The sequence below is a fragment of the Bemisia tabaci genome, chromosome 10, assembly GCF_918797505.1.
Source record: "Bemisia tabaci chromosome 10, PGI_BMITA_v3".
Classification (NCBI taxonomy): Eukaryota; Metazoa; Arthropoda; class Insecta; order Hemiptera; family Aleyrodidae; genus Bemisia; species Bemisia tabaci.
Window position 1 is genome coordinate 20,155,852 of NC_092802.1, and position 562,851 is coordinate 20,718,702.

A 562,851-nucleotide genomic window follows, 5' to 3' on the forward strand; every position below is an offset into this window, starting at 1 on the left:
GGCAGCACTGGGTTTCCTCCATTTAAGCTTGTGTTAAATGATCGATTCTTATCGGAGCACCTGGCCACTCCGATAATAGATACATTTCTATAGGTTTAAATATTGTGACCAATTTTCTGGATCCGCCAATGCCTGAAATTCAAATCTGTTGGGCGAAGGACCTGATATCATAGATGAATGTCGACTAAAACTGGGTAAAAATATATATAGTGATATCAGCAGGATCTCTCTACACTGCGGATTCCCGATAATCCGAATTAGTTAGAACCAGGCCGCTTCAGATAATCGATACAACACCAACCCCCTATACTGAGTAATGAATTGGATTAGATTTTGCGAGGAAGAACTATATTTTCTGACTCAGTTTAGGAACAACGTATGTTTCATTAGTTTCTCTCTGTACCAGGGCCGGATTAAGGGGGAGGCCACATGGGCCGCGGCCCATGGCGGCAAATCGAGGGAGCAACAAATTTTGCAATTTTTTTAACTGTAGGTTTTTTAAAAAAAAAATCGGACTTAGAAAAAAAAATTACAAACGAGAAAAGGCTACAAAATCTCTCATTTCCTAAGAGTATAGTAATTTCTAATTTTGTCGTCTCTCAGTGATACAAGAGACAGCACCTTTAATTAGTCGAGTTAAGAGAGAAACCAAATACATAATTTGGCCTGGAACGGCGCAACTTAGGGAGAAATGATGACAAGGACTTGAGATGAAAAGAAGAAGCCCTCGGCGCGGCAATTGGCATGTAACACATATTAACGCCTACAAGACTGCACGAATACTTCACGCATTTCATCTAACACAGTGCGGTTATTGTGGTCAGGCTGAAACGGATAGCGCCTACAAGAATGCATGAATACTTCACGCATTGCGCCGAACACAGTGCGGTCAGCGTGAAACGCATAGCGCCTACAAGACTGCGTGAATACGTCAGGCATTGCGCCAATCACAGCGCGGTTGGCGTGGCGCGGCGGCGGAAGGTACAATCATTAAACCAAATTTTGTGTTTGTTCTTTCATAATTGTTTCGTTCATTTCTTATGAATGGAAAGCCTTGTCCATTAGAGATAGGTTTACGAAACTTGAATTTCGCGTAAAGTTCCGTGAACTTTTGCTAGTAGTGTTGCCTTGGCTTTCCCAAAAAATGTGTTCAACACGAGTAAACGCGTCTTATGCACCCCACCCCCGCTGACACGTTCATGTGATGGTTTCTATTGATGTTTCAAAACGAATGAAAAGGGGGCGGCAAGGAGGAAAATCCGGCCCTGCTGTGTACCTACATACGTACTTTTACGGATGTGTCAGAAATTGTTGTTCCTAAATGCAAAATGACGTCCGATTGCAGTTTATACGATTGAAAGTAGACAGTAATTTACTTCCATACAGGAATTCTTTCAATATTAAGATGAGGCTTAGGTAAGTGAGCCTCGTATACTTGGCCTTTGGCTCTCAGACTATCAAATGCGATCCACTCAAAGTGGTCCGTCGGTCAATTTTTCCTATACGACCTACGACTAGAAAATTGAATCTATCTATATCCATCCTCTAAATATTGTATGGTTCCTGCAAAATTTTGTCCCGTTTTCACTTACCTTTGAGGAGGAGGAAACGTCGCAAAAGAAGCTATCACTCACGGCCAAAAAGCTCGGTGCAGCCATCATCGGGGAGCATGTCTGCCCTGCTGAGGAAGAACGCCGTATGAACATTCGAAAGTTGCCAAATTTCCGCGAATAAAACATGTAGGTATTTTTGAAAAATGTTATGCATATTTCTCCTTGAAATTTTCGGATTTTTTAGATAAAATTACGAACAAAATCCTCGTAAAAAATGCTCACAAATTTTCCTGAAGACTCGTATTTGTCGAAGGAAATTTGGCAACGCCTGAAGGTTCATACGGCGTTCTTCCTAAGCACGGCAGTTATGTCGTGCCGACGGTTGTCGTGCAGCTGTCCGGTAGTCAATCCACGAACGATGCCGTTTCATGGGCCTTTAAATTAGCGAAAACGCTCGCCGTCGAACGATAAAATCACCAATAAAGATGAACCCTCGCTCACGACCCTTGGCTTCGCTCCCTGACGAGCGAAAAACCCCCAATTCCGAGGGAAATGCTACGAAGATAATTGGTTTTTCCTCGTCAATGGGGGCTCTTAGATGGATGGGGATACTGCCGTGCTAAGGAAGAACGCCGCATGAACCATCAAGCGTTGCCAGGGGGCATGAAACGTAAGAGGGAAATGAACGATTGGAAATTCCAGTGAAATATTTCATGGAACTTCACGAGGCTGTGAAATATTTCATATTTTTCAGGGGCTAGAGTATGCGACCCGCACTCAAACGCACGAAAATAGAAGAAATTCACTTTTTTTTACATTTCGCGAAACATGAAAAGCAACCGGTATTTTTCGATACCTTTCATAAATTTCTGAAATTTCATGGAATATTTCACGTGAAATTTCAAGATTTTATTTTTCATGAAATTTTGCCACCCTGAGCCAAATTTCCTTTTTCGGCCGTGCTAAGGAAAAACGTCATGTGAGCCTTTAGGCGTTGCCAAATTTCCCCTGGCAAATCACTAATTTTCAGGATAATTTGTAAATATTTCTCTTCCGATTTCCGGCGGATTTTCTTCAAAATTTGATCTAAAAATTCTGAAAATTTCAAGGAAATATATTCATAACTTTCTTCAAAAATTGATTTCTTCAATTTTGACACTTACGCAATTTGGAAAATATTCGACTCAATTCAGGGTGGGCCTAATGCCGGTCATTGCAGGTACTCCCCCCCCCCTACCTCCACGCTTCCTGACGGGTAATTGCATTGACTTTTCTTCAAACCACTCACGAAAATAAGAAAAAAGAAGGAAAAATGGATTTAAATGAAGCTGGAAGCTGGAAATGGAGTTTAGGAGTTGGTTTCAGTAATTTTCGTTGCGCAAATCGTGTTCTACGTGAAATTCTGGTTGAGAAGCATGTATCAGAATGCTGAAATTCGTACCTTGTCTAGGGGCCCATTGCGTCTAAACAACTTACACGTTGTTTTAGCAACAATTGCTATTAGAATCCCTCTATACTACGTGCTTACATTTTTACCCGAAAAAAGTTCCAGATTTTTCAGTAACCAGTTCCGTCGTAATGACGAAGATAGCCGTAACTGTCGACTTTTCGAAATCGATTTTCCTTCAAAATTCGTGGAATCTCTTTTAGATGAAATCGTTAAAACAGCGAAATTCGTCTCTTGTTTAGGAAGACGAAACATAAGAGAAAGCCGTAAGCGCACAAAACATGACGTGGTTTTAGGCAAGGCAGCAATAACCGACATTCTTCCTCCGGAAAGACAATGGAAACAGTGATTTTGAGTAAAATGCCACCTTTTTCTGCCAATTTCTGACCCACAAATGGGTTCGTTGTGCGTCCAAAACGCAACCACGATTACATGCAGAACATAGCACTTTACGGCTGTCTTGCCTAACACTAGCCTTACATGAAAATTAATAATATTACTTTATTTAATTGAAATAAAACTTGTCAAGGGACCAGTAGACAAGACACGAATTATAGCATTCTGATACACGTTTCATAGTCAAAATTTCACGTAAAACACGATGCGCACAACAAAAATTACCGATATCAACTCTTTACGAAGATATTTAATGATTCTTGATGCGTGAATTCAAACCACCCGCTCATGAAAACTCAATGCTCTACGTGACTCACATCGCGCGCTAAACGTTATCATGACAGTCTCTGCGATATAAAAATCTGGCAACCTCAATCTTGACGCTTCGGCTCAGCTATAGCAAATTGTTTATAGTTTGAACAACACATGGTGGGAAATGAACATTGCCTGAGTGAGAAGCTTGCTGAAACCGTTGTAGTGCACGATTTGACTCATGTAGAGCTTTGAGTTTCTTATGAGCGGGCAGTTTAAATTCCTCGTAACCAATGTGAAATAAAAACGTTAATATCTTTGTTAAGGGTTGATTTCGGTAATTTTCGTTGCGCGAATCGTGTTTTACGTGAAATTCTGGTCAAAAAACAAGTATCAGAATGCTTAAACTCGTACCTTGTCAAGTGGTCCATTATGATCATCTAAACGATTTCTAAGAGTCGTTCGGATGATTAATGGGTATTTAACAAAGAACAGAGGCTACTTTCATTACAATTTTCCGCTCCGAAGCTATCAAGCCTTTTTTCTTAAAAATTCAGTTCTGCACTTACGGTTCTCTTCACTATCAGGGCAGAGTTTGACCTCGAAACATCGTAGTCACTTTTTCTTTAATTCTGCAAAAGCCACATCGCACCTGCCAATAAGGGTGATCAGGGGTGAGCCAAAGGCGGTTGAGGGACGGTGGGTTGACGGTTGGCATGCGTCGAGACGCCCCAGCCGCCAACCACGGCGCCGCGACGCCCCTAAAGCTTCAGTGTCGACGCGACTTCGCGCAAAGCTTAGCGTGGGATCTCTGTCTCTCGTTCCTTTCTCGCGACGCGTGAATTCTCTCGTGGCTCTCGAAATTCCCTCGAAAATTAGAGTGAATTCGCACAAATTTCAAGTAAATTTGGAAATTATTAACGGTGTGAGGTTCAAAAAATTGGCCGCTGTTTTAGTGGAAGGAAGAAAAAGTAACTTGATTATTGCTTCGCTCGAAGATTTCGAGTAAATTTGGACTATTTTCACGCGGATTTGGAAAATTACCGACGGTGTGGATTTCAAAGCAATATTTTCGTTGTGTTAAAAAAGACCTTCAGTGCTGCTGACCAATTCCTAAATTTCATTTCGAAGATTCTTCGCTGCGGATTTTAAGAAACACGCATTTTCGAATTTTTTCGATTTTTTGGTGAGGAAAATACTGACAATATAATTTTTCAAGAGAATTCTCGGAAAATTGTTACTTGATAGGTGGATTTAAAGTTCTCGCAACTCATTCTTGAAGTTTCTTCAAATCGTTCAAAACATCGTCCTGTTGGCAATTTTTCAAATTTTTTACACCAATCACTGAAAGCTGAAGAAAAAAATTTTGGCCACGATTAATTTTAACGCAAACTGAGACTTACATGTGAATAGACGTGACAGTTTAAGTATAAAGTCATTTCAGCCGTGGGCTATTTTTCATTGGTGAGTTGCTTCGGGTTCCCTCGGGTATTTTGGATCAGGTAATACCGTGGCTTTTGAAAATTGCATCTCAGTTAAAAAGATTTGACATTCATTTTTTTCGTGGAAATGCCGGCAAGAATTTTTGACTTTTGAATTATTTTGGTGCGAAATAGACTATTTGTGAATTTTTCGTCAAGAAATTTCTGACAACAACAAATAGCCGATTTAACTTCTTGGTAAATAATTTAAATCTCAAAACGTTTTCAACTTTACTGCGCTCTACTCGAAGAAAGCTGTTTTGTTCGTGAAAATTCTGTACGCCCGAAAAATTTCTCTCCGGCTGCGGCAATTGTGACTTTGTGAATTTGTTTTTACTGTTATTGTAGCTGCCCAGAGTTTTCTAACTACACGTGGTTTGGTTGTCTAATTTGTGATTTTACAATTTCATTTACGACATAAAATTGCCTAGAGGCTGCCAAAATTGCCAAAAAAAAGTTTATGAACCCTTTGTAGGTGCATACGTCCGTTTTCTATTTGGAAATCATTATTGAAGTGAATTTTTTAAAATATTAATTAAACGTGACCTAGAGTGCAATAATCGGTTGGGAGTTGAATCATTAAAGCGTGATCCGAGGAGCCCATACTCGTGAAAGGTAAGATTTCAACCACTATTTCATTGAGATTTTTACTTGGAATTTGTCTGCAAGGGGTGCAAAATTAAAAGTTCTGTGTTAATTTTTCAGCAAGTTTCAAATTACATCATGATTCAGAATTGACAGCAATGGGAGAATACATACCTATTTTTCCATTATTTTTTTTTCTTTCTTTCATTTTTCATCTTTGAGAAAATAATTATCTATACACTACAAAAACTTACCGTACAACTGACAATTTACTTACGTATAGATTCATGTATGATGATCAGACTTCCTATTCTACAACATGTAAGTGCATAAATACACAACGTTGGAGAAAAAGAAAAAATAGGAAAAAACAGTTTGTACTTAAGGAGCAAAGTCCATACGAGGTAATATTAAATTACGGCCTTTAAGTTCACGTTAACATACAAATGACGACAAATCTTGGAGATTCTCACGTACACTAAACATTTTTGGATAGAACAATTCCTTCCTTGCAGTCGTAGCAAGTTAGAGAAGATTCACCACTTAAATCGAGCAGATAAAAGGCCGACGATCGAATAGGTAGCTATTTTAACGCTTAAGTGTATAAATAAGTATCAAACGATTTTGAAGGCACATCATATGCAACGTTTCAATATTTCATTCTTCGTAAGTGATACATTTGATTTGAATTAAATCATCAATCCGAAATGGTAATTTTGCTCGGTTACGAGCTGAATGTCTTTCAGCAATAAATCTACAAACCTTAGTACGGAATCTACAATATCGCCATGAAATCGTAACAGTAGGATAATTATTTAGACGGGTTAAACTACAGGACAGCCTTACCTCATAATTTCCTTATTTACTCGCAGCTTTTTAAATTTAAAACAAAAAACAGAACTAAATGAAAATCTTCTTTCAAAAAATTTCTGCAAATTTTGAAAAAAAAAACACTCACAAATTTCTCCGAAAATTCGTGATACGTCGAAGAAAGTTTGAGAGCTTCTGAAAGCTTATCCGCTTCTTATACGGTGCTGTTTTTCCTCAGCACAGCAGTGGGGTTTGTAGGTAAGAATTGGACTACATTCCGCAACTAGGAACTACAATTTCTCGCCGTGAAAACACTCATATGCATAGGGAAACTGATGGTACATACTTCGTTTATAAACTGAGCTTGATATTGTAAAAAAACGATTTAAAAACACTCTCAAAACACGCATGTGCATAGGAAAAATGATGGTACTTACGTCTTTTTTAAAGTGAGCTTGATATTGTAGTTCCAAATCGTAAAATGCAGTCCAACTTATTCTATGAGTAAGGTTCTATAATGCTCCAGGTGTCACGTTGTAAACGAGCTCTAGCGAGTAAAATTCTGGATAATATTCTTCTCCGGTTTTCTCCGGATCCGATTAACCGTCCTGTTAATTGAAACCGTATGACCATACTGCCGTGCTAAGGAAAAACGCCGTATGAACATTCGAGAGTTGCCAAATTCCTCTCGATAAAATGTTTACTTGTGAGAAAAATTATGAATATTTTTTCCTTGAAATTTTCAAACACCTTAGATCAAATTACAAACACAATTATCTGAGAAATCGGCCACAAAATATTCAAAAATTTTCCTGAAAATCAGTGATTTGCCAGAGGAAATTTGGCAACGCCTGAAGGTTCATACGGCGTTTATCCTTAGCACGGCGGCATACGCCTCGGGGTAATTTGTACAATTTTCGAGCGGCCACTTTAACACGGACAGAAACGAACTAATTATTCTTCTCGTGACGAGGAGCATATGGTTTCTGGGCTTCATGAAAAGTGCTATATTTTAAACGAAGCATCTGTTAAATATCTAAATACCGAGTTTTGGCTCGAACACAAACGCGATGCGCGTAATTATTCAACGGGCAATTAAAGAGTCATCTGCTTCGCCAGTGACAGATGATATCGGAGCGGAACGTTTACGAGAGATTGTGCAAGTTCATTTTCTTTCATATATTCTTCGCCGAAGTGGGAAAAAATCAGTTGATGGAATGACTTTATTAAAACGCGCCTGCAGTTACCTTCTTGATTAGGGTGGTGGTAAAATTTCATGAAAAATTAAATCTTGAAATTTCACCTATTTCATGAAATTTCCGAAATTTATGAAAGATCTTGTAAAAATACGGGTGCCTTTCCATGCTTCGCAAAATGTAAAAATTGTGATTTTCTTCTATTTTTCGGTGTTTGAGTGCGGGTTGCATAATCTAGCCCCTGTAAAATATGAAATATTTCACAGCCTCGTGAAAGAGCGACGCCAAAAACGACCGTTTTTTGGCACAATTTGGGCCAGCGGGGATTTTTCTGAAACCGGGCCCAAACGATACCTTATGATACCCTAAAACTCTGGTAAAAATTTTAGCTTGAGTATACGCCCGGTTTTTGAGAAATGAGGGGGCAAAGTTGCCAAATCGCCATCATTCTGGACAGCATTTCTACAGCAAAAAGACGGAGAAAATGGACGAAAAAGTCAAATCTTTGATGGGTTTCGGCTTTAAATGTTCTCATTGGGCCTCCAAGCGTTTAACTGTGTTCAGTTTCTAAAATTTTGGTCGCAGAGTGGTCCAAAATGGGGAGAAATCGTCGACAAATCAGGATTCTTTGTCAAATTTTTAGAAATGGAAGTAAAATTGTCGGTCTCCTGCAGAGATCATGGGGAACAATGTTCTTATCGGTCTTCAATGCATTCAATTGGCTTCAGCTTCACAAATGTACATCGCACAGTGGTCAAAAATGGGGGAATTAGTGGACAAATTAAGATCCTCTGTCAAACTGTTGGTCCCCAGTAGAGTTTAAATCCCGGAAAAATTCATGTTTTTATTTTTTTTAATTATTTATATATGTCAGACCGTATTGTTTATGGAACGTTGTTATAAAATAGACTTAGTAGCATTATTTCAATAAAATATGCAAACTTTCAGAAATTTAAAAAGAAGAAAGAAAAATGGAGAGAAAAAAAATTTAAAAAAGATTTAAATAGTCAAAAAAGAATTTAAAGAATTTTTCTGGGATCTAAAGTCTACTGGGAACCAATAGTCGTACATCATTTTTAAAAAGTTAGACAGAAGATCTTAATTTGTCCACTAATTTCCCATTTTGGACCATTGTGCGATGAAAATTTGATAAACTGAACCCAATTGAATGCATTGAAGACCGATAAGAACATTGTTCCCCATGATCTCTGCAGGAGACCAATAATTTTACTTCCATTTCTAAAAATTTGACAAAGAATCCTGATTTGTCGACGAATTCTCCCCATTTTGGACCACTCTGCGACCAAAATTTTTGAAACTGAACACAGTTAAATGCTTGGGGGCCCAATGAGAACATTTAAAGCCGAAACCCATCAAAGATTTGACTTTTTCGTCCATTTTCCCCGTCTTTTTGCTGTAGAAATGCTGTCCAGAATGATGGCGATTTGGCAACTTTGCCCCCTCATTTCTCAAAAACCGGGCGTATACTCAAGCTAAAATTTTTACCAGAGTTTTAGGGTATCATAAGGTATCGTTTGGGCCCGGTTTCAGAAAAATTCCTTCTGGCCCAAATTGTGTCATTCTTGGCGTCGCTCTTTCATGAAATATTTAACTGAAATTTCCAATCTTTCATTTATTTCTTACGTTTCATGCCACCCTGTTCCTGATTGGTTGTAATAGGCGTTTTGCACCAACTACATAGAGTAGTTGTAACTGGTGTTGCACCAACAACACAGAGAGAAATTTCAACACAAAAATTTGGTTGATACAGGAAGTAAAACAGAAAATAATTCTATCCCTTGGTTGGGGATTTCAAGAGAAAATGTCGGCTAGTTTTTCGGAGAACTTTGATAAAAAACGAGTGACAAATAGCAACGGCATAATCGGAAGAATGCATTTGCCCATTCTCTCCATTGTTTTCTGCGCTAAATTCACACTGAAAAAAAAGATTGGTAGAAATTATCATTCCTTCACGCTGTATTTCACACAGCGTTAATTTAGAGTCAATTCTGCCAGAAGAAAGGTAAACTTTACTATATACTACCAATTTTTTTTTTCAGTACACCGGAAACTGTACCAAAATCAACACAAAATGTGTATGCAATTAAAACGCGTGTATGCATAATCTCCACTGTTAAAAACATGCAAAGTTATAGAAATTATGCCCCCTCCCCTTCAAATATTCCACGAGGGATAATCTTGCGCTCTACCGTCCATGAAGTCCTATCCCCCTCAGTCCCTACTTAAGCCAGCCCCAGATAACTGATGTTTGAGACCATCAAGCTCGGGTCACCTGGCCGGGAGTCGAACCCGGGACCTCCTGATCACATGGCAAGCGCTGCAACCACTACACCACAGGAAGCCGACTGTGAAGATCGGACGAGACATTAATTTGACAAAATGACTCATTTCACTATTGACCTTCGACAAAAGCATTGGTTTGCATTTTGTTGAAGCTATACTGCCGCGCTAAGAAAAAACTCCGTATGGACATTCGAGAGTTGCCAAATTTCTGTAGATAAAACATGTATTTTTGCGGAAAGTTATAAATATTCCTCCCTGAAATTTTCAGATACTTTAGATAAAATTGCGAGCAAAATGATCTAAAAAAGTTGAGGGTAAATGTTCGCAATTTTCCAAGAAAACTCGGTTTTTATTGAAGTAAATTTCGCAACGTCTAAAGGCTCATACGGCGTTTTTCCTCAGCACGGCAGTATAACGAACACCCGCCCGAACTCAGCGACGAGGATGCCACCTTAGCGACCCATTCTCTCGCCGAACTAAATGTGTATGCGAGCGTGCGCGGGAATTCCGGCCGCGGGATGGATGGCCATATTTTCAATCGCAACTGCAACAATTAACGATAATTAATTCCTGTGCCGAGTGGTGCAATGCTCTCGAATTTTTCACCGCTCGCTTCACGGTCCATCGGGCCATTCGTCACGGCAATGGCCGTGATCATGATAATGATAATGCTTGGGCGTAGTCAGTTTCGGGTGGAGGCTCCGTTGCCACGTCGCATCGTTCGTAAAACGCCCCGTATTCAGGATTCGAAGGGTGGAAATTCGAATCTGGTAGGCCCCATCACGGCTGTTGAGATTGGGCATGCCGTGTTTCTTGCTATGAAAAAACCTAAATGATTCAATTTGAACGATTTTTTACTCAGACTAGGGGGTTGCGCCCCTGGCCGTGATCGTAATAGCTCTATTTTGGGTTTCGGCGAACCGTGGTCCCTTCCCCCGGAGACGGATCAGGGTTGTCTAGTTTTTCTTTTCCTTTTGGGAAATCCTGATGAAATCCTGATTTTTCCTGAATTTTCACTGGTAAATCCTGATTTTATAAGTTTTCCAAATCCCGGTTTTTTGTGGAGGAAAATTAGGCAAACGTAACTTCACAAAAATAGCTCTATTAAAAAAATCCGATCGGACGGCCGACTTTACTCAAATCCTGATTTTACGACCGACTTTTCCTCAAATTCTGATAAAATCCTGAATCAGGGTGGCAAAATTTCATGAAAAATAAAATCTTGAAATTTCACGTGAAATATTTCATAAAATTTCAGAAATCTATGAAAGATATTGAAAAATACCGGTTCCTCTTCATGTTTCGCATAATGTAGAAGTTGTGACTTTCCTTTATTTTTATGTGTTTGCGTGCGGGTTGTATACTCTAGCCCCTGTAAAATATGAAATATTTCACAGCCTCGTGTAATTTTAGGAAATATTTCACAGCCTCGTGAAATTTCATGAAATATTTCACTGAGATTTCCAATCTTTCATTTCTTTCTTACGTTTAATGCCACTCTAATCCTGATTAACCTCAAATCCTGATGTTAGACACCCTGCGGTCACATTCATCGGCAACGCGGTGTTTCGTGACCACGGGTAATCGCCACCGCGGGCTATTTGTTTACTGTCATTGCGAGTTTGCCGACACGGGAACGCACCCACACGACGGCACGGAGGGGCGCCCACAGACGCGGTGCACACTGACACACTGACAGAGTGACGGACAGTCGCCGGCGTACATCCCCGGCTAACGTATGCACGGAACCCGGGAGCCATCGCACGCACCTCTCAGAGGAACCGCGCGCGGCCACCCTCGAATTCTTCAAAGGGTCTTCTAGCCTTTTAGCCGGGTTCAGTGTCTCGGTTTTTGTGGAGAGGATCCGAGGGTTGCTTCTTATCCCGGGATTAGTAAGAAAGCCGCATTTTGAAACTCAAACGTGGATACCGATAAGAATAATTAAAATTGTTCATCACGATTTGACTTGTGGCGCCCCCCCCCCCCCCCCAAATTTCTAATTGAGATGGATGGCTAAGGAGCCGTCCATAAATTGCGTAATACTTTGGGAGGGGGGGGGGGGGGGTTTAGAAGTGCCGAAGAGTGCGTTATGTAATTTAAGGACGGCATTTAAGGAACAATACCGCCAATCTCCAAACTGACAATTTTGCAGGACAAAGAAGAAACTTTGCCATTTTTTAAATTTTGTCAGATTTGCAAATTTTTGTATGCTTTACAGTATATTTACAGCGCTATATTACATGCGGAATTGGAAAAAAACTAAAAACATCAGATATTTTGTCAATGTCTAGGCAAATAGTTGATTATTCTTACTTAGATAAAAATTTTGTCTCTTTTGCTAATTTTAGACAAAAAATTCTATTGCTTATGCAAAAGAGAGATCTCCAAAAGAATTAGCATTAGAGAATAGTGTTTTAAACGCCTTTCAGCTGCCCGAATATTAACCTTAAAAATTGCAGCAGCACAATGCGCGCATCTTGGCGGAACATTGCTGTTGCGCTTTCATGCCTCGCGCCATCGCGCCTTCAATTTTGCAGACGCAACACAGACATCCATCGAGTACGAATAGTTGTATCTCTGCGCCGTCATCAAGAAGAGACTCATCATGGGAAACCAAGGAGACTCGCGTTAACGCTGTGTGTTGTAGAAGCGACGCGAGGCCCCAGCAAAATACTAGAAAATAAAACTGCGTGCGACCTACGCTTAAATTTGTAATTTAAATTATTAAATAATAAAACAATATTTAATTAAATTATTTTATTTAAGAACTAGATATTTAAAACATGATTTTATTTGAAATAAAAAAAAACATATCATCTTTTTACAAACTTTCGTGATAACGACTGACACAACCGAATGTTTGGGAGCCAATTCCTGGGTGACGTACTAACAAGCACTTTTTAATGCAGGTTGTAGTACTGCCAATGTGATATAATCGATACCAATATCAGGTTAGATCAAAGTCAAGCATCATTTTCTTTCCGTTTAATGGATCAGTTGCGCCGATCACAGAATGGTGTTTCGATGATTGGTTCTTAAAACTTAAGATGATCTGTACAAACGGCAACTTTTTACGTTCCATATATCAACCGAGGTATCACGCTTTGAAAAATCCGGTTAATGACGGCATCCACCAAGAAAGCGACACCCTTGGGTTCTCCCACCTTACCTTCTTCCGAGTTCACGTTGAGTAAACCAGCAGTGCAAATGTGTGTCTCAGTGACTGGTGAAAGCAAGGCGAAGGAACCAAGGGTCTCATAATCGCGGTCGATGACGTCGTAAACGAAATTTTTCAGAGCGCAATTATTGGTGTCTTGAGTAATAGTGAACGTAGAAAGTGTCCGTTCAGACTGATCTTATTATTTTTAGCCACACAACAAGCAAAAGGCCAACACACGATTCTGAGACTAGCGCAATTGACCTATTATCTTACACTGAAAAAAAAACACATTGGATCTAGAGTCCAGACTCTTAAAAACATCGACAAGAAAAAGTACTCTTAATTCAATCACAATCTAGCTTAAATCAAGAACCAAGCCGCTCAATTTAAGCGGATTTCAATTTCATTCAAACAAAAATCCGATTGAATCAATAGTATTTTTTCTTGTCAATGTTTTCAAGAATCTGGACTCTAGAGCCAATGTGTTTTTTTTTCCAGTGCAACACACGATTCTGAGACCAGCGCAACTGACCTATTATCTTACGGTACCGCTGACCAAAATATCATGCTAGGGCAGAATTTTCTCTCCGCTTAGTGAATATTTATGAGGTCAAAAGGTAGGCAAATGCGACACCCCGGGATCCGTGTACACAACTAAAAACTCCGAGGGGGGGGGGGGGGTGCAATTAATGCCGCAGAGGGGCGGGAAAGCTGTGAAATCGAGAATTAACGGTTATTAGCTCGTCTGCCGTGTACGATGCCGTGCTGAGGAAGAACAGCATAACCCCCGAGTAAATACTGCGGGTATATAAGCGGTTTTGGCCTACGGCGCACGTGCGGCACCCCAACCTCCGGGTTAAAGAGGAAGCAGAATTAAAGACGGAAGGTGGGAGTCATGCAAAGGTGGGAAGTTGGTGATTCAGCCCTCGCGCAGCGATGCCGAGCTTTGGTATCTGTTCGTTTAGTCGCGGACAAAGAAACAATTTCTACTGCAAAACAGTCAATAAAAGAAGTTAATAATTCTGTTATAATATCTCTAAAAAAAGAAGGCAGAGAACACTGGAAAAAAAGCACATTGGATCTAGAGTCCAGACTCTTGAAAACATTGACAAGAAAAAGGACTCTTGATTCAATCAGATTTCAGCTTAAATCAAGAGGAAATCCGCTCAAATTAAGAGGCTTGGTTCTTGATTTAAGCTTAAATCTGATTGAATCAAGAGTGTTTTTTCTTGTCGATGTTTTTAAGAGTCTGGACTCTAGATCCAATGTGTTTTTTTTTCCAGTGTGTTATAATATCTCTAAAAAAGAAGGCAGAGAATTTTAAAATCCCTGTTCTTTTAGATAATCATCGTATTATCTAACTTTACCATGTAAAGTTAATGCAATTTGTTTAGTTTTAGTTTTAAACCACGTAGAAAGATGCAAGGAAATACTTGTAGTAGTTACGTTATATTCAAATAGAATTCCTTCAAAAAAAAATAAATAAATAAATAAATAAATAAATAAAAAAAAAACTGTTCCTTTAGTCACGGACAGAGAAACAATGTCTATTGCAAAACAGTCATTAAAAGAAGTTAATAATAGATAATTATAATTTTGCATAATTAAGAAAGGATAATCTTAAACCGGAGAAAAAATCTCTTGGATACAGAGTCCAGCACGCTGATTGGTGAAATTGATAGACAAAGCGATGGATAAAGAAGACATGAGGAGTGTAGATAGCGATCTTATTGGTTGAAATGAGTGGTTCTTATAGACTAATGGAGAAAATGATGGACTAGCTTTTGGGTGTCAACGCAACACCACAGCAGGGACCGCAGTGGCTAGGCGTGTATGTTCGATTTTCGATATTTCCCCATTTGAAGCTATGGTAAAGGATCGATCATTAAGGTGTTCGTTGTGAAAACCCTGTACATCGATCCTTTATCGTATATTTAAATGTCAGATCGAGCAATATGCCGCAAAGCACGCCAGGCCACTGGTTCCATCGCTTCCAATGGAACACCGAAAATTTGTGCCTTCGAAATTCGTATCTTCTTAAATGCAGGTCCATTCACTCTAAATGAGCGAACATGGATAACTTTCCTTGATTTTCTATGAAAAAATATTTTATCTGGAGAAACGAGGCAACGTTAGAATGCTCATGCGGTTTCGAAACACAATATGGGCTTTTAAAGCTCCATTATTCGATGCAAACACAGTGCGGCCAGCGTTACACGCATAGTAGCGCCTGCAAGACTGGGAGAATACTTCTCGCATTGCGCCAAACGCGGTGCAGTCGATCACAAGAATACTTCACGCATTGCACGCACAGCACGGTGCGCGGTTTAATCGTTGAACTTGAAACGCTTTGTGCAGAAAGGACGTTTCTTGATAGCAGTGTCTCGGGATCTTTGCTAACGTTTCATACATTAAATTTTAAACAAATACATGGAATTTTTTGAAACTCGTACTGGATTTTCTTTATGATTTTACGACGCTGAAAACTAAAAATTTCAGAAACTTTCGCCGAATACACTCGAAAAAAAAAACACATTGGATCTAGAGTCCAGTCTCTTAACAACATCGACATGAAAACATACTCTTGATTCAATCGGATTTTTGCTTAAATCAAGAACCAAGCATCTTAATTTGAGCGGATTTCCTTTTGATTTAAGCAAAAATCTGATTGAATCAAGAGTATTTTTTCTTGTCAATGTTTTCAAGAGTCTGGACTCTAGATCCAATGTGTTTTTTTTCCAGTGTAGCACGAAAACGTTCGATTTCCATCACCGGAACGTTTGGTTCACTAGATTCAAAAATTGCCATTTCTTAACGTCTCTTGAAGAAAACTTATTCTTTCGGGATGATTTGGCTGCGGTGGGCGCAGAGGGTAACTTGGAATGATTTATGCCGGAACTGTCAGTTCCTCTTCGCCTTACGCCCTTAGTTATTGACTCCGAGCGTTTTTATCTGCACGCAGCCTTAAGTGAGCCGCCGGATTTAAGGGATTTTCTCGTGGGTTGCTTCTTCTGCAATATTTTAGCCGCGCTCGCCACCGCACCGCACCGCTGCCGGTAAATTTTCAGCCCTCCTGTCCGAGCCGATCTTTCATTTTTGCTTAAGCTGCTTAACGTTGACTTAAAGTTGCCGCGGCTGCGGCTGAACAGATCCTCTCGTGTAAGCAACGGAATGAGCTTGTACTTACTTTAAAAGCCTGCTTGTTTATTTGTAAGGATTTGTTAGGAAGAAATTTGTCTGGTAAACGTTCACTGTGGTATTGGTTGTTAAATATAAACTTTGAAAGGTTGAAAAAATGGTGTGAATGTAAGGGTTAAGACCTTTTTTGTGTTCTTTTTTTAAGTTATGTCTGTGAGAATTTCAGGTTGAAAATAAGTTACGAAGGGAGAGTGGTATCAAAATTTTGTCTTAATCAACGCTCAAAAGGCACAAAATAACGCAGGACGTTTCGGTATCTCACGACATCTCGCTGGCGCTGGTAAAAAAAACACATTGGATCTAGAGTCCAGACTCTTAAAAACATCGACAAGAAAAAATACTCTTGAATCAATCATATTTAAGCTTAAATCAAGAACCAAGCCTCTTAATTTGAGCGGATTTCTTTTTGATTTAAGCTTAAATCTGATTGAATCAAGAGTCCTTTTTCTTGTCAATATTTTCAAGAGTCTGGAATCTAGATCCAATGTGTTTTTTTTTCCAGTGCATTATCAACTGCTAAAAAGTAAAATAAAATAAGTAAAACAAACGATTTTTTTAATTTTTGTGTTACTTTTTAGCGGTTGATAACGGTGTCGTGGGATACCGAAACGTGAAACGTCCTGCGAAATTTTGTTTGTATTAAGTCTTGTTTCCACCGTTTTTCGTTTTCATCCTACGATTTCTGTTTTGGGCTGAATTTGTGGGTCTTTGTTTCTCTGAACGGCCAGCTCCCAAATAACGTAGATCAAGTGACACTGCCGACGCAATCCAGACGCGGCCGAGGGAGCGGTTCGCGAGAGGGGGAGGGGGTGTCAAAACCGCGAAACGCTCAAGTCCCGCGGCCCAAGACGAAATCCGCACCGCGTCGGCGGAGAGAATAAAACTTCGTCGCGCCCGGCCGTCGAGAAGTGCAAGTGCACTTAGTCGTGACAACAAATGTCACTTAGAGCCTGCCCGGGTTCACAGTTCGATTCTGTTTTGATTCGACCCCCGATCCTACCCCCTCCCCCCTTTTGGTGTATTTTCCTTCGCCCGGACTCCCCCTACGCGAGCGTCGATCTTGAAGAACTAGCGTTCTGCATATCGGGAGATGAATGATTTAAGGCATCGGATTTTTTGTTCCGTTGAGATTGGGGAGAGCGAAAAAATTGAACGGATTTTCCAGAATCAGCCTAGAGTCCCTATTCCTAAGAGGAAAGCTATTACGAATCAATTTCTGGTTAGTGCCCGTATTCTAGGCCTTCATAGTGTCACAAGCGGGAGTAAGGATTACATTGTCACCGATTGCAAAGATTATAAACTGGAATGGACCGGGGAATGGGGGGCACGGCAAGGAACTAATAAAAAAGAGGTAACGGAGACAGGGATTCGAAAATGGGTTGATCAACAATTACGAAAAACGTCCAATTTGTGTAATTTTTATTCCCATTTGTGACATCCATGAGCCGCGTTGTCTTAATGGACCACTAGACAAGGTAAACATTTCAGCATTCTGATACATATTTATTCACCAAAATTCCACGTAAAACACGATACGCACAACGAAAATTATCGAAATCAACTCCTTTCAAAGATATTTAACGATTCTTGATGCGTAAATTCAAACCACCCGCTCATGAAAACTCAATGCTCTGCGTGATTCACATCGTGCGCTAAACGTTATCATGACAGTTTCTGCGATATAAAAATCTGGCAACCTCAATCTTGACGCCATAGCTCAGCTGTAGCAAATTGCTAATAGTTTGAACAACACATGGTTGGAAACGAAGATTACTCGACTGAGAAGCTTGTTGAAACCGTTGTAGTGCGCGATTTGACTCACGTAGAGCTTTGAGTTTCTTGTGAGCGGGCAGTTCAAATTCTTCGTAACCAATGTGAAATAAAAATATTAATATCTCCGTTTGGAGTTTGTTTCATTAGTTTTCGTTGCGTGAATCGTGCTCTACGTGAAATTCTAGTTAAGGAACATGTATCAGGATGCTTAAATTCGTATCTTATCTAGTGGTCCATTCTCACTATAAAGGGGCTCTAAATCAGCCTCGCTACATTACTGCCGTGTTAGATGAGTATTCGAATGTTGCGGAGTCTTTCCCGATTAATTGTGTATTTTTTAGGATATTTATGAATATTACGAGATAAAATTACGACTAAAATTCTCTGAAAAATCGTAAGAAAAACATTCAAAAATGATCTGTGATTTGTCAAGGAAAAGGCAGAGTCTGTAGACTCATACGGCGTTTTTCCTTAGGGCGGCAACTAAACGTTGGCTGATTTTCTTTGATGTTTTACTCTGAAAAAAGAAGACTATGCTGAACTCAGACTTGAAATATGAGTATGTTCCTTATATGGAGAAAAATCATAGAAATGTTAAACGCATTATTTAGTTACGTTTTGCAATAGAGGAAAATATGAAAGAAAATCAGACAACGAGAAATGCAGTCAGGCTGATTTTAGTCAAGGCCGCTTCATCGATCCTTCGGATTTAATTAAGGCAGATTAAAAGACGAGTGATACATTTTACTCCTCCAGCGTTAAAAAAACACGAAAGCATATTTACATAAAAAAAATGAAAAATGATAAAATTGGTCTGATGGCGTTTTTTAAAATGTACATTTTTCCTCAAATCACCAGAACATCGATTTTAAAAAAAATATTACAGGAGATGTATGAAACGCAACCCAACCAATTTTATCTTCCAGCTAATCTCAGCTGGGCGTATATTGTGTGCTGGCGTATAATCCAGATGAAAAGGGCTTCACTTCCCTGTATTGACTGTACTGCCTTTCATGGTGCTGCGAGCAGGCTAGCTTTCAGATGAACTGGTTTCACCAAGTGGAAAACTATCCTCCTTAGAGGTGAAGGTTCCGTATTGCCGTTCGAAAGTTACTTGATTCGGCGGTAAGCACGTCCTCTGACCCGGCGGAGGATGACACGGTGGGAGTTGACACGGCAGGAGTTGACACGGCGGGAGTTGACGCGGAGGGAGTTGACACGGAGGAAGTTGACACGGAGGAAGTTGATACTCTGATATGGGAATGCATTCCTGCGGAGCACATGCAGGGTCCCGCATGAACAGACTTGTTGTTCTACGTGGTCCTACATTCACGGGACATGTCATTGGTGCTTTTGCAGTCCCACAGTCCGCTTCATCCATCATACTAAACGCTGATTGGTGATTTGGTTCATACCTCAAGGCGCCCGCCTTTCTGCATTGCGCTTGCAATTTCGATTCTCTGACCGGCGCAATCGCACATTTCTTCGGTTTTGCGCACTTAGACAAACCCGTAGGTGGGCATTTTGACGAACTCTCGCGAGAACACTTGGACGAATACTTAGACGGACACTTACGCGGACACCTGGCCTTGCATCTAGACGAACTTGAACGTTTACACTTGGACGGCATACAACAAGCTTTTTCACACCTATTCATTCGCTTCATCTGCGATGTAAGTGTTGCTAAGCATATAGCTGAGTCCAGCAACTTATTGGAGGTCTCTGAAACAACGTTATCTACCGCCAAACATGATGATCTGCTTGGCGTGAGCTTTCTAGCCGTCAAGGCCATCAGAGCATCCCTTGATCTGCAAGTCGAGAATGGCTTTTTAACTTCGATTTGCGAACCCGTCAACTCCGTCTGCGAACACTTTTCTACAGTGCAACGTTTTGAGCACACGCATGTTTGAGAGTCGATCATTTGATCATCCGAGAAAAACTTTCCTCCTTTTATCGACGAATCTTCTGATAAAGCTGAGGTTGAATCCGCCCTCCTTTCGTATGAAGAGTCTGAGGTCTCACTTTTAGTTTCTCTTGTTGACGTTGAGCGTTGTCTGACTGGAGACTTGGAATTAGTTCTACGGGTACTATCGTCCGATGGTGTGGATTTGAATGAATCTCCTGACCTCACTGAAGTTGACCTTAAACTTCCTGATGTCCCCGAATCACTCTTCGATGATACCGTTGATATTGAGGCTCTGCTTTTAGATCTCCCTGCCGCTACTCTATCCTTTTCATCACTTGATTTCGATGATACCGTTGATATTGTGGATCTGCTTTTAGATCTCCCTGCCGCTACTCTATCCTTTTCATCACTTGATTTCGATGATACCGTTGATATTGTGGCTCTGCTTTTAGATCTCCCTGCCGCTGCTCTATCCTTTCCATCACTTATATCGCTGTCCGAAGTATGAGCCGCTGTTTTAGCCTCTCTACGCATCGATGCTCTGGACGAATCAAGCTTTAATTGGGCATTTGATCTTCTCCCACCAAACATGTTGGCCACGCTCCTTTTGGGTGTGAAATCCCATATGCTATCAACCGATGAAGCTGAAGATGCATCCTTTGTTTTTTTCGATTTAATCCCTAGAAAATTTCTGCCCGATAGCAGTTTCTTGGTCCTTACTGTGGTTGGCACGGCTTTGGTGCGCGGAGCTGACTTGTTCCTCTTCACCGCTGAACTAAAGACTCTACCTTTTGGTTTGTCCCGGCGAATCTTCCTTTCTTCATCAGAAGATGATTTCCTCGGAGACGAATTCTTTCTTGTCTTTAATCGAGGTTTGCGTGATGCAGAATTGGAAGAAGTTCTTTTCCTCTTGGGCGAAGAGGCACCTCCTTTTTCTCGTGCGACGGAGGCACAACGCTTAGCTTTGTTCATCCTCCGTCTCTCCCTATCCTCGTCTGTATCAGTATCTTTAATAGCTGGACCCCCCGAAGGATTGGATGAGGCAGACCGACATGGATCTAATTTATCAACAAATCGACTTCGACGAGGCATAGCATGCGGTCGACTTGCACTTGGCTCAGCGTCAGGTAGATTTTGATACGGCTCAGTATCCAATGACGATGGTTTCGTTGCATTTATTCTGGTCATAGTTTTCTCTTCCTTATCGTTCGCAATTTCTTCCGCTGCCCTTGGTGCTCCCTTTGGTTTGCTGTCATATCCTCGGCTATTGTTTCGACTGCAGTCGAATAAGCAATCTAATTCCGGCTTCGGTTTACTTAGGACTGCATCTACTGACGAGTATATTCTAAAAATTGATGGATCTGGATTCATTGATTTGCTCCTGGATCTACCTGCGGCGGTTCTACTCTTTAACGGATCCAAATCAGAATCTGATGTTTGTCCATTCGATAAAGCGTCGGCAGATGGTGTAGCGTAGGACATTTGTGTTAAGATTTGACTCAATTTAGCGTTATTTAGCGGTGTATCCGGCACCGTATCCAACATTTGATTGTCATGGGTTGATATTCGCGTAGCATTATTGGTTTCATTGCTTTTGGAATCGCTCTTAAACAAAGAGGGATCCGATGAAGAACGTGTTGTGCTCAAAAGCGATGGTTGTTCTGTTGATTTTGCTGGTTGCGCAGTTCTACATCGCGATCTGTTCTTAGCTGTCAGCATTGCAGCCCTATCGATTACTAATCGGGTGATGGCATCCTCAGAGCTCTGGATTGTCAATTTCAGTTGTGACTTAAGGGCTTCGATCTCTGATGTGATTGCATTCATATCTTCTATGTCAGGCATGATTGGGAAATGACTGGGATCCATCGTCGATCTTCTTGATTTGCCGGCCGCAACCCGGTTCTGCATCGATGTTACGAAACTCTTCAGAGCTTCGCGATTCTGTCTCTCTGAAGCTTCCTGGTTCCTTGCAGGCATTCCTCCATCGTGTACAGCTTCACGATCCTGTGCACAAGCTCCTGCACTTTCTAAAATCCCCAGATCCTGCATGGATGATCCTCCACCCTCTGGAGCCTTCTGATTCTGCATACATGTTCCTCTGTTCTTCGGTGCCTCTCGACATTGCTTGGACATGTCTCTATTTCCTAATCGCTGTATACTATCAACCGAGTCTCTTAACGCTGCCTGCAGCTTCATTTTAAAGGACTCCAAAGCTGGTGACTTATTCGCGCCTCCTACATCCATTCTGCTTGACACGTCAGGCTGCCAAGGTTTCCGAAGAGCTGCCCTCTTCGCTTTGAGCAACGCACCGGCAATCGTTCTCTCGCTGGTTTTATTCTGCAATTTGATGGGCACGAGGTTCAAATGCCGGTCCATATCTTTGAGTCTCCGTTTCAGCATTTCCGTCGAGCCACTCTTTCCTTTAGACGCGGTGGCGTCCAAACGCCCCACCGAGCCTTGAGAACAAGTCCTGATTATCTCCGAGGCTAGAGTTGATTTCCCAAGCTCTCGCCCCGGAACAAACTTTCCTATTCCTTCCTCCTTACCTCCTCCGATCGTCTCTTTCTTACCAACTCGACTCCTTGACCTGCTTCTTTGACTGGACGTGACTCCTTCATTACATACTATTACCTCCTTCTCTTCATTATTGACTTGGTTTCGTGTCTTGCCTCTTTGACTGGATTTCCTTTCTTCCTCGTTCGCTGACTGCCTGGCTGACCTACCTCCTTTCTTTCTCGAATCCCTACCTTGGCTGACGGACTTACACGTTGCTTCATTGACCAGTGCGACTGTGACGCTTCTCCTGGATCGCCCTTCCTCCCTGTCAGGTGACCTTATCCTAGGCGTGTTTTCGAACGAAACCGAGGCCCCGTGTGTTTTACTCTCCGCCTTGCGACCTCTGTTACGATCCCGGGAAATGCCCCGCTTCTCTTTTTCCCGCATCTCACCAGGCGCCAGAGACCCGGCTGTCGTTGACCTTGACCTCTTCTGCGCTTCTTCCTCCAACTCCTTCGACACTTCAACCATCCTTCGTTCCGTTGGAGATTCCTCCCTTCTAGTTTTCGACTTGCTCCCTCGCGACTTTCCGTGAACCGGTTCGACGGTGACCTCGCTGAGCGATCGTGACCTTCTCTTCCTCGACTCGCCGATCGTCGAAGCTTCCGATGAGTCGCGGAATCCGTGTTCGCTCTTATACCTCGTCGTGCAACTCGATTTACGACCTGACTTTCTTTCCTCGGACTCGCTTCGCATCATGAGCTTGTCGATGATGCTGTTGGCTCTGTTCTGTTCGTTTATTGCTTCATCCGAAGAAATATCCGAACAAACTGGTAAGTCGGCGGGTCCGGCCATGAGGGCGTAGAAAGTGTTGATTATCGTGAAGAAGATAGCGTGGAGCACTGGAAACATTGGAGGAGTTTTGTTACTTGCAATGGAAAAGTAAAGTTGAAAGGACGCTTTGAGGACTTATATGTAACAATGGCGGATGTGAAAAATTACCTTTTCGAAACACATTCAAAAAACTGTTTCGGCATCGATAAAATTTTGAGAAAATACTTGAGATGAGATCTTCGAGATCTGTACTAGAGCCAAACATATTACATTTTTGTGTGAACAAAACAGTTTTTAAAGCGAGTTTCGAAAAGGTAATTTTTCACATCCGCCATTGTTACATATGAGGCCTCATTTGTTAAAATATGAATTTACCCCCCTCATTTACAATAAACACTTCTAAACACATCACGGAAACAAATGGATTGCTGATTTAACAATTAAATTGTAAAAAAAAATACGTCGAACATGTTTCAAATGAGCATTTTACAATAGTGAAAAGCTAATTTAACTACCCCTGTGATTAAATTTGCATTTTTTTTTTTTGTAACATCTACATAGGAACGTGTCGGATACTTTTTTTAACTACAAAATTGTTAAAGCAGCAATTTCATATTTTTCCGTAATTGATCAGCTATAAGCATTAGTGGCTATCTTCGGAAGAAGGATATCGATGGCTGAAGTACAAAGCCACCTATCTTTATTGTGATGTTCCAAAATTTCCGCCTTATTTCACTTTTTGGAAGAGAAACACGTCAATTTTATAGCTTGAAATGCATAACGCATGCCAGGAAGTCTGGGATGTCGCGAACGGAGATTTTGACTCTAATTTTAATTTTTGGAACTCCTTGGCTTTGATTTCCCCGCGAAATGGTGTGGACCCAGCACCATTTCTCCACTCTTGAAAACATTTACAAGAAAAAGGACTCTTTATTCAATCATATTTAAGCTTAAATCAAAAGAAAATTCGCTCAAATTAAGAGGCTTGGTTCTTGATTTAAGCTTAAATCTGATTGAATCAAGAGTATTTTTTCTTGTCGATGTTTTGAAGAGTCTGGACTCTAGATCCAATGTGTTTTTCTTTTCCAGTGCTATTATTCTAAAACTTAATGGAGCTTTAAATCTAACGTACACAGGTTTCGCAAATAGCCCGCAAAACTTTTCTTTCATTTTTAATTATCCATGGATACATTACCTAACCATACCAGGAGCATGATGTTAACGCGATCGAGCGACGGTCTTCCGAACTTGCTTTGGTTCCATCGAGACTTTTGTTTTTCTTTCGTGGCCCATCCGATGACAAACGAGACCCAGTGGATGAGGTGGTACAAGTAGACACTTAGATAAACGAGAACGAAGTTCCGTACCCCTTTCTCCGAACACTGAAATCAACCGCGAAAAATAAAAATACACGCAGAATGAGCATATCGCCGCTCTCGTGGCGCAAGGGCGTAACTCGATTTCCCCATGAGCCCCAGAAAGCATGGATATATATGTAAGACAGGGCTCACGTGCAAATTGAGATACGCCCGTACGTCTAAGAGGCTACAATGTGTTTTCCTGCGTGTTGCGGTTTTAAGAATTGAGAGTCTTAAAGATCTAAGCCTCAAATTGTCGGATTTATATCAGTTTCAGAGAAACAGTTTTAAAAAAATAAAGAAAAAGGGAAAAAACATTTTGATTACATCAGAAAGCTAACAACTATACTATTCAGTCCCTTCCATAAAAATTGAGGGGTTCAGAGCATGTGGACACATTCAGATTGAATGACTCTTTTTCGAGTGGAAGTAGTCACAATATGATATCAAAAAGGTATTGTGTAACGTAAATGGGGACAGAATTTCAGTATCATAACATTAAATCTGACTTATATGCCACTTTCAGCATTGTATCAAGTTCAAACCAGGTTTATTTTGGAAATCACAAATCAATATTTCACACAACGACAGCTTCGAGACCGGGTGGTCGGAATTCGCTTAAAACTTTGCTAAGTAACTGTAAGTTGAACTAAAGTACATCGAGAAAAAAATGAAGTTGATTTGATATTCTGGAAGTAAAAAAAGTGTGCAATAACTTATAAAATGCTAAACTACCCACCACAGCGGTTAGTTTGACATCTCGGCATTGCTGCGGTAACTGCTGTAGCGAGTAATTCAGTATTTTGTAAGTTCTTGCACACTTTTTTACCTCCAGAATGTTAACTCAACTGAAGTTCTTTTTGGGTGTAATCATCAATAATTGTTTTAAGAGTGGTCGGCAATTTTTTTCCTTCGATCCAACCAATCTAAAAGATTTTGCCGGTCATAATTGCCTCTGATTAAGGATTTTAAAATTTATAATAAAATCAAATGGTGAATTAGTGATTGAATTATTTACCCTCCACATAGATATGATGAGCCATATTGCCTTAACACAGAGTACAGTGTCCAGAGCTAGAGAGACAAGCCACACCCAGGACGGGACTGGAAAATAAAGAAACAATTTTGAGAAAATAAAAAGAAGACTTCTCTTAGCCGAATGCAATTCACCTGATCTTGTAATAGCATTTCATTCAAACGAACGATTTTGAATACGGCCCCAAGTTTATCATTCCGGCTATCAGCAAAACTTGACACTTTGTAATCTTTTTGACATTTGTTCATGTCAGAAACTGTAAAGACCTTCGTAAATTACTATTTTGGATTTTAAAACGATGAAGATTCTCAAAGGAGAAAACGAAAGATGGAATAAGTAGCTTAAAAAATTCACATTTCAGCCCGAGGATTAATTTCTAAAATCTATTCACGTCCTACTAGATAGAAAGCTCATGAATCAACGAAAACCGCATCTCCATTAGAGAAATTTAGTACTCACAGATGTATCTTCCGTAAAGCAATTCGAAATCGGCAAAATCTTCATACAATGGTCTGTCTATCCAAAACATGTAGTAGAATTGGACTAGCTGCAACAATCACGTTAAATTAAGTGGTAACCAAATGAAACAGGTTATAATTTTCATAACTGACTGCTGATTAATTTCGTCTCGCGATGTAAAACGATCATACTGCCCGCACATATTCTCTGTCTCTTAAGCAAAATGTGTTCAAAAGGCGCTTGAGAAGTTTGTTTAGCTTCGCAGAGAATTTCTAGCCCCCCTCCCCACAACCTCTTAAATAATCAGTCTGATTATAATTAGTCTGTTCCTTGTCAGTCTTGGGGCTGAATCTCCAGATTGAACGCATCAGCCCCACGACTAACAAGGAATAGACTGGTTGGGTGGATACATCATTCCCTGTACATCGCGGTTTGATGAATTCATTGTACACATGACCGCAACGTATTCATATGAGGGTGGTAGAGTGCTCCCAATTGTTTCTTGCGATGAACGTGTGAGTGAGAGATATTTCTGAATTTATTTTTACGAAGTCATTTAATGAGTTATGCTTTGGCATAACGCAATCGTGATGAAGTGAACTTTTAATAACATTTAAATTTGACAATAGACTCAATTAGTTCGTTTGGAATCAGTGAAAATGGACAATAGAACATCGCGTAACTGACGTTGCCTGTTACATCAATCTGTAACAGATATCATTTTGCATTCGGTCGCTGCAACGAGGATTCCGATCGCTCGCCGTCGAGTGATCAAAGTCATAACCCTAAATTATCTCCTGACCGTAGTAATAACGTTACTTATGAGTAGGTAAATTCAAACTTTCCTCTCATGGAAGAAAGAATAATTTACTTTGGGTTAAATCGCACGATAAACGTCACTATGACAGTCTCAGCAATTAGAAAATATGGCGACCTAAATATTAACGCTTTGGCTCATATATGGCGAGCTGTACACACTTAAAACAACGCATGGTGGGAATAAGAAACAATACTCGATTAAATAGCCTGTCAAAGCCATTGTAGTGCACGATTTGACTGGCGTAGGGAAGGTATTGTTTTTCTTGTGACCGGGAAATTCAAATTTCCCATAGCCAATGTACAATAAAAACGTTATATTCTTGGTTATATGAGTTGATTTCGGTGAGTTTCGTTGCGTGATTCGTATTCTACGTGAAATTCTGGTTAAGAATCATGTATCAGAGTGCTTGAGTTCGTGCCGTCTTAAATGCAGGCCCATTCAATCAAAAATGCGAACATTGAGAACTTTCCTAAATTTTCTCGGATAAAATATTTAATTAGGAGAAACGAGGCAACGTTGGAATGCTCATACGGCGTCGAAAAACAACATGGGCTAAAGGCCCATCATTCGATGCCGCAATTATATTAAGGCAAGTTCGAATAATGCGGCAAACACAGTGCGGCCAGCGTCACACGCATAGTAGCGCCTGCAAGTCTGGAGAATACTTCTCGCATTGCGCCAAACGCAGCAGTCAGTCACAAGAATACTTCCCGCATTGCACGCACAGCACGGTGCGCGGTTTAATCGTTCAACTTGAAACGCTTTGTGCAGAGAGGACGTTTCTTGATTGCGGTGTCTCGGGATCTTTGCTAACGTTTCATACATTGAATTTTAAACAAATTAATGGAATTTCTTGAAACTCGTACTGGATTTTCTTTATAATTTTACAACGCTAAAAACTAAAAACAGAAATTTCACCGAAAAGTTCTCTCAAGTACGTAGAAAAGAAGAAGATTCTTTAATTCTTTAAAAAAAAAGTCTCTAAAGCTCATCGAGAGGCAAACAGGCAGGGCTTTTTTGGTTTCTCGGCCAACAATGAGGGATATTTGTGGTAACGCAACCGAGTGGACTAATTGTCAGCTAGCCAAGTCCACTCCGAAATGGAACGGATTATAGTGGTCCATTCATTAAAGTCACAGGCAATCCGATTGGCAATCGAGACTGAACTTCGATGATTGAAGAGGTGGATTCACTTACGCAAACTATTCCACCGCATACCAAGGCGGCCGTCGGCACCCAATCGCCGAAGACCCCGTACCAGCCGGGTATCTTGAACATGAGATTTCGGAACCAACCCATTTTGAAGCTGATGATAGTGCTTCGGGAACAACTTCAGGACGATTTTTTCAGTTTGGTGGTGAGATACGACAACCATATTCGCTGGTCATGCTGAGTCAGTTCCTGTGACATTATGAATTATTAATGATTCGAATAATTTTGTTAATAATGGAGATTTTGCATGTGTGAGGAATTTGCGATTTGACTGGTGGTTTTAATGTAAAAGTTCGCGAAAAACACGATCATGCCACTGGTTTTTTTCTGTAATCAACTCCCAAGCTCAAAAAAAGCTCTCAATTTGAGGCCAAAATGGAGGGGATATCCCACGCCATCCTGAGAGCCCACCTCTACATCAAGACGAACTCTTCATGCAAAGATATGAGCAAATACAGTAGCAAGGTTGCCGTGTTTTCAGTTGTGGAGTCCCCAAATAAAGTGACAGCCCAGTCAATGTATTTGCTCCCTATCTTTGCATGGAGAGTTCGTCTTGATGTAGAGGTGAACTCTCAGGATAGCATGAGATATCACCTCCATTTTGGCCTCAACTTAAGAGCTTTTTTTGAGCTTGGGAGTTGATTTCAGAGAAAACCAGTGGTACCATCGTGTTTTTCGCAAACTTTGACATAAGACTCAATAGTCAAATCGCAAATTCCTTACATATGCAACATCTCCATTGCATATATTTTTTTTTTATTTTTATTTTTTTAATTAATTACTTGTGTGTAAAAGTTGCCTTTTAAACGGACAGATTTAACCAGAATAAGCCCGAATGCATTTCCTGTTGCCTATACCTTTCTGTCCTCTCGCTCTATCAGATTTTACGTAGGGAATGGTTTGTTGTGCTTTGCGAAGTGTGCTGTGTAGTTGTTCAAAAAATTCCCGAACACTCGATTTTCTCTTTAATGTACGATTCTTTATTTACGATGTATTTTTAGACTTAATCGAAAGCTCATGTGTATCGGCCCCATAAAACCCGCGGGGCATGTGTGTTTAGATCAGATCAATATCGATCAAATCGACCCGGGCTGGACATGTGAGAATAAATTTGGAAAGTAAAAGCTGATTAAAATGATAATGAAGAGTTCTTGTTCCTTTAAAAACCAAAATGATTGGTTCATACGTTTATAAAGGCCAATCTTTACAACGCTGTAATGTTTTGGCAGCTCTGTGATTCAGGTAACGTAATAACGCATAAAATATTTGCACATGTTGTGGGTCAAATATCTGCACATACTGCTGATAAAGTACTTATATTTTACTTACGTTTCACGAACGTAGAATTTCTTTTTATTCTCTTGAAATGGGTAAACATTACAGATTTGAAAAACTAACAAATGGAGCTCAAAAAATTTTGTCGAAAATGTAACGTCAAAAACTGATAGGATGAATTTAAATGCCAAGCAGAGCATTGTTTACTTTCTCCTTCACTGCACAAATATACTTTGTATAATCTTTATGAATAAAACTTTCACTCTTCATGGTAAAAACGGATTATCGCTGCAAAAAAAGGATGGCCTGGAAATCAATTTATCAAACAAAAGAAGGAAGGATAATTAAAATCACTTATTTTAGAATTTATTGGGCTCCTAATGGTAATTTTGGAAGTTAAACTGACCCCTAACCAAAAAAGCTCCAATTTACAACAGTCAACTATTTCAAGATGCGCCAACGATGTTTGTTGATATGAGTTTTCTTTTTGAAAGGAGCGGGCGTTACATCTGCGGAGGTTCCTATGGTTACGAGATTTTAAATTTCCTGAAAATTTCATTAAAGTCACCAACATTCTCACAAAATGCGGTGCACATAATTCCGATCTCACTTTTTCTTACTTCAAATTTGAAAAAATTTCTTCTATATAATCTCTGGTGCATCGATGCCGAATCGTTTGTACGCTATATTTTTTGAAATAAGGCTCTCTCATACGCCAGACGTCATATTGTTAACCCCTAGTTTTAAATTACCAATTTTAAACCATACATGGCAGTCATGCATTCTTTGCAGTTATCACATTTACTCAACAAAAAACTGAGAAAAGAACCATCGATATGGATGACTGTGACAAATGAGAAGTAATTTTTGTTTTTCAAATTTGTTTTCTTCCTTGAAAAGATGGACTAACTAATTATAATGGATTTCTCTTCGGTTCAAACAAAAAACTTGATTGCAATAAGGTGCATGATATTGTCCATTTGTGACAAAATTTACTACAGGGAACCTTTTTTTCTTTTTTTTTCTTTTTTTTTTATGACTTGGTTTCTTTCTTCTGAATGCTAGAGCAGCGAAACCAATTTGAATAAAGGGACAAAATGCACAGTTGGACTACATTTAGCAATAAATTAGAAGCTACAATTTTAGGCTCATCCGTTAAAAACACTTTGTGCATGGGGAAACTAATGGTGCATTTATTGTTCCTAAACTGAGTCAAAAATTATAGTTCCAGTTGGTTTCCTTTCGGTATAAAATATAAAGGCACCAACTAGATAGTGCGGCTTATGGAGTTCTTCTAGGCAAAAAACGCTCTTACCCTTCTTTGCAAAAAGTAATTTATTCCTCTCCTCTCCGTTGAACTTGATCCATGTGGTCAAAAACTTTGTAATATGCAAGGATAGATTATGTTTTGCGATTTAGAGCCACTATTTCCGGCTCATTTTTTACACTACACGTGTGCTGGAAGTTCCCCCACAAAGATACATTTTTCCATGAATAAGTCAGAAATAGTGGCTCCTCATTGCAAAATGCAGTCCAAGGAACCATCGCGGTAACATTTGAATACAGCATTTTCTCCCTTCGAAAGCACGAAAATACGAGAACCATACACTCCGCTGAGTTCGCACTTAATGACCATCGCACTTTTTGATTGGAAGTGCGGAGCCATTGTTCGAGAGGGATGCCGGCCGAAAAATGAGAGGAACAACCCCTTGGTGGATTTTCCGGAACGGTGTGCAGTCATTTTCCGCATCCCGGCTTCCTTGTTGGTTGTTTACTCTTCGGCCCCGACTAAGCAACAGTAATCGGCCACTCATCGATGAGCCCGAGTGCGGTATTGTTTGCTCATCCGGGTGCGGTCAAGCGTTGAGCTCACCCGATGCTGTTGCCGATTTGGAGCGGAAATATTCAGCTTCGTGAATGAAGGTAGCTTTCCGCGATCGAATACTGTGCACTTATTTTTCATGATATTCAACTATCACGGGGCACCGATCTCCCTTGCCAACTCCTGATCAAAGTTCATTCTAAATTAGAGCCTAAACCAACATATGATAGTTTGACCGTCTAGATTTACCATCTGGCCGAAACCCTCCCCATGTTGGGGTGGTAGTGCGAAACGGATGTAAATCAAAATCCCCGACTTTGGTTTACCATAGCCGGAGGAATAGGGCGCTTAAACTTTTATATCTTCGATAAAATTCGCCAATTTTTCTCCCGGAAGAACTACAAAAAAAAAAAAAAACTCACGGAGAAATTTTTCCGATCTGCTGTCTTCAATCCTCTGAAATTGCTGATATCGGTGCCATTAGGAGAAGGATATGGAGGTGTGCAAAAAGGAAATAATTCGTGGCGTAGTATGTTAACGTCCCGTGTACCTTGTGAAGGAGACATAGAAGCTTAAGCGCTCGCTAAAATGATAATGATTGATCACCGGTAGGCGAAGATTCTCCTTCAATTGATTAAATAGGCAAAATGGGTTCTTATAAGTTCGAAAAGTGGTATCAAAAAAGACCGTCTCCGAACAATCTAAATACATGCCAATTGATCCACGGCAACAATGGGGCAGAGTATGTCAACTGGTAATGTTAAACATGTTTTCAGCGTTGAATCCAAAAACGATATAATTTTTCTCCAACACGCAAGAAATTCCCAAAAAGAAAAATTTGACGCCAGCTGAAATCCATGGTTCCGTTTTTTCTATGGATCTAGGTGTCAAATATTGTACTTGCTCGTGATGGTCGTTTATGATACCACTATTTGAACTCCTGGGAGCCCATTTTGCCTACTCAATCAACTGAAGGAGAATCTTCGATCGCTGATGTGTTACGAGATTCTCCTATTTTTGCACTCTACTAAGTGGTTACCCTCTTCCCTTTAATAACTGATATTATTGACGATATTTGCCCCCATATATTCATACGAAAATCACTGAAACTTTCAGTTAGAAATGCCAAACAGTATTCTGATAGAAATACAGATTGAGAAAGATAATTTCGCTACATCGAAACATAGTTATGTTCATTTGTCTAGGAAACGCCGATTTTTAAGGAAATAGCAGCTTTTTTATGACTCTAGGATTGATCTTTAGGTAATACACACATAAAAATTGTTTTACCTTAAATATAAAAAGATTATTTTTAGGTTTAAAGAAACAATTTAGCAACACCGTAAGCGGCTATTGCAGCAAATCTTAGCATGTAATCCGCCCGGTGGCAATGCCAGTCTTATTTTGAGGTAAATATTGAGACAGGCATTCAACCTGTTTGATTAGAGGGTTGTCAAATTTATGCTTAAATTAAAGAAATTCCATTGAGAAGTTATTAGATAGATACTAAAGATTTTAGAGTAAGCAGAAAACAGCCCTTGCCAAAAACGTTGATTTGCAAATTTCACAAGAACTGTTTTCCAAATGTATTGATAGTCAATGATTGGGAGGGATGAGGCATGAAAGGTAGGATATCTATCAGGTGTAAATTTTCCGATGAGATGGTTGAGAGCTCGGCAGCATGGCCGACATTGATGGGTGAGAACAGCCTAATTCCTCATCAACAACGTATCAAACAGGGATCGTGGATGACGCTTCGGTGAGCTCTAATCAACGGCTCAATCGACATCGATGTTGCCGAAATTCAGCAGAATTTGTCAATTTTTCCCAGGGAATATTAGATATGGACGTATTTATATCAAACGGAACTATGTGCATTAAGACATGAGCCCTGGGACCCATAATAATGTGTGCATAGCAGGGCTCACGTCATAATGCACGTAGTTCTGTTTGATAGAAATTCGTCCATATGATCATGTCAATCAAACTTTTTTCATGATTAGCGGCACTAACCAGAAATGCATTAAACATTGCCACATTGCTCTAGTGTTTTGAATTTTTACGTGCGAACACTGAGAATAAAATTATTGTTATAATTACCATATTAGTGTTGTTCAATATGAACTCTTAATTAGTAGTTGCCATAACCAATAATAGAGATTTTTTTTAACATTAAATGGTAATTTTACTACCGCACACTTGTAAAATTACGATTGCCCCATTAAAAATATCACTATTATTGGTTACCTATGTCCACTACTAATTAAGAGTGCATATTGAACACCACTACTATGGTCATTATAACCATAGTTTTTTCTCAATGAACGCAATTCATTGTTTATTTTTGAATGTTTAAGAGCTTAGCAATCGGAGGGATGTTCGCGAACATTTTTAAAGTGGTGCATGAATAAGTAATGGGGATTTCAAAACCTGTTCAGCGCCAACAGATATTTCTAGGGTTGTGCGACTGTTTCTGCATATATCATGTAACGAGAGGTCATAGACCTGAGCACAACATTGCCATGAAAATAAGACGAAAATTTAGAGAAATGTTTCTTCAAAAAATCCATCCGAATTTTACAATGAGGAATACCATGCGCGATTTTAGCAGCACCTGATGGCTTTCACGAGATTTTGGATTTCCACCCTACACTTGTTAAAGATTGGTGTTCATTTGGGAAAACATGAGAAATTGGGTGACTTGAAATGTTTTAGGCTGATTGTATAGCTAACTTTATCTGATTAAGCACGTTCGAACAATTTAGATGCTTCTCTTTCAAAATTAAGAAAAAAAATTTCAGTAGCTTTGGACTATATTTAGCAAAGATTAACCAACTGTAATTCTCCTGACTACAAAACTGTTTATCTGAACAAGGGACTAGACACGAATTTGTTGTTTCTGAATTGATCCAAAGATAGCGGTTCTATACTGCAAAATGGACGTATTTATGCGAAAAGGCGCTAAACGCCATTTCCAAACTTCTCAGTAAAGCAAGTTTGACTAAAACAATTGGCGTTTCCGTACTAATGGACCGATTTTGGTTTACTTTAGCTTGTTTGAAAGCTGAAGAGTTCCTCTAATTACGTACGTTGCCAAAATTAGGAAAAAATGCATATTAAGCGAGATATAGGGGATTTTTGCACGTAGGTCCATTTGATTTAATGCGCTAACCCGGATTCCGAATTAAATCAAAAGGCGCTATCTCCACTTGAATCACTTGATTGACGCGCGCGCGGCGAAGCTTGGTGGAAACTTGGTGAAATTTGGTACCGGGGGTATTTTTGGACGGGAAACTCGAATTTCGGGTCAAATTTTGAAAATTCAGAAATCCAAGATGGCGGACATGGCCTAAAATGCTATCTCGGCCCCTATCCAGCCGATCTTGGTGAAACTTGGTATCAGGGGGTATTTTCGGACGGGAAACTCGAATTTCGGGTCAAATTTTGAAAATTCAGAAATCCAAGATGGCGGACATGGCCTAAAATGCTATCTCGGCCCCTGTCCAGCCGATCTTGGTGAAACTTGGTATCAGGGGGTATTTTCGGACGGGAAACTCGAATTTCGGGTCAAATTTTGAAAATTCAGAAATCCAAGATGGCGGACATGGCCTAAAATGCTATCTCGGCCCCTATCCAGCCGATCTTGGTGAAACTTGGTATCAGGGGGTATTTTCGGACGGGAAACTCGAATTTCGGGTCAAATTTTGAAAATTCAGAAATCCAAGATGGCGGACATGGCCTAAAATGCTATCTCGGCTCCTGTCCAGCCGATCTTGGTGAAACTTGGCATCGGGGAGTATTTTCGGACGGGAAACTCGAATTTCGGGTCAAATTTTGAAAATTCAGAAATCCAAGATGGCGGATGTGGCTTAAAATGATATCTATTTCTTAAACAAACGCACTACACGTCTAGAATGGCCGCCAATGAACCTGCGTAAAGCGCACGGGCCGGGTTGTGAAGGCCGGAGGTGGTGGGAGCCCAAATATACCTACCTAACCTCAATCTGCTTTCCCGCTGCATCTTGCCAATGTGGATGAGATGTGGAAATTTCCACGTTTGTAAACTTTAAATATATGGCACTCTACACGGAGAAAAAAACTCGTGCGTGGGACCCGAAGTTTGGGTCATATGGATCTCTGAAGTTTTCGGATTGAGCATCTGAACACTTTAGGTCTAGCTGTCGAGGTTCGGATCACACATCTGAAACTTCAGTTCTTACGTCTGAAGTCTTCAGGTGTGAGAACCGAAGTTTTTCGGATGTGAGAACCGAAATTTTCGGATGTGAAAACCGAAGTACTTTAGATGTAAGAACTGAAGTTTCAGATGTGTGATCAAAACCTCAGCAGCTGGACCGAAAGTGTTCAGATGCTCAATCCGAAAACTTCATAGATCCATATGACCTAAACTTCGGGTCCCACGCACGAAGTTTTTTTCTCCGTGTACGTTCACAATACACCGCCTCGTCGAGGTGCGTGGTTTACCTAGCAGCGTCGGATCGTGAATTCCCTTCATGTGCTGATTACCTATGTTAAAATTTTCGTATCTAAATAAAACAGTTTCTGTTGTCATTTTGAGCCCCTAATACCGAACTTCACACAAACGATTCAGGCATTGAGCTATTGTTGAAGGCCACATCCGCCATATCGGAGTTTAAAATTTTAACAATGAGGTTATTCAGTAATTTTTAATTTTTGCATTTTTTTGGAGGATTGAGTACGCACAGTTCGCTGGAATTTTCTCCGATTTTTTGAAACATTATTAACCCACGGAAAACAAGTTCGAAGTTGCGTATTCTGAGCTCCCATTTAAACTCGCGTCTCCGAGGAAGTCAAGATGGGGCCTGACGAACCCCTAGGTGACGGTCACGCTTTTGACCACGTAATCCTTCCAGCGCGCTCTTAATACTCATGAATTTCTAAATACTGTTCCGATTCCAATAAAGTACCTAACAGTGATTTTAATGAAAATTAAGTGATTCCGATGGGTTCGTTAATTTGTTCGCTCGTTAAAAGCCCCTTGTCCATGTCAGTGCACACTGACATCGATCGAGCCAGAGGGAACGCACGGTCGATATGTGACCGTCACTCAGGGGACGACATCTGGGATTTTTTGGCGATGCGCGTTTAAATAGGAGATAACATTTTAGGCCACATCCGCCATCTTGAATTTATGAAATTTTAAAATTTGACCCGAAATTCAAGTTTCCCGTCCGAAAATACCCCCTGATACCAAGTTTCACCAAGATCAGCTGGACAGGGGCCGAGATAGCATTTTAGGCCATGTCCGCCATCTTGGATTTCTGAATTTTCAAAATTTGACCCGAAATTCGAGTTTCCCGTCCGAAAATACCCCCTGATACCAAGTTTCACCAAGATCGGCTGGACAGGGGCCGAGATAGCATTTTAGGCCATGTCCGCCATCTTGGATTTCTGAATTTTCAAAATTTGACCCGAAATTCGAGTTTCCCGTCCAAAAATACCCCCCGGTACCAAATTTCACCAAGTTTCCACCAAGCTTCGCCGCGCGCGCGTCAATCAAGTGGAGATAGCGCCTTTTGATTTAATTCGGAATCCGGGTTAGCGCATTAAATCAAAGGGAATTACATATAGTTCCTTTTGATTTTATTCGTAATCGCTGATTCCCTGTTTTGCGATTTTTCAGGGGCTGATTCCAGGGGATGAAATTAGTATTTTGGGGGCATATTTACGTGTGAGAGCAGCCTATTACATGGAGAATCCAGATCCGTTAAAAACTGAAATTTGGAAATTTGGCGCTTAGTTCCCTTTCGTATAAATACGTCCAAATATGGTCCATTTGGTAAGCTTGGCTGGAAAGTCATTGTGATTTCTAAGCCATTTCCACGGAAAATAACTGACGTTGTGCTGTAGCACAACAATACTTTTTAGCCTTACATTGTTTTGGAGTTTAAATAAAAAATTCTTGTTTCCGTTACATGATATCTTGTAATGGTAAGAAATGACTCTTTAAAGCACAGTCTAGCGTGCGAATACATAAAAATTGGACCACATATTGCAACAAGGAGCAACAACTTCTGGCTCATACATCAAAACACTTATCTATATAGGGAAACAAATAGCAAATACATTGTTTCTTCAATGAACCTGGAATATTAGTTCCCTATTTCAAAATCCTTGTGGATCAAATATGACAAGGATCCATGTAATGGCAACAATATATTTCTTTCAGTGTTCGATAAGCAACGAATTGCTGAAAGGAGGGCTTTTGCAACAGTCCCAATAAAATTCTTTGAGAGCGGATCCGTGTATCCAGGAAAGAGAAAACTAGATAGAGTTTACCATGATATCGGCAGCAGTGTTTCATTCACCTGTTTGCTGGGGTAATTCGAGCGGCACAGCTCGTTCCCCCAACTGCAACGCTAGCCAAATTACCCCAGAACTCGCCAAACCTTCTCTCTTAGCTCTAAGGATCCTCTCGTACAGCCAAGGGAGTAACTGTGACCATCTCTACGACTATCTATGATTAAGTGGGAGACTACGGTCGCAACATTCGTTTCAACGTAAGTATTTAATCAAAAAGATAAAATATGAAAGTGCAGCCAATCTGACACATGCAAGCTGACTTTTTTGAAATAGTAGCAACATCACATTGAGTTCATTCTTTCAGTTTCTATGTTGCAAATGAATTAAACTAATTACGGGATTTTTGTGGAATCTAACCCTGCGAAAATAACGTGGCGTTCACTTAAGGTGACATCACTCTTTTTTATAAAAGCACGTCAGAACGGAAAATTTTCAAAATCCCGCACACTTTAACACTGAATGTTTTCGATCGGATGTTTTTGGGTTTTATTTCTCCTTATTGAACATCGAGATAGTCTACAGAATATAAATAATCATCGACGTTTTAAGTCCGCAACCACGTATCTTGGTTGCGGTGTTTCGAAATCTCCGCTTCTATTTTATTTTTTAAAAAGAGAACGAACGAACATCATGGCTTGAAGTTTTTATAGGATATATATTTTCTAAAGAGACGAAGAATCACTATTTTCAAAAAATAAGTGTGTAGAAAATAATGTAGAAAATATTGTGGCAGAAAGTCTGCGACGCAGGAGACCGAGATACGCATTTCTGCAGTTTCACCGTCTACCGTCGATATACTACTTTTCAAAGGTATTTCGTCACCTTTTGGCCAAAGTATCATAAACGTCATACAACATTTCAAAATTTCCGTCGCCATTTTTGTTTTTTACAAAGAAAGTAATGGTTGAATTTGTTTGAAACTTTTACTGAATTTCATCGGCAGCGCAAAGAAAATTCTGTGAAATTTTCGGACGGATTCAACCAACGATTTCTCTGTAAGAAAATAAAAATACGGCGGAAATTCTTAAACTCCGCATAACACCTGTGATACTTTAGACGGAAGGTGACATTTTATGAAAACTGAGTTGAGGTACATTTTCAATTCGCTCAGCTATCCTCCCTTTAAATTTCGGGAAAATTCATTTGACTGTCTAGAGCATAGCGTTACACATAATGGACCACTAAACAAGGTACGAATTTAAGCATTCTGATACATGTTTCTTAACCACAATTTCACGCAAAACACGATTCGCGCTACGAAAATTATTGAAACCAACTCCTAACCAAGATATTAACGTTTTTATTTCACATTGGTTACGAGAAATTTGAACTGCCCGCTCACAAGAAACTCAAAGCTCTACGTAAGTCAAATCGCGCACTACAACGGTCTCGGCAATCTTCTCTATCGAGCAATGTTCATTTCCCACCATGCGTTGTTCAAACGATTAGCAATTTGCTATAGCTGAGCCAAAGCGTCAAAAGATTGAGGTCGCCAGATTTTTATATAGCAGAGACTGTCATGATAACGTTTAGCGCGCGATGTGAATCACATAGAGTATTGAGTTTTCATGAGCGGGTGGTTTGAATTCACGCATCAAGAATCATTAAATATCTCTGGAAGGAGTTGATTTCGGTAATTTTCGTTGTGCGCGTCGTATTTTACGTGAAATTTTAGTTAAGAAACATGTATCAGAATGCTGGAATTCGTAACTTGTCTAATTTTAAACATTTTTCAAGAGTTTTTGAAAGAAGCTTTTTAAATGTCGTTTTTACCAGGGTCGTTTTCTGTGGATTCCGTGGTATGATTAAAAGGGCAGAATAATCATTTAGAAGCTCATTACAAGCAGGGACCAATGAAGCCAGGCGCGTCATCTCAGGGTCGGGACCTTCTTAATTGCCTTATAATTACGCCAGATAAGACCCCTTTTCGGCGGTCAGATAAAACAGAATAAATTATCTCGCTCGGTCGAAAACTGAGGCCCAGTGTTTGCAGCACGTGCATGGATAAGTTGCGGTTTCTGTGTAACGCGAGGAAAAACTTTCAGCAAAAACTAGCAAAATATCACGGGAAAAAATATTTAAGGTGATTCGATGGACGCCATATTTTGTGTCAGAACAGCATGCGATATATCGCATCAATTGGTTCCATTTTTTCAGCTACTCGTCATTTTTCTCCAATTTTGAGATCGCAATTCTGTTGTCAGGCAGTTAAAGCACTCACTTACCAATTTGAACAAAGAAATTCAACGTAATAAAGGCGTGGTTTTTTCAGAGAGAAAATATCGCATTCGAGTGCAGTTTCGACATCAGTATCGAACGCGATGTTTTCTCTCTGAAAAAACCACGCCTTTATTACGTTGAATTTCTTTGTTCAAATTGGTAAGTGAGTGCTTTAACTGCCTGACAACAGAATTGCGATCTCAAAATTGGAGAAAAATGACGAGTAGCTGAAAAAATGGAACCAATTGATGCGATATATCGCATGCCGTTCTGACACAAAATATGGCGTCCATCGAATCACCTTAAGGTGTGAAGAAAGGGTGCGAGAACTTTGCGATATATCGATTGATCTGTCATTCCAACCTACGGGAAAGGGTCGATAGACAGGGTGGTCACAGCGGACATCTTAAAAATCGATTCTTTACCATAGCTTCAAATAGGTAACTGTCAATAATCGATCATTCACGCCTTGCCACTGGTTTGCGGCTCTCCGAATGTTGGGAAAATAGACTTTCTGTCCTTTCAACCCCTCTTGCCATACCTATTTACTCTTGGGTAGGTACATTGTACATGGGGAAAGAGCGGACATGTCAAAATGAAGAGCTCTTAGAGCCCATAGGGCAGCCAACCTTCTAAAACAAAAAAATGTCACTGCCAATCTTCGGATTTCAATATCGAACCAGGATGACCAAAAATATTCACAAATGAGCTTTCATCCGCAAAAATGAATGAATTTATGCACAAACTGTTTGTGAGTCAAATACGTGCTTTACAAACGACGTACCGTAACAATTGTAATGATATGTAACTCTGGCTCATTTGAATTCATAGGTTGGCTACCCTTTTGGGCCCTTAAAGCTCCATGACCTAACCTCGAAATTACCGACATGCGCACTGTCTCTATACATGGTATCCCTGGGCTGACGTGCCAGACTTCAGGGATTGATTTCTCGGGTCAAAATAAGACTTTTGTGTTTTATAAAATTTTTCCAAAAAATGCATTATTTCGAAATTCCGAATTTTAAAGAAAGGTAAGCAGTGTGTTTCACCAAACACTGTTGGAAAAGCTCTTAATGGAGATGTTGCATGTGTGAGGAATTTGTAATTTGACTACTGATTCTTTTGTAAAAGTTCGCGAGAAATACGACGGTGCCACTGGTTTTCTCTGAGATTAACTCCCAAGCTCAAAAAAAGCTCTCATGTTGAGGCCGAAATGGAGGGGATATCCCACGCTATCCTGAGAGTCCACCTCTACATCAAGAAAAACTCTCCATGCTAAGATAGGGAGCAAATACATTGACAGGGCTGCCATAATGTTTGGGGACTCCAAAACTGAAAACACGGCAACCCTGCTATGTATTTTCTCCCTATCTTTGCATGGAAAGTTTGTCTTGATGTAGAGGTGGACTCTCAGGATAGCGTGGGATATCCCCTCCATTTTGGCTTAAATTTGAGAGCTTTTTTTGAGCTTGGGAGTTGATTTCAGAGAAAACCAGTTGCACCATCGTGTTTCTCGCGAACTTTTGCATATGCATCATCAGTCAAATCGCAAATTCCTCACACATGCAACATCTCCATTATGCTAAGGCGAGATCGAATAAATGCGGCAAACACAGTGCGGCTAGCGTCACACGCATAGTAGCGCCTGCAAGACTGGAAGAATACTTCTCGCATTGCGCCAAACGCAGTGCAGTCAGTCAAAGGAATACTTTACGCATTGCACGTAAGTACAGCGAGGTGCGCGCTTTAATCGTTGGACTTGAAAAGCTTTGTGCAGAAAGGACGTTTCTTGGTTGCGGTGTCTCAGAATCTTTGCTAACGTTTCATACATTGAATTTTAAACAAATGCATGGAATTTCTTGAAACCCGTACTGGATTTTCTTTATGATTTTAAAACGCTAAAAACTAAAAATTTCAGAAACTTCGCCGAATAGTTCTCTCAAGAATAAATCAGCAGAGGAGCTTCTAGAACGCCGCAACCAAGAAATGCCCTTTTTGCATCCAACGCCTTAATTTCTAGATGTCAGACGCACCGTGCACTCTGCAATTTCGCTTTTTAGACATTTTGCTGAACAAATCCTATCTGAATCTCATTCCGAGGTGAAATTATAACAACATTATGAGTATTTAAGGTGATTCGATGGACGCCATATTTTGTGTCAGAACGGCATGCGATACATCGCATCAATTGATTCCATTTTTTTAGCTACTCGTCATTTTTCTCCAATTTTGAGATCGCAATTCTGTTGTCAGGAGACTAAAGCACTCACTCACCAATTTTAACTAAGAAATTCAACGTAATAAAGGCGTGTTTTTTTTTAGAGAGAAAATATCGCATTCGAGTGGAGTTTCGATATCAATATGAAATGCGATGTTTTCTCTCTAAAAAAACCTCTAAAAGAAGCTTTTTTGAGCTTGGGAGTTGATTTCAGAGAAAATCAGTGGCACCATCTTGTTTCTCGCGAACTTTTACATAAGAATCAGCAGTCAAATCGCAAACTCCTCACACGTGCAACATATCCATTCCAGGATGATCTTTGGTGTAGGGTAGAAAAGTTCCTGGATGGTAGGCAACTAATCAGCCATACACACGCACGGGCCATGTCCCTGCTCTCCCTGTATAGGTACTCTAATTCAGTCGAGGAACGTGGCAACGGGCAGATTGGGGTGGAGGTCGAAAGAACCACGGGCCGTTATCAAAAATATTTCGGGTTCCGCGGTTGAGTTGATCGCCTGAATGCGGAAGATGATTAATATCTGATGCGACGGCGCCGAGGAGGGAGGCTCCGTAGTGCGGGGGGTGGGTGCCCGATGGGAGAGGGGGGCTGCGCATCCCTTTCCCGCCCGCAACAAGTTTGCGGTCGGGACGCGGGATCAGAGCCCTCGCGCCCGCACCCGCGGAAGACGTCTTTCGTTGCGGGTCCTCTGTTCAACTTCCACGAAACCGCGGGATTAAAAATGGTACGACGGGGAGAGGGATGCTGTTTTGCATGCGAAAAAACCAAGTTTCCAAAATCACGATCTCTCCGAAATATTCAATTCATCAATGGCAAATTTAGAGTACTACTTTTATAGGTTTTATATTTATTTTCATGCAAAGCTAATTTTGCGCTATTGATGGCACGAAGAGGAGGCGGATGCTACTTGCATGCGAAAAGAGTATTATAGGCCAAGTTTTCAAGATCATGTTTTCTCCGAAATTCAATTCATCAATGGCAATTTTCGAGTGCTATTTTTACAGGTATAACAATTATCTTGACACAAAGCTAATTGTGCGCTAATGGTACGACGAGACGGAACGAATGATGCTTTTTGCATGCGAAAAGAGCAGAATGGACCTAATTTTCAAGATCATGTATTCTCCGATATTCAATTCATCAATGAAAAATTTCCTTTTGTTTTAAATACGCCCGAACAGACAGACAAAACTCTTGAAGATTATTAACATTATTTTGAACGTAACGTTTTCTCACGAGGCATAACTGAGAAGCTCTAAAACAAGCAAACTCCAAACTGCTGAACACAAACCATTTTCCTCCTCCTCCCTGTCCCAATGCTGAACGGAGTCAAAATATATCAGTGCTGAAATCTAAGTGCCACACTGACTGGAAACGGCGGTATCGGGCGCGAAAACTGAAAAATTCAATATGGAATCACGGCTACACGAGAATATGCTCGATCACACGCGTGCCGAGGGGAGATACCCGATTGGGAATTAATACGAGTTATCGCTGGAAGCAGCAAAATAAACAGCCGGCGCACAGTGTGACGGAGTCGTTGGAAAAAGTCGGACATGAAATTTTCCACGAAAATGGTAAAATTTTACATTTATCTCGTCACGTTTTTAATTTTCAGGGTGCTTCCTACAGAAAATTTGACGAGAAAACCAATAAGACTACTTTAAAAACATCAAGATCTCATATTAGTGAAGATATACGTTTTTAAAGTTTTTAAATCTTGTCCGGTATCTCCCGTTGACTCGACCCATTGTGCGGCACAAAAAAAAATACGTGTCGGTTTTTAATAATTCACCGAAAAATCCCTGGAGGGGGCCCTCTCTCGTCTGGCACGATTGCACAGGGAGGAGGCTAGTGGGAGGGGGGGTTGTGGGTGGTGGGCGGGGGGTCTATTGTCAGCGAACGAAACAAATCTTGGTCGGGCAGTAATCCAATTTGCTGATCGGGTTTGTTTATCGCGTATCGGTGTCCCGCCCGCCACACGTTCCCTTCGAATATAGTTTTCACCGTTGGCGCGTGTACAGGGTGGTTTCCAGGGAACTGCCCCTCATGAAGGGGTTGCGGTTGGAGTTCCTTAGCTTCAACTTGCGATTGGATAAAATGCGATATGAAGGAACTAACAGTGAACCGTTGGAGTGGGTGAGATATAATTACTGTCTCTCATGGATGAACGTAGCAATATTGAAATGTTACCAGATTTTCCCGCGCAAATTGCGCAAATTTTTACAGGGAGAATTTTGAGTATTACTGACTGAAAAATTTCACATGGTCTTCTTCTGATCTCGTGCAAAAATCAGACACATCATGCAGGTTTAATCTCGCCAAAAGTTGAATTGCTTGAGTCCATTTCGCGACCTTGAATTGAAGTTACGTTGCTTCGTGCACTGATAAAAATATTGGCGTTCTTGTGTTACCTCTATTCAATACAGGAAGTGAAATACAAACCAACACAAATTTTGTATTGATTTGGGTACTGTTTTCGTAGAATTTAGCGCAAAAAAACAATGGAGAGAGTAGAAAAATGCATTCCTCCGATTGCGACGTTGGTATTCACCACTCGGTTTTTAATACATTTCTTCAAGAACATTAGCTGGCATTTTCTCTTAAAATTTTCTACCAAAGGCTCAGGGTATTTTGTGTATTACTTTTTGCATTAACCAAACTTTTGTGTTGAATTTTTTCTTAGTGTTTTGGCAATGACGCGTTGAGACGTTGGGTGCCAAAAGGAACCTCTCGGCTATGCACCGTGTTTTTTAATCTCTAAAGCTAATTTGTGATTTAGAGAGGAAGCTACTAGGTGGGCTTCTGGAGATTTTCGGTTGATAGAATTTTTAGTGATTCAATGGATTACGTGCATTGGTTCAATCATATAATGGATGTCACGTTAACAAAGATTCGGAGACATCGAAACCAAAGATTTAGCATAGTTTATTCAATAAATCGATGTTCCTTTATTCCTGGAGTAAATGTATTTAACTGGTCTGAACAAATGCATGACAGGAGAGTTACGAAGTTGTTCAATGGAGAGAAAGTGTTCAACAATCTTAGGAACATCTGATAGCAGTGAGCTTTTATCCACTTTTTGTATATTTATTAATTGCCTGAGGCATATTGGGAAGGGACAGGAGGGGAGAGGGGGGATTCGGGTGCCAAGGAGGTCTGAAATATTGGACAGCTACTTTCCGGGTTCGACATTTCCTTATTGGCTAGCTGTAACACATTTGTTCTCACCTAATATTAATCCATTCATGTCGTGTCGAGCAATTTTGCGAGGAAATTTGTCAAACCGGATCTTGTTGCCCAAGTATTTGCTTCCCACAACTCATCACCAAGAATTTGGCGATTATAAAGACAATCGCCAAAAAGGACTAATTGGAGCAAAAACATAATCTCCTATAATTCACGCCAGCTTAGCGGAATAATGCGTATAAGTGTCTCTTATAAACAAGATGTCTCGTGGTTTTTTTTTTTTTTTTTTTTTATTTTTTTTTTTTTTATTTTTTTGGAGGGACGATAAATTTTTTTTGAATTATTTAAGAATTATAAATTCGCATAAAACTAACCCAAAACACAGAAGACAGAATGTGAACTTGAGGTTATTATTTTATTGTTCACATTGAAACCACCGGTACCGATAAGAATAACGATCCGCGAAAACACACTCCTCGGTATGCGTGTTTCATTTCATAAAATAATATTACCTACCTTTGAAATTTCAAAGAGAAATCAGAGCAGTGGGTCAAACTATGGGACCGCTATAAAATTATAATTAAAGGTGGGGAGGGGGTGTCAGAACCTCCGTTACGAGAGAAGGGGACTATCCAGCGCTACGTTACGTAACGCTGGGTTCATAACTTTTCAAACATTTAGGGTGAAAAGTAGACGAGAGGAGGCAATTGATTCCTCCCAAATTAATCACAAATCGCCAGTCCAATGAGGAAGAGGCCTAACAGCGTCACGTATGTTTTCATCAGGGTGTGCTGTTTAACGGGTACGTTACCAGGAGAGGGAATAAAAAATCCGATTTTCAGCGTTACGTACTTTAAGAATTTTACGTATTTTAAGAGGAATGGGTTGTAAGAGCGTCACGGATCCTTTCGTTAGGATGTGCTGTTTAACAGGTGCGTTACGAGGAGGGGGAATAAAAAATCCTATTTTCAGCGTTACGTATTTTAAGAATTTTACGTATTTTAACAGGAATGGGTTGTAAGAGCGTCACGTATCCTTTCGTTAGGATTTGCTGTTTAACAAGTGCGTTACGAGGGGTTGGGGGGGGGGGGGGTAAAAATTCCGATTATCAGCGTTACATATTTTGTGAATGACCTCTTTCTTGAGTCGTAGCACCAGACTTTGGAAACATCCTGTTCAACATTCTCCATCTAGACATCTCTCCTCCCCCGCCAAAGTGCCTAAGCTGGAGGCTCATCTACAGGCAGAACTCGATAAACTTGCATATTCCGGATTCGGATCACGTCGTGAGCCCCTCCCCCTCACACATACGCGCAACGCCTGCTCCCTCTCGCAAAATTCACATTAAATCTGTTTAATATCGAATAATAGGCATAAACGGGTCCCCGCCCGATTGGCAAACAACAGCTCGGTTTAGGATATTTAGGGATATCCTACAAGGTGGTAAGATATCTTTCGAGGGGAAAACAAGGCCAAAACGTTCAAAAATTTCAGCTCTAATGAGTGTTGGTACACTGAAAAAACATTCTCGTTGTTTATACGAAGGTCCGTTGGTACCTTTACCATCTCACTTTTTTAACCAATTATTGGTAATTTTACCAGGACAGACTGGTAAGCTTACCTAAAAACCGGTATTTTTACTGTTTTTTCAGGTAAGAATACCACTTTTATTGGTAATCAATTCCCGGTAACATTACCATTTTATCCCGGTAATTCTACCACAGTCGATAAAAAATATTGGCGTTTTTACCGGGGTCCAGTAAAATTACCGAGAAAGTTCAATAATTTTACTGAGATTTCTCGGTAAAATTACCAATTCCATAAATGGTAATTTTACCAAGAAAAAACTGGGATCAAAGAGCCCTGAATTCTTTGTAATTTTACCCTTTTCTTCGTAAATACACCGAGATTTTTTTTTCAGTGAAGGATATTTAGGGATATCCTACAAGGTGGTAAAGTATCTTTGAGGGGAAAACAAGGCCAAAACGTTCAAAAATTTCAGCTCTAATGAGTATTGGTACAGTACAAAACTGGAGCGAAAGGTGTTCAGGTCAGGGGGACGCATTGGGATATTAAGCTGGGGTCGCCAAGAGATCTATGACGTTTTGGGTCTCACTGCTGCCACGCTAAGGACTGAGATGCTAAGGAATGCCATGCTACTAAAGAAAAACGCCGTAAAGCCTTCAGGCGTTGCCAAATTTGCTTTGATAAAACACGAATTCCCTGGTAAACTCGTGAATATTTTTTTCCAGTTTTTCGGAGAATTTTGTGAGTATTTTGATCTAAAGTTCCTGAAAATTTTAAGAAAAAATATTCATAGTTTTCCTCAAAAATAAACATTTCATCCAAGGAAATTTGGCAACTCTCGAACGCTCATACGGCGTTTTTCCTTAGCACGGCAGACTAGACCTCATCAGTAGATCACACTCGTCGATATCCCAATGCATCTGCCTACTCTGAACACTCCACCCCTCCCCCTCTCAATAATGTGCTGAAACTTATTAGAACTAACATTTTTGAACTTGCTTTCCGTGGGTGCGTTCCCTTGCAAAAGACGGAGTCAAAAAATCATGACTCAGCTTGGAGCAGATAAAATATCTATTTTGCAAATTCTCATTTCGATAAACTTAGTTGCCCGTTATGTAATTCAAAATGCAGATTACATTACGCTAAGGGTCTATCTGCAACAATCTTGCCAATCAGATTCGTATTCTCTCTCAAACAACTGCATTTTGCACGTCTGTAACTTGGCAGAACATTACGAATATGGTGAAGAGTCGGATGAAATTTCTTATCATACGAGCTAAATTTTTCTCAAAAAGGATATCACCATTTCACTCACCCGAGAGACAAAGAAAGAAATGATATTCCTAGTTGGATTCTCTACAAAAGAAAGGGGCTGGGCGAGTCCGGAAAAAGATACTGCGGAAATTTCGGGGAACCATTTTTCACAACATTATACACTCCTCCTTTGTGGAACGTAGCCCTATCTACTTATGATGATCATTAAAATTTAAAAAGAATGGAAAAATTAAGATAAAAACCGCGGGCTCACCCTCGGAGAGGAAAGTTGAATTGAGAGGCTCAGCGCACACTAACGTACTCGGCAAAAAAGAAACAGTTACATAAGGTTTTCACTTAAGTTACGTTTTTTCTTTCCAACCAGAGCCGAGTAGGTAAGTTATGATAATTATTACATCTTTCTTCTGCTACCCCTCACCGTCTGTTTCGGTGCCTTCATCTCCTCAATCCCACGTTTCTACATTGAGAGGGAAATAGGTTTATTTCGTAAGAAAGCATGGGGATGCTTGGTATTTCCTTAGGATATTTTGAAGCGCTGTTCTGAAATCTTGCTCAGACCATTCAAAGATAATGTAAGGAACAGAGAGTAGTCTAATTCATTAAGTTCTTTTGCGTCGTTCTTTGCCTTTTGTGTGCTCGCCCAAATCCGAAGATTCGCTCCGTCTAAACTCTGAATTATCGGACTACAGGGTGTCTGAAATAAAATGAGGGGTTTTAAGGTTGGATTTGCGGTTTGCAAATTTCGTAGGAAGTTTTTCTCGAGACGATTCCTTACAGCCTTAATCAACCTGATGATGCTGTTTGTTTTCGACGGGTTTCATGTCTGAAAAAAACTGTATATGAATAAGTTTATCGCATCCGTAGAATATAATTGGATACATGTTTGATTCTATCTTCTGGAGATCGGTACTATCTTCACCCCTATGATTTTCTTCTGATTGGCTTAGCCATTGTAAAAATTTTAATGGAAAGCTCAAGATAAAAACGAAGGTGGAAGTTGCATGCAGATGATTCAAAAATGGAGATCAAAGGGTTCAATTCGCTTGTGTCACCGTGAACTCTACTCAATTCACACGATGGACCACTAGACAAGATCTGAAGTAGAAGGAAATGTCACATGATTTTCCTTCAAAATCTAAGATCAAAAAAACGATTCAAACAACGAGAAGTTCCGAAATCAGCCCCTACGAGCTGAAAGTTGAAATTGATAGACAAAGAAAACATAAGGGATATGGAGGAATCCTATTGGCGGAAGCGGGTGGTTGCAATGGACAAAGAGGGTGAGACAAAACTACGGCAACCCACGAGAGAGCCTATAGTTTGTCAGTCCGTCAGTTTCTCCTTTGGTCGATAGGAACCAATCATTTCAACCAATAGGATCGTTCCAAACTCCATAGGTATGTCTTTCTTATCTATAGTTTTGTCTATCAGTTTCAACAATCAACCCGCTGGTATACTCTCCCTAAAACCGACGAACCAGGGGCCGAATTTTGTCGGCCCTTTCGCACGGAGAGCAACATCCATCGATGAATTCAAACCGCACCACCTGCCAATCAGAAGCGCTAAGCCGGACTTAAGTGCAGTCGAAATCCGTCCTGAGTATTTTTAAGTACGGTGGAAGAACCGGAAAAATTCGGCCCCAGAGACAGGGACGGCTAAGACACAGCAATGTTCATTTAAATGTACACTCCGTGTTTATTTAAATCATGTAAATAGATAAAAGACATATACTTGTAATAGTTACAATATGATCAAATAAACTTTGAAAACAAATGGCAACGGAAAAAATCCGCCCACACAAGTCAAGACCACGCCACATCTGGTTGAATAGAAAACATGGAATTAATAATTATTACATCACACAATTTCTAACAAGTCATGGCGCTTTTGCTCAGTATTTATTCAGATTTAAGAAGAGAAACTCCCCACATTGTCCAATGTGCAACACCTTAGCAATCGATACAGCGGAACATATACTTTCTTCCATTGCGAATCTTTCAAATCTCCAAGAATACACCTTCAGAATCTTCTAGAAGTTTCATTAACACCTGAAAACATCATTGAACAGATAACTAGCTTAAACAAGGAATGGCACCTTATTCAAGAATTAATAACAGACATTCTCAAACAAAAACACAGAGCTTTAAATGAAGAAGAAGATAATACGAAGTTGAAGAAAAAGCCAACCCACCCTTCTCCCTCGACGACATGTCAACCGACGATTCCGAGGCAAACGATGATAAATGAATCTATAGAAGTCTGAGGAGCTTCACTGTACTTTTGTAATTTATATTTAAGGCGCTATAAGGGAACTCTAAAGGGAGAACTTTCATGTAAATATTCTTAGGACTTCTTATATCTTAACATGTATTCTTAGGCCTTCGGTCATTATCTGTCCAATAATGGTTCCACCTTTGTAACAAAATTAATAAATATTTCGTTACATAAAAAAAAAAAAAAAAAAAAAAAAAAAAAAAATCAAGACCACGAGTTGTTGAAGACGCGTCTGAATGAGCGTCAGCAACAAGTTTCTGGAGAAGGACGGTCGTCGCGTTGTGGCGCCTAATCAAAATTCGTTCCGCGTCTCATCACGAAGGAAGGACTCATATTTCCTTTTCAGGAACCGGCACCGCAAATTAAATGATATGCCCCGGGAGTTCTTGAAAAAGCCACTCCGCGCGCGCTCTAGCGGGCTAATTTATTAATTTTGGGAATAGCGCGCTCCCCCGCGACGCTCATGCGTGAATGAGCCATAAAGCACGTTTAACTTTTAATATTTCCGTGATTTAGCGCTCACTTTTCAAGTCTTTAAACGGTGTTGTCGGATTTCCAGTGAAAAATGAAACTGATGCAGAGTTCAAAATTAAGCACCACTTCACCACTATACATATCGACGGCGTAAGTCCACAATCACATATCTTGTTTGCGATGCATGAAAAACTCCGCCTCTATGTTATTTTTGGAACTTATTCTATTATTTATGTAAAGTAGAACATATTGACATAATTCCTTGAAGTTATTGCAGAATTTTCTTCGTACAGATAAGAAGAATCACATCAGTGTTAAAGAGTTGCCGTTGAGTTGTTTTCCGTTTAAAAAATAGAGTATGACAGGAGATCTGCGACGTCGCAAACCGAGTTATATGATTGCCGACTTACACCGTCGGTAATAGTCTGCTGGCCGACATAAAAAACAAAAAAAAACCCAAAGTCTAATCGAGTCATATCGAGCAGAATGATTTTGGTACACTTTTCGGTAAGAGGCTCTTACTAAATTTTTTTAATCTTTACATAAACACTCTTTCGGCCTCATAGTAAGGTCCCAACTCTTAAAAAAAAAAAAAAAAAAAAAAAAAAAAAAAAAAAAAACAACAAATCTCCGTTTATACACTGAAAAAAAAAGATTGGTAGAATTTACCATTCCTTCACGCTGTATTTCACACAACGTTAATTCAGAGTCAATTCTACCAGAAGAAAGGTAAATGTTACTACTGGTACAGGTAACGATTCTCGATTCCTCAGGCAGAATCGACCTGAAGATTGGTAGAATTTACCATTCCGTTAAGCTGTGTGAAATACAGCGTGAAGAAATGGCAAATTCTACCCATCTTTTATTTCAGTGTAGGTATTCTAACTTGGTGCAACTCTATCAAACTCGATCCAAATGAATTTATTTCCGTCAAATAAGGAGCTTCCTCCGCGATTCGGCAAACTCGCGACGGGATAAGGAACGGGCCACGCCGGGCTGGATACTCGCAATCCGGGCGCGAGGAGGGTGGGGTGGGGACTGCGGTTTTATTTACACGACGACGGGAGGGACTCGTGAGTGCCCCAGAGTTTGCCACAAGTGACCGCGGCGGGGAGCGGGTTGCCTACAGGGCTCTTAGCGGGCGCCCCGCCGAGCGACAAAGCTCCTAAAAGTCCCTAATTATCCCCTGTCCGCCCCCACCCCCCTCAACTTCACCTCGGGTTCTGTCCCTCGCTGGTCAGTCTTCATCTGTTGACCCTCCTCTCGTATGAGAACTACCCCCGCCTTGGGTTTTCGAGTCATATGGACGTGTTTATGCTCAAAGGAAGTATGTACATAGGGATTCTTTTCAGCTCAATATGTCCATACGCTCCTATACGTCCATATTTGGACCGAGTATGTTAGAAAGGAATCAACCCACATTTTCGAAAAAATTGAGTTAAGAATGTTTTTGAGTTCAACTACCAGTATGATTTATCCTGCCAAAAACTGCAAGTCGAAAAACAGAAATTAGTTTCTAAAAAGTGAAGGTTGATAAACGTCTTCATCTGTTGACCCTCCTCTCGTATGAAAACTACCCCCGCCTTGGGTTTTCGGGTCATATGGACCTTTTTATGCTCAAAGGAACTATGTGCAAAGGGATTTCGAGTGACAAAGTTCCTTTTAGCACAAATACGCCCATACGCTCCTATACGTCCATATTTGGACCGAGTTTATTAGAAAGGAACCAACTCACATTTTTGAAAAAATTGAGTTAGGAATTTTTTTGCACTGGAAAAAAAAAACACATTGGATCTAGAGTCCAGACTCTTGAAAACATTGACAAGAAAAAATACTCTTGATTCAATCGGATTTTCGCTTAAATCAAAACGAAATCCGCTTAAATTAAAAGGCTTGGTTCTTGATTTAAGCTAGATTCTGATTGAATCAAGAGTACTTTTTCTTGTCGATGTTTTTAAGAGTCTGGACTCTAGATCCAATGTCTTTTTTTTCCAGTGTATGTGCATAAGGATTGCGTGTGACAAAGTTCCGTTTAGCTCCATAGGTCCATACGCTCCTATACGTCCATATTTGGACCGAGTTTATTAAAAAGGGCCCAACTCACATTTTCGAAAAAATTGAGTTATGAATGTTCTTGAGTTCCACTATCTGTATGTTTTCTCCTGCCAAAAATTGAAAGTCGAAAAACGGAAATTAGTTTGAGAAAAGAGAGATTGATGTTTGATGCCTTCATCGGTTGACCCTCCTCTCGTGTGAAAACTACACCCGCCTTGGGTTTTCGAGTCATAAGGACGTATTTGTGCTCAAATAAACTGTGTGCATGGGGATTGCTACTGACACAGTTCCTTTGAGCATGAGCACGTCAGCACGTCCATATCTGGACTGAGTTTATTGGAAAGGAGCCAACACACATTTTCGAAAAAATTGAGATAAGAATGTTTTTGAGTTCCACTACCCGTACGTTTTCTCCTGCCTGAGTTCTTGATAGTTTAGACGGTAAATTCGATCAAATCACCAATTTTCAGGAAATCCTAAAAAAAATTTAACATGCGCAATGTTGGGAAATATTAATAATGGGCACAGGGCCGGATTAAGAGGGTGGCCACATGGACCGCGGCCCATGGCGGCAAATTTTGCAATTTTTTTAAATGTAGGTATTAAAAAAATCGGACGTAGAAAAAAAAATTTCAAAGGAAAAAAGGCGACAAAATCTCTCATTTCCTGAGAGTATAGTAATTTCTAATTTTGTTGTCTTTCAGTGACACAAGTGGCAGCAACTTTAATTAGTCGAGTTAAGAGAGAAACCAAACACGCAATTTGACCTAGAACGGCGCGACTTGGAGAGAAATGATGACGAGGACTTGAGATGAAAAGGAGAAGCCCTCGGCGTGGCGATTGATCGGCATGTAACACATATTAGCGCCTCCAAGACTGCACGAATACTTCACGCATTGCATCAAACACAGTGCGGTCACTGCGGTCAGCGTGAAACGGATAGCGCCTGCAAGGATGCATGAATACTTCACGCATTGCGTCAAACACAGTGCAGTCAGCAGCGGTCGGCGTGAAAATCATAGTACCTACAAGACTGCCGGAATACTTCACGCATTGCGCCAAACAAGGTGTTGTCTGCGCGGCGCGGCACGGCGAAAGTTAAAATCATTAAACCACATTTATGTTTGTTCTTTCATAATTTTTTCGTTCACTTCGAATGAATGGAAGGCCTTGTCCACAAAAGATAGGTTTACGAAACTTAAATTTCGCGCAAAGTTCCGTGAACTTTTGCTAGTAGTGTTGACAGGGCTTTCCCAAAAAATGTGTCCAACACGAGTAAACGCGTCTTATGCACCCCTCCCCCACTGGTACATTCACTTGATGGTTTTTATTGATGTTTCAAAACGAATGAGAAGGGGGCGGCGAGATACAGGCGGCTTTTGGGCGGCAATTAGGTAAATTCGGAATTGATTATAAGTACTATGTATGTTATGAAGTACTGTAACCTTTCTCGGCTAATGTTCTCCGAGGCATTTAAAATCATCAAAATACCTCTTAAATGGTCCCGAATCCCGTACAAATTTTTAAATAAACACATAAAGCATTTGTTAATTAAAAATAAGGAAAATATCGACATAAGATTCGTAACTTTTAATGCGCAGGAAAAAAAAAATTGGCTTTCTGTCCAGGCAATTGACACAGATGACACACTGACTGGTTTCTCCGTTGGTCTTCGACATGAAAACACTAAAGCGGGTCCAAAGAGACCTTCGGCATCAAGTGTTAAGTATCGTAAATCGATACCAAAAGAATGCAATAAACAATATGCCCTGTTTAAGGTGCAGGATTTGTTTCTCTTTAATTCCCTTATTTTCGCAGTCTCTTCTCTACCATTCCTCCCCTTTTGTTAGTCTAATATTTTATTCAAATGGGGCACTCCACTCGCACTCGGTCCCTGTTTACCCTGTATATGTCCCGAAAATTCAGCGATCTCTCCCGGGAGAGGGCCAAAACGGGATGAGGGGTCGGGTAAGAGGTCTCCGATATGGACGGAAGTGGAGCGGAACCAGAATAGGGGATAATTTATCGACGCCAGAGGTTAAATTGGGATCACAACATCGTTTTTTCTTTTTTTTTAAAATTTTGATCCCTCCGGAAAACCGAAAACTTTTGGAGGGTTATTTTTATTTCCTAACACACACAAAATTGGGGTTTCCAACAAGCTCTCGATTCCTTTTGGTTTACATGTGTATTGTATATTTTGTTTGGGAACGACGTGAGATAATTGAAAACGACTCCTTACAAATGTTTCCAGTGGAAAACCGCGTACTTTGACTTGAACTCGGAAAAAGAGTTATCCCCTAAAATTGTGGTGGTAATACCCCAGTTTGTTGAATGATGCGTATATTTCCAATTAATGGAGATGTTGCATGTGTGAGGAATTTGCGATTTGACTATTGATTCTGATGTAAAAGTTTGCGAGAAACACGATGGTGCCACTGGTTTTCTCTGAAATCAACTCCCAAGCTAAACAAAAGCTCTCAAGTTGAGGCCAAAATGGAGGAGATATCCCGCGCTATCCTGAGAGTCCACGTCTGCATCAAGAAAAACTCTTCATGCAAAGATAGAGAGCGAATACATTAGCAGGGTTGCCGTGTTTTCTGTTTTAGAGTCCCCAAATAAAGTGACAACCGTGTCAATGTATTTGCTCCCTATCTTTGCATGAAGAGTTTGTCTTAATGTAGAGGTGGACTCTCAGGATAGCGTGGGATATCCCCTCCATTTTGGCCTCAACCTGAGAGCTTTTTTTGAGCTTGGGAGTTGATTTCGGAGAAAACCAGTGGCACCATCGTGTTTCTCGCGAACTTTTAAATAAGAAGAATCAACAGTCAAATCGCAAATTCTTCACACATGCAACATCTCCAATACCACCCCTTCTACACTCTTTTTTGTACAAGCTTCAAATAGCCCCTATTGGCTAATCTCACGCTTACCACCAGCCCCAGAGTCCATTGTCTGACACCATGAAATTCAGGTCACCTGGCCGGGAATCGAATCCTGGACCTCTTGGTCTTAGGGCTAGCGCAACAACCACTACACCACAGGAGACCGACAATGTCACCAACATAAGGCCGTATTCAGCGTTGGTGCAACCTCAATTAAATGGAGCGAGGAGACGATAATTTCCCGATCAAATTCTCTACGATCTGTATTGCTGTGAAAGAATGACCTTATTTTTAAAAACAAGCACCATACCAATTCGAGCCGAATGGCGTCCGTCGAAAACTGGAGGGATTCGTTTGATTAAATGGACTACATAGAATAGAATAGAATAGAATAGAAATCACTTTATTCGTTAAAAAATGCTCAAAAAGGCAAACAAACGGGTCAACTTAGATTAAACTTAATACTAACATTCAAAATTAGAAAAATGCATAATAGTTAAATTGGACAATTCTTCAAGTGAATTAGATTGAATAAACGTCTACACCAGTTCTCTAACTGCGTAGAATTCTTTCTCCACTAGGAATTCAGTGATCAATTTTGAGAATTTTTGCAATTCCGTGTTATCATCAATTTTTAAATCCTTCAAAGGAAGTGCATTGTAACACAGTAAACATTGCTTTACATACTCGTTTTCTCTTGGTGTTATGAACTTATTTTTATTTCTTGTGTTAAAATTGTGCTGATCTGATAATTTTGTAATTTGTTTGGAGTTTTCTTGTATGTATGTTGCTCTCTTTAAAATTATCATTGCTGGAAATGTTAGTAATTTATGTTTTTTAAACAACTCATGGCATGAATCTTCAGTCTTCATACCGAAAATAATTCGCATTGCTTTCTTTTGCAATTTGAAAATTCTATCAACTAGTTTATCTGAGCAAAATGACCATGTAGATAAACAATAATTCATATTTCCTACTATAAATGAATGATAAATTTGCATAAGTAAGCTGTGTTGGCAAAATTTTTTAAAGTATCTTAGCACAAAGATCCCTTTACTAATTTTGCTTATGCAGTTTTCAACGTGTACACTGAAACGCAGGTCATTATCTATCCAAACACCCAGATATTTAAGTACTTTTGACTCCTCGATCCTTGTTCCACCAATAAATATGTCAATTGTTACGTCAATTTTATTAGTGACTAGGATAAATTTGGTTTTTATTTCATTTATGGCCATGCCATTAAGATCACACCATTGGTGGAAAAGGTTGACGAGTAGGTATGCATCAATTTCCAATACAGAACTTATTTTGTTAGCAATGAGTAACAGCACATCATCAGCAAATAAAATTAGTTTAAAAATCGATGTAAACACAGAGTTTTTAATTTTTATGTCCAAAAATTGCGCTATATCGTTGATGAAAATTAAAAAGAGTAGGGGCCCTAAAATCGAGCCCTGAGGAACCCCACTCTTGATGAGTTTCAGGATTGATTTATAAATCCTTCCTTTCTTTTTGACCGCTACATACTGAGTTCTCCCTGTCAAATAACTCATAAGTAATTCAATGGCACATTCAGTGAAACCTATCCTCTTTAATTTTACTTCAATAACATCAAACCTTACTGTATCAAACGCTTTACGCAGGTCAATGGCGATAATGACAGATACATTTTTCTTATTTAACAATAACGATTCATAACAATATCTTACTGCCATATCAGTGTTCTTACCGTGAGTGAATCCATATTGATGTTCGTATAGTAGTTTGTTTTCGTGCAGGTATTTCTTAATTTGTTTGCTCATTAAATTTTCAAATATCTTGGACAGAGGTGACACAATGGACAGTGGCCTATAATTACTTATCAATGTAGGTTTATCTTTATCTTTTGGTAAAGGTACAACTTTAATACATTTAAGACTTTCTGGGAAAATTCTACTTAATATCATTTCATTATAAAAATATGCCAGTGGTATAATAAGCTCTTGAGAAATTTTTTTTGCAATATAATTACTTAGCCCATCATCACTTTCACATTTTTTATTTTTTAGTCTTTTTATTGCCATTTCCACTTCGTATTCATAAACATAATTAAATTCAAACACAGAATTGACTTTCTGTAGATAGTTAAATTTATTGATTTGTAAATTAAGATTCACCGTGTGCTCCATATGTTCAGTAAAGTAGTCATTGAGTGCATTACCCATTTCCAGACCATTATCAGTTTCACTTCCATTAATCTTTAATGACTGCAAAGTAGCTGGTTTTGTTTTTCTAACAGAATTGATTATTTCCCAGGATGTTTTTGATATATTATCAGAATTCTGGAGTTTTTTCATTATATCTGCTTTTTTCTTATCAAGTAACGCTGCTTTATAATGTGCTACTGACCTTCTTAACTTTCTCCTGCACTCAATATATACATTTTGATCAACTGCTCTATTATTTACTCTCATATAATGTAAAGTTTTCGTTAATTTATTCACCGCAGCTTTGGCTGCATTTGCACATTTTGCAATTTGGAACCATAAATTCTAGCCCGGTTTAAAAACAACGTATGTGCCATTAGTTTCCCTATGCACATACTTGTTTTTCAAGAAGAGCCAGAATTTATAGTTCCAAATTGCAAAATGCAGTCCAAATGAGGAGGAAAACGACAAGCGATACCCCCATTAAAATCGGTGGCGAAAATAAATAATTGGTGGGTTTTAAACTTTTGATTGTCGATTGATTCCAAAAGAGCATGGCTATACGGAAGGGTGGAGGGATGGGGTGCGAGTAATGGATGAGGAGGCAATGAGTTCGTAGCGCCGAGTTCGGTTTAGCCACATCTACGACTTTTAAAAATAGATTTTTTTTTTTACTGAAATCTGATTTCATTGAAATAATGGTGAACTTACTACGTAAACTGATAGTTCAGGAGTTAATTCATATTACTCATCGGGATATTTATTGAACAATAAGTTAGTTTCAATTGACCGATTTGATCTACCTTGATTTTTGGTTAATTATGAGTGGGTATTGGGATTCAGGGGCCGTTCAAGTATTACATAACGCATTGTAGGGAGGGTGAGTCAGCGTTATAGTGCGAGTGCAGTTTCAAATCAGTATCGAATGCGATATTTCTACTCTAAAAAACCCTGCCTTCATTACGTTGGTCAAATTTGGTAAGTGAATTCTTTAGTCTTGTGACGCAACAGAGATGCGATCTCATTTAATAAAAAATAGAAGTAGCTGAAAATATGGAGCTGATCTATGCGGTGTATTGCATAGCGTTCTGACACAAAATATGGCGTCCATCGAATCACCTTGAGATCAATTTTGACTAAAAAAGTACGATTAGGTATAAATTGTTGACTTTACTGCGGGGAAAAATGTTATAAAATACATTGTCTATGCTTGTGAGTTAAGGATGAATTGCAAATCTTTCCGTAGCCGCCCTAATCGTGAATTGAACCAGTGAGAACGAATACACACCAACTCGGAAAAATAAAAATAATCAAGACACACACAAAATTGCACAGTAGGTGAAGAAGTTAGTTTAAGAAAAAGATTTTTGCTGCCAAAAGACAAGTACTTATGGACACTTTAAACGTCCAAGTTGGAACAGATGCGCTGACTTCAACGACCTTTATGTAAATTAACTGTCTTCAATGGAAATTGAGCATTTTCGAGTTACCAAGTTGGTGTGTTTTCATTCTTACTGATTCAATTTTAGTAATTTTTCATTCGAAACATTCTTCTTTCGGTCGAGCTAAAGTTTGCAATGCCTCTATTCAGCAAGGTCCAGCGATCCATTGTTGCCCCAAACTCAGAGGCGATCTCGCAACCGGGGCTGGAAATGATGTATTGCAACTATTAAGAGCAAATGCGTTGCACAATTGCACAGAGTCTGGCGGGGAGAAGGGAGGGGCGTCTAGTTATCAACATCTGTTACGTGTCAGCGATCAACGATCAACATTCGCATTCGCAGTGTTTAACTACTCCCATCTCCGTCCGTTTCGACCATCCCTGCGCCTGCCCCGCGATTCCTGCCCCCGTTAGGGATGAGAGGCTTCGTAGCCTCTTGTCTCGACTCGAGATTTTCGCCCGCAAAAAATATTAGGGCTGCATTTTGTAATGAGAAACTATGCATTTTGGCTTATCTGTAAGAGCGCCTATTAGAGTCTCCAGTGCTTTTTTGGCGCGTATACGTAGTATACCGCCTTTGCGATCGTTTCGACCCCCCACTCGATACAATAACCGAGTCCTTTAGTTCCTTACCGAAAAGTGACTACCGCGCACTTCTGAGATTTTCTAAAGCGTGTAAAAAGTTTACTGATCCGTCAATAAGTATGATTTTAAGTTCTTTCTCATTCTGGGGCTTTCTAGTTTAGATGCAATGAATACAAAGAGTCTACGTTACTTGGTTTTTTTTTTTTAAAAAGCCTAAGAATGCTCAGCGCTGATTTGAAATATGCATACATAAGCAGAAGCAAGCGAACTGATTCGAGGATGGCTGAGCAGGTCGGCACTCTCGGAATGAGAATTTCACTTTTTCGTTTTGTTTAAAACGTTGCTTTGACAGAGCTCTACACCCCTGTTAAACTTTTCAAAATTTGGTACCACTGCTCTGATAGCAAGGGCCAACCAAGTGCAATCTGTGATGAGCCTCGAGACTCCCTAGACCATTAGCTAAACGTGGCTCATACAGGAATCCACTTACCCCTCTCTTCCCCACGCGCCTGACCGCTGCGTCGGCGTTTCCAGTTTAACAATAGCTGAAGGTCGCCCAGTGCGGTCGGGACCCTCAGTCCCTCATCCCATTACTAACGCTTGATTAACCATTTCACAGTCACGCTAGGATTCGTCCAATTTTCAAAAAAAAATTGTTTCGCGAATATTTAGCAATTTTTTCCTTACTCTTCGTTAAAACACGAATAAAAAGAGGCCTCATTCATAAAAATCGGCCGAATAGAAGAGGAGTTACAGTATTCGAATTCCGAAGAAATTAACGAAACCTCGATTTCTCCATACAAAAAATGAAATAAAGGGAAAAAAGAAATATATAAATTACAATTATTGTTTACAATTATTATTGTTTCATGAAAAATAAATGCACCCAAAATGAATAGTATAGCATATTGACTTTTACATTTGTGCACTCACAAAATTGATTCGTAAATTCAACGAGTGGGTACATCGACCTGGTATATCAAGTTTCTGCGATTATTTACGGCAAATCAGTCGATTTTCGGGATGTGGATTGCTTACTTTCAATTCATGAATGAATAAAGCAACGACATGGTTGAGCTTCTTTGCATGAAAAGACGTTTAAATTAACAAATTCAAGAGATATTTAATGCAATTGCATTTATATCGAGTCAATTTCTTTCAATGATATAACGGGATTCATACTACCGATGATTTGGGTATTTTAGCCCCAAAATACCTTTAAATAGACTTCATCTTCTAGGAGTTCGACAGAATTTTTCCTTTCTTCGCTTAAATTTTTCCGTAGTGCTTTTCTTCAAGAATCTGATAAGATTTTGCTTGAGGCAGATCAAAAAACTTAAATTCGTTCGAATAGCTTTCTAGATTCATAATACACGGTCTCGTCAAGGTGCGTCGTTGACCTTGCAGTGTTGGATCGTGAATTCTCTTGTTGTGCTGCTTGCCTATTTTAAAATCTCTGTAAATGAAAACTGAATGGGGTTGATATGTGCGAGTTAATGACGCGCCTTATCAACACATTGTGTTGGAGTTCACTGCTTGTTTTTCATTGGCCGCGAAGCAGTCTTTGGGCGAGCGCTGAGCTAACTACTACGCTTACTACGGGGCTTTGCGCCCCGTAGTAACACAGGACACAGGAGGCTGCGCCCAGATCTGCTTCGATTTTGCCTCTTGCTCCTTCAATTTTGAAGCTAACCATCTAACGTAACGTGCCTACCTATACAAGTTGAACCTAACGATAGAAATCTTTTCGGATTTACTGAATCAACTCGAGAAAGATCGACTTCGCAACAATGCAAAATTATACCTAGACTGGAGGCGTTTTAGGAGGGAGGGTTAGCCACAATGCTCGAATAGCTAACCGGAAACTAATAAACATTCATAAACTCGTAGTAATGTAAAAATCTCAAACTTAATTCTATCGATTTATAATTGAAAAACGGAAATCTACATAATTTTTTGCTTTACAAACATACATCAATTTTGTCTTCAATACCAAGGTTTAGCCCATTGGAAGCTCTTACAGGCAGCATTTGCGAGCGAATTCTTCCATTTCCTGAAGTATTTAACTGCCGCTGTATGTTGAAACATATCAGTCAAAATCTCTCCCAGAAAAGTCAGGAAACTCAAAAGAAGACCAATGACAAGAGCAATGAAAGCCGATTGTAGATCATTTATATCGTATGCGCGCGGCTCATCCTCCGTGTTGGGAGTTGTGGATATTAACTCAAAAATCTGTGTTTCAGGTGTCATAAATTTCATCAAGATTTTCTCAGCACGCCCTGTCTCAAAAAATTGAGCAATCATTTGGTTTATTTTATCAAAAAAGAACCAATTTTTTGGGAATATAAACATCAACGGATACGTCATCAAGCACTCCTTCATCAGATGGTACTCAAAAAACTCACCGTCATCCGAAGATAAAAATTTCATGCGAAGAATCGTCTTAGGGGTGGAAAAGAACGGTACGCTACGTAAAAATGCGTCTTTTTGTGCTATTAAACGAATATATTTCTGAATATCTTTGATCTTGTTTACGTGTTTTGCTTCATAATTCCGAAGGACATCGTGAAATTTAGAGGTATTGGTCGCGTTCAAAAACGTAAGAGTCGCTCTGTCATTCAAAAATCCATAATAAAATTCCATACTGTCGATGAACTTAGCCTTCAATTCCGCAGACTGGTTCAACTCGTCAATAAAAATTGACATATCGGTATCGAAAACCCCGTAAATTTGAATGCTATGATCAGACATTCCTAATGTCTCTAAGGAATCTATTTCTGGGTACATTACTCTATCACTAAGGAGTGTTGTCATGCCACTAAGGAAAACCGTGGAAAGGATGATTGTGGCGAAACTGAAAATTGCAAATAGGATCTTTCCTGTAATCAGACGACCAAGATGCAGAGATGGTGGACTCCCGCACATAAAGTACGCGTAAACGATCAACAGAGAAGAAGCGTTTCTGTAATAATCGATTTCTGCGTCCGTGTAGAGAAGCTGGACTGATTCACACTGCGAATATTGGAAAACATATTGGACGAAAAAAAAAACGATGATCGTGAAGAAAGTCAATACCCAAACAGCCGGTGGAAAACTTTCAAAAACGACCAGACCTTGCGACATAAAAGGGCTGTGTGGGGTGGCAATGCATAAGCTACTTGCGTGGATACTGACTGAAAAATCAAATTTTGAGTGATCTGATTCCTTAGAGACGATCCCGGTGTTCGCCGCCAAGATATCGATCCCTGATCTCAAGCTGTCTTCAATTATAGACTCATGTTTAGAGGGTGTCATTTTCAATGTACAGTTTGCAGAAAGTTCGAAGTAATCAAGAACTTCCATGTAAAAACCACCGAAGTTACTCCAGAATGGACGGTTAGATAGGCTCAAATCAGAATCACTAAGAAAAATATTGGTTACCCTGAAGATTTTTCCATTCAAATTTTTCCAAGAAAAGTCGAAAAAAGTCTCATGGGTATCTTTCCGGTATGAAATGAGGTTTCCTGTAAACGCGTCATATTTTTCGCAGCTGCCAGGGTGGCAAATGACTGTATTCCGGCCTTTGAAAAAACGCCAAAAGAATTTAAAACAAAATATCAGGCTACCGGTAACGTCTCCTGTGAGAGTCCCATCCAGGAATTTTTTCGTCACGGTCACTCTAGTGTTGTGCTGGACATTTTTCAACATGATAATGAGATGGTTTCTGCAATTCCAAATTTTGTTGAAGTACAAATCGCGAGTTGCGTTGAAAACTCCATCGCTCAAAACTGACATGTCTTCTCGTTCTGAGGACGTAATGCTTACCTCTTTACTGCACGCTTTGCCGTTTCGTGGCCAGAGGTAATGCCCATCAACTTTGATACAGTAACGAGATAAGGTTTCCTTCAACTGACATCCAGGGTGCGATTCTTTATTTCCAAGACCGGTTTTGATGTCTTTGTTTATTTCCGTCAAATCTGCTTGTGAAATCGTGAAAAAAATCAAGTTGAATAATTCCTGGAAGTCTTCAAGGATGAAGATCATATTTTTTGGACCGTCAGTAATTACTGAACTACTCACCTTGGTGTGATCAGATATTAGGATAGTTTGAATCGAAGTCGTGTGTAAAGTCTCAATGAGAAGCGACGATGGAAGATGAGAATTAATGTCTACAATGTAAAATAGCTGTAGCTCGGTTTTCCTCACTATAGTCTGACACATATGGAATGGAAGTGATGCAAGCGGTACCAAATTGTCCGAAACGGAGATGTTGTTAACATCGACAAAGTCATATGCACCTATCACTGTGAGCGTAGTTAGAACAAAAATAAAATCAGGAAATTTGAACATTACGGATCGGATAACTACAACCCTCCTACTTTAAAATCGGTGATCTATTATTTTTTATATGAAAATCAAACCGAGCTTTACAGAGAAATTTAAAATTATTTGGAGGCCGGAAGTAAATCCAAATTCAAAAAGGAGGGTGAAAGAAATAACAATTTTCACTTACGTACCACTCCGTTCATTTCATACAAAAACACAAAAGATCACTGAATCCAAACGTGATATGAACTATGAAAGGTAATACCGATAAATGCGGAATTTTCTGTACTCCAAACTATATTCCATTTATCATTTTTGTAAACATTTAAATTGAATGGTTTGGTATGTAACGATATTACAACATGCTCTTTTCCTTGCTCGGTCGTAAACAACACTTGGCAATACACATCAAGAATGTCAAAATATTATAAGTTTTTGTCCTCATTTATGGTGGAATTCCTAGTGAGTGGTATACACTCGTGTTCTTAAGGTGAGAAACATTATTTTCAAGAAAACAGCCTGTTTTTACACTTTATTTACATCGATGTGAATTTAAGGATAGATGTGTGTCAACTATTATCATGTGGCACTGGAAAAAAGCACATTGGATCTAGAGTCCACACTTTTGAAAACATTGGAAAGAAAAGTTGTCTTGATTCAATCAGATTAGGGCTTAAATCAAAAGGGTATCCACTCAAATTAAGAGGCTTGGTTCTTGATTTAAGCAAAAATCCGATTAAATCAAGAGTATTTTTTCTTGTCGATGTTTTTAAGAGTCTGGACTCTAGATCCAATGTGGTTTTGTTTGTGGTCTTAATTGATACATCTGCAGCGCTTGCGAAGTTATTGGAGGGAAAAGTGGCAACCATGGCACTTTATAAAGGAGCATCGGTGATGGAAATTATTCATTTGGGTCTTCGGTAGAAAGTCGATGTCGGGCACAGCTGAAAAGACCATTACTGCGATGAATCGCTAATCAAAATCACCGCCATTTTGCGATTCGAAACACAGGAGGCCATGCGCCGACCCGCTTCGATGTTGTCCTCTCGTTTTATTTTGGAGAGGAAACATTAGGTGAATTTTATGGAATTTTACGTTTTCAGTATTGTAAAATCATTAAAAATATTCGGTAAAAATTACAGAAAATTACATTTGCCCGCAAAAATCTTTGGGCTACATTTTGTCATGAGAAACTACAAATTTTGGCTTATCAGCGAGAGCGCCTATTGTCGCAAGAGTCTCTAGTGCTGATTTTAATTTTAGAGAGGAAACACTGTGAAGTTTATGAAATTTTACATTTTCAGTATTGTAAAATCATTGAAAATATTCGGTAAAAGTTATAGAAAATTACATACATTTGCTTTACTCATAAATGATGAAACGGTGGAGATTTTGAGACACTGCAACCAAGAATGCCTTTCTGCACCCACACTGGAAAAAAAGTAGCTTGGATCTAGAGTCCAGACTCTTAAAAACATTGACAAAAAAAATACTATTGATTCAATCAGATTTTTGCTCGAATCAAAAGGATATCCGCTTAAATCAAGAGGCTTGGCTCTTCAATTCAAGGAAAAATCAGATTGAATCAAGGGTACTTTTTCTTGTCAATGTTATGAAGAGTCTGGACTCTAGATCCAAGCGACTTTTTTTCCAGTGCAGCACTTCCATTGGACGTATTTCTGCCAAACGGAACTATGTGCATTCAGACATGAGCCCCGAGACCCATAGGAATATATGCACAACAGGGTTTACGTCAAAATTCACATAGTTTCGTTTGGTAGAAATACGTCCACTTGTTGTAATCCATTGAAAGGGTCTGTTTTCGAAAAGTTATGATGTTGAATTCCTCTCGAGGCTCGTTAAAATTGCACCTTTAATAATGCTGTTATACAAGCTGCCTTATATCTCTTTTAATCGCAATGTTAACCAAGTAAAGACCCTCTAGAGCAAAGAACTGTTAAAAAGTAGATGTATAAGGCCTCGCGATCGCGACGGACCCGACATCGAGGGCAACGCTTGGATGCAACTATACGTTTTCAACGGATGTCCGTATTGCATACCCATATATTGAAGGCGAACTGACAATTTAGCGCTGTTCGTAAACACCATTGGAAACGCACTTGCGCTGCGCTTGGTCATATTTTCTCATTTGGACCGAAAGCTAGTCAAACTTGCGGGCTTTCTTGCACAATACAGGAAGTTACAATCTTAGCACAGAAATAATGTGAAATGAATTGATCGAAAACTTTCGAAACAACAAAAAGGATGAAAAAAAAGTCAGCGAATCAATTAAGCATTGAAATACAAAAAACATTGAACCAAACCCCCCACTCCAAAAAATTAATAAAGCCTAGTTTTATAATGATACCACAGTACTCTCTCGCTATAACGAATCGGCAAGGGATCGAGCGATTCCTTCGCAAAAGAGAGATTATCGTTATAACGAGTGCCGTTATAGCGAGAAAATACTATAGGTTTCTTTTTATCAACTTTACATAATTATTGCTATGATTATAACTAGTTTATGCGGCCAAAACTTATGCAAAGACAATAAAATGAATCAAATAATTAGATATATATGATTTATGAAAAACTTAAAGATATATAAATAAAATTAATAATCATGGAAACGACAGGAAAGAGACTAGTTAGATAAATCATTTAATTACTCTAATTCCTGTGTTAATCAAATTTAATGCGCAATTAAGACAGTTCATGGGCTAATTTCAACGCGATGGAAAAAATCATCATCTGTTATCGTGTTTAGGTTAATTTTGACTGTACATTTTGATTAATTTTCTACCTAAAGCTTTCTTGATGCAGTGGAAAATACTACTTCTGCCTCACTTTAAAAACAACAAATGAGCTGACAATTTTCCCATGTATGCAGGTTCTTTTATGAATCAGCCAGAAATAGCAGTTTCATAATGTGATCAAATTGACACTGACATGTGTGGAAGTTGAATCGCGGCTAACGTCTCGTCGGACTGGCTGCGGCAGGAAATGAATCTGTCCAAATATTTACTCTTGAAACGTGGGTGTGCTTCGACATAATAACTGTGCGCGGCATTTTTATTTCGGTCAATTCTGATGGGTGTACATTTATTTATAGTTTCAATATGAGGAGGGTCGATTTCATATTTGAGTCAAACTTCTTCTATCCATATGTTGAAATATTCTAATTATGTTGTTTGGTATGCTTGTTCACAGATGTCACCATCGTGAGAAAATTGAAACTCAGAAAGTGAGATTGAGTTTGATCCATTAAAACCTGTTCAGCCGCTCGAGTTGATCTTAGAATTCTTCTTTGAAATTTTTTGATTATCAAGTAAGTTCGTATTAATTCGAAATTTATATTTTTAATTACATATAATTACCGTCCCACGGATCTGGTTTTTATTGTGTTTCACCGTTGAAACAAATCAAACATCAAAGCTGGTCAGGGGCGTGGCGTGCTTTGTGACAGATCGATTGACCTGCCTTTAGATCTATGGAAAATGATCGATAAACAGGGTGTTCGCAATAAACACCTTGATGATCGATTCTTTACCACGCACTTAAAAATGGATAAATATCAATAATCAATCATTCACACCTCGCCGCTGACTCCGACGGATCACGCAAAATATGGAAAAGCGCGAAACATCACGATCAGCCCAAAAACACAAGAAATATAATTAAAATATAAATTAAAAAACATTAAAACACCAGTTCGAAAACGAGGCCTGAATGCATCTCTCCTATATTCGGCTGTGTAGCTCATATAGACCTTAAGGAAGCACAACAAATCAGGCAAACGGTATTAACACAATGAAAATAGAGCCAAGGAAAGGATGCGCGTTGTTGACGGCGCAGAGATACAACTATTCGTACTTGATGGATGTCCATGTTGCGTGCGTAAAATTGAAGGCGCGATGGAAGTGCAAACTAGTAATCGAGAGCTAAAGGAACAAGTCTAGCTGACAATGTGTTGAAAATAAGTTTGCGACGTTGCCGCATTCTTTAATATGAAATAAGCAAGCTGATATTTTTGGTTTTTTTTTGAACAAACGTATTTTATTGATATTTTACATGGTGGAACTACAATTTGAAAGAATTGCAGCCGAAGGCCTATGTGTTCACATTCTAAGTTTGAAGCCTACTGTTGTCGAATTTACATTGGATAGTTCCCCCATTATCTTCCTCTTAAATTTTATCGCTGTTGTTAATTCTTTGTGTCATGAAGTTTCTCAGTCTTCTCGATTTGTTATTATTCGTCAGCGTTCACCTCGCATCTAAGGGTTCAGACCGTGAAAAAATAAACTAATCGCTCTGAGAGCACGAGCTGCCTAGCCCTTTACTCGAGTACCCATCACACCGCGGTATCCGCAACACAAAGTGCTAACCCCAACACGGTCGGAGTTGACACTGATGTGTGTTGACGTTGCAAATATTATTCGCGCTCATTTATTTGTTTTCGTTCGCAAAACCGCAGCCGGAGGCGCGCGCCACGTCGCAACGAAAACCGCTCGTTCGAGTGAAAACGAACCGCGGAAAGTTCGGAAAACGGGGAAATTTGGCAACGTGTGACGGCATACAACACGAACACATCAAATACTATCAAGCACGTCATTTACATTTCGCGGGCCGCTTTTCGGAGGGGAACACGTGAACCTGGCCGCTATTTATTTCCGCGGGCTTTGTTTATTTTTAAATCCGGCCGCGCGCGCTTCTGTTTTCGTTGAGTGTTGTTTTTGGTGTTCGGTGTGATTCCGAATTTCCGATCCTATCGGCTTCGCGTCGAGTCCGATCTCGAACACTACCGTGCCGAGGAAGAAAGGCGTATGAACCATCAGGCGTTGCCAAATTGCTTTCGACTTATCACGAATTTTCGGGGAAATTTGTGAATATTTCTATTCCGATTTTTCAAAGGATTCCGTTCGTAAATTGATCTAAAAAGTGTGAAAATTTTAACGAAATCTATCCATGGCTCTCCTCAAGAATTAATATTTTCCGGGAGGAAATTTGGCAACATTCGAATGTTTATACGGCGTTTTTACTTACACTGTTAAAAATTATTCTGGCCTGAGTGGCCTGAGTGAAATATTATGGAGCTATCCTGCCTGGAGCATCGAGTGACAAAATTTTGCGGTGAGTTAGATAGCTCGCTCTGGCATGGGAAGCACCCTGCGTCATGAGATCACTCCAGGAAAGACCCGGATTGCTCCGGAGAAGGACTTTCAGCTCAGATCTGAGGGACTTAAGAAGGAACAGAGCCATAATTTTCTGCGCATCATCGACGCGCACCGACCGTTACAATCTTATTCTGGAATTCACGACTGAGACGGCGTCAGTCTCCAGCCAGTGGCTTTTGCGTGAACAGTGATTAGTTGCGACTCGTGAAGGTGTACAGCAAATTAAATTTTGTTTGAAGGCTTTCCAGGATAATACCCAATGGATCCCATACCAAAGTGTTCGCTGAGTTCCTAACACGACGGAAAATACAAATTCGTCCTAGTAGAATAGCCTACCTCCAGGAATTTTGAAAACGCCGGTAAGAGCAGCAGTTTTATGAAACTAGGTTTAAGAGGAAAAATACATATTTCGTACCATTATACTGCAAAATTGTATCTCTTTCTCTTTTATCGCTTCATTCCTTATCGCTTGTTGATTTGCATGTGCATGGTAGTTTATTTAGATTATTCCCTATTTAAAACCATCATGTTGCTCCCGTTAATGGATTATTTGCTTTTAGTTGTACTTCCTTGTCAAGTATCTGTAGTTTCCTTGGTGAAGGTTCGTTATGCGTCTGGAGATGGCACTGTATGCCGAAAAACCTCAGGTGTATTGAATAAAATTTTGCAGTATAATTCTACGAAATTGTCATTCATTCTTCTTAGCTCGTATGATACTTTTGGGCATCAAAGCCTGATTATATGGGTATGGCGTGGCGTCCAGTAAAGTTAGAATTCTGTTATCGTGTATATTTATTTTTTAAGCTTACACTGAATTTATGTTCACAAAATACTTAATATCTATAAAACTTTTCTTTGTCTAAAAGCGTTTTCGAAATTACTGGAGACAGCTGTTCAGCTATGACAAATATTGATTTTCCGTCGCGTGTTTGCAACTCAAAAAACACTTTGGCTCCGAATTTGTGGGATATTGGCCCGAAAGTTCCTCAAACATGATTTGATTTGCAGTACAACTTCACATCTTTTCAAAAAAAAAGAACATACATTGCAGTTACAGGTGGAAGGGAAAGGCAGAAGAGGGAGGGAGGAGAGGGAGGGGTGGAGAGGGAGGGAGGAGAGGAGAGGGAGGGGAGGAGAGGGGGGAAACGGATCGGGGTATGAGACGGATGCCAGGGGTAAGGGGAGGGCAGTCGCCAGCGACGCAGCCCGTCCTTATGCCTGAGTTACTTTAGCTCAGCATTTCCATACTTACGTCGGAGATTTTCAACTCCGTGGAAATTGGCCCTGAGCGATGAGTGACTTCCGAGCGACTTCCTTATATAGGTCGTGCTCTGAGCTAATTTTTTTTAACAGTGTAGCAGAGTAGAACAAAACAGTGTCATGTGCGCCGCGTCAAACCGTTGTCGCTGACACTAGGACCGCTGCGGGGTGTGATAAAGGGGGTGCTTACAACTTGCTCGGTATGGATCGGGTTCGATACATCGAACAGGTAAGATTGTATCGATATCGATTGGTTCAGCATGTAGACGTAGCCTCAAAAGTCAATTGAGCAATCTAAGGGAATGGGTTTTTGAGTTGGAGTCTTTCCTTTGTAAGCACGACATGACAATGAAAAATTCATATTCAGCTCTCCCAACTTAAGTCCTAACAGTTTTGTTGGAGGTTATGTTCTATTGTTTTGAACCAAACGATACATCGAACCACTATCGCATACGATCTACTCGACGATGTTGAAAAAATGAAAGCTGAAAATAGGCTACAAGAACATAAAAGAACCCGGGTCGCCAAGTCGCCAAAGTTGGGGCCAAAATGGAGGGGATATCTCACGCTATCCTGAGAGTCCACCTCTACATCAAGACAAACTCTCTATGCAAAGATAGAGAGCAAATAATGTACATTGACAGGGCTGCCACTTTATTTGGGGACTCCAAAACTGAAAACACGGCATCACTGCAAATGTACTTGCTCCCTATCTTTGCATGGAGAGTTCGTTTTGATGTAGAGGTGGACTAACAGGGTAGCGTGGGATATCCCCTCCATTTAGGTCTCAACTTGAGAGCTTTTTTTGAGGTTGGGAGTTGATTTCAGAGAAAACCAGTGGCACCATCGTGTTTCTCGCCAACTTTAACATAAGAATCAATGGTCAAATCGCAAATTCCTCACACATGCAACATCTCCATTTCTTTGGTACTTAAGGATATGGCAATGTCTGAAGGCTCATATAGCGTTCTTCTTTAGGACGACAGTACTGAGGCATGTCTCGCACTTCACGCACGAAGGCGATAAGCTAATGCCCACCCCCTCGGTGTCAATCTACGACGGGAGGGGCGAGGGCGGGAAAATTCAATGAAAACCTAATAAACGCCCGTGAATTGATCAAGTCGTACAGAATTCTATCGAGGCGGGATCCACGTTCCAGCGCGGAGCCTCGTGCTCTTTTGGATAGCTCCGCGCGAGGTTGCCATACCTCGAAGCAAGTCTCGATTTTCAGAGGGCTATGAGAAGTCGGTCCGTTGGATGAGTACACACTGAAAAAAACGAACACATTGGATGTAGAGTCCAGACTCTTGAAAAATTGACAAGAAAAAATACTCTTGATTCAATCGGATTTTTGCTTGAACCAAAACGAAATCCGCTTAAATTAAAAGGCTTGGTTCTTGATTTAAGCTAGATTCTGATTGAATCAAGAGTACTTTTTCTTGTCGATGTTTCTAAGAGTCTGGACTCTAGATCCAATGTGTTTTCTTCCAGTGCACCAGAGACACATGCCTAAAAAAAAGATGCTGTGATAGGTAACATCCCGAATGTAACGGTTGTCAAAAAAATGTGCGACAACTCTTGGATGTTGCAATTAGCACTCTGGCAGTTAACGTAGCATGGTAGGATGTAAATTGTAAAGCGCCAGATACACCTGCGCGCTACACGCGCGTCTTGACCCGAAAAGTGGGATCCGATCCTACTTTAAGCGGGTTACGAGTGGCGAGTTGCGACCTGATTGGCTACGAAGATCGCCGAACACGGCCGAAGGCCTACTCGCCACTCGCAGGTGTATCTGCCCCTTAAAAGTAACATCCTCGGATGTTACTTCAACAGTTCCTTTTTTTCGGTGGCAGCGAACGAAAAAGACTCCGACAGAAAAAAAAGCTGAGTGCTGAGCCCTAACTGTTTAGATGAAATGGACGTATTTCTGTTAAACGGAACCAAGCGCCACATTGAGTTCCTTTTGAGGATTTTAGAATCCCGGATAGCGCGCTCTGTCAAACGGAACTAAGCGCCATGGAACAGCATTGCGAGTATAGGACGGAACGTGCATCGCATTCCGCAACACCCGCCAATCCAAGCCCCCTCTCCCTTCCTCCCCCTATGGCACCAAGTTCCGTTTGGTGGAAATACGTCCAACTGGAGCCAGCTGATAAAGCAGCAGTGCTAAGACCTACAGTATGTATGGCTGGACCCTAAAGTTGCCTCAAGTTGAGTAGATAGAACAGAACAAAAGTCAGGTTCAAGTTATCAGATATGTTTAGAGCTCGTAATATAATTGGACCGCGTTAAACAGAAAGGAACCAAGCCACATGAACGTCTATGCAGATTCCTTTGAAAATTTAAAGGAATTTGCTTTGTATTATGGAGAAAATTCATTGAAATTTGCACAAAAATCCGCACAACCGTTTTCATGTAAAAAATTAAATAGCCTGATTAAATTTGGCAATAGCTGACGTGGTTTGGTTCCTTTCTGTTTAATGCGGTCCAATTATCAACCGGGTCTCACAATTTATAGACCCACATGGGTTACACTGGTAACATTACTACGAAACGAATGCTGGTACAAGATAGCTGTAAACATTCGTTTAGTTCGAAGACGACAGTTATCTAGAGTTTTCAATCGCTTGAATCTTCAGCATAAGAAGAAACATAAAAATTCCCATAACTCTTGTAATCAGTGCATGGATGATATCCTCGCAACATGCATCAAACATACTTTACAATCGTTGAAAATTAAGACTCCAGTTTTTTTCTTTCATTTTCAGAACCTTCTTTCCCTCTTGTAGATGTCACGTTCAAACTAGGCAATTCGACTGAAACCCGAATGGCGTCATACTTGAATCAGTGAGTTCGAAAACACACCAACTCGGAAAAAAAATTGTTCAGGAAACACCTAAAACTGCACAGCGGGCGAAGAAGTTAGTTTAAGGAAAACCTTTTTGGTGCCAAAAGACAAGTACTTAGAGACTTTGTAAAGAACCAAGATGAAATCGATACACCATGTTTGATGATAGAGAATTAAGCGTTTAAAAATTTCCGAGTTGGTGCGTTTTCGTTCTCACCGACTTTCAGATACTGATTTTTCATAGTCTGCCCTGAAAAATTTATATTTTTCGACCTGAATAACGCTTGAATATTTATATAACTTATTGGCACGAGGTATACTGAACCGAAAAAAGAAAACCGCAAAATCGGATGGTCACGCGTTTCCCTTGAAATGGCCGAAAATTGGTATTTCCAATGAAACACTTCGATTCTTCCCTTTTCCCGACGCTGTTTCGAGCACTTCCGATTGCAATTTCGAAATTTCCTTTTGCGTGCAGATGCTTCTATCCATAAGTGTTACTAAACCGTAAAAAAGAGAAAATCGAAAAAAACCCGAGTTGGTGTGTTTTCGAACTCACTGATTCACTTAAAGACGTCATCAAATGATGCGCAATATAATCTCCAAACCTTAACGATGCACCCTTTTATTTGACCAAATTGGCAAAGGGAAGTCGGGCAGGCCGCGCTGGAAATGGCGATACGGAGCGGAGGTGCGTGTTAGAGTGTGAAAAAGAGGCCTCATTTCCATGGAAAAAGACGTCGGGAATTTAATATCTCCTTCAACCACCCTCGATAGGGGATGCGGGGTGGGGAACCGAAGGGGCACGGGGCAATGATATCGTTGGCTCCCTTATCGTCCTCACAGGGCGTCGCGTCGGGTCGCCCCGATTTTTCCACCCTTCACCGCACAGTACCCCGAAATAAGAGTTCTTGGAAAGTTGTACTAGTCATTTGAACTGCTTTTAGCAGAAAGGAAGCAAAACATACAATCACAATCACACACTAATTACATACCATACAATTGTCCCCTCAGCGCCGATTATCTCTCGGACACGTTCATTCCTGATACGTTCTCTCCTCGATATTCCAGCCGAGAGGAAGTCATTAAGAATATAGTTTGGCGGAAAATATTTCTATGAAACATCCGCGTTTTGTTATTCAATTAAAATCATTCGCTCATTGACCGCACTGGAAAAAAAACAAAAAAAAAACACATTGGATCTGGAGTCCAGACTCTTGAAAACATTGACAAGAAAAAGGACTCTTGATTCAATCGGATTTAAGCTTAAATCAAAAGGAAATCCGCTCAAATTGAGAGGCTTGGTTCTTGATTTAAGCTTAAATCTGATTGAATCGAGAGTATTTTTTCTTGTCGATGTTTTTAAGAGTCTGGACTCTAGATCCAATGTGTTTTTTTTTCCAGTGCGCCAACGGGCGATTTCGACGATTTTGCTGGCCGCGAAGCGGCATTTGGGGACGCGCAGCGCCTTAGGGGTCGAGCCGCGTAGTGGCCAGGGGGCAGAGCCCTCTACTTAGATATAAAGCTACTCCTACCAAACATGTTTCGAAAATATCCATGAACGAGTTCTTTAGTCTCCACCTGACCGTTATATTACCCCACTGTGTCCACATTGGCTGAAGAGCAAGGCAGCGGACTCTGGTTGGTTCTCGCCGCAAATGGACGGCGCGTAGAGTAATCAAAGGAAGATAACAGAGCGACGCGACGTGCGACGTCGACGTATATTGAACCGAGACGGGATGAGGACGATAATTGAGACACAGAGCAATCAGGGAAAAGCGCGCTCTCAAAAAGAGAACCTCCGTCACTTCGCTTTCCAAACGCTCTCTCCGCACTCTCCATCGTGTAAGATCGTACCCCCGTGCATTCATATTTTCTCCTCCATGTTCGATCAAAAGGGCCGTTCATAAAAAACGCGAACCGGGGGGTGATGATTCCGGGGCTACTCGTCCATCGACTCTCACCCACAAATCTTGATCCACGGCACACAGTGGATCGAGTCAATGGAGATGTTGCATGTGTGAGGAATTTGCAATTTGACTACTGATTTTTATGTAAAGGTTCGCGACAAATACGATGGTGCCACTAGATTTTCTCTGAAATCGACTCACACGCTCAAAAAAAGCTCTCAAGTTGAGGCCAAAATGGAGGGGATATCCCACGCTATCCTGACACCTATACACAGCTCCTGACAGGGCTGCCACTTTACTTGGGGACTCCACAACTGAAAACACGGCAACACTGTCAATGTATTTGCTCCTTGCAGGGAGAGTTTGCCTTGATGTAGAGGTGGACTCTCAGGGTAGGGTGGGATGTCCCCTCCATTTTGGCCTCAACTTGAGAGCTTTTTTTTAGCTTGGAAGTTGATTTCAGAGAAAACCAGTGGCACCGTCGTGTTTCTCGCGAACTTTTGCATATGAATCATCGGTCAAATCGCAAATTCCTCACACATGCAACTTCTCCATTAAAGAGGTCGGACATAACGCACACAGACGAACAGGGGACAAAAATGGAATATGATGTAGGAGAAGAGCAGAACTGGCATTTCCACTGGAAGCTATCTATGCAAAAATAACGAACTTCTGCTAATAGCGACACCAAGAGTTTAAAAAGCACTGTTCCTAGATATTCACCAGTGGCGAGGCGTGAATAATCGATTATCGATATTCCCCTTTTGAAGCTATGGTGAAGAATCGATTATTACGCTGTCGATTACGAACACCATGTCTATCGATCCTTTTCCATACGTTTAAGTGGCAGATCAATCGATGTATCGCAAATGACGCCACACCACTGATATTTAAATAGAGAATTCGAACGCGATCACAGGTCCCGATGACCCAATATTAAAAATACGATCTCGGGTGGATCGAACAGAACCTGGGCAATTTTTCTCGAGCCAGACCGCTGAGAGAGATGAGAAATTAATGGCCGAACGACAAACGACACGGGTGATAACACGCCACGCGTCCTCGTGACGTCACCAGCGAGGGGCCAAGAATAATTAAAAAGCGTCGAAGGTACGGTTCGCGTTATGCAGCGTGGGCTCCGAGCGAATCTGCCTTGACTTGCGTAATCTAAGCGGCGCGGCGGATATCACCGGATGGTCAAGAAGCTTTTGAACACCGAGCACTGGAAAAAAAAAATGGATCTAGAGTCCATACTTTTAAAACCATCGACAGGAAAAAATACTCTTGATTCAATCGGATTTAAGCTTAAATCAAGAACCAAGCCTCTTAATTTGAGCGGATTTCTTTTTGATTTAAGCTTAAATCTGATTGAATCAAGAGTCCTTTTTCTTGTCAATGTTTTCAAGAGTCTGGACTCTAGATCTAATGTGTTTTTTTTTCCAATGCGAGAAAAAACAATATCGTTCTGGAAATACATGGTTTCGCACTTTGGCCGTCGATATCGCGTTCACATGCTTGTCAAAAACTGATTTTCGATCAAGCCTCATGAAAATTTTACACCGAAAAAAAGGATGCTGACTTAACATTCTGGATGTAGAAAAGTATGTAACAAATCACAAAACGCCGAATTAACAGCCACAGTACACATTGGATCTAGAGTCCAGACTCTTAGAAAACATCGACAAGAAAAAGTACTCTTGATTCAATGCAGAATCTAGCTTACATCAAGAACCAAGCCTTTTAATTTAAGCGGATTTCGTTTGATTCAAGCAAAAATCCGATTGAATCAAGAGTATTTTTTCTTGTCAATGTTTTCAAGAGTCTGGACTCTAGATCCAATGTGTTTTTTTTTTTTCCAGTGTTCTTTCCTGGTATTGGTACTAAACTTTTTAAATACTCATAATGTTGTTATAATTTCACCTCGGAATGAGATTCAGACTGGATTTGTTCAGCAAAATGTCTAAAAAGCGAAATTGCAGGGTCTTAACGAATTTGAACGGTGCGTCTGACACGTAGAAATTAAGGCGTTGGGTACAAAAAGGGCATTGCTTGGTTGCGGCGTTTCAGAATCTCCTCTGCTGATTTATACTTGAGAGAACTATTCGGCGAAGTTTCTGAAATTTTTAGTTTTTAGCGTTGTAAAATCATAGAGAAAATCCAGTACGAGTTTCAAGAAATTCCATGCATTTGTTTAAAATTTAATGTATGAAACGTTAGCAAAGATCCGAGACACCGCAATCAAGAAATGTCCTTTCTGCAGAAAGCGTTTCAAGTACAACGATTGAAGCGCGCACCGTGCTGTGCGTGCAATGCGTGAAGTATTCCTGTGACCGTTTGGCGCAATGCAAGAAGTATTCTTCCAGTCTTGCAGGCGCTACTATGCGTGTGACGCTGGCCGCACTGTTTGCCGCAGTATTACGCGTTTTCCTTATGATTTTATATTATAGAATATGATATAGGAAGTAAAACAAAAAGTAACACAGGCAGTTGGTGAATTTTTTGTGTTAGTTTTCCCTGTAAAATGGACCAAATCTTGAGTGGAGTGACTAAATCTTTGTGCTGAAAATTTGCGACCTCGTTAAAAATTAGACGATAGCCACCAGGATCAGGATCGTATCGTTGAAATTCCAATGCGCTAGCCACTCGCAAGTCGCAATCTCTGGGTAACGAGGAGGAACACAGGAAGACGTAACGTCGCTCCCGAGACGTAAGGGCGTATCTCGATTTCAACATGAGCCCTGGAAGGTATGGAGTTATATGAACGATAGGGTTCACGTGGAAATCGAGATACGTCCTTACGTCAGAGGAACGACGATGAGTGCCGCGGAACACTTTCTACATACCCGATGTCTCAGGACTCAGAGTACACCACGGTTTGGGTTGATTTAACGCAAAATGGTGGTGAGCAACAGAGTCCTTTGTGTTGATCTGACACCAAACACTGGGGGAAAAAAACAAATTTGATCTAGAGTCCGACTCTTAAAAACATCGACAAGAAAAAGTACTCTTGATTCAATCAGAATCCAGCTTAAATCAAGAACCAAGCCTCTTAATTTAAGCGGATTTTGTTTTGATTTAAGCAAAATTCCGATTGAATCAAGGGTATTTTTTCTTTTCGATATTTTCAAGATTTTGGACTCTAGATCCAATGTGTTTTTTTTCCAGTAAAAGGTAATACAAGGCAACACAGAGTAACATTCTGCCGTGCTAAGGAAAAACGCCTTATGAGCATTCAAGAGTTGCCACATTTCCTTCGATAAAATGTTTATTCTTGCGGAAAATTACGCATATTTTACCTAGAAATTTTCAGATATTATAAATGAAATTTTGAACAGAATTATCTGAAAAATGTTCAGAATTTTCTCAGTAAATTCAAGTTCTATCAAAGGTAATGTGGCAACGCCTGAGGGTTCATACTCTGTTTTTCCTTAGCACGGCAGCATTAAACACGGAGATTTCTAACTATGTAACCTACTGTTGTTAAACGCAACTGGACGCATTTGTGAAAACAGATCTATCTACAATGGAACAAAATACGTACATCGACTTTGAATGAATGCGTAAAATACATGAAACCCGACTTTCATCCTTGAAATTGATTTTTCGGAAACTTTATGACCCTCTGGTGCTCTTGAGCTTATCCCGGATTTATTAGATCCCGAACTACCGATGATTATTATTTTTATTTGTCGTCTTATCACTCGCCTCTAATCTATAAAGCATCACCTGTAATCAGCCGGCTTTAATTAAAAGAGCTTCTATGCTTGTGAAAGTCAAAGGCTTGAAGTTCCTTCCTACTCTTTCTCCGGCCTCCACCATGGATGATGTAATTAAAGGGAGAGAGATTCACCTCCCTCCCGCTTCACGCGCTGATAACCTGTTGATGCTACAAACTTGAGTTACGAGGCTGAGTAAGATTCATAATGATATTCAAAATATTTGCAGGTCTCTTAAAATGAAGGTCAATAGGTATAGGCACAAAATGAGTAATTTTTTTTTTTTTTTTTTTTTTTTTTTAAAGTATACTTTATTGTAAGCTTCCAACAGGGGAAATATAAACAAATTGCTTAAATTACGAGGTAATTGTATAACAAAGCGACAACATGCTAATCGCTTATTAACATAAGATTAAGGAGAAAAATAATAATAATTGTCTACATAGTAGAACAATTATATTAGCTTTAAAAAAATGAGTAAAATGGTTGTGTAAAAAAAAACAGGTTTTACGTATATTTTCATTTTTCCATTCTAATCATAGATACGTTTTAGTGACTTTCTTATTTCGTAGTTTTAATAAAGAAAGCAAGTGCCGGGTAATATAATTCATTTGAAACTTACATAAATAGCAAATTATAGTATCGAAAGTTGTCAGATTTTCCGGGCTTTTGCCATCGTCGTGATGTTAAAAAGGAAAATAAATAAAACTAATCTCACACAGTGATAAAAATATTTGTGTCCTTGTGTCACTACCTGTAATACGTTGAATTTCTTTTTCAAATTTGGTACATGAATTCTTTAGTATCATGACAACAAAACTGCGATCTCAAAATTCAGAAAAAAATGACAAGTAGCTGAAATTATGGAACGAATTGATGCAATAAATCGCACGTCACTGTGACACAAAAAATGGCAACCGTCGAATTACCTTGATAGAATAATGTGAATCATTCATCAGGACGGCGAGGAAAGCCGACAAATAACTGACCCAATTCGATTGATACAACTCAACTAAAAATAAACCCTCTGATTTGTTCGAGATTTTAAATTTCCTTTGCTGCCTCCTTCCCTGGTAGGGCGTAACAGAACGGCTATTTGCGGAAATTTTTAGCTATTTTCGAGTGTATTAACGCTGTTTTCTGCTCTTTGCGGCTAGTTTGGCTTCCTTGGGCTACTTCAATTTTATACTATTTTAGACTAAAATGTATTATTTTTAGGCATGTTCTGCTATTTCCGAGAGTAATTGAGTCATTGGTGTAGAGAGGGTATTTCTTGGTTACGGTGTTTCAAAATCTCCACTGCTAATTCATATTTTAAAGAGGAAAACTATTGGGTGAATTTTCTAACATTTTTTGTATTATACATTCAGCAAAAAATTCAGCAACAGTTTCAATGAGTTCAATACTTTTCCTTTAATTATAATGGATGAAACGTTAGCAAAGATTCTAGGACTCCGGAACCAAGAAATGTCCTTTCTTTACGAGAACGTTTCAAGTAAAACGAATAAAGCGCGCACCGTGCTGTGCGTGCAATGCGTGAAGTATTCCTGTGACCGACTGCACAATGCGCGCAATGCGCGAAGTATTCATATTGTCTTGCAGGCGCTAGTATGCGTTTAACGCTGGCCACACTGTGTTTACCGCGTTTTCGAATTGGCACGGCGTTAGAATAATTGCGGCATCGAATAATGGGGCTTAAAAAGCACGTGGTGTATCGACGCCCCAGTGCTACTTGCACCCAGCGCTTCAATTTTGACTATTTTCGGTAGGAAGAATGAATAACTAAAAAATCCGTAAATAAAAATATAGACGTTTTGGCATAATATAGCGTAGTTTTTTCTCTATAATTGTCATTAACCTCTCAAGTTAATGCGTGGAAGTACAAACCCGGACTGTTCACGCTGCGATTTGAGCCACAGTGTGTGGAGGCAATGGAAGAGCAATAAATATGTTTCATTGGGTCGATATCAATTCCTGGCTTTCGAGAATTGTAGCGTTAGCAACTTTGTCCCGGTGACATCGTGCGCGGAAAATTGCCCGTGGTCTCGATAAATTTTTGGGTCAGTGACTCGCAAACCTCACTTACTTCATTGTGGACCGATTTTGCCGTTGTCAAAGTGCCGGAAAATATAACTTTTTATGGACGATTAGTTGCTCGATTGGTATCCATGCGTGTTTCTCACGAGGTGAATATGAACTTCTCAAAAACTTTTACGTCTCATTCGGAACTTCAATACATTCGCCAAACGACTCTCGCATGTATTTTTGGTGAAGGAACCTCCCGGCCAAAGTATCACGAGCGCCATACGACGTTTCAAAATTCCCGCCGCCACTTTATTTTTTTACGGAGAAATTGTTGGATGAATCTGTTTGAGAAATTTATCGGCAGCACAAAGAAAATTTAGTGAAATTTTCGAACAGCTTCGTTGGAAAATTTCTCTGTAAAAAAATAAAATAACGGCGGACATTTTGAACCGTCGCATGGCGCTTGTGATACTTTGGCTTAGAGTACCTATATTGAGAGAGTATGGCCACTGGAGTTACCACCTCTGATTGGCTCGGCCATCTTAGGCTGAATGGAGCCCTTAGGACCCAAAAATGGCGGACGCCATAAAGTTAATGTAATGCAAAATGATTCAAAATGTAGTTGTCTTTGCTTATCGTAACGAGAACTTTACCCAAATGCACTATTGCGACTTTTTTACATATTTTTAAGGCTAATCGTGTGCAATTTTTGAGAAAAATGATCTTAGATGTAGTAAGGTTGGCAGCAAGTGCGGTTGGTGATAACCGTCAAAAGGTGGCAATGACCCCCCTCCCATCCTCAAAAACCAAAACAAAGCACCGCCATTTTTGGGTCCTAAGCCTCTCCATGGGACCCAGTGGCCATACTCTCTTAATATAGGTACTCTACTTTGGCTGGCAGGTGACATGTTCCTTTCCTGTATACGTGACCATTAATTTAATGCTTACTTAATGGTGGAATGCTGGCATGGAGTCTAGTGTTAATTACCACAGTATGGTAAAATCTACCATATTGTTTTCATATGTATTTTTATCATATATGATAAGGCAAACTATGTACAACTTAAGCAAACTCTGATGACGCTTTAGTTTAATTTCCACACTTCACATATTCAGAGAATTTTTCCTATTTCCTACCGAGAAAAACACACCCAGAACACATCCTCAGAAAACTTGAATTAAAAGGAGGTTTGGCGACGCGACAAAGCGACTCCGTCACTAATCAAGTGTTAAATTGAATCCGAGCCCAAAAGTAAACGTTGACTACCCTTAATAACCCCTCCCTCCCCGCGCCTGCCGATTAGGGTGCACCTGAGTGAGTGTGTGCACTAACACGGTCGCTTCTCTGAGGAAAGGACGTAACTGATTTTCGAGCTGAACTTCATAGTCCGTAAAGTCCGATGCTTTCAAGCGCTAAACATACGTCGCTACGTTGGAGAAACTACCTCTGATCCTCTGATACGTTTTGCCTCGCACCGTGTCCCTGAATCTACACGTAATACGTCTGTGATTTCATAATAAAAGAGTCCCCGAGGCACCTCGTCCAGGCTCGTGAAACTTTCAGAGTATTAATTTTTAGACGTCCACGGTTGGTGCCTCCTATTGACGTCGGCTAAACTTTATTTTTCATTAATTTTCACCTTAACGTTTTATTTTTCTAGTAAAATATTGTACTAGAATCTAGTTACGTAGCTAGGAAATGGAAAAAATTTGCGGAGTAATTCATAGATTTATATCTATTATGGTTGAAGTGGCTAAAAATCGAGGGTTTTCAGTTTGGTTAGAAAATTCAAGGTCATTAAAAAGCATAAAGTAAGTGTTGATCTTTTAAATCAATCATGATAAAACTGCCTATCTTTAGTGAGAATTATTTAACTGTGATACCGAAAATGAGGCCATTATGATAATTTTATTTAATGTTGATATTTTGGTTAAGATGGTTAACTATCTCAATGAGGCTTTTTCCCTGATTTAATTTAAGGGTTTGAATAATCAATAACCCTCCTTTTTTTTCCACCGTGGGCCGGTGAATGGACCATTCACCGGGGAGTCTGGGGGTGAGGAATACCCCCTAGTTAACTAGGGGTCCGGGACCGGAAAATTTTTCAAAATTGTACGACCAAACTCTGAAATTTGAGCTGTTCTTCGATGAAAATGTACGTGTGCCCTCTAAAAGTAAAAACGGTACAATTAACGAGGCTAGGGGGGGGGGGGTCCAGACCTTCTGCCCCCCCCCCCCCGTCTACACCACTGAAATGTAGAGTGCATTTCACTCTCTAGTCTCTTTTCACAAACTTAGCTATACGTGCTGATAAAATCATTATTTTTATTTTATTAATGATTATTTCCCTTATTTTGATTTCACTGTTAAAATATCAGAAGGAAAGCCGAGTACTGCCGCGCTAAGGAAAAACACTGTGACTGGTCAGGCGTTGCTTACTCGTCGTTTTTCTCGCATAAGGACATAACTGCGTTTCAATGTTTCAATAGTAGTTGTGTCGAAAGAAACTATGCACAAATGAATAAAAGAGGGAATAAACCGAGAAGCACGCAATCTTCGGTTTTAGCCCATTTGTACATCGATCTTTCAGAGTCAAATACGTCCTATTTTGAGCGTTTGGTTGCGTTCACACCACACTGCACAGTAAAATCACAAAATATAAAAGAAAAAATTAATGTGCTTTGAAAATCATTAAATACGACAAGGAAACACCTTAATGTTTACAAAACACACATCGAATTTTCCTTTCATAGATATATATTTTTTTTATCAATTCAGATTAAAGTAATCCATGCAGAGTGTGCAAACATATAAAAATCATGAGTTGAAAAACGCTGACTCCGCGAGTTTAAATAATTAGCATTCATTGGAGTGATGCGATGTGCTGCCGGCACGAAACGCGCACCGGCGCCTACAAACCTAAGCAGATACTTCACGCATTGCGCAATGCTTGAGGTATCCCTTAGGTTTGTAGGCGCCAATGCGCGTTCCGTGCTGGCTGGCTGGCCGCGCCGCAGCGTGCCATGTTCCACGGCGCTTCACTATTTTACAATAGAGGTGTTGTACAGTATTATACGAAATTAAAGGCACTCCAACATACCAACAATAAGAATGACAGGCATCCTTTGAGAGTACGGAACTTTCCTTGCAAAATAATTCGAGATAAGAGAGATACAGGAACATTCTTGAGTATGCCACCAAGAAGATTTCATTTTGAATCAAGAATAAAATAGCTGAACAAAAGCGGGGTTCTGCTTGATGTAAGTGACTTTCCTTTTGATAAAGGCATCTTTTCTTCTTTAAGAAAACATTATTTTCTTTATTAACTCATAAGGAAATCTTCTCGGCGGTAAATTTGAGGATATTTCTCCTTAAACTAGGCCACTTGTTCCTCTAATGAGGTTAAAAATCATACGAAACGTTATTAAATACAGATACTAGGACAGTAAGTTTTTCGACTACCGCTCTCTTTTTGTTGTCGTCACTCCATATAATTTGCGAGGGAACTTCGTGCTTTTGAGAGATGCCATCAATCATAATACGTTGGGGGTGCCTTCGATCTCACATGATACTGTGCAACACCTCCGTGGCGAAATAGTAGCTCGAAGCGCTGCGGCAAACCAGTGCCGAAGCGAAGTAATCATGCACAGGAAAAATATGATATCCTATAGCTGAGGCAAAACAAAAGGTTTTCCAGTTCAGGTATAAAAATATGGGATTTTCTTGAAAGATAATTAAGTCCTGTTGCGCCAAAGAGGTGTAAAGAGTTTTAGTGAATTTTCTCTCATGGAAATGACGCTCCCTCATTTTTATCAAAAATCTCAATTATATATTTTTCTCCGTTGGAGCAAACAAACAAACAACAACAACAACAACAACAAGCAAACCCTCATTCTTCCAAGACATTAAACATTTTCATCCAAAAACGTCGTAAGCAATTGTCGTTTGCATTTACATGTGGACCAATTAACTTTGGGTCTCAAGTGGTAAGTGGACCAAAAACCCCCTTCCGAAAAAACGCGTGGACGTAAACTACTGGAAAAAACAGGTGCGCGGACAAAAAATCGTTGACGAAATGTCCTATAACCAGGAAATCCGGTGTTGCCAATTTGCTGGATCCGCCAATGTCCGGGAGACAGACTAATTGGGCAGGTGAGGTTGATGCGTGACATCAGTACTTTCACGAACAGGCTGGGAAAAAATATGACAGGAACATGCAGGGAAAAAAACCCGGCTAGAAATGAGGATGTTAAAGGTTGAGCGTGGGGAAAAATTTCAGCTGGTAGAATCAGAGCAAGGGTGACGACCAGTGGGCGATGGGCATCTGTTTGTGAGTAAAAAGCACAGCTCCGTTGCCACGTGGAGAGTTTGTTTGATGACCGAAAATGACTAAATGTTCAAAAGGAGTTACAACTTCGAACAAGAATGTTCATGTGTGAACGCTAGTGCTGTAAACGTTATGGATTCGGATGGGTAGAGCGCATGAGTGCGGTTTGAAATACCACTTTTGCTGTAATGAAGACATCCAGTTTTCTTATACTGGAATTTTCGGGTAATGTAGCATCGCGTCCATGACATTGGACTCCATGTTCAGCTATATATGTTCGGTTGCTCATCACGTCCAAGATCTTGGACTCCATGCTCACTTTAACTAGGGATGATTTTTTCGAAAAGTCGAAGTGAGCATAGCGTCCAAAATTTTGGTACGCAGGTATTCTCTGACAATACACGAGCATGGGGTCCAAAAATGTATTAGGACAATTTTTGTGAAATAAAGGCGAGATAATGTGTCCTCGAAAAAAATTGTGCATTGCTTAGGTTAGGTTAGGTTAGGTTAGGTTAGGTTAGGTTAGGTTAGGTAGTTCAAGTTAGATTAGATAAGCGAGGTATACGATGTTCTATCATGATGCACTTTAAAACCAAGGGAGGTCTGCTTGCTTTTGGACTCCATGCTCAAGCAAAGAAGTGAGAAGTTTAGCGATGAGCATGGAATATGCTTGTATGCTTATTTGAGGAATAATGTAAACGGTCCCATTTTGATGGGAGAAAATAATAAAATGAGTGCAGTTTTTTTCAGTGGTGCAACGCCTGAAGGCTCATACGGCATTTTTCCTCAGCGGGGCTGATCTGAATGATTTACGAATCACCTGAAATGCGATGACTCGAGATTGAGAGGCGACGAAAAGCTGGCAAGCCAGGTTGAATCCGGCGGAGGGGGGAGGGGGGGGATATGAGACGACGCGAGAGTATGCATTAAAATGCACAGGGCACGGGGTGGCGTAATTCAGACGGCCGATAATTGAACATCGCGATGCTGCATTCGGACGGAGGGTGGGACTTTCGACGGGGGGGGGGGGGGGGGTGAGATTCCTGGAGTCGCATTCCCGCTCCGATCGGTCGGCGATTTCGGCCACGCGGGATGAAGCGGTGACGTCACAGCTCGACAGCGGTAAGCACCCGACACACTGCGCATAGTTGTCACGCTTATTTGGAAAACCGGGTGCATTGGACAAATTTAACCGGGATCAGCCGAACTGCATTTCACGGTGCACAGTTAAAACATTTCCGTGTTTATTGTTACTTCAAGAAACTTTTTTTTGGTCAGATCAACCAGAATAACTTGGTTGATCGACACAATTGGACGTTTTCATACTGAAAGAAGCTAAGTAGCTCGCAATCCTAATGCTTATAGTTTCTTATTAGCATAAACTGTGTCCAATTTGGGTCAAATCGACCAAAACCGGTGGTTACTCAGGGACATCTGGGGATGAAGAAAATGTCCTGCGGAACAAGTTTAGTGTTCTCTTGTTTCTCATAGATGCACATTTTTACAGAGCAGCCCTTGACAATGGTGCCATGAAAAAAAAACCAAGACGTTTTGGCTGGGCGTGTAGGTCGTTGCTAAAACAGCAAAATTCATATTATTTCCACGAAAACGAGACATATGATGAAAGTCGTAAGTGCACAAAAAATGACGTGGTTTCAGACAAAGAGCAGTAAGTGACTTTATTCCTCCCGAGAACCAATTAAATCAGTGCTTTCAAATTTAGAGTCATCTTCTTCTGCCGATTTCTAACCTGAAAATATACTTGTTGTGTGTCCAAAACGCAACCTCGAAATCATACAGAAGATATCACTTACAGCTATCTTGCCTAACACTAGCCTTACATGAAAATGAATAATACCTCTTTTACATATGTAATTGAAATAAACTCGGTAGATTTGTAATCATCCCAACGATTTTTAAGAAGTCTTCGTATAGCGATTTGACCAAAAATGAAGGCTTCTTTCAATACAATTTTCCGAACCGAAGCTTCTGAGCCCGTTTTCTCAAACTTCATTTCTGCACTTACTGCTCTCTTCGCTATAGACGCTATTAGTGGCGACGTCATCATAGGGATTCTCCATTATATCGAATTGGATCCAAACAATAACGCTGGCATGACCTCTTTCGATGCTACAATGGAAAAAAAAACACATTGGATGTAGAGTCCAGACTCCTGAAAACCTTGACAAGAAAAATATTCTTTATTCAATTAGATTTTAGCTTCAACAAGGGAAATCCGCTCAAATTAAGAGGCTTAGTTCTTGATTTAAGCAAAAATCCGATTGAATCAAGAGTATTTTTTCTTGTCGAATGTTCTGGACTCTAGATCCAATGTGCTTTTTTTCCAGTATACCCGTGCGAAAAAATCGATATATATCGCTTTTTTGTGACGTTGCACTAATAGCATCTATCATAGATGCTATCATGGCAGAGCAATTAGTCGCACGATATTACATCAGCGCACGGCCCGTCACATGATATTTAATTCAGGGGCCGAGCTGGATATGATGCGGGAGGGAGGGAGGGGGGGTGATGAAGTGAAAAGACTTGGGGGTATTAGCATTTAGCATGGCGCGGGGTCCAATCGCATCCGAGCTCCCGTCATCTCATGGCGATATGTTGGGATGTTCGGCCGCCACCGCGGACATGGCCCATCACGGGGCTTTGATATGACGGATCGTAAATCTACATCCACCCCCCTCCCCCCTCGGACCTCGCAACCCCCCCGGTGTCCCCCGAGTTCGAGCTCGTGTCATCTTCGGTTCGGCCGGCGACAGCGGACGACTGCGGTATCAGTTTTTCCATTATACATGGAACTTCACTCCCGGCCTGGCCTGGCGAGCGGTCTTGCCGGATCACGGGCGTAAGTTGAAATACGCGATGAAAATTATCACCGAAATCGGCCTACTCTACTGCCGCACGGTGGATCGAGTCAATAGGAGAGGTCGGGCAAAACTTGGAAACTTTAAACGCTTTTAACTCCGCACTGGAAAAAAAAGCACATTGAGAGTCCAGACTCTTAAAAACATCGACAAGAAAAAATACTCTTGTTCAATCAGATTTAAGCTTAAATCAAGAACGAAGCCTCTTAATTTGAGCGGATTTCCTTTCGATTTAAGCTTAAATCTGATTGAATCAAGAGTATTTTTTCTTGTCAATGTTTTCAAAGGTCTAGACTCTGGATCCAATGTGTTTTTTTTCCAGTGCACAGTGGATCCAGTCAATAGGAGAGGTCGGACAAAATTTGGAAACTTTAAACGCTTTTAACTCCGTTTATACAATTCTTTGACGCTCTAATATTGGTTCTGGTGGTTTTTTCATGAAATTTTCTTGCAGAAGCACCCCTTGAAATTTAAAATATGCTGTATAAACATCAAGATTTGCTGTTTAAGTAAACAATTGCATGTCCGACCTCTCTAATTGACCCGATCCACTGTGTGCCGTTCTATGGAAAATCGCCGCACAGTGGATCGAGTCAACACGAGAGGTCGTACACAATTTGGAAACTGTAACAGCTCGTAACCCCGTTTAAAAAAAATTCGATGTATCAGAAGTGGTTCCATTGCTTTCCTCGTAAAATTTTCTGCTGGTGGCATCCCTTAAAATTTAAATTTGACGAAACCAGCATCAAAATTTGCAGTTTTAGTCAAAAATGTCATGTCCTACCTTTCTGACAGACTCGACCCACGATGCGCTGTATGGACATTCGAGAGTTGCCAAATTTTCTTCGGTAGATTGAATATTTTTTTGGGAAAATTAAGACTATTTTTCCGTGAGAATTTTAAGAAAATTAGATAAAGTTGCGAAAAAAATTATCTGAAAAATTCGAAGAAAAATTCACTCGGAAATTCGAGTTTCATCGATGCAAATTTGGCAACTAACGAAGGTTCATACGGCGTTTTTCCTTAGGACTGCAGTGTAAAAGTAATAATGTTAGTAACGCTGGCTCTATAATCAGAAGGTCTCGGGTTCGATTCCCGACCAAATGATCCGCGAGTTTCATAGCCTCGGGTAATGGTTGCTTGGGGCTGGTTTTTGTGTAGGGACGACGGAAAAAAAGAGGATGGGGTTGTTGGATAATTCATCATTTCTTGGATCGAACGGCAATTTATTGGAGGAAATTTGGCAACATTGTATTGTAGTTACAATCTTTCTATCTGGGAACAGCGAGTTATCCAATGAAATTGTGGGTGAAATGACCATATCCGATCAATTGTAGTATTACTTCAAAAAATTAGGTAAATGACTCAAATGTTTCGGCACAACCCCAACTTGAGTTACAGAACCGCCACGAGTAATCGGAAATGTTCATTTCATCCACAATTTTAAGGAATAACCCGTCGTTTTCAGATCAGAGGAACGTGACTACACTGGGCGTATACATGCTTTTGGAGATTCTTACGGGTGCAAAAACGACTATTACGTCGAACGCAACATGCGATCCAAGATCTTTCACTTGTGAGTTTAAAACACACAAAGTGCAGAAATTGTGTGTTTAAGCGCATTTGGAGAGACTTACGGGTGCAAATCACGACTATAAGATCGAACGCATCATGCGATCCGAGATCTTTCACTTGTGAGATTAAAACACAAAAAGTGCAGAAATTGTGTGTTTAAGTGATTTAGGAGGATCTTACGGGTGCAAGCACTACTATTAGGTCGAACGCATCATGCGATCCGAGATCTCTCACTTGTGAGTTTAAGTTACACAAAGTGCAGAAATTGTGTGTTTAAGTGATTTAGGAGGATCTTCCGGGTGCAAGCACGACTATTAGGTCGAACGCATCATGCGATCCGAGATCTTTCACTTGTGAGATTAAAACACACAAAGTGCAGAAATTGTGTGTTTAAGTGATTTAGGAGGATCTTACGGGTGCAAGCACTACTATTAGGTCGAACGCATCATGCGATCCGAGATCTTTCACTTGTGAGTTTAAGTTACACAAAGTGCAGAAATTGTGTGTTTAAGTGCTTTTGGAGGATCTTACGGGTGCAAGCACGACTATTAGGTCGAACGCATCATGCTATCCGAGATCTTTCACTTGTGAGATTAAAACACACAAAGTGCAGAAATTGTGTGTTTAAGTGATTTAGGAGGATCTTACGGGTGCAAGCACTACTATTAGGTCGAACGCATCATGCTATCCGAGATCTTTCACTTGTGAGTTTAAGTTACACAAAGTGCAGAAATTGTGTGTTTAAGTGATTTAGGAGGATCTTACGGGTGCAAGCACTACTATTAGGTCGAACGCATCATGCGATCCGAGATCTTTCACTAGTGAGTTAATAACTCATAAAGCGCGGAATTTGTTCAGAATTTTCACTCAAAAATTGCAACTTTACCAGGAGAACCTTACACATTTCTAACTAAAAATATATATGATTTTTCTTCCAATATTATGTTTAAAAAAATAAAACAGGAGTGGAGATGGCTTATCAACGCAAACAAGATACTTAGTTTGAGACTTCTACCGTCGCAGTATTAATTGAAGTGGTCCTACTTAAAAATTGAGGGCCATTGTCTTCTAATAATGATGTCCAATAATAATGATTTATTTGCCACGTAAAACCTTTAGTCCGCATGATAGTGATTCCAAAAATGCTCTAATGGGCAACTGTTCTTCATAATTTTCCACAGGAATTCGACCTAAACTCAACCAACGCCGAACACGGAAAAAATTAAATGTTGTTGTTTTGCATGTATAATGTTTAAAAAAATGTGCGGCGAGTATAAATGCTGATTTTAAAATAGAAAATTGCTAGGTTAACTACGTCTGCGGTTACATGAACACATTTAATGTTGAGTCCTCAATTTTTTTAATGTAAAATCAGCATTTGATACTCGTCACACATTTTTTAACAGTATAATGCTAGATCAATACTTGATTTTTTTCCGTGAAGATGAATCCCTCAAGGATCTTTTTTGTGAGAGGGCGGATAAACTCGATCCATGAAACGATTGAATGAAACGCGGTCACAAATAATCCGTTTCACACGGACGATGCTTCATGCTATTCATTTTGCAACCCGGGAAACTGAGCTATGCGTCCTGCACGGTGCTTTTCATAGCGCCAGCTCAAGCTCAATTCCCCGATGTGACGCCAATCGCTACGTCAATATTGATGCAACAACACGGTGTCAAACCACGTTGTTTGCCCACTCACCGAGCGGACAGCCCCTCCCCCCCTCCCGCGTGTCAACGGGACCACGACGTCAAGTGAGAATCATTACGATGGGAGGAATGCAGCCGGAAAGGTGTAAGTGTGATCTTCAATCCTTGGAGATGATATCGAGGAAATAAAATAAAATAAAATCTTGTCTGAAAAGTAAATTACTGTGGTTAATTCACACTGGAAAAAGAAAAAGAAGAAAAAAACAGCCGTGGAAGTTGTTCTTACGAGCTATGTATTGACATACCGTCCACGCTCCGGGGTCAGAGGCCGAAAGTTCCGGGTCGAGCACTCGTTACGCACCGTCCATTGGCGGTGAGACAGGGTGGCAAAATTTCATGAAAAATTAAAGCTTGAAATTTCACGTGAAATATTTCATGAAATTTCAGAAATGTATGAAAGATCTTGAAAAAATACAAGTTCCTATTCAGATTTCGCAAAATGTAAAAATTGTGATTACTTCTATTTTTGGGGGTTTGAATGCGGGTTGCATAATCCAGCCCCTAAAAAATATGAAATATTTCACAGCCTCGTGAAATTTCATAAAATATTTCACTGAAATTTCCAATGTTTCAATTATTTCTTACGTTTCATGCCACTCTACGGCGAGAACCAACTAGGATCCGTCGCTTTGCTCTACAGCCAACGCGAACACAGTGGGGAAATATGGCGGTCCAGTTTGGGACCAAAGGACTCGTTCATAGATGTTCCAAAAACTTCACCTTTCATTAAAAGGCTTCATGAGGTTAATTTTGAGACGTTTAAAGAGAAACTCAACTTAGCGTCATACAAACTACAACGTGTAACGAACCTCGAGGCAAATTCAGCAGTGTAATTTGAGAATACTCGCACTGAAAAAAGAACTCCGGCCGTGGATACCGTACTTACGGGCCATATAGACATACCATCCGCATTCCGGGCTCAGAGACCGAAAGTTCCAGGCGTAGCACCCGGAGCAGTCAAAACTACGGCTCCAGGACCCGGAATAGACGGTATGTCTACAGAGTCTTATTTTATTTCAGTGCATCAGGCAAGAGGATAAAAAACACTAAAAATATGCCTTGAACACTGAAAAAAAATCTCGGTGTATTTACTAAGAAAAGGGTAAAATTACCAAGAATTCAGGGTTCTATTGATCCCAGTTTTTTCTTGGTAAAATTACCATTTATGGAATTGGTAATTTTACCGAGAGATCTCGGTAAAATTATTGACTTTCTCGGTAATTTTACTGGACCCCGGTAAAAACGCCAAGATTTTTTATCGACTGTGGTAGAATTACCGAGATAAAATGGCAAAATTACCGGGAATTGATTACCAATAAAAGTGGTATTCTTACCTGAAAAAACCAGTAAATATACCGGTTTTTAGGTAATATTACCAGTCTGTCTTGGTAAAATTACCAATAATTGGTAAAAAAAGTGAGATGGTAAAGGTACCAACGGACCTTGGTAAAAACGCCGAGAATTCTTTTTCAGTGTTAATGGGTCCTTAGACTATGAACGAACTTTGACTTGCGGTTGCGAATGCATTTTTTGGAGGTAAATGACGCGTAAAACACGACACGCACATTAAAAATGCAAAGAAGTAACTCGGAAACGGAGGGGGAAAAAAATTACCGCGGATGATCGAGACTTTAACATAGATAGTTTCACATTATTCAAGGGTTGTCTCTTAAAAGTTATGAGTTCCTCAAAAGGTTTGAACCGTCGTCGCTACTAAAGTTACTGCAAGTCAATATAGGTCATAGCAAAATGCTACGAATTCAGGGGAGTCTACTAGTCCGCGATTCAAGGGATTTCACGAGAGAAAAGACCGTGGAAAAAACCTCCTTTGTAAACCGGCAAAGGTTCGAGGAAAACTCGGGAGATCAAACAGCGGAAAAGACAAACCGAGCAGATGCCTGTAAACTGCTATTATGTCCTTTCTCCTCGCAGCCTTTCCTTTTGCCTTTTTTTCTAATTCTTTAAATGAAGCGACCAGAATGAACCTCCCTCCGCCTTTCACCCTCGCGACCCTTTTCAGGGCCCCGGAGGCTCGAGGTGTTCTTTTTCAGCCGGGATTAATTCCAATTACATTTTCTCATTAATACAAATTGTATCAGAAAAATTAGAACAATTGAAAAGTCAATTTGTCAAAAATAGGGGGTTGGGCGAGAGAAAAAAAGCGAGGGGGCGAGGTTGAGACATTAAAGCACGGCTGCTTTCGAGACAAGTGGATATCAGGGTTCCAATCAGGTTGTTGCCAAGTTTTCGTGGACGAAATAAGGTGGAGCTTAAAGTGAAAAATGTACGAAAGACTTTATTGGGTAATGGGAGGGTTTCACTATAGAGTACCTTTATAGGGAGTGCATAGATAACTCGAACATTTGGAGGCTAGGTTTAATCAGGTCATGTAACTCTTGGGGCCCAAAAGGGTAGCTAACCTATGAACTTGAATTATCCAGTGGCACTAATTTAGACTGCGAGATTAGGTTCCCTTTCGGTTCAAATTATACATAAATTTTGCAGTCAACGCTGATGATGACTGATGGCGTAAGTGTTGATCAATAAATTGAGCAAGCTTGTTCTAATTTGCAAAATTTGCACAGAAGAGTGCATCGCCCCCCTTTCCCGACAGTCCGTCGTTTCCTAAACGAAAGAATGCATATAGATTCATTGCTGTTTGACGCACGAGTCGTTCGGATGGAAAGTTGGTAATTTTTTGGCCAGCGTGTGTAAGAGTTCAGTTTAAACTAAGAAGTTCAATACAGGAAAAAAGACCATACGAGCAGAATTTTTCCACTGGTCAACGATGGTCGTGACTATTTGTAGTTTTGTACCAAACAGCGTATCTCTTCGGGAGTAAATTATGCTCAAATGGGCTTTTTCTCGCTGTTTCGAGATTTTCAGTTAAAACGGAAACCTTACGCACGTCGGCCAAAGAATTCCAAACTTTTTGCCCAACCAAAAGAAGATGAGTGCATTCCACTGTTACGACAATACAATATTAAAACGAGTGTAACTGTCAGATTTCAATCCAACATTTAGCCGATTTTGACGTGATTCTAGAGAAAACTTATTGAAAATTTCAGTCAGGAATGCCTAATATGTTATTAGAAATTTCGCAGTATTGAAAAGTAGGTCCGTTCTTTTCTGGGATAAACGACGATGCATCAGGCACCATTCGGGAAAATATATATTCAACAAGTTGATCATCAATCATCATTAGGCGACACAGCGTTAATCTCCGCATTTAACTTTTAACTTTCCCTATTACATTAATCGGATTGTTTGTGCAGGGTACTTCAAAATATCGTCACCTTCCGGCCAAAATATCACAAGCGACAAGCGACGTTTCAAAATTTCCGCCGCCTATTTTATAATAATCAAATAATTCAATAAATCAGGAAATGTGACTCAGAAGGATTGAAGAACAAACTTTGACAAAAGATGGACATTTATAATCAAGTTTGGAACCCCAAATATTGACCAAATGTAAACTTGTCCCATAATTTTTAGTTCATCGTATCGATTAGTCTATCGCGAGTTCAAATATTCGCTCCAACACAGTGCGGCCAGCGTACTTCACACATTGCGGCAAGCAGTACGGTCGGCGGGTACCGCGTATTAGCGCCTACAAGACTGCATGAATACTTCTCGCATTACGCCAAACGCAGTGCAGTTGGTCAGCTGCCGTGAAACGCATATCGTCACCTTCCGGCCAAAGTATCACAAGCGATAAGCGACGTTTCAAAATTTCCGCCGCTATTTTATTTTTTTAAAGAGAAATTGTTAAACGAAGCCGTCCGAAAATTTGACCGAATTTTTTCTATGCTGCCGATAAAATTTAGTGAAATTTTCGAGCAGATTCGACCAACAATTTCTCTGTGGGAAATAAAATAGCGGCGGAAATTTTGAAATGTCGCATGGCGCTTGTGATACTTTGGCCGGAAGGTGACGATATATTGCCTCCGGCATACCGTTTCCTTTTAGATCTTGTCCTCACGCGCTGAATACCCGGAACATTGGCGAAATAAGGCCCTGTCCACACGAGCGTGGTTCGAGGAACTTCCTTTACGAACTGCTCAGTTCCCGGAACTTGTCCCTTGAAAGGAGGGATGCTGTTCACACGAGTTCGCCCGAACTGGAACCGGAACTTCAATAAAACTATACAATAATTGCAAAATAAAAGATTATTACGGCCGCCAAAGTAACAAAAATAAATGCCAAGACATGTAAAGGACGTAAAAAACAATAGAAAACAAATTCACATCAAAAGAAACATTAGAAGCTCGGAGTACGGGGAAAGTTCCGGGTTTAGGAGGAACAAGTTTTCAGCTCAGTTAAAACTTGTTTCGGAAACAAGTTCCTCGAACTAAGTTCCGCGAACCGCGCACGTGTGGACAAGGCCTAAGATGTGATTTAGTTCCGTCTGCGCACATAAGAGGGGCGAAAAGCTGAAAATTCCGGAAACTTGCTCCGGAAAATGTCCGCAAACCGCTGCTCCCGTGAACAATACCTTAAGACGACCAGCAACGGCTAATGGGCCGATTTAGTCTGCAAAAGAAAAAGGCGGCAACTGCGACTCGGAAGGAAAGAGGTAGGGATTAGAAGTTGAAGACGTTTTCAAGGGCCTCTTCAAAGGTTTATCTTGGAGCATTGTTTGCACTCAAGCTCAAAAGTTCTCGAGTACTCATTTGTTGAATCAGTGCAGCATGGCTCGCGAAATGTCGAAGCGAGCCCCTCTTTTTAGTCCTCATTTTTCGCCCTGTTGACACGGGCGGGCAACGCGACGGGGAGGAGGTGTTGATTAGATTAAGTCGCGGACATCACGACCCTCGGCCTCGATGCCGTATTAGAGAGGTAACCGCTTTTTTCAACGAAATGGAATACGATTTGGATGTTTTTGCCTATGTTTTGCGATGTTTACAAAATGCCTTTGCCTATGTTGATAGTCAATCCTTGAAATTTTAGAAAGTTTTGAACAGTTCTGGTGAAAAGTTTTTGATTTTTCGATACTCTGGAAGTAGGAATTCTTCAAATTGCGAATTCAGCTCGTATTTCCATTTTTAACATTCTCTAAATTCTTTGTAACTTCTCTCTGTTAGAATTGTAAAAAATCCGTATTTTATGGGATGATTTAAAATTTGTGACCGAAATTTGATCCAAGGATAAAAAGTATGAAAGAGACCACTGTATGATGTGCATTTTTCAAAGAATGTATTTCTAAAGAAGTAAAGATTTTTTACGCCATAAACCAGCAAATATGACGACAGAGGTACAACAGCAAATTAGGCGATTGATAAAATGCATGGGCAATTTGATCAAACACTTGTTTTGACTTTTACTCTACGATTCCACGTTTTTGGATTTTGCAAATATTTTACAGCTTTTTCCTTCAGTAAATAACTGTTTGGCGATAGTTCAGATGTCTTTAAAAAATTTTGGTCACTCATTTCACATAGTAAAAACTGCACCTTGATTTGATATTTTCGGGCGTCTATCGTGCCAAACTGGACCACTAGATAAGGTACGAATTTCAGCATTCTGATACATGTTTCTTAACCAAAATTTTACGTAAAACACGATGCACACAACGAAAATGACCGATATTAACTCCTTACGAAGATATTTAATGATTCTTGATGCGTGAATTCAAACCACCCGCTCATGAAAACTCAATGCTCTACGTGATTCACATCGCGCGCTAAACGTTATCATGACAGTCTCTGCAATATAAAAATCTGGCAACCTTAATCTTGACGCTTTGGCTCAGCTATAGCAAATTGCTAATAGTTTGAACAACACATGGTGGGGAATGAACATTGCTCGACTGAGAAGCTTGCTGAAACCGTTGTAGTGGGCGATTTGACTCACGTAGAGCTTTGAGTTTCTTGTGAGCGGGCAGTTCAAATTCCCCGTAACCAATGTGAAATAAAAGCGTTAATATCTTCGTTAGGAATTGGTCTCCGTAATTTTCGTTGTGTAAATCGTTTTCTACGTGAAATTCTGGTTAAGAAACATGTATCAGATCGCTTAAATTCGTACCTTGTCTAGTGGTCCATTTTGGAAAAACATGTCTCTTATCAGTGGTGCCACTTAATTAATATTGAGTATTCTGGAGTTAAGACTCACATATCCCCAAAGGTGTGGCGTTTCATGAGAGGTGCGAATTTATTGCTCCAACAGACAACACTGCAGGGCTCACTTAAAAGCAAGCATGTCTGTTTTGCAGCATATGTGCTTTTCGGAGGGTTAAATGTTCGCAGCTTGATATTTGATCATAATTATTATTAACGCTCCGGGTTTTGTTTTTGCATCTGTCGTTTTTTCTGCGAAATAACGTGTTTCACATGACACGTTATTAACACGGTTAATCCATTGAGCGGAGTCATTTTGTCTCGATCGTTTTAATTTCAGTGAATGATTTAATTATGGGCTCAACGTATTGAAGCGACAATTCAACCTTCCTTTGATATCCAACATCCAGAATTGGACTCTACCTTCAGAATATTTTAGTTCTATGATCACAATTAATACACCCTCCTTTCGGGCAACTGAAAATGATTTAAGCTGACATTTTTGTATTTGTGCGAGAGAAGGTCATTTAAAATTCGCAATGTGATTGCTTAAGCTCATATCATTATTCGGTTTCTCGCGTACCCGTTTTTGCCTATCGTATGAAGTGAGGGGGCTGCACGATTCGGTATCACGTTTAAAGGCTCCATTACCTTAACATTTCGAAATATGGATTACGTGAGTATTGGCTTCTCGAGATTTAGAGTGAGTTAAGAGAAGACATGGATTGAAACCAATCAGAATCGAGGACTTGTGACATTCCTCAACATGTCTTGAGTTTCCGCGTAAAATCCGAAAAAACATTAAAATATCTGAATTTGATCGTCCTCGGATTTTAACAGGGAACAATTCTTCCGTAATGCTCCAAAATATTGGAGGGAAGTTCATAATTTGTGCCAATATACGGATCAAACGTAAATCTTAATCGCCGAGCAATTTTGCAAATCCAACGTTGTAGATCTCGGTGTTAAAAAGATATTTCTGAAAATGTTTTTTCCTAAACTTTTTTTCAAAGAAAGATTTCTCAAAATCTCCACACGTCCTTAAAACAATAGATCTATCAAATTGTTTGTCTACTGAAGCGAGAGGATTTTTCAGCCTTCAGACATTGAAGTAACCGAATGCCAGTAGGAGAAGGGGGGTTTGCTGTTGTTTTCCTGAGCCTCTTCAGCCCTCCCCCCCCCAATCCCCCCGTCTCTTTTAGTGCACCCCGTTCTCGGATCCTCGAAAGATTGCAATCGTCCGCCACTCTACTGCGCCGAGAAAGAACACCATATGAAAATTCGGAGGTTGTCAAAGTTACTCAGACAAAATATATATTTTACAAAATGCTTACAAATATTTTTTCTCGAATTTTTTAAATCCGTCAGATTTAATTGCAATATTCCCTGAAAATTTCTAAAGAAAATGTTCCGAGTTTCACATTGATGAATTAAAATTCACGAAATCAAAAATCCTAAATGATTTAAGCCAACACTGGTAAAAAAAAACCTCTTGGACCAATGCCGCGGTGCATTGACTTAAGAGTGCAGTTTCTTGTCGCCGGATTTAAGAGTCTTGAACTCTTGTTTCAAGCGGATTTTGCATTGATTTAAGCGGATTTTGCATTGATTCAAGCGGATTTTGCATTGAAACAAGAGTCCAGACTCTTAAATCCGGCGACAAGAAACTGCACTCTTGAACCAAGAGGTTTTTTTTTTTTTTACCAGTGAATATTTAAATGTGAATACTTTGACGATGACATTCACGGGAGGTGAAGGAAAAAAGGAGATGGGGGTGTAAGAGTAAGTGAGATAGAAATTGAGTTACTGGACGCGGAAAAGGCACTTCTCGATTACCGTGATTCAGAATCTATGTCTCTAATTGACCCCTTAGAGAAGAATTTAATGGGTAATTTTTCCAGAATTCTTTCCATAGAAAATTGTACTATCATTAAGAATGCTCCGTAAAATTGTTATTGAAATGGAGGCATTCACTCCCTTACAATGGATGAAATATTAGCGGAGACTTTGAGACACTGCAGCCGAGAGGTGCCCTTCTCGCACCCAGTGCCTCAATGGACCACTAGACAAGGTACGAATTTCAGCATTCTGATACATGTTTCTTAACCAAAATTTCACGTAAAACACGATGCGCACAACAAAAGTTACCGAAATCAACTTCTTACGAAGATATTTAATGATTTCTGATGCGTGAATTCAAACCACCCGCTCATTAAAAAACTCAATGCTCTACGTGATTCACATCGCGCGCTAAACATTATCATGACAGTCTCTGCGATGTAAAAATCTGGCAACCTCAATCTTGACGCTTTGGCTCAGCTATAGCAAATTGCTTATAATTTGAACAACACACGGTGGAAATGAACATTGCTCGTTTGAGAAGCTTGCTGAAAGCGTTGTAGTGCGCGATTTGACTCACGTAGAGCTTTGAGTTTCTTGTGAGCGGGCAGTTCAAATTCCTCGTAACCAATTTAAATTAAAAAGTTAATATCTTCGTTAGGAGTTGGTTTCAGTAATTGTGCGAATCGTGTTTTACGTGAAATTCTGGTTAGGAAACTTGTATCAGACTACTTAAATTCGTACCTTGTCTGGTAGTCCATTGGAGGAGAAAAATAGAAAGAAACAGAGAAAGATGATAATAAAAAGGAAATTTGGAAGATAAAGACGGGGTGAAGACAATATTCTTCCGAGAATTTTATTAGACATTTTTTCCGGTGATTAGACGAAATTTGGCGACGTCCGGAGGTCCATACGCTGTTTCTTTTTAGGAGAGGATTCCTCCACTCCACTCCTTACTCGTCCTTTTCTTAGTTCCTGAAAGATGATAATGAAAAAGAAAATTTGGAGGATAAAGACGGGGTGAAGACAATATTCTTCCGAAACATTGTATTAGACATTTTTTCCGGTGATTAGACGAAATTTGGCGACGTCCGAGGATCCATACGCTGTTTCTTTTTAGGAGAGGATTCCTCCACTCCACTCCTTACTCGTCCTTTTCTTTAATTCCTCTCCCGAGTGAATAGCGGTCTATCAAATCGCACTCGGCGCGTTTTATCGCGTTCGGAGCGCGGATTTACACACCTGAGGAGCCGTGGGGGAGGGGGCGACGGAGGCGGGGGGGCCGGGAGTGAATAAATAAAAGCGGGGTGGCTTAATGAAAAGCTCGGTAAAAAGCCGAGTAAAGCTCGTAAAGTTAATGCAGCAGGAAATTGTCACGCGTTCCCAACGTCGCACTCCCGACTCGAGCCGGTCCCGATTTCCACTTAGAAAGGCGACGTTGCCGGGTTCACGGCGGAAAGCGATTTTTTTCGCCGGAGAGAGAGAGAGCAGTTTGGACCGCACTAAGCAGAAAAAACCATGCCACATCAGCTATTGCGAAATAGATTTGGGAAATCAAATTTTTCATAAAAAAAAACGGTTGTGCGGATTTTTGTGCAAATTTCAGTTTTTCTACATGGTACGAAACAAATTTCTTGAAAATTTCAAAGGAATCCGCACAAGCTATTTTGAAGCGAGAGAGAGAGAGAAAGTGAGAGGGGAGAGTGCCGTTTGGGACGCGTAGGGCAGAAATTAACAAGGTCACATCGGCTGATGCCAAATTTAATCGGGCAATTTGATTTTTTACAGGAGAACGGTGGTGCGGATTTTTGTGCAAATTTCAGGAAAGTTTCTACATGGTACGAAACAAATTCCTTAAAACTTTCAAAGGAATCCTCACAAGCTATTTTGAAGCGAGAGGGGGAGGGAGGGAGGGAGAGAGAGAGAGAGCTTGGGCCGCATAAAGCAGAAAGGAACAAGGCCATATCAACTATTGCCGAATTTAATCGGGCAATTTAATTTTTTACGAGTGAACGGTTGTGCGGATGTTTGTGCCTATTTGGGTGCGATGATGATGCGAAGAAAATACCTTGACATTTTTTACGAATCTACACCAGTGCTTTTTTTTTCGCGGGAGAGAGTGGAGTTTGGACTGCATTCAGCAGAAAGGAACCAGACCACATCGGCTGGTGCCAAATGTAATCGGGCAATTTAATTTTTTACAAGAGAAGGGTTGTGCGAATTTTAGAGAATTTTCTACATAGTGCGAGGCAAAGTCCTTCCAATTTTCAAAGGAATCCGCACAGACGTTCTCTTGTAAGAAATTAAATTGTCCAGTTAAATTTGTCAATAACTGATGTGGCTTGGTTTCTTTCTGCTAAACGCGGTCCATTTGGAAATCGTTGCGGTTAACTGAGATGCCGTGTTCAGAAAGGGAGCAGTAACGGCACAATTTTCAAAAATGAGTTATTTTTTCCAAAAGTCCTAAGCTGATTTAAATGAACTGAAAAGTTCCGCCTAAACAACGATACTTGCCCCGTTCGATGCAAGTGTTGTCGGTGTTCAGTAAGTCCGCAGATATTGACGTCATTTCAGACGAAAGAGTAAATCCACACGCTGTTCTGTGAGAGAGCAACCGTGGTCTTCTTAAAGTTATGTCATGAACACTCTGTCTATGGTAATTGATGCTCGTAATCCAAATCAAAATTGCGTTTAAGATGTCTCTCACCCTTTTCCAAACGCTTCTTGGTTCTTGTTCTGGTTGAACCAAGAAGCGTTTGGGATAAGGGTGAGAAACATCTTAAACGAAATTTTTATTTGATTACGAGCATCAATTATCTAAGTGTTCAGGACATAACTTTGGGAAGACTACGGTTGCCTTTTTGGTAGTTCTGGTTGACTCCATCAAATCGCTCGGTTAATAAAAGGGTTCAACGGTCAGCTCCAAAAAGCGATAAATTTCAGAGCACTGTGTACTATTACGAAAAACGGCTGAGCTTTTAGCCGACTTTCCAAATATTATATGCAATAAATAGTATATGGGCTCTGGGGTTTCCTCATTGTTGCTCCAGTCCCTCCATTGTTTTCTCCGCTAAACAATCAAATTCAACACAAAATTTGGGTCAGTAAAGTCGGCTAAAAGCTCGATTAGCCTTTTTTCGCATTACGATTAGCCGAAAACCTGTACATCTTGTACTATTTATTATGTATATTAAACCCTTAACCTTCAAATGTTTCGTAAAATGTGATACACATGCACAGCATAAGAGAATCCAAGAGTCGTAAACTTGGCAACCGAGTCCACCGACTTCGAAACAGTTGTTAATTCATCAATATCCGCTGCGATATTAATTTACCCTCCATCACAATGGAACGGAAGGAATACGGTATTACATCGATTAAAGAAAAAAATTGGCATGCGTGCCAAGAACCAGAAGCTTGATGGAGTGAGTTTGTTGATATCAAAACTGAAAATATGCTCTTGGATAGAGAATAAGTCTAGCGCCCATTTTTTTGAGGTACCGTTGAGAGGCCCGATTTCTGAAAACAAAAATCAGGAACAGGAAGTGATTTGATGAAATATAATAGGTAGAGTGCCTACTTAGGGAGAGAAACGGACTCATCGAAATATGCGGCTCTTAGGGCCCAAAAAGGCAGCAAACCCTCTAACCCGAACAATTTCACGGCCGATCTTCAGATTCCAATATCAAACCAAGATGATAAAAAACTTCATAACTGAACTTTCATCTGCAAAAATGAGTGGATTCATACAACCACTAAGTCAAATTTGTGCTTTACCAACGACGGGTCGTGGATTGCTGTGGAGCAATTAATACCGCCTATTTACAAATTGTCGATTTTGAAGGGCGATGAAAGACTTGCCCATTTTTGTAACTTTGAGGTTCGTCTGACTCTAGGTCAATAAGTCCCGGGTTCGAATCCCGGTGGTGGCGACAAATTTTCATGGAACTGACGAGTGGATCTGTAAGCAGAATTCGCTCGGCCTTAATCCGTGAAAATTTGTAAGCCCGAGCATGGATGTCTACCAAACTCCCTGATGTCTTCGGACAATAAATAGTGCCTATAGATGGCTGTAGATTCCTAAAGGAATAAAGCCACTAAACTCTCAATAAAAAAAAAAAAAAAAAAAAAAAAAAACTTTGAGGTTGCCAGCCAGGTTTGCCAACCGCAAGCGGTCAGCGCGACTGACTCTAGACCAATAGGTCCCGGGTTCTAATCTCGGCGGTGACGACTTTCCACGGAGCTGACGAGTGGAACTGCAGAAATAGATTCTGGGATTAATCCATGAAAATTTGAAAGCTGGGAGCATGGATGTACCAAAATTCCTATGAGGTCTACTGAAAATAAAAATGCAGTCTATAGCTGGCTGTAGAACCCTACGAAGGAGTTTTAGCCATTGAACCTGCAAAAATAACAAATAAAAATAAAATTTTGAGGTTGGATTTGTAATTTCTTTAGAACAGCACAGAATCGTTACAGCGCTCTCATGCGGGATAAGAAAATAAAAAAAACATCACCTTGCGTATTTTACACTATAAAGTGCAGCAAAGCTGCTAACTCATTCGTCATGTCAGTTATAGATGGCCCGTTAGTATTGTTCCTTGGCTCTCGAATTGGAATGATAAATCACTCGGAATACTTTGAATTCATACGTTGGCTGCTCTTGTAGGCCCTGAAAGCTCCATGACCTAGGCTAACCTAAAAATTACCTACATATCTGTACTATCCCTATCTATTTAAGTACTCAAGTCAAGAAGAACAGCAAAAAACTGACGTTTCTTTTAGCGCTGCTTGGAATGTACCTGAAATGGGGTAGAGAAGGGGGGTGGGGGTGAACAATTTACAATTTTCGTTGAGAAGTTGGCAACGCTTTAGAAGCGGCGGTGAATAAGTAATCGGGCGTGGAAAAGAACGCAGTGCGGGTCCTCGGGGGGCCCATTTCGCTGTTCCCACAACCGCACTCGGTGATACAACCTCTTTCGCGACACCCCTTTCTTAAAATATGTCCTCTCCCTAATTAGCCACCGCTATTCTGCCGTGCTAAGGAAGAACGCCGTATGAACCCCCAGGCACTGCCAAATTCCCTCTGATAAAATACGAATTTACTGCGGAAATCGTAAATATTTTTCTCCCGATTTTTCAGACTATTTCGTTCGCAATTTAATCTAAAATACCGGAAAATTTCAAGGAAAAAGATGCTTAAATTTCTTCAAAAATACATGTTTTATCCGGGAAATTTGGCAACTCTCGAATATTCATACGGCATTCTTCCTCAGCACGGCATTATTTACCCTTGCGATTGTCCCGAAAAAGCTTTCGCATACGTACGCGCAGTGGCGATACCAATGGCACGGCGTGATACTGCAAAAGATCGATTGATCTGCCATTTAAACCTACGGAAAAGGATCGAAAGGCGTTCGCAACGCATGCCTTAAAAATCGATTTTTTACCATGGCTTCAAGGGGGAAATATCGATAGTCGATCATTCACGCCTCGCCACTGGGCGATATGGTTTTGGAATCTCGAGTTGAACTCCTGTCGGATTTCTCAATCCTTTTATTACAGAAAAATTGTATGGCACTCTCTTGTAATGCTTAATTTCTGATACTGTTTGGTAAGGTAGAATCAACTGCGATTACTAAAATTTAGAATTATTATTAATGGTCATTACTTTTTAAAGCCTTTTCATCTTATGAGATTTCTTGATGAGGTTCCTGAATGATATTCACTCTTGAGATTCCTTGTTCACTTTTCGCAATATGGAAATGCAAATTTTCAACGAACTATCAAACAACTTTATATGTATTGCTTATGGATAGTCATTATTTTTTCAAAACTTAATAAAAACTGATCCGTCAGCTGTATTACTACAGTCCAAGCTAGTTTTATCACTGCCCAGTTAGCCTAATGTCGGGAACTTTTAAAATGGAACAAAGCATGCATCCTCCATTTCTCGCAAAAAAACGTTTAATGTGTTAAAAATAAAATAGCGCTCGGATTCTGCTGAGGTCATGTGCGTTTGAAAAAAGATTAAAAAAAAAAATCCGCGAATGATTTGGTCACAGAAATGTTTCAAAGAAATAAAGCAGCCATTGAGCAAGTTGAAATCAGCTCAGTCTTTCGTGTTTTCTTCGTTAGATTTTATTTTTAGAAACATTCTATGCCGAGCGTGCGTGTTCTGCACATGCAGCACGAGTCCTAGAATTTAATTTAAGTTGGAGGATGCGTCAATCATTGGGTACCTATATCCAAGAATTTTCTTTTACGTCAACTTTACTGCTCACATCAGATTTTTCCATTCAGGAGATAACCGTGAAGTTGATTTCGTTATTATTTTTCCGATGAAAGCGTTTTTTTAAAGAGATCTAAGCACGTTGAAAAAGCGCAAGGTTTGCCTTTTGTTGCTGAAATCTTGCAATCGAATAAAAATCCGCGAAATATTTTCTTAGTCCATCGTCCTTCCAAGGCATACAACACCCAATTTTACAAGATTCACTGTGCTTTTACCAATAATGTACAAATCGCGTGGGAAAAAGTAAGAACTGTATCCGAGCAAAGAAAATAAGTAGCTACTGCGTTGCGTTACAAAAATATAAAACCTGTTGAAATGTAAGAGAGTGCGTAGCTAGAGCATTTGTGAAAAAAGATCATCGGTGCATTAGGTTTTGTGCCGGTCATGAATGTACTCTGAGGCAAAGAATTCCGATTTTATTCTAAAAAAAAACCTCAGTGGAAAACTCCACGGGATCATTTTTATCCTGACTGCGCACCAAAATATAATTTGATTCATTGTTTGGGGACTCGTAAGATTTCACGGAAAATGCCACAGAGTCAATCATGTACGTTTTCTTCTCGATGAATGAAAGAATGTCAATAAATGCGTCACGATTTTATATGTGTTGTTTTTGTTGCTGTTGTTGTCCTACTCGCAGCTAAAAAGTAAGGAGGAGGTTTCGATGTTGAATTATTGGTATGCTGACTTTGAATGAAAAGTTTGTATTGGAGGACTAGAGTCATGGAGTGATCGTACCGCTGACTGTACCTAGATTTGTGACAATTTAGTGTAATTTGGGGAGTTCATCCAAGAACAAACTAAGGAAAAGGTACGCATATTCTCTGTTTGATGTTGAAATCTTGCGTTGGAAAATTTACGAGCAAATCCTTTTTAGGGTCTCGATACACAATCAAATTCCCGAACCAATTACCATTAAAGTGTCGGGAGTCATCAATTAATTGAATTAAGATCAGTAAATTTTAAATCATCCATTCGATTTCTAGGAATCTTACGGATGATCGGTGGCAATTTGACAAAGAACGGAAACTTCTTCCAATAAAATTTTCCAGTCAGAAGCTTCTGAGCCCGTTTTCTCAAAACTTCGTTTTTGCTTTTACTGCTCTCTTCGTCATGGCAGTAATGTGTCACACGCTAAACAGAACGTATGTTTGCTTCAAGGGATCGTAATGAAGTGAATTCAAGCAAGCCAATAATCCTCTTCACATACTTCCTTTTGACATCACTAATTTGCACATGGCTCATTTTAGCACGAATACGTCCTGACGTCAATAACGATTAATTTTGTTGTCGATGAAAGAAAAAGGCATTCAATTTTTCCTCTTTTAAAAAATATGTGTGAATCGCACGAGAAAAATTTTTCTTTTTGCTTTACTTTTTCCTAATCCCTGCGCACGCCCAGAAATCGTGTTTTAACGTCGAAGTTATCGCTACATCGGATTTTTCTCGTCAGTCAGGCTGAAATCGCTGAGGTCTATTCAATGTAAAGTGCGTGCATCAGGATCCCACCAAGAATAAAGTGAAATAACAGGTACCATACATCATCTTTTTTCCTTCATTGTCGAGACGCACAATTTGGGATTTTTCCATAGTTGCTCGATTCGATTTAGGAAATTTATTATACCGACACTCAAAACACTGGATTTTCACAGTTCATTTTGGATTGCCGTTTTAGCCGATAACTGCGAGTATATACGCTCTCACCGTAATGTGAATGTTTCACACAAGAGGAAAAGCCAGCTTATAGGACATTGTAACGGTTGGTCACACAAAAATCACGCGGGCAAGTCGAAAATGTCTGAAATCTACTTCTTTACGCACAGTTAGCGTCTTTCAAATCGCGATTTACTAAACCGAGTTCGCAGACATGTTTTCCTCAGTCGCTGGAAATCAAGTTTCCCCAGAAAAGATTATTCATTTCTAAATTTAAAGTACATAAAGCTTGGAACTGAAGTAAAAAACAAAACTCCTGAAAATTGAAAATTAAAGCTAACTATAATTACTTTTGAAAAGATATTAATTGTATTTATATAAGTAAAAATGGATACTGATTCTATCTATACAATGTAAAAATTGAAATGAACGAACGGACAGTGAGATTGTATTTAGAAACTGTTCATCGAAAACACACTCGGTCAAAAGCGGTCCGCACTGCAGAGTAAAGCTCACGCTTGAATAAAATTGCCTGAGTTGCTAAGAGCAAATAAATTTTACTTTTTCGGGGTTTTAAGGACCGGACTGGTGATGAATTCTTGTCACCCAACCAGTTCTTCTTAAACGGACGTATTTACGTTAAAAGGAACAGAAGTTGTAAGTTGAAGTGGAAAGTTGCTGCTTGGACAGAATGCGCTAAAATACGTTCCACGCCGACTGACTGACTGACTGCACTGCTTTTGGCGCAATGCGAGAAGTATCCATGCAGTCTTGCAGGCGCTAAGATGCAGCTCATACCGATCGCACTGTTTGACGCAATGCGTGAAGTATTCTCACAGATTTGCAGGCGCTGATATCATTCATTCGAGATTCACGTTGAGTAGCCAGTGGTCAGCAAAACTGACCAATGGGTCATGGGCACTGGTCACATAATTGTATTCTGGTACTATTTTCTTGTAAATTAGCGAATAATAATAAGATCCGTCCAAACAGAAACTTTCTATGTTCAATAGTAACCGAGATATCGCGCTCTGAAAAATTCGACTTATGACGTAATCCACCGCGGTAGTGACACCCATGGTTTCTTCCACCTTGCTTTCATCCGAGTGTTATGTTGAGTAACCAATGCCAATGTGCGTTATACTGACTGATGAAAGCAAGGTGAAAGAAACCAAGGGGGTCACTATACCGCGGTGGAGGACGTCAAAAACCCAAATTTTTAAAGGGTGATATCTCGGTTAATATTGCGAACGTAGAAAGTTGCGATTTGGACAGAACTTAATATTTTTAGCTAATCTACAAGAATCAAGCATCGGAATACAATTCTGCGACCAACAAAACTGCACTGGAAAAAAAACACCTTGGATCTAGAGTCCAGACTCTTAAACTTTGATTTAGGTGATAAACATACAAGGAACAAACTCCGAGGATAAAAACATGAAGCACGTTGTATTGAAAAAATACAGTTACATTACAGAGAGACCGACGACGACGACGACGACTAACGCCGATCACACCTAGAAAAGCAAACTGTATACCGAATGTTATGAATTTCAGCATAGTTGTTTTGATAAACACACGATTGGTCTTACTCCAATCTCAACATTAAAAACATCGACAAGAAAAAATACTCTTGATTCAATCAGATTTAAGCTTAAATCAAGAACCAAGCCTCTTAATTTGAGCGGATTTCCTTTTGATTTAAGCTTAGATTGAATCAAGAGTCCTTTTTCTTGTCAATGTTTTCAAGAGTCTAGACTCTAGATCCAATGTATTTTTTTTTTTCCAGTGTGACCAATTCTACATACCCATTGACTTTAAATGACAGCTCAGTTTGCTCAGAGCCGTCCGCCGATTGTTCCCGTTATTTCGGCGATTCTCCGGTAGATTGCGTTCTCATCAATGTTTATACGAGTAGTGTGGCCACCCTACGACTTATTGAGTACGTTAATTTCTTGTTTTGTTACAGCATTTTCATTTTACGGTGTGTTTGCACATGAAATAACCTCAAAATATTCTGATTTTCGCTGATTTTGCGATTTTTGCGACTTTGCCAGCTTTAAACCACAATAAAAAAATCATTGTGTTCAAAGTTTTCACCATTTTTCTAAAACGTTGTATTGTAAATGCTTATTGTTTCAATTTTCACCCTTAGAGAAAGAATTTCTGGATTATTTTGAAGTGTTCAAAGTTACTGATTTTCGCCAAATTAAATCATAAGTCAATGGGTTAACCGAAAATTTGCCAATTCTCAGGGCACGGGGCCGTACGATGATCGGATCGGCGGTCATCCAGCTGTTGGTGAGTATCTACTGTTTGAACGAATTTCTACATCCGCGCGTTTGGGCCTCAAGCAAGCATTCCGGGGGCGCACAATGGAAACCAGACGGCACCCTGCACTGGCCCGCACATCTTATGCCCGGTCATCATCACGAAGTGATATCATACACCTTTAATTGTTGGGATTGTGCTTTTAAGAAAGGTTCCCTCATCCAGACCTGGAACGACCCCCTTTACCCTGAAAAGAAGTTCTACTGCGGGAATCAAAGGGGCTACTACCTCGCTGTGGATGATAAGCAGTTGTTGCGCTTCCACTGCGATCCGACGGTAACGACTGAGACTACAGCCGTGCCCACCATCACAAACGCGGCGGATAAAGATGCTCTCAAGAGTTTATTTGGACGTATTTATGCTAAAAGGAGATATGTGCAAGTGGAAAGATGGGGTGTGCTCGTTAGTTGGGCCATAAGAAACAATGTAAAAGTGGATATAGCTCCTTTTGAGGAAATTGAAAAGCGGGATTTGACATTAAATCAAAAGGAGCTAAGCGCCAAAATATGCTAACTCATGAGCCGCGGGCATGGCAAGAGAGCGTTGTGGACAGGGCTCATGAGTTAGAGCGCCCCGACGACCATCTCCCCGTCGTTAGAGTGCGCACTCATTGCCGCTGACGTCACTGGCGCTTTATATTCCCCATTCATTCTTATGGCCCGACCACTAACGAGCACACCCCATCTTTCCACTTCCACATATCTCCTTTTCGCATAAATACGTCCATTTGGTGAAAAAGAGCACTGTAAAATGACACCGCAGTTCATCACCACTGGTGACAATGCGATGATCCTTGCCAAGAGTCTAGAGGGCGCTAATGTTCCTTATCACCGTAAGTTTTTTTTTTTTTTTTTTTTTTTTTTTTTTTTTTTTAAATATTGTTACCATCGAAACTGCATGAGAAAAACTGGGTTCGAAGCCTGGTGGGGGCAAAAAATTTTCATGGAACTCACGAATGGATCTGCGGAAATAGATTTCCACTCGGCCTTAATCCCTGAACATTTGAACACTGGAAGAAAGAAAAAAAATGGATCTAGAGTCCAGACTCTTGAGAACACAGACAAGAAAAAGGACTCTTGATTCAATCAGATTTAAGCTTAAATCAAAAGGAAATCCGCTCAAATTAAGAGGCTTGGTTCTTGATTTAAGCTTAAATCTGATTGAATCAAGAGTCCTTTTTCATGTAAATGTTTTCAAGAGTCTAGACTCTAGATCCAATGGGTTTTTTTTTCCAGTGACAGCCTGGAGCATGGATGTGCACCAACCATAACCCGATGCTCATTCAAGGTTGTAGAATCCTCAATTGGATTAAAGACCTCAAATAACTTAGAGAAAAATTGAGCGCGGAAAAAGATGACAAAGTTGTTGATGATACGGAATTTTCCGATTAATTGTGGTAGCACCCCAATAAATTAGGTTACAGACCCAAATGTTCCGGTACAAACACAATTAATTGGAAAGGTCCATATTATCCAATAAATTAAAGTGGTGCCACGATTTGACGGGATAACCCATGACACTTTTTCCCGCGCGAGTTACGCCCCACTTTATTTTTTTGGTTCTCAATTTATTAATTTTAATTTTTTATATTAAATATTTTGCACGCAAAAGTGACAGCTCAGGACGTTCATTCATGTCTGTTTGTACGAGGTGACAAGTTTTCTTGGCTTTCAAAATTCCCGGACTTTTTTTTTTTTTTTTTTTTTTTTTTTTTTTTTTTTTTTTTTTTTTTTTTTTTATCTAGCCCTCAAGGGCTAATCCCATCTGCTCATGAACCAGTTTGAGCCAATCCCTAACCTATTTTTATATTTAACCTTTCCCTTACCAGTCCCTATAGACCAAACTCCTTCCACCTGTAACATCTCGGTAGAAGCTTACCCTCCCCCCAGTTATCTCTCTGAAATTTCATTAATTCATTCCATACCCTATTTCTAAAAGCTCCCAATTTCAGTTCCTCCCATTTCTCACAACCAAATAAAGTATAATCTCTCATTCCCTTAAAGAATAGCATACTATCCACATCCCTAGCATCATTATATTTCAACTCTAAATTCCTTCCCTTTCTTCTATCTAATATTTCCAATAACTCCCTATCTCTTAAATCAATCAGTCCTCTCCTCATCTTATATATGAAGATAAAGACCCTGGATGAAGATAAAGACCCTGGAGTTTCAGGGTATGAGCGTCAGAAATTCCTTCAACGTACTTTTAATCTGTACTATTATATCTTTTTCTTGCACAGCTTCTTGTGAAACTCCTTTTCACAAAACAATTTCAGCAAAAAGTTTCTTGTAATTTAAAAACTTCAAAATTTTACAGGTAGAAATTCAATTTTCTATCATGCACTAGGACGTAGATAAGTGAGGTGGAAAATAATTAAGTTTGTCAGTGGTTAGGAGGAACTCTAAAGGCCTACATGTGGAATTCCCTGAATTTTCAGGGTTGGATAAAGTTCTCCAACTTTCCCAGGTTGGCAATGAATACATATTTAATAAGATCTCAAAAAAAAAAAATGTTGCTTTTTAGGATTTCAGACTTATATTACCTTGTTTTGAGTTTTTAATCCGTCCCTCTCAATATTGAACATTGCTTATGTCCAGATACGGCTTGTAACGATAAAATCTACACGGAATACTTGGCGAAAGGAAAAGTTGATCGAGACCTTCCCTTTGGCTTGCACCATCTATGTCCGGTGTTCCATGAGTTCAACGAATTTACCGATGTCAACCCATCAGTTTTCAACCTCGTGGATATGCACAATAAGAAGTACATCTGGCTCGAGGACACAAAGAAGAAAATCCTTTATCGCCCCCCAACGTTGCGGATCTCAAGTCATTCCAGTGATTCTGATAGGAGCTCCAGCGCATCTAAAAGATGGTGGAAAGCCATCTCCTTTGCTCGCCGTAAGCTTGATAGGAACGCTTCGAATGTTTCGACTAGTTCGATGGTTTCCCAAAGTTCCCAATGGCTGCAGAAAATGCTTGGCAGTAGTAAAAAATTTGACGGTTTATTCGGAGGCTTGTCGCAATTAAGCTCGAGAAGAAAGGGCGGCAGTGGAAGTAGAGCCAGTGGTAGGAGCGGCAGTGGAAGGAGCGGCAGTGAAAGGAGCGACAGTGGGAGGAAGGACGACAGTGGAAGGAAGAGCACTGGAAGGACCGGCGCGGCGGTGAAAGGAACGGTAGCGGAAGGCGCGGCAGTGGTAAACACTGAAAAAAAACCTCCGGCCGTAGAACCCGTATTACGGGCTATATGGACGTACCATCCGCGTTCCGGGCTCAGGGGCCAAAAGTTCCGGGCTTCGCACCCGGAGCTATCGAAGCTACGGCTCCAGCCAGCACCTAGAACTATCGGCCCCTGAGCCCGAAACGGACGGAATGTCTACGTATATAGCCCGTTTCTTTTTTTTAGTGAATTGTGACGCTGAATGTCTCAAAATATACTAACTAACTAACTAACTAACTAACTAACTAACTAACTAACTAACTTATAAACATAAACACACAGAGAAACCGAACCAAACGCAAGGTCTTACGAACTGAAAGTTCAGTCGGCGCTCGTTATTTCAGAGGACTGAACTGAGCTTCAGTGCAACACACCTAAAGATTGGCTCGAAAAACTGAAAAACTGAAGGATCATGTTCTATGCTGACTGAAATTTTTCGGTAATCTGAACCTTCGATTCATAGAGCCGAATTTCCGTTCCGTCGACTAAAAGCTCCGCTCTTGAGTTTTTGATTTTTATTTTACGTTTACTAATGCCCAGGAAACTACACTACAGGCCGCGTTTTTCATTAAGTTTTGCTTATCGGGTTATATATTTTTCTTTTTTTCATTACCAAGGAAAATAAATATATTGTTCACCAATATTCAAGGATCAATAATGGTTGAAAGTAATCAAAAGGTGGGTATAGAAATGCAACTGTAAATAAATACATTTTATTAAAATTTGAAAAGATCTTATCAATAAAAATGTAAATCCCTGTTAAAACCTAGGATTAGATACCCTATTATTAGGTTAATTATATTAAAGTAGTGACAGAAAATCTTCAAACTTAAAAAAAATTGGCGGTAGTTTAATCTAACTCGAGGAATCTGCTCTGTAACTGGCAATCCACAATTTATTCAGTTATATATTTAGAGATATAAAGCGAAAATTAGTTTGGTTTTATGTAATGTTATATCATTTAAAATGACAATAATTCCAAAAAACCGTACAACAACTTCAAAATCATAAGTTAAAAGCCACTGACACCGCAAGTTTAGCATCCGCATAGTAGCGCCTTACAAGATCGCAGGATACTTCATGTATCGCGCGTACAGCACGATGCGCGTAACGCATGTGGTAGCGCCTTACAAGTCTGCAGGATACTTCATGCATTGAGCGTGTACCACGGTGCGCACTCAAGTCTTTGAAAAGTCGTATTTTCTTGGTGTCGAAACTACACCGTCAAAAATCCTCACAAGTGGTCGAAATTAATGGACGAAACGATAGACAAAGACATTGAGTATGGAGCGAGCCTATTGGTTGAAATGGGTGGCTCCCGTAGACTCGAGGAGAAAATGATGGACTATTTATCGGGTCTCCCTTGGGTTCTCCGTAGTTAGTCTATTTCCTACTATGTCTATCACAACCACCCACTTCCACCAATAGGATTCCTCCATATCCCTGTTGTCTTCCTTGTCTGTCGCTTTGTCTACCAAATTCAACAATCAGTCCGCCGACAACCCGAAAGGCAAAGAGACGAGGACGATGAAGAGCGTAGCGGGAAATTAATGCATTTACAATGAGACGTTTGCGGTGGGGCTTAGGCGAACTGCGAGTCATTATTTAATGGCTTCCGCGGGAGACGCCCAAGCGGCGCACAGTGGATCGAACAAATGAAAGAAGTCGGACACAAAATGTTTAACTAAAACTGTAAATTCTGACGTTTATTTCGTTACAGTTTAAATTTAAAAAGGTGCTTCAAGAAGAAAATTTCACGAGGAAACTAATGGTGCCACTTTTAGAACCTCAAAATTTTGTACAAACGGAGTTATAGGCGTTTAAAGTTTCCAAACTTTGTCCGACCTCTCCTATTAACTCGATCCACCGTGCGGCGCGCGGTTGGGCGGTCCCCGGGTCCCGCGCCCGAAAAACCCGCCGAGTCCGGCCCCGACGCCCGTGATGAGCTTTTAATCCGGGTTTCGCCGGAAAAGTGACACGCGTCTCCTAATTCGCCAGGATCCCCGGCTCGTTCCTCAGCCGGACGTCCAAGCCTCGCGGTTTATTCAATTACCGTCCTGTCTGGTTCTCGAGAGTTTCAGCAACAACGCCTTAACTCCATACAAAACATTATGTGTTCACTTGATTTTATGAGTTCAAACAAAACGTAAATATTATTTCTAAATTTATATTTAACAGCGATATCTAATTTAAACGGAATAAAATATATCCCGATAGGAGATATTTCCCCATAGGAAATATAAAGTTTCTAGGTGTATAAAGTTATAAAAATATAAAGTTATTCTAGACATGAGATGTATCACATTGACTATCTCAAAACTTTCAGCAGATTTTGAATTCTTTACGGCCAAAAGAGGATGACAGTTCATGCGCATGAGCATTAAGAATCATCATTCCCTAGTGAGTTATCAATTTCTGTGTCGATTCCGAGGTTTTTTCCAAGTAGGATTTTGCTTTTTTTTCTCTAGATTTCGTCAATTTTTTTAAATTTAGAATAATTCTTTACGCCCGTGCGCACCAGATATTGTTCCCTTCTGGAATAAAAATTCAAAGTCTGCCGAGATGTTTTACATAAAATATTCGATAATTTGCAAACCTGTTCTGCCGCTTCAGAAACCTCGACGATTCACCGCGGCAAAATATTTTAACGGAAAACAGGAAATTTTTCTGAGTGTATAGAAAAATTTATTGGCGAGGCGTGAATGATCGATATTTCCCTATTTGAGGCTGTGGTTAAGAATCAATTAATGAGGTATTCGTTGTAAACACCTTGTCTATCGATCTTTGTTCACAGGTTTACATGGCAGATCAATCTGTATATCGCAATACGCACAACGCCACTGTAAAACCTGCACTTTAATCCGTGTTTTGTGATATATTGATTGACATGCCATATAGACCTACGGAATGAGATCGATGGATAAGGTGTCCGCAACGAACATCATAATAATGGATTTCTTTCTAATGGATTTCTTTCTATTGGTTGACATGACAGATCAATCGATATATCGCAATACGCGCCACGCCACTGTAAAACTTGCACTTTAATTTGTGCTTTGCAATATATTGATGGATTTGCCACATAAACCTAAGGAAAAATATCCATAAAAAATGTGTTCGCAACGAACACCTTAGTAAACGATCTTTTTCCATTGGTTAATACGGCATATCAATCAATATATCGCAAAGCACAAATTAAAGTGCAAGTTTTACAGTGGCGTGGCGCGTATTGCGATACATCGATTGATCTGCCGTGTGAACCAATAGAAAAAAATCGATCAATAAGGTGTTCGTTGCGGACACCTTGTTTATCGATCTTTTTCCGTAGGTTATACGTAGATCAGTCGATACACCACAAAACACGCCACGCCGCTATAAAACTTGCAATTTAATTCGTGATTTGCGATATATAATATATTTGCGTGATATTCTGTATTCACCGATGGAAAAATATCGATTATCGAGGTGTTCGTTGCGAACATATTTTTTGTGGATATTTTTCCGCAGGTTCATGTGGCAAATCAATCAATATATCGCAATACACAAATTAAAGCGCAAGTTTTACAGTGGCGTTGTGCGATGTATCGATTGATCTGCCGTGTGAACCAACGGAAAGAAATCGATTAATAAGGTATTCGTTGCGGACACCTTGTCTATCGATCTTTTTTTTTTTTTTTATTAATTTATTGTTATATTAACAATACAAATATGTCACTACTACTACTATGATTCTTAGTATCTATTGACTTATTATTAAATATAAATGAGTTTTAAAGGTAATTCTAGCGGATAATAAGCATTCTTGCTTATTATAAATAATTATTGATATGTAATATCAAAATTATGTGAAATAAAATCGATCTTTTTCCGTAGGTTTACATGACAGATCAATCGATTTATCGCAAAACACGCCACGCCATTGTAAAACTTGCACTTTAATTCGTGATATGCGATATATCGATTGATATGCCGTATTAACCAATGGAAAAAGATCGATTACAGAGGTGTTTGCTGGGAACACCCTGTTTATCGATCTTTTTCCGTAGGTTTATAGGACAGATCAATCGATATATCGCCAAACACGCTGGAAAACTTGCGCTCTAATTCGAGATCGTGCGAGTCCGCTCGGCGACCTGTGGACCGGGCCGGACCAGATAACGCATCGGGCCGATTAACTTTTACTGCAGCAGAAACCACCGCCCCCTCCCCCCCTCCGGGCCCGGCGGCGGCCGTTTGTCAAACACGCGCCCGACCGGGCCGCCGCCCGCATTACACGACCCCGCGGAGAACCCTAACGAACCCGGCTCTCCGGTCTCCATCTGCGACTCCGGGTCCTCTGCCCTCTGCCCGCAACTTTCCGGAGCTTTTTAGCTACTTATGTATTTATGAAATTTCCCGCCCCGGGGGGAGCCGCTTCGCCGAGATTACTCACCCCCCTCCCCCCTCGTTTTACTCCGGTGAAACCGCGTAACTTTCTACGGATATCTGAGGGAAATTCGTGGTTCCTGCTCTGAGATTTGTACTCTGTGTTTCGTCTCGCCAGGGTGAAAACGCGGAACTTCCAAAAGGAACTTACGAAAATCCGCGGTTTCTCTTCGGCTCGGAGGAGGACACTCGGAAAACGGAAATGTGGGGGCGTTCGTTGGTGTTTATCTCACGACGACTGTCCGAGTCTCGCATTGCGCGTGGAGGAAAGTTTTAGGTGTTTTGTTCACGACACAAACCAGGAAAAGGCTGCTTGGGTTGTTTTAAGAAAATTATACGGAGAACTAAATTTATGATTTAAGGCCGAGGATTCTGATTATTTTTTGTTCTTTCCCTTTTCCTTGCCGATAATTCAATGTAGGTACACTGAGCATACACTGGAAAGAAAACATATTGGATCTAGAGTCCAGACTCTTAAAAACATCGACAAGAAAAAGTACTTTTGATTCAATCAGAATCTAGCTTAAATCAAGAACCAAGCCTCTTAATTTGAGCGGATTTCCTTTGATTTAAGCTTAAATCTGATTGGATCAAGAGTCCTTTTTCTTGTCAATGTTTTCAAGAGTCTGGACTCTAGATCCAATGTGTTTTTTTTTTTTTTTTTTTTTTCCCAGTGTAGGTAGACTGAGCATACAGGATGTTGAATGAGTTCTGGGTTTAACAACAACATAATAAATTGACATGTTTTGATTTGGTTAGCTGAGGTGTTGTGTAGAATAACTGAAGGTTATTTTGGTAGAAAGAAACGCTTTGTTCGTTTACCTTTTCCTTGTGTACTTCGGCGCATCGCCATCATCAGAGGAATATGTTCATGAAACATCACAAAATATCACAAGTATCATGAAATAGAACATAATGTACAGCTACGAATGACTTGTAGATGTCTTACACAACACCTCGGCTAACGAGATCCTTTATAGAGGATGATTCAAAAGTCCCGCACCATGCATCAACCTCGTAACTTTTGAAAAAGTTGAGATAAAGACTTGAAATTTTGTGAGTGGGCAAAGTTGAAGGGAAAATACTTCGAAAACCCCTTAAATTTTACAGGGGCAACTCATGAAAAGTAGCAAGCGCTCTAGGGGCTACCAATATCCTCAGCGCACTATACGGTAATCAGAAGAGGGATTATGGACGTTAGCGCGACGGCGGAATAATTCCGTCCGCATCACACCTGTTAGTCCCCGGGAAGTTGATTAATTGAAGGGCGACATTGGCGACACCAGGAGGAACAAATAGGAATCGACGGCGCGAACAGTGCATGGCTCTCATAACCTATTAACGCCCTCGTCCGGTACCGCTGATGTTTACGCGGACATGCAAACTCGATTCCCATCCCCGGAAAGACCTCGCGTTAGACCCAAGACCCTACCGACTGTCCGTCATTGCGTAAGCCCGCCTGCAGAATTCAATGACAGGTTGTCGCTAGAGTAGCTGTATACGAGAGAGTACACTGGAAAAAAAAACCACATTGGATCACGGAAAAAACGAGTTTAGGGCTGGTACCTGCGCCGAAGGTCCCAGCCCTAACCGGGTAGGTAAAATTGCCTCACCTCCACCGCCATAGGAGCAGGCCCGGCGCGCGTAGAGCCCAAATCTACCTGCTCCAGGGTTCAGCCCTACCTGGTAAGAGCTAGACCCTGTCCAGGTAGGGCTGGGCCTTACCCGCGCAGGGCCTGCCCCTGTGGCGGTGGAGGTGAAGCAATTCTAGGGTCCAGCCCTAATCCCGTTTTTTCAGTGATCTAGAGTCCAGACTCTTGAAAACATTGACAAGAAAAAGGACTCTTGATTAAATCAGATTTAAGCTTAAATCAAAAGAAAATCCGCTCAAATTAAGAGACTTGGTTCTTGATTTAAGCTTAAATCTGATTGAATCAAGAGTATATTTTCTTGTCGGTGTTTTTAAGAGTCTAGACTCTAGATCCAATGTGTTTTTTTTTCCAGTGTATTGTCATCTCAATCCTTTTACTGCAGAAAAACAGTGCCACTCTCTGATTAGTCGGCTATCATGGAACCCCAAAGTTGGCCCAATGTAAACAAACCCCTGCCCCTCCGCTCCTAGTTTGGCCAAATGTAAACAAACAAAAAGACGACAAAGTTCTACAAAGTTCTAGACGTGATTTTGGATGTGATGGACATTTTTTAATATCCTACTTCTGAATTGCTTGGACTCCAACTTTGATGGATATTATGCCAAATATTAACCTTTGAGTATGATTATCATTCATTTCTTAGCCGATGTCCCTCTGGGTCGAGTTTGTTTACGTTGGTCCAGCTAAGGAGCTCTATGATGAGGGAGGAGGCTTGTAAAAATATAAAACAAAAAATTAAAAAAAAAAAACCTATGTTGAATAAACGGTTCTTGGCGGAGCACCTGGTTCTGAGAATCTACACATTTCTATAGATTTAAATATGGATGAAACAATGTTGCCAATTTGCTGGATTCGCCAATAATTTCACCAAAATTCTGCTAATTTTTCATTGAAATCTAATAAAATTTAAACTTGAAATATACCAGTGATAGCACTGTACGCGGCATCCCTGGGCGTGAAAACACGAGCGTCGCATCGCGGCGCTAATCCAGTTTCGAGGCGCTCTCTAGCGGGTGTCGCGGGAAGCGGGGGGTCGTGAAATAAGCGGGGCAATCATACTATGGTAATTAGTTTAGAGCGGCCGGTGTCAGCCGTGCAATCCGGGGATGAGCGGCGCTATTGACAAGACGACAGGAGAAAGAAGTCCCTGAGGTGTTGATGGAGGAGGAGATCAGAGGGGAACGGGCCGTCCCGATAATCCCTGTCACTCACCCTTAGTCCCGACAGCGGGCTATGCGATGGTCCGCCACGTCAAACCCCGCTGAGTCGCTCAATCGATCGTATTCGATACATCGATCGGGTGAGATTGTATCGATATCGATTGGTTCAACGTGTAAACATAGCCTCAAAAGTCAATTGAGTAATCTGAGGGAACGGATATTTTGTGATACATTCTTAATTCTTATAAAATGGCAATGAAAAGTGAAATTGTTAGGAATTCTCTCATTTTCAGCTTTTATAACTTAGATCCATCGAGTACAATAGAGTCGCAAAGTACTGGATCGTCGATGAAGTCACTTTTGGAGGCTGTTTTGTCCAGTTCTCCGGAGACTAGTGTGCGGCGACTAGCGATGACGCATACGCAGAGACTCGCGCTCGGCGCTCCCCACTCCCGACTCGGCTCCGTTCGTCGGCTAGGTCCACACAGCACACACATTGAATCAGCTAAGTAGGCCGGTAATAAGTCTGAAATTGAGCCCATATATGAATATTATCTAGGAGTAACATACATTAATGGATTCATGGCTTAGAATATCTATTTCAAGCAAAATTTGCACAAATTAATATCGATGGAATTAAAAAAAGTCGAAAAAACACAAGCAGTCGTTGATTTCTCCATAAGCCACCGTGTTAAAAAACGCCGGTTGGTTCACACTTTGTATAAGTCAGAAATTAAATTCCTATATGAATATTATCCCGGAGTAACATACATCAATGGATTCACTATGGCTTTGACTGTCTAATTATGGCATAATTTGCACAAATTAATATAAACTGAATTGAAAAAATGTCGAAAAAACACAAGCAGTCGTTGCTTTTCCCGTAAGCCGCCGTGATTAGAAATGCCGGTTGGTTCACACTTAGTATAAGTCAGAAATTAAATCCCAATATGAATATTATCTAGGAGTAATATACATCAATAGATTCATTATGGCTTTGACTACCTTTTAATGGCAAAATTTGCAAAAATTAATGCTGATTGAATTATAAAATGTCGAAAAAACACAAGCAGTTCTTGATCTCTCCATAAGCCGCCGTGTTACAAAATGCCGTTGGGTTCACACTTGGTTCACACTTTTCGGAGCACACGCGGCTCGGAAACACCTGTTCATGGATTATTGGCTTCATCGGCGCTCCAGTACTTTGCGACTCTATTGTACTCTATGCTTAGATCCTTAAATTTTTGTTTGAGGTTATGTTCTATTGGTTTGAGCCAAACGATACATCGAACCACTATCGAATACGATCTATAACTCATATTCGATACATCAATCAGGTGAGATTGTTTCGATGGATAAGCAAGGAGTCGGGTATTTTGAAGACGCCGCTACAGAATACCGATCCAAAATGTCACCGGTAAAAAATAAAGCGGTAAACAAATTATGCATCGTTGGCTCACTTTTTTATCACTTATTAAAGTTCTTTAGATTGAGCCTACACAAAAAAGTAACATAGGGTGACATCAAACTTATTTGAAAGTGGAAATTTTTAAGTTTGTATCAGAGGATAAACAAGGAGTCCGGTATTTTGAAGACGCACTGGAAAAAAAACACATTGGATCTAGAGTTCAGACTCTTGAAAACATCGACAAGAAAAAATACTCTTGATTCAATCAGATTTTCGCTTAGATCAAAAGGAAATCCGCTCACATTAAGAGGCTTGGCTCTTGATTTAAGCAAAAATCCGAATGAATCAAGAGTATTTTTTCTTGTCGGTGTTTTTAAGAGTCTGGACTCTAGATCCAATGTGTTTTTTTTCCAGTGCCTAAAAAACGTTGAAATTTCATAAAGATGGCATTTTTCTGTGCTCAGCAGAATGAATTCGTATGTTACATTTCCTTGAAATGTATTTTTGCATCTCTGCCGGTGACTTGGTCCGCTCAAAAAGAGACATAAATAAATCTAACCTTTTAATTCGCTTGATTTTTGCTAAAATCGAAAGGAAATCCGCTCAAATTAAGAGGCTTGGCTCTTGATATAAGCAAAAATCCGAATGAATCAAGAGTATTTTTTCTTGTCGGTGTTTTTAAGAGTCTGGACTCTAGATCCAATGTGTTTTTTTCCAGTGCCTAAAAAACGTTGAAATTTCATAAAGATGGCATTTTTCTGTGCTCAGCAGAATGAATTCGTATGTTACATTTCCTTGAAATGTATTTTTGCATCTCTGCCGGTGACTTGGTCCGCTCAAAAAGAGACATAAATAAATCTAACCTTTTAATTCGCTTGATTTTTGCTAAAATCGAAAGGAAATCCGCTCAAATTAAGAGGCTTGGCTCTTGATATAAGCAAAAATCCGAATGAATCAAGAGTATTTTTTCTTGTCGGTGTTTTTAAGAGTCTGGACTCTAGATCCAATGTGTTTTTTTCCAGTGCCTAAAAAACGTTGAAATTTCATGAAGATGGCATTTTTCTGTGCTCAGCAGAATGAATTCGTATGTTACATTTCCTTGAAATGTATTTTTGCATCTCTGCCGGTGACTTGGTCCGCTCAAAAAGAGACATAAATAAATCTAACCTTTTAATTCGCTTAATTGATTTTTGCTAAAATCGAAAGGAAATCCGCTCAAATTAAGAGGCTTGGCTCTTGATATAAGCAAAAATCCGAATGAATCAAGAGTATTTTTTCTTGTCGGTGTTTTTAAGAGTCTGGACTCTAGATCCAATGTGTTTTTTTCCAGTGCCTAAAAAACGTTGAAATTTCATGAAGATGACATTTTTCTATGCTCAGCAGAATGAATTCGTATGTTACATTTCCTTGAAATGTATTTTTGCATCTCTGCCGGTGACTTGGTCCGCTCAAAAAGAGACATAAATAAATCTAACCTTTTAATTCGCTTGATTTTTGCTAAAATCGAAAGAAAATCCGCTCAAATTAAGAGGCTTGGCTCTTGATTTAAGCAAAAATCCGAATGAATCAAGAGTATTTTTTCTTGTCGGTGTTTTTAAGAATCTGGACTCTAGATCCAATGTGTTTTTTTCCAGTGCCTAAAAAACGTTGAAATTTCATGAAGATGGCATTTTTCTGTGCTCAGCAGAATGAATTCGTATGTTACATTTCCTTGAAATGTATTTTTGCATCTCTGCCGGTGACTTGGTCCGCTCAAAAAGAGACATAAATAAATCTAACCTTTTAATTCGCTTGATTTTTGCTAAAATCGAAAGAAAATCCGCTCAAATTAAGAGGCTTGGTTCTCGATTTAAGCAAAAATCCGATTGAATCAAAAGTATTTTTTCTTGTCGATGTTTCTAAGAGTCTGGACTCTAGATCCGATGTTTTTTTTTTTTTTTTTTTCTATCAGTGCGACGCTGTAGAATACCGATCCGAAATGTCAACGGCGGGAACCCATCAGGGAGTTTGACCTTTGAGGCGTCCGCGGCCGTGAGGGGCGCCCCCGATCCGGGGCGGGCGCGGCGCCCTTCCGCTCGGCGAGCAAAGTCACGGCCGCACTAATAAGCGAGCGCGCTCCTCTCCGTCTCGCGTCTTCGCATTCCTCGGCTCCTCGACGCCGCGGCGCGAATTAAACGCCATAAATTTGCTTTTATTACTTCTCGAAAAAGGTAATGCAATATGCATGCGCCCCTCCCCGCCGCGCCCTCCCGCGGGCGTCGGGGTGTTTTTAATTCATTTCCAGCCCGGACGCATCTTGACCCAGGATTCCCTCTCGGATTGGCCTCGAGGAGGCAGTAAATCTTGTCCCGAGGTGGGGAGGGCGCGGGGGGTGTGATGAAAAGTAGACTTTTCACGCTTTCCCCGCGGGGCTGGTTGTGTGATCGGTTGAGAGCGGTGATGAGATGGTGTCGAATTATTGATTGCCTGTGAGAGATCAACGGTTTGAACTAGAGTACCTTTATAGACAGAAAGTGGTCATTTCTGTGCCAGTTTTTCATTGGTCGCGAGCAAATAGGCCGACATGTTGTTCTTACGGCCGTAAATAAACAAACAAGATGCCTGTTATCAGCAAGCAAGTTTGAGGTTATGCACATCTTACATCCTCCTGTGATAAAGACGAAAGGCTCCTATACTGCCATGATAGCGAAGAGAGCCGTAAGTGCAAAATACTCAAAATCGAGTTTTCTTCAAAATTCGTCTAAACTCTTTTAGATGAAATTACTCAGACTTCTAAAACAGCAAAATTCATCCTAATTTAATGAAAACGAGACTTATGAAACAGCCGTAAGTGCACAAATGACATAATGTTTTTCAAGACAGCCGTAGGTGCATGAGAGCCAATGAAAACAGCGCCTTCAAGAGGAATGCCGCCCTCATCTGCCGATTTCTAACCTGAAAATGTGTTTTTTGTGTGCCCAACACGCTACCACAAAAGCACGCAGAAGATAGCACTTACGGCTGTCTTGCCAAATATTAACCTAACATGAAACTGAATTTTACCTCTTTCATGTGCTTAAAAATAAAATCGGTCGAGTTTTAATCCCCCAAATGATTTCTATGAGTCTATCGAATGATTGGTTGCGATTTGACAAAGAACGGAGGCTTCTTTCAATAAAATGTTCCACTCAGAAGCTTCTAGCCCATTTTCTCAAAACATCGTTTTTGCACTTACGGCTCTCTTCGCTATCACGGCAGTATATTCCTAGAGGGATCGTGGCTCGTGCGCGTTGTAATGTTTACGACGTCGTCCGGAGGGACGGCAACAGGGAGGTGGAAATTGGCAGTATCTCAGCGAATTCGGCGTGCGTACTCACAGTCGGGAATCCGGGGATACTATCCCGTGCCGGGCTCGTCCTTCCTTTTTGATTCCTTGAGAATCCAGACGATCTCAGCGAGAACAACGTAACGGAAGAGGGAACCCGGAGGGGATGAGCGGTTTTGCCGAACCACCGCGGAATTGCAGCCGCTATGCTGGCCGGAGCCATAAGCGCTTTATGTCTCAATTGATTTATCGCCTTGCTGAGCTCTCGCGACTTGCGCCGCACGGTGGATCGAGTCAGTGGGAGAGGTCGGACAGGAATTGGAAACTTCGAACGCTTGTAACTCCGTTAATACAGAACTTTGAGATTTTAAAAGTGGATCCGTTGGTATCCACGTGCAGTTTTCTTTAACCCTAGTCTGCCAAACATGGGTTATTTTTGACCCAGTGCTTCGTAAAAGAACGCCCATTTTTCACCTATACTGCCCCTGGAAACTTTACCTTCACGAAGAGATCCACCGAAGGAGGGGGAGGGTTTAAATTTGCAGACGAGTTGCGGTTTTTTGAGTACAATACTTAACTACTACCATTATTTGACCAGGAAAATCTTGGGCATTCCCAATTGATTTTTCATCAAATTTTATGTAAAAATCAGATGAATTTTGGATAAAAATCGCAAGTGTGCAGTTTTGTCAACTTGATTAATTTTTTAGTTAATTTGGTAAACTAGGAATAAAGTTACGTTCCTTCGTGAGGGAGATGACGATGATGACACGTCAATCCGCGTTCAATTTTGCAGTTTTTAGAAAGCTTCAAATGCCTTAGCTCACAGGTATTCTTTTACAGATACTCTTCCCGGACACCAACTTTCAATGTGTCCGTATGAAAGTTCGGAATCCTTCTATTCACACTATCTAACCACTGTGTGGTTTCGGTTCGTTTATTTCTGGATGAAGTGCCCCTTTGCATTTACGACCTCCCCCCTCACCTTTCGACTTAAAGCCTCCGATTAATTACGCACGGTGCCTCCCTCCCCACCCCTGCATAGCAACCTCTCTATCACGCATCTCTCCGACGGTTGTGAATCGGGTCCATGGAGTTTGATAAATGACGGACCGATCTATTTCGAGAAAAATATTAGCTTGGAAAACGATGTGATGAGAAAGTTCTTTCAACTCGTCGCGCATCTCCCACTCCGACAAAATGACTAAAATTTGAGCGACCAAAAGTTTAAAGGTGTTTAGGGCCGAAGAATTCAAGATTGGGTCATCGGTTACACTGAAGTAGAGTCCCATCAAACCGGAGTTTTATTTGCATAAAGAACAAAAAGCGTGTTCACTGGCATCTACGTCTGATCATTGGGTACAGAAAGCGTCCTCTGCAGAACTAATTATTGGCGGATCCAGCAAATTGGCAAGATTGTCTTTTCTCCATTTAAACCTATGGAAATGTATCGATTCTTGGAGAGGCCAGGTGCTCTGACAAGAATCGATTATTTAGCATATGTTTAAATGGAGGAAATCCGGTGTTGCCAAATTGCTGGATCCGCCTCTGGAACTAATGTACTCTTGTTTCTCTCGATGTCACTCAGAGGTTGCGACTCGCGAGTGATCAGCGCCTGGATTGTTGACTCGATATCGAATGACCTTGATCGATAAATTCCTATCTGAGCAACGCAATTTATCGATTCAGGCTATTCGATAACCATTCAACGATCGACCCTCAGGTTCGATCCTGGCGGCTAGTGCCTAATTTTTAACGAGGTTTCAACTTTTCAATTCAAACATTTGGTCAATGTAAGCCAAGAAAATGCAACCTAAACATATTAACCGCACTCTTACGTTATTTTGTATTCTACTCCCCATATTGACTTCCTATCGCAGCAATGCAATTTATCGATTAAGGCTATTCGATAACCATTCAAAGATCGACCCTCGGGTTCGATCCTGGCGGCTTGTGCCTAATTTTTAACAAGGTTTCAACTTTTCAACCCAAACATTTGGTCAATGTAAGCCAAGAAAATACAACCTAAACATATTAACCGCTCTCTTACGTTACTTTGTATTTTACTCCCGATATTAACACAAAATGTCGGTTTATTTAAACGTGTGGAGCGCACTCCTCTCGGTTCCGATATCAATCTATATAAATTTGAGTTTCGACTAGACTAAGGTCCCATTAACCATGGACGGTAGCTCATGAATTCTGAGGAGGCTAGGCAACCTGTTTAACACCACTGTAAATTACTCAAGTTAACAGCTGACCGTCTCAGAACTTCTTGAATTTACATATCAGAAGAAAACACGCAATCAACGCGGTTTAGGGTCGAAAAACTGCATGAATTAGCTGCGGCGCGATTTAGAGGCGCTACTTCCGGCCACAACCCATGATGCCAAACTTCGCCCCAAATGATAAAATTTTCCTTTAAAATGATTGACACCATCTGTTCGACATCTGTTCAAACTTGACAAATATTATGATAAAGATGCGGATTCAGCATTTTGTCAGCACCGAATTTCCTCCATTTAAACCTAGGCCAAATAATCGATTCTTGTCTAAGCACCTGCCCCTCCAAGAATCGATACATTTCCATAGGTTTAAATGGAGAGATGGTGATGTTGATAATTTGCTGGATCCGCCCAAATAAGAAATACTATCTATAAAATGAACTATGATCAAATACGATGTCCGTATTGTTTCAGCAAAGCCGGCTTATTTAAAGACTATAAAACTTAAAGAAGCGTCTTAAGCTTGGATTATATTTTACGGGCGAGATCCACTTTTCCTGACCCGCGCAAAAAACTACTTATCTGTGCAGAGAAACTAATGGCCTATATATAACTACCAAAAAGAACCAGAAATAGCGGTTCCTTATTCCAAAATGAACGGATTTGACCGAAATCAGCATAATTAAACTTCAAGTTGCCCAATTTCTATAGCGGCATTCATTGAAACATCCTACTATCCTGTGCGTTACTTTTTAATATCCTCTCTGGTAATGGATGTCTCCATCGTAATATCGTCCAATGAGGACAGTTTTGTGATTACATTATGGTAAGTCTGGCATATATGGGAATAGCATTGCGTGTCACTTCAACCTACTCGAGTTTGGGGTCATTAATAATCTTGATCTCTGTGATATTACTCCATTGTTTCGGAAGTATTCGTGTCTTCCAGGGGGCATCCCCGTATCAGCTTGCTACGGGATTCACTTTTGAAAGTCGAGATTAATCAAAAATCCGCCTCGTATATTTGCTGCATCATTCAAGATAGGAGAGACGTAGTTTGGCTTCATTTTTGACTGTCCTTTCGAATGCGAGCGATACCTCATTGGCACGAAGAGGATCATTGCGAGTTAACGCTCTGCGCCATCGCGCCTTCAATTTTGCAGACGCAACACGGACATCCACAAGACACGAATAGTTGTATCTCTGCGCCGGCGCTGTCATTAACGCTGCCGTGATAGAAAGAAGAACTTTTAACTCTTAAATGGACCACTAGACAAGGTACGAATTTAAGCATTCTGGCACATGTTACTGGACCAGAATTTCACGTAGAACACGATTCGCGCAACGAAATTTACTTAAACCAACTCCTAATGAAGATATTAAGGTTTTTATTTTACATTGGTTACGAGGAATTTGAACTGTCCGCTCACAAGAAACTCAAACCTCTACGTGAATCAAATCGCGCACTACAACGGTTTCAGCAAGCTTCTCAGTCGAGCAATGTTCATGTCCCACCATGTGTTGTTCAAACTATAAGCAATTTGCTATAGCTGAGCCAAAGCGTCAAGATTGAGGTTGCCAGATTTGTATATGTATGACTGCCATGATAACGTTTAGCGCGCGATGTAAATCACGAAGAGCATTGAGTTTTCATGAGCGGGTAGTTTGAATTCACGCATCAAGAATCGTTAAATATCTTCGTAAGGAGTTAATTTCGGTAAGTTTCGTTGTGTGCATCGTGTTTTCCATGAAATTTTGGTTAAGAAACATGCATCAAAATGCTGAAATTCGTACCTTATCTAGTGGTCCATTTTCGAAATCGAGTATTCTTCAAGATTCGTCTGACACCGCAATCACACGCTGAATGTGGGAGTTGAATGTGGCTTAAATGTGGAAGTCATCGGCCCGAGCAGCAACGATTCTCAGCAACCATCGGACCAATTTTGAATTTGTCTGAACTATTCGAGTAGATTTGATACACATCTGTATGAAAATAACTCGAATTTGCTAAATTTCAGCCGTTGGCCGATGACTGTTGACTTCCACATTCAGCTGCTAAATTCAGCGTCTGATTGCGGCATGATCTCTTTCAGATGAAATCCCTGAAAAAGCTGGGACAGCAAAATTCGTCATATTTGTATAAAAATAACGAACCCCCCCCCCCCCCAAAAAAAAAAAAAATCGGGAATTTTTAAGGACGTTTTAAAGCGTCATGAGCCGTGTAGAGGGGACGTGGACGAGCTAGACTGAGGACACCCTATGCAAACCTGAGCATGGACTAGGAGACTGCACCCGACGCGACGGGTGAAAACCAGCTTAGCGTTTAATCGAAGCAGAATGACTTTCTAATTGGATCAGGGCTCCCGAGAGAGTGTAAATTTGCGAAAGCTCCCCGTAAGCCAAAGCTTTGTACCCCGCGTCATGACAGACGCTTTAAGACGACCCCTACAGTTTCGTTGCCAGATCTGAGAGATACACGGTATTTGGACTTATTTCTGCAAAACGGAACCAGTGACAGGTGGGAAAGAAGGTGTGGGATCGTTAGCCGAGGGCCGTGAGGATGAATGGGAATTATAAAGCGCCAGTGACGTCAGCGGTAACGAAACCTTCTCGATTGTCGCTCGTGGGGTGTTCGCTGTTTTAAAGAGTTTTTGGGAAATTTATCAGGTTTTCATCTGCCATATTCAAGGTTCAAATATGTTCGATTGAGCCACATTTTTACGCTCTTTATTAGCGAGTAAATCAATGTAAAGCACTGGAAAAAAACACATTGGATCCAGAGTCCAGACTCTTAAAAACATCGACAAGAAAAAATACTCTTGATTCAATCAGATTTTTGCTTAAGTCAAAAGGAAATCCGCTCAAATTGAGAGGCTTGGTTCTTGATTTAAGCTTAAATCTGATTGAATCAAGAGTGTTTTTTCTTGTCGATGTTTTTAAGAGTCTGGACTCTAGATCCAATGTTCTTTTTTATCAGTGAACTCAAAACTGTCCCCCTCCCCTATTTTTCAAGGCTGGGAAAGATCGTGTATCCTATCAATTTAAATTCCGATTTCATATCCCAACGCGACAAAATGTCTCGTTTTAAACTTGCCAATACTCGAAATACTGGTTTTATCGCCATCCTGTGGTTAGTGTCGATACGATTTTGACGGCATGTAGGTAGAAACATAAATAAAATTGGTATCGTACAATGGTTATGATAAGAGATTTGATATTTCCTTACGTTGCAGTATCATCCTTGAGAGCCGGTATGTAGGTCAAAATGGCTGGCTTCCATTCTCTTTATTCAGTTCAACTCCATAAGGAATGAAGGCTAATTGCAGGCTAAATTACTTTTTGCAATTAATTAATTTAGCTTATTTTCAGTGAGCAGCAAGGGATCGTTCCACATCCCACAAAGAAAACAGCAAAACATTCCTCCGTTAGGAATGATAAGAAACAAACAAATATAATTTGAACCGTTGGAATTAAAATCCTCTTGATAAAAATTAATATGAAGTTCTGTGAATCACGACAGACGGATCTCCTCTGTCTGAAGGAAAAGTGGGTTACCTACCTTTGGTTTAATACATTTCCGAGAAGAATTAAAATTAAAAACTGCGCTTTTCGAGCAGTAAGCTTTTCTTTTCACCTTACGGAAGAGAAAAGATTCTTCTTTTGCATGTTTCAGAGGGATCTTAACAAGTTTTAGTTATTTTATTGGTTTGTTTCAGGAAAACGAGTCTCTTTTAAATGTACATGCATTATGGTTAAAGAATGCAAAATTACAGTTCGCTCTGGGTAAACTAGCATAAAAATTGCATGGATGCGACTCCAAGCGCTACAAATTTTATTAGAATCTGGGATGACTGTACTACATAAAAGCGCCTCATTTTTTACCAGTGATTGGCGTTGAAACAATTTTCAACTCTTTAGTATACTCAACTTGCGGAATTAGCTCATGGCCAATTTCATGTGTCAGTTGAGTTATCATGTCAGAACATGTTTTATTTGAGGTTAAATATGTTCCATTGTTTGAACCATACGATACATCGAATACGATCTATTTCCACTTGATGATCAATATGGGCTTTTTGAATGATTTTGGCCAATTTTACAAAAACGGAGAGCATCATTCGATACAATTTACCGCTCGAATTTTGATAGATCTGTTTCTTCCCACTATCATTTTCGAACAGGCTGCTCGCTTCTGAAATACGACAATATTGTGTTTGCGATTCATTGGGTCTAATAAACAACAGGTTTCGGGTACCACACTGCCGTAGTGCCGGGCTAAGGAAGAACACCGTATGAACATCCGAGAGTTGCCAAATTGCCCCGGATAAAACATATATTTTGGAGTAAGATTACACGTACTTTTCCTTGAAATTTGCAGATATTTTAGACAAAATTGCGAACAAAATTGTCTGAAAAATTGAAGAAAAACATTAACAATTTTACCAGTAAATCAGGTTTTTACTGAAGGAAATGTGGCAACGTCTGAAGGTTCATACGGCGTTCTTCCTTAGCACGGCAGCACAATGATCAGAATTGGTTTGACAACACTGTCCTACGAGGAGCGCTTAATCCGTGTCTTGGGAGGTTACTGGTAATTACCAGGATTGTTCCTTCCTGACCTCTCAACACCACATCATCGTCTTCAGCAGCCTGGGATTAGCTGGACTTGACTCCCCACTTCCCCCAAATCCATTCCTGGTTCACAATCTTTGCAACCGCGGTGAAAGAGTCTAACCATACCCATTATGTCAACTCTTTGCCTATTTCGTTGCCCGTTTGACGTATGGGGCAACTAGAAAAGTTACACATTTCTTTTACTTGAAAGTTTCTGATATTTTGGATGAAACTGCGAACAAAATTATTAAAATGCTGGAGGAAAAATATTCACAAAGTTTCATGCAAATATGTGATTCATCATTTGACAACGGCCGAAGGCTCATAAGGCGTTTTTCCTTAGCATGGCAGTAAGAGACGACTCAAATTTAAAGACGAAAATAGGCAAGATGAAAAATCCAATGGTGTGGCATGCATTGCGGTATATCGATTGATCTGCCATTCAAACCTATGGAAAAGTATCGATAGACATTTCCCATTCAAACCTATGGAAAAGTATCGATAGACATCTGCCATTCTAACCTATGAAAAAGTGTCGATAGACAGGGTGTTCGCATCGAACACCTTAATAATCTATTCTTTACCGTAGCTTCAATGGGGAAATATCGCAAATCGGTCACTCGAAGAATCCCGACCGCCTTACTCGAGGCCTCAATATAAATCGGACGCGCAACTAATGGACTAGAAACTCTCCGCGAATGTGAATCGCGCCTCATTCATTTATCCCCCCCCCCCCCCCCCAAGGTAAGGCACAGAGCTAGAAGCCCATCGCGAAGTGCGGGGCCTATCACTGCCGTGCTAGGGAAAAACGCCGTATGAACATTCAAGAGTTGCTAAATTTCCTTGGATGAAATGTTTATTTTTGAGGAAAATTATGAACATTTTTTCTTGAAATTTTCAGGAACTTCAGATCAAAATACTAACAAAATTCTCTAAAAAACTGGAATAAAATATTCATAAGTTTACCAAGGAATTCGTGTTTCATCAAAGCAGATTTGGCAACGCCTGAGGGTTCATACGGCGTTTTTCCTTAGCACGGCAGATCAGATGGGTAGTGTAAACAAGAGGGCATTTTCGGACACCGCTCCCGCGCCCAGAATGTAATCGAATAAATTGATGGATGGGACGGATCCATCATTCGTCAAACGCATCGGATTCGATTATTTTCCGCCCTCTTAAACGGCGGCAGGCCATTTCCAAATTGGCCCCGAGAAAGTTTCGTCCCGCGATCGCGTTGGACTCGCACTCACACATGCCCGCCACTTCGGGAGAGAACAAGACGGCGTTGCTCGCATGGGAGGAGCAGAAAGTGGGTCCCGGACTATTCTGCCATGCACTGGAAAAAAAACACATTGGATCTAGAGTCCAGACTCTTAAAAACATTGACAAGAAAAAGGACTCTTGATTCAATCAGATTCAAGCTTAAATCAAAAGGAAATCCGCTTAAATTAAGAGGCTTGGTTCTTAATTTAAGCTTAAATCTGATTGAATCAAGAGTATTTTTTCTCGTCGATGTTTTTAAGAGTCTGGACTCTAGATCCAATGTGTTTTTTTCCAGTGCATGCTAAGGAAGAATGGCATTTGCACCTTCAGGCGGGGCCAAATGTCCTTTGAAAAAGTACGAATTTACTGCGGGGAAGTTGAGAATATTTTTCTTCCAATTTTTCGGACAAAATTTTTTACACTCTAACCCAGAATATTAGAAAATTTCAAGGTACAATACATACAACTTTCTTCCAAAATGAACACTTTATTGAGGGAAATTTGGCAACTCTCGAATGCTCATACGGCAGTATTGGTCAATTATTTATGTAAATTTTGTAAAGTTTGAGTTATTGGATTATTTTAATTCCGACGCTACAACCCATCAAAGTTGGGAATTTTCACCTGAAATATGCCACAACTCTTTATCTACTTTCGAGAATTCTTAACTTTCACGGGCGTTAGACGTTTGGCGCCAGAGTTATGGTCATATTTCGGGGGTAAATCCTCAACTTTGATGGGGGTTGCGTCGATAAAACCGTTTTCAGAAAAAAATTTACGGAACAAGCAAGTCTTCTTTCGACCCAAAAAATCAATCCCCGAAGTCTAACCCTGAGACACCCTGTATTGTGTCTCTAATCCACACCGAAAAAAGGGGGGTGTCAAATCAACACAGAGTTGTGTTGGGTTGGCACAACTGTTGGATTGGCCATTTTTAAAGAACACAACGTAGTGTTAAATCAAGAAAATAGTTGTGTCAGATCAAGTAGACAGGTTGTCACCACTTAACACTCTGAGTTGGGTCAAGTCAAAGAAAGTAGTTGTGTTAAATCAACACAACCTACATTGGAAAAAAAAAAAAAAAGCTTGAAGCAAAGGTGAAAAGTTACAGGATTAAATACGGAACTTAAATGGATTTGGTGCCGAGGCATCCTATCGTCACGTGAGCGATATTAAATCTCTATACAATTATCCGCATCACGGTCGTTCCCAAACGGTCTCCCATCTAAGTACTAACTACGCCCGATGTTACTTAACCCCGCGATCGCCCAAGTACCGCTGCAGTGGAGTTCCGGAAGCTCTCTTTACATGGTGGGGTAACTAAGCGTTCATAAGCGTCCTCAGCGCCAATTCCATGTTTGAAAGCAATGATATTCTCGGAAATTTCTATGCAGTTTCAAAGGAAGAAGTAAAATTAAGAAAAATAAATTTATAAAAAATAAATAAAATGAAATAAAACAAAAAATGAATAAATATATGGTAACTAGTATAAAGAAACAAAATAAAATAAAGTAGATTGAGATAAATATAAAGAAAATAAAATATGTCAAAATATTTGAATAAAATAGTATTGGTGGTATGTAGAATTTATTCGGCTCCAAAGTAACTTTTGGCTATAAGGCACCTCGTTTGCTCCAAGATCTACACGGCATTGTATCAAGTTAAAGCTACGATTTCTTGATTCAAATTAATTGTTCTCTCAATTTGAGAAACTTTATTGTGTTATTGTATCACAATGAAGATTTCTTGATACGAGAAAATCGTTTTCTCAATTCGAGACAATCAGTTGTGTTCTCTCATTACAAAAAATTGTGTTCATTCATGCCAACAGTAGCCGTGTTGACTCAAGAAAAATTGGGTTGAAATGACACAATATTGTGTTGCGCCAACACAAAGCCTCCTGACCCAACTTCGTAGTGTCAATTTAATGCAACTCGTATACTTCAATCAACACAACATAGCTCAACACAACTTATTGGTTTGATATATCCCAACGATTTTTTTCAGTGCATCCCGATGAAAACATACCCACCCAAAGTTCAGGATTATTACCAGAAATATACCCATTACTCTTTTCCTACGTTTGAGAATGATTAACTTTCATTGGCATTAGACGTTTGACGCCAGAGTTTTGAGCATATTTCGGGGGTAAATCCTCAACTTTGATGAGCTGTAGCGTCGAAAAATAGCGTTTTCAGAAAAAAGAATATAAAATACACAGGTGTCTTATTATGACCCAAAAATCGATCCCTGAAGTCTGGTGCATTAACCCTGAGACACCCTGTATATTGTCTCTGATCCACACCGATGAAATCCGAGGTAGCCCCGATGTAACTCAATTAAACCGCTAGCTTAGGTTTAAAATATCAGTAAAAATATAATTATATATATAATTTCCAAAATTAGTATTTTATTTTTAGTTTAAATTATTAACAAATTGAGATACTTAACCCTCCTAACAGCTTTTATATTGTTCATACCCACCCACCTTGACCGCGAGCGCATGACACAATCTCGTCCTACCCCAACATAACCTCGTGAAAAACGCGTTACAGCTTATGACGTGTCAGCAATTACGATCCGCACCCCGCGAGGAGGGGGGTGGGGGGGCGCCCGGGCAATTAATTGCGGGGGATTAAAGCTGCGACAAGAGCCGAGCTTTGGCGCTTTGTTCGGGCGCGGGAAAAAGCCGGGGCCAGGAGGGGGGGGGTGGCGGGATTAATTAAAAATAAAAAATAAAATAAAAGTCGAGCAAGGCAAAGAATCCCGTCGACGCGACAGAGACGCAAAACAAACACATTTGTGTCGCTAATGAGGGCCGCCTTGTTAAAAGAGTTACACGCCGACTTAGCTTCGCGTCTCGCGTTACGGCTCCGGCGACCCGACCCGGGCACTCAGTCGCCGGAAATGAGACGACTTTTGGACGGACGGAGCCCGGAAAGGCCGAGCTGGCTGTAGAAATTGATAGACAAAGCTATAGACAAAGAAGACAAAAGGGATATGAGAGGGTCGTATTGGTGGAAGCGGGTGGTTTCAATGGACAAAGGAGGTAGGGAATAGACTAACTAACGGCAACCAACGAGGAACCCTATGGATAGTCCATAATTTTCTCTCTTAGTCTATATAGGAACCGCTCATTTTAACCGATTGGATCACTAAATACTCCCTATGTCTTCTTTGTCTATCAATTTCAATAATCAGCCAGCCATCCATAAATTACGTCACCCAAGCTGAAGGGGGTCAAGGCAAGGATAAAAGAAGCTTTCCTGAAGGCAAAAAGGCTGAAAATGCGATCTATTATCTGCATTTTCCTCCAAAAAGGGGGAAAGAGAACACAACATACATTTAATACTCAATAAAAGAAAATAATAATCATGTCCATAGTGCTGCAGCCTATATCTACTGATTTGTATCGATTTTTTGGGTTTTCCGGCGAGGTCTGAACTAGAGAATTAACGCCACATGTTATCTCATCATACAATGACGCAGTGGCGTGGCGTAAATTGCGATATATAGATTGTTATGCCATTTCAACCTATGGAAAAGGATCTATAAACAGGGTGTTCGCAGCGAACACCTTACTAACGCCTACACGCAACGACACTGCAATTACGCAGCAAACGATTGACGCAATGTAAAATCAACTGCCGAATTTGCTTTTTATACAAAGAAGACCACCTCTAGTGCAGTATCGTTACCTCGAAGGTTTTATTCTCAACCGGAATTATAATTTTTTTCCCCTACTGTGCGTAGAGTCTGGCCTGGTGTCACGTTACAAGAGGGGTGAGTGGAGCTTTTAAGCCGCTTTTGAAGTCCACAGGTGTATTTAAATACACGAAATAATCAGGTTACATGCAGAAAGAGAAATGGATTGGATTTACGGGGGAAAGGAAACTTTTTAGTCCGCTGGAGTTCATGTAAGAGGCTGTGCAATTTTTTCCCCAGTTAGAATGAGGAAAATACATTTTTTACACAAAACTTATAAAAATTGGGCAAACACCCATGTCACAAGGTCAATTTTGTTATTAACAATGTTTGAAATCTAACACGATAGTACGCTTTGAGACATGTTGCTCATGTACCTCTCTGTTTGTTTTCAGGATACGAAAAAGCCACAGATGCTGCAATTCTTCGAGAAAACCCTGGACAACGATTCGAATGCCGTAAGTGTTCGTTCCTTTAACTATGCAAATAAAATTGTAATTTCTATCATCAAGCACGAAAATACAACTTGAAAACGTGGAAACTGCGTAAGTTTAACTACTTATGCTGATAAATGTGAGCGGCTAAGATTAGCAATTTGAGGAAAATCGCCAACTCGTGGACGAATTTTTCATTGATTATGGTAGTCCACGTGCATATATAAACTTCTCGTCACTATGATACGATTCAAGGACTCACACTAAACTTATGGTATTATTACCGCGCATTGACGCTGTTCAATACAAGAACCTCTCAGGGGTGTATTTTAATCCACCAGTTTTTCGCGGACAGCTACTAAAGTGTGTAAAGTGTGCAAACATTTCAAAATCATGAGTTGAAAAATGCTGACTCCGCGAGTTTAAATATCAGAGCCAAACAGAGCGGAGCGGCCAGCGCGACACGCGCATAGGTGCCTACAAACCCAACAGGGATACTTCACGCATTGCGCAAAGCGTGAAGTATCCCTGTTAGGTTTGTAGGCGCCAATGCGCGTGTCACGCTAGTTGCCTTTGCCCGCCGCGGTGCTTCAAGCAACTATTTTGCAACAATGGTGTTGCTAAGAAATACGAAAATACGAAATTGCAGGCGCTCCAACATATTAAGAATGACAGACATCATTTAAGAGTGTGGGGCTTTCCTCGCTAAATAAATCAAGATCCTACGGCAAATAAAGAGATCGGAAGTCCAAAAACTGACTAAGTCCTAGCATCCGTATTTAATAACGTTTAGCATTATTTTTGAATTCATAAGAGAAGAAAGTGACTCGGTTTAAGCAGAATCATCCTTGAGTGCGCCGTCAAAAAGACTTCATTTTGAACCAAGAATAAAATTATCAAACGTTGTGCGGATGGAAGCATTAAGTAAAGTAATAAAATGGTGAAGCAGAATTGCCTTACGCTGAGATAGTTTATTATGTGAAAATTACAATGTTTCGCGGACAGCTACTAAAATTTGAATTTTCAATAATTAGCCTTATATAATTCGTCGTTTATCGCACTAAGGAACGTAAATCTAATCCAAAATTGAAAAATTGACTCAGTCATTTCAACTTCGTAACGAGAATAAACATGTTTTATTTTCGTTAAAAATGTGTCTGATTTTAGCATGAGATCAGAGGAAAAATTAGTAAAATTTTCAGCTAGAAATTCTGGGAATTCTCCTGGTAAAAATTCAATTAGAGCGGAAAAATCTGGCAACATTGAGTTAGAGTTACGTTCTTTCGTCAGGAAGACGACGAATAAAAAAGCCAACACATGACAATATTTCCGTCACTCTCCATCCGGACTAATGCGGCGGACGGATAGTTTGGGTAACGGAAAGTTCGGATAATCAGAAGACAATTACTACTTTTCGTAAAATGGATAGAAAGTCGATGAAACTTAATACTAGACTACTTTAATTTTTACTTAAGGACTTCACACAGACAGAAATTTCGAAACAAAATTTTGGATATTACGGGAAGTGAAACACAAAATAACCTTTGATTCGGTTGACAATTTCAAGAGAAAATGTCAGCTCTTTTTCTTGAAGAAATTTGATAAAAAATGAGTGGTGCATATTGACGTGGCAATCGGGAAATTGCATTTTCTCAGTCTCCACGTTGTATTCTGCGCTAAATTCGACGCAAGCTGTACCAAAATCAACTTAAAATTTTCGTTGGTTTGTGTTTCACTTTCCTACAGTAATCACAAGTAACAGAAGAACACACATATGGATTGCATTTTTCAAAAAGGAACCGCAGGAGCATTGCAATGTTGCTAAAATTGTGCGTCTACTTTTATCTTGGAAGAAAACTCTGATTCTCCATTAACAGACCCTATTTTACTCGCTAAAAATTATAAATTAAAAACAAAAATTACTATGTAAATTTCATATTTTTGCATGGCTCCAGTAATTTTATTGCAAAGGATGAAGTTGCACAATCTTGGCACCATTGCAATGCTTCCGGTTCCTTTTTGCAAAATGTAATCCATATATTTATCGGTGTGGTGCTACGTTAAGGCGTCGTTAAACCTCCCTAAATGACAATGTAAACGATAGCTTCTGTCAGGGAATAAGTTGTTTAGCTATCGACTATGAATACAACCCTGAAAATACACCTCTACGAGATACACCACACAAATTCGACGAAGAACACCCGCTCAACAAATAGCCTCCGAAGGCGCCCTCGTTTGATTCGAGCGGCGAAACAACACCTTCCCATCAGCGAAAACGTTTTTCTCGGCGGGGCGAATAAATCAATTTTCCGATAGGCGAGGCGAGAGATGAAAAGGGCGTTGGTGCCGAGGAGGGGCGGGGGGTGGAGGGTGAACACCACTTTGGTGGATAAAACCAAAGCGCTGTCTGAGAACGGTCGGTAAACGGTGAGCACCGGTGAGTGTAAAAAGGGCAAGACGGCAAAAAAAACCCGCATAAAATATTCATGTCCCGGAGTATTAAATTAGGTGTAGGTTTTATAAGCAGGTATGAATAAATAGGAGACCGCGCGAATGGCCGTGGTGAAAGAGATACGAGCGCGCTGTTGCCGGCCCGGTCGTGTATTTGCGGATAGTCTCATTGCGAAACAGGAAGCTTCCGGTAAAATCTCGAGTACCTTCATAAGGAGAATATGGACAACTCGACAATGGACCACTAGACTGGGTACGAATTTCAGCATTCTGATACATGCTTCTTAGCCAGAATTTCACGTAAAACACGATTCGCACAACGAAAATTACTGGAACCAACTCCTAACGAAGATATTAACGTGTTTATTTCACATTGGTTACGAGGAATTTGAACTGCCCGCTCACAAGAAACTCAAAGTTCTACGTGAGTCAAATCGCGCCCTACAACGGTTTCAGCAAGCTTCTCAGTCGAGCAATGTTCATTTCCCACCATGTATTGTTCAAACTACAAACAACTTGCTATAGCTGAGCCAAAGCGTCAAGATTGAGGTTGCCAGATTTGTATATTGTGGAGACTGCCATGATAACGTGTAGCGCGCGATGTGAATCACGTAGAGCATTGAGTTTTCATAAGCGGGTGGTTTCAATTCACGCATCAAGAATCATTAGATATCTTCGTAAGGATTTGATTGCGGGAATTTTCGTTGTACGCATCATGTTCTACGTGAAATTTTGGTCAAGTAACATGTATCAGACTACTGAAAGTCGTACCTTGTCTAGTGGTCCATTTGGATGTTAGGTTTGATCAGGTCATGGAGCCCTTGGGGCTCAAAAGGGTAGCCAACCTATGAACTCGAACTATCCAGTGGTACTAATTTAAACTTCGAGAGTAGATACACTTATCAAGAATTATAAAACTTCGATTTCGCGCAAATGTTCTCAGTTTCAAAGTCTTAATCCTTTAAAATCCTTGTTTACAATGCGCTGTCGGCCCAATTGATTAACATTTCTATAGGTTGGCAGCGGCACTTTTCTAGTGACTGGCGTTTTTCACGTTGTCGCCCATTTAGGCACTAATAGCTACATAAATCAAGTTGTCTATACTCTTTCTATAAATGCACTCTAGCAAAATCTGTCATGCTGGGGAGCAGCGACGTATGAGCCACCAGACTTTGCCAAATTTCCTTTGATATGATAAATCACGAAATTTTGAGAAAGTTTATAACTATTTTTCCTCGAATTTTTCAGAAAATCTTTTTCGTAATTTGATCGAAGGTGCATGCAAATTTCAACGAACAATATGCATAACTTGCCTTGAAAATAAAGGTTTTATCCATGGAAATTTGGCAACATTCGAATGTTAATACGGCGTTTTTTCTTAGCACGGTAGAAATGAAATAAAGTGTTTCTTGGAAATCGTTTCACTAACGAGTTCCTAAGCTCCTATCTTGCTAATTTAAAGGAGCATCGACAAGGAAATACTCTTCACACTCGAATGTCAAACGTAGCTTCTGCAAGCGACTCCGTTCTTGCCTGCGAGAAAGCGTTCATTAATTGGACGTATTTCTATCAAACGGAACTAAGCGCTGATTTGAGTTCCTTTTGAGGAATTTAGAATGCCGGATAGCGCGTTCGGTCAAACGGACCTAAGCGCCATGGAAAAGCATTGCGAGTATAGGACGGAATTAGCCGGACGCCCGATTCCGCCGCAAATCCAAGCCCCCCTCTACCTTCCTCATCCTATGGCGCTTAGGTCCGTTTGATAGAAATACGTCCAATTAGGCCTTGTCCTCACGAAACGTTTCGTGGGAATTGTCCTGGGGAAAAATCTCACTTGCGAAGTTGGGAAAGATATTGAGTTAATCAATACTAATCACACTGAAGAAAAAGAAGAAATTTTGTTGTGTTTGTTAACGGTAGAAAAGCCCAGAAGTTTTACTCATGCGATTCGAACTCGGGAAAAATACCGTGAAACGTCCCGTGGAGACAAGGCGCTACGTAACGCTCTTGGGGAGAATAAGGAATGAGCGCTACGTGGGTGGGAAGGGAATGGCAGCGTTACGTAACCTTCTGTATTGGTAAAAAGAAGGTGTTGATCTGATCGACATGAATCGATCGACACAGATTCGATCGATTCACGGGTTTGTCGATCCTCGGAGGTTATAGATTCGATCGAAAAATGAAAACGTGAACCGATCGGCGTCATTCGATAGATTCTCGGGTTTGTTGAACGATTTCCGGGTTTGTCGAACGATGCACGGAGTTGTCGATCGATTCACGGATCTGCCGATCAATTCACGGGTTTGGTGATCGATTCATGGTTGCCGATTGGTTCACGTTTTAACTTTTTGATCGGTTCATGTCAATCGAATCGAAACAGGTTTCTTAGTAATTTGTCAATCGAAACGGTGTCGATCACTCGAAAAAAAACCACTCCGGATCTAGAGTCCAGACTCTGAAAAACATCGACAAGAAAAAATACTGTTGATTCAATCAGATTTAAGCGTAAATCAAAAGGAAATCCTCTCAAATTAAGAGGCTTGGTTCTTGATTTAAGCTTAAATCTGATTGAATCAACAGTATTTTTTCTTGTCGATGTTTTTCAGAGTCTGGACTCTAGATCCAATGTGTTTTTTTTCCGGTGATCGCTTCAAGTTTTCATTTTTCGATCGATTCGTGTCGGTCGAATCCATACTTTTTGATAAAAACACAAAATCTTTAATGATCATCGTCGTTTTTTCGACTTCTTTTGTGTAACTATCTTTAAAAATACTTCAAATGTTATGCAGCTCTATATTCAGGTCTCCAATGGTTTTAGAAATCTTAAAGGAGGAGGAGGAGGAGAGGGTCCGTCAAGCGGCAGTCTGACAACCTCGCATTCGATTTTCTTGCTTGAATACTTGCACGAGGTAACATGGCGTGAACTAGCCACCACCGTCGTTTGTTTACATAGAAATTGGTGTAGAACGAGGTTATCCACGACTGACGCAAAAATTACAATCTCTCATAACCCCGGTAGGTGTGCGGGGTAATTGGGGAGGAGCATGAGTGAAATATCAGATGTGATGTTTTCCGGGTGGGGATGGAGAATTTTCGGTGTTGCCGCGCCCTCCGAATTATTGCAGTCGTCCGGCATGAAAAGTTGCGAGAAGTTTCGGGAGAGTGTATTTAAGGTGATTCCGATGGACGCAATATTTTGTGTCAGAACGGCATGCGATAAAACGCATCAAGAGGTTCCATTTTATCAGCTACTCGTCATTTTTCTCCAATGTTGAGATCGCAATTCTGTTGTCAGGAGACTAAAGCACTCACCAATTTTAACAAAGAAATTCAACGTAATAAAGGCGAGGTTTTTTTTGGAGGGAAAATATCGCATTCGAGTGCAGTCTCGATATCAGTATCGAATGCGATGTTTTCTCTCTGAAAAAACCACGCCTTTAATACGTTGAATTTCTTTGTTAAAATTGGTACATGAATTCTTTAGTCTCCTAACAACAGAACTGCGATCCAAAAATTGGAGAGAAATGACGAGTAGCTGAAAAATTGGAACCAATTGATGCGATATGTCGCATGCCGTTCTGACACAAAATATGGCGTCCATCGAATCGAATCACCTTACTTTAGAAAAGAATTACCCAAGGGGAATATAAAAGTTAAATTAAATGAAATTTAAAATTTTCAAGCCCACTCACTTGCACAAATTTTTAGTTTGCGAGTTTATGAACGACTGAGGACGTAGAGGTAATGGCTCCGAAATTTAGAAAAAAAAAAACAAGCAGTGAACTCCAACACAATGTGTTGATAAGGCGCGTCATTAACTCGCACATATCAACCCCTTTAGTTTTCATTTAAAGAGATTTCAAAATAGGCAAACAGCACAACAAGAGAATTCACGATCCAACACTGCGAGGTCAACTACGCACCTTGACGAGACCGTGTATTGTGAATGTAGAAAGCTATTCGATCGAATTTAAGTTTTTTGATCTGCCCCAAGCAAAATCTTATCAGATTCTTGAAGAAAAGTGCTACGGAATAATTTAAGCGAAGAAAGGAAAAATTCTGTCGAACTCCTAGAAGATAAAGTCAATTTAAGGGTATTTTGGGGCTAAAATACCCAAATCACCGGTAGTATAAATCCCGTTATATTATTGAAAAGAAATTGACTCGATATAAATGCAGTTGCATTAAATACGTCTTGATTTTGTTATTTTAAACGTCTTTCCATGCAAAGAAGTTCAACCATGTCGTTGCTTTATTCATTCATGAATTGAAAGTAAGCAATCTACATCCCGAAAATCTACTGATTTGCCGTAAAAAAATGCAGAAACTTGATATACCACGTCGATGCACCCACTAGTTGAATTTACCAATCAATTTCGTGAGTGCAAATGTGTAAAAATCAATATGCTGTAGTCATTTTGGGTGCATTTATTTTTCATGAAACAATAATAATTTCAATCCCGAAAAACCATCAATTTTCCGTATAAAATCGAAAAAATCAAAATATGTCGACTCCCCGACGTGAAAATTAGATTCTACGTGTGTAAATACTTATGTATCGATATGCTGAACAGAAACTATGTGTGGACACAGTCAGAAGCCCGCGGCAACATTAATTCAACAGAAAAACTGTAAAAATTAGATCGGATTTTAGCCGCTTTGCCCGCCTCTCCTCGTTACTTACAACAAACCGTTCTTATACTCATCTCAAAATTTTTCTCAGAGCTTTGGAGTATTATCAGCTTCCATTTAAACTCCGGTTCGATGGCCGAATCGGCTGCCAAAAAAGCAAGCCACTGTTGAAGGGTTCTATGAGAAATTCGTGATATTATCGGCTCTCAGGAAATCACCCCATGGCTAAAATTGGTGGTATAAATGTTTCAGTGCTTAAAATAATCGTATTCAAGAAACTAAGGAATTAAACTATGGAGTCAATTTCTTTTTAATAATATAACGGGATTTACTACCGGTGATTTAGCTAATATAGCCCCAGAATACTTTTAAAGCGCCTTTACGTTCCAGAATCTCGACGGAATTTTTTTTTTTTTTTTTTTTTTTTGGCTTAAACGATTCAAGAGACATTGTAGTTAAAAATATAAAGATTTTTCGATTTGGACGTATAAAAAATGTTTAACTCGTTCAGGCACACCGTGTATTGTATGGAGTACTGCTGTTATTCGACCGTTGTCTTCAGGTCATAATTCTTACAAAGAAGCCCCTTGCAAGAGGCGAATTTTTTGTAATTTCTCCCAGTTTTTTCAGCGTTAGGTATATAAATGATTTGCTTGTCAAATTCTGAGGTCAATTATATTTAATTGTAATTTATACATTTCTTTTTTCCCCCTTCATTTTATTTTTTGTATCGAGAAGTTGAGGTTTTGTTGATTTCTTCGGATTTCGATTACTGTAACTTCTCTTCTATTCGGCCGATTTTTATGAATGAGGTCTCTTTTTATTTGTGTTTTAACGGAGAGTAAGGAAAAAATTGCTAAATACACGAGAAATAATTTTTTTTGAAAATTGGATGAATCCTAGCGTGACGGTGAAATGGTTAATGAAGCGTGAGTAATTAGGGCACGGGTCTCGGCCGCGCTGGGACCCAAGGCCTATTGTTCTTCGTGACGCCGACGCAGTGATCAGGAGCGTGGGGAACAGAGGGATAGGTGGATTCCTGTATGAGCCACGTTTAGCGAATGGTCTAATGAGTTTCAAGGCTCATCACAGATTGCACTTACCACTATCCTGCTGTCCCTGGCTATCAGAGCAAGGCGCACCAACTTTTGAAAAGGATAACAGTGGTGTGGAGATCTGTCAAAGCAACGTTTTGAACAAAACGGAGTGAGTGAAATTCTCATTCAAGGAGTGCCGAACTGGTCAGCCATCCTCGAATCAGCGCGTCGTACTCTTAGGCTTTTTTTTAAAAAAACCAATTAACGTAGACTCTTGGTATTCACTGCACATAAACTAGAGAGCCCCAGAATGAGAAACAACTTTAAATCATAATTATTGACGGATAAATAAACTTTTTACACGCTTTGGAAAATCTCAGAAGTTCGCGGTAGTCACTTTTCGGTAAGGAACTAAGGGACTCGGTTATTGTATCGAGCAGGGTTCGAAACGATCGCAAAGGCGGTTGTTGTGTACTGCGGGTAGTACCGGATATAGGAAAAAATGAAGGCAAGGCAAAAATACGGAAACGAACTTATGTATTGAAAAGCGAACGAACGGTGAGGTGACAAAAACTAGCTGCTATATTACGGAGCTCGAGAGCCGGGCTGTGTGTCTCTAGTGCCAAAATCAGAGTCCTTTTTGGGCTCTCTGGCGATCGGATCCTCTGGTCTCATTAGCTCATAACGGTGACCAGCTAATGGCTCCAGATATGAATCAAGAGCAAGGGTTGAGGGTGATTAGTCCGGACCCCGCGCGGAATGATGGGATAGAAAGTGCAGAGTCCGGTGATATGACGTAAGAAGAGAAAGCATGCGAATAGGTGGAATGTCCTGAGACCGGATATGAGGTATAAACGTAAGAGTGTAAGTGATGATGGAAGATAGGTATAGATAGATATAGGTATAGATAGATATAGGTATAGATAGATATAGGCATGTTGGGCACACAACACTCCTCCCTCCATGTGAGAAAAAAAAATTAAAATTTCGAAGAAATTTTAATTTTTTTTTTTTTTAAGGAAATTGGATAATTGCAAAATGAAGAGGTAGTATAGAATACATGAATGATGGAGGTAATTTAGAGAATATTAAAGAAAGTAGAATGTAGATATAGACGTAAGGAGATAGTTTGGAGAAAACAGAAGAAATGTAATGTATGTTGAATTGAAATGAAGACGAATTAATGTGAGTGAGAAACGCAGGTTGAAGATCGCTGATTACTTTTTCGAATGTAATTGGGGTTTTCATTTTTATGTTCGTTCGTAGCTGGGTGATGATTTTTTACGTTGAAATTTGCCGAGTGAAATTTAGGGAATGAGTGCAATTTTGTGAGCAGTTTAAAGGGTAGGTTGGAGAGCATGTTTAAAAGTTTCTTAAAAACACTGTTGTCAGAGATTTGAACAGAATCTTGGAGAAAATGAAGGATCAGAAGTAAGTGCAGTAGCGTGGTGATGAAAACGGACTCGCTTAGAAAAAGAGCTGAGAAAATGAATATGGCTGGATCTAATTTAATTTTGACGTTAGAACATGAATTACACTTTGATTTATCGAGAGAACGTTCGCTTGTGGTTTTATTGGATTTAAGATTGTTAGGAGAGGAAACTATGGGCGTTTTAGTTAACACTTCATCTTTAATTTTATCAGTGTGTTGCGGTTTTGGGAGCGACTTTTTTGTCGATTTTTGTGATGGATGTGAATTAGGCGATTTAACTTTTGAAGTCCTTCCTCGGTTTTCAGAGCGATTATTTTTAGCCTCGGAACTAACATAATTTTTGGAGTTAGACTGTATTTTGTTTTGAAATTGTTTGGATTGATGATTGGGGACAGAATTGCTCTGAAAATTTTTGATTAAATTGTATGGTTGAAAATACAAATTTGGACTGGAGTTCTTGTTACTTTTATCTTTAAAGCGTTGATTTTCAGATTTTTGAAGGTTATTCGGATGGTGATTAAATCGAATGTTGATATCAGATTTTGGGATAAAATTACAATAAGGAAAATATAACGAGCTTGAGTTTTGCTGATTATCAAATGTTGAAGGGGAGCGATAACTTGGGTGCTGTTGAATATCATGATGTATGCGACTTGAACGCGAGTTAGTATTTTTGCTTTTTGAAGGTTTTGTCTTTAAATTTGGGAAAAATTTAGTTATTAAATTTCGATTTTCAAGAACGTAAGTTTTAGAGTCTGAAGTAACAGGATGAACGATAGAAGAGTTGAAAGTGTTACTATTTGATGAATAGCTAATAGAAGATTTTGAAGCAGAAGAAGAAATTTCAGAGTACACAGGTTTGAGAAAATTTTGATTTTCATAAACATAATTTGAGCTAGAATCTAAATGTAATGACCTTGAGTTGTTCATAGAAAATTTAAGATCAAGATTTAACAATGACTTGGTGAGTTCAAAGGTAGAATCTGTAGGTGTAAGATTAAAGTTGGGACACATGGAAGTAGTGCTTGAATCGATCGAAGGATCAGGCGAAGGAGTAGTACTTTCAGATAAGTTCAGAGTATTGGAAAGATTATCAATACTATGCTTATCGATACTATGATTATCTATGCTATGCCTAGTAGTATTAAGTGTACGTTTGCAAGGATCTTCAGACAATGAAGTTTGATGCAACGTTTGCTTAAAACTAAGAGTTTTGATTTGATTAGAATTATTTTGATTTCGATTTTCCTTAAGATTAACATTAAAATTATTAGAAGGGAGTTTTTGACCTTCTTTAGATGTGGGATCCGATTCAGGAGGATCTGAAGTAAAACTAGACTTAACATTACAGTCAGAATTTGAATGCGATTCGGAGTACGGCCTAATATCATAAGGATTTGAAGGAGAGTTTGACTTAAAACTAGAGTTAAAATTTGACTGTGAATGAGGATTCGGCTTGAAATCGTTAGAATTTGAAGCAGATTTTGACTTAAAACTAGAGTGAGAATTTGAATGTGAATCAGAATTCGAAGAAGTATCATGATGATTTGAGAGAGATTTGGACTTAAAACTAGAGTAAGAATTTGAATGAAGCGAATCAGAATTCGGCTCGATATGATGAGGATTTGAAGGAAATGTTGACTTAAAACTAGAGTAAGAATATGAATGCGAATGAGCATTTGGCTTGAAATCATTAGGATTTGAAGCAGATTTCGACTTAAAACTAGAGTTAGAATTTGAATGCAAATCAGAGTTCGGCGAAAGATCATGAGGATTTGAAGGCGAATTGGACTTAAAACTAGATTGAGAATTTGAGTGCGAGTTCAAAGGCCTCAAATTATTAGAATTTAAAATCTTTTTTGACTTAAGACTAGGTTCAATATCTGTATCAGGATTTGATCCAAAGTTTGAAGGAGAATTTGAATTAATACTATCAAAATTCGTATGAGAATTTGAATCAGGGTTTGAATAACGACTTGACTTAAAACTAGAATGAAAATTTGAATTTGAGGAAGTGATCGACTTAAAAGTAGTTTTAAAATTTGAATCTGAATTTAATCGATGATCTGGAGTTTCGAAACAAAAAGAATCAGGATTTGATGTAAAATTTGATTTAGGAACAAAAATAGAAGTACAGTTGGAAATGGAATTTGAAAGTTGATCGAGATTTGAATCATATTTGTAGCTTGATAAAAATCCTACATTCCTATTTGGATATGCGAATTTTGAGTTAGAAATTGAAGATGTTTTCTTTTGCTTCTGCTTGTTCAGAGTCTCCATAAAAGTTTCTAAATTTTCAAATGAGTCTTCTGGAATTTTATTTTTTATAACTGGAGGTAACTTTTCACTTATGACTAGAAAGAAGCATACTGCACCTTGCTCGGAAAGGGCGTTTTTGACGAAATTAAATACACTAATTAAGAAATCATATTCGTTTTCAGTAAGTTTTGAAATTCTGGGAGAAACCATTTCTATTAATCTTTGACAATATCGAGGTTCATCCATGGAGAATGCACAAGGAGGTTTAGCATCAGAAATAGTGTCTACATTCAGACTTACCCAAATTTTACAATTTAAATGATTATGTTCTGTGGTTTGACACTGCGGACAGTACTTACCAAAATTTTCCCGTAACTTAGACTTTAAATCACTCTGAAAGTTGTAAATTAAAGCATGCTTGAGAGTTTCCCAAGAATTGATGGAATTTGCGTTTAATTTATGGCTAAGATTTGAAGCTAATTTTGGAATTAAAATTTGAGAGACTACTTGCTCTCGAAGCAAAGGCTTGGTAAAATAAATGATAGTTTCACATGATTCAACGAATTCGCCATAATTGTGTCTGTCACCACCGGAAAACGAGGGAAGAATAACACTTAGAAAATGCGATGGTTTTTCTAAATTACACATGTTGCACAAAATTTCGATGAGCTTTGAAACGTTGATGAACTTTGGGCGGTGTGGTCTTGGCCGTAGTGTATCCAGAAAATGTTTAGTTTCGATAAACTTCGCGACGATGCAGTCCTGATGGAAGTATGTCCAGAAAATAGGAGAAGTGCTCGGATGTCCGTCTTCTCATCCTCTTTTCGATTGCCAGACGACTGCCAGAATGGTTGGGAGAGTTCTTTTTTCGACTGCGCCACTGTTGTGTACTGCGGGTAGTACCGGATATAGGAAAAAATGAAGGCAAGGCAAAAATACGGAAACGAACTTATGTATTGAAAAGCGAACGAACGGTGAGGTGACAAAAAACTAGCTGCTATATTACGGAGCTCGAGAGCCGGGCTGTGTGTCTCTAGTGCCAAAATCAGAGTCCTTTTTGGGCTCTCTGGCGATCGGATCCTCTGGTCTCATTAGCTCATAACGGTGACCAGCTAATGGCTCCAGATATGAATCAAGAGCAAGGGTTGAGGGTGATTAGTCCGGACCCCGCGCGGAATGATGGGATAGAAAGTGCAGAGTCCGGTGATATGACGTAAGAAGAGAAAGCATGCGAATAGGTGGAATGTCCTGAGACCGGATATGAGGTATAAACGTAAGAGTGTAAGTGATGATGGAAGATAGGTATAGATAGATATAGGTATAGATAGATATAGGTATAGATAGATATAGGTATAGATAGATATAGGCATGTTGGGCACACAACACGGTATACTACGTATACGCGCCAAAAAATTGGTGCAAGTGAGTTAGCTCAGACATTTATGTGTTGTTCAGAGTATTTAACGTCTTGACTCCGCGAGACTTTTTCATGAGATAAGTCCCAAGCTATATTATAAACTCAGGAGTGAAACTTCTGGAATTTCTCGTCACCACAGGACGGGACTCTCACGTGCCTGCGGCAAGTTTGCGCGGGAGGATAAACTGGACGTATTTCTATCAAACGGAACTAAGCGCCGATTTGAGTTCCTTTTAAGGAATTTAGAATGCCGAATAGCGCGTTCTGTCAAATGGAACTAAGCGCCATGGAAAAGCATTGCGAGTCTAGGACGAAATGAGCCCGAGGCCCGGTTCCGCCGCCAAGTATTGGGGTATATACTTTTCTAATATTGGGACTAAACTTTTTAAATACTCATAATGTTGTTGTAATTTCACCTCGGAATGAGATTCAGACAGGATTTAATCAGCAAAATGTCTAAAAAGCGAAATTGCAGAGTCTTGACGAATTTTGAACGATGCGTCTGACACTTAGAAATTAAGGCGTTGGGTGCAAACAGGGCATTTCTTGGTTGCGGCGTTTCAGAATCTCCTCTGCTGATTTATACATCAGAGAACTATTTGGCGAAGTTTCTGAAATTTTTAGTTTTTAGCGTTGTAAAATGATAAAGAAAATCCAGTACGAGTTTGAAGAAATTCCATGCATTTGCTTAAAATTTAATGTGTGAAACGTTGGCAAAGATCCCGAGAAACCGCAATCAAGAAATGTCTTTTCTGCACATAGCGTTTCAAGTACAATGATTGAAGCGCGCACCGGGCTGTGCATGCAATGCGTGAAGTATTCCTGGAACCGACTGCACTGCTTTTGGCGCAATGCGCGAAGTATTCTTCCAGTATTGCAGGCGCTACTATGCGCGTAACGCTGGCCGCGCTGTGTTTCTGTTTGCATCGAATAATGGGGCTTCAAAAGCCCATAATATTGTGTTTCGACGCCGTATGAGCATTCCAACGTTGCCTCGTTTCTCCAGATAAAATATTTTTTCAGAGAACATTAAGAAAAATTATCCATAATCGCTCATTTAGAGTGAATGGACCTGCATTCAAGAAGGTACGAACTTAAGCACTCTGATACATGATTCTTCTCCAGCATTTCACGTAGAATACGATTCGCGCGACGTAAACTACTGAAATCAACATCAAGCTTAGATATGAACGTTTATATTGTACATAGGTTACGAGAAATTTGAATACATTCACTTCTGATATGTTTGGTTCTTTTCAGAGCTAGTGAGTTTTACGGAGCTGACTTGGTCACACATTTCTAAATTTGACAGTTGGGTTCTTCTCTGATAAAAAATGGTTAAGTCCGGGAATTTGATTAAGGCTCAATTACAAGAAGAGCTTATTTTGATACCCTCCCCCTCCCAAGAAAGGGGGTGCTTGATTAGGGCTCAATTATAAAGCCTTATTTTCATTCACAAATTATATAATGAGCCTTCTTCATTCAGGGAACTAATGCCATCTTCATGTTTAATATCAGTAATTTTGGAGTCAACTTTAAGGATTGGTTTAGTTCTCTGTTTGGCATGTTCTAATCGAAAGCTGGATTCCAACAGTTGTAAGTCAGGATATGCTATATGTATTTTCATGATAAAGCGGTACCACAGGGTGCTTCGTTTTAATGTCTTCGATGATAATTGATGGACAGAATTGCCTTGTCCAGACATGCAAGTTTATCTTCACTATTCCATCCGATGCAGGAAGAACATTTTGTAAAACTTTAACTGGGCTGAAGTTTGAACCCGAAAGTAAGTGGATAACGATGACATTCACGAATCAACTTTCGCGCTGTAATATGTAATAAGGTCAGGATACAGTTAAACATCATTACTCATTTCAGTTGTTCCTGCAATCAATATGGATAGCCTCAGGTTAGGGAATGTTGCTTTTATGGACTTCGTGAGATCATTGTGTTATACGAATAACTTCTGAAAGTTTATCGGCTGAAATCGGAAGGTAAATAAAGGAGCCCCTAATTCGCGGGAATTTTGAAACTTGAAAACTCATGTACTGAAATATTCTATGATATTAACTTATTTTAACTTTTATAAGATACGATTTATCCATAACTTCCAACAACTCACATATTTGAGTTTTCAAGAACAGCTTGATTATTTGTATACTAATTGTTATATTTTCTATGAATAAAAAAAAAAAAAAAAAAAAAAAAAAAAAAAAAAAAAAAAAATTCGCGGGAATTGCATCTAATGGAGGGAGATCTAAATGCATTCGCTATGGTATTGTATTTATTCGATGTATGTTTTCATTAGTTAAGTTCTCCGACGGTAACGAATTTCTACAAATACGCAAATCAAAAAAATATAATAAGTCGATTTCTCAATATTAAGACAAGGTGATTGATGACGGGAGTCCAAACATAAGCGCATGTACCAATGTGACGGTTGCTTCGGCGGGAAGAAGCGCGTAAACGTTACATCTTTATAATTCCGTTGACTCACATTTAACGGGTACCCGTTCACATTTTAATCATTATCTTATTCATGTATATACATACAGCTAATACTATGTAGTTCTGTTGTGTAAATGGACGTATTTCTGCCAAACGGAACTATGTGCATTCTGACGTGAGCCCTGTCATGCATGTATTCTTATGGGTATCAGGGCTCATGTCTTAATGCACATAGTTCCGTTTGCTATAAATACGTCCAAATAAAAGTTAAAAAAAAAAAAAAAATTAACGGGTGTACCTGTACAGAAATTAGTGGATATTACGAGAAATATGTAGTCTTCATTTGATTTACATACTAGAAAAAGAAAAGACAAATCTGACAAGAAATCTCTATCGTTATTATTCGAGTTGTATGCTTTTCTATTGATATTCTATGAACATCTTCACATTTTGATGGCTTCAGTCAAAAAATGCTATCTTCAAACCGAGGACGGAGGAATATTCGTTATCAATAATCGGGTTGGCTTCAAAACTAAAGCGTAGTTGGAAATTTCTAAACATTGCACTGTAGATGTTGCTTTCTTTACTTTTGTCATCAAGTCATCACATCATTTAAAACTCAACCGGTTATTTCTGATTGTCTTGTTCGGTCCTTTCTTCTATTTTCCTTTTTTCTTGTCACTCTCTACGTGCGGCTAATTTCTACGCCTACGTTTGTTTCAGGCCTTCATGATGAAGATGAGCAAAATCGGGAACCAAACCAACTCGCAGGACCCGCAAGCCGTCAACTCGCGGGTTTTTGTCGGGAACCTCAATACATTCCAGTGCAGCAAAACAGACGTCGAACGAATGTTTCAGAGATACGGTCGCCTGGCAGGTCAGTCTTCTATTCCTGCTAGCTATCGTGTTTTGAGAGGGGTTAGAAAGAAGCTAACACAAATTTCCCAGGTAAAAATTGGCGATAGGAGCTGCGTTTCAAAATACCATAGGAGTTCTTATAGCCGACTAAAGAAGGCTATTAAAAATCATATAGCTGGCTGTAGAAAGCGGAGCAAATCATACAGCCGGGCTATACAAAGCTGTAAAAAAGTATACAGTCGGGCTATAGATATTATCGCCGGGCTTTACACTTTATCGCCATTGGCTAAAAAAGGCTATAGGATTTTGTGTAGAAATTCGTGTGCTTTGAAAATCATTAAGTTTGATACGGAACTACCTTAATATTTACAAAACACACATTATATTTTCCTTTAAAACACATTTTTTTTCATCAATTAAAATGAGAATAATCCATACAGAGTGTGCAAACATTTCAAAATCATGAGTTGAAAAACACTGACTCCGCGAGATTGAATATTAGAGCCTAACACAAACGGAGCGGCGACGCACTGGCGCCTACAAACCTAACAGGGATACTTCACGCATTGCGCAAACGCGCATTGACGCCTACAAACTTAACACGGATACTTCACGCATTGCGCAATGCGTGAAGTATCCCTGTTTGGTTTGTAGGCGCTAATGCGCGTTTCGCGCTTTCTGCCCGCCCGCTGCGCCGCAGCATGCCACGGCTTCTGAAGCAACTATTTCACACCAAAGGTATTGCATAGTACCATAAGAAATTGAAAGCGCTTCAACATATTAAGAATGGCAGGTATCCTTCAAAAGTACGGAGCTTTCCTCGCAAAATAAATCAAGATACTACGGCAGAAAAAGAGAGCGGTAGTCCAAAAACTAACTAAGTCTAAACTAACTAACTAAGTTAAACAATCTTACCAATAAAGATGTAAATTTCTGTCAAAAACTAGGATTAGATACCCTACTATTTAGAATTAATATAATTAAGGTAGTAAAAGAAAATCTTCAAACTTAAAAAATTTGGCGGTAGCTTAACCTAACTAGAAGAATCTGCCCTATAATTGACAATCCACAATCTATAATATTTCAGATAACAATATTTATATATCGCTGTTATATATCCGTATTTACTAACGTTTAGCATAAAATTTATCGCCTGGCTGTTGCTTAATCGCCATCGGCTATGAAAGGCTATAATAAATTGTATCGCCGGCTACAGAAGCTATTGGAAATCTTACAGCCGGCTTTAGGTCTATAGTATTTTGGAACACACATTCTACTGCCAATTTTACCAGGGTTCTGAAGGAAGAACAATTTAAGTTTATGATAAAGGATTATATATTATTACGAGATACATCGGGTGAACCAGCGAAGAAAAACCTGTAGATGAAAAAAGTGTGGCCGGAGAATTTGATCCCAAACTTGGTTATTTACAGATTAAGAAGGCAACGAGCTTTTAATGTCTCTGCCATTTGACAGTTCATGGAGAAAGTTTTTCATTTTCCCCTGAACTTTCGAGGTCTTTAAGAGTTTCTCCTCGGGAATCTGGTCATCAGCGCCGTTGCATCATAGAGATCCGCTTTATTACAAACTGCTACAAATAAAACTCGGAAATTGTTTTGCGTTGAATCGCCTATGAAGTACAGATTAACTTTAGATAGCTTTCATGTATGGAGGTAGTGAAACTCAGCGTTGGGCAGTCTTGGTTTCTTCATTTTTTCATTGCTTGACAACTGAGTTACCATTTGTGAGAAAATTTTACGGAGATATTCTTGGTAGTCTTACAATTAGTCCAATCTTAACGGAGGTATCTTCCTTCGAAAATCACGGTAATATAGACGTCATTCATACGGTACATTCGTAGTACATGCGAAGTATATTCACAGTACATATATGGTTTCTTCCACCTTGGATTCATTAATTGGTGCCTAACACACACAGTTGCAATGGTCGGTCAACTTGAGATGCTTCGTTAAGGTCTCTGACGTGGTCGAACTGGCATGCGAAAAATCGCATCGATGATGTCGAAAATCTCGGCAGATTTTAGAGCCTTCAGCCAAAAGAAGGATAGTAGCTCCTGCCCATGAGCCCACAGTCATATCAAACCTAAAAATTGGCAAAATCAAGAAAAAGGAAAGCAGTACCCTTTTTGAAAAAAATTCGCATTGAATTCAGAAACCAATGTAACAGATCGATGTATCGGATGTTAAGTTTCTTTCCAAAAAGGATTCTGCTTTTATTTCTCAGAGTTTTGCCAATTTCTTGGTTCCCATTGATTCTTCAGGCTCATGCGCATTGCGAAGGGACTGGGACTATTGCCCTTTTTTCAGCTGAAAGTTCAAAAGAGCCTCGCCAAGTTTAGCCCCTTTTTTTTTATACCCGAGTTGGTCAACCGGACAGTGCTCAAATGAAAGCCTATGGTAAGGCAAACTTCCATGCAAAGTTTCAACTTGAAGTGACCCCTCGTTTAGGCTGTACAGCGTTGCCAATTTTCTAGTTTCATGTGCTAAAATCAAGGATATTGGACTATTAGTCCGGCGCATAAGTAGACTAGTACACCCGAGTTGGTCAACGAGACAAGGCTCAAACGAAAGCTTATGGTAAGGCAAACTTCCAGGAAAAGTTTCAACTTGAAGTGAAACCTCGTTTAGGCTGTACAGCGTTGCCAATTTTTCATTTTTATGCGCTATACTCAAGGAATACTGGATTCATCATGGTTGAACAGACTAGTATACCCGAGTTGGTCAACGGGACAAGGCTCAAAAGAAACCTTATGGTAAGGCAAACTTCCATGCAAAGTTTCAACTAGAAGTGAAACCTCGTTTAGGCTGTAGAGCGTCGCCAATTTTTCATTTTCATGCGCTATACTCAAGGAATACTGGATTCATCATGGTTGAACAGACTAGTATACCCGAGTTGGTTAACGAGACAAAGCTTAAACGAAAGCTTATGGTAAGGCAAACTTCCAGGAAAAGTTTCAACTTGAAGTGAAACCTCGTTTAGGCTGTACAGCGTTGCCAATTTTCCATTTTTATGTGCTAAAATCGAGGAATTCGGGACAACGCTGTACAGCCTAAACGAGGTTTCACTTCAAGTTGAAACTTTTCCCGGAAGTTTGCCTTACCATAAGCTTTCGTTAGAGCCTTGTCCCGTTGACCAACTTGGGTGTACTAGCCTGTTGAACCATGATGATTCAGTATTTCGTGAGTATAGCGCATGAAAATGAAAAATTGGCGACGCTGTACCGCCTAAACGAGGTTTCACTTCAAGTTGAAACTTTGCATGGAAGTTTGCCTTACCATAAGGTTTCTTTTGAGCCTTGTCCCGTTGACCAACTCGGGTATACTAGTCTGTTCAACCATGATGAATCCAGTATTCCTTGAGTATAGCGCATAAAAATGAAAAATTGGCAACGCTGTACAGCCTAAACGAGGGGTCACTTCAAGTTGAAACTTTGCATGGAAGTTTACCTTACCATAGGCTTTCATTTGAGCACTGTCCGGTTGACCAACTCGGGTATAAAAAAAGGGGCTAAAAAACACCACTTTTTGGCGAGGCTCTTTGCTGCGATTTTTGACATGATCAATTCGATATATCGCACGCCAACTCGACCACGCCAGAAACCGTGACGAATAACCTTAAAACAGATACAAAACCAAAGCGGAAGAAACCCTGGTATGCATCACCGCAGTGGATGGCGTTATGTAACGCCATATTTGTGAGGCGATATTTTCGTTTTTATTGTTGGTCAAGAAAACCTCGTGTTTGCGCGGTTCTCAATATTTTTTCCTGGTCAGTACGGTTCGAATTTATTTAAACAGGATTCTGTGACCAGCACTGCCGTGTTAAGGAAAAACGCCGTATGAACCTTCACGCGTTGCCAAATTTTCTTTAATAAAACACGAACTTCCTGGTAAACTTATGGAGAGTTTTCTTCAAATTTTTCAAATTATTTTGTTCGCAACTTCACGTATAGATTCTGAAAATTTATGGGAACAATATTCATAACTTTCCTCAAAATTAAACATTATATCAATGGAAATTTGGCAATTCTCGAATGTTCATACGGCGTTTTTCTTTAGCACGACAGAGCAAAACTGACCCATAATGAGTTCGTCTTTTGTAGGAAAATTACTGAGTTTCCATCCGGGAACCTCAATAAATTGGTCCATCGGGATATCTGCAACTTGACAACCTTTCTCTCGGCTTACTTCGGCTTACGTTGGCTTGAATGACGTCATACTTAAACGTTCCAGGGGAGTGGACGCTCCGCGAACTTATTCGCGCGAGCACCTAATTTTGGAAAAAATCCAATGGCGGGGAGTTATGTCCCGCGATCTGTCTGACATTCTCGCAGGGAGCACGGGTCACGCGCTTCAGTCAGACTTGATCGCAGTTGACAGTTCGGCACCGCGAAGCTGGCGCGACGGTCGGTGGACATCGGAGGCTGACGGGATTAGGCGCTAATTATGCGAGCCGAGAGTAGTGCCTGGCAATGGAGATGTTGCATGTGTGAGGAATTTGCGATTTGACTATCGATTCATATGGAAAAGTTGGCGAGTCACACGATGGTGCCACTGGTTTTCTCTGAAATCAACTCCCAAGCTCAAAAAAAGCTCTCAAGTTGAAGCCAAAATGGAGGGGCTATCTCACGCTACCCTGAGAGTCCCCATCTACACCAAGACAAACTCTCCATGCAAAGATAGGGAGCAAATACATTAGCAGTGTTGCCGTGTTTTTAATTTTAGAGTCCTCAAATAAAGGGGCAGCCCTGTCAATGTATTTGCTCCCTATCTTTGCATGGAGAGTTCGTCTTGATAGGGATGTGGACTCTCATGGTAGCGTGGGATATCCCCTCCATTCTGGCCTCTTTTTAAGAGCTTTTTTTAAGCTTGGGAGACGATTTCAGAGAAAACCAGTGGAACCATCGTGTTTCTCGCGAACTTTAACGTAAGTAACAGTAGTCAAATCGAGAATTCCTCACACATGCAACATCTCCATTATTAGACCATGATGCGAGAGGATATTTGCGTTGAAGCAAGCCGAAGGAGCGCACGTTTGTCAGAGGGTCATATCGTCGATTGGCTGCTTAACTACACACTGAGATGAGCCCGGAAAAACATTGAATTGTATGGAGGACAGGGTTCATTGCAGAGTGTAGTTACGCCCTTATGTCAAGTATGTGACGATATCTCGCCAACTGAGAGAAATCGGCGTTTTCCAAATGAAGGAACGTAATTCCATTCCAAAATCGGAAAATTGACTCAAATACTTTGATCTTGTACACTGAAAAAAAAAAAAAAAAAACTCCGGCCGCAGATGCCGTACTTACGGGCTGTAAATCGTCACCCTCCGGGCAGAGTATCACAAACGCCATGCGACGTTTCAAAAATTTCCGCCGCCATTTTATTTGTATACAGAGAAATTGTTACTTGAATTAATTTGAAAATTTCACCGAATTCTATCGGCAGCACAAGGAAAACTTAGTATGAAATGTTCGGACTGCCTCGTTGAACGACTTCTCGGTAACAAAATAAAATGGCGGCGGAATGAAAATAAAATAAAATTTTGAAACGTCATATGGCGCTTGTGATACTTCGGCCGGAAGGAAGCGACACATAGATCAGCCACGTTCCGGGCTGAGAGGCCGAAAGTTCTGGGCGCAGCACCCGGATCAGTCGAAGCTACGGCTCCTGCACCCGGAACCTTCCCTCCATTTTATTTGGTCTTCTTTGTCTACAGCTTTGTCTATCAATTTCAACAATCGGCCCGCTGGAAGGTTTTCGCGAGGAGCCTCGTTGAAAATTCAGCCGTCCCGCCGTAAAATTTGGCAACGTTTCAGTAAACATTGACTCCGGTTGAGAAGCCCGGTGAGATCCGATCTACTTGAGCAGAAAATAGCTCCGCGAGAGAGGGGAGTCCCGATCTCGAAGCTGTTTACAGTCGGTTACTTTTTGATTTATGCTCCGGTGAAGTGTCTATGATTCATTTTAATACGCCGTCCCGCGGCTGGCCGCTAATTATGAACTACCTACCGCCAACGCTGCCGAGATAGCGAAGAGAACAGTACGTACATTTCTACATGAGCCATGGTAAGCACGTGCTTTTATGTGTCTCGAGGTTCATCCAGCATGCACTTACCGCTCTCTTCGCTATGACGGCAGTACCACCGACGTGCACCCCGCAGCCGCAAAGCGTGGTGGAGATTCTTGCGGATTGGCCACATTGAGGTTCGCCCATTCAGAAACGTCTTTATATGGGTAGCTCAAGTACAAAAACACACAGAAAAAAAATTCTCGGTGTTTTTACCAAGGTCCGTTGGTACCTTTACCATCCCACTTTTTTTTACCAATTATTGGTAATTTTACCAAGACACACTGGTAAGCTTACCTAAAACCGGTATTTTTACTGTTTTTTTTTCAGGTAAGAATACCACTTTTATTGGTAATCAATTCCCAGTAACTTTGTAATTTTATCTCGGTAATTCTACCACAGTCGATAAAAAATATTGGCGTTTTTACCAAGATCCAGTAAAATTACCAAGAAAGTTCTCTAATTTTATCGATATTTCTCGGTAAAATTACCAATTCCATAAATGGTAATTTTACCAAGAAAAAACTGGGATCAAATAGAACCCGGAATTCTTGGTAATTTTGCCCTTTTCTTAGAAATTACACCGAGATTTTTTTTTCAGTGCACGTATTTTCGTTTGCGATGTTGCGCAGTTTCTGTCAAAATGTAGATATTGCATGTTTGAGGAATTTGCGCTTTGACTACTGTTCCTTACGTAAAAGTTTGCGAGAAACACGATGGGCCACTGGTTTTTTCTGAAATCAACTCCCAAGCTCAAAAAAAGCTCTCAACGTTTGTGGCGTATTGGAGGGTATATCTCACGCTATCCTGAGAGTCCACCTCTAGACAAACTCTCTATGCAAAGATGGGGAGCAAATACATTGACAGGACTGCCACTTTATTTGGGGACTCTAAAACTGAAAACACGGTATCCCTGCTAATGTATTTGCTCCCTATAGAGAGTTTGTCTTGATGTAGAGGTGGACTCTCAGGATAGCGTGGGATATCCCCTCCATTTTGGCCTCAACTTGAGAGCTTCTTTTGAGCTTGGGAGTTGATTTCAGAGAAAACCACTGGCAACATCGTGTTTCTCGCGAACTTTTACGGAAGAATCAATAGGCAAATCGCAAATTCCTCACACATGCAGCATCTCCATTGAGGAGTTCTTTGGAACAAGGGCGTATAAGACTTGCAATGCCGCTAAGATTGTGCGAATTTGTATACAATTTGCAGCGAACCAAGTTACACATGCACGCTAATTATTTTCACAGAAAAATGAATAAAAATTGTAAAAAAAATTTCAGGTAAAAAACCTGGCACGGCTTTCAAACTGCCCACTAGGAACGATGCACTATGTTGTACGATCTTAACGGCATCGCAAGTCTTACACGCCCTTGTTCCAACAAACTCCTCGATTCATTTTTTTCTTTGATAAACCATAGTAGAGTTGCTATAATTTCTTCATCTTCAAATTCCTTGACGTTCCCCGACCTTCTAAAGAAATTTCCATTTTTTCCGTTTTTTGAATATACGGTGACTTACGCTAAACTTCGGACACATTTTCCTTGTTCAGAGATCAAATTATGGAAAAATGTCTAGCCTACTTTAGAGACTTTTGGAGAGTGACGCGTAGTATACATCAATCGAAACATCAGATCCCCGACAATTCAGTCGTGGTAATAATTTTGCCAAAAAATTGGCTAAATTCGAAAAAAAAAAAACACTTGGTTTCGATTTCCCATGTTATTTTCCAAACGGAATTCGAAAGTGGTCGTCAAGGGTCTGATTGGCTGTAAAACAAGCGTTGAAAGCTCAGGCCAGAATCAGGCGACCACACTTTTTCCCTATTCAATGCGGGCTCATATTTTCTCTTTGTAGGAAAGTCAACGCTTTTTATCACTCCGTGATGATTAATGAACAACATGTTGAGCGAAAAGTCAAATTAGATTTGCCTAGTGATGACTGATGAATTTCGAAGTGAGCACGTTGCTAGGAGAGATTCCTGCAAATTGGGTTGGGATTGCGGAATCAATTGCTCAACTCTTCTATACTCAGTCGTGATTGGTCATCATTGGGCGAATGAACGGCATCTGAACGTTGACTTCAAAAAGTAATTTTTGCACTTTGGGAAAGATGGATTTGCGGGGGTTTGAAAAAATGTTGTCTCTGGGCACAACGGCTTTGAAAATTCGTTCATTTTTTAAGCAGTTCACTCGAGCTCCTATCCAAACTTTGCGAGAAAGAATAATTCGAATAATTAATTCTGGAATTAAGTCGACGTAATTAATTCGCTGGCATCCCCTTTGACGGACCAAAACATGCGATCAATTTGAGCGCAAACTTTGAAAATAAAGGACACAGTGATAGGAGAAGAAAAAAATAAAATAATGAAACGCCCTCAACAGATTCAATTTAAGTTCTAAACTTGCATAAAATTCCTTTCATTTACTGATTTGTTCGATATTACTTAAAAATCTTGATAGAGCATGCTTTAGATGAAATTCCTTGACCAGGTTCAACATCAAAGGTTTGTCGGCTGTATGTTTTGTCCCCTTATCAATACAATGAAAAAATTCCGGAAAAGAAGACTACAAGGCGGCGGCCCTAATCTAGAATACATTCAAATAGTTTAGGATCCCCGTGCACCGAATCGCTGAAGCCTCGAAGGGCTAAAAGACCATTAAATTTGGATTCCTTGGGACCAATTACCTCGAAAAACATCTCTTTCCCATGCAATTGCGTCACTTTTGTGACCTGGAATTACATGGGAAGAACAATGTGAATGTTCATTTTTTACGTAATTCATTCTAAAGATCTACCGGGTAATTTTCAATATTTTTGCGTCTATCAATGGATAAGCGATAGGTCCAAGATTTATTATATATCCTTTATCTACATTAGCAGAGTTTAAAAAGGGTGCGAGGCGCCCTCTGGCGATTAGACAGAGCACCAGCCAGGGGCTGTAACCTGTAACCCCTAGCTAGTTGTATCATTTTTGATACGGCAAATAATTATTGGAATCCCTTGCAACAATCTATTTTCTTACTTATGCCGTTGATTTTGATGGATCTTTAGACTTCAGAAGCTAAGTTCCGAAACTGAAACATACAATTTGTTCCAGAAAGATCTGTAACTAAAAATTCATCGGCTTGCGTATTTTATACCGTAAAATGCGACAAAATCGCTGACTATTTTTTGCCAAACTGGACGACTAGACAAGGTACGCATTTAAGTATTTTAGTACATGTTTTACAACCAGAATTTCACGTAGAGCTGCAATTTGTGCAACGAAAATTACTGAAACCAACTCCTTACGAAGATATAAACGTTTTTATTTCATATTGGTTGCGAGGAATTTGAACTACCCGCTCACAAGAAACTCAGAGCTCTCTGTTAGTCAAATCGCGCACTTCAATGGTTTCGGCAAGCTTCTCAATCAAGGAATGTTTATTTCCCACCATGTGATGTTCAAACTATAAGCCATTTGCTATAGCTGAGCCAAAGCGTCAAGATTGGGGTTGCCAGATTTGTATATAGCAGAGATTGTCGTGATAGCGTTTAGCGCGCGATCCTCGATGTGAATCACGTAGAGCGTTGGGTTTTCATGAGCGGGTGGTTTGAGCTCACGCTTCGAGAATCATTAAATATCTTCCTGAGGAGTTTATTTCGGTAATTTTTGTCGCGCAAATCGTTTCTTACGTGAAACTTTGATTAAGGGACATGTATCAGAAATCTGAAATTCATCCCTTGTCTAGTGGTCCATTGGCAGATAGGCGGTACAGTTCGTTAGCCCTTGATATTTCTCACGCAGATTGTTAAGTCAAGAGTAAATTTTAGACTTCCGCGATGCGCTCATGGTGATTTTTTTATCATTATCTATAAGAAACAACCCTTTTTCTTGCAGTAGCTGAAGTTCGCAACGGACCCATTCGCTGCCGAATTTTCTTCTCAACGTGCGGAGACTGCGAAGCGAAAGCGTGGGGAGGAGGGGACCGAGAGAAGATGAAACGCGGTCGGCGCTGGTCCCAAATCGACTTAATATGATAAACTTTTGGAGTGGCACGACGCTCCCGAACCGGGACACTTGTTGCTCGGCATCCATCTCATTGCCCCGGACCCGGCTTCGCGCAACCCTCGCCCCCCCCCCCCCCCCTACACAACCCTTGTCGCCTTGTTTTACGCTGCCCGCGATGTCACCCTCCACTCCATGCTGTTGCCAACACTCCCGTGTTACCCAGGAAAGGGACAGATTTTTCAAGACGAGGTTTCTTTAAAATTTAGGAAAGAGGCTGTCAAAATACAATGAAGAAACAATTTAGAAAGCGGATAAGAAGGCTAATTTTCACGAATAAAACCAAAACGTTTCGGCTGAAATTACCAACATGTCCGTCCTCTCCCTATATAGAGTGATCCAGGGTTTAACGGCCATACTGCAGGAGCGTGTTCTAAGGATCAAAATTGGATTTTTTTGTTGTTAACAGTTTTTCTCCAAAAGTGCCCTACTGCCCCAGTCGGAGGTATGGCCCCTTAAAATTTCGGAAAGTAAATAGTTTTTTCTGACTTCTGGCAACGCCTGTAAAACAAATCTCATGAAAATTTGTTCTGACGAAAATACTAAAATTAAAAAAAAATTGTACTTTTGTGCCCTAAATTCATGAACGATCTAAAAAAAGCGATATCTCAATTTAAAGAGGGGGGTTGGAGGAGTTCCGGCTCCTGCAGTCTAGCCGCTTAACCCTAGATCACCTTGAATAGGTACTTAAATTTCGGGTCTCCTGGGGAAAGGTTATCAGCATGTCTACTAAAACAGGCTAGCCAAGAATCAGTACTTTTACAGTTATTTCTCAGTGCATTCCCACGAAATTTAGTACCCCCTCAACAGAAAAATTTGGTACTGTTTCAGTACCTCCATTTTGAAGAAATTCGAAAAATCTCACACATTTTAATTTCTCGCTCAAACTGCGACAAATGTGCAAAATTGCAGACTTTCTTGCGGAATTTCCGCACTTTTTCAGTACTTCCGGACCTCTATTAAAAAATCAGTCCTATTCCTGGACTTTCCGGAAATTCCGGACTTGTAGACACCCTTGTTATGTTATAATAAAAACGGCGACATTTATATGGCCCTCAACGACCGAGGCGACGTGAAGAAGTCTTTCTAGACGCAGGTAGCTGGATTTGGCATCGTCGTGATGCACATTGCCCGACCCAATTTCAAATTAGACCCAATAAATCTCCGGAACCGCGATCATAGCGTCGCTGTCCGAGTGTTGAAAGTCATGATTCTCTCCGAGCGCACTTTCCTGTCACCGTGCGTGACCCTGCATCTCAGGAAACTTATCATTCCACCGTCAGCTCGCCCCGCCGGAGACCAATGTCATCCCCCCGGGAGGGATCATCATATTCTCTCCGGAAAAATGGACCAGACCTTCTAGCACAAACTGATTGCGGCGGAGCACGAGTTGTTTCGAAAAAAAGCTTGTATGAGCTTTCTCCCTCTGCATTGAGATTTTCAGCTTCATTCTGATTTGAAACGCACATAGTGTTACCTGCAGACTGATTATTGAAATTGATGGACAAAGCTATAGACAAAGAAGACATAGGGAGTATGGAGTGATCCTATTGGTTGAAATGGGTGGTTCCCATAGACAAAGGAAGAAAATTATAGACTAACTGTCGGGTCTCTCGTGGGTTGCCTTTACTGAGTCTATTACCTTCCTCCTTTGTCCTTGGCAACCACCCGCTTCCACCAATAGGATCTCTTCATATCTCTTTTGTTTCCTTTGTCTATAGCTTTGTCTATCAATTTCAATAATCGGCCCGCTGGTTCTTAAGGTGGCACACGATGGAACTAGAGTCCCTTTATACCCATAGTTACGATACACAGTGGATCGAGTCCATCAGAGAGGTCGGACGTGAAATATTAAATTTGACCAAAACTCCAAATTTGGTGTTCAATTCGTCACATTTTAAACTTCAAGGGGTTCGCATGGAAGGAAATTTCCCGAAGAGACCAATGGAACCACTTTCAAAACCTCTCAGTTTTGTAGAAACGGAGTTATAACCGTTTAAAGTTTCCAAATTTTGTCCGACTTCTCTGATTCGCTCGATCCATTGGGCGACATTTCAATTCTAGTCAGGCTGAAAGTGGCCGAAAAAAAATTCCAATTCTGATTGGATCTCGCTTATGGAGTCACAAAAGAGCGCACCAAGACAGCGTTGGCTCAAATGTAAACAAAATAAAGGGAAAATAACCTATTTGTGATTTATCCAGAGTAAATTGTTATTTTTCGTCACGCCAAAATGAAAATAGACTAAACAATTAGTCACAAATGGACGTATTTCCGTCAAACGAAATTGAGCGTGAATTTGAGTTCCTTTTGAGGAATTTAGAATGCCGGATAGCGCGTTCTCTGAAACGGAACTTAGCGCCATGGAAAAGCATTGCGAGGACGGAATGAGCCCAACGCCCGGTTCCGCCGCCAATCCAAGCCCCCCTCTATCTTCCTACCCCTATGACGCTTGGTTCCGTTTGACAGAAATACGTCCAAATCAATCTCATTTTATTTTATTGCAATTTCTTTGGTTAGGTTTTGATCAGTTTCGTTGATGTTGTTGTTTTTGGATGTCAGACATCGCAGAATTCCTCATCGTTATCCCTCAATATTGTTCTTTGGGGTGCACAATTTTGTGGCACTATGGCCAACCCAGACCAGCTAATAATCAAGATGTCTTAACTCCGAGGATAAAGGGACTCTAGATTGAACGAGCCATCAGAAGAGGTCGGACATAAAATCTTTAACTAAAATTGCAAATTTTTACATTCAAGTCGCTACGATTTCAATTGTCAGGGCAGTTTCTGAAGAAAAATTTCATGAAAAAACCAATGGAACCACTTCTGAACTTTTTTGTTTCATTTCATGTAGATAAAAGCTTTCAAAGTTTCCAAATGTTGTCCGACTCCTTGTATTGACTTGATCCACTATATGGCAGTTGAAAAAAAATGTATTCTAAGGTACCTCGTTTATTCATATACGAATGAGAAATGCGATTGAAAAATCTTCGCGATATTTCCACGCACATGTATGGTCATGGTCAAAGCCTATCCGATGAAATTCAAACCACGACCCGTGAAACAACACGTATTTTCCCGTGAGCGCAACGACTGAACACGTTAAAAACTCTGAGGGTAAGACTGAGGTCGAGGGTTGTTCCGGGGCAGAAAAATGACATGGGACATCCGGCGAGCGTTGAACAAAGCGGTCTCATCTCGCGTAGCTCGGAGTCTCGGTCTGCTGCCCGTGACAACCTGTTGTCTGCTGTCGTCGTGTCGGGTGGGTTGCGGCGTCCAGGTCGCCAGGCGCAACTTACGATTCTCCCTCGTGGAACCCGATTCAACCCTCGTTCTTTTCTCTGTCGCCTTGTGGCGGTGCTTGCGGGTGGTTAAAACGGGATTTTTCAGTGTGTTATAAATATTAAGATCAGAGGTTGTGAACAATACAGGTACCTAGGTTTGCGCTTAACATGTGATGGCAAAATGGACCAGGCAATCAAAGATCGGGATCTGCAGGGGAGGAAAGCCATTAGAATGATGAATGGTATTCTTTGGGACCAGACAATATCCAAAGTTAACAAAAAGAGAATTTATAACTTAATCATCAAAAGCATATCAACCTATGGCAGCGAGGTGTGGCAGTTGAAAAAACGGTCCTAGGACATTCTTAAGGCAACCGAAATGGACAAAAAGAGAGCGGTAGTCGAAAAATTTACTGTCCTGGTATCTGTATTTAATAAAGTTTAGTATGATTTTTAACTTCATTAGCGGAACAAGTGACCTAAATTAAGGAGAAATATCATCAAATTTACCGCCGATGAGTTAATAAAGAAAATAATGTTCTCTTAAAGAGGAAAAGATGCTTTCATAAAAAGGAAAGTCACTTACATCAAGCAGAAACCCGCTTTTGTTCACCTATTTTATTCTTGATTCAAAATAAAATCTTCTTAACGGCATACTCAAGAATGTTCCTTTATCTCATATCTCTCATCTCGACTTATTTTGCAAGGAAAGTTCCGTACTCTTAAAGGATGCCTGGCATTCTTATTGTTGGTATGTTGGAGTGCCTTCAATTTCGTTTAATGCTGTACAACACCTCTATTGTGAAATAGTGAAGCGCCGTGGCACGTGGCACGCTGCGGCGAAGCGCGGCCAGCTTGCCAGCACGGAACGCGCATTCGCGCCTACAAACCTAAGGGATACCTCAAGCATTGCGCAATGCGTGAAGTATCTGCTTAGGTTTGTAGGCGGCAGTGCGCGTTTCGTGCTGGCAGCACGTCGCATCGCTCCGCTCAATGCTAGAGCTTATTATTTAAACTCGCAGAGTCAGCGTTTTTCAACTCATGATTTTTATATGTATGCACACTCTGCATGGATTACTTTAATATAAAGTGATATAAAAAATATACATATGAAAGGAAAATTTAATGTGTGTTCTGTAAATATTAAGGCGGCGTGAGCGCATCTTACATCACTGATAATTACGCTGGTTCCTTTTTGCTAAATACACTGGAAAAAAACACATTGGATCAAGAGTCCAGACTCTTGAAGACATTGACAAGAAAAATACTCTTGATTCGATCAGATTTTTGCTTGAAGCAAAAGAAAATCAGCTCAAATTAAGAGGCTTGGTTCTTGATTTAAGCAAAAATCCGATTGAATCAAGAGTATTTATCCTTGTCGATGTCTTTAAGAGTCTGGACTCTAGATCCAATGTGTTTTTTTTCCAGTGATAAGATCCAGGCAGTTCTCGAAAAAGGTACACCAAATAATTAAAATTAATAATTTTTTATTAGGAAGAAAAGACTATATGCTATTCTGGGAGATTTTTTAGATACCTAATTATGAAGAAGCGGCATTCTTGCAACACTGTAATTACGCTGGTTCCTTTTTTCTAAATGCGATCCAGGTAGTTCTCGAAAAAGGCACACCAAATAAGGTGACTCCACATCCCGAAAAGGCGACGTTCCGGCTGAAAACCACCTCCCTCCTCGGGTTCGCGGCGGGATGGAAGCCGCTCGAGTTGGGGTATTTTAAAGCCCGGCCGTATAACGTCTCCGTTGATTCCGTTATTGGGCGCGCTTTTCGGGAACCGGGGACCCGGCGAGAAAGCCAATTTCGGGGCCGTATTTTTGCGGGATCGGCCAAGATTGAATTCCGGACGACGGGTGACAACGACAGCGCCTCCGCCGCCAAGACAGTGATCTCCCCCGTTCCCCAGCGCCAGGTAATGGAAAATCGAGCGGAACCCCCCCCCCCCCCACCCCCGGTGCTCGAGCTGAGACGTTTACCCTCCGCGTTGTCTTCTTCAATTTTTGACGAGGAGCCCGCTTCCAGGAGCTCCGGTTGATTGACGCTGACAGCTCTCGGGGGTTGATTTCGGCTGGGATTTCGCGGGGATTTGTGTTCGAGGAAAAGGTTCCGTGAGCACTTCCGCAAGTCGCGAGCAATGAACCGATAAATAGAGTGGAATTAAAACATCACGAGCCAAGCTATCTCGAAAATTCCGTGCGTATGAAATATGTTAGATATCTATACTATAACTGCCGTGCTAAGGAAAAACGGCGCATTAACATTCGAGAGTTGCCAAATTTCTGTAGATAAAACATTTATTTTTGCGGAAAATTATAAATATTCCTCCCTGAAATTTTCAGATATTTTAGATAAAATTAGGAGCAAAATTATCTAAAAAATTTGAGGGGAACTGTTCGCAATTTTCCAAGAAAACTCGGTTTTTGCTGAAGTAAATTTGGCAACGTCTAAAGGCTCATACGGCGTTTTTCCTTAGCACGGCAGATAAGCTCTCCTGCCTCCTAAATTTTCATTTCTGGCAACGCTTAGTTTTGGCGATCTGCCGGGCCGATTTTCATTATTTTTGCGGCTATTGACAGGCAATTGTCTCTTGATAAGCCCGTTCTACGCAGATTTTGGAAATATGGCCCGGTTTTTCTTAGATGACGTCGTAAAGTTGCGAATTCTCCCATTTAAACGATGTAAATTTGTATTTTTTGTCAGGTTCGTTTGAGCCTTATACTAAGCTGACTTCAACGAGTTTTGCGGCTATTGACAGGTGATAGCCCCTAGTTTAGTCCGCTGTAATCAGATTTTGAAAATAGGACCCAGGTTTTTTATACCTGAGAGTAGACCAGGGAGTTTAGAAGGGGGGGGAGGGCGAAATTTTAAATTCGCGCCCATGAAAAATGGCTGGAATTTCAAATCCTGCTCGAAGCGCCGATTAGACCGCGTAGCGGCCAGAGGGCATAGCCCCCTTGTAAGTTATAAGGTGGATACAGAGGGCATCAAACAAACAGGAAATCTTTAATTCTTTCGTATTAAAGAAGCGCTCAGCTGTTTTCTATGCAGGCGCGTGGTTTCTCGTCAACAAATTTGGGATTTTTTATTGCGTTAAACCTGTGAGAATTCAACTTAAAGTCAGTTTCTTTTGAGTTTCAGAAACTTTGTTTTGCTCCTCTTCTTTCGGGAACTTAGACATTGTAAGCCGTTTTTTGTGTACGTTTGTGTCAATTTGCGTTCCCATTGGTCGTTTGATAAACCAATCAGAAACTTCATTGAGAACCTCCAAGAAATCGGGATAAAACGAAAAAATTTAGCATACATTTTGATAAAACAGGATGAATTGGAATGTAGTGGGATAATTCAAAGCGAATCGGGATTGGCCATACTGTCTCGGACTGCTTCGTAAAAATTTGTATCCTAGAGATGATTCTCGGCCGAGATGAAATGAGGCACTGGATGCAAAAAGGGCACTTCTCGGTTGCAGTTTTTCATAGTCTCCTCTAGTATTTTATTCACTGTAAGGAAATTGAGTTTATCCATTTTACTAAAAATTTTACTGAATATTCCTTATGATTTCAAAATTTTTCATGGAAAGAATTCTGGAAAAACCACCAATTAATGTCGTCTCCCAAGGATTAATAAGCGACAGAGATTCTGAAACACTGCAATCGAGAAGTGCCCTTTTGCACATCCAGAGCCTCGCGCCGCGCTTTTGCGCCTACAAACCTAACAGGGATACTTCACGCATTGCGCAATGCGTGAAGTATTCCTGTTGGGTTTGTAGGCGCCAGTGCGCGTGTCGCGCTGGCAGCACGCTGATCCACTCTGTTTGGCTCTAATATTTAAATTTGCTGAGTCAATGTTTCTCACCTCATGATTTTGAAATGTTTGCACACTCCACATGGATTACTCTCATTTATATTCATAAAAATAAAAGTTTTAAAGGAAAATGTACCGTGCGCTTTGTAAACATTAAGGTGGTTCCGTGTTAAATTTAATGATTTCTAAAGCAGTTTAATCTTGTCTTATAACTTTGTGCGTTTACTGTGCTGCAGGGTGGAGTATGCGTAATCAAACGCTCAAAATTGGACGTATTTTTTCCTAAAAGATCGATTTACAAATAGATTAAAACCAATGATTGCATGCTCCTGGGTTTTCTCTCTTTTTTATTCATTTTTGTATGGTTCTTTGTAACACCACCACGGCTAATTGACATTAATGTCGATGCCATCGCTTGGAAAAGGTTATACCTACAAATATTTGCCACGTTTCAAAACTGTAAATGTTTTTAAAATGAAATAATATTACTATTTACAAGTATATATACGGTATATTTTATATGGAAAATTTAAGGATAGGAATGAAACCAAAAATGACAATTTGAAAAAATGAATCAAAAGAAGAAAGTAACATTCCCTTTAAAAATGAGTTAGCATACCAACACCTCCTCCCCTCTCAATTTTTTCATTTCGATATTAACAATATATTTTACATACGGACTAAAGTATAACCCTTGAACCAAGTCACTGTTGATTATTTTACGCGTGGACGTTAACTACTGGACAAAACAGGTGCGCGGACAAAGAATCGTTGACGGAATGTCTTGAAACCGCCTGAATTAGTGTAATCACATAAGCTGATTAACAATATGTCAGGAAGTACATTTTACACACTGGAAAAAAAAGAATCTTAAATTTGCCGCCAAGAAGTATTTCTTCTTAAATCAAAAATTTTGATACGCTACTTTTTTGCTTATCCTAAGCATTATTTTTCTTGAATCAAGAAAAACTCAGCTTAAAGCAATATAAAGAAAATTCTTGGCGACGAATTCAAGAATTATCATGCTTGATCCAAGCTACTTTTTTTTCAGTGTGCAGCATCTGGGATAACCATCATCAATACGAAGTATTTATATCGAACGAAACTATGTGCATTAAGGCATGAACCCTGAGACCCATAAGAATACACGCATAACAGGGCTCACATTATAATGCACATAGTTCCGTTTGATAGAAATACGTCCAATATATAGTCAAATTATCTCCATCCAGGCCCTTCAGCTCCAGGGCCAGCCGGCAACGCGGAAAATTAAGGGGATTGTCTCGAGCTCGAGCGGCCCGCCGCACCACGTCGCGTCGTCCCGCATCGCGTCGCGTCGCGAATGTTTTCGTGAAATTGAAATCGCACGCGGAATGCTCCCCCGACGAGGTGGGGCGGGGGGCCCTATTTTTAACTGCCCCGACTCGGGAGTCAAGGTGTAATTGAATTCCGGGGCACCTATCCCGGATCCCGGGGGAATGGGGTCACTCGGTCCGCGATTCATCCGTCGACCGGGGCCCACGCGCCCGCCACGCAGTCACGCCGCCCCGTCACGCCGTCACGCTGCAACTCTGTTGCGGCCCCCATCATGAGATGAGATGCACCAGCGCTTTCGGCTAATGGAGATGTTGCATGTGTGAGGAATTTGCGATTTTACTGTGATCCTTATGTGAAAGTTCGCGCGAAACACGATGGTGCCACTGCTTTTCTCTGAAATCAACTACCAAGCTCAAAAAAAGCTCTCAAGTCGAGGCCAAAATGGAGGAGATATCCCACGCTATCCTGAGAGTCCACCTCTACATCAAGACAAACTCTCCATGCAAAGATAAGGAGCAAGTACATTGACAGGGCTGCCACTTTACTCGGGGACTCTAAAACTGAAAACACGGCAACCCGGTTAATGTATTTGCTCCCAATCATCGCACGGAGAGTTTGTCTCGATGTAGATGTGGACTCCAGGATAGCGCGGGATATCCCCTCCATTTTGGCCTCAACCTGAGAGCTTCTTTTGAGCTTGGGAGTTGATTTCTGAATCGTTTTTTCGCGAAATTTTACATAAGAATCAACAGTCAAATCGCAAATTCCTCACACATGGAACATCTCCATTGCAAGGATACATTTCGGTGCAATTAATTGATTGTTGGGGTCAATTTGGCAACATCGGAACGAAGTTACGTTCCTTCGTCCAGGAGACGACAACTTACACGGAAAAATTAAATTGCTGATTTAACAATTCAATTGCTAAAAAAAAGTGACTGCAACGTTTCAACGTAGATTTAACAACAAAATGGCTGCTTTACCCTAAGCTAATTTAACCGCACAAGGATGGTTAAAGTAGCAATCTTGTGTTGTAAAATCTACGTTGATACGTTGCAGTCACTTTTTTTAGCAATTGAATTGTTAAATCAGCAATTTAATTTTTTCCGTGTACATCTTTCTCAGTGTACGACGCCAAGTACACAAACACAGCGAAAATCAGGAACAACGAGAGCGAGTGAAAATCGGCAACTTGGCGAGGCGATCACACGTGGGTTTTCAACAACTCAATAAAACGGCAGGGTGCGCACCAGTAATTTTCTTTAAAATACCAGACGGCCTGCCAAAACACCAAATCACCGATTTCTAATTGCTGCAATAACTTGTAGCTTGGCGCGGCTTAAACTGCGACATGAATTAGAGTAACAGAGTATAGCCCGAGTCACGAGGCCGTGAAATATGCTGTCGCTTAAAAATAAGCTAAGCGCGTTAGTCAACCTCTGGACCGAGTGGCCAACGAGGAGATGAGAGGCTACGTTTACTGCCGTGCTAAGGAAGAACGCCGTATGAACATTAGAGAGTTGCCAAATTTCCCTTGATTGAACATGTATTTTTGACGACATTCGTGCACATTTATCTTTGAAATTTTCTGATATTTAAGATTAAATTCCGTACAAAATTGTCTTGAAATTTTGGGGGAAAAACCCTGACAAATTTCCCAGTAAATTCGGTTTTTATCGAAGGAAACTTGGCAACGTCTGAAGGCTCATACGTTGTTCTTTCTTAGCACGGCAGTTTTTCGGTTGCGATGCTGACGTACGACCTCAACGCTGCCGTGCGAAGGAAAAACAACATATGAATCTTCAGGCGTTGCCAAATTTTCTGTTCTTAAAAAACTGGGTTTTTGGGGAAATATTAAATGCACAACACAAAATTTTTTAACAAAAAAGGCTAATTTTGACCCATAGAACACGCTCCTGCAGTCTGGCCGTTTGACTCTGGATCACCCTGTACACAGGAAAAAAAACCTTGGATCTAAAGTCCAGACTCTTGAAAACATTGACAAGAAAAAGTACTCTTGATTCAATCAGATTTAAGCTTAAATCAAAAGGAAATCCGCTCAAATTAAGAGGCTTGGTTCTTGATTTCAGCAAAAATCCGATTGAATCAATAAGAGTATTTTTGCATGTCGATGTTTTTCAGAGTCTGGACTCCAGATCCAATGTGATTTTTTTTCCAGTGTATTATCAGTGTATGTTACAATGTCGGCCAGAAAATCCGACACCTGCAGCCTGATTGTTGAAATTTTGTGTTTGTCGGATCGACATAGATGACTTGAATCAAAAGGCGGAGCTTGATTGGTCGGCTATGTCTTATCGCTGCTTTGTCGTGCCTGTGTCGGATTGAATTCACGATAAGCTAAACGGCACCTCCTAAGTTTCCGGCAGTATGTCGTCCGTTCCACCTGACTAAGGCACTATAAAGCAGCGATAAGACATAACCGACCAATCACGCTCCACCTTTTAACCTATGTCATCTATGTCGAGCTGACAAACACAAAATTTCAACGATCAGGCTGCAGGACGGCGTTAGGAGGACCCAGCTGTTCCGCGAGGGACGCCGTGATAACTGACTTAACGGAGCGGCGGCGATCACCCACTTGTGTCTGTGGCGCGGCGCGGCGATTTGTCAAAACTGCTACAAGCCACACCACGCGGAGAGTAATAACGCATTTGTCATCTCCTCCGAGAAGTCGTTCGCGTCCACCCTCTTTTCTTTCCGATCCGTCTTCACGGACAGCTTTATTTTCGTTCCCGCACGGGTGATGTCATACCTCCGAGTTTTTCGATTCGCGATGGAATCACGTCGGAATTCGGCGAATGAACGATATGTAACCAAGGACACGAGACCCGCAGGATTCCAAGTGTTAACTTGCCTATGTACTCGGTACTAGGGTCCCTTTATAGAGAGGGTACACGGAAAAAAAAAGTATGGTAACATCCACCATAGGTCCTGCTTGATATTTTTCACAGTGATAATATCCGGTGAAAATAACCAGAATTATAGAAGTATTCACCAGAACTGTAATGACACTTACTATAATATGGTGTATTGATACCATAGAGTCTGCTGTGTATTACCATACTCAAATCACTGGGTCAAGGTATGTTAAAATCTACCACATTTTTTTTCAGTGTAGACAATATGGTAGGACGCAAAAACTCCTGCTATAAAAAAAGACTAGTGGAATTTTTCCATTGAGACTTTCGTATTTTTTTCAGTTGGAAATCTTGCTTCTTTGTTCCAGGAATCTCCATGCACAAAGGCTTCGCGTTCGTCCAATTCACGAACCCGTTTGACGCAAGAAGTGCTTGCTTAGGAGAAGACGGCAGAACCGTCTTAGGTCAAATTTTAGGTGAGTCTAAATTTTTGGCTTCTTGCCTTTATCTTGTACATAGTATATTGCGATTTACTTTCACTGTTCCATAGATGGATCGGTGAGAATCACCATAACGACGCATACTGGATCGAGTCAATGGGAGAGGTTGGACATTTGGAACCTTTAAAAGCTCATAACTCCGTTCATACAAAACTTTGAGGTTTTAAGGCGAAAGTTTTATGGAAAAAATATAACATGAATGTGGTATTAGCATTAAACTTACAGTTAGAATTCATAAAACTCTTTTTTTTGCCAAAAGCGGACAACCGTGTCCGTCGGGAATTCGAGAGGAGTTGGCCAAGAGAAACGGGAGCGAAAATTGGTTGAGACCTATTTTTTATCTCTACTTAATAGGCAGAATTCGCGACAATGACACTGACTTGGCAAGCCACTTCATTCTCACCTCGATGCGGGGAAATTGTTACTTTTTAATTTACGTCGCATGGAGACGCTAACTTTCCTCTCACAATCGTGTTCTTAAAAAGTTCGAACAGGAACTCTCTCTTGCACAGCCACAGATTTTATTTCAAGTTGAGATTGAAAATTCTGAGGGAGGGTTATTCTTATACTCATAATACAGTACCAGAAACCTCATTACTTCGGGCTCTGCGAAATTTGCCGAGACGTAAAAAAATATCCCGAGGTCATCTTACGAAAAAATATACCAGCCGTGGTCCTTAGAATGTTCATATAGGTACCGAAGAGACAGACACTAGAATAGAGGAACAAAAAGTCAGATACATGTGTAAAACCCTGGGTAATACACTGCAAGAGGCGGATCCAGAGATTTGGCAACACCGAATTCCCTCCATTTAAACCTATGTCATATAATCGATTCTTGGCAGAAAACCTGGCCCCTCCTAGGATCGATACATTTCCATATGTTTTAATGGAGAAAAACAATGTTGTCAATTTGCTGGATCCGCCAATGTACATTTCCGAACGCTATTAAAACATATAAGAATTTCAGAGCGAGTGTAGAAAGATGTATTCGAAGTTTTGCTAAAAACTCCATGCGTTTCAGGCCAACCGACCGACTGCACTGCGTTTGGCGCGATGCGAGAAGTATTCATGCAGTCTTGTAGGCGCTAATATGCGTTCGACGCCAACCGCACTGTTTGGCGCAATGCGCGAAGTATTCCTGCAGTCTTGCAGGCGCTAATATGAGTCTACCGGGCGACTACACTGTTGCCTTATTTAATGCGAGCTCTAATTTTTTCTTTGCTTCGAATAGAAAAGAGAACTGCAGCCTGATTGTTGAAATTTTCACTGGCTATGTTAGCAACATAAGACACGACATACCCCTAACTGCGCCGTGTCGTAAGACGCTATTCGATTCTTGCTGTGCCGACATAAATTTCGACGATCAGGCTGCAGAGTTCCTTTCTCAAATATTGATGAATGGTTACCGTATTTTACAGAATTTCCTTAATTTTCATAAGCTCACCAAAACTAACATCAGAGAATGACCAAAAACCCCTTTTTTTTCTCGCTTCCAAGTTGCGGCCCGAAAGCGCGGTTCTCCTAGCCAACAACGACGGAAACATTGATAAAGACCTCCTACATTTGCGTTCATCTTTTCAACCGGGCAGAGTTTGTTTAGCTGGAGCGATAATAATATGCGAAGCTAATTGGTCAATTAATATTTTTTCTGGCAGCCGCCATGTCGTAAATTTACGTTAACCACTTCGCAGCGGAACGGCGGCGGCGCGTTAAAACGGAACGGCGCACAGTGGAGCGAGCCAATGAAAGAGGTCGGACATCCATGGTATCGACGGAAAAGTAACGATATTTTGAAATTAAGTTGCCATTTTTTTATGATTTTCTGGCCATAAAATTGCTAGGGTCATCACTGTCCGAGTGATCATCCTCAGTCTTGTCGAAATTTTATCACTATAAAATCGCGTTCGATAACATCGAGATTTAAACTGCATTCATCATGATCTTTTGCTCAATAATATTTCGATGAAATCGCAACTTTATTGCAAATTTTTGACACAATATGACATTGTATGAGTTATTTTGCGACTTAATTGCGGGTCTACAAGTCCGGAATTTCCGGAAATAGTACTGATTATTTAAGGGCGTTCCGGAAGTACTGAAAAAGTGCGGAAATTCCGCAATAAGGTCCGGAATTTTCTTATATTTTTTGTAATTTTTTTCATAATTTCAAATTAATTGAATTTCTCCAATTTCGTCACATGGAGGTACTGAAAAAGTACGGAATTTTTCTGTTAGAGGTACTGAATTTCTCAAGAATGTACTGAAAAAGTACTGTAAAAGTACTTATTTTTGACCAACCTGCTCTGGACACCCTGATAATATGACAAAATAAAAATTAAAATTTTCAAATTCAGCCAAACATTTTGTATCTCGATTGCTCATTCCACTGCGCGGCAAGTTATGTCCGTGCGGGAGCGGGTCGTTTGAGACGTCACGTCGTTGGCTCCCGTCTTGATTAGCTGTCTTCAGTGTGACGGATGCACGTTTCCTCGGACAAGATACACTTGGTATGTTTTATAAAAACTGAAACAAGACAAGCTGTAAGAATTGAGAGGGGCCATTCCATGTCAAATCAATCATGGAGAGCTGGCACTTTCTAGATAACCCCTCCAGTTACAGAAAAATCGGTAGATCTCGGATGTTTATTGGGTAATTGACGAATACAAAATTTTAAACCTCCAATTCGACGGAGCTCCACGATACCAAGGGTGACTGCAACTGATTGGCAACACTGTTAATACCCCATTTAAATCCTTTGAATGTATCGATTCTCGCCAAGACAGCTGCCTCACCTAAAATCGATTGTTTAACATACATTTCAATGGAGAAAAAAAAGTGTTCCCAACTTACAATAATTGCTACTGCACAATACGGGAGAAAGGGAGGTCAAATTTTTTTCCAAAATCTCTATGCTACGACTTTCTTATACCTTCAAATTTCATGTCTTTAGCTCTTGTATTGCTGATAGAATCTTCTATTTGGCGCAACTTTTTCCCTCCGCTACATCAAAAGTCTGCAACGGCGATCTTTCCATGCTGAGATCACAACAGCAAAGACGTGCCTTTATCATTCTTACAAATGATTATAAAATCACGAATTGTACTTATATAAGCGATTGAAAACGTAGGAATCGGTGGTAAATAGATTGAATTCACCCGTTTCTTAACGAAATTCCCTTGTAAAAGAAGAGAAAAGAAAAAAACTCATTACAAGGTTGTGTAGTATTTTTTAATGAACCGCAAGAGGCGATGCAACTCTAAGCATTATGATGTAGGTTTCCTCTTCATAAATCCACGTAGAACACAATTTGTGCGACAATCTAAAAGTAACTCCTCACCAAGCGGTTAACGGTTTTTTACACATTCTAAACCATCCGCTCATAAAATTATCATTATAACGCTTATTAAAAAGTTCAACTAGACCTAAATAGAGATCAAATCATCGCTAAAAACTGAAATACAAAATTGTCCCGAGGAGGATTTCTCCCTACGTTGAAGAGAATTCGCAAAATCGAGGGTTATTCCGCCATGCTAAGGAAAAACGGCATATGAGCCTTCAAACGTTGCCAAATTGCCTTCAATAAAAAACCGAATATATTGGGAACATTATGAATATCATTTTCCAAAATGTTCAGATAATTTTATACGCAATTTAATCTAGAATACCTGAAAATTTTAGTGGAAAATATGCATGGAATTTCGTCAAAAAAACATGTTTTATCAGAGCAAATTAGATAATTCTGAAAGGTTTATATGGCGTTCTTCCTTAGCACGGCAGTATTGCTGGGAATGAGTGGAGAATGAAACCGCAGGCAGGCGGGGGCACAAGGCTATCGCCGCAGCGAGGGATAATCGGATTTAGTGGTCGGATTAGAGATGTGAGCCCAAGCGACCGCATCACACAACTGCAGTCGAAGCCAATTTATGACCGGGAGAAGACGAAGGTTTACCAGGTTGTTTGGGGGTGAAGGGGCGGCACAGGAGGGAAAAAGAATTAAAGGCAGAAGTAATGGGATAAAACCAAGAAGTGAGTGATTGAGCTCGTGACTTGGGCGCCGGCGCCGCTTGCACGATTAAAAGAACGATCATCGAAATAGGGAAGTTCGGTCGTGGACGGTCCAAATGTGTGAACCGGATCTAAGACAAAATGGTACAGTCCAGGATTGCCACAGCATTTGGAGGATGAAATTCCCTGATTTCCCAGAAACATTTGAATAAAATTCCCTGACAGTTGAAGATGTGCCCGGGCATAAACAGTTTTCGGGAAAAATTTGTTGTTCAAAATAACGCCAAACCCATTCTCAAAGCAGATAAAGGTGAATTAACAATTTTTCCCTGACACTTTCATCATTCTCCCTAACTTTTCCATCATTTCCCCTGACATTTCCCGATTTTCCCTGACTGTGGCCACCCTGGGTACAATATTGTAGACTCGCTGGTTTAAAAAATAGTTCCACTCACTTTGACAATAATATCCGATGATGACGACGACAAAAATGACCCTCAAAAGTGGAATCCCCGGAATTACTTTAAATGCTAAAGCCCCTCTTGAGATATTAAAGAACCGATAAATTAAATCTGTTTTCTAAAGACGGTAAATTAAACTTCAAGTAAGATGATGATAAAATACTTGTGCTGGTATACTATTCGAGCTCAAAATTTTGACGCTAACAGAAATTTTTGAACTTTCCGGCCTTGTTTTCTCCTCAAAATTGTGTGGGCCCAGTTCTATTTTACCACCTTGTTACGTACAGTTTGGGCCACTTTGTTAGTGTTTCATCTTGTTGTTCTCAAGTAAAACAGACAAATGTGAGAGGCAAATTCGTTAATTTGTTACAGAACCCACCCTCTCAAGAAGGATAATCCCAACCTGTGAAAGATCTAATCATACAGTGATGAGTTGAGCCTAGGGTCAACCGTGATTATTTACCGTCATTTCCCGTTTCCATTTTAAAGTTTTTCGGTTATTCGTCCGGATCGGATCCAGCAATTTGGCAACACCGGATTTCCTCCATTTAAACCTACGCTAAATAATTGATTCTTGTCGGAGCGCCTGGCCCCTCCAAGGATCGATACATTTCCATAGATTTATATGGAGAAAAGGCAGTGTTGCCAATTTGCTACATCCACCGATGGTCCGGATTAGTAGTTTATCGTTTGACGCGCTGTGTAATCGGTCATTTTTGAGGACCTGATGATGATCTTCGCGAAGCTTGAAATGCGCATCGTCTAGACATCGAAGTACAAAGAAAATCGGGAACAAGACAGGAAAACAGGTGCATATTTCGGAACATACGACGTTCTTTCATAGCAGGACAGCATTAATTACCTCATCAAGTCGCGAGGTAATTCACTCGCACCACGACCACACGTAAACAAACCCGGGCCTCGTAAACATTCCCCGTCCCTCCCTCCATGGATCGCACAATGGATCGAGTCTATAGGGAAGGTCGGACAACATTTGGAAACTTTAAACGCTTATAACTCCGTTTATAAAAAACTTTGAGGTTCTATAAGTCGTTCCATTGACTCCCTCGTGAAATTTTCTTCAATGAGCACCCCTCAAAATTTAAAATGTGACAAAATAAACATCAAACTCACAGTTTTAGTCAAAAATTTCATGTCCGACCTCTCTAATAATGATGTTGCATGTGTAAGGAATTTGCGTTTTGACAGTTGATTCTGATGTAAAAGTTCGCAAGAAACACGATGGTGCCACTGGTTTTCTCTGAAATCGACTCCCAAGCTCACAAAAAGCTCTTAAGTTGAGGCCAAAATGGAGGGGATATCCCATGCTATCCTGAGAGTCCACCTCTACATCAAGACAAACTCTCCATGCAAAGATAGGGAGTAAATACACTAGCAGTGTTGCCGTGTTTTCAGTTTTGGAGTCCCCAAATAAAGTGGCAGCCCTGTCAATGTATATGCTCCCTATCTTTGCATGGAGAGTTTGTCTTGATGTAGAGGTGGACTCTCAGGATAGCGTAGGATATCCCCTCCATTTTGGCCTTGACTTGAGAGCTTTTTTTGAGCTTGGGAGATGATTTCAGAGAAAACCAGTGGCACCATCGTGTTTCGCGCGAACTTTAACGTAAGAATCAACAGTCAAATCGCAAATTCCTCACACATGCAACATCTCCATTGACTCGATCCACTGTGCGTCGTATCGGGCGCCGAATCCAAACAAAAGTGGACACTGTTTGCTCCGACGACGCTCGTAAAAAAAGACTCTCACCGGCGGCGCCCTTGACGGGCGCAACAGGTGGGAATCCAATCGTGGGTGGCGGGAACGACGGAGGGTGCCGATAACCTCTAATTGAAGGATCTTTGTCAAAACGCAGCGTTGAAGCTTCGATTCCACGAACCCCCCGCCCCCTTTATCTGCGCACGCGAGATCCCTGCGTGAGGGGCGATCGCGTACGTGAGTGAGCTCATCGAGGGGTGGGAGGGGGCGAGCGGATGCAGGGATGCCGACTCTTGAAGGGATATAATCATGGTTGTGAAGAAGGGGTAGCGAAGTAAGTGGGTTTCTTGAAATCATCGAAGTAGGGTGGCATAATTTCATGAAAAATTAAACCGGGAAATTTTACGTGAAATATTAATTGCAATTTCAGAAATTTGTGAAAGATATTGAAAGGTAGCGGTTCCTTTTCATGTTCGCAATATGTAAAAATGTGACTCTCTTCTAGTTTTATGTGTTTGAGTGCGGGTTGCATACTGTAGCCCCTGAAAAATATGAAATATTTCACAACATCATTAAATTTCATGAAACGTTTCACTGAATTTTCCAATCGTCCATTTCTTTCTTAAATTTCATGTCACCCTGTCTTGGAGCCTACTAAGGCCGCGGTTAGGAACCAGGCCACATCAGTAATTGTCCAATTTAACTGGAAACTTTAATTTTTCACAAGAGAACGTTTGTGCGGATTCGTACGGAAATTTTGAAGAATTTGCTTCGTACTGTGCAGAAAATTCAGTGAAAATTGCACAAAAATTGTCACAGCCGTTTTCATGTAAAAGAATTAACCTGTTCGAATAAATTTGGCAATAGGTGACGTGGCAAAGGAGTAAAATTAGCTTCGTAGATGTAAAGTTGACATCACAAAAAGAGAAGAATCCACTCTTTAAAAACGGAGCTCATCGCGTCGAGTATTATTTGTTCTACTTACCCGGGTTTTGAGGACGCAAAACAGGCTCAGGACAGGGTGAAATGCACTCCAGATTTCACTCCAAGATTTCTTTCGGTGGAAACAGGCCCGCGTTGCTTGACATCTATCCGTATCCAAACTCAACTGTCATAAACTTCTTAAGAAGCTCTTATTGGTAGAAAATGCATCCAATGAAAGGTCCTCGTGGACTTCCGCCAAGTGGTTTCATAACGGTCTAAAGAACCCGAGAAAATTTGAGGTTCTTAAAAAGTGCCTTAAAATTGGAGATTCAATCAGCTGGTTTCTGTGTGGGGAGTCCAATTAATGGCTTGTAGGTAGTAGACGGTGTTCGATACTTCGGAAATCAATATATTGAAAATTATGGCGTTGGATTTATTGCGTGTCATCCGTGGGGCAGGCCCCCATAATGAGCATCACATCTTGAATGTATTGATTTTGAGGGCTTCGCATCACATCTCTTTTGGTTTTATTTTCATTTCGGCAGGGTCGGAGCTTTCTTGAGCGTATTGGAGATAGAATATACTTGAGATCACCTTATTTTTTGAGATTAAAGGTTATGTGAGTTCTTAACGGTGTTCAAATCTTGTGACATCTTGGCGTTTCATAATGAAACATGTTTAATCCTTCATTTCATCAGTAGAAAGCGATTATGAACTGAACTTAATTGGTATCCGCAAGGGAAGTGTTTGCAAAATTGATTCGGGTATTAGTATCTGCGACGATTTCTTCATACAACTATTTTAACTCCTGGGAGCTCGTTTTGCCTATACCGTTTATTGAAGGCAGAACTTTGCCCGAACTCAACAGATATTAATTGTTACTCATTCAGTTCCGCATGTTTCAAATGCAAGAATTTGACTCACAATTGGACTTATTTCTGCCAAACGTGACTATGTGCTTTACGACGTAAGCCATATTATGCATATGTTCTGATGGGTCGCAGAACTCAGGTCTTAATGCACATATTTTCGCTTGGCAGAAATACATCCAATTTTGATGCTTTGAAAATTCTGCATAAAGTTTAAGATTAGACCCGGCATCGGGCACATCGACGAAGAGAAATAAACATTAATTTATAGGATCACTGGATCAAAATCCTTTCCTGAAATAACGATTGTTCACTCTCTGGGCTATCCTAGTATCGTAAAACCTATTCCAATTGATGATAAGGAAGAAGAACACTGATACACCGTGTTTGTTCCTGTGTACAGATCGGTTTGATACAACTATCTTTTGCAAGAAAATTAATGACTGTATAGAGGCAATTACGTTTATTTGCAGGTGCCTAACCTGAACAAAATAAATCCATTAAGAATGTTGTTGCTGTTTGATATACTTATATAAATGTGCTTTAACATGACCTTGCGCATACAAATATGAGAAAACGTGCTAGGATATTAAGCGCATGATCCGGAGAAAGCGCGTTTGTCCGAAAGACAAATTTTGATCGAGTGATCCAATAAAAAAGCGTTTATTCCATTTGCGAATATTCCCAGAAAAGATTAAAATTTTAAAAAGGGTCATAAAGCTACGGGTCAAATTATGCATGCATTTCAAACAGGGAACTCAATTAATTCGTCACGTGTTTTCCATCGTTAGCCATCCAATCCGGAGCGGTAGTGATATTAGCGCTGAGCTTGTTTTTCGCGCCGGCATGCGCTCAGAGTGAATAATTGATTTTTAACGGTGTATGTAGGAAATTCACTGAAATTTGCACAAAAATCCGCACAACTGATTTCATGTAAAAAGTTGAATTGCCCAAATGAGTTTGACAATAGCTGATGTGGCTTGGTTTCTTTCTGCTAAACGCGGTGCAAATATGTTCACTCTTGTGTTGAGTTTTCTCTCTATGTAGACACTTTGGCATGGATCACTCTGTAGCTGCCCGTTAGACGAATCTAAACACCACCTCCACTCCGTGACCCTAACTCATGAGCCTGCGCCTGCATTGTCGGCGGGTTACTGGTGGTCCGCCGCGCCGCCCCACCCCGGTTACCCGATCGGTGCTGAACTTAATTGGGGGTGAACTTAATGAAATATAAGGAACTCCTCCTGGCGACCGACCACGATTATTAAGTCGCCAGATATTAATCTTCCGCGGGTAGCACGGACTGGCACCGGGTATGCGTGATGCTCAAATCATTACTCCTCTCCTCCCCCGCCCTGCGAGGGTTGAGGCTTCGGAAATGCTCTTTTTGAGGGGCGCGCCGGCCTTTTCGCGTTTGTACATCTCTCTCGTCCTGACCTCCGTTGCCGGTTTTTAGGGATGAAAGAGTGATTGCAGGGTGATTGCGCGCCACGCTGAAAAAAAAAGGTTGGTAGAATTTACCGTGGTAAATTCTACCAATCTTCAAGTGTATTCTGCCAGAGGATTGGTTACCTGTACCAGTATACAGTAACGTTTACCTTTTTTCTGGCAGAATTGACTCTAAATTATCGTTGTGTGAAATACAGCGTGAAGGAATGGTAAATTCTTCCAATCTTCAAGTGTATTCTGCCAGAGGATTGGTTACCTGTACCAGTATATAGTAACATTTCCCTTTCTTCTGGCAGAATTGACTCTAAATTAACGTTGTGTGAAATACAGCGTGAAGGAATGGAAAAATCCAACCACTTTTTTTTTCAGTGCAGGGAGTGCTCTGAAGCGACTTATATGTATGGGTGGTTTCACGATAACTGAAATAGGTTTGTCGGCTTAATAGACAACACATTTTTCGGTCACATTTTCAGTAGAAATGATGATCACCCGAATTTTTTCGCATTAATCTTCCATGGATGAGTTACGAATTATAACGCTTTCTAATGATTTATTGCTTTACTTCTCAATTAATTTTAAGTAAATTCCGAAAATGTACTGTCTGTTACGCCGTAAAAAATCAGCGTAACAGATAGAACATTTTCGGTCATACAATAAAATTGAAAAGTAGAGCGATAAATCTTTGGAAAGCGTTATAACACGTAACTCTGTGTAGATTAATCAAAAAAAAATCGTTTTCTTTAATACTAGAAATATGACCGAAAAATGTGTTAACTGTTGGCGACAAAACTATTCCACTTATCGTGAAACTACCCGTATGTATGTATTGTATTATTCGAATAAATGAGGTAAACCACCGCACAATGGATCGAGTAAATCAACGAAGCCGGACATGTATTTTTGACTAAAACTGCAAATGTTTATGTTTATTTCGTCACGTTTTAAATTTTAAGGGGTGCTTCTGGAGCTGACTTCACGAGGGAACAAATGGAACCACTTTTAAAATCTCAAAGTCTTGTTTAAGCAGAGTTATAAGCTTTAAAAGTTTCAAAATTTTGTCCGACCTCTTGTATTGACTCGACCCTCTGTGCGCCGCTCTGAAAGAAAATTACGACAGACCATCGGACGATTTTTGATCGATCAGCTTACGTTTGCAGCGTACTGACATCAACTCGAGGCGAGGGCGCGAATCCATGGAGCACCCTATATAGGCGAGGAAGCTCCGGCGGTATGTGAGGTCGCTGTTGGGCAAGTTTCAGGCAAGTTTTAATGACGACGACGGCTGGATTCCCGGCGTGCGGCACGAGCCCCTAGCGCAGGCACACTTTACCAACTTGCATTATTTCTTTTGACAATTTTACTGCGCTGCCCGCCTTACGAGCGCCCGGCACGGCATCGCTTCCTCACGAATGTAAACATAACTTCGCCGCCAGGCGACTTCGCCAAAATCCGCTAATAACCCGAAGCCAAACTAATAGAGGCAGGGTAGGCCTCCCGCAAGTCAAATTAAAATTGTCCGGAAAAAAGTCCGAGATCTTCCGGAAAAATTCTCAATTTGCAAATCTTCCGGTAGAATATCCAGGCTCAATTTGCAAATCTTCCGGAAAAATTCTTGATCTGCATATCTTCCGGAAAAATTATCGATCTGCAAATATTCCGGTAGAATATCCGGGCTCAATTTGCAAATCTTCCGAAAACATTCTTGATCTGCAAAGCTTCCGGAAAAATTCTTGATCTGCAAATCTTCCGGAAAAATTATCGATCTGCAAATATTCCGGTAGAATATCCGGGCTCAACTTGCAAATCTTCCGGAAACATTCTTGATCTGCAAAGCTTCCGGAAAAATTCTCGATCTGCAAATCTTCCGGAAAAATTCTCGATCTGCAATCATGAAGAATTCTTGATTTCGGATCGGCGCGAAACCGGGGTGTTATAAATTTGCAGAAAATTAAGTGCGTAATTGTCAGTTTCTAAATTACTCTTTAGCGTTTTTAGTGTGCGCACCGTGCTCTAGGAATCATTTGCCTTCATTAAATTGTTCGCTGGAAAAGGTGTCTTAGGGATCCTAGAAGATACCCTGAAAGCACACGAAAGTGACTTCGTGGGTCTTGACTTATAGTTTGTTTTTGACTACCAAGGGTGTGTTCAGGTAACGAAAGGTGCTTTAAGTTTTGGTTTACACACAAATTGTCATTAAACCGCATTTTAATACGTTTAATAATTAACATTCTTATAAGCCTTATGATAAGAAATTCACGTTCATAGATGCGCAACTCTGTGTGCAAAAATAAATATTTGATTCATAAAAGACGGCATTATGATACAAAACGAGATGCCTGGCATGATTTGAGTGTACTCCCCCAAACTCAAGTTCATAGCTCACCTCCTACGGAGAGTGCGAACAACACACCGAGTTAATTAAAAACACTTTTCGTGGGAAAAACACAATTTATCAAGTTGCAAATCAAAACGAAGAAAAAACAGACGCGTATCATTACGACGATCTAACATCCTCGCTGCTTACTGTGCATAATGAATTAAAATCAAGAGGTGAGACCCTCCGTCATATCTGTCTGAGGGCGGAGCTTGGTTGCCAGACGTACGTACAAAAACAGACCGAATTCACTCTTGCATATAATTAAAATGGGCTTGGGCTTTTTGCAAACTACAGCTACACTGGAAAAAAAAAACAATGAATCTAGAGTCCAGACTCTTGATTCAATTGGATTTTTGCTTGAATCAAAACGAATCCGCTCGAATTAAGAGGCTTGGTTCTTGATTTAAGCTAGATTCTGATTGAATCAAGAATACTTTTTCTTGTCGATGTTTTTAAGAGTCTGGAATCTAGATCCAATGTGTTGCGCTGAGGAGCCGTTTAAGTATGGGTTAATGCACTTAGGGGAGGAGGGGAGGTTCGCGGGGAAGGCAAGGTCACTGGTCAAGCCCAACGTTACGAAACAAATCCGAGTTAGAGGAAAAAACAAACTTAGGGGAAAACGTGCAAAAAATTTAAAATACCGCCCTTCCTGAATGAATGTCTTCGGCGCGTGACCCAGCCGACGACGCTGGCGTCCGATGGTTACCTAACTCGAAATTGTCCAAATGCCCTATTTTGGTAAAATTATGAATAAAACAAATCTAATAGTGTATTTTCACACCTCCCTGCATCTCCTACCGCTGTATTTCAGCAAAATACCTCCAAAAACCCTGACCTTTTTCAAGCTGTTTATTTTCTCAGCGTTTTCGTGATTTTTCAAAAAATGGGGAGGGGGAGTCAGGCCAGCGTTCCGTAATTTAAAAGTGTGGTGCAGGGGCGCGTTACATGGGGAAGAGGGGTCCAAAAAATCGGAGAAAGTGCGTTACGTAATACTTGTACGGCCGCTCGTGATACTTGAGCCACTTTCTACACGGAGAAAAAAACTTCGTGCATGGGACCCAAAGTTGAGATCAAGTGGATCTCTGAAGTTTTCGGATCACGCCTCCGAAAACTTGAGGTCCAGCTGCCGAAGTTCGGGTCAAACATCTGAAGTACTTCAGTATATACCGAAGGGTTCAGGTCACACATCTGAAGTACTCGGTGCATATCTGAAGTACTTCAAATGTCTGACCCGAACTTCGGCAGCTGGACCACAAGTTTTCGGATGCGTGATCCGAAAAATTCAGAGATCAATATGATCTCAACTTCGGGTCCCACGCACGAAGTTTTTTACCGTGTATAAGGAACAACTCCACTTTTCGCTGCAGTTGAAGTTTGCAACGAGCCCGTTCAAAATTCTCCCGATTTTTCACGAGGCTTGGCCTGTCGGCGAGACCCGGGAGATGCGGTCGCGATTGTTTCAAAGAGCCGGGAGATAAAAAGGAGAAATTAAAAGGGAAACCGGGAGCGGATGAAAAGGCCGCCGCGCGGTCAATGACTGATGATGCTGATAAAATTTCAAAAAAGGGCGCGCCAGGCTCCGCTGCGGTTCGTCATGGGAACGGGCGCATATGCTCCGAGAGGATTTTTCTGAAAACTCCACACCCCCCCCCCCCCCCCCCCCCCGGCGCGGAACTGCCCACGCCTCGGTATTCACAGTTGCAAATCGCAGCACTCGGAGTCGCGAGCTTAATTAGCCTGCACTTGTCCGTGCTCAGGAGGAACACCGTATGTACTATCGAAAGTTGCCAAATTTCCACCATCGAGTATTTATTCTCGGAAAAAGTTGTGACAATCTTTCCTTGAAATTTTCAGATCCTTCACTAAAAAAAAAATCTCAGTGTATTTACTAAGAAAAGGGTAAAATTACCGAGAATTCAGGGTTCTATTTGATCCCAGTTTTTTCTTGGTAAAATTACCATTTATGGAATTGGTAATTTTACCGAGAAATCGCGGTGAAATTATTGAACTTTCTCGGTAATTTTACTGGACCTTGGTAAAAACGCCAATATTTTTTATCGACCGTGGTAGAGTTACCGAGATAAAAGGGCAAAGTTACCGAGAATTGATTACCAATAAAAGTGGTATTCTTACCTAAAAAAACAGTAAAAATGCCGGTTTTTAGGTAAGCTTACCAGTCTGTCTTGGTAAAATTACCAATAATTGGTAAAAAAGTGAGATGGTAAAGGTGCCAACCGGCCGTGGTAAAAACGCAGAGAATTTGTTTTCAGTGTGGAGAAAGTTGTGAATATCTTCCCTTGAAATATTCAGATCCTTTAAACTAAAATTGCGGATACAATTCTCCAAACAAATTGGAAGAGAAATATTCACGAGTTATTTTCCAGAAAATTCGTGTACACGAAATGACATTTGGCATCATTTCGATGCTTTACGCCGTTTTTTCCCCTCATGACTGCAGCAAAGGCCAGTGTCGGCCTCTCATATCTCTCGGTGCTTGTGAAAATGAAGTACAATTTGTTTTTGAAGATTTTTTTTTAGTTCTGAGAGAGGCATGAAGATAAAACATGCTGAACTAAGTAATCTGAGAGTCTGTATTCGTAAAATGACTAGGCAACACCCTTTCTTTTCACCAGAGGCTTTTCAGAAGTAATTCAAGAGATCATCAATATCAACATCTGCAGGGTTCATTAATTATGAGTGCTAGAAATACCGCTGAAAAGGAAAAAAGCATGCAAGTCCAAACAGGGTAAAAAGGTGTAAGCCATAAAAAAAAACCTCGGAAGGTTGTTATTTAACAATCTTATAGTTGGAGTCATTTGTCCTCACAAAGAAACTACCTGAAAAACGTTGAAATAAGAACAAATTTTGATACGTTGGGATTTTTGAAGAGCACGATTTGGACGAGAATGGAGCAATGACTTCCTCCAAGGGATTAATAATGGTAGCCAAGCAAGACAAATTTAAGCTGGGACAAAAAGTTCTGTGCCTTGTCATTCTACAAATGTACGCCTCGGACGAACCTAAGAGAAGAGAAAAAAGTCGAAAAAAAATCCAGAAAGATCCCTCAGAAATTCAAAGGAAAATGACTGTAAACTTGGTTGTTTTTCTACGACGGTTTGTTGCCAAGAGGCTCTCAAAAATTTACCCGAGTCACAAAATTCTGAAATTGATACGGATGGGGCGAATGCAGCGATGATCAGTTTGTTTGGATTGTTCCACAACGTGTGATGTAGAATATTTGGGCAGAAAAAAAACAAAATTTAAACCTACTAAATTGCTTCTTTTGAGCAAATACCAACCATTTTACCCTTCTCTAGCGTATGACCTCTGCAAATGATCACAAATCCTCCGAAAACCTTGAATTTTCTGTCTTAGACTTGCAAAGTTGCCATGGGCCCCGGAAAGTTTTGCAAAAGCACGTCTCTCCCTCGTCAATACCAAGATCCTGCATTAATTTCATCATAGAATGAGCAACATAAGGTGAACGACCCCACGTTAAACTCTGCCGCGTAAAGAAAAAGGCCGCAAGTGCATTCAAACATTGTCAAATTTCTCCCAATAAAATATTCAATATAATTTGGAGTCATAAATATTCATCTTTGAAATTTTTTGGTACTCAAGATTAAATTGCGAGTATAATCCTCCGAGAAATCGGGAAAAACGCACTCCGGAATTTCCCCGGGAAATTCGTATTTTACAGATGGAAATTCGGCTGCGTCAGAAGTCTCATACGGCGTTCTTCCTCGACACGGCTGTAGTGTACTTGACCGCGGTAATACTTTTACGCACAGTCATAATGTGACGCCCCCGTGGCAGCAGCGTTACTCATGTATGAGCTTTACGACGCAATAATTTACGATTCGATCGCGTGCCAAGCTCATTAAGAAGTGCTTAAAAACTGCACAATGCCGCCACACCTTTGACCGCTCTATAAGCGCCGCGTTGACCGGGAATCGGGTTACCGCGTCTGTTTTACTACAGTCTCTGAATTCTTGTGCCTTAGGAGCCGTCCACAAATTACGTAAGGTACTTTTTCCGATTTTTAGACCCTCTTTCTACCCGTAGGGCACTCGTAAGGCTAGCCTGGACCCCCCTAAATAATTACGTAAGGCAAGCCAGAACCCCCCCCCCCCCCTCCTATCATTCAAATGCATAATTTAATGAAAAAATGGTGTTGAAACAAATCGGTATTTTTTTAAACATTACCAATCGCTGGTAGGAGATCATAAAGCATAACAGTTTTATTGAAAAAATAAACAGTATCTAAATTAAAAAAATTCGGAAAAACTTATATTTTGACAAAAAAACATTAAACGTCCGAAAAAAGGACATTTGGACTAGTCAGTCTTTAAATTAACGGATTTTGGAAGAAATAAAATCTTAGAGTCTGGCTTACGTATGGCAGCGCTTGAACCCTCCTTCCGCCCGTAAGGCATCTCTTGACCCCTCCCCCCCCCATGTGCCTTACGTAATTTTTGGACGACCCCTCATCCCTATGTTCGCATTTTTCTATATTGTAAGTGATACTCATTGTCATCTTCTGATAATGGATTGTATCCGAAAATGCATTAAACATTTTTAATATTATATATTTTTCAACATCTTTGGTTTGTGAAACAAGTTGCCCAATACCATATAGATGCTGATATGGTGCTTATAAACTTAGGTCCATATTCCAAATATAAATTTCCGATCATGAAGATAGATTTTCACTTTGAGCAACCAAAGGTTTTGGCGGTCACATTGATTACATCAGAAAAAATGTTAGAGCAATTACAAAATTCCTGATCTTGTATAATCGCGATGAAAGTTGATAACAAGTACTAGATAATTGATGCTATTGATTCGCATCTGATTACTTCTACCAGTCGCGTTATGATATGCAAGCGCGTGCAATCGAAGTGCACAGATACCGTAGGAGCAGAGAAGAGGAAGGAAATAGGATGCGTTGACGACGGCGCAGAGATACAACTATTCGTACTCGATGGATGTCCGTGTTGCGTCCGCAAAATTGAAGGCGCGATGGCGCGAGGCGTGTACTCGCTATGCTCCGTTTTATCCTGCAAATGAGTTGTCAATGCGGTCCCTGCTCCTCCCTGCGATGCGTTATAACGTGAGCCTCGACCCCTCAACCCCCTCGAGGGTAACGTATGTTGATGTCACGCACGGCACGGCTTGAAATCACTTTGGAGTGGAACAAGTTCAAACCATCCTAACTTGCTATATGGGTAACCCCTGGAACGTAACAAATTTTTGAAGACTCCACCTGGCGCACAGTGGAACGAGTCAATCAGAGAGGTCCGATGTAAGATTTTTAACTAAGTAAATCCGCAAACTTTGATGATTATTTCGTCACATTTTATATTTTAAGGGGTACTCATAGAATAAAAATTTCCCGAGAAAATCAATTGAACCACTTTTAGAACCTCAAAGTTTTGTATAAACGGAGTTATAAGCGTTTAAAGTTTCCAAATTTTGTCCGACCTTTTATATTGGCTCGATCCAATGTGCGTCGCACAATAGGTCGTGTCGGAGGGAGAGGTCGGACAAAATTTGGAATTGTTAAAAGCTTACAACTCCATCCATACCAAACTTTGAGGTTTAACAGTGGCTCCATTGATTTTCTCTGGAATTTTTTTTTTATGAGCACCCCTTCACATGTAAAAAGTGACGAATTAAACAACAAAATTTGCAGATTTACTTAGTTAAAAATCTTATATCGGACCTCTCTGATTGACTCGTTCCACTGTGCGTCGGGTGGAGTCTTCAAAAATTTGTTACGTTCCAGGGGTTTCCCAAATAGTAAGTTAGGATGGTTTGAACGTGTTCCACTCCTAAGTGATTTCAGGCCGTGCCGTACGTAACACCAACATGCGTTACGCTCGAGGAGGTTGAGGGGTCGAGGCTCACGTTATAACGCATCGCAGGGAGGAGCAGGGACCGCACTGACACCTCATTTGCAGCATAAAACGGAGCATAGCGCGTACACGCCTCGCGCCAACGCGCCTTCAATTACACAGATGCCACACGGACATCCATCGAGTACGAATAGTTGTATCTCTGCGCCGTCGTCAACGCATCCTATTTCCTTCCTCTTCTCTGCTCCTGCGGCATCTGTGCACTTCGATTGCACGCGCTTTGACTATCATAGCGCGAGTGGTAGAAGTAATCAGATGCGAATAAATAGCATCAATTATCTAGTATTGGTTATCAACTTTCATCGCGATTATACATGATCAGGAATCTGGTAACTTCCCTAACACTATATCTTATTTAATCGATGTGACTCACAAAAGCTTTGGTAGTCCAAAGTGAAAATCTATCTCCATGATCAGAAAGAACCTAAGTTTAGGCACCATATCAGCAGCCATATATTATTGGACAGTTTGTTTTACAAACCAAAGATGTTGAAAAATATATAAAATTAAAAAATTTTAACGCATTTTCGGATGCAATCCATTATCAGAAGATGACAATGAATATCACTTACAATATAGAAAAATGCGAACATAGTTATGAGGGGTCGTCCACAAATTACGTAAGGCACATGGGGGAGGGGGCTCACGGATGGAGGGGAGGGGGGGGGGTGTCAAGCGCTGCCATAGTAACCCAGACGCTAAGATTTTATTTCTTCCAAAATTCGTTAATTTAAAAACTGACTAGTCCAAATTTCCTTTTTTCGGACTTGCAAAAATTTCATGTCCGACCTCTCCAATTGACTCGATCCACGGTGCGACGGTGCTTTATCGAGGAGCGAATGCATGCGAGCGAAGTCACGTGATGCCGCGGGGGGACTCGAAAATCACGTTAGCGCACTTTATTCCGTTTTTTTCCCTCCGTCTCGGGGAACACTTCGGGGGAGAAAGTTGGGTCCCGGGTTTCTTTCTAATCTATATTTATAAATAAGCATGATTGGATTCGGTGCATGCCGTTAACAATGCGCGCGTCTTCCGTGCGACAAACTTTTCCCCGGCGCGGCGCGGCGATCGGCCCGATCCGGCCCTGCGAGTTACGAGTTCTAACCTCGCGTCGCGGTTCGGCTCAGCCGTTGCCGCTCTGCATCTTACTAAGACGCCATTTTTCAATGAGGAACTAAAATTTCTGAGCCATCCGTAATAGCGCCTATCTGCTTTGAGAAAGTAAAGGCAAATTCGTTGTTTCGAAAACTACAACTAAACATTATAGTTCCACATTTTTAAAAAATGTCTGACCCATCTGTAAGAGCGTCTATCTGCATTGGATGACTGACGGCCGATCCGTTGTTTCAGAAACTAACTAGAAATTATGGCTCCTCATTTATAAAAAATGTCTGACCAATCCGTAAAAGCGCGTATCTGCATTGGAAAACAGACGGTCAATTCGTTGTTTCAATAATTAACTAAAAATTATGGTTCCTCATTTTTAAAAAATTTCCGACCCATCCGTAAAAGTGCCTAACTGAATTGAAAAACTAATGACACGTTCGTTGTTTCAAAAATGACCTGAATATTGTAGTTCTTTATTTCCAAAGAAGGTGGTACAGCGGTTCGGCTTAACCGTAGCCGTTCTGCATCTTAATTGGACGTATTTATGCTAAAAGGAACTATGTTGCACGCAAACCATATGCACATAGTTCCTTTTAGCATAAATACGTCCAATTAAGATGCAATTAATTTAAATTAAACACTTTTTCGATATTCAATTAAGTTGTATAAATATTAATGTACCCCTGTTCTAAGCAACATGTTCTCTCTCTTCTGTTTCAGGTGAGAAAACATGCATGGAATCCTATCTGCATCTCTATTTTTGTGAGTTATTGACGAAATTAACCTTAACTGATTCAAACGAAATGACGCTCCGGCCAAAATATATCTATGACTGAAGTACGAAATCACGTATCTTCATTCCGGAGTTGTAAAATTTCTGCTTCCATCTTAATTTTTCAAAGAAAAAGAAATCTGCAACGTCGCAAACGAAGATACGTGGTTTTGCACTTTAGCCATTGATATGCTCCTTCCTTCCGAATTCAACAATTCAAAACCGCTCACCCCGTCGTTCATGTTGCATGTGTGAGGAATTTGCGATTTGACTATTGATTCTTATGTAAAAGTTCGCGAGAAACACGATGGTGCCACTGGTTTTCTCTGAAATCATCTCCCAAGCTCAAAACAAGCAGTTCTAACGCCCAAGCGTTGGAGGGCGCTTCTTTGACAAAGCATATTACTACCAACTTACGAGGGGCGTTCAATAAGTAAGTATCCCCCCCTCTCTAAAATCCATAAGAATGGACCAATTTTAAAAAACTTGGGCTCAAAATCTTCCTTAGGATATTTTGAGTTCAACAAAACAAACCGCAACAAAATCGGACCATGTGCGGCCGAACGCGAGCCGTTTGAACGCGCCGAGGTGCTCGACGCTCCCGCCGAATCTGCGAGGATTTGAAGTCCGCTATAGGAGAAGAGCTTCTCTGCCAAAGCCTCAGTCGTTCATCACTGACGAAAAATCAAAGAAATTTTTGTAGAATAAGGGGCTTACCTCACTTCTCCACATAACCAGCTCGATCCAAGCAAGTCTGATACTGAGACTAAGACTAAGAGAACAGCTTTTGGATGCCTCGTGCGTGGAAGTCTTTCAGCTGACCGCGGATGAAAGAGTGGACGGCTTGTTTGACCTCTTCCACTGATTCAAAATTAACTCCTCCGAGTTCAGATTTCAGGAACGGGAATAAATGGTGGTCTGGTTTGCCATTTATTACCGTATCTGAAATCTGAACTCGGAGGAGTTAATTTTGAATCAGTGGAAGAGGTCAAACAAGCCGTCCACTCTTTCATCCGCGGTCAGCTGAAAGACTTCCACGCACGAGGCATCCAAAAGCTGTTCTCTTAGTCTTAGTCTCAGTATCAGACTTGCTTGGATCGAGCTGGTTATGTGGAGAAGTGAGGCAGAGTGAGGTAAGCCCCTTATTCTACAAAAATTTCTTTGATTTTTCGTCAGTGATGAACGACTGAGGCTTTGGCAGAGAAGCTCTTCTCCTGTAGCGGACTTCAAATCCTCGCAGATTCGGCGGGAGCGTCGAGCACCTCGGCGCGTTCAAACGGCTCGCGTTCGGCCGCACATGGTCCGATTTTGTTGCGGTTTGTTTTGTTGAACTCAAAATATCCTAAGGAAGATTTTGAGCCCAAGTTTTTTAAAATTGGTCCATTCTTATGGATTTTAGAGAGGAGGGGATACTTACTTATTGAACGCCCCTCGTATGTACCCGAAGACTGACGAAGATGGAATTTAAAGTGGGATTCTTTATCCGCAAAACTCATCAAAACTTCAAATCGACCGCGAAGATCTGATGCTCTCCACAGGCACTTTGTGATTAAATTAAGTGGGTGGTGAATGGAAACATAAAGGATGCACTGTAAATCAGACGACGGGAAAGAGCGGCGGAACCTCTAAAGCTGGTGCGTCAACGCGATCTAGCGGACAGCGGCGTCGCGACGCCGCGAGGTAGGGCGCGCAGGTCGCGGGGGAGCGGGGCCGGTGTCTCCGCTAACTGGAGTTGGGGGTCCTTATTCATTCTCTTGGTCCATAACATAACCTTAAACCTTCCGCTCAATGCCGCAAACAGCTGACGTGTCGATGCTGCGCCAAGAAAATGAACCAATCACAATGTAGCACAGTAATACGTCACTAAAATGAAGAGATCACGTGACTGTTCGTAATATTTTCAAATCGATCTGAAAGTACTGCCTCGGATATAAGTATTTAAAGCATAAGGCGGCCCTAAAATACTTTAACCAGGTAATACGTCCGTGCGAGATTGTTATGCTTAAAACCAAAACATTTCACGAAAACTTTTACGAATACCAGATGCAGAAAAAAATCTAATTTTCCCGGGTGTACCAGAATGGCGTCATTACCCATAAGGCAAAAGGGCATGTAGTATAGTACATGTTACATCGGGGGAGTCGAACGGTTGGAAAGGGCGCATCTGGTACCCAGAAGCGCCCAAAAAGCTCTCAAGTTGAGGCCAAAATGGAGGGGATATCCCACGCTATCCTGAGAGTCCACCTCTAAATCAAGACGAACTCTCCATGCAAAGATAGAGAGCAAATACATTAGCAGTGATGCCATGTTTTCAGTTTTAGAGTCCCCAAGTAAAGTGGCAGCCCTGTCAATGTATTTGCTCCCTATCTTTGCATGGAGAGTTCGTCTTGATGTAGAGGTGGATTCTCAGGATAGCGTGGGATATCCCCTCCATTTTGGCCTCATCTTGAGAGCTTTTTTTGAGCTTGGGAGATGATTTCAGAAAAAACCAGTGGCACCATCGTGTTTCTCGCGAACTTTTGCATAAAAATCAACAGTCAAATCGCAAATTCCTCACCCATGCAACATCTCCATTCCAAACCGCTCACCCCGCCGTTCCACAAGCCGTCCCTCATGCGGACCAAGCGGCAAGTGGCTCGATTCCAACTTATATTGCTCCCCTGCACTTCGTCGGTAGGACTTTTCGGGACTGGAAAAACGCCACCAAACAGCCCCGAAAAAGCATTCAACCCCCTTTTACTCATATTGCAAAGATACAAAATTCCCACGCAAAACGGCAGTGCTGGAGGTATGCACGGTGCACGTAGCACTCCAGTCACTCACTCCTGACGAAATCGGGATCGGAAACCCATTATTCGTGTACTTCCCCGCCCCCGGGCTCCCTTCCGGGCCGCCCCCGAATTCATTTGCCACTTTTCGGTGCGCCCGAGCGTTCCACCCACGATTTACGACCTTCGCGACCTTGTGCTCCTGAGACGCGACGTCTGGTGAAGCCGGTGGGAAACTTTTCGCGAAGCGGGATTTGATCGCGGTCCTAAAATACGACCAGCCAAAATTCGACGGAGAAAAGTCGCAGGGCATTGAATATTGGCGGGTCTTTTCTACGTAAGTCTTCATGGAACTAACTTAGTTCTGCGATGTCTCCCTGGGCTGAACGGGTAGACTGCAGAACTACACTGGGCAAAAAAAAAAAAAAAAAAAACACTTTGTATCTAGAGTCCAGACTCTTAAAAACATCGACAAGAAAAAGTACGCTTGATTCAATCAGAATCTAGCTTAAATCAAGAACCAAGCCTCTTAATGTAAGCGGATTTCCTTTTGATTCAAGCAAAAATCCGATTGAATCAAGAGTATTTTTTCTTTTCAATGTTTTCAAGAGTCTGGACTCTGGATCCAATGTGTTTTTTTTTTTCCAGGAGAGTAAAAAACCTAACCTAACCTACATTCCTCTTTATTGCCAGTAGAAGAGTAGGTAATATTTCTTGACGGTAGCAAGAAAAAGATGTTTTTCAGACTCCATCAGTAGTTTGAATATTTTCTCGAACTGTTGGAACATACGGCAGAAATGCCGAGATTTGCGTCTTCAGCACTAAGAATTGACGTTTTAACACGAGATACGCATTTATGCAATCAGTGTTTTAAAACTGTTGTTGGCGGATTTTGATCATTTCAAGACTAAAAAAGAGTTTCACGCTTACAATTCCTTATCAGAAGCTTTAGTTTGATCTCTTACGGCCGGATCAAGCATTGTACGATTGGAAAATGACATTCGATCAAGAGATTTTCTGCAATTGGAGTTTTGGACCTGCTCTTTATCATGAAGATGAAAAATAAAAAAAATAAAAAGTTTATTCATACTTAAAACTTGTTTAGAAACTTTAGTTGGACGTATTTCAATCAAACAGAACTATGTGTGGGGGAAGAGACGGGGTGTGCTCGTTAATGCTACGCTGGAAAAAAAAAAACACATTGGATCTAGAGTCCAGACTCTTAAAAACATCGACAAGAAAAAAAACTCTTGATTCAATCAGATTTAAGCTATCAAGAACCAAGCCTCTTAATTTAAGCGGATTTCGTTTTGATTCAAGCAAAAATCCAATTGAATCAAGAGTATTTTTTCTAGTCAATGTTTTCAAGAGTCTGGACTCTAGCTCCAATGTGTTTTTTTCCCCCAGTGTAGGGCCATAAGATTGAATGGGAAATATAAAGCACTAGTGTCGATGCCGTCGTCGCGCATCTCTCGCGGCCGACTAACTCATGAGCCCTGTCCACAAGGCTCTAGATACATGCCCACGGCTCATATATTGTGCACATAGTTCCGTTTTGACAGAACGTGAAATCCCGCTTCTCCAGTTCAGCAAACGGAACTGTGAGCCAACTAAGTGCGGCACCCATGAGCCGTGGGCATGTATCTATAGCGTTGTGAACACAGCTCATGAGTTGGTCGGCCGCGGTAGAACTTAATTTCAAGGCAACAAACCAGCTACTTTTAAGGTGATTATATGATGGAACAAAATGAATGAGAACATTGATGATGGTTTATAAGATGATTTATTTGATGATAGGAGATAATGTTGATTCATTTTTCTAATTATCTGGTGGCCACATTATGAAAATAGGTTCTTATATAGTTTTTGTTGTTGTTGTTGTTGTTGTTGTTGATTCCTTCCCATTATGTTATCGCCTCGTTGAAGGATTCTCGGAGACAAAGAGGTGCATGCACATTTAAAAAGAGCTGCGCGAACTCACATAAAACCATTAAGAATGATTGATCCATGGTGATCTTCTAGTTCACCGCAATAACTGACTGATTAATCCTGTTCGTGAACCTTTTTCAGTCCCAAACTGAAAGAAGAACAAATTAGATGCGTTAACTGTTAAAACAGACTATGAAAAAGCTCCTGTTCAAGAACACTCAGTTGTTTCAACACTAATTTTTATTGCTTTTGGGTGGTTAATCCGCTACGCACACTAGGGGGAATTTTTAAAAATAAATCAGAATTTTCAGATGGTGCGTCGCACATGAAACTGTGGATTTAGGAAATGATCTGAACTGAATCAGACTTTCGGATTTCGTTTCCGGTAAAATAAGAAAATGAAGTAGGAGAAAAACCGCCTTCTGCGATCTGTCTTGAAATTCACTTGTCTGAAGGTTGAGTTTCACTTTGGGCGAAACGTTACGACAACTACGAAACGTTTGTCAAGTATACACAATCGATTTCAACTTTGTTCTGACAATATTTTCACTTTCCTTTGCCGATAGATTTTGATGTTAAAAACTTTAAATTATTATTTCACTGACAAATTTATTATTAGAGGTAATGTGCAATTTTCATACTGCAAGTTCAAAATACTTACTAAAAAAGAAGTCCCATAATTTGAAACACTGTGAAGAAACCGATGAACATTGGTATCCTCATCCTGTCACAATGATTACTACTCGGAAGGTAAACACAGTGAGAATATTAGGAATTTGGGTCAAGCGAGAGATTCGCAATTTATTACAGGGAGAAAATTGCTTCTCCACGTGTTGAAGTATACAGGAACACGATTCAGAATGTCACCGAAAAGAAGTTTGATGGCCTCGTATGGCTTAATAAAGGATCTAAAAAAATTTATAAATATGATGTTCTTACTTCAGGAAAAAGGACTGAATAAAAAAATAAAAAATGCTTCATAAGGCTCACTGCCACATCATTTTAACTGATTATCTGATAATGTGCACTCGTAATATATCAGCTTGATTAATTGGTCGCTCTTCGTTCCAGTGGCGTGGCGTGAATTGCGATTTATCGATTGGTCTGTCATTTAAACCTATGGTAAAGAATCGATATTAAGGTGTTCGCTGCGAACACCCTGTATATCGATCTTTTACCATAGGTTTAAATGGCATAACAATCGATAGGGAAACTTAAAGTACAAGAAAACATCCAGGTAAATGAGGACGAGGTCATCCAGTCTCTACAACAAGAAGAAGTTTATAAATATCTTGGCATCGATGAACATGATGCGTACTAATCAAAAGTCAAGCAACCGTCACCAGCAGCGACGATGGATCATTCATCGCAGTGAACACCCACCACGTCAAACCAGCTGCACGCCTCACCAGTATGATTTCGCCCGCTACCGTTGCTGCATCACTCACTGTAGTGTATAACCTACGTCTACAACAGATTCAGTACCTCATCCTGTACTGCTTCAGTTCTGACCCAAGACAAACCCTGGACTCTAAGATCGCTCTTTTGAGTTCCCTGTCTCCTGAAGCGCGTACCGATGTCGCGATCAACCCAGAAAAAGTGTTGACCACTGCAATAGCAGAACACTTCCTAACTAGAGAAGAAATACTACATTTGTTCTTTTCTCATGGAGCAACCTTATCTTGCGACTCCACCAACCGATGCCCAGCCTGCAATGTCTTAGTGACTATTAACGGCACAACCCTACAACACGAGTCATGCGCAGTCACCCAGTGGTTTAACAGCCACTACTCGTATACACTCGGACCTCGTACGTTGTCATCGCAAAGCACGCCACGCCACTGCTTCGTTCGTTTAACAGCACGTGGGAATTCAGTTTTAAACTATGTAAGTTTTATCAGATTACGTTTCTATGATGGACACGTGTACCTGATGGGGAAAAAAATTCCCACGGAAATCTCTTTTCATCCCTCCCAATTAACATCAGGTTTGCCTCTGTCCGGATACGGATGAAAGTTTTCCATGCAAAAATGGGCCTACAGAGCGTCCCAAAAATCCTGAAGAGGTTCGACAATGATGGAGTCTATGAGAAATAATTTCATTTCATATCAACAAAAGGCGTATGTTTATTCAAGTTGCATACGCGCCAAAATGATACGAAACACTTTCATTGAAAAGAGCAAATTTGCTTATTTTGCGATCTCAGCTGACGACACGAGACGTAGAGTGACGAGGTCGCTACATGATTGCCAACTGAGCAACTCCATCCAGCACACGTTTATCACCGATTGGATAGATTGGGTTTTGAAAATCCAGCATTCGAATGGTGACAGAATGTGAAGAATCTGTTTAAAATAGACTTTTAATCATCCAGCACAATTTGGCGGTCGATAATGTCGAAAAACTAAAATGTCGTATAATCGTAACCGACTGGAACAGACTAAAGAAATGTCATTTTAGGCTCTGTCTGTGACCAGAAAGTAAGAGCTTGGCTAAATTTGTATCACACTCGTAAAACAGTCCGTCATTAAATTAGAAAAAACAGAAGGGTATGGATTCAATTGACGTGAATCGAGTGACAAATAAAAACGTGAATCGATCCCCGTGAACCGATCGACACTGATTCGATAGACAGATAATTAAAAAACCGGTGTCTATTCGATCGAAATAAACCGATCTATTCATAGTTTGTCGATCAATTCACAGGTTTATTGAACGATGCACGGAGTTGTGGAACAATCGACCGGTTTGTCGATCGATTTACGGGTTTTTCGCACGATTCACGGAGATGTCGATCGATTAACATTTTGTCCACACATTTATTGTTTGTCCTCACGTTTTAAAACACAATGTTTCAATATTCACATTTTCGTCGATCGATTCACGGTTGTGCTCATCGTGGATATATCAAAATTTAACCACGCCGTTTTTCGATTTGGAGTTTGCCGAAAAGAAAGAAAAAAAAAACCGCATACTTTAAACTCAATTTATCACCCCCTCCCCCAAACCGGGTTCCATGTTCGAAAATACCACGTTTCAGCAGGAGAAAAATCGTGTCGGATGATCGAGATTCTACTTTATCTTCATAAATAAATCCAACTCTGGTCACCGGACAAAATCACATAAATGGAAATGAAAAGACTAAAATTGAAATGAGCGTGACAACAGGGAACTGAATAACGGGCCGCCGTCGAATCTCGATTTGTCGCCAATCGAATCAACACCCCTTTATTACCGCCCCGCGCGCCGCTCGCCCTCGCTCCCCATATTTATTCAAAATAGTTATGATTCAACCCCCCTCATCCGCATCCAAACACGGTGCATCCTCGACGGAGCGCCGTGCCAATACACGTCCGCACTCACACACAGGAGATTATACAGCCGTAAACCGCACCAACACACTCGCAGCCCCGTTTATTTAATAGCTTGTCCGCGGCTCGACTTCGTCGGCTTAGTAAACACAGATCCACAGAACCAGGCTTCGGAAAAACGACGTATCGTCATTCCGATGTTGCCGACTTTCTTCCAATAACGTATAAATCTGCCGGAGAACATATAGAGAAAAATAGATCACTAGCGCACACTGAAAAAAAAAAAAAAACACATTGGACCTAGAGTCCAGACTCTTGAAAACATTGACAAGAAAAAGGACTCTTGATTCAATCAGATTTAGGCTTACATCAAAAGGAAATCCGCTCAAATTAAGAGGCTGGTTTCTTGATTTAAGGTTAAATCTGATTGAATCAAGAGTATTTTGTCTTGTCAATGTTTTTAAGAGTCTGGACTCTAGATCCAATGTATTTTTTTCCAGTGGAGAACACGGGGGGAAAATAGATTACTAGCGCAAGGAAAATTATATGTATCGTAAGATATTTAAATGAAAAAAGCACCCACACTAAGACTCTATTAACTTGAGAATAAGTTTTCTAACTGGATGATGATTTTTTGCTTTAACAGGGAAGAAAAATCTGGAGGAACTTGTTATTCTTATCAAAACTAAAAATGATCATCATAATGGGAAAACTTATTGTTTTGATGATGATCAGGCCACTACGCAATGTTTGAACTGGATTAGATTTTGCAATTAGGAACCACCATTTCTGGTCCATTTTAGAAACGACATACATGCCGTTAGTTTCCTTGTAAAGATATGTGCTTTTGAAAAGGACAAATATTACGTACAATGCAGGACACGATCCGAGAAATATGGTCGTGGCTTCTCTGAAATTAAATATTCTATTTCATCGACGGAAAACTTGGCGACTTTCGAATGACGAAAGCTCATACGTTGTTTTCCCTCGATGAAACGGGGTCGCACTATGAGCGATTAACGGACGGATGGAAATCGCTGCGATTGGCCAATTTCAAGTTTTACAGTCGCGTCGAAAGAGCATGATACTGAGATATGCTCCGATTTTTAGAGAGCGAAATACAGGGTGTTCAAAGCTTAAACAACCGGTAACGAAAGAACGTGTTCTTTGTATAAAACTAAGACTTTTTTCATGATAGTTGAACCCTGACATTTTCCAAAAATGAACTTTTAGATTATCGTTAATCCCTTCGCGATCGGTGACCATTCGAAACAATTTTTTTTTTTTTTTTTTTTTTTTTTTTTTTTTTTTTTTTTTTTTTAAAAAGAGAAGGAAGAAAATCATAGTTATATGCGGTTACCCGAGATTATTATTGGTATGTAGAGTGTAGCCAAATGCTAATGTAACATTTTCTTTGAAAAAACATACAGTTCATTAATAAAATGTAAGTTTTCTCAAAGAAAATGTTACATTATTTCTGGTTATGGGACGTTTCGTCAACGATTTTTTGTCCGCGCACCTGTTTTTTCCAGTAATTTATGTCCACTCGTTTTTTCGGCACGGAAGATTTGGTCCACGTGCCAGTTGTAACCCAACGTTAATTGGTCCACATGTAAATACGAAAGACAATTCTGCCGTGCTAAGGAAGAACGCCGTGTGAACATTCGAGAGTTGCCAAATTTCCTTCGATTAAATGTTTGTTTAAAAGAAAAGTTATGAATATTTTTCCTCGGAATTTTCAGATACTTCAGATGAAATTGCTAACAAAATTATTTGAAAAATTGGAAGGAAAATATTCATAAGTTTACCAGGAAATTCATGTTTTATCAAAGGAAATTTGGCAACGCCTGAAGGTTCATACGGCGTTGTTCCTTGGCACGGCAGGATTGCTCACGACGTTTTTAGATGAAAATGTATAATATCTTGGAAGAATGAGGGTTTGCTTGTTTGTTTTTTTTTTTGTTTGTTTCTTTGGTCCAACGGAGAATAATATATAATTGAGATTTTTGGTAAGAATGGAGGAGCGTCAATTCCATGCGACAAAATTCACTAAAACTCTCTACACCTCTTTGGAGTTACCGGACTTAATTATCTTTCAAGAGATTCCCACCTTGTTATACCTGAACCCGATGAACCTCATGATTTGCCTCAGCTAAAATTCTCTTAGATTTTTCCTGTGTACGATAAGTATCTTGATTTTTTTGCGAGGAAAGATCTGTGCTTTTACGGAATGCCTATCATTCTTAATACGTTCAATTTTGTATAATACTGTGCAACACATCTGTTGTGAAATAGTTGCTTCAGGCGCCGCCGCACGGCGGGCGGGTGGTCATATCAGCGCGGAACGCGCATTGGTGCCTACAAACCTAAGTGGATACTTCAAGCATTGTGCAATGCGTGAAGTATCCACTTAGGTTTGTAGGCGCCAGTGAGTTGCTCACGCTGGCAGCACGCTGATCCACTCTGTTAGGCTCTAATATTTTTACTCGCATAGTCAGCGTTTTTTAATTCATGCCGATTTTGAAATCTTTGCACACTCTGCATCGATTATTCTCATTTAAGTTGATGAAAAAAAAAATGTATCAATTTATCAAAGGAGAATAAAAATACAATGTGTGTTTTTTTTTAAAGATCGGTGGTTCCGTGTCAAATTTAATGATTTCCAAAGCAATTTTTTTTTTTTTATTATTACATTTTGTACTTTAACTGTGCTTGCAGCGAGGTGTACGCGCAAATTATCACCTATTAAAATTTCCGTTGTTCATGATCGTATAGTAGATAGACTATAATAGCGTTGCAAAATAGTGCACATTTTCCACCGATAATATTCCCGCAGAAGGATCGCGAATGTCAATCCCGCAAATTACCACCTATAACATTTCCGTTGTGTATGATCGTGTAGTGGATAGTGAAACATGCTGCAGCGTTGCAAATAGTGCACATTTTTCACCAAAAATATTCCCACAGAGGGATCGCGAATGTCAATCCCGCAAATTACCACCTATTACATTTTCATTGTGTATGATCGTATAGTAGATAGTCAGGGTGTCTATCAAAACAGGCTGGACGAAAATCAGGACTTTTACAGTACTTTTTCAGTATATTCCCAAGTAATTCAGTACTTCCTTAAGAGAAAAATTCAGTACTTTTTCAGTACCTTCCAATAGATGAAATTCAAAAAATTTCAAAATTTGGAATATTTCGCTATAGTTGCAACAAAAATGATAAGAGATGAAAAAATTCCGGACCTTCTTGCGGAATTTCCGCAATTTTTCAATACTTCCGGACTGCCCTTAAAAAATCAGTACTATTTCCGGGCTTTCCGGAAATCCGGACTTGCAGACACCCTGATAGTGGATCATACGGAAGCGTTGCAAAATAGTGCACATTTTCCAGTCAAAATATTCCCACAGAGGGATCGCGGATGTCAATTCCGAAAATTACCACCTATAACAAGTCCATCATGTATGATCGTGTTGTAGATAGTGGAACTATCGACATGTCCTGATTTAGACTTCCACTTAGCTTAAGCTTCGTTAATATCTTGGAAACAAAAATACACAGATTTCGGTATCTCTGAGTTTCTCTCGGCAAAGATTGCCCTGCCTTGAGACATCAAAGACGAGACATCGCGTGTAATGACACCGAGAGGGGACAAAACGCAGCCACCAGCCGCGGCAGCTTTATCTCGAGGGAAAAAACGGGTTGAAAGAACAACTCCCAGCCCCCCCTACACGGCACAAAGAGATTAAATAAACTCATCCTTTGGCCAGGTTGACAGATGTGCTCATCGCGCAATCATGACTTTTCCTGCGCGTGGGTGAAATATGTTTAATTTAAGAAGCAGGAATACCTAGAATGTTTTTTCTGAGGCCTTGTCTCCACGGGAGGTTTCATGGGATTTATTAAAAGTTCCGGGATTCCGAACTATCTTGTTCCAATTTCTCCCATTCCATGACCGTCGGTAGTTCCGGGATTCTTTATATTCTCAAAGGTTCCGGAAAAAGGACAAAATTCGGAAGGTTTCGGGGATTTCAAAAATTTCCAGGAAAAATTCAGAAGAATATTAAACAGTTCCGAGAATCTATACATTCTTCTAAGTTTCGGAACAATTCGGGAATTTCAAAACTTCGAGAAAATTTCAAAAGTTCCAAAATTTGGCGAGCTTGTTCCGAGAAATGGGAGCACTGATACAATTTCTCCCATTCTATGACCGTCAATAGTTCCGGGATTCTTAATATTCTGAAAAGTTCCGGAACATTTCGGGAATTTCAAAAATTCCAGGAAAACTTCAGGAAAACCTCAAAAATCCGGAATTCGGAACTAGTTCCGGGGAAGGGGGAACTGATATTGCCCTTGTAAACTCCCGATTCTGAATTATTTTTATTCTCCGAAGTTCCGTAAATAGGACAAAATCCGTAACATTTAGGGTATTTCAAAAATTTCCAGGAAAAACTCAGGAAAATCTTGACACTGGTAAAAAAAAAAAAAAACTTCTTGGTTCAAGAGTGCAGTTTCTTGTCGCCGAATTGTTGCTTGAAACAAGAGTCTGGACTCATGTTTCAAGCGGATTTTGAATTGAATCAATGCAAAATCCGCTTGAAACATGAGTTCAAGACACTTAAATCCGGCGACAAGAAACTGCACTCTTAAGTCAATGCACCGCGGCATTGGTCCAAGAGGTTTTTTTTACCAGTGGAATGTTCCGGAATTCGGAACTACTTCCGGGGAAGGGGGGAGAACTGATATTGCCCCTGTGAACTCCCGATTAGGCAACCGCTCGTGAACGTATCCCTCCGCGGGCTCGACTTACGGACTCGGCGGCGGAGGGGAATCTTCAAAGGCAGAGAACAGAGATTATATCGCCGCGGAGCCGGAGTGTGGGCGCGGCGGCGGATTAAAAAAGCGAGGTACAAATGAGGGTGGAGAGCGGTTAAACGGCGGTAAGTAATTGGATGGAAGTATTTATTTTATAATGCGCGTATTTGCACGTCGCCGGAGATAAACAGTCTGAGACATTTTAATTAGGGGGACCCGAAGACATTCGAACGCTCCGGAGGTTTCCCGGGCCCTTCGCTGCGGATTTTTTTGCGCGCTGCTTACCAGTGGCGTAGCGTGAATTGCGATTTATCGATTGTTATGCCATTTAAACCTATGGTAAAGAATCGACTATTAAGGTGTTCAATGCGAAAACACTGTTTATCGATCCTTTTCCATAGGTTTAAATGGCGTAACAATCGATACATCGCAAAGCACGCCACGCCACTGCTGCTTACGGCCAACTTGCGTCTGTTTGGTTAGTTTTAATTTTGCGCCGGTTTCCTCGGTAGTTCAGCTCCTTACTTCGACTTTAGATGCATTTCATACGACTGAGTGAAGTGACTTTGATGTACATTTTAAATTCTACTCTCTGTAAAGGAGCATCGGAAAGGTTCATGATAAATATTTTGGATGCCTTGAAATCCGATGAAATAGGTGAGGTTGCGGAGACAGATAAACTGACGGAGACCCGATGCCACTTGTATAGACACTGGAAAAAAACACATTGGATCTAGAGTCCAGACTCTTGAAAACATTGACAAGAAATAATACTCTTGATTCAATCGGATTTTTACTTGAATCAAAACGAAATTCCGCTTAAATTAAGAGGCTTGGTTCTTGATTTAAGCTAGATTCTGATTGAATCAAGGGTAATTTTTCTGGTCGATGTTATTAAGAGTCTGAACTCTAGATACAATGTGTTTTTTTTCCACTAGACAAAAGCCTAACCTGAAACTTAATGAGCGCTTGTTCTTTTTAAATTTTGATGTGTTTTAAAATTTTTGACTTAAAGAAGTGTTTCCGTTCGTCAGGGAAACGCTCTTCAGTAGGAAACATGATTTAAATGTTCATGTTCATGTTCATTTGAATGGAAACATGATTGTCGCTTCTACAAAACATAGCATCAACGCGAGTCTCCATTGGTTTCTTTTGATGAGTCTCTTCTTGATGACGGCGCAGAGATACAACTATTCGTACTCGATGGATGTCTGTGTTGCGTCTGCAAAATTGAAGGCGCGATGGCGCGAGGCACGAAAGCACAATAGCAATGTTCCGCCCAGATTCGGGCATTGTGCTACTGCAATTTTTCAGGTTAAGGTGATTCGATGGAAGCCATATTTTGTGTCAAAACAACATATGCGATATATCGCATCAATTGATTCCGTTTTTTCAGTTACTCGTCATTTTTCTCAAATTCTGAGATCGCAATTCTGTTGTCAGGAGACTAAATCACTCACTTACCAATTCTAACGAAGAAATTCAACGTAATAAAGGCGTGGTTTTTTTAGAGAGAAAATATCGCATTCGAGTGCAGTTTCGCTACCAGTATCGAATGCGATGTTTTCTCTCAAAGAAAACCACGCCTTCGTTACGTTGAATTTGTTTGTAAAAATTGGCAAGTGAGTGCTTAGTCTCCTGACAACAGAATTACGATCTCAAAATTCGAGAAAAATGATTAGTAGCTGAAAAAATACAGCCAATCGATGCGATATATCGCACGTCGTTCTGACACAAAATATGGCGTCCATCGAATCACCTTAAAAACCTTCGAAAGAGCCGAAATTCACTTAATCCGATGCTGATAACAATGCAAGAGGATATATCACCCGTGATACACTATTCAGTCACAAAAACCAGGCTTCACGGTAAAGGCTCTTGTTTCCATGCTTCCCAGAGACGCTTCATTCTCGGAAAGCAACTGAAAGTTTCCATTTAACATTGAGAGCCACGGATATCATAAATCACCTTTCAGGAGCTTGAGTAAGGAGCTCTAATTAAGAATTAAACCAATGAGCCATAATTATGCAGGAATTGCCATTAGGAACGAATCCGGCCAGATGTTAACCGAGATCAATACGAGACGGATGAGGGCTATCTGATAGGAGGGCTCTCGTCGGATCGAAGAAAAGATTTCCCGTTCTTTCGGCGGAAAAGGTTGTCGCGAGCACGCCGGGCGGAAATGAGAGCTTGAGAGGGTGTTCGCTGAAAAGAATACGTTGGCTTTAGGGACGGATTTGCGTCGGCTTAAACAATCGAAGCTGCGGCATTTGTCTTCGAATCGAATTGTTCGGCGAAGGGTGGGGGGCGCCATTCGAAAGGTTGACGATTGACTTCAGTGCGCTGAGATATTGCTTGATGTTGAACGAGTATTGCTCCATCCCTGAGTGTTTCGTCGTTTCCCGAACGAAAGAACGTTACACTGAAAAGAAGTGAAGTTTATTTAACACTCTGGGTGTAAAAAAAGTGTGCGAGAACTCGCAAAATGCTAGATGGAGATGTTGCATGTGTGAGGAATTTTCGATTTGACTGTTGATTCTTAAGTAAAAGTTCGCGAGAAACATGATGATGCCAATGGTTTTCTCTGAAATCAACTCCCAAGCTCAAAAAAGCTCTGAAGTCGAGGCCAAAATTTAAGAATGAAAACTAATGATTAGACTGCGATAAATAAAGAAGAAACCGATACTACTTCAAGCTCATGTTTGATTTATCTGCCTCTCTTAAGCTGCTTGCGTTTTAACCAACCTAACAATAGTATTAATAAGTGTGTCACCATCAAATCAATAGCATTTGCAAAGTGTGTCATTCAACTCGATAGATTTTATAGTGTGTCATTCAACTCACTCTTAAGCGCTATTACCATTTTTAAAAAAGGCCGCTTTCTCTCAGTCCAATTCCCTTCAGTGGCGTGACGTGCTTTGCGCTTTATCGATGGATCTATCATTTAAACCTATGAAAAAGAATCGATATAAAGGGTGCTCGCAACAAGCACATTGATAATCGATTCTTACCATAGCTTCAAATGGGGAAATATTGATAATCAATTCTTCACGCCTCGCCACCGATTCCCATATTTTCCGAGATCAGTTATCGAGCCATGCTAAATCAACGTAATTTGTGATACGGTAAAACTCTGAGAGTTGATCGCGAAAATACGCACGCCATCAGAGTCTTCCTTCGGGAACATACCACCAAAACCAACTTTAAATCCTCAATCCTCGACTGAAAGGCATTGAATCTGAGCTCGCAACCGCAAAAACTGAAGCGAGTAAAGATTAAAAGATTAAAGGAATGTTCCGCCTGTGCTTCTATGTGCATTGCTGCCGCATGTTCTTGGAAATTTTAAAAGTTACGCTCTTAGTTCACCAGGAAAGTAAATGACTTTGCATGAGCAGAATTCTTGAGGTAATACATATTGTATCGAATAATATAGCTTGGAACAAGCAGGTTACTGCTTCCTAAGATCATTTTCCTTCTTGATAATTCGTGGTGCCGAATTCAAGAATATTTTTGCATACATTAAACCTTTTCACTCAAGTACAACGCGCGATTGAATTGACTTGAAGATTTACGTTTGATTATTTCTTCGCAATTTTTGAGGATCCCAAATTCGAAGAGACTCTTGGAGATACAAAACTTTTCCTACATTTTACCATTGACTTTTTTCAAATTATCGTAGCAATTACAAATCATTCAGACACAATTGTGTATTCCGTTTAGTTTTATCAACTGAAAGACGACAGCGTAGTCAACTGAAATTTTCCCGTTGTTGATTGAGTTGGGCATCATAATGTAAATTTATTGGTATATGCGTGCGAGGACAATTCATATCGGTAACTTAGACATCCTAGATGATGCAGTTATATTAACTCCTAGGAGCTCAGGTTGCCTATACTGTCCGATGAAGGCGGGAAATTGGTCGGGCGCAATATAGAGGGTCTTGCCGGGATCTCTTCTAGTGAGATACTTTGGGCTGTTTTAGATCCAAAAAGTTCGTTAAACCTTGATTTGTGTGAGGTGAGGTGTTATCACCTTCTGCAAGGTGATAACGACTGGTAACATGCGAAAGGGTGGTGAAGGGACTGAAAAGTATGTGGGCAGAGTTTCACATAATCCAGTAAGGTTTGGCTGGGGTCGACAATAGCCAATACCACCTCGGAAAATTTCAACATTAGCGGAGTATTCTTGACAGATTTTGACATTAGCCGAAAGACTTTGAGTTTTCCAACCCCGTATCACATACGGTTTTGACTTGCGGGCTGATTATTGAAATTTTCAGACAGTGCTATAGGCAGAGGAGACACGAGGGATACGAAGGGATACTACTGGTGGCAGCGGGTGGTTGTAATGAACAAACAGGGTAGATAATAGACTAACTATTGGCAACCCATGTGAGTCCCTATAGCTAGTACATTATTTTCTTCCTTAGTCTACAGAAACCAACCACTTCAACCTATACGATCGTTCCATACTCCATATGTCTTCTTTGTCCATCGCTTCACCGGAAAACAAATACGGTAGATTTTACCATACTCTGACACAGTGATCCGAGTATGGTAGTGAACACTTGACTCTATGCTAGAATTTACCATATTATGGTAAGTATCTCCTGAGTTCTGGTGAATACTGCTATAACTCTAGTTATTTTCACTGAATATCATCACGGTGTAAAAAATCAAAAAGACCTATGTTAGATGTTTCCATAATTTTTTTTCCGTGTTTGCCCATCAATTTCAACAATGAGCCTGATGTGGATGGACATACACTGGAAAAAAAACACATTGGATCTAGAGTCCAGACTCTTAAAACATCGACAAGAAAAAGTACTCTTGATTCAATCAGAATCTAGCTTAAATCAAGAACCAAGCCTCTTAATTTAAGCGGATTTCGTTTTGATTCGAGCAAAAATCCGATTGAATCAAGAGTATTTTTTTCTTGTCGATGTTTTTAAGAGTCTGGACTCTAGATACAGTGTTTTTTTTTCTAGTGAAGGACATAAATTTACGGAGAATTCAACGAATTCTGAATACACTTCGCAGCTACGGGTCGAGGGCTCGTTTCACACCTGAGCCACTGCAGAAAAGAATCTAATTCGCAAATAGGCAAGTCGAGATATCATCTCGGCTCACACAGACGGGGCAAGGAGAAGGGAGGCGGGCGGATTGAGCATTTCCCGACTTGCACAGAAGTATTTGCGAGTCAATTTTATGGAAAATGCATGAGACTCCCGGCTCCTCCTTCATTGACCACTGGGTGAAACTTCCCGCGATTAAAGTTCCCCGAGTCGAAATAAAGAACCTGAATTATGGGGGCTGCCTACCGAGCGCGGCGCATATTTCATTCATATTTCACTCGATTTGAATTTCCCCAGCGAGCGCGAAGGCGTGCTTTCAACTTTCTGATATTCTATTCACACAAATTACCCCTGTTGTACTTGTTTTTTCTCGCCTTGTACGCTCCGATCGTCTTGAGACCGACTCCGACCGAATGCTTCCCCCTCCCCTCCGGATCTACCCTTGGTCCGGGTTCGGTGCGGCGTTTTCGGGTCGGCCACATCCAAATGAAATTCTCGCCCTTTCTGTTTTCCCCCGGTGATGGGGCGGCTGGAATGGCCTGCTAAGGGGAACTACGATGCTGCGATAGAATGATTCCCCTCGACACTTGGGGTTACCCAATTGTGTCCGGACGGACTTAAAAATCAGCTCGCGTTTAGAATGGAGATGATGTTGCATGTGTGAGGGATTCGCGATTTGACCATTGATTCTTGTGTAAAAGTTCGCGAGAGACACGATGGTGCCACTGGTTTTCTCTGAAATCATCTCCTAAGCTCTAAAAAAGCTCTCAAAGTGAGTCTAAAATGGAGGGGATATCCCACCCTACCCTGAGAGTCCACGTCTACATAAGACAAACTCTCCATGCAAAGATAGGGAGCAAATACATTTTTCAGTTTTGGAGTCCCCAAATAAAGTGGCAACCCTGTCAATGTATTTGCTCCCTATCTTTCCATGAAGAGTTTGTCTTGATATAGACGTGGACTCTCTGGGTAGAGTGGGATATCCCCTCCATTTTGGCCTCACTTCGAGAGCTCTTTTTTGAGCTTCGGAGATGGTTTCAGAGAAAACCAGTGGCACCATCGTGTTTCTCGCGAAATTTTACGTAGAATTAACAGTCAAATCGCAAATTCCTCACACATACAACATCTCCATTCCACGGCGGTATAGGTAACAGTACTTTTTCCGTGCTGTAGACACCCTGTTACCTACCCTAAATAGCGCGAAGCCCAGTCTTGCCAACTTAGAGGGTGACCACCACCCTCGCACGGCGCGGGTCCGAAAGACGCTGCGTAAGACTCGCCGAGGTCCATAAATAGGAGCCGAAAGACGCCCCCGCCGCCCGCTGGGGGCGGGAGGGTTGGAAAACGCTGTATTATCATTTCCACTTCATTACGTTTGTTTGACCAGCCGGACGCCGGACGCGCGGGCAGGTGAAGGCGCCGAGGATGCGGGAGGGCGCTAATCTATCCGCCGACTTTATTACGGCCCCGAGTTTGCCTTCTCTAAATTCAGCGCTCCGCCAATCGTTTATCATCGCCAACTTTTCTCCACCCCCGACCCCGACCGCTCGCGCCCTCGGGGGTGAAACCTCAACCGCTCCGGGTGCCGTGTTGCCGAATGGCTCGCGGAATTGGAGACTTGTCCACTTCGCATTAAGAAACACTGGGGGAAAAAAAGACATTGGATCTAGAGTCCAGACTCTTAAAAACATCGACCCAAAAAAATACTCTTGAATCAATCGGATTTTTGCTTGAATCAAAACGAAATCCGCTTAAATTAAGAGGTTTGGTTCTTGATTTAGGCTAGATTCTGATTGAATCAAGAGTACTTTTTATTGTCGATGTTTTTTGAGAGTCTAGACTCTAGATCCAATGAGTTTTTTTTCCAGTGCAGTCCTCTTTGATCAAAGTTGGACGGACCGTCAAATTTTGATCAGAATGGAGTGCAGCAATGCATCGTTTCCCGCAGCACGAAACATTTCTGCCAAGTTTCATTTTAAAACTAAGCAAGCGATGATGAATTGGAGACTATCCACTCGCATTAAGAAACACTGCGGGGGAAAAACGCATTGGATCTAGAGTCCAGACTCTTAAAAACATCGACAAGAAAAGTACTCTTGATTCAATCAGAATCTAGCTTAAATCAAGAACCAAGGCTCTTAACGCGCGCCTGTGACGCTGAATGTCTTAAAATATATTAACTAACTGACTAGTTTATTTGTATCTTGTTTTCTTCCTGATGAATCTATAGTTTTATTATTCTTGTCCTAGTGGAACATCAATACAACTTTCAGTGGATCTTGAGCAGAGCCTGAAATCACAATGATGATTGAGTATTGTGATTGATGATTAAGTATGCTTATTCCCACTTTTTGTGTTTTGAATTTATTTTAGAGCTTGGTTTGTATTTGGATTTTGCAGATGTAAATCTAGTTGCGGAGCCAAAAGCCCATCAGACTGGCAGAAAACGACAAAATTTGACTAAGACTGGAAACGACTGGTAAGTTGACGATTAATTATTTGTTGGACTTTCATTTCAGTTTTATTCCATGCTTATCTTGGCCTAAAGCGCCATTTTGAACCTACACTGAGATTAGAAGTTTTAATATGTGCTAAAATTTGAGGGTCCACACGTGCGATTACCGAATAAGAGATATTCCCGTGGCGATCCGATTCAAACTGAGCTACGCGCGTGTTTCAGTTTTAATTGAGTCATTGATTGTAAAATAATAAAATTAAATGATGGGAAAGTAATTTTATTTTACAAACAGCAAAGATAGCTCAAGAGAAAGCAAAGAAAGATTAACAAATACTACAATAACAATTTTTACGACTTGTCACATATTAAATCTACCATTGACAGAAGCAGGGTCCCTCAGGCCAGGTCATAACCTGTTCGCGATCAGCGATTTATGGAAATGTATAGATTCTGGGAGGGGCAAGGTGCTCCTACAAGAATCGATTATTCATGATAGGTTTAAATGGACGGAATCCGGTGTTGCCAAATTGCTGGATCCGCTTCTGAATTTCTGTAAAGCTCGTGCTTACTACAACATACGCAAAAATACAAGTCAATTTGTTGATACATTATAAAATATAATTAGAATACATATGTATATGATACCTCTGATAAAACGTTTTCATTTTAATACGTTTGTTACAAGTTTTGTCGTTCCTCGGGTTTAAATACGAATGTTAGTTCTGCCTGTGGATGATTTTCATTCCTGAACTGTTTCGTACTTAAAAGAGCAGTTTCAATCCGATATCACAAGAACGTTATTTTGATGTCAAAATTAGGTGCCTCTTTATTGATGACAAAAAATAGTTCTTAATCCGTCGAAAAATGTCAAGAATTTGGGAGCTACGACAACCTTTCCCCCTTTTAAATCGATGCAAAGCTCACCAATAAACACGAAAAAACTTAGCGTGAGTCCAACTGCAAGCGCGATGAATGCGGAGGCCAAGTCGTTTAGGGAGAAAGGTCTCAGGGGTTGTTGTTCTTCGCTGCCGACATGAGATGCTCTAATATCCATTATACCCAACGCGTCAAGCACCACCCGTTCAGAGATGCCTGCCTCTAAAATTTGGACAATTTCCTTATTCACAATTTCAAAGAGGAAATTATTCCTTGGAATACGATAAACGAGCGAATAGGAGCTCAGGCACTCTCGGGCCGGTGCATTTCGAACCACAAACCGAAATCCTGAAAACTGTGAACCTCGATGTTTTTCGCAGACAAATATGCATGGGGTATATTCACAAGAAATGCATCATTTTCGAAGGCAGCAGATATAAATTTTTGAATTCAGCTGTCTTTCTTGTCACAAAAGGATTTTGTTCTGACCTTGGCGATTCTTCTAACCCTTCTGATTTAGAGATGTTGATGATTTGTATCCAAAGCTCTTCACCCTTGCCAATCGGAGCATACAAAACAGATTCGAGAAAAACATAGGATTCGCTGAGTCTCCCTATTTCATTCTCTAAAGAGGGAACGTTTTGGAGGAATTTCGAATAGGATTCTGTTTCAGACGCCTTGGGAGTTTGGATGACGTGTGCAGTTTGTGCAAGTTCTTCCAGAGTATCAATTTCCGGATACCTCACGTAGTTACTCAACATTCTGAACATGCTGTCCTGAAACGCTGCAACGAGAATGATCGAAGCGAAGGAAAATATAACGAACAGAATTTTTCCGGTCAGAAATTTACCGAGGAGTAAGCGTGCTGGGCTGCCGCAGAGAAAGTATGCATATACCGTGAAAAAAGCCGATTCGGCCTCAAAAGATCGCAACGTTACCTCGCTGTAGAGACTCCGAAATTCATTGGCGTGCACGCGTAGAAACAGATAGAAAACGAACACGAAGATTGATATCGTTACCAGGACAAATGCCCAGATAGAAAAAGAAAAACTGTGCAAAATTACGAGAGATTGAGGCACAAATCCTGTTCAAGGAAATCCTGTGAAAGGCTTTTAGGTTTTTTAGGGATTATTTTTTTCGAAAAATTGAAGTGAGCATAGCGTCCAAAATTGTGGAATGCAGGTATTTTCTAACAATACACGAGCATAGGGTCCAAAAACTTATGACGATTTCTGTGAAATAAAGGCGAAAAAATGTGTCCTCGAAAAAAATTGTGGATTGCTTAGGTCAGGTTAGGTTGTTAGGTAAGGTTAAGTTAGTTCAAGTTAGATTAGATAAGGGAAGTGTGCGATTTTCTATTATGATGAACTTTAAAACTAAGAGAGGTTTGCTTACTTGTGGAATCCATGCTCAAACAAAGAAGTGACAAGTTTAGCGATGAGCATGGAGTCCCAGGATCTTGGACGAGATGAGCAGGCAAATATATCAAGGATGAGCATGGGGTTCAATATCTTGGACGCGATGCTACATAATCATTATGATTAAAGTTAGCAATTCAAGCGCTTTCTTATGAAATGCGGAAAAAAAGTTTTTAATTTCTGGATTAACTGTGGGAATTTGAGACCTACGACATAATTCCTCCCTTTCAAATCGGTGCAAAGCTCAGTAACAAACACGAAACAACTGAGCGTCAGTCCAATAGCGAGTGCGAAAAATGCAAAAGCTAGGTCGTTCAGGGTGAAGGGTCTCAAGGATTGTGCATCGCTAACAACACGAGATTCTCTGAAATCAATGCTGCCCCTCGCGAAATATTCATCCATCCATCGTCTTATGAGTCCCGACTCCAACATCTGGACAATTCTCTGGTTCACGGCGTCATAGAAAAAATTGTTCATCGGGAAACGAAAAGCAAGCGAATACGTGTTCAGACACTCCTCAACTAGGTGGACTTTGAACCACGAGTTGACTCTTAAAAAACTCTGAAGCTCAAGATCTCTACTCGCAAAGATCTTCGGTGGGATATTTACCAGAAACGCATCACTTCCGACAGTAGCGGCGATGAACTTGTCAATTTCTACAGATTTGTTCAAAATGTTTGGATCTATGTCCGACGCCGATGCCGGATTTTGAAAGTCGATGTTGAACAAGTCCACCCACTTGTCCCAATCCTCGTAAACTACGTGCATAATATTAGAAATGAGGAAAAAATACGTATCGCTAAGTCTCCTCTCGTTCTGTAGAAGCGGCACCGCTTCGAATAATTTCGAGTAGGAATCCGTGTCGGGAACCTGAATGACGAGGTCGGTCCGGGCGAAGTCTTCCAAAGTGTCAACTTCAGGATAATTCACGTAGTTACTCAACATCGTGTACATGCTGCTCTGAAACGCCGTAACGAGTATGATGGTAGCGAAAGAAAATAAAAGGAAAATAAATTTCCCGGTCAAAAATGCACCGAGTAGTAAGCGCGGTGGGTTGCCGCAGAGAAAATAGGCGTATACTGTAAAAACCGCTGATTCTGTGTCAAAAGATCGTAAGGTGACTTCATTGTAAAAACTCGAGAAAGCAAGTACTTGCATTTTCAGGAACGCAAACAGAACGCATATAAAAGCCAATACCACTACCAGAATAAGAGTCCAAATAGTGATTGAAAAGCTGTAGAAAACTACGAGGCTCTGGGGTACAAATTTTGCGGGAGGCACTACCAAACACAACTGGTAGGATTCCATACTTGTTGTGAACTCGTACTGGGAGAAGTCAAGTTCCGCTACTCCTATACCCCGGATGGTTATCACGACATCCACGCCAAATTTTTGAGCTATCGGAAATTCACCGATTTCCTGAATACTCTCGTCGATGACATTGTCTGCAGGAGGCATAATACGGCAGTTCCTCTGTGTAGCGATCGATTCAATAATTTCCATTAAGATGTGATACCAGAGAACGTCCCAATATAGGAAAAGATCATGCTTTTTTGTGAGTCTGTTGCGCGGTATGACAATTTGAAACATTCTCTCTTCGTAGTTTAGCCACGAGAAGTTGAAATACCGTTCACCGCGCAGACCTGTGTAATGAACGATTTCGTCTGCGAATGAGTTGTAGGAGAAGCAAATTTCGGCGGAGCAGACGACTGATTTCAACCCTTTGAAAAAACGCCAGAAAAATTTGAACACAACGCGCAAATCATCGAAATGGCCGCAGCTATTTTGATTCATGGCAGAGAGGGTATTCTTATCGAAGCAGGTATTGACTCGGTCGTGGTTGTGCTTAGCCTTGAAATCGGAGACAAAAAATACAAGGTAGTTCCTAGTGCTCCAAATATTGTGTGAGTACAATTGACGGGTAGCTTCGTAAAGGTCATCCGATATTATCGAGCCATGTTCTAGTTCAAAATCTTCGATCAACAATGGTGGACCAGAGGACGAATTAAAATCGTTTGATCGAACGTTCACGCTCCCTATTTTGACGCAACTTTCGGATGTGTTTAATCGGGAAATCCTCTCGGCTCCTATATCATTGGCACTTCTTGTAGAGTTCGAACAGTAAAGTATATATTTCTCAGCATCAGAATTAGACTCTATCACAGAATTCAAAATTATACTTAGAATATCAGATAAGCTTTCCACAAAGAAAACCATATTCTTCGGATGGGAGTTTTCAATATGATACTTCAGACTGTGAGGGTTGCCTATAATGGTTTGCATTGAAAGATCGTGCAAATTTTCTATGAGAGGAGAGACTTGCAAGCCCGGATCATAGTTAAATACATAGAACAATGGTTGTTTCGAGGCCTTGTAGGTATTCTCGCAAACTTTCAGGTAAATTGAACTTAACCTTCCATGGCCGTTATCAAAATAATGCTGCAGTGTCTCATCGTAGTGCCGAGCAACTACAATAGAGGTAAAATTGCCACCACATCCGAGAATTCATCTTGGAAAATGACTCAATAAACCTATGGCGGCTGAAAAAGTTAATAAAATGAGCAGTATTTTGCGAGAAAAATATATATCCCTGCGTAACTTCACTGATTTTTCTTGAGAGTTATGTTTTTAGTGTTTTAAAAAAAAATTGCTCATATCGATGGTAGTATACAGTGACTATCGGTGTGATTGTCATTATAAATTACTGTGTAATTTCACTGATTTCTTGTTTGTTTTCTTTCTTCTTTCTCTTTTTTTCTTGAGAATTATGTATTCAAAGTTAAATGAATATGAAATATTTCGCGAGAACAACATAAATCACTGTAACTTAACTGATATTTCTTGAGAGTTATGTATAAAGTGTTTTAGAAAAGATTGTTCATATCGACGGTAGTAGTGAATCTTTTGACCGGGAGACACTGTATTTCATCCAACTCGAGATTTGTGAATAGATGGACACCCATGGACAAAGAACGTCTTACCAACAAGAGCTGGATTGTACTATACGCGGCAAAACGGAAACCACTATTTCTCACGCGTTGGACAAAATGAACAATATGATAGGCTTTCATCCCCTCACATCAATCGGTGCTTTTCTTGCATGAGCCAAATATGGTGAATGAATATTGCAAAAGTCCAATTTTTATAGATTTCAATGTACACACGGTGTCTGCAGTCTCAGTGAAAAAAGTTCCTTGGCTATTTCAGATTTTCCCGGACTAAAATTTGCGCTATTCTCTGTGCAGACCTATAATATTCACGCGTGAAACTGAAAATGAGGAGTTTTGTGCATTAATTTCACCGGAATTATTAGAAACATGCTAGAATTTTATCTACAAGCATTGATCATTCAACTGACTATAATTCAAATATTATCTAATACCTATAATCTAATATTATATTATATAATTAAGATAATATATATAAATTATTAAAAAAATTAAGATTACTTTTTCATTAACTATTTAGAGAGTAACTCAGAGCATTGAACCCCGAACCATTCTGTGTGAACAGCGTTTTTCCTTATCAGATTTCAAAATTCAAAGTTTATCATATTTTCAGCTTTTTTCAGGAAGTTTTCCAACTTTTACCTGATTTCCAAAACCTAATGAAGTTATCGGACTATATCCAGTTTTACCAAGTTGTAGACATTCTGAACACAGTACTGCCAAATTACGATTCACAATTGATTGGTGGTTTAGCCACAAAACGCACGTAAATACCTCGATTAACGACAATCCGGATTCCTGATCAAAAGCAGACGGAGCATTAGTGCCGAACAGTGAATTGTCACGAAATATGTGAGATGATTTCGTAGAGAGAGGAAACAAGAAGGTGATAGTAGTTCCCAAGTCGTTTACACCGTAACGTAGGTGCGTAAAACAAGGCTTCAATATTCCTGTAAAATCAGAAATTCAACTTCAGAAAAATGGACCGCAACATCCGTTGTTTTGGCAGAATTCATAGAGTACATAGAGTCGTATGTAAATGGAAGAGCTGGCGCCATGTTCTGCTCGACGAGTTCCGAGCCCGGTGTGCGCCGAGTTCGGGTCACTTTTTCGATCCAAAATGGCGGTTTGGAATACGTGGTAATTCCTATCTCCTTTGTTTACATCGGATGGCTGGGTCCGTGGGTCCCCGTGTATCGCAAACAATCGATTGGACGTATTTCTATCAAACGGGACTATGTGCATTATGACGTGAGCCCTGCTATGTACATATTCTTATGGGTCTCAGGGCTCATGTCTTAATGCAAATAGTTCCGTTTGATAGAAATACGTCCGATTATGAATCGAAAAAGGGACCTGGCGTCACACAGGAGTCTCGGAATTTGGGACCTGGAAAATACTAAAAAGTGGCGCCAGCTCTCCCACTTACATTACGACTCATGTACTCTATGGCGGAATTCAACACGAGATATAATTTATTACAAACAATTTTATGAGGAATACATTTTTTGTCCATACATCACACATATTCTGACGCCCTTGTATTACTAACGTAGTTGAAATTAGAAGAGCATAGTCAAAATATCTCACCATTTCGATCGTTTTATAATTTACGGTAAGTTAACGCTACTGGTAGAATACCATGTTGAAATGCATTCGTTTAATAAATCACTACCTGCAAAGGTACAGAGATGCAAATTCGATTTACAAATCCCGCATGACCGGTTTTTCTACAAATAAGACAATCGGAAACAACACAATACGTGAACAGAACAATGGAATGGACGCGCGTTGATGACGGCACAGAGATACAACTATTCGAGCTTGATGGATGAGCGGGTTGCGTCTGCAAAATAGAAGGCGCGATGAAGCAAGGCGTGAACTCGTATTGTTCCAGTTTCAGGAGAGATCACCTTCGGTTCTCTTGAACCTGCTGAGTTTTTTTCCTCAATACGCCTTTGCGTTGGGAGATTCCAAGAGGTATATTCCAGACACAACCTGGATCAGGTTAAACACTGAACACAGGAATCTTTTCAAATGCCGAAAGGTTCGGGATTGTTTGGTTGCTGGAGCGCTTGAGATCGCATAGATGGATCATAATGTGTGCTTTGTGCTTCGAAGTCACTATCTTGGACGACAAATTCAAGAAATGTATTTGGATCCTCGCTGTTCTTTTATACTTTAAAATTAGACTTTAAGTCAAAGATAATCGATGACTCAACCGCATGCGCGTTACTCTTACAAACTGATCAAAGACTATCATAATCGGACAATGTTGTTATGGAAAGGTGCCTTACTTTACTTTACTTATTTTATGAAAGTGCAACCTACCAGCACCGGATTAATGACTTTAAAAAAAACATTTTTGCAAGTACACTTGCAACATAAATTAAGAACAAAAGCTGATTTACTTACCACGATTAACACGAGAGAGTGAGACATGGAAACAAGGTTTAAACTCCAGACTGAACTTGGTGTAGACCGTTCCATTCGACTAGAACTAACTATTTTTCCTTTATAGAAAATTTCGTAATGGCTGAATCCTGACACTTTGTTAAAAATTCAAGGTGCTTACAAGTTTCTGCGCTGCATGTGGATGGGTTTAAGATACACACAGGTAACGAAGCGAGATAACATAAAATAGTGTCACGTTTTAAACGGCTGAATTTCGATTATGAAAAGTATGACCATGACCTTAATGTCAATTCACGTGGAGGGTGTGTGAGAGGATATTCCGCCATCCTCAACATAAGAAGCAAATATACATGTGGTAAAAAATCGGAAAATATGGCAAGTGAGAAGAAGAGAGTGTATTAGATTACCTTGTTTAGATAGTTCTTGTTGTGATATGATGTTTTGAGGGAAACTTTTCTTCACAATCGTTAAGTTGACATTGAAAACGTAAGTTTCAGGCCCTTAGAATCCGGGCTATGTGAATACGTTGTAGTTTCTCGGGGATTGAATGCTAGGAAATAATATTTTGGCTCGATAAAATCAGGGTTTAAACAAACATATCGTTCACAAGCGGGCACATGCTTCGTCAATTTTAAGAGCATGAGACGACTACGACAGGAAAACAACATTTTAAAGATGTAAATAAAGGAAAGTAGTATCAGAACGAAAACACAAACATAAGTGGTTTCAGAGTGTATTGCATCAAATTTCCTGTTCCCCATGTTTCCATCCAAAAAATGCCGTTATCGATACCCCTCCTTTAGCAAGGCCTATACTTGGCAAAATTTGGAAAGCGCATTACAGAGGAGACTAACAGCATTTTGATTCATGGAGCGTGCCTCTGCAGAAAAGACGTTTAGCCCTAGGACGCCTTGAATAAGTGCTGATAAACAATTATGTGAAAGGTATAAATACTTAGATTCAAAGTAGGTTTCATAGCTAGCGGGTAGTTTCGAATCGAGTTTAAATGGTTTGGGTTCATGATTAATAACTGGATTACATTTATTTACAATAAGGAACCACTATCTCAGGCTCTTCCACAAAAACACCTATCTGAATAGGGGAACCAATGGCACATATATTGTTTCTGTGAGCCAGAAATAGTAATTCCTTCTTGCAAAATGTGGGCCAACTGTGCAAGAACTCACACGTTTACTACAAAATTTGGCGAGGCAGTTATTTCAAAATCTAAGAGAGAAGAAACCGAAGGCTCAATTAATGCTCTGGGGAAATAATCGTCTAGTGTTCCTGGCAACTCTGAGAAAATGGATTGATACAGTCAGTGCTGTTGCCAACTTAAGATGTTCTATTACGATTAAATCAATTTTTAACTTTGAAATTACTCTGTCGGAGAATATGCATTTTTTTTCAAAAATACACGTCGATAGAAGAAACACTTGTTTCGTACTTAGGCGCGTTGATTTCAAGTTTTCACGACTCCACTCCGTTTTATGATTTGTGTTCCACGCGGAATTTTTATGAGAAAACCCTGTATCGCGGTGCTTCAACTGGACGGTGGTTTTTTTTTTTTTTTTTTTTCTTACAAGTTTCAAAAAGCCCCTATTAGCTTATCCCACGCTTACCACCAGTCCCATCAGGTGACTATTGTCTGAGATCATCAAACTCAGGTCGCCTGGCCGGGACTTCTTGGTTAGAGGGCCAGCGCTACAACCATACTTTACTACCATAAAGGTAACATTGTGACTGGGACTAGAAAAAGTGGGGGAGGAGGGGGCTAAAATCCACTATGGACACTGTAATATCAACGATATTTTTTCCCCTGTGAATTACGCATTTCATGCTGAAAAACCGTGCAGCGCAAAGTAGATCGTCTCAATGAGAGAGGTCGGACAAAATTTATAAACTTTAAAAGCTCATAACTCTGTTCACACAAAACTTTGAGGTTTTGAAAGCGCTTCCGTTGGTTTCCTCGTGGAGTTTTCTTCCAAAAACTTCATTTAAAATTTAAAATGTGACGATTTAAAAATTAAGAATTGCAGTATGTATGTATATGCCGCTTTTATAACGCTCTTTGGCACTCTGCGACACCTAGCCGCCAAAGTCCCCTATCCTCCCGAAGCCCTTCAGGGAGTTGGCAAACCCTCATTTCTTCTAAAATCCCCTGTCGCCACCCTTTCACTGGGCGTCCCCTTCGTCTCTTCCCAGGAGGAACCCTATCAAGCAACATCTTTGGCAGCCTTTCGTCCGTCATTCTATTGACATGACCATACCAGACAAGCTGTCTGGTCATGACGTCAAATATGATGTCATTTTCAATTCCCATAATCTGACGCACTCTTGCATTGCGTCATTGTAGTAAGAATTGCAGTATTAGTTGAAAATTTCATGTCCGACGTCTCTAATTGACTCGATCCACTGTGCGGCGAAAAGAAGAGGCCGGCCTGCGAAAAATCTGTTTCGGCAATGCCGCAGTGAAAGGACTTGCAACTCAATTAAGCGCAATTCGATCAACGGTGCAAGCGAGTTCGCGCCAGAGAAAAACCTCCTGAAAAATCGTTAAGTTTATTAAAATAAATAACAATGGATACGACTGCACCAACGCTTGCACCACCATGCCGCGCCGTCGTTGAATTTACTGCGATGTTGCCAAAAGTATTACTTCATTTAACGTAAATCGAGAGACAAACTTCCTAATTACTTTCATACTTTGAGATTTCAACTGATGATATCTTTTGATTGGGATAAATAATTGAATATTCACCTAAATTTACAACTCTCTTTACATGATTTTTTTCTTGGTAGGAGTATAAATACAAAATAAAAATACAATTCTGAAGAAGTACAGAAAAGGAACCATGACCATTTTGCACTAACTTACAGGATAACTTCAATATATTGAATCAGTAAATTCGAAAACACACCAACTCGGAAAAAAAAAATTTCAGGAAACACCTAAAACTGCGCAGCGGGCAGAGAAGTCAGTTTTAAAAAAAATTTTTGGTGCCAAAAACAAGTACTTAGAGACTTTGTAAAGCACCAAGTTGAAATCGATACACCATGTTTGATGACAGAGAATTAAGGGTTTCAAAATTTCCGAGTTGGTCTGTTTTCGTTCTCACCGACTTTCAGATACTGATTTTTCATAGTCTGCCCTGAAAAATGTACATTTTTCGACCTGAATAACGCTTGCATCTTTATATAACTTGCTGGTACAAGGTATACTGAACCGCAAAATCGGTTGGTAACCCGTTTCCCTTGAAATGGCTAAAAATTGGTATTTCCAATGAAATACTTCGATTCTTCACTTGTCCTGTCGCTGTTTCAAGCACTTCCGGTTGCAATTTCGAAATTTCCTTTTGCGTGCAGATGCTTCTATCCGTAAGTGTTACTAAACCGTAAAAAAGTGAAAATCGAAAAAAACCCGAGTTGGTGTGTTTTCGAACTCACTGATTCGATTGTCTATATTGCCTTTACATCAATCAACATGGCAACACCGCGTTGTTTCGCTATTTTCAAACCCACTTCCTCCGGTGTCTCTGATACCGGGGTTCTTCCTCTTCGCGTCGGGTTTTTATTGCGTGGGTGGTAATCGCGGTATTTTGGTTCTTAATCAAACCGCCGCGGGGTATTTAATGATGCCGAGGCCTGAACGCTTCGATAAGGGAGCGACAGCTTTTCAAACGGCTTGATTGCCCCGCGCGTCGCACGACGAATACCTGGACAGGTCATTACGACCTCTGATGCTCCGGGAAATTTAGATTGAAAAAAACCGAAAGCGATCGAACGCGCATAAGAGCAACTTGATAATACGAATATAAATTAAAATATAATCATATTCTCAAGGTTCATAAAAGATAAAGTATTCTTCGGGGAAAACAAGGCCAAAAAGTTCAAATATTTCAATTATTATAGTCAAAATTTTGAGCTCTAATGAGTACCAGTACAAGAATGATGGAGAGGGGAGGGGAGGGGGGGAATAAAGAGGACCTCGCACTATTTTACCACCTTGTTAGAATCATTAATACTATAATATTAATTTTTGGTAAAAATGCGTACATTTTAATATTCGAAACGTTGCACGGCCCAATAATCATTATCAATGGTACGTAAAAGCACCCCTAAATACGCTCGAAAAGTGTGCGAGTCTCATGCGATAATTATTAAACCTGCAAGTCTTCTTTGCAGACAAATCGTCACCAGTGACGTGGCGTGAATTGCGATATATCGATTGTTATGCCATTTAAACCAATGGTGAATATTCGATTGTTAAGGTGACCCTGTTAATCGATTCTTTTCCATAGGTTTAAATGGCAGATCATTCGATATATCGCAAAGCACGCCACGCCACTGATCGTCACCTACCTGACATGAGGGCGTAATTACACTCTACAATGAACCCTGTCTTCCATACATTTCAAAGCTTTTTCGGACTCATTTCAATGTGTGGTTACGCCCTTATGTTAGCCAAGCGACGAAATAAGTGATTTAATAACAGACAGGAAGTCCCTCTGAGGTTGAGGACAACTTACGCGCCTTCAATCTACGGAATATGCAACACAGGCCACATTCGGACACGAATAGTTGCATCAAATAGTTTTCTTTGAACATTGCGCTAACCGGCAACTTATTCAGGTTTGAGGATCGTCAGAATATTCCGTTAATTTCACGAATCTCAACTGCATTGCTTTACAAAATCCGCTCATATTTCAGCATGCTCACAGCGTACGGCGTCATATTTTAGAGCGGGATTTTGAGAGAATATTGTTGAAACAAGAAAGAATACTTTAAAGTAAAGGACCAGTCACTATCAGGGTCATTTTCTACAACCCCGTGGGTCACACATCGGAAAATACACTGCACCACCTTTTACCAGTCTCCGTTAGCACTTGAGTGTCCAAAATCTAGAGTTGGCACCCGAAATTGGATGAATGGAAAAGCTTTACGCATAATTGTTCTTCTGCAGTTCGGTTGGCAGTTGGATCCACAATTTTTTCGGTATACAATGAAATACTTAGGTATCTTCGAAAGAGATGTTTTTCAAAATTCCTCTAGTACCCGAATAGAGAATGCAGGGGTCTACAATTTGATGCATTTCGTGTTTACGTGGAAACTCCTGAGTGCACTAAACACGAGGATACCCTCGGTTCATAAATTGAATAATTATTGGAGAAGATATGACGAAATGATCAGATCTGCTAAAATTCATGTGTTTGAAAGGGAAATGCCGCGAGGTGACGTCACCAGGCGGTGCATTTTCTCACTTTTAAATATATTTTTATACTATTTCCCATATCAGAAAAAAGTATAAAGAATACTGTGAAATCCGCTCTTTAAGCACTTTCAGACGAAGCAATAAAAAATGCGTGCAAAATCTCCATTGAACATAAACATCTGTAATCCTCATCTGTAAGCTCCCCTCAAACCCAACTATGCAACCAGCTTGGTCAACCGTTGTTTAAGACCATCAAACTCGAGTCGCCTAGCTGGGAATCGAATCCAAGACCTCCTGGATTATCGACATGAAATGCCACGAATAAAATATCACAAGCTTCCGTGAATTCATGCACACAGAAGATATACGTTCAAAAGGCAACACGGTTGCACATGTGTGGATCTTCAAGAAGTAAAAACACCGAAACAGCATTTGCACAACTTCTCCATCATTCTCAGTCGTTCTGAGCTAAACGTCACTTCTCGTTCTTCCTCCCCCACTGTAGCTTTCTCTAATTCGTGTGCGAGGACTACGGGAGAGGTTTGGACGTTAGCTCACAGCTGAGGCTGGGTCAAAGGATTATCGCGGAGAAAAGGGGTGAGTGTTTTAAGACAGAGCTCCGAGGAGGTGTTTTCGTATATGATGACTTGAAACGGACGATACAGCGCACAGTGCGGAATCCTGATCCTCATAGGGCGCCACAAATCACCCTAGGACTTAAGATTTTGGTATTTTTGCAGCCGTGAATAAAATCACTAAAATCAATAACAGAAACCGTTTTTTAGAAGTTCCGACTTAAAATCAACACCGAAGTTAAATGAAAACGATGCTTTTCCCAAAAAACTGGCAGATTTAACTGGGAGGAGAATTTGGAAAACAAATTCTATCTACAAGAAAAAAGATCTAACTTTGACCCAAAGAACAGGCTCTTGCAGTCGAGCGGTTAAACGCTGGGGCATTCCGTCAGGGCTACACAAGTGGAATGAAAGATTTGAAACATATTTTCAGGGGCTGCGTTTGCGACACGCACTAAAAAACACCAAAACCATTTGTCTTTCATTTAATTTGGCTCTATGGTCCGGGAAATATTTGTCTATGTTTTTCGCAATTTTCTGAAAGCCCACGAAATATTTCACATGAAATTTCAAGATTTTGAGTTCGTAAGTTAGAATTTAGTAGCCAACGTGCGTTAAGTCGGGTTGCGTGTTGCACCAAACAGCATATCTCTTCGAGGAAAAATTGTACTCAAATGAGCTTTTTCCCTCTGTATTGAGATTTCCAGTTGTCTGGATTCCTAACGCAATTTGACTAGAAAATTCCAGCTTACTGTCTTCCGACTCGTGCGTCTACCGCAATCAGTTTGTTTTTTGAGTTTCATCAAAAATTGCAACTCCGCGTCCCTCAAGTTTTCATGATATGTATCTCGAAATACCCCCACTTCCATTCTCCGACCGCACGAAAAATAAACAAATAAAATTTTGTAAGTTAGAATTTTATGGCCAACGTGCGTTAAGTCGGGTTGCGTGTTGCGGCAAACGGCATATATCTTCGCGGAAAAATTGTGCTCAAATGAAATTTTTTTGGCCTCTGTAATGAGATTCCAATTTTCTGGATTCCTGACTCAAGTTGACTAAAAAATTGCAACTTACTGTCTTACGACCCGTGCGTCTACCGCAATCAGTTTGTATTTGAAGTTTCATCAAAAATTGCAACTCCGCGTCCCGCAAGTTTCCACGATACACTGGAAAAAAAAGTCGCTTGGATCTAGAGTCATCAAGTGAACGTGCCGGAGGGGGAGGGGTGCATAAGACGCGTTTACCTACTCGTGTTGAATACATGTTTGCGAAATCCCTGTCAACACTACTAGGAAAATTTCACGGAACTTTGCTTCTCCATTTATAAGAAATGAACCAAAAAATTATGAAAGAACAAACATAAATGTTGTACAGTGGACTCTTTATAATTCGAAATTGAAGGGAATCGGCTTTTTCTTCGAATTAGCGAGGTTTCGAAATGAAGAGAGTTCGAATTAAAGAGATTCATTTGGAGAAATTTCGAATTAGAGAGGCAAATGGACGGATTTACGTCAAAAGGAACCAAAAATATCAGTTTATTTCTTTACGGAGGTAAAAATTACACTAAGCTATCATTAAGTATTAATTATTTATATTCAATTTTAAAGCTATTAATTACATGTTTACATTTTGACAATCCTATCAGCTCTTTCAGACACCCAGGTACATAAACAGTTGACTTCGCATTGTAGAGGGAATGTACCGTCTTATTTCGAATTATAGAAGGAGGACCATATTTACTTCCCACACTTCGAATTACAGAGAGAATTTTCGTCGCAATTTCGAATTAGAGAGGGCCGCGCCAGCTTAAAAATTTCGAAATAACGAGGGGAGAAAAATGCATTGATTTTCTTCGAAATATCGAGAGATTTTCAAGGGAAACGGACTTTCCTTCGAATTAACGAGGTTTTCGAATTATGGAGGTTCGAACTATCGAAAGTCCACTGTACAATAATTTTAACTTCCGCCGCTGCGCCGCGCTGATCGCACCCTGTTTGACGCAATGCGTGAAGTATGCCTGCAGTCTTGTAGGCGCTATGCGTTTCTCGCCAACCGCTCCTGACCGCACTGTGTTTGGCGCAATGGGGGAAGTATTCATGCAGTCTTGTAGGCGCTAATATGTGTTACATGCCGACCGCCGCGCCGAAGGCTTGTCCTTCTCATCTCAAGTCCTCGTCATCATTCCTCTCTGCGCTAACTCAGGCCAAATTGCGTGTTTAGTTCCACATCCTCTCTTAACTTGACTAATTAAAGATGCTGTCTCTTGTATCACCGAAATACGACAAAATTAGAAAGTACTGTACTCTCAGGAAAGAGAAATTGTGCCCCCTTTTCTCTAGATCCCTGCACTCTAGATCCAAGCAACTTTTTTTTCCAGTGTATGTATCTCGAGATACCTCCACTTCCATTTTCCGACCGCACGGAAAATAAACAAATAAATTATAAAAAAATACCGGGAACAAGAGTAACAAAGCGGGCGACGATGTAGGATAGCGCGAGACAATGATTAAAAAATGAAATGAAGACATTTAGGCAGCGGGGGCGGCGCGACTGTTTACACGAACGATAAGGGCGGCACCGGGGATGAGTCGGGAAGCGGCTTTTCCCTCTCGGCCCCCCCTCGTCACTCCCCTCGCATAACAACGTAACTGCAATTGAGGATGAGCCCCACCATCCGTATGAATCCATGTTTCCCGGGGCTCATGTGGGGGCACTTATACAGGTCTGCGTTTTTCACGCAGTCACTTTTCACTCCAATCTGCATCCGAAATAAGATATTCAGCCCTCTCCGCGCCCCGTTGAATGCACTCTTTTCGCGAGTCGCAATCAAAGAATTATGAAAAGGAGGAGAGTTCTGCCGTGCTAAGGAAAACGCCGTATGAGCCTTCAGGCGTTACCAAATTTCCTTTCACAAATCAATAATTTTCAGGAAAATTTGTGAATATTTTTCTTTCAATTTCTCAGGTTATTTTGTTTGTAATTTGATCTAAAAAGACAGAAAGTGTCAAGGAAAAATACTGACAATTTTCCATAACAATGAGCATTTTACCAGAGGAAGTTTGGCAACTCTGGAATGTTCATACGGCGTTCTTCCTTAGTTCGGCAGAGTTTCCCTCCTGGACTTAAAAACGTAACTCCAATCCGGAGTTGCCAAATTGACTCGAACGATTCGGATAAATACACAAGTACAGCTACACAACTTCTGCCCGAATGTTTTCTGATTTTAGTGTGCAATCAAAGGAAAACTCATAGAACTTTTCAGTTAGAAATACCTAATCGTTGTCTCGTAAAATACGATTGGAGGGAAACAATTTTGCAACGTTGAAAAATAGTCATGCTTTTTCATCCACGAATTGTCGGCAATTTGCGCTCGCTAGACGTTTGCTTCGGACTGGGTCTCGCGTGGCGTGTTGAGTTTTTTAGTGAACTCGGAGAGTAAATAGATGACGCGATAAAAACTGCGCGTTTAGAGATGGGAGTAATATAGTTCCCGAGGAAGTGTTGAAGTCCTGACGGGCCTTTTAATTCTTTATACACGATGTCCGGATGGTAAATTTTTATTTACGAAAGGTGGCGATGAGCACTGGAGCCTCTGAGCACCCAATACGGTTATAGACATTTGGGATCAAAGCTGGTTTTCTTTTTTTCGTAGTAAAGCCTTTTGGCGAACTCTTTAAAAATGTCCTTTTCGTCCGGAATCTAGTAAAGTCACGGTTGCGGGGGTTGCCACAGTCAGGGAAAACCGGGAAATGTCAGGGGATTTTCAAAAGTCAGGGAACTCGGGAAATTTCAGGAAAAATAACGAATACTTGTTAGGGACAATTTGTTAAATCACCTTCATTTGCTTTCTAGAATGGGTTTGAGGTTTCTAACAACAAAGTTTGGCTAAAAACCATTTTCAATTATTACCTTCTTGACCATTCGTCACATCTTCAATTGTCAGAGAATTGCACCAAAATGTGTGAAGGAAATGTCAGAGAATTTTATTTTCTAAATTCTGCGGCAACCCTGAGTCACATACATGGGGGTTGTCACTATTAAGAAGAACTATAGAAACATATTACCAAGTTACCGTATGAAGAACTCGTCACTTCGAAAACAAAACGCTTTCCCTCCGTTACACTATCAAAATACCACCACCAATACACGAGGGTCAATAAGGGGATCCGCTAACCAAATTAGACTGATATTCCGGGAGCTCCGTAGCGGAGCCACTTCAAAACTTGTGTCTTCGGCGCCTCTTAGACTCCGCGGGTTTGTTCCCCCGCGGCACAAACAAATTGTTTAACGGGCTTATCAATTAGGACTCACAATTGTTTGTACAGCGCAGAGCGAGTTGCCTCGGACTAGATGCCGCTTGCGTCGGGTTGGAGGGAAATCATCGAGTTTCGAAGTGTGAAATTCGAGCGGTTGACTGTTCGCGTTGGCAATGGGTTTCCAAGTTTTGGGCCCCTGAGCGGTAGGGGATAGGCCACCCGTTGTGCAAGTGTCCTCTTGGATTTGCGTTACGTTGAATCGGTCCTTTCCGAGGAGGAAGAACTATCGACTGGCTCTAGTCCATAACCGGAAACAAGAGATCCGCTTCACAGTAGCATTCGTAATGCTACTCTGAAGAAGAGGTTTCAGGACATTCCGTCACCGATTTTTTGTCCGGGCGCCTGTTTGGTCCAGTAATTTACGTCCACGCGTAAAATAAGAAACAGTGACTTGGTCCAAAGATTACATTTCAGTCCGTATGTAAAATTATATTGAAAATATCGAATTAGAAAATTGAGAGAGAAGAAGGTGTTGTTATGGTAACTCATTTTTTAAATGAAATGTTACTTGATTGATCTTTCAAATTTTCATTGGTGAATATTTGGTTTTATCTCTATCTATAAAATTGTTGATTTAAAATATGTATACCGTACATATAAAACTTTTTTTAAATGATAATGTTACTTCATTTTAAAAAACATTATATTTTTAAAACGTGGCAAATATTTGTAAAACATTTTCCAAGCGATGGCATCGATATTAATCTCAATGAGCCGTACTTGTGTTGAAAGGAACTACACAAAAATGAAAAAGAGAGAGAAAAAACAAAGAAGGACGCAATCTTTGGTTTTAACCCACTTTTACATCGATCTTTTACAGTCAAACACGTCCAATTTTGAGCGTTTGGTCGCGAATACACCACGCTGCAGCGCTGTAAAAGCACAAAATATAAAATAAAAATTAAAAAGCTTTGGAAATCATTAAATTAGACACGGAGCCACCTTAATATTTTCAAAACACACGTCATATTTTCCTTTAATACATATTCTTTTCTTTTCATCAATTTAAATGAGACTAATCCGTGCGGCGCGTGCAAATATTTCAAAATCATGAGTTGTAAAACGTTGACTCCGCAAGTTTACATATTTGAGCCTAACACAGAGCAATATGCGCACTGGCGCCTAGAAAGCTAACGGGATACTTCACGCGTTGCGCAATGAATGAAGTATCCCTGTTAGGTTTGAAGGCGCCTATGCGCGTGTCACGCTGCAGCTGGTCGCCCGCCGCGTCGTTGAGTGCTACGGCGTTTCAAGCAACTATTTCGCGACATAGGTGTTGCACAGTAGCATAGGCGCTCCAACGCATCAAGAATGACAAGTTTCCTTTAAGGGTACAGAGCTTTCCTTGACAAATAAATCAAGATACTACGTTACAAAAAGAGGGTGGTAATCTAAAAAAACTCACTCAGTCCTAGCATCCGTTTTTAATAAAATTTAGCTAGCATAATTTTTGAATTTCATTAGAGAACAATGTGACTCGATTTAGGCAGAAACATTATTGAGTGTGCCGTCAAGAAGATTTTATTTTGAATCAAAAATAAAACAGCTGAATGAAAGCGGGTTTCTGCTTGATCTAAGTGACTTTTCTTTTTATTTTAGCATCCTTTTTTCTCTAAACAGGCATTATTTTCTTTATTGATTTATAAGGATATCTTCTCGGCGGTGAATTGGAGCATGTTTCTGCTTGAATCAAGTCACTTTTTCCTTTCATTAAGTTCAAAAAGCATGCTAAACGTTACTGGATCAGATACTTGGACTTAGCAAGTTTTTTTGTGACGTCCCTCCCACTTGGGAGTGACTCAGTCGTGGCTTGCGCTTGACATGCGCACGAAAGACCCATTTCCCAAAATGACCTCATCCTCGCGTTTTAAACGATTACCCTATTTGTACAGCATTTAGCAATCAGGTACTACAATTTCTGGCTCATCCGCAAAAACACTTACGAGCTTAAGGAGAATAATAGAATATATGTTGTACCTAAACCCAGCCAGAAATTTTAGCTCCTAATTGCAAGATGTACTCCAATAAGAAGCCCATTCCGTATACTCTGAAATGTTGCCATTGATTGTGACCGATGACGGTATACTTGACCCTTTCACGTCAATGACCCTCCCACATGGAAATGACTCAGTCATGGCGTGCGCTTGACACGCGCGCAAACACGACCCTTTTCCGAAGATGACCTCATCCTCGCGATTCCAACGATGGTTCGATTAAAAACTCCCATCCCAAAAAAATATATGATGGTCTCGAATAACTAGAATGTAAATGGGTTCTGTCGCACTCATTTTATCACTGTTAGCCGTCAAAACGTCAAGATGATGATGAGAGGAGTCATCTCTTGCGCGTTGGTCACGGTTTGTTTTTCATTCACTACTGTTCGTTAGGATTCATTTTACATGTGGGTTTATCACGGGAAGAGCGGTTGAATGCTCGTGCCTACAGAAGCTAACAGTATGACGTCACTTTGTTGATCGTATTCGATAGTGATTCGGTGTATCGTTTGGTTCAAAACGATATACACTGGTAATAAAAAACCTCTTGGACCAATGCCGCGATGCATTGACTTAAGAGTGCAGTTTCTTGTCGCCGGATTTAAGTCTTGAACTCTTGTTTCAAGCGAATTTTGCATTGATTCAATTCAAAATCCGCTTGAAACAGGAGTCCAGACTCTTAAATCCGGTGACAAGAAACTGCACTCTGGAACCAAGAGGTTTTTTTCCCAGTGTAACATAAACTCAACGGAAAATTTTAGGATTTCAGTTGTAAAAGCTGAAAATGAGAAACTTTGAGCACCCAAGCATGTAGCGGAAAAACCCCGTATTTTTCCATGAGATTAATCTCATCTGCAGGCTGATTTCTTATTTTCATCGATCCCGGATGTAGATCTGCAAATCTCATCAATGGCGCATATATGATCTAACTACCCGTGACTATACACTGTGATTCTATCCGATGGATGAGCGGTACATCAGCAGAATTGGAATACAGTGTTGAAAAATATTGCATGCTTTGAGAGAAAAATATTCGTTCTAACCAATTAGAAAACTTGATTCACCGAGTGAAGAAGACGAAGCGCTTAGGAAACCTAACTTCCAAAGAAAAAATGTATTGTGTTTGACTCAACTCCACCTAATCACTCTCCGTGGCGTAGTGGATAGCGGTGTCGATATTCAGTCGTATTGTAACCAATCCGTGCGATGATGGGTTCGAATCCCGCCGCGGCACTGCCGATCGACCAATGGAGATGTTGCATGTGAGAGGAATTTGCGATTTGACTACTGGTTTTTATGTAAAAGTTCGCGAGAAACACGATGGTGCCACTGGTTTTCTCTGAAATTAACTCACAAGCTCAAAACAAGCTCTCAAATTGAAGCCAAAATGGAGGGGATATCCCACGCTATCCTGGGAGTCCACCTCTACATCAAGACGAACTCTCCATGCAAAGATAGGGAGCAAATACATTAGCAGTAATGCCGTGTTTTCAGTTTTAGAGTCCCCAAATAAAGGGGCAGCCCTGTCAATGTATTTGCTCTCTATCTCCGCATGGAGAGTTTGTATTGATGTAGAGGTGGACTCTCAGGATAGCGTGGGATATCACCTCCATTTTGGCCTCAACTTGAGAGCTTTTTTTGAGCTTGGGAGATGATTTCAGAGAAAACCAGTGGCACCATCGATCGTGTTTCTCGCAAACTTTTACGTAAGAATCAACAGTCAAATTGCAAATTCCTCACACATGCAACATCTCCATTAGGGCCAGGAGATCCCCATCTATCAATGGATCTACAGCCGGATCTATTGAGTTTAGTTCGGAATCACTGTATCACCGATACGCAGCTCGCATCTATCAAGGTCAATAGAGGAGGAGAGTAAATAATCAGCCTGCTGCTCAGTTGAAAATCAGAACCTAAATATTGCCGAAAATATCAGCATGTATAAGAATAAGGATACACTTATGAACGAGGGTCTTCAAAGACTGCGAAACGTTTTCTTGTAAACTCTGGACACCGGGTACAATCAGAGAGAAGCTTCGAAGAAGTTCCTTCGTATTTAATACCAATGCTACTGATGCAGAGGCTGCGACAGCCTCCAAATGCGTGTAATACCACGTTTTGTTTTATTGAGGTAATTCGAGTTTTTGAACGTTAAGGTGATTTAAAGGGCGCCATTTTTTGTGTCAGAGCGGCATGCGATATATTGCATCAATTGGTTCCAATTTTTCAGCTACTCGTCATTTTTCTCCAATTTTGAGATCACAATTCTGTTGTCAGGAGACTAAAGTACTCACTTACCAGCTTTAACAAAGCAATTCAACGCAATAAAGGCGTGGTTTTTTTAGAGAGAAAATATCGCATTCGAGTGCAGTTTCGATATCAGTACCGAATGCGATGTTTTCTCTCTGGAAAACCACGCCTTTATTACGTTGAATTTCTTTGTTAAAATTGAAGCGAGTGCTTTAGTCTCCTGACAACAGTATTGCGATCTCAAAATTGGAGAAAAATGACGAGTAGCTGAAAAAATGGAACCACTTGATGCGATACATCGCATGCCGTTTCGGCACAAAATATGGCGTTCATCAAATCACCTTAATTGCTTTTTCTTCTGGAAGAACTAAAAAGTTTCGTATTATTGGTTTCAGAGCTCTTTCTGAGAACAGAACATGATGAGTCTTAAACATTTTCCATTCTCCGAAAATTCTCAACCGAGATCAATTTTTCCCAATTTCTGACTTTTTTTTAAAAAAAAAAAAATTGTATTTTTGAAACCGGGCACTTTTTTACAGAAGCACATAAACTTAAACAGAAAACAAATTTACAATCCTCCTTTTTTAACTGTACTGGTCTGGCTAACAGAACTAACAGGCGTAGGTACATCTACTGAATCGGCCCAGGGGCGCTCCTGCGGTTTTTTCTTCTTGAAAGGTTTCTTAACTTGTTTCGTTACTGCGGCCACCCCTCTTTTGGTTCCACGCCAGAGTACTTGAGCTTTGCGTTGGACATAGTTCCACACGCTCGGGTCGTCGTTGAGATGATACGTGTTGTTATGCTTGTCGCGGAAAACGAAATTAGACGAGCTGACCACCGTATGCTTTCCGATCCGGGCGTACAAGGGGCACCTGTCGCTCATCGCCCAGTATGACCACTTCCACCTCTCCCCGAACGTCTTCCCGTAGGTCAGATAGTCGGCATAATGACGGCAGTTGCAGGTGAGGAGGTTGTACGGCAGGACCACTCCGTTGATTCGCCTGGCCAGGGATAGAGCTGAAAATATCCCGTCAAAGAACTCGATAAAATGAAATATTCCAGCAGCCTGATTGTTGAAATTATGTGTTCGTCGGGTAGACATATATGTTAAAAGGCGAAGCGTGATTGGTCGGATATGTCTTATCACTGCCTCATCGTGCCTTTATCAGGTGGAATGGACGATATACAGAGCAACTTAAACTTCCCGATAAAATACCGGTTTAGGGGGAGAACGGACTTTTCGGAATATGGAGCTCTTGGAGATTTTGGTCACGGTAGATTAAACGCTGAACTCATGTGAGTTGAAATCTCTAGTCATATGATTTGGCGAAAACTGGATAGAGAAATTCTGCTCATATGAGTTAAATTCTATTCAGATAAGTTGAAATTCTATCCATACGAGTTGAAATTCTATTTATATGAATTGAAATTCTATTCATACGACTTTGATTTTCTACTCATTTGAATCAGTGAGTTCGAAAACGCAGCAACTCGGAAAAAAATAAATTTTCAGGAAACACCTAAAACTGCGCAGCGGGCAAAGAAGTTAGTTTAAGAAAATCCTTTTTGGAGCCAAAAAATACGTACTTAGAGACTTTGTAAGGCACCAGGTTGAAATCGATACACCATGTTTGATGACACAGAATTAAGCGTTTAAAAATTTCCGAGTTGGTGTGTTTTCGTTCTCACCGATTCATAGTCAGCACAGAAAAATTTATATTTTTCGACCTGAATAACGCTTGAATATTTTATAACTTGTTGGTACAAGGTATACTGAATCGAAAAAAGAAAACGGCAAACTCGGATGGTCACCCGTTTCCCTTGAAATGGCCAAAAATTAGTATTTCCAATGAAATACTTCGATTTTTCCCTTTCCCCGTCGCTGTTTCGAGCACTTCCGATTGTAATTTCGAAATTTCCATTTGCGTGCAGATGCTCCTATCCATAAGTGTTGCCAAACCGTAAAAAAGTGAAAATCGAAAAAAACCCGAGTTGGTGTGTTTTCGAACTCACTGATTCATTTGTGCCATAGAGTACATAGAATCGTAATGCAAGTGCGAGAGCTGGCGCCACTTTTAAGCATTTTCCAGGTCCCGAATCCCGAGATTCCTGTGCGACGCCGGGTCCCTTCTTCGATACATAATCGATTGTTTGCGATACACGAGGACCCGACCATATTCCACACCGCCATTTTGGATCGAATATGTATCGAAAAAGTGATCCCGCACACCGGGCTCGGAACTCGTCGAGCAGAACATGGCGCAAGCTCTCCCACGTACATTACTACTCTATGTACTCAATGATCTGTGCTCACAATGGACCACTAGACAAGGTACAGATTTCAACATTCTGATACATATTTCTTAACTAAAATTTTACGTAGAGCACGATGCGCTCAACGAAAATTACCGAAATCAACTCCTTACGAAGATATTTAATGATCCTTGGTGCGTGAATTCAAACCACCCGCTCATGAAAACTCAATGTTCTACGTGACTCACATCGCGCGCTAAACGTTATCATGAACGTTTCTGCGATAAAAAAATCTGGCAAACTCAATCTTGACGCTTTGGCTCAGCTATAGCAAATTACTTATAGTTTGAAAAACACAAGGTGGGAAATGAAAATTGCTCGATTGAGAAGCTTACTGAAACCGGTGCAGTGCGCGATTTAATTCACGTAGAGCTTTGAGTTTCTTGTGAGCGGGCAGTTCAAATTCCTCTTAACCAATGTGAAATAAAAACGTTAATATCTTCGTTTGGAGTTTGTTTCATTAGTTTTCGTTGCGCGAATAGTGCTCTACGTGAAATTCTGGTTAAGAAACATGTATCAGAATGCTTAAATGCGTACCTTGTCTAGTGGTCCATTCTTAGAGGGGTGCGTAAAGTGGCTTACTTTTCTCGAGTCCGATAGCGAAGCCGAGCTTATTGTACGGGATCACCCTGGTACGGAGGTCGGACCACATCTCGGTGGCCGGGAGGATGGTCGGCTTGACGTAGCGCAGAGCGAAGAGGGGCTCCATCTGGATCTGGAGAAGGTGGCTCTCGTTCACTGCCAGGGACACGTGGTACGGGGCCTTGAGCTTGCGGCTGCCGAGCGGGAAGGCGGCCGTGAAGAGCTGGTCGCCCTTCTTGATCTCCACCGACCCGAATGGTTGTATCTCCGAAGGGATCGAGATCTTCCCCACGGGGGACCTGAGGATGTGAGGGGGCTTGGTGTACTCGACCAAGAGCGATTTGGGCTTGGTGGGCACGCTGAAGACCGGCATCCAGTTGGACAGGATGAGGAGGCCGAGGACTCGTGCTAGCATCGCCGTTGTTTCCAGTCCCCGAGTAGCAGCGATCGCGATAAATAGCGATTTTATCGGTTGGTTATCACGGTTATATCGAGATATTATCGCATTAAAAATTGCGATACATGGAATTTAAATCGCTACACATCGCAGTTTTTGGTTCGAAACAATCGTGATCGATTTTCATCGATAAAATCGAGATTAAATCGGCATTTATCGAGATATTTATTTCGAAAATATCGCGATAATCTGTCGGACGATATATAACGATTTTATCGGTCGATTATCGCGATTGTATCGCTGGCAATATATCGAGATACTACCGCATTAAAAATTGCGATACATGGAATTTAAATCGCTACACATCGCAGTTTTTGGTTCGAAACAATCGTGATCGATTTTCATCGATAAAATCGAGATTAAATCGGCATTTATCGAGATATTTATTTCGAAAATATCGCGATAATCTGTCGGACGATATATAACGATTTTATCGGTCGATTATCACGATTGTATCGCTGGCAATATATCGAGATACTACCGCATTAAAAATTGCGATAGATGGAATTTAAATCGCTACACATCGCAGTTTTTGGTTCGAAACAATCGTGATCGATTTTCTTCGATTAAATTGACATTAAATCGCCATTTATCGAGATTTTTGTTTCGAAAATATCGCGATAGTTCGTCGGGCGATAAATAGCGATTTTATCGGTCGATTATCGCGATTGTATCGCTGGCAATATATCGAGATATTATCGCATTAAAAATTGCGATAGATGGAATTTAAATCGCTACACATCGCAGTTTTTGGTTCGAAACAATCGTGATCGATTTTCTTCGATTAAATCAAGATTAAATCGCCATTTATCGAGATTTTTATATCGAAAATATCGCGATTATTTGTCGGGCGATAAAAGCGCGATTTTATCGCGATAAGATCGAGGATATTCGCTCAGATGATGATGATCCTGGCAATTTTATTGCCGATAAAACCGCAATATATAGCGATTTTTCCGTCGAGAAATGCTACTTGGGTCGGCGAAGACAGAAACACAGGAAGCGCAAGGCGTTTGATGCATAGTCTGTGTGATGGATCACCGAGCTAGGGTTGCCGCAGAATGGGACAGTTGCGCTGGTAACAGAAAAAGTAAAAGTTGTTGTTTGTCACTAAGTTTTGCACCGATTTTAAAGGGAAGAATAATGCCGTAGGTTTCAAATTCAAAGGAGATCTCGAGCTTCAGAGTTTTTTAATCGTCAACTCGTGGTTCAAAGTCCACCTAGTTGAATAGGAGTGAACAGATTGGCCCAGATATTCCGGACCACATTTCACCAAAAACTGCTGTTTGTCAAACCGCCGTCAACACCTACCAAGCGGCGAGTAGGCCTTCGGCCATGCTCGGCAATCTTCGTAGCCAATCAGGTTGCCGCTCGCCGCCCGTAATCTCGAAGAAGGTTCGGCTCCTACACCACCCTACACTTTTCGAATTTTGGATTTTGGCATTCGGCCTGATTCTCTTTTCCTCTTTTCCGTAATTAATAACAATAAAAAATTCATTTAATCATTACTTAGCGGCACCTTGTCCAATTTGTGCCGAGCGCCTCTACAACTTTGCAAATTTGGACGTTACCTTTTGAACATTTCATCCCTTCCCTTTGAAATTACTTTGAATAAGTACACTTCACATATCACACGGGACTTTTATCTGCATATTTACTTGGCTTTATTCGCAAAGGATCTTTTAAGAAGTAAATTCTTTCGATAACTTATTGGGGATGGTCAAGTCACCAATTAGAGCCCGTCATTCCATGCCATTATTATTACAGGACTAGGTTTCTTACCTATAATTTGATGGGCACCGTGAGAATAATAGATAACCGTATTTGATCCGTGCCTTAAAAACTGAACTGCTGGTGGCAGAACCATCTTGGTGATGTTCATTAGGAATTTTAGACTTTATTCTATTTTTTCAGCAGATGAACCTTACATGGTAACTTGTAAAGTTTTGCCTCATTTTCCTTGAGTTCTACTTAGTTTGATGCCAAAAAACAAGAAAATTCATGGAGAAACGTGCCTTAAAGCACGTTCTTAATAATCTCACCTTAATAAGGTGATAGTTCCCCCTCATACTTACTATCAGAGTTCCAACGGAAAAAATCTTGTTGTCATAGGTAAATACGGTTTCCATTGCTTCTTCAGCTGTTAATAGACAACTATGCGGGTTTGCTGGAGAATTTGGTGACTGCTAGGATTGTTAATTAGTATCTCCGAAGCCTGGTTGTTATAGCTAAACTTAAAGCATTGGCTTCAACGCATCGCAAAACCAGAACCTTGGAGAGACCAGTGAACATCCATGAGAAAGTGAGTGAGGAGCAAGGTACCTAGCATTGTACATACGTCTGGTTTTCACAACTACCGTTCCTAGGGATTTAGGATTCAGATTCGCACATCAACCAGTAAGCTTTTCTCCCAATCATCTTGATATAGAGGCAGCTATGCAAGGCGCAGCCAGGTAGTCCAATGCTCAAGCCACTTAATCAACACAAATATTATCCTAACTTACAACAAAATGACTTGTTTCTTCTCTAACAATGGAACCAGAAAATGTTACTTTGAATGCGCGAGAAACTTCTTTGGTCGAGATGAAGAAACGTAAATGAAGAAATGAGTCCGGAACATCTCGACCAGGTACAGGCCGCTGTGTTTACATTAGGAGTCTGGAGTATCTCGCCGCAATTTCACTTGAAATCACCATGAACAGATCAACGGGGTAACTGATATTTGATTTTACGAAAGGGATAAATGTTAGACGCGGACGAAAGTTCTTTTGTCGAGGTGAAGAAACGCTAACGCTGAGAAATTGAGTCTGGAACATCTCCTAGAGGAAGTCCGCTCTGGGTACGCTTTGTTCATGTCCGGACTATGTCGCCGTTCGTTTGTTTACATTAGGAGCGAGTTTGACAACGATGACAGACTTTGGTTTTTGATGAAAATTTGGTCTGGAATATCTGGGCCAAACGCTAAAACCGTTGAGGAGTGTCTGAACACGTATTCGCTTGCTTTTCGTTTCCCGAAGAACAATTTTTTTTTTCATGACGCCGTGAACCAGAGAATTGTCCAAATGTTGGAGTCGGGACTGATAAGACAATTGATGGATCAATATTTCGCGAGGGGCAACATTGATTTTCGAGAATCGTGTGTTGTTAGCGAGGAGCAATCCTTGAGACCGTTCACCCTGAACGACCTACCTTTTGCATTCTTCACACTCGCTATAGGACTGACGCTCAGTTGTTTCGTGTTTGTTACTGAGCTTTGCACCGATTTGAAAGGGAGGAATAATGTCGTAGGTCTCAAATTCCCACAATTAATCCAGAAATCGAATTTTTTTTTTTCGCATTTCATAAGAAAAACACTGGGGAAAAAAACACATTGGATCTAGAGTCTAGACTCTTAAAAACATCGACATGAAAACATACATCAGATCTCTTGCATCTCAATCCAAGATCTTGGCTTGCTTTGCAGTCATACGCACTAGCATGGACTTACGCTCAGATTAGAGTGCTTGGTACTAGACTTTAGCAAACCGATTGAATAAGGAGGAATAATTACTGTCAATGTTTTCTAGAGTCTGACTCTAGATCCAATGTGTTTTTTTTTTCGCATTTAAGAAGAGCGTAAATCGATAACTACAATCATAATCCTTGATGTCTACTATACGAAAATAGTATGGATACACAAGGAGAGCACAGATTTTGAAAGGTCGGCACGGGAAAGATACGGGAATTCGAGATTTTGGTGATGAAATCTGAAAAGTAGCCTTGGGAGTATGCAATATCCTAGCGTAATCCAGTTACAAAGTTCCCGGTTCGATTCCTCGTGTATGTCCGATCAGTCCTCTCGTAATTCCACACTTGTATAATCTGGATTACGTTTTGCAATGAGGAACCACCATTTCTGGCCCATTTTAGAAACAACATACATGCCGTTAGTTTCCTTGTAAAGATATGTGCATTTATGGGAGAGCCAGAGATAGTGGTTCCTTACTGCAAGATTTAATCCATCTAATTTCCATTCGATTTCGGTTATACATGTTTCTGCCTAAAAGTGTTTGTTTGGCATTTCAAAGCAGCCTATTGAACGAGCCGTTTGATGTATCAGACTTTAGAGAAAACATGACATGACATGGATTGCATTTTGCAAAAAGGAACCAGGAACATTGCAACGTTGCTAAGATTAAGCAACTTCTTTTGGCTTGGAAGAAATACCTGCTTATCTATTAACAGTCTCTATTTTACTCGCTAAAAACTGTAAATTTAAGGCAAAATTACCCTGTAAATTTCATCTTTTTTGATGGTTTCAGTATTCTCATTGCAAAGGATGAAAATGCACAATCTTAGCATCATTGCAATCTTCTGGTTCCTTTTTGCAAAATGCAATCCACATGTCTTTCGAGTGCAGACCTTGCCTGATAGCCCATTTCGTTCACTGAGAGAAAAATCTCGGTGTATACACTAAGAAAAGGGTAAAATTACCAAGAATTCAGGGTTCTATTTGATCCCAGTTTTTTCTTGGTAAAATTACCATTTATGGAATTGGTAATTTTACCGAGAAATCTCGGTAAAATTATTGAACTTTCTCAATAATTTTACTGGACCTTGGTAAAAACGCCAATATTTTTTGTCGACTGTTGTAGAATTACCGAGATAAGATTGCAAAGTTACCGGGAATTGATTACCAATAAAAGTGGTATTCTTACCTGAAAAAAACAGTAAAAATGCCGGTTTTTAAGTAAGCTAACCTGTCTGTCTTGGTAAAATTACCAATAATTGGTAAAAAAATGAGATGGTACAGATACCAACGGACCTTGGTAAAAACGCCGAGAATTTTTTTTCAGTGTAAAAGAAAATGTACCTGTTTCAAATCCAGAAAATAAGAACACTGAAAAATCACTATGAGCGCGTATCCACGTATCGGAAAATCTAGAGCGACAGAAGTTGTATGCACTGAATTTCGGAAAAAAAATGAACTGAAATCCATCGGCACGATACGTCGACCGTTTACCCTTGTGTTGCCCTCGCTAGACTGCGTAGCATGCGTGATTCTCATTGATTCTCGGACGTTGCGAAATCGCAATCACGCACACAATACCTCACGCTGACGTCATGGTCTCGCAAAACATTCTATGCATTACAGAACGTCAAAGGGCTTCGTGTCGCGGAGGACATCAGTGAGTCACACGGCAAGGTGACATCCAAAATATTTTGCCGTGAAAACACGTAAAAGTGAGACACTTTCAGATCATCATAGTTATGAGGGGCAAGTCGGTTTTGCCCCTCGCAAAAATGGGGGGCACCTCATAATTAACGCTTTTTGTTTTATCGGGTTTGATAAGGGAGTTTCGTGCCCTCTCTAAGTGATTGTGATCGCGATAAATAGCGATCTGATCGGAGAATGTATCACTATTTTGTAGACGTAAATTTGTTGCAATATTTTCCGGGGAAAAATTGCGGTAAATTGCGATTTTACCGTCGGCTATTTATCGCAATATCATAGAACAAAAAATAGTGATAATTTTTAATTTAATCAACGCGATTTTGTAGAGATTTTTTTTTTTTTTTTGTTTTTGTTGCACTAAGTGGTTTTAAAATGAACACCCAGATCCGTTGATGATCCTATAGCGATTTTATCGCCAAGAAATCGCAAATTAATTTCAAAATACCGCGATTGTTCCATCGACAAATGCTACACTGGGGTCTAAACGTTTCCATCCAGTGGCGTGGCGTGAATTGCGATATATCGATTGTTATGCCATTTAAACCTATGGTAAAGAATCGATTATTAAGGTGTTCGCTGCGAACACCTTGTTTATCGATCCTTCTCCATGGGTTGAAATGGCATAACAATCGATATATCGCAAAGCACGCCGCGCCATTGTTTCCATCTATGGTTTCTCACTGAAATGGTCTTGATTCCAAGTCAAGCTTGAAGTTTATACTACGTCGTTTTGTGCCAATAAAGTTTTCGTGTTGTTCAACAAAATCTAATATACCATATTCTGACACCTGTAAGTGCAAGCTTAGAAATAGACCACTCTGGGAAGGACTGAAACACGAAATCTACATGGACGGTGGGACTACCAAAACGTAACTCGAATTCAGTGTTAAAAAATCTCCGTTCCTGATGTAGTTTTTAACAGAGGAACAAAAAAACACCATTCCTTGAAGTTTGCTCAGAATTAGCTTCCGGCAGAGAGGAAAAATAGTGGAAGTTTTTACGAAAGTAGTTCTCCCTTCGAAAAATAAAAAGTGACTGGAAATCTGCAACGTCGCCAACCGTGATACGTGGTTTGGGAAATTCAAAATTGATAGTTATTTCTTTACCAACATTAAAATGGAGGGAAAACACTTTTTCCAACTCTCAAGAATCGCCCCTGGAATTGTTGGTGATCAGACCCTTTTTCGGGAGAAAATCGGAATGCAATCAAGGCTGTTATTTTCGAAGTCGTTTATTTACAATTATTCATATGCCTTAAACGGAAAATAGGACTGAGTCTATAATCTACGTCAAAACGAGATCAAAAGCGCTTCCATGTCGCAGACATTTGAACAAACCACATTCATTTTGGCAATTTCGACGAACCCGCTTCAAGTGTCCATCGCTTCTTACGGCAAATGAGTCTGAATCACGAGGAGCACAATAGGAAAGTCTGTGAATCTTCCTAACTTCACAATCTACAAAAGTATATGACGCAGATTCAAATTTTTTGCTTCCAAAAATATTTTTTTGCTGCAGACGAGTCAGTGTAGTCTCGCAACTCGTACAGCAACCTTTTACTTGGAAACAAACTTGCAACAGTGGCGAGACGTTAATGATCGATTACCGATATTTCCCCACTTGAAACAATGGTGAAGAATCGATTATTAATGTGTTCGTTGCGAACACCTTGTTTCTCGATCCAGTTATACATACTGCTGGAAAGATGCTCTTTACCACGGCACGCCGTACTAAGGAAGAACGCCGTACTTGCGTTCAAGAGTTGCCAAATTTGCCCTTGATAAAACGTGTACTTTTGACAACATTCATGCACATTTTTTCTTGAAATTTGCAGATATTTTTGATTGAATTCCGTACAAAATTGTCTGAAAATTTTGGAAAATAATATTCGCAATTTTCCCGGTGAAGTCGGTTTTTGTCAGAGGAAATTTGGCAATGTTTGAGGGCTCATGCGGCGTTCTTCTTTAGTCGGGCAGCATCGATTTCAATGACAGATCAATCGATATATCGCAAAGCACGCCACACCACTAGACTACACAGCAATTACTATAAATCTGAAAACTTCCTTTACTTTCCAACTTACTTCTCTCTTAAATCCTTTCCAGTTTTCCAAAGATGGACTAAGACATTTATAGCCTTTAACGACTCGTTGATCCAAGAGTTTTTAAAAAGACGGAATGTGTCTTTTGCTTCATTTGACAAAAAGGACATGCTGACGTCACTTGTCATTTTCCGCGTTCATGACGTCACAATGCAGAAATTTGCAACGGTCTCTTTGCATTCGATAATGATCAAAGAGAAAACAAGAGCTATAATAAGGATTGCGGGCCGAGTGGCACCCGCTACATTAACGAGTCTTCTGTGATTGGCTGATTCGCCTGGACGAGTCATCTCTGATTGGCTGATTCACCTGAACGAGTCGTCTCTAATTGGCTGATTCGCCCGCTACATTAACGAGTCTTCTGTGATTGGCTGATTCGCCTGGACGAGTCATCTCTGATTGGCTGATTCACCTGAACGAGTCGTCTCTAATTGGCTGATTCGCCTGAACAAGTCATCTCTGATTGGTTAATTCGACTGGTGCCCTTGTGGTGGATAACACAGGGTTCATTTTTCATGGAAAATGTCTCAAAAGCAAGGGAAAATTTGAAAGTCAGAGATTGCAGAAATCAATTCTCCAGATTGTTTTGAAAAAATTAATGAGTAACACATGACTTTTTTGTCTCAAACGCACCGAACAGTTCGACCTTGATTATTTTTTTTTTTTCCAATTTGAAATATGACAATTGATGTCACGAAAAGGTACAATTCCAGGTCGAAATTTTCAGTGCTTTTTGGGGGGAAAGTGTCACGTATGACTTATCAATTTTTTCATAAAAATCTGACAAATGGATATCTGTAATCTCTGACGCGTAAATTTCTCCTTGTTTTCGAGATATTTTCGATGAAAAATGAACTCTGTGTTTTTTTCCAAAAGGACGCCAGAGAGTGGGCACCCGGGCAAATCAGCCAATCAGGGACGATTCATAAAAAGTAGGGGATGCCACTCGGCCCGGAGTGGGTCAGTTGCGCTTGTCACATAATCGTGTTTTGATGCTTGATTCTTCTAGATTAACTAAAAATAATAAGATCTATCCCAGCTCTAGATCTAGATTTCCTACGTTTCGTATTGACAGATATTTCGTGCTTTGAAAAGTCGGGTTATTGACGTCATATCCACCGCGGTAGTGGCACTTTTGGTTTCTTCCTCTTTCGTTCGACCAACGATGCAGAGGGCGCAACGCGAAACTTCAACGGCTTTAAGCATAAAAGAACTGTGATGAACTAGACTACATTTTGCAATTGGGAACTATAAATTCTAGTCCGGTTTAAAAACAACGCATGTGCCATTATTTTCCCGGCACATAAGTGTTTTTCTAGAAGAGCCAGAATTGGACGTATTTCTACCAAACAGACCTATGTGGAGGTGAGAAATATGGGGTGTGCTCTAGAAAGCTGCATAAAAAGCAATGTAAAAGTGGGCGTGATTCTTTTTGAAGAATTGGAAAAGTGGGATTTTACATTCTATCAAACAGACCTATGTGCCAACTGAATGCAAGATTCATGAGCCGCGGGCATGGTAAGAGAGCGTTGTGGACAGGGCTCATGAGTTACAGCGCCCCGACGACGATCTCCCCCTCGCGCGTGCTCTCGATCATTGCCGCTGACGTCACTGGCGCTTTATTATTCTCAATCACTCTTACGGCCAGAGAACTAACGAGCACACACCATATTTCTCACCTCCACATAGGTCTGATTGGTAGAAATACGTCCAATTTATGGTTCCAAATTGCAAAATGCAGTCCAACTGACTGGCTGCCGAAACCTCTTCGCGTCGAATGCGTTCTCTCCTGATCAGAAGATCCTTTAAGCGCGAATCCGTCTGTTTCTTCAATTTCTTTTCCAGTGTTTGGCGCAGTGCGTGAGGTATTCTTCCAGTCTTGTAGGCACTCGTAAGTGTCCCGCGCCGACCGGCGACCGAATCGTGTTTAGCGCAATGCGTGAAGTATTCACGCAGTCGTGTAGGCGCTGTGACCAGCGCAACTGAACCATTCATATTGCGCCTTTAGTTTTCTCTTTGATAATGATGCATTGACAGCAAAGTTCTCCAAGACTAGTTTAACTCTCTTTAGGGCGTGGCGGTCTGGGTCTGGGATGGTCGGTGAGCTTGAAGGAGTTGCCGAGGTCGTCAGTGAAGACCAGTTCTTCTGAGTATACGTCCATCTCTGGCGTGAGGAGCGTGTACAGGGGGCACGCCGCACCCATCGGCAAGTACGGAGTGTATTTTCGTCCGAAGGTTTTACCGTACGTCAGATAGTCCACCCAGTGGTGCGAGTTGCAGTTGAACACATTGAACGGAAACGTCCTCGAGTACAGCCTGTAGGCCAGCGCCGTCGCTGTAAGGCACGGATTTAACGGATTAGGAGAAACAAGCAAGAAAGCTCTATTAGACGGTATTCGATGGTGGTTTGATGTATCGTTTGGTTCAAAACAATAGAACATAACCTCAAGCACAATTCTGCCGTGCTAAGGAGAAACGCCGTATGAGCCTTCAGGCGTTGCCAAATTTCCTCCGGCAAATCACTAATTTTCAGAAAATTTATTGAATTTTTTTCTGCCAATTTCTCAGATAATCTTGTTTTTAATTTGATCTAAAGTGTCTGAAAATTGCAAGGAAAAATATTCATAAGTTTTCTAAAAAATAAACATTTCATCCGAGGAAATTTGGCAACTCTCGAATGTTCATACGGCGTTCTTCTTTAGCACGGCAGAATTCCTCTCTTTATTGCCATTCTGTACTTATGAGTATAAACAATCTTCCACAAAAAACCCGTTCCTTCCGATTACTCAATTGACTTTGGAAGCTATGCTTTTTTGTTGAACCAATCATCGATGTCGATACTATCTGACCTATTTGATGTATTGAATACGATCCTTAAGTTCGTATTAGGTCAGCTCTCGGCTGATTTCTATTTGAGCATCGTTAAACTGGTGTGCGTTTGACCGCATTGCCACTAATACACTGAACTTCCAGAGGCAAGTTGAAATAAAAAAGGTCGCAAACCGAGACACGTGGTTGCGGACTTACACCGTCGGTATGTGCTCGGTACTTGCAGAGTGACAAACAAGACTGTATCCTTGTCTTCAATAGAGGAGGAAAGAGAAGAGGAAGAAGAAGAAGAAGGAGAAAAAGAAGAAGGAGAAGAGGAAGAGGATGAGGGTGAGGAAAGAGTGGAAGGAGAGAAAGGAGATGAAGGAGAAGGAGAGGGAGGAGAGGAAGTAGGAAGAGGAGGAAAGAAGAAGAAAGAGGAAGGAGAAGAAGAGGAAGGAGACAGAGAAAAGGAAGGGAAAAAGAAGAGGAAGAAGGAGAAGAAGGAGAAGGAGAAGAGAGGGAGGAGAAGAAGTGAAGGAGAAGAGGAAGAGAGGGAGAAGAGGAAGAAGGAGAAGAGGAAGAAAAGGAAGACGAAGGACAAGAGGAGGAAAAGGAGAGAAATAAAATGAAGAATAGGATGAGTCAGGAGGAATTGAGGAAGAAGAGGAGGAGAACATTTTTAATAAATTCTCATCGATAGGAACTTACTTTTCTCAACTCCAAGAAGGCCCTTCTTAGGGTCCGGCTTGACGACCGCGACCTCAAGCTGCTGCTCAGTGTGGGGCCAGCCGTCCTGCTGCCAGTGGAAGATCGTCGGCTCGACCTCGAAATACCTCTTCCTGAAATCAGGGATGATCTTGAGGAGCCGCTGATCGTCCAGCGCCAGGTACACGTAGTACGGCCTCCAGAGCTTGTCCGTGTTCAGCCACGACCTCAGCCTCTTCCTGTTGAACGGCCCCAACGACGACATCGCCGAGACGTAGATGTGGTCGCCCGCCTCGAACTTCAAATTACCCATCTTCCCCGTCGGTGTGAGAGTCGTCCAGTACGTCGAGTAGGGCTGCGGGATGTTCGGGGTCTTCTTCCGCCGCGATCTCCGCGGAGGGGAGCTCCCTGAACTGCTCGAGGAGCTCCCTGAACTGCTCGAGGAGCTAGACGAAGACGAGCTCCTGGAGGTCGATGAACCCGACGAGGCGCTGCTGAAAGAGTGGGCGAAGGACGCTACATGCATGGTGGGCGACGCGTTATCGGCCAAGGTTCTCTTTCGCGGTCTACGTGGTGATGAGTCTCTGGGCGCGTCACCGGGCAAAGGTTTCGAAGGAGACCTTCTTTCCGGCGAAGGTTTCTTCGGAGACCTCTTTGAAGATCTTTCTTTGGGCGTGTAATCGGAGTCTAGTGAATTTTGCGGTGCGAAGAGATGAGCCGGGGTGGATCTCGTTGAGCTGCCCGGCGAGGGCAGGGGTAAAAAGCCCTCGGAGGAATACGAGGAGTGTGAGGAGGTGGGAGAGTATGATTGCGAGAAAGGTGGGATATCCGAGGAGTGTGAGGAGGTAGGAGAGTATGATTGCGAGAAAGGTGGGATATCCGAGGAGTGTGAGGAGGTAGGAGAGTATGGTGGCGAGAAAGGTGGGATTATCTCCGGTGTTGAGGTGGGTGATCTGCCGAGCCATCGGGAGAAGAAGTGCATGGAGACGATGGGTGCGGCGAGCGAGGAGAGCACGAGAAAGAGCGCTGGCCGGATGAACATGATGATCCCTGTTAGTTGGCGATGTTGTAGTGGTATTTTGAAGATGTTCTCGACATGATAAAGATGTTCTCTATGGCAATATTCTTGTCAAATGTTCGAAATATTTCATAACATTTCCGAGGTGAAATAGTTTTACAAGAATGTTTGAAGAATATGCTGGAGGAAAGAGGCTGGATTCAGCAGGAACAGAATTATTTCTGGGATTAGAATTTCTGGGACTTATTTCAGGAACAGGGTATTTCTTAATTTGCAGCCAAGGAAATGTTGCCCTGAAAAAAAAAATAAAAAAAAACGCTTATAATTCGTCGTATTCAGCACGAAGGAACGTCACTCTATTCCAATGTTGCCAAATTGACTCAAAAATTAATTTATTTTACAAAAATGTACGTAAGCAATTTTCATCCAAAATTGGTCTGTTTTTTGCTTGGAAACTAGAGAAAAATCAGGGAAATTTTCAGTCAGAGATGCCCAAGATTCTCTTGATTAATAGGCAATTTGCGAGGGGAAATTTGGCAACATTGAAATGGAGTTACTTTCTTTCGTCCAGGAGACGACGATTGTATCAATAAGAAACCACGGAGATAAAAACTTCGTGCATGGGACCCGAAGTTGAGGTCATATGGATCTCTAAAGTTTTCGGATCACGCATCTGAAGCTCTCGGTATGTACCGGAGTACTTCAGATGTGTGACCTGAGCCCTTCGGTATATACCGAAGTACTTCAGAAGTCTAACCCGAACTTCGGCAGTTGGACTTCAAATTTTCGGATGCGTGATCCGAAAACTTCAGAGATCCATATGACCTCAACTTCGGGCCCTATGCACGAAGTTTTTTTCTCCGTGTACACTGATAACAATATTTGTGTTCTTGAGTTACTTTTGGTAATATAAGAAGTGAAACACAAACAAGTGATTTTGGTATCGTTTGCGGAGAATTTAGCGCAGGAAACAGTAAAGGAACTGGAAAAACGTACTCCTCCGATTGCGACGTTGGTATTTACCACTCGTTTTTATATTAAATTCCTCCAAGAAAACTAGCAGGCATTTTCTCTTGAAATTCTCAACCAAAAGTTAGGGTTATTTTGTGTTTTACTTCTCGTATCAACCAAACTGTGAAAAGTCGTAATAAAATGACGTGAACTGGGGTCATGTTTTGTTCGACGAGTATTCCAATCCCGGTATACGCCGAGATCTGGTTACCTTTTCGATAAATGTTCGATCCAAAATGAATCGGTGAGAACGAAAACACACCAACTCGGAAAAATGAACAGAACCAAGACACACACGAAACCGAACAGTAAATGAAAAAATTAGTCTAAGAAAGTGATTTTTGGTGTCGAAATCCAAGCACTTAAGGGCATTTTAAAGGTCCAAGTTGGAACATATCGACGGTGAAACTACCAAACCACGTATCTCGGTTTGCGACGTCGCAGACTTCCTGTCATACTTCATTTTTTAAATGAAAAACTACTTAACGTCCAGTCTTGAAAATTTCTGTGATTTTTCCTCTTCGTGCGGAGAAAATTCTGTGAAAATTTCAAGGAATGATATTGATTTGGTCTACTTCAAAAAAATAAAATGCGAGCGTAGATTTTTAAACACCGCAAACGAGATACGTGGTTTGGTAGTTTCACCGTCGATATGCACCTACTTCAATGACTTTTATAAATATTGACCGTCTCTTATGAAAATTGAGCAATTTCGAGTTACCGAGTTGGTGTGTTTTCGAACGCACTAATGCAAATGCGATGCAAAATACATAATAATTGATAACCTCCTTGTTTACATCGGATGTCCTATCGCCGGCCGGGTACCCGCTTATCGAAAACAATCGATTGTGTATCGAAATGATGAGCCGGCGCCGCTCGGTGACTGGAAAATGCTTAAAAATGGCGCCAGCTCCTCCATTCCTATCATGACTCGATGTGCTCTAGGTATGATGAGAGAAGATTGATATCGACGGGGTAAGTCAGCAACCAAGTACTTCGGTTTGTGAGGTTGCAGACTTCCCGTTTTCGTTCATTTTTTAAATGGAAAACTGCGCAACGGCAATTCTTGAAAACAGCCGTTTTTCCTCTCTGTTCCAAGAAAATCCTTCGTGAACTTCAAGGAATGGTGTCGATTTGTTCTTCCTTGAAAAAATAAACTAGGAAAGGAGATTTTCAAACACCGCAAACAAAATACGTGGTTGCGGACTCACACCGTCAATATAATGGACAGAGCGCGGATTATACCGAGCAAATATCTCCTTGATTCAAGGGAAGGCATTAATGGAGATGTTGCATATGTGAGGAATTTGCGATTTGACTATGGGTTCTTACGTAAAAGTTCGCGAGAAACACGATGGTGCCACTGGTTTTCTCTGAAATTAACTCTCAAGCTCAAAAAAAGCTCTCAAGTTGAGGCCAAAATGGAGGGGATATCACGCGCTATCCTGCGAGTCCACCTCTACATCAAAACAAACTCTCCAAGCAAAGATAGGGATCAAATACATTTACAGGTCTGCCACTTTATTTTGGGACTCTAAAACTGAAATCACAGCAACCCTGTCAATGTATATATGCTCCCTATCTTTGCAGGGAGAGTTTGTCTTGATGTAGAGGGGGACTCTCAGGATAGCGTGGATTATCCCCTCCATTACGCCCTCAACTTGAGAACTTTTTTTGAGCTTGGGAGTTGATTTCAGAGAAAACCAGTAGCACCGTCGTGTTTCTCGCGAACTTTTACGTAAGAATCAATAGTCAAATCGCAAATTCCTCACACATGCAACATCTCCATTGCTTCAGGAGGATATTTTCTTTACGGTACACTAATCAAGTCACTTTTTTCAAATGTGTTTTGAACACCTTTCCGATGAATTCAACGCACAAAACTGTTGATGTAAATAATATTTGGTCGTTCTTTTGTCGAAGCGGGCCTAAGAGAGGGCGAAGCGCCCTCTCGGGGTTGGGCCGCCTAGCGGCCAGGGGGACACTCCCTAATATAAATATATATTCGAAGCAATACTAAACCGTTTGGAAATAATTTAAATACCGTCCTTGACACTACCGAATTTTCTTTGAAAGAAATTGAGCTAAGTGAAATTCGGATGAGAAAGTACATACCTTAAATTCGCACGATGTCTAGTGGTTCATGGCTGGAGCATCGCGTGGTTGTGTTCAAAACTCATTAAAAAAATGATTACTTCACCGGGAGAACTTTTGCATGGACAAAAAAGCACTCTAGACAACAAAAAATAAGGTTGTTGACGCACAAAAGCATACTGACATTTTTAGGTATGGATTTCCTTGGAAATGGTGTGATTTACAGGGATAAAATGCTTATTTTAAAATTATGTTAAGTATTAGGTGAGGCAAAAGAAACGGACGTTACGGCTCAATGCGATACGTTCATTTCCGAATTCTGCAAAAATGTTACCAGTATACGGCACTGACGTCAGTGCGTCACGGCGTGAACGAATCGAAAGCTGCCACCGCAATTTTTTCCTGTGGAAATTTTTCGAAGCTCGGATGTAAATACAGCGCTTTTCCAAGGCACAAAAAAACCGTACACTGAAAAAAATGAGTTAGCGTCAGATGACTAAAAATGGTTTCTATACACTAACTCAAATTGTGTGATTTGGACACACATGATTTTTGGTTTCTGTACACTAACCACTATTAGTGCTGGAAACTAATTCCGCTACTCTAATTCGCATTCGGTAGGGTTGGGTCAACCTAACCTCAAAACTGAGAAAGGAGAAAACGGCTTAGTGAATGATAACTGGACAATACTTTCAGGAAAAGAAGATTTCTTAAAAGATGAGAGGTAAAAATCAACTGACCGGTTCCAAATGAACGACAGAGGAAAGGAATATCCCATAGGTATGTGCAAGTAGACAGAATTATCCTTTAGAGAGACACACACTCACACATGAAACGGTAGCGAATGTTCACACTGAATAAACATATCTCGTCCAAACACTTGAGATATTCTTTTGAAATTACGGGAGAACACGAACTATAGAAGTAAGCAGTAAGTTCACAGATTTTCGTAAAATATAAACTGAACGCGGAACGCTTTAATCGCAATTTAATACAGAAGATTGACGACTCAAACGAATATCATGCTTGTTTACGTTTTGAATCGAACAGACGATTTCTAACCTTAACAGGTTTAATTATGTTGCTTTCGAACGTTTTCAAGAAAGAGAGGACACTATAAATCATACCGGGAGTATTTACATTGTCGAAACGAGCCCGAAATTTCACATTTTAATTGATTTTCACGAGCTGACGCGATTGAGGCTGTTGTACCGACGCCACTTTTTCGAAACTAAATAAATGTAACGGACAATGTGGCAGTTAGTGTTGAGGGCGAATTAGTTTGACCCGAAGGTGAATTCGTCTTACCACAGCGCTAATTTTACAGCTAGTGCTGTTTTCCAATTCTGGTTCGCGCTCTAGTAAAGTCAAGTCAGCGTATGAAGCGAATTGATTGGTGCTTCAGTACAATAAATTAGTTCTGAAGCCTAATTTTGATTCTACTTGGCGAGAACTTACCAAATTAGTTCTCAACGCTAACTACTTTTTTTTCAGTGTAAAGTTCTTCTTGACAAAAAGAGAGCTATCAGTTCAACCTCACATGGATTTCATTTTGCAAAAAGGAACCAGAGCATTCCAATGTTGCTAGAATTGTGCAACTTGCATCATCTGCAATAAAATTACTGAAATAATGCAAAAAATTAAATTTACAAAGGTAATTTGCGTCTTGAATTTATAGTTTATTGGGAGTAAAGATGAAACTTGTTTAGATGATCAGTTTATACTTGCGAGGTAAAAAAAAGTTGCACAATCTTAGCGACATTGAATAATGCTCTTGGTTCCTTTTTGCAAAATGCAATCCAGATGATTGTCATTTATTTGGGCTTTGTTTCCCAAGAAATATTCTGGAGTTTTACACTGGATCACTCATATTAGTGGATGATCTTTTATACGTTTAAAGCAAACTGGTGAAAGCTGTGTGATTATGTGTTCCGTTCAAATGCAATGCGCGTCCGAAATAATTGCGCAACATGGCTATAAGAGCTGTATTCTTGGTCGCTCCTGAAATACCTCGTTTCCTTAGAAGGCCGCGTGTGGTTGAATTATGATTAAAGGGGGTTTAAGAGATTCTAGCACAAAAAATCATGGAAAAGTATGAAAAATCTCAAGTATATGAGTGTAACTTCGGAAACAAACTTTTACGAGGAGTTTCAACGGTTAGTCACGAAAAAAAATTAATAGTATAGAAGAGAAAACTTTGGGGATTTTCAAAATTTTAAAGCTGGTTTGTGCCTGCATAACAATTTTAACATATCTCAAATAGGAGGGTTTAAATTTGGAAGAAACTCTTAGGAGAAGTTTTCATGGACTCTGCAAAAATGAAAAGTACAAACGAGAAAACTTCGAGGACTAAACATTTCAAAGCGGGTATGTGCCTGCCTTCAACTTTGTAAACATACGAGGGTTTTTTCCGTATTTCATTAATTTTTGCGGTGAAAAATCATTAATCCATGCTTAGGCTCTATTACCAAATCAAGAAATTTAATTTTGCACTGGATTTTCAAAATTTCGCATGTTATGAGTCTGCTCATATATTAAGGATCGTCGTGAACCTCCTCTTAGTACAATAAGCTTATGGGAGATACCTCCTGAGGAGATAAGCTATTGAGACGACGAGTACAACGAATATGGACGTAAATTGTTGAATTCGATGCAAAGAAAATGCCCCTTTGCACAAAACCGATACGGTTACGGATTAAATGTCACGCCTTTGAGAAACATTTTGAAGGGATATTTGAACATTGTTTTCAAAGGGGGACATCAGAATCCTAGGTAGGAGTTGTTGCACCGATGATAACGGCAATGGAAAGTCTTTAAATCGCTATACCGTCTATATATATAAATGGACTGCATTTTGCAATTTGGAACTATATATTCTGGCTCATCTGAAAAAAACACTTATGTGCATATAGGAAAACTAAAGGCACATACGTTGTTTCTAAACCGGGCTAGGATTTAAAGTTACAAATTGCAAAATGTAGTCCAAATAAGGAACATATGATCGTCTTACCGTGTCAAAAATGCAGATATCACGTTGAAAATTCCGTTGCTTGTACCACGGTCCTATCTGTTTTAATCACGAAATTGGACTTAAAAGTCTAGGCCTTCTTATCCTTTTGTCCTAGTGAAATTGGTGATAAATTAAGGGGGAAAATCGAAGAAAAACTAGCCAACTTTTACTTAGAGCACACTAATTCAACAAAATGCTGCTCTCAAGCTCACGGTTTTACTAGATTTTGAAAGTTCACTTCGAAACACACCAAAACACATTAGTCTATGACGTTTTTGCGCTGTTAATTTAGAGTGAGATTTTTTTTTTAGCGGAGAGGAAAATGTGGGTGCTCAGGAATTTCGACTTACGTATGAAGCAGGACTGATTTACTTCTCGCGTTCGTACGAGAGAAACAACGTATGAAAGAGATGATGCTGCTGTGAAATGTTTTTTTTTTTTCAGTCCCGCCACCACCACAAACGTGACAGAACGAACACCGAAGATAAAAAGCCGAAATCATTTAGTCTCCGTTGTCAAATTTCAAGCGACCTATCCAAATTTTATCCCAGTGGGGTTTGGTGAGAAAAAAAGTCAACTTTCTCGTGAAATTTAGCAATCTCGAAGTACCTTCTAGACACAATAGCCGCGGGACGTCTTTATTCCTTTTTCTGGAACTGCTTTTGCTCTGTCGACCTTGTCTGAAGTAGTGAGTAAAGAGGTTCCTAGAACCCACGGTGTAGAAGCTTTCAGAACTTTTCCATGCATTAATGAGATTTTAGGGAGGGTAAGCCTATCATCAAAATTCATTCCTCTTTGTCAAAATTTCACATAGTTCATGAGAGGCGCATAAAAAATTTGCAAATTTTACTCGCGGGTGAGAGATCATCGTTTAGTACAATTGTACTTGCATCTGTTTAAATTACCCACCTGCCGACATACCAAAAGCTAATTGACTCAAGTTATTCACAGAATTAATTTTAATGTGCTTGAAGACTAAATGAATGCAGTAGGCCTAAGATAGCATGACTGCTCACGATGCGTCCTTGATTTTCAATTAACACACAGAGAGAAAAATTGTCACCAAAGTTTGGTCAAAATGAGAGAAAGGACCGGCAAGTAATCCAACCTTCAGTTGAGTCTAGGGCAATAGTAAAATCCACACTAAAGGGCAGTCTGAGTTTCCCTTCTTACATTAACCGAAAGTAACTCGAGAGCAAAAATATTTTTCTCATACAGCATACCACCTTCAAACTCTCATAGATTTTTTCCCCTAATTTCGAAAGGTTTACTTACATAACACAAGTCAGAATGTTGGTTAGCTATTTGTAGAAAAGATAGCACGTGAAAGACAATTAGACAACGTCTGATTGAAGATAATTTTGGCTGCAGGCTCCATTTCGTTCGACAATGTTAGGTGTGTCATGTAACAACTGAAGCAGGAATTATAAAGAGGGGAAATGGAAAACAGGGTTCCTACCATTCCTACTTGTTTTTTACTGTCGCGTTTAAAATTAAAAAATGTTTCCGAAAAAGGTGACTTTTTATCACGCTCCTTCGTGCCAATATCCAAAATCGGCCGAAAATATACGAGTCAGTTGTTTTCAAAACGGAACACGTCCATCCTTGCATGAGCCTTAGCTTGCATAAAAGGGCATGGAACTAAGACTCATCGAAGACTGGACCTGTTCTCTTTCGAAAACACCCGATACATACCTCATTGGACTTTTTCCAAGGTGATATTGTAATCACATTCCTCGAATATGATTTGATCACACGTATTGTGCGTTTTTTTATCCATTACCAAGAGTAGCGCATTACCATACCACACCACACTACTTTCCTGGTAGAGTTGACTTTAATCATTTTCTGTACTTCCTGGAAGAGGTTGGTGCTACGTTTCAATTTGAATTCCCATTTGACTAATGCACTGTTCGTTCTTTCTGTTTCAGGGAGTACTACTATGACAGGTAAGAACATCACGTTTCTGGCATAGTCGCTACAAATTTCTGTTAATAATTACTGTCATTTTCGAGAAAATCGTTGCAGTGGAGTACCTAAGAACAACACTTTGCTGAGGAAAAGTACAGAAAGTAAGAATAGGCATTCACGTGAAATGGGTTTTGACGTTGATGGCATAATTGAATTGGTCGATTATTTGACGCCACACAGTGGATTGAGTCAATAGAGGAGGTCGGACAAAATGTGGAAACTTAAACAGCTTATCACTGCGTTAATACAAAACTTTGAGGTTCTAAAAGTGATTCCGTCGATTTCCTCGCGAAATTTTCCACTGGAAGCAACCCTTAAAATTTTTTGGGACAAAAAAAACATCAAAATTTGCAGTTTAACATCAAAATTGGACGTATTTCTATCAAACGGAACCATGCGCCAATTTGAGTTCCTTTTGAGGGATTTAGAATCCCGGGTAGCGCGTTCTGTCAAACGGACCTAAGCGCCGTGGAAAAGCATTGCGAGTATAGGACGAAATAAGCCGGACGCCCGACTCCCCCGCCAATCCAAGCCCCCCTCTACCTTCCTCGCTCTATGGCGCTTAGGTCCGTTTGATAGAAATACGTCCATTTTGCAGTTTTAGTCAAAAATTGTATGTCCGACCTCTCTGATTGACTCGTCTCGTTGAGCGCCATACGGACCGATCCCTTGCGTATCCCATTTTCCACACTTTATGACGTCGAGATATATATATATATATATATCAAGATAAAATGGCTGTAATATTTATAGGAAATTTACCTTATTTATTCAGCTTGCAGCCATAAAAAATCGAAACATTAGTTCCTACGCATCCGCAACGTTTCGCCCCGCATGGGGGGCATCCTCAGGCAGGCACACATTATAACTTAAAAACTATTCATAAAACTGATCGATTGTCCACGCGAAATGTTAAAATCGTCGAATGTCTACGCGAAAAAATAAAAACTTTTAAAAACACGAGAACTAAAACTACAACGGTGGCCACCACGAAACTCCGACTCGTATAACTACTTGAAAACTGACTATAAACAAAGAGAGCCCGTCACCGCGAGGAGTAAATAGATAGCACACGTAAACAATCAGAAGAAAGCACTGTACGCCGTGCCCAGTACATCGGTGTCAGTTCTGAAATTAATGGAGTTTGAGCACCGTTTAATCTGTATGGCTTCATGATACAGCCTTGCCCTGAAATTGGGTTCCCTGACAAGTACTTCCGGATTTTTGAAGTTAAAACTGTGCTGTTGTTCTTGGCTGTGTTGGTGCAAAACAGTTTTCTCCTTTTTGTCATACACATTCCTTTTGTAGACATTCGACGATTTTAACATTTCGCGTGGACAATCGATCAGTTTTATGAATAGTTTTTAAGTTATAATGTGTGCCTGCCTGAGGATGCCCCCCATGCGGGGCGAAACGTTGCGGATGCGTAGGAACTAATGTTTCGATTTTTTATGACTGCAAGCTGAATAAATAAGGTAAATTATATATATATATCCCCTAACCTCCACTGCTCTCTTTCAAACCACAAATCTTGGGGGATTGAGCACCTTAACATTTCCGCTTCAATCCCTTCCCTCCAACCTTTCATTGGGCGCCCTCTGCGTCTTCTCCCAGGAGGAACCCAGTCAAGGACCTTCTTCGGCAACCTGTCTCCTGCCATTCTCTGGACATGACCATACCAAATGAGTTGTTTTGTCATAATGTCATGCACGATGGTCTGATTACGTCGATACTAGTCATAATTTTTGCACAGTCAAATTCCTATAAACGCGTATAACAATGTTTAAAAATTAAATGACAAAAGATGAAGATCTGACGATGACTAATTTAAGGACAGCCGGATCACGGAACCTAGGCATTTTTGGCTGCTAATACGAAAAGGAGGCGTGGCGTGGTTTGCGATATATCGATTGATCTGCCATTGAAACCTATGAAAAGGGATCGATAAACAGGGTGTTCGCAACGAACATATTAACAATCGATTCTTTACCATAGCTGGAAATCGGGATTATCGATGATCGATCATTCACGCCTTGCCACCCTTTCTCCTGTGGGTTGATTCGTGATACACAAACTTTAACATACTGATTCTTGATAGGATAGTCAAAGCGAAAGATGAAGAAGATAACGGAAAAATGGAGCGAAAACAACAATTAAAGGACCACTAGAAAAGGTACAAATTTCAGCATTCTGATACATGCGTCTTAACCTAAAATTTCACATAGAACACGCTGCGCACACCGAAAATGACCGAAATCAACTCCGTACGAAGCTATTTAATGATTCTTGATGCGTGAATTCAAATCACCCGCTCACGAAAACTCAAAGCTCTACGTGATTCACATCGCGCGCTAAACGTTATCATGACAGTCTCCACGATTTAAAAATCTGGCAACCTCGATTTTGACGCTTTGGCTGAGCTATAGCAAATTGCTTATAGTTTGAAAAACACAAGGTGGGAATTGAACATAGCTCGATTGAGAAGCTTGCTGAAACCGTTGTAGTGCGCGATTTGACTCACGTAGAGCTTTGAGTTTCTTGTGAGCGGGCAGTTCAAATTCCTCATACTCAATGTGAAATAAAAACGTTAATATCTTTGTTAGGAGTAAGTTTCAGTAAGATTCGTTGCGCGAATCGTGTTTTACGTGAAATTCTGGTTAAGAAAAATGTATCAGATTGCTTAAATTTGTACCTTGTCTAGTGGTCCAATCCAGAACTTTTGAGCGAACTTTCTTGCAAATGACACGAGGACCGTCCGGCAGCGATGGGCCCGAGCGAACAAGCCCGACATGTATTCACACGACTAATTCAAAGGTAGCCGGAACACGGAGCGACACAAATTGAACCCAAGTCAAAGTGTCAATTATCGCCGGGATTAACTGGGTTCGATTGGGCGTGTAAAACTTGGGTATCGAAGCCTTTCTATCGCCTTGTTCCGAGGTATCCGAGCAGTGACGCCGATTGTGTTGTGAAAGTTCACTCTCCACTCTCATGAAACTGCGGTGGATGCCAGTTCAGGTGCCTGGTGCACATTGGCGGATCCAGCAATTGGAGATGTTGTATGTGTGAGGAATTTGCGATTTGACTACTATTCTTACGTAAAAGTTCGTGAGAAACACGATGATGTCACTGGTTTTCTCTGGAATCAACTCCCAAGCTCAAAAAAAGCTCTCAAGTTGAAGCCAAAATGGAAGAGATATCCCACGCTATCCTGAGAGTCCACCTCTACATCAGTGGCGTGGCGTCCATAGGTTCGCAGTGTTCGCCGAACACCCTAAAATATTTTGAAACAATTAATAAATTATGGCTAAGAATGTGGGAAGCAATACAGAATACAGAATAGTAGATCGCAAATAAGTATCGGGCGCTTGGCTTCCGACAGCGGCATGTGGCGCGGCGGAGAGAGAAAATCCTGTGACGCGTGGTCCGCACCGGCTACCGAACCTGGATGATCTGCGTACGGTGAGGAGAGAGAACCTGGGTGCAATGATGAAGGGGCAAAGGGTACATGAGAGAGCAGGAGAGGCACTGGCGCGCGGCGCAGAGCGGAGCGTGAGCATTGGGCTCGGAGACGAGTGCGGACCGCGCTCGCGGAGGGAACACAGCAGAGAGAAAATGGAGGGGAAAAGAACGAGAGAGGAGAGCCGCTCATCAGTCCAGCTGTTTTCTATAGCAGTGGTCCGCAGGGGTTTGCGAACCGCCGAATTTCCTCTAGGCCGCGATTCGCCCTCCGCTCCCCCCCCCCCTGCGCCTGCGGGCCGCATCTCCCAGTTTCCCAGTCTCCCTCTCCTACCTCTCCCTGCAGGTGCGTGTTGCGAAAATACGTTATCATTTAACAAAATAAATTACAGGAAAACGATCGGTAAAAAGAACAACATTTCAATGACAATTTACCGGCACAATTTTCACCAGAAAGGGTTAAAATCGTGTTCTTGCGGCTTCATTTTTTAAAAATTTTCCGGGGGAGGCTCCCCGAACCCCCCATTAAGGAAGGGGAGTGAACCTTTCTGACCCCCCCCTAAAGTTAACACTCCTACCGAACGCCTACCGGATATAGTCACGCCACGCCACTGCTCTACATCAAGGCAAACTCTCCATGCAAAGATAGGGAGCAAATACATTAGTAGGGTTGCCGTGTTTTCAGTTGTGGAGTCTCCAAATAAAGTGGCAGCCCTGTCAATGTATTTGCTCTCTATCTTTGCATATAGAGTTTGTTTTGATGTAGAGGAGTACTCTCAGGATAGCATGGGATATCCCCTCCATTTTGGCCTCAACCTGAGAGTTTTTTTTTGAGCTTGGGAGTTGATTTTAGAGAAAACCAGTGGCACCATGGCATCATACAACTTGCGTCCCGCGGTCAAAAAAGGAACGACTTCCGTCCAGGGTCCAAAAATCTCGAAAACGACTTGCGTCCCGCGCTCAAATCCGAATTTGAGCTGCCACCATGATTGGCAACACCGCGTACCTGAGTCAAAATACTATCAAGTCAAATTGGAAAATATACAATAAAATTACCTGAGGTAAGATGAGGAAACAGGCGTCAAAATTTCTTCATACTCATTAGCAGTGCATGTCATGAATTAAAAATTTCGCTTGTTTTACGAGCACGTCAAAAATTGAAATTGCACCATTAAAAACGCCGGGGCACTACGAGGGTAAAAATTTAAAGGACGCTTCGCGCACGCACCATCGTGTTTCTTGCGAACTTTTACATAAGAATCAACAGTGAAATCGCAAATTCCTCACACATGCAACATCTCCATTCCCGGATCCCCTTCTGCTGGTACATCTTCAGCTCAAAGCAATGCATTCTGAGTGCGATGAAACCAAGGTGTCTCCAACCAAAAGCTTTGTTGTTTGGTATGAAATTTCTGTCTCCGTGAGGAGACGCCAAGTTTTCGGCGAAGCAACAATTAGAATTCTGTGATATGTTTTGCTTCGATAGGTGGCTTGATCGTTATTCGAGGTTTTAGGAAACAATCCCAAAATGTACAAGAGGCTCGTTCGATTATAAAAAATTTGGGTTCTGCATCAGTAAATAAAGGGAAATGAGCTGGCTTTTCCGGTAGAGAAAAAATCGATTCTATGAAGAACTGCAGTGTGATGAGAAATTGAGAGACTTTGAACGGACGGGAATGCGGAAAAGCTTAGGTAAAGGTTCTGGAAAGAGGGGCTGTATTCTGCCGTGCTAAGGAAAATCGCCGTAAAAACCTTCAGGAGTTGCCAAATTTCCTTTGAAAAATCAATAATTTTCAAGATCTTATGTAAATATTTGTCTTCTGATTTCTCAGGTAATTTAGTTTGCAATTTGATCGAAAAAGTCTGAAAATTTCAAAAAAAAAAAAAAAATATTGATAACTTTCATCAAAAGTGAATATTTTCCGAGAAGCAATTTGGCTACTCTCGAATGTTTATACGGCGTTCTTTCTAAGCACCGCAGTATCAGCCTCTATTTTATGAAAGAAAAATTAGGGATTTCAATCGATAATCCCTCAAACGATCGCTGCTTACTTGCCTTTTGGGCTGAAGTTAGTTGTTCCTCTTACCAACAATTGTAAAAGCAGCGAATTTACTGGAAAAATTGGAATGGGCAGGACGTGATAGTATTCTTGAAAATATATGGCAATCCAAGAAGTCCCATTCTATTCCGGGCTAAAAAAGATATGTAAAAGTATTAAGTCGCTGTGAGGGATGTAACTGATATATTCTTAGCTTTTAACAAGTTTAGGATTTCAAAAATTGTTAGATTGGTTTACGAGAATTCTCAATTTTACTAGGACTACCTACTATCATCTAGAACCCACCGCCGGATCCATTACTGGATCGTACTTTCAGCAATTTTTTTCTTGAAATGAAAGTAATGCTAAAAAGCAAAAAAATTAATGTGTTTCTCCGTCACATCATCCGGCTTTAATTTCGGATGTTCATGATGTTGATGAAATGGAGTGTGCTGCCGGGTAGCCTCGTAATCCGTCCGAAAAAAAAAAGAAGGAATTCATGTACCATTAACAGTTTCCATCTATGTCAGATCGGACTCATTATTTTTCTTCATCTGAAACACAAGGTTATTCAAAAGTCACGCACCTTTGGCCATGAGGGAGGTATTTGAAATGTTTGATTTGCACCCCCCCCCCCCCTGAGGGGGTCAAAAAGTGGAAAGAACCTAAAAAAGTTTCCCTCTCAATATGAGGAAAAACGTCACAAACCGCAAATCGATATCTTAATTAGAACTAAAGTTATGGCCAGTGGTGCGTGACTTTTGAATAACCCTGTATAATACGATAGATGTAAGCAGAGAGGCGGCCAGAGCAATTTGGCAACACCGGATTTCGTCCATTTAAACCTGTGCTAAGTAATCGATTCTTGTTGGAGCACCTGGCCTCTCTAAGAATCGATACATTTCCATAGGTTTAAATGGACGAAATCCGGTGTTGCCAAGTTGCTGGATCCGCCAATGGAGGCGGCAACTGCATCTTACATCAGTCATTGCAAAATTGTATCGAACAATGAAAGTTTCGGCATCAGTAGTTCGGACAATTTTCTGAATAGTTAAAAAATAAGAGCTTCCACATTTTTCAGGAAATTTTGTAACTCTAGAGTGTTCATATAACATTTTTTCATGACGCTTCGGTATTTATATCCGTGTGCTACACGTTGATATCGGCAATAACGCCTTAAAATTGTAGCCTTCTTTTCAAAATTGTATCCACCAACTGAACTGTAGGTAATGCTGAAGATGGGGCGAGGTACCCGAAATGCATTAGCACTTGTTTCAGAAATAGAATGAAAACTATGCATCTTTGGCTATTACTATTTCATTGTTATGAATCACTACGGACTTCCGTGCTGCATCTAAAAATTGAAGGCGCTCCGATAGTTCTATTAAGCAGTGTTCGCAGCAACGCGCTTTCACGACTTGATCGGGCGGTAGAATATAATATCTTGATATGTGAAATTGATCCAAAAAAATCTTTTCCTGTCCTTTCTCTTTAGTTGCCATCAGATAATTTCATATTGCCAAATATTGGTGACGGTGTGCCACACGCTGCGGTGTGCACTGCTTCACGGGATATATAGTCCCCGGAGCGCCTTCTACTTTCCCATAGGCAACACGCATGATCATGCAACACGAATAATTGTATCAAGGCAAAACTATCAAAATCATTGCATTCGTTACTTCTGTTTTAAAAAAAAAGCTGACTAGTATTGTTGAAGTAGCTGTTCTCGCTACATACACTTTGAAACTACTTTGGTGGGGTATAAAAAATAATTTCGTTTGAAATATTAAACATCAAAATAAAAGTTTGGTTAGAGATTAAAGATGTTGGTGCATGACCCCTGTGTACATTTTACCAGTGTGAATTACTCCGGAATCGAAAGTTCTACTCTCCAAGTTTAAAGTATTACGCACCTCAAGTTCAGTTTTAGTGCAATCACTCTATCCATGCTAAACGCACTCCAAAGGTATTTTCAGAAAGGGAGCTATAGACAGAAAAAAAATATGAATAAAATATAAAAAGTCCTTGCTCAAAACTTCGAACAAATCACCAGTACCTATCTATCATACCAATTAGCCTTATATTTTGAGTAAAAATGGAACTGTTCCTTTGAAAGGTCGCGTGGAGTAGCTATCATCCAAACTGCAACTATGCGTGCTGCCACAAAAAGTTGTTTTTTTTACCCGCTGGTTTTTTTACCTTTTTTTAAAATTGTCAACCGTTGGCAAAAAGATGAGAGTGTGACGGCTGACGAGTAGCGTTGCTTGTGTGTTTGACGCAAGTCACAGCCAGGGAAGAATGAACCTGCCACGACCCTAAAATTGAACGTAGAACCTTCGCAAGTAGGATTCCAAAATTTGATAAAAGTTCTTTTAGACAAATATTTTCTAATGGATCGGTGGCACGCAAGTGTTAAAGTCGACTGAGCACATTTTTTAAGAGGAAAATTCGCTCGAAAATCACGTTAGACACATCATAAAAGTCTAAAATCCACTCCTTAGTGCGCAGTAGAGTCCCTTCATACTGAGTAAAGACAATGTGAATCCATTTCTAATTGGTTCCCGTATTTTAGGCCTTCAGAGTGTTACAAACGGGAATGAAGATTACAGGTTCACCAATTGCAAAGATTATGAACTGGAATGGACAGAGGAAAAAAATATTGGATCGTTTAAGTAACATCAATTTTTCTTAACATAATTTTTACGCAGGCAGGAATGAATTGTAAGTGAAACGTAGTGCGTACCAGGGTGTCTATTAGAACAGGCTGACCAAAAGTCAGTGCTTTTACAGTACTTTTTCAGTACATTTTCAATTAATGTAGTAACTCCCGAACAGAAAAATTCCGTACACTGGAAAAAAAAACACATTGGATCTAGAGTCCAGACTCTTGAAAATATTGACAAGAAAAAATACTCTTGATTCAATCAGATTTTTGCTTAAATCGACAGGAAATCCGCTCAAGTTAAGAGGCTTGGTTCTTGATTAAAGTAAAAATCCGATTGAATCAAGAGTGTTTTTTCTTGTCGATGTTTTTAAGAGTTTGGACTGTAGATCCAATGTGTTTTTTTTTTTTTTTTTTTTTTTTTCCAGTGCGTGCTTTTCCAGCACTTCTAATCAATCAAATTCGAAAAATTCCAAAAATTTGAATTTTTCGCTCAAACTGCGACAAAAATTACGAAACAATTTAGAAAATTCCGGACCCTCTTGCGGAATTTCCGCACTTTTTCAGTACTTCCGGGCCGCCCTTAAAAAATCAGCACCGTTTCCGGACTTGTAGACACCCACACGTACATATCCATTGGATTGGAACGATATTACCCTTCGTATCCCCCGGTTTCAGCGCGTCACCGGGGATAAGGCCCGAGAGGGAGAACTAAGGGGGTGGGGTCGTTGGTCGACTTAAAGCCGCACGTTGCAAATCTCCGTCCGGCGAGGTTTAGCGCAAATCAAGGTGGACGTGATCCCGGGCGAAAAGCCCATCCCTTGCGGAAACTCCCCGGTGCCGCGTAACTCAAGAACTGCTAAGTAGCAGATCAAGCCCTCTCCGCCTTGAAGTGCGGCCGAGTTACTGTGAAAAGCAGTGACAACCAAAGGACCCCGCACACTCCTTATGTGGATGAGTACTACGATCGATTTTTAATTTTTATTAGTATTATTATTAATCCTTTAAATTCGTCTATGGATGCCAAACCAGTTTCTTTCTCCCTCCAGTTTCTTTCTTCGTCTCTTTCTCTTTAGCCGACCTGCAGGCCGATTATTGAAATTTTGTTTGTCGGGAGGATCAAAAGCACGTAAACGCACATCTTCCGCGTTTCGTGAGTTTTAAACTCACGAGTGAAAGATCTCGAATCGTGGGATGCGATCGACCAAAAAGCCGTGTTTGCACCCTTAAGAATCCCTAAAAGCACGTAAAGTTACATCCTCTGCGCTTTGAGAGTTTTAAACACACAAGTGAGAGATCCCGAACCGCACAATACGTTGGACCTAATAGTCGTGTTTCTACCCCTAGGAATTTCCAAAAGCACGTAAACCCATATCCGGCGCTTCGTGAGTTTTGAACTCACAAGTGAAAGATCTCGAACCGCACAATGCGTTCGACTGAATGGCCGTGTTTGCACGCTTAGGAATCCCGAAAAGCACGTAAAGTTACATCTTCTGCGCTTTGTGAGTTTCAAACACACAAGTGAGAGATCCCGAACCGCACAATGAGTTCGACCGAACAGCCGTGTTTGCACCCCTAGGAATCCCCAAAAGCATGTAAACGCACATCTGCCGCCCCTCGTGAGTTTTATCCTCACAAGTGAAGGATCTATAATCGCACAATGCGTTCGACCTAATAATCGTGTCTCTACTCCTCGGAGTCTTCAAAAGCACGTAAAGTTACATCGTCGGCGCTTTGTGAGTTTTAAACTCACAAGTGGAAGATCTCAAATCGCACAATGCGTTCGACCTAATAGTCGTGTTTCTGCCTCTAGAAATCTTCAAAAACACGAAAATGCACATCTGCGCTTTGTGAGTTTTAAACTCACGAATGAAAGATCTCGGATTACATGATGCGACCTAATAGTCGTGTTTACACCCGTAAGACTCTCCAAAAGCGCTTAAACACACAATTTCTGCACTTTGTGTGTTTTAAACTCACAAGTGGAAGATCTAAAATCGCACAATGCGTTCGACCTAATAGTCGTGTTTCTCCCTCCAGGAATCTTCAAAAACACGTAAATGCACATCTGCGCTTTGTGAGTTTTAAACTCACGAATGAAAGATCTCGGATCACATGATGCGACCTAATAGTCGTGTTTACACCCGTAAGACTCTCCAAAAGCGCTTAAACACACAATTTCTGCACTTTGTGTGTTTTAAACTCACAAGTGGAAGATCTAAAATCGCACAATGCGTTCGACCTAATAGCCGTGTTTCTCCCTCTAGGAATCTTCAAAAACACGTAAATGCACATCTGCGCTTTGTGAGTTTTAAACTCACGAATGAAAGATCTCGGATCACATGATGCGACCTAATAGTCGTGTTTACACCCGTAAGACTCTCCAAAAGCGCTTAAACACACAATTTCTGCACTTTGTGTGTTTTAAACTTACAAGTGGAAGATCTCAAATCGCACAATGCGTTCGACCTAATAGTCGTGTTTCTCCCTCTAGGAATCTTCAAAAACACGTAAATGCACATCTGCGCTTTGTGAGTTTTAAACTCACAAATGAAAGATCTCGGATCACATGATGCGACCTAATAGTCGTGCTTGCACCCGTAAGATCCTCCAAAAGCACTTAAACAAACAATTTCTGCACTTTGTGTGTTTTGAACTCACAAGTGAAATATCTCGGATCGCATGATGCTTTCGACCTAATAGTCGTGCTTTCACCCGTAAGATCCTCCAAAAGCACTTAAACACACAATGTTTGCACTTTGTGTTTTAAACTCACAAGTGAAAGATCTCGGATCACATGATGCGTTCGACCTAATAGTCGCGTATATACGTATCCTTAGGGTACGCAGACAGAAAGTCTACAGCAAAAATGTCCAAAAGCAGAAAGTCTACATTTTTTGGTGTACATTTACAATGTCTAGTACTAAAAAGCCCACTGCAAGAATATCTACAAATAATAAAGTCTTCTAAAAAAAACTCCATACTCAAAAAGTTCACTTCTGAATGGAATAGGTAGAGTGAACTCACACCAGTTACTTCTTTAGTTGTATGTTTGGAGAAGAATCATCGTATGTAATCATTTTCCTTTAATAGACGCGTTATAAGTAGATATTCGCTTTCTTAGGCATTTTAAGGAGACTTCTTGATTTCAGACATTTTGAATGAAGACCAAAAAACGAAGACATTTTTTGAGTGGACCTTCTTCTCGTAGACCTACTCTGCCGTGATAGCGAAGAGAGCCGTAAGTGCAAAAATGAAGTTTTGAGAAAACGGGCTCAGAAGCTTCTGACAAGAACATTTTATTGAAAGAAGCCTCCGTTCTTTGTCAAATTGCCACTAATCGTCCGGATGACTCCTAGAAATCGTATGGATGATTAAAAATCGACTGATTTTATTTCCATTACATAAAAAGGGTATTTTTCATTTTCATGCTAGGTTATTGTTAGGCAAGACAGCCGTAAGTGATATCTTCTGCATGCTTTCGTGGTTGCGTTTTGAATGCAAAACAAACACATTTTCTGGTCCGAAATTGGCAGAAGAGGGCGGCACCTTACTGGAAAGCACTGTTTTCATTGGCTCTCATGCACCTGCGGCTGTCTTGAAAAAAACTATGTCATTTTTAGTGCACTTACGGCTTTCTCATACGTCTTGCTTCCATTAAATTAGGATGAATTTTGCTGTTTAGCTGTCTCAGTATATTCATCTAAAAGAGTTTAGACGAATTTTGAAGAAAACTCGATTTCGAAAATTTTGCACTTACGGCTCTCTTCGCTATCACGGCAGTACTGCCCTTGATTCATTTCTTCCCCTGCCTCGTGGCCCATTTTTGAATGTGACAACACCCCTAAAAATCACCAACGCAGCCGTCGAGAGGTCCCCGGAATACGGCGTCGATTCGACAACGCGTCCGCAGGGATTGCGGGAGCGTGTTTTCGAGGAAACCGCGACGACAAGTCGAGATGAAAGGGACCGGGGGGGGGGGGGGGGGAGGGGCCGGCCGGAGGGGGAAAAAATTAAAAATTTAAATACCGGCGGCGCTTTCTTTCGACTCGTCCGACTCCGGAGGAACTTTTGTCAGTGATGAATGTTCGCCGCGTCGCAGCTATCAATTACATTATGAAGCGAAAAGCTCCGAAAGCTCAAAGCTCGGCTATCGAGAGCCATCGTCGTACGGAGGAAACACTTTAGAGAGAAATCGGACAACATTTTTTTTTTTCGTAAATTCCAAATTTTGATGTTTATTCTGTCACATTAAAGAGTGGAATCCCAAAGAAAGGGATCAGATAAAGGCGAAAGTCGAGTAAAGTGGTACGGAGGCCGGCCGAGGAAAACACTTAAGAATCTAAATCGCGGCTGATTCTTTGATGTTCCGACTCCGGAGGAACTTTTGTCAGTGATGAATGTTCGCCGCGTCGCAGCTATCAATTACATTATGAAGCGAAAAGCTCCGAAAGCTCAAAGCTCGGCTATCGAGAGCCATCGTCGTACGGAGGAAACACTTTAGAGAGAAATCGGACAACATTTTTTTTTTTCGTAAATTCCAAATTTTGATGTTTATTCTGTCACATTAAAGAGTGGAATCCCAAAGAAAGGGATATCAGTTATATTAAATGGCGAAAAGCTTCGAAAGCTCAAAGCTCGGCTATCGAGAGCCATCGACGCACAAAGAAAACACCTTACAGGCGAATCGGATGAAATTTTTTTTGCGTAAATTCCGAATTTTGATGTTCATTCTGTCACATTAAAGAGAGGGGTATCAATTACATTGAGGAGCGAAAAGCTACGAAAGCTGAAAGCTCGGCTATCAAGAGAAACCGCCGCAAAGGGAGCAACTTTCAGAGAAATCGGATATGATATTTTCTGTGTAAATTGCGAATTATTATGTTAATTTTGTCGATTAACAGAAATCAAGGGGTATCAATTGCATTGTGAGGCAAAAAGCTCAGCTATCGAGTGCCAACGCAACACAGAGGAAAAATCCTTTCAGAAAAATCGGATTAGACATTTTCTACGTAATTAAATCGTAAATTTTTATTTTTATTTTGTCTCGCTGTAGAAATCAAGGGGTACTACTTAAAGGATAGTTTACGAGAGAGAGCCAATGGAATCAATTTTAAACTTTTAAAGCTTATACTAACAATGATATAAGCTTTTAGGTTCCCAAATCGACCGTGTTCAGCGAAAAGGAACCAGGCCACATCAGCTTTTGCCAAATATACAAAGGCAAATTAATTTTTTACGAGAGAGGTAATGGAATTAACACTAAGCTTTTGGGGCTTAAGCTTAACTAAGATATAAGTTTTTAGATACCCAATTGGACCGCGTTTAGCAAAAAGGAACCAAGCCACATCAGCTATTGCCAAAATTAACGGGGGAATGAATTTTTTCACGAGCTAACTTTGGCGAAGATTCCTTGGAAACTTTTAAGGAATTTGCTTCGTACTATGCAGAAAATTCACTGAAATTTTAAAAAGAATTCGCACAACCGTTTTCATGTAAGCAGTTAAATATTATAAACAATTATCCAAATAAATTTGACAAGTGCTGATGTGGCTCGGTTCTATTCTGCATAGCGCTGCTCAAATCCTCCTCTCTGTGAGGATTGTTCTACCGTGCGCCGACCGGTTCTTGTCGGCCTACCCAATTCGAGCCGACGAGACTTACTTCAGACGGAGGAGGAAAAAAGTCACTCGTGCAAGTTGTTGCCGAAAAAAATAAATATATAAACTTCTTTTCCGACCGGAATCCACTTTCTTTCCTTTTCATCTCCCTGCGATCCTGGGTCCCTGCAATATTTCAATGATGAGAAGCGAAAAAGCTATATTTAAAGGCTACACTAGAAAAAAACACACTGGATCTATGGTCCAGACTCTTGAAAACATCGAAAAGAAAAAATACTCTTGATTCAATCGGATTTTTACCTAAATCAAGAACCAAGCCTCTTACTTTGAGCGGATTTTCTTTCGATTTAGGCTTAAATTTGACTGAATGAAGAGTATTTTTTCTTGTCAATGTTTTCAAGAGTCTAGATTCAATTTTTTTCCCCAGTGTATAGAAGCTATATTTCTCTACATATTAAACGCAATGATGACGAATTAGGCGCCGGCTAAATTACTACATCGGTGGTAAAACTACCAAACCAAGTGCCTCATTAACTGGGTTTAAAAATCTCCGATCTTGTTTAATTTCATAAGGTTGAACAAAAAAACAGCATTTCTTGAAATTTTCTCAGAATTTGCATCACACAGAGAAGAAAAATCACGGAAAGGTATAAGAATTGACATTGCACGGTTTCAAATTTAAAATATAAAGTACGACAGGAAATATGGCACGTCCAGATCGAGATGCAAGGTTTAGGAGTTTCACCGTCGATGTACTATTTAGGAGGTTGATTCCTTCGGGCATCGGTGCAAAACTTGCGAATCATACGTTGTTATACATGTTGTTGCAAAAATAGTGGATAGTATTTCACGTATGGAATATTATTTGACCCATTATCTGTCTATCTTGGCTTTAACCGGCCCTTCCGTAGATTCTGGAGGTAGACTTTTCGGTGATAATCGCAACTCAAAACCTACATTGCCCCGTCAGTCACATCATTATCGTGTTCGTAACTTGGCAACACTGCTTAAGGGGGTCAATTCTTTAAATGAGGTTTTGAAACTTTTGAGGACACCCATTTACATATCATGGACGTTTAACTTACATAAACTTTAACTTAATTTGACCAGAGGTAGGTGGGTTCTGAGGGTCACACATTGGCTGCTGCCGCCACTTTACCGTTACAAATAAAACAAAATCTCTAGAACCCTCTAAATTTATCAATTTATTTACTTTATTTGGTTAATTAACTTTTTTATATCTGTATATATAATGAATATAATCGATGTATACTATATTTGATGATTTCGCGGTTTTCAATTTTTCAGTCAAAAGACCTTCTTTGACGCTTTCATCAAAAAAAAATCGCGGGCGGTCTGCAAAAAAATTTAATCCTTTTAAAACGAACCGTGTGTGATCGTAGGTTGGCTAGCTCGCGGAGTGCACTGTTCGAAAATGGTGTCCACCGTGGAAGGTTTGACACCAAGAAAATACGACTTTTCAACGACTCATGCACCGTGGTATACGCGCAATGCATGAAGTATCCAGGAGACTTGTAAGGCGCTATACTATGCGTTGCGTGAACCGTGCTGTACGAGTATTGCATGAAGTATCCTACGGTCTTGTAAGGAGCTACTATGCGTTTTGCGCCGTGGGCGCCAGCCCCGCGCCGGCCGCTCTGTGTTAGACGCGATTATTCAAAATTGCGACGCTAGCAGTTTTCAAATTATGATATTGAAGTTTTCGTGCATTTTATTGGAATTATTGTAATTTCAAATCATATAATATTACATAGAACCCAACTTTTTTCTCCTCATTGACATATTTTTGTGAATAAGTTTAAATATGTAGACGCATGCAAATGAAACGAATTTTACTTGTAGGCTCCCTCGTTGCTCAGCGATTTAATGGAGTGATCGTTTGGACTTTACTTTGCTATTCGGCGCTACAATTTCTGGCTCAACTGCAAAAAATCTTGTGTGGGTAAGGAAACTAAGAGTATATACGTTGTTCCTAAACAAAGCCAGAGATTGTGGTTCCTAATTGCAGAATGAAGTTCATTTGATCGATAAACCCGTTCGAAGCGTATAGGGTATGGATTTGATCGACACAAATAGATCGAAAAGTAAAAACGTAACTTGGTCGACACCGATTCAATCAAAAACATTTTGAAAAACGGTAAGGACATAATTGACAGAAATCGGTCAACAAATAAAAACACGAACGGGTCGATCACGTTAATCACTGTTCACTTACTTCCAGCACAAAATATACTTTTTTTTTTAAACCAAAGCTCGCACAGGTGAAAATTAGCCTTCATATTTCTCCAAGTTAAAACGCTTGGCATGCTATAGAACAACCAAGATCAAAATTAGCATTCCTCTTATAAATACAAAATTTAATTCCAGCAGAGGTTTTACCTTCGCAGAAGACGGTCATTCCCTGTTCCCCAGTTAAATGTATCACAAAACACTTTAGAAGGGCTAAGAACCAAAACCAGATTGGACCGCGTTTAGCAGAAAGGAACCAAGGCACATCAACTATTGCCAGATTTAACTGGGAAGTTCAATTTTGTACAAGACAGCGTTTGTGCGGATTCCTTTGAAAATGTTAAGTAATTTGCTTCGTAATAAATGAAAAATTCACTGAAATTCGCACGAAAATTGGCGCACTGCCATTTTCTTGATTTAAGCTTAAATCTGATTGAATCAAGAGTATTTTTTCTTGTCGATGTTTTTAAGAGTCTGGACTCTAGATCCAACGTGTTCTTTTCCCAGTGAAGACGTCTGCATTTTCTCAAGCTTATCGGCCGTTTTGTACAGAAACCGTGATGAAAAATCTGTAATGACAACCTTTTTACTGCTGTGCTAAGCAAGAACGCCCCAAAAAATGCCCCAAGACGCTGCCAAATTTACATAGATGGTGTTGTATATATCGCAAGCAAAAAACGGAATCAGCAATTTTGTAAGATGCCTAGACAAAGTGTCATGCATTTTCATTCAGATTGAAAATCATTCTCTTCTGCTATTTTGGAATAATTATTTATTTCTCTCTATATACAAGAATTTTTCCCAATTTGCATCATTCTGAGGTTGGTGTAATTATATTCACCTCAGAAAAGAACCTCATTTCAAAAGATTCAGCATTTATATTAAAATGTAGTTTTCCTACAATTTCAGCCGCTGGACGTATATGAGGAGCATTTTGAAAAGGAAAATACCATGCGACAGTTCGTTGTTAGATGAATTCTCACTTTACAAAATTCAGAACAACGAAATTTAAAATTCAGAAAACAGATTGAAAAAACACAGAATGTAGACAACAAAATTGTCTATTTTCCTTGTATTTACTGTCCGGAACATAGACAGAAAATAGACGTTTTTTTATAATTTTCTTATTTCTTTTTGATACATCCATTTTCTTTCTATTTTATTTTTCTGTCTAGAAAATAGACACTTTCTAAATTAAAGCTAGACCGAAAATAGATCCCCATGCTACTTGGGAAAATAGATGTTTCATTTGAGGAAATTTGGCGACTACTAAATATTCGTACGACGTTTTCCGAGAGCACAACAGTATGTAGATCCGTGATTTTCTTCAACACGGCTCTCACGGCAGGCATCAGTGCCAGGCCGAAGGCGCTTGGCGTTCATGTGACTGATGAACGGTAACGCGTCGGCGGAGAAGCAAGGTGAAGCTGCTAAAACCGCGTATCTTCTAACATATTTTTCAGGGCACATGGGAGGTTCTTCCATCGGGGGGACGCGGCCGGAAGCGGTGGACCCCTGACGAGGAAATGAGAAGGTGAAACGGGAAAAAGGAAAAAGGCGAGCGGGGGAGAGATTGAAACGACAAGAACAGAGGGCGCGACAAATCGCCAGGAAAAAGGAATGATCATTGTTGATTACACGAGCGAGTTCACCCTGGCCGAGGGGCGCGGGAAGCGTACCAAAAGTCGGTTCTGAATACCGTTCGTTCAGTTCTAAATTGAAAAAAAGGAAGAAAGAAAAAAAGAAAAAAAACACCGGTGATGGCCAGTTTTTGTTCGCCTTGCATCTTGATGGTCGACTTACGAGAGTAAGGTAAGTAAGTTTTTACACTGGAAAAAAACACATTGGATCTTGAATCCAGACTCTTGAAAACATTTACAAGAAAAAATACTCTTGGTTCAATCAGATATTTGCTTCAATCAAAAGGAAATCCGCTCAAATTAAGAGGCTTGGTTCTTGATTTAAGCAAAAATCCGATTGAATCAAGAGTATGTTTTCTTGTCGATGTTTTTAAGAGTCTGGACTCTAGATCAAATGTGTTTTTTTTCCCAGTGTATTCGGCGAAAGTTTCTGAAATTTTTAGTTTTTAGCGTCGTAAAATCATAAAGAAAATCCAGAATGAGTTTCAAGAAATTCCATGCATTTGTTTAAAATTTCATGTATGAGACGTCAGCAAAGATTCTGAGCACGCATCTGGATGCTTGAAATTACCATACTAGTCAGTCGGGAACGCCACACTGGCACTGTGTCGCATAGTGTCAGCCGTATCGTGTTATTTACCATACCGGTATATTGGTAACTATGCTGCAGCTTCACTGTGTAAAAAATCAAGTAGACAGTATGGTAAATAACACCCAAACTCTGGTAAATCCCACCGATTATTTTTTTCAGTGAACAAATAATGGGGCTTAAAAAGCCCATATTTTGTTTCGAAACCGTATGAGCATTCAAACGTTGCCTCGTTTCTCTAGATAAAATATATTTTCAGAGAAAATCAAGAAAAGTTATCCATGTTCGCTCATTTAGAGTGAATGGATCTGCATTCAAGAAAGTACGAATTTCGAAGGTACAGATTTTCGGTGTTTCATTGGAAGCGATGGAACCAGTTCGTTCAGTTCTAAATTGAAAAAAAATAAAGAAAAAAAAGGAGAGAAAAACACCGGTGATGGCCAGTTTTTGTTTGCCTTGCATCTTGATAGTCGACTTGCTAGAGTAAGGTGAGTAAGTTTTCACACTGGAAAAAAAAACACATTGGATCTTGAATCCAGACTCTTGGAAACATTGACAAGAAAAAATACTCTTGATTCAATCAGATATAAGCTTAAATCAAAAGGAAATCCGCTCATATTAAGAGGCTTGGTTCTTGATTTAAGCAAAAATCCGATTGAATCAAGAGTATTTTTTCTTGCCGATGTTTTTACGAGTTTGGACTCTAGATCCAATGTGTTTTTTTCCAGTGCAAGAATTTTAAATACAACGACCGAAACTATAAAATTATTTTAAATACAATTGTCCGGATTTGTCGAAAGCAACAACCAGTGTCCGAAACTCACAGGCGCCAACGCGCCTAATAAATCGGTCATGGCGCCTAAAAAATGATGGCTTTGCGCCAACGTGGCCCCTAAAAATTGCCTTCCCCCCAAAAAATTCCTATTTTTTCTTTTTTGTGAATTCTCAAACTTTCCACCAAGTTACAGTTACTAGTTCTGTGACTAAAACATCTTGCGTCTAATTTTTACCATAGCGCCGAGATGTATAGGCAAGAAGTCAACCTGGCCCCTTAAAAATCTTCAATGGCCCCTAAAAATCGAGCTTGATGCGCCACAAGGCTCCTAAAACTCAAAGGCAAGTTTCGAGCACTGGCAACAACGCAGAGGGGTACCCTCGGTTGGTGTCATTCGTTGAGAAGTCGCAAGGTTTTGAAAAAATCGGGATCTGAGCAAATACCGGCCCCGGTGTAATGTCTTATGACGTCGATGCTGGGAGTAACAATGGTACTGACAAACGATCACTATGTGAATATACATTGTGCTGAGGCAGAATCTATTAGAACACGTCCTATTATATACTATACAGATTGTATAACGATGAATCTACATATATTTTAAATACAGCATTGCACCAAATATTGTACATACAGGGTTATTCAAAAGTCACGAACAAGTGGCCATGACTTTAGTTCTGATTATGATATCGACTTGCGGTTTACGACGTTTTTCCTTATATCGAAGGGAAAACTTTTGTAGGCACTTTTCAGTTTTTGATCCCCTATGGGGAAGGGTGGCGGGGGGCAACTCAAACATTTGAAATGGCCACCCCCCTCACGGCCAGTGGTGCGTGACTGTTGAATAACCCTGTATGCACACTTTTCTCATTTCGGGTGAGGGTACTCGGTATTGTCTTCTCATTCGAAGATGTAAAGAATTCGTCGTTTCTCTCACGAAAGAACGTACCTACATTCCGACGTTGCCAGATTTTTCCTCGGTAATTGCAATTTTCTAGGAAAATTTTGAGAATTTCTTCCTGAAAATTTCACTAATTTTTTTTCTGATCTCATTCGAAAATCAGACAAATTTTCGACGAAAATTGTGCAGGTTTACTGTGGTGGGAAATTGAATTGTTCGAGTCAATTTTGCAACCTTGGAGTGAAGTTACGTTCCTTCGTGCGGGGAACGACGAATTGAATAAACGTTATTAAGTACTTCATAAGAAAGGAAAAAAAAGCAAATACCGGGATAAGACTGAAACGCCACATCACAAGCGACATTCACATTGTACATGTCTTGCAAGAGCCATGTTCCTTTTTCGCGTCCCAGTCACTCTCCAAAAAATGAGGTGGGGGTGGATTTTGAACTGCAGTACCCCTGAGGACATGTTCCATCAACTCCACGTCGTTAGGTCGCGAGTATGTTATTCCTGCCGTTAATTGCGAGGAATTAACACCGCCACCTGGAAGACACCTCGCCGGGCACGGCAACATATCGCCCCTCCGCGGGGGGTGGGAAGGGCGGGGTCGGGCCGCCATTAATTTCGACGCGTCATCGGCACTCGTCATTCATCAATGCCAATTAGCCCGACGCCCGCACCTTGACTCTTTCCTCGATCCTCTTTCCACAACGATGCCGCGTCACGCCACGCAAAACACGAGCGCTCAAAAAAGTGTTGAAAACTTTTTCTACCACATGTACACTGGAAAAAAACACATTGGAACAGAGTCCAGACTCTTGAAAACATTGACAAGAAAAAGGACTCTTGATTCCATCAGATTTAAGCTTAAATCAAAAGGATATCCGCTAAAATTAAGAGGCTTGGTTCTTGTTTTAAGCTAGATTCTGATTGAATCGAGAGTATTTTTTCTTGTCGAAGTTTTTAAGAGTCTGGACTCTAGATCCAATGTGTTTTTTTCCAGTGTAGAAAAAGTGGTCTTTGATTTCAAGATCAATTTTTAGAGGCACTTTAAGTACTACGGGTTCAGAGATAACATTAACAACTATAATAACAGCCGTCAGTGTCCACCTTTTTGTTCAATTCGTTATTTTGTTCTTATTTTATTTTATTATCCGAAACATATTTCTGTTCTCATGTCTCGACGATGAATTAAAGTACGAAAAAGCTTGACAGAAAAGATACGTCCAGAACTTCAATTCCCAATACGACCTTTCAGGCTTCAAGAATCAAGTGTTGATAGCAGTGGGAATTACTATTGGTGTTGAGTATTATTTAGTTGAGAATTATTATAAGTTTTAATGTGCTTCTCTCATTGAGAAATATCTCCAAACCGCATTCAAATTAGATCCATAAAAGAAAAACCGGCATCAATGTATCCACCCGCTTACGCGACTCGTCGTTCGGGCCACCCTCAGATAGGATCGCGAGGCAAAGCGGCATACAGTGGATCGAGTTCATCGGAGAGGTCGGAAATGATATTTTTGACTAAAACTGCCAATTTTTATTTTTATTACGTCACATTTTAAATTGCAAGGAGTGCTCCTGGAAGAAAATTTTACGAGGAGACCAATGAAACCACTCTTGGGACCTCAAAGTTTTGTATAAACGGAGTTATAAGCCTTCAAAGTTTCCAAATTTTGTCCGACTTCTCTTGACTCGTTCCATTGTGCGGCGGGCGCCCTAATGGGAAACCAATCTTCAAAACGAGCGCAGGGGGTGAAAGGTGAAAGGCAGGGGAGCGCTAATTAAAATAAAGTTATTGAAAACACCGCACCCCTTGCCACTCGACAGGGGTGTAATCTCTGCCGGCGATCTTCGCTGTTTCGGTCCTCCGTTGATTGGCTGGTCAGTTCGTTGACCGAAAAGAAACGCGACGTAGTGAATTGCAAAAGAAGTTTCCGGGAGTAGAATGAGGATATCCTTTTCCTTAATGATTACTCTGTAATTTATCTAGTATCTATTCTTTGTAAAGGCTCTACTGCGAACCCAACCTTGTGATTGATTCGTCATTTAGCCGAGGTCACAATAAATTTTAGAGAAAAATAAAAAAAAATTGACGACAAACTATGCCACCTAGTTGTGGAATTTAGAAATACATCGTCGGGAATCCAAAGGGTTTTGAAAACTAAAGTTACGTTGGGCGTAGTAACAATATGTATAGCTACACTCGAGTGAGTAGATGGCTAGGCAAGGGCTGGATAGACGGGCGAGTGATGGAGAGAGAGAGGGAGGAAGGTGGGCGGGGGGTAGCGGGGAGCTTGGAGCTTTATTAAGCCCAGTAAATCCTCATTAGAGACTCAGTCGCGCGCACACCTCAACCGAATTCCCATTGCCGCGACGCCGACGGTTCTTTCGCGTGCTCCTCTGACTCCTTCCGTTGATGCCTCACGGGAGGAAAAAATGGGGTTTTAATTGGTTTACTGTCACCTGATGTGGTAAGGGATGTGAGGAAATAAACATACCCAGTTCAAAAACGGAAGATTGTTAGTTTCTTTCGCTCCTTGAAAAGACTTCCCTCCTTAAACTTCTTAAAAAATTCTGCCTAGAAAAAGCGTTCTACCATATAAATGTGTTTCTAGGTGATAGCTAAATACAGAGATGTCTGAGTGAAGATTGTTTCTGAGGAATTTTTGTACATAACTGTTAAATACTCAAAAATTGAAAACTAACCTATTATTGTTGTAAATTTTATTGTACATGTGTTTAAATTAATTGTTTTGAGGACAACACCTGACACATACCATAAGCAGTTTCAACAGCTTTTGAATGTACTTAATTGAAAAAATAAAATAAAAATAAAAATAAAAAGGAAAAGGAGGAAGAAGAAAAAAGTCAAACAGGAGAAGGAAAAAAAAAACAAATTCGAATGACACTGAGCGAAGTCTGGTTAAAACACCCACTTTAAAGAAAAATGGTTTGCACTTTGCAATTCGGAACAACCAAAATTTTTGGCTTAACTATAAAAAAACCTATGCGCATATGGTGAAACTAATAGTATACGTCTGCAATATTAAAAAAGTCTCTTGGATCCAGAGTACAAACTCGCACAAAAAATTTGACAAGGACATGTACTCTAGGTTCCATCGGATTTTGGCTTGATTTAAAGTGAAATCCGCTGAAATTAAGAGGAATGGCTCTCGATTCAAGCAAAAATCCGATTGAATCAAGGATATTTTTTCTCGTCAAATTTTTAACAGTCTGGTCTCCGGAACCAAGAGACTTTTTTTCAGTGTGTACTAAACTGCGGGCTGATTATTGAAATTGATAGACACAGCTATAGACAAAGAAGACACAAAGAATATGGAGGGATCCTACTAATGGCAGCAGGTGGTTGCAATAGACAATGGAGGTAGATAATAGACTAACTAACGGCGACCCACGAGACACCCTATAGTTGGTCCATCATTTTTTCCCCTAGTCTATAATAGCCACTCATTTCAACCAAAAGGATCGCTCCATTCTCCCTATGTCTTCTTTGTCTATCGTTTCGTCTATTAATCCGACCATTAGCGCACTGGTAAGGTTTGTTGACGGTGAAGTTTCGACACCCAGAAATAACGACTTTTCTAAGACTTGAGTGTGCACCGTCTGCACCGTGGTACACGCTCAATGCATGAAGTATCCTGCAGACTTGTAAGGCGCTACAACATGCGTTGCACGCACCGTGCTGTACGCGCAATACATGAAGTATCCTGCGATCTTGTAAGGCGCTACTATGCGGCTACTAAACTTGCGGCATCAGCGGTTTTCAACTTATGATTTTAAAGTTTTTATAAAGTTTGTTGGTCATTTTCCCCCCTAGTCTATAAGAACCACTCATTTCAAGCAAAAGGACCGCTCCATACTTCCATACTTATTTGTCCACCGCTTTGTTTATCAATATCAACAATCAGCCCGCTGAGCCGGAAATGGAGATGTTGCATGAGAGAGGAATTTGCGATTGGACCATTGATTCTAATGTAAAAGTTCGCGAGAAACACAATGGTGCCACTGGTTTTCTCTGAAATCAACTCCTAAGCTCAAAAAAAGCTCCCAAGTTGAGGCCAAAATGGAGGGGATATCCCACCCTACCCTGAGAGTCCACGTCTATATCAAGACAAACTCTCCATGCAATGATAGGGAGCAAATACATTGAAAGGGCTGCCACTTCATTTGGGGACTCTAAAACTAAAAACACGGCAACCCTGCTAATGTATTTGCTCCCTATCTTTGCATGGAGAGTTTGCCTTGATGTAGAGGTGGACTCTCAGGATAGCGTGGGATATCCCCTCCATTTTGGCTTCCACTTGAGAGCTTTTTTTGAGCTTTGGAGTTGATTTCAGAGAAAACCAGTGGCACCATCGTGTTTCTGTCGAACTTTTACAAAAGAATCAATGGTCAAATCGCAAATCCCTCACACATGCAACATCTCCATTCGCGAAATGCAGTCCAAAAATCCGGTTTGCCAACGCTGCGACACGTTACGGAGCGCAATCGTTCGAAAAAACGGGGGCTCACCGTAAGGCGGAAGGGGGGCACAGAACTTACACGCGGCGGCTTGCGGTAAGATGGGGAAGGGGGGGGCGGTTGCACCAAAGGAGCGATTTCCCGCTCGTTGGCGGTAATGGAGGAGTTATATGTTTCAATTTGAAGCTCGAATGAAATAATGCCCGATTTAGCTCCGCGCGCGCGGTTATATTTAAATCGCGAGGAAAAAATGTCCCCGCATCACGAGCGCCGACCCGCTCCGCGCTCTCTCACCTCTGACGGGGGTGTCGAGATTCGGTTTGACAGCCCCCGGGGTTGCCGCAAAAGTTCAGCAACAACGTCATCGACGTCACGTTTCATGCGATGGATTTGGATGGATGGACTTCACACCTAAAAAATGGATTTCTCGCCTAAATCTAAAGGTTGTATTCAAAGGAACGTTTTCATGATGTTCTTTAAACAACTTCTTTACTTAGGAGTAGAGAACCTATATAGGAAGAGTATGGAAAACTCGATGATTTATAACCCTATAATCAAAGGTATCACCATAGTATCTCCATTTCATGGTCATAGAATTGATCAAAAAAAAAAAAAAAAAAAAAAAAAGATTTAAAAGAATGTACCTGTTCTATTATTGTCCAACACTTTCCTGATTTTCGCATGGAATCAGAGGAAGTATCAGTGAAGTTATCGGTTAGAAATGCTCAAGATTCTCCGGATAAAAATGAAGGTTTCAAGGGGAAATGTGGCAACATTTAAACGTAGTTACGTTCTTTCGTGAGGGAAACGGCACATTCTAGCTTTCCGGGATCACAAATTCACCCACAGGGCAACATCCAGTAGGGTACGAGAGATTCAACCCCTCTGCATGGGAGTAGGTAAATGAAATGTCCCGATTTTTCCGCAACGCTTTGCTTTATAGTCTGTTTTTAAGGTAATGGATTCTGGTTGCGTGGGCGAGCTTTGAACCGAGAAGCAAAACTCGAGAAAAAGATTTTGGTCAAAGCGTAAGTTGCAGCACATATCGCATCGGCGAGCTGTTTTTGATGGTTCACGAAACGACGTTGTTAGACTTGAGGATTGTGAGCAATTGGACGATACTTTGCATTCGGGGAGTTATTCAAACGGAAGTTTCGGTAATAGGCCTGAATTGGCTTTTCACTGCTTTCACGGAATAGGGAAATTGCTCCAGCTGCGTTTAGGGTTAACATTACCATGCTCTCTTTGTACGATTGTGGAGCCGTTTTTGGAATGGCTACCAGTGGCGTGGCGTGCATTGCGATATATCGATTGTTATGCCATTTAAACCTATGGTAAAGAATCGATTATTAAGGTGTTCGCTGCGAACACCCTGTTTATCGATCCTTATCTATAGGTTTAAATAGCATAACAATCGATATATCGCAATTCACGCCACGCCACTAATGGCTACAGTGGCGAGGCGAGTGAATGATCGATCATCGATAGTTCCCCATTTGAAGTCGTGGTAAAGAATCGATTATCAAGGTGTTTGTTGCAAAAACTCAAGTGTCATGACTACGTGGAAAACATCGCATTAATACTAATTCCTTAGGTATGGAGTGAAGGTTGGTCAGTTCAGTTTCAGTTTCCCTTCAGTTTACAGGTTAGGCAACACGATCTCCCACGTGGTCGAATAATGGTATCTCTCTCACGTGTCATGACTACAAAGAAAATTGATCAATTGATGAGATGTATCAAGTCTTTTTCAACACCTTGACCAACGAATTAAAAGTAATGTACAGGGAAAGTTCCGTCAAAATATTCCTTAACCAATTGAAGATAAAACTAAAAAATAAAGCTTATTATAATCTAAAAGAATTTTTTGAGGAACCTGTATAATTTTATTTTGCTTAAATTGTTGTATAAATTGTAAATTTGACTTCTTCCAGAGCTTTTTACTATAGGCTGTATGCATCAATAAATTCTATCTATCTAGTCTCTTGAGTTGAGAATGACAGTAAAATACGTATGAGAGGTAGTGACGGTTTGGTAAAGTATATTCGACCCAAATTAATTTCTGAATCCCCTCAAGAAATCTCGGCGAATTAATGTATCGATGAGAAAGATCAAGTATCTTGAAAGTATTGCTTGGATGAAACAGTAAAATACGTATGGAAAGTGGCAATTATGTTTCAATAAAGGATATTGAACTTATGATGCTTTCTTAAATGCTTCTATTCCCTCAGGAAATCAGGGGAATAGAGAATTTGCAGGTGTCTGAAATTTGATGAATTTCGTATTTAAGTGGAAACTACTGAATGAACTGAACACGAGGATACCCTTGGTTCATGTATTATTGAACAGTTACAATACATTGTTTTGGCTAAATAAGTTTGAAACTGTTACCCAAAATGACACTGATAAACGCAAATGCATTTAAATAATCGAACAATCATTGAAGAAGATATGACAAAATGATCTAATCTGCTAAAATACGGGTATTTAAATGGGAAATACCGCTAGATGACGTCACTAGGTGGTGCATTTTCCTACTTGGACGAGTTTACGCTAAAAGGAACTACGTGCAAGTGGAAAAAAGGGATTTGATCATGGAAGCGGGATAAGAAACAATGTAAAAGTTGATATAGTTCCTTTTGAGAAAATGGAAAAGCGAGATTTTCAATTAAATCAAAAAGAACTGAGCGCTAACTCGTGAGCCGTGGGCATGTGACAAGAGCCTTGTGGACAGGGCTCATGAGTTAAATATCCCCGATCGTCCTTCTCGGTCCCGGTCGTCACCGCTGACGTCACTTGCGCTTTTAAAGTCCAATTCATTCTTATGGCCTTCAACTAACGAGCACACCCCATCTTCCCAGCGCTCAGCCGATAGGCAGCGCTTTTTGATTTCGACTTGCCTCTGAGTACTAGTATACTAGTGCTAATGCGTTTAAATGGCGCACCAGCTCATCGATGTGTAGGCTTTTTTTTTGGGGGGGGGGGGGTCCATTTTTAAAATAAATAAAGCTGTGAAAACTGTATTTTATGCTTTTAACGTAATGCGCAGGTAGTTTCGATCGTTTGTCTATAAGAAAATTTCTTAGCGGTAGAGTAATTCTTATCGAAATTGATCGTTGAACTCAAATGAAGCCTAAAAAAAACGCGCCTGATTAGCTCAACGGTGAGCTCATTTTCGGGAAACAAAAATACGCGTTTACGGTTTCCTTGGTAATCTTTGTTTGCTATCACCTGATGTTTTATTTCCATTTCCCAGCCAAGTCGACGGGGTTTCTACTTCCTTTCTTCACTAAATACATTGACTAACACCTGAGCGCTTTTCTAATACGACAGTATTAGAACTTTCCCGCTTGTTTTTATACTATTTCCCGTGTCAGGAAAAAATTATGAAAAATACTGTAAAACCAGCACTCTAAGCACCTTCAGATGAAGCAATGCAACATTTGCATGAAAATTATTCATTCTTCAAAGAGGCATTACCAAACGGATTTTCAACGACGTAATGAATCGTGCGTACGAGTTTCTGCTCGTCCGTCATCATTTTGTCGGCCTCGTGTGCAGGGTGAAGAAGTGACTTTCATCCCCGTGTCCGCGACCCGGCAGAAACAAAAGCTGTGTCAACTGCAGGGCTGAAAAAAGAGAAAAGCAGCGGTTAATTACAGTGTCCCGGTGGCTGCACCAAGCCTCCCTTGTTTTCGCGACTGTTTAATTACGACGCTGTAACGTCGTCAGAAATGAGACACCACGGCTCTAAACGTAAGGGCGGAAGGAATCGGCTCTATGTGTAGTCAACGTCAGTTTTTGTTTTGTTTTTTTTTTTGACCTGCGAGTGGTATATAGATCGAGGGCTGATAATCAGATCGACTAGATTATCGAATGATAAGACAAAATGGAAATTTCTCCCTCTTGAATTAAGCCTGTGAATACTTTGCTCGACACGACACATCGACATTGTATAAGTCGGTTTTTCTGGTTAGGATTTACGGGTTACGACCCACCTTAGGAGACCCTTTAAACCCAGAGTTAAGACGACTCAATTCTGGTTGATCATGGTGTCACAAAAGTGTGCACCCAAACGAACAATATTAAGGGATAAGGATAAGGAATCCCGCTAAGTCTGTCATCCAAAAACAACAACATCAGCGAGACTGATCAAAACCCAACCAAAGATTAACCAATTAAAATAAAATGAGATTGATTTGTGAATAATTTCTCAATCTGGTTTCATTTTGGTGCGTTGAAAATAACCATGTACTCTTAGTCAATCACAATTCGACGGTGTAAGTCGGCAATCACATAACTCGGTTTGCGACGTCGCAGACTTCCTGTCATAATTCATGTTTTAAACGGAAAACTTCTAAACGGCAATTCTTTAAAACTGCCGTGATTTGTTTACTCTGTGCGAAGAAAATTCTGCAAAAACTTCCAGAGATGATGTCAATTTGTTCTCCTTGAAAAAACATCATATAGAGGGTGATTTTCAGATACTGCAAACGAGATGTGTGATTGCGGACCTACGCCGTCGATATATTCTTAAATTACAGGATTTACAGCGCTGCGAAGTGGGATATGGCTTTCTCCTGATGAGTAGCAAGTTGGCCAGAAGCAAATTGTAATTCAGCTGTGAAAACTAGTGTCCGCAAGGGAAGACCATCTGAGTCACAGCGAGGGCCAGTGTTTCTGATACAATGGCAGACTCTTTTCCATACCTAGCTACTCTCACTTAAATCTACCGCATCATTTACATGATATTTACATGATAAGTATTGCCTTATCGAGAGCTTTATAATTCTCATGGCACTCATATCAGTCTATTGATGTCAGGCATGATTGGAGCTACACACTTAGGACAGGAGTGAATGATGGAACCGATTACACACATTCAATGGTTCATGAGTGTCAAATTATCTAATTAAAACTTAGATAGGAGGCGAAACAAATGTCATATTGCAGCAAGACACAAGGGGAGGCTAGCCAGAGTCACATGCTCATTAGAGCTTCACAGTTCTGTAAAACACAGCCGTAAAAACATTCGAGAGTTGCAAAATTTCCTTCGATAAAATGTTTAGTTTTAAGAAAAGTTATGAATATTTTTCCTTGAAATTTTTTTGAGCTTTAGGTGGAATTACGAACCAAATTAACTGAAAAATTGGAAAGAAAATATCCACAAGTTTACAAGGAAATTCGGATTTTATCAAAGTAAATTTGGCAACGCCTGAAGGTTCACACGGCGTTTTTCCTTGGCACGGCTGAGTAGGAAATATCAAAAATCATTAATAAAACAGGATCTTAAGTTTGAAAGGCCTTATTAGGGTACATGGCTTTATTTGGAGCACCTACCTTAATTCTTTACCCGTGCGTGGAAGGCTTTTCAACACGGAAAAAGTTCAATTTGGCGATGCGAGAGCGTCCGCTGTTTTTCTCTGTCGGTATTTAATTTCCCACTTTTTCCTCCGACTTTGAAAATCACTCGGGTTTACGCCCTTGGGGCACGGTGCACGAGCTCTCACACACCCTCCGAGGTCACACCCCCGATGTCTCACACACGCCCAAGGGCTGCTTTTTAATTACAAAGCTATCCTTGACTCAAGCTCCCTACATTTTCCCTCCATCGCGCACTGGAAAAAAATTCTTGGCGTTTTTACCGAGGTCCGTTGGTACCTTTACCATCTCACTTTCTTACCAATTAATGGTAATTTTACCAAAACAGACTGGTAAGCTTACCTAAAAACCGGTATTTTTACTGTTTTTTCAGGTAAGAATACCGCTTTTATTGGTGACCAATTCCCGGTAACTTTGCCATTTTATCTCGGTAATTCTACCACAGTCGATAAAAAATATTGGCGTTTTTACCAAGGTCCAGTAAAATTACCGAGAAAGTTCAATAATTTTATAAATGGTAATTTTACCAAGAAAAATGTGGGATCAAATAGAACCCTGAATTCTTGGTAATTTTACCCTTCTCTTAGTAAATACACCGAGTTTTTTTTTTCAGTGCGGTCGAGATTAGTCAAAATCTGTTTAAATGATCACGACACGGTCCCTCCTTCTTGCTCGGCAGGTTTACAGGTGAATCTACAATAATATTTGGACTATTTCTATAAAACGGAACTGAGCGCCATCGGGGGAGCAACGGAGAGGGGGGTTCGGATTGGCGGATGTTGCGAACCGCGATGCTCGTTCCGTCCTATACACGCAATGCTTTTCCATGACGCTTAGTGCCAATTGATGGAACGCGCTATCTGGGATTCTAAAATCCTCAAAAGGAACACTGGAAAAAAAACACATTGGATCTAGAGTCCAGACTCTTAAAAACATCGGCAAGAAAAAGTACTCTTGATTCAGTCAGAATCTAGCATAAATCAAGAACCAAGCCTCCTAATTTGAGCTGATTTTGTTTTGATTTAAGCAAAAATCCGATTGAATCAAGAGTATTTTCTCTTGTCAATGTTTTCAAGAGTCTGGACTCTCGATCCACTGTGTTTTTTTTCCAGAGAACTCAATTTGGCGCTTGGTTCCGTTCCACAGATATACGTCCATTTTTGACGTTGGACTACGTATTTCTCACCTGCAGTGTGAGCGCCATGCTTCCATTTCCTATTTTTTTCGAATGTAAAGGTTTGAACTTTCTCTCTTTAAGTAATGTGTCAGTTGCGCTCACTGGAAAAAACACATTGGATCTAGAGTCGAGACTCTTAAAAACATTGACAAGAAAAAATACTCCTGATTCAATCGGATTTTTGCTTGAATCAAAACGAAATCCGCTTAAATTAAGAGGCTTAATTCTTGAATTAAGCTAGATTCTGATTGAATTAAGCTAGATTCTGATTGAATCAAGAGTACTTTTTCTTGTCGATGCTTTTAAGAGTCTGGACTCTAGATCTAATGTCTTTTTTATCCAGTGCTGGTCACAGAATCGTGTTTTGATGCTTAACTCTTGTACTGCTGCGCTAAGGAAGAACGCCGTATGAACATTCGAGAGTTGCCAAAATGTCCTTCGATAAAATGTTCATCTTTCGGGAAAGTTATGAATATTATCTCTCGAAATTTTTAGGACTTTTCGGTGGAATTGCGAGCAAAATTATCTGAAAAATTGGAAAACAAATATTCTTAATTTTATCAGGAAATTCATTTTGTATCAAAGGAAATTTGGCAACGCCTGAGAGCTCATACGGCATTCTTCCTCGGCACGGTAGTGTAGATAAGCTAAAAAGGATGAGATCCATCCAAACCGCAACTATCTACGTTCAATATTAACAGAGAGATCGCCCTTCGAAAAGTCGGGTTTTAAAGGCGTCATCTACCGCCACCCTTGGTTTCTTCTATACCTTGCTTTCATCAATCGGGGAAACACACATTTGCACCAGTTACTCACCGTGAAACTCGGATGAAAGTTGGGTGGAAGAAACCAAGGGTGTCACAACCACGGTGGTGGATGACGTCAAAAACTGGACTTTTCAAATGACGATGTCTCGATTAGTATTCAAGATAGAAATAAGTTGGACCGAGTTTAACAGAAAGGAACCAAGCCACATCAGCTATTGCCAAGTTTAACTGTGCAATTAATTTTTTACGAGAGAACGTTTGTTCGGATTTCTTTGAAAATTTTAAGGAATTTGCTTCCTACTATGGAGAATTTTCACTGAAATTTGCACGAAAATCCGCACGACCGTTTTCATGTAAAAAATTAAATTGCCCAATTAAATTTGGCAATAGCTGATGTGGCTTGGTTCCTTTCTGTTTAACGCGGTCCAGTTGCTGTTCAGACAGATCCACTTATTTTCAGCTAACCTACGAGACTCAAACATCAAAACAAGATTCTGTTACCAGCGAAACTGGCCCATTCAGAGGTCATTCCTTTTATTGACCATTTTAAGATACCAGAGAATGATGACGACAACTATAACGATTAGCATAATGCACCATGGTTATTACGAGCAGACGCCACAATCAACTCCTGGAGATCTTTCATGAAACAGTTGGAGGGAGAACGTCTGGAATATTTTTGAAAGAGCTAATTATACCGGAATTAGATACTTAAAGCTCCACAGCGGAGATATGTAATAATACAACAAAGGAGAAACAAATCTGTCAAGTGCATTTTGGCACAAACACATACGTTGTTCCATTGAAAATCCAACGATGGAAAAGATTATTTTTTGTTTAAAACACCCTTTACAATGGAGATGTTGCATAAGTGAGGAATTTGCGATTTCACTGTTGATTTTTATGTAAAAGTTCGCGAGAAACACGATGTTGCCACTGGTTTCCTCTAAAATCAACTCCCAAGCTCAAAAAAAGCTCTCAAGTTGAGGCCAAAATGGAGGTGATATCCCACCCTACCCCGAGAGTCCACCTCTACATCAAAACGAACTCTCCATGCAAAGATAGGGAGCAAATACATTGACAGGGCTGCCACTTTCTTTGGGGACTCAAAAATTGAAAACACGGTATCACTGCTAATGTACTTGCTCCCTATCTTTGCATGGAGAGTTCGTTTTGATGTAGAGGTGGACTCTCAAGATAGCGTGGGATATCCCCTCCATTTTGGCCTCAACTTGAGAGCTTTTTTTGAGCTTGGGGAGTTGATTTCAGAAAAAAACCAGTGGCACCCATCGTGTTTCTTGCTAAATTTTACATGAGAATCAACGGTCAAATCGCAAATTCCTCCCACCTGCAACATCTCCATTATGCCTTATTCGGTAGGGAGTTCCAATCACAGAAATAGGAAACAAATCTGACTTTAGCTTAGACACTTAGCAGCCTAAACTTCCATAAAAATTGAGTAGTGCCTAATTTTTAGGATACGGCGAAGAGAGTCACACTTCATCTTCCCGAATGAATACGAAATTTAATTCTTACTAATTTCTTCGACAATTTTCTGAGTCTTTTTGAACACTTGAAAGGCTACATGATGAAGATTTATGACTTGAGCCGTTATCAGCTCAGCAACGAATGAGATGATGATCGCGATACGCATCTGTTCCCGAGTTGTATTTAAGTCATCGCCTCTGTCAGGTCCATCCCATCATGAATAGTTTATGAATGTCATGAAGCAGGAAATTGAAAGTCGTGAAAGCCCTCTAAAATTTTCAAAAGTCTTGAGAAAAGTTTCGAGCCCCTGTGAAAAATTTTCAGTGCAAATCATTTTTCGGTACACAAGTGTTGGCCAATCGTGGGAACATCAACTTGCTTCGACGATTAGAATGTCTCTTTGAGCTGCTAGAAATTTTGTTGGTTCTCATCATTTCACCATCGCGAATTGTACGTATATTCCCATTCGGTTTAAGTCGGATCATAAAAAATCCGCCATAATTTTTCACTTTGCATACCTGTCACAAGTACTTGAACTTACCTACAATTTGCTCGCAGTGAAATTTTAAATCGTTTTTTGGACACAATTTTAGCACATAGGAATTGAATTTCGTTGTAAAAATGACAAACACACGTTATTAAAGCAGAAAAGAGAAATATTATTCGTTCCCACAGTGGCCCCCTCTTTTAAAGATTCCAATATGTCGGATAGCCATTCGAATCACCACTCACCAACCAACTCTCACGAGACGGAGTTCCGAACGCATTCGTGGTACCTGAGATTCTACGAAACTAGCCTCCACCTCGCGAAGATCCCTGAGGAAGATCGCCCTTCCGCGTGGGGCCTGGTTAAAAGGTACGGCAATTAAGACGCAGAATGCCGCCGCGGAATCGTACGCGGCGGACGATCCGAGCGAGCGAGGCGTCGAGTAAATTTCCGCTCCGCCGTGCCCGGCAAAACTAAGCAGCGGAATCGCCTCCAAAATTCCGCCGCGTCCGTCGGGAGTTTCGTCTCAGTATCCGACGGGAGCTAGTGCAGGTGCTTTGTGACAGTGTGCTATGCTACAATGAACAGAAATCGATTACTTTTGGGGAGCCTCTTGCTCGAGGAGATAGAGCAAGAGGAATTAGTTCAATTTTCATACATACAGAACTTATTTGGAAAGCGGCCTGAGAAAGAGTTGTTCAGGAGGCGAAGACGGGAAGGAGCTTTCACCACTTTAATCAAGCGGCACCTCATGGACAATGACACACTCTTCAAAGAGTTTTTTAGATTGACCCGGGAGGAATTTGAAGAAGTCTTTAAAACAGTAGGACCATCGTTAGAACGCCCAGGCAATAACAGGCGCGTGCTGCCAATAACAGGGAGGGAAAAGCTGTGTATTACACAGAGGTAAGTAAAGAAAATTGCACTTATTGAATTCAGATGTTTAAATTCTAAATACAGATAAATGTCTAGTACAAGTCAGCAATAATGTAATCATCCGCATCATTGTGGCGTTGGTTTGGGGGAGTGATGGACGCACTTGAGGTGTACGGCGATCGTAGATGTGAATTGAAGACCGGCTGTTCCTGCAGTGCTTGATACTCGAGGTTAAAGACAATATCAGAAACGCATCTTTTTGCTTCGAGCTGCAAGCGGGGAGGTAAATTCTTCACTGAGGCGCTGATTCCTTCAAAAAATTTATCTATAGGATGGGTGCCTGTTGATGGCTCAGGTTTATTACACAAATTTTTCATTGTGTCAAGCCGCTCTTTCGACTGTTTTTGAAATTCAGCGATCGCTCGGTCACGGGGTGCTAATAGTCCGGTAAAGAAGCTGATGGACCCGGAACAAATTGCAACAAAAGGTTTCTATACATCGATGGACGCAGAAAAATCAGCTGAATCTGAATTCGTCCAGCTCACCGCGCTAAGTCGTGTTCTTAAACCCAAAAACCCCTAAAAACCCCCCAAAAATTGAAAAATTTTAAACTTCCTGTAAAAACTTTAAAATTGCACCAAAATGGCATATGGATACATCAATGAATGCAGAAGAAGCCGCAGAATCCAAACTTAAGTGACTCACAGCGCGTGGCTTAAAATTTCACCCCCAAAACCCCCCAAAATAGCCCCAAAGTTAAGAATGCTTTTAAAATTTTTTGAAATTATTGCTCTCGAGCTTCATTGGCTGGATTTATTGCAGTGAGCTATCAAAAATATAGGTTAGGTTGTCACGTCGACCGAATCGGAAGTGTGCTCCCGTGCTCCCGGAATTTTAAAGATTTTAAAGTATTTTTACGAAAGTTTCAAGTGAAATTTATTACAGGGAAGTGCTCGTGATATCGAATTTCGGAATAATGATACTAATACGCGCCGGATCTCGGTGAAACGAAAGAAAATAACAAATAAAGTGCTCCTATACTAGTGTCCTGATTTCTAGAATGTTCGGTGATAATCGTGATAACAATCAGCTGTGATCAGATAACCTTGATCTTGACGGCCCGTGTCGCGTCGCGCTTCGGCTTCTTCCGAGACGACTCGGATCCTGATATCGAATCTCGCCGCAAGAATTCTAGCCGACCTATCGACCTATCGACCTATCGATCTAGTCACCGAGCGTGTTTGTAAACATTATCAGTCAATCCGAAATGGATAAGAACGAATTAGCAAAATTTTTCGAGCAAATGCGAATTGACCTCAGAAACGATCTTAAAACTGAAATAGAACAACAAACTAATGTGTTAAAAAATGCGATCACTGAGATTCGCGAACAGCAAGACAAACAATATCAAGACCTGAAATCTGAGAATGAAAACCTGAAAATTGCCCTGGAAAAACAAAAGGAAATCGTGAGTGCAATGAACCGCTTAAATAATGTAGTCATATATGGTATCCCAGAAAATACCAGAGAAGACAGAGATACCTTGGTGAACAAAATCAAGATTGCATTTACAGAAAATCTAAAAATCGTAATAAACAACTCAGACATTAACTGGGTGCGCCGCCTGGGCAAGCCGCACAAAAATCCCCGGCCTATCCTACTTTCGCTAACAACTAACCTAAAGAAATGGCAAATTTTGGAAAGTGGCCCTAAGTTGAAAGGCTCTGACTTATACTTGTCAGATGACCTATCTCCCGAAGAAAGACAGAAGCGCAAATACCTAAATGATGTGCGAAAATTAGAAATAAGTAAAGGCGCTAAATGTCAATGGAAAAGCGGCAAGCTAATTATCAATGGTGAACTTAAATCCTTTGATGACCTAAAAAAGAAATACGGTGATCACGTCCCGGCCATACCCACGGAGGAACACCAAGATAACAACCATGTACCAGAGAACGGAGAATCCATGAGGAAGCGAAAACGAGAAGAAAAAAAGCCCCCTAAAACAGCTACCAAGTCAAAAGCCAACCACATCCGATGCAACCTGGACAACTTTTTTCGCCCCAGAGCAGACTCCCTACCTGCAACACCCTCCTCCGACAGTGCCTTCATCACCGAGAAGCAGAGTAATGCACACCGCCCCAACGAATCAGAGGATAACTCAAGCAAGCAAGTCTGACAACAACGAAACCCCTGGCAGCCTGAAAATACTTCATTGGAATTGCAAAGGATGGTCAAACCTGACCAACCTCCCTCATGAAGATCTACAAATAATCCTAAGTCACGATGTAATCACTCTAAATGAAACATGGCTCACACAAGAGGTAAAAAATCAAACCTTTCATAATTTTAAAATAATATTCAGCAATGCAATTAAAGAAAAGTCAAGAGGAAGAGCATCAGGCGGCATTGCAATTATGATAAAAAATTCTCTTTTATCAAAAATGAAACAGATCCATACCCTAGACATATCAGACATGTGGATATTTGTTGAGTTACAAGGTCAATTTAGTAATCTTATAATTGGTGCAATTTATATAAATTCATCCCGGGACAGTTATGTGAGTGTCGAACTATTAGAAGCAACTATGAACGATATAATGGAACGATCCCCAGACTCTCACATCATTGCCCTTGGAGATTTCAATGCCTGGGTAGGTAACCTAAATCAGTTAAATTATACCGATGAGGAACTTCTTGCTGGAACTAAATTAACTGTGAATAGAGAGACAACAGATGGAAAAATAAATAAGCGAGGAAAGCTAATTACAGCAACTATGGAATCAGCAAACATGCTGTTGATGAATGGTAGAACGATCTCAGATTCCCCTGCTCAGTATACATTTGTAGGTAACCCAGGAAAAAGTATCATTGACCTGGCGTGGATTAGTGTAAAATCTGCAGAATTTATAAATGACTTTAAAGTGATTCCTAACTTCCCTGTATCAGATCATTTCCCATGCAGCCTAACATTGATGTCAAATCTAGTTTCACTTGCAGATAATAATGGTTAAGCCCCGTATCGGGAAAAGAAGTCACAATATTTAAATGGAATAATGACCTTTCTAAAAACTTTAACTCACGACTCGCCAGCTCACTGGCAGAGACAGAGGAAAAAGAAAACCGTGAAATAGATGATTACAATATTCTGCTTACAGCCATAAAAAAATCTGCCAGTGAAACAGGTCTTAGCCACACTGTAAAAAGAAAAATAAGTTCCAATATGCACAGAAATAACTGGTTTGACCAAGAATGCAGAATTCAAAAACGTAAAGTTAAAAAAGCAGCTAGACAGGCTAGGAGAGAAAAATTCTCAAATAACAGCTGCAAAAATCTCCTTTTTGAAAAAGAAATGTACTCGAGCCTAATAAAAAGGAAAAAGAAGGCCAACGCAAATGAAATCCAAAACGCAGTGGCTAATACCAAGAACCCCTCTGAGTTCTGGAAAACCATTAAAAAACTAAGGTGCAACAAAACACAAAAGAGTTCCGTAGATACCCAAACCTGGGAAAAATACTTGGAAAATTTTTATGAAACCATCCCTGAAGCAGATACTGTCTTTCAAGATGCTAGACACCCAGTTCTGGATAGGAAAATTGAAACTAAAGAATTAAACTCTGTATTGGATAGCTTAAAAAATAACAAAACCCCGGGAACAGACAGCATTCCTTATGAATTTTATAAAAACTTGAATGGAAAAGGGAAATCCGCTCTCCTGCGAATACTAAACAATGTAATGGAAAAAGGAGAAATCCCAAAAAAGTGGGGTGAAATTAAATTATCCATGTTATACAAAAAAGGTGACCCAAACGACCCCGACAATTATAGAGGTATTGCACTTATCAACTCATTAGCCAAAATTCTCACCTATTTAGTCACTAAAAGAGTCACTAAATTCATTGAAATTAATAATTTGCTACCTGAAAACCAGGCTGGCTTTAGAGAGAAGAGAGGCTGCAATGACAACATTTTTGTGTTAAATTCCATCATCCAGTTTCAGAAACTGAAAAAACAAAAAGCCTACTTGATTTTTGTAGATTTCAAAAAAGCATTTGATTCGGTTAACCACCAGAAATTGTGGATAAAACTTTATAATTTAGGAGTAACTGCGAACTTAATAAAAATAGTGCAAAATCTGTACAAAATCGCCAATGTTATGGTAGACGTAAATGGCATGCTAAGCAAACCTGTTAAAGTCAGCAAGGGAGTTTTACAAGGTGACCCCTTTAGCGCCTTAGCTTTCATTCTTTTTATTAGCGACATCGAAACAGTGCTTAGGAAGCATGTACGTGGTATAAATGTAACGATAAGTACTGATATATTACTCCTTGCCTATGCAGACGACCTAGTTATTTTGGCCGAGTCCCCAATCGACGCCCAAAGAAAATTAAATTACCTAGAAAAATACTGTTTAGAAAATGACCTCATAGTAAACGTCTCTAAAACAAAAATACTACCCTGTCACTGTGGCAGAAAACCAGGTAAACTCCCACGCTTCAAATATGGAGGCGAAGAAATTGAAGTTGTAAAACACTACGTGTACTTAGGTGTCAAATTTACAAGCAGCGGACTATTTGCAATGCAAGCTGATGACGCAATATCCCGCACAGCTATAGCCGGAAGTTCCGTGATACAAATACTACAAAAAGCGAAAAATAACTCTTTCAAATCCGTATTAAAATTATGGGACTCGGTCACACTAGCAACTCTACTATATGCGGCAGAAATTTGGGCTCTCAGGTATTGTGATATGCTTGAGTCTGCTCAAAGCAGATTTTTCAAATCCGTTTTTCGATGGCAAAGATGCACACCCCACTATGTCATAAGACAAGAAACCGGCAAAGATAATATAGAAACAAAGGTATTGAAATCTACGCTGAATTGGTACCACAGAGTACAAAATATGCACGAGTCCAGGTACCCTAAAATATGCTTGGCCCGACTCAAAGAACTAGATGAAAGTAGGTACAATATAATTAAATACAACTGGTTCTCTCAATTAAAAGCCATGTTACATAAAATTGACCAAGAATATCTATTTCTTAGAGAAACCACAGAGCCAGCTGCGATCAGGAAAATGGTAAATGAAGTTCAGAGAAAAATATCAGAACTTACCATGGAAAAAGACAAAGAAAAGTTAAATGAAACAAAGTTTGTCCCCCATTACAACCTAATTAACACTGAGAATATTGATGCCAACCATAATTATTTATATCGTAAAGTGAGTTTTGCGAAAAAAAGACTATTCAGCCAACTACGAGCGAGAAATGTTAACTCCCTTAACATCACTATCAATCAGATGAACCATAGAATTAACCCTAACGAAATTTGCACAATTTGTAATACTCAACAACCTGAAGATGCGCACCACTTATTCTTTGTCTGCCCCATTTACCATAACACTCGAAAATATTACTTACACAGCTACCTTAACAAAGACATAAACCTAATTCTTAGTAAAGACTCAAACGAGCAACAGCTTACAGATATTTATAATTATTTTGCGACAATTCTGAGTATAAGATCGTTCATAATAAATGAATAACTGAATCAAAAAACAAAGTTTGCCTATCATGAACGCTGCTATTTCATGTACATAATTGTAAGCCCAGCATATCCTAGAGATAAGTGTAGCATAATGAAGTAATCTCATGTTTGTAAATGATCTCCCAACCTAACCCCCTTTGTTAAATCCTCCCCAGGATAAAAAATAAAGTATTCTATCTATCTATCTATCTATCAAAAATATAAAACTAGATGAAATTTTACGTAAAATAGATGTATCACATGAGAACCTCATTGCGGGACATCCACGGAGTGTGACGCGAAACATGGAAACTAGCCGGCATTTGTTACGCGGCCCGCAACCTCCTCAGGTGATCGTGAGTGGCGCGGCATCTTTTCAAGACTGCTCTTGTGAGTCAAAAGGCCAGACCCCTCTAAAATTAGTCTCGCAGAATGTCACGAATTAAATTATGAAATTTTATTATTTATTCGAAACTTCATAGCAAGTTCATGACGTAGTAAATTGGAATACGTAATTTTTTTTAATTCCAATGTTGATTCCTGAAATTTAAGACTACGAAGAATCTCGTTTTCTTTAAGAAAGCTATAAATTAATGCGGATAATAATCGAGAAACTTAATAATTTCACTTACTTGAGAGTACCGAGACAACCTCAAATCTCATCAAAAAGTGCCATCCTCATAATCACTGAAGTCGCCAACTTCTTCGTCCTCATCTTCTGGGGTAGGCTCTTCGGGAGTGTCCTCATCGGGGGAATCCTCATCCATCAGGGTCGGCTCCATTTCGGATTTGCTGTTTGAGCACGTCGATCCTTGGCAGTTTTTGCAGGCAAAGGAGCAGCTTATTCCATGCTCCTTGCATGTGCACCTCTGAGAATTGCATCCGTTTTCTGCGCAGCTACATCGGATGATCGAGAGAGGTGAATCTGGGGCAGGTGGTTTCTCCATCAAAATTGGAATGAGACCTGAAGTTCCTTTCCTCCACCCCCAACTTTCAGGTTGGAGCTCATGTCCCATCCATGTCATTATTTGAAGGAATACACGATGAAAGTGAAATTTAGCTGCGTCAGATGTGGGTGGGAGTACCTCTGGTTTCACATGTTGAGTACTTGAGACAAGTTTTGGCGAGAATAATCTAAAACGTAAAGAATCCAGATTTTCGGTCGATTTTCCTCCGTATAAACGTACAAGTAAGCGCTCACCAGCAAGTTCCAAAGCTTCTTTTGAACTTGACTGATTACAGAATATAGCTGCATCTATTAAGGCATCATGATTATCCATTAGCATAGATATCATTTTTCCTTTATTTATCCCGTAGATATGAGAAGTAGTGTCACAACCTAGGAATGCGTGACTCAGTAAGATGTTTTTACAAAATTCATCACTCAAGTGACTTTTAATGTATTTAATATCTATTATTTGCGATGATTTGCGCAAAGCAGCCGATAAATTATCATCGCAAATATATAAATCTTTGTGAGATGACACATTAAAGCAGTGGCGTGGCGTGAATAATCGATTATCGATATCTCGCCGTTTGAAACTATGGTAAAGAATCGATTATTAAGGTGTTCGCTGCGAACACCCTCATAATCGATCTTTTTTCATAGGTTTAAATGGCATAACAATCGATATATCGCAATTCACGCCACGCCACTGCAAAGTAATGGAGGGAGATGGCCAAAAGATCTATGTCTTTTCCAATAATGGCTGTGGGTATTTCTTTGGCTTGCTGGAGTGCCTCAAGAACAATGTATAAGTCAGCGTCATCTGGAGCATGGATGGTAATACAGCCAATTTGCATAAGATGTTTTGCTAAGGCAGCCACAAATTTTTGCTTATTTTTTTCATTGGATAAGAAAAGATTTTTGGACAAAGTCAGAGGCATATCATGCGTAAAATCGATTGTGGGTGCAACTCTTCCTTTACTCCTCTTTACACGAGTCAAATCTTTGGTTGTATGTACATTTGAATAACCATCAAAAACAATTGTTGCTTTACCAAAGTGCTTAATTACGTAAGAAGAATATTGATTCATTACTTCTGTATAAGTACCCTGCCGAGGCCATGGCATTAAATGTAGTAGGTGACCACCATCAATTACGTAGGAAACTCTAGAATCAGGTGCTGAAGCAGGATTTGATTTTGACGGAATCAACTGTAAAAGTCGCTTTGAGAAGTCACTTTTTTTCGGCGAGCGTAGAAAGCCGGAAGTGTCACACAGTGCCAACGGAAATGTGCATAATTCGTATTTGAAGTACTCAGGCAAATTTTGCGGTGCATTACTAAGAATACAAAGAAGTCTTTGAAATAACAAATATGGATCGACCCGAACAAACTCGCCGTCGACATTTAAATGTTTTTGCTCCTTCATATTTTTGACAGTATGAATTTTTTTGAAACAAAAATCCGCGACTGTTTGATTGTCCATGAAACGCAAAATCTGTTCACCAATTTCTTTTGCTTTATTGGCATTCACGCTCGTACTTGCTATCCTTCCTGTGGCTAGATTTTTTAAAGTCGCACTTGGCTGAAATGGCGCTAAATGCTGCATCAATCTAATTAACTTTCTGACGTCATTTAAGTCTCTGTTTCGACGCGCTAGAGTGCAGTCTTTGTGTGTCTTTGAATCATTTATATCCAACCGTAAGAGGGAAATCATTGCAGCATTGACATCAGCGCAAGCAGGCATTCCTAGAAGCCAAGTCAATCGTCTAGCTTCAGAAAAACCAGCTCCACGTGTTAGTCCTCCTAAATTTTTGATATTTTTCATCAAGATTTGCTCGATAAGGAGATCTGTAGACAAGCCGCTCCAAAATCGATCGGATCTCCGCCCTACATGGAAACCGCTCATAAATTTATTATGTATAGATTTATGGCTTTGTTTAAGTTCATGCATGACTTGCAGGTATAGTCTAATAGATTTGCAGTACAGAAAATGACCTGCAGCTGCAAAATATGGAAGCATTAAACGTAAAGTATGCAAGTGTAAAGTCCAATCACCGGTCCTTTCGGCGCGTAAGAAAGTTCTGAGAAGGTCCATCATGTCCATAAATTGGCACCACAACTAAGCATTTTGGGACGAATTAATAACTGATTCCTTGACATTTTTCAGCATGTTCACAATGTCAGGCCAAACATCTGAGTTGCAAATCTCTTCTGCTGACAGTGATTTTTCACTGAGCCCGGTCAATAATATTGTCACACCTTGCAGGGTCTGATTATCCAGATCCAAGACAAATTCATCGTCATTTTGGTCACTTTTGGACGGAGATCCAGAGGCCTCTCTAATTAGAAAGTAATTCAAGGCAGCGTCCAGTAGCATAAAAGCTCGGATAGCACGAGAGACACTATGGCCGTTCAAAATTTTGGTGACGGTGTTGCTACCGTAAATTTCTGAAAGTATTTCACTGATTCCAGATGACTCCATGAAGTAACCAATACAACCGAGGTAACTCATAATCGTATGAAAGCCACCGAGTCGCAAAACAATATTTATTAGTGGACTGTCAATCAGCTCATTTTCAATTATGGTTTTAGCTTTCCAGTAAAGTGGCTGATCGAAAGTCAACACAGGATCGACTTTAAATTTTCTTGACTCTGCCTCGATTAAAAAGAAGCGTCGTTGTAAACACATGAGAAATCGCTAGGATTTGAATCTATGATAGGAAAAAAGAGAACGCTTGATTTTCCTGGAAAGGAAGCAGAGGTTGAACTTTGCATCGAACCGGACCAATTAGAAACATCAGGGCTTAAAACCCATGAAAATTTCCACAGCATATCTAAATTAGCGAACTTATCTTCAGCTTTGAGGTCTTCAAGCTCTAAAAAAGTTGTCTTAATTTTTTTTTCACCACCGTTGTAAAAAGACAAGTTAATTTTTTCTGAAACACGAACAGTCTCGGAACATTCGTTTTTCCGCGGTACTAATTTACATGATTCAAGAGCTGGGGTAATTAAAGCCATCATTCCCATACCGTGAAAAGTATTATTACCATCGATAGTTTTTAAATTATGATCAACGTTATCAGCAACGAATGCGTGAATTGATGGGGCTGTAACTGATCTAAATGGTTTTGAGACATAATTGCAGCATTTTTCTCATATTTTAAAATTTCCATATATGAGACGCTAAAACCATTTTATGCAGAATGTCTATGTGTTTTCTTGAGGGGCATAAATGGTGCATCTGGACACCTAAAGCAACCTGGAGAGAAGGAAGTAACAACCCTCTTGGCCTCAGCATTTGGATGATGGCATGGCCAATGGAAACTTTCTTAAGCTCATTTTGCTTTTCGGGCACTAATGCATCTAAAAGCACACGCAAATATTCAGGTTCACACTAAAACATGACTCAACATTTTTTATGTCTGATACTGAGGGATTAAAAATCAGTTGAGTGCTCAATTTGTTTACATGCTGACCTTATCAATTTTCCGGCCATTTTTATCAGTCTTATTGCGTCATCTTCGCCTTCCTCTTCCTTATTTTTGGTTATAAAACTGTCGCAGTATGGATTCTACTCTTTGTCGTAGAAATATTACGTTTTTTTTACCTTTAGATTCTGCAATAATGATTTCGTCCTTAAAATGTTCTAAAAGCTTATTTTTAAGATATTTAATGGAGTACGGCTCTAAATTTTTGGACGATAAGATTCTCCTCATTCTCTTCCTGAAGTTCGGTAAACTGTACAACAATTTTTCTCATCGCAAAGTTCTTCACAATGTTTTAACACTTTGACAAATGCATCAAGTTTCATCAAATCCACCGGACGGCCTTTATCAGGAGCTTCATGTTGACATTGTATTGTAGACTTACCGGACGATTCAGACGTTGAAAGTTCCGGGCTGGCGATTTTAAACCCCAATTTTTAGAGTTACGTCAGTTGAGAAAATTGTCTAGGAGTAACAATGGCCATCCAAACGCCTACTTTATTATAGTCTCCGTCAGTATCGATTAAGGTATCATTTCGAGGAACACGGTCCATAGATGTCATCCATTGTGGTTGTAAAAACCATAGTTTTTCCACCTAGATATTACTGTTACACACATTGTCACTGGATCGTCGAGTTAAAAGCACAGAATAAACAGAGGTGAGGGGAACCATGCATGCACCATACTGGTGGATTACGGCATATATGGATACCATAGAGGCTGTCTAAAAATTACGTTGGAGTTCCAGCTGAGGATATGTAGCAACATATTTTTATTAGCCGTTCTGGACGCGCTTTGCGCGTCCGTCACGGCCAGCCAAGGGGCTGCGCCCCCTGAACCCCCGATCAACGCGAGTGACATTCGGCTCGCTCCGCGAGCCATTTTTCTCGGTGATTGGAATTTGATCACTAAGATGTATACATTTTGGAGACTCTGGAGGCAAAAATGATTTCGTCACAGAACCTTGTTGCCGGAGCGTGCCATCATTTGCACATGAATATATGTGTGGAGATGAAGCGATGATGGGGATCGATCATTTCTTCAAAAACGCATTTGACTGGAACGCCATTCCATCGGGTGACGGAAAAAGACAATCCATGGCTCTCCTTCCGCGATTTGACTTGCTGAAGTAGCAAAAGTTCATCTTTACCTCTTAAGAAGATTATCGGTGGCGTAGGGGTCTAAAAACTGCTCAACGGTAGTATATTTCGAGTTCCGAATCGCAATGAGCCCACTCGTGTTTTTTTTCTTATATTTACATCGCATACAAATTTCTCCGATGTTTTTGTTTTATTCTCTCTGATTGCATATTAGTAATCATTTCCTTTCCCTTTCCTTTTTCCTTTTCTGTAACATCTTTGTCCATTTACAATTATTATTTTAAAATAGCTTTCCCCTAGTATACAATTGATGCTTCAAACGGAATCAATTGTTTTAATGACATTTCCGGCTAAATCATGGGTTTTCGCAGGAAGGCAGCCTCTCGTCCCTCCCGGATTCTGTTGCTGCCAGATAAGTTGCTTTTTAAGCACTTTTCCCAATTCAAATCCATGTGGACTATTTACATTTATCGCACAATCTGGCAGCCTCTCGAGTGAAATAGAAAAGGTAGAATCGCTGAAAGTCTGAAATCCTTCGAAGTTTATATTAATAAAATGAAGTTAAATTCACGGATTGACCGGAAATAATCACGGAGGGTTCTAATTTTTGTACCGACTGGACGTGCACATACGAGGGCTGTCCCAAAAGAAACCGGACTTTTGTCATAGAAGGCGAACCGAGCGTTGTAATGAAGTTTTCTTGGGCTTGTTTGAAAGCTGATAAGCTACTGAAGATGCTTGTTTTTACAGAATGCAAAAATTCGTCTTGGTAAGGAAACTACACGCTTTGGAATAAAGGAAAGTCAAACTCGAGTTGCGATTTTTGTCTTTATTTCAAGAAAAATTTAGATACAACTTTAAAAAAAAACCCAGGTTTTAAGTTAAAAACTTCGTTGCTCTCTTATTCAAATGCTTAAAAATAAGGAAATTAACATTTTAAGCAGCTTACCAAGTCATCACCTATCCCCTTCAAAATACTCGCCAGCTTTGTCGATGCATTTTTGCCACCGTTTCTTCCATTGGGAAAAACACTGTTGGAAATCCTCAGATTTGAATAATCGCAATTCCTACAAGGTGTTCTCTTGGATTTCCGGAATGGTTTGAGAAAACGTCGACTTTTCAAGGTAGATTTAAGTCGTGGAAATAAGAAAAAATCACACGGAGCCAGGTTAGGTCACCTTGAAGGAATTGCGATCATTCAAACCTGAGGATTTCCAACAGTGTTTCTTCCAGTTAAGAAACGGTGGAAAAAAATGCATCGACAAAGCTGGAAAGTATTTTGAAGGGGATAGGTTATGACTTAATAAGCTGCTTAAAATGTTGATTTCCTTATTTTTAAGCATTTGAATAAGAGAGCAACGAATTTTTTAACTTAAAACCTGGGTTTTTTTAAAGTTGTATCTAAATTTTTCTTGAATTAAAGACAAAAATCGCAACTCGAGTTTGACTTTCCTTTATTCCAAAGCGTGTAGTTTCCTTACCAAGACGAATTTTTGCATTCTGTAAAAACAAGCATCTTCAGTAGCTTATCAGCTTTCAAACAAACCCAAGAAAACTTGATTACGATGCTTGGTTCGCCTTCTATGACAAAAGTCCGGTTTCTTTTGGGACAGCCCTCGTAGCTCCATTGTGCCTCCAAGCCAACGAGCAAGGGGAGAAAAAGAAGTTCCAGATAAGCAAAATCTCTTTCCTCCGTAGTTTCAATTCGTCCTCTTTCAGACGGAAGAACGTTTCTACATTTTAAAGTTGCAAAATTGACTAGAAAAATGATTGTTTAACTAGAATGTGACTGGGCAGCATGTGTCCACAATTTTACTGACTTTTGCCTGTACAAAGAAGAAAATTAGTGACATTTCTAGTCGGAAAGGCCCAAAATTTTCCTTGTGGTCAAGCAAAGTTCAAATAGAAATTATGCAATATTGATATGTCGTTACGTTCTTTCGTCTGAAAAACGAAGATTTTTTAACGGGGCTCGTTAATTACTCTCATCATAAGTCCCAAAAATACAAAATACTTGACACAAGATATACATATCATTACGTAAAAAAACACTAAATACAGTGCTCTCGCTCTATAATAATAACGGTTTCATACGCGGTTCTACGGGGGTGCCATTGGGTGCCGGGCACCCCCAAGCAAAAGTACGGTTATCGGAACCGTGAAATAGGCTTTTGGGCAAGTAAAAACGTCGAGAAAAAATCGTATGATGAAGCGCAAAAAATTAGCAATATTTTTATTTTATGAATTTTTGAAATCTACAAGTGTCCAGTATTCAATGAATATGGGCAAGGGATGATGGGAGGAGGGGGGATCTCGTCATTTTCCACCTCTGGACATCTCCAAGCATGAAGGTCTAGAACCGCCTATGGTTATCATTGTAATGAGAACCTCTCTGTGACGAGGAACTCGAGGTCGGTTCTCTGAAGTACCTACACGGAGAAAAAAAACTTTCATGTCTACTTGCCGAAACGTGGATCGCGGTGGCAACACCAATGGAAAATTGCGGGCCATCGTGAATTATTGGATTCTATGAAATAAAAATATGTTTATAGCACGATATCAACGCATGGCATTCCTACCTCGTGCCAGGTGCAAATAATACGACACAAGTAGGTTAAAAGAAAACATGGACACCTTTTTTTTCCAAGAGATAAATCTGTAAAAAACAAAACGAACTAACTATTTTAGAGCTTTTCGGCACCTGAACAATTTATTTAGACGTTGCTATATCTATAGAGAAACCTAATCGACCAATTTGCTTTGAACATCATGCCTGAAAGTAAAAAAAATGCGTTGTCTTTGCTTGCAATGTTGCAAACTCTCTGCTCACGTTTCATTCGTTAATTTGAAACTGTTGATAGGAGGTTTATCTTGGGCTTTTCGTAAACATTCATTTGCTCATTCAATAATAATTTTAGAAATTTTACAAACGGATATACTGGTTGGTAGTCTCGTAAAAAATTTGGGGATTTTGAAACGTGGTGAGAGCAAGGCAAAACACACACTCGCGAGTTATCATTGGATACTGATTTATGACGAGACTGCCGACGGACACGACGGAAATTTGGAGGCGATTCCGCTGCTTAGTTGCTGGGCACGGCGGAGCGGAACTTACTCGACGCCTCGCTCGCTCGGGGTCGTCCGCCGCGCCCACGATTCCGCGTCTTAATGGACCACTAGACAAGGTACGAATTTAAGCGATCTGATACATGTATCTTAACCAGAATTTAACGTAGAACACGATTCGTACAACGAAAATTACTGAAACCAACTCCTAACGAGGATATGAATGATTTTATTTCACATTGGTTACGAGGAATTTGAACTGCCCGCTCACAAGAAACTCAAAGCTCAACGTGAGTCAAATCGCGCACTACAAAGGTTTCAGCAAGCTCCTCAATCGAACAATGTTCATTTCCCACCATGTGTTGTTCATACTATAAGCTATTTGTAATAGCTGAGCCAAAGCGTCTAGATTGAGGTTGCCAGATTTTTATATCGCAGAGACTGTCATGATAACGTTTAGTGCGCGATGTGAGTCACGTAGAGCATTGAGTTTTCATGAGCGGGTAGGTTTGAATTCACGCATCAAGAATCATTATATATCTTCGTAAGGAGTTGATTTCGATAACTTTCGTTGTGCCCATCGTGTTTTACGTGAAATTTTGGTTCAGAAACATGTATCAGAATGTTGAAATTCGTACCTTGTCTAGTGGTCCATTGCCGTACCTTAAGGACATCGAAAACTTAACTTTATCCACAAAGCGGAACTATTCAATCTCAGGGGTGAGTCCCGGCCTGCTAAAACAGCTAATCTGCCCTACGAAACTATCGCAAAGCCGCACCTGGTTCCGCACCACGGACATGACAAGAGCAAAATACATATCAGCCTCCATGCACATGGCCATCATCGACAGCGAATTTTCGATTCCGGTACCGTACAGTTTCACGATGCCAAACTTGAAAAACATACCCACGGACGACGAGATCCACTTCAACAAACCGTTGCCCAAAGAATTACACCCCGTCGAGATACACTCAAAATCTTTCGGTCTTCCCGACCTGCCGTTGGAACGGTTCACCAAATCGGGTTTGGTCCAATAGTCCGGGGGCATACGTGATCCCGTGTGCAGATTTGTGAAGGCATATTGTGTGATACATCAATCTCTTCGTTTTGATGTCTAGAAAAAGAAAATCGATGATGGCCATCTCAAATTTCATACAAACCACCCCCAAAATCAAGATGGCGGCCAAAATGGCGGTTTTGGGGTAAAAAAAATTTAAAGTTTGCAAATACGTCGTGTCGGGTATCGATTCTTATGTATTTTTGATCGTAGAGTCCGAATTTTTCGTCAAAAGTTAGCTCAAAGGTCATTTTCAGGCACAAAAATCCAAGATGGCGTCCAAAAAATAACTCTTACGGGTGATAATTTGCCTATTCGGGTCTACATGCATTGTGAGGTATCAATTATTAGGTTTTCAGGGTCGTAGAGTCCGAAAATGAGGTCCATTTTCCGCTGCGGGCTCTCAAGAAGCCCTAAAATCAAAGATGGCGCCCAAAATGGCCACCGGTCTTGCGGATGAAACTGCTATTTAGGGCAGCTACAACAAAAAATGCGATTCAAAATTAAGTTTCTAGGGTCAAGAAGTTCGGATAGGAGATCAGATGTTTACTCTTACAAAAAATTAAGCCTCCGAATCGAAAATGGCTGCCGACATTGTTGCCAGTTAGAGGCGCAAACCGGTAAATGACTGATATTAAGGGATTTGCCAAAGAAGGGGTTTCGATTAGGCCGTTGTTGGGCCCATACCCTGAAATTCTTCAATTCTTACGATTGTTTGCTCACTTAAAGTCTAACGTTTGTGGAATGTATCATGATTTGGTCATTTTCGGTCTATTTAGGGGTCTAAACACTGGCCTAAATATGAGACTTAAGGCCGATTTGGGCGAAAAATGCGGGTTCTCTTACATTCGACGTGACGCTGTTTCATAACGATCCATCGTCGGAGGAGATTATCGTCCTTCAAGTACGTTCATTAAGGATGTAAGATAGTCACTTTGGCCAATTTTCGTTGATGGCAAACCTTGCGCTCAGAGTTAAAAACGATCTTCTTCGAATTTCTTGTTTTTCATCATTACCTATTTAACATGGCGTAAAAAGGGCGACCTCATCTTAAACCAGAAAATAGATTCCTCGGTGGAAAATGTATTGCAGACTGGTACATAACTTTCCTCCAAAAAATTAACGGATCTTAAAGCCTCCCCCCCCCCCCACCCCCAAAAAAAAGAAAAAACCTGTGTTGCCATATTTTTATTGCCTAACATACAGCAGAAAAACCGCGTAATTATTTCAGTAATTGCGCGCTGTTCTTCGTAGAGCACATTATAGCAAAGCTCAAAACCCTTGATTTTTCATACGTTACGATCAAATAATTAGTGATTTATATAAACGCAATTATCCATCATCTTTTGTTTATTACATGTATATATCGATAGAGACTCCCATCGTGGCGCTGCATTCCCACATATCATCGGGTAAAAAATCGAAAAAAATGCAAACATTGAAACGAAAATGAGAATTCTACTATCAACGCGCTGAGAATGTTAGCCTTATCCAAAACTACAAATTCACCGGAATATAAAAAAGTAATTATGTGGTTTAAAAGGCAAAACGACATTGAACTATGGTATATCCGGGTGGTATTACCTGTGCAAAGTGGGGCGATAGACACGTCGACTGCTGAGCTCATATTGCAATCTACTCATTTGGTGCCTCACTCATAACAGACATTAGTCTGAGCCAGAAAAACTAAGCGTTCTGCTAGATTAACATGCCATGCGTCATTTCTCTCCAAAATTATGAAATGACAGCTCAAAACAAGAGGTTTGATGCAGGAGACAGGGAACCTGATGAAGAAGCAACTGATGAGGAAGCTGTGAGGTGGCTGGGTAGGAGTGAGAGAGAAACCAGGGTTTCAAATTATTTTTAGAAAGCAGAATTCTGATCGATCGCAGGCAATAGGAATGACGGGGGGCAGAGATTGTTCAGGGTGGTGAAAAATCAGCATTAAGCACTTGTAATTCTGACACATGGTTACTTTTTTTTCGGATCTCAGATCACGGTCAATAATTCAAAGGTGCACCTTCGTTGTAAATATCGTGCAAAGCAATTATCACTAACACAAAAATATAATCTACTTGCATCTCTGAATACTGTAATTCGAGTCTTACATATTTATTTCAAAATGCGTATATTCCGAGAAGGTGCGGCTGAATCCTCGGTCAACTCGGATTTTTCTCGATTTTTAACGATGATATGTGCGAATGCCGCGCCACGATGGGAGTCTCTATAGATACATACATGTAATAAACAAAATAATGATGGAAAATGGAGATGTTGCATGTCTGAGGAATTTGCGATTTGACTATTGATACTAATGTAAAAGTTCGTGAGAAACACGATGGTGCCACTGGTTTTCTTGAAATCAATCTCAAGCTCAAAAAATGCTCTCAAGTTGAGGCCAAAATGGAGGGGATATCCCACCTACCATGAGAGTCCACCTCTACATCAAACAAACTCTCCATGCAAAGATCGGGAGCAAGTACATTCACAGGGCTACCACTTTGTTTGGGGACTCCACAACAAAAAACACGGCAACCGGCAACTGTATTTGCTCCCTATTTTTACATGGAGAGTTTGTCTGATGTAGAGGTGGGCTCTCAGGATAGCGCGGGATATCCCCTCCATTTCGGTCTAAAACTTGAAGGGCATTTTTTGAGCTTGGAAGTTGATTTCAGAGGATAGCCATTGGCACCATCGTGTTTCTCGCGAACAATTACATTAGGAATCAATAGTCAAATCGCAAATTCCTCACCAATGCAACTTCTCCATTGCATTTATATAATCACTAATTATTTGATCGTAAGTATGAAAAATCAAGGGTTTTGAGCTTTGCTAAATGTGCTCTACGAAGAACAGCCTCCAAATACTGAAATAATTACGCGGTTTTCTGTGATGTTAGGCAATAAAATATGGCAACACAGGTTTTTCTTTTTTTTTGGGGGGGGGGGGGGAGGCTTTAATCCGTTAATTTTTTGGAGGAAGTTATGACCAGTGCATACATTTTCCACCGAGGAATCTATTTCTGGTTTAAGATGAGTCGCCTTTTTACGCAATGTTAAATAGGTAATGATGAAAAACAAGAGAAAATTCGAAGAAGATCGTTTTAATCTTGAGCGCAAGGTTTGCCTATCAACGAAAATTGGCCAAAGTGACTATCTTACATCCTTAATGTAACGTACTTGAAGGACGATAATCTCTCCGACGATGGGATCGTTATGAAACAGCGTCACGTTCGAATGTAAGAGAACCCGCATTTTTCGCCCAATCGGCCTTAAGTTCATATTTAGGCCAGTGTTAGACCCCTAAATAGACCGAAAATGACCAAAATCATGATACATTCCACAAACGTTAGACTTTAAGTGAGCAAACAATCGTAGAATTGAAGAATTTCAGGGTATGGGCCCAACAACGGCCCTAATCGAAACCCTTCTTGGCATATCCCTTAATATCAGTCATTTCCCGGTTTGCGCCTCTAACTGGCAACATGTCGGCAGCCATTTCGATTCGGAGGCTTAATTTTTTGTAAGAGAAAACATTGATCTCCTATCCGAACTTCTTGACCCTAGAAACTTATTTTGAACGCATTTTTTGTTGTAGCTGCCCTAATAGCAGTTTCATCCGCAAGACCGGTGGCCCATTTGGGCCGCCATCTTTGATTTTAGGGCTTCTTGAGAGCCGCAGCGGAAAATGGACCTCATTTTCGGACTCTACGACCCTGGAAAACCTAATAATTGATACCTCACAATGCATGTAGACCGAATAGGCAAATTATCACCGTAAGAGTTATTTTTGGACGCCATCTTGGTTTTGGCCTGGGAAAAATGACCTTTGAGCTAACTTTTGACGAAAAATTCGGACTCTTCGATCAAAAATACATAAGAATCGATACCCGACACGACGTATTTGCAAACTTTAAATTTTTTTACCCAAAACCGCCATTTTTGGCCGCCATCTTGATTTGGGGGGGTTTGTATGAAATTTGAGATGGCCATCATCGATATTCTTTTTCTAGACATCAAAACGAAGAGATTGATGTATACACATATGCCTTCACAAATCTGCACACGGGACATATGTTTTGTTACGTATGCCCCCGGACTACAAGCTATGCTCGAGAAATTCAACTACGGGACAGTCGTCTACTACGCTCACGATCAATATGGTAAATTCGAGTTTTTGGAGGACTACTATCCTCCGGTGTTTCTCGACACCGATGCTCTCTGGTATGGGCGCGATATGGAACTATGGGCCCGGTGATCACCAGCTACTTGCGAATACTCAGCAGAGCGCAGTTGTCAGTCGCTGTGGTGCCCAGCGAGGAGGAATTTGCAGATCGATTCGAGCATTTGAATGGAAGGGGGTCGTACGAAAGTAGTTACTACGAGGATATGATAAAGGACGTCGCGTTGGCGAATATCGTGATCAAGACGGATAGACGTCCAGCAAGATCGGCTTTCTGAGAGTCTCTTCCCGCAGGCGAAGGCGGGCGGTGAGCTTTTTAGATTCCTGCACTGAGTAGGTGTTAACGGAGGAAGCAAACGTTTAACAAAGTACGCGATTTACCTTAAGATGATTCGATGGACGCCATATTTTGTGTCAGAACGGCATGCGATACATCGCATCAATTGGTTCCATTTTTTCAGCTACTCGTCAATTTTCTCCAATTTTGAGATCGCAATTCGGTTGTCAGGAGACTATAGCACTCACCTACCAATTTTAACAAAGAAATTCAACGTAATAAAGGCGTGGTTTTTTCAGAGAGAAAATATCGCATTCGATGCAGTATCGATAACTGCACTCGAATGCGATATTTTCTCTCTAAAAAAACCACGCCTTTATTACGTTGAATTTCTTTGTTAAAATTGGTAAGTGAGTGCTTTAGTCTCCTGACAACAGAATTGCGATCTCAAAATGGAGAAAATTGACGAGTAGCTGAAAAAATGGAACCATTTGATGCGATATATCGCATGCCGTTCTGACACAAATTATGGCGTCCATCGAATCACCTTAAGAAGTAGGGTCTTCCTGTTGCGTGCAGAGACCCCATTTTTCTGAAGTTTAAGTTTAGATAGCTCTCTTAGTGGTAAGGCCTGGGTTAGAGGTGCCTTTATAGAGAGAGTATGGACAACTCGAAAATTTGGAAGTTAGGTTTTGATTAGGTCATGTGGCACCGCATGTCGCTCTTGGGGCCTAAAAAGGGAGCCAACCTGGACTCGTATTATTCAGTAGTACTAATTTTCACATTTCAACTATTTTAAACTGATCAAACCTTATAAGAGCACGTATGAAACTTTGATTCCGCTTACATTTTCTCAGTTTCAAAGTTTTAATACTTAAAGACGCTTGTTTGTAATATTTTTAGGCCATATAACCTTCCAAATGCGTAGGTTTGGCGGCGGCACTTTTTTAGTGATTTTCGGTTTTTTCGGGGGGACGTTGGGTCGCCTTTCATTGGCGCCCTACCTAGAGGGGCTTTTTTTACATAAACCAAGTTGTCCATACTCTCCCTATAAAGGTTCTGTAGGCCAGGCATTCGGTTATGCAATTATCAAGTAAACTAGAACGGCACGTATCACGCAATGTGACCATTAGGTAATCGTTATGTAAGCGTTATGTAATCACGTCTACAAAAGCTCTTCAGCTATTCAGTGAATGGTCACAAGTCTCATCTTTTCCGCATCTCCCGGGCACGCCTGATGTTTGGCCGCCCTTCTTCCCACCTAACTTCCTAGGGAACGCCTGACGTTGAGCTATACCACACCACACCTTCTACCCCCAGGGACAGGATGACTTTCAATACAACCAGATGCCTGGCCTTATTAGGCATATTTTAATTCTGCTATTTCTTGTTCTTTTGTTTGTTTAAATGCATTCATTGATATCAGAACAACAATAAATGCAGGAGTGTCATTTCGTTTAATTATATCCCTCTGCTTAAAACTAGTATACCTGCATAGATATTAGTGATTAAAAATAAATATAAATCGAAGAAGCTACATTTAATTAATGTTTGACGCAAGCCCTGTTGCCTCGATAACCTCAACGAAAATAGGACTACTGCTAACGGAAGGAGTCCGCACTGGAAAAAAAAAGTTGCTTGGATCTAGAGTCCAGACTCTTGAAAACTCTTGATTCAATAGGATTTTAGCTTAAATCAAAAGGAAATCCGCTGAAATTAAGAGGCTTGGTTCTTGATTTGAGCAAGAATCCGATTGAATCAAGAGTATTTTTTCTTGTCGATATTTTTAAGAGTCTGGACTCTAGATCCAAGCGGTTTTTTCCAGTGCGGTGCTGGCAATATTTTTTGGTTGTACGGCTCTCGATGATGGGAATATCGCCGAATGGCGCTTGATGCCAAATTCGATCTCCTAGGAGAACCAAAAACTAAGTAAATATCGTTATTTTCACTTCCCACTATCTCTACTAGCTTCCTGTAATATTACGAACTCAAAGATTAAAATACAAATGAGATCTAAAATAATGAGCGCTTGGATGTTTAAAATTGGAATCAGACTTGCATATAGAACTGGAGTCAAAATTGGAGCCCCACCCTCTGATAGATCTTGAAGGCAGCAAATGTGGGAGAAAAGTAATGATTCTAGCTGACTTTAATGTTAGTAATCTTACTCGAATTAAGGTGATTCGATGGACGCCATATTTTGTGTCAGAACGGCATGCGATACATCGCATCAATTGGTTCCATTTTTTCAGCTACTCGTCACTTTTCTCCAATTTTGAGATCGCAATTCTGTTGTCAGGAGACTAAAGCACTCACTTACCAATTTTAACAAAGAAATTCAACGTAAGAAAGGCGTGGTTTTTTTCGAGAGAAAATATCGCATTCGAGTGCAGTTTCGATATCAGTATCGAATGCTATGTTTTCTCTCTAAAAAAACCACGCCTTTCTCACGTTGAATTTCGTGAATTACGATTTCAAAATTGGAGATAAATGACGAGTAGCTGAAAAAATGGAACCCATTGATGCGACAAATCGCATGCCGTGCTGACACAAAATATGGCGTCCATCGAATCACCTTAAGAAGTAGGGTCTTTCTGTTGCGTGCAGAGACCCCATTTTTCTGAAGTTTAAGTTTAGAGGTTTTCGAGGCAACAGAGGTTAGAGGAGGTTTTAGAGGCAACAGAGATGGACTTCTGGCGTAGATCCGCTGGTATTTCCAGAAAGGATCGCGTCAGGAATGAGACGGTACGGGATATCATGGATGCCAAGTAGACCATCGTGCATGACATTATGACAAAACAACTCATTTGGTATGGTCATGTCCAGAGAGTGGCAGGAGACAGGTTGCCGAAGAAGGTCCTTGACTGGGTTCCTCCTGGGAGAAGACGCAGGGGGCGCCCAATGAAAAGTTGGAGGGAAGGGATTGAAGCGGAAATGTTTAGGTGCTCAATCCCCCAAGATTTGTGGTTTGAAAGAGAGCAGTGGAGGTTAGGAGTCGTAGAGCGCGAGGGAGTGCTGTAAAGCGACTTATATGTATGTATGTATGTAAGTTTAGATAGCTTTCTTAGTGATAAGACCTGGGTAGAGTACCTTTATAGGGAGAATATGGACAACTCGAAAATTTGGAAGTTAGGTTTGATTAGGTCATGTGGCACTGCATGTCGCTCTTGCGCCCTTAGCGCTGAGGCATCAGCCATGTTGAAAATAGCGTAGCATCCTAGTGCGCAAGGCTAGATGGAACGACTCCTCTTACGAAATGTTTGGTTGTGCCGTAGAAACGTTTTTGAAGCGAGAGGCTCGAAAAAACGCATATTTCCTTCGCAGATTGTGGATTTAGGAGAGTATTCCAAACATATCCGATGCGCTAATCGTTATTTTTAGCCATATTTTATGAGAAACAACTCTGGTTTGTGCTCGCACTGAAATCGAGATATTGCATATGTAAGAGATTTGCGATTTGACAATTGATTCTTATGTAAAAGTTCGCGAGAAACACGATGATGCCACTGGTTTTCTCTGAAATTAACTCCCAAGCTCATAAAAAGCTCTCAAGTTGAGGCCAAAATGGAGGGGATATCTCACGCGACCCTGAGAGTCCACCTCTACATCAGTTCCTCGCGAACTTTTACGTAAGAATCAACAGTCAAACCGCAAATTCCTCACACATGCAAAATCTCCATCATTCGCCTTCCTGTTCATAACATTGAATCATATAATGTGTTCGACCATGCCAGTATGTCCTAAACACTGACAATATATAGACGTATTTCTGCTTAAACGGAACTAAAGACGAATGGGAAAGATAGGATATGCTCTGGAAAAGTGTATCTCTAGTGTGCCAAAAAGTCCTCGTTCTGCGGAGTAATGTGCCGCAAGGTCCTTGTGCCGAAGCTTGACGCTTGAAGCTTTGAAGCCTTGGGAGTTGATTTCAGAGAAACCCAGTGGCACCATCGTGCTTCTCGCGAACTTTCCCATAAGAATCAATAGTCAAATCGCAAATTCCTCACAAATACACTGAAAAAAAAAATCTCGGTGTATTTACTAAGAAAAGGGTAAAATTACCAAGAATTCAGGGTTCTATTTGATCCCAGTTTTTTCTTGGTAAAATTACCATTTATGGAATAGGTAATTTTACCGAGAAATCTCGGTAAAGTTATTGAACTTTCTCGGTCATATTACTGTACCTTGGTAAAAACGCCAATGTTTTTAATTGACTGTGGTAGAATTACCAAGATAAAATGGCAAAGTTACCGGGAATTGATTACCAATAAAAGTGGTATTCTTACCAGGAAAAAACAGTAAAAATATCGGTTTTTAGGTAGGCTTACCAGTCTGTCTTGGTAAAATTACCAATAATTGGTAAAAAAGTGAGATGGTAAAGGTACCAACGGACCTTGGTAAAAACGCCAAGAATTTTTTTTCAGTGTACAACATCTCCATTTGCAAGAGGCCCATTTTGATTCGCGAGTCTGAGCGCGCCCATTTTGGCAACCTGTCGGGAATTGGAGCAGGAAACGGAGAAGAGACGGGAAGACGCGGTGTGCGGTAAATACTCGAGACGAAACGAAGGGTGAAATATGAATAATGACGTAAAAATAAAGCTGATGGATTCGGAGCTGTGAAGATGGAGCAATTAAGTGGAGCCTCGACGGACCTTCCCGCCACCAACTCCGATCCAATGGCTCGTCTAATGCGCGCTGTGACAATAAGCTCCTCTCTCCGAGCTCCCTGGCTTTTAGTGGAAGCTCAGAGGGGAGCTTTCGCTCAGTGGCGTGGCGTGCTTTGCGATACATCGATTGATCGGCCATTTAAACCTATGGAAAAGGATCGATAAACACGGTGTCCGCAGCGAACACCTTAATAATCGATTCTTTACCGTGGGTTCAAATGGCATAACATTCGATGTATCGCAATTCACGCCACGCCACTGCTTTTGTTGTCTCTTCGAAACGAATATTTAGAATGACTAAATCTCCGTCGTTGTGGCGAGGCACGTAAGAAATAAAACTTAAAAACTAATTAATTATTTTGTGTAAGGGATGGTTTGGAAGTGCAGAAAAACTAATGACTGCCATAGGCGGATCTAGCACTTTGGCAACACTGGATTTGCTCAGTTTAAACCTATGCTAAATAATCGATCCTGGTCGGAGCCCCCCTCCCAAGGTTTGATAAATTTCCATAGGTTTGAAATCCGGTGTTGCCAAATTGCTGGATCCGCTATGATTGCCGTCAAGAATCTTCAAAAAAACTGCAAAGATTGTTATCCGGTTACCGTTATGAAAAGTTTAAGAATCGAATATTCCGAATGACTAAATCTCCGTCGTTGTCAGTGGCGTGGCTTGAATTGCGATTTATCGATTGTTATGCCATTTACACCTACGGCAAAGAATCGATTATTAAGGTGTTCGCTGCGATCACCCTATTTATCGATCCTTTTCCATAGGTTTATATGGCATAACAATCGATGTATCGCAATTCACGCCACGCCACTGGTCGTTGTGGTGAGGCACGTAAGAGATGAGGAAATAAACATAAACTGATCACTGCCGTTAAAAAACGTGCAAAGTGTTATCCGGTCATATACCTTTTACGTTAAACTGCCGATAATTTTGATGAGTATGATCAACCAAATAAACTTTAAAAATAAATCGAAAGAGGTTCTAAGTGATGGTAAATAATATGAAATAGGCAGGCGAGTACATGAATGAATGGGTGGTAGAATTAGTAAATGTTTAGTTTTTGGCGTATTTGTTGATAGCCTCTATGTACAACCAAAACAAATACAAATTATTATTATACATATTTATTACCGTTCAAATGTTCAAATTCTGAAAACCGCGAAGGCCCTTCAGACTTGTCAAGTTTTGTCCACACGCATTAATTCAGATTTGCCATAGAAGAGATTGTTCAAGATTTGTTTTGGGCGACTCGCCCAAGGGGGTTGCGCCCAGAATCAGGGTTGCCATGGAATGACGAAAATGAAATTCCCTGAAAATTAAAGATATGACAGGTGGTTAAGAGAACATAATTGAGAATAATTTTCAGACAAAATTTGTTGTTTGAAACCTCAAATCCATTCTGGAAAGCAATGAAGGTGATTCAATGAAGTTTCTTTCACACTTTCGTCATTAACCCGGTATTCCTTGACTGTAGCTACCCTGAAAAAGTGAAAAATTGCCTCCTCTAATTCTGTTACGGGGGGTTTCTCAACCGCGACAAACCACCTGTTGGTCCAGAAAGCTCATCTGAATTTCTGTCGTGCTTCGTGTGTGCTGTGATAACTCCTGCTACTTCGTTGACTCCTCTCCCTTTAGCTTCGATTTCATCCACATGCACAACTATAAAAACGCGGGAAAGGGACATTTTACTCACAATGATTCTTTTTCCGAAGAGAGACCTTCCTCAACTTCAATAACCTCTGGTATCTCATCTGTCCGTCCAGAAAGCACATCTCTAAACCTGGCAAGTTCAGTGTTCAGTAAAATTGATTCTATTACTCCCCCCCCCCACTCTTCTCCCCAGATCTTCTCTTGTCACCCACGGTTACGACTAATTGTACTACTTGGATACCTTGTGAAATAGAACCCTTAAATCGAAACAATATGCCGAATTCTTCAATAAGTCGACTTGAACAATATCGTCACCATTTGATCAATCTGTTTTCGGGCGTGTGTTAAGTATTAATTTAATGATATTTTTTTACGATATTTCTGACGAGCGGAATTTTTCGCGAACCGTATACGCCTGAAGATGGACATTTAAAATTCCTGAAATAGCCATCGTATGAAGGAAACAAGTTAAAGACGGCTCGGAACCATAGAGTATGTTGCAGATAGTGTCTTCAATACGTGTTCATGTGATTGAAGTGATACGGAGTGCAAGTGGTGATGCCATGCCCTCCAGTCACGGAGTTTCGAAACTATGGTGAGCCTTTAGTTAATGCTTCGTCCCCTGACATTATTCCTGTTTCTGATCGACATTTCGAATGATCCAAAATATTTCGACTCCAATAAGTGTAGAAAAGACGGAAAATAAAAGAAAAGCGCGCATCGACCTCGCAGAGAAAATCATCACGAAAAAGAGGCACTTTTAAAAAAGCACCAGGTTTTACCTTCTCTTCGCATGTGTAGGAAAAATTGCTCGTTAAATTTCAATGCAGAGAGGAGATCACAAACGAAGACGCAATATTGGGCATTAAATTGGTGCGAAAGGAGGAACTTCATTATACATTTGTGGTCCAGATCGGGGATTCTCAGGAGGTGGCAATTTGCAAATGAAAATAGAAAAAATTAATTTTCTTATTGGCCCCTCACTAATCCTGAGTCAATCGAGCTTCTGGAGTGGTTGGGGGAAACCAGACGATTAAAGCAAAGAATGTCTACCGAACTTTTGCACACCTGACTTCAGAAAAGTCTAAATCAAGTCACCTTCTCAATGGGCTCTGTTCCCCTCTAACTGTGTTGGTTAGTTCAGGGAAGGTAATACCTAGTATATCCCTGCATGGATGATGAGATTCATGGAATGGAACTTATTCTTTCTGAAGCAGGTATTTATTGAATGTAATAACGGAGATTCTTCGCCATGAAGATGTTAATCACATAGCATTAATTTCATTCTATTTGATTTGATCTGTTATTTGATTTTATTTGAGAAACCGCGTTATGTTTATCTGCGATCATTTCATGATTCAAGCGGAGTTGTGAAAATGGAGTGACTCATTCGTGTTAAAGCGTGTCACTGCTGAAGAATACTTTTTCTCTTTTTCTTTTTTTTTTGGATTGTTCGGTAGAACTTTTGGGGAGAGAAAAGTTCAAAAAGCGCCAGTTTTTCATGCAGACTGTCAAGTTAGGAGTTTTTAGGCTTACCAAATTCGCTCATAGTGATTTACGAATCATTTTCCTTATGAATCACCTCTGTTTTGGGCTAGCAGATCCATTAAGGTGCTGTCCCCGGCGGAATTTTGAAAAAAAATTCTCGGCGTTTTTACCAAGGTCCGTTGGTACCTTTACCATCTCACTTTTTTTTACCAATTATTGGTAATTTTGCTAAGACAGGCTGGTAAGCTTACCTAAAAACCGGTATTTTTACTGTTTTTTTCCAGGTAAAAATACCACTTTTATTGGTAATCAATTCCCGGTAACTTTGCCATTTTATCTCGGTAATTCTACCACAGTCGATAAAAAATATTGGCGTTTTTACCAAGTTCCAGTAAATGTACCGAGAAAGTTCATTAATTTTACCGAGATTTCTCGGTAAAATTACCAATTCCATACATGGTAATTTTACCAAGAAAAAACTGGGATCAAATAGAACCCTGAATTCTTTGTAATTTTACCCTTTTTTTAGTAAATACACCGAGTTTTTTTTTTTTTTTTTTTTTTTTTCAGTGCGATTCCATCATATTCGAGATTGTCAAGTATGAGTGTTTGAACACGTGGGCGAAATTCTCCGATTGGGGCAGATTAAGGGATGCGAGGGGCGGAGTTTGATCGGGAGATAGTGTTGACCCCGCCCTCGACTTGACACGCAGATTCTCTCGTTAGCAGTTAATTAGATCCGCCCTCTCACCCCGGTCATCACATCGTTCGATCGTTTCATTTTTAATTATGAATATCGCGACGCTGCCGCTGTTCATCACGAATTTCAGAATTGCCTCGAGTTCGGTGAGAATTCCCGATGCGGGATGGAACTTGGTTCCCTATACTCTTTAGATTAAAATTTGCTTTTAATATTGGTTGATACATTCGAAAAAAAATTACGGGATATATGGACTTACCGTCTGTTCCGGCCTCAAAGGCTGAATGCTCCGGGTGTTAAAGCCGTAGCTTCAACTGCTTATTATTTTAATCTTGTTTATAACTACCATTCTTCAATTTTATTGTTCATGCTTTTTTAAACTTTATTGTTGTGAATGAGCGAGGCTAAAATTAAAATAAGGGTTGCAGGTCCGGCATCGCAGTTCGAAACCACTCAGCCGTAACTATTAGGCCAGTTTATCCGCGCGGAAATATGTTTATGCAAATCGCGCGGCGGGCTTTTTTTCGCGCCGGCTGTCTGAGCAGGTATTTAAATTTTAATTGTTTTTTCCTCAAAGCTTGTCCGCCGCCCAGTGTATCGAGTTAACGGGAGGGATCGGACAAAATTTTAAAAACTTCAAAAGCTCATAACTCCGTCTTTACGAAATGTTGAGGTCTTAAAGATGCAAGGTTGCCACAGAATTCAGGTAATGGAATTCCCTGACATTTGTCTGATTTCCCTGACACATTTTGGTAAAACTCCCTGACAATCAAAGGATATGCGGAGTGCTTACGAAATATGATTTGGGATAGTTTTCAGGCAAAATTTGTCGTTCGAAACGTCAAAAAAGCCGTTCTAGAAAGGAAATAACGATGACTTAACAATCTTTCCCTGTCATGTTCGACATTTTAGTCTTTTCCCTCACAATTCCAGGTTTTCCCCGACATTTCCCGGCATTCCTTGACTGTGGCAACCCTGAGGATGTCCCTATTGGTTTGCTTGTAAAATTTTCTGTAAGACTCGCATCCCTCAAAATTTAAAATTTGACGAAATAAACATCGATTTTTACAGATTTAGTGAACAATTATAAGTTCGACATCTTCTGCTGATTCGGTCCACTGTGCGCCGTGGCGTATCCGATGCAATGAGGGGCTTGGGGTAAATTGAGTGAAAACCGGAACGCAGCACCGGCCAAATTTATGCTGTCAACGTGGATTAGGATCCTTCAAGTCCCCTCGCGATGATTCGCTTTGAAAATTAATAGAATAAAAGTAATGAAAAATTTAATTGACTTGTCGCGCCAACAGGTGATCGACGATTGGTGACGATCCGTCATATTGAACGTTCCGATGCTGGAACAACAAACGCGCGGGGCTTATGAGACTTAAATTGCGTAATTAAACTGCGATATTGTATTCAAATAAAAGAAAAGGCATCAAGCATCCTGCACATCTACAGCTCCAACGGGAACTCCATTGGTTTTCATTTATATTATTAATTTGATTGAAACTGCTTAGAAATTAATTGGATTATGTTGTGCAAAAAGGATCCACTATCTTTGGCTCTCCAATAACAGCACATATCTGCATAGAGAAACCAATGGCATGTATGTTATTTCTAAAATGGGCCAGAAATAATGTTTCCTCATTGCAAGATGTAATCCAATTCGACCTATTAAGTATAAAGGTACGAATTTCGCAAATTTAGATAAATGGTTGATATTTCTCGTAAAATTTTCAAGAGATATTAGGTATAACAACCGTGAACTTCTAAATTTTAAATAAAGACCTATACACGATACATAATATTCATCAGTATATAGGCAAGCTTACTAAATGTTATGCTGCCAGAAAAACTAATGGCGGATTTCAATTCCACTTCAGTTGAATGAACCAACGTATATAGGCAAGCTTACTAAATGTTATGCTGCCAGAAAAACTAATGGCGGATTTCAATTCCACTTCAGTTGAATGAACCAACATCTTCATCTATACTGTGTGACCCATTGTTAAAAAGATTTTGGAGGAATAGACTCTTTGTTTGTTTCTTACTTTTACTTTTGTTCGCCATTAATTACCTTCAATCTGCGGGTTAAGTTTTTTGACAAGCTGCTTCCCGTGTAGCCTCCTATTAGCGTGCAATACCCGCTTCAACAACATCGTGACAAACCATTAGGCGCACGTGGATGATAACCTAGAGCAGTGCCTCACCACGTACATCACCTCATTTAAGAAAAAAAAAAAAAAAATGCGCTCGAGAGTGAAGAAGAAGGGAAATGAGGAGATACTTCCCGTTTTTATCAGTGTACTTGCCTAAAAGCCTACAATTTGCACTTCAACGATCTGGTGACAAACCATTACGCTCACGTAGGTAATAACCCAGCACAGGGCCCCACAACGAAGATCACCTTCGTGAAAAAAGAAATGGTCTTGGGAGGGGAATGATACGGGAAAAGGAAAACAAGACCGATGTATAGATTTTTCGGTTTCTTGATAAAGTCCAGAATTTTCCGGGGTTTTCCAGGAATCTTGGACACCATCCTCTCTCAATGTGTTTCCATGAGAAATGTATAAAACAACAACAACAACAACATCATAGCATACACTCGAAAAAAAAAAAAAAAACACATTGGATCTTGAGTCCAGACTCTTGAAAACATTGACAAGAAAATGGACTCTTGATTCAATCAGATTTAAGCTTAAATCAAAAGGAAATCCGCTCAAATTAAGAGGCTAGCTTGCGGTTTTTGATTTAAGCAAAAATCCGATTGAATCAAGAGTATTTTTTCTTGTCGATGCTTTTAAGAGTCTGGACTCTAGATCCAATGTGTTTGTTTTTATCAAGTGAGATTTTTCGTTTTTTGGATAAAGTCCAGAATTTTCCGGGGTTTTCCAGGAACCTTGGACACCATCCTCTCTCAATGTGTCTCCATGAGAAATGTATAAGAGAACAACAACATACACATACATAAAGTCGCTTTTATAGCGCCGCCTCGCGCTCTGCGACGCCCAATCGCCATTGCCCCCTATCCTCCCAGAGATCATCAGGCAATTGGCACCTTCTGATCTCCTCCTCCACCCCTTGTCGCCAACCTTTCACAGGACGTCCACGCCGTCGCCTTCCGAGAGGAACTTCCGGGAGAACAACAACAACATAACATAAAACTGTTGTTCAGTTCAATTTTTCGTTTCTTCGGCACGCCGGGTGTCGTGTAGCGCCAAAGTGCACTATTTAGGTATGTAAAAGCAAAAATAATTGAAAAGATATGTGGCTCTTCTTTCTGTTACAGCTACTACGCGTCACTCTTCTCACAACCGAGGTTGGTGCCGCCACTCAAGCGACCGCGGCTCATGCTGTCGGCTACAACGAAGGCCTCAAAGCTAGCCCCCCCGGGACCCGCCAAAGGGCCCCCCTCCGGCCCCCTCCCCGCCGCCCAGCAGAAGGCCCCCGGCTCCCCAACCACCGACAGCAGCACCATCAAAACATACAGTGAGTACTCACCGAGAAACCAAATCGAATCCGTCTAATGGGTCACTGAACCTTGCGTATTTTAGTTAAAATTCTAAAATTAGGATTTGTACAGAAATATAACACGAAAAAATTATATTGCTGATTTAACAATTCGATCGCTAGGAAAAGTTACTGCAATATTTCAACGTAGATTTCACAACATGAAAATGCTACTTTAACCACTATTGTAAGCTAATTTAACTACGGGGGTGTTTAAAGTAGTATTTTTTTGTTGTAAAATCTACATTGAAACATTGCAGTCACTTCCCTTAGCAATCGGATTGTTGAATCAGCAATTTAATTTTTTCTGTGTAGTATTTTTGTTAGTATTTTTCTTGTGTTACTCTTGGTTGATATAGACGATGTGAAACACAAACCGACGCAAACTTTGTGTTGATTTTGGCACAGTTTGCGGATAATTTAATGCGGACCACTCGTTTAGTACCACTCGTTTTTCATTAAATTTCTTCAAGAAAAGTACCTGGCAGATTCTCTTGATATTGTCAACCCAAGGCTGGGGTTATTTTTTGTTTTACTGCCCATATTAACCAAACTTTCGTGTTGAAATGTCCTTCTGTGTGCCAAGAGAGTAGATTACGTAATGGTTTATTGAGTAGTTTTGGAGCCAAAATTCCGGACAAACCCGCTTTTGAGAATATTAAAGACTCGAAGGAATTCCAAATTCAACGTAATGACGGGAAAATGATGGAAATGATGTAGTACGCTGCCGTGCTAAGGAAGAATGCCGTATGAACATTCAAGAGTTGTCAAATTTCCTTCGATAAAATGTTCATTTTTGAGGCAAGTGATGAATATTTTTCCTTGAAATTTTCAGGAACTTTAGGTGATATAGCGAACAAAATTATCTGAAGATTTGGAAGAAAAATAGTCTTATGTTTACCAGGAAATTCGTGTTTTATCAGAGGAAATTTGGGAACGCCTGAAGGTTCATACGGCGTTTTCCCTTAGCACGGCAGTACGGCATTAATATACGATGGATAACTCATCTCATTTTCCACTCATGTTTGTTTAAATAAAACTTATTTCAAAACGGAATTGTTGCGTACTTACAACAAATAACATGAATGAGATTCGATTCAGTGATTCTAAAGATCAAGTTTCGATTTTCCTCTTGTTCCGATTTTCCTCTTGTTTCCATTTGTGAGGAGTGGAAAGACATATCACGGAAGTCGTAGAAAGGCGTGCTCGCTTTTGATTAATGCCGGATGACATCATTCGGTTCGGCGCGAAACCATGGCTTTTTAAATTTGCAAAAAAGTTGCGCTTTTTGAAGTGCGTATAACTCAGTTTCTGAGTTGCTTCTCCGCGTTTATAATAAGCGCACCATTGTGCTCTACGCGAGAACCGTTGGAACAATGTATTCTCAAGTCTAGTATTCCTTCATAGTTTAGTGAACCATTGAGTGCATTTAATTTCGCATAAATCTGTGGATATACACGCATGTTATCTGTGCTTGAAGCTTGTTGTTAACTGATCATAAGGCGCAGTGGAAAAATGAATAAGATAAATCCGAGTAAGACCACTTTAAGCCAGAAGACACCACTGGCGAGGACGTAAGGTATTTGATTGGTAAAAACTACATTTTGGACTTGAAAAAGAGAGTAACAGGACATTATTGACAGCCGGTGAGGTAAAAAATACAACTCTTGTAGCATTAAAAATGGAGTTAAGCGGAATGGAGATTCATTGAATACACAATTGAACTGCAAAGACTGCGATTATTGGTATAAACTGAAGAAAAAAGTTTCAATTAGAGGGACCAAACTTTCGCGTTCATATAAAATGTCAAAGTTTTTCGAATCGGATAACTGAAATTTCCGGTCCAAAGGAATTGAATTTCAGTTTGCTGAACCGAAATTTGGTTTCTGGGACGGTCGAATTTTGGTGTTCAACGGAGGCCGAATTTTTTTCTCTGTGTAAATTAGTTTCTGGTATGTTGCAGGCAATCCTGACATCCTGATCTGCGGGAACTGCAGAGACATGTTCACGGAACTCCAGGATCTTTTGGAGCACCGAAAGACCCACTGTAAACTGCGTTTTACGTGTAAATGTAGGACGACCGAGAATTCATCTGCAACAAATGGTAGGTTCCTGAGGAGGCGTAGTCAAACATTAAGAATGACCTCCAAACGCAAGGTCTATTGGTGAAAAAATCCTAAAAATCGTGTTGGTTTCTGTCATTTTCAGTCTTCAACGGAGAACTGAGAAACGTGACGGGCGACGCACAGTGGATCGAGTTAATGAAACAAGTCGACATGAAATTTTTGACAAAAATTGTAAAATTTTACGTTAATCTCATCAAAATTTTAAGGGATGTTTTTCATATGAAACTTTCACGAGAAAACCAATGAAACTACTTATAAAAATCAGAATTAGCGTATACGCTTATAAAGTTTTTAAATCTTGTCCGACCTCTCCAATTGACTCTATCCACTGTGCGGCGATTCTCTTTACAACTTCGTTGGCACGATAAGCTTCCAAAATAAAATTTTCATTAGGCCAATGATGTGAAAAACGGGGATGTAACAACAGGGCCGGATTTAGGGGGTGCCACCATGGGCTACGGCACATGGTGGCAAATTTTAAGATTTCTTTTAAATGTACGTATCAAAGAAAGAAAAAACCGGATGCATAAAAAAATACGAAATAGAAAAGGCAACAGAATTTCTCATTTCCTGAGAATGAAAATATATCAGTCCCTAATTCTGTCGTCTTTCGATGATACAAGAGACAGTATGTACTTTGAAATATTCGACTTCAGAGATAAGCCAAATACGCAATCTGGTCTCGAGCGGCGCGGCGTAGAGAGCAATACTGACGAGGACTTGATATGAAAAGAGCAGCCCTCGGAGCGGCGGTCGGCATGAAACGCATATTTAGCGCCTACAAGGCTACTTGAATACTTCACGCATTGCTACAAACACGATGCGGCCGGCGCGGCGCGGCGCGCGGCGGTCGGTGTGGAGTGTGGACCGCATATTAGCGCCTACAAGACTGAAACGATACTTCACACATTGCGCCAAACGCAATGCGGTCAGAAGTTAAAATGATCAGGTCACATTTGAGTTTGTTCTTTCATATTTTTTTCGTTTATTTCTTATCAATGGTAGGCCTTGTCCACACGGACATAGGTTTACGGAGCTTAACTTCCGCGAAAAGTCCCGTGAACTCTTACTAGTGTTGACAGGGCTCTCACAAGAAAAATGTGCCCAACACGAGTAAACGCGTCTTGTGCACCCCCCCCCCCCCCCCGCTCCTCTGGCACGTCCATTTGATGGTTCCCGTTGACGTTAAAAAACGAATGAAAAGGGGGCGGCAAGTAGGTGAGTCCGGCTCTGTAATACAAGTGAACTTTTAAAATGATTAACATTCGACAATTACGTAACGCGTATAGTGAGAATGCAGCAAAATTCAATTTTCATCCTCGCTTTTTATCAAAATTGGCATCAACAAAGTTCAATTTTATTGACTCATCATGCTCGAAAATTCGTTAACGGCATCATATCAAAGTTGATGCGATTTCACTGGAGCCGAACCCTTTGGTTCTTCGTAGAGGGTAATTTTTTTAATACCCTGAAATATTATTTACCCTGTTTTAAAATTGAATTTTTATAGTATTATCTATATATGTTTAATATCCTAAGGCCTTTTTTGTCCTCCTTCGATCTCGGAAACTACTCACCCAATTTTCCTCCGATTTGTTTTAAATGAAAGCTCTTAAACATTGGTGCCATTAACCTGAAAAATGGATAGCATAACCAACACCATTGTCAAGTGCACAACGCCTTCAATTAGAGCAATAATTTTTAATTAGTTACTACAAATCTGTTCTCAGATACATAATTGAATATCAAGTTGACTCATTGAACCACAGAGTCCGCTTGCGCTTAACCTATCTTTTCTATGGTTGATGCTACTTGATTAAGTTGCCTCATTGAACTACAGAATGCGCGAGTGCAAATTATTAAATTTCTAATTATGAAGATCACAATCTCAGATAACTAAGACAAATTATTTTGTTGGTGCACTGTCCAGTCAATGGGCCTGTTGCAAACTTTTGCTAGAGCAAAACTAAGAGTTGTTTCTTATAGATAATGCCTCAAAAATCACAATGAGCGCATCGGCAAACTCTGAAATGCACTCATAACTTCACAAACTGCGTAAGAAATTTGCGGTTTTTTGAGCTTCCCGCTTCAAAAACGATACTACGGCACAGGTGAACATTTTGTAAGAGGAGTCGTTCCATTGTCGGCAATAATCATCATAGCCCACGCCAATCCGCCAAAACACGTTTGATGGGACGAGATAACACCTGAACTGGATTAGACCAGATAACAATCGGTGTGTTAACGTTCATATTTTCCACGCCCGAATTGATTGACCTTGAACTCTCCTTGAATTACGCGCGGAACTGCGTGCAAGCGTCGGCCATGATGAATATCGCCGACGATGGAGCGACTCCTCTAACAAAATGTTCACCTATGCCGTAGTATCGTTTTTGAAGCGGGAAGCTTAAAAAAACGCAAATTTCTTACGCAGATTGTGAAGTTACACGGAAAAAAAAGGTTGTCTCGTGCAGCCATGAAGATGGTCGAATCGACCATCTTCGAAAGCTGAAAACCGCGCCAACCAAATTGTTGGCTAGATCGACAACCAGCAGGTAGCGACGCTGCCTTCATGCCGCGCGGCTGGGTCATCCCTGCGGAGATGGTTAGATCAACCCGAGCGCTCGGCCGCAGCGCTCAGCAATCATGTCAAAGTGACCCATTTTGAGGGCTACCATGCCCGCTTAGTTTTGCCAAAATGGACAGCGGTCATTGCTACAATTTTTCGGGGCTTTTAATGGAAAATAGGGGGACAGGAGCCCCGTAAAATAAATATCTGAGAACGCTAAATTGTAAAAATGAAAAATATGAAATTTGTTAATTTACTCAACTTATTTTACTACGATAGAATTTTTTCAACCCATTATTTGGGATTGAACCTGGACCTACCTAATCCTAACCTAACACCCTAACGATTGAGCTATGACGACCGATGATGAAGGAGCACAAAAAATCTATATTTAACCGTCAACGTTGATCTGCTTGAGTTTGATAACTGAATTCTAATCTAGATTTGTATTTGTGATCACTTGTTTCATTTCTTTAAATCGCACAGCCTGTTTTTTTCTTTATTATACTTTTTATTTCTACTACACACGCTACAAAAAAAAATATGATCGGATTTACCAGTGTTTGGTTATTATTAACCATGCTGTCTTCTTGCTTTTTTTCCGATGAAGCTGCGCAGTTTAGTTAGTTACCAATATACCAGTATTGTAAATTACACGATACGGCTGACACCATGCTAGTGTGGCGTTTCCGACTGCGTAGTATGGTAATTTCAAGCTTCCCGAATTCCAGATGCTCCGACGAACTTTATGGATTCTAACATCCACTCAACATATATTTTTAAATATTAACTCAAATTATCAGAAACAAATTTGATATGAAAGTAGTAGATATTTTACTTACTTTTTGATTAAAAATTCCGGTACACATACAATTACTGGCAGTTAAAGCAAATTTGACGAGAAATAGCAGATAATTGCTTCACCGATTTCAAGTAAATGATACCAAAACGAAACGTGTTTTTACCGTCAAAGAATCATTTACAGACTAAATCAGTTTCACAAAAAGTTTGATTTCATAATAAGTAGATAGATAGTTCAAAATATACTTAAAAAAATAAACTACACGCAGTACAATTGCCACAGTTCACGGTGGGACAGAAACTGTCAAATTTTGATTAAAGCTTATATTCAACAAATATCCCAGGAAAATTTTACTCTGCATCAGAGTATTTTGATTCTCTAAAATATTAACACAAATAGATATACGAACGAAGTATTCAATAATCACTGGTCTATCATTTTCAAGGGACTTCCGTATCTTCCCGCTTTCGCAATGACTTTATACAGAACCGACACTCACTAAATAACAGAACAATTTTGCGAAACGCCCTTCAAGTTTTCAGAATTAACACATTTTGTTAGCCAGATTCATTGCAGCAACTCTTATAACCTCCAAAAAGTGGTCGATACAGGTAACTAGGAAATCTCGGAAAATATGCGTGGAAAGTTAAAACAGATAGATTTAAAGAGAAGACGGTAGCTGTAGAAACGATTCGAACACGAATTTGGGCAAATTACGCGTAAATTCACATGGATTAATATAGATAAATAAAGCCAAGCGCACAGACTCCGAACAACAACGTGATGAACTCGTAACTGAGTGACAAAGGAAAAATGGCGGACCGCAGCTTAGCCAGGCGGGAACTCTCACCGCGCTGACAGTACCTGATGGTTGGGTCGCCTTTGTGATGGCCAGTTCAGCTTTGTCAATATGGTTAATTCGTCCATCTCAGCCACAGTGACATCCGCCGTAAGATTCTTGCTGGCTTGGCCTACATGTGAGGGTATGATAACATACATTGCTGGTTGCACCACTAAAAGATGCAACAGTCGGATTTAATTTAGGCGTATAGGTAAATTGCATTCGTGCTTGGTCACATCGGTCAACGTGGCTGGTGAATCCAACTATTTTTGTTGGTTCTCACGGCTTTTTACTTTTCAACCATACCGCATTAGCTGTTAGAGACAACCTATTTTTTTCCGTGTATGAGTGCATTTCAGACTTTGCCGATGCGCTCATCGTGATTTTTGAGGCATTATCTATAAGAAACAACTCTTATTTTTGCTCTAGCAAAAGTTTGCAACAGGCCCATTGTGTACGTTTGACCGACATTGAGTCGCCAAAGAAATCGATCAAAATAGCGTTTGTTATTGGTGATGATTTTAATGTGAGGATCCAAGATGTTATAATTCAAAGCAGAGGCAATTTAAAAAGGCATAGACTTAACGTTTAAAATTTTTAAAGTTTTAAAAGAGCCTTTTCCGCCAGAATGTGCACTTCCTTTCCCTTTTCTTGAAGAGTACATCTATAAGACATATGAGAGTTCACACCTAAGATATCCATATATTGCCGCCCTGGCCCGTGATGTAAATCTATACGACTGAACAGGTAGTTTTATAGTAAACTACAGTCGATATGAAACTGTCAATTTCAACCCAACTTTGACTGAATTCAATAAAAATTCAATTCGTTGTTCAATTAAAAGCTCGTCATTTATGAGTTGTATACTTCATTTTTTGTGTTATCAAAGTGGTTTTCCAGCACCTTGTTATTTTTTGGTATCATTCCCTGACAAATGAGGATGTACCAGATGGTTAAACAGATATGATTTGAAATAGTTTACACTATATTAGTAGACTGCCCAGTCAATTTTTTTACGTTTTACCAACATCGAGTCGCCACCAATATAGAAAGCAATCAAAATAGCGGTGGTTATTGGTGATGATTTCTGCGTGAGGATCCATTACTTTCGATTCAAAGCGGAGGCAATTTCAAAAGCCATAGACTCAGCGTTTAAAATTTGTAAAGTTTCAAAAAAGTCCTTTCCGCCAGAATGTGCACTTCCTTTCCCTTTTCTGAAGAGTACATCTATAAGACAAATGAAAGTTTACACCTTAGATATTCATCTATTGCCACCCTGCGGACCGATTGTTGAAATTGATAGACAGAGCTACGACAAAAAGGATATGGAGGGATCCTATCGATGGAAGCGGGTGGTTGCAATGGACAAAGGTAGTAGGTAATAGACTAACTAACGGCAACCCACGAGAAACCCGACAATTTGTCCATCATCTTCTCCCTTAGTCTATTGTAACCACACATTGTAACCAATAATATGAATCCATACGCCCTATGTCCTTTTTGTCTATCACTTTGTCTATCAATTTCAATAATCAGCCCGCTGGCCCGTGATATAAATCTATAAACCCCCAAGGAGAGTAACTCTAAGGAATATGCAAACATTACTGAAGAGATGCTGATTCTTTACTCAGCCGTGCGGAAAGTTTTATGAAAGTTTCAAAACGAAAAATGTACCCACTGGGAAAAAAACACATTGTATCTAGAGTCCAGACTCTTGAAAACATTGACAAGAAAAAGGATTCTTGATTCAATCAGATCTAAGCTTAAATCAAAGGGAAATCCACTCAAATTAAGAGGCTTGGTTCTTGATTTAAGCTTAAATCTAATCCAATCAAGAGTATTTTTTCTTGTCGATGTTTCTAAAAGTCTGGACTCTAGATCCAACGTGTTTTTTTTTCCAGTGCCCTAGAATGCCCTAAAATATACGGGGCTGGCTGCTAATAAATACGTTGAGAAGAAGTCATTTTCCTGTATTTTTTCAGCCCAGTTGGACTGCGAACGAGAAGCGAAGGCATCTTTGCTGTGCGTGCAGTGCAAAGACTCATTCCAGTGTGCGTGGGACCTCATGGTGCACGTTCAGGCCGCTCACATGCTCAACATTTACGAGCTCGGGGTCCCGCCCAAACATAACAACGGTCTCGAGGTGAGTCAATTTCTACCCTGAAAGCTTTTCATTTGCAGGGGAACACATGCAGAGGCCTCATGCTCCGTGTACTATCATTCAATTATACACGAGAAAACATGGATTGCTGATCTCACAAATATATGTGTCCGACATGCACTGGAAAAAAAAACACATTGGATCTAGAGTCCAGACTCTTAAAAACATTCACAAGAAAAAATACTCTTGATTCAATCGGATTTATGCGTAAATCGAGAACCAAGCCTCTTAAATTAAGCGGATTTCCTTTTGATTCAAGAAAAAATCCAATTGAATCAAGAGTATTTTTTCTTGTCATTGTTTTCAAGAGTTTGGACTCTAGATCCAAGCGACTTTTTTTAAGTGTTATCATTTCTTTTTTGTTGTGGTGCAGACGCGTTCCTAAAATACGATGGATACATTCATGCAATATTGGAACTCTCACATTCGTGACACGATCAGGAGTGCACCCTAACACGATGGAGTCGGAGTGGAGGCCGTTCAGGCACCGCCTCGCGCGAGGAGGCATGAAACCGGACATCTGGCCGATCATCTACGTGAATATCTTTGGCGTTTCGAACAACGGAAAATGAACAGAGACCCGTCCACAGCGCTTCTCAATGAGATAGTTGAGATCTATGACCTCGAAAGTGCCGCAGTGTAGGAGAGAAGGGATGATGCCTCTGTACATGAAGGCATGTCCATGCGACGTTTTTCCTAGGTACGGAAAATTAACTAGCGACCTCTTCATGGCTTCCCGCTGAACCCAAAGGGTGGCGATAGGGGGGGGGGGGGGGGAGCTCCGACGCGGATGGCGAAATTTATGAAACGTGATTTGACGGGTGACAATGACGAACGACGCTCAACAGGAGCTTTTTATTGAGCAGTCGCCACTTAACGCACCTCGGACGTCAACGTCAACTCGGTCACCCCTGACTTTCCTCCCCTCCCTCGAACCGTCCCGCTTTCACCCACCCTCCTTACCGTTTCCCGTTTTCCCGTCGAGTCGACGACAACCCCCAGTCTTATCGACGCAAGTTCAGGATCATCGGCACAGTTAAAAAGTTCCGTGTTTGATGTCACTCGGTGGTTCTTTAGTGCTAAGTTAACCCAAAGGACTCGGTTGCTTGACACAATTTTGTGTTAAATTGACCCAAACCGTAGGCTACTATGAGACATTGGATCATGAGGAAAGCGTCCTGCCGAACTTTTTTTTTGCCACCAAATTTTTAAATCCACTATAAAACTACAAAAAATCGAATGAGAGATAGCACAAAAAAAGAGAACAGTAAAATTATAAGAGGTAAGTTATAACTAGATAACTATAGACTGTCTATACACTTTTGGATGGCTGCCGGAAATTGCCATTTGGCATGTCATCAGCAGCTACCGAACTTATCAGTGGCGTGGCGTGCTTTGCGATATAGCGATTCATTGGCCATTTAAATCTATGGAAAAGGATCGATAAACAGGGTGTTCGTAGCGGACACCTTAATAATCGATTCTTTACCATAGGTTTAAATGGCATAACAATCGATAAATCGCAATTCACGCCACGCCACTGGAACTTATGTCCTCTTGTTTTCCTCTCCATTCTCAGGGGTTGCAATTTTATCGACGTCGACATGACTCAATATTATCGAATGAGAAATTACGATTTCGTCGCGTAAAGCAAAAACATTGCGATTTTATCGAATGATCTATCGAACATTATCGAACAAAAACTCGTGATAAATTAAGAAAAACTTCCGATTTTATGGAGATAAAATTGCGACATGATCAAGAATTCTCGGTCAAATGTTGATGTTCAAAGCGATTTTATCGCCAAAAATCGTAAAAAACACTAAGAAATTAATAGAACAATCCCGTTGAAAAGTGCTACGTGGACTATTGGTCGAAAGGGTAGAAACAAAGTTGACTTGATGTTATCCGCAATATCACACAGAGAAATGACAACAAAAAAGTTTCGTTAGTACGGGAAGTAAAATACAAAATGATCCTAGCCATCGGTGGACGATTTCAAGAGAAAAGACCGCCTCGTTTTCTTGACGAGTGGTGAATACCAAAGTCGCAATTGGACGAAAGCATTTCCCCAGTCGCTTCATTGTTTTCTGCGCTCGATTCAATGCGAACTGTATCAACATAAACACAAAATTTGTGTTGGTTCGTGTTTCACTTCCTATATTCACCAAAAGTAACACAAGAAGCTGTCAACAAAGATGCTTGATTGGGTTCCTCCTGGGAGGAGACGAAGGGAACGCCCGATGAAAGGGTGTTTTAGAAGAGATGAGGGAGTGTCAACTCCCTGATGGGTTGTGGAAGGACAGAGTTTAGTGGCGGTTAGGCGTCGCAGAATGCCATAGAGCGCTGTGAAAGCGACTCTTACCTATGCAGGGTGTCTACTAAAACAGGCTGGTCAAAAATCAGTATTTTCACAGTACTTCTTCAGTACACTCCCAAGAAATTCAGTAACCGCCTCAACAGAAAAATTCAGTACTTTTTCAGTACCTTCGTTTGACGAAATCCGAAAATTTTTAAATGTGAATTTCTCGCTCAAATTGCGACAAAAATGATGAAAAAAATGAAAAAATTCCGGACTTCCCTACGGAATTTCCGCACTTTTTCAGTTCTTCCGGACTGCCCTCAAAAAATCAGTACTACACTGGGAAAAAAAAACACATTGGATCTAGAGTCCAGACTCTTGAAAACATTCACAAGAAAAAATACTCTTGATTCAATCAGATTTAAGCTTAAATCAAAAGGAAATCCGCTCAAATTAAGAAGCTGGGTTCTTGATTCAAGCTTACATCTGATTGAATCAAGAGTATTTTTTCTTGTCGATGCTTTTAAGAGTCTGGACTCTAGATCCAATGTGTTTTTTTTCCAGTGTATTTCTGGACTTTCCGGAGATTCCGGTCTTGTACACACCCTGGTACGTAACACAATAACACAAATATTTTTATCACTGATGGGACAAAATGTTTCTTTTTATTCAGAACAACGGAAGCACTTGAGTCAGAAGAGCGAGATGGTCGTTGCAGCCGCATTACAATAACTCCAATTCCCAATCTCCTCGTTGCGGAGGCGGAGGTAGGAGAGATTCCGACGGCGCACAATGGATCGAGTGAATGAGAGGAGTCGGACATGAAATTTTTGGCCAAAACTTCAAACTTTGATGTTTAATTCGTAACATTTTAAGTTTTGAGGGGTGGTTCTGGAAGAGAATTTCACGAGGAAACCAATGGCGCCACTTTTAGAACCTCAAAGTTTTGTATGAACGGAGTTATGAGCTTTGAAAGCTTCCAAATTTTGTCCGACCTTCCCCATGGACTCGATCCACTGTGCGGCGGCGGGCGCAGAGAAATAGAAAATAAAGCGAGTGCACTTAAAAGTCGCGCAAGTAATCAGTTAAAAAAGAGCGACTTCCTCAGTTCCTCAGGATCTGGCCGTCCGAGGGCAGGAAACTAATCCCGGACCGCGCAACTTTATTTTCTTCGAAGGGGGGAGGGGTGACCCAGCCGTAAGCGCGAAAAATTCCGAATGAAGAAATGAACGCCTGCCTAGCGCCGGTTCGGGCCGGGAGGCAGATAAGTTTTAATCTTGCATCCGATGTTGTCGTCGTAGTTCCCCGAGTGATTTTTCAAAGTGAGAGCGGGGATGGTAGAGTGCATAGTTGAAAATTGCTTCGTTTTTGGTTTTTTATTTCCACGCGGACAAAAAAACTTCGTGCATGGGGCCCGAAGTTGAGGTCATATGGATCTCTGAAATTTTCGGATCACGCATCCGAAAACTTGAGGTCCAGCTGCCGAAGTTCGGGTCAAACATATGAAGTACTTCGATATATACCGAAGGGTTCGGGTCACACATCTGAAGTACTCCGGTACATACCGAAGTACTTCAGATGTCTGACCCGAAATTCGGCAGCTGGACCTCAAGTTTTTGGATGCGTGATCCGAGAACTTCAGAGATCCATATGATCTCAACTTCAGATCCCATGCACAAAGATTTTTTTCTCCGTGCAGGACCACTCGCCCACGGATTCATCACCCACGGGATAGTTCACCCACACAGAGAGAAATTTCAATACAAAAGTTTGGTCAGTACGGGAAGTAAAGCACGAAGTGATAGCTTTCGGTTGACGATTTCGAGATAAAATGTCAGATAGTTTCCTTGGAGAAATTAAATAAAAACCGAAGGGTGAATATCATCGTCGCAAACGGAGGAACGCATTTTTCAAAACGCGCCATTGTTTTCTTCGCTAAATTCACCGCAAACTGTACCACAATCGACACAAAATTTGTGTTGAGTTGTGCTTCATTTCCTGTAGGATTTCCTTGCGAAAGTTGTGCTTTTTCCTTACCTACATTCCAAACAAGAAAATCATTTATTGCGTTTGAAACTTTTTTATAGCATTTTTTTTCGTTATTCCTTGAAACCGGAATTGCATGAATATATTCCTGGATCGGAACGGTAGCATTTGGGTCTTCAAGACCGCAACCGGTTCCAAAAAATTCCTTTCGGTATGAAGCCTTGCTTAAAACGTACCGCATGGGCTGTGCAAGTCGGAGATGATCCGAGATGTCTGACAACCCTCTTTTCTCGAGATGTGCATATAATTTTCCCTCCCCCGCACTGCCTCGCCGAGGCCCATTAAATATGACAGTAGTTACACGCCGTATTTGCACTCAATTTCTTTCATCTCCACCCCCCGCCTTTAATTTTCTTCTTCCAACAGTTTTCTTCCTTGCTCCCACCTTCGAGTTACTTTGTTGTTCGGTTCACCCTCATCAATTGCGTACGCGATGCAGTGCTATGTCAGACTTAGTGTTGGGGATATTACACCGATATTTTCAGAATATCGATATTTTTTTAAATATGAGTCGAAAAATCGTATCGATATATTCCGCGAATATCGTATCAAAAATACAGAGGTTGGAAGCAAGCGACAGCAAGCGAACAGTGGCGTGGCGTGAATTGCGATATATCGATTTTTATGCATTTAAACTTATGAAAAAGGATCGATAGACAGGGTGTTCGCAGCGAACACCTTAATAATCGATTCTTTACCATAAGTTTAAATGGCATAACAATCGTTACATCGCATTTCACGCCACGCCACTGCAAGCGAAGAAATGTACATTTCTACGTCACAGCGATGACAATTCTTTAGCCCTGATAGGTTGGTTCTCATTTCTAAGTCATGTCTAAAACTTCAGGTGGCTACTTCACCTCACCCCTACCCCTAGCCGTCCCGTGTCCTATAACGGCAGCAATTGAACAAAAAAAAAACCTACGTTAAACTTACTGGGATACTGTGAAATGTAAATAATACTGTAATGTAATTTGTAATAAATACGTGTTGTATGTAACGAAAATGCTACCTAAAAAAAAAAAAACACGCGTATCAATATTTTGGCAGAATATTTCTCATAAGGAAAGGAAGAATCACAAATTTGCTCGTGAAATATCATTCATTAGCTTTCGACTTTTAGAATGGATGTCTGATGGAAAATTTGCAACGTTATGCATGGAGCTCCTTGGCTTTTCAGTGTGTCTGTCAAATGCTTCGAGCTTCCCGCTTGTAAACAGAAAGATCCATAAGCTAGTATCGATTGGTATGATTTGATCGATTGGTAGTAAATTGGTAGTATCGACGTTAGGAGGACACAATTTTAACGTACCTCAAAAGACTGCGCAATCCGTTTTTGTGTGACGTCTTTGAGTTTTTCCAGTAACTGGATGGATAAGGAGTAAGGGTAGGTGAATACGAAAAACAAAAGGGCGTGGCATCCGAAAGCCGCGGGTCACGGAAACAAGTGCCCACCCTCTATCAACCATCTCAACGCAGCGTTGCCGAAATATCATAAATTGTTGATTCATCTGGTCGCTTTGAAATGAGTGCCCTTACAAAGAGAATACAGACACAGTGTGCTGAGTCCCAAGGAGATGCTTGGGACCGAACAGAAATCTCGGCGACTCTGGGTGACGTGGGTAGTGAGGGGAGGGGAATGTTCTTCCAGAACTTTGGCAGATATCGCCTAAGGGATGATTGTTAAAATTGATAGACAAAGTGATAGACAAAGAGGACATATTGAGTATAGAGCGATGCTATTGGTCAATTTAGGTGGTTCTCATAGACTAAGGGAGAAAATGATGGAGAACTTTGGTAGATATCGCCTAAGGGCTGATTGATAAAATTGATAGACAGAGTGATAAACAAAGAGGACATAATGAGTATAGAGCGATGCTATTGGTCAATTTGGGTGGTTCTTATAGTCTAGGGGAGAAAATTATGGACCAACTAAAGAGTACCTCCTAGGTCCATTGCAACCACACGCTTCCACCGATAGGATCCCTCTATATTTTTCTTGTCTAAGCTTCATCATTCCCTGGAAAAAAAGATCCCTTGGATCTAGAGTCCAGATTCTTAATAATATTGACAAGAAAAATATTCTTGATTCAATCAGATTTTTCCTTGAATGGAAGAGCCGAGCCTTTTGATTTAGGCGGATTTCCATTTGATTCAAGCAAAAAGTATAATTGTTTCAAGAGTATTTTTTCTTGTCCATGTTTTTAAGATTTAGACTCTAGATCCAAGCGACTTTTTTCCCCAGTGTTCAATTACAATAAGAATCAGTTTATCGTCACCCGATCAGCTGAAAGCACCAGATGTCCACTGATGGCCATTGAATTTTGATGTAACACCGCAATCACACGCTGAATGTGGGAGCTGAATGTGGCTTGAATGTGGAAGTCATCGGCATGTGGATTCTCAGCAACCATCGGACCAATTTTGAATTTGTCTGAACTTTTCGAGTAGATTTGATACACATCTGGATTAAAATAATTCGAATTTGCTAAATTTCAGCCGTTGGGCGATGACTGTTGACTTCCACATTCAGCTGCTAAATTCAGCGTCTGATTGCGGCATAAGAAAGCTTATTACCTGACTTTTCGTTCCGATGAGCCATTTCGGTGACGATGAGACTGATTATTTTTTTTCTGTCTCTGTTGCAGGCTATGAATAACGGCAAAATTCCCAGCTCAGATCTCACCAATGGCGAGGCTTCGGCGGAGGAGATGACGTCATCGCAAAATTGCGACGCCAAATTCATCTCGACGCAGATCACCTCGCAACGCTCTCCAAGCTCGGTACGATAGCAGACATTACTTGTGCTGTGTCATTTGTTGCGTTAAGTACACAACATGGAATAATGTTGTGTCCTTTGTAATGGGTCTGTTGCACGCAAGGGTTACAGCCTAAAGAGGAGGAGTAGCTTCAGGAAAAGCCGCTCCGAAGCCATTCATGATGGGCATAGTAAAAAAATCTAAGATACACTCTTCAGCGCGCAATTTGGGTTGATTTTTTGAATGATTTTTGAAACTTTCCACGCACGCGGACAGTTTTTTTCTCAGTTGCTGGTAACCAAGGTTGTCTAGCGCGAGATGCAATGAAATCAAATCTAAATAAACATTCAACCTCCATTTGAACAACTTCTAAACGGAACTGTAGACGAGTGGGAAAGATGGATTGTGCTCTACAAAGCTGCACAGGAAATAATGTATAAGTGGGCGTGATTCCCTATGGAATCGGAAAGCGGGATTTTACATTCTACCAGACGTAACTTTGGCGCAATGCGTGAAGTATTCCTACAGTCTTGTAGGCGATATACTTTTCACGCCGACCGCTGCTGAACGCACTGTCTTTGACGCAATGTGTGAAGTACTCATACAATCTTGTAGGCGCTGTGCGTTCCACGCCGACCGCTGTTAACCGCACTGCGTTTGACGCAATGCGTGAAGTATGTATGCAGTCTGGTAGGCACTAATATGTGTTACATGCCGACCGCCGCTACGAGGGCTTTTCCTTTTCATCTCAAGTCCTCGTCGTTGCGCTTTGCTCCATGCCGTTCCAGGCAAAATTGCGTGTTTGATTTATTTCTGAACTCGACTAATTAAAGGTGCTGTCTCTTGTATCACTGAAATACGACAAAATTGGAAATAACTATACTCTTAGGAAATGAGAGAATTTCGTCGCCCTTTCCTGTTTGCTATTTTTTACTGAATCCGGTTTTTTTATACCTACATTTAAAAAATAGTAAAATATGCCACCATGGGCCGCGGCACATGTGGCCACCCCTAAATCCGGCCCTGTCCATTTGTCAAATCTCTCGCGATGGCTTTCTCCACATTTTTTGGCTCTGTATAAACTAAACTTGTGAATTGATGGACATCATACATAATGAAAATGTGTAACGGTGCGCGTACCTGTTCAAGCAAACTTGATACCCGGTCACTAAAAAGAGCCTCACTGAAAAAAAAAAAAAAAAAAAAACACACATTGGATCTAGAGTCCAGACTCTTGAAAACATCGACAAGAAAAAATACTCTTGATTCAATCAGATTTAAGCTTAAATTAAGAACCAAGCCTCTTAATTTGAGCGGATTTCCTTTTGATTTAAGCTTAAATCTGATTGAATCAAGAGTCCGTTTTTTTGTCAATGTTTTCAAGAGTCTGGACTCTAGATCCAATGTGTTTTTTTTCCAGAGCTGCTTGCGAATTTGAAAACAGCGTGTTATGAACTACATAGATTGAACGCTCAAGAGTGCATTTTAGACTTCTTTGCTGTGCTCATCGTGATTTTTTCTGTGCGATTCTTCCACATATGAAAGTCTACTCACTTTGTGGCCCTCCTGACACAAGGACGTAAGTACACTTGACGACGAACTAAATCGTCCATAAAAAACAATTCTTTCTCGGGCTCGGCTCCAAATGTAGTTACACCCTCTTATCAGCGAAGCGTCGATATCTTGCATGCTGCGGGTCCACTATGTTGTGTCCATTGTACGTATTTAGAAGTATTTTTATTTAAGTAATTATTTGTTGTATTTATTATATACGTATTTGAAGGTAACCCGGTAATCGGAAAGCTGAATGAAAAACAGGTGATTCTTATCACTGATGAAGCGCACTCTTATGTGGGTAAATGTTGTAACTTTAGAGAGTTGCGACATACGTTTTCCCTTTACAAGCACGCTCATTTAGTATTTATTTAGAGGTAAAGTTATTGAATTAATTTATTTTTTATATTTATTAGATACATATTCAGGGGTACCGCAGTAATAATTGGAGAGCTGGTCGAAAAACAGGTGATTCTTATTATCGATGAAACTCACTCTTATCTGAGTAAATGTAGTAATTTCAGAGATCTGCGACAAACGTTTTTCCCTTCACGAGCACCCTCATCTGGTAAAAAACCATGCTTTTGGTTGTCGACGACTATATTTTAGCTATCGTTGGTCCATGTTTCTCCGATCACAGCAGGAATAATGCTGAAATGCTACAGCGCGAATGACACTAAGGAAAGTTCAAGAAGTGACGTTACGCCCTTTTGTCAGCGAAGCATCAATATCTTGCATGCAACAGGTCCATTATGTTGTGTCCATTGTATTTATTTAAAAGTATTTATATTTAAGTAATGTATTTGTTGTATTTATTATGTACGTATTAAATAAGGGTACCGTGCGGTAATCGGAAAGCTGAATGAAAAACAGGTGATTCTTCTTATTGATGAAACGCATTTTTATCTGTGTTGAAGTAACTTTAAAGAGCTGCGACAAATGTTTTCCCTTCACAAGCACGCTCATCTAGTAAAAACCATACCCTTGGTAGCGCCCGACGGCTATATTTTAGCTGTCCTTGGTCCATATTTCTCCGATCACAGCATCAATAATGCTGAAATGCTACGATGTGAATGACACAAATGAAAGTTAAAGAGTCCGGCTCGGAGACGGAGGTATAATATTCGTCGATAGGGGTTTCTCGGATGTTTTGCAATCACCTTTATAGGCAGAAATCCAAAATCTTGCGTGAACAGGAAGCTGTACTACATATCGAATCGGAACCCGTGCTAGTACGATACCCGATTCCTGTAAACAGAAGGACTTCAGAGCCGCCACCCGAAAGTACAATCCCCAAACAGAAGATGGCAAATTAGGAGTTAGGAGTTTGCTGGTAAATACCGCATCTCCTCTTCCAAATCCAGAGCAATTTACAACTTCAGAAGCCAACGAAAATCGTATTGTTACGACTATGAGATGGATCGTTGAATCCCGCAAAGGTCACTTCCGATCCTTGTTCAAATCTTTCGCTGATATGATCATAATGCGACACGTCGCTCATTTTAGTCAGTTTTACAACATAGCAGGTGTCATGATAAATCGTTACCATCGTCCAATTCACATCCAGGAAGCTGATTCTGCACTGAGAACAATTCAGCGTTCACTGAAACTCACACCTTCGGCGAGGAGGAAGATCAAATAAATTATACATTTTCTGTTGAAGAAAGTCTCGTAATACATCAATTTGAAATTCGGGAAAGTATTAAAAAGTTGCTTGGAAATTCAGTTCATATATTGGGAAACATGCGGATTCGAGGTTATCGAGTCATGACTATGCCCAGTGACGGGCGGTTACTTAATCACGCATAAAACGCCTGCAAAAATACGGGATACAACTCGCCGTGCGAGCGTTCGCGGAACGAAGCTTGAGGCTTCCTGTTCCCGTCGTCTGTCTGGACGCAGACCGCTTCCGTGTTCCCGAAATGGCACTTCACAAGTTTTTCAAATTTGATGAGAGTTATGAAGTCATCGAGTCGATTTGAGAACGTGAAACCAAAGGAAAGCCGTAGATGCCGACAAACTCAAAAGAAAATTTGAAAACTTTAAAGTTTCTCTCATATGCTGTTATGGGTTGCTTCTTCATTGGTGCCACCGGCAAAAGGTACCTACAATGGTGTTGCAAGAATGCAAGAAGTGAATTCGCGGGACGAAGCTTCGCTTTTGGCCAGTTGGGATATACGAAGGAAAACTATGAAAGAGCATATCAAGTTTTCAGAGTGCGAAGAGGAGTATGCGCACGTCAGATGCATGCGGTTCCAAAAAAAAATTTAAAAAAAAATAACGGGTGTGATATCAAACGCATCGGCACGCTCACTGGAAAAAAACACATTGGATCTGGAGTCCAGACTCTTGAAAACATTGACAAGAAGAAATACTCTTGATTTAATCGAATTTTTGCTTGAATCAAAACAAAATCCGCTTAAATTAAGAGGCTTGGTTCTTGATTTAAGCTAGATTCTGATTGAATCAAGAGTACTTTTTCTTGCCGATGTTTTTAAGAGTCTGGACTCTAGATCTAATGTGTTTTTTTTTCCAGTGCTTCATAGAGGGGAAGCCCAGAAATACCTCCATTGCAAGCATCCTGAAAACAAAGTCTTGATAGCAAATTACAGGATATTTTTTACAGTGAAAGGAAGAGCTTAAGCATAGGTCCTTAGTATCAAAACTGCTAATTTTTGTGTGTACTTTATCACATTATACGCTGAGGTGCTCCTCGAAGAAAATTTGACGAGAAAATCGACGAGGTTTCAAAGTTTTCCCATCGATTCGCTCCACTGTGCGCCAGCGGGTGATGAATGTCGTCCGCTCGCGGCCCCGAACTCCCTCTCGGAAAACAACGTAAGTGCCTCGAGGATTACATAGCACTTACGCGCTTTTTCGAACGATCCGTTCGATTAAATTACAAACACCACTTGGACAGTGACGAAGAGAGTATCCGGCGGCGGGTGAGTTATTTTTCCCGTTGGCTGCGCTCTCGAGGAACAAGTTCGTAGTTCGCGATTGAAGAATCGCGCAAACTTTTCGCGGTTCATTTTTGACGTCGAGATTGTCTGCGTTTTTCCTGCGTGTTCGTCTCCGGGAAAAGAGGACTAGCATACTGCCGTGCTAAGGAAGAACACCGTATGAGCCTTCAAGGCGTTGCCAAATTTCCTCCAACAAAAGCCGCATTTATTGGGAAAATTGTGAATATAGTTTTCCCAACTTTTCAGACAATTTTGTCCGCAATTTAATCTGACATGTTTGAAAATTTTAAGGAAAAATATGCATGAATGTTATCAAAAATACATGTTTTATCGTAGGAAATTTGGCAACTCTCGAATGTTCATGCGGCGTTTTTCCTTAGCACGGCAGCATAGGAAAATGGAAGAAAGTTCAGAGGGTGCGGCGAACCCCGCTCCACAGCAACAAGTGTCATCTAAAAGAGGGGAGGATGGCACTGCAACCCCTCCCCCTCCTCCCCCTTAACCGCAAAGATGAAAGAGATTCTGCTGTAAAACAAAAATATTGAAGCCTCTTACTTTGTAAATGTGGCAAAGTTACAGGAATGCATGGTGAGATTCCACAAATGCATCCTATGCAGTTGGATAAGATGCTAAAAACTCACCAAGTTCAGAGAGTCAATTATAAATCTTAAGTGGAGAAAACCTAACCAAGGTCACCCTCCAATCATGGAAAGATGCGGACAACTTCATGATTAGCCATTCCTTGGACAGGGGCAATGGAGATGTTGCATGTGTGAGGAAATAGTTCAGTATATGGAACGTTCCCGAACATAACCTATATCCCCACCCACCTGACGCACATTCGGGACAAGGGAGAGGGTCCCGGGTGGGTGCACACTAATTTTACGACGAAATAATGAAGAAAATTAGCGGTCCACAAGATGAACCTCTTAGGCAGTTCAGTAAATGGACCGTTAATGCAAAGACGGAGATGGCGAAGAAAACAATGAGCGGTCCACGTACTGAACCGCCATAGGAGTACATATCTGCCGTGATAGCGAGGAGAGCCATAAGTGCAAAATTTTCGAAATCGAGTTTTCTTCAAAATTCGTCTAAACTCTTTTAGATGAAATTACTGAGACAGCTAAAACAGCAAAATTCATCCTAATTTAATGAAAACGAGACGTATGTAAAAGCCGTAAGTGCACAAAAAATGACACAGTCTTTTTTTCAAGACAGCCGTAGATGCATGAGAGCCAATGAGAACAGTGCTTTCCAGTAAAGTGCCGCCCTCTTCTGCCAATTTCTAACCTGAAAATGTGTTTGTTGTGCGTCCAAAACGCAACCACGAAAGCATGCAGAAGATAGATCACTTACGGCTGTCTTGCCTAACAATAACCTAGCATGAAAATGAAAAATACCCTTTATATGTAATGGAAATAAAATCAGTCGATTTTTAATCATCCATACGATTTCTGGGAGTCTTCCGGACGATTAGTGGCAATTTGACAAAGAACGGAGGCTTCTTCCAATAAAATGTTCTTGGCAGAAGCTTCTGTAAATTTACAGGTTTAGGATTATTATCCTCGTGCGATGCCTTCTTAGGTGAAACCTTTGTTGGAGAATTAGTAAGAGAGGTAGGATGAATGCCCCTCTTGCGTTTATTCTTCACAGTTTGAAACTGGAATTGCTAAGATCTTGGCCTTCTTGAGTGCTACACTGTGCTTCAATTTCCATTGCTCCAGTATCAGAGTCCTCCTGGTCGTCCGATGAGGATGAGTCAGTCAGGTTCTCTGGATCTTCAAGGTCACAAGGGCTAAAAGGTAAATTTTTGCATTTAGTGCATTTAGAGGGGAATTTTTTGTGGACGCACTTGTAGTCTATGGCCGCCAAAGTACTACAATCTTTGCAGAGGTAAGTGTTTCTATTGTGTTCGCAAATTAAGAATTTAACATTGTCTTTTTTCTTTAATGTTTTTGGGAGAGGTCCAGCGGCACGAACGTTTTTATCTTGCACTGCCCCTTTTGGTTTCAGAGGAGGAAATCCAAAATCACGTTCGGGGGAAAGATAGGAATATTTGCACAAGTTTTGCACAATTTAAATTGAGTTCGACGAATACACCAAAACTTTTTGCGGAAAATATTATGTCTATTAATTTCGCAAAGATTGCATAGGTGGACAAGTTGTTCATGAATGCACTTCACAAGTCCGGGCGAATCCGGATTCATTTTCGGTGCGCGAAAAACACTACATAAGTGGCGAAACTTGACAGCGGGAGAGTCACGGAGCGCGCGAAGACGAACGTGTTCACTCGGCTCTTTGTTGAAGCGAAGGTAAATATCAGATTTCACTTTCCACCGTTCGACGCTTCGTTCTTTTGCAGGATTGTTTGTGTCATTTGCACGTCCATGTCCGAGGAAGGTTTTAGTTTAGTGACGTTCTTGTCTTCCTTTCTTCATCCTTACGTGTACATCCCAGCTGCCGCACTCGTTGGGTACTCCGCAATCAAGTTCAAGACACCAAGGTACAATATGCTAGGTTAACTCCCATGTACTAACCCTGCTTGCTTATCTGACAATAAAGGTCGCTTTAAAAAAAAAAAAGCGGAAGATGGACTTGGAACGTGAGAAGAGGAAAGTCGCGAGTGATTGTGGGGAAGAGGTGCCAATCGCGTCAACAAGTGGTTGTGGCGAAAGGAAATCGGTAACGGAGTGCGAACCACCAACTAGCGTCCCCGTTGAAATAAGTTTTTTAGACACTGTGGAAACGAGAAGCAGGAAACCAACGATAAGCCTGTACCAGCTCGCGAACGAGATCAGGTCAGACGGTGGACTTCGGGAGTTTCTGTTAATCTGGGGGACTAATTCCAGCCACGAAATCGTGTCAATTGTGCGGGAGTGTAATGACTTTAGATTTTTCGCGAACATTTATTGGCGAGTTTCGGTGCCGAAAAAAGCACGAAATGAAAGGAGACACCCGCAATTCGCGCATAAAGAAAACTTGGTTCGAGGGTTGTAAGATCGACTTTCGGAAAGTGCTCATAATAGTGTATTGTTTCGCGCGTGAAATGTGGAAGCAGGTCTGAGCGCAGATGATACCGGCATATATCATCTAGAGCGAAGATGATCCGCATAAACCACTTTCACTAAAACTATCATTTAAAAATGACCATCCAAATGTATTCCTTAAAATTCTTAAAAAATTCTGCCTAGAAATAGCGTTCTACTACATAAATGAGTTTCTAGGTGATAGCTAAATACGGAGATGTCTGAGTGAAGATTGTCTCTGAGGAATTTCTGTATAAAACTGTAAAATACTCGACAAAATGAGTTTCTAGGTGATAGCGAAATACAGAGATGTCTGAGTGAAGATTGTCTCTGAGGAATTTATGTATATAGCTGTTAAACACTCGACAATTGAAAACTAACCTATTATTGTTGTAAATTTTATTGTACATGTGTTTAAATTAAGTGTATTGAGGACAACACCTGACACGTACCATAAGCAGTCTCAACAGCTTTGTATGTACTTAATTGAATAAATAAATAAATAAATAAATAAATACATCCTAGGTCGAGCAACGGTGTCGGACTGGTACACTTATTGTAGGGAAGTGTGCACTTTAGCCCTCGACCGCGATTACGAGAATGACGGCCCTATCGGAGGAGACGGACATGTAGTTGAAGCGGACGAAATGAAACTCGGAAGAAGGAAACATCATCGCGGTCGAGTGGTATAGAAGGAAGTTGGGTGTGGGGTGTGATTGATCGGGACACCAAAGACTTTCGTTTGGAAAGGGTATCCCGGGATAAGCATGTCAAAATGCCCTTGTGAATGGATTTTTATTTTAACCATTTTAAGTCATCAAGGGTGTCCTAAAACTTAGATTTTGGGGGATTTTAGCCCCCCAACCCCTCCGCCCCCCCTCAGACCCCCAAAAACCGCTTTTTGGGCTATTTTTGACTATGCTAACGTCATTTCCTCATAACTTTCGTAATTTTCGATAGAATTGAACCAAAATTTGTCAGAATCTACATCAATTAGCTTAGTTTTTGTAGAAAAAAATTCATTATCATCGGATAATATTTTAGCCTCCAAAAAAATTCGTAAAATTTTTGAAAAAATCATTTTTTTCCTTTTTTCGCGCTAGGTGGCGTATGGAAACATGCACACAAACAAAAATTGTCTCTCTTCTTAATTTATACATCCAATAAGATACAGTAAAAAATTTCGTGTTGATCGGAGTGGTGCGCCATACTTAAAAACGCAATTTTCTAACCTCAAAACGGCCTAAATGCCACCATTAGCCTCCTTTGATGACTAGGCGTGGAGAAATGTAGAGAGAAATATCCGGTTTTATCGTCTCACCTCTTAAGTGATCCACTTAAGTACCTTGAGTCAAAATTTCGAGTCGATCAGAGTGGTGCGCAACACCCAAGCACGCAATTTTCTAACCTCAAAACGCCGAAATTGCCCATTTCGGCACCCATTATCACTCCGTGTGAAAAAGTAAGAAGAGGTACATCCGATATTATTGTCCTACCTCATAAATTGGGCACTTAAGTGCATTTAGTCAAAATTTCGTGTCGATCAGAGTGGTGCGCAACACCAAAGCACGCAATTTTCTATCCTCAAAACGGCCAAAATGCCTATTTTCAGCACCCATTATCACTCCGTGTAAAAAAAATAGAGGTGGGTGCATTCGATTTTATAGTCCTACCTCATGAATTAGACACTTGAGTACCTCGAGTCAAAATTTCGTGTTGATCAGAGTGATGCGCAACACCCGAACACGCCGCTTTCTGACCTGAAACCTCCCAAAATTCCCATTTTGGCATTCATTATCACTGTATGTCAGCCAAGATCCCGCTTGAAAATTGCATGATGCACATTTCAAAGTTTATTTTGGCACCCTGCCGCGTAGCAGACCCGGTCACTCAGGGAAACCTCTAAACTCCTAGGATATATATGACGGTAGGGAGGCTCGCTCATCCCCCACGAAGAAGCGTTCCCTCGTCCAAACTTCCATAATACGTAGCGGTGCAATGAGTGCTGGGGATTCATGAAGGGAATCCCTCTGGGCGAGCTAAAGGGTATACTGATGCCAATGCTAGACCACGGTAAATACGACTATATTACGGTAAATACGACTTTATTACGGTAAATACGTCTACTGTAATCCGTTAAGTTCGGCTATTTAAGCGTTAAATTCGACTAATTGGCCTAAGTATTACGTGACAGATTGACTTGAATTTGCCAGCACTCATTGCACCGCTACGTATTATGGAAGTTTGGACGAGGGAACGCTTCTTCGTGGGGGATGAGCGAGCCTCCCTACCGTCATATATATCCTAGGAGTTTAGAGGTTTCCCTGAGTGACCGGGTCTGCTACGCGGCAGGGTGCCAAAATAAACTTTGAAATGTGCATCATGCAATTTTCAAGCGGGATCTTGGCTGACATACAGTGATAATGAATGCCAAAATGGGAATTTTGGGAGGTTTCAGGTCAGAAAGCGGCGTGTTCGGGTGTTGCGCATCACTCTGATCAACACGAAATTTTGACTCGAGGTACTCAAGTGTCTAATTCATGAGGTAGGACTATAAAATCGAATGCACCCACCTCTATTTTTTTTACACGGAGTGATAATGGGTGCTGAAATAGGCATTTTGGCCGTTTTGAGGATAGAAAATTGCGTGCTTTGGTGTTGCGCACCACTCTGATCGACACGAAATTTTGACTAAATGCACTTAAGTGCCCAATTTATGAGGTAGGACAATAATATCGGATGTACCTCTTCTTACTTTTTCACACGGAGTGATAATGGGTGCCGAAATGGGCAATTTCGGCGTTTTGAGGTTAGAAAATTGCGTGCTTGGGTGTTGCGCACCACTCTGATCGACTCGAAATTTTGACTCAAGGTACTTAAGTGGATCACTTAAGAGGTGAGACGATAAAACCGGATATTTCTCTCTACATTTCTCCACGCCTAGTCATCAAAGGAGGCTAATGGTGGCATTTAGGCCGTTTTGAGGTTAGAAAATTGCGTTTTTAAGTATGGCGCACCACTCCGATCAACACGAAATTTTTACTGTATCTTATTGGATGTATAAATTAAGAAGAGAGACAATTTTTGTTTGTGTGCATGTTTCCATACGCCACCTAGCCGCGAAAAAAGGAAAAAAATGATTTTTTCAAAAATTTTACGAATTTTTTTGGAGGCTAAAATATTATCCGATGATAATGAATTTTTTTTCTACAAAAACTAAGCTAATTGATGTAGATTCTGACAAATTTTGGTTCAATTCTATCGAAAATTACGAAAGTTATGAGGAAATGACGTTAGCATAGTCAAAAATAGCCCAAAAAAGCGGTTTTTGGGGGTCTGAGGGGGGGCGGAGGGGGTTGGGGGGCTAAAATCCCCCAAAACCTAAGTTTTAGGACACCCTTGATGACTTAAAATGGTTAAAATAAAAATCCATTCACAAGGGCATTTTGACATGCTTATCCCGGGATACCCTTTGCCCTGGGAATAAGAGAGACGAGTTGACCCAGGATGGAAGGACGGATCAAGCTATCAGGGAAAGGAATACCTTAGCAAGGAAGGCTATAGCGATGTTAAATGGAATCCTCTGGGATCAGCGGATTTCCAAAGATAACAAGAGGAGGATATACAACGCTGTAGTTGAAAGTATATTAACATATGGATGTGAAGTTTGGCAGCTGAAGAAACGGACGCAGGATATGCTAAGAGCAACGGAGATGGATTTCTGGAGAGGGTCGGCAGGAATTTATAGGAGAGATCGGATCCGTAATGATAGAGTACGTCAGATAATGGAAGTCGAAAATGACATCGTGTTCGACATCATGACCAAACAACTTGTCTGGTACGGTCATGTCAATAGGATGACGGAAGAGAGGCTGCCAAAAAAGATGCTTGATTGGGTTCCTCCTGGGAGGAAACGTAGGGGACGCCCAGTGAGAGGTTGGCGAAAGGGGGTGTTAAACGAGATGAAGGAGTATCAACTCCCTGATGACCTGTGGGAAGACCGAGCTTCGTGGCGATTAGGCGTCGTAAAGCGCCAAAGAGCGCTGTAACGACTCATATGTATAAGAGAGACGAGAAAACCTTCCGGAAATTTTTTAATAAACACGTGTTAAAGGGAACTACAGTGAATACAGACGGCTGGGCGGCAGACGCGTTCCTTCAGCATGACGGCTACATTCACGAGGTAGTGGAACAAAAACATTATTTCGTGACACCCTCAGGAATCCACACGAACACTATAGAGTCCCAAAAGGAGGCCGTTCAGGCGCCGCCTCGCACGCGGAGGAGTAAAGCCTGAAAATCTCGCGGATCACTTGTGCGAATACCTTTGGCGATTCGAGCAGCGGAAAATGAAAAAGGACCCATTTACGGCGCTCCTCAATGAAGTAGTGAAGGTGTACAACCCCGATAACCCGGCAGTGTAGGAGGGGAAACGTGAAGCCTCGGTAAAATGAGTAAATATGAGTTTAACAAGACATCAAAGTCATAATATTACCAAGATCAAGAATGATTTTAAGGTTGAAGAAATCAATGTTCAGATCACTAAAATGACTGGTCTCTTGCAATTAATCTTCGAGAGGAACAATTGATGATATAAAAGATCTTTCGCCCTGTCACACACGTACTGGCATAATTCTTCCCCAATATCCACAAATATCATTTTCATACTATTAAAATCTGTTCCATCACAACAACACAGGTCAACAGACAACCCTAAAGATTACGCAAAATAATGCTCAGAAGCAGAGTTAATCAATAAAAAATGTTGGTTACAAGTGGCCAATCTGATGTAATTGGTGCATTGCAATTGATCCACTTAAAAAACTGAAGGAGAAGCTATTAAAAGAATTCGCTTGGAAGTTACGCTGTCTCTTGTATGAGTAGATATAAGCCCCTGAACTTTTTTGACATGAAGGTAAGCTGTCAATTTTGAATTTCCCGCTCTAGAACAGCTGCTCCGCGTCCGCGCGTGATATCGGGTGGTGTCAGCGGACGAGCAACCTGCCTGGCGTCAGCAGGAGAGGCCCGTCTGCACCTCTATTGGCACGGTCCATATTCTGAACTGCCTTGACAGTTCAGTAAATGAGCCGCTGATTTTTCGGAACTCTTCGATTGTTGGAGGTTCCTTTTTGAGATTTCTGGGTTTTTTTAAAGTGTGTCCCTACCCGGAACCCCACTCCCTCTCACTTTTCCCGAATGTGCGTCAGGAGAAGGGGGGTTAAGGTTATTTTCGGGAATGGTCCATAGATACTGAACTATAGCCGCGACTTGACTGTTGATTCTTATGTAAAAGTTCGTGAGAAACACGATGGCGCCACTGGTTTTCTCTGAAATAAACTCCCAAGCTCAAAAAGAGCTCTCAAAATGAGGCCAAAATGGAGGGGATATCCCACCGAACCCTGAGAGTCCACCTCTACATCAAGACAAACCCTCCATGCAAAGATAGGGAGCAAGTACATTAGCAGGGTTGCTGTGTTTTCAGTTTTGGAGTCCCAAAATAAAGTGGCAGCCCTGTCATCAAGACAAACCCTCCATGCAAAGATAGGGAGCAAGTACATTAGCAGGGTTGCTGTGTTTTCAGTTTTGGAGTTCCCAAATAAAGTGGCAGCCCTGTCAATGTATTAACTCCCTATCTTTGCATGGAGAGTTTGTCTTGATGCAGACGTGGACTCTCAGGGACAGCGTGGGATATCCCCTCCATTTAGGCCTCAACTTGAGAGCTTTTTTTGAGCTTGGGAGTTGATTTCAGAGAAAACCAGTAGCACCATCGAGTTTCTCGCGAACTTTCACATCTATATTATACAGCTACAAGCAAAATCTTGGAAGCACTATTTCTGACGAACTGCCGGACCGATAAGGATGATCTTTCCATGTATGTCATCTGTAGTAGATGTAGATGTGCAAAACATTATGAAACCCCGAACTTTTAATGTTGTAGAGCTTTTAAAGCTCATGTCACTTAAGTCCAATGTTAATAGCGTGAGAGATATGTCGTTTCCGCTAGAAACGTCAAGATGTGGGATTCTACATGAGTGACTCGAATAAACAATAAAACAATGGAAAAGCTCGAGAAGAGCTCCTCATTCGAAGCGTTGAGGAACGGTGCATCGCTCAGGGTTCAAGGTTCAAGGTCCAACGTATATGTACATCCAGCTATTCCTCATCATTTACAAATCTGAGTGTTACGTCAACAATTTTGAAATCGATGCAGCTCGAACAAAAAATGGTGTATTAAAATGGAAGAAAATTTTTGCCTATACATATACGTAAAGGGCCCGCGAAGCGGGCCTGAGGGCGCGAGGCGCCCTCCCGGGAGTTGGACCGCGTGGCGGTCAGGGGGCAGGGCCCCCTAGTAAAAGTCAACAGCCAATCGCAAATTCCTCACACATGCAACATCTCCATTATTACAGAAAATCTGTTCCTGATTATAAACTACACAAAAAAGGGATAATATGCCTCTGAATGAACCCTGAGTTCAACTTCAGGCCCGCCCGATTTGATTTTTTAGATTCTTGGTGCAAGGTCTCTGGTATATATTCCCTCTGCTTCCCATGAAGTTTCAACTGACGCTGATCGATTGACTTTTATTCGTTTGTTTCAGGACTCGCTAGGTGAGCCTTCCGAAAAGAATGATGCGTCTCTCCTGCACGTCTTGACAAACGGCGAATCTTAAGACCTCGAGATCTCCGGACTACTCCGGGTCCTCCGGCCACGATGATGACCAATGGAGTGGCGTGAATTGCGATACATCGTTTGTTATGCCATTTAAACCTATGAAAAAAGATCGATTAGCAGGGTGTTCGCAGCGAACACCTTAGTAATCGATTCTTTACCATAGCTTCAAATGGCGAGATATCGATAGTCGATTATTCACGCCACGCCACTGATGATGACCCGCGAGTTGCAATGTTGTGGACCACGCAAGCATCAAGAGTACCGCTCATTCATTCCTCAGCGGCGTTTCTGAAGAACGCGATGACCAAAAAAGAAGGGGAAAAATAAACACATGAAGGGAATGGACCACTAGACAAGGCACGAATTCAAGCATTCTGATACATGTTTCTTAATCAGAATTTCACGTAGAATACGATTCGCGCAACTAAAATTACTGAAACTAACTCCTGACGAAGATATTAACCTTTTTATTTCACATTGGTTACGCGGATTTTGAACTGCCCGCTCACAAGAAACTCAAAGCTCTACGTGAGTCAAATCGCGCACTAGAACAGTTTCAGCAAGCCTCTCGATCGAGCACTGTTCATTTCCCACCGTGTGTTGTTCAAATTATAAGTAATTTGCTATAGCTGAGCCAAAGCGTCAAAATTGTGGTTGCCAGATTTTCATATCGCAGAGACTGTCACGATAATATTCAACGCGCGATGTGAATCACGTAGAGCATTGAGTTTTATAGAGCGGGTGGTTTGAATTCACGCATCAGGAATCATTAAATATCTTCGTAAGGAGTTGATTTCGGTAATTTTTGTTGTGCGCATCGTGTTTTACGTGAAATTTCGGTTAAAAAACAGGTATCAGAATGCTCAAATTCGTACCTTGTCTAGTGGTCCATTGTTTTTAAAAAAGATCAGCTTGGAGACTAGTGTAATGTAAGAGGTAGCGAACATTTCATAAAGGGAGATTATTGTGAGGTTGTTTTAAACTACCGTCCAACGCGAAAACCCCGTATAAATCCATTCCAGATTTTAAAAAAAATCCTTTTTCAGACGAAGCGCTACGTTACAAGATAACCTGGCCACTCCATGCTCCGTATTTTCATTTTAACTTGCCAACAGTATAACAAAGTCATTCCGAAATTGCAAAGGATGGATGTTTGCAGCCTTTCGTGCTGTGGAGAATTTTGTCGGAGTAAGATGTGACGCATCTGAAATGGAGTTACGGCGTTTTTGCGTCGGACGACAGTACAGTCGGATTATTGTCGTGGATAAATTCCAGCATAACTTTTCCGCACACTTTTCCAGCCCATATTGTTTCAACACAACTTTCTCAAAATATCATTTACGCACAGTTTTACCGATAACGTTTCCACACACTGCACTATTAGGCAACGCTGTCGCACACGGAAAATACGTGAGTTAAAGGAAATGATGAGCAAAATAAGAAAAAAATAAATAACTTACGAAAAAGTCACTTCTGCAGGGAAAAGATATACTGTCACTTTCATCTATGGATTCAGGGCTGTGTTCTCCATCAACATAATTTTTGGTTAAGGTGATTTGATGGACGCCATATTTTGTGTCAAAACGGCATGCGATACATCGCATCAGTTGGTTCCATTTTTTCAGCTACTCGTCATTTTTCTCCTATTTTGAAATCGCAATTCTGTTGTCAGGAGTCTAAAGCACTCACTTACCAATTTTAACAAAGAAAATCAACGTTATAAAGGCGTGGTTTTTTCAAAGAGAAAACATAGCATTCGTTACTGATATCGAAACTGCACTCTAATACGATATTTTCTCTCTGAAAAAACCACGCCTTTAATACGTTGAATTTCTTTGATAAAATTGGTAAGTGAGTGCTTTAGTCTCCTGACAACAGAATTGCGATTTCAAAGTTGGAGAAAAATGACGAGAAGCTGAAAAAATGGAACCAATTGATGCGATATATCGCATGCCGTTCTGACACAAAATATGGCGTCCATCGAATCACCTTAATTGTTGGTTTGTGCGTTCAGATCTAGGGCACTTTTCCATGGCAAATACCTCAGCATAATCGGAGTCATGTGTGATGGAGGAGCCATATTTGGTTTCACCTGGTTTTTGTAAGTCGAGAGAGTTGAACATCGAAGTGTTGCCAAATAGTGCAGTGTGCGTAATAAACGTTATTGGTATAATTGTGCATAAATGAAATTTGGAAAAAAGTTGTGCGGAAACGTTATGCAGCCGCAGAAGTGCGGCCCCCCAAAAATACAACATGTCCTCCACGCTGGACTGTGTCCGGTAGAGTTTTCTAAAAGCTTTTTCACGTATCTAAGAAAATGCAATTCTTCCAAACTGAATACTCCCTAAAACTCCACTTTGGAGGTTGCCAAAATGCTCTCATGAGTTTTCATTAGATTTAAGTTGTGGTCTTCCGTACGAAAAGCACCAGGTGGTGGCGGGGAGACGATGCTTCACTACAGACTAGACTCCTGAATTTATTGCACTATCGTGCTTGTGTTGTAAATTTGAGTTTCAAGAAAGCATTGTAAAAATTTCAATGTGGAGAAGATGCAACAATGAGATTTTTCTTGAGTCTTAGATTGACATGAATTTGCTTAGTGCAATATCAATTCATTAATTGAGAATGTTAGGAAGCTTCGTATGAAATGAGCGATGAAAATATGTTACTCGTAGCTTTCTAGCAAACCCCTTCAATGGATCACTAAACACGGTAATATTTACAGTGCCGCATGAGATAATTCTCCATTTAGCATGCACGCCATATTCAGAAGAGCTCGAAATTCAACTCAAGAGCAAGACATTGCCATTCGAAAACATAGTATTCTCAAAATAATACCTTGGCTTTGTGGTTTTTCACATTTAAACCTGTCCAATCATAAATGTGGTTTACTAATTTAACTTCCGCCGCCGCGCCGCGCTGACCACACTGTATTTGGCGCAATGCGTGAAGTATTCATGCAGTCTTGTAGGCGCTATGCGTTTCACGTCGACCGCTGCTGACCGCACTGTGTTTGACACAATGCTTGAAGTATTCATACGGTAATGTAGGCGCTAATATGGGTTACAAGCCGACCGCCGTGCCGAGGGCTTTTCCTTTTTATCTCAAGTCCTAGTCATCATTGCGCTATGCTCTGCGCCGTTCCGGGCCAAATTGCGTGTTTAATTTCTCTCTAAACTCGACTACTTAAAGGTGCTGCCTCTTCAATCACCGAAAGACGTCAAAATTAGAAATTACTATCCTCTCAGGAAATGTGAGATTTTGTCGCCTTTTCGGATTTGTAATTTTTATTCTGAAACCGATTTTTTTTTAAACCTACATATAAAAAAAAATTCAAAATTTGCTGCCATGAAGCAACCTCCTGAATCCGGCCCTGTCCCGTGGATGAAACGGCGCGGGATATCGAAGAGGAGGAAGGAAAAATAACTTTACAGAAGTAGGTCTTGGAAAAAAACTCATCCTTCGATGTGAAGTTAAGTTGCACAAGCACGACTCCTCGCCTATGACGATGCAAAGTCTGTAATTGTTTCTTAAATTGTCGAGGAAACTTCAGCACTGAGTGAAAGTTATTTTATACTGTAACACACACTGGGTGCCCTCTGTGACATAATTAGACTTCAGTTTTTATGAGGTCGGAAGTTTGAACCATTAAATTCATAAAGCTTTACTTGCATTTGAGTTGAATTTGGCAACACTTGTTGTTGCGTATCTGTCACAGGCGATTAGTTAAATCAGGCATTTCAACTGGCTGTGTTTCAACTGTCTAGTAAGTAGTCAAATTTTGACGAATTACGGAATTTTGTCAATTTATGGCAAAGAGCTTACGAATTTCAAAATTTTGGGAAACATAAATCATAAAATTAATGAACTCTTCTTCCTTCTTCCTCTACAACAGCTTTACATGTATTATAATTTTAAAAATATTGTATTTTGAGACATGTTGAAGATATCAGGACAAAGATTCGTTTGGGAGCTAAAACTCATTCTGAATACTTTTGCATGATGCACGTTTTTACAGAAAATTCATTCTTTCAGGCGTAATGAATTTTTTTATCTGTAATTAGGAGAAGAAACTGAAATATTTTTGTAAGTTAGAATATTTGACCATTCGCCTAGTCATTTGACAAAATTCCTGATTTTACTAGTTGCCTTCGACATATTCACCGTGAAAATTAGATGAGTAAACGGCATGCATTGTCATGTTAAATTTATACTCTGTCTAGTGATTCATTCTCTGTACAGTCGAGCGGCCATTTTAGAGCTTGCAGGTATATTTCCACCATGACATTTGTTATTCACGAAGGGTCGACCCGCTCTGGTCACGAATAGGTACGCAAGAACACCGTCATCGGTCGAACCCTTTCACTTGAGTTCATTGAGCTCCGAACATCAAAATTAAAAAATTACATATCATGTTGTTTTCTTTTTCTTTGACCTTCTGATTTCATTTAATCTGTACAGCTTACCGCGTAAGGTGCGTTAATGTTAAGTTTCATTTACCTCGTATTTTGTTGAGCTTAAGATGTATTTATGAAGTAGCTTTAAATCATGCTACTGGCCTGTAAAGTTGCATTAGTTATAATTTCCCGAAATTGTTTCCACTAGCCGTTAATTTTCACGAAGCTTGTAGGACGCCTTGAATTTCAACCCTCACGACGTTATCGCTGTATAGGACTGAATTAGGCACAGTACGCGTTAGGCTAGAGTGCCTAAGCTTGAACTGTTAAAAAATTGCGAAGAAACAGAGTTGAGGTAAAAAATATAGATTTCTAGTTCGCGATGCTGGTGACTATTCGTAAGTCTCACGAACACTGATTCGAGGTTCGGAGCCGAAATTCTGGTAACTATTAATTAGTGACATCGGAAATTTGAAATGAGCTGATTTCGAAGCAGCGCCAAAAGTCGTCGTCAAACTATAAATGAAGTTCTTGTATCTTGCGATATTTAATCCCATGTAAAATTTCATGAGAAACAAGGTAATGCCAATAGTTCTTTCCGTGGACCAGGGTCCTTCAGGCATACCAAACCGGACCTTTTTTTATGCCTTTGATTTTTAACTATTTGAGATGAGGGGGTTGAAGGACATTTCGACAACGATTTTTTGTCCGCACACCTGGTTCTTCTAGAAGTTTATGTCCAAGCGTTTTTTCGGCAGGGGAGTTCGTGCCGTAGTACCTTAATTTATTTTTCGAGGAAAGCTTCGTACTCTTAAAGGATGCCTATCATTCTTAAAATGTTGGAGCGCCTTCAATTTCGTTTCATACTGTGCAACACCTCCGTTGTGAAATAGTTGCTTAAGGCGCCGCGCCGTGGCACGCTGCGGCGCGGCGGGCGGCGGGCCATCTCTCAACGCGCAATGGCGCCTACAAACCTGAGGGGATACTTCAAACATTGCGCAATGCGTAAAGTATCCCCTTAGGTTTGTAGGCGTTAGTGCGCGTTTCGCGCCGGTAGCACGCCGCTCCGCTCTGTGTTATGGCTCGTAATATTTAAAATCGCGGAGTCGGTGTTTTTCAGTGCATGATTTTGAAATTTTTGCACACTCTAAATGGATTTTTCTCATTTAAATTTATGAAAAAAAAAATTGTATTTGAGGAAAATATAAAATGTGTTTTGTAAATATTACGGTGGTTCTGTGTCAAATTTAATGATTCCCAAAGCACTTAAATGTTTGCTTTTATATTTTGTGCTTTTACTATGCATCAGCGCGGTGTTCGCGCAACCAAACGCCCGAAATCGGAAGTATTTAACTCTAAAAGATCGATTTACATAGTCATACGGGTTAAAACTAATGAATGCGTGCCTCTTGGTTTTTCTCCCATTTTTATTCATTTTTGTATAGTTTATTTCAACACAACTTTTATTTTCTGCGTGGACGTAAACTACTAGACAAAACAGGTGCGCGGACAAAAAATCGTTGCCGGGATGTCCTGAAACCGATGAGGGTAGTAGATTTACCCATAACAGATGATATCTCTGATAACAATACGTGGTATCAAACTTCTGATTATGCCTTGCAAGATCAAATTTGTATATTCCGGCATACCTCCGTGTTTTTTTTAAAATTTTGTAGCTTAATTAACAAGATGAGGAGGTTTTTTTAGAAGTAATGATTGAATTCAAGTATTGAACATGTGCTTAACGTTATTTGCTGTAAAATATACATTAGGAGTTAAAATTCTCAGTTGTTTCATTTATTACCTCTTTATCCCCCGACCACAGCTGTATTGCTTAGTGTAAAAATAAGGACTCTGTAAAGGCGAAGGGAAGAAACATGAAAAACACTGAATTGGGGGGGGGGGAGGTTGGGAGAAGCTCCACGGAATACAGAGCGATGAAAACTAAAATAATAATAGAAACTCGACGAAGTGACAAAAAAAAATGCAAGACCGGGAAATAATTTGAGGGAAAAAATACTGGGGGAGCTAAAAGCGAAAAATTTTGCCTCTCAAGGAAGGGTCAGCAGAATGAATCTACTAGCTCCAGCTTGGAGCTCCGTGGTTAGCCTGAGCACACGGAAAAATGGTTATCCTATCAATCAGCAAATATTGTGTTCGTAATTTCACATTTTAACATTTTATATTGTGGTTGAATTAACCACGCCCATCGTTGAAGTAGCACTTACATTTTGGCTGATAATTTTACCCTGGTTTTCCCCGATCACGGAGAGATTAAAAGAGCTCAACCTCACTGGAAAAAAAGCACATTGGATCTAGAGTCCAGACTCTTGAAAACATTGACAAGAAAAAATCCTCTTGATTCAATCAGAGTTAAGCTTAAATCAAAAGGAAATCCGTTCAAATGAAGAGGCTTGGTTCTTGATTTAAGCTTAAATCTGATTGAATCAAGAGTATGTTTTCTTGTCGATGTTTTTAAGAGTCTGGACTCTAGATCCGATGTGTTTTTTTTCCAGTGCTCCCTCCCAATGTCAAACTTATATCACAAGACTTCGATAACCTGTTCACCAATGTGGACGTCAAGGAAACCGTTTCCACCATCAAAAACTTCGCGAGCAATGACTCCAACCATTCTAATTCAAAAGTCAAAGAAATCCGTCATCTTCTTGAATTTTGAACCAAACACAATAATTTCCAGTACAAAAATGAGTTTTTTAGGTTAGTGGATGGCCTACCCATGGGTTTGTCACTCTCACCTCAACTGGCAGATGTAATACCAAATCTACGATGTAATACCCTACCACCTACCAAATAAATTGCGAAAGTGACATGACGTGCGCGGGACAAACAGGAAGAAAAATAGGCACCAGGGTTAAAAAAACACCTAGCCTGTGCCCCTCTAAGAGCCCATTAATGCACGCGATTCGTGTCGCCACGACGTTTTTTGGAATCGCGCGATCCATATTTTTCTTGCCGCGGCACCTTTTTTCTGCCGCCGCAATACCGTTTTCCTGGAGCGCAAAAGGTCCATAACACGTGCTCAGTTTCAGTTTGTTCCCACGTGTTTTTTGTCTGGATCCGGAAAACGAATGAATCCCGTTGTTTTTTACATTTCGACGGTGAAACTACCAAACCACGTATCTCGTTTGCGGTGTTTAAAAATCTACGCTCACATTTTATGTTTTTGAAGTAGACCAAATCAATATCATTCCTTGAAATTTTCACGGAATTTTCTTCGCACAAAGAGGAAAAATCACAGAAATTTTCAAGACTGGATGTTAAGTAGTTTTTCATTTAAAAAATAAAGTATGACAGGAAGTCTGCGACGTCGCAAACCGAGATACGTGGTTTGGTAGTTTCACCGTCGATTTATTTTCGGTATTTAAAATATAGAGAAAAAAAGACAGTTTGGTGTGCATCCTATCAACGAAACCCGGTATGCTGAGGGGCGGCGTTTACTACCTTATGTATTAAACTTCGTGATGACCGTGGAAACAAATTTTTTAACTATTTCCGTATGTCAGTGCCTACTTTTGATGAACTTTTAGTTCAAGTAACTGTAGCCCTACCTGAAAACGAAGATTTGATTGGAGGACTTGCTTTCACCCCTGTTGAAATGTTCAATTCCAAGCGGCGGTCGCCGCCGCAGGTTGAAACTTCTTGCTGTCGCTTGCATAAACGGCTCCATAGCCTCCCGTGTAGTTTGAAATCGCGCGATCAGTGGCGTGGCGTAGAGTGCGATGTATCGATTGTTCTGCCATTTAAACCTATGGTAAAGAATCGATTATTAAGGTTTTCGCTGCGAACACCCTAATAATCGATCCTTTTCCATAGGTTAAAATGGAAGAACAATCGATACATCGCAAAGCACGCCACGCCACTGCGCGCGATTCGTTGTCGCCCGGGACACGGCGACAACGAATCGCGTGCATAAATGGGCTCTGAAAATCGGGCAAATCGTCATTGGCGGACAACACCGAACGGGCAACACGATGATGCAACGCCGAAAACCAGTGACAAGAATGACGCGATCACAGCGGGTGCACCCTAAACATGTTTTAATAAGCTTTTTAATATTAGTGTTTCACCATGTAATGTTCGAATTACGGATGCCGTGCATCCAGCATTTTTAGTGTGGTGACCTGATGATGATCGTGAAAAGATCGAAATAGCTTTCGTTTACGTAGAGACATGAAGCGCGACATCGTTTCTCCGATATCAAAAAAACTGGAGGATCATTTTAAAGATCTTTTGACGGAAAGGCGCCCAGAGTTTCGAGACAGCGGCACGGACAACGGAAGAATGAACAACTTGGAGATTCACACTTGTGACATAATTCAAGCGGTTAAAGAGCTAATTAATGACAAAGCACCGGGTCCTGGTGGAATGAGCCAGTTCGGCTGAATTTTTTTATTACGTATTATGAAAGTCCTTGGTGAAATGAGTATACAGAATTTTTTTCAGATTTTTTTTGAGCCCTCTGGCCTGAGAAATCTTACTTCAAAAATGCCAAAAATTGAAGGTCTCTGAAACGCTGTTTGAATCGCGCGGGCTGAGAACTGACGTCACACCTCAGGTGGTGACGACCCTTGGTTTATTCCGAGTTAGTCCGAACAATATGGCTGCTGCCCGGTTTGTTTATTTAGCGAAAGTTTCTAGCTGTATATTGTGATTTAGTGGTAAAATTTGACGAGAAATTAGTTGAAACATTTGGTTTCTTCCGAAATTAACTCTTTCTTGATGAAAAAAGGCGTTAAAGTTCGCGAAATTTATTCACCGGGCGTCCGATAAGATTGATAACAGGAAGGATCCAAACAACTCGGAATCTTTTGATTTTCTTTACCTTTAAACCATTTCTGACTTCTACAAAGCATCTGAAAATCAGTTTTATCGTATTTTACAATCTGGAGCTAGAGTCTATCGGCTCATTGTGATGTGTATTCAGAGTATTCTGAAACAGAAAGTCAGTTGTCATAAGTTCACACCCAGACATTCTTTTCTTGGATCATTCGCTTTTCATTTTCGCCTCAAATCAAGTGTTTTGTAGTTTCCTTATCTGAAGTATGTGGTTTTGAATTCATACAAGAGTTTGAAGTTCATCTGTTTTAGCATTAAAGCCTATTGAGCCCTCAAACTTTACCGATATGATTACAGTTCCAGGTTCCTCTGGTCCGTACCAAGTGATTAGGTACACATCAAAGATGTGTCCTATGGTTCTTCAAATTAACAGTTCAGAAGTAAATTAGAGACTACAGTAACTTAATCCACTCCTGCCCTTTCCTTCAGTGTTTGTTCGTGTCTGTTCTTTATGCGTTACCACTCTAGTGCATACACCGGTAATGTAGGTTAGATAGGTATTATCGCATATTTTCTACTAGCAGTAAGTACCTTCTCTTAAGCGTTCTAATTTAGCAAAGAAATTCCATCAGTTGCAGAAAATTGTGTGCGTAATGAATAAGTGAATATGAATACCTCCTTTTGGTGACTCAAAGTTTCTCAGATCCGTCTTAAGGAGGTTTCGCATGTAGGTAGGTGCATGATCAGTTTTGCCAGATGAAATTACTGCTCTAGCAGCTTCAAATTTATACTTTGATCTCTGATTCACTAATAAATGACACTTTATGGTGTCATTTATATTTAATCAGTTCAAAGCTAATGCGACAATAAATCATCAAAGGTCCGATTGAGGAAGAAATTTTCCGGTGAGTGCCACGGCTGAATCAACATTCCAACTAGACTTGCGAAGGTATCAACCCAAACAGACTCATGAGGAAGTGATACCTATATGGAAAGTGATAATTCTATTAAGGCTCTTTCATTTCTTAGATGCGGAGTGCATTAAAAATTTCATCTCAAGTGCTTTCTCAGATAACTTTCAGAGTTTTTATTTTCATATATAAGAGACAATTATGAGATGATTATCCTACTATTCATGGTATTTCTGATTGAGAGTCAACTAGTTCACTTGATGCATTCACTTTCCTTTCAAAGAATGAAATATTAGAGGTGACTCTCAAACACTGCAACCGAGAAGGGCCTTTTTGCATCCAGTGCCTCAATTACGTATTGACTACGGTGTTCAAAACTTCTACTTTCAGTTTAGATTTTAAATGGAAAACAAGTTGACTTAACGCTCTACATATTCACAAAATTTTCGGCATGTAGAAGATATAAATATCGCACACATTTCAGAAATTTTGTCGAATAATTTTTCCATTAGGACATCAAGAGAAGCAATCAGACTAAAACTTAGTGAATCTAGGTAAGTACTTTCTCAGATTAGCCATGCCACTACTTTTCCACGCTTTTTCATTAATCATTATCCACAAAGTTAAACATACTTAAATCTTTTTTTTTTTTTTTTTTTTTTTTTTTTTTTACCAATTTCAAGTAGCCTATCGGCTAATCCCACGCTTTTTACCCCAGCCCCAGGTGACCATTGCCTGAGACCATCAAACTCAGATCACCTGGCCGGGAATCGAACCCGGGACCTCTTGGTCATAGGGCCAGCGCTACAACCACTACACCACAGGAGGCCGGCACCACTACACCACAGGAGGCCGGCCATCTAAATGTTACACTAAACTTGTGTATTTAACCTGATAGTACCTCAGTAATTATAATTATCTTACCTGTTAAACTGTATGATGCAATGAAAAAAATTTCACTTCCAGACAGATGATCATTTCCTGGTTGATACCTTCGCAAGTCTAGTTGGAATGTTGATTCAGCCGTGGCACTCACCGGAAAATTTCTTCCTCAATCGGACCTTTGATGATTTATTGTCGCATTAGCTTTGAACTGATTAAATATAAATGACACCATAAAGTGTCATTTATTAGTGAATCAGAGATCAAAGTATAAATTTGAAGCTGCTAGAGCAGTAATTTCATCTGGCAAAACTGATCATGCACCTACCTACATGCGAAACCTCCTTAAGACGGATCTGAGAAACTTTGAGTCACCAAAAGGAGGTATTCATATTCACTTATTCATTACGCACACAATTTTCTGCAACTGATGGAATTTCTTTGCTAAATTAGAACGCTTAAGAGAAGGTACTTACTGCTAGTAGAAAATATGCGATAATACCTATCTAACCTACATTACCGGTGTATGCACTAGAGTGGTAACGCATAAAGAACAGACACGAACAAACACTGAAGGAAAGGGCAGGAGTGGATTAAGTTACTGTAGTCTCTAATTTACTTCTGAACTGTTAATTTGAAGAACCATAGGACACATCTTTGATGTGTACCTAATCACTTGGTACGGACCAGAGGAACCTTGAACTGTAATCATATCGGTAAAGTTTGAGGGCTCAATAGGCTTTAATGCTAAAACAGATGAACTTCAAACTCTTGTATGAATTCAAAACCACATACTTCAGATAAGGAAACTACAAAACACTTGATTTGAGGCGAAAATGAAAAGCGAATGATCCAAGAAAAGAATGTCTGGGTGTGAACTTATGACAACTGACTTTCTGTTTCAGAATACTCTGAATACACATCACAATGAGCCGATAGACTCTAGCTCCAGATTGTAAAATACGATAAAACTGATTTTCAGATGCTTTGTAGAAGTCAGAAATGGTTTAAAGGTAAAGAAAATCAAAAGATTCCGAGTTGTTTGGATCCTTCCTGTTATCAATCTTCGTTTGTTTACGAGCCCATCGTTTCCGATAGCCGATGCTCACTCGCGGTCGCCCGGTGAATAAATTTCGCGAACTTTAACGCCTTTTTTCATCAAAAAAGAGTTAATTTCGGACGAAACCAAATGTTTCAACAAATTTCTCGTCAAATTTTACCACTAAATCACAATATACAGATAGAAACTTTCGCTAAATAAGCAAACCGGGCAGCAGCCATATTGTTCGGACTAACTCGGAATAAACCAAGGGTGGTCACCTGAGGTGTGACGTCAAAAATCGGCGTTCGCGCCACGGCCCGGATTCAAATAACGTTTTTGAGGGGCACGATTTTAAAATCGCATTTTCTCCCCTTAGCAATTTTTTTCAAAACTTTTTATTGTGCTCATCGTTTTTCTGGTGAAATTTTACTTATAGTGCAATAGCTTTTAAGCCAATCCCTCACCAGCCGAACTGCCTCATTCCTGTCGAGTTGGTCAAGTACGGGACTGCCGAGCTCTTTGAGTGCCTCAGGAAACTGATGCAGCAATGCATCAGGGGTGACGAGGTACCAAGGGAGTGGAAGGAGTCCTGGATCAAGGCCATCTACAAAAAGAAGGGAAGGAAGGACGACTGCAACAACTACGGGGGGCTCTCCGTGACCGGGACAATAAGCAAAGTGTGCGGGAAGATCCTGAAAGCGAAGATCGAGGACGAATGGCAGGATCACGATACAGAGGAGCAGGCTGGTTTTAGAGCTGGCAGGTCTACGATAGATCACCTCTTTGTTATTGTCCAGGTCATTGAGAAGAAAATGGCCGTAGCTCAGGAGCTGCATTTAATTTTCGTGGATCTCCAGAAAGCGTATGACAGTGTGCCGTTGGTGAAACTTCGGGAGGCCTTGGAAAAATCTATTTTTAACGGGGGGTTGATTGATGCTGTCGAGCGATTTTATAAAGGGAGTTTTACCAAAATTAAGTATCATGGGGGGTTGTCAGCGGGATTTTATGTGACTAAGGGTTTAAAACAGGGATGTTGTTTGTCGCCAACATTATTTAAAATTTATCTCGAGTGCGTGCTAAAAGAATGGAAAAATAAATGCTCTGGTATAGGTGTCCCCGAAACCCTTGGGTGATCTCGAAACTCTGTTTACTCTGTGCTTTGCTGATGACCAGGTGGTGGTTGCTCAAGATCAAGATGACGCGGAATACATGATGCGCAAGTTAGTAGAAGAGTATCGGAAGTGGGGTCTGGAAGTCAGCATATCCAAATCTGAGAAGATGACTTTTGGCGGTGATCAGCAAAGCATTGAGTTGGAGGATGGGCAGCAGATCAAAGGCTGCGAGCACTTTAAGTACTTGGGAGTGCGGTTGACCCAGGATGGAAGGACGGATCAAGCTATCACGGAAAGGAACACCTTTCCCTGATTCCACCAATTGATTTCTGGAGAAGGTCGGCAGGAATTTCTAGGAGAGATCGGGTCCGTAATGATAGAGTGCGTCAGATAATGGAAGTCGAAAATGACATCGTGTTCGACGTCATGACCAAACAACTTGTTTGGTATGGTCATGTCAATAGGATGACGGAAGAGAGGCTGCCAAAAAAGATGCTTGATTGGGTTCCTCCTGGGAGAAGACGTAGGGGACGCCCAGTGAGAGGTTGGCGACAGGGGGTGTTGAGTGAGATGAGGGAGTGTCAACTCCCTGATGACCTGTGGGAAGACCGAGCTTTGTGGCGATTGGGCGTCGTAGAGCGCCGAAGAGCGCTGTAAAAGCGACTCATATGTATGTATGTATGTATGTAAAATCCAGTGGAAGTATTTGTATCTGTTGATGAATATCGCTACCATTTTAAAACTGTGACATCAGCAGTGGATTGGTGTTTTAAAGTTTTTTTTTTACTCTTGACTGCTCTTATCCCGCCGAATGTCAGCAAGTCTATTATTTCCTACAGAAATATGTTTTTGGAATTGAGACCAAAACGGACAAAAATTTTGTAACGGTCCATGACCTCGCCAGAATCCTGAAATTATAAATTGATGAGATACAAATTGATGATTGATTAAGTATAGATATTCTCCAACATTGTAAAATGCCTCATTGTATTAAGTGTCAGGTGAACCTTAGTACACCAGCAGAACTGATTCGCCACTACAAATTTGTACATTTCATCACTTCAATAGGTGAAGCAGTTGAGTGTTTTGAATGTCATCGTCAATATGGTACTCTTCAATCCTTACAGAAGCATTTGTCCCTTTGCAGAAATCAGGATGAGGCAAACTTTTTTGACCCTTTTAGTATAGAGCCATTGATGGGAATGAAATTTACCTAACTCCAAGCGATGATGAGGAGAACCACCTTGAGCCAGTCCCCTCTTTTTTTCCAGAAAGTCATAAGGATGAACTGAGGAAGGAAGTGACTAATTTTGTTGCCTATTTGTACTCTAAAGTTAATGTACCTCGTAATTATGTCCTAAAAGTAATTGAGGCAACATCCGGTCTGACTGCCTCAATTCAATCAATTTTTAAACAAAAACTTCAAAGTATTTTACCAGAAGATGTTATGGAGAGAGATATTGATCCGTTACTCACTTCCCTCTCAAATGCCTTTGAGCCATTAACTTCAGAGCATAAAATATTTAAAGTTTTTAGTGATGAAGGTTATATTGCACCCGAGGAAATCGAAATAGGAGAACGTCTCGATAAAAGGAAAGACAATTTTAAAGTTCGTATTGTTTCTGTCCCAGTGTCACCTTCTTTAACTTTAAAAATTTTTTTTGAACAGCCAGACATACTTAAAAAAACCTTAGCCTATGAGAGAGAGTTATTGTCGGAAGTATCTTTTGTTTCAAATTTCACTCACGGTGAGTATTGGAAAAAATTAATCCAAGATAATCCAGGTAAAAAAATACGTCCTATTTTTCTGTATAATGACGACTTTGAGTGTGGTAATCCTCTTGAATCTCATGCAGGAATTCACAAATTAAGTGGAGTATATATGACTATTCCAATCCTTCCACCCGAATTTTGTTCTACTTTGAATAGTCTTTTTCTCATAATTCTGTTTCACAGTGAAGATAGAAAATCTTTTTCCCTCGATAAATTTTTCGATAGACTCATCCAAGAGAGTAATGATTTATCCAAAAATGGTTTATATTTTGACACTGAATCTTTCTCAGGTAAAATTTATTTTCAGTTAACTATACTCCAAGGTGATAACCTTGCTCAGCATGAACTAGGAGGGTTTTCAGAGTCATTTAATTGCAATCACCCTTGTGCTTATTGTAAAGTTGATAAAAAAAAATGCACTTTCAAGTTGAAGAGGATGAAACTTTAATTCGAACGAAAGAGAATTATGAAAATGACCTCCGTCTCAACAACGTGTCTGAAACGGGTATAATTAGAGACTGTGTTTTACACAAAATCGATGATTGGCACGTTACAACGTCAATGGCACCAGATCTTCAACATGACATTCTAGAGGGCGTTGCTGAATATGACATGGGGGTCATTTTGCATCATTTTATTTTTGTTGAAAAGTATTTCACTGTGGAAGAATTTTATACAATTACTTTAAATTTCGATTTTGGGGTCAATAGCTCTGAAAATAAACCCCCTTTACAAGCTGAAAACCACTTGCGTGAAAAAAAAAATAAGATGTCTTCCGCTGAAATGCTGCATTTTCTAAAATATTTTGGCGTTATGTATTCTAACTTTGTTCCCGAAACTGATCAATTTTGGCACCTGTATTTAGCTTTAAGAGACATACTTTCCCTCATTTTATCACCACGCTTCCAGGATGGGTGCTCAACCCCATTAAAGGCATTTGTTAAGCGGCACAATGAACTGTACATACAATGTTCTGGGGGCCATCTTCCAAATAAATTTCACCATTTGGTACATTATCCCAGGCACCTAACTGCTTATGGGCCTCCAAAGAACACATGGTGTATGCGTACGGAAGGAAAGCACAAAACTTCAAAGTTGGTTACTACCTCAGTCCCCACTCGCAAAAATATTTGCAAAACCACCACTATCCGTCACCAACTCTCTTTTAACTGGCTCTTTAGGTCAAAACAGTTCTTTCCTGATAGGCTAAAAGTTGGCCACAGTGAAGATTTTGATATAGAGCTGCTGCCTAGGTACGAGGAAATGGGCTGCCCAAATGAAAAAAAAACTTTTCAGGTACTGCCTGCATGCAGAGTGTGACGGCACAGTCTACGAGAAAGATATGGTTGTTTACTACAATTTGAATGATATTCATCCAGAATTTGCAATCATCAAAAAAATATTGATATTTAACTCTGAGTCTGTCCATTTCATTGGAAGAAAATTGAAAGTGCTCTATTATGATGTACATGCAGCCGCTTTTCATGTTGAAAGTGTCACCGATGTTGATGGCTGCCCTTATATTTTTATTGATCAGTGCGACCTCCTCCAGCATACACCTTTCCCACTCCTTACAGGAAATGAAGGAGGCTCGTACATTGCTGTAGTACCTAAAGAGTATGGCTTTCCTTTAAAAAAATTTGCCCTAACTCTTCATTATTACAGCTCCAAAGCATATCGCTATGTGAGGGACACATTCGACTCTGCCATGCCCCACCCGCGAACGCTATACCAATCGTATCAACAAGTAAACGGCGCCCCTGGATTCACAACTGAAGCATTTTTAAATCCTATTTATCGGGGCGCATCCGACTGAATGTCACCAGCTGCAGACTTTCATGGGCCTACTCCGCCTGAGAATTTGAGTCCGGAAATAAGTTTCTCATAGAGCTAGTGATGGCAGCAAACGGTGCTGCCCAACAGTTAGTGAGACGCTATTGCATCTACGCTAGTTTACCAAGAGTTGTTGCCATGCATCCAGAACTGAACGATGAAGTGATAGAATACTGTGAATCCATTTTATCTCAGCGTCGATTCAAAGTAGCTGAAAAATGTGGTAGTGCCACTATTCCTGGAAATAAATTCCGGGAAGGTTTCCAAGCGACTGAAGACGAGGAGATTCCAATGCTTCAATTGCTGCCAGAAATCAACATGAGTGAAGTTTTCCTCGTCAAGAAAATAATTTTCCGCAAGCAGGTAATTTCCTTTGAAAGTTTGCTTCCAAATCCATCCAAGAAAATCCCCAGACGGAATAATTCACATGTTAAGCTGCAGGATGGGAGGTATATTAAAGTTCTTCGTATGTTTGTGTCGTCATTGAATTATGAGAAAGTTTGCGTAATCAGAAAGCAGTTGAAGTTTGAACACAATTGTGCTGGTGTTTTTGGAAAAGCTCAATTTTGTATGAAAGTTTGCCAGCAACCATACACTTTTGCTGACGAAATTCTCGTTGTTCCTACAGACAAAATCCAAAAAAATTGCTTTTACATCAGGAAAGATGATAAATCATCATTTTTATCGGAATTACCCAATATGTTTGAAAAAGATGAAATCGGTACGCTCAAGAAAATGGGCGGGTTTACTAGCTCTTTAGTTTCGCCGAAGATACACTTGAATCTAAAAATTGATATTTTACTTCATGCGTGGTGTAAAAACATGAACTGTCGTCTGCCTGAAAAAATCCTGTATGTACACTGTGTTATTTCTTTAATTGCATCACCTTGATGTGCTCTCGATTCCTTACTTATTAGTTCTTACCTGACTCTCCTCATGAATTCCAACTTAATAGCAGCGGAAGAAATTAGACTGTTTTATTTTGAAAAAGGGAAAACCCTGCTCACTGCATTCATCACCAAGTGGAGAAAGAACTAAAAGCTCAAAAAGAAACTTATGATTTTGATGATTTTGTTAGTACTGTCTCAAAAGTCAATGAGGGAAATGTAGATGTAAAAATCATGAAAATTGAAGACTTCCGAATGTGGAAGAGCTTCAAATCGGAAACTAAGTTAAAACCAGTAGATGAAAGAATGGACCACTAGACAAGGTATGAATTTAAGCATTCTGATACATGTTTCTTAACCAGAATTTCACGTAGAACACGATTCGCACAATGAAAAGTACTAAAATTAACTCCTAATGAAGATATTAACGTTTTATTTCACATGGATTACGGGAAATTTGAACTGCCCGCTCACAAGAAACTCAAAGCTCTACGTGAGTCAAATCGCGCACTAAACGTTGCCGTAAACAAAAACAAACTCCGCGGTATGATCCGGCAATCTCTGCTCAGCTGATGCTGTTCCCCAAGTTGTTTACACCAGGAAGGACGCATGACGACATTTATCTTCGGTTTCCTTCTATTCTTGTGCTTGTGGTTTGATTTTGTGAAGTAAATAAATCCGAATGCCTGTGGTTCAAAAATGTTTCGTGCCCAATTGTGGTTTTACATCTGCGGACATGCCGCCTCGCATATTTTTCAATGTGCCGCGGAATGAAACTAGACATCAATGGTTTGCAGCCGCTGGGAAGAAGCCGGCTGATGAAGGGAAGAGGCTGTCTTTGAAAACGATTCTCTACTGCTGTGATGCACATTTTGATGTAAGTACATACTAACTAATGCATTTACCAAAATTGGTTGCATTTATGGATTTACAGCCAAGCTGTCAGGTGCAATCTGGGACAAAAACATGAATGAAAAAGTGTCATGCTTGTAGATTCTTCTGAAACCTTCAGTAGCAGCTGAATTTCATTGTAGCAGAGCACATTTTCATTTTTCAGTTTACATTTCATGGAGGATTTCTCTCTCTTGCATCACCTTGATGTGCTCTCGATTCCTTACTTATTAGTTCTTACCTGACTCTCCTCATGAATTCCAACTTAAAAGCAGCGGAAGAAATTAGACTGTTTTATTTTGAAAATGGAAAAACCCTGCTGACTGCATTCATCACCAAGTGGAGAAAGAACTGAAAGCTCAAAAAGAAACTTATGATTTTGATGATTTTGTTAGTACTGTCTCAAAAGTCAATAAGGGAAATGTAGATGTAAAAATCATGTAAATTGAAGACTTCCGAATGTGGAAGAGCTTCAAATCGGAAACTAAGTTAAAACCAGTAGATGAAGGAATTGTGTATATAAGGGATACTGTTCAAGTCAAAGTTGTCAAAGGTGATTTCAATCTGTTTTTTAAGACTTCCTATGACGAGTCAGCACAGTATGATGTGTTAGATTTTTTACAGGCAAGAGCCATGAAACAAAAATCTCCGAACGCTCCGCAATGCCGTGTCGAGGCAGGCTTTCCTGCAGCCAGAAAAAAGGAGCTTTCACGCGTATATTTTAATTCAGGTGTTCTCCCGGAACACAAAAAAACTTTCTGGGACAATCTCCCAATATGTATGTAATCAGCCAAACTGAAATTTTGATCTCTCTGCCTACTTGTAGTTCCTAATGCACTTTTTAAGTGCAACTGAAGATCCACCAGCTTCATTCTTTAATCATAAACTGATGGTAGCTAATTTTCTGTTAAATAAGAGTCAGCATGTTTAAACAACAGCTGAAGAATAACTGCCTAAATTAATAAAATCCCTATCCATAAGTATTTCTTTCTCACTGTAGTATTTCTTACGTACCTACATTTCATTTCTTTAAAGGAAAACCGTACGTTAACTTTCCTCAAGTCTCTAGTAAATCCTCTGAACCTTTGTGAGAATAGACTAAGAAATTTTGAATGATTAAATTATTCACAATTTTCGCTGTAACTAAAATTCATGGAGAATTGAAGTCTCTCAAAACAGTTGAACTGAACTCAGAGATTCAAGGCTGTTATATTGTTTCGTTTTTTTTTTTACTCGAGTTCCTAAGTAAATAGTTAAGTTTTTTGTTCTCTTGTTTTTTTGTCAGTATCTTATTGACTAACATTCATGGAGGAATAAATTCTCTGACAGTTTACTTTACAAAGATTTCAGGCTGTTTTTCTTTCTGGTTATTTTTTTTTTTTTTTTACTGGAGTTAAGTTTTTTGTTATTTTTCTTTCTTTAAATTTTTTGTTGTCCTTTAGGTAGGTACTTTGGTTTTGTTTTTCCTTTCTATTTTTAATAAATGACTTTGTCTATTGTTCACTCGCAGGTAATGTTTTTTCCTTACTTTTAGCTAATGGCATCTCAGGAGCCGATCGTTTGAATCTTGTGTTGTAGACAAGAGAAGACAACTCGCTTGCAAAAGCCAAACCCACTGTAAGAATGCAGTCCACTCCACACAAGACAGGATATCTGCCCCGTTGAAATCAAATGTTGGGGTCCGTCAAATGATCCGTATGGGGGACTGTTGTCACAGGTATAGCAATCCTGCGGACCCCAGCTGGTAACCCCTGCCTTAAAGGGGATAGTGGAGATGGACACCGGCCTCTGGGCGTATGAACCACCTGCTAGAAGGGCAGACAGGGCTCTCAGCTGAAGTGAAAGCAACTTGTCTAGGAGAGGCAACTCCGAAATCAAACCCTGGTCCTCCAGGTTGGGGGTTGAGTCATCGGGCTGACTCCCCGGTACTTGTAAAAGGTTCTACTGTCAAAAGACCTAACGTAACAAGCCTCGGTACCACTGGAAACAAACGGACACGTCGACAAAAATTAAGAAAACGGACATTGATATTTGGGACGTGGAATGTCCAAGGCATTTCAAATAAGTTACCGGAAGTGATATCGGAGATTCAGAAACTTGGAGTGGATGTCGCTGTTCTTACCGGTGGTACCTTCCAAAAGTTTGGATTTTAAGAATTATTTTAGTTTTCAGGGTTTTTGCTCTGATTTTTTACATCTAACATATAACAAAATCAACATCTCAGGCTGTATGAAATCAATATTTTTAACTGAATTCTTGAGAAAACAGCAACATTCAGGTGTAAACATTTGAAAATAATGTTTTTCATGTTGCATTTAACTTTGAGCGCATGTTTCATACATGCAATCACATTTTTAGGCGCATTAGCATGTTGGAACGTTAGATTGTCATATCTGCAGGGTTTCCAGAGACCTGGGAAACCTGAGAAGTCAGGGGAAGTTAGGGAATTCCTGGGAGAAATCAGGGAATTTTTTTATGAGCACATTGGCTCAACAAGTGCATTTATTCGCAACATTTTCTAAAGGAGATGTTTCGTTTGAAATTCTGGGAAAGGCAGAAAAAGTCAGGGAATTTAAAACTTTTTAATATTTCCTTCAACTATCAGAGAAAAACAGAAAAAGTCAGGAATTTTTACTGCGTAACAATTAATTGAAAAGCTATTAGTTGCCTTTTGAGTTATGACAATGCAAAGTTTCAGTGCGCTAATGCGCTAAAAGGAGTGATTGAACGTATAAAACATGCGCTCAAAGTTATATGCAAGGTATGAAACATTTTTTTCTAATGTTTGCACCTCAATATCGCTGTGGGCTCAAAATTTCAACCATAAATATTGATTATGGCCGGAGAAATAATTTTTTTTTCATATTAAATGTCAGAAATCAGAGGAAAAAACGCCAAAAAACCTTGATTACTGAGATGATTTTCAGTTTCTTTTCAGTGAGCTGAAATTTTGCAAGAAGAAGTATCTAACTGATACAAACAAGTAGAGGGGGAGGCAAATCTGAGACAGGCAGTTACAAAATAGAATTTTTCTGGAATGACCTTAACGAAAATTTCATTCCTCTTGAAAATGTATAAATTACTGAATAGGTTTTTTTTTTTTTTTTAGGTATTATCCCAGATGGAACAAAAAATTCCCCCAAATCAACATGTGGTACAAGTGTGGATGAATTTACGAAAGCAGAAACTGAAAGCTCTGCTTGTCCAAGTATGTCTTATAAAGGAAATTTTGATGGAGGAAGCTCAGTAAGTTCTATCGTGTCGAGACACCTTCCAGCTCTAAATTGTATAAGCGATGAATGCAGCGAAGCATCGTCCAAACCTATAGCATTTATATCTCCAGTAAAGAGACCACCAAGCGCCCTTGTGCTATCTGGATCCGAAGACGATGCGCACCCAGTGTTGAATGATGAAGTTAACGAGTTTGTAGCAATTGACAATGAAGATTACCAACCAACAGAACCCAGGTTAGATGAATCTTATCATGATATTTTTCCTGTGTTGAATGAAGAAGTTGACCAATCTATAGCATCTGACGATGAAGATTACCAACCATCAGAACCTGAAATGGGTGGATCTTCTGATATTTCCAGTGGCAAGGAAAATTCACCAGCCAAAAAAACAAAGAAGAAGAAAGTTTAACGTGCTTAAAAATAAATTAAATCAATCATCTTCCAAAAAACTGATAAATACAGATGCTTCTAAGAATAAACCACCACTAACTGAGATTGCAGTTGCCTCCATTTCTCCTGCGCCAAAAAAAAAAGGGAAAACTAAGAAAACTACAAGGAACTTATCGGCAGATGTCCAAGTAACGACTGTGTCTGATAAGCAAACAAAGAGTAAAAGAATTTACGACAAGAAACACTGTTGCCTGTTCTGTCATACTTTTCAGTACCACATCACTCGTCACTACGAGCGATGTCACAAGTCAGAGCCAGAAGTTCAAGCTCTTTTATTTTTACCACGCAGTAAAAAAAATGAACCTCGAAACAAACGAGACAACGGGTTTACTCTCCTTCTCCGGGAGGGAGATTTTTACCACAACTGCTCGGTACTAAGTACAAAACAGGGGCAGTTATTGCTGGCAAGACGCCCTACCGAGCAGGAATCAAAGTTGTACTCGTATACGGACTATATGCCGTGTCCGTTTTGTCTTGGGTTTATTCTAAGAAAAAACCTGAGTCAACACATGGCAAATTGTGTAGGCATTTCGCCGGAGATGCTGAAAAGAAGAGAACAGGGTCATGTAGATGACATCATCTCAAAAAGTGAGGCCCTTTTGGGGAAAGTTGCTCCTATTTCAATTGACCAAGAGTTTTATCAAAATATTATTACTAACATGAAAGATGATGACATAACTGGCATTGTCAAAAATGATCCACTAATTTTACAGCTGGGTGCTTTTCTTTTCGCTAAATTTTCTGTAACTCAATCAGAGTACATAAGACAATCTATGAGAATGCTCGCCAGATTTTTAATAGAAATTCAAGGTATAAAGGAGGAAATCACCTCCTTGCCAATGTGCTTTAATCCAGAGCATTTTGATTCTCTCCTCGAGGCTACACAGCAGTTATGTGTTGCTGAGAAGCGGAATATGGACAGAATCAATTTCCAAAAGGCTTCACTTCTGCTGAAACTCGGGCCATTGTTAAAGAAAACAAGCACCCTTTACAGAGGTATGTGCCTCCGTAACCTAAACGTTGAAGATCCCAAAATAAAAAAAGAAGCCAAACAAGGCAATGACAATGCAAAACACTTTCTGGAGTTAATGGAGCTTGAGTGGAAAACTCGACTTTCTTCAACTGCGCTGTCTAATTTAAAAGAGCGCAAGTACAATGCTGGTGAGTTGCTCCCTCTCACAGAAGATTTGATGAAGTTAAGAGCTCATGTTGACTCTGAAATGAACCAAGTACTTGCTGAACTCAGGGAATCTATCACTGTAGGGAAAGGCAGGCGTCTTAGTGAACTTTTGCTTGTAAGTGTGATTCTATTCAATAAAAAGCGAACAGGCGAAGCAGCCAAAATGAAGCCTGCCCACTATGAAAAGCGGCCCAACTGGCAAGAAAACTCTGCGGATGAGCTGAAAGCAGCCATGTCTCCGCTTGAAAGAAAACTCGGAGAAACCATGACTGTCCTCGACATTCGCGGCAAGCATGACCGGCCAGTGCCTGTAGTGCTCACTCAAAAGATGCAAGAGGGCATAGAGTTTCTCTTGAGTCACCGGAATGAAATCGGCATTACAGAAGAGAATCCTTACATCTTTGGAATCGCAGGTTATGATAGAGCGCACTTGCGCGGTCATGATTGTGTCCGTAAAATATGCAAAGAATTACCTCTTGTGAAGCCAAGACTGATACAGGGTACAAAACTACGAAAGTACATAGCCACTGTAACACAAATACTATTTTTGTCTACAAACGAAACTGATTGGCTGGCCCGTCATCTTGGGCACGACATTGCCGTACATCGAGATTTTTATCGACTCCATGATTCGGCCATTGAAGCGACCAAAATAAGCAGAATCTTAATTGCAGTTGACTCTGGACAAGTGAACAAGTTTGCTGGAAAAAAACTCAATGAAATAAATCTAAATGGTGAGGGGCTTTTATTTTTCATATTTACTTGCATGATTAATTATTCACTGAATAATTTTTTGAGCTCAGGTACTTTTTTAAAATCTTCTTTAATGAAAATTTTAGAGGATGAAAAAAAATTTTTCTTCATAAAAAGAGAACACAATTACACGAGTTTTGGAAAAATTGAAACGCAAAAATTGTCCTCTCACTTGCGAGAAATATTTAATGAACTTTGTTTGACTTGTATTGCATCTGCTGGCTATCATTGGCCATTTTCTGGGACCTTATGTAAATGGGTATTTCAAAGCAAAAACCGCGCATCTCCCGGCGGGACTAACGGGATATCCGATTTTTCCAAGGGTGCAAGGGGAGCCGAGCCCGCCGGCCGATCCCTATATTTTTCCCGCCATCGGGGGACCGGAACGGTCGAGCTGGTGCCACTCGCGCACGGATCGGCCCGGCGCGGCGGTTCGCGCTGAATTTTGACGCACAGAAAAGGCTTACGGACTTACATATGGTGATGATGATGACATACGGTGATGATGATGATGATGATGATGATGATGTGTCCAAGCCGCAACTTTCTTCTTTCAATATTAACCGAAATATCCGTCCTTTGAAAAGTCAGGTCTTTGACGTCATCCACCCCGGTAGGGACATCCTTGGTTTCTTCCACCTTGCTTTCATCAGTCGACGTGACGCACATTTGCACTGGTTGTTCAACGTGAAACTCGGATGAAAGCATGGTGGAAGAAACCAAGGGTGTCCCTACCGGGGTGAATGACGTCAAAGACCCGACTTTTCGTCCCGAAAGGACGATATCTCGCGTGTTATTGAAAGTAGAAAGTTGCGGTTTGGACAAATCATAATATTTATAGCTTATCCACTAGAATCAAGCATTAAAACGCAATAGGCCTGTTGCAAACTTTAGCTAGATCACAAAGAAGAGTTGTTTCTATCAGTAAATGCCTCAAAATGACAATGATCGCGTTGGCAAAGTTTGAAATGGACTCTTAACTTCACAATCTACCTTTGTCATTTTTTGCGCTTCCCGCTTCTAAAACGATGCTACGGCACAGGTGAACATTTCGTTTGAGAAGTCGTTCTATTTAACCCCTGTCCATTCGGATACTACGCAATATTCAACATGGCCTACACCAATTCGCCGAAACTAGTGTGTTTGGACGAGATTTTAACCATTTGTTACCGACCTGGCGTGTTTATATTCACGATTCCTTCGCGTTGATAAAGTTCCGCTTTGGTTGACCTTATGCTTCCGATTGCGATTTGCGCTCAGAAGCGTCGGCTATGTTGGGTACTATTGCTGCGAAAGGATTGGGTGGAACGACTCCTCAACGAAATGTTCACCTGTGCCGTAGTGTCGTTTTCGACGCGGGAAGCTCAAAAAACGCTCGTTTCTTAAGCAGACTGTGAAGCTAGGAGTGCATTTCAAACTTTGCCGATGTGCTCATCGGGATTTTTGGGACATTTATTGATAGAAACAACTCTTCTTATTGCTCTAGAAAAAGTTTGCGACAGGCCCATTCTGTGACCAGCGCAACTGACCCATGAGGCCTTGTCCACACGAGCGCGGTTCGCGGAAACTTATTTCGAGGAACTTGTTCCAGGAACAAGTTTTTAGCTGAGCTGAAACTTATTCCTCCAAAACCCGGAACTTCCCCCGTACTCCGAGCTTCTACACATGTTTCTTTTGATGTGAATTTATTTGTTTTCGTTTTTTACGTCCTTTATATGCGTCTTGACATTTATTTTTGTTACTTTGGCGGCCGTAATAATCTATTATTTCGCAATAATTGCATAGTTTTATTGAAGTTCCGGTTCCAGTTCGGGCGAACTCGTGTGGACAGCATGCCTCGTTTCAAGGAATAAGTTCCGGGAACTGAGCAGTTCGAGGAATAAGTTTCCGCGAACTGCGCTCGTGTGGACAAGGCATTTACGATGATTACTGATTTTTACTTAGGTGGCTCATTAGGGGGGCTTTTCTTATTCTTTTTGCACTTGCGAACGTGTGTGGAAAGATAGCTTAGTCTCATGGTGCGAAGACCGCAATGAGGACATTTTGTACGTCCCTCGTGATAGGGCAAGTGATCAATTAAAGAACGTTCCTCCGCGTACTCCGCGTTACACCCTTCATAATTGCAGCGCCATCGTTTGGCCGGTTCCTTGCCAAAGTTTGGCTTCGCATCCTTATATTTAGTGGTGTCTGAAAATAAAAACGAAAGAAAAATAATTAACTACATCAGGAATGTATAAACTCCATTCTGACCATTGGCGGATCCAGCAACCATTTATGTTTTGTGTCCATTCAAATTAAATCTATGGAAATGTATCGATTCTCGGAGTGACCGAGTGTTCCAATAAGAATCCATTGTAAATCGTATTCGATACATCGAACAGGTGAGACTGTATCGATATCGATTTGTTCAACATGTAAACATAGCCTTATAAGTCAATTTAGAAATCTGAGGTAACGGGTGCTTTTATGATTTAATTTTTATTCTTTCGAGTGCCAAACGGCAATGAAAAAAGAAATCGTCAGAAATGTTCTCATTTTCAGCTTTTCCAACTTAAATCTCAATAATTTTGTTTGAGGTTATGTTCTATTGTTTTGAACCAGACGATACATACTAACCAATAGTTGAACCACTATCGAATACAATCTATTCAAATGAAGAGGAGTCAGTGTTACCAACTTGCTGGGTCCGCCCATGACAGACTCAGATTTTAAAATTCGTAACTTATGAGGAATGTAGGGTCGAAACGTGAGCATTTCCATTTTTTTCCGGCGTTTGAAGAAAAAAAAAAGGCATTTTTGTACTTATTGATCGATTTATGAAGTGGAGCTAAGAGATTGATAGTAACAAGAGGAATCAGTTTTGTCAGGTTGGATTGCTAAAATCGTTCAGTTCTTAAAATATTCGAGGAAAATCAGGGAATGTTTTTTTTTTACTCTAATTGTTTAACTTTACTCGTTTCAAACGAAAAACGGGTAGTTGTCAAGTGATTTTGAGCTTGAAAGGATTGATTCAAACACCGATTAGTTAGGTAAAAGACAATTTAATCGGTCAGGTACAAGAGGGCTCAAGCGCCAAAAATAAGAAGTCGAGAAAAACGGTAATAACCGTTTTTGATCCTCCTAAATCTCAGTGCTCTAAAATATTAAAGCGACGAATTAAGCAATCACATTGTTAATTAATCTGTTATTTGAAACGGGTTGGTTTCGATACCGTTCTTTCCGCATTTTCATATCTGGTGCTTGAGCTCTTTTGTGACGGACCGATTCAATTCTTTTAAAGCTTTGAATTTCAAAAAATTCGACGAATTTGAGGAACTTGTGCATGTGCAGTTCGTAGAGTAATTGAATTTTTCGCAAAAAAAAAAAAAAAAAAAAAAAAAAAAAAAAAAAAAAAAAAAAAAAAAAAAAAAAAATTGAATTGATTTGATTTGATTTTAATTAGGAAACCGTGCAATAAGACGCCGGCCAGTTTGAGTTATGCGTTGGGTTATAAAACGTCGTAACTTACCTGTATCCCTTTTTTTATTTTTTTTTTATCACGCGGAGGAGCTTAAGGGGAGACACTACGTATACGCAAGGAAAAACGCCGTATGAAAATGCGACAGTTTCCGAATATCCTTCGATAAAATGTTTATTTTTGAGGCAAGTTATGCATATTTTTCCTTGAGATTTTCAGATAATTAAGATCAAATTACCTACAAAATTGTCCGAAGATTTGAATTGAAAAAATTCACACATTTTCTTGAATATTCGTATTTTTCCTGAGGAGATCTGGGAAACGCCTGAAGGTTCATAAGGTGTTTTTCCGTAACACTGCAGATCAGTCGGCTGAAACGCGGCTCCTAATTCGGGATCAAGTGGACTACATTTTGAAATTTGGAACTATAAATTCTAGCCCGGGAAAAAACGACGTATGTGCCATTAGTTTCCTTATGCACATAAGTGTTTCTTCAGATGAGTTAGAATTTATAGCTCCACATTGAAAAATGCACTCCAAGTGTGTCTTAGCTTAAATCTCTATGCGATGTGTTCAACAGGGGCTCATCAAATGTAAAGATAAATCAAGGGATGGTGATACAGTATTCAATTTTTTTAGACGAGACGGAGAGGTCATTCCTGGAATACATATAGAATCCAGATGAAATACATCGACGGATGCACTTCGGGCTTACAAAATGAAAAATTAAAATAAGGTGAACGATTTTGCAATTAAATATTCAAGACAGCTGCATAACCAACCAAGTACTAAAATATATCCAAGAAAATTAAACAGAAATATAACTAGACTGATTATCTGTAAACAAATCATTCAGATAATAAATAAGTATAGACTAATGACCTAGAAATTTCTTTGACATATAGAGTTGTTTAATAATATACATATTCTCATGTTTTCGTAAATACTTCGTATAAAAATTGTAAGCTTTACCCAGTCCTAGATGTTTGTGGTACCAACTATTCATATGGACTAAAAAATGTGATTTCTGTTTGCAATCATGGTTGCATGCAATGCAGATGGTGTTGTCTGGATGGGCATCCAACATGTGCTGCATCAAGTCTCGTTCAGTGCCATGTCTTTCTGAGCATCTGGAGCATCCGAATCTCTCTGAAAAGTAGACGAGACTTATATATATACGATCACTCGCTGCGCGAGTGACATTCTTCTCAGTGATTGAGCCATTTTTCTCAGTGATTGCACATTTGATCCCTAAGATGTATACATTTTGGAGACTCTGGAGGCAAAAATGGTTTCGTCACAGAACCTTGTTGCCGGAGCGTGCCAGCATTTGCACATGATTAGACGTGTGGAGATGAAGCGATGATGGGGATCGATCGTTTCTTCAAAAACGCATTTGTCTGGGACGTCACCCCATCAGGTGGCGGAAAAAGACAGTCCATGGATCTCCTTCCGCGATTTCACTTGATGAAGTAGCAACATGGGCGTAGCTAGGGGGGTCCTAGGGGGGCGGCTTCCCCCCCCCCCCCCAGAAAAACGGAATCCTCTATTCCTCACCCTCCCGCTCTCTTCGCACGAGAGGTGGTCCATGCCCCCCCCCCCCAGAGAAATTTCCTAGCTACGCCCCTGAGTAGCAAAAGTTCATTTTGCCTCTTAAGAAGATTATCGGTGGCATAACTGCTCAACGATAGTATAGTTCGAGTTCCGAATCGCTATGAGCCCACTCGTGTTTTTTTCTTATACTTTCATCGCATATAAATTTCTCTGATGTTTTTGTTTTATTCTCTCTGATTGCATATTAGTAATCATATCCTCACTTCATATCCTTTCCCTTTCCTTTTTCCCTTTCTGTAGCATCTGTGTCCAATTACAATTATTATTTTAAAATAGCTTTCCCCTAGTATACAATTGATGCTTCAAACAGAATTAATTGTTTTAATGACATTTCCAATCGTGGGTTTTCTTAGGAAGGCAGCCTCTCGTCCTTCCCAGACTCTACTGTTGCCAGATAAGTTGCTTTTTTAACACTTTTCCCAATTCAAATCCATGGAAAATATTCACATTTATCGCACAATCTAGCAACCTCTCGAGTGAAATAGAAAAAGGTAGAATCGCCGAAAGTCTGAATCCTTCGAAGATTATATCAATGATTAATGATATTGTATGAAGTTGCTTTATAACGCACTCTGGCGTTCTAAGACACCCAAACGCCACATATGCCTGTCTTTCCAGAGGTTATCGGGCAACTGACATCGCAACATCTCTTCGTCAACGCCCTGCCGCCAACCCTTTACGGAACGCCCTCCCCCCCCCCCCAATTTAAGCATTCTGATACATGTTTTTGAACCAGAATTTTACGTAGAACACGATTCGCGCAACGAAAATTACTGAAACCAACTCCTAACGAAGATAATAACATTTTTATTTCACATTGGTTGCGAGGAATTTGAACTGCCCGCTCACAAGAAACTCAAAGCTCCACGTGAGTCAAATCGCCCACTACAACGGTTTCAGCAAGCTCCTCGATCGAGCAATGTCCATTTCCCACCATGTGTTTTTCAAACTATAAGTAATTTGCTATAGCTGAGCCAAAGCTTAAAGATTGAGGTTGCCAGATTTTTTTTATTGCAGAGACGTTCATGATAAAGTTTAGCGCGCGATGTGAATCGCGTAGAGCATTGAGTTTTCATGAGCGGGCGGTTTCAATTCACGCACCAAGAATCAATCTTCAGAAGGAGTTGATTTCGGTAATTTTCGTTGTGCGCATCATGTTTTACATGAAATTTTGGTGAAGAAACATGTATTAGAATGCGGATATTCGTACTTTGATTAGTGGTCCATTTTCCCTCTTGAAGTTGTCTTACGAGCATGCATTGCCCCTCAATAGTGAGAATGCACTGCGTAACGCGGAGTGATGACGTCTCCTCGGCTAGGATCATAGGATCACTGCCTCGTGCTTGTGCGCTGGTAAGCCTACCCGCACTTATTCTTTAGATTTGAATTGCCCTTTTTTTCATCCGAATGGCGGGAAACCTGACTCGAAGGGTTTAAAGGGTACTTACCGATGAATTCGTCAGAACGTCACGGATCTAGGATATTTTTACTCGAAAAATACGAATTTAGCATCAGGTTTTTAAAATGAATTTTCAAGCTTCACCAAGGTGGTCGGCAGTCAGAATGTTGCATAATGATAGAGTCCCTATACACTGAGAGTAAAGACAATACGAATCCATTTCTGATTAGTTCCCGGATTTTAGGCCTCCAGAACGTCATTAACGGGAATAAAGATTACATTCCCGCCAATTGCAAAGATTGTAAACTGGAATGGACCAGGATATAGAGGGGACGGCATGGAACAAACGGAATGAGAGAGGGAACAGAGACAGGAATTCGAGAAGTTGAGTTGATCAAAAATCACGAAAAATGTTCAATTTGTGTAATCTTTATTCCCTTTTGTGACATCCATGAGCGGCGTTGTCTTAACTCTCTATATAAAGAGGCTCTAGATGATTCGAATTTCGGGTTTGAACGGCTAAATTATTTAGAAGGTAATAAACAGGGGTTCTTTGATCCATCATTAGGTTTTTTCATGGCAAGAAATCCGAGTATATTTATTTCAGTGGCGTGGCGTGGCGTGGCGTGCTTTGCGATACATTTTAAACCTATGCAAGAGGATCGATAATAATAATAATCGATTTTTTACCATAGCTTCAAATGGGGAAAAATCGATACTCAATAATCCACGCCTAGCCACTTGGTTATTTTCGGCAAATTTATCGACTAAGACCGATATAAAAATCTAGAAATTGAACATATATGACTATGATTTTTGGTAAGCGGGAAGTAAGAATGAACATACAGAAAAACGCCATGATTTCCTCGCGTATGAATAGATTTTAGAAAATTCCAATGCGACCAAATAGCTATGTTTATGCGAGCCTCTTAACCTGACTTCAATCGAAACCTGAGTTTGAAACCAAGGTTCAAATCACGGCATAAACGATACGGAACTAACGAAATGTAGGTTTCCGAAATTTGTGTTTGAAACCTTATTTTTCACTAAAGACTAGGTTTCCGCACTCCGCATAAACGAACCGGAGGTTGAAATTAGTTGAAATTCGACTTCAAATGCGATTTTCAGGTGCGCGATCGGCAATATGGCGGATTTATTATCATAACGTTCGTAAACAACTGGTGCTTATCCCACGATTTAGCTTTAATTTTGCCATTATTCAACATTTTTTACAACCATAATTTTACTATAATTGTTTCTTAAGCACTTTTACGTGATTCCTTCAGTTATATGTGGCTTATTTATCCTTATTTAGCTAAACGTAGGACGTTATTTTCTAGTGAAGGTGTTTAGTGTCAGATGGAATCCAGGCTTATTACTGCTTTCTCAGATTATTCTTGCAACTCTAATCAACATTTTATGACTACAGAAGCAAAGCAAGCAAAGAGCTTTACAGGCTACAATTGAGTAATAGCCTTACCTACCAGTTCATCATCTGCGGAGAACTTTTTTACTGTATCCGCACGATTTGCCTAGGATTTCAAGATAAGGCACCCTGCTTCCCTTTAAGTAGTGCACCGAATTTTTTCATTTCAATCTACCGATTAAATCTAAAATCTGATCCAATCAGAGCTGTGTAGCTCTTGAATTTGTGTGTTATCCGTGTATCTATTTCCTGGTTGTCCTACTGGAAGTGTGACTCCAGCCACAACCGTGACCTGCTGACTTATTTCTTTGATCCAATCTCTTGTAAATGATGACTCAAATTCTGAAGCCATCATTTATTGAAACTAGTTCAAAGTTATTGCTCCAAAGTATCGTCACTCTTCTCATACTGATGCAGAAGGAAGGAGATTCTTCGGTGAGTGCTCTGTGATCCAAGATTTTCAATTTGAGATAAGAATAAGGTTTTTATTGAGGCGTGTAACAATTTTTGGTCGTTGAACCACTTGTCATAATTGAGCTTTGGCGTTAGAGATGCATCAACTGTGGAAAGTGGCTCTGCCTGTGCAAAAATATCTTGTGACAGCAGTGAATGTTAGTAAATGCGCTTTACAGATAGACTGAGAGCTCCAGATTCCAATCTACCTGAATAATTAAATTCAGAAGGATTTTTGAATTGAGTTCATATCGAATCTCAGTGGGAGAATAATATACAGTCTAAGCGAAAGAATATCAATGGTAAGGTTGGGTTTGTGTCTTAGGTTAGTGAAATGCAATGGCAGGTTCTGAAATCTTGTTTGTCAGTTGCTCTTTACATGAGTCACCTTTGAAAATCAAGTTTAAGAAAAACACACATAGGTAGGCAAACAGTGGTAAGTAGCTTGCCTATTTTCTTCCTGTCTTGCTCATGGACCCGGAGAGCAGTCGGAAAGAGGGGTGAGAAACAGGATTTCAGCGCGTGTCTCTGGGAATGTGGAAATTCAAAATTTGTGAAGCGTCACCAGTTTGTTGAGACTGTCACCGTCCGTTGCCTCAAGAGGATTTAGACGCTTCTGCTTCAGCGATACATTGTTGACCTATCAATATCTGCTTATTTTGATCATATCTTGAAGGAGGAATTCCCATAAGTATATCCCGATTCTTTATTTGTTTCACTACAATAATGGCAGACATACAATCTTTACGACAGCATGGAGTGAAGGTGCGGTGCTTTACTGGATTAGCACTCCTACACTTTCAAATGCCTATATCTACCGTGCCGGACACGGGAGCTGTCAGCATTAGATTTCGGGTGCACTGCAGATTGCGAAACGACGGGTGGCGCGACTGCGGATTGCACAGGAGTTAGGGCGCTCGTATGATGTAAACAAACTTTGGCCGCGGAATTGAAGAATTGAAAATCTCTAAATTGAATCAGACATCTGAGGAACTAACGAACAGCTTGTGAGCTGTAAAAATTGACGACCTGTAATACAGATGGACAAGATTCTAAAAACTCTCTGACTTTTAAAAAGAGGTGGCGGGGGACTCAAAACAAGTTGATGCTGTACATGCTAAAGAAGGTTTTATATATGAAGCGGAAAATTTATTAAAAATGAGAAATTTAGAAAATATTGACTCATCAAAAACTAATTAGCAATAAATGCGCGCAAAAAATGCGCAATAAAATTCCGGAAAGTTTTGCTTTGAGCGCTTGAGTGTATATACGCAGTATAGCAGCTTACTCTTGCCGACAAGTGGTGGCTCTGCGGTAGCGCGCTCGCCCAGCGATCCGGCGGGCCCGGGTTCGAAGCCCGGGCGCCGCGCCAAATTTTTACGACCGAATTTTATATTCTCACACATTTTCACATCGATTCCCATTTGATACATTAGATCTTAAAACATCAATTAATTTACAACCATCAACGATCAATAACTTCTTCAATTTGAAGTATAATTTTTTTTTTGGGAGGGGGAGGGGTCACGCGCGCGATATTCTCGCCAATCACTGTACTTTCACATTAGCAGACGACCCGCTCCGCCCCCTCACATCGACATATTTCTCCCGAATGAGTCATAAGTCAGTCATAAGTGAGTTCGTAGTAATTTTTCATTATAATTTTCTGGATAATGATGGGAAAAATCATGACGCATACGGGTGATCGGGAGAAATATGTTGATGTGAGGGGGCGGAGCGGGTCGTCTGCTAATGTGAAAGTACAGTGATTGGCGAGAATATCGCGCGCGTGACCCCTCCCCCCCTCCCAAAAAAAAATCTATACTTCAAATTGAAGAAGTTATTGATCGTTGATGGTTGTAAATTAATTGATGTTTTAAGATCTAATGTATCAAATGGGAATCGATGTGAAAATGTGTGAGAATATAAAATTCGGTCGTAAAAATTTGGCGCGGCGCCCGGGAATCGAACCCGAGCCCGCCGAATCACTAGACGAGCGCGCTACCGCAGAGCCATCACTTGACGGAAAGAGGGTGCTGCTATACTGCGTATATAGACTCAAGGGCTCAAAGCAAAACTTTCCGGAATTTTTTTGGGGTGTTTCTGGAGGGCATTGGAAAAAACAAAAAAATACGGGTCAAATAAATTCATCCAAAGAATTCGTACGAATTTTTTCAGCCCGATCGGAGGCGGCAGCTTGGGAAGTTCCCCTTGTTAGGGTGATTAAAATACAAGAGGAGAAAGGTAAGGCCTTGTCGCTCCACGGGACGTTTTCATAGGATTTGTCCCAAGTTCGAATCGCAGGAATAAGAAAGAAAAAAGTAAAAACATTTAGAGCGAAAAGAATCACTCTCAAAAATGGGCAACCACTGTTTGACCAGTTATTCCGATTAATCAGTTCACTGCCCCTTCTTTTATATCGACACAATTCCCCTTTACCTGCACTTCTCTGTAATATACCGTTAAAAAAAGGCAGCGTTCGGCCCGCAGTCCGGACAAGAAAACTTCTAAAAGTCAAAGTTCTAAAATGAGCCACACGCTTCATATAGGCATCGTTCATATATTCTCGCCGAGCGCCCTAACTCCTGTGCATTCCGCAGTCGCGCCACCACCGTCGTTTTGCAATCTGCACCCGAAATCTATTGCTGACAGCTCCCGTGTCCGGCACCGCTATACCTTACCTATTGTAAGATCATTAGAAGCTCAATCAACAACATGATGAATTTCTGCGCCTGCCATAATTATTTTTAACATCACTAAAAATTACCTATGGCAACTTTTCTGAACTCAGAATATAAGCTCGAGCATGATTTGGAGGGTTGTTGAGATTAGGTATTCATTCAATTTTAAAGATGAACGTAAAATGATTAAACATCTACTGTCATTTTTCCAACTGTTGCTCAGAAAGTCAGTAAAGGCTTTTCTAGTGAAGATGAAGCCTCCGCTTATATACTGTGGAAAAATTGAACATACACAGGATAAAAGAGTAATACCTAATAATTTATTGAATCAATTCATAGTGGAAAAATGAAGTATAGCTTGTGAAAATGGCGCCAACATGAAATTCAAGTTCAATCGAAAATATGCGCATAAACAGCGCCAAAATCGGAAAGTTTGATTTCCCGCGAAAGTCGGGTTACAGCGCCCGCATAAACCCGACGGAGGAAACTTGCATTACAAACTCGGGTTTCGTGAAACCCCGGTTTCGAGCCTCGCATAAACGTAGCTAGTGACCCTGTAAGTATACGATGAAAATAAGAAAACATGTGTTTTAATCAGATCGCATGGAAAAAAGGAAAACCCTGCCAATTAAAGAGTTGTGCAAATGAGTTATGCAAAATACTAATTTTTACCTTAAAAAAATTCAGAAGTAAATCGTTCTTGTTCCCCCCAACCCTCCCAAAAAAATTGTAAACTTCAAAGACGACAATCTTGTAAATTATATTGCTATATATAGGTTTCGTATATTTCAAAAAAAAAAGAATTTGCGAGATTTTGAAAACACTGTAAATACATTGGTTCCGTTCTACTAAATTCAATCCAATCATTAGGCGAAAAGTAATGGTAACCTCTAAACTTAACTTTTGCCCACTTGATAACATTGCTTGTTGGTGCAAAATCTTTGAAATATATTGTCCCTGGTTCCGCGGATTTTTGGAAAATTATTGAATGCCTAACTTCCTCAAACCGAAAACGACGTAGCTGAACGTACGAAAACCAGATTACCTGGATACTGTGCACTGGAACCAGAGGCGATGGTCGAACCTGGCCTTTGAGGTTGTGTTGCATCGATGTTTTTGGATGATGGAGCCAGACCAAATCTCGCGATCTGTGTTACATCGGTGTTTTTGGTTGATGAAGTCAGACCGAATCTCGCGATCTGTGTTACATCAGAGCTAGAGGATGATGAAGTAGCTGCTGTACCGTACGAAGGGAAGCCTGTTAGACATCTAAATTTACCTGCAGCGTGAGAAATGAGGCATCAGTGGTTGATTAAGGGCAAATGGGTCCAGTTGCGCTGGTCACAGAATCGTGTTTTGATGCTTCATTCTTGTAGATACACTAAAAATATTAAGATCCGTTTCAAAACAGCAACTTTCTACGTTCAATATTAACCGAGATTTGCGCCCTTTCAAAAGTCGAATTTTTGACGTCATCCACCGTGGTAATGACACCCTTGGTTTCTTCCACCTTTCCTTCATCCAAGTTTCACGCCGAGGAACCAGTGCATCACTGACTGATAAAAAGCAAGTTGGAAGAAACCAGGGTGGCATAAAACGTAGGAAAGATATGAAAGATTGTAATTTTCAGTGAAATATTTCATGAAATTTCACGAGCCTGAGAAACTGAAATTTATGAAACTTTCTTTTTTTCCTTAAAACTAATAAATTTTTTGATCTCCCTGAGAATTTCCATTGAATGTTTTCATATTTCAGAACTAGAGACATAGCTGGCAACATTAAGTACTTAATTCGCAGCAAATAGCGGCAGACCGCAGAACACGAATCACTAACCCAAAGAAACAAACCTAACCTCAATTCAATCCTCCTCGCTCCTCCATTCCTCTAAATTCAATCAAAGAAACCAAACCACGTGCCTTGCCTTTCCTTGCCTTAAGTAAGAAGTAAGTAAGTTGAAAATGAATGTGTCAGTCCAGTCATTAGTCATAGTTTCGATGCGCTTCAATAAGTGTTCAAGTGCTTTAATTTTGAGTTTTTAATAATAATGACGAAGCTGGAGGGGAAAATCCGCCAATTTGTTAAAACTGTCAAGACCAAAGAGGGGGAAAAACACGAATGCCCGTACTGTAACTGGAGAACAACTTTATAAAAGCAACGAGGATGAAAAAATCATCTCATGAAAGAATGTATTAAAACACCCGATTCCACCCTCAAGAGACTGAAGAGGCTCTATCCGAATACGCAAGACGTTTGTATCAATGAAGTTCAAAGAAATCTTGATCCTTCGCCCTCCAATGGCCATGAACGTCGTGGTAAGAAACGGATGTGTGTCGTCATCAACCGGAACATTGGGATACCGGAAATAGGTGTCTCTTCGACTGTTTACCAAATGTGACTACGGGTATATTTGACGAACAACAGGCGATTGGACAATATTCGTGGATGGCATGGAATTATGTGAAAGAAAGGGAAACACGAGAAGTACTTTTCCTGAGAGGTGTTAGGGGTGACATGAGGGGCTGAGGGCGGTATCCTGGAAAACAAACTGAACTAAAATTACTCTTAACTCTGCAGGTGCATTAATTCTATCTCATACTATTTTTAATTTTCTTTCCAGGAAGAATTATCGTCAGCATGTTGTCAGGCTATATAGCCACAGCCACGTCCTACAGAAAATTCGAACATCCGCTCTGGAAAAGATTTTTCAAGAGGCTTCGTCCGGCTTTCAAAGTACTCGCAACAGACAAATTGAGTGACAAGTTTCTGGACAAGGAGTAGGAGAAATTAACCATTGAAATGGAAAGTGAGTTGGCGGCAGCTGATTCCTTATCATTAGGTTTGGATGGTTGGAGCAATTGCAGAGGCGTGATGCCATCGTCAACATCTTATTGCTCACGCCCACGCCTATGTTCGGGGTGTCTACTAAAAATAGCAACTTTCAATTTCACAGTTGTTTCGATATAAGAACCTGCCAAAGTTCCATGCACATAAATGACAATTTTTTTAATTTGAAATAACGCTGTCACAGCAATTCTTGATTTGATATAAAAACAATTTCAAGAGGAAAAAAGGAACAAATCAATTAGCTACATTAATGAAGATTTTGCCCAAAAAAAGGCATTACAATGATCAGTGCATTCATCCAGGAAAATGCCTGCTTTAAAATAAGAATGGTGTTAAGCATACCATTGGGAATTTTTCCCCTTTCTCTCAGTTATTTAAGTTGTACTTGTCTTCTTGAAGTTACGTTACCAAGTTTGTGCCTGCTTGAGCATGTATTTTGTCTCCATCTTTGCACTTATGCTTATGGGTCTCAGAGCTCATGTCTCAATGCACATAGTTCCGTTTGATAGTAATACGTCCAATTTTGTCACTTCATGTTTAGCACGAACTTCGGAAGAGACGTGTCTTATGATGATCGAATACTCAGATTTTTCTCAAGAATTCGTATGGAATTTTCAAAAACCGACAGCGCTGAAAGGGCGTTATCGGGCAAAGGCAAGGTGGACGACTTATTGAGGCTTTTTTTCAGCCAAACATTCATGAACGCTTCAACCGCTCGCTCTAATTATTGCTCTCGACTCTATGAGGTCATTCAAAACACCTCTCGCAACCAATAAAACGAGTTATTGCGATCGATCCCTCCTCGCGTCAATTTATTCCTTGAAAAAACCCTCACCTGGTCAATCTTGGATCACTACCACTCACGTGTAAAATACGGGGCCCGAAAATGTTGAGCCTTCTGATTATTTAACAGCTTTTCTCACCTGTTTTCCTTTTCTATCCTAAACAACTTATCCTAATTCTGTGGATATTACGTGATATATACTCTCATGCACTCGTCGCGGAAAAAGTGCAGTCACGAGAAGACAAGAAAAGAGCAGTAACACCTCTCTGGAATGAGCCTTGGAGGGTATTACGACGAAATCCAAGAGCGGCTCACTTTAAATAAGAGTTACTGCCGTCTTCCGTTGCACGCTCCTGGGACCTTAAAACGTCTAGAATTGATGAAATTTCAACCTTTTTTTTCTTTTTCTTGGAGGATGACAATAGTTCCTCTACCCTAGGGGAGCGAGAAAGTAAAAATGAATCTACGCAGATACTTTTCATGTTTGCGGCCGAATGGGATTCGCACTCGGCATATTTCCTGCGTACTGTGTGATGATAATTATACCTTACTCGAGAACTAAGTGAATTTGTGAAAGGCCTCCGCGTCGGAAAGTGCGTGGGGTGTCGAGTGGCTAATCCTCAGCCTACAGAGGAGGCCTCTACGCTTGAGATCGCTCCGTAGTAGCTTAGTTCTGGATTTTTCGTGAGGGTGATTCGTATCTTGTCTCCCTTTTTCAGAGGGATAGTCGCGTCATCGCTGCCGGGCAGAGTAATGGCGAGGAACGTGATCCACAGGTCTACTCAAATTTGGTTTATTAGAGTTGTGATTTTTTTCTTTTGCAGAAAAAACGACGAGCCTCTCCAAGTCCAAGTGAGGAAGAGAAAGTTGAGGAATACAAAAGAAGGAGAACAGAAGAGTAATGCGTAATTTAAATGCAAATAGGCTGGCCAAAAACCAGTACTTTTACAGTACCTTTTCAGTACATTCCCAGGAAATTTAGTACCTTTTCGACACAAGAATTCGGTACTTTTTCAGTACCTCCATGACGAAATTCGAAAAATTACAAACATTTAAATTTTTCGCTCAAATTGCAACAAAAATGAAAACAATTCCGGACCATCTTGCGGAATTTCCGAACTTTTCCAGTACTTCCGAACTGCCCTTGAAAAATTGGAACTACTTCCGGACTTTCCGGACTTGTAGACACCCTGATGTTTTTAAATGTGTAGATTGTGAGGCAACGAGACACTTTGGTATATACTATGCTTATTATATAGCAGTTGGTAGCATGTATCGAGTAGTGCATATTGGCGTTACTAGGTGTCACAACCTGCAGGGCAACCTTGTACCTCTTATCAATACACTGTCGTTATGTCACGCAACTCTCGTGCACTTTTTTTTTTCATCATCAGCTGAAGTTATTGACGAGAAAGGTATGAGCAATGATGACGATGGACTTGAGATGAAAAGGAGAAGCCCTCAGCGCGGCGATCGGCAAGTAACACATATTAGCACCTACAAGACTGCACGGAAAAAATTAAATTCTGATTTAACAATTCAATTGCTAGAAAAAGTGACTACAACGTTTCAACGTAGATTTAACAACAAAAAAATGCTACTTTAACCACTATTGTAAGCTAATTTAACCACGGGAGCCGTTAAAGTAGAATTTATGTGTTGTAAAATCGATATTGAAACATGGCAGTCACTTTTTTTAGCAACTGAATAGCTAAATCAGCAGTTCAATTTTTTCCGTGTACATAAATACTTCACGCATTGCGTCAAACACAGTGCGGTCAGGAGCGGTTAGCGTGAAACGCGTAGCACCTGCAAGACTGCATGAATACTTCCCGCATTACGTCAAAAACAGTGCGGTCAGCGTGAAACGCATAGCGCCTATTAGACTTCATGAATTGCGTCAAACACAGTTCGTTCGGGGCGGCGGAAGTTAGAATGATTAAACCACATTTACGTTTGCTCTTGCATAATTTTTACGTTCATTTCTTACAAAATGAAAGTCCTTGTTCACACAGAGATAGGTTTACGGAAATTAACTTTCGCGCAAAGTTCCTTGAACTTTTGCTGGTAATGTGTCAGGGCTTACGCAAAAAATGTGTCTAACACGAGTAAACGCGTCTCATGGGGGCGGCAAAATACAAGCGGTCCCCCGGCGGCAAGTAGGTTAATCCGGCCTTGTATCTGGTTGACCATGGTGTCACAAAAGTTTGCACCCAAACGAACAATATTAAGGGATAAGGATAAGGAATCCTGCAATGTCTGTCATCAAAAAACAACAACATCAACGAAACTGATCGAAAACCTAACAAAGATATTGCATTAAAATAAAATGAGATTGATTTGTAAATAATTTCTCAATCTGTTTTCATGTTGGTGCGATGAAAATAACCATGTACTCATAATAAATCATAATTCAACGGTGTAAGTGGGCAATCACCTAACTCGGTTTCCGACGTCGGACCTCCTGTTATACTTTATTTTTTAAACTACCATTCTTTAAAAGTTAAAACTACTCAACGGCGATTCTTTAAAACTGCCGTGATTTTTCTTCTCCGTGCGAAAAAAATTCTGCTAAATCTTCACGGAATGAAGTCAATTGGTTCTCATTAAAAAAAAGAAGAAAAAAAAAAGAAGAAAAAAAAGAAAAAAAAAAACACACATATAGGCGGAGATTTTCAAACACCGCAAACGAGATTTGTGATTGCGGACTTACGCCGTCAAATAGGGTTTTTTGTGATTATTTTTGTTCACATCCGAGTCACCGGCATCTTCGTGCACCCTTTTGTGACACCATGAGCGAGAACCAACCAGAATTACATTATTTTAGGCCACTTCAAGCCCGACCAGAATTGAGTTGTCTTAACTCTGGGCATAAAAGAACTCTAGACCACCTGAGCTTCCCTTTTGATATGGAGTAAGATACTTACTACTTAAACCTCGAGCAGCTGAGGTATCTGCAGTTGGAGCATACATGGCGCCAGGATTTTGAGAACCCGGATTAAGAGACAAAGTTGCTGATGATTTAGTCCTAGAACTAAAACTGAATGCTGAGGATGAGGTCATAGGACGTTTCTGACCCCTTTTAGACTGTTGGCTTGGTTGCGGCTGCTGGGCGGTTTGTGCCTCGCATTCGTCCAGGGTTCTCGTACGGGGTTGCCCGACCGCCTGGCCGAATTCGTTCGTTGGTTGGTGAACAACGGCGCACTGGTAGCTCATAGTCTGAGACGTCGCGGGAAGGAGGTGGCACTTTGCTGAGTGCCATGGGCGACAGTTGTTGCGACCGCTGCTATCCAGAAAGTTGAAGGCCTGATAACATTTGACATCGGCAGCATCTTTGACGAGCGAGAAACTGCGTACCGGGGTCGTTGTGACTTCTGCGCAACTTGATTTCGCGTCCTGCAGGGTGTTCTGGGCCATCTGCGAATTGGTCAAAGAGACTGATATAGATTGCCGAGCTAAGGCAGAACGCCGTGTGAACCTTCAAGCGCAGCCTTTCCTATGATAAAATACGACTTTCCGGTAAAATTACGGATATTTTCCTTCCAATTTTTCAGATAATTTTGTTCTCAATTCCCATAGTTCCTGAAAATTTCGGGGGAAAATATTCATTAATTTCCCAAAAGATAGACATTTTAGTGAAGGAAATTTGGCAACTCCCGAATGTTTATACGGCGTTTTTCCTTGGCACAGCAGAAGAGGTTACGACATTTTTGCGATATTTGATAGAGGGTTGTTCATATAAAATACGCCCGCACACGGAGAAAAAAGAGTTGGGTAACTTTTTTAGCAGACCAAAGATGCTGAAAATATATGCATCATTTAAAATACTTTAATGCATTTGCGGGTATAATCCAGCATCGGAAGAAAACATTGAGAATAACTTACAATACAAAAATTGCGGTCATGGTAACAAGGCACAAATGGATACACAAAGCGGATGTTAACTAAGAGAAAGAGATATTTTACACAAGACAGTAATGTGCCTGTTTTCAATGGGACCATAGAAACTGCGGTATAAACCAATGACGTTGAGAGAGGCTTGTGCAAAAAAATAATTTTTTCACACCCCTCCCCCTATAATTTCTTCAACTTCGTTTTTAGATTACTCATACTTGAGCGCTTCTTTTCCCAAATTTTAGGACTCCAAAGAATTTTTTTACGGGGGCACTAGGGGGATGTAGGTCAAAACTTAATAATCTCGATGTGTTTCGAGGTACAGTTTGGACGAAAAATCGTCTAAAATTACATACTTTAAAAGTCTTTGGGTAAAATCCTGCAATCACATATATTTTTATTAATGTGCATTTCCTTACTTTTAGTAAACCAGTAGAAACTTTTTTTGGCTCCAACAAGATCTCTGTAAGTTCGTTGTTTGAAATGAAGTGTTTCCGATTTAAAAAAAACTAGAAAATGCACATTAGTCAACAAATAAATTTGATTTCGGGATTTGAATTTTAGACGATTTTCGTCCAAACCTCACCTCACATCGAAATATTTTTTCGTTCGAACGATATAGAGGTTCACATGGTCTTGCCCTCCATTCCACTAGCACCCCCAAGAAAAAAAAAAGTTCGGGAGACTCAAAATTCGGGGGAAAAAGCGCTCCGGTATATGAGTAGTCAATAGACGAAGTTTTAAGAAATTTCAGGTGCCGGTAAAAAACTCGTTTTTGCATAAGGCCCTTTCCACACGATGTATCGCATTCTTCGGCGCAGATTTTAACTTGTACACATCTTTTTAATGTTGTTGAGTTTTCTACTTACCGCTTCCGTGAAATGATAAAGAACACACACAGCCAAACCGGACATGGCGAATCGGAGAAAAACTAAAGTTGGGGACTTCATAGTCGAAGGATATTCCACTAGTCAAGTGAGAGGAAACATAGCCCCGGAGGTAAATTTTACTCTACATGAATTTGTTTGAAATCTACAGACAATATGATTAAAATTGTATGAAGGAGAGTATCTGTCTGGCGGTCGTTCTTGTCACCATAAAAAATTAATGCTGATCTCCAAGTACACCTCTCTCAAGCCGCACGAGACTCCGAACGAGTTGACATATTTAGCAAATGATTTTCGAAATAATTTTTTTTCAGCCTTTGCACAGAAGCAAAGGCAATCATTCTCCAACCTTGGGAGTCACGATCTTTACCAACAGTACAAATTTTGCAACAGTGCTAAGTAGTAGAGTTCTTTCGAAAATCACCACTATCGTCGGATGCGTCACTCGACAAAATGTGATCAAAGCTGAGTGGTTCTTCTACGCGCTTCACTAAAATTCGACAAAGAAACATGGCGTCATGACAGTTTTTTTTACTTTCTCTATTGTCATCTTTCAAGAAAGAAAAGATAGAGGTAAAAATTTCTAGTTCTAGACTTTTTAATGTGTCTGGAATAAAAAAACCGTACTTGAAAAGAAGTACGTCCGTTCGTCAGGCGTATCTTTTTTTCAGTCTGCACCTGCGGGTCGATTGTTGAATCGTTATCGAATGCTTCTGATCGATAAATCCCTATCTTAACAATGCTATATATCGATCAAGGTCATTCGATAACGATTCAACAATCGAGGAGCTGGCATTTTATCCATTAGTGCGCAGTGGATTCATGAGCTATCTATCGGCTCGATTCCTGTGGTGAGTGCGTGACTCGGAAAATTCTACCTCTTCGTCTCCTTGGAAATTTTAAAACCACCTAGTGCGACACACACCCTCACCAAAACATACCCGCCATGCTTTATTTCTATGAATCAGTTAGTTAGTTAGTATATTTTAAGACATTCAGCGTCACAGGCTATTAACGTCTTTACAGAGAATTTTGAAAATGGGAGTATATACGAGAATTTGGATTTTTAAATTAAGAGAGGTGAAGAGTTTCAGAATTTTGGTCGTAACATTGGGTTCATCGCATGTAAGTGGGTTTGTATTTCTGTTGATTGTAGGGGAGTAGATCTGTGATTGGAGATATCTGAGGGCAGAGCAGTCCATAATTACGTGTTTGATGGTTGGAGGTGATAAATTACAGAAGTTACAGATGGGTTGATTTTCCTTGTGACTGAAAAAAGTGTGACCTATCCTGAGACGCGCAATTTGGACTTCACATGATCTTGTTTTGTGGTTAGATGTTCATGGATATGGCATGGGGGCTCTACGGAGACGATTCTGTTCACTAGGGCTCCATTCTTGTTCCACAACTTGTACTCAACTGATACACTTATTAGAAAAAAAAAAAAACGTAAAATGTGGCCCGAACTGTGAGTAAAAATGTGGTAGAATCATGATGGGTCCACACACTGGGATTCTGCAGGAAGCCAAAAAAGCCTGAGAGTTCTTCAGAAACAATAGCGGATGGCCGGAGGGTCGCACTCTACTGTCATGTTTTCGCGGCATTTCCATAATCTGTATTTCTATGCCGTTCAGGATTTTGTATGATGCTGCTAAGTTTGGCTCGCTGACAAATTTAGTGTGATCTACTGATGAGGTCTGAAATTGAGAGACGTAAAATGTTTTACATCTTTCGGTAAGACCATAGTTTAGTATTCGAATGCTGCCTGAGGTGAACACTATAAACACTCTCAATCCCTACATTATGCATTTCATAATCGCGTCGCAGATCATTTGCGCAAATTTTTGTTATCCTCAAAATATTGACATTTGCACAAATATTCATAATTATTTACTTTGGTAGAAAATGTCAACGCTTTAGTGACAATTATGAAGACGTTGCGTTCGACTAGTGTAGACACAGCACTTTTCTAACGCCGTGTCAGGAAACACTGATATTAAGCTTAGGTGATAAATGATAATACACAAAATATAGCTTGCATTATTAAACTGAAAAAACCCACAACGATGGGTAAACAAGGCTAAAACTGAGAAATAAAACCTTGGCTCTCTCATTTTTTTTCTTCTTATCCAACGATAATGGGGTTTTAAGGGGTCTTTTTTTTATTTTAGTTTGGTATTAACAGAGATTTAGGAATCGAGCCGGTCGAGGACTATATCTGCAAACTTGCTTCAAGATATGAGGAGCGATTGCACTGGCACCCTAATGCCGAGGCAATCGCCCTCCTTGACAATTCTACTGAATTAAGGAGATTGAAAAGACGAAAGCATTGGGAGCTGGCCACCCCAAGATATGATCTTACTTTTTAATTTACCTTTTTTTATTGTTACGTAATTTCTGAATTTCTGTGCTTTGCACATCTCGAGTTTATTACCCACCTCCGGACTTAGGTCCTTTCATTATTAGTATGTAAAGAAGATACCACTCTGTTGTATTTTGTGTATTTAATTTAATAATCTTAAAGGAATTGCATACAATGCTGTTTCAGTAGTTTACATTGAATAAATATTAAAAAAAAAAAAAAAGTTTGGTATTCGTGGTCGAGGTGGGGGTTGAGATCAACCCGAAACGTCCCAAGTTTTTATATGAGCTGAGTCTTATCAAATTGTAAAGACTGCTCCGCACTTGTCTCAAAAAGTGATTTTTTCATCTAATTTTGAAAGACAAAATGTCCTACTGGCTTGTCGCTTGTTTAATGAGAAAACTCAAGAGGCCCTCCAAAGTAATTTTCCCTCAGATCAGCCATGTAAAGTAATGGAGCTGCTGAGTTTTGCTGGATTGTTTATTCCTGGTGGAAAATTTGTGATGTTCGATCACCCCGGAGTGGGTATAATTTACGAGACCCTCTTCGTGCTCTTATCTATAACATTACGGATACGAATATTGGATTTATGCATCAATTCATTGCTTGGCTGCAGGAGTGGAGAAGGCTGAGGAAAAAGGAATATCCCAAGAACTCTAAACATACAGGAAAATTGACCGATGTCGCTTTTCAATCCTTAATTCATACGATCAGGACTATTCTCAAGATTATCGAATACGTGTTTGCCAAGTGTAAGCCTGACTACATACATACCCTCAGCAAATTTCAAAATGACAGAATTGAGGGGAATTTTGGTAGATTCCGGAGAATGAGCGGAACCATTAAGAGCATCTCTGTTAAAAGAATCCTCGACAGTGAAAAAAGGATCAAAGTCATGAGACTGCTAAAAATGAAGTCTGCCAAAAGTGGATCATTTTTCCTCAATTATTTCTCTGAGGAAGATGAGAAAACAGCAGAAGAAGCTATTCGACTTGATGTTCTAATGGAGTTGAGCCCCGCTTTGGAAGAATGTGACTCCTTAGATATGAATCTATCCGAGAAAAAAGCTTTGTTCTTCATTGGAGGCTACGTTGGACATGCCCTGGTCGAATATGTGAAAAATTGCTCCGACTGTAAAGAACTAGTGGTCTCAAATGATCACTTCAATGCGAAACATTTTGACAGAGCTGAAGTCTCATCACATGTCCTGCATTTAAGCCGAGGAGGTCTGAAACAGCCGGCAGAATTTTTGTTTGAATTATTCTTCAACTGCACGCTGTTTACCACATGCATTTGTGAAAAGTTTCCTTCAATTCATTAAATATCTTGGTTTCTACAATCAAATCCGTGAAAAATGTATTCCAGCCAAAATTTAGGACATTTCTTTTAAAATATCAGGAAAATCCTAAATACAATCTTAAGGGACTCCCTAATTTAGTGTTCGAAAAAACTTCCGGTAATAACCTCATAAATTAGTATATTTATATTTAATTATATATTGTTTTTCAGAATATGATTTTTAGACGATCAACTGTTATTGTCAAGCTTCTAAGTCGGTTCAAAAACGAAAGAGAAAAAGTTGTGGAACAACTCCTTGAACGACTTCACACTTCCTCTAATTTTAGTGAGCTCTTCCATCTGTACCGTGGTGAGCCACAAGCTTTGCTAATTGTGCAAGCCATTCAGAGCACACGATCATCCTCTTCCACCTCTCTTCCTCAGAAAACCACATTTACCCCTGCTCAAATGCCTTTATTACCACCTGTCACCCTTAAAAGGTAAGTTTATTTTTCACATTATTACTCTATATAAAGCTGCCCTCCCCCCACCCCTCGCGAGAAAAATTGGCTTTCGGGCCACTTGTTGGCTTTTTACTGTTCTGTCGCATAAGGGGCTCCAAGTTTTCAAAAAAAAAAAAAATGTAAAAAATCCCTGTTAATGGCTTCATTTTGATTAAATGTCTGATTCAATTTTATTCTTTTCTTTCCAGTCCTGTAATGGCGCCGCAAACTGTAACCGAGTCAGGCGACATTATGACAGTAGCCCATGGTACAAGGGCGAAAAGACTTTCTTGTTCCACGCAGAGAGAAATTAGAGTTAATAACAGATGAGGAAATAGCAGATGAGTTAATACTTTTCTACTACTTATTTTGTATAATTGTAAATATAGTTTGCCTAGGATACGTGTACAGTGTACAAAGGATACGTATATAGTGTACATTTAGTTTTTGTGCGAAGATTTGTACCGGAGCAAACGAAATGTCAGAGCCGTACGCCCCCGTTAAATTTCCAGAAGATGAAGCCAACGACAAACCGGTGGCCATACCGCAGTTTTATACAAGACTTCGAGCCATCCGAGTTTAAACGAAACATGGTGGCAAAAGTATTCTGGAGTCCAGACGGAAAGATTCCTACGGACATCATTCGAGAGCAAGGAAGGATCCCTGATCTAACCGAAGAACTTGACACTGATGCTTTCGATGAACCTCTGGCAGAGTACTACAAGGCGATAGTCTTACAAGTAGCTGGTAAGCGCTTCTTATGTTTGTTTGTTTTTCAGTGAAAGTCTAGCTGAATAGTTATGACAGGGTCACTTAGCCATTCTGTATGCACATCGCAGCTTTTAACAACCTTGCAAAAGACCCGATGTTTTGTGTCGGTTGTGCACAGGGGAGCGAAAAATGTTTTTCTTCCGACTTTCCTCCCGATCCTAGGAAAAAGCTTCCGAGTTTTTGGCGAACTCAGTTAAATCTTTGGGAGGGTAAAAAGTACATCCCAGCTGAAAATCTGAAAAAAAAAATGTCAGGCTGCTACGGCTTCGCTGAGAGGTAAAAAAATAAAGGCAAAAAAATGGTGCGATCCAGCATTTTTTGCACCCATGCCTTTGCATCCTAAAGCACCACTTGCTATGCTATGAGGAACATCATTTCAATATTTTTTTTCTTCTTTTTTCCCCTGAGTCTGTGAAAGCCGTCCATGCCTTATTCATACTTAGTCTGTTGTTTCCAAGCATTCCTGGAAGAAAAAAGTGGAAACCCTCAAAAGCAGAGTTAAAGGATGCATTTGTCCTCCATGTAAAAACAGTAGCAGATGTCACAACAAGGTTAGAACAACGAAGCCGAGACGAACCCCATGGTTCGTGGAAAAAACCGAGAAGCACGCAATCTTCGGTTTGAACCCATTTGTACGTTGATCTTTCAGAGTCAAATACGTTCTATTTTGAGCGTTTGGTTGCGCTCACACCACGCTGCAGCACAGTATAAGCAAAAATTATAAAAGAAAAAATTAATGTGCTTTGAAAATCATTAAATACGACAAGGAAACACCTAAATATTTACAAAACACACATTAAATTTTCCTTTCATTTACATATATTTTTTTTATCGATTTAAATTAAAGTAATCCATGCAAAGTGTGCAAACATATAAAAATCATGGGTTGAAAAACGCTGACTCCGCGAGTTTAAATAATAGGCCCTAGCATAAAGCGGAGTGATGCGACGACGTGCTGCCAGCACGAAACGCGCACTGGCGCCTACAAACCTAAGCAGATACTTCTGGCATTGCGCAATCTGAGGTATTGCTTGAGGTATCCCTTAGGTTTGTAGGCGCCAATGCGCGTTCCGTGCTGGCTGGCTGGCTGGCCGCGCGCGCCGCAGCGTGCCACGTACCGCGGCGCTTCACTATTTCACAATAGACCAACTAGTGGCTCTCCCAGTCGGCGACATTTCTTTCGGGCAATGTTTTGTTGCTTTAACGATGTTTTTTATAAACGCAACTCTATAATTGAAGCTGTTTATACTTGTTTCAAGGCGTATCACATCCTACATTGTAATTATCTCCCCCCCCCCCCCCCGATAGTTCGCTACCGTGGACTTTCTTACAGTTGTATGTATACGACTCAACAACGAAATGGGACGAAACACACCCTCGCTACATCGATACAACGAAAAAGTTGAGTTAGCTCCCCAAAAAAGGGACGAAGACATGAGTTTCTTCGCCATACAAAAAGCCTTTATTGAGGCTCTTCTACTCTTTTTTTTACCAATTATTTTTTTCCATTAATTTTATATCCACTTTTCTTCTTTGTATTTTTCCTATTTAACAATTTTTTTTCGCAAGACTACTCAACCTCTGCAAAAATGATACCTTGTATCCGTCAACTCTTATGTTTCATTAATTTCTTATCTAGAACGTCTAAAAAGAGACCATAAAGTTAAAGGTACTGAACCGATGTCCTGTTCCATGCGTGATTGTGAATTTTGTGATCGCATTTGCACTAATAGACGTAGTTTCGTACAACATTTTGAAGACTATGTTCCAATAATACAGAAGTTACTCATTACCACGCCAGGGAGCTGGACGCCGTCTAATGAACTGATCCCTTACTCAGAGTGTGATAAATCTTATCCTTCAATACTTGCATACCTATGTTTCTCATTTAAAATATGACCACAAGATGAAACCCTTTCAGCCAGTCTTCTGTGCGATCCAACCCAAGTAGCCACGGTTGCATCAACATCATGAAAGAGTTGCAACTTTCTGGCGTAACTTTTGTTGCGACTTTATTGGAAGAAGATGACAGGAAAGTTGAAACGAAGTCTCAACATTTTTGCAACTTTTTCCTCGAAATTTTTGGGAGGAATTTTAAACAAGTAAAGTGAATAACGAACAATGAGTAACAAGAAACATGTTAGTAGTAATTGTACCCAATGGGTTGTTATACTTGAGTAGTAATTGTACCCAATGGGTTGTTATGCTTGACATCGTTGCGAAAGATGCGTCGGTCGCGCGTAGCCCCCGCGGCACGCGGGGGCTACGCCCCCAAATCATTCATCAACAAGTCGTTCATTTGTTGTTTTGAAAGAACACCCAGGCTTTCCATCGAAGAGATCCAAAGGTGAAGTTGCCTCAATGATGATCAACATCGAGACTGGTGTTTATGGGTATTATGCCTGCTTCCATTCTGGGGGGGGGGGGGGGGGGGGAATTTAACCCTCGTACGGATGGTGATCAACAGTGAGGTCGGTGCTCATTAATATTGGGAAGGGGTGGCTTTCCCGAAAGGAAAATTACAACTCACGTGTGTTACATTCATGTCGATATTCTTATTCACGATACGCCCTTGTGATATTTCAGGCGTGGTCAAAGAACCCTCTTCCCCGCCGTGCCACCATCAACTTTACGAACGCCGACACGTATTGCAGACATACGCCGGTCTTCGACATTAGCGCGTCCCGCTTTTAATCACGCATACGACAAAATGGCCATAGCTGAAGCAGAGGTGATAAGGTTGACCCCGCTGGCCCGACGGCGGGCATGTTTGCTGTACGCTAAGGAAATTAGCGAAAGGAAACGTGTTTACCTCGTTGTCGAGAATAAAATGGGATTTTTTTCCGAAATTATTGACGGTGTCTCGGAAAACAAATCCTTTCCGTTCTACGAATGTATATCGTCCGATGTCAAACCCCTTAAGCTCTACTTTGACATAGAATGGCTTGCCCCCGAAATAACGTTCAAAGTGGCTGCTTATGCGTTGGTGTTGAGATTGGTACATGCGTGGAACGCGTTTATTGGAAAAGCGTGCGTTCGGCTTGTCCACGGGGCGAAAGACATGGAGATTTTGGAATCCCATAATGCGCTCCCTGATTCCTGCGTAATTTCGAGAGACGAAAAGATTTCGTTCCACGTCATTTCCTTGCAGAAAATTTACTTCGAGAATATGGCTGCGTTGAGGAAATGCGTAACGTTATTTTTTCATTTCTTGGAATCACGCAGGACTGCAGTCGCCCCTGACGTCAATACGGACGAATTCTTTCCCAAAAATAAATGCGTGCTGGACATTTCCGTATATAAAAGCAGACAGAACTTCCGGCTACCGTTGTGCTCCAAGTTGAAGGAGCCCTCCCGCCGCATGCGGTTCGTTGACGGGGCCCCTACGCCTATAAGGTGCATCAGAGCTCTGTGTCAACCCATCGCTGTCACAGGTAGCGATGTGTTGATTAGAGAACGCGAGGTAAATGAATGGGTCGCCCAAAATTGCCTTCCATCGCGGGTGGGGGGCGCGCCAAGAGCCCACCCGGCAACTTTCCGACGTAACATTGAGGATGACCCTCCACGTCAAGAACCGCCCACCCGAGAAACACCTTCGGGGGGCGCGTTCGTTGGCGCGCGCGCGCGTGGCGTCACGGAGGGCGCCGGCATCTCCGTTGCGCCACGTGGGTGTAGAGCTGACCCATTCATTTACCGACCACCTCTGTTCTCTCTTATCGACGACAAAAATCGAGTAGTCAAAAACCGCCCTCTCCACCAATACGAACCGACAACGTCTGCTGGTAGATCGTCTACTATTATATTTGGAAATGAAGCCAGCGCTGCCACTCATGGCGCCTCCTCACTCTCGTGCAAAAGAGACAACAGGCCAGTTTATGCCAACGTAGAACTATCTCCCATTGGTAACGATCCGGAATTGACACGGACGATCTACTCCTTCGTCGAAAGAAAACTAGTCTACAAGGTAAACGCGTCACCTTATCTTGGCAATGATACGACGTATTATGTCGAAACTCTCTCCCGACAATGCCGGCTTGTCGGGCGAGAGCATACACGTAACAACGTATCTTTCGCTGTAAACATCAGATACAGGACCGTTCATCAAATATGCCATAGTGCTAAATGCGCTGGTCGGAAAGTGTTATTAGCAAACCTCTCTCTGTCGGACCCGGGGGGTCAACCTTCTTAAAGGCCACGTTAGGTTTTCGTGGTGCGAACCTCTGATCTTCGCCAGAAAGCATCACATTTTAAGGCTCATGTTGTGATGTCACCTTTTATCTCTTGTTTGCAATGTACACGTAGCTAAATTCACATAAATATTTACAATGATAAATTAATTAATTAAACAATTAATTAATTAATTAGTTAATTATTTTAATTTATTTTATTTAAAAGTGAGGGCCCAGTGATGTATAGAGTCGCCTTCCAAATATGTAATTGAATGTTGTTATTTCTATGTATAATTGAAATTTGAGAGATTGTACCTTCGAGTTCAGGAACGCGAATGGTTGTATGTTAACCAAGGCCCCCCCTCACATGGATGTCAGTGGAAAACGGTTATGAGCCTGGAAACTTGGCTTTTCTACAAGGGGATTTCCCATTTCACTTTGGACCCTTTTCTCCCCAAATGATTACACGTAGGTGTTTTCCTTTTTTTCGGCTGACGCGCCAAACCAATTTCACGTGTAAAGCATCTTTTTTTCAAAGAGCCCTCTTGCAAAAATGTACCAATCCATTGTCAAATACTTCTAATGTCTCACTAGCATCTTCTTTTCAAAGAGCCCTCTTGAAAAAATGTACCCCCCCCCCCCCAAAAAAAAAAACCGGCGCCAAATCAGCTATTAATTAAATTTATTGCAATCCATTGTCAAATGCTTCTAAGGTCTCCCTAAAATTAATGTTTACAGACTCAAACGCCTGGGCAGCGATCTGCATTGCGTGCTGAAGCTAGTCAAAGCGTTGGACGTAAAACTGCAACTAAGGAGCAAGTTGTTGGACGTAGCCGACCTTCAACCTAATTTCGAGGGGGGGGACGTAAAGTTTCTTCTTGCCGTGCATTACTATCGGGGACCCGAACCCTACGTTTCCCCGTTAGAAACAGGGTTAGAAAAATATGTCCCCCTCAGTTTTACAAATAGGGCGGGCTTTGACGTTTTCAACCCTTATTGTAAAAGCGTAGGGGTTGTTCCAGGGGGCCAGTATAAGCCGCGTAAAATTACTCACGAATTCGATGCGGGGAAAGCGCCTAGTCGGGGTGACACGCTTTTAACGAGGTGTCTTCTAACCGACACGAAACTTTGTCGTGGTATAAAGAATAGCCTTTACAATTGCAGTAAATATTCAAAATTGATGCTATTCCTCGATAAAAACGTGTGCATCACGTCTAGGCGCTACCCCCACATTGTAGGCAAAAACGATGTTTTGCCATTTTTGGCACGCCTCATAGGCGAAACAGAAATGAAAAATAAAGATAGAGCCCACCGCCAATCAGATTGGCTATTGGGCATTTACCAATAAACATGTGAACCTATAATTTTATTGTAGTTTAAAGTGATGTGATATAAATGTGATACTAGTCATCCTGTGTAATAAAAAATTGTTCCCTCCGAAACCCATTTAGTAATTATTTCTTGAATAGGCGGAGCCCCCGCCCTCCCCCCATCCCTCCAACACAAACCTATTTTATATATAATGCTGGCCCCCCGGAAAAATTTCCCCCCCCCCTCCGGAAATTAGAAAACAGATACCTGGTATAACCCACCTTCGATACATTAACAGACGGGAACATTTTCTTTATCATTACAGGGCAAAGGCGGTCCCGCTCCGGAAAAAATTAGGGCTGCGCCTTCGAGTTCCGCAAAGAACCCCTACTCCTATGGGCAAATCCCCGTACATGTGAGTTTCATATGCCATATAGAATACGCCTTCCAGCATATTTGTCTCTCTTTAGGAACCAGCCGTCACACATGAAGATTCGCGTACGCGGATCTCCAAAAGCCCTCGCACCCAAACGCCTGAAACGAGCTACTCTTACTTTTTATAACTGCCCCCTGCATTAATAAACAGGCAATATGTATGGCCGGAATGTTCAGATATGCTTCCTCTCGATAAAAACGTGGATCCGGCGATTCGATGCTCCAGACCCCCGATCATCAGTATTAGCGCGCGGATTATCCGGTACACACACGTTCATCTTCTCTTAAAGTACAATTCCGTAAAAATGAGCGACAATCAATCTCGTTATGAAGTTATCGAGTCGGCCGTGCGACGTACCGTTAAAAAGGCCGTCACCGTCTTGGCGATTGGCGTGGTGCACTCCCTCCGCCAAAGAAGGTTAAGTTCAGCAGCGGAGGGGGAAGAGTGTCTTGCTGCAACGGTCGATGCCTTAGAAACAATTAACGAAAAGTGAGTGCCTTTTCCTTAATTTTTCATCCCCGGAGCTGATTTTCCCCCTCGGGTGCCCCCCCCCCCTCCCAGGCCCAATATTATTTAACATTCAGCACGATATAGCATGAAAGATTCGCTCCTTCCAATTGCCAACAACAACACCCCCTTCAAAAATCACAATATGCATAACACCAACGGGAGAATATGTTCGCTAATCATATCAGCTCCAGAAATACATGGAAGCACAGTCGCTATTTAAGAGCATATCTTCCGAGCATCGAAGCTGCCCTGCGGAATTCATAACACACGAGGTCCACCGGCAACGTCTACTCCCAGTACCTAAAAATCATCCCGAAAAAGTATCGTTGTTGATCATCATTGGTTCAAGTGTTGATCAACACCCCTCCAAGTGGTAGTCACCGTGGGCCCCATCTCCGCGCCGCGGCCCCCCCCCCCCCCCAACAACCCGGGGCCAGTTAAGTCCAGCTTAAATGAGCAAAGCCCCCTACTTAACAAAGCCACGCTTCATTTGATACAAAGAATATTTTCCCTATTTATAATCTACACATTTACGACTCAAATTGACTTCACCCAGCGATTCATCTCTTATGAATGTTGATCACCATCCGTACAAGTGTTAATCACTATCCGCCCAGTGCAACCCCCCCCCCCCCCAGCAATATCTCAATGCTTAATTAAGCACAGCCCCCAACACACCTCCCCCCCTCCGAGTTAGCATCAGTCTATATTAGATGCCCGGAGTGCTTACCACCACCGACAAGAGTGCCTAATTAAGCAACGAATGCTGCTTAATTAAGCACATGCCCCCAGACATCACTGCTTAATTTGGCCACCTGTCGAGTGATTAATTGAGCAACGAGTGCTGCTTAATTAAGCACATGCCCCTCAACCGCCCTGCTTAATTGGGGCACAACTCGGCAACTACTCACACCCGACTCAAACCACCCACCCTCACTCCACCAGTTCTGTATTGACCCCACCCTTTAATTGGCCTATGTTAGCCGCCAGAAAGTGCTTAATCACATAAGAGAGGGTGCTTAATTAAGCAATAAAATGCCTAGGGGCAACCCTCCGAATTCTGACCCTTGTTCTGCGTGCTTAATTGTGGTCTGACATGCTTAGGACGAAAAATAAGCGCGGACACTTGAATAGATAGAAATTAAGCACGCAGTTATGCTTAGGACGAAAAATAAGCACGGACACTCGAATAGATAGAAATTAAGCACGCAGTTATGCTTAGGGCGAAAAATAGGCACGGACACTTGAATAGATAGAAATTAAGCACGCTGTTGTGCTTAGGGCAAAAAATAATTGATCAACGTTCCTACGGATGTTGATCAACACTCACACTTTCGTCCTTGTACCACCTTGTCTTTTATTCACCCCAACCTTTAATTGGCCATAGTAAAACAAGGGCTACCCAATTGAGCACACATACATCATTAAGCACACATAGATTAATAACCACACGTCGAATATTAAGCACATGTCGAGTATTAAGCAAATGTTGAATATTAAGCACACGCGAATATTAAGCATATATGGATTAATATGCCACCACCGCGAGAGTGCCTAATTAAGCAACGAATGCTGCTTAATTAAGCACATGCCCCCAGACGCCCAAACGCCTGAGAGCTGTAGTAGCGTCATCGTCGTCATCAACTTCCTCAGAGAATGACTCTGAGTCATTCGCAGAAAGGCAATCCCAGCATCTTGCAGAATTGAATGCTGCTTCACCGTCTGCCTCCCTAGTTGCGGGCCTCAGCTCTATTCCTCACGCCCACCAAATCCCATGCCCTGATGATTCCCTCCAATCCTTAGATTCTCCCGGTCTCTCTCCATACTCCTCAACCAGTAAAACAACTGAAGAGGCCTGGAAAAAGTTGACTCGTAAAGCTCCATCGCCAACACCCCCTACTTCGACAACGAAGGACTCCTCAACCAGAAAGACATCAACACCATCTTTTGATGTTCTTTCTCGGCCATCCACCTCCACCGCCACTCAATTCACAGAGGAAGCACTTTCAGCACAGACTGTAGTAGCAGATCGCCCCAAGACTCCAGATTTTCTACAAGACGATCAAGATGGGCCCAGCAACTTAGATACTCCCCAGAAAAATCGACTCAACTCAAGTCAAGGTCCACCTTCCAAATCAGCTCAAAAGAAGTTAAACTTTGATAAGAATCCGACTGGTCATTCTCCCAGGAAAACGAAGAAACCGAAATGTATTTGGACAAGAAAATTAAACACACTTGCCCGTTCCTCTTCCAAGGATCCACCAGTGAGGCGGTGATGCACGTCTTACGTACATCACGGGAAAAAAAGGATATATTTTTGACGATATCGGTATGGTAGAAAAAATGTGGGTAATAAAAACCCAAATCATGGATGATTCGAACAAATCAGATAGGGGTATTAAGCATGCCAGCAGTAAAGTTACTGGGAGCGGTAGCGACCCCGTCAAGCCTATAGAGATCTCCAAAAACGAGAATGGGAGCCGCTACTGTATCTTACACGAACCCGTTCAACTTTTGCGTTATTTTGAGATATCTCCGCAAAAACTTAACGAAACTCAAAACCCTTTGCACTCTGGCAATTAACTATACGCGGATGGTTATGTACAGCTGAGTATTCTTTACCATCAATGAGTCGCAGTTACTATACTTTCAAGTCGAAAAATAAAATACAGTGTAGCCAAACTCACGCACTGCCTTGACTATCCCTGATTTTCGAAGTTACCATACTCACTCGCCAGAGTTACTCAGCGGTATGGCCAACATAAATGCTTTGTCGGTTGAATATTTCCTCATTTTCGTCTGGGAAAATATACTATTGATTGTGAGAGAAACATATCACTATTTTAATGTAAAAACAATTTGATAGATCATATTACAATTTATTTTGCGTAAATGACGTTGATTAAGGAGTCAGGTTGAAATACTGGGTTGTGGGTTTCGATGTTAGGTTATATTAATGGTCTCGGATCGACATCACCGATCCACACCTCGTGTTGTTTTCTCTCTCTCCAGTCTCTAACCTCTCTAAGTTGCCGGTATATCTATTTGTTTCAAAATCAAAGACGTCCCTTTGAAAACTGTAATGATTTTTTTTCTTTAAAGATACAAAACACAAATAATCGTCATAAAGTTGAAAAAAAAAATTGAAGGAAAAAAAAGGAATGGGCCGGCCGGCACGTACCAAAAACAAGTTAATACGTTATTACGTACCGACACTTGGGCATAGGTTACAGACCTAGTCTTGCAAACCTTTAAGTTGTTAGCAATGAAACATTTTAAGTATCGCTAGGTTGAGGCACATGCCTATTAATACGCCAAGTTTCAGTAGGCAGTTTGTCAGACGCTATGTCACGAGCAAAGACATCGCTTGAAAGCTGTAGGTAGGTGTTGTAATGTTGGATGCGCTTAAAAATGGTGATCAAGCATCCATTCACTAATGTGGGTTCTTGAGAAAATGTTTAAAAAATTTCGGCACCAGTCAATCTTTTTGAGTCAGGATTGACAAACTGACTAAAGAATGTTCGATAAAAGATAAAACTAAAGTTCAGGCGAAATAAGTTGTATTGACGTGATGAAGGCACATATCACAGATTTCACAAATTAAATGTCACGAAGTTTTACAGCGTTACAGTTGAAAGAAAGAGTTGCACTATTGGTGGATTAAAACCGATGAGAGAGTTATACACGGGTCGTGGGTCTTGGGGATGTTAAAAGACCAGAGAGAGAGACGTGGGTCGTGGGTCATAAGATGGTAAAAATACCTCGATTTTTAGGCAACCCACGCTTATATAGTCTAGCTGACGTCACGGGTGGTGAGACAACAAGGCTACGCGTGATTGGTTGGCTATAATCTATGTAGGTATCAGTTGCAAGTCTAGTAATTAATTTTATGTGACATTATTAAAGATTGTAGAGGGATAAAGTGAAAAAGTTGAAAATGAGGACTGGATTGACTGAAACTTGAGTTAAAAAAGAGAATCGAAAAATGTAAGGGAAAAATATGCTGAGGTGTTGACAGTAGGTATTTGAGAAAATTAGTTTTAAGACATCAGAGCATGACTGCTGTGATGCTCATGAGACATTACGTCTGAACTAGTATCGTCCGAATGAAGAAAACTTCTTGCAAATTTAGCTACTGGAAAATGATTGAGTGATGCTCTCAGAAAAATTGATCCTGCTTTCGATGACGAGACACGGCCAAAGAAGTTGCGAGAAAGACGAGAATCACCCTGTCACCTGCTACCCATAAGTACGGCCGGCCGGCCCATTCCTTTTTTTTCCTTCAATTTTTTTTTCAACTTTATGACGATTATTTGTGTTTTGTATCTTTAAAGAAAAAAAATCATTACAGTTTTCAAAGAGACGTCTTTGATTTTGAAACAAATAGATATACTAAAAGTCAAGTAATGTTTGGTGTCTCTTCAGCGATGAATTGGAAAGTTTCAAAGAATTTTGCGCCGAGTTCGACAAATTTAAGGGAAGATGGGCCGTTTTGATATCGCTCCTTTTAAACGATGGATCAAAACGTGTTGTAGACCATTATACGTTTTAAGTATTTGATTTTTTTGAGGAAAAAGGGGGAAATTGGGCCGTTTTGATATCACCTATTTTTAAATGATAAATTCAAACGGCACAGCTATCGTATGTTTTTGGTATAATTTGTTTTTTAAATAATAATCAGATAGTTTTTGGGATTGGGCCGACATTTTGTACAAAAATCTATTTTTGTTTTTTGGGGTTATATTTTACCAAAATGTAGTTCAGAATGTTTTTTTTATGTCATTTATTTTGTTGCAGTTAACGGAATGTCTGAAGATAACATAGTAATGTTAATACAACAACAGAGACCTCCGCCCCCGCCGCCGCAACCAGCACCTTACAAGACAGCTCCTTACAAGACAGCTCCTTACAACACAGCTCCTTACAACACAGCCCCTCCAGGATGGGGCTCCGGTAGTGCTGGGCCATGGCAAAAACAGATGATAAGCCCTGGAGCTTGGGCAACAGCACAACCTGCTACTCTGAAGGTAACATGATATGAAAAGTATCAGAGATATTTTATTTTGACCCTCATCCGTTTGATTTCTCTTCACATCCCTTTACACAGAAAACATTTGAATTTGATGGATTGTTCTAAATACTAGTCTATATAAAAACAAAATCATGATCTCGATTTTCAATGCTACGGTTAGAGAGAAAATGGCGCCCCTATGGCGGTGGAGGTGAAGCAATTTTACCTACCCGGTTAGGGCTGGGACCTTCGGTGCAGGTACCAGCCCTAAACTCGTTTTTTCCGTGTGATAAACAATTTGATTTTGAAAAATATTCCAGCCACAAAATATCATTTTGTTTTGAAGGAAAGTACCTTCTCACAATTTTCACCCTCGTTTAGATTGTGTCAATGCAACCTTCTACTTTTACCTCAATTTTAAGTCATAACATTTTTCTTTTACAGAAGGGTGTGAAAAATCGGTTGTAGTAAAGAGAAATATCTTAAGAATGAAGGAGGATAATCTGAGTGCTGAGTCTGATCTACCCTCAAAAAGAGAATTAAGGCCAACTAATAAGTTCTCAAAAAATCTAAAAAAAAAAAAATCATTTTACTTTGAAGCATAAGATAACCCACACAATTCATTCGTTGCAGATTTAGAGATGTTGCACGGCATTACTATAATAATGAGACCTTGATAAGTTAATTGCCAAGGAGCTAATCGAAACAGTTACCACTGAGACAGGGGATGAAATTGCTATAGTAAAAGTGGGTCTGTCTTGCATGATACGTTACGAAAATTAGATGACAGCCGAGAAACAAGTTTCGTTGATGTCGTTGAAATTGATCCAATAAGTAGTTCTGATGAAGCACTTCTCATCAACCGTACTCCCATTATTATTAGCAGAGGATCTGTCAGCACGTAATAGTGTAGATTTTGTTTACTTCTACAAAGATAACGGCGATATCAGCTGGGATTCCTGAACTTCACCCAGGGGCATCCCTATACGCGAGACAATTGTGAAGGTATTTTTCAGAAAATTAATCGATAGAAGTATTTGTACCGAAAGATAATCATTTTAGAAGTTGGATACTTAATACTCGTGAAAGTAAACCACGACGGTGTTATGTGTAGGAAATAACGCTCTTGCTCCCCCATTTACTTTCTTCAAAGTCTCATTCGGTGGCAAAAGTAAACAAATGTGTAACCCCATTTCAACACTTGAAACTCATTAATTAAAGTATTCTATTTCCTTTCTTCCTTCCTTTTTTATGAGATTTAACTGAAACATCCTATTGCAATTTGCTGTGATTGTCATTCAAGGAAAGTAGGAAATTCATTGAAGACTTCAGTGAGACTGCTTGATTGATTTCTTCAAAAACTATAGGTATCCTGTACACAGATTTACAACATCATAATCTTAATTATGCATTTTCATCTTTGGCAATCGAAATTGTGCCCGGTCCTCATTTGTTACTTGCCTTTCCATTTTCAGATTCGTATGATGCGTGCTTCAAAGATCTAACACGTGAAGAACAGGGAGCTAAGGGTCTGCTTAGATCCTCACTTTTTAAATAAAGAAATAATTGCCCCCCAGAATTATATTCCTACTTTAGACGATATCAAAGCTTAACTGAAAGGTGCGACTGTTTTTACTACTTTAGATGCAAAGGCAGGATTCTGAGCCTTACCTTTAGACGAAGAGAGTTCCAAACTAACTACTTTTGCTACCCCCTTTGGAAGGTTCAAATTTAAGCGATTAGCGTATGGATTAAATTCTGCCAGCGAAATTTTTCAAGCGGAAATGTGCTGTAAATTTGCCGATATCCCAAATCTGATAATTCACATTGACGATTTGTTAATTTTTGGAGATAAAAAGACCCATGATGAGGTATCCTGTACACAGATTTACAACATCGTAATCCTAATTATGCATTTACATCTTTGGCAATCGAAATTGTGCCCGGTCCTCATTTGTTACTTGCATTTCCATTTTCAGATTCGTATGATGCGTGCTGCAAATACCTAACACGTGAAGAACAGGGGAGAAAACTCGCCAGTGACAGCTCGTCAGAAAAATCGAGAGACAAGGTAAAGAAAATTTCCCTAGAGAATGCAAGATCGGCCCTTGAAAATAACAAACCGAAACTATCATTCCCACCTACCAACCAGCCGCCTAAAGGGGATGATGACTCCTTTTCCATTCCTAAAGCGCGCCTGGGAAGGACGTGCACGTTGACTACTCAGAACGGCCATCTACATCTAGCATTTCGGATACCCGTCTGGACTCCGAAAAATCTTGCGATGATCAGAAAGGTGCATTGCCAGCAAGTGCTTATCACACTTGTGTCTTCAGCCTACACTGGAAAAAAAAAGTCTGCTACGGTCAAGCCGTCTCGGAATCTTGAGAAAAAATCAGCTTGATTCAAGAATTTTTATCTTAAAACAAGCAACTTATTGCTAAATTCAAGATTCGAGATTCTTAATTGCAGCTACCTTATAGCTTGAATCACCTGCTAGCTTGATTTAAGCAGCACAAAAATCTTGAGTCAAACCTGCTGAGTCTTGCATCAAGCCACCATGGCTGCTAATTCTAAGAAGTTGATTCTTGATTCAAGATAAGGTATACTCGATTCAAGATTCCTGGTTTCAAGCATGACACGAATCTTGGAAATAGCTGAAAAAATTAGACTTAAATTAAGTTTGCAGCCAACTTCTTGAATTAAGTTTCCATTGGATTGTGACCACTCCGTCTTCATTTTCGACACGGGTATTAAGTTATACATTCCTACATTCTCAAGTCATTCCCGGAGATCTCCAAAAGCCGCGCATTTTAACATAGTGCTGCAAACCGAGAACAAAACCCGCGGCAACGCACGACGACTTCAACATGATCCATTTCGAAGAATCAGTAACGTTCTATCCCTACGTTACAGAATTTTATGAAAAATGAATAAAACTTTCAGTTTTTAGTATTGGATCCGAGCATTAAACGAAAAATAATTAAGATTCCGCCGAGTAGCTAATTTCAAGCAGCACGGCCATGCTTATTTCAAGCTATACGTTTCTTGGCGGGAAATTTAAGATTTTTTCCAACTTGCTTCAAGCTGTTTTTGATTTGTTTCAAGCTACTTTTTTTCCAGTGTACGCTTTACGCTCAAGATTGGACCGCGGTAGGCAGGGAGGCACATCGCTGAAAGGAAAAGCCGCTTCGGTCATGGCCCCGGATCCGGGCCTAAAAATGGTGCCAGCAAAAGTTCTGAATATGATGTCAAGCCAGCCAACAGGATAAAGGACAAAAAGCATGGACCACAGAAATCCCCGAAGACGGATGAACACGGATCTGAGGAAGTTGAGGAGGACGGCTCATACATTCCTAAACCTGGGTGTGAACTGCCACCAAGCCACTACCATGCGTGCGCATTTCCACGTTTTTTCTTCTCAAAATTATGGTATTCGAAACTACCCTCGCATTCCCAGCCAGTGGCGAAGTATCCATTCCAACATTGTGTCTAAATACGTGTCGTTTCTCAAGTAAGTAAGCTTATAACCATCCGTTTGACGTAATAATTAAGTAACAGACTTAAACTTGAACAATTGTTCTTCCTCTTCTATTAGAAGAGTTAATTTTAGAGGAATTTTGTGAAATCATGAGTTACTGTACTTAAAAGTTTGCTATCTCACAATAGAAACATAAAATTGACTTTCAGTTTTGCCTATCAGTCGCACTCTCCAAGTTCTGCATGGACTGCAAGCACTAAAAACTTTGAAAAACTTCTAGGGAGTTGCTACTCCCAACGTTTGCAGACTCTCAGAATGAATATCAAAGTCTATACTTTAAGAAATTTGAGAGAATGATTACATTTTGGCTTCTAACTCTTATTTCTCAGCTTCAGAGTAAAGAGTTTCAGAATCAAGTTTAATGTTTTTGGTGAATGTAAATTGAGTGAATAATTTTACGGGATGGATAGGCAGATAGGAAATTAAACAAGCTGCACATTAACCCAATTTTGACTCGCCCTTTTCCTAAAAATCACACAGTCAGTTGATTCTTTTGCACACCAACTCCCTTGCTCTCGTTTTGTAAGGTGTCATTCACGAATATATTTAACGTTTCAGTATTCTTTATCTAATTATAAATATGTTCAAAATTTTCAGGGCAAATTGTGCTGCTTCGCAGAAATCAAAATGTCTTGTCCCTTAAACTGGAAAGTAAATTCGATGAAAGTGTAAAAGAGATCAAAGACTCTCTTGCTCAATTGACTTTATCTGGACCAAAACCATCAACAAAATGAACTATTATATCACAGAAAAAATCGGGACTTTGAATTATATCAAGAAAATCAAGAAGACGCCTCCTAAGACCCCACAAAAGACTTCAACTCCGTTATTTTCTGTGACTCCGGACTTACGAACTTAATTTGTAATTGTATAATAGTAATTTTTCTAACAAAAGTACTAACTCTACTTTAACTGCTGTCTTATTCTAGTATTGCTCTAGTAATCTTGTGTTGATTACTTTTTCTGTGCAGGTGCAAAAACAAATGTGTTCAGCATGTACCAATCGGAGATAGGACAGAGGAGTTCAAAAAACTTTGGTCCATGGGAACTAAAGATGCTCAAGATGCGTACCTACAAAATCTAATTTCCGTTGTACCAGTTAGACGTCCATCAAAGAACAAGAAAACAACCAAGTCTCATGCCAGCTCTTTTATTTACTGTATCAACACCAGCAGTGGCAAAAATAGCGTTTGCAAAGCGACTTATCTCGGAATTTATGGCGTAACTGCTAAGCGAGTTCGACGTCTTAGTCATCTTTTGTTGATGGGTCTTTCTCCAAGAGATAAACGAGGTGTTGCTGTTGGTGTTTCTGGAAATACTATCCCTGGATCACGCGTTAAGTTAATAATAGATCATATCATGTCTTTTCCTGTAAAAGTTTCGCGCTATTCAACCAGGACATACAGGTTTTTGTCCGAACGCCTCAATGTAAAGATAATGCATAATTTATTTTGTAAAAAATATCCGGAAGAAAAGGTTAATTATTATTTTTATTTGAAATTATTTAGAGAGCGGTTCAGTCTGGCTTTTGGTAGGCCCCAAGTAGACACCTGCTGCACATGCGAAGCTTTAGATGTGAAAATTATGAATACAAATTTGAATGATGCTGCTAAAAAAGCAGCAATAGCCGAAAAAATTGTGCATCTGAAGAGAGCTAAAAAGTTCTACTTAAAATTGAATTCAGTGAAAGAAAAGTGTGAAAATGATCCGACACATTTCGGAATATGTATGGACGACATGCAAAATTTATCGTTACCTGTCATTCCTGTTCAAGAAACCTTCTACTTACGACAGTTAACCGTGAATGTTTTTGATATCCATGAATTAAATACCGGTAAAAGTAACATATATTTATCTCACGAAGGTGAGAACAAAAAAGGCTACAATGAGGTGTCTTCTTATGTTCTAAATTTTATTGAAAATTTACCCCCGACAGTCAAGCACTTGCACATATTTTCCGACGGATGTTCAGGACAAAATAAAAACCATGCTTTGTCAAGACTATGTGCTGCACTTGTCGAAACTAAAAGATTTTTTACTGTAAATCAGTATATTCCTATTCGTGGGCACTCTTTTTTACCCTGCGACCCAAGTAGCATGAGTTGCAATATGTTGTACTCATGTAGTAAGAAAATCGCAACTTATCGAATGGCGTGGATGTTGCCTATTCGCGTGATGCAAGGGGCGCGGAGAATCGCAACTTCATTGCGATAAAATCACGACTCTTGCAGTCTCGCGACAACATACCGCCATACTGCTGCTCCTGCCGCCAGACCGCATTCGCGTCGCGCTATAATGGACCATGGACCAATAGAATTTGTCCGTCTGCGTGGCTCGCCGCTCGCGCACCTCCAACGGATTTTGTACGCTTCGCTCGCTCTGCGCCCTGCCTGCTTTTGTTCGTTCGTAGCCTCGTGCCTGGGATTTGCCTTCATCGCGCTTGATCTATCTATACAAGTTTATCATGTTCTACGTGTTTTACGCGGAATAAACTAATTCAGAAACTGTGTGTGAAGAAACTTTGGTGTAACTGTGTAAGTTCGGAAGTTCTCCTGAAGTGTTGATGTGATGCCGGTTCGCTAACCAAGATGGCGGAAACTGCACGGAATTAACGGAATTCTTCAATTGTTAAGTACTTGTTTTTTGATGTTGATGACTGTATTTTAATTTTGTTTTGTCCTAATGTCTCGACGCAATTATCACCGTCCCGAAAAATTTGGGAAATTATCAGAGAGAACCATCAAAAGGAGCAGATTGAATGAGGAATCTTCTAGCCAAGAGTCTGACTCTGATATCAGCCACAGCAGTAGTAGTAGTAACACTGGTTCGGTTTCACCTTCCTCCTCTTCATCTTCACCTTCCTGTCATGATCAGAAAACCAGTGGGTTTTTATGGGAAAGAACGAACGCGCTCGGCTAAGCTAACGATACATGACGAGCATTTTATTGAGGTAAAGTGCATAGTAGTACAGAGGGTAGCATAGAGAGAGAGCAGCTATAGTGCGGTGGATGCCCAGCAGAGAGCAGTACCATACGGTGGGTAGTTTATCACTGACACACCCCCTTAAACTACACAGAGGAGTCAGAAAAGTTTCAAAAAATAAACATGAAATTTTCTTTAAAGAAAAAAATATTCAGATAAACAATTTCAGAAATAAAAACACATGAAATTTATCGGCTAGATAAACAATTTCAAAAAATAAAAACACATGAAATTTATCGGCAGAAGCAGTTAACACTGCTGTGTATTTGAAAAATAGGTGTACGCATGCAGCTCTTAATGATTTGAGTCCAGAAGAGTGCTGGAGTGGCCGAAAACCCAAGCTTGGACATTTAAAAGTTTTTGGCTGTCGTGCTTTTGCACATATTCCCAAAGAAAAGCGACAAAAATTAGATGCTGTATCTAAAGAGCTTGTCATGGTAGGTTATGGTACGGCTACTAAAGGTTATCGTTTACTTGACCCAGTAAAAGGAGAAATATCAATGTCTAGAGATGTTGTCTTCCTTGAAAATGAAATGTATTTCAAAGTAACTGAAGAACCTGATGTTGTTAATGAGGTTCCTCTCTTGATTACCAAGGTAGAATCTGAAAACAAATCCCTACAAATGTAGAACGTAAATATCCTGAGCGTGTTAGAAAGCCGAAAGAATTTCCTGGTTTCGTTGTATACAAAACAATTAATCATAATGAAAACTCTGATGATCCCATCACTGTAAAGCAAGCCATGTCAAGAAATGATAGTGAACGTTGGCATGAAGGTATGTTAGAAGAATACCAATCCTTACAGGAAAACCAAGCCTGGATCTTAGTTGATAAGCCTGAAAATGCAAATGTTGTAAGCTGCAAATGGGTCTTTAAGATTAAGAAAGGGATTTCAGAGAACCGGTACAGAGCCAGACTTGTTGCCAAAGGCTTCACACAGCGTGAAGGAATCGATTACGATGAAACCTTTGCACCGGTAGTTAGGAAAGAAAGCTTCAGGCTATTAATTGCTTTAGCTGTTAAATTTAATTTGCAAATCCGTCACCTCGATGTTAAAACTGCTTTTTTAAATGGTGACCTACATGAGACAGTGTACATGAAGCAGCTTGAAAGATTTGTTGCTGAAGGTCAGGAAGAGAAAGTTTGTTTATTGAAACGAGCCATTTATGGTCTGAAGCAAGCCTCACGCATGTGGAATCAAAAAGCTCACAGCAAATTACTTGAACTTGGTTTCAAGCAAAGTAATCATGATCCTTGTATTTATCTCAAAAATGTAAATGAAAAAAAGTTGTATGTTGCCTTGTTTGTCGATGATTTTTTCATTCTAACTGAATCTGATGATGAATGTAATAAATTAACATCAATTTTAATGTCGGCTTTCCGAATGGTTGATCTCGGGAAAGCAAAAAGATGTCTTGGCATGAATGTCAATTATTCGCCAGATGGTTCCATTTCTCTTGATCAGGAGCATTATATCCATGAAATCTTAGTTAAATTTGGATTAACTGATGCAAAGCCAGCTAAAACTCCCATGGAACCAAATCTCTCGCTTGTCAAAGGTGATGTTACAAACATACCAAATATCCCATACCAAAGTTTAATTGGCTGTTTAACTTACATAGCAGTCAATACTCGTCCTGATATTTGTTTTGCTGTAAATAAGCTTAGTCAATTTAACACCTGTTACACTCCTGAACATTTCCATTATGCCCAAAGAGTTTTGAGATACCTAAAAGGTACTTGTGCTAAAAAACTATGTTTTTCAACCGAGGCAAGAGAAAAAGAAATTGAAGGTTTTGTTGATGCAGACTGGGGCAGTTGCGCAATAGACAGACGCTCCTACTCAGGGTTTGTCTTTAAACTCAGTGATGGGGCTATTTCTTGGTGCTCCAGGAAACAAAATTGCGTTTCCCTGTCCAGTACAGAATCTGAATATATTGCTTTATCTGAAGCTGCTGAAGAAGCTGTCTATCTGAAAGGACTGATTGATGAACTCTTATTCTGTAATAACCCGGTTTACCTGATTCGTTCTGCTTTGGATGACTTTGTGCAGACTTACCACTACCAGAATTTTTTGTCCAAAGGGCTGACATCTTTTCATCCAAGGTGGCACGTTGTTCTTGGCCAAGCAGGAACTCCTTTACCTTCTGAGACGGTAGCATGGTTGATGTGGCTTCCAGAGCTGTCGCTAGCGGTTTGTACTTGTCAGTCAGGCCATTCAGCATGATGAACGCAGTGTCTTCATCGTCTATCGTCTTTCCAACTTCCTGAAGTTGCTGGGTTAGAGACATGATTTCATTCAAGTAGGACGACATCGATTCAAAAGTTTCCAACCTCACAGCGTACAGTCTTCTCATCAGACCAAAACGACCAGACACACCTGTGGCGGAGAAGGCTTCGTGCAGAGTGTCCCAGGCAGCTTTGGCAGTTTTTGCATCGTTGATGTGGACGTACAAAGAGGGATCTACCATGAGCCCTATATCACATAGGGTTATCTGATCCTCTTCCTCCTGCCACTTGTCTGATGGGATAGTTCTCGTAACATAGCCCCATTTCCTCTCACGTGTTAACCAGAGTTTCATGGCGAACGCCCAGTTCTTATAATTGTCGGACCCTTTCAGCCTTTCAATACGTGGCATCCGTAATTCTGAAGCCATTTTTAAATCACTCAAAAAAGGTTACTTGACGATGTAAGCAGCTTTTCTTCGGCGATCACTGGACACACCACACGAGACACGAGGACAGCCTAAAAGGCTTCGGCAAGGTTATTATTCTAGAACCGAGGTTTCATCCCGAACAAAACAAAACAGCACTACACATTTTTGGAACAATCCGAACAACAAGAGATGTGAAGGCCCATAACCTGTCATGAGCAGAAAACCAGTGGGTTTTTATGGGAAAGAACGAACGCGCTCGGCTAAGCTAACGATACATGACGAGCATTTTATTGAGGTAAAGTGCATAGTAGTACAGAGAGTAGCATAGAGAGAGAGCAGCTATAGTGCGGTGGATGCCCAGCAGAGAGCAGCACCATACGGTGGGTAGTTTATCACTGACACTTCCACTGTGGAAAATAATGATCCAGTAGCTCCTCCTCCATTTCCCGATCCAATTCCTGAGGATATTAATGACCCTGTAAATGCTTCTCCGTCCCCAAATCCAGATCATGACGATAGTTCGTCGAATAGTGAAGTAGATTCTGATTCGGCTTCTGATGTATCTTCTATTGGCAGTTCCCTCTCTGAAGATGACTATTTTGAGCCAGATAATGATGAGGGTGATGATGAGGTTCTTCGTGTTGAGACAGCGGTTCGTGAGTGGGCGATTGCACACAATATCACGAATTTGGCGACAAGTGATCTCCTGCGACGGTTGCGTAACAGTCATCCTAATTGCTTTGCTTCTCTCCACATTGATGCCCGTACAATTTTGCACACCCCTTCTGAGAAAGTTGGTTTAACACCAGTTCCTCCAGGCCATTACTACAATATTGGCTTCAAGACTCATTTGTCATACGTTCTGTCTCTATTACCAATCACAGTTACAACTCTCTTCATGGTGTTTTGTTTTGATGGCTTTTCTGTTGCCGAGAGCAATTTTTCTGAAACGTGGCCAATTCTAGTGTGCTTTCCAACCTTCGATATACTGAAAAATGTGGTTTTCCCCTTAGGAATCTATGCTGGTTGTGAGAAACCTGCAGATTTGAATGGCTATTTAAGGGCATTTTTTGACGAGTTGAAAGAACTTTTGGAGCATGGTTACACGTATAAAGGTCGGTTAATAACTATTAACCCTACTTTAGGAATTTGTTGCGACACCCCTGCCAGAAACTTCATTACTGGTACGAAACATCACGGTGGATTTTCTTGCTGTGCTTGGTGCAAAGTCGTGGGATTCACTTTTAAAGGCCGACGAGTATATCTAGAGACAACCAGTCCCCCACGAACAGATGCAGAATTTCGAATGAGAGACGATCCTGAATATCGCCCTCCTGACAAGTCAACTCCGTTAGAAGAGATTGGGGAAATTGATTTTGTTAAATCACTCATTTTGGACCCGATGCACTTGTTGTTTAAGGGGGTCATGAAGACCCTTGTTTCAACATGGCTAAACGGACTGTTACCTCATAAGTTCTCGGTCGCTCAGCGCACTGATTTTTTAAATGATGTTAAAAACTACAAAGCTCATATTCCAACCTTCTTCAAGAGAAAATCGGAGGCCATCAAAATGAGCAAAAAAAAGGACAAAATTTCCATAAAGTGGAAGGCCAAAGAGTATAGATTGTTCTGGTTCAGATGAGAGTAGGCGAGTTGGTTCTAGGTCCTTGCAAGAAAGTAATCAAGCACTTCAGCGGCGAGTTGTGGACACAGGTTTAGTGGACCCCTCAGTAGTCGCGAACCTTCCTATGAATACTGATATGCAACTAAACCAACTGAACAAGGATCTTAAGTCAGAGGAATTTGAAAATAAATATGTAAGTTTACAGCTTCTTTCAGCGTTTGTGTGAAAGTGCTCTTTCATTTTTATATTTCAAAAAATCTAAGAAATATTTTATTTCTCAAGCAACCCAGCGCTAAAATATATAAAAAAAGTTCAGACTATCTTAATTTTAGACAGCTTGGTAGAAAACTATGGTTACCAAAATGGTTCTAGGAGCTGAATTTTCTGAAGTCAGCTTTTGTCAGGCAATACTGTCTTTGAAGCTCCTCTATAATGGTATGCATGTAACTTTGAATCATCTTTCAGGAAAAAACCAGCGTAACAATACAAGTTCAAAAACATCCAATGATGACCCAAAAGCACCCGGTGGTGATCCAAAAGTAACCAGTGATGAACCAAAAACACCTCGTGATAAACCAAAAAAACCTGATGACCCAAAAACACATATTGATAAACCACAAAAACCTGGTGATGCAAAAACACTTAGTGATGAAGTATGAGTTTTCACTGTAGAAAATTTTTCGGGTAAGTATCTGCTATTAGAACTTCACTTTTGCAGATATTTTTGCAGTCTGACCGACCATGGTGGAAGAAATCCGTTTCTCTTTATTTTTCCTTTCTTTCATTGTTTGGTGAACTCCCTTGAAAGTAGTTAAATTTCTATGTCCTGTATTTCCTAAGAATTAGTACCTTTTCTGTTCATATTGAAGTATTAAGGAGAAACCTGATAACATCTGAAAAAAAGTAAACCCAATTCTCAACCAGTATTTTCGAAGAAAGATCATTAATAATGATTAGTGTTTTATGGTTTTCAGATCAATTTGCCAGCAACTGGATTTTCAGTATTTCCTTACACCTATTTAGCTTTTCGATGGTTTAAGTTCCCTCTTTACTGTTGCACTTTTTTCCTTCTTTCTAATTACTTCTTCATGAATTAATAATTCCTATTCAGACGACGGTGATGACGAATTCCTCCTTCCTTTTGACCTATGCAACAAGGAAGTCTTGTTCCCTGAACGAGACTGTATGGGTCCCATGAACTAGAATACCTTGTGGATCAAATATAACAAGACGGTCTTGTCTGGGAGACTAGAATCCTTGTTTCTCGGACAAGGCACTCTTTTCAGTGTAGATATATTTACATGTAGAATACTTAATATTTTAACAAATGAAACACTTAATGCGTTAACAACTGGGTACCGATTTTAACACCTGTGTATTCTATGCTGTAAGTAAAATAATTTGTCTTGTGTTTTCAGAACTAAATGACGAACAGTACAAAGAGGACTTAAATTGGTTAGAATCGCGTATTCATCCATGGGAGTTAGCAGTGCAGAAATGGGCCGCAACAGCAAATCGGAGGTTGCATGATTTTGAAACGTCAGAATCAACCATTGATGAATACATTGAAAAGTTCCCCATCTTGAGCTCAGCGAATGCATCCCAATTGGTAAGTTCATTTCCGCGATTCAAAACTTAATTTGCTTTTCTTCCACCAAAATATTTAATTTTTTAAAGACCAGTTTTTTTTTGGTAGGATTTTTAAAAACTTTCAATCATTTCTGTATTGTTGCCATAGTGAGTCTACTTGAAAACTAATGAGATGAAATGAATATCATTTGGAATCAGAAGACTTAGTGCTGGGAGCGATAAAAGTTCTCTGAAAAAGTATTTTCTCTATGAAAATAATGCAATGAGTATAATTTGAACACAAAATTCAAGGTATTAATGCAACGAGTTGTGCAATAAGTTGCACTCTATAAATGGTTTAGTACTAGGATTGGAATAAGTAGAACACTGATTATCTTTGTAAGTAGTAAACTTTAAAATCTGTCATTGGTGGAGTTGTTTTTTACTCAGGATTTTAAATTTCAAGATTTTATAAATTCAATAGGTGTTTCGTGCCCTGGAAATTTTAGCTGGAACCCAAATTTTGATTTCTTTCACCATACCCCTTGATAGTCTAGATTTGGCAACTATGACTATAATGGAAGAAACTCTTCTGATCTTGATTTATTTGGTTAGGTATTTCCAGCCTCTCGGGGACCGTTTCCGTTCCCCTCGGGAAGCGAAAATTTGGCAGGTTTTCTGCCACAAACGATCCCTTAAGTGGGACATCGGGCTCCGGGTGCCCAATATGGGTAAAGGAGAGAAGGGTTAAAATGCTTTAACTTTCAGACGAGGCGAAAAAACGTTCCCGCTGAGGATCGATTTGATTCCACCTGAGGAATCATTTTTAGCTTCTTGGGGATGGTTTCCGTTCCCCTAGGGAAGCGATAATTTGGCAGGTTTTCTGCCACAAACGACCCCTCAAGAGGGACATCGGGCTCCGGGTGCCCAATATGGGTAAAGGAGAGAAGGGTTTAAACGCTTTTACACAGGAAAGCATAAAGCAGAAACAGAATTCGCTGCGCACACACTTCCTTTCTGAACTCAAAAAAATTGAAGCCTCCAAAAGAAGTGGCACTGGCACTGATAGTTTGTATTATCCAACCATGACGTATTTTGACGACTTGCTGTTCTTACAAGATCATGTGAAACTACGTCCGACTGTTTCAAATGCTCCAAAAGATAAGGAGCCAGATGATAATATAATTTCCTCTTATGTGGTATGTTTTCAGTTTTATGGTGTTTTATAATGTGAACGAACAATGGCCGTCAGTCATTGGCCACTGTCATCATCGGCCGGCCATTGTTCACCTCGCGGTGAAAATGTTAACAGTGACCGGGCTTTTGGGCCGATGACATGATTGGCCGGCCAATCATGTCATTGGCCCTCGATTTCGGCCGATGCTATCATTGGCCAGTCAGTGACAGCATCGGCCGGCCCCCTAACATTGACCGTAACAGATACATTTGATCCATTTCTTAAGAAAACCATCACCGATTCAAAACATGTGATGCTCATGTCCTTCAAAAGGACCCGGGCTGGGGCCCTCTTGAAAAATGTGCTGAATAAACATTTCCGTAAGAAATTGTCAAAGAAACCTAGTAAGCGAGATGGGTTTTTCTCTCTAATATTAGATGAATTCACAGATAATTCTCACCGAAAGCAATGCGGATTCTCTGTCATATATCATGATGAGGAAACGGTTATAAGACATTCCGTCAACGATTCTTCGTCTGCGCACCAGTTTTTTCTGGTAGTTCACGTCCACGCGATACCGTGCAACACCTCAGTTGTGAAATAGTTGCTTAAAGTGCCGCGCCATGCCGGGCGAGGACGATCAGCGTGACACGCACATTGGCGCCTACAAACCTAACAGGATACTTCACGCATTGCGCATTGCGTGAAGTATCCCAGTTAGGTTTGTAGGAGCCATAGCGCGTGCCGCTCCGCTCTACGTATGGCTCGAATATTAAAACTCGCGGAGTCAACGTTTCTCAATTTATGATTTTGAAATGTTTGCACACTCTGCATGGATTAATCTCATTTAAATTGATGGGAAAGCAGCGTAGGCATGTGTCCAGAGCGTTGTGGACAAGGCCCATGAGTTAAAAATTCCCAACAGTCATGCTCTGTCCTGGTCGTCGCCGCTGACATTCTTGGCGCTTTATAATTCCCATTCATCCTTAAGGCCCTCGACCAACGAGCACACTCCATCCTCCCACTTGCACATAGTTCTGTTTGGTAGAAATCTGTCCAATTAGGTATTTTCCTAGAACCAAAATGCAACAATTTTGAGGACTGCTTATGACTGCCACACTTTTGCAGTAGTTTGAGTATTGAGTAATTTATTCCTGCAGCATAATGATGTAAAATTTTCCTTATTTGTGGTTTTTTTTCTTTTTCTTTTTTTTAGGATTATTTGAGACACGACTAACAAGGGAGGGTCTTACTAGGGACGATGACATGTGGAAAGTAAGAATATCTAATGTGAACTATTACATTACGGAGAAAATAGGCTTACTCCTATTAAAACTCCGAAGAAAACTCCGAAGAAGACTCAGAAGAAGACTCCTGTCAAGACGCCTCTCAAAAAGGCATCAACTCCAGGGACTCCTCACTTGTAACTACAATTATTTGTACTACATTTCACTTGTAATTTTCTAATCTAACTAATAATTTTCTAATAAAAGTACTAACTTTACTTTAACTGCCGTGTTTCTTATTCCAGATGCAAGTTTACTGTTTTGTATGCAACCATCAAATTAGCGTTCTTTTCATACTTGGGTCAACCATGATTTGGTGTGTGAGTTACAGTTAATTCATCAACAGAGATCTTTTAATTATCTTTATCATATTCCATTTCTCTCTAAAGCAAATGCATGATTTGACTGTTTTAAGTTCCCGAAAAATGCCAATAATTTTTACCTCTACGGCCGTTCAAAGATTACGTCACTTACTAAAGAAGGGAGGATAGTTTAAGGTCAGTTTAATACGCAGGAGGGATACCCGGCGCTGCCTACTATTACATAAAAATCGGTGCTTCACACCAGTTTTATGGGTTTGTCGGGAGCATAGATTTAGTACCGAAAATTCTGTGTAATGCTTACTCCAATTTTTTGTGATTTTGATGAAGAGCACCAAGCTCGCGCCCAATCAAAAAAGGGTATTTAGTGTGTAATTTTTGAACAGCTCCCATCAACTGATCTCATATCACTAGATGCCATGCTGCCGTAGTAAGAAGGACGCCGTGTGAACCTTCAGGCGTTGCCAAATTTCTTTTGATAAAAACACGAATTTCCTGATTAAAAGTTTTTCGATTTGCCCTGATGTAATTCGAATCACAGTACTTCTAAAAGATGCTGAACTGGAGCAACCATGGTTAATGGATGGTTAAAGTTGACAATATAGTTTTCTTTGATGTTTGCATTGCGCTAAATACACATACTTTTATCATAGTTTTGAAGAAAATTCCTCAACAGAGACTTGTCAGTTTGTTTTCCAAAACTATTTGAATGGTACATGCTTGATTGCTTTCTCTCCTCAGATTCAGTGAGAGTTCTCAATCGCAATGTGAAAGTGGTTCTGGAGACTTCTGCCTCTCATTCTTCCATTCTAGAAAAAGTATGAAAAAGAGCTTTTCCGTCAACGGAGTCAGTAATGGATCTTGTGGAAGAGTTGAACTTCACGTTGCCCATGCTTCATGAAAAAGAATTCAAGGATCTAAATAAGAAGATATCGCAACAGCTTGATGGAAAGCCTAATGAAGCCTTTGACGATGAGTTCCAGCTCTCAACCCTGCAACAGCACCACTCAATCGAGTGCCGGCTGTGTTACTCAGTGCGGCCTCAACCCCTTTCAAAGGCATCCCTGTTACGATGACGGCATTGGGGGTGTCTGAGCTTGAGGCATTACTGTTCGAGATGAAGTATATAACACAGACGCATCGGCGGATCCAGCGAATTGGCAACATTGCTTTCCTCCATTTAAACTTATGGAAATGTATCGATCCTTGGAGGGGCCATGTGCTCCGACAAGAATCGATTGTTTAACATAGGTTTAAATGGAGGGAATCCGGCGTTGCTAAATTGCTGGACCCGCCTCTGCACAGACGAACGTGGCAGCTTCCGAAGCGCAGGCATTCCTAGCTTCCATGGAGGCGCAACAAAATACACAACCCCTACATTTATTGCTTGCGTCCGCACACGGTTATATTGGCGCTTTGCGTTATTTTCTGCACCCGCAGCTATCTTTGCAGTTAAACGTCACTGTCAAATCCATGCTGGCTCGCTTCCTTGCTGGTTCGCCCTATCTCAAGCAAGAGGAATGGTTGTGTTTGTGGAACCAGGGGGCACTAGAGCTGCTGCAAATGGTCCTAGCAAGCTTGGTTCCAGCCACCCCAGTCATCAACTACTAAACCAGACTTAGGTTGTATTCAGATTTTAAGGTGATTCGTCAAGCTCAAATGAAGTGGTCGAAGTGGAGTGCGATATATCGCATCAACTAGGTCGAAAACCTCGGCAGATTATGAATTTTTTGCGAAAAAAAGGACGAGAGCCCCTGCGCATGAGAATTCTTAAAGAAAGGGCTTTATATAGCCCCTCGACCAAAATTTCTTGGACAGACTCTGAAAATAAGGAAAATCAAGAATAGATTCAGACATGCTCCCGTTGAAGAATCATGCGTTTTCATACCGTTACGCACTCTATTTGAAATGAATCTAAGCCAAGAAAATGGCTTAACTCGTATTAAGAAATATACGTCAGATGTACCTAGTGAAAAAGTGATCCTGAAAAATATAATGCAGGGTGAATATTGGGAAAATGTCACTTTTCATTCTGATGGAATTACCTTGCCTGTATGTTTATTTAACGACGACTTCGAGACCGAAAATGCACTTGGTAGCCATGCAGGCAAACAAAAACTAAACACTACTTATTTTTCTCTTCCTTGCCTTCCACCTGAGAAAAGAGGAGGCTTGAACAGTATTATTCTAGGTCTTGTAACAAAATCTAGCAACCTCAAAACATTTGGTAACCGTTTAGTTTTCAAAAATATAATGAAAGAACTTATCTACCTTTCCAAGACAGGTATCACTGTTCAAAATGAAAAAAATATATTTCCAACTGGCCGCTCTATTCGGTGATAACCTTGGTTTGAATGCAATTGGAGGCTTTACTACTAACTTTTCCAAAACTGACTTTAGTTGCCGTGTTTGCATAGCTGGCAAAGCTCAAAGAAATACGATGACCGTCGAAAATAAATCCCTTCTTAGAAACAGACAAAATTATGCTGCACATTTAGTAAAAAATGATATGAAAAGTACAGGTATCAGGGAGCCATGTTTTTTCAACGACGTTCCGATTTTTTTTATCTTGGAGAATTGTGTTTTAGATGTTTTAAATGACTGTCATGAGGGTATTGTGAAGTATGATCTGTTTTTTATTTTCAGGTATTGCATCCGCACAGCCAAATATTTCACTTTAGCGCAATTAAATCAGCGTATTGCAGCTTTCAATTTTGGCTGTGATAATTCTTCCAAACCTCCCATGCTCAGCGAGAGTATGCTTAAGAAAAAAACTTTTAAGATGTCGGCCTCCGAAACTGCCTGTTTACTGAAGTGTTTAGGAATTATATTGGGGTCTTTAATTCCTTCTGATGACAAAATTTGGGAACTTTATACTGCCCTTAGAAGAATTCTTGATATAGTATTAAGTCCTGCATTAAATCCAAATGCCTTAATATTGCTGGCTGATTATGTCGCTAAACATCACTCTTTGTACATGCAATTGACAGGAAGAACACTTACTCCACTACCCTCGAAAAATCTGACAGTTAGGGCCTCTCGTTCATCTGTGGGGAATGACAAATGGAGGCAAAATCCAAATAATGAAACAAGCCGCCACTGCAACAAGGTGCCGAAAAAAGTCCTTAACAACGGGAAGAAGGACTCAACTTCAATTAGCCTACAGATTCAGCACCAAGGCATTCTCAAATGACACCATCGAGTGGGGCAAAGCAGAATAAATAATAAAAACGAACTATGGTTTTGTGAGAAAATTGAACAGTCTCAATGTTACAACAGCAGTGCCAGAATGTCTTCAAAATGATAATACTATCAGGCCTTCGTGGGTTCTACACAACGGTTGCTCTTTATGTAGATGTTGATGAGGAAACGAGTATTCCTTTGTTCGGTGTAATTGATAACATTTTTGTCACAGAAGATAAATTTGTTTTACTTTGTTTTTAAAGGTTAGTTTTCGACGGTTACATTATAAATACGGAAATCATCAACAACCCTTAAGGACGGAAGTTTGCGTTCTTGGCGCGGCTGACCCACGAAGAGACAAAGCGTTAACGTAGATGGCAAACAATGAATTCAATTTGCGCGCCAATGACGGCGCCGCCGTTTTTGCCGCCAAAACAGGTTCCTCTGTCACCATGGAAACGTGGGTGTTCTTTAATGGAATATCCTGGCGTGGGACACCACTCCCATCGCCGGTATCACGATTTTCTTAGTGAACAACCGCCTCGGTACTGGAATTGTATAGGTCTATTTGTAAGTGTGGGTGCATTCGCCTGTTAAAGAATCCATCATTCGTCCTTGTGGAGTAAGGAGACAGGGACAGAAGTGCATTCTGGAAACGAAGCATCCTTCCAAACCCTCTTTGAAGAAAGTCAAGCTCCAACGGGAAGAAGGACTCAACTTCAATTAGCCTACAGATTCAGCACCAAGGCATTCTCAAATGACACCATCGAGTGGGGCAAAGCAGAATAAATAATAAAAACGAACTATGGTTTTGTGAGAAAATTGAACAGTCTCAATGTTACAACAGCAGTGCCAGAATGTCTTCAAAATGATAATACTATCAGGCCTTCGTGGGTTCTACACAACGGTTGCTCTTTATGTAGATGTTGATGAGGAAACGAGTATTCCTTTGTTCGGTGTAATTGATAACATTTTTGTCACAGAAGATAAATTTGTTTACTTCCTTTTGAAAAATCTTAGAACTATTCAGTTTGGTGAATAACGGTTTGCGTTTTTAATTGAACCAGTTGAATCTTTTTCTATTATTGATATCAACAAACTGCATGACTTTCATCCACATAATGCTGTTAAGATTCCTAAAGGAGAAACGTACATTTCTTTGCTGCACAATGCTTGAATCATGTAGCAGCTGACTTGTCTCTACTGGTTCTCTATATTGAGAGTTTGGAAATACCTTGTGTCAGTGGAGATACTATGACAAATTTAGGAACTGCCACTGGTTGAGAATGAGCAATTAGTTATGGTCAACCTTTTGCTACCTTTACCTTTACCTTTACTGAAACCTTCACTGAAAAGCGGATAATTAAGTCAAATTGGTTTATTAACGATTTGAATTTTAGAGGAACAAATACACTGAATGTATTTGTAATAGTTCTACCAAGGTGAAGCTTGAACTTCCTATTATTATTATTTATGCTATTCCTTTATTCGTTTAGCCCTCATTTGTTAATATTTTTATTATTATATTTTATTTTAATTTATTCTTCAATTTATTCTCTCATACTTCTAGGCAGAAATTATCTGGAGGCGCCATGTTAGGCCGATTATGGCCTTTTCGGTGTAGAATGTGTTTCTTTGAGCGGAAGTTAATAATCTAGTAAAAAAATGCTCACTGAATCTAATCATCTCAATCCATTCATTTCAGTCGGGTGTAATTATCAATCGTTGAATGAGGGATACTCATAGTTGAGTACCTCTGTAACTCATAACTAGTAGGCTGCTGCAAAGAGCTTCATTTTTGTAAGTTGCCTCTATGACAGTGATTTTCTGGGTATTTGAGCAGCTTGGAAATATACTTCCTACAACCCGGTCATTGAAATTTATGAGGGCATGATAGGACGTAGCGCATCGGCATGTTACAAGGTAGGGTCATGTTAGGTTAGGGATTGGGCCTTGTCTTGTCCCGTCGTGGCGACATGACCTCAACTATTTTCACCACTTAGGCTGCTGTCTGTTGAAAGCTCTGGTAAGTATCCTACAGATCAGTACAGATCAGGCCATGCGAAATGATTGACCCAATTTAAATAGCTGAATTGAAATTAGGCTCAAGCGACAAAAACTCTATGTTTATGCGTATCAGTGGAAAATTGTGGTTGACACTGACCTTTTAAACGCTTAAGTGCAAGCTCTGTATATTATTTTTTTCTATCCAATACTTCATTTTTTTTCAGCTTGATATAAAACGAAAGAAGAGCCGCGTGATAACCAGCTAAGATGAAGAAGAAAATGATCCTACTCATCCGCAGAAAGAAAAATTAATAGCATTCCAACCGAGAAAACTGCAAATCGGACTCCTCTCACCCCACTTAACAGGTCTGAAGTTTTGTCTCAGTCTGTTCCTGGCACTGATCAGATGAACATCCCTGAGATCTCAGGTCATTCTGTTGTGGATACAAATCAAACGTCTGTCTTTGAAGTTCCGCATCAATCTGTTGCTGTTGCTAATCAGATGCGTATCCCTGAGGTTTCGGGTCAGTCTGTTAGGAACAAAAATCAGATCTCTAAGGTTTCAGCCCGGTCCATGGCAGGCACACAAGAGGTGGACACTGAATGTGTTACTGATGTTATGGACCTCTCCTGTAAACACAATTTAATGAATTCAGCCAGCCCTGAGAATAATGCACCAACAGTACTCGATGGCACAGATACAAATGCAACATCATACTGCTGCAAGTATTGGCGTTGGAAATACCTCGACTTCAGCAAAAACACCCTTGAATGACCTCAGCTTATCTTCGAATATTGTGAAACATCAACAATGAGTGGGATTCGAAGCGTCGCTTCGAATTCGCGCATCTCTAAAATCATAACAATGTATCGAGTCTCTCACCTATTGGATGTAAACCAGAATAAACTACACTCTTCTTACTGATGTCGTCGCGTACGTGTCTAATCATACCCGCTATCCCCGCTATATCATAATAGGTTATGGCCCAGTGCTTTAGTGTGTGTAGTGTGCAACTTTAAAAAAAAAAAAAAAAAAAAAAAAAAATGGGCTGGTTTACGGATAGTTCGGAAGAAAAAGAGAACCAAATTGACTTAATACAATCCAACATTCAGCAGTACCAACCCGTAAGTACTCACGACGTCGTACTTTACGTAGTAACCGCGATATTGTTCTTCCTCATAATCGCCGTTTTATTAGGACTATGGTGCGTTGTCGTTACAAAAAGGCATTCTCGACTCTCGAAGCAGGTTAAAGCACTAGAAGTGCGCGTCGCGAAATTATAAGTGCGAAAAATGGACAAAAAACTGAAACGGGTAAATAACAGAATACTTGACGAAATATAACGCGTTTTCTTCCGCCAGAAACTAGGTGCTACAGTTTCAAAAAATTATTGGTGCAAACAAGGAAACTATATCGTTATTGTCAAAATCTGAAACGGGTAAATAACAAAATACTCGACGAAATATAACGCGTTTTCTTCCGCCAGAAACTAAGTGCTACAGTTTCAAAAAATTATTGGTGCAAACAAGGAAACTATATCGTTATTGTCGAAAAAAAAAAAAAAAAAAAAAAAAAAAAAAAAAAAAAAAAAAAAAAAAAAAAAAGTTCGTCCGTCTCGTGTATCAAAAAGCGCTACGTCCACAAAAATTCAAGATGAGTGACGAGCATACACAATACTCTCAGGTTGAAAAGCTGAAGGACGTCGAAAACTTTAAGCTTTGGGAATTTCAAGTGAAAGTGCTGTTCAAAGCAGTTGGAGCCATCGAAATAGTAGAAGGAACATCCAGTGATCCGGGACCCTCAGCAGAAAGAAGGCAAGAAAGAAGTGATTGGGCGCTGAAAGATGGCAAAGCGCAACGAATCATCATGTCGACCGTCGACAGAAGCCTACTCGCCCATCTCCTTGAGTGCAGTAATTCAAAAGAAATGTACGACAAATACAAGGAAATGTTCGAAAACAAAAACGATGAGCGTAAGTGCATACTTATGCAAGATTTCCTGAACTACAAAATCACTCGTGGAGAAAATGTTGCCACATTTCTAAGCAAAATCTCAAACCTGTTTGCCAGTCTGAAAGCCGTGGAGCCGACCTTAACAGATGACCTACTAATGAACAAAATTATATGCTCACTACCAGAAAAATTCAACCCGTTCGTCACTGCATGGAGGCTTAATGGCAGCAAAAAACTTAGTGACCTCATTGCAAACTTGGTGAGTGAAGAGCAAAGATGGCTTAAAAACACAAATGAAGAACCAGTGGCCTTTATGTCTTCAAAAGACATAGTCTGCAGAAATTGCAACCGGAAAGGCCATAAAGCCCGCTTTTGCTATCAAAACAAGAAAGACAACGACAGGAATGAAAGTTCATCAAGCAGAAACCCTAAAAAACAGAATAAATTTTGTGAAATTTGTAAGAAAAAATCTCACGAGGCCCGTGAATGCAACTTTCGTCCGGGCGGAAAATGGGATCCAAATAATAAAAATGAAGAAAAAGACGACAAAAAGGTCTCATTTTTAGCTCTAAAAAAGGGTGATGAAAATTCCATGACTTGGGTCATTGACAGCGGATCGAGTTCACACATGACCTACAACGAACTTGCCTTGACAAACGTGCAACAAATAGACACAGAAATCAGCGTTGCAAAAAAGGGTGCCGCGCTGCAAATCCGGAAAAAGGGCGACATCGAAGCCGATCAATGCGTACTCAAGAACGTATTGTACACCCCACACGTCGCAAGAAATCTAATATCAGTTAGTGCAATCGTGGAAAGTGGCGGACAAGTTATTTTCACAAATGAAAGCGTGCAAATCATGAAAAACGGAAGTGTCATCCTTGAAGGCCAAAAGGAAGAAAATGGACTCTTTTTAGTGAACCTGAACATTCAAGACAAGGGTCAAGCCTTTATAGCTCAAAAAAGTGAAAATGCAATGATTTGGCATTTGAGACTAGGGCATCTTGGTGTAACAAATATGCTCAAGCTGTCAAAATTGTACGATGACACCAGTCTGCAGTTCAATAAGCAAGAACTCGAAAAACTGATAAAGGATTGTGACGTGTGCTATAAAGCAAAAATGACGCGAAAACCGTTTGGTGAAGGCAGAGATAACGCAACGAGACCTCTAGAAATCATAGTTAGTGACGTAGGAGGTCCAGTCACACCAAAAACATACGACCAGAAGGCTTATTACGTTTCTTTCCGTTGCGACTACACCGGCTATGTGGAAGTTTATCTACTTAGCGCCAAAAGCGAAGTTTTCTCAGTGATGCGTGAATATATCGCGAAAGCAGAAGCAAAATGGGGTACTAAAGTTCATAAGTTTAGGTGTGACAATGGAGGCGAATACTCATCAAACGAACTAAAAGATTGGTGTAAAGACAAAGGCATCATTTTAGACTACACGCCTAGTCACACACCCCAATTAAACTCGAAAGCGGAAAGGCTAAATCGAAGTCTACTTGATAAAACAAGAGCCTTACTTATAACATCTGGAGTTAACAAAGAACTCTGGGGCGAAGCCTTAAGATTTTCAGCAGCGTTGTTGAACCGTACTCAGTATGCAGAAAAAGAGTTCACCCCGTACGAGAACTGGCATAAGCGCAAACCTGATTTACATGCCCTGAAAGTTTTTGGATGTTCAGTTTTCGCAAAAGAACTTGGATATCTTAAGAAACTTGATGACAGATGCGAAAAAAAGGTCTTAGTTGGCCTTGCACCTGTTGGGTATCGCTTATGGGATCCAGTGAAACGCAAAATAACAATCTCTCGGGACGTCAAATTCAAAGAAGACGAACTCGAAAATAAAAGAAATAAACGTGAAGATAATTTTGCCATTATTGGCAACATCGAAGAAAACGTTCCACAAATCAACCAAAACAACACTCAGAAATATCAAGTTGAAGCTCAAGGTGAAAACCTCACACAGAATGCTGAACATGCAGAAGAAGACACCGGAGCGACGGCAGAAGAAGAGGATGATGAACTAGACCCTGACCTAGCATATCTTTTCGATTCGAGTATGAGTGACGCAGAAAACACAATGATCCAAGACCCCAACTGGCTACCCGGTGATAGTGACCTTCACGCCGAAGAAACCATTGAATTCACAGATGAAGATGATGACTCAGACCGTAGGTATCCAGATCGACCCAGGCAAGCTCCAGAATTTTACCAGTGTTCGATGCTCACGCAGGGACAAGATGACACCGAACCATTGACCTACTCTCAGGCACTGAAATCAGGTGAGGCAGAACAGTGGAAAGCAGCCATGGTAAGAGAGTATGAATCCTTAATTAAAAACAAAACTTGGATCTTAGTAGAACGACCAAAAAATCAAAATATCATTACATGTAAATGGGTGTATAAAAAGAAAAAAGACGAAAATGGCAAGACCGTGAGATATAAGAGTAGACTATGTGCCAAAGGTTTCTCTCAAAAATTGGGTATTGATTATCATGAAACCTTTTCACCAGTAGTAGGAAACTGTGTAATCCGATTCCTCTTGGCGTTAGCAGTGACTTTAAAACTAAATATACATCATTATGATGCAACCTGTGCTTTTTTAAACGCAAAATTATCTGAGCGAATTTACATGGAGCAGCCGCAAGGCACTGTAAGTAAAGGTAACGAAAGCAAAGTTTGTTTGCTACAGAAATCTCTTTATGGACTGCGTCAAGCGTCAAGAGAATGGTACAATTTAATTAACCAAATATTATTAACCCTAGGATTTAAGAGATCAGTACTACAAGCTTGTGTTTACTTTAAGATATCAAACAATTCGATTTTAATCATAGCGTTATTTGTTGATGATTTTTTAGTCCTCTGGAACAAAAATGAACAACTAGAACAGCTAAAAAGAGATTTGAAAGGCAAATTTGATTTGGTTGACTTAGGCCCTGTGCAACAGTTTCTGGGCATACAGATAAAGCATGATAGCGCAAAAGGCACTTTAAGTCTTAATCAGAAACCTTATATCTTAGATCTTTTAAAAAAATACAATATGAAGGACTGCAACCCTATATGCACACCATTAGAAGTTCGTCCATCAAAAGTTATACCAACCGAAGAGTTGCAAGTAGCTAAGGACGTTCCATATCAAAACCTAATTGGGGGATTAATGTATCTTGTTGTTTGTACTCGGCCTGATATTGCTTACGCAGTAAGCTACCTCAGTCAGTATAACAAAAAACCCACTCAAAACCATTGGAAATCAGCAAAACGAGTACTTCGATATTTAAAATATACCATAGATAAATGCATCATTTATAAGTTCAAGCCAGGGATACCTAAGCTACTAGCATACTCCGACGCTGACTATGCAAACGACGTAATTGATAGAAAATCATACGGTGGATACGTGTTTTTTATGGCTGGAGGACCCATATCATGGGAGAGTAAAAAAATGGCTACCGTTTGCCAATCGAGTTGTGAAAGTGAATATTTGGCACTAAATTCCGCAGCAAAAATGGCATGTTTTCTACAGAATTTTTACAATGAACTTTTCCAAAACCTAAAATGTGAAATCATACTAAATAGTAAATTAGAGACGACTGTTTTCACAGACAGTCAATCCGCAAAAACCTTGGCGGAAAATCCGATATTTCACCCAAAAACAAAACATATAGAGGTGAAATACCATTTTATTAGGGAAAAAGTACTAGAAGGAAAATTCATTTTAAAACATGTTTCTACCACGGATATGATAGCCGATGTGCTTACAAAAGCCTTGCCCAAGCCTAGCCATAAGAAACACACTGATATGATGTTACATTAACTTATTTGACATTATGATATCCAGGTGGTGGGTCTCATACTTGCAAAAACCATTAAAGCATCTATAATTTGTTCTTAATGACCTTATAATCATAATCATAATAATCAAATAATCAAAAAAAAGTGAGTGAAAGAAAGTTTCAGATTTTAAACAACTTTTTTTCTTTTCTTCATAACGTCCAATTTTCAAAAAACAGATTCCGAAGAAAAGTAGTCATGCGTCTCAAGGCTAATTTTTTCTTTTTTCCTCATTCAAAGAATTTCAATGTGACTCAAGAGAAAAAAAAGAAAAACAATTTCTTTTCCGTGTGTTACAAAATCCTTTCATGATGCATGTCTAACCTGTTTATTCTTTTCAGAAGAAAGTCATAACCAACGATATTTGTAAATAGTCTTAAGTCAAATGTGCGAGAGACCTAGGAAATTTTAGACGCCTCGTAAGGGCAATAACAAGGAAGTAGAGAGATACGCGCCTCGTAAGGGCATGATGCAACGAGTCAGAAAATTCATGACACAAAAATTTCACCTCTCCAAAACAGACAGTTTTTCCTACCAATTGTTTACACGAATAATCGTTTCAAAAATTGAGGTGGTGTATTGTGAAACATCAACAATGAGTGGGATTCGAAGCGTCGCTTCGAATTCGCGCATCTCTAAAATCATAACAATGTATCGAGTCTCTCACCTATTGGATGTAAACCAGAATAAACTACACTCTTCTTACTGATGTCGTCGCGTACGTGTCTAATCATACCCGCTATCCCCGCTATATCATAATATCGAATGGCCGAACACGAAATTTTTTATTCCATTTCATTTTTTAACCAAGCCTTTGATTTGCATACGGCTCAGGAAGGATGCTGATTCTAATTTTCTTCATTTCCGCATTTTACAACAATGGAGGAAATGCAACCACTTCATGTCGATAATTTTTTATCATAAATAAAAAAAGGGGTGGTTGCATGTCGAGAAAAAGAGCCGTGATGATGTCTTCAAATTCCCTTGATTCTCAATATTTAGCTATACTTTTTGCACTTTTCTGATAGTAAATATTATTTAAAGAACTCCAGTAGAATATAAATTTCATGATAGAGCCATCTTTTTTGAGGTATTGGAAAAAATAGTGGGGCCTTGATGAATACTTTTTCTTCTTTCAATTTATTAAAGGGTCAATATTTTAAGGTAAAATGTGTCACCTACGCAAGATTTTTAAATCCTAGCAAGTTCGTCTTGATTTTTGGGGGTCATCTTGTTCATAGGGGGCAATTTTTTATTAAAACATTGTTTTTATGTTTTGCTCTCAGGTGATTCTGATAATTTTGAGGTATCTTCGGAAATAGAGGAAAAAAGGACATATCTCAAGAATGACAGCGAGCCTTGGGATCTCATCGTAGAATATATGAAAGCCACACTTAAATCCAGATTCCATGACTTTAAACTTGGAAACGGAAACATTTCACAATATTTGTCTTTGTATCCTGCATTTTGTAGGCCAAAAGGGTACACCCTGGTAAGTGAAAATATGTATATGAGTAACTCAAATCTTCTTGGATTTTTAGTTTCTGTAATTAACAAATCAAGGCAGTTGACCATAGGAAGAATTTTGAAAGTATTGTTGGTTTTGAAATTTGTGTGCAGCGATGTCATTGTCTACGAACACAATGTATGCCCGAGATCCTCTAGCGGCAGAAAGACGATTTGTCCCACGACCTGAGAATGTCACTTCGGCTAATTTAAGGCGAACTGTTGAAGCCTTACAGAACCCACTAACACCAGCCACCGTCAAATAGGGAACGAAAGGGGTGGAAATACGGACGCGGGGAGCTCTCTATCACTAGTGCGTAGAAGCAAGATCACTTGAATTGAAGAATTGGTCAGCTGAGGTTTGTGTCTTTCGTCAAACTGACCGTTGAAATATGTGTAAACATGTCTGTATGTCTCCTGTGCCTGTCATCAAAATTACCATCAAAATATTTGTACACGTGAGCCACCCTCCGCTCGGTTTCGACTCGGCCCGCGAACTTATCACTTGAATTGAAGAATTGGTCAGCTGAGGTTTGTGTCTTTCGTCAAACTGACCGTTGAAATATGTGTAAACATGTCTGTATGTCTCCTGTGCCTGTCATCAAAATTACCATCAAAATATTTGTACACGTGAGCCACCCTCCGCTCGGTTTCGACTCGGCCCGCGAACTTATCACTTGAATTGAAGAATTGGTCAGCTGAGGTTTGTGTCTTTCGTCAAACTGACCGTTGAAATATGTGTAAACATGTCTGTATGTCTCCTGTGCCTGTCATCAAAATTACCATCAAAATATTTGTACACGTGAGCCACCCTCCGCTCGGTTTCGACTCGGCCCGCGAACTTATCACTTGAATTGAAGAATTGGTCAGCTGAGGTTTGTGTCTTTCGTCAAACTGACCGTTGAAATATGTGTAAACATGTCTGTATGTCTCCTGTGCCTGTCATCGCTCGGTTTCGACTCGGCCCGCGAACTTGTAGCTGTGCTTGTTCAAAGCTGCGGAGATTTGCTCGGCACCGCAGAGAGTGCCGAGAGTCGGCAAAACGTGTTCCAGTATTTCTGCGTTGAATCGACCGCGGCCTGTGCCTTTTCTCGGGTCGCAGTCTGTGAGATGGTAGGATTTTGTTGATTTTTTAAACGCCGAGACGCATTTTTGTGTCGAGTTCCAATACAAGTAGACATTAAGACCCATATTGTCCATATTGTATAAAAGACGGAATTGAAATAAAAGACACGCCTGAACACACATTTTTCACTTGTAACAACGTAAGACAAAAGAAAGAAGAACTGGAAAAAACACTAAACATACCAACTCTAACTCCAGATAATCTAATACCAACCATGCTAGATTCTCGCAAAAAATGGACACTAATACATGCATACGTCAAGAGCACACTACAGGGAAAACAACATGCACTTAATCAAGAAAAGGATGACGATAGTTGCCAACCCTCCTCCTCACCCGAAGACAGGCCACCCCAAGGCAATTCCGGGACAAACAAAAACAACTAAAGCGAAAAGAAGACAGAGGATCTTCGAGAAACCAATTAGAACTTAAGTAACTAGACAATAAGCTTCCATGGGACAGGGGGGAATAATCAAAAAATTGTAAATAGGATCTTTAAAAACTAATAATATGTAAACTTAGGCCTTCAGGTGATACCCTGTCACGTATCATTCTACTCTGTCATTTAACAAATAAAATAATTGTTTGGGGAAAAAAAAAAAAAAAATACGAGTAGACCTTGCAATGCCATTATGTATTGGATCTGCCTCCAAGTGAAGGTGTCCATATGAAAAAATATGTACCTAGCTAGATGGAGGTGGCTGCGGCACTGCCAAGCTATGACTGCGTCCAGGGTGTCGTGGCACGACACCCAGAACCAGCAAACTCTGTTGCGGAAGGTTAGAAGGTCCTCTCGGGTGGATTCGTGGCGGCGGGACAAGAGACACCAGTCGATCCTGTCCGCGTACCGGCGTAGCTGTCGTGATGTAAAATTGTATGACAATGAGGCCGCTTTCCAGTTCATTATCGAAGAGTAATCCCGGAGGATTCTTCGCGGTAATTTATTGTAGAGGGCGACCGGGGCGAGGAGGGCGGCATCTATTGCCCAACCTATAGCCACTTGAAAAAAAAACCGTCTTTTATAAACCCTCTTGCTAAAATTGTTGTACCCATTTATGTTTCAGGTGATGGCTTGACAGGAACAACTACCATGAAGCGTCCACTCATTAAGACCCCTCTAAGAGAAATATTGTTTATTCTTCCATTTAAAAATTAATGTTAGATTTTAGCTTATAATTCTTAAAGTTTTGTTTGCCCCCGCCCCCCCCCCCCCGAAACCCCAAAAAATTGGTTGCGGGGAGATTCCATTTCCCAGTTGGTTGAATAATGCGCTTTTCTCGAAGAATTTCACATTTTAATTTTTTTTTTCTTGTAAAATTAAGAATTTCAACTGAAAACAAGTAGTTTATGATCCTTATGCTTTTGCTTGCCCCCCCCCCCCCCCCTGCAAACAAAAAGAAATACAAATTTGTGGCAGGAAAATTTCATTTTAGCATTTGTTGATTAGCGGATTTCTCTCTGATTTTTTTCACTTTATTTTGTTCTTGTGAAATTCACATTTTTAACACGCCAAACTATTTCATGGGGTTTTAGGAGCCCCGTTAAAATCACAAGGCACACAAGGCAGTGGCTGAACGGGTGAGATTTTACAGAAACAAAAGTCCTCCTTGTAAGTTATCCTAATGGCTATTCCGACATGTATGTCCTTTAAAAACAAAGTGTTTCTTGTTGGACTGTACTATGGCCGAGGCAAACCTAAATATATGGCTCTTTTCCTAAAAACCATTCATTGATGAGATTGTATCGCTATTAACAAAAAATGATTTCCGCATAAACCAAAAAGTAGTAAAGATACTGTTATTAGGTTTTTGTTGCGATGTTTGCACCCATCAGAATTTTTTTCTAATCGAATGTCCACTCTAATGGACAAAACCAATCGATGGCGTGCCCAAATCAAGTGGGGCATATAGAGAGGGTGGGGGGTGTGACATTATCCATCAGTTTACAAAATTAGTTAGCGCTTCCACGGCAAGTTGCGTTCGGATGGAAAGTAATCTGTTTACAGTGCTTACCACTGAAGGATATCAGAATAGGGTTGTGAACTGGATGAAGACAGTACGCACATCCAAAATGCTGCATTATTTTTTTCCTATTTGTTATAAAAACCATTGGTCTTTATTTATGTAAATACTGCAGAACAAATTTGCATTCACTTCACAAGCAAAGGGAGTGGTGAAATTAAATTTTGGAGAACATTTCTAAGGTTCTTAGACCAGTGTGCGATAACACATAAAGTAAAGTAACGCGCACTTTGTAACGAGGCAAATCCCGTTTCTTCAGAGGCACATACGTCCTCTGGTATAAGATAAGCCAACGATACTGTAGTTGCCGGAATGAGCTCGCCGGGATCCTGGATTCGGGTGCCAATTTTAAAAATGAGTTTGAACGAGGGGAAGAATTATCAAAAATCTCGTGTCTCAAATTTACAAAAAGAATGTCCTTTTATTAGCTAAATTTGTGAGGATCCTACTCAACCTACACTCAAAATGATGATAATAATTTAGCCGAAATGCCACTCCACAGATACGCATGTTCCGCAGGAATGCGTCATCAGAAAGAATATTTATCAACATTGACAGAAACGAAAAGGTTCTCCCAATATTACTGTCGGCAATAAGTAGAGCAGATTTCAATATTGCTAAGAAACCATTGCCCCTGTTAAAGATCTCTTTCAAATGGCCATGACTGAGATTCACAGTTCAAACTTGTTAATCGGGAAAAATTACAGTAAAACCATCAAAAAAAGCAAGAATCATAGAAGCCAGATCAATGAAAGCCCCGGCCTTTGGCCGGAGTAAGTTAACACATTCCCTTTCTATTCAAGTATGAAGTGAAGTTGCAGGCATCAGCAGGCCCTTAATATCCCAAATTAAGTGTTCTTAGTGTTTTCACCGTTCCCAGCTTCACCTTTCTCGGTGTTGCTCCTTCCCTTCTTCCTTTTTGTTTCGTCCTGTCTCGTGTTCGCGTTACGATCTAAGGACCGTAACACATCAAATGGAGCCCAACTCGTGGCTTAAGGTTAACAAGTTCGGTAACTCATCAGTTACTAATTGTGTTTCTGAATTATTTTTTACTATTTCAAAATTGGCGAGACGCACTGGTTAGATAAAAATGCAGAGATTAGTAGTATGCTGATTAAAGCTGCTATTTTGGTGTGCGTCGCTTGATAAGGAAGTGGAACTTCTCACCTCACTTATACAAGAAGCGGCCAAGAGCAGCACACCAGTCGCACGCCAAAATAATAATCATTATCCCAAATGCACCTTGCCCCCTAAAATCCTGAGGCTTATTGACAGGAAAAAGGGAGCGAATAGGCGTAAGAGATCTACTCAATTTCCAGCTGACAAAACAGTTTATAATCAGTTGAATAAGGTGGTTTCCAAGAGAATTGACGAACACAGAAATGTTGCAGTATGGTACTGCCTGATGGATTTTTGGCCGATTTTGAAATAGAATGTTTTACTTTTTTGAATTACAATTGAATGTTTGTGGTTTTTTAAGGGTAAAGTTACACACTGGGCATGGGGCGACAAATTGAACTTCTTCTCCCTCATCCTTGCCGTGACCGATCTAAATTTTTAGTATGCATCAGCCTTGTAAAGGATGTGACTTTTTTGAAATTTTCAAGCCCATACAAAAATTTTTGTCCTCGCGGTAACGGGTTACTTTGTAATTGGTTGTAAGTTTCCTGACAAACACCCTAACCATTTCATTGCCCAATTCTACATGGATGTCGGTATTCCTCTCATAACGGGAGGCCCCCGCCATATTGTTAAGGATTAGCCGGCGTTCTCTCGTGATTCGTTTTAAAATTTATACGCGGTTAATGCTACGCGTTCAATCGAATAATATGACGTCGTTTTTTTGTGGAGTTCGCTAATTTTTTCTACTTTATCATCCGTTTGAAGTCAAGATATCCTCAGTCTCATATGTTCAGTATTTGTCCTTTTACCGATAAAACGGGTTAAGCAATCCCTTCGAGACTGGGTTGCAAGCAAAAACACGGGGAAGCACACGTGTGTGGATACAAGGCGCCTCACCTTACAACGCTGGTGCACATTTTACCATGATTTCAGCTCTTATTGAGGAGTAAAATGAATTGCAAGCCTCTGATGAAACTGCAAAGATCACTTTCGAAGATTTTTTACTCCCCAACGTGTTCAGGATACACGGTTGCATTCAGGTCACAATTATCAGGAAAATTGGAGAATACCACTTTGAGCGATGCCGGTTGATTTTGGTGGTTCCGAGATTGTTGGATTTAATTGTGCTCTCTCACAGTTACCTACTGAAGGTTTACAAATTTTGATCGTCACTTATTTTTTGTTTTTAAATTTTTAGGTGAATCCTGAGGCTGAAAAAATTGAAGGATTGATTGTTGCTCCAAGACTATCGAACAATGATGTCATGCAGGAGCACAGGTCGGCGTCGGGATCAATCTCTTCTTCTGGCAACGGGGGGTTGGTGTGGTTAAAGTGGAAGGGCGTTCTGTTTCCGTCAGTTTTATGCAGGCGGAAAAAGTCGCCCTGGCATCGTTTGGGGGCTAAAGCTCGGCTCGCCTGTGTCCGTTTTACCGAAAAAGAGGGTTAAGCAATCTCTTAGAGACTGGGTTGCAAGCAAAAACTGTCCATCCTCCCCGTGGGGGCAAGTGCGGAGTGTGTGTGTGAAACAACCGGCATAAATCCTCACTGAGTCTTCTTCTATTGTGATTTAAATCGTTGCCTTATTTCGGATTCGAGAAATTTCCGTGCAGATTTTGTCTTTCGATTGACTTTCTTTGAAAATGCGAAATCGTTAAACCGGTATCAATGTGATCTTGTCTTTCGATTGACTTTCTTTGAAAATGCGAAATCGTTAAACCGGTATCAATGTGCTTCTTGCGCCTAGGCCTACGGGGTTCACCCATGTATGAAGCGTCATCTGCAGATGAATTCACTGCAAATTCTCAGATACGTTTTTAAGTGCATCGGTGGCATCGATGTCAAACATGGTCAAACTCGTCAAACTCATCTAGCCATTTTCCGCCAATTTTGTTGATTTCATAAAAGCCGCGTCATAGAATAATAAAGCCTTATTTCGCTATGGCCGCGTACTCTTCGTTACTCCTGCAGTAGTTGCTCCTGTTCTACTTATTACTTTTAAGTAATGTAAGTTTTGATTTCATTTCCTTCTTTTCATATTTTCATTTCAATCGCCAAGTAGATACTATACAGAATCGTTTGAAGTATGTGAAGCTGAATTCATGCTGATGGTATCACTCTGTCTTTACACAAACAAGACCAGTAAAGGTTTATTTAGATATTGAATGGAGAAAGAGTGATTCAACGCCGAATATTTTCCCTCGTTTAAGGGAAACGTTTGAAAAATATATTAAAGGATTGTTCGATTCACATGTGAATTTCTTTTCCAAAGAACCGGCAAACATGCCCAAGCGTATAAAGACGAGGAATACAACACACCACGGTCACAGGCATAACTAAATCATATAAGAAACAAACTAGAGGTAAACGCGGGACTTGCGATAAATACACAAATATCATGGACATCCACAAAATTGACCCAAAAAAGTTGAAAAAGAAAGACTGAGAGCGAAGCTGCGGAAACTGAAAGAATTGGATAGAAAAGACGTAAAAAAACGAAGAGTTACGAGAAGGTTTGCCGGTAAATTGACCAAAGAGGTCTCGAATTCAGGATTGCTTCGATTTTGTTAAGGATTGTTGAGAATTCTTCGAAATGAAGTACGTTTGTTGTTTGCCTCTTTATTTTTTGTGTATTTCTGTGTCTTTTTGTTTATTTATGTGAATTTGTAACATGTCGGATAACGATTCCCAAAGTACGGTTGCGCGGCTTAATGCGGTAAGTGCCACGAAACTAAGGTACGAAGGTCAGTTACGGAGATTTTCCGATTATTTAGCCCAAAATGCAGCCGACACGTCACAGCTCAAAGTGAGACTTGGTGCCGTAACGCCCATTTTGTCTCAGTACTTGTACACGAAATTTCCAACAACAGCGATGCAGACATTTCTGATGACATAAGCAATTTTGAAAATTTGTATTTCAGTAAGTTGTCAGTTGCCAACGGCAGACTGTCTGATTGGGGTTCCGGTTCATCCACTAATGAGAGTGAACACGGCTACAATTCTGCTCAAAGGACTTCCTCCTTGAAAAAACCTAATATTCCAACATTTGATGGTTCGATCGAGAACTGGATGACTTTTCGGCAAATGTTCAACTGCATTGTTCATGCAGATAGGTCTCTTTTTCAGTTCAAAAGTTGTTTTATGTAAAATCTGCTTTAAAAGGAAATGCTGCTGCTCTATTGCAGAATTTGAAGTTAACAAATGAAAATTATCCAGCAGCGTTAGAAAGCTCGTCGGAGTATTTTGATAATCAGCGAGTCATTGTGGATAAACACATCAGTTTTCTAGTTAATTTACCAGACGTGTGTACAGAAGAGTCAACTCGTAAATTAATTATTCAAGTTCAACAGGCTTGTCATGCTTAAGATGCATGAAAGGTTGAAACAAAAACTTGGGATTCAATTTTGATTTTCTTAATTACTAGTAAATTTGACGAAAAGACTTTGAGTGAAAGGGAAAAAGTGGCTCCCAAAAAAGAGTGCCCAACTAAATTGTTTGGAAAGACTGTGTCAGGTATTGCGAGCGTTGACTGTGACAACATTGCCAAATGAACAGCGAGAACAAGGTAAGAGTTAAAACCTCCACAAAAACCGGAAATAGCTTTCGATGTCCTCTTTGCAATCAATCACAACCAACCAACCGGAAATAATGAAGAAGAAATTCGTTTGTGTTCTTCGAGTGCAACTGAAGAATTGATATTGACCTTACGCAAAAGTGGGTTGACCTAAGCTGCGATAGCTCGCCTATTTTCTGTCGCGCATGACTATGTACAATATAAGGGTGCGATTAAACCTGAAAGATCCCCTCCTGGAAGTTAATGATGAAAAGTTGGAGCTTCTTCGGCGAGATTTAGTCCGGAGGAACCCCACCTCTGGTGCAGTAACACTACGCGGCAGTTTTTTGTCAGAAGGGTATCTCGTCTCATTGGAGCGCATCAAGGAGAAGTTGAGAATTCTTGACCCACTTGGAGTTACGATGCGAAGACGTGAGCGAATAAGAAGAAGATCCTATTATGTAAAGCAAGTCCGCGACCTTGTGCATATTGATGGAAATCATAAACTGCACGGGAAAAAAAATTGCTGATTCAACAATTCAATTGTTAAAAACAATGAGTGCAATGTTTGAACGCAGATTTTACAACAAAAAAAAGGTTCTTTAACCACATTGTTAACTAATTTTACCACGGGGTGGTTAAAGTAGCATTTTTTGTTGTAAAATCTGCGTTGAAACATTGCACCCACTGTTATTAGGAACTGAATTGTTGAATCAGCAATTTTTTATATATAAATATATAATTATCAAACTTTTACAGAACTGCTGTTGATCTACATAATGTAAATAATGAATAATAATGTAATCATCGTAATTTTTATTTAAAAAAAAGACGCCAGATTAAAGATCAGGGGGAAAGGAGCCCCCTTGAATGTGTCGCGGATAGTGTGTTCCGTTGGTGGGAAAAAGTTATGTTGGTACCAAGTCGTGAGCTGTCTACGTCATTTTCGTTTTGGCGGACTCTGAATGTGATGATCGTGGAATTCTTTGAGAGATTGCGAGTCAACGGCAGCTGTTTTGTTCGAAGTTCGTGTTCGAGTGTCGTTTGGAGTTTAGTTTATCAACCATGGAACGGAAAGGCCCAAAAGGCGATATCGATATATTTTCCGTGTCATCATGGTTGGCTTCGTTATTCACGGGTGTATTGACGGGCGCAGTAGAAAAATTCTTTATGTGGAATGCTGCACAGACAGCAAGGCAACAACTGTTCTGAAACTTTTTCAACGAAGTGTAGCTACGCATGGAGTCCCTACTCGTGTTCGGGGTGACCGAGGATATGAAAACGGTCTTGTTGATGAGTTCATTTTCCAAGAAACGGGAGAGAGACGATTCATCTATGGTCCCTCCGTCCATAGTACCAGAATTGAAAGGTTGTGGCGTGATGTGAACGAAAAAGATACCAGACCTTTCAAGGAATTATTTATCCACCTGGAAAACAGTTCGTTACTCAATGAACTAGATCTGACTTATTTTGTTTACACTACGTATATCTGCCTAGAATTCGTAAGTCTTTAAATGACTTCAAAAATTCGTGAAATTTTGTGTGCCGCGTGTCTCGACACACGGCTAAGTGTTCCCGGAACTTTTAAGCGGGAATATTTGAACGACTCAATTACTTTTGAGGTTAATCAGTATCAACTTTTGTAAACAAAGCACTTGTAGAATTGATTGTCCATGTCGAGTTTTCTTATATTGTCATAATGAGTGATGCTCGGTTGAGTGCGGCATATTTTGCCTTTTTGACGAGTGCTGCAGCTGCATCCCTTTATTTTTTAAAGTGTAAAAGGGTGCCACCAAGGTGGTGGGTAAGACCATGGGCAGATTCCCGTCGAGGTACACTGGCCATGGCTCACAACGAGATGAGAAATGAGGATGTAGAAAGCTTCACCCGTTTCAAAAAACTGCTGAATTGAGCGATTTTTAACCGAAAAAACATTATTTTTCTTTATTACAGGAAGAAAAGATATCTACGTGTCAAAATGGTTCGCCTTTAAGCGTTTCCAACTCATTCTGGACAGAGATGACCCCAAGAATACAGTGGATTCATTGGAGGTTGGTATCACTACTTCCATACAATTTTATCACAACTACAACGACACGGGGACACTAGGAGCGTTCATTACGCTTCTCTCTTTCTCTGCGCTCATGAAGAAACGTCGCATACTCTTCGCGTACCTCTTTGGCCCTTTTCGAATAATTACGAGCTGAAGTGGTGGTAGAGGCAAGAGATGTAACTCTACAGTTGTTTTCCGTGGTTCGCCAGGCACCAGGTACGATAATATTACCGTCGGCATCGGTCTCGTCAGAAGTTCCTGGAGGGGTATACATGTTTCTCGAAGATTGGCCCTGTCTAAGGAAATTATGCAAGCATGCAACTGTCATTAAGACTGTAGTAGCCTTTTTTGGCTCTAACAACATCGGTTTTCTCAAAACACGAAAAACTGCTGAGGAAATGCCAAACGCATTTTCTACGACACACCTCGCTCGGCTGAGACATCCGTTGAATCTCCTTTGCTTTGAACCAAGCTTATGCACCCCCACATAGGGTTTCATGGTACGAGGAGTTAATGCGAAAGCGTCATCTGTAAGAAAAACATAGGGTACATACTTTGTACGGCCTGGAAGTGCGGAATCAGCGGGGAAATTTAGCGAACCATCCCTAATTTTTCCGCGTAGTTTTGAGTGATTATATACGCCACCATCAGAAATTCTTCCCTCACTTCCTATGTCTACGTACATAAAGTTAAAGTCGGCATCAACCAAAGCAAACAATACAATGCTAAAAAAATCCTTATAATTAAAGAAATCACTTCCTGAGTGGAAAGGCTTTGTGATTCTGATATGCTTCCCGTCCATCGCTTCGAGGCAGTTCGGGAATTGCCATTTTCTTTCAAAGATCAACGAACTGTTTTCCACTCTTCAGGTGTTGTAGGAATGAGTAATAAAATAATTACTACGAAAAGGATGAATACCTACAGAGAAAGGAGTATGCATAAATAAGGCAGCTGTAGGAAGAAATGGATGAGGTTTATCAGAAAGGAAACAAGTTTTTTGAAAAAAACAAGAGGTTTGCTCGTTAGATGCCGCGAAGACTTTTTTCGCATTCTGGAAAGGCATACTAAATCATTAAACATTCTAATAAAATAATGAATGTAGCATGAAATTTGACTTTAATGGTCAGATATGAACATGGTTTTCAATTTTTCTGTAATTAGGCTTCAACATGGAACGAAAATGTTGATGCATGGATAATTGGACGGCATTATGCCAAAAGGAACCGCAGATAAAGAGAAACCCTTTATACCTGTGCTTCTTTTTGGCATAAATACCTCCAATTATTGTCATAATATATTAATTGTAATTGTATGTTAATTGTGACCATTTTAATGTCTTTGTTTCCTTCCTCTGGCTGATTTCAGGATGAAAACCCACACCCGAGAGAGGGGGAAGTAAATATTCTCGATTTGGATGATCCGGAAGATGAGGATGATCCAGATGAACCAGATATAGTGCATGTTCAAAATAATGACGATGAATCTACCCAATTTGAAACTTTGCGAGATGAACCTGCTCGACAACCGGAAGCAAATTGTGCACGTGGGGAACGATCTCCTCCAATTCACCCTGAGTCTACACCTTCATCTGCCCAACCTAAACTTACGGCGTCAAAAAACTCGGGATCTACTCCTCACAACAAGGGTAATAAGCAGAAGAAAAACGAAGAGGAAGATCCAAGAATTGAGGAGGCCTTTCAAATTTTGAAAAAGAGTACAGCTCCCACCCCTCCTGCACCTGTCCTCCCCAAGGATGACGCATTTTCTATTTACGGAAAATATATAGCTGATAAGCTTAGGGGCTATAATCAGACGCACAGGGTTATGGCAGAACATAAAATAAACAATGTTATTTTTACTTATGATATGAAAGAATTGAATTGTCCACCGCAAAGTTTGAACTCAAAAAACGTGCGCAGCTCCACTAGTGGCCCCACTCCCCCTTCGCCCGCACCTACACCATCGCCCTCAGTTCTTACAAGCGGGAGTGACTCTCGAATGAGTTACCACTCCCCTAGCATCATCAATGAGAACAGCACGTTTAATTATACGGAACTTTCCCAAGTTTCACCTCCTTTGCAGGGCGGCACTTTCATGCGGCTGAACCCTCCGGCAGGCAATTTTAATTAGCAAAACTGATTGGCATAAAGAAATAATTGGTTCTGTCTTCTTGAATAAATTTTGGTTCCTATAAATTTATACTTGAATTTACTTATTTTCAGGAACCTCTATCAGGAATTTTTCTCCTCCCGTCACGCTTTGTTGCCCGCAAAATTTTATCGAGAGACAAAGTTCCCACTATCAATGCATTCTATAATTTTCATTCAAAAGCTCGTTCTATCCGTTTTGGTTTGTTTGTTAAATTTTTAAAAAAAGAAATGAAAAAAAAAACCGTTCGTGAATAATGGTCATTCGGAAAAAGGGCGTACAATTTTCGTTTGCATTTTTTCTTACCTTTACATGTGCAAGCACCAACGTGGGTGGACAGCAGTTGGAGTGCGTTGAGTTTTGCCCGCTTTCACACCGTGGGTTTCCGATCTTCACTCAGCAAGGGACATAGATCACATCTTCTTGGCCTTCCAATTTCTTCTCTTCTCTTCCAGCTGTGGATTGTTCTCATCTTTTCTGCGACTTCGTTCAAGAATCATCATTTATTTGTCTTGGTATCGTTCCTCTTTACTGATATTTTATTCGTAGTTAATTTTTTTTTATCTACTTGACAGGATTATGTAACCCGTCTCCACTCGAACCTACTCGTAATCAAGGATACTTGCCTTCTAATAATTTTTATCCCCGGCAAATTACTCCCAGTATAATTGTTATGAATCAGGAACTAACCAATACACCTCTACCTACATTTGTAAATCCTAAAGAAAATATTCCTAATGTTCAACTTGCAGCTCTCACAAAACAAGTGAAAGAACTGACCATGCATTTTGGCAGTCAACTCGAGTCTGTATGTCAAGAAATTCCTCGCTTAATTCAAACGGAAGTTAACAAATTGAAAACTAATACAACAGAGAACAATGTATCAATAGGAAATAACTCAAACCATGCATCAACCGAAAACAGCGTATTAACTTCTTCTGGGAAATCACCCTCTACTCATTCAAATTTGGAATCTACCTCAAGTTCGAACCATCGCTCTAAGGAACATTCTCATTCCTCTACAAGTAAGATAGCTTGTCATCTAGAACTCTGAACGCCAAACTAATAACTGATGCTGAAGCACCAGAAAATGTTGACTCTCTGTTATCTCGATTTAGCCAACCCAACTTCATTAGTACCTTAGACTTCACGGCAAGTTTTTACTAAATAAAATTAATTTTAACTAAATAAGAATAGCTTGTTATCGATTGTTGCCATCAATGAAATATGTTACCTTCTTTGAAATTTAAAATATGGCCTTTTTGATATTGATTTTGTGACCCTGACGATGAAGCGTTCCCTTCGAAAAGCTTCGGTATAAAATTGTTAATAAAATGTTTGGGTTAATTTTGATCAGCCTGCTGTGAACAATAACGGTAAGATTGTTGCCGTAACTCCTAGTGGTCCATGGTATTTCACAGATGAATGGGGCGTATGCCATAAACTTGAAGATGTGAGGAGTCCCATTGAAGCCGAGGATATAAGGAAAGCAAACATTAATGAAATCATAACTTCTAGTCATTCTCAAATCAACAGCTCAACACCTCCAACTTCGACTTCCATATCACTCATCAAATGAGATGACTCAGATGAGAGTTTTTTTCTTTTTACCTTGGTGAACCAACAACATCGGAGGAGGGCATGTCAAAAATAATTTATTCGCCGATTACAAGAATTTTTTAAAGGAATGGGCACAGTTGAACATTCCATATCTTTACTGGCTCTCTCCAAATTACTCAAAGACTTGAAAGAGCATCATTCCCAATGCTTCTCAACATTACCCAGTGATGCTCGAACAATTCTAGGAACGCGCATTAAAAAACCGAACACCATCAAAGTCGCCCCTGGTGAATACATTCATGTAGGACGAAAAGAAGCATTAGAGCTCATCGGCAAACTACTGAAAGTCCGAAAGTTAATTGTCGCTAAACTTGTGCTGTTGTTAAACATCGATGGCGTGAGATCGTGTAAAAGTGGCGATTCAGTTCTGGAGCCAATATTGACGGCTGTTGTAAATATCCCTATTTTAAAAGGTCCAGTCTTTCCAGTAGGTCTTTCCTACGGCAAAGGAAAACCTGAGAACATGGAGGAGTTTTTAAAACCATTTATTGATGAAATACTGAAGTTAATACCTGAAACGAAAGAACGCAAATCCGCACCGCCTAATTAAAACTGGTTACTGAGAATTAGAGTTTTTCCTCTATGTTCATAGTATCATTTTAATTATTATCTTTACCTCATTGTGTCTCCTTACTTACAGGGGTGCAAATTAGGCAAATTTTTTCCTACCTTATTGAATTTTACAATGACCTCCATTGCAATTAATTTTTCAACTCCTGAGCTTAGGTTCGATGCCAGAAAACCTTTACGTTAATCATGACATCTGTTGGAATTTCAAGGTACCGAGTACGGGAATTTTATTAGTAGAGGTGTCGTCAGCTAAGATGGTATTTGCTTACTTCTTGTTTGCAAGCAACTGCATTGCATTCGTTCCGTAGCGATCAAGGATTGACCACGGCATAACCGCGAGCAATGCTGCTGCACGTCTCTACGGTCCTCTCGATCACCATTGGACGACTGCAAAGCAGTTGCTTACAACTGAGTCGACAAGCTGCTGGCTGATAGAGGAAGAAGTCAGTGGATCAAATTATTAAGCATTGATCATGAGAACTACATTTAAGATTTTCGAAGCGGACCAGAGTGCTCTGCTAAGTTTCAATATCGTATAAATACATGTATTACAAATGTCTCCTTCTTACTTTTATTTTTGGATTTTCATCTCAAACAGACGATCTACAGAAATCTTATCCTTTTACAATTGGTACTTTGGTGGAAGTAAACACAAGGATTATGTCATTCTTTTACTCAAAATTGAAGTCTTCATTGACGCTACATCCTCTGCGCAAATGTTATTCTTAAACGTCAGTGGGATAAGTACTTTAGTAAAAGCAAACACAAGCTAAGTGTCACCTTTACTCAAGATTGAAAATTAATACTCAAACTGGACCATTCTGGATCCCTGCTCTTTATTCTTATCTTTAACTTCTGTTGCATTTTCATTTTTTATTTTAATGAATTAAGTAATTTTGAACTTATTACATAAAAATGTTAAAGTTCTTCCAGTGCAAAAGAAATTTCCAGTCCCTCAATGACTTGATTCTCCATTTTAAGAAGAAAAAAAAAGCTGAAGCAGGCCATGACATGAAACAAAATGAACCTGTGCAATGCATGTTCAATGATTGCCCTCGTATTTTTACCAATCGTCCTTCATTCACAAAACATTTTTCTAGCTCACACGCTAAGGAATTAATACATCTTCAGAATTCTCTTTCATCAGCTGACTTACGTAAACATGTTGGTATGCCAATTCCTTCACCTATCGTTCAAGGCACAGGGGATGATGCTTCTTCACCAAGTGGTGACAATATCGAACCCAGTAATGGGAATGGTACTTTCATTCAAACTCCTGCCATCAGTCCTGTTCCTTTCGATACCAGGAATGAGGATAAATTGTGTGAAGACCAGCAAGTAATGAAAGAAATCATAACTGAAAAAATAATTAATTTCTCTTCACTGTTAAATGGTATCCCATCAATCATTGCCTCCCAAGTTCAGCTGTCTATTGATCACGTCAATAGCCATGCAAGACGCGACTGTTTTCTTCAAAATGCAAATTTCCGGTCTGTGTAAAAATCTGAACCCAGAGCAGTTTAATATTGTCTCTGTAAATACAGAGAAGAATTTTCTTTCATTGAAAATGCTTTTTCAAAATTGAAATCCCATTATCAACAAATAAACTTGTTTGAAGATGAACAATTATAAATTCCGCCAATAAAGAATGGTCTAGGCCAGGTTTTAAACGCAGGAAACGAGGGAGGAACGTATTTTGTCGGATTTCAAGTAAGTACAAGTTTGTAACGTCTTATCAACTCGTTCCTGTTAAAGAGTTCAGTGCTTTCATGTCTATAGAGGGAACTTTGAGCTTATACCTCAGTCAAGAAGGTGTATTCGAGGATATTAAACAGTACACATGATATACACATATGTATACATTTAATCTAATGTATACATCGCAGACAGAATTCAAAAATTGTGCCAGAAGTCCAAGAAGAAATCTTAAATTGTATGTACAGTCCTGTAAATAGTATTTCTTTAAAATTCATTTTAATTCTAGATTTTTTGTGAGCAAATAAATTAATCTATATTTAAACTGGGATATTGCATTTTACAGTATTTCCTTTCATCATGCCTATGTTTTTGAAACTAAAATTGTCCTATCTTTGCTTTTAGGTTTGTATGAGAAGAGAGTCAAATCCAGTACCGTCGAAGGAGATGCCAGTGAAGAGACTCGTCTGAACCGATTAAACGTATACATCGCAGATAAAATCCAAAAATTGTGCCCAAAGTCTAAGAGGAAATCTTAAGTTGTATGTGCAGACCTATAAATAGTATTTATTATCATTCATTTTAATTCTTGATTTTTTGTGTGCAAATATATTGAATTTTTTACATTCAATTTTGAGTGAATCATTTTTATCTTAAGAATTATATTTCATACAATTTATCCTCTCTGCTGAAACAGAATTCAGTTGAAAAATAATACAACTTCAGATATTTATGCAGCAATAATTGTAATATAGGAGTGAATAATTTGAGTGTGAAATATTTATCCATCAAATTTAGACCAATTAAATGACATCTGGCATCTTGCTATGCTATTCAGAGGGCAGAGTTCATGCATTGGTACTTCAGCTCACTGCTCGATGTCGCGGTTCAACACGTGGCAAATCCCCGCACGCTGAAGATATATCCTGATTATCTGCAGATTACTGGACTTATGTGATGTCCACTGCGAACGGAGATTTTTCACGGCGTGGAAACACATCGGCAATCAGTAAGATTAAATTAGTCTGCGTTGGATTACACTTGAGGTGTGACCTCGTAGTGAAGTTATTAGGTGTCATTCAACACTAATTGCCATTTGCGTGAAGCGGGTCCCCCTTGGTTGCTATAGTTACAAAATTTTCAGTCTTAATCTCTGTCTACCCTTTTCCTGTACTGAAAATTATCTCCGTTATAAAAAAGCTCAATCTTTAAAAATCTTCCTTTGTCTTTTTACATCTATACTTTTCTACAAAATCAACTAGTTAAAGTCTTTCAAAATTTCATTTGGTGCCGAAACCCGGGAAAGTTGAAAATATTGTTCGGGTGCTCGACGTTCGACAGCGGATGATTATCGCGGATGATTATATGAGGGTGCAACCTTTCCTTTTGTTTCTTGTTTTTTTCTTGTAAACTAGGAAAATGGGTAAACATTGTGCGAGTTGTGATAAAAGTCTAGAAAAAGCAGCTAGGAAAGACAAAGTCTTCCGACATGAAAAGTGGTACTGTAAAGCCTGCGATGTCAACATTCGTATGTGTATGCCAGAAAAACAGTCGGCGTCTGTCGAATCTGACAAAACAAACGGCAAAATTCAGCTGAAATCTTTGAAGCGTACCTCTAATAACCACCATCGGTGCATGTTGGTTGTGAGCCATCTAAAACTGAACAATTGATTACTTTTAAGAAATCGGAGAGAGAGGAAGTGCTCCTAAATTACTGTCTACTTGCCCAACTTGAGACAGCATCCTAACATGAGACATGTCGGGATTTTTTTTTTTTTCATCCGTGGTAGCCCTGTTGAGTGATTTGTAAACAAAAGTGGCGTGCTAACCTCAAAGGGTAACATCTGAAGAAGCCGTGCTGCAGAAGGCGAGTCTTAAACTCGAAGGTAAGTTTTGGAATAAATTTTTTTTTGAAAAGAGTATTTTGAGAGAAGTATTGGTGCTCGAAATAGTGTTGGTAGTAATTTAATTGTCCTCAGCCGTATGCAGATTCAAAATGTGTCTGAACCTCACAAATACCTTCCAGTTGATGGGGCTGTATGCAATTTTTTTTTTTTTTTGACCGCTACTCAAAATTTTGTCAAAAAATCAAAAAATTATAATTGTTGGCCGAACATGAGACAAGATGAGACACTTTTCCTTTACAAACAAGCACCTTTCAATTTACTTGCCTTGCCATAATAGTAACTAACCTTTCAATGTAAGATGATGGTTAGTGACGAGACAGCCTTGTGGGAGCTTTGAGACAAAGATATTGGCTACAGGAGCTCAGTGAGCAGTGCGCTGGCCCGCGGAGGGAAAGGTAAAGGTTCGGTTAGGTTGCACTGATAAGAGTATTTCATGTTTTTTGATCCCTCATTTTGCTTGTTTACTTCTTAGACTTCCAATATGGCACGTTATCAACAAAAGCAGCCTACAAATCACAATCCAAGACAATCTAACGGTAAACGCTCACATCCATCACCAAGGGGCAGGCAAGAAAAAAGGTTGCGTCGATTGGCCGGCAGCCGTAAATATAAGGATTACAGTGATGATATTATGAGAAGTGCTGTAAGGGCAGTTCGGAAAGGCTCATCAGTTCGTGAAGCTGCAAGAAAATGGAATCTTTGCCACGCTACAGTTGCTCGTCATGTGAAGAAGGTGAAAAACGGTAAGGTTGGTCGACCATGTGTCTTAACTCTTAAACAGGAAGAAGCTTTGAGGAGATCCATAACGGTAGCTGCTGTCTGGGGTTTCCCTTTAAAAATGCACGATATCAGGTGTTTAGTCAAGAGGTTTTTAGATGCAAGAGGTGTCAATGAACCCCGATTCAAAAATAATATGCCCGGTTTCAAATGGGGTCAGGCTTTTGTTTCACGACACAGCGAATTTCTAGGCACACGCCTAGCGCAGAATTTAAAGAGAGCACGTGCTGAGCTTACGCCTCTAAGCATCAATGAATACTTTGATGAGCTGGAGAAAACTATGGAGGGAGTTCCTGCTGATAATATAATTAACTATGACGAAACAAACTTCAGGGATGACCCTGGACGAGCTAAAGTTATTGTTCGTAGAACAACTAAATTTGCTGAGCGTGTCATGGACACAACGAAAAGTTGTGTTTCAGTAATGTTTGCTGGCACTGCGTCAGGAAAAACATTACCCATCTATGTTGTCTACAAAGCTGAAAACTTGTACTCATTATGGATGGAGGGTGGTCCGCCAGGGACCATTTACAACCGCTCTCAGTCTGGATGGTTCGAGGCCCCCATATTTGAAGATTGGTTCCAAAAAGTTGCAATCCCTTACTGCAAATCTTTAGGTCCAGGACAGAAAGTAATTATCGGAGACAACCTAGCAAGCCATATTTCCCACAACGTCATAAGACTGGCTGAGAAAAATGAAATTCGTTTTACGCTCCTTCCACCCAATGCCACACATTTATGACGTTGCGTATTTCGCTCCTCTTAAGAAGAAATGGAGGGCTGTCTTAACTGAATATAAGAGCAAATTCAGGGGAAACATTACAAAAATTAATTTTCCAGGATTGTTAAAGAAAACTATTCAAGAATTGACTAATTCTGAGGCTAATATGATTGCTGGTTTTGAAAAGTGTGGGATTTGGCCATTAAACCGGACCAAAGTACTAAAACTACTTCCAGATTTTACTGTCGATGATGATGATCATGGTGAAGAATGGTATTCCGCCTTAAAAGGGTTCCTCAAGGAGCACCGATCTACTGAAACTCAACCTAAATCAGCACCGAGAAAAAAAGTCCAAATCGCTGCAGGTAGAGGCTACACTTTGGAAGAACTTAAAAAATTAGAAGCAGCTGCTGAAGAAGAAAAAATAAAAGAAGCTGAGAAGAAAAAAAGAAGCTGCAAAAGAGAAGAGAAAAGCGGCAGCAGAGAAAAAAAGAGCAGCAGCTGAAGAACTGAAATTAGCGAAGAAAACCAAGGTGATCAAACGCGCACCCAAGAAAAACAACCAGAAACAAAGTTCCATGCTAGGAGATTCGGAGTCCGACGTTGATGCACCGACTGACTCTGGCAACCCAAGCAGCGTGACAAGATCAGACTCGTTGGATATTCCAAACATCACTGATGAAGAGCAGTTGCCACAGGTAGCATCTCCTCCACCCGCAAGGTTCCCAGTAGCTGGGGATTTTCTATCTGTGCAGTTAATGTACAACAAAGGTTCAAAGGCTAAGTGTATGAAACAATTCGTATGCAAAGTCATAGATGCAAAAAAATCTAGCTTTGAGTGTAAATTTTTGCGCAGCTATAAGGGGAAAAATAATGTATTTGTATTCCCAGACATCGATGACATCACTGATGTCAAACTGTCAGAAATTATCAGAATAATTGAGCCAATTTCCGTCTCTAGGGATCGGTTCACTTTTTCTGATAATCCCTTTGAACAGTGATGATACTTCGGCTTAAAGCTGATTGTTTCCTTTTTTAAGTAAGTACTTAAACTGTACTTAACATTTTATTTTTTTACCAAGACAATTTGTTCACCTCTTTAGTGTGTAAGTAAATAAGTCAAATATTTTGACCAAGGCAATTTCTTAAGCCATTTTTTTCTACTTATTAGAAAAGTAAGTGCCTCATTAGTTTAGGTAACTCTTTTTTACCAATTCAATTTTTTTAAGCCAGTTTTTCTACTTAATTACTTAGTACTTCAGTAAGTACCTTATTAGTTTAGGTAACTTCTTATTACCAAGGCAAGTTTTTAAGCCATTTTTCCCACGTATTAAGTGGGTAGCTATTAGTTTATGTAACTCTTTTTACCAAGGCAATTTTACGTCGTGCCTTTTTTTCCTACTTAAAAGTAAGTAAGTACTTACTTACTTATTACTATAATCTTTAGACTGACTTAATGAAGACATTAAACTAGGATCTCAAAGACTTAGGCTATTTTCAATTTGTTCATTCGTTTTAAGTACGATTTCAATTATTTTTGTTTTCAAAAATTTCTCTGTTGCGTGAGTATTAAATGCTCTAAAAGCAATTTTTTTGTAAATTTTTTTCTTCCTCTTTTTTAAAAATGTAAATTTTTGTCTCATGTTACCTACAGACTACTTAACATAAGACAGAACAAAGAATCTAACCTAGTGTCTCATGTTAGGGATAAATGGAGGTAACATGAGACACCTACTTTTTTTTAAAAAAAAAAATTTGGGCGGTCCAAAATTTTTTTGGACATGTCCTTTTTTAAGTTCAACCTATTAGACAACTTTTCACCAACTTTCATAATTATTGGTGCATTACGCTAAAAATGGCAGACTGTTAAGTGTAAAAAGTGTCTCATGTTGGGCAAGTAGACAGTACCGACTTATGGTACCTGAGTCAGGAGGCATTTCATAGACGGTCACCTTGACGAAAATATCGTCACTGAGTATGTGAACAAACGTGGCCCTGAAAATTCTGCTTTCACCGCGACAGAATTAGACGATATAATATATCAAAAAAGCACCTTCCAACTCAGACAGACTGGGTCTGCGAAAGTTCAACCGCCCACTGCTAAGGCCTATCCTGCAGGAAAAGTTCCAATCAAGAAAGCGAAGTTAGATGACGTCAAGAAATTGATTTCATACATCCCTGATGAAGTTTCTCTCAAAGATGGAAGTATCGTAAAACCCCATGTATTTTACAAACATCTTTTGAAGAGGCCGACTACAGGAAGTGCAGACGACGATAATGATTCAGACTCTGATGCAGATGTGGAAGAATGATTACAGTGATTTTCTACCTTATTTGACTTTATTTTGAAGACTAATCTCATAATTTTTTAATCAAAGTTGATCAAAAAAATACATGATCAAACTTTTCCACTTAATTTCTGTGCGCAGTAGCAGGTGGTTGTGTTTCATTCTCCCCGTTTTGCATTACGCCGTCGCCGTGTAGTTAGCTTTACGCCTTTGCACCTTTCCTATGAGTTTTGAGTTTTGTTTTTACGCCGTCGCCACGCCTTTTATTATTTCTAGTTATGCATCACCTTTGAGCCGCGGACCTGTGAGTTTGCCATGGGGCTTCCACCCCCCTACGCCTTGGACTTGGCCGCCGCCGTCCATCCTAGCCTTATTCAGATCAGCATGTGTGTAGTTGTTGTGTATATTTGCGGGGGGTATCCAGTTTAGGTTAAGTTCTCTCTTTCTCTAGTTTGCCATTTTCTTTTCTCTTTCCTTAGGTTTTTCGCCCTTTTACCCATAAAAGGTCGTGGTCCCTCGTGCCATTTTCTCTGCCATTTAGCCACTTTCTTCTCTTTCATTCATTTTCCTCTCATGCCACTTAGGGGGTCGGATAGGGGCCGCAGTCCCCCCGATTTCGACTTTCCTCAAATCTATCTGGATCAGATAAGCATGTATAAGCGTGAAAAAGGACCAGAAAGACAAGTGGTGGTGCGTAACCATAGATACATACAAGAGATATATATGTTACGGGCAACGTCCGGGTCTCGGGCAAAGTCAGTTTTTGCCCGGGCATTGACGACGGTGCCCGCGCGATTTGGTCATCGTCTTCCACAATGTAATTGAGGCATTAATGCCCGGGCATTGACCGTCCTTGGCGGGCAGCGGCAACGATGCCCGCGCACCATTGGGCAACGGGCCACGGTAGGAGATCTCCTACTTCTGAAGCAGCTCCTACTTCTGAAAGAAGTGAAAGAGCTCCTACTTCTGAACTATACATCAACAACATACTTAGAAAAAGGCGTGTTGCTCTACAAAACCTTGAGGTTCAGGCCAATAAAATGAAGAAGCAATCTGATGCCAAATTCAGTCCTGTTGCCGTAGGGAAAACAGTCCTTGTGCCCATTTCCGCTGTAGATCGTTCCCGCACCGACTCCCGAAATGTTACGGCAGTGGTATTGGAGGAAAAGGACGGATTTTAAAAGTCAGGAACAACGGAAGGCGTCATCCGCTGATTGTACACTAGGTCCCAGTTCACGCCGTGCTCATCTGACCTCGTACCATTGGAGTCTGTTCCTAGCATAGAGAAAAGTTGGCGTCGAATCGTATCTTCTGCATCCGTATCCGGCGGGCAAGGGATGCAGAAATGTGACTGCCGCCAAAAATGCACAACGAAACGGTGTTCCTGTCGAGCGCGAAATGTGCTGTGCAATTCACGCTGTCACAACTCCCAATCCTGCACTGACAAATAGGTGAATCATTATTTTCATCTCACTTATTTTTCATTTTGACGGTGCCCGATAACCCTTGGGCATCGTTGTTGGTGCCCGGGCATGGTTGCCTTACTCTCTCGATCCCAACCTTTGCCCGACCGTTTAAAGCACTTCTCGGGCACCGTCGTCAATGTCCGGGCATTGACGACGGTGCCCGAGACCCGGACGTTGCCCGTAACATATACATGATACAGTCGGAATCGTACACCCTCTTTTGTGCTCCCTCATTCGAAGGATAGTAAAAAAGGAACTTTTCGGCGAAAACCGCAGCTGCTCATCGTTGGATTTGTATGAAACTTGGTATCCGGGGTATTTTGGCACGAGGAGAACGAATCTTTCATTGGATTTTTGAAGTTTCGAAAAACTTTAAAATGGCAGCGAAAAAATAACGGGAAATCCGTATCACGGCTATTTCCCGATGGATTCGCACAAAAATAGTAAAGTAGTAGCTGGTAAAGTATCAACAGACACTCCTCTTTGTACACAGTTTTCTTTAGATCAAGCAGACGACGATTTTGCCACAAACAAAAGAGAACATTATGCAACGGTCTCGGACGAAGATGATGATGTTTTTGCCGAAGAAAGGTAGAAAGGAGGATTTTAGCGTGAAGAGTATTCCTTCATACTGTCACAGCAAATTGACTGATGAGTATCTATTCGTAAGAGGTGATCAGAGGCAAACCCATTTTGCCAGTTCTGTATGATCTTTAAACAACTCCAAGCACCTCTCTCACAGCCAGGCTCCACGTTAAAGAGCAGGAAAGAGGTGCTGGACATGGCACTGTTTAAGAAATGTTTAAATACGTGAAACTATGGTTTAATCAACCGTGGTATATATTACTTGGATGACATGCGTCTTAATTTTCGATGAGTCACACTTCCACGGAAAAGTAAACCTAGTTGCAAGTAAGATAGTCAAATTATCACTATTGTATCGGAATGTTTTATATGTTGTCCATTCACTAATTGAAGTGGCTCTTTGTATTGAGGTTTACAGAAAATCGAAATAAATTGAATTTTTTGCATTCCTAACTCCCGACCTTCCTTGTAGATGGCACTCATTTGGCTCACCGATTAAAGTTGGCATTTATTTGACCAAATGATGTAAAAATGTTGCAATTTCATGGCAAAAAAAGAAATATTCCAATTTTGTAGCGTAGGATTATAAAATCATGTCAATACCTTTGTTGCACTGTGCTGCTTGGGGAACGGATGCTCTGGAAATCTGGGAAATCTGTAATTTTTAATTTCCAATGCCAAATTATGAGAAACATGTGTGATTTTTCCCCCTGCAGATCGCCACTATCATTAAACTACGATTAAAAAAAGCTCTGATGTACCCGAATCACACCGGGCGGCGTTGCTGGGGCAGCTCATTGACAAATCCAAAGCGTCCATCTTCTCCTGGGATGGGAAAAAGAGGCATGGAACCCAGCAAATCCCATTCAAAAACCTGAACTTCTATACAGTTATTCTAGGTAAGTAATAATTCGTTTGACCTCTGAAAATAGAAAGACAAATTGCCATTGGCAAGCCAATGAATAGAAAAATTAGCCGATCTACCACTGCACTCTGAACATCCGAACAGGGTTTCCGGCCGTCTGGAAAACCTGAAGTCAGGAAATTTCTGTCAACCTGGTTAAGACAGGGACTCAGAAGGGTGGTTTCACGACAACTGGAATAGTTTTGTCGCCGTAACAGACAACACATTTTTCGATCATATTTTTAGTAGTAATGATAATCACTCCAATTTTTTCGCATTAATCTTCAAAGGGTTACGCACTATAACGCTTTTCTAATGATGTATTACTCTACTTCTCAATTAATATTATGCAAATTCCGAAAATGTGCTGTCTGTTACGCGGTAAAAGTCAGCGTAACGGACAGCACATTTTCAGCCATTTATATATTAAAATTGAAAAGTATAGAGCGATAAATCGTTGAAAAGCGTTACAACGCGTGACCCTGTGTAGATTAGTGCAAAAAAATTTGAGTGATTCTCATTACTGCTAAAAATATGACCGAAAAATGTGTTGTCTGTTACGGCGACAAAACTATTCCAGTTATCGTGAAATCAGCTAGGAAACTGGAACTACGTACTGAGCTGATTGCTCAGGGGAGTCATTAAGAAGTAGACACTGATCTGCAATTAGCTATTGTTATCTTCTAGGATATTGGCTTTTTCGAGTGAAGAAAATGAGGAGAAACCCACAGTTCGTCATGCATAAAATCTCATTTTACAGACCATATCAAATTATTTTGTTGCTTTAAGGAAATAGGTGTTGGTATCATCATGTAACAAACCATTTTGAGCTAAGACCCAAATTTTGCTGTCTTATTTTAATTATTTCATTTCAGTGTGCATGAGTAGATAATCAAAATTTAAAAGAACCAATGGCTTCAAAAAACGGGCTGTTTTAAACAACGTTTTGGCGTAGACTACACATACACTTTCGCTACTGTTATTAATAAGTCCTCCCTCAGATTGTTATTTGCACTATCAGCTCAGCTGGGTCTAACAACTTATTCAAAAATCGATTAAATACTAACTTCCAATACATCAAACGAAAGTTTTTATTATGCTTTTTCATTTAAAAAAAGTTTGGTGTATTATCTTTAACCGTTCTCGAGTTATGCCCAAAAGAGTGATTTTCATTGGACCCCCCTCCCCCCTCTCCAGGGGGGAACAGATCAAAAAGCTGGCCATTTTTGGACACCTTGGACCATACCCTTTGATACCTGAAAAAATGAAAAATTTCCATTCTGGGCCCATCTCATATGGCAGATGTAACAACCTCATATTATAAATTTTATAGTGTAGTAAATATTTATGGGGAAGGAAATGTTTAAAAGAAATGTGTAGAAAGTTATGGGAAGATAAGTCAGGAAATTGTGAAATCCAAGATAACTTGTCATCCTCCTGTAAGTTCATTCAATTTTGAGGTGGTTTGGAGCGCTACGTGGGAGCAAACCTACTGAAATCAATCACCTGGGAACAGGGAGAGATGAACGAATCGTAACATTTTTATTCTCCTATTCTCAGGGGAAACTTAGTAGAATAGCAAAAGCTATGGATACTTCTTAATATTACCATCAACCACATCAATTTTCTACCACCCTATTACTTGTTTATTTTTTCAGAGCAGCTGCAGATATCAATTTGCAGTTTTGATGAGTGTTTTTCCAAAGGGCCATGACCCCCAGTCCCAGAGGATGACAATGGTATGTCAAATGGGAACATTGTGTGATACCTCATTGAAAAAAAAAAATCTAGCGAAACCTGCAGGTTGTGCATTGTTACAGAATGCTCCATCCGGCATATCCAAGATGCCCGCAGATGACAAGTTGCATTGGGTTCTTATGTTTAATAGGGCACTACAGTATTTGCCAAAATTTTCATATTTCCTGTTCTTTCCAAGGAGGTATTACACATTGGGGATGCTCATTTTAAATTTACAAGCTGCTTCCTTCAAGAAATTTACGTAATTTTATTTCAGGAATTCCCATCCGAACTGTGTGTTATTATCTGTAATTGTTCTAGAGATAGTAAAAATTATTCATACTTTTCGCACACACTGGATAGAAGGGTCTGATTTTTCAGGAGATTTTGATGCTTAAACTGCAGACTGTTGAATGACAACCATGGCATTTTATTTAGAGAATAGCTTCGTTCAGTATTATTTGCAGTATTTGTTTAATAATTACTTTCAGATGATTGTGAACGAACCCTTCATTCTTTTATGTTGCTGCCAATTTTGTTACCCAGTAAAAACGACAAGAAGTGGAAACCAAGCAGAATTGAAACAAAAGATGAGTTCTTACTGTACGCTGAAACCAATCTGGAAGCAATCCAGAAGTTAGTATTAAGGAAAAAGATACTGCATTAAAGTGGATATCCAGGGCAGCCCATTCCAGTCGTAGTAGGTAATGAATGCAATGTCTGCATAGGCATCATAATATACAGAGTAGACACACCACTATTAGCACTGGATATTTGTTGCAAATTGTATTCCATGCTAAAAATCAAGCCACCACCGGACAGCTTATTCTCATTTTTGTTTTTACGGTGCTATCTGTATGAAATAGACCCGGATGGTGCATTAGAGTACCAAGGCTTAAGAACTTTGTTTCATGACTTAACTTATACGGATCCAAAGTGATGGTTTTTGCATTCTGATCCAAGTTCATTTAAAGTGCAAAAAAAGTCAATGAGGTACTGGGCAGGTGACAAGAAAGTATCTAGTGTAATAGCGTAAGAAGAGCAAGGAGTCCATCTTATTGACCTTTTCTCTTTTCTATGTTTGCAACAGCTGTCTATGATCATGCGTGGGAAAATTGTGTGCGGATGAATTCCAACCGCAGCACAAAATATGCATATGAAAATGAAAAAAAAGGCGTTGGGTGTCGCAAGAAAAAATCCAAAGTAGTGTTTTCGCCAAATTCTTCACCTTCAAAGAAAAAGGGCAAAAGTTCTGCTGCTCTAGTCTTCACTGCCCCTCAAAAAACAATAACAAACAACAAAAATCTAAAATCAACAGTTGAAAGTGAAGCAGATGAATCAAATTCCAGACACTCTCCCAGTATTCTGGGTCTGTCTTATTTTGATGAAAAAAATCTCAACAAGCGCAATTCGGATGTCAATTTTGATGAGGACATAATCGGACATAATGATAACAGTGTCAACAGTGATATCAACAGTGATCATATTCAGTAATTTCAGGGCCTAGAGTAGGTACATATGACCTCAGTGATTTAGTCGAAACACATCAGATAGCTGCATGCCAGTCTCAAGTAAATGAACATCAACTCTTCTCTGATTCGAGTTGCACCTCCTGAACTCCTTAAAGTTATCCCTACATTGTACACATGTTCGATGATTACTCGAAGAACGCAATTACTTTTCATTACTTCTCAAATCAAGCACGCTTTTTCATTACGTAAAGCAATGAATTTTATGTTTGAGGCAGAGAAAATGCTGAAATAAGGGTAGTGTTCTTTTACCCAATTGTGTTCAGCAAACATATTTTTAAGGACATTTCTTAAATGAAAGTGGTAGTTCATTTTATTGGAACGACTGGGCACGTTCATGAAATTGCGTGGTGCTGATTGTAACCTGTCACATTTCAGGGTCGCAAACGAAGAAAATACCGTAGAGAGGGCCCAAAATCACGTTCTGGAATATGGAAAAAATTCAAAGAGCGAGATCAACCTACAGTGATCTACCCTAGTGGCAGTGGCAGTGAATTATCCGATTCAGACTCCCTTCCCTTCACCAGCACTCCTGTAAAATGCACCACAGTGCTATCCGATAGTGAGTCAATTGTTAAACTTTCGGGAATTTCGGTTCGATCAAAAAGTCATTTTTTAAAGCTAGAAACCACCACTAGCCAGGGCGTATTGGGTTTTATTTAACAAACGATTACATAGACATGCATATCAAGACGTCGCGTGTGAGACTGACTTGCAATTGCGCGTGAGTGAACTGCCTTCTCCTGGTTGGAGTCTAAATCCTTCCGTTCAGAAGATGAAACCCTTGTTTTTGTGTCGCTAGATGTAAAGTGCTGACTTTGCCTCACATGCCTTTCTTTGTCTTTCTCATCACTGAGTTTCAACTGTCTCTTTCTGGTCAAGAATTTTTCATCTGAAGGCACAGTTTTTTTCATAATTAGCGGCAGCACTTCAATTATGCTGTGATAAGCATCATTTTGATTTTACTCGTTTCAACATCAATGAGCGATATCAGTCAGTCATCGCATCCCAGTTTTGATGCTGATTTAAGCAGGAATTCTATTCAGTCGTTCAACCTCGGCTCACCTGTTGGAAAACAATCTTTGACTTGTAGGGTCTTGGACCTACAGGCCCTAAAACCTCCATTCCTTCTGCGCTGGAGTCTGAGAAATAGTTTGCAAGGAAAGTACTGGACTGCTCAATTCTAGGGAAATAATTGGCTACAACCAAAGCATTGCTCGTGACACAGAAATACTGCGCTGCATTGGATGCGATTCTGTGGCCTAATTTTTTCCTACCTTATTGAATTTTACAATGACCTCCATTGCAATTAATTTTTCAACTCCTGAGCTTAGGTTCGATGCCAGAAAACCTTTACGTTAATCATGATATTTGTTGGAATTTCAAGGTACCGACTACGGGAATTTTATTAGTAGAGGTGTCGTCAGCTAAGTTGGTATTTGCTTACTTCTTGTTTGCAAGCAACTGTATTGCATTCGTTCCGTAGCGATCAAGGATTGACCACGGCATAACCGCGAGCAATGCTGCTGCACGCCTCTATCGTCCTCTCGACCACCATTGGGTGACTGCAAAGCAGTTGCTTACAACTGAGTCGACAAGCTGCTGGCTGATAGAGGAAGAAGTCAGTGGATCAAATTATTAAGCATTGCTCATGAGAACTATATTTATGATTTTCGAAATGGACCAGAGTGCTCTGCGAAGTTTCAATATTGTATAAATACATAATATTAAAAATGTCTCCTTCTTACTTTTATTTTTGGATTTTCATCTCAAACAGACGATCTACAGAAATCTAATCCTTTTACGATTGGTACTTTGGTGGAAGTAAACACAAGGATTAAGTCATTCTTTAACTCAAGAGAATTTATAGGTTCATATTGCAAAATTCAGTCCAAATTTACCATTCCCAGGGTTAACTTATTTTTAATTTCTCTTTATATTATGATAAAATTTGAATTGCAGGTGTCGGTGTCATCTAGTGTAGGGAAAGTGACCCCCCGACGGTCCAAATCTATGGATGATGCAGTGTATTCCTCCCCGCTGAACCAAGGAGATGCAACTCCTCCAAGTAAAAAAGATGGCTCTTCAAGTTTCACTCCACCGTCAGTGGGGAAAACATCTCCGGGCTCGCCCGTGTCACCGTCCAAAAAATCTCCAATGGTAAGTTTAATTCTCGAGATCCTCCCTTTTACGTGGCATTTGTCTCTTCAAAGGCCTCTAAGGGCTCAGTTATGAATGTTTCTCCAGTCCAAGTGCAAGAAAAGGTTAAACAAATTAGTTTTCTAAAGGATTTTGCTATTTTACTTGAGGCTCTACCCCAACTCAATGGCCTAAAATTAACTAAATCAGCATTGGACATCATCAGATAAGGGAAAAGCTTCCTTTTAGAAAAGTTACAGTTTTGTAATCATGAATGATGCACACTTGAAAGTCTTGTTTACGCATAAAACTTGGAACAATTTTACCTTTCGACAATTCTTCGTCTTCTGCATGAAGGAGTGGATTGCTCGTGATGTTGCAATATTTTTACCAATAGATATTTTTACATCGGAGTATCATTGCAAACAAATTTCAGAAAATTTTATCAGTATTTTTCACAGGTAAACAGAAAAATCACTGCAAGTTTTAGGGGAATTCGTACGACGATTCTCTTATAAATGTTCTTATGCCAGTAAAAAATACTGAAATGGAAGAAACGGCAAATTTACTTTTCGTGTGGAATAGAAATGCTAACGAAATAATGGAGGATTTTTCTCAATGATGGTCTTCTCTTATAGCTTTTGAATGGTTTATAGAAGTGTTCCAGAATGTATTCTCTTCACCAGACATTGTAAACAGATTTTTCGGTCAAGAAGAGGAGACGAATTCATTGGCTTACCGATGACCTTGTCTGCAGCATTGTTACTTACTATGTATGTATTCAAAATTATTGAAATAATTAATTTATTTAACTCAATCTTTGTTGTTCCAGCATAAAGTTTCCCTGGATGCAGCAACACTGCGTATGTGCTTACACAGTGTTAAGGATGGCGCTGCTGGCGATTCATTATATGCTAAAAATTTAGCCTTAGCTCTGTACGGAGAAGAAAAGTTAAGGAACTCATCGGTCACAGGCAAGGCCTTTAAGGATAGTAAAGAGGCAAAACCCAAACCGAAGCTGGACGCCAGAAAATATGCTCTTCTGAAAAGTAAGTAATTGTACCTTCAACTATTCTTACAATGGTTCAAATTGGTCTCCATTTGGACCGCGTTCAGCAGAAAGGAACCAAGCCACATCAGCTATTGCCAAACTTAACGAGGCAAGTTATTTTTTTACAAGACATCCTTTGTGCAAATTCTTTGGACAATTTTTAGGAATTTGCTTAGCACTATGCAAATAATTCGCTGTAATTTTTCCAAAAATTCGCACAACCTTCCTCATGTAAAAAATTAAATTGTCTGATTAAAGTTGGCAATAGCTGATGTGCCTTGGTTCCTTTCTGCTCAATGCGGTCCATTTATCACCTACAAAAGCACTCACACTGCTTGTCAAGCTGTGTGACAGCAACTTCTGTTTTTCAAAAGAAAACACTATTAAGCTCTCTATACTGATATACATCAATGGTCTGAGGCAGAGGCCGCATTGCAAAGAAAATCCTGATCACCTTATGTCCTCATGTATATTTAAGTGACTACTAATATGTACATTTTTCTCTACAAGGCTCTCCAATCATCAGTATGAAATTTTCATTGAATGAGTTTTGAGTCTTTAATGGAAAAACATGACTCACATAATTCAAAGAGCTAAGATGATACACCTTCACTTTCCCGTTATAATTTCTGACAAATCAAGCTTAGGCGACTTTTTTCTGCTCTGAAATTTGGTTACTATGAGTCCCCTTCTGGTAAATTAAATGCTCTCACCGCTGCTCATTGCAAAAAATGAATCCCAACTTGGAAATAACTTTGCAAGGTAATAGCTTTCATAATCTTTCCTTTCAAGAATGAAGAAGCTGAAATATGTGGAGTTTGTCCTCTTGCGTTTATTTAAGGTAACCCCATGACCTAATTAAATTTATCTATATTTAAACTGGGATATTGCATTTTGCAGTATTTCCTTTCATCATGCCTATCTTTTTGAAACTAAAATTTTCCTATCTTTGCTTTTAGGTTTGTATGAGAAGAGAGTCAAATCCAGTACCGTCGAAGGAGATGCCAGTGAAGAGACTCGTCTGAACCGATTAAACGTATACATCGCAGATAAAATCCAAAAATTGTGCCAAAAGTCTAAGAGGAAATCTTAAGTTGTATGTAAAGACCTGTAAATAGTATTTATTATCATTCATTTTAATTCTAGATTTTTTGTGTGCAAATACAATCTATGATTTTTATTATGAATCCGTCGTATTTCCTTAAATTTGTAAGGTGCTGAGAGTTATACAAATTTAAAAAATACAAATACAAATACAACTATAAAAATAAAATACAAATACAAATAAAATTAAAATACAAATTTTTAATACAATATAAATACAAATAACAGGTCCTAATAATACAAATACCTCAAAACCTGTTCTGTTTTTTAATGGTTTATTTTTATCATATATCTATGATTTTTACTATGAAGCTAGTTCTGCAATTTGCAAATTCATTTGTGTTCGCGTCTTGCATCCAGTTGAATGGATTTTTACCGAAAATTTGATCACTAAACAGTTATTAGTGTACATGAAGTTCCAACGAAGATGGAGGGAGCTATAGTACTTATCTCATCCTTGGCTTTCGTCTAAGTCATTTCCATCATTTCTCTTCTCCAGGGAAAAATGAAGATATACGACCCCCTTTTAAATTTCGAGGAAACGGAACAAGGATACACCCTTTTGGATCCGGAGGATCCACAGAATAGAATTAAAGTATTGAAGGTCCCGATCATTCGTATCAGCTCCAAGAAAGAAGTATACCAACACATCAAAGCGCCTAATGGATACCTCACATTAAATGGCGGGGATGGATCTGGTATATTGCACTTTCGATTGAACGATGATGTCCGGAGAACATATTTAGAAGGAAATCCTGCCAGGCTAAAATTACTGGAGCAAATCAAAGGCAAAGTGAAAACCCAGACATGCAGATTGTTACCATGTGGCTACGCAGAGGTAATCGAACATTGTCCTAAAAGCGGACGGTGTCCCATTATTTCAAATTGGCACAGAAAAGTACAAAATGACGAAAGCGGTAACGAATACATCACTGATCTGGAGGACCCGCTGCTACTAAATGTTGCAGGAGATTTTGGTGTCGACGGATTTATTACCGATAAAGAAAACTTGTTCAATCGAATAGCTATGCATGTAGGAAGGCATGGGCTTCATACGAAGTATACATACTTCGGAGCTAGAAGAGCCGAGTTTCTGGAGCAAATCAAAGGCAAAGTGAAAACCCAGACATGCAGATTGTTACCATGTGGCTACGCAGAGGTAATCGAACATTGTCCTAAAAGCGGACGGTGTCCCATTATTTCAAATTGGCACAGAAAAGTACAAAATGACGAAAGCGGTAACGAATACATCACTGATCTGGAGGACCCGCTGCTACTAAATGTTGCAGGAGATTTTGGTGTCGACGGATTTATTACCGATAAAGAAAACTTGTTCAATCGAATAGCTATGCATGTAGGAAGGCATGGGCTTCATACGAAGTATACATACTTCGGAGCTAGAAGAGCCGAGTTTCTGGAGCAAATCAAAGGCAAAGTGAAAACCCAGACATGCAGATTGTTACCATGTGGCTACGCAGAGGTAATCGAACATTGTCCTAAAAGCGGACGGTGTCCCATTATTTCAAATTGGCACAGAAAAGTACAAAATGACGAAAGCGGTAACGAATACATCACTGATCTGGAGGACCCGCTGCTACTAAATGTTGCAGGAGATTTTGGTGTCGACGGATTTATTACCGATAAAGAAAACTTGTTCAATCGAATAGCTATGCATGTAGGAAGGCATGGGCTTCATACGAAGTATACATACTTCGGAGCTAGAAGAGCCGAGTTTCTGGAGCAAATCAAAGGCAAAGTGAAAACCCAGACATGCAGATTGTTACCATGTGGCTACGCAGAGGTAATCGAACATTGTCCTAAAAGCGGACGGTGTCCCATTATTTCAAATTGGCACAGAAAAGTACAAAATGACGAAAGCGGTAACGAATACATCACTGATCTGGAGGACCCGCTGCTACTAAATGTTGCAGGAGATTTTGGTGTCGACGGATTTATTACCGATAAAGAAAACTTGTTCAATCGAATAGCTATGCATGTAGGAAGGCATGGGCTTCATACGAAGTATACATACTTCGGAGCTAGAAGAGCCGAGTTTCTGGAGCAAATCAAAGGCAAAGTGAAAACCCAGACATGCAGATTGTTACCATGTGGCTACGCAGAGGTAATCGAACATTGTCCTAAAAGCGGACGGTGTCCCATTATTTCAAATTGGCACAGAAAAGTACAAAATGACGAAAGCGGTAACGAATACATCACTGATCTGGAGGACCCGCTGCTACTAAATGTTGCAGGAGATTTTGGTGTCGACGGATTTATTACCGATAAAGAAAACTTGTTCTATCGAATAGCGATGCATGTAGGAAGGCATGGGTAGGGTGGAGCGAAAAAATCGAATTTCGCGGGAGGAGCGGGTCTCATTGAAAAAAAGTTGTCAAATGGGTCCAATATGACGTACAAGATATTTCGCCGCATAAAATTGACCCCCTCCCACTCCATAGTGGCCTTAAAGGCCTAAAATTTCAGTATGAGATATCATGGTTTCAGACATATCAATTTCAAAAGATTTTCAAAAGTTAAGACCCTTAGGGCCGAAATTTCGTCTATTTTGTCGTATCATGAACGCAAAACGCACAATTTGCTCGTATTTGTAAGAAAAAATTGCCGCGCGGGCACCCTTCCAGGATGCATCGAGATATTTGGAAAACGGTGTGTGAGTATACACAATCCGGGTAGTTTTCGACGTTTTGCGACCCCAAGGGCCGAAATTTCGTCCGTTTTGGCGTATTTACAACGGTTAACCCATAAAAGCGTAAGCAAGGCGCTCCCGCACTCCACGGACGAAGTCGTCGCGCCGCGGACGCTTGGCGTCCGTATTGACCGTCTGGAGGTGTCAGGAAAAACCAACGCACGATGCGGCACCCGGTCGGTCGATGCAGGTGCAGCAGCGATAGGAGTTTCCATGTTTTGGGGATACCCTTATCATTAAGGATTTATCGAGGACCTCAAGGGCAAAGTCCAAATTTTGTGTTCGTATGGAAAAGTTTGTCTACACCGACCAGGTCGTCCTGCTCATTTATCGTAATCAGTTTTCGCTCAAGTCTCCTACCGTTCGGATCTCGCAGTGTCGCTTCTGTAACTCGACGGAATCTTCATTCAGTTATCACTTCAACGGCTCTTTTCGGACCCATATTATCGGGAACATTAGTGCGCATGGCGAAAAAGATAACGCGCAGTGGTGCGGAACACGCGATTTTTGGTGCGTCTGCGAAATTAAAAGAGAACGTTCTACCAACTTATACTGATGTGATGAAATACTTTCTTTATACCCGTGAAAATTTAAAGGCGAATAATGGAGGTCGAGAACCAACAGTGCATCAGATAGCAGCTCGCGTCGCGGGAAAAGTTCTAGAAATATGGTGTCGTGCGTCAATTCCGACCTGCCCTGAACGATATGCCAAATTAGTTTTAATCCGTTTTCACGGAAAACTTCATGTTATTATGAAAAGTGTAAATAAAATAAACAAATCCAAAGCGGATGTGAAAAAAGTTCAAGACTTTAAGAAGCAAGTACAAAAACTGTTCGATATTTGCACGTGCAAATGCTAAAGTTTTAGTAAGTGTCAGTGTTCCAAAACCAATAAAGTTCCAGAAAAGGAAAGAGATTTCGTGAAATATCAACGAGGACCTCGTAAGCAAACAATCGGCGGAAAGGACTGTGCAGAAACAGCTCGTTTGAAGATGAAAGAAAGGAGGAAATCACAATCCACTAGTGCTTCAGCTTCAACACCTGAATCTTCCACTTCAGATGAATCTTTGCCGGAAGAACTTTCGCCCCACCATCAGTCTGAATGTTCTGATCAAGAAGTGTCGGATGCTGATTTCTGCGCTCCTAAGACATTTTTAAGAAATACCTCGATTTCCACGGCGATCTCTGGTCAAATGCGATTGGAACTACCCACCGTGGCTGAAGTATGTGCTAGAACTGGTGTCTCTTCTAGAAATGCTGCCTTGTTTGTAAACGCTGCATTTGTCGATGCTAAGCTCATAACGAAGACGGATCGATCAACAGTGGTGGACCGAAGTTGCATAAGAAGACAGAGGAAAAAGCTATTCAATAAAACAAAGGAGGCTGAGGAACTGTCACCAAAATTTGTTGAAGCATTGTACTTTGACGGGAGGAAAGACGAAACGATTTCTACAGTCACAGAAGGCAAAAGAACTTATCGGCAAAAAAAGTCCGAGGAGCACATCGTGCTTTTACAGGAGCCACAATCCCGCTACCTTGGATTTGTGTCTCCAGAAAGTGGAACGGCTGAAAACATCAAATCGGCAATCATCGAATACTTGGTACGAAATAAAATTGATCCAGTGAATTTAAAGATCATTGGCAGTGATGGGACCAACGTGAATGTTGGGAATAGAGGTGGCGTGATATGCTTAATGGAGGAAGAATTTAATCGAGCTTTGCAGTGGGCGATATGTCTTCTCCACGGCGACGAACTACCGCTGAGACATCTCATAGAAAAGCTCGACGGAGGAACCAAAGGTCCAAACACCTTTTCTGGACCCATCGGCTCGAGTTTGCACTGTTGCCATACACTGACAGTCATTGAATTTGAGCCAATTCAAAGTTCGGTAGAATTTACCGTAGCTGACTTTAAAGATCTCAGCAACGATCAGTTTTATTTACTAGAAATGTCTTGCGCTGTCTCTGCAGGATTCTGTAGCGAAGAATTAGCCCGAAAAACTCCAGGAAAAGTCGCTCACTCGCGCTGGTTGACGACAGCCAGCAGAATCCTCCGACTTTACGTAAGCACCGAAGCACCAAATGAAAATTTGACGATTTTAGTGACATACGTGCAGAAAGTTTATGCTCCGGTCTGGTTTTCTGTGAAGAAAAATCATTACATCCACCATGGAGCTCAAAATTTGTGGAAAATGATAAGTTTTTCAAGATATTTGCCCTCTCATTTGAAAATAATCATTGACCCCGTCATTCAGAGAAATGGATATTTTGCACATCCAGAGAATATTTTAACTGCTATGGTTGCCGATAAGCGAGCAAACATCAGACAAAAAGCGTGGAAACTCATTAAAGAAGCACGCAACGACACGTCCAAACAAGGAACTCTGCGAACATTTGAAGTTCCGCAGATCAAATTTGCAGCTGATGACTACACAAAGCTAATCGATTGGAAGAAAGTTTCTGTCACAGTGCCACCTATCTTAAGAAATCCGAGCACAGATGATTTGGAAAAGTTAAGCATCAACAATTGCATTTATAAAACTTCATTTCCGTGTCATTCACAAGCTGTAGAGCGGTGTGTAAAAGAGGTCACTGAAGTTTCTGCTATAGCAACAACGCAGGAAGAAAAACATCTGCTAATAATCCAGCGACTTAGCCATAGTAAGAAGATGCCGAAATTCAACACAAAATCGGAATTTCGGATCTAAAAGTCATTCAAGTAGCCTAAGTGATGAGGTAAGAAATTAAAAATTTATCTCAATTATTCACTTAAGAAACCGTCAAAGTTCCATGAAAGGGTTGGGGGGTGGAGCTTCAAGTGCAGGGCCTCCCCGTGGTAAGCTCCGGTAACTATTTTTACTTTTCTTTTTCTCCTTTTTGAGACTAGAGTGTAAAAATAGGCTAAAGCCTGCACACAGTTTTCAAAAATATCTGTTTTTATTTCAGTGTAAATATGTGATTTATTTCAGATTCAGTTTTACGTATAAAATCATTCTTTCCGAGAAAACCTTTTCATTATAACAAAATATTTTTCTCAATAGCATATACACTTGTGAAGCATATCCAGGTCTTCTTCATAAGCATTGCCGCTAGCCACGAAAATTCCTGTCGCTGCTGTTCCTGCACCGGAAAGGTTAAACCGGACGCCAAGCGGCCGCGCGCGCGACGACTTCGTCCGCGGAGTGCGAGAGCGCCTTGCTTACGCTTTTATGGGTTAACCGTTGTAAATACGCCAAAACGGACGAAATTTCGGTCCTTGGGATCGCAAAACGTCGAAAACTACCCGGATTGTGTAAACTCACACACCGTTTTCCAAATATCTCGATGCATCCTGGAAGGGTGCCCGCGCGGCAATTTTTTCTTACAAATACGAGCAAATTGAGCGTTTTGCGTTCATGATACGACAAAATGGACGAAATTTCGGCCCAAAGGGTCTTAACTTTTGAAAATCTTTTGAAATTGATATGTCTGAAACCATGATATCTCATACTGAAATTTTAGGCCTTTAAAGCCACTATGGAATGGGAGGGGGTCAATTTTATGCGGCGAAATTTCTTGTACGTCATTTTGGACCCATTTGACAACTTTTTTTCAATGAGACCCGCTCCTCCCGCGAAATTCGATTTTTTCGCTCCACCCTAGCATGGGCTTCATACGAAGTATACATACTTCGGAGCTAGAAGAGCCGAGTTTCTGGAGCAAATCAAAGGCAAAGTGAAAACCCAGACATGCAGATTGTTACCATGTGGCTACGCAGAGGTAATCGAACATTGTCCTAAAAGCGGACGGTGTCCCATTATTTCAAATTGGCACAGAAAAGTACAAAATGACGAAAGCGGTAACGAATACATCACTGATCTGGAGGACCCGCTGCTACTAAATGTTGCAGGAGATTTTGGTGTCGACGGATTTATTACCGATAAAGAAAATTTGTTCAATCGAATAGCTATGCATGTAGGAAGGCATGGGCTTCATACGAAGTATACATACTTCGGAGCTAGAAGAGCCGAGTTTCCTCCTCATGAAGAGGATAGGGGAGCATACTCCGCCAATTTCCTCGTCGCAGGAGCTATTAAATCATGGATGGCTCCAGCTGTAAAGTCAAATTTACTATTTTACAACATTGTGAGAGAGGCGAATCCCGTCGAAGCAGTATGCCCTAATTATCTTGTGCACAAACGGGTAATCATCTCGATAAAATATTTACTTCAGATGGAAATCCCAATTTATGTGGCTAATCAAGAGGCTGGCGACTATGTCATTACGTTCTCGAAAGGAATCCACGGGGGGATCAATCAGGGGAACAACTGGGCGGAAGCGGTAAATTTAGTCGATGAGTCTTAGGGCCAGCACGAACGCTCGGAAATTCGCTGCCTCGGCTCATGCGAAGCTGGTTTTGATTGGGAAGAACGGGTGCATGAAAGATTATTGGCCTGCGCCGGGGGAAAAAGCTCAGCACGTTTGAAAACCAACCCAACTTCCGAGCCAACCCCGCACCCGGCACCTGAGCCCGTGGCATCAACAAGTCGTCAAGAAAACCAGAGAGAATGTTGGATTTGCAAAAGGCCGGCTATCAGGGGAACGAAGCGTCGGCCATTGTGTCAGCAGCATTATATGAAGAAGATAAACGAAGAAATTAAAAAAAAAAAGAAGAAGAAATAGAGGCACGAGGATTTTGAACGAAGTGCTCAGACCGCTTTTTCAGAAACTTTCGAGGACAAGGACTTTGTTCGAAGAATTACAATGAATTGCGCTGCCTCGACTCATGCGAAGCTGGTTTTGATTGGGAAGAACGGGTGCATGAAAGATTATTGGCCTGCGCCGGGGGAAAAAGCTCAGCACGTTTGAAAACCAACCCAACTTCCGAGCCAACCCCGCACCCGGCACCTGAGCCCGTGGCATCAACAAGTCGTCAAGAAAACCAGAGAGAATGTTGGATTTGCAAAAGGCCGGCTATCAGGGGAACGAAGCGTCGGCCATTGTGTCAGCAGCATTATATGAAGAAGATAAACGAAGAAATTAAAAAAAAAAAGAAGAAGAAATAGAGGCACGAGGATTTTGAACGAAGTGCTCAGACCGCTTTTCCAGAAACTTTCGAGGACAAGGACTTTGTTCGAAGCATTACAATGAAATGCGCTGCCTCGACTCATGCGAAGCTGGTTTTGATTGGGAAGAACGGGTGCATGAAAGATTATTGGCCTGCGCCGGGGGAAAAAGCTCAGCACGTTTGAAAACCAACCCAACTTCCGAGCCAACCCCGCACCCGGCACCTGAGCCCGTGGCATCAACAAGTCGTCAAGAAAACCAGAGAGAATGTTGGATTTGCAAAAGGCCGGCTATCAGGGGAACGAAGCGTCGGCCATTGTGTCAGCAGCATTATATGAAGAAGATAAACGAAGAAATTAAAAAAAAAAAGAAGAAGAAATAGAGGCACGAGGATTTTGAACGAAGTGCTCAGACCGCTTTTTCAGAAACTTTCGAGGACAAGGACTTTGTTCGAAGCATTACAATGAAATGCGCTGCCGCGACTCATGCGAAGCTGGTTTTGATTGGGAAGAACGGGTGCATGAAAGATTATTGGCCTGCGCCGGGGGAAAAAGCTCAGCACGTTTGAAAACCAACCCAACTTCCGAGCCAACCCCGCACCCGGCACCTGAGCCCGTGGCATCAACAAGTCGTCAAGAAAACCAGAGAGAATGTTGGATTTGCAAAAGGCCGGCTATCAGGGGAACGAAGCGTCGGCCATTGTGTCAGCAGCATTATATGAAGAAGATAAACGAAGAAATTAAAAAAAAAAAGAAGAAGAAATAGAGGCACGAGGATTTTGAACGAAGTGCTCAGACCGCTTTTCCAGAAACTTTCGAGGACAAGGACTTTGTTCGAAGCATTACAATGAAATGCGCTGCCTCGACTCATGCGAAGCTGGTTTTGATTGGGAAGAACGGGTGCATGAAAGATTATTGGCCTGCGCCGGGGGAAAAAGCTCAGCACGTTTGAAAACCAACCCAACTTCCGAGCCAACCCCGCACCCGGCACCTGAGCCCGTGGCATCAACAAGTCGTCAAGAAAACCAGAGAGAATGTTGGATTTGCAAAAGGCCGGCTATCAGGGGAACGAAGCGTCGGCCATTGTGTCAGCAGCATTATATGAAGAAGATAAACGAAGAAATTAAAAAAAAAAAGAAGAAGAAATAGAGGCACGAGGATTTTGAACGAAGTGCTCAGACCGCTTTTCCAGAAACTTTCGAGGACAAGGACTTTGTTCGAAGCATTACAATGAAATGCGCTGCCTCGACTCATGCGAAGCTGGTTTTGATTGGGAAGAACGGGTGCATGAAAGATTATTGGCCTGCGCCGGGGGAAAAAGCTCAGCACGTTTGAAAACCAACCCAACTTCCGAGCCAACCCCGCACCCGGCACCTGAGCCCGTGGCATCAACAAGTCGTCAAGAAAACCAGAGAGAATGTTGGATTTGCAAAAGGCCGGCTATCAGGGGAACGAAGCGTCGGCCATTGTGTCAGCAGCATTATATGAAGAAGATAAACGAAGAAATTAAAAAAAAAAAGAAGAAGAAATAGAGGCACGAGGATTTTGAACGAAGTGCTCAGACCGCTTTTCCAGAAACTTTCGAGGACAAGGACTTTGTTCGAAGCATTACAATGAAATGCGCTGCCTCGACTCATGCGAAGCTGGTTTTGATTGGGAAGAACGGGTGCATGAAAGATTATTGGCCTGCGCCGGGGGAAAAAGCTCAGCACGTTTGAAAACCAACCCAACTTCCGAGCCAACCCCGCACCCGGCACCTGAGCCCGTGGCATCAACAAGTCGTCAAGAAAACCAGAGAGAATGTTGGATTTGCAAAAGGCCGGCTATCAGGGGAACGAAGCGTCGGCCATTGTGTCAGCAGCATTATATGAAGAAGATAAACGAAGAAATTAAAAAAAAAAAGAAGAAGAAATAGAGGCACGAGGATTTTGAACGAAGTGCTCAGACCGCTTTTTCCAGAAACTTTCGAGGACAAGGACTTTGTTCGAAGCATTACAATGAAATGCGCTGCCTCGACTCATGCGAAGCTGGTTTTGATTGGGAAGAACGGGTGCATGAAAGATTATTGGCCTGCGCCGGGGGAAAAAGCTCAGCACGTTTGAAAACCAACCCAACTTCCGAGCCAACCCCGCACCCGGCACCTGAGCCCGTGGCATCAACAAGTCGTCAAGAAAACCAGAGAGAATGTTGGATTTGCAAAAGGCCGGCTATCAGGGGAACGAAGCGTCGGCCATTGTGTCAGCAGCATTATATGAAGAAGATAAACGAAGAAATTAAAAAAAAAAAGAAGAAGAAATAGAGGCACGAGGATTTTGAACGAAGTGCTCAGACCGCTTTTCCAGAAACTTTCGAGGACAAGGACTTTGTTCGAAGCATTACAATGAAATGCGCTGCCTCGACTCATGCGAAGCTGGTTTTGATTGGGAAGAACGGGTGCATGAAAGATTATTGGCCTGCGCCGGGGGAAAAAGCTCAGCACGTTTGAAAACCAACCCAACTTCCGAGCCAACCCCGCACCCGGCACCTGAGCCCGTGGCATCAACAAGTCGTCAAGAAAACCAGAGAGAATGTTGGATTTGCAAAAGGCCGGCTATCAGGGGAACGAAGCGTCGGCCATTGTGTCAGCAGCATTATATGAAGAAGATAAACGAAGAAATTAAAAAAAAAAAGAAGAAGAAATAGAGGCACGAGGATTTTGAACGAAGTGCTCAGACCGCTTTTCCAGAAACTTTCGAGGACAAGGACTTTGTTCGAAGCATTACAATGAAATGCGCTGCCTCGACTCATGCGAAGCTGGTTTTGATTGGGAAGAACGGGTGCATGAAAGATTATTGGCCTGCGCCGGGGGAAAAAGCTCAGCACGTTTGAAAACCAACCCAACTTCCGAGCCAACCCCGCACCCGGCACCTGAGCCCGTGGCATCAACAAGTCGTCAAGAAAACCAGAGAGAATGTTGGATTTGCAAAAGGCCGGCTATCAGGGGAACGAAGCGTCGGCCATTGTGTCAGCAGCATTATATGAAGAAGATAAACGAAGAAATTAAAAAAAAAAAGAAGAAGAAATAGAGGCACGAGGATTTTGAACGAAGTGCTCAGACCGCTTTTCCAGAAACTTTCGAGGACAAGGACTTTGTTCGAAGCATTACAATGAAATGCGCTGCCTCGACTCATGCGAAGCTGGTTTTGATTGGGAAGAACGGGTGCATGAAAGATTATTGGCCTGCGCCGGGGGAAAAAGCTCAGCACGTTTGAAAACCAACCCAACTTCCGAGCCAACCCCGCACCCGGCACCTGAGCCCGTGGCATCAACAAGTCGTCAAGAAAACCAGAGAGAATGTTGGATTTGCAAAAGGCCGGCTATCAGGGGAACGAAGCGTCGGCCATTGTGTCAGCAGCATTATATGAAGAAGATAAACGAAGAAATTAAAAAAAAAAAAGAAGAAGAAATAGAGGCACGAGGATTTTGAACGAAGTGCTCAGACCGCTTTTCCAGAAACTTTCGAGGACAAGGACTTTGTTCGAAGCATTACAATGAAATGCGCTGCCTCGACTCATGCGAAGCTGGTTTTGATTGGGAAGAACGGGTGCATGAAAGATTATTGGCCTGCGCCGGGGGAAAAAGCTCAGCACGTTTGAAAACCAACCCAACTTCCGAGCCAACCCCGCACCCGGCACCTGAGCCCGTGGCATCAACAAGTCGTCAAGAAAACCAGAGAGAATGTTGGATTTGCAAAAGGCCGGCTATCAGGGGAACGAAGCGTCGGCCATTGTGTCAGCAGCATTATATGAAGAAGATAAACGAAGAAATTAAAAAAAAAAAAGAAGAAGAAATAGAGGCACGAGGATTTTGAACGAAGTGCTCAGACCGCTTTTCCAGAAACTTTCGAGGACAAGGACTTTGTTCGAAGCATTACAATGAAATGCGCTGCCTCGACTCATGCGAAGCTGGTTTTGATTGGGAAGAACGGGTGCATGAAAGATTATTGGCCTGCGCCGGGGGAAAAAGCTCAGCACGTTTGAAAACCAACCCAACTTCCGAGCCAACCCCGCACCCGGCACCTGAGCCCGTGGCATCAACAAGTCGTCAAGAAAACCAGAGAGAATGTTGGATTTGCAAAAGGCCGGCTATCAGGGGAACGAAGCGTCGGCCATTGTGTCAGCAGCATTATATGAAGAAGATAAACGAAGAAATTAAAAAAAAAAAGAAGAAGAAATAGAGGCACGAGGATTTTGAACGAAGTGCTCAGACCGCTTTTCCAGAAACTTTCGAGGACAAGGACTTTGTTCGAAGCATTACAATGAAATGCGCTGCCTCGACTCATGCGAAGCTGGTTTTGATTGGGAAGAACGGGTGCATGAAAGATTATTGGCCTGCGCCGGGGGAAAAAGCTCAGCACGTTTGAAAACCAACCCAACTTCCGAGCCAACCCCGCACCCGGCACCTGAGCCCGTGGCATCAACAAGTCGTCAAGAAAACCAGAGAGAATGTTGGATTTGCAAAAGGCCGGCTATCAGGGGAACGAAGCGTCGGCCATTGTGTCAGCAGCATTATATGAAGAAGATAAACGAAGAAATTAAAAAAAAAAAGAAGAAGAAATAGAGGCACGAGGATTTTGAACGAAGTGCTCAGACCGCTTTTCCAGAAACTTTCGAGGACAAGGACTTTGTTCGAAGCATTACAATGAAATGCGCTGCCTCGACTCATGCGAAGCTGGTTTTGATTGGGAAGAACGGGTGCATGAAAGATTATTGGCCTGCGCCGGGGGAAAAAGCTCAGCACGTTTGAAAACCAACCCAACTTCCGAGCCAACCCCGCACCCGGCACCTGAGCCCGTGGCATCAACAAGTCGTCAAGAAAACCAGAGAGAATGTTGGATTTGCAAAAGGCCGGCTATCAGGGGAACGAAGCGTCGGCCATTGTGTCAGCAGCATTATATGAAGAAGATAAACGAAGAAATTAAAAAAAAAAAAGAAGAAGAAATAGAGGCACGAGGATTTTGAACGAAGTGCTCAGACCGCTTTTCCAGAAACTTTCGAGGACAAGGACTTTGTTCGAAGCATTACAATGAAATGCGCTGCCTCGACTCATGCGAAGCTGGTTTTGATTGGGAAGAACGGGTGCATGAAATATTATTGGCCTGCGCCGGGGGAAAAAGCTCAGCACGTTTGAAAACCAACCCAACTTCCGAGCCAACCCCGCACCCGGCACCTGAGCCCGTGGCATCAACAAGTCGTCAAGAAAACCAGAGAGAATGTTGGATTTGCAAAAGGCCGGCTATCAGGGGAACGAAGCGTCGGCCATTGTGTCAGCAGCATTATATGAAGAAGATAAACGAAGAAATTAAAAAAAAAAAAGAAGAAGAAATAGAGGCACGAGGATTTTGAACGAAGTGCTCAGACCGCTTTTCCAGAAACTTTCGAGGACAAGGACTTTGTTCGAAGCATTACAATGAAATGCGCTGCCTCGACTCATGCGAAGCTGGTTTTGATTGGGAAGAACGGGTGCATGAAAGATTATTGGCCTGCGCCGGGGGAAAAAGCTCAGCACGTTTGAAAACCAACCCAACTTCCGAGCCAACCCCGCACCCGGCACCTGAGCCCGTGGCATCAACAAGTCGTCAAGAAAACCAGAGAGAATGTTGGATTTGCAAAAGGCCGGCTATCAGGGGAACGAAGCGTCGGCCATTGTGTCAGCAGCATTATATGAAGAAGATAAACGAAGAAATTAAAAAAAAAAAAGAAGAAGAAATAGAGGCACGAGGATTTTGAACGAAGTGCTCAGACCGCTTTTCCAGAAACTTTCGAGGACAAGGACTTTGTTCGAAGCATTACAATGAAATGCGCTGCCTCGACTCATGCGAAGCTGGTTTTGATTGGGAAGAACGGGTGCATGAAAGATTATTGGCCTGCGCCGGGGGAAAAAGCTCAGCACGTTTGAAAACCAACCCAACTTCCGAGCCAACCCCACACCCGGCACCTGAGCCCGTGGCATCAACAAGTCGTCAAGAAAACCAGAGAGAATGTTGGATTTGCAAAAGGCCGGCTATCAGGGGAACGAAGCGTCGGCCATTGTGTCAGCAGCATTACATGAAGAGGATAAACAAAGAAATTAAAAAAAAAAGAAGAAGAAGAAATAGAGGCACGAGGATTTTGAACGAAGTGCTCAGACCGCTTTTTCAGAAACTTTCGAGGACAAGGACTTTGTTCGAAGCATTACAATGAAGCTAATAAAGAAGCTAACTAAGGGCATTATTTGTAGTGAATTTCCCGGTTTTTACCCGCGCTGCAACCAAAAATGAGGGGGGGCAGGGGGCTAAGAGTTTTGAAAACTCACTTTAAAGTCGCAGGCTGCGTTTGCGTTAACATTGGCAAGAAGTTCCACTCAGATTTGATGCTAAGTTTGAAGCTCTTCCGTGACTTTTTCCATTTTAATGCAATGTTTCGTTGTAACAGGCCCATCTCCCCTACGGGGGGGCTGTGGTGGCCCGGGGGCAATATGAAGACTTCGGTATCAGACTTGGAGTATTGAGGACTCTTTGAAAAGAGAAACGGTATATCCAAGAGCCGCCGAAGCTACTCTAAAAAATGAAGGTACGGACCCCCTAAATAACCTTTGGACCTCCCTAACTTTGGACAGGGGGGTCAGATCGACTTCCGGTTTGCGCCAAAAATTTTCTTTTTTCATGCTCTTTCTAACGATGTATCACATTATGGGGGTTGCCATTTAAAGTTTTTTAGTTGCCCCCCGCCCCCCCTGGGGGTGAAGAACTGAAAAGTTCCTCAAAAAGTTTCCTCCTCGATATGAGGAAGGACGCCACAAACCGCAAATCGATATCATAATTAGAACTAAAGTTATGGCCAGTGGTGCGTAACTTTTGAATAACCCTGTATATTGAATTTTTTACATTCAATTTTGAGTGCATCATTTTTATCTTAAGAATTATATTTCATACAATTTATCCTCTCTGCTAAAACATAATTCAGTTGAAGAAAATACAACTTAAGATATTAATGCAGTATTAATTGTAATGCAGGAGTGAATAATTTGAGTGTGAAATATTTATCCATCAAATATGAATGGAAAGAAACATAGTTTTATAAGTTTATTGAAACAATTTGCATAGATTTTTAAAGGCTGGCTGTATCGGTCCATATAGCTGGCAGTAAGAATCCATATGGTCGGCTGTATGGATTCTCACATACAGCTATTTGAATTCATAAGGCCGGCTGCATGCATTCATATGGCCAGCCGTGTGAATGCATATGGCCAGCCGTATGAATTCGTATGGCCAGCCATATGATTCCATAAAGCCAGCTATATGAATTCACATAGCCACATGCATGTTCATATAGCCGGCCACATGCATTCATACGGCTGGCCATATGAGTTCATACAGCCGGCCATATGAGTTCATATAGCCGGCCACATGCATTCATACGGCTGGCCATATGAATTCATGGAGCCGGCTATATCGAATCATATGGCTAGCAGTAAGCGAAAATACCGTATAAGCCTTAAAGTCATACAGCCCATTTTTACCAGGGGCAGTTTGTCCCTGTGATTAAAAGTTGTCAATAGCCTCCCGTTGCCTCAAACCAGATTTCTCGAGCGCAAATAGTTGCGGGCAGAGGCAGAGGGTACATCAGTTCACGGTTACGTCAACGGTTAGGACTTCCTCAAGAGCAACGTCCGGGCCGCATATTCCCAAACCCCGCGTGGATTGTGAAAAATCTAGCCTGTCCTCAAAATCGTTAGCCGCTGCCTTCTGAGCCCTGCCGCGGTCGGCATGGGCCTCTTCAGCAAGTGGCCTTGGGCACTGCGGCCATCCTCTCTCCTTTCTCCTTTCTCCCGTCTCGCGTCTCGCCGCGCCGTCTGATTGTCTCTTCAACCCTTCGGAATGAATGGGGGTGACCTCGCGGTCCACTCTTTTTGTTTTCCGGAGAATATCTTCTTCCTCCTCAAAACAAGCCCTTCGCAGAGTTGTCACATGTTGAGTGCATTTTGAAATGCACCAGTGACTTGTTCATGAAAAACCGTGATTATTCGATCCACTTGGACGATTTTTTCAGGTCAGAGTCAAGTCATACCCTGTCTCTTCCGATATGGATTTCAAATACCAAACATCGATGATATTGATGCAGGCGGCATGTTGCCCTCCTAATTTTTCAGTGTCCAAGGGATGTTCGTGCCGAACAGCACGTGTTGTTAACTCGGGATATTTGTCCAACCGATATGGACAACGGAAACGGGGAAAATTCGCTTCACGAGGTGCTCGCGGAAGTTTTCGGGGAAAGCCATTTTGAAATTGTCGAAAGTTGTGTCACAGATATTAGGGAAAAATTTAACTGTGTGATAAGAACATGCAATAGCATGGCAAGCTCCATTCGCCCTTTTACCGAAAAAGTCCTCAAATTCCTGCTGTTTCAAAAGATTCAACTGAATAAATAAATATTACATCGATTAATTCGTGGCCAAAACTGTTGAGAAGGAATCAGAGGAAGGGCATGAAGGTTGGACGGAGATGAGAGACTACCTGAGCCGAGCCGGTGCGGAGGAGTCTCGGACCCGCACAAGGGGCTTCGGTTGGGGTCTAAACTGGATTTCACAATCCACGCGGGGTTTGGGAATATGCGTCCGGGCCCCAGCCAGCCTAGTCAGTACCTGCGTCCGAACCCCAGCCAGGCACAGCGCTCTAATATTGGAGCAAGCCGCAGACGTTGTGTGTGGTGCGATGCACCACACACAATCATGCAATGCGAGGCATCGTTACGCCTCACACCTTCTCAACGCCGGGTCGCGCAGCGCTAGCGAGGGCGTTGCCCAAATTGTCTGTCTACCCACAGTTTAAGTTTCTGCAACTCACCAAAGCGCTGCGCGGCGCCTGAATGTGGAAGAAGACATAACACTTTGTTACACGAGGGACCTGGTGGGATCCCCGCAAGATGCTTGACCTTTGGGGACATTCAATGTCCCCCATCTACCGGTTCCGGAAGACAACCAGCCTTGATGGACGCATCCTCAACAGCAGCAAGTGTCTTTTGCTCCTAATGGCTGCACTCAAAGACCCTTCTCGTGTATTCAACGCAGATGAAGCTGCGTTCTTTTTGGCGACTAAAGGCCATAAATCGCTATGTGAAAGAGGCTCCAAGGATGTATACAGCCTTGTAAATACAGACGAAAAAGAGTGTCTAACCGTCCTCCTGAATGATAATGCTGCGGGTAAGCTCCCTCCACCAATGGTAATTTTCAAATGTACGAGAGTGCCGAAAGCCATTGCTGAATCCATTCCACCTGATTGGGCAGTAGGACTCTCCGACAGCGGATGGATGACTGGCGAGAGTTTCTTTGAGTACGTGGAAAAATTATTTGACTAACTGAAAACAATATCATGAGACCAGTCAGATTTTTTCTTGATGGGCACACCTCACATCCACCTCTTCACTCGAGTCGATTTTGCCCGGAAGAATCAATCGTGTTGGTGACTTTTACGCCTAATTGCACACATCTCTTGCAACCTATGGACTAGGCCGGATCATTTTGGTCACATTTTCTATGATCAATTTGTTCCTGTCATTAGAAGTTGTCAATAAGTCTAAACATGACCCCATACCAATTGGGGGCCCCTCGGATAAGTGCTGACCCTGGCGCAGTTGCCAAATTTAATTTTAAAAATACCTGATGAGAGTGTAACAATATGTTATGTAACAGGAATCTGGCGAGTAGCGACCCTTTAGACAAAAATTTCGGCCGTTTGGCCGTATCTTTAACTCTGCGGTCACAAATTGCTGATATGCGAGATGCGCGCGGCCGCGCGCCGTGCCACGACCCACGAGCGCCCCTCGCGACATCGCGGCCCTCCTCTGCGACGCGCTGCTGTCGTTATATCATCAATCCTGCGGAAAGAAATCGCAGGGACTTGCATTTTCTTATCAAATACGTCTCCATATTTCTGTTATCTGGAATTTCTTGCTACTTATAATGGAGATGTTGCATGTGTGAGGAATTTGCGATTTGATTGTTGATTCTTTTGTGAAAGTTCGCGAGAAACACGATGGTGCCACTGGTTTTCTCTGAAATCAACTCGCAAGCTCAAAAAAAGCTCTCAAGTTGAGGCAAAAATGGAGGGGATATCCCATGCTATCCTGAGAGTCCACCTCTACATCAAGACAAACTCTCCATGCAAAGATAGGGAGCAAATACATTGACAGGGCTTCCACTTTATTTGGGGACTCCAAAACTGAACACACGGCATCCTTGCTAATGTATTTGCTCCCTATCTTTGCATGGAGGGTTTGTTTTGATGTAGAGGTGGACTCTCAGGGTAGGGTGGGATATCCCTCCATTTTGGCCTCAACTTGAGAGCTTTTTTTGAGTTTGAAAGTTGATTTCAGAGAAAACCAGTGACACCATCGTGTTTCTCGCGAACTTTTACATATGAATCAACAGTCAAATCGCAAATTCCTCACACATGCAACATCTCCATTGCTCGCTATTTATAATCCGGGGCTGGAGACATGGATGAATGTTCAAACTGGTCGGAGTCTCAGTTTAAGGTAGGATTTTGCTTTGGACGTGACGATCGCGGATCGCGAGTATTTTGTGTCGGATCGATCCACAAATACTGTATTACCATGCCAAAAACGCGGGAAACTGTTAAATGTCGATTTTTGGGTGCGTCCGAAAAAGTAAACGAATACAAATTGCCCAGCCATGGGGAAGTGATGAAATACTTTCTCACTATCGTGCAGTTCTGACCGCTGAAAATAGAGGGAGAGAGCCGACAATCCACGAGATCTCCCAAAAAGTCGCAAGAATTATCAAGGAAATATGGAATCGTGCTTCTATTCCATGTGTATCAGAAAAGGCTTTTATGAAAATGATGAAAGCATATCACGGGAAATATAAACTCATCATTAAAAGTGCGAAAAGATCGAAAAATATTGCGAAATTCCAACAAAAATTAGGTGAATTTGAACATGAAATTCCAAAATTGTTCCACATATGCACGCGTAAGTGTTAATACATTGAAGAGTGCAAGCGCCAAAAAGTGAAATTCCGTTCTCACTGTAGGACAGTCTGTTGTAAGATCTCAGTCTAGCCTGTCGATGTTTAACAAATAAAATCTGTTTCTCTTTCTTCCAAAGCCCGAGTACTTTGATTTTACAAACAACTAGATCGATAGCTACCTTAATATCATCAATGATCGGAATAAATTGTGAAATTATTTAAGCTGTGGAGCGATGATGTCGCATCTTTTGAAAAAAGCTTTCTCTTCTAAAAATAAACTGAAAAATGTTGTCGTGTCAGTGCTTTTCAAAGAGTGCTGTTCTGAATTGATCAGCTACTAAATCATGGTGCTAATTTTTCTCTTACGTTGAGGAGTGCTTTACATATTTTTACAATGCACTAATAGTGTATTCAAGTTTTATGGTACCAATATGGAAATTAACCGCGCTCTCGCTTGCAAGGATGTACCGGTTCCCCGCAAAGAAGGCATACACACACCTATAAATGACCTGGTTTTAAAGCACATCGTACCACCAATTTACAAACGCCTCTGTGATAAAAAATTACTAGCGCGCTGCTTGCGTGGCCAAACCCAGAATTCGAATGAAAGCTTGCACAGCGTAATCTGGGGGCGCTTCAGTAAAAGTCAAAGCTCTTCGAAGAGAATTGTGGAAATGTCGGTAGCTCAAGCTATGGGCTCTTTTAGCTGCAGTGAAACATCTTCTCTTCCCTTGATGAGGAAATGTGGAGCCAAGCCAGGGAATACCACACGTGTCGGTTTGAATGTTCAAACCGAGCAAAACGCATTGTTGGGGACTCTAGAGGATCGCTGAGTCCAGAAATTACAGGTGCTTCCAAAAAATTCACTTGTTTAAAATTACTGCTCCGTAGCGCTATTTTACAGGCCCACTGGGCGCCGACCAGCCGTCAGTGGGAACGATTTTGGATCGTCGCTGGGCGGCGGCTGATCCGTAAGGTAGTTCATGATTGTATCCGTTGTATCCGTTGTTTCCGTTTTAAGCCCACGAATCAAGCCCCGTTGATGGGTGACCTCCCTACACTGAGAAAAAAATTCTTGGGTTCTGTGCGAGGCCGGTGTAGACAGCGGCGCCTAGTGTGGAGTACATCGATTTCTCGTGTCGCTCAACGCTCAGTCAAGCGAGGACTAGCATTTGAATTTGCGCGCCGAAAAGGAACTGTCTTGTACAAGGCCCAGAAAAGTTTCGTGCGCGCCCCCGGACCCGCAGGACAGTCCCGTAATGCGGGTTGCGGCCTTCATCCATGCAGTGATTCAGTGTTGTTTTGGTGCTTTATTTTGAGGTTATCTGCAATTCCTACTTCGTGTTATCACACCGCTTATCTATTTAGTGTTAACGTTAGAGCTTTTTATTGCACTTAATTCAGCGTTTCGTGTGAGTTCTTCAAGTCAAAGCTCTAAACAATGGATGAGGCAACAGCCAATTTCTTGATTGATGATCAACTCGAGAATCTTCTTCCCGTCATGATGGTATCCGTTGTTTCCGTTATAAGCCCCCGTTGATGGGTGACCTCCCTACCCCCCGCGTCATCCCTAATCCACCATTTTGGCATTGCGGGGTGGATTATCGTGGCCCTTTCTTGGTAAAAGAGTCATTCATGAAATTTGCTCCCTTTTAAAGTTGTATCTGGCGATTTTTGTATGTTTCACGACGAAAGCGGTCCATAAAGAGGTCGCGCTCGCGGGGGATTTCTCGACTGAGGAGTTCATAGCGGCATTGCATCGTTTCACATTGCGCCGCAATGTACCCAACAAAATCTATTCAGATTGCGGCACCAACTTTGTTGGCGCAGATAATTTGTTTGCAGGAAATATTGATCCGAGTCGCCCGAAAATTACTGAGTTTTCCCGAGAGTACAATGTCCATTTTCTGACCAACCTGCCAGGCGCCCCTCACATGGGCGGTTTGTGGGAATCAGCTGTTAAGTCCGCCAAATATCTCCTCAAGCCCGAGATCTACAATGGTAAAAAAAACCTCTTGGCTCAAGAGTGCAGTTTCTTGTCGCCGGATTTAAGAGTCTGGACTCTTGTTTCAATGCAAAATCCGCTTGAATCAATGCAAAATCCACTGGAAACAAGAGTTCAAGACTCTTAAATCCGGCGACAAGAAACTGCACTCTTAAGTCAATGCACCGCGGCATTGGTCCAAGAGTTTTTTTTTACCAGTGGTACTTGCGTACCCTTCTGCGACCCGGATTCGAGACCCTTTGTTTCCGAGTTGAAGCGATTCTCAATTCGCGCCCCCTGTCACCCCGCTCGTCCGATCCGAATGATTTGAACCCACTAACCCCAGGTCATTTTTTGACTGGGCGACCCTTGCGTCGCATCGCTCAGCCGGCCATAGATTCCAGAGAGTTCAATCGTGTCCAACATTGGTCGTTGGTGGAGCTTATGACCCAAGAATTTTGGAAACGCTGGAGGGAAGAGTATCTAATCTCACTTCATTCGAGAAAAAGTGGTTCAAGGACCATCCTAACCTAGTGGTTGGGAAGATCGTTATCATCAATGATCCGGACGCCCCCCCCCCCCCCCAGGTTGGAAAATGGGCCGAGTTGTTGCAGTTTTCCCAGGTCAGGACGGAGTAGCGTTGCGCTGAAGTGAGAACTGCCAACGGCTCTGTTTTGAAACGTCCCGTTCACAAATTATTCCCGCTCCCCGAGCAGGAATAAGCGCATCAACTCTGATTTTCCGTCGTAGCCGCCCCCCCCCCCCCCCTCGTTTCCAAACAACCCCCCTTGTTTTTTTCCCGTGTATTTTCCCGATGTTTAGTAGTGCGTATTTCCCGTTAGGTAGTTGTTCGGATGTCTGTATTTACCGCTTTTCCAGGTTTTTTTTTCTCTCTTGTTTAACGTATCTCTGTCAGTACTGTATTTTTGACTCCGTGTCCATATTATGCCGTCATGTCCGTAAGCCGTAACGCGGATTCTGAGTTCTCTGGATTTTTTCCTGCCTTTTTTTCTGTTATCTTGGCATCTGCATGAATGTAAACTTCAAGATCGTGCTCGGCTCACGTCCGCGTCTTTCAAGTGTTTTTTATTTTGTTTTCTACCTCCCCCCCCACCTTGTTCTCCTCGCGTGTCTTTATTTGTTTAAGTCTGTTCTGTATCTTGATCGCTCGCCATTTCCCCGGGGGGAATGATAATTTTTCCGAAGAAATAGTTCCAGGCAAGTTTCTGATTCCATTTGATTGTTTATTTCAGGTTTGTTCCAAAAAGATGGATTCCCCTGATTTAGGTTTGACCCCCGATTTCTCGCGCCCCCCGCCCGGATTTGCCCCCTCCGCCTCCGCCCCCGGTCTTCGCCCCTCAGCCCTCACGTCTCAGGAGTCCCTCCAGCCCCCCCCCCCCGCGGGTAAACCAAGGCTCCCCATTCGCCTCCCTGGCGGTCCCGTCGGCGAGTCGTGTGGGGATGCTTCCGGCTGCCGTCCCTTCCATTGCCCCCTTAGCTTCAACCGTCGCCCAGCCCTCCGTGATCCCCACGTCCGTTTTTCAGTTCGCCGTCGCCCCCCTCGTTGGATCCCTGCCCTCAGTTGCTCAGCCCTCAGTTGCCCATCCATCCGTTGCCCAGCCCCCCGTGTATCCCCCCTCCGTTTCTCCGTTTGCCGTCGCCCCCCCCCCCCCGTTCTAAATCGATAAAATTAATTATTAGAGGATTTTATAACCTATGATTCTCTCCACTATGCTTCCGAGAAGTTTAATTTTCATGAGCTCCGAATCACTGGACTTGATCAAGGCTAGTTCCATATGTCGTAGAACCTCCCGTATGGCCTCGAGGCCCATAATTTGGAGGAGCTTCGGCGTTTTGCAGGTAGGAATAAATAGAGCAAATTTGAACATATGTTTACTGGCTTTTTGAACTCTGAAAACCTTCTTCGATTTCATCTTATCGAATTTAATGGTAATCTTATTCTGTATTTGTGTAGTTTAGGATGAGTCACAGAATCGTAGCCTGCTAAAGTTGGTTCATCTGTAAAGGTGGAGGAAGTAGTGCTTTACCCTTGCGGAAACTAAAATTTTGGAAAATCTATTCACTGGATTTATTCGTGGGACGGGTTTATGTTACCAATTTTTCGATAATGATCGACGAAAGATAAGATTTAAGTACGCGCATCGGAATATCTGTAAGATTACTTTTCTTTACCTCTAAGTAACGGTAATTTTCTAATTCAGATTGAACTTGCTCCGAATGAATATTTATATCATCCGGCATTGAAGTGCGCTCCCCTAGTTCCCCCTAGTTCTCCCCTAGCCTCGTTCAATTTCATCAACTGAATGCCCATATCAGCAGAAATGAGGTTAGAATAATGACGGATGCAGGTCTGACCCTCCACAGGTGCCTGAGGGAAATGCTGTATGACCTCCAAACAATGCAGGTCAAGCAAGCGGTTATCGTAGAAAAAATTGCCCAGGCCATTGGCTGCTATAATGATTTGCTATTCATAGGAGTCAATGTCCTGGGCATTTTAAATCTGCCTAACCCTATCCAAATTCCATAAACAATGATGCGTCTAGTCATTCTAATCTTATTAGGATATTTTTTTATGATGATTTATTTATATGTAGTATCAGTATTTTTAGCAACAGGGCTTACTTGAGTTTTGTGAGTTTTATTGAATTAATGACTTTTAATGATTAATGAGTTTTATTATGAGTTGACACATTCCACGTTCTCGAAAGGAATCCACGGGGGGATCAATCAGGGGAACAACTGGGCGGAAGCGGTAAATTTTGTCGATGAGTCTTGGGGCCAGCACGAACGCTCGGAAATGCGCTGCCTCGACTCTTGCGAAGCTGGTTTTGATTGGGAAGAACGGGTGCATGAAAGATTATTGGCGTGCGCCGGGGGAAAAAGCTCAGCACGTTTGAAAACCAACCCAACTTCCGAGCCAGCCCCACACCCGGCACCTGAGCCCGTGACATCAACTAGTCGTCAAGAAAACCAGAGAGAATGTTGGATTTGCAAAAGGCCGGCTATCAGGGGAACGAAGCGTCGGCCATTGTGTCAGCAGCATTGTGTCGGCTGCCGTCCCTTCCATTGCCCCCTTAGCTTCAACCGTCGCCCAGCCCTCCGTGATACCCACGTCCGTTTCTCCGTTTGCCGTCGCCCCCCCCCCCCCCCCGTTAGATCTCAGCCCTCCGTTGCCCAGCCCTCCGTGTATCCCCCCTCCGTCTTTCAGTTCTCCGTCGCCCCCTGCCCCCTTAGCTTCTACCGTCGCCCAGCCCTCCGTGATACCCACGTCCGTTTCACCGTTTGCCGTCGCCCCCCCCCCCCCCCCCGTTAGATCTCAGCCCTCCGTGTATCCCCCCTCCGTCTTTCAGTTCTCCGTCCCCCCCCCGTTGGATCCATGCCCCCCGTGTGCCCCTCCTCCGTCTCTCAGTTCTCCGTCGCCCCCCCCCGTCGTATCACAGTCTTCCACCCCCGCCGCGCCCCCTCGTTATCGTCCTCCTCACTCCTCTCGCTCCCGTAGTCTTCAGCCCCCCGCGAACCCACCCTCCGCCCATCTCCCGTCGATCAACCGCCCTCCCACCGTTTGCCCGTCGCAGTGCCCTCCCGGTCCCCCGCAGTTTTCCTGGGATTTCCCCTCTACCTCGTCCGGGGTTGGCGCGGCCGACGAGCCGGGGCCCGTCCCGCCCTCGCCGGAGGAGTGGTCGCTGTCGTCGATTTCGTCCGAGGAAAATTGGACAGTCGGCAACTCGAGCGCCTTCAGTGTGGGGTCGGGAGGGACCGCGGTCCGCGAGCGTGAGCGCGAGGCTGCGCGATCCCCCGGATTTTGGTCGAAGGTCCCCCGTCCCATAGCGGTGGCCAGTCGTGGTCGAGCACCCTGGTGCACCCTGTGCCAACACGCGCACGGTGTGTTCGACTGCGGCTGGCTGACCAGCCTTTCTCCTGCGGGCCGAGTGTCTTATCCTTTTTCCGATCCTTTGATCAAATCTGATTCTTTTTTCGAAATCGAAAAAATTAATTATTAAAGGATTTTATGACCTATGATTTTCTCCACTATGCTTCCGAGAAGTTTAATTTTCATGAGCTCCGAATCACTGGACTTGATCAAGGCTAGTTCCATATGTCGTAGAACCTCCCGTATGGCCTCGAGGCCCATAATTTGGAGGAGCTTCGGCGTTTTGCAGGTACGAATAAATAGAGCAAATTTGAACATATGTCTACTGGCTTTATGAACTCTGAAAACCTTCTTCGATTTCATCTTATCGAATTTAATGGTAGTCTTATTCTGTATTTGTGTAGTTTAGGATGAGTCACAGAATTGTAGCCTGCTAAAGTTGGTTCATCTGTAAAGGTGGAGGAAGTAGTGCTTTACTCTTGCGGAAACTAAAATTTTGGAAAATCTATTCACTGGATTTATTCGTGGGACGGGTTTATGTTACCAATTTTTCGATAATGATCGACGAAAGATAAGATTTAAGTACGCGCATCGGAATATCTGTAAGATTACTTTTCTGTACCTCTAAGTAACGGTAATTTTCTGATTCAGATTGAACTTGCTCCGAATGAATATTTATATCATCCGGCATTGAAGTGCGCTCCCCTAGTTCCCCCTAGTTCTCCCCTAGCCTCGTTCAATTTCATCAACTGAATGCCCATATCAGCAGAAATGAGGTTAGAATAATGACGGATGCAGGTCTGACCCTCCACAGGTGCCTGAGGGAAATGCTGTATGACCTCCAAACAATGCAGGTCAAGCAAGCGGTTATCGTAGAAAAAATTGCCCAGGCCATTGGCTGCTATAATGATTTGCTATTCATAGGAGTCAATGTCCTGGGCATTTTAAATCTGCCTAACCCTATCCAAATTCCATAAACAATGATGCGTCTAGTCATTCTAATCTTATTAGGATATTTTTTTATGATGATTTATTTATATGTAGTATCAGTATTTTTAGCAACAGGGCTTACTTGAGTTTTGTGAGTTTTATTGAATTAATGACTTTTAATGATTAATGAGTTTTATTATGAGTTGACACATTCCACGTTCTCGAAAGGAATCCACGGGGGGATCAATCAGGGGAACAACTGGGCGGAAGCGGTAAATTTTGTCGATGAGTCTTGGGGCCAGCACGAACGCTCGGAAATGCGCTGCCTCGACTCTTGCGAAGCTGGTTTTGATTGGGAAGAACGGGTGCATGAAAGATTATTGGCGTGCGCCGGGGGAAAAAGCTCAGCACGTTTGAAAACCAACCCAACTTCCGAGCCAGCCCCACACCCGGCACCTGAGCCCGTGACATCAACTAGTCGTCAAGAAAACCAGAGAGAATGTTGGATTTGCAAAAGGCCGGCTATCAGGGGAACGAAGCGGCGTCGGCCATTGTGTCAGCAGCATTGTGTCGGCTGCCGTCCCTTCCATTGCCCCCTTAGCTTCAACCGTCGCCCAGCCCTCCGTGATACCCACGTCCGTTTCTCCGTTTGCCGTCGCCCCCCCCCCCCCCCCGTTAGATCTCAGCCCTCCGTTGCCCAGCCCTCCGTGTATCCCCCCTCCGTCTTTCAGTTCTCCGTCGCACCCCCCCCCCCCCGTTGGATCCCTGCCCTCCGTGTGCCCCTCCTCCGTCTCTCAGTTCTCCGTCCCCCCCCCCCCGTCGTATCTCAGTCTTCAGCGAGGCCATATTCCCCAATCTCCGAAATCAGCGACTACCAGAAGCCGAGGCAAGAGAACTTCTCCGATTAAGCATGTCTCAGACGCTTGATTTCCCAGATAAGGATGTGGCCAATGCTATAAGAAGAAAAGCTGTAGAGCTTTACCCTGACCCCGCTGATGATGGCGCACTAAAAGCCTCTATCAGAGGAGGGAGTTCAGAAAACGCAATGCTCTTTCTTGTAGCGGGCGTGGACCAACATAAGCGAAAATTCCCGAATTTCGGATCCGAACTTCTCCTTCAGACTGTACTAGCCATAGTGAAAACCGGAGAATGCACAATCGAATTTTTAAACAAGATCACCGAAGGCTGCATCCAGTTTGGTTATAGAATTCAGCCAGATAAGGAATTAATAAAAATAATTTACAAGACCTTTGGCGACCGTCTTAATAGTGGTGACGTAGCTTTCATGATCGCCTACTGGCGCACCCAGATTCCGAATCAATGCCCGAGAATAAAGTTATCGGTTAACCAGGCTGAGTGACATAACCTAACTTGCTTTGCAAGTATCAGGTCTGCACTCAGTTTGCACAAAAATTTCTACTGGGCGAATCTGTTCGGTCCTCACACGTACTATGCCCAATTAGGGAAATTCAGGGTTGCATTTGACACGATCGGTGAAGATAAGTATTTTGGATTCAAGAAGGATCTTGGAGTTGCTGCGTCCACCAACTACAAGGACCTAGCTGGTGCATGTATTCTCCTGCTAATCATGGCAGACAATGAGAGAGGCTTACGTCGGTATGAAGGAATGGCCAAAACAATACATAATTTCGCATACGTAAAGTTTTTGATTCGGCAATACATGAAGGCCACAGTTGCAAAAGCTCAAGGCCTTGAAATTAATGATGAGAAGAAGCAGGCCGTCGCTGCTGATCTCTTACCAGTAAGTCCCGGATTCACGGTGAATCATGTCCAGGTTTGTGCCAAAAAGTTCAGGCCTGGGGATGAAGAGGAATCCGATGAGGAATAGAGCAGAAATTCGGATCGTAGTCAGCATGACCTTCATACTTCCAATTAATCCATTTAGGGGAAATTTTAGTTACCGATAAAGGAATAGAGCAGAAATTCGGATCGTAGTCAGCATGACCTTCATACTTCCAATTAATCCATTTAGGGGAAATTTTAGTTACCGATAAAGATATCACCTTTATCAAAATTTATCATCAATGATAGACAAAAAAGGTGTCTAACTCATTCTCGGAGAGCACATCAGAGGAAGGTTCGGACGGTTCGGAATCCGATAGTACTATGACGGATAAAGACAAGGAAGCAGACTCAGGGGCAAAGGATGCCGCATCCCAAGAGAGATTGGAGGAAAATCTACCGCCGCCAACACAAGAAGATTCAAACAGCCAAGAAGTCCAACCCATATGTGAAACCCCCGTTACGTCGAAACTCCATCCGGATCTGGTGGGAACTCTTATCACGACAACGAGTACAACTACTCCGCATTTTATTGACAAACCTGCAGAAAAGGATGATGCGGAAATTTTCGTTACGCCGAAGAACGCTGACGAAATACGCTATAGAATAGAAAAATTTGGTAAGTTGTTCTTGAAAAAATAATAAAGTCTATAACATTTTTAATTCACATTGAAGGAACAGCAGATTTTATAAGTGTTGCAGTTAAGGCGAATTCGTCAATCGTAATCAAATAACTTAAACTCTTAGAATCCAATAAAAAATCTGATGTTTTGTCTACTTTTAAAATTAAAACAAGAATATTGGTCACTGGAGTGTTGAGTAGAAGGCAGAAGGATGCCAGCAGCAATTGGTCAGTTATAAGCAGGTACATTAAATTCTTGACTTCTTTAATAAATTTAATGTTTTGTTTACAGTGGCCGAACACGATGGCGACTGGGAATCACCGGCGGCGAGAATGAGAACGGCGACCCAGATAAGTCTTGTCGCTCGCATTGGGTCGAAGACTCTCCGGCTAAATCCGTCTTAGCACAAAAAGTGCCCTGTAACAGCCCCACTTTACATTTCACGCCGCCTGGTGGGTGCACAGTCCAAGTGGTACCTCAGACGCATGTCACCACTAAGCCCGGTGAGGTAAGCCCTCCTCCTTCACAAGTACAAGCGGATCCTCCCGTGGACAACGCAAAAGGCCAACTTCAGGGTCTACCGCCTCCAAACTGAATAAGGTGGACGACGGGCACAGGCCACCTCCGCATTCTTTTCAAAATTTTAGTCGCAAACAGTTCCCCATCGCACTTCTGCACTTTCACCATCGATATGTGTCTTTATATGTGTCCCCAGTGTTGTCCACTTCTGATTAAATTTTATTATTTTCTTTCCAGACCGGCTCTACCGACATTGGAACGATCAGAATTCGGGGACACCCTAAGCATCGGGCTAGTGCCTAAAGCACACACAGATACGACAATCCTGACCATATGGGAAGGGCACCGCTGGGTCCTCCTCTCCCTCAACAATGACGAATACTTGGCATTCGGAACAGGAAGAACCATTGAAAATATCCTCAGCAACGCCGAGCTCGAGTTCCTGGAAGAGGAATCGCCAAAACTTGGAGAAACAATAGTTGCGCGCGACATGCCGCTAGTAATAAGCGTGGTGGCTGGAGGGCGCGAGAGGCGCTTAAATAAGCGAAAGCTCCACATGGTACGTTGACTGTTGATTCATTTCTCGTGCTATACAGGGTGAGCGGAAAGTCCCCGACCCCCCTCTAACTTTTGAACGCATGCTTGTATCGAAACGAAATTTTGGGGATGCTCCTAGATCAATAAGAGCTACTTTTTGGCACATCCAAAATTTGGGGGGGCGCCCCCCCCCCCTGCTTCTGTTGCAACCATTCCATGGTTCCAGCAATTGCTTCAAATCAATTTACAGGCGTCTCAAAATGCATGGTGTAGCTACTTTATTACGTCATCTTGAAGACTTCTTGGACCACCAGCCATCTTATGCTGGAGCAAACACTTTTGCGGATTTTGTTAACATGTTGTTGCCCATGTACATCACTACCCCATCTCACGCTGCTGATCGTCTGGTTGGTACATTCAAATTAGCGATTGATAGTCGTACGAAAGAAGTCCGTACTTACGGTGTTAACTATTTGGAGCTGTGGTCGTTGGCGGATCCCCACATCAAGAGGTTGCCTCCCCCTGAAGATAGCCAGATGTGGAATACACTTAGTGTGTCAAATCGTCGCGGCATTGCTATTTGCTATTGCATGTACCTTATCCAGGGCGATTGTACTTTATACCAACCAGTGTTCAGCGCCATTAAGAGTAGGATTAGCGCAGGGTTGGACTGGTATCATCCTTTACAAGGGCATGCTACACCACAACTGGATTTTGTTCAAGCCACCTATTCACCAGGAGAAAACGCTGCTTTGGACTTGTGGGCTCAGGTTGATCCATCTACATTCAAGCTACTTCTCACCAATCCCAATAGTAGATTGTTGCCTTTCTTCAACCTCCCACGCTTAACTCTGACACACACTATCATCGGTGGTGTCCCCGTATGGTTCCCGCAGTTACAGCATGGCGCAAGGAGGCTCCATTTGAAACGTCTATCATCTCTGTCTACCCTTTTCCTGTACTAAAAATTATCTCCGTTATAAAAAAGCTCAATCTTTAAAAATCTTCCTTTGTCTTTTTACATCTATACTTTTCTACAAAAATAAAAAGGTAAAAAACTACAAAATCAACTAGTTAAAGTCTTTCAAAATTTCATTCAACGTCATGTCCAGGCAGTTACCAAAATGCAATACTTAATTTATTCTGGGGGCTCTAAATGCTGGGAGAATTTTCTCTTTTGATTCAATTATACACCTAATGATAAATTACGGACAAATGGGCAATTTCACAGTTGCCACAGCCATGTTAGCAAGGTTACAGGAAATGATGTAACGTTTCCGTAACGTGTCCGAGGTAGAAGTGGAAACTATGTTCGAAAATATTGCCGACTAAAGCCTACATACAACTTTCTATGGTAATGTGTGGAACACTCAATCAAAGAAAAGGACAATCAACTATGAGTTTGTTTAATAATACTAGGTTAGGAATATAGAGTTAACACCTTTTAGAATGACAAATTTTGTTTTCTTATCACACCAGCCGAAGCAAAGTCAGCTACGGAAACTGCACAAATTTTAGAAGACATAGTCAAAGATGTTCCGGCAGGTAAAACATTGAACTATCATTACTTTATCACTTTATAGAAATAAGAAGTCCCTTTCGTAAACATCACTTCTTAAATAAACTCTGGGTTTTTTTTTCTTTTTTCTCCCCATCGCATTCAACTCCTCGGGACACCGAATCCATTCCACATTCAACTATGAGTTTATTTAATAATACTAGGTTAGGAATATATCGGCTGATGAGTTAGCAAATGTTTCAGAAACGTTTCAATATATCCGCGAAAACGTGGCCGAAAGGTTACAGCAACGTTTTTTTTCTATCTGGAATGCCATTCCAAACGTGTGGCTTAAGAAGTCACAGCCGAACTTAACATATTAACCCCCAGGAAACACACCTGTCAACAAACTGAAAAGTTGGGCTAAAGAATGTAAAAAACCGGATAAAAAAACTGGAAACTACTAAAAATTAAAGGAATATTTGGGACTCTGATTGGGCCGGAGATTTTGTAGATAGGAAGTCAACCTCTGGGTTCGTCATAAATTTTTTTGAAAACTAAGTGTTTTGGAAGACGAAAAAACAGAATGTCGTTACTAAAAGTAGTGCATGTGCTGAGTATGTTGCTTTGTCGGAAGCCATCTCAGAATAATTATTTGTTAAAGAATTCATTAAATTTTTGGATATTGAAATTAAAAGGCCAATTAAAGTGTTTGAAGATGATTCAGGAGCCGTAGACATGGCTCTGCGTGGAAATTTAACCAAAAACTCCAAACATATCGAGATTCATTATCATTTCATTAAAAAGAACTATAGAAAGGGAGTAATTGATATTATACCAATTGATTCTGACGAGAACACAGCCGATTTATTTACGAATATTCGAATAACTTTCTTGGTTAATGGACACTCAAAACAGCACTGATCCTGAGGTTATCTTAAATGATTCGAATGACATCAGTGATGTTGAATTTCGTCCCCCTGATTCTCATACCCCGCAGATCAGTAACATTTGCTGATCTCAAGAGGCAAATTCTGCTCTTAACTTGAGTCGTAAATCACAGGAAAACAACTCAAATAAAGTATCAATCAGGTTCAATTTCCACCCCGATTTCCTCCCCCTCGGTTTCTACTCCCCCGGTTACTACTCCTCCGAGTGAAGGGAGAAATTCCGAGACGAATGCGAGTCACCATTTACTTGAAAATAGTGAGTTAAATGAGCCGTTTAAACCTGTATCGCAATTATATGATGAGTACAGACAAAAGTCGAAACTAAGAGGTCCCTGGGTGAAACAACAAATTTTGAAGAATAATAAAGGAAAAATTGTATTTTTCGGTATGAAAAATTTGAAAAATTGTATGTATTTCACAATTCCTTCAATCGTTTTAACAACTTTCGGAAAAAGCCGGAAAAATGACAATCAGCTGCATTGATCACTCCGACAAAAATGCATACCAAGAACTACCTTTCTTACGGTGCGTTGAAGTTACTTTTGGCGCTCGTGGTTGTGAAATTCATCGGAAAGATGCTCTCTGCTTTAAAGGGAAACCAGTTGCATCTGCAGAGTGCATCAATAGCCTTCATCGGGAAGTCGCTCTGTACTCTCTGACTGTGTGAGTGTGTCTCTCACGTATCATCTATTTCTTGTTCTATGTAGTGCAATCTCAGATCACCGCTAGTAAAAATGTAAAGCTTAAAAGGCTTCCTGTCTAGTTATGTAGAAACTCATCAACAATCATCGGCTCTCTTCCTGGCTGCAAATAATACATATTTTTCGGAGATATCACCTACAATTGCAGTTCTGCATTAAAAAATCATTGATGTGCGTTTCAAGATTTTTAAAATCTTAGACACGGGTTATCCCCTACACTGCTGCCTTCCGTGGCTGTTCCTGCGCCACTTCTTTTACGAATTAGAATCTGACTGCGACACGCGGTATAGATGTATTGGGTTCCTGACTGGAGACCTACACCTTTATAGATTGTTTTTAGAGATAGTTGATCTCGCCCACGTCTCCTGAACCCCCAGTGTCCGAACCCCGCGCTGTGCGAAAGCGGGCGTTCACTATCCCTCTACACACCTCCTCGTTGTCAGTTCTACTGTAATTTATGTACGATGGATTCTTGTTTTCTCCTGCAGGAATATTGAAAGTGTCGAATACATGCTGGGTATCAAGCTTCGGGATGTCCAACGCGAAGTGGTTACGAGTATGGTTGACTCTCCTGGAGACAACTTCCTTCTCCTCGCTCCCACGGGATGGGGGAAGACTCTCTGCTTTTTAATACCTCCTCTAATTTCCTTGTCATCTGTTTTGCTTATATCTCCTCTTATATCTTTGTTGGAGGAGCAAATTAGAACTTTTCGTAGTTCCATCTTTTTGGCGTCAATTTAAGAGAGGACCCCTGAATGACGAAATTTTTCTTAAGGGGGTGGAAAATGCTTTGTCGATGAAGAGGCCATTCGTCCTAGTAACCACTCCCGAAAAGATTTTTTACGACACACTTGTTGTAAATTTTGTTATCGATTTTTTTGGTAATGTCCGAAATTTAAAAATAATAATAGACGAGGTTCACGTAATTCCCACGTGGGGATTAGGATTCAGGGACGCGTATCCTCTGTTCGTAAAAAGGTTTGCATGTCACTGTGATGGGAAAATAGTGCAAAGAAGAACTGCAATGGAGTCTCTCGGACTTTGCCCTCACTGATTTCTGGGCGACTTGGCAAGTTTCAGTGCATCTTCTGCTCCTACTGAAACTTGCTGAGTCTGCGGAAGTCGGTGAGTGGCGGGTGCGGCGATTCCAACGTGGCTCGTCAGTCGGAGAAATGAGCTCGTAGTGGCGTAGCCCCTTTTTCAGTTGTTTTGCAAGAATACACGGCTTAGAAATTCACATGGGTGATTTTCTTCCTTTTTCGTTTTTGCCCCATGTCTCGACAGAAATATCCAGAGAGGGGGCACTCAACAAATGTCTAGGGATACGGCATCCTGGTATCCAAATGTCACTTCAGTCAAAACCAAAAATTCCCTTGTTAAAAGATCTACTCAGGTCGAAACGAAAACACGGACAGAAAATCCGATTGAAGTGCTGAGAAAATACAGTAAGTGAGTTTTGCGTATTCAGGCATGTTGGATTTCGTCCCCCTAATTCTCATACCCCGCAGATTAGTAGCATTTGCTGCTCACAAGAGGCAAATGCTGTTCTTAACTTAAGACGTGCAAGATTTACAGGAAAACAGCTCATATGAAACATTCAATCAGGTTGAATTTCAGTCCCGTGATTCTTCCACCCCGATTTCTTCCCCATCGGTTTCTACTTCCCTGGTCTGTACCTCTCCAGTTTCTACTCCCTCAGTTTCAACTCCCCCGGTCTGTACCTCCCCCCCCCCACCAGTTTCTACTCCCCCGGTTACTACTCCTCCGACTAAAGGGAGAAATTCCGAGACTAATGAGTTACCATTCACTTGAAAATAGTGAATTAAGTGAGCTGTTTAAACCTGTATCGCAATTATGTGTATGATGAGTACAGACAAACTTCAAAACTAAGAGGTCCCTGAGGGGCATAACAAATGCCGAATAATAAAGGAAAAATTGTGTATGTATTTCACAATTCCTTTAATCGTTCTGACAACTTTTGGAAAGATCTTTTGGGCGAGGTAATCACTGAGAACGAACTTCTGGAGGACCCATCGAAAACCATTGAGACGGAGCGGTTTATGGATATAGATTTCGATGGAAAACAACTTCCCAAGTAAGGACAATCTTCGAGACAGACCTGTGTCTTCATATGCTTAGATTAAAGCATCCCATGCTTCCTTAGCCGTTTCACATTTTCTGACGTAGGAGAATACACAAGGTTTTACCGCGAGACAATTCTTGGAAAGAGCTTTCGCATCGTCTTTGGCCCGTTTGCTTTCAGATGTCTTGTCATCTCCTGGATGGCCGGATACAGCATCCCAAAAGTCTTTATAAATCAGCGACATTTTCCTTGTGAATTTCCTATTAGAGAAACTCTCTCTCCCGGTGAGTTTTGCGTGTTTTCTTACAAGGAATTGTACTGTTTTTGATGATTACGGCACTAAATAAACCTTTCTCTGTTTCAACCCTAAGGAAAAGGGATATACCAACACGCAACACCATATCTTTAATTTTCATGTCAATGCTTCCGCTACGAGACGCGGCAAGTAAAGCAGCACCGTCAAAAATTTCACGTTTCACGTCAGGTCATCAAAGCAAAATACTGTTGATGTCCAACGCTCCCCGAAAGATCTTGTTTCCAACCGCACTGAAACTGAGGTAACAGCTGAAAATGTTCCTCCCAAAATCCATAATGTTGGCCACAATACCACCGTTAAAATGGTGTTCTTCGGGTTCGTAGCAGCTTGCACTCTGGCACTGTCTCCAATCAATCGTACTCCGTCGAAACGTTGTACCCTTCATCGTGTCAGGAATACATTTTTCGGAAAGACGTCTGATCAGCTGCTACCACCCCCCCCCCCCCACACACACACACACACACACACACACACACGAAACGTAAGAGTTGGAACCTTCATCGACTCCGGAATACCTATTTCGGAAAGAGATCTGATCACACTTTAAATACGCAGACAGTGGGAGCAGTAACAAATGAGGGATGGGCAGTTATGGGTTTGGGTGGGTTGTTTCGGTGCCTTGGTAGCCACACAGGTGTGTCCGCATATACGGAGGCCTATGACAATCACACACAGGTGTGTCCGCACATACGGAGGCCTGTGACAATCACACACAGGTGTGTCCGCACATACGGAGGCCGAAGACAATCAGCTGCATTGATCACTTCGATACAAATTCATACCGAGAACTACCTTTCTTACGGTGCGTTGAAGTTACTTTTCGCGCTCGTGGTTGTGAAATTTATCGAAAAGATGCTCTCTGCTTTAAAGGGATACCAGTTGCATCTGCTGAGTGCATCAATGGCCTTCATCGTTTAAATCTAGTGCGTGACAGTGTAGCAATGCAGTCGGTGACGAAAGTTGTTGAGCCTGAAGCTCTCGATGCACTGGAAAAAAAAACACTTTGGATCTAGAGTCCAGACTCTTAAAAACATAGACAAGAAAAAGTACTCTTGATCCAATCAGATGTAAGCTTAAATCAAGAACCAAGCCTCTTAATGTAAGCGGATTTCATTTTGATTCAAGCAAAAATCCGATTGAATCAAGAGTATTTTTTGTAATCAAATTATTCAAGAGTCTGGACTCTAGATCCAATGTGTTTTTTTTTTTTTTTCCAGTGTGCCCTTACTTCGAGAGTTTCACCTGACATACGGCACCGACGTCTCGGCCATTTACCCCGGTATGGCATGGATCTTCTAAACAAAGGCATGGCTACTGGTATAAGCTTTAACAAGCAAGATCTGCAGAACTCTGATCAGTGTATTCCTTGCGGAAAGAGCAAACATGCCCGTAAACCATTCAAGAAAATAGGCTGTGATCGTGCCAAAGACTTACTGGGCACTGTACACACTGATCTTTGTAGGCCAATAAGCGTCCAATCATTCAGCGGTAAGATATACATTCTCACCTTCCCCGATGATCTCTCAAGAAAAGTTTGTATTTATTTTTTGCGAACCAAGGATGAGTTTATGACCATTTTTTGAACTTCAAGGTGTTTGCAGAAAACCAGACGGATAGGAAAATGAAAATTCTTAGATTCGACAACGGTGGGGAATATGTCAGCGACGCTATGGTCAAGTTTATGCAGCACACTGGAAAAACAACACATTGGATCTGGAGTCCAGACTCTTAAAAACATCGACAAGAAAAAATTTCAATCGGATTCAATCGGATTTTTGCTTAAATCAAGAACCAAGCCTATTAATTTGAGCGGATTTCATTTTGATATAAGCAAAAATCTAATTGAAGCAAGAGTATTTTTTCTTGTCAATGTTTTCAAGAGTCTGGACACTAAGTCCAATGTGTTTTTTTGCAGAATGGTACTTTGCAGCATAAATTAGTGCCTAGATTGCCGCAACAGAATGGCCTTAGGGAAAATTTCAAAAGATCAGTATACCATTGTAGCTGTACATCTTGACGACTCCCTAATTTCTTCAAATGATGGAACCACTGTAAGCAATCTCAAAAAGGAGATGCAAAATGAATTTGACATTGAAGATTTAGGTACAGCAAGAACAGTCTTGGGTTTAAATGTCGATCAAACAGCTAACAGAGCCTGTTGCTGAACAGCCTGTTAGAGAACCATGAGGAGAATATCACTGTCCCTGTATTCACTTTTAGTTGGTTTTACTGATGAAACTGGACGGCAATAGTCAATGAGGGTATCCCCTTGAATTATTTCCTTCATGCCTTGTGTTTTAGGATACAAAATATTACTGTAGGATGAGGCACTGTGTGCTAGCCAAATGTGACACTCGACGAAGCCATCGCGAGAAGGTAGATAGCCGAACTTCAGGCAAGAGATTAGTACAGGCGTTATCTTTTTTTGATCGGTAGATCTGCCTCAATCCACCGGTGGAAATCCATCGACCGCATAGTTTGCACCGATCAGTAGGAAATAAAAGAACACACTTTTTCAGGTGAATTCAATCAAACATAACCTGTGCACTTTGTGTTGTGAATTGTGATAACATATACCTATACAGGGTGCGGCAAAAGTCCCGGGACGGCTGTTTATTTGTTAAACGGCTACACGTAGAAAAACGAATTTTGGGGGATGTTCTTGGGTCAAAGTAAGCTACTTTTTGGCACTCCCCAAAATTTTTTTTGGGGCCCCCCTAGGGGAGGGCGGGGGGCAACTTTTTTTTTTCAAATGGCAACCCCCCCTTTGTGATACCTCATTCGAAAGATAATAAAAAAAGAAAATTTTTGGCGCAAACCGCAGGTCAAAATGTTCATTTTTGACAAAATGGCGGCCGGTCAAAGTTCAAAATGGCGGAAATTTGGCATCTCCGTTGTTTATTGACGGATTGGTGTGAAACTCGGAATCCTAGGGTTTTTCGAGATGAGAAAAACGATTCTGGCATTGGTTTTCCAGAAAAGTCAGTCCTTTTCAAAATGGCGGCGGTCAAAATGGCGGCCTCGAGCGAGAAGTGGATATTTAGGTTGCATATCGTTGGATTTGCATGAAACTTGGTATCTGGAGGTATTTTGGCACGAGAAGAACGAATCTTTCATTGGATATCTGAAATTTTGACAAATTCCAAATAGGGCGGCGGAAAAATTGCGGGAAATCAGTTTTACGGCTCTTTACCGATGGATTTGCATGAAATTCAATATCCTGGCGGTTTTTGGCTCGTTATAAAGGAATCTTTCATTAGATTCTTGAAGTATCAAATAGTTTCATGCAAATCCATCGGTAAAGAGCCGTAAAACTGATTTCCCGCAATTTTTCCGCCGCCATTTTGGAATTTGTCAAAATTTCAGATATCCAATGAAAGATTCGTTCTTCTCGTGCCGAAATACCCCCAGATACCAAGTTTCATGCAAATCCAACGATATGCAACCTAAATATCAACTTCCCGCTCGAGGCCGCCATTTTGACCGCCGCCATTTTGAAAAGGACTGACTTTTCTGGAAAACCAATGCCAGAATCGTTTTTCTCATCTCGAAAAACCCTAGGATTCCGAGTTTCACACCAATCCGTCAATAAAGAACGGAGATGCCAAATTTCCGCCATTTTGAACTTTGACCGGCCGCCATTTTGTCAAAAATGAACATTTTGACCTGCGGTTTGCGCCAAAAATTTTCTTTTTTTATTATCTTTCGAATGAGGTATCACAAAGGGGGGGTTGCCATTTGAAAAAAAAAAAGTTGCCCCCCGCCCTCCCCTAGGGGGGCCCCAAAAAAAATTTTGGGGAGTGCCAAAAAGTAGCTTACTTTGACCCAAGAACATCCCCCAAAATTCGTTTTTCTACGTGTAGCCGTTTAAAAAATAAGCAGCCGTCCCGGGACTTTTGCCGCACCCTGAATTGAGTAGTATTCAGTTACATGTTACCCTTCCAAAATGGATAATGATTTTATCATGGACTATTTTCTTGCTCCGGAAATGGACATTAAAAGCAGCGTATCTAGTAGTTCGGATGATGATGACGCTCTAGCCTTCGAGATCCTTGAATGTTTACAACGGAAGAAGCGAATTAAAATCCAGGGATATGTTGAAAACATCATTCCGCACCTCATGGTGGATGGACTCAAAGGACATTTTCGTCTCACCAGAGAACATGTTGAGGTAATCCTCTTAAGTAATTAATGGTGTCTCTGTAACTAGATTCATACTAAGCAATGGCAAAATTACCAAACCATGCATCTTGGAAATCCGGATTTCTCAAAAGAGTGACAAACTGTCTACGTTTCTTATCTTCGGCAGTAGATAATAATTATTGTAGATGGCAGTAATAAGATGCTCTTCACCACTCTGGGCAAGTACCTGGATACCTGATTTGTGAATTAGGTGTGATGATACGGCCTTAGCGACACGGGAAAGCAAGGGATCGGGGACCGGTCACCACCGTGGCCAAAACAATGCATACCAGAGCGACGAGGATGCCCACAGCACGACCGGACAGGAGAGAGAGAGACAAATGGTCACTCGCCGTACCGGGCCAAACCATTCAAAATCCCTCCTGCGGCCACCTGAGTTTTTTTTTTCTGGGCCGTTATCACTGTCCCGCTGGACCGCGCATCCTCGCTCCCGAAACCACGGGGGGGGGGGGGGGGGGGCAGAGAGGTTTTAGGCTCTTTAGAGCTACGGGGTCCACACTGGTCAGCCCAGACTGACCAGTCAAAAACCGCGCCTTTGCGGGGGCCCCAAATCAGCCACTCGACCAGGGTCCAACCTGCCTGGTCCACGACCCCAGCGATCCCGAAGTTGCAACGCCGTGTCGCAGCATCCCTCTCTCCCGACCTAGGACAACCAATGGCCAACTTGGGGGTTGTCCGGCGAAAATGGCAAAAGGGAGGACGAGAGGAGTCCGGGGCCTTCCCGAGGGAGGAGGCCACGGGACTCTGATTGCGACTCTCGCAGAGGACAGATTTTCTTTTCTGGAGACTTGCCCCGACTATCGATTTCATTCTGCCCCATTTTTTTTTTTTTTTGATCTTGATATTTTTCCTGAGTTCCTGATTTTGTCACTGTTTTTTTCTGTATTTCCCGAGTTTTTCTGATTTTTTTGTTGCCGTCGTTCATATTTTTTTTTTTCACGTATTACATTCTTATCTACCACATCTCCGGACTTATATTTTCTTTCATCACTCCCCCCGATTTCTCCCCATTGCCATCACAAATTTGGTGTCAGGTGTACAATATTCCATCCCATGGTTAGTTTTTTGTAACATCCTCAGTTCTCTCCTGACTTTCGCATCAACATGTCTTCTCCGCGTTACTTTTCGGGACAACACCGTTTGTTTGGAGATTTTACCTTATTTTCCCGGGCGGTCCACATAGATCTAGGCCCTGTTCATCTCTTCTTAGTGCGGAAATGGGACGTTAACTTCATAAAACAATTTATCACTCAGTTCTGTGTTTTGGGCGACTTCGCCCCTGAATCCGTCGTTGGAGATTTTGGTCGACGCCTCCTGGGGTTCCGGGACGTCGTTCTTTGCTCGTATTACGAGCCCAGCCTCGACCCGGGCGTCGATATCCCGTCCGGTGCTCTGGCGTTTTTTGGAAATTGATCTGTGTGCTACCGTCGAGGTTTTTCACGGCAGGATAACTTTAAACGGCTTTTGTTACTTTCTGGGCGCGGGATCCTAGCCCGATGGTTGTTACTCCCTTCATGATTACTTGCGTTCATTCGTTGACACAGAAAGAAGTTCGTTTCGTTTTCGTATTTTCCTCTTTTTTTTTTTTCTCATGAGAAAAAAAAATTATTTTCTCCTTGACTCTCTTTCTGTTTTCTTTTTTTTTTTTTTTTTCGAAACTAAGGGTTTCTTTTTTCTCTGTGTTACAGTGGATATTTCTCAGCTCCCCAATGAGTGGTTTTCGGAAACGATGCGCTTCCTGCGACCGAGTTGAATTTTTAGAGTTTAGTGTTGTTACCTATTTTTAAGATTTTTTTTTTTTTTTTTTCAAAAATAAATAAGAAAAGAAAAGAAACTGAGAATTCTAAATTTTTTCAATGTTTAACTCCCTATTCTACCCTAAAGGAAATTCCGAATTTTTCAACTTTGTTTCATACTTAAAAGACAATTTTATTTACAAAAAAATATTATATTTAGTATTTTTGTTCCTAAAGAGTTTATCTCGAATCGTGTAAAGTCAGACTCAACTAACACCACAGAAGAAACTATTTTAACACTTATCTTAATAATTGATTCCTTTTTACTTCTGCCGAGCTATAGTCAGCTTTATTAGAAGATAGATAGAAATCTAGACCTCTATCCGAACTCCAAAGTATATATTTATTCTCTAATTCAAAGTATATATTCTTCTTATATAAAGTTATACTATTTACCCCGCGACCCTCTGAACATTGGTCCCCGCCACGCCGTCCCAGCGCGTCCCGCGCCCTTGATGTTCGTTCGGCGGACCCCTCGCGGCCGGGTCCCCGTTCCCCCCGCGGGTTTTCCCGTTCCCACCCCCAGGGGGGTTGCTACGGGCCCCGGGGGTGGTTCCGTTTTTCGCCCGTCCCTCGGCCTGTCGCGCGTCTTTCCGGTCGCGCTTCCACGTGCGGTCGCGTCCCGGCTATCGGCTCCTTGTCCCTCCGGCCGTTTCGTTTTTTTGCGCTTCCGGGGGGCGCGGTGCCCCTCGGACCGTTCCGTCGGCCGATTTCTTGTAACGGTCACTTCGTACCTCCCCGTTCGTCCCCCGGGCTCGGGGCTCCGGCTGCGGACGGGTCCTACTGTGCCGACGTCCGATAAGGTCGGATTTCGGATCCGGCGACCCGGGAGGGGCGCTGGGGCCCCGCGACCGTTTTCGGAAAAACCGCCTCCGCTCCCGTCACGTTCGGCCCGCGGCCTGGGGTTTCGGTCAGCGGGGGCCCCCGGCCGGCCGGCGTCCCGTCCCCGCTGAATTTTCGACCCCGAACTCCCGGGGTGGGCGCGGTGCCCCTCGAACCGTTTCGTCGGTCGATTCCTTGTAACGGTCACTTCGTACCTCCCCGTTCGTCCCCCGGGCTCGTGGTTCCGTCGGCGGACGGGTCCTACGGTGCCGACGTCCGATAAGGGCGGGTATCGTGATTCTGCGATCCGGGGAGGCGCTGGTGCCCTTCAAACGTTTCTGGGAAATTCGTTTCTGCGCCCTCCTCGTCGGTCGATCGGGGCCGCGTTTTTGCCGTGCGGTCCCTTCATTCGTTGCGCGTTCGGCGGAGCTGGCCTTCTGCCGGCATTGGCCGGGGGGGGGGGGGGGGGGGCGCTCCGCGAGTCCCTCCGCGTAGGCGTCGCGGCTACTCTGATGGTCTACTCTGAAACGACGACCGGAGCTCGGTCGCCCTTTTGTTGTATACGGAACGAGCGTTTCTACGGCTACCTTCCCGATTGTTCGAGTGTTGCGGTGTTGCCGGATCTTTCTCAGCGGTCGGAGAGTTCTGTTTGTGTGCATCGTGTGGAAACGGGAAATCCCGCAACTGCTCACATACAGGGTGATCCAGACCACCCGTCCACTATCTTTTTCTCGAAAACGGCAGAGAATTATTGAGCTTCGGGACCAAAACTTTCGTAGGGTAAATCGACCCCAAAGAATCGAATGAAAATATTTTCAGCCTCCCAAAATGGCCCCTTGGGCGGGTTTTGGGGGGAGCCCCCCCGTTTCTCGCAATTTTCCAATGGGAAGGGTATGTTTTGACTTTGGATTCGGAATTTACGGTAAAAAATAAGAACAATTCGATCTTTGCCTTTTTTCCCTAAACCCCCATTTTTTGGAGTTATGGGGCATTTTTGGGGCAATTTTCAATTCGACGCTGTAAGCGGCCAAATCATCCAAATTTCAAAATCTAAAAATCTCCTGAGAGGAGAGGTCAATACCTTTTTATTGATGTGCCTTATGACCCATGTTGCTCCAAAATTTTGGGGGGCACGACCCCCCAAAAATTTTGGGGCTTTGGAGGGCCATGAGTCGAAAATGTCGAAAGGCAAGGGTATGTTTTGACTTCAGATTTGGATTCTACGCGAAAAGTTACGTAGAATTGATATAGCGCATGACCTGTTTGCTCCAAATTACTGAAGAACCCCCATTTCCCCATAAGAAGCCGTGTATTTTTGGCCAAAATAAGGGGTAAAAAAAAATTGGAGCAAACAGGCCATGCGCCATATCAACTCTACGTAACTTTTCGCGTAGAATCCAAATCTGAAGTCAAAACAAACCCTTGCCTTTCGACATTTTCGACTCATGGCCCTCCAAAGCCCCAAAATTTTTGGGGGGTCGTGCCCCCCAAAATTTTGGAGCAACAGGGGTCATAAGGTACATCAATAAAAAGGTATTGACCTCTCCTCTCAGGAGATTTTTAGATTTTGAAATTTGGATGATTAGGCCGCTTACAGCGTCGAATTGAAAATTGCCCCAAAAATGCCCCATAACTCCAAAAAATGGGGGTTTAGGGAAAAAGTGCAAAGAACAAAATGTTCTTATTTTTTACCGTAAATTCCGAACCTAAAGTCAAAACATACCCTTCCCATTGGAAAATTGCGAGAAACGGGGGGGCTCCCCCCCCCCCAAAACCTCCCCCAAGGGACCATTTTGGGAGGCTGAAAATATTTTCATTCGATTCTTTGGGGTCGATTTACCCTACGAAAGTTTTGGTTCCGAAGCTCAATAATTCTCCGCCGTTTTCGGGAAAAAGATAGTGGACGGGTGGTCAAAACGACGGGTGGAAAATTTATACAGTTCTTCATAAGACCAAAATGGACAAAATTGCAAAATTTGAAGAAGCTAACGTAAATCTAACGATAGTTATCGTGAACGAAAGAATTGCTGACATAGGTCGGGTAACTATTATAGGTGGGATTGTGAGATGAATTCTGTTTTCTCTGATTGTATGTTTCATACGTGCGAAGCACGTACGGGTCGCTAATTTATTCTATATATTCAAGGTATATAATACATATTAGTCTCTAATTGAATTACTTACTTCAAAAAAAAATATTGAAGAGGGGAAGAAAATTATCAACAATTCTACTTTACCGACAAGTGCAGTCTTGTCATTATTTTACTTATCCAATATTTCGCGGCTTCGGCCGAGATTTGCGATTTCTTGGGTGTTTAGCCGTTTTCCAAGGAAGCATTGCTTTTTGTGACATTTTTCATTTGTGCCATTCCGCGTACTCGCCTTGGATTTCTAACCGTCCTACTGTTATGTACATTATTTCTAGTAAGTATAAATCATGCTATTTTTCTACGCTTAATGATAATTTTCTTATTTCAATCTGTGCATTGGTGTTGGACCGCGAGGGATCCTATTTTCGCATTCGGCAACAGCGCGTGGCTTCTCTTCGAATGGGTTTTTAGCTGAGGTCCGCAAGGTCGCCGTTGTTCCCTTGTGATGGTGACTTCCGCCCCGTCACCCCTGTACGATCATTGTGCTCTGACTTTTTAAATCTCCGCGAGAGAAAAAAAAGGATTTATTCGTTCAATTTTTCGCGAAACTCTGTAACCTCGCGTTAATTCTCTGCTGAACTCATTAATCGTTTAACTCTCCGCTAAAATCATTCACCTTGCGTTAAAGTCTCCATTAAAATTGTTTAACCTTGCGTTAAAGTCTCCGCCGAAATCTTTAACCTTGCGTTAAAGTCTCCGTTAAAAGCTTTAACCTTGCGTTCACTTTGCATTCAACTAGAAGCATACAGGGTGTCCCAAAAGTCCGTACCCCCCCTCGTAACTTTTGAACGGTTAGAGATAGAAAAACGAAACTTTGGGAATGCTTCTATCTTAAAGGGGTCCATCTTCTAGGGGGGTCAAAATTTTTGTCCCCCCCTCAGGGGGGGCGCGGGGGCCCCCAACTTTTTTTTTTCAAATGGTAACCCCTATCTTGTGATACATCATTAGAAAGAACATAAAAAACTAAGAATTTTGGCGCAAACCGCAAATCAATATCTTAATTTTTGACCGAGTTATGATAGGTCAAAGGTCAAATTTTACCTATTTTCAAAAAATCATATCTCCGGTTCAAATCATCGTAAAGAAAAAAATAAAACGGGAAAATTTACCAAATTGTAAGCACTTTCAAGTAAAAATCACAGAAATTAATTCAAACTAATTTTAAGGGGGGTTTCGGACCCCCAAATACGTCATTTTAAAGGTCATACGATATTCTCGCGAAATGAGCCAATTTCCCCTTACTTTTCCTCAACATTATCTTAGTAAGTTCAAAATTAGTTCAAAAGTGCGTTTTCAATTCCCCAAATTTCGAACAAAGTTTTTAAAAAAAATGAAATTTAAATGGTTGAATTGAATCACCTTAAATTTCGTTTTTTGAACTTTGCTCGAAATTTGGGGACTTGAAAACGCAATGTTGAACTAATTTTGAACATACTAAGATAATGTTGAGGAAAAGTAAGGGGAAATTGGCTCATTTCGCGAGAATATCGTATGACCTTTAAAATGACGTATTTGGGGGTCCGAAACCCCCCTTAAAATTAGTTTGAATTAATTTCTGTGATTTTTACTTGAAAGTGCTTACAATTTGGTAAATTTTCCCGTTTTATTTTTTTCTTTACGATGATTTGAACCGGAGATATGATTTTTTGAAAATAGGTAAAATTTGACCTTTGACCTATCATAACTCGGTCAAAAATTAAGATATTGATTTGCGGTTTGCGCCAAAATTCTTAGTTTTTTATGCTCTTTCTAATGATGTATCACAAGATAGGGGTTACCATTTGAAAAAAAAAAGTTGGGGGCCCCCGCGCCCCCCCTGAGGGGGGGACAAAAATTTTGACCCCCCTAGAAGATGGACCCCTTTAAGATAGAAGCATTCCCAAAGTTTCGTTTTTCTATCTCTAACCGTTCAAAAGTTACGAGGGGGGGTACGGACTTTTGGGACACCCTGTATAAGTGCGGCGACGTCTCCTTGGGCGATTCCTTAAAACCGAGGATACGCCTCCTGTTAGAGGCAGAAATGGAACGGTCGAAAGCCGTAAAGCGCAACGCATCAGCCAGCAATGCCACGGGGTCGACACAGCAAAGGTAAGTCGAATAGATAGTTTTGTGCACGTATAGGCTTCGGAGAATAAAAGGATTTATTCGTTCAATTTTTCGCTTAACTCTGTAACCTCGCGTTAAATTCTCTGCTGAACTCATTAATCGTCATCTCTCCGCAAAAATCATTCACCTTGCGTTCAAGTCTCCGTTAAAATCTTTAACCTTGCGTTAAAGTCTCTATTAAAAATTTTTAACCTTGCGTTAAAGTCTCCGCTGAAATCTTTAACCTTGCGTTAAAGTCTCCGTTAAAAGCTTTAACCTTGCGTTAAAGTCTCCACTGAAATCTTCTTGGTTTTCCTTTAAAACTTGCGTAAACTTTTAACCATATTTCTGGCGACGCTCTCCTGAGCTTTCCCACCAACGAGTCCTTCCCTTGGTGCACTTAGAATTTCTCGATGACGGGCCTTCCGTAAGGTTATGTTTAAGGCGAACTTCACGCGAATTCTTTTGTGTCCCGGTTCTTTATTTAAAAGGAAATCGTTGAATAGGGACGAAGCGCTAAAGTACTTAGTACTATTTAGAACGAACATTTGATGCCTGTATCAGACCCTGCAACAATTCGTTCTTCATGAACAAAAATTTGATGTCTATCGGTATCGGGTTCAAAAATCTTGAACATAGTTATTAAAAATAACATTTTTTAACCTTCAGCGCCTTTATAGTGATCGCAGAGAGACTTCTGAATCCTTAGACGGGATGAAGATATCCATTTTGAACCCCTATGAAATGGATGGACGTGATTAACAGTATACTGAAGTGATCTGTGAATTATTATTTGCAAGATTTGGGAACGTCTAGTTTCGGACCAATCGGGAGGCTTCCCGCGAAAATTTGGGAGTGGGGATGGGCGAGCGGGGCATAGTGAAAGTGCTCCTTCCCGAGGTAGGTCCTGTAGTTCTTCTTTATTTAATAGGAAATCGTAGAATAGGAACGAAGCGCTAAAGTACTTAGTACTATTTACGAGAAGAGAATTTTCTCTCCAGCATTTCGTCCGTATAACACTGACTGAGAGCGGCAGTAGTTAAAGGAGTAGAAACGACATGTTTCCGATGATTGTGTGGATGATTGATATGAGTATAGTACACTTAGGTGTATAGCCGTGACCATGCTTTAGTACCGCTTCGCAAGAAACAGGTTTTTTCAATCTGTGGAATAAGTGTTCCATATTACATATGAATTGGATAATATAGTTCAGTAAGAGAATAATTTACTTGGTAGTTGCGACTTGGTAACGGTTCAGAGAGTCGATAGCGACCATCCTTTAAGGGATTCCCTTTGCATGCAGAGTAATACTGCAGTAGCTCGTATTTATGAAACGAAATGCTGCAGGGATGATTGAGCAGGATTTGATACGCGACAACAGTGGTAGGCAGCATTTTGCACGCAACGATTAACTGGTACCGTAAGGATTGTGTGTACTAATTCCACTAATAACCTATACCGAGTGCAGGATTGTGTACTCTGTAATAGAAACTTGGAAAGTTCTTACTTGTTCAGAGGGTCGAACAGGATAATCCTTAGGCCCATTTCTATTGCATAATATACAGGGTTATCCAGAAGTCTGGGACCCCCCTTATAACTTTTGAACAAAAAATGCTAGAGATTTGAAATTTGGGGAATGATCCTAGGTCAAAGGGGACTACTTTTTGGCGTACCCAAAATTTTGAAGGGGGCCCCCCCTGAGGGGGGGCGGACCCTAGCTTTTTTTTTCAAATGGAACCCCTATCTTGTGATACATCATTCGAAAGGGCTTTTAAAAAAGAAAACTTTTGGCGCAAACCGATTGTCGATACCTCAATTTTTAACAAAATGGCGGCCAAAAAATGGCGGCTTATTCAAAAGTCTGGGCCTCCGCTCATAACTCATGAACAAAAAATGCTAGGGATTCGAAATTTGAGGAATATTCCTAGGTGAAAGGGAACTACTTTTTGGCGTACCCAAAATTTCGGGGGGCGACCCCCCTGAGGGGGGGCGGACCCTAACCCTTTTTTTTCAAATAGGAACCCCTATCTTGTGATACATCATTCAAAAGGGCTTTTAAAAAAGAAAACTTTTGGCGCAAACCGATTGTCGATACCTCAATTTTTAACAAAATGGCGGCCAAAAAATGGCGGAAATGCGTTTTTTGGTTATTTACCGTCGGATTCGCTTGAAACTTGGTTTCCACAGGTTTTCGAGCACGAAAAAAACCAATACGATATTGGATTTGCAAAATACCCGAGCTTTTCCAAGATGGCGGCCGAAAAATGGCGGGAAAATAAGTTTAAATCGGAATGTGTCAGATTTCCTGTGCGGTGCTCTCAGCCAGTTGAAAATCGTGTTTCCTGACTTGTCATTTCAACTACCCAGGACTCACCCCGTGGTTTGGTTGTTTTTTTCGTGCTCGAAAACCTGTGGAAACCAAGTTTCAAGCGAATCCGACGGTAAATAACCAAAAAACGCATTTCCGCCATTTTTTGGCCGCCATTTTGTTAAAAATTGAGGTATCGACAATCGGTTTGCGCCAAAAGTTTTCTTTTTTCAAGCCCTTTCGAATGATGTATCACAAGATAGGGGTTCCTATTTGAAAAAAAAGGGTTAGGGTCCGCCCCCCCTCAGGGGGGTCGCCCCCCGAAATTTTGGGTACGCCAAAAAGTAGTTCCCTTTCACCTAGGAATATTCCCCAAATTTCGAATCCCTAGCATTTTTTGTTCATGAGTTATGAGCGGAGGCCCAGACTTTTGAATGAGCCGCCATTTTTTGGCCGCCATTTTGTTAAAAATTGAGGTATCGACAATCGGTTTGCGCCAAAAGTTTTCTTTTTTAAAAGCCCTTTTGAATGATGTATCACAAGATAGGGGTTCCCATTTGAAAAAAAAAAGTTAGGGTCCGCCCCCCCCTCAGGTGGGGCGCCCCCCAAAATTTTGGGTACGCCAAAAAGTAGTTCCCTTTGACCTAGGAACATTCCCCAAATTTCAAATCTCTAGCATTTTTTGTTCAAAAGTTATAAGGGGGGTCCCGGACTTCTGGATAACCCTGTATATGCTGCAGTATTTCGTGCTTTTTGAACAAAATGCTGCAGTTAGAGGGTCGAATAGGATAATCCTTAGGCCCATTTCTATTGCATAATATATATGCTGCAGTATTTCGTGCTTCTCGAACAAATTGCTGCAGGGATAATCCGTCATGATAGATACGCATAGTTGAGGTATAGCCGACGCGTATTGCTTCAAAAAGGCGTGACTCTCCTCGTCCGGTATGGTAGTACGCAATTATGTTGTAACAGTATCAAGGGTCTTGATCGAAATAAATCTGATGATATATGCTGTCGAATAACTGCTGCGTTATCGACTACAGTGAATCGCAGCATTTCGTCGCGAGTTAACGATTCACTTTACAAGATCGTTTCCACGCAACGATTAACTCTTTGCTTTTGGAAAGATTTGACTGTTCATTCCCGTAATAACCTATAAATTGGAAGATTTTGGTCTTTCGTGCGGTGCCGGACACGGGAGCTGTCAGCAATAGATTTCGGGTGCAGATTGCAAAACGACGGTGGTGGCGCGACTGCGGATTGCACAGGAGTTAGGGCGCTCCGCGAGAATATATGAACAATACCTATATGAAGCGTGTGGCTCATTTTAGAACTTTGACTTTTAGAAGTTTTCTTGTCCGGACTGCGGGCCGAACGCTGCCTTTTTTTAACGGTCTATTACAGAGAAGTGCAGGTAAAGGGGAATTGTGTCGATATAAAAGAAGGGGCAGTGAACTGATTAATCGGAATAACTGGTCAAACAGTGGTTGCCCATTTTTGAGAGTGATTCTTTTCGCTCTAAATGTTTTTACTTTTTTCTTTCTTATTCCTGCGATTCGAACTTGGGAAAAATCCTATGAAAACGTCCCGTGGAGCGACAAGGCCTTACCTTTCTCCTCTTGTATTTTAATCACCCTAACAAGGGGAACTGCCCAAGCTGCCGCCTCCGATCGGGCTGAAAAAATTCGTACGAATTCTTTGGATGAATTTATTTGACCCGTATTTTTTTGTTTTTTCCAATGCCCCCCAGAAACACCCCAAAAAAATTCCGGAAAGTTTTGCTTTGAGCCCTTGAGTCTATATACGCAGTATAGCAGCGTAATCTTACCGTCAGGTGGTGGCTCTGCGGCAGCGCGCTCGCTCAGTGATCCGGCGGGCCCGGGTTCGATTCCCGGGCGCCGCGCCAAATTTTTACGACCGAATTTTATATTCTCACACATTTTCACATCGATTCCCATTTGATACATTAGATCTTAAAACATCAATTAATTTACAACCATCAACGATCAATAACTTCTTCAATTTGAAGTATAGATTTTTTTTTTGGGAGGGGGGGAAGGGTCACGCGCGCGATATTCTCGCCAATCACTGTACTTTCACATTAGCAGACGACCCGCTCCGCCCCCTCACATCAACATATTTCTCCCGATCACCCGTATGCGTCATGATTTTTCCCATCATTATCCAGAAAATTATAATGAAAAATTACTACGAACATTCAAATTAAAAATGCTACAATTTTTCATAATGATTTTTTTTTTTTTTGGATAATGATGGAAAAAATCATGACTCATACGACCGGGCGACATGACTCATGACTCATTCGGGAGAAATACGTCGATGTGAGGGGGCGGAGCGGGTCGTCTGCTAATGTGAAAGTACAGTGATTGGCGAGAATATCGCGCGCGTGATCCCTCCCCCCTCCCAAAAAAAAAAATTATACTTCAAATTGAAGAAGTTATTGATCGTTGATGGTTGTAAATTAATTGATGTTTTAAGATCTAATGTATCAAATGGGAATCGATGTGAAAATGTGTGAGAATATATTCGGTCGTAAAAATTTGGCGTGGCGCCCGGGTATCGAACCCGGGCCCGCCGGATCACAGGGCGAGCGCGCTGCCGCAGAGCCACCACTTGACGGCATGAGAATGCTGCTATACTGCGTATATACACTCAAGCGCTCAAAACAAAACTTTCCGGAATTTTATTGCGCATTTTTTGCGCGCATTTATTGCTAATTAGTTTTTGATGAGTCAATATTTTCTAAATTTCTCATTTTTAATAAAGAGCCGTATGCAAAAACGACATTTTTCGCCCCCCCACTAAAACTTATTTAAACTTCGTCTATCAGTTACTAATACTGGAGCGCTTCTTTCCCCAAATTTTCAGACCCCCAAAAAATTTTGGGGGGGCGCTAGGGGGGTGGAAGTCAAAACCTGTGACCCTCGATATCTTTCGAACGAAACAAGATATTGAGGCCCGGTTTGGACGAAAAATCGTCGAAAATTGCATACTTTAAGATTCTAAAGGTCAAAATCCCAAAATTAAATTTTTAACTTAACTTATGTGCTTTTTTTCAGTTTTTGAGGAAAAACAATTTCTTTTAAACAGATTAAACTGAAATTTCACATTTTTTGATTTGAACCAAAACCAGTTTTTTAAATTGTTCGTCTTTTTCCGCATCCAACGAGTGGTCGTATAAGCTGGGGAACTGAACGGTTCCGGAGTTATGATCGATTGAAGTTTCCGCTCAACGCGCGCCGACCGATTTTCGCGCGCAAAAAAGTCGGATTTGACTGTTATAAAATCAGCTTTAATGTTGAAACTGAGCAAAATGCATTATTAGGGACCCTGGAGGATCGCTGAGTCCAGAAATTACAGGTACTTCCAAAAAATTCACGTTTTTAAAATTACAGGTCCGTACAGGACCACTGAGCGGCCGGTCGGCGCTCAGTGGGCCTCTAAAATAGCGCTACGGAGCTGTAATTTTAAAAACGTGAATTTTTTGGATGTATCTGTAATTTCTGGACTCAGCGATCCTCCAGGGTCCCTAATAATGCATTTTGCTCAGTTTCAACATTAAAGCTGATTTTATAACAGTCAAATCCGACTTTTTTGCGCGCGAAAATCGGTCGGCGCGCGTTGAGCGGAAACTTCAATCGATCATAACTCCGGAACCGTTCAGTTCCCCAGCTTATACGACCACTCGTTGGATGCGGAAAAAGACGAACAATTTAAAAAACTGGTTTTGGTTCAAATCAAAAAATGTGAAATTTCAGTTTAATCTGTTTAAAAGAAATTGTTTTTCCTCAAAAACTGAAAAAAGCACATAAGTTAAGTTAAAAATTTAATTTTGGGATTTTGACCTTTAGAATCTTAAAGTATGCAATTTTAGACGATTTTTCGTCCAAACCGGGCCTCAATATCTTGTTTCGTTCGAAAGATATCGAGGTTCACAGGTTTTGACTTCCACCCCCCCTAGCGCCCCCCCAAAATTTTTTGGGGGTCTGAAAATTTGGGGAAAGAAGCGCTCCAGTATTAGTAACTGATAGACGAAGTTTGAATAAGTTTTGGTTGGGGGGCGAAAAATGTCGTTTTTGCATACGGCTCTTTTCCGCTTCATATATAAAACCCTCTTTAGCATGTACAGCATCAACTTGTTTTGAATCCCCCGCCACCTCTTTTTAAAAGTCAAAGAGTTTTTAGAATCTTGTCCATCTGTATTACAGGTCGTCAATTTTTACAGCTCACAAGCTGTTCGTTAGTTCCTCAGATGTCCGATTCAATTTAGAGATTTTCAATTCTTCAATTCCGCGGCCAAAGTTTGTTTACATCATACGAGCGCCCTAACTCCTGTGCAATCCGCAGTCGCGCCACCCGTCGTTTCGCAATCTGCAGTGCACCCGAAATCTAATGCTGACAGCTCCCGTGTCCGGCACCGTCTTTCGTGGCTATAGCAACGGATTTGATGAAATGATGATCCTGATATTTTCACAGCTGTTACTTAACCTACAATTTTTTTTTTTTTTTTTTTTTTTATTGAGAGTTTAGTGGCTTCTATTCCTTTAGGAATCTACAGCCATCTATAGGCACTATTTATTGTCCGAAGACATCAGGGAGTTTGGTAGACATCCATGCTCGGGCTTACAAATTTTCACGGATTAAGGCCGAGCGAATTCTGCTTACAGATCCACTCGTCAGTGCCATGAAAATTTGTCGCCACCACCGGGATTCGAACCCGGGACCTATTGACCTAGAGTCAGACGCGCTAACCACTAGGCCAACCTGGCCGACGCAACCTACAAATTATTATTTTATTTTTTCATTTTCCCGCGGTAAATTCAAAATTTCAGTTTTTGTAAATATTTTATTTTTTCATTTTCCCGCGCTAAGTTCAAAATTTCAGTGTTAGTAAATAATTAATTTTGTCCTAAATTTGCAGTTTATCGAAATTAGTCTGTCATCCGTTTTCGAAATGTCTGAGAAAAGTAGTTCCAGTTCTCCGTCACCTCCAGCTTCGGATTCAGAGGATGAAGGTCCATCGACGTCATTGCGATTCACAGAGATAAGGTAAAAATTATTGCAAATTATACCAACGATGCCGGAACTCCAGGGAACCGAGGGTTTTTTTAAAACAGACAAGAATATGTAAATTTCAATGGGAATTTCGAAACATTTAAGATGATACCCGTTAGGGTGACGATATTCTGCGAATGAATTTTGAAGAGGTGGATTTATGTAAAGCAATGTGGGCATTATATTTGTTTCGTTTAACCTTTTATGGATTCACCATTTCCGTATACTTAAGTATATTGACTGGAAATTTCAGTATATTGACGTGTATTTTACAAATTACTGCAAACTTTAGTCATACTGTTCTTATTCATTAGGGATTGAAAAGAGAATAGGAGGACTTTTTGAATTAATACTAGGAATGGTTTTTAATGTTTGTTTCAGAACCAAGGTTACATCCCTAGGGGATACTAGACAAGCACCCATCACGATCGTCGACCAGCCGGCAGTTAATGAGCGGAATTATCATATACACACCGTCGAAAATTCAAGAGGAGTCCACTTCGTAAATAAATCGAACAACAAGTCAATGAGCAGTGCGTTACCCCTCGAGGTTTTTATGCCCCGATCACATTATGATACCCTTGTGAAATTCCTTCAAAAATCATCAGTCGGGACAGTTCTGAGTGATGGGGTGAATTTTTACTCGATAATATCTGAAAAAAAAGACGCTAAAAACATTTCCTTCAGCCTCATCGAAAACGTAAGTAGTCCGTTCTATATAATCATTAGTGGATAAAAAACTCTAACAAGTTATCGTATTAACGGTTTACTTAGATTTGGACCCACAAACCGGTCTTATATTATTTTATGGTAGAAATTAAGAAACATCGTCGAAATGAAGAAATATTACGAAATGCTTACAGTTCTTGAAATAGATTCGAAAATACATTTAAAGCAAATAATATGACACGCATTATTGTTAGTTTTTGGAATTCACGTCGGCGTTTCCCTATTTCCATAGGGAAGAGGTGAGTGCAAAAATAAAAATTAGACGAAGTGCTACAGTTTTTTATACATGGGAACATAATTAAATGAAAGTTGCAATTCGATGACGTTTGTCCATTCTTGTTTGGGGTAAATCCCCTTAGGGATTTAAAATGGAGCCTCCATGGTACGGACATGGTTATCAACTAATTTCTTTCTTTGTTACAGACCTTCAGAAAACTGGTCAATTACTTAGTCACAAAAGGGCACAATTATGACCTTTACTATGTGACAAGGGGAAACAGAGCGGAATTCCGGCCAGATAAGTTCACCCTGACGTTCACTAACTCGCCAGTACACCTAACATGTTACAGACTAATTAAAATGAAAAAGGAGAAAAGTGGATTCTCTTATCAGCTTCCGCCAAATTTGGAAAAAAAGACGCGATCGGCAATGGAACAAGGAATGCTCACCTTCAACGCAGTTTTCAATGAACCAAAATGGGGCATCGTAATAAAGGATACGAGTAAGTAATAATACTACAGTCCTTCCATTGTTTTAAATCGCTTTGACCGTACTTTTAAATCATTAAGTTGTAGATTGTACAGTTAAGGGTGTATTAATATAAAATAAAATATTTTTCCATTTTTCAGGCAACCCCTCAAGGAAATCGGGAAAGAAAAGGACACCAGGGACAGAAAAAGTGGATGCCGCTGTCAGTCCCGTAGACCCTAAAATATCAGGATTACTAATACTAACACCAAAAGCTTATCGTCAGGCACCAACGAACGCGAAATCACCGATTCACCCTCGTGAGTATTGATCATTAGAATAATTATTGAATAATCCATTCGTCGTGGTTCTGCCGTAAAGATAGGCAGTACTCTTATATAAATAAGAATTTCGTCTTTTCGTAGCTGCAAGGAACACTTGGAGATTTTCAGATTGACAAATGAACTTTCCTTTTGGAGGCTTAATCTACATCAGTACCTTGTGGGTGGGGCTTTTTTGCAGCTGGTTGACTGCAGGAGCACTTCGTATTCACTAAACGAGATGCTACGTCGGGGGCATTGGCATACCTTTGTAGGCATGGTCAAGAAGAATATCGCTTAGCTTCATTGAATATTTATTCGTAATAATAAATTGGTTAGTAATTCGTTCCAGCGAACATCTCCCACGTTTTCCTTGTGGTTCTTGTTCTCATTTGTAAAAATAATGGTTCTCGATTATCCTTTAAGATATTCGTCTGGAAATGACTGAACGTTACAGCATTTCGTACCCGTAGAGAAATATGCTGCCGTGAATAGTAGGCACGATGTATATGAATATCGTTGAGTTCCATTATGTTTCAATGATTCATTTTCTAATTAACTTGTTCCAACGAAGGTCTCCCGGGTTATCTCATTCGTTCTTTTTATAATTGGTACATAGGGGGGTCCTCAATATACTTTTAAAGTACACGCTCCCCTATTGACCAACTGATAAAAGTTTTCGTCTCTGAAAAACGATTTGCTGCAGTAAATGGTAGCAACGATGAGCACGAATACTGTTGCGTTTCATCATGTTTCTAAAATTAATATTGTTATTTAATATTGTTCCAGTCAACGTATCACACGCTGCTTCTCAACATTCACCCGAAGTTAGAAGGAGTCTATTCAAGGAGGCATCGACATCAGAGCCAGCAAATACTCAAGGGCCCGAGATTATTTCCACAGGTATGTGAAATATGTATATAATGTACTTATCGTATATAGGTTATGTTCTTCCTCATGACATTTAAAAAAATCGTTTAATATTACAGTGATAGATGATTTCATGTGGCTAGAGTGAACCGAAGCGTTATGTAATAAAATTAATTTGTTGCAGATGAATCCATGCAGAGAAAAAGAAAACGGTCACCAAAGGAAGGAGACGTATCCATATTTTCTCCACGTGTTTCGCCAGCAGAGAAACGTCCTATCGATGGTATGGATCACTTCACCTTATCGGCGGTACCCAGCTGGATAACCGCTAATAATTGGGAACATATTTCCTTCTGGGTGGCCATCCCAAGCGATAGAGGCGATGCTTTGGGATGGCCGAATGCCCAAGCTTATTATGAAGCGGTTATCCAGTTGGGTGTTCAAGCCGCACTTGAAACTGCCAAGGCCAAGGGTCTTATAAAACACATTCATGACCATCCGGATCTTAACGGAACGTGGCTGGTTTGGTGGGGGTGCTGTTTCCGGCTCCGGAGCTACGTTCCAACTCCCTCAAGAGGTTGGTTAATGTCAAAGTGCCGGTTAACTGAGAATAGTGAAACGCATTATACGGGGCAACATGCTTCAGGTGATCGTTAAATTAAAACAATTCACTAATGACATTTGCGAATTCAGGAAAGTGGATGAAGGGCGTTAAATTTCCTAGGAAGCTTATGGGATTTTCGATACTTTGAGAGAGGAACGAAGGAACGAAAGGATAATTCATCCCGGAGTTGTAGGTTATATATAAATAGACACTGAATACTCCAAACATAAATTATGACGTAAATTGTTGTTTCAGATACAAGATGTTCAAACGAAAAAATAAGTAAGATCATTCATGACGATCTACGCTTGTCGGAATCATCATCATCCTCAACATCAGGTGATACTTCATCAGATGATTCAGAAAGTGGTAGCTCCAAAAGCGAATCTTCAGACGAAGAACAAGAGAAATCTACAGGAGAAAACGCTGACAGAGAGATAGAAAGTCAACAGGCCCCTAGTGTATCTGATTCGAACCAAGAAGCCCCAATTTGCGAGACGCCGGTGGCGTCAAAGTTCCATCCCGACATGGTCGGAGCGTTAATTGATCCCACGTCCACGACGACGCCGCACTTTATAGATAGACCTGCCGAAGAGGAGGACAAAGAAAAATTCATTACCCCTAAGGATGCGGATGAAATTCGATTCCGAATCGAAAAGTTCGGTAAGATATACTTGAAAAAAAAAAAAAGTCTATAACATTTTTAATTCACATAGAAGGGTAAACAGATTTTATAGGTGTTGCAGTTGAAGACGAAATCGTCAATCGTAATCAAGTAACTTGAATTCTTGGAATCCAAAAACAATTTGATGTTTTGTCTACTTTTAAAATTAAAACAAGATTATTAGACTCGGAAGTTTTAGGTAGAAGGCAAAGGATGCCTGCAGCAATTCGTTAGATATAAACAGGTACATTAAATTCTTGACTTCTTTAATAAATTTCATGTTTCGTTTACAGTTGCCGAAAACAATGGGGACTGGTCCAGCCCAGCGGCCCGGATGCGGACCAATACCCAGATAAACTTGGTAGCTCGAGCGGGGTCCAAAACTCTGCGGCTTAACCCCTTGGCCGGCTATGCGGCGGCACAGCCGAAGTAAGTACTTTTTTTTCTGAGTATTACATCCCAGACAGGTCTGCACAAAAAAATGGGCCGGATATTTTACAAATTTCGTTGTTGCATGTTTGGAGATGATGTTTGATACAAGAATGTACCAGTAGAATATGATATTTTCGGTGAGCCCTATCAGCACGCCTGCAATAGTGCTCGTTCCGCTTGTTGATAATATCGACGGGGTAAGATACGACAACGATCCTTACCTCAGCACCATGACAATTTGCCAGCAACCAAATAAAGCATTGCTGGGCATAGTAGACTAGGATTCCCTTTGCATGCAGGGTAATACTGAAGGAACTCGTATTCATTAGACGAATTGCTTCAGGGCTTCCTGAGCAGGATTTGATACGCGACAAGAGTGGTAGGCATCATATTGCACGCAACGATTAACTGGTATCGTAAGGATTGTGTCCTTTAATCCCACTAATAACCTATACCGGGTGTAGGATTATGTACTCTGCAGTAGAAACTTGGAAGGTTCTTACTTGTTCAGACGGTCCTTAAGGATAATCCTTAAGCCCATTTCTATTGCATAATATATATGCTGCAGTACTTCGTGTTTTTGAACAAAATACTGCGTTCGAAGGATCGAACGCTGGAAACTTCCCGAGTGGTAAAATTCATTATTGTATAGAGTTTAACAAACATCGACCATTAAAAGTAATTCGTTTCTTCTGTTGCAGGTCGCGGAAGAAGACGTAATTAGTGTTTCGGCGATGCCTAGCAAAACCCACTCTATTGTATCATGTATATTTTTGATACAGCAACAAGTCTTCCGGCAATTATGCAAAACGCATTTCTTCTGTATTTTTTAAATTGACGTCGAAACAGGTCGAGAAAACCGGATACTGCAGCAACTTGTGCGACGATTGAGCAAAACCCATTTTCTACTTTCATTTTTTTTAAATTTCATTTTGTAGTAATTGTTTCCGTGATGCCTAACCAAACCCATTCCTATTGTATCATATATATTTTTTATAGAGCAACAAGTTGTCCGGCAATTATGCAAAACGCATTTCTTCTGTATTTTTTAGATTGACGTCGAAACACGTCGAGAAAACCGCATACTGCAGCGACTTGTGCGACGATTGAGCAAAACCCATTTTTCTACTTTCATTTCTTTTAAATTTCATTTTGTAGTAATTGTTTCCGTGATGCCTAACCAAACCCATTCCTATTGTATCATATATATTTTTTATAGAGCAACAAGTTGTCCGGCAATTATGCGAAACGCATTTCTTCTGTATTTTTTAGATTGACGTCGAAACACGTCGAGAAAACCGCATACTGCAGCGACTTGTGCGACGATTGAGCAAAACCCATTTTCTACTTTCATTTTTTTTAAATTTCATTTTGTAGTACCTAATTGTTTCCGTGATGCCTAACCAAACCCATTCCTATTGTATCATATATATTTTTGATACAGCAACAAGTTGTCCGGCAATTATGCGTAACGCATTTCTTCTGTATTTTTTAGATTGACGTCGAAACACGTCGAGAAAACCGCATACTGCAGCAACTTGTGCGACGATTGAGCAAAACCCATTTTCTACTTTCATTTTTTTTAAATTTCATTTTGTAGTAATTGTTTCCGTGATGCCTAACCAAACCCATTCCTATTGTATCATATATATTTTTTATAGAGCAACAAGTTGTCCGGCAATTATGCAAAACGCATTTCTTCTGTATTTTTTAGATTGACGTCGAAACACGTCGAGAAAACCGCATACGTACTGTAGTGACTTGTGCGACGACTGAGCATAAATATCTCTGAAATTCAGATGATTACTAGAATCCACTTGAATTACTTATTGTTTCTACTTTCATTTTTTTTAAATTTGATTTTGTAGTAATGTATTATTACGTAGTATATGTATTATTGGTAATTTTGTTAAATTACACACTGTTTCTACTTTCCTTTTTTATTAACTTTGATTTTCTAGAATTAATTATATTTTTCTACTTATTTTCAAATTTAGTTTATTATTCCGTTCCCAAAAGCTTGCAAGATAAACATAAAATAAAAGGGCCACATGATTCAGTTAATCGTTGTATATAAACCATTCACAAAGTAGAGTTGCCAATTAAAGGAAGTGGATGAATGGCGTTAAATAGAGAAGTTTGATAAGGGTTTCTTCAAGAAATAATTAAGACCGTTTTATTTTTCAATATGTAGAGGGGCAACAAATTTTATAAGTGTTGCAGTTGGAAACAATGATTCAAATATTATGAGACGTTAATAGAAAGTCGGATCATAATATTAGAATTACAATAAATGTATTGATCACGGTGGTATTTTTTCAAGGACAAAAGGATATCTGGCGCAATTGGCCAATTATAAACAAGAAACGAATTCCCTGAGTCAGAAAAAAAAAAAATTCATTTTTTTACTACTAAAATTACAACAAGTATATTAGACACTAGTATTGATTGAGGCAAAAGGATGCCTGCAGCAATTAGTCACTTATAAACAAGTAACTTAAATTTCTTGAGTCAAAAGAAATAATACACGCATTGTCTACTTCTAAATAATAACAAAAATATTAAACACGGTATCATCGATAAACATATAATAAGAGGGCGACATGCTTCAGTTTATCGTTGTATATGAACAAATCACAAAGTCTGATTGCCAATTCAAGAAAGCGGATGAATGGCGTTAAATAGAGAAGTTTGATAAGGTATTCTTGAAGAAATAATTAAGACTGTTTTATTTTTTAATATATGTAGAAGGGCAACAAATTTTATTAGTGTTGCAGTTGGAGACAATGATTCAAATAATATGAGACGATAATACCCTGCGGATGTTGACAGGTTCCTCCATTTCATGGCAAAAAATTACCATGGGGAGTGGTGACATTGCACGACAGGGTTCCTCATGCATAAGCGTTGCTTTCCGACCCCTCGTACGCCGTCCACCCTGCGGATGTTGACAGATTCCTCCATTTCATAGCAAAAAAGTACCATGGGGAGTGGCGACATTGCACGACAGGGTTCCTCATGCATAAGCGTTGCTTCCCGACCCCTCGGGCCCTCCAGAAAGCCGACATCCGTGTCTCACCGGTAAGGATTTCCTACATTCACAATCCTATGACACCGGACGACAATCGTTGACGATTCACGATCTGTGAAGTAATAAGATGCTGAGTAATCGATTCAACCGGAGATACTCATCGTGTTAACTTCAGGCCAGGCAAAAAAAGGGGTGGGGGGCCCTTGGCGACGAAGGGTGCTTCGAGTCGACTATCGGTTTGAACGAAGGTAGACACGAGGTCCACAGAGTCCGGAGTGTTGGCGTGTCTTTTATATATCTGCATTCATCTTGAGTTTCGACTCCACGAAGGTGTTAAGTTTCAGAATGATCAATTGTTAAGATCCTGTCATGAAGAATGGTTGACTCAGGGGTTGGTTGGCTCACCGTGGGGAATTTTCAGGTTATGTGTAGGGAAAGAGCTTGATGCAAAAACGGCTTTTTTCGCCCCCCTCTGGAAGTTCTTCAGACTTTGTCTATTGATTACTCATACTTGAGCGCTTCTTTTCCCAAATTTTCAGACCCCCAAAAAATTTTGGGGGGGTGGAAGTCAAAACCTGTGAACCTCGATATCTCTTGAACAAAGAAAGATATTGAGGTCCGGTTTGGACGAAAAATCGTCTAAAATTGCATACTTTAAGATTCTAAAGGTCGAAATCCCGATATCACATTTTTAAGTTAACATATGTGCTTTTTTCCAGTTTTTAGGTCAAGAAAATTTCTTTTAAACGAAAAATTTACAAAGATCTCAATTTTTTATTTGAACCAAAACCAGTTTTTTAAATTGTTCGTCTTTTTCCGCATCCAACGAGTGGTCGTATAAGCTGGGGAACCGAACGGTTCCGGAGTTATGATCGATTGAAGTTTCCGTTCAACGCGCGCCGACCGATTTTCGCGCGCCAAAAAGTCAGATTTGACTGTTATTAGATCAGATTGAATGTTCAAACTGAGCAAAATGCTTTATTAGGGACTCTTGAGGGTCGCTGAGTTCAGAAATTACCGATACTTCCAAAAAATTCACATTTTTAAAATTGCAGCTTCGGACAGGACTACTGAGCGGCCGGTCGGCGCTCAGTGGGCCTCTAAAATAGCGCTGCGGAGCTGTAATTTTAAAAACGTGAATTTTTTGGAAGTATCGGTAATTTCTGAACTCAGCGACCCTCAAGAGTCCCTAATAAAGCATTTTGCTCAGTTTGAACATTCAATCTGATCTAATAACAGTCAAATCTGACTTTTTGGCGCGCGAAAATCGGTCGGCGCGCGTTGAACGGAAACTTCAATCGATCATAACTCCGGAACCGTTCGGTTCCCCAGCTTATACGACCACTCGTTGGATGCGGAAAAAGACGAACAATTTAAAAAACTGGTTTTGGTTCAAATAAAAAATTGAGATCTTTGTAAATTTTTCGTTTAAAAGAAATTTTCTTGACCTAAAAACTGGAAAAAAGCACATATGTTAACTTAAAAATGTGATATCGGGATTTCGACCTTTAGAATCTTAAAGTATGCAATTTTAGACGATTTTTCGTCCAAACCGGACCTCAATATCTTTCTTTGTTCAAGAGATATCGAGGTTCACAGGTTTTGACTTCCACCCCCCCAAAATTTTTTGGGGGTCTGAAAATTTGGGAAAAGAAGCGCTCAAGTATGAGTAATCAATAGACAAAGTCTGAAGAACTTCCAGAGGGGGGCGAAAAAAGCCGTTTTTGCATCAAGCTCTTTCCCTCTTGCAGTCTCTGTGGGTTGGCAGCAGTGCCATGCATGTTTATCCGTCACTATCAATAACAACAACTGTGCTTTGTTTATTTTCTGAACAAACAAAGTTTTAACCTCGAATTCTGCAGCAGAACAGCGTGCTTTTGTAATTAAACTTTTCTTTGAAAACGCTAGTTATTTTACTCACTTATCTTTCATGTTAATTTATCTGACTTCTAGACTCACTGACAAACACTTCGGTGTATTCATAATTTGGTTTTCTTACGATTAAAATTTATTCCGGGCCTTCGGAGGAATCAACCTCTCACGGGGTTGAATGGCACATTATCACTGGGCTCGAGTGGCTCGCACGATTCCTGGTGGTTAATGCATCTTCATATTATTTTTTTTTCCACTCTACCACCTGTTTGATATTTTATACAGGGTTATTCAAAAGTTACGCACCACTGGCCATAACTTTAGTTCTAATTATGATATCGATTTGCGGTTTGTGGCGTCCTTCCTCATATCGAGGGGGAAACTTTTTGAGGTACTTTTCAGTTCTTCACCCCCCCAGGGGGAGGGGGGGCGGGGGGCAACTCAAAAATTTCAAATGGCAACCCCCATCATGTGATACATCGTTAGAAAGAGCATGAAAAAAGAAAATTTTTGGCGCAAACCGGAAGTCGATCTGACCCCCCTGTCAAAAGTTAGGGGGGTCCAAAGGTTATTTAGGGGGTCCGTACCTTCATTTTTTAGAGTAGCTTCGGCGGCTCTTGGACATACCGTTTCTCTTTTCAAACAGTCCTCGAATACTCCAAGTCTGATACCGAAGTCTTCATATTGCCCCCGGGCCACCAAAGCCCCCCCGTAGGGGGGGATGGGCCTGTTACAATGAAACATTGCATTAAAATGCGAAAAGTCACAGAAGAGCTTCAAACTTAGCATCAAATCCGAGTGGAACTTCTTGCCGATGTTAACGCAAACGCAGCCTGCGACATGAAAGTGAGTTTTCAAAATTCTTAGCCCCCTGCCCAGGCCCGCCACAAGGGGGGGGGATACTGGGTCCTTGGTACCGGGGCCCGGGCCCTGGAGGGGCCCGTGACGCAGGTGACAAACCACTACGAATTCATGTGTAACCCTTGTCTCGTAGGGAAAAGTGAAAAAATTACCCTAAAAATTCCGCAAAAGGTGAATAAAGTTTCAAAAACACGCTAGGGCACTATAAAATTTTTCTTACTTTTTTAGAGATTTTCAAGATTTTGAGTATATGTAGAATGATATTTTTAGTAACTGTGTTTCATTTTCTTCCGTTGTCGGATGCTAAGAGGCTCCTTTCTGGGCATCCTCAACTTCAATGGCTTAACTCCCTTGCCATAGACGTACGAAAGGGGAGTCTAGGGGGGCCCGGCTCCCCATAGAATTGAAAATTATCATCTGCCCCCTCAAAAAAAAATTTATAGATGTTTTGAATGCAACAATTCGAAAGTTTTTGGTGCTGAAAGTAAACGAAAAGGCGTAATTATTCTGCAGAAATTGATGGAAAATCTCCATCATTAGAGCTTCATAATGCGTCTAAATAGATTTATAATTTCAAAAATTTCCCGGGGGAGGCCCCCCGGACCCCCCCCCCCCCCTGTGCTAGGGGCCCGGGCCAGAAAATTGGTACCAGGGCCCGAGATGGGATGTGGCGGGCCTGCCCCTGCCCCCCTCATTTTTGGTTGCAGAGCGGGTAAAAACCGGGAAATTCACTACAAATAATGCCCAAAACTAATGTCCAACTTGAGGAGGACCCTTGAAACGTTGCGATCAGTCGGAGAATTGGAATACAAGGACTGCCACCCCCTTAAAGTACGGAAACATCCAAAACACCCCCGCTGCCCCCCTCATTTTTCGTTGCGGAGCGGGTAAAAACCGGGAAAATCGCCAGAAATGATGCCCGAAACCACTGTAGAACTTGACGAGAACCCTTGAAACGTTGCGCTCAGTCGGAGAACTGCAACACAGGAACTGCCGCCCACTTTAAGGACGGAAACATCCATAAAACCCCCGCTGCCCCCCTCTTTTTTCGTTGCAGAGCTGGTAAGAACCGGTTCATCATTTCTGGCGATTTTCCCGGTTTTTACCCGCTCTGCAACGAAAAATGAGGGGGGCAGCGGGGGTTTTATGGATGTTTCCGTCCTTAAAGTGGGCGGCAGTCCCTATATTTCAATGCTCCGCCTGGTCGCGACGTTTCAAGGGTCCTCGTCTTGTTGGACAGTGGTTTCGGGCATCATTTCTGGCGATTTTCCCGGTTTTTACCCGCTCCGCAACGAAAAATGAGGGGGGCAGCGGGGGTGTTTTGGATGTTTCCGTACTTTAAGGGGGTGGCAGTCCTTGTATTCCAATGCTCCGACTGATCGCAACGTTTCAAGGGTCCTCCTCAAGTTGGACATTAGTTTCGGGCATTATTTGTAGTGAATTTCCCGGTTTTTACCCGCTCTGCAACCAAAAATGAGGGGGGCAGCGGGGGTTTTATGGATGTTTCCGTCCTTAAAGTGGGCGGCAGTCCCTATATTTCAATGCTCCGCCTGGTCGCGACGTTTCAAGGGTCCTCGTCTTGTTGGACAGTGGTTTCGGGCATCATTTCTGGCGATTTTCCCGGTTTTCACCCGCTCCGCAACGAAAAATGAGGGGGGCAGCGGGGGTGTTTTGGATGTTTCCGTACTTTAAGGGGGTGGCAGTCCTTGTATTCCAATGCTCCGACTGATCGCAACGTTTCAAGGGTCCTCCTCAAGTTGGACATTAGTTTCGGGCATTATTTGTAGTGAATTTCCCGGTTTTTACTCGCTCTGCAACCAAAAATGAGGGGGGCAGGGGGCTAAGAGTTTTGAAAACTCACTTTCATGTCGCAGGCTGCGTTTGCGTTAACATCGGCAAGAAGTTCCACTCGGATTTGATGCTAAGTTTGAAGCTCTTCTGTGACTATTCGCATTTTAATGCAATGTTTCATTGTAACAGGCCCATCCCCCCCTACGGGGGGGCTGTGGTGGCCCGGGGGCAATATGAAGACTTCGGTATCAGACTTGGAGTATTCGAGGACTGTTTGAAAAGAGAAACGGTATGTCCAAGAGCCGCCGAAGCTACTCTAAAAAATGAAGGTACGGACCCCCTAAATAACCTTTGGACCCCCCTAACTTTTGACAGGGGGGTCAGATCGACTTCCGGTTTGCGCCAAAAATTTTCTTTTTTCATGCTCTTTCTAACGATGTATCACATGATGGGGGTTGCCATTTGAAATTTTTGAGTTGCCCCCCGCCCCCCCTCCCCCTGGGGGGGGTGAAGAACTGAAAAGTACCTCAAAAAGTTTCCCCCTCGATATGAGGAAGGACGCCACAAACCGCAAATCGATATCATAATTAGAACTAAAGTTATGGCCAGTGGTGCGTAACTTTTGAATAACCCTGTATCATGAAAGTATCACTAGTGCTTGCGCTTTACGTTTGCCAGTGAAGTTGAACAAATGAAGCAGTCATGGTCCGTGTTATTATCACCCCCGGGGTTGAATGGCTCACACGAAGTTGATTAAATACGATGAAAAAACGATTAATTTAACTTAATTAAGTCCAAATTCCTCTCCAAACCTTTTTTTCAAATAAGTTAGAAAAAAAGTCTGATTGCATCATGAAAAAAGACATCATGCCTTACTTCGTGTGAGCCTTTCAACCCTGGGGGTGAGCCATTCAACCCCAGGCCTGGGTTGAATGGCTCAAAATCCAATTTTTATACAGCAGGTAATTTTTAAAGAAAATATCAGTTTAGAAACCAGATTTCGTAGGGAACTGATAGGAGAGAGTATAAGCTTTAAATCTATGTAAAAAAAAACTCGGGAAAAATTGCATTAATAGATAATAGGAGACGTTTTTAAAAAAGTGAGCCAACCAACCCCACTCTCCCCTGAGCGTCACTCTTTTAAAGCGTTCACTCGGACCGAGTTAAGCAGAAAGGAACCGAATCACATTTCGGGAAAAATTGAGTTATGAGTGGTTTTGAACCCAACCACTGCTTTACTCTCTAGCGCCAAAAATTCAAAGTTTTTGTCGGAGCAAATTTTGCAGAAATTCAACTTGAAGTTTAACTTTTACATTGAGTCTTATGCAGGAGCTAAACTTTAAGCCTCTTTTTCTCGGTACGATCCCGATGTGGCTTGGTTCCTTTCTGTTTAACTCCGTCCATTTAAAAGTGTCGGAACCATTGCCTTAACATACTCACCATGGTGCAGCCACTAGGGTACTCTTGAAGGAAAAACGCTACCGACTACACGACGGTCGCTTATCCCCCTATATTTGTGTCGCAGGATCCGATTCTGAACCTCGCTGCCTCGTAGCAGTGATGCGCTCCCCGCAAAGTTGAAGAAACGTTGCCAAATTTAAATGTTTTAAGATTTATCCTGATAACATTTTTCATAATGCAAAAATCAAAAATTTGTTTCCACAACACGAGAGAGCATGAGATCCCGAAGGCATTCGTGTATACTCGTTGCCTTTTATAGCATCAAAACGGACGGAGTCTCACCACTCGCTCGGTGGCATCGAATCTGCGGCTCACTGTGGGCCAGATTGTGTCCGTAGCGGCGCGAAATTCAATTTTTCGACTTTTTTTTTCCCTCATCAAGACAATCGATCTCGTCTCTGCATATGAAGTATAGTCAAACGGTTGTAATATTAATTGACGAATATGATTCACCATACTCAAAGAGTTTCACAAAGAACAAGGAATTAGCCGCCGAGATTTTAGAAACCCTACAGACCTTCTTCAGCACCCTGAAGGGCTTAAGTGAGAAAATACGCTTCCGTTTAACAACAGGTATAACGCGGATTTCTCTCTCGGACTTTTTTTCAGGGGCGAACGCGGCAGTTGATCTCACGATGGATCCTGAATATTCTGAAATCGTGGGTTTTACCAAAGACGAATTGATAGAATATTTTGGGGGCTTCGTTGGGAAAGTTGCCGTAGGAAGAGCGAGTAGCAGAGAAAACATCCTGAAGGAAATGTGTACATGGCATTACGGATTTCGATTTACCGCAAAAAACGTGTCTTTGTTTAATCCGATTTCTGTGTGATTCAGATGTGTGATTCATGCTTCGACTGCTGTCAGTAGTTGTGCACTAGAATTTTTTCCTCTAAATTAGTTCGTCAGTGATTATTAGATGAATACCTGTGGAAATCTACTGTGGAATTTGAATAAAATCTGTGTCCTTCTGGAATGTGTGAAGAGATGGAGGAGGAACCATTTTGGGACTAACAATAAGTATGCACCCTAAGTACCTCCCCGCTAGTTATAGGGGGCGCCCATTCGCAAAAGAATTTCAGTTGGCAAGAAAGAATCAGCTGAAAGCTAGAAAATCCCCCCTCAATCAGGGAAAAATTTCCCAAATTTAAATAAAATCCCAAATTCCTCGGTCTCGGCAGCGATCACCTTAACGAAATTTATCACTAGAAAATCACCAGAAGAACAAGCACAAATTGAAGGCACCATGGTCTCCAAGATCGCCTATCATACAGTTCCAGCAACGAAAGTACCATTCACACGCATTTATCTTATGTCGGGCCAAGGATCACACTTCGTATTTCCGGATAGTAATGTCGTCATGTCGCGCTTCTTCTCCTCCGCGCGGCGCTCCAATTTTCCGTTTTTTTCCGGCGCTCCAAATTTCGTTTTGAACAGTTTGAAGTACTCGGAGAAAGAAAGGAAAAAAAATATGTTTCCCTTAGAATTTCGCGGAACAGGTCGTGGGTGGTGGGAAGTTCTTCTTCTCCTCCGTGCGGCGTTCCAATTTTCCGTTTTTTTCCGGCGCTCCAAATTTCGTTTTGAACAGTTTGAAGTACTCGGAGAAAGAAAGGAAAAAAAATATGTTTCCCTTAGAATTTCGCGGAACGGGTCGTGGGTGGTGGGAAGTTCTTCTTCTCCTCCGCGCGGCGCTCCAATTTTCCGTTTTTTTCCGGCGCTCCAAATTTCGTTTGGAACAGTTTGGAGTACTCGGAGAAAGAAAGGAAAAAAAAATATGTTTCCCTTAGAATTTCGCGGAACGGGTCGTGGGTGGTGGGAAGTTCTTCTTCTCCTCCGCGCGGCGCTCCAATTATCCGTTTTTTTCCGGCGCTCCAAATTTCGTTTTGAACAGTTTGAAGTACTCGGAGAAAGAAAGGAAAAAAAATATGTTTCCCTTAGAATTTCGCGGAATGGGTCGTGGGTGATGGGAAGTTCTTCTTCTCCTCCGCGCGGCGCTCCAATTTTCCTTGAATTGCGTGATAAAACCTTATGGCGAAGGACTGGCTGTGTTTTTCGTACGGGATGAGGCCCATCTTGACTTTGGTCGGCACTTAGAACGTTTGTGTCGCGATCATGAAGACAATGTTGTTAGTGAGGTGAGGTACCGGGTCGCCGGCCCCCACGAACGGGAGCATGCCGGGTGTGGGTATCTGAGGTTTGTTGTCGAGTTTGCACCTGGCGACCAGGAGCTGATATTAGTTTGGGTAATTGAAGTGTATCACCTCCCACCAACCACCGAGTGGTAATTTCTGGGAGTTTAGTGCCTCGGTTTTTTTCAAAGTTATTGTAGTGATTTAGATTAGTTTTAGGTTAGGTTTAGGTTTTTCATCCTGCTCTGCCGTATTAGGTAGTTTTTGTTTAATTATTTTTATTATCTTTCATTTTCGTCTTTGAACTATGATAATTTGCTATTTCTACTATGAACTGCGGTCGAATCATCGACTGCTGCAGAGGAAGGGTGAATTGTTGAATTTGTTTTGATTAGAGGGGGGCGGGGGACATTAAGAGTCACTGATCAAGCGTCTAGCTCTTCCTATGCCGTCAGCCCCTTCAAGTACTACGATCATCTATCATCTATTTCTTGTTCTATGTAGTGCAATCTCAGATCACCACTAATAAAAATGTAAAGCTTAAAAGGCTTCCTGTCTAGTTATTTAGAAACTCATCAATAATCATCGGCTCTCTTCCTGGCTGCAAATAATACATATTTTTCGGAGATATCACCTACAATTGCAGTTCTGCATTAAAAAATCATTGATGTGCGCGTTTCAAGATTTTTAAAATCTTAGACACGGGTTATCCCCTACACTGCTGCCTTCCATGGCTGTTCCTGCGCCACTTCTTTTACGAATTAGAATCTGACTGCGACACGCGGTATAGATGTATTGGGTTCCCGACTGGAGACCTACACCTTTATTGATTGTTTTTTGAGATATTTGATCTCGCCCACGTCTCCTGAACCCCCAGTGTCCGAACCCCGCGCTGTGCGAAAGCGGGCGTTCACTATTCCTCTACACACCTCCTCGTTGTCAGTTCTACTGTAATTTATATACGATGGATTCTTGTTTTCTCCTGCAGGAATATTGAAAGTGTCGAATACATGCTGGGTATCAAGCTTCGGGATGTCCAACGCGAAGTGGTTACGAGTATGGTTGACTCTCCTGGAGACAACTTCCTTCTCCTCGCTCCCACGGGATGGGGGAGGACTCTCTGCTTTTTAATACCTCCTCTAATTTCCTTGTCATCTGTTTTGCTTATATCTCCTCTTATACAGTCTATTAATTAGCCTTGTCGCATTTGTGTTGTTTGACCTAATGAAGTTAATAAAATTATAATTTTTCTGCAGTCAGTAGCATTTTTATTTAAATATATATCATTGAAATAAGCTACTTCGGCACTGCGGTCATGGTTCATGTCGTATTTCTTTTCAAGGATCTTTGTTGGAGGAGCAAATTAGAACTTTTCGCAGTTCCAATTTTTTTGTCGTCAATTTAAGAGAGGACCCCCTGAATGACGAAATTTTTCTTAAGGGGGTGGAAAATGCTTTGTCGATGAAGAGGCCATTCGTCCTAGTAACCACTCCCGAAAAGGTTTTTTACGACACATTTGTTGTAAATTTTGTTATCGATTTTTTTGGTAATGTCCGAAATTTAAAAATAATAATAGACGAGGTTCACGTAATTCCCACGTGGGGATTAGGATTCAGGGGATTAGGTTCGTAAAAAGGTTGAGTTCTTTAAAGAACATCTCTGTTCCGCCACTCTCCCGTATTATTTCCACAGTGCGTTGAAGCAGATTTTAGGGATCCATAGTATTCGTGTTTTCGATTTTATTACGTTAAAGCCAGTAGTTTCGTTTTCGTCGACCAAATCGTTGCCCGAAACTCTGGAGGCTACTGACTTTAACGTGATATCCCATATACCGGATACTTTCGTCGATTTTTTTATTCGCGAATTTCTAGAAAAATATTTAAGGGACAGGGTTCTAATCGTATTCTTGAATAATAGGATAGGTGTTGAGGTGTTCTGCGCGAAGCTTCAGGATAAGGGAATCAATTGCGATTTTTATCACTCGAAAGTAGGGAACGTCGCAAAAAAAAATAGAGTATCACTCTGGAACGCGGGCAACCGCCCCATTATGGTAGCTACATCGGCCCTGAGTTTAGGTATTAATAATAACTTATTAACAGCCGTAGTGCATATTGGGTGCTCTGCTGCCACTTCTCTCGTAGAGTTCGTTCAAGAAGTTAGGAAGATGTTGCAGGGTTACTCCGATGATCGGGGACTCGATCATTATATCGTCGGGTGACAGCGACTACTTTTCTCTGATGAAAAAGTTCAGTTACACTAGCATTGCTGTACTTATGCTGTTTCTAAATTTGATGTGAAGACACATTTTCTTCATGGTTCCATTAATGAAGAAATATATATGTTCTTGCCAGAGGGTTACCGTAAAAAGGGGGTTGTGTGCAAATTAAAAAAATCCCTATACGGCCTGAAACAGGCCTCGAACAGATGGGATGACCATCTTGCGACGTGCATGGAAGTTAAAGGTTTTAAAAATGAATCTGGTTCAATCATAATTGCGTTGCATGTAGATGATGGATATATTTTGTACAGGAACGATGCTGAAATTTTAGACTTATTTACTTTTCTGCAAACAAAATTCGAAATGAAAAGGGTAGAGGACCCTGAATTATTCCTAGGCCTTCCGATAAGTAAAACTGAACTCGGGATAAAGATTTGTCAAAAAGACTTTACTCTAAAAGTTTTACAGAAATTTGGTATGGATGATGCTAAATCGGTCTCGGTTCCCATTAATGACGTGAGTCATGACGATTTAGCCAACACTGACGCAACTTACCCATATCGCGAAGCGGTGGGAAGCCTATTGTATTTGGCAAATAGAACTCGTCCCGATATCAGTTTTGCTGTCAGTTTTGTGAGCAGGAATACTGAGAGCCCTACTGTTTTGGACGTTGCGAGAGTTCAGAAGATTTTTCGCTATCTTAAAAAAACGGAAACAGGATTTGGTATTAGTTATGAGGGTAATGCCTGTTCTCCAGAATTAGTTGCGTACTGTGACTCAGATTACGCAGGAGATGTACAAACTAGAAAAAGCACAACGGGGTGCTACGTCCGTCCAAGGATGCGTGACGTTCCGGAAGTGCATGTGACCTTTTGGAGCCAATGGCCAACTTTGGGGGTAGTCCGGCGAAAATGGCAAAAGGGAGGACGAGAGGAGTCCGGGGCCTTCCCGAAAGGGGAGACCACGGCACTCTCGCCGCGACTCTCTAAGAGGACACATTTCCTTTTTCGAGAGACTTGCCCAGATTACCGATTTGGTTCAGCCCCATTTTTTTCTTTCTGATCTGATATTTTCCCGAGTTCCCGATTTCGTCACTGTTTTTTTTTGTATTTCCTGAGTTTTTTTTTTGTTGCCATATTTTTTCACGTATTATATTCTTATCTGCCATATTTCCGGACTTATATTTTTTTTATCATCATCCCCCGATTCTCCCCCTTTGCCATCACAAATTTGGTGTCAGAAGTGGGATGTGATGTACATTAAAAAGTTCCTCACCCAATTTTGTGTTTTGGGCGACGTGGCCCCCCAAGCCGTCGTTGGCCATTTTCGCCAACATCTAATCGGGATCAGGGATGTGGTTCTCTGCTCATATTACGCGCCTAACCGGGACCCGGACTCCGATCTCCCGTCCGGGGTCCTTGTGTTTCTAGAGGTAGATTTGTGTTCTACGGTTGATGTTTTTCCGGCCTGTATTAAACTTAATGGCTTTTGCTATCATCTTCACGAGGGGCCTTGGCCCGAAACGTGCTTCTCTTTGTACGAGTTCTTGCGTCGTCCATTTGTTGAAATTGATTGTTTCGTTTAATTTTCGTATCTTCCCTTTTTTTTTCATAAAAAAAAACTTATTTTTTTTTTTTTTGACTCTCTGTCTCTCTTCCTTTTTTTTTTTGAAACTAAGGGGTTTTTTTTTTTTTTTTTCTGTGTTACAGTGGACTTTTCCAAGCTCCCGGACGAGTGGTTTTCTGAAAGAATGAGGTTTTTGCGTCCCGGTTGAATTTTTAGAGTTTAGTGTTGTTATTTACTTTCAAGATTTTTTTTTTTCTTCGAAAATAAATAAGAAAGAAAAAAAACTGTGAATTCTAAATTTTTCAATGTTTAACTCCCTATTCTACCCTAAAGGAAATTTCAAATTTTTCACTTTGTTTCATACTTAAGAGAGAACTTTACTTACAAGAGACAACTTTATTTACAAAAAAAAAAATTATTTTTAGTATCTTAGTTCCTAAAGAGTTTATCTCGAATAGTATAAAGTCCGACTCAACTAACACCACAGCAAAAAAACTATTCTAACACTTATCTTAATAATTGATTCCTTTTTACTTCTGCCGAGCTATAGTCAGCTTCATTACAAGAAAGAAAGAAATCTAGACCTCTATCCGAACTCCAAAGTATATTCTAATGCAGAGTATATATTTTACTTTATAATTCAAGGTATATAATACATATGATTCTCTAATTGAATTACTTACTTCAAAAAAAAATATTGAGGAGGGGAAGAAAATTATCAACAATTCTACTTAAGTGCAGTCTTGTCATTATTTTACTTATCCAATATTTCGCGGCTTCGGCCGAGATTTGCGATTTCTTGGGTGTTTAGCCGTTTTCCGAAGAAGCATTGCTTTTTGTGACAATTTTCATTTGTGCCATTCCGCGTACTCGCCTTGGATTTCTTGCCGTTCTACTGTTATGTACATTATTTCTAGTAAGTATAAATCATGCTATTTTTCTACGCTTAACGATAATTTTCTTATTTCTATCTGTGCATTGGTGTTGGACCGCGAGGGATCCTATTTTCGCATTCGGCAACTGCGCGTGGCTTCTCTTCGAATGGGTTTTTAGCAGAGGTCCGCAAGGTCGCCGTTGTTCCCTTGTGATGGTGGCTTCCGCCCCGTCACCCCTGTACGATCATTGTGCTCTGACTTTTTAAATCTCCGCGAGAAAAAAAAAAGGATTTATTCGTTCAATTTTTCGCGAAACTCTATAACCTCGCGTTAATTCTCTGCTGAACTCATTAATCGTTAAACTCTCCGCTAAAATCATTCACCTTGCGTTAAAGTCTCCATTAAAATTGTTTAACCTTGCGTTAAAGTCTCCGCCGAAATCTTTAACCTTGCGTTAAAGTCTCCGTTAAAAGCTTTAACCTTGCGTTCACTTTGCATTCAACTAGAAGCATATAAGTGCGGCGACGTCTCCTTGGGCGATTCCTTAAAACCGAGGATACGCCTCCTGTTAGAGGCAGAAATGGAACGGTCGAAAGCCGTAAAGCGCAACGCATCAGCAAGCAATGCCACGGGGTCGACACAGCGAAGGTAATTGAATAAATAGTTTTGTGCACGTACAGGCTTCGGAGAAAAAAATGATTTATTCGTTCAATTTTTCGCTTAACTCTGTAACCTCGCGTTGAATTCTCTGCTGAACTCATTAATCGTTGAACTCTCCGCTAAAATCATTCACCTTCCGTTCAAGTCTCCGTTAAAATCTTTAACCTTGCGTTAAAGTCTCCAATAAAAATTTTTAACCTTGCGTTAAAGTCTCCGTTGAAATCTTTAACCTTGTGTTAAAGTCTCCACTGAAATCTTCTTATTGTTAGTTTTCCTTTAAAACTTGCCTGAACTTTTAAACCATATTTCGGGCGACGCTCTCCTGAGCTTTCCCACCAACGAGTCCTTCCCTTGGTGCACTTAGAATTTCTCGATGACGGGCCTTCCGTAAGGTTGTGTTTTAGGCGAGCATCACGCGAATTCTTTTGTGTCCCGGCCGGGAACTTTTAAAACACAATACTGGGAATTCTCCGGGCCCCTAGAAACCCTTTACTAACTTCTCAAAACAAAACTTCACGAGAAAACTTCACGATGCTGGGACTTACGGGCCCCTAAAAACCCTCTACTAACTTCTCAAAACAAAACTCCACAAGAAAACTTCACGATGCTGGGACCTTGTTACTAGCATTGCCTCTTACAGGAGAATAGAGCCGGTAGTAACCCAGGCCCCCTACCTAGGTCTTAGGGGCCAACTGCCCGAGGTCTTCCAGATCAGGTCAATGCCCAGATTGGTGTATGGTAGTCTGATATATTACCAATCATTTCCGCCTTGCTGAATAGCTTATTTCGAAGCCGGCAGTAGGCAGGTCTAAAAAACCTGCTCTCCCTTGCTGTATTCTCCTACATACTCTTATGCGATTCTTGTCTTTCTGTCATTCACATGCTAAGCTTTCATCCAATTCTAACCACTTCTTCTCCTTTGGAGCTTCGGCTCCAACAGTAGCAGACATTCCTATTGATGAGAAGGCCATCAACACTAAGAAATATCAACTCGTTTTTGGACTCACCAGTGAGCCTAGGTGAGCCTATTTCGAAGCCGGCAGCAGGCTGATCTAAAAAACCGTGTTCGAATCGTAATTACATTTATTCATTTGTTATTCTCTGTTATTTTAGTGCTGGAGTAAAGTATCGTGGTATAGTGATAGGTGTAAGGTGTTTGCGTCTTATGAGTGGTCATTTTTTGCGTCCCATCCGATCCACTTGACAAAAAACATGCACTCGTTATTCTCGAGAATTTTGTGGGACTCAATATATTCTACCTCGTACTCTTTAGGAGGGCTTAGTATATCTCCGACTGAGCTGTTTTTTTTGGGCTTGGTGAACTTCTTCAAATAGATAAACGGAGTTTTTCGTTTCAACTATATTTATTCATTTGTTATTCACTGTTATTTTAGTGCTGGAGTAAAGTATCGTGGTATAGTGATAGGTGTAAGGTGTTTGCGTCTTATGAGTGGTCATTTTTAAGTGGTGATTTTTGAGTGCCGGAAGTCCAAGTGAGTATTCTAAATTGCTTATAATTGTTTCAAGTTCGATACCTACTAGCTCATTTACTTGATCTAAGAGCCCTATAGCGTCAAAGTCCAAGTAAGAAGAACCGCTAACAAAATTAAAGAAAGGGCGGCTGCAAGACCCAATGAGCCACCCTCATCTGTCGTTGTAGAGGAGGTCATCACCATTATTCACGACGATGTGCTTCGAGAGCTGCACGAGCGTCAACATTTGCTACAGTTCGTCAACCGGTATCAAAATCGAACGAGACCACATACACCAAACAATTTGCAAAATTGTGTCATACGCGATCCGCATGACAAGCTGCTGAGTAGTACGCTTAGAAAAACCAGGAAATGGTATCGGAAAGTTTCCGTTCATGTGCTAGACATGTGTATGTATAATGCACACATCATCAAACCCTGTACCATATCGTGGAAGAATATACGCAAGGCGCGAATAATTTCGTCGTCCATTATCGAATAGCGGATGAAACAATCCACCAAGATTCGATCACAAGCAGCCAGTCATGCCTGCAAGAAATTCACACTGCATACTCCTTCTGTAAGTGTGGCAGTGCTTTAGCAAATTCCCTATCTGACGGCAGGAACATGATCCTCTCCTGCGCGGACAATTCACAGGTGGCGGAGGAAAATGTTGCCTGCCAACAACTCCTTCCCTGTACATTTATGAGACTATCAATGAAGGTCTATACGTTCTAAAATTCAAACGATTTTTCAACACCTGGACCAACGAGTTAAAAGTAGTGTACAGGGAAAGTCCCGTCAAAACATTCCTTAACCAATTAAAAAAAATAAAAATTAAAGCTTATTATAATCTAAAAGAATTTTTTGAGGAACCTGTTTAATTTCATTTTGCTTAAATTGTTATAATTGTTGTATAAACTGTAAATTTGACGTGTGCCAGAGCTGTTTATTATGGGCTGTATGCGTCAATAAAATTCTATCTAACAACAACATCATAGGAATCATTTGCATGATGGCCCAGCGAATGTCTCAGGAATTTGAAATCCTGTTCCATTTCGTGGAAGAATATTGGCAACTCGCGCCAAATTTCGTTGCCTCGTCTTACGCAGCTGATTTAACACTCAACAATGATTCTCTCTCATGCAGCCAAGCATACATGCAGGGAATTTATCTCGCCTTATCATATTGCAAGCGAGGTGATGCGCTAGCACAATCCTCGTCTGATGGCGGGAACATGATCCTCTCCTGCGCGAACAATGCGCAGGAGGCGGAGGAACATGTTGCCCGCCATCAACAACTTGATTTGGCGGCCGCACTTCTACCTCGGTCGCCAGAGTTGCGATCGCGTGTTGTTTTGTTTCGTCGGTGGTTTCTTTAGTTTTGAAATTCTTTATTTTAAAATTTCCGTTTGGTGTTCCAAACATTTCGATAATGTTAGATTAAATTGTATGGGTAATACCGGACCTTATCTTCATTCGTGATGAACTACGTTAACGTTATCAGGATATGTCCCAAGAGCTGATGGACCTCTATGAGGAATTCACGAACCATCCGGTTGCAGGAGTATTCCAGGCACACATATTAGCCTTGCAAAACCAAATTAAAGGTTGCTGCCTTAATGCCGGCCATAGTGTGGCGCAGGAGATAAAGACCCTGCAAAACAGGATCTACCGTGGGGTGGCCCTGCAGGACGCAGTGGCCTAATACGCTTATATCGCAGACAAGCGAAACACGCACGTTTCGAGAAAAACTTCGACGAAGCCGGAATGCCGCTGCAAGAACTACTGGTAGTTCAAGAGACCCTAGACGGCCGTGGAACAACACGCCGAATTACAGGGCATTGACCCGAGAAGGAGACCCGAAGAGCCTCTGACACCCGACGCGGGGTGCGGAGCCGGGGTGGACAAACCCAGCAACAGCCCCTCCCGCTTGACAATGCCGTTGACAAATTGGAATCCATTGACGCCCTCTCGACGATGCTCCGATCGAGCTCATAATGATGTTCCTCCATCAGCCGAAGGCAGTTTTTGATTTTAAAAAAATTATTGGAAAAAAGAAACGAGTCTGGAAAAATAAACTCCATAAATTAGAAAGTGAGATTGTCAGATTGTCGAATTGGTAATCCCTGACGAAATGCGCCGTGCCACCATCTACTTTGAGAACGCCCACGCGCATTGCAGACGTCCGCCGCTCCCCCACATTAGCGCGTTCCGCATTTAACCACGCCTACGAGAAATTAACTATAGCAGAAGCCGAGGTGATAAGGTTGACCCCCCCGGCCCGGCGGCGGGCGTGTTTGCTATACGCTAAAGAAATTAGCGAAAGGAAGCGAGTTTACCTTGTTGTCGAGCAGAAGGTGCAGTTTTTTTCAGAAATTATCAACGGAGTCATGGAAAACAAATCCTACTCCTATTACGAGTGTATATCGTCAGATGTTAAGCCGGTCAAACTCTACTTTGACATAGAGTGGCTTGCCCCTGAAATAACATTCAAGGTGGCGGCTGCCTTTGCAATGGTGTTGCGGTTGGTACATGCGTGGAACACATTTATTGAGAAATCGTGCGTCCGGCTTGTCCATGGGGAGAAAGAAATGGAGTATTTGGAATCGCATAATGCACTCCCTAACTCCTGCGTAATTTCGAGAGACGAAAAGATTTCGTTTCACGTAATTTCCTTGCAGAAAACTTACTTTGTGAACACAGGATGCGCCGGGATGGTGGGCGCTTGGTTTGTCGAAATGTTGATGCGCCGCAAAACAATTGTGTTTGATCCGTTGAGTGTCGACCGTGTGACACAACCTGTGAAAAATGCCTGTTATGTGTAAGTTGTGCCCAGAGTTAGGGAAAGCTTACCGCGAGGTAAAACTGTGTGAACGACACTTTCGTAAATTACGATCGGAACACGCTGACTACCATCTGTGTAAAAGCTACTCTCGAGCGCGGAGACATATGAACAATCAAATATTGAAACGTATGAAAAAAATTGATCCTGCGATATCTTGGGATGATACGAAAATTGCATTAGAACTTTATACCCATCAATACATGGGGGAAATCGAAATTAGAAAAGGATTGGCGTTTAGTTTAAAATACTACGACAGGTATATAGATATCGCACATGAAAGCTTTATTAGAACTTCAAGAAATAGGTATACGCCGCCAAACGATACGGACGACGAAATTGTAAATAATAGCTATAGCGTGTTTGCAAGAATACCACTTTTTAAAAGAATAAATTAATGTGTAAATTTAGATAATGTGTGTAAAAAATGTGTTAAAATACTACGACGGGTATATGGATATAGCACATGAAAGTTTCATTGAAACTTTAAGAAATAGGTATGCGCCGCCAAACGACCTATTTTTCATTTCATTAATAGACTGTTTCAGTAGATTATTCCCGAATGAAGAACCACCAGTAGATTCTGAGGATGTCGCAAAGTTTCATCTGATAAAGCATTATAAATCTTACAAATTATTATTATTAAGGCTGCCTCTTTTTCTAAGTGCCTCGGTGGCATATTGCATCACCTGAAAACGGGTAGTTGGAGCATCAGTTAGGAAAATGAAATCCTAGGCAAATCGTGCGGATGCAGTAAAAAAGTTCTCCGCAGATGATGAACTTTTGAGAATTTCATCTTTAAAATGATACTGCTCGGAAAACTGAGTAGGAAAGAAAGTAACGACGTTGTGAGGTTCCGAAGGAGGTTCTTCAAATTCAAGTATAGCAAATTAAAGATTTAGTGTCATCTTTGGGCGAAAGACCTTTTTTCTTTACAGCTTCAATAACTTCAATCTTACTGTGGCTTTCAATAAGAGGGCCGATTCCCTCCAATAAAAATTCAAACTGGAAACTGCAGGTAGAAGATACCAAATACATGAAAGAATCCACTGCAGATGAGGGTGAAGCGCAACGCAAACACGACTTTACCATTGACCACACACCAATGCCACAGTCCAGTGACTATGAACAATATCTCCCCATTCTCGATCATGAAATTATTGAAAACAGTTGCGTTTCAAGAAATGCGGAACTTTTAAATTCGAGCTCGCAGTTATTAGCAATTTCTCAGGTTAGCAACTTAGAGAGTAAATTTGAATCCGTCTAACACACATTGCGTCAAAACTGTAACAAAATCAGGAAGACAACATCATTATTAGTATGCGCGAAAGTGCATTTAAGCAAAAAAGGCCGGCTATCAGGGGAACGAAGCGTCGGCCATTGTGTCAGCAGCATTGTGTCGGCTGCCGTCCCTTCCATTGCCCCCTTAGCTTCAACCGTCGCCCAGCCCTCCGTGATCCCCACGTCCGTTTCTCCGTTTGCCGTCGCCGCCCCCCCCCCCCCCCCCGTTAGATCTCAGCCCTCCGTTGCCCAGCTCTCCGAGTATCCCCTCTCCGTCTTTCAGTTCTCCGTCGCCCCCCCCCCCCTCGTTGGATCCCTGCCCTCCGTGTGCCCCTCCTCCGTCTCTCAGTTCTCCGTCGCCCCCCCCCCCGTCGTATCTCAGTCTTCCACCCCCGCCGCGCCCCTTCGTTATCGTCCTCCTCGCTCCTCCCGCTCCCGTAGTCTTCAGCCCCCCGCGAACCCTCCCTCCGCCCATCTCCCGTCGATCAACCGCCCTCCCACCGTTTGCCCGTCGCAGTGCCCTCCCGGTCCCCCGCCGTTCTCCTGGGATTTCCCCTCTTCCTCGTCCGGGGTTTGTGCGGCCGACGACCCGGGGCCCGTCCCGCCCTCGCCGGAGGAGTGGTCGCTGTCGTCGATTTCGACGAATAATGACGAATATTCGTCGAATAATGACGGATGCAGGTCTGACCCTCCACAGGTGCCTTAGGGAAATGCTGTATGACCTCCAAACAATGCAGGTCAAGCAAGCGGTTATCGTAGAAAAAATTGCCCACGCCATTGGCTGCTATAATGATTTGCTATTCATAGGAGTCAATGTCCTGGGCATTTTAAATCTGCCTAACCCTATCAAAATGCCATAAACAATGATGCGTCTAGTCATTCTAACCTTATTAGGATATTTTTTTATGATGATTTATTTATATGTAGTATCAGTATTTTTAGCAACAGGGCTTTTTCAATTTCCCAAAATATACCCAGGGTTCTTAGTTGTTTTGTGAAGAAACATATGTCTTTCTTTCCCAAAAAATACCCAGGGTTCTTAGTTGTTTTGTGAAGAAACATTTGTCTTTCGAACCTAATCGAACGAGACCACATACACCAAACAATTTGCAAAATTGTGTCATACGCGATCCGCATGACAAGCTGCTGAGTAGTACGCTTAGAAAAACCAGGAAATGGTATCGGAAAGTTTCCGTTCATGTGCTAGACATGTGTATGTATAATGCACACATCATCAAACCCTGTACCATATCGTGGAAGAATATACGCAAGGCGCGAATAATTTCGTCGTCCATTATCGAATTGTGGATGAAACAATCCACCAAGATTCGATCACAAGCAGCCAGTCATGCCTGCAAGAAATTCACACTGCATACTCCTTCTGTAAGTGTGGCAGTGCGTTAGCAAATTCCTTATCTGACGGCGGGAACATGATCCTCTCCTGCGCGAGCAATTCGCATATTCCTTCTTTAAGTGTGGCAGTGCTTTAGCAAATTCCCTATCTGACGGCAGGAACATGATCCTCTCCTGCGCGAACAATTCACAGGTGGCGGAGGAAAATGTTGCCTGCCAACAACTCCTTCCCTGTACATTTATGAGACTATCAATGAAGGTCTATACGTTCTAAAATCCAAACGATTTTTCAACACCTGGACCAACGAGTTAAAAGTAGTGTACAGGGAAAGTTCCGTCAAAACATTCCTTAACCAATTAAAAAAAATAAAAATTAAAGCTTATTATAATCTAAAAGAATTTTTTGAGGAACCTGTTCAATTTCATTTTGCTTAAATTGTTATAATTGTTGTATAAACTGTAAATTTGACGTGTGCCAGAGCTGTTTATTATCGGCTGTATGCGTCAATAAAATTCTATCTAACAACAACATCATAGGAATCATTTGCATGATGGCCCAGCAAATGTCTCAGGAATTTGAAATCCTGTTCCATTTCAAGGAAGAATATTGGCAACTCGCGCCAAATTTCGTTGCCTTGTCTCACGCAGCTGATTTAACACTCAACAATGATTCTCTCTCATGCAGCCAAGCATACATGCAGGGAATTTATCTCGCCTTATCATATTGCAAGCGAGGTGATGCGCTAGCACAATCCTCGTCTGATGGCGGGAACATGATCCTCTCCTGCGCGAACAATGCGCAGGAGGCGGAGGAACATGTTGCCCGCCATCAACAACTTGATTTGGCGGCCGCACTTCTACCTCGGTCGCCAGAGTTGCGATCGCGTGTTGTTTTGTTTCGTCGGTGGTTTCTTTAGTTTTGAAATTCTTTATTTTAAAATTTCCGTTTGGTGTTCCAAACATTTCGATAATGTTAGATTAAATTGTATGGGTAATACCGGACCTTATCTTCATTCGTGATGAACTACGTTAACGTTATCAGGATATGTCCCAAGAGCTGATGGACCTCTATGAGGAATTCACGAACTATCCGGTTGCAGGAGTATTCCAGGCACACATATTAGCCTTGCAGAACCAAATTAAAGGTTGCTGCCTTAATGCCGGCCATAGTGTGGCGCAGGAGATAAAGACCCTGCAAAACAGGATCTACCGTGGGGTGGCCCTGCAGGACGCAGTGGCCTAATACGCTTATATCGCAGACAAGTGAAACACGCACGTTTCGAGAAAAACTTCGACGAAGCCGGAATGCCGCTGCAAGAACTACTGGTAGTTCAAGAGACCCTAGACGGCCGTGGAACAACACGCCGAATTACAGGGCATTAACCCGAGGAGGAGACCCGAAGAGCCTCTGACACCCGACGCGGGGTGCGGAGCCGGGGTGGACAAACCCAGCGACAGCCCCTCCCGCTTGACAATGCCGTTGACAAATTGGAATCCATCGACGCCCTCTCGACGATGCTCCGATCGAGCTCATAACGATGTTCCTCCATCAGCCGAAGGCAGTTTTTGATTTTAAAAAAATTATTGGAAAAAAGAAACGAGCCTGGAAAAATAAACTCCATAAATTAGAAAGTGAGATTGTCAGATTGTCGAATTGGTAAACAATTGGTAAAGTCCCCCGCCACAATTGCGTTGTTGCGAGTCTCTGTGAAACGGAAAATGTTGATGCGCCGCAAAACAATTGTGTTTGATCAGTTGAGTGTCGACCGTGTGACAAAACCTGTGAAAAATGCCAGCAGCCTGATTATTGAAATGTTTTGTTTGTCGGATCGACATAGATGACATAGGTTAAAAGGCGGAGCGTGATTGGTCGGCTATGTCTTATCGCTGCTTTGTCGTGCCTTTGTCAGGTGGAATGATCGACAAGCTAACGGCATCTCTTAAGTTTCCGACAGTATGTCGATCATTCCACCTGACAAAGGCACGACAAAGCAGCATTAAGACATAGCCGACCAATCACTCTCCGCCTTTTAACCTATGTCATCTATGTCGCTCCGACAAACAAGAAATTTCAATAATCGCCCCGCTGTTATGTGTAAGTTGTGCCCAGAGTTAGGGAAAAGTTACCGCGAGGTAAACCTGTGTGAACGACACTTTCGTAAATTACGATCGGAACACGCTGACTACCATCTGTGTAAAAGCTACTCTCGAGCGCGGAGACATATGAACAATCAAATATTGAAACGTATGAAAAAAATGACTACCATTTGTGTAAAAGCTACTCTCGAGCGCGGAGACATATGAACAATCAAATATTGAAACGTATGAAAAAAATGACTACCATCTGTGTAAACGCTACTCTCGAGCGCGGAGACATATGAACAATCAAATATTGAAACGTATGAAAAAAATGACTACCATCTGTGTAAAAGCTACTCTCGAGCGCGGAGACATATGAACAATCAAATATTGAAACGTATGAAAAAAATGACTACCATCCGTGTAAAAGCTACTCTCGAGCGCGGAGACATATGAACAATCAAATATTGAAACGTATGATAAAAATTGATCCTGCGATATCTTGGGATGATACGAAAAATGCATTAGAACTTTATACCCATCAATACATGGGGGAAATCGAAATTAGAAAAAGATTGGCGTTTAGTTTAAAATACTACGACAGGTATATAGATATCGCACATGAAAGCTTTATTAGAACTTAAAGAAATAGGTATACGCCGCCAAACCATACGGACGACGAAATTGTAAATAAAGCTAGAGCGTGTTTGCAAAAATACCACTTTTTAAAAGAATAAATTAATGTGTGAATGTAGATAATGTGTGTAAAAAATGTGTTAAAATACTACGACGGGTATATGGATATAGCACATGAAAGTTCCATTAAAACTTTAAGAAATAGGTATGCGCCGCCAAACGATACGGATGACGAATTTGTAAACATAGCTATGGCGTGTTTGCAAAAATACCACTTTTTAAAAGAATAAATTAATGTGTGAATGTAGATAATGTGTGTAAAAAATGTGTTAAAATACTACGACGGGTATATGGATATAGCACATGAAAGTTCCATTAAAACTTTAAGAAATAAGTATGCGCCGCCAAACGATACGGATGACGAATTTGTAAACATAGCTATGGCGTGTTTGCAAAAATACCACTTTTTAAAAGAATAAATGATTAAAATGATGCACGGACACTGAAAGCGCTTAAGCACGTTCTCCACGGACAAGGCCAGATAAATGTTCTTGGGCATGCTAGTGACACACTTGGCGTGGACGGCACACAAGTTGGTGTCTTCGAAGAGACCTAGAAGGTAAGCTTCCCTAGCTTCCTGAAGGGCGAGGACGGCTGAGCTCTGAAAACGAACGTCGGTCTTGAAGTCCTGAGCGATTTCACGGACGAGACGCTGGAAGGGCACCTTGCGGATTAGAAGCTCGGTGCTCTTCTGGAAACGACGGATTTCACGGAGAGCGACAAAAAAAATGGCGAATCAGGATATGTCCGAAGAGCTGATGGACCTCTATGAGGAATTCACAAACTATCAGATTGCAGGAGTATTCCAGGCACACATATTAGGCTTCCACAACCGAATAAAGGGAACCCGGAAGCCCTCCGCGACGCCGACATCCGTGTCGCACCGGTAAGGAGTTCCTACATTCACAATCTTTCTCCTCTCTTTTCGAAGATGCTGTCGATTAGCGCAGAGTTGTGAGAAAGAAGCCCAAGGTCCGGCGTTAAAGAAGAAGAAGACATGCCCAAGGAGAGACCCCGTATACCAGCCGCGTCTCCAAATCCACGATTCTCCAGGCATTATGTACTAACCACGTGCCTCCGTTCGTTCATCTTTTCAGGTACGCCGTCCACTCTGAGGACATTGACAGATTCCTGAATTTTGTGGCAAGGAAGGATTACGGGGAGTGGCGACTTTGCACGGCAGGGTTCCTGATGCACAAGCGATGCTTTCCAACCCCTTGGGCCCTCCAGGAAGCCAACATCCGTAACGCACCGGTAAGGAGTTCCTACATTCACAATCCTTCTCCTCTCTATTCGAAGATGCTGTCGATTAGCGGAGAGTTGTTATTCTACTAACCACGTGCCTTCGTTCCTTCATCTTTTCAGGTACGCTGTCCACCACCATGACGTCAAGAAATTTCTTACATTCATATCAGTCAATTATGCGGAGGAATTCGGTAACTGCATTACAGGATATTTGATGCATAAAAGATGTTTCCCCGCCCCTCAGGTCCTGCGGGATGCCGGAATTAGAGTAACCCCGGTAAGCATTCCCTTCATTCACAATCCTATGACATCGGACGACAATCGTTGACGATCCACGATCCGTGAAGTAAAAAGATCCGGAGTAATCGATTCAACCGGAGATACTCATCGTGTCAACATCAGGCCAGGCAAAAAAAGGGGTGGGGGGGCCTTGGCGACGAAGGGTGCTTCGAGTCGACTATCGGTTTGAGCAGCGCAACGTGGCGGCCAAGTCGCGAAGTTCCAAGCCTGGATTCAACGTAACGCTTTCCCTGTTTCATCGAGAGACGCCAAAAAGCAATTCTCCACCGCGAGAGTCGGACCCGCAGCCCATTCCGCTTACTCTGGCGCGACTTGTGATCGACGTCTCGATTCCCTCTGCCCGTACGCTTCTCCTCCCCTTCCGAAGATGCTGTCGACTAGCGTGGAGTTGTTATTCTACTAACCACGTGCCTTCGTTCCTTCATCTTTTCAGGTACGCTGTCCACCACCATGACGTCAAGAAATTTCTTACATTCATATCAGTCAATTATGCGGAGGAATTCGGTAACTGCATTACAGGATATTTGATGCATAAAAGATGTTTCCCCGCCCCTCAGGTCCTGCGGGATGCCGGAATCAGAGTGACCCCGGTAAGCATTCCCTTCATTCACAATCCTATGACATCGGACGACGATCGTTGACGACCCACGATCCGTGAAGTAAAAAGATCCGGAGTAATCGATTCAACCGGAGATACTCATCGTGTCAACTTCAGGCCAGGCAAAAAAAGGGGGGGGGGGGGCCTCGGCGACGAAGGGTGCTTCGAGTCGACTATCGGTTTGAGCAGCGCAACGTGGCGGTCAAGTCGCGAAGTTCCAAGCCTGGATTCAACGTAACGCTTTCCCTGTTTCATCGAGAGACGCCAAAAAGCGATTCTCCACCGCGAGAGT

At 40.8% G+C, this 562,851-nt stretch overlaps 8 protein-coding genes and 1 long non-coding RNA gene across 14 annotated transcripts; 4 read left to right on the top strand and 5 right to left on the bottom strand.

The window, feature by feature from the left end:
• The first annotated feature begins 4,284 nt into the window (after positions 1-4,284).
• Positions 4,285-363,380, top strand: LOC109036906 (uncharacterized). 3 transcript variants are annotated; one of them, XM_019051326.2, is made up of 12 exons: positions 4,285-5,744; positions 67,582-67,699; positions 137,349-137,411; positions 153,787-153,940; positions 175,725-175,832; positions 215,759-215,837; positions 261,069-261,086; positions 327,156-327,355; positions 329,340-329,480; positions 335,697-335,857; positions 342,872-343,006; positions 357,127-363,380. In XM_019051326.2, the coding sequence occupies exons 3-12, from the start codon at positions 137,367-137,369 to the stop codon at positions 357,196-357,198; spliced, it is 1,113 nt and encodes a 370-aa protein (XP_018906871.2). In that variant the 5' UTR covers positions 4,285-5,744; positions 67,582-67,699; positions 137,349-137,366; the 3' UTR covers positions 357,199-363,380. The 3 variants fall into 3 exon arrangements, with proteins under 3 accessions (XP_018906871.2, XP_072161646.1, XP_018906872.2); XM_072305545.1 differs by lacking the exons at positions 4,285-5,744; positions 67,582-67,699; positions 137,349-137,411 and adding an exon at positions 151,784-152,211; XM_019051327.2 differs by lacking the exons at positions 4,285-5,744; positions 67,582-67,699; positions 137,349-137,411; ... (2 more) ...; positions 215,759-215,837; positions 261,069-261,086 and adding an exon at positions 293,987-295,737.
• Positions 18,879-30,219, bottom strand: LOC109036903 (uncharacterized). 3 transcript variants are annotated; one of them, XM_072305174.1, is made up of 6 exons: positions 29,606-30,219; positions 28,262-28,465; positions 26,245-26,328; positions 25,768-25,853; positions 24,587-24,773; positions 18,879-23,459 (listed from the first exon to the last, which is right to left on the bottom strand). In XM_072305174.1, exons 2-6 carry the CDS (start codon positions 28,437-28,439, stop codon positions 19,186-19,188), a joined length of 4,809 nt encoding a protein of 1,602 aa, XP_072161275.1. In that variant the 5' UTR covers positions 28,440-28,465; positions 29,606-30,219; the 3' UTR covers positions 18,879-19,185. The 3 variants fall into 3 exon arrangements, with proteins under 3 accessions (XP_072161275.1, XP_018906868.2, XP_018906869.2); XM_019051323.2 differs by having other exon boundaries at positions 26,245-26,332; XM_019051324.2 differs by lacking the exons at positions 25,768-25,853; positions 26,245-26,328; positions 28,262-28,465; positions 29,606-30,219 and having other exon boundaries at positions 24,597-24,736.
• LOC109036908 (uncharacterized) lies at positions 200,089-203,771 on the bottom strand. Its single transcript, XR_002009410.2, has 2 exons — positions 200,817-203,771; positions 200,089-200,303 (listed from the first exon to the last, which is right to left on the bottom strand). It is a non-coding gene; the product is annotated as an uncharacterized lncRNA (long non-coding RNA).
• On the bottom strand, positions 238,385-246,654 carry LOC140225595 (uncharacterized). Of its 2 annotated transcripts, XM_072304989.1 has the most exons (3): positions 246,025-246,654; positions 240,716-242,247; positions 238,385-238,837 (listed from the first exon to the last, which is right to left on the bottom strand). In XM_072304989.1, exons 2-3 carry the CDS (start codon positions 241,128-241,130, stop codon positions 238,389-238,391), a joined length of 864 nt encoding a protein of 287 aa, XP_072161090.1. In that variant the 5' UTR covers positions 241,131-242,247; positions 246,025-246,654; the 3' UTR covers positions 238,385-238,388. The 2 variants fall into 2 exon arrangements, with proteins under 2 accessions (XP_072161090.1, XP_072161091.1); XM_072304990.1 differs by lacking the exon at positions 246,025-246,654 and having other exon boundaries at positions 240,716-242,384.
• Positions 246,758-253,301, bottom strand: LOC109036905 (uncharacterized). Its single transcript, XM_019051325.2, has 2 exons — positions 252,008-253,301; positions 246,758-250,823 (listed from the first exon to the last, which is right to left on the bottom strand). The coding sequence occupies exons 1-2, from the start codon at positions 253,044-253,046 to the stop codon at positions 250,546-250,548; spliced, it is 1,317 nt and encodes a 438-aa protein (XP_018906870.2). The 5' UTR covers positions 253,047-253,301; the 3' UTR covers positions 246,758-250,545.
• A 91,207-nt stretch (positions 363,381-454,587) lies between the features above and the next one.
• LOC140225664 (uncharacterized) lies at positions 454,588-455,935 on the bottom strand. The gene is made up of 2 exons (XM_072305277.1): positions 455,895-455,935; positions 454,588-455,477 (listed from the first exon to the last, which is right to left on the bottom strand). Exons 1-2 carry the CDS (start codon positions 455,933-455,935, stop codon positions 454,697-454,699), a joined length of 822 nt encoding a protein of 273 aa, XP_072161378.1. The 3' UTR covers positions 454,588-454,696.
• A 7,130-nt stretch (positions 455,936-463,065) lies between these two features.
• LOC109032428 (uncharacterized) lies at positions 463,066-464,969 on the top strand. Its single transcript, XM_072305337.1, is given in 2 exon segments — positions 463,066-464,099; positions 464,101-464,969. Coding segments are annotated over 2 exon segments (1,521 nt in total). The 3' UTR covers positions 464,588-464,969.
• An 8,288-nt stretch (positions 464,970-473,257) lies between these two features.
• Positions 473,258-477,612, top strand: LOC109036901 (BEN domain-containing protein 5-like). Its single transcript, XM_019051321.2, has 2 exons — positions 473,258-475,779; positions 476,741-477,612. The coding sequence occupies exons 1-2, from the start codon at positions 475,596-475,598 to the stop codon at positions 476,872-476,874; spliced, it is 318 nt and encodes a 105-aa protein (XP_018906866.2). The 5' UTR covers positions 473,258-475,595; the 3' UTR covers positions 476,875-477,612.
• A 52,170-nt stretch (positions 477,613-529,782) lies between these two features.
• On the top strand, positions 529,783-535,572 carry LOC140225574 (uncharacterized). Its single transcript, XM_072304845.1, has 2 exons — positions 529,783-529,917; positions 530,305-535,572. The coding sequence occupies exons 1-2, from the start codon at positions 529,823-529,825 to the stop codon at positions 530,657-530,659; spliced, it is 450 nt and encodes a 149-aa protein (XP_072160946.1). The 5' UTR covers positions 529,783-529,822; the 3' UTR covers positions 530,660-535,572.
• Positions 535,573-562,851: the final 27,279 nt, after the last annotated feature.

Excerpts from the sequence above, each read along its gene's own strand:
- LOC109036903 (XM_072305174.1), bottom strand. The coding sequence starts at position 28,439 with ATGGTTGTCGTATCTCACCACCAAACTGAAAAAATCGTCCTGAAGTTG. Across the intron at positions 24,774-25,767 it reads TCATCATATCTATGTGGAGG|TGTTCGGAGAAAGGGGTACG; the intron begins GTAAATAATTCA and ends GGTTGATTTCAG. Across the intron at positions 23,460-24,586 it reads CATGCTCCTGGTATGGTTAG|TGCTCCACGCTATCTTCTTC; the intron begins GTAATGTATCCA and ends CAATGTTTCCAG.
- LOC109036906 (XM_019051326.2), top strand. The coding sequence starts at position 137,367 with ATGCTGCAATTCTTCGAGAAAACCCTGGACAACGATTCGAATGCC. Across the intron at positions 329,481-335,696 it reads GAATTCATCTGCAACAAATG|CCCAGTTGGACTGCGAACGA; the intron begins GTAGGTTCCTGA and ends GTATTTTTTCAG. Across the intron at positions 335,858-342,871 it reads AACATAACAACGGTCTCGAG|GCTATGAATAACGGCAAAAT; the intron begins GTGAGTCAATTT and ends TCTCTGTTGCAG.
- LOC140225595 (XM_072304989.1), bottom strand. The coding sequence starts at position 241,130 with ATGCTAGCACGAGTCCTCGGCCTCCTCATCCTGTCCAACTGGATGCCG. Across the intron at positions 238,838-240,715 it reads CGCTATCGGACTCGAGAAAA|CTCTATCCCTGGCCAGGCGA; the intron begins GTAAGCCACTTT and ends GGATATTTTCAG.
- LOC109036905 (XM_019051325.2), bottom strand. The coding sequence starts at position 253,046 with ATGTTCATCCGGCCAGCGCTCTTTCTCGTGCTCTCCTCGCTCGCCGCA. Across the intron at positions 250,824-252,007 it reads CCTTCTTGGAGTTGAGAAAA|CGACGGCGCTGGCCTACAGG; the intron begins GTAAGTTCCTAT and ends CGTGCCTTACAG.
- LOC140225664 (XM_072305277.1), bottom strand. The coding sequence starts at position 455,935 with ATGACAATAATTGGAGGTATTTATGCCAAAAAGAAGCACAG. Across the intron at positions 455,478-455,894 it reads TATGCCAAAAAGAAGCACAG|AAAATGGCAATTCCCGAACT; the intron begins GTATAAAGGGTT and ends GATCTTTGAAAG.
- LOC109036901 (XM_019051321.2), top strand. The coding sequence starts at position 475,596 with ATGTGCTTACACAGTGTTAAGGATGGCGCTGCTGGCGATTCATTATAT. Across the intron at positions 475,780-476,740 it reads AAAATATGCTCTTCTGAAAA|GTTTGTATGAGAAGAGAGTC; the intron begins GTAAGTAATTGT and ends CTTTGCTTTTAG.
- LOC140225574 (XM_072304845.1), top strand. The coding sequence starts at position 529,823 with ATGTCTGAGAAAAGTAGTTCCAGTTCTCCGTCACCTCCAGCTTCGGAT. Across the intron at positions 529,918-530,304 it reads TTGCGATTCACAGAGATAAG|AACCAAGGTTACATCCCTAG; the intron begins GTAAAAATTATT and ends TGTTTGTTTCAG.